This window comes from Amia ocellicauda, chromosome 15, assembly GCF_036373705.1.
Source record: "Amia ocellicauda isolate fAmiCal2 chromosome 15, fAmiCal2.hap1, whole genome shotgun sequence".
NCBI classification, from domain to species: domain Eukaryota; kingdom Metazoa; phylum Chordata; class Actinopteri; order Amiiformes; family Amiidae; genus Amia; species Amia ocellicauda.
Genome location: NC_089864.1, coordinates 14036967 through 14610997, shown reverse-complemented (window position 1 = coordinate 14610997; position 574031 = coordinate 14036967). Strand labels below are relative to the sequence as shown.

At 38.7% G+C, this 574031-nt stretch overlaps 13 protein-coding genes and 1 long non-coding RNA gene across 26 annotated transcripts; 6 read left to right on the top strand and 8 right to left on the bottom strand.

Annotated features, from left to right (window-relative positions):
• Positions 1-48277: 48277 nt before the first annotated feature.
• Positions 48278-60707, bottom strand: dyrk2 (dual-specificity tyrosine-(Y)-phosphorylation regulated kinase 2). Of its 2 annotated transcripts, none has more exons than XM_066723628.1 (3): positions 60535-60707; positions 59504-59625; positions 48278-53916 (listed from the first exon to the last, which is right to left on the bottom strand). In XM_066723628.1, exons 1-3 carry the CDS (start codon positions 60536-60538, stop codon positions 52315-52317), a joined length of 1728 nt encoding a protein of 575 aa, XP_066579725.1. In that variant the 5' UTR covers positions 60539-60707; the 3' UTR covers positions 48278-52314. The 2 variants fall into 2 exon arrangements, with proteins under 2 accessions (XP_066579725.1, XP_066579724.1); XM_066723627.1 differs by having other exon boundaries at positions 60199-60706.
• Positions 60708-73907: 13200 nt separating this feature from the next.
• On the top strand, positions 73908-80435 carry LOC136771358 (uncharacterized). The gene is made up of 3 exons (XR_010822312.1): positions 73908-74174; positions 79507-79582; positions 80037-80435. It is a non-coding gene; the product is annotated as an uncharacterized LOC136771358 (long non-coding RNA).
• Positions 80436-95536: 15101 nt separating this feature from the next.
• On the bottom strand, positions 95537-100450 carry LOC136771905 (uncharacterized). The gene is made up of 3 exons (XM_066724469.1): positions 100271-100450; positions 99808-99927; positions 95537-98447 (listed from the first exon to the last, which is right to left on the bottom strand). Exons 2-3 carry the CDS (start codon positions 99915-99917, stop codon positions 97412-97414), a joined length of 1146 nt encoding a protein of 381 aa, XP_066580566.1. The 5' UTR covers positions 99918-99927; positions 100271-100450; the 3' UTR covers positions 95537-97411.
• Positions 100451-108129: 7679 nt separating this feature from the next.
• cand1 (cullin-associated and neddylation-dissociated 1) lies at positions 108130-128734 on the bottom strand. 2 transcript variants are annotated; one of them, XM_066687167.1, is made up of 15 exons: positions 128372-128734; positions 122757-122900; positions 121014-121168; positions 120125-120248; positions 118204-118460; positions 116965-117070; positions 116242-116387; positions 114241-114533; positions 113470-113659; positions 111805-113307; positions 111352-111447; positions 111016-111185; positions 110713-110877; positions 110493-110600; positions 108130-110184 (listed from the first exon to the last, which is right to left on the bottom strand). In XM_066687167.1, the coding sequence occupies exons 1-15, from the start codon at positions 128437-128439 to the stop codon at positions 109960-109962; spliced, it is 3750 nt and encodes a 1249-aa protein (XP_066543264.1). In that variant the 5' UTR covers positions 128440-128734; the 3' UTR covers positions 108130-109959. The 2 variants fall into 2 exon arrangements, with proteins under 2 accessions (XP_066543264.1, XP_066543265.1); XM_066687168.1 differs by having other exon boundaries at positions 113518-113659.
• Positions 128735-156536: 27802 nt separating this feature from the next.
• grip1 (glutamate receptor interacting protein 1) lies at positions 156537-362460 on the top strand. 5 transcript variants are annotated; one of them, XM_066724609.1, is made up of 25 exons: positions 156537-156715; positions 311636-311716; positions 322264-322399; positions 323602-323747; positions 324013-324096; positions 324735-324810; positions 325938-326083; positions 328434-328581; positions 328896-329065; positions 332482-332634; positions 336060-336212; positions 340600-340786; positions 341423-341568; positions 342220-342300; positions 347662-347731; positions 348156-348301; positions 349783-349927; positions 351055-351194; positions 351618-351803; positions 354213-354369; positions 355663-355774; positions 355994-356038; positions 358002-358235; positions 358733-358879; positions 359004-362460. In XM_066724609.1, the coding sequence occupies exons 1-25, from the start codon at positions 156661-156663 to the stop codon at positions 359244-359246; spliced, it is 3387 nt and encodes a 1128-aa protein (XP_066580706.1). In that variant the 5' UTR covers positions 156537-156660; the 3' UTR covers positions 359247-362460. The 5 variants fall into 5 exon arrangements, with proteins under 5 accessions (XP_066580706.1, XP_066580709.1, XP_066580708.1 ...); XM_066724610.1 differs by lacking the exon at positions 156537-156715 and adding an exon at positions 306499-307317; XM_066724612.1 differs by lacking the exon at positions 332482-332634.
• Positions 362461-363136: 676 nt separating this feature from the next.
• On the bottom strand, positions 363137-380301 carry LOC136771991 (DNA helicase B). Its single transcript, XM_066724608.1, has 13 exons — positions 380036-380301; positions 378021-378380; positions 377428-377660; positions 376278-377183; positions 375699-375876; positions 373963-374104; positions 373402-373550; positions 372665-372749; positions 371510-371569; positions 368751-368916; positions 368028-368162; positions 366927-367595; positions 363137-364236 (listed from the first exon to the last, which is right to left on the bottom strand). Exons 1-13 carry the CDS (start codon positions 380241-380243, stop codon positions 364120-364122), a joined length of 3408 nt encoding a protein of 1135 aa, XP_066580705.1. The 5' UTR covers positions 380244-380301; the 3' UTR covers positions 363137-364119.
• A 409-nt stretch (positions 380302-380710) lies between these two features.
• LOC136771773 (DNA helicase B) lies at positions 380711-396373 on the bottom strand. The gene is made up of 12 exons (XM_066724286.1): positions 396094-396373; positions 392869-393213; positions 391659-391858; positions 390582-391259; positions 390150-390324; positions 389556-389697; positions 388626-388747; positions 385968-386052; positions 384851-384910; positions 384363-384519; positions 383016-383153; positions 380711-382613 (listed from the first exon to the last, which is right to left on the bottom strand). Exons 1-12 carry the CDS (start codon positions 396278-396280, stop codon positions 382233-382235), a joined length of 2670 nt encoding a protein of 889 aa, XP_066580383.1. The 5' UTR covers positions 396281-396373; the 3' UTR covers positions 380711-382232.
• A 1538-nt stretch (positions 396374-397911) lies between these two features.
• Positions 397912-408238, bottom strand: irak3 (interleukin-1 receptor-associated kinase 3). Of its 2 annotated transcripts, XM_066723783.1 has the most exons (14): positions 408008-408238; positions 407605-407787; positions 405297-405379; positions 404329-404401; positions 404024-404175; positions 403512-403576; positions 403037-403151; positions 402567-402685; positions 401675-401873; positions 401279-401341; positions 400773-400940; positions 400147-400612; positions 399115-399252; positions 397912-398981 (listed from the first exon to the last, which is right to left on the bottom strand). In XM_066723783.1, exons 1-13 carry the CDS (start codon positions 408129-408131, stop codon positions 399116-399118), a joined length of 1947 nt encoding a protein of 648 aa, XP_066579880.1. In that variant the 5' UTR covers positions 408132-408238; the 3' UTR covers positions 397912-398981; position 399115. The 2 variants fall into 2 exon arrangements, with proteins under 2 accessions (XP_066579880.1, XP_066579881.1); XM_066723784.1 differs by having other exon boundaries at positions 397912-399252; positions 404078-404175.
• Positions 408239-414925: 6687 nt separating this feature from the next.
• Positions 414926-420704, top strand: tmbim4 (transmembrane BAX inhibitor motif containing 4). The gene is made up of 7 exons (XM_066723827.1): positions 414926-415116; positions 415737-415845; positions 416535-416640; positions 416839-416872; positions 417186-417303; positions 418638-418683; positions 418916-420704. Exons 1-7 carry the CDS (start codon positions 415026-415028, stop codon positions 419120-419122), a joined length of 711 nt encoding a protein of 236 aa, XP_066579924.1. The 5' UTR covers positions 414926-415025; the 3' UTR covers positions 419123-420704.
• A 1041-nt stretch (positions 420705-421745) lies between these two features.
• On the bottom strand, positions 421746-423108 carry vhll (von Hippel-Lindau tumor suppressor like). The gene is made up of 3 exons (XM_066724416.1): positions 422863-423108; positions 422356-422490; positions 421746-422128 (listed from the first exon to the last, which is right to left on the bottom strand). The coding sequence occupies exons 1-3, from the start codon at positions 423041-423043 to the stop codon at positions 421962-421964; spliced, it is 483 nt and encodes a 160-aa protein (XP_066580513.1). The 5' UTR covers positions 423044-423108; the 3' UTR covers positions 421746-421961.
• Positions 423109-437733: 14625 nt separating this feature from the next.
• wif1 (wnt inhibitory factor 1) lies at positions 437734-451098 on the bottom strand. The gene is made up of 10 exons (XM_066724143.1): positions 450745-451098; positions 450170-450309; positions 446843-446951; positions 446351-446491; positions 443632-443727; positions 443062-443157; positions 442803-442898; positions 441553-441648; positions 440412-440507; positions 437734-439653 (listed from the first exon to the last, which is right to left on the bottom strand). The coding sequence occupies exons 1-10, from the start codon at positions 450881-450883 to the stop codon at positions 439529-439531; spliced, it is 1134 nt and encodes a 377-aa protein (XP_066580240.1). The 5' UTR covers positions 450884-451098; the 3' UTR covers positions 437734-439528.
• A 6229-nt stretch (positions 451099-457327) lies between these two features.
• Positions 457328-466925, top strand: lemd3 (LEM domain containing 3). Its single transcript, XM_066724171.1, has 13 exons — positions 457328-458864; positions 462024-462064; positions 462708-462777; positions 463219-463295; positions 463537-463616; positions 464395-464540; positions 464801-464902; positions 465033-465135; positions 465351-465529; positions 465643-465724; positions 466021-466126; positions 466255-466333; positions 466630-466925. Exons 1-13 carry the CDS (start codon positions 457367-457369, stop codon positions 466791-466793), a joined length of 2727 nt encoding a protein of 908 aa, XP_066580268.1. The 5' UTR covers positions 457328-457366; the 3' UTR covers positions 466794-466925.
• A 3181-nt stretch (positions 466926-470106) lies between these two features.
• Positions 470107-502736, top strand: msrb3 (methionine sulfoxide reductase B3). 6 transcript variants are annotated; one of them, XM_066724172.1, is made up of 8 exons: positions 470131-470263; positions 477033-477187; positions 481824-481898; positions 486812-486920; positions 488822-488899; positions 491581-491609; positions 500726-500823; positions 501924-502736. In XM_066724172.1, the coding sequence occupies exons 2-8, from the start codon at positions 477073-477075 to the stop codon at positions 502125-502127; spliced, it is 708 nt and encodes a 235-aa protein (XP_066580269.1). In that variant the 5' UTR covers positions 470131-470263; positions 477033-477072; the 3' UTR covers positions 502128-502736. The 6 variants fall into 6 exon arrangements, with proteins under 6 accessions (XP_066580273.1, XP_066580270.1, XP_066580269.1 ...); XM_066724173.1 differs by lacking the exon at positions 477033-477187 and having other exon boundaries at positions 470113-470263; XM_066724175.1 differs by lacking the exon at positions 481824-481898 and having other exon boundaries at positions 470132-470263.
• A 26685-nt stretch (positions 502737-529421) lies between these two features.
• hmga2 (high mobility group AT-hook 2) lies at positions 529422-573242 on the top strand. The gene is made up of 5 exons (XM_066723529.1): positions 529422-529701; positions 531905-531991; positions 542432-542482; positions 569173-569205; positions 572994-573242. The coding sequence occupies exons 1-5, from the start codon at positions 529591-529593 to the stop codon at positions 573036-573038; spliced, it is 327 nt and encodes a 108-aa protein (XP_066579626.1). The 5' UTR covers positions 529422-529590; the 3' UTR covers positions 573039-573242.
• The last annotated feature ends 789 nt before the right edge of the window (positions 573243-574031 follow it).

Here is a 574031-nt window from a genome sequence, read left to right as displayed (position 1 = left end):
GCGCTCTCCCCCTGTGTAATGGCCCTTCGGATATGTGATGAATCTGCTTGTAACCAAGAAATTGTCAGACTTGTGTGGAGCTTAACCAGCCGCATGGTCTCCACACAAATAAAGCCAATTGACTGTAAACTCCTGTCCCAAAACTTCTTTGCAACATACCCTATGCCTAACCATTTTATACTCTCCAAGAATGTTGGTCTACAAATCAGACACACACACACACACACACACACACACACACCAAAATCCTATGAGATTATAATACATACATTGAGTTGCCTGGCAGACTACTGTAATCCTTAATACATCTCTCCCAGACTACCTGGGTGGCTCAGACTCTCGCTTTGGTCCTAATCTCATAAATAACATTTTGCTATGTCACCTTAAAGCTTGAGGGAATTGTTGTCTTTTTAGATTCTCTCCTCACATACTTGTGGGAGGACCGTAAAGCTTAGGAAAAAGGACCCAAGTGCAGAGATAGGGCAGTGAGCTGACAGAAACCAAGGAGAATCCAAAGGCAAGGTCGAGGTCACTGGCTAAGGTCGAAATCCAGGAGGTCAAGAGAAACAGAGACAAAGACAGGACTGGGAGCGAGCGAGACAGGGTTACAGAACAAGGCGCTAAGGAGAACAAGGCGCTAAGGAGAACAAGGCGCTAAGGAGAACAAGGCGCTAAGGAGAACAAGGCGCTAAGGAGAACAAGGCGCTAAGGAGAACAAGGCGCTAAGGAGAACAAGGCGCTAAGGAGAACAAGGCGCTAAGGAGAACAAGGCGCTAAGGAGAACAAGGCGCTAAGGAGAACAAGGCGCTAAGGAGAACAAGGCGCTAAGGAGAACAAGGCGCTAAGGAGAACAAGGCTTGGTGATGCAGGGAGAGCTGACAACACTTTGCCCAGAGTGAGGGCAGTGAGGGGTATATAAAGGAGAGCAGAAACTAAAAAGGCAGGAGCAGAACCAATGAGAACAGAGGACAGGAACAGAAGTGCACAAGGGTGTGGAGGAATGTTAATTGACAGAGAGAGAAAAGGAAAGCAGTGAAGGGAGCAGGAAAAGGCAAGGGAACATTGGTGGCCTCTAGTGGAGAAAGAGGGTCAGGGCTAGGGAACTGTGACATCTACACAGCCCACACTTAACTGAAATATAGATTAGTACAGTAGCTGGTATTTTGAATGCATTTAAAACTGGAAGAAAGGGGCCAGAGAAAGCAATAATTATCACTTTTTTTTAAATTAGAAGCTTCAGTTACCAAAATGTTAAAATGATGGGGTCAATGCATTCTTATAACTTTGTCTCCCCGTACATACATTGTTTGCTGTCCTATTATAATTTCTAGGCAAATCTATGCATCTTCCTTTGGCAGCATTTTAGATTAGTAGTCTGAATACACCATGAAAACAAGGCTTTAGCAGATATTGTAAAGTTACCATTTAAATACAGTCACACAGTTCCCTTCTATTGTACTATAAAGTAATACAAAATGCCTGATAAAAAAGAAAAGAAAAGGACCAGAATTCCTCTGCATTTCAGATCCAGAAATTGAATGCTGCATTCGCTCAGCTCTCAGTCCTCAATAGAGCCCCCAGTCGCTCGAGTTCGCCTCTCCCGTCTCATCGCTTCAGGTATTCAGCTGCAGCGCTTTTGCTCTGAATCTGCCAGTTCCGCTTAAAAGGCCTTTCTGTCACGTATACCTCATCCAGGAGTATAGAAGATTAAACCTGTAACCCTGAAAATCGTTCCCCTGCCATTTCAGCCAGAGATGAAGGTGCAGTGCCTCAGCTACTGAAATGAAAAGCCTGAAATGCAGAACTGTCACAGTGATGCGCAAGCAGAGTAACTATTAAGAAAGGTGGAAATATATTTTACTGAGGAAAGTTCATTTCCATTATACTCAATGTTTCCAATGAAAAAATAAACACTTAATGGCTCACAATTAACAATGAAAAATATGTGCAGTTTCTAATAATTTTATGACAAACAACATTTGCAATAACAAGCAGCCAATACCCTGTACTACAACGTAGGCCAAATACTAGTGTAGTGTAAATACTAACTGTTAGAAAGGCTACTTAATGCCAGTCATTTCTTACAGTATATCCCAGTTGAATGGACTATACATACTATAACTGCTATAATTCTTCTGAAAAATAAAGTCCAAAACTTTCTTGAATTATCATAGCATCCTTGTGTCTGCCTCTGTCCTTGACGTAATCCATAAATGGCAGATGCATATTTGACTGTGCCTCAATATTATGCCTGACTACACCTCATATTTTTATTATGGGTCACATGAAGGTGTCAGTGAAGAAGAAGCTACTTGTGCTGAATAATAGATGTGCATGCCACATAAACTCCAATCATTATCTATGACACAATCTGTCCTGAATCAGATTTGTTCTCCCAAGAGTTGTTTCACATGGACAGAAGAGAAATATGATGCTAGATATTACAGCTATTTGATATTTACAAAATACTGCCTTGAATGCAATTCAAACATGTGATCACATTTTCCATTTCATTATATTGACCAGATAAAACTTTATAGCACCACATAAAACCTGCACAAAATGTATTCAATCTCTATGAAAACTATTAATTTTGTTGTTTTTCTCAGTATATTTTATGGTGTTTGTTATATTTGTAGATATTTCCAATGTTTCACTTGTTTCATGTTCCGTTTCAGCTTATTAACCATATATGATTATATACGTGTAAATTATACACAACAAGCATGTAAACTAAAGGGTTACATGCAAATGAAACTCATTGATTAAACCTGCATATAATTTATTGATTAGTAAAAAAGGAGAGCAGCAAGCAGGTCTAACCTAGATCAGCTGTCTCTTGTGGTTCAATGCCTAGCTCTTGATTGTTAAATGGATTTATTTCACTAGATGTTGTGAGTAGACCAGAGGTGGCTAACACTGGTCCCAGAGAGCCACAGGGTCTACAGGCCTTTGTTCTATCCTGATAGTTAACTACTTAACTACATTAGGCAAAATGTTCCTGTGTTCGAGGTATCCAATGATTGTTAATTTAGAGAGACATAGAGAACCTGCAGGACTGTGTCTCTCCAGGAATGGGGTGGCCATCACTGGTAGACAAATCAATGCTCTGATTAGTAAATGGGTACAATGTAAATACACTTGAATGTGGTGAATGCAATCAGATCGGTGCACATTCAAGAGCTGACTTTGATCCTGAAACAATGTCCCAGGAGGGTGGAAGACTTTAATGTAGATTTTAAGTTGAGTCAGAACCGAAAAACTCATAAGCAAAGTACATCACTACAAAACTGAAGTGTGGGAACACATTTCTTACACACTTGTGGTCATGACAGCTCTGCTTTCCCATTTACATGTGAGTTTATTGTAGAGAAATAATTTTCTAATCCAAATGCAAACCACCTCATTAATAAAGTGTGTTATTTCATGTTTTTTTTTTCTTTTACAATTTTCATTGAATTATTTTGTATGACTGTTGAATTTGTTGTTGTATAATAAATCACCAAAGTATAATGACACTTCAGTTGCAAACTTTTTTAAATGCACTTTTGGAAGGAGCACAATCATGCATCATTTGTGCATGACACGACACGCATGCACAATCATAGCACGACTAAATACCATGTAAATACCAGCAATGTTTAAACTGGGGAGCTAGCAATTTACTGCTTAAAATGGTATGTGATGAGAGTGTTGTTCTCCATTTCTGCCTATAAGCTAAGATCTACTCCAGTTTCCATTCTGGATGTATTTTATCAACTGATAATAATAATAATAATAATAATAATAATAATAATAATAATAATAATAATAATAATAATGCATAGTAGTAGTACTACTAAGAAATGGATATAAGATCATAGCTCTACAGAGTCATTAAATCAGTTAATAAAATCATACCTACTTGCTCTGAGAATGGCATGGTCTACATTGTGCAGCTGACCCACCTATAATCCTGCCCCGGGCTTGGTGCTCTTGTCCAGGAGACTGAACCGCACGGTGCACTCACACTGGGAATGTGAAACAGTATGCCTGGAATGCTTTAATACCCTAATGGAGTATAAAGGCCTCTTCAACAATGGCAGTCTGAAGGTCCTTTTTGTTTCCATCATTAAAATACACATTATATTGGGTTGAGGTATAAATGAGACGTTCAGCTTTTTAGACTTTGAGGCACTGATTTCTGTGTCGAGATAAGATTGAAGAGCAGATAGTTGCGTTTGTCAGTGAAAACTGTAATTTTTTCAACAATGTGTTAATTAAAGCTTCTGCAGACTAGCCGTGCAGTCAGTAACCAGTATTGTTTCGCTTCGGTTTGTAACTGCTGAGTCAGTCAGAGGACAATGGATTAATTCTCTATTTGCATCACTATGGTAACATCTTTGCTGTAGTGAATGAAACACAAATGCTGTATTAACTTCTCAAACTTTATGACCCAGCTGAGCTCTGTGAACAGTAAACCAAACAAAATGTTGCTTTTCAAGAAACTAAAAAAATACATTAAGCAAAGATTTATGCTATCAGGTATATAATTGCAAATAAAATGTCTGCATATCTAATTCAATTATGAAATACCAGTACATAAATAGCTCATAAGATCTTTATTTTCCCTATTAGTTAGCCGTGAGTAAACTGCTCCTTGCAAAGTTTAGGCAATTTGCATACGGGGAACATTGTGAAACATCAGGGAAACTTTTGCTTTCTAGCCCTTTAGTCAAAGGGAACCCCTCTATATACGTCTACATTTGTATTACTGTTGCTGAAGCAGAAAAGTCACCCAAGTCAGACAGTAATGATTTTTCTTTCCAGAATATTTATTACGGACCTTGTTAATGAAATGGAGACCCACTACCAGAGATCAAACACATGTCGAGGGATGTACACCAGCCTTTTAAAGTGATGGAAGATCCACATTTTAAATTAAACAAATTATTTTCAGGTTCTCCTCCTACACTGACACTTTTGACCCAGATCGACTGTAAGACCACATTATAATACAAATCAAATGGCACTGTTCAAATTTCTGGTGAAGATTTCAAAGAAGCCTGATATATTTTCTAATAAAATCCACATTTAAGATTTCATGATTGTTGTCTTTTCTTAATCCAGGTCACACATCTATCTCCTTTTCCACTGTTTTCAACGTGCAAAATCTCATAACCTTCATGAATAATGTAAGGGTGGGTGGCCATCAATCCTCCAAGGAAAAGATCTGCACTAGGCCTACAGCCTCCAGCTAAATCACATGTCCACACTGTGTTCATTTCCCCCAGTCATAGGGAGGCCCCCATTCAACCTATTGGAGATTCTGAATTACATGCATATATCTCACAAATAAAAAAGGAAAAACCCTCTCCTTAACCTGCTGAAGCAACAACTGAGGTGTGTAACAGTATATTTCATACACGCCCATTATAAACTCTGTAACAGCCTTACTGGAGCACAACCTCCTATACATTAACAGCAACACACTTATCCGGATGGGTTCTTGTCAACAGGAGCAGTTGAACCACCAAGCACATGTGAACTCACACTTTCAGTTGAACCGTATTTCAGTATGATGTGGAAACAAACTTAAAGTACTTCAATAGTATTCACTTAACAGTCCTAAGCTGTACAAGACCTAAGCTGTACATGTTCACCCTCCTTTTTAAACAAAGGAGGCAAAATACATCAACTTTGTATACACCAGACATTCGTTATACAGTTTTTTTTTTCTTCATTAGTTCAGGAAGCATTAGCAGTTGTTTTAAAATTACTCTGAAACCGCTTCTACCACATGAGTATCATTTTTTAAAAATATACATGTTTTGTTGCACGTTACTGTGCACAGGCTTGCTGGTCTGAGAGATCTAAGGGCTGCGTTTTGACACACATGGGAGAGGGGTAAAGCCACAGGGCTTGCAAACTAAACCAAAGTAAGTCTCATTATAACTAACAACCTCCTGTGACTAAAAAAGACCTTAATTTGTGAAACTGTTCAGGCTTTTCTTGCAGCTTTCCTTTTACAAACTATAGCTTGACACCTTTTATAGCCCTTTCACACTTATCTAGTGTCTCAGGGTGATTTACCATCTAGCGATACTGCTGCTGAAATGATATAATGCCTACAACCTGTGTGTGGGGAATGGGGGGGTCTCTGCATGCCTGTCATGGCCTCATGCTTTTAACTAATTGAAACCCAACACACCACAAAAGCTGGGTGGGATTTGTATCCATTGAACCCCGTAGAAACATGGCCTCAGTTTTTTCAAACCGTGCTTTCAAATTGACAAGCAGGTGAGCATATACAGTGAGGGAAAAAAGTATTTGATCCCCTGCTGATTTTGTACGTTTGCCCACTGACAAAGAAATGATTAGTCTATAATTTTAATGGTAGGTGTATTTTAACAGTGAGAGACAGAATAACAACAAAAAAATCCAGAAAAACGCATTTCAAAAAAGTTATACATTGATGATCCAAATGGTTGGATCTTTATACCATAAGATACCGAATGAGTTTACATCCTCAGTCATAACTGGGATGAGGGTTTTAAGTAGCTCATCAGAACACCCTGTGCTGGCGATTAGACTGACTGTCTCTGCAGCGCCCACACAATTGGCAGCCGCTCCTGTTTGTTTCGAGTGGCACCCACTACAAGGACCATGATTGAGGAGAGAGAGACAGACAGAGAGAATGGTTAAAAAATATAACCAGGGTTATATTAATATTGATTTGTTGGTTGATTGATCGATTGATTTAAAATGTCTAACCTTTTTTAACTCATTATTTCATATATAGAAAATCTAGAAGAAACTGACTGGTCATGTGGCTACCTGACCGAAAAAAACTCTCAAAAGTATTTAAAAAAATACATACATTTACAGTAAAATAATTAGGATGGGAAAACACAGGTATGTTTTACCAGTAAATCAAGATTCCACTGCTATTTTGTAATATGTTGCTGGAAATAAAGCTGGACCTTCCAAAGTGACATTGTGCAGTCAAGGCAATTAGCAATTGGTTCCTTCTCATTACAGGTCAGTAGGTGTCACCAGGGTAGACACAATGCGTGTCAGTGCTTAGAGTGTGTGCTGAAACAGACAGGAAAAAATAATTTGGGGACTGAAAAGGCCCTGTTTCTTATACAAATGGGATCACATTCCAGATAGGCCTACTTAATAAAATTAAAAAATACATGGCGCTATCCTCATACTCTCATTAAGATGCTTCTCTGTATATTATTCCGCTAAAAGCCTTTTCCTTGGGTCATTAATACACATTACCTTGTGCAGACAGCAACTACTCTATAAAGTCAGTGGTGTCCGGACTCGGTGCAGTCTGTTACAATGAGAAAGAAGTCACTTGAGTTAATGGTCCTCTAATGTTGTGATTAGCATGCCGAACAACTGTGCTCTCAAAGCTGGTAGTGCTCTGGGATATTGGGAAGTAGGTCAGACCAAACCAAATATGTCTGTTTAACACAAACAGACTCATTTTTAAGACTCTTAAAAATTGACAGAATGTCTTTACAATGATCTGGTGCAGACACACAAAAATCAGTTTAACTGCAATGAAGTGACAATGATCTGTAGATCTCTAAACACTTTCTGCCCGTCTTGCATTTTTAATAGTATGTCTCTCACCTAGAGCTAAGAGTAATACATTAGATGTAATGCTTTGTTAATCATTAAAGATCATTACATTTACAAATAATAACTCATCTGTATCATGTTTAGAAATTATAAATAACAGTTTACTTTTGGTAAATGGTTACATGGTTTTATATCAAAATATAGAATCTCCAATTATTTTCCTCCCATTTTCTTCCCAATTTTGGAATCACCAATGACTGAATTTGGCTCTCCTGACGGACTCCTGTGCCAGCATTACTATTATAATGTCCTTCAGATTCATCCTACCAGTACTTTACCTTCCAATGCCGGTGTTCAGCATTTCAATAATTCAAGATTGCAGTTCATTACAATACCACATTTGTGACGCAGACCTATAAAAGACCACTCCATAGTACTCCACAGTGCAGTACATCCAAGACATAAAACATTGCATTTACTGCCAATGCCTTGGAAAAACATTGACTAGAGCTACCATAGTCGACACATGGTCACAGCGGTGCATTAGCACAAATGAGCAAACTCTGTATAAAGCCTTTACAATTTCAGTCAAGACTCAATGTAGAAGCATATTGCTCGTCTCATACTGCAGGAGTAGTGTTTGTTAGAACTTGATGTGGTATAAAAATGCTCTTTGTTCCAAAATGTTATTAGCACCATTTCATAAGAGAATATCATATGCTGTTACAATACATACATGGTTGCAAACCAATTTTAAAATTAAAAATGATATCAGGGGGATATAGGCTGAACCTGCTGATTAATGATCTGAGTGCAAATATTATTAATTTCTCCACACAAAATTGATTATTTTTAGTTACATAATTTGTTGAAATTAATTAAGATGTGAAGAGGGTGTACATTATTGATAGGCATAGGGTCCTCTGTTTTCTGCAACAAGTTTTATCCAGTTGTAATTCAACTGTTATGCACTAGATGTCACTGCAGCCTCATCATGTATAGTAATTGAATTAACATTTAAGAAATCTACAATTTGCACTTATAAAATAAAAAGTTAATTACTATTAGTATAATTTGTAATTGAATAGTGGAGTCAAAAACACTGTAATCAAAAAACATTTAATTGAGCAAAAGCACACAACAATATATAGTCTATCTGATGTTCTGTACCCTGATGGGTAGAATTAATTTTTTGTGCTAATATTCCCGTGGGGGGAAAATTATAATCCCAAACCATGCAAATTTCTAAACACAAGTAATAAACGTGGGAGCAATTTCTACAGCAGGTCACTTGAAAAGGGAATGTGCCTAGCCCAAAATTGCCAAGGTAAATGTATGTTTTGCAGTATTTTGTGTAAGACATCACACAAACCGCAGGGCCCTACATATAAATCATTGTCTTAATTGGAATCTTTACTTTATTCTCTTTGCTGAATAAATGTTCAGAGTCAAAATATACCACTGATAAATAACTACAGTTAATACATACAAATAAACAAACTAAACCCATTAACAGATCACTGTTTGAAACGAAGGGTGTGCATTTTGTCTACAACTGCATACGACATGCAAGTGCCTAGTGTTACAGTAAACCAGTCCTGAGGTTTTCAGTCCTCACAGTATTGCTCACAGTTTCTTTGTACTTGATGGAACTACTGCTTGCTTCCTGAATTGTGCAGAGGGGGGTTGCAGCTATGCACATCAGCTAAGCAAGTGTTTTCATGATAACTGAGAGTCAGAAACCCCCACAAGAACCTTCTACAAAAACTCAGCATCAACATAATTTACACACCAAAAATGTAATCACACAAATAGCGTAATGCTATACAGCTCAGATTACATTATGTGAACATGAATATTCTTAAGATTGCTCCAGTCTCTTTATAGCTCAGTTTTGCCATTAAAATGGTAATATCTGCTCATAACTGCAGAGTTGAATGGATTAGTCAAACTGTGTAAATAGGAAATATGCCCTGCTGTAAGACTCTCTATTTAAAATTAATAGGAACAGCCCATGGACAACTCTATGGTACATGGCATAATTCATAATAGGTTTATTTGTTTACAGCATCATAACCTAGAAACATCACTTAGAAAAAAACAGTACAAAACATTATAAAGATAATTGAAGGTTAGGTGTCTAGGGTAACCTGCTTTCTCTCATTTGCCGAATGTAGGCATAATATGTGCAGCCCAGAGAGATCCTTATTGGTTACATTTAAATTAAAAAAGATAGCCCTCTTTAAAAAGCAGCTCCAGTCCCGGGATATGAAAGCTGATCATTTTATTATTGATTATATTTGTGTATTTATTGACCAGTGTTCCTTCTCCCAGACTATTATATTGGTGATTAAGTGTGTAATTGATGTCATTTCTTCAGGATTAGTAACACATTGTATAAAGATTCCCAGCTGTAGTTGTTTTTGCTTGCTTTATTTTTTTTACAGCAATTCAAACATGTCATGTGTGGTCATAAAATACATAAGATAGATTTACTTGCTGACAGAATGCACGTTGCATAAACGAGTACAGATGGATTGACTTCATAAAAGCTTCAAACCGTTTGTAACAATATTCAGTCCGAGATCATAAACTCCAATTTAATTGCGCTTAAATTAGTAGTTGACACCTACAGTTTCTGTATCATCCCTCTTAACTGCTGTACTTGCTATATGTGATCTGCTTAATTCCCTGCTATTGTTTTTGTTTAATTTGTATAGCAACTTATTTCTTAAATAAGAAAAGTGCTGAATAGCTTCTGAAAGATGATTGTAATTTGTAACTGACCCACTAAAACTAGGGCTAAAGAAAAACAAAATGTTTAATAAGAATTTACTTAAGATACAATACTTTTGAATACCCTGCGTTTCTACATACAATGTATCATACAGTCCTACGCAGAAAGCTTTAGTGCTCTCACATATAATATACTATATAAAAGAAGATTAATTCTAAAATTAAGATTTTTATTTGACAATATTTTCACTATATAACTTAACAGACTACATTATACAAAATTCACTGTGTAATACTAATGTTGTAATATGTTATGATCTCAAAAAAATGATAATGGCTAATTCTTGACATGTCCTTATATCAATAGTGAAGATGTTCACAAAGACAAAGCCTCAAATGTCAGGAAAAACTCCTATACCTAGAGAATCATCTGTCCTGGTTGTGAAAGACTACCCAATGGACATGATGTGAACACCCACTGCACCCAACACTTGTTATCGTTTGCTCTCTATGATGAGCTTTCAAAGTCGAAAAGTCCTATTCAGTGTACAGTTACATTCACTTCAGCAATGATTAAGATGTATTAAAAAAGGAAGGCAACCCTGCCAAAGAAACTGTTTCTTGGATCTGAAACAACAGCTCTGGGGTGTGATTCTGCATAAAACTGTCACCTTCATGTAGTCAAATCAATAGTTCTAAATTAAGCTTGAAAAAATACTAAAAAGAAAGATCCAATGTCATTTCTAAGGGGCATTTTTTTCAAAAGACATTTAGCTTAGCAGTGCCTCATTCTGTAATGATTCGACTGTATCCCGTCCATCATCAGGGAGTAGGAAGGGAATTAAGCTCTACATACTAAGTGAAATTAAAGATCCACAGTTTATCAATCTTGTTACTGAGGAAAGAATATGACTCGTGTCCTTAATGAACCCTAGGAGGACTGTGCTGGGTTTATTAAGTGATAGCAAAAGTCAGGAACCCTGGCAGCTGAAACAAGTAAACAAGACAACAGCCGACAGACTCTGCGAGGGCCAGAGAAGTCACTCTGCAAGCCACAACCCTGCTGTTCTGTCCATGGGATATTAACACTTAGACTAACTGCTTGCAACAAAAGACAAAAATGCCACAACTGTATAGAACAAGTTAGGCCCCCTGTTGAGAACCTGTCTGACCTGAAATCAGCATCCCACATAATCAAGGAAAAATTTCCCAACCAAAGTATTTTGAATCACGTTTCTTTTTAACAGTCATATATTACAGGCGAGGACAGATCCAGTTCTCAAGGACATTCTATACATTTGATTCACATTCCAAGTGAGTTCTTTATTGGCTAACTGGACCAATGATTTGGTAATTGGGACATTTAAACCCTTTTAACAGGTCTCAAGTGATGGTTTAAAGCGACTTCGAAAACCTGCTCAACTGCCGCTTTCAAAGATCAGAGTTGGTAACCCATGATATATAATACAGAGTAGAGTCTCTCAAGGATTATCTGGTTGCACTCAAATGTCAGGCACCAGAGATGTTACACGCTTTTTAACCCATTAGGCAGCATCTTATAGCTTGAAAGCCTAGAGCAGTGTTTCTTGATGGGTGCAAGTCAGAAACTGAATATTGACTGCTTTTCATGACATGTTGGGTATTACGGCCAAGAATCCTTCTTAGTTCTGTTAAAGTAAAGCCTTCATACAAGAAGGGTTCAAAGAGTAATGTAATGTTTGATGAGCATCTTAATTACAGTTTAGGACAGCAATTTGCTTTCAATTCAAAATGGGAACAGGAAAAGGAGTAAACAGGAAATATGCACGATTCCATGATCAAATGACAAATTACAGTTTGTTCATTCTTCTCCTTTTATGTTATTTATTGCAGTGTTGTGTAGAAGACCTCTGGAGATACACAACAAGTTCTGGGAGTTGTCCAGTTATCGGTAATATTTACACAGCATTTCTGTTATTTTCAATGGTCAAGTTGAGTTGAATCTACTTCATTGATCACATACCGGGCTCATAGAGTCAAACAACATTTGAAACTATATACAGCTGTTATAATTACTTATTAGGTGAAGAAAAATTATCCTTATAAAAGTCCAAGGCGACTGAAGGATTTGTGTCCTGGCTAGGAAAGACAGTGTTTAAAATAAAACCAGAATAAAAATGATGAGAACACTAGAGAAAGTCTGAGATCCATATCATCTTATTCACCCAAGAAATTAAAATAAATAAATACAAATCAAGAAACAACTGGTCTGTCTCAAAATATACTGACCTCTAGCATTTGTAAAGTATAACTTTCCAGATCAATCTAAATAAAGCCCCTGCATGCTTCCTGTACACTAAGTAGGTCAAACTGGATCTGTTAACCTGGGGGTGTTGGACTAAAACTGTCTCCTCTTAACTTTAGTTCTGGGGCTGCAATAGATAGCTGCAGACTTCCAGGAAAATAAAGTATAGGGGTGAGGGAGGTGGGGGGCGAAAGATGGCTCACACTGAATCTGATCTTATAGCCCCAATGTGTGACAATCCAGTGTGTTATCACCCTTCAATCTGGATTGTTTGAATAGTCTGGGTAGTGTAACATCTGCAGTGCAGATCTGCAGTGTTTAAATGTTTGCATAAAAAATAATAATTCAAGTAAAAAAATTGATTCTCTTAGAGCTCTTCCATAGGTGGATCTACTCATATATGTATCTATGCACAACAAAGCACTGCAATCATGAGGTCATATTTTTAGCTGTCTGGTGCAACATGTATTAATCTAAAAAAAATATAAGATTTTGATGATTACTGATATTTAAGATTACTGACCTGATTGTCTGTACCTTACAGGTTTGCTTGAAGCTGTGTCTTGAAACTGCATCAACGAAACCTTGCATTAAGTATAGATAATATAATAATAGATACATAATATAATGAATGACACACCGTGGCTAAGCTCAAGCAAGCAAAAATGCCATACTAATAATGACGTGTATTTAAAAAAGCATAGCTTCGCTGATTAGCTGGCCTCCTACACATAGCTGTGGATATAGTTTTGTAAACCTTTCAGAAATGAGGAGACAAATGAATGCTCCAGGCGTACACTCATCTGATTTCTAAAAAGGAGAGAAGGAAAGTTCGGCAGTGAAAACGGCACATACGAAATGTAACTGTGTGCCGGTCAAACCTGGACTTGAAATGCCAGGTTCCCCTGTAAGGTTGCCCACTCGATGTGTACCGATTACACAGGTCACGGACTCGCTATACCAGTACACAGACGATTCATATGCTTGAGGAGCCAGGGGAGTGATGTGTGATGTGACCATAAAAGTCTCATATATGGCGTACAATGAGTCCTGCCTGTTCCTCTCCCTCTGAGCTCTCAGCGATCAATATGCATTGAGCTACTTGATCTGGATTACAGCACACCGAAAGATAATGCAGTCGGACCTGGAATTCTAATCACTCTCCTGCCTCTTGAGAACCCAGACCAGTGATGTCATCATAACAGGCTCAAAATGCACAATAAGTCCTTTTATGTGCATATAGAAACACAATTACATTGCAAAACGGACTCAATTTTGCAAACTCATTGCGACGTTTACTGACTTTTGATATTAATTATGTGAAAAATCTCATCTGTGAAAGCCATTCTGGTATACATGTTATTATACCAGTCATTACATTGTTTTAACTAGTTCCATCAGTTGTTTTATGTTGTAATAGTGTCGATTAGTGTCACGTTTCCCTCAGGGAGTCAGGAACAGGGAACCCAAATGCAGTGCTGGATCGCGGGATGGTCGGACAGGTGTGGGTCGGGTACCGGCGGATCAGGGCAATGTAGGCTAGACTGAGACGTGGTCGTGGTCATGGGCGATTGTCGAGGGAACAGGGCTCGGAGGAACAGGGCTCGGAATTGCAGTAAGGACTGGCAAAACTTCGCCACGACTGAGGGCAGTGAGGGGTTTAAGAAGGGGAGCAGGAACCAGGCTTGGGAGGTGCAGGGCGAATAGGAACAGAGGGTGGAAGCACGAGTGCACAAGGTTGACCGGAATGTAAACTGACTGAGTGATGAGAGCAGAGAGGAGGCAGGGAAATGGCGGCCCCTAGTGGGGACAGGGGACCATGACAGGGGGGAGTGCTAGGGGACTATGACAATTAGAGTCAACTGTATTGTGGCTTTTTAACATTGTCAACCCTGTTGATTGCCCATCTTACAAACAGCTGCTGGCTTTATCATCTTGCTATAGGACAATATAGTTCTCTCTCTTACACATGCCACAGTAGTTCTTCTATCTTTGAGATTAACCCAGTACATGCATACCAAGTTGTAATGCCTACAGAGTGGGAGACTTTATTTCACGTCCCTATGAGACCTTAACAACATTCTTCATTTAAGCACTTTCATCCCAATATAGACTCGGCGCAGCATCAATTGATGAGGATGATGCATTTTATATTTAATTACGTACTTATCTTGCTAGATATGCTTCTGTTACAGAAGGCTTCTAGGAAGAAATGTTGAAAGAATATTTGAAACCTTAGCAAATCGCATTTAAAGCTTATGAATCACAGGGCACACTTTGTTCTCTATTTTGAAAATATTTCAGTACATCTGCATAACCTTACATTACATTTTTATAATCCTTCGTTATTTTATTTTCTAATAACTCTCTCTCTTCTTGCTATTTTCAGCCCAGCGGTCTAGCACATCATTACTGCAGCTCTGTGGTTTTAGGAAGTGTAACCATGACAACAGACTGGGGGCAGGGAGAGGTTAGGAGGTCAAAAGTGGAATTGCACTTTACTATTATCCTCATTTGCATCCAAATAAAATACAATCTCACCTTGTTTCTGTGGTTTAGTTAAGTATAAACTATAACCCCCATGAGGAATTCAACCATCCACACCAAAACCTACACGATGTAAGAACATAAAAAAGGTATTTAACAATTAATGTTTATATCTAGGGCAACTGACATCTCCTGGATGCACTCACCACCTCAAACTCATCCCTTTGAAATATGACCTGCTGCACATAGTTATTTTCTCTTGTAACCTGTTCTGATCCAATCCATCATTATTTCCCTTGATTCTACCACACGTTTCCCTCATCCTCTGCCAAGAATCTTGGCATTACCTTCAACCCTTCCACCTCCCACTCTCAGCACATCTCGTATCTGGCACACTCTGGTCATCTTTCCAAAAAAGCTTATTCAAGATTTCACCTGGCCCTAATTCTGCTGAAGGCCCTAGTTCTTTCCAGACTGGATAACTGCAGCTCTCTCCTGGCCAGCTTCCATATGACAGCAATCCACGGTCTCCAACTCACTCTCAAGAGTATTTTCTTTGCCTCATTTCTTCCAATCAATTCCTTCTTGTTCAGACTCTTCACTGGTTACGTATTTCCAAAGACTCCTTCAGGTACTTTGATGAAAGCTATAATTTCAATTGTAAGGGTTCAGAAATTAACTTACTATGACAGCTGTGGTTGCATTGTTTAAAGGACATATACAGGTATTGTTATTGTACTGCCAAATGACACTGAGTCTGATATTGGAGGTCTAATATTTCTTAAGAGATCTTACCATAAAAAGCACTTAGGCCTACCTCTGATACTGAAGCTAGTTTTTATTATATTCATTTTTTTATAGCATATCTGACTAGTAACATATATCTGTCAATCAAATTAAGTATTGGTAAATGCCTCTCTTGGTGCACCATTAGTCCAAGGCAATTAGAAATAAGGCTTATGCTGACTCATGTTTCAGCCTACTACAAAAAATAATAATTTAGGTGCAACTCAACATCTGTAGCTGTAACTGAGCGGACCAGAACACAGGAAATGCATTTTGAAGAGCACTTTCTCATTTCTTCATTCTGTTGAGAGGCTCTTTCAGCACAGAGAGTTCATGTGTTTATTGAAGGGATACTGATGCACATACTCTGTGCTTGGCCACAAACACATTTTCGAGTAGCTGAAGATTTTACATTTGAGTCACTACAGTATTAATGCTCTGGGCTTCTTTTCATTCTCTGACACACAGAATCAATACTGTTATGACTAGATGCTGCCCAGGTCAGGTATAAAGCTGCACCCAACAATTAAAAATATAAAAGAAAAAACTTAAACCTACTGCAAAATGTATTGCCTTTTAGGTGAATTGAGAAAAATATAGCCTCCATCTCAAAATGTAAATCAATAAAAACATAACTAATTAAATACAATTCAGTTACCATGGTACCAAAATTGTAATGTTCTGTATTTCTCCTGAGAGCAGAAATGCCCTTGAGCTATTTCCTCGGGCAATATCAATCCAAGACACCCAGCACCACAGCATACATTTTCACCAGAAGAGCAAAAAACTAACATTGATTGTATGGAGCCAGCAAAAACTACCATTTATGGTCAACTAAAATAACCTTGCCTTCCATTGCGTGCATATGCAGTGCCCCATATTGTATAATGAGCAGGTTTTGTATAGTCCAACAGTTCATGTTATGCATAAAATTATCCCAAATGTATTAATTTTGACTTGCATTTTTAAAGTTTCAATAACAAGCAATATCCAGTAGATATGGGTGAGAGAACTAAGGTAGGGACGACAGCAAGTGCTTGCCCCCTGTGGTTACAGAGGATAACATTTAGTACATGTAGAAAACATTGTATTACTTGAAGCATATGTGAGGTGATTGTAAATGTCACAAAATCTGCCAATTATTTTCCATGATGATTTTTGATGGATCGAATCACATGGCTTCTGAACAAATCTCAATATCTGACACCAAACTATTAGTACACACTGAGATAAGTATTGCCCAGGGATCATTTCTTTGATGTTTCTAATGTATGTGACAACATTTTGTTAAGGTAACTAGGGAGAGCAAAGGGAATTCATAAATACAATCATACCTCACAAGACACAGTATATTGTATTTAAAAAATATTTTAAAATCATATCACATTACATTGTGTAAGACCCAGAATAAACAAGGCAGGTGAAATATAAATGGCTACTACCTTCATTCATATGAAGAGTGCCAGTCAGTGCTTTCTTATAATAATTTGGACATTATGTTTGGTTAGTTTGGTTGGATTTGTATGAAACAATACAATAATGCAGTTCTTCCAAAATCTCTTCATAAGTTGACATACTCAATAAGAAAATATTTGAAAATATAATACATAATTCAAAAATAATAACCAGGTGCCTGTATGCAAAAACAAGAACAAAATACTTGATAATACAGCATATATACTTTTACAAGTTAACAAGTAGAAACATGTTCTTTTTTCCCCCCAAATCGAGAGGTTAAAAATCAATTTGTATGCCCTTTGCTCTGCTTTGTACCCCTAGTGTTAAAATACTGCAACAGGTGTCTGCAATTCAGCAGAGTATAGCATGTGCACAGAAATAGGTTTGCTTTGCTAATTGAATGGTGTGGTCGTCCTATCAGTTGTGATTCACAGGCTCACTACACAACAGAGGAAGACTATGGTGTTCTCTTGTTCAAGGTTACTGCCGCTTGCTGATCTGCAACCAGGTTTTGCTGGGATTTCAATTTCCACGTAAGCCCTGGCAGTGTGTGTTACATGCAGTACCTTCAGGGAGAGAGGATGCATCAATACAAGTTGCTGGATGGCTGCCACCCCCTGTCCAGTAGGCCTGTCTGTTAAACCCTAATTAGAGAACAACTTAAGCCGCCTTCTTTTAAAATCTGGCTTGTGAGCAAAATTCCATTAACCCTAGAAGGCAGTGCCACATGGGTAATCTGATCATCGGGGGGCCAAAACGTTTGTGTGCTTTAAAAAACAAGTATTTAAATTAATCTTTTGAATGCCCATGAAAAGAGAAGGATTTTATTTTTAGGGTGAGCATAATGTCTGACTGGTTATTATGTTGTACTTCCTCCAAGTGCCCCTTAAACTGTCTCACTCTGCTGGCTTCTTGTGTTCTCTCTGTGTATTTTATATAAAAAAAATCACAAAATAAGTAGATTTACTTTTCATGCTACCAAGCATTAGGTTTTTAATTTGGTAGCTGGGTCAAAGGCTGATTTGGTCAGTTACATCTGGTATGAAAAATGCTTTGAACTGAGATGCCTTACTAAACATGTTCCCAGGATTCTTCTGGTTTCAAGCAGCATGCTATAATTTTCACTGCAGTTTAAAAAAAGAAAAGAAAAAAGTAAGCTATACACTAAGATTCTTCTGAAGAAAGACAGAGTGCCCATTTTTCCATAGCCAGCAAATGGTGTGCACCCCCACACCTAGGTAAATGTGATTAGACACACCACTTACGTCAACCCCTTCACATCAGTCATTTCTGAATGTAACAATTGTACATTGCCCTGGATAAGGGTGTCTGCTCTCAAATGCAATAATAATAAATATCCATTTGAGTAACAATGTTTTCGAAAACAGAATCAGAATCTGGTTGCATATTTACTATGAGACTCCCATGAGGCCTACTGTCCACACATTTCTCAGGTCTAATGTATGAGGGGAACCAAAACAGTCCCTGTACACCAGGAGACTGTTTCCTCAAGCATGCTAAGCTAAAATAAAAAAGACAACCACTGTATATAAACTAAAGTTTGCACACCAGACTTATTTTGAAAATTACACACTATTTTCACATACATTACATGCTTAGGTATGTTATATTAAGGATTATCTGCAAATTGTAAAACAAAAATGAGAACCATTAGAGTCAAATAGGTCAGACATATGGTATAACAATACATTACTTAATCTGTAATTATTAAATATATTTTGTAACCAAAGTCTAGCCAAGCTACAGATAGAAGCTCAATGCAGAAGGATTTAGAAGCACAAAATAACTTAAAGCAGGAGGCTTACAGTGTTTAATCTTGTAGTTGTTTATGTGGCATTGTGGGCATGAAAGAGCGTGCCAGGAGCGCAAAACACATAAATCACAACACCAGCGGAGAACTAGTGCCCTTTACGCATACTGGGGCAGGAAGTGCGCCAGAGCCTGATTTCCAATCACTATTGCCCAACAGCACTGTTAGGAGACAGAGGAAAAAGCCCAGATGCATGGGACACATTTTTCAAATGGCCACATTAAAACCAACAGCTGGCTGCTCTTGTTTAGAGTGAATAGACTGTCAGGGTTGATCTATTTTCGGCAACCCTCCTGACCTGAGCAGACCTCTGATAGTGGAATCTGTAGCACTGGATGAAGGGAAAGTCATTTAAGAAGCGAGTGAAGAAAGCAGCAAGAAGAATATTCTCTATAGAAATAAAGAACTAGCCAAACACATTGATAATCTAATAATCACTTAAGGTCATATATTTGCATTTATTTTTTCCCCTAAGCATCTCTGCGATTTATTCCTTAGCCAGTAGATGGTGTGCACCCCCACTCTAAGGTAAATGTCACTAGACACACCACATATTTCAGCATTTTGAGCTGATCTAATGAAGAAATCTAGTATGTTAGGTTTAGTATGCCAAAGTGAGCGTGCTTGAAAAACATTGCTCAGACAAATACGATTTTCACTGCTGAATAAGCTCCACTATGAAAATAAAGGTAAATATATAATGTGGCAATGCACCATCCTATTTTCTTGCTGCCTCTGTTAATGATCTGCTGTAAAAACTGGTTGTCTGATTGAATAAGACCTCTCCTAAATTAAGAGGTAGCTTCTTTCTCTATCCAGCACTACGGCCTTCTGAATCCATATTCTCATTTATGGACATGCATGAATACACTTACACCTGCAGCCCCTCGTTGCAAACATCACAGGAGTGGGTTTTTTATTTCTGGCAGACAAAGTGGTATTCTGGCTATGCATCAGGCCTAACTAAATATAATTCGCCCCTACTATCCTGGGAGCATGGATCTTTTTAATGTAATCCCTGTATTGTAACCTAATGCCATGTCAAGGATTGACAGTAAAGGTCTGAGTGTGCAGAATTTACACAATGTCGGGGTGAGGTCAGTCAGGCACTGTCTTCAATAGCTTCATTACAAATGATCTGATACTGGCTTTCTATCTTTTTAGATACAATCTGAAATGCATAACACTTGAATTACACAGGGGTTCTGGTATTAGTACATCATTATATAGTACACACAGATTTAAGCCCCTGTGCAACCTCCTAATGAATTCAGTATAAAAAAAAAACGAGCACAGGGAGAATGAATTATTTCTTACTATATTTTGAGTAAAATTATTAATAAATAATTCCAATTAATTCTATATAAATGAACTGTAATCACTTCAAAGCTCAGAATGCATCCCAATTAATAGAACTTGATAGTGCAAGGGGAATATGCCATGATTATTTTATAGGATCACCCAAAAGGCTGCATATCGTGCGATCAAAGCAGCCTAACCTATAATTAAAACGAACCGAGAGACAAAGGATTTTCTTTTGGTTCTGAGGAGCATAAAAAACAGTCTTAAGTATGGATCTCTGAAGATCTTGAACGGCTGAACGGAGCCAGGATTGGAACTCAACCGATCGCCTACACGTTGGGTCCATTGTCCTTGCAGACAATCAAACCAACACTCTGCAGCTCATTATTTGGGATAAAATGCGTATGTGATATCTTACAAGTCAAAAGCCATGCACTTCAGCTACTTCCTTTAAAAACGCACAATCTGATTAAAAGTGGGAGGCAACCGAGTATAGAAACCCACTGCAATGTATGGGGAATCACATATTTAATAAAACTGGCCTTTCCCAGGTCTGTCTCTCAGTAACTTCCTTACCTATAGATGAATTAGGCCTTCGTCCAGCTGAAATACTTGTCTTTGCCAAGCAGTGTTATAAGGGTGACATTACATTTATTTCTGAGGTAATGCCAGGACATTTTGCTGCCAGGTTAAGTAGACATTAATTAAGGGAAAGCTCAAGAGCAGTCAAGAGAGAGGGAGGGAGCTGGAAGGAGGATGGTCACATAACTCTTTTATAGCTCCTTTATTGTGAATATATGGTGAGATTGGATCAGATAGATGGGTAGACAGACACAGACAGAGGGCAGTAAGAGGGCTTTTGAAAATCAAACCTCTTGCATACAAGAAGCAGCTTGAACACATCTTTGGAAAAATAACCTGCTTGCAACAAAACTACCATTAGTTTCTGGAATTCTTGATGATTTGTAACCTTTCTTGTAATTCACTGTGGTTTAAATTAAATGCTTATTTGTCCAGACTGCCCTGCCCTATCATCTGTTTGATTCAGTATTCTCTGCAGACACACGAGAGAAAAAAAAAAAAAAAAAAGTGTAATTTGTCTGTCAGTTTCAAAAGAAGCTCTCATGACAAGACTGATTGTTACAGCAAGAAGCCTGTGCTCAGAGTAGTCCCCGGCTCCTGTCAAGATGGATCAGCGCCTCTCATGTCAAGTAACAGTGTCTCTCTGACAGACTTTCGAAGGGATGCGTTTTTCGCCTGCCTTCTCTTTCCAGAAGGAGTAGTCTCCAGTTCCGACAGAATACATGTCCTCAGTGCTTGCACCTGTCTGATCAGCTTTCCTTTATGTGAGAGACATCTGCTCTCTATGTGCAAATATCTTTTCTGTGCAGTCTGCCAGTAATGTCAGAAGACAGAGTTAGTTTCTTGTTTAATGGCCTGATTTGTCCTCATCCAGTTCCCTCAAATATATAAGTTTTTTTTTGTGTAATTCCAAATTGCAGTGACAACTTTTTTCACTTCAAACTCAGCTGTGATTTGACTTGAAAATGTATTGACTTCAGTTGACTTTAGTGGTATTGTTTTTTAAGCGGTGGGCACTTATTCAAATTAATAGGCAGTTATTACAGTAAGACTTGAAACCCTCTTTATTGGAGGGTTAAGCTTCAGTACTGCCTGCAAACCTACAACACATCTAAAAACAGTTACGGGGAAAAAAGGTACTGAAATATAATAGTTGTTTTTTGCAGTTGGCATGCCATAATATCAGCAATAACACAGGACTTATTCTTTTGCCTAGCTGCACTGTGGAGATACACAACCCATCATTTTAAAAGGTTGTTTATTAGCACTTTCTAAAGCCTAGAGCTGCTACCTTTTACTTCCTAATAACTGTTTTTGTCCCTGACGGTCGGTGAATGACAGAGGACAAATGGTCTGAAGAGCTGATGTGGTTCTAACCCGCAGGAAGAAAAACGATACTCAACAAATCAGTCTCTGCGATCAGACCTGTAAAGTGATACCTGACAGATGCCGAAGCATGACATGCAAATTCAAAAGGAGCAAGAAGCAATGAACTTGAACTGGGTAAGTCCGTCAGGGTCTGGGTGTTGAAGTGTATCCGCTACTGTCACTCTCATGGCAACCTAACAGAAAGTTAAGAATACAAGCACAATGCCTGGGTGCCTGGTGTGTCATCCATTACTGTATTGCATTGCATTCCCAAGAGAACACAATGTGTGCTCACGAAGGAAATACACCATTTTGGAGTTAACTATTGAAGGGTACACTGCAAAAAGAAGTTATAATCTTAAGAATCTCAGACAACATTAAAGCACTCCTTGCATATACAGGTAGGTGTTTAACATAACATTTTGAGGTAGATGTACTAAGAAAGGCCAGTCGCAGCACAGAAATAACACATTATCACTACCTTACAACACCCATTATTTCTTTACACAAATATAATTATTATTAATTCAATATCTCATATTCTATATAATTTTCTTTCAGCTGGTTTAATAATTGACTGTTCTTAAAAATAAAGGAGTCATGCACTGACCTGGGATACTCTGGTACGGCATTTGAGATTATTATATTTGAATAACAAATTACCTGGATGTTCACAGAATGGGTGCGTTTTCTATTTCTATAAATAGTCGGGATAAACGGGAGGTTTTCAAGGCACATGTGCACAGTCTATTGCTCACAACATGTGGGGGAAACCTGAAGTTTGCTTTGCATTCTTCTCAAACAATCTCTTTTTTTTTTTTTTAAAGGAAGTTCTTAACGAATTGACGTAACTGTACGTGTGGCTGTGGCTGGCAGCTTTAGTAGATCTAATTTTAATACATGCTATACTTCATTTACACAATCTCCACCCCATTCTTGTGGCTTGTCACAGAAACACCCAGAATTAAATATTCATCAATGGCTTAACCACAAAGACAAATTATCTCTGGAAAACAGTTCTTTAAACCACATTTCCAACATTGACTGGTTTATGACTCTTAAACTTGTGCAATCCATTAGCACATCTAGCCTAATGTTAAAAAAAAATGACAGTTCCATACATTGTTGTATAATTTTCATATCTTTTCACAAGTGTTCGTTTGGCAAATATCCATTTCCTTCCACATTCGGAAATAACGTCAAAGCACAAAGACTGTGGCACAAAGTCAGGTTTTAGGAGACACCCAAGCACTTTGTTCAGGTTGACTGAGGAGGCGAGACCCTGACCAATAACAAAGTGAGATGTCAATAATACAGTCTTTGCCATAACTGCCAAAAGTACGTCAGTTGGTCTGATTAATGTGAAACCGTTACACTACTCAACCACATATTTCTCGCCTCTGAATATTTGCAGGGCAACAACTGATGCTGGTTAAACATAAATTAAACCACACTTTCATAATATTTTCATTATGCAATTTCACCTGATAGGATTTCTAAACCATAAATCATTGAAACATACAGCAATAAAGCATGATAAAATAGTATTAAGAGATTGCACAGAAGCAGACATTGGGAGCTGAAAGTCACTGCTGTATAATTTCCTTGATTCACATAACCCAGGCCAATAACATCATTACTTCGTGCTAGAAAGTATGACGCCTAATCTGTTTGCTCCACTATTTTTACAACAAAACGATGCATACTAAGAATTGAGATGTGGCCTTATAATTAACTTTATGCTTGCTGCTAGTTAATGATGTATTTTATATACACATTAGGCTCAAAATCACCCCCAGTTGGCAGCTGTTTTATTAGGACATATCCCAAATGATGATCTTGTCAATTAACTTTATATCATGAAGATTTTATAATAACTTAGATTATAATTTTCCAGTGGCAATATATTTCAAGATAGATACTAACATCACATCCTCCTGAAGATAATAAAGGGGCGTGTCTGTTCATATGTAATACTGTGGTTATGAAAACAAAAGAAAGGAAAAGCATCACAGTTCTGGAAATTACTGAGCTGTCTCTCTCTACCTACTCTCTTCCAACTTTTCTGTTCTTATTTGCCCAAACCGAAGAGCCCAAATCCATTCTGGCACTTTCCCCAAAAAGTCTCAGGCCATTGAGTGGAAAGTGAAGTTCGGTATCTGCTTATCTGGAGGTTAATCTGATTAGCTAGGAGGCGCCCGTTTCACCTGAGGCAATGACACAGCTAAAGCCTCCTGGAAGAACAGCCCCATTACATCAGCTGATTATACTCTCACACACAGGACCCACCCGCAGGGCAAGCAAGATCCTTGAGACCAGCCCCGTCACTGATGTCGTTGTGCTTTATTGGATTAAGGTATTGAGGGACTCCGACCTGATAAAGATATCCACTGCTCAGATGTTCCATAACAACACATAACAACCCATTTATCAGAAAATGCAGATTAAATATTTATTTGAAGGTATAAATCTCATTCCTTTCAGATATAACAGTAGGAAAATAACCCTTCATTTTTTTTTAGTTTTGGAAATAAAAACAGAAGCAGAATGTATACAACTATTCCAGATCCTTTCTAAAGTTTCTTTGATTGTGATTTCAGGGATATTCATTTCCATCACCTATAGTAAAGATTCAGTCGTGTTACTTATTATATAATTACATTTTAAATGGACACCAAGAACTCTTCTCTCTTTCTGAGTAATCCTAATAAAAGTATATAATGCAATGCAGTCTATCCGTGCCATCTGCCAAGCAGTTCAGTTTTGATACGGTACTGAAAGACTTTTGGCAAGGACTACATTCCAATTCAGAATTGCTGACCATGTCTGGAAAACACCATATTGATGAAACGCTTCCATGCCATGTTATTTTTTTTAACACAGCTATACTGTTACCGCTGCTATGCCCATGTTACATGACGACTGCTTATCACTGCGTTGTCTCTCTAGGAGTATTCACCATTTCTGATACAAATACATAAATTGATCTATTCCCTGTGATGAAGGGATTCAGGATCCAGTTTCCTGCAATATGTTTGCAGTGGCTGAGTTAGCAGAAATTGTAACTGTATGCTATGGGGATACAGAAACTGTGTTTGCATTTAGTCTACCAGTAAACCAACACAGAATTTTTTTTGCTTTGGTTTCTGTTTGTATTTTTTTAAATCCAATTATAAGCCTCCATCAAGCATCATCAAAGAGTGAAGATGCATTTGATGTGCTTCCTAGTGGCAGGTTCACATTTGATCCCTTCCCACACACTTTGCTTCCCCTGGCTGACAGAGATTGCAATGCAAACAATTGCTCATCTGAGAAATCGATGTAAATGGTTTGCCATCATACTACCAAAATAAAAGGACCTAGAAGCACTTACCATTTGCTCAATGACTACACACTCTAACCCTCGTATCTCATAGAGACGTTTGTGGTTCAATAATGCTTCTTGATCATCAAATCATAGGAACCATTTCACTGTCAAAATACTTTTAATCATAAAGGAATGTGTTACTGTCTTTATTGATCATTTTTTGTAAATTTAATTTGCTTACATGAAATCTTTCAGAAAATCCATGTATGCATGTAGTCGCAGAGATGTTCAGATATGCATGCCCACACACTCGTGCATGCATGTCTTGTAAACAGACACACATTTATGCATACCCATTTATACAGTGACCAGTATGTATAATACTAAATAGTTTATTTCTATTTTCTTCTTATTTTGATTACCATAAAAAACTATTCCATACCTGTGTCTTTTTCTGGTTAATTTGTGCTCATGAGTAAAGACATACTGTATATCAGCCGAGCATCTTATAGTTTTCATGCTCGTCATGCATAGATTTCTGCTTGCCGTGGTTAAATTATAAACGGCTTTTGAAATGTCTGACCGCAAGGACTTGTACAGGGGTAGCAACCTATCATTGCAAACACCTAAAAGCAAAAACAGCACAAAATGAGACAATGTTACCTGGGTTGTGTGTGTGTGTGTAAGAGTTACACTAGCTAAAGATCTCTATAATGGATGGTTCACATTTCTGTGCCATCATCTAGATTTCCATGTATATTTCTACGGAATCATATTTAATTTGCAAAACAATTCATGGCACAACTTTATACATGATCTACACAAACATTTTTAAAGAGGGTTTTAATTACAAGGCTATAGTGTCCAAAATGGCAAATGTGCCATTGCTGCTAAATACAATCATCTTTTTAAAATACATGCATATCTGCAAAGCTTCGGCAGGTCATCCCACCCAGCTATGTGACAGAACTGAATTTCAACACAGTTAGGAAACTAAAACATTGATAAGAAGCAGCTGCACCAATAACCCTTCCAGTGTTACAGCCGAGATTTATAGAGGCACAACATTTAAATTTCAAACCCTGCCAGTGACCTAAATAGTGTGCTACACGACAGGCTGCAACTCGAGGCCTGGGCTCCATAGTGCATGCCATGTATAAATATATCATAAAGAGCAGCTCCCCTATATAGATGCAGATCATCAGAACCCTAAAACACAGGCTATTTCCAAAGCTGTTAATTAATGGTGACACCTGGGTCCTCCTCACACTCTGTAAAGCACGTGTCGAAGAACATTTTTCTTGACTTTTGCAAAGGTTCTGCTCAAATCCTGTTTCTCTTATGCTTTATGCAGAAGATAAATGCACATAACTTTTTCACTTATGCACATAACTTTTCTTTGAAAGATTCCATTGTTGCATTACATTATACAGTGGGGGAAAAAAGTATTTGATCCCCTGCTGATTTTGTACGTTTGCCCACTGACAAAGAAATGATCAGTCTATAATTTTAATGGTAGGTGTATTTTAACAGTGAGAGACAGAATAACAACAAAAAAATCCAGAAAAACGCATTTCAAAAAAGTTATAAATTAATTTGCATGTTAATGAGGGAAATAAGTATTTGATCCCCTATCAATCAGCAAGATTTCTGGCTCCCAGGTGTCTTTTATACAGGTAACGTGCTGAGATTAGGAGCACTCTCTTAAAGGGACTGCTCCTAATCTCAGCTCATTACCTGTATAAAAGACACCTGTCCACAGAAGCAATCAATCAATTAGATTCCAAACTCTCCAACACGGCCAAGACCAAAGAGCTGTCCAAGGATGTCAGGGACAAGATTGTAGACCTACACAAGGTTGGAATGGGCTACAGGACCATGGCCAAGCAGCTTGGTGAGAAGGTGACAACAGTTGGTGCAATTATTTGCAAATGGAAGAAACTCAAAATAACTGTCAGTCTCCCTCGGTCTGGGGCTCCATGCAAGATCTCACCTCGTGGAGTTTCAATGATCATGAGAACGGTGAGGAATCAGCCCAGAACTACACAGGAGGATCTTGTTAATGATCTCAAGGCAGCTGGGACCATAGTCACCAAGAAAACAATTGGTAACACACTACGCCGTGAAGGACTGAAATCCTGCAGCGCCCGCAAGGCCCCCCTGCTCAAGAAAGCACATGTACAGGCCTGTCTGGAGTTTGCCAACATCTGAATGATTCAGAGGAGAACTGGGTGAAAGTGTTGTGGTCAGATGAGACCAAACTCAACTCGCCGTGTTTGGAGGAGGAGGAATGACCCCAAGAACACCATCCCCACCGTCAAACATGGAGGTGGAAACATTATGCTTTGGGGGTGTTTTTCTGCTAAGGGGACAGGACAACTGCACCGCATCAAAGGGACGATGGACGGGGCCATGTACCGTCAAATCTTGGCTGAGAACCTCCTTCCCTCAGCCAGGGCATTGAAAATGGGTCGTGGATGGGTATTCCAGCATGACAATGACCCAAAACACACAGCCAAGGCAACAAAGGAGTGGCTCAAGAAGAAGCACATTAAGGTCCTGGAGTGGCCTAGCCAGTCTCCAGACCTTAATCCCATAGAAAATCTGTGGAGGGAGCTGAAGGTTCGAGTTGCCAAACGTCAGCCTCGAAACCTTAATGACTTGGAGAGGATCTGCAAAGAGGAGTGGGACAAAATCCCTCCTGAGATGTGTGCAAACCTGGTGGCCAACTACAAGAAACGTCTGACCTCTGTGATTACCAACAAGGGTTTTGCCACCAAGTACTAAGTCGAAGGGGTCAAATATTTATTTCCCTCATTAACATGCAAATCAATGTATAACTTTTTTGAAATGCGTTTTTTTGATGTTTTTGTTGTTATTCTGTCTCTCACTGTTAAAATACACCTACCATTAAAATTATAGACTGATCATTTCTTTGTCAGTGGGCAAACATACAGAATCAGCAGGGGATCAAATACTTTTTTCCCCCACTGTAGGTCCACACATTATTGGGAGTCGATAGTTAAATCCAGGAAAGTTTTAATACCATATGAAGTCAGAATTCAGTCACAAACCATATTCAACTGCCTTCAAATGTGGGGCCTGTTGATAGTTACATAGTTTCAGTTGGAATAATTCAATTTTTTTGTGATCTGTTTTTATATTTCTAAGAAAATAGGACAAAACATAAGATAATGGGGTTCTATTCTTAAACATTCACATTTTTAGAAGGATTGATTTTCTAGTTGAGTCTACTCTAGCAATTGTCAAGGAAATATTCTGTGTTCGCTCTGCACAAAGCAGCATGAAAATCAAAGCAATTCAAATAGATCCTGCATTTAATCATAGTATTCCTACAAATTATAAGTATGAATATAAAGTAAGAGGAAACAGCTGATAGCTTTTTAAGATAATGTTAGTATGAAAGATTGTAGGAATACATTAACTATTTGCACAGCTTTGAATGAAAGCCATGAGCTCATCTAAATAACCCACAGGTGTAACTCAAATAAAACACTGCATTTCTGTCTGAGGGTCCAGCACCGCAGATCCAAGGGCCGGCACAGTGGAAATATCGGGCAGCAGGGCAGCTTTTATGTTGGAGGTGGCTGTGGCGGCGTGTGCTCAGATTAGTTGTGAAGGCAGTGACCTGAGAGAAAGGGCAATGGGACAAAAGAGCAGCGAGAACCACCCCCCACCCGGACAGCTGACACACAGCTGATGAACTGGCTGGCTCAGGTTTCACCCAGCCATGGCCCCGACACACAGCACAAATACAACACTGTCTATTGTCTGACCTGACGCCCAGCCATAGGAAAACCAGAGCAATGATCTCATACAAAAAATTAAAAAGGAACCATGTATTTCTTTCCAACTGATTGCCAGCCTATAAAAATTATCTATTTAAACATGGAGCTTTTGGGTTCATGGCTAGAAGGTCAGCAACCTTAAAAGGGATATTGTGTTATAGTGCAATTCCCTTTTTTAGGGAGATGTTTTGTACAAATGGTGCAGGATGAATAGCATTGGAAACTGAAATGCTCTTTAGCTACTGCTCCTGTGGTGACAATGGTGCCCAGTTTCAAAGAGTATACACTTTGCCTAGAGGGATGGATTACAGACTTTCTCTGTGACCTTCCATTTCTAGGCCTTTCTTCTTGAAAAAGAAAGGGGAACAGAAGAAAAAAAATGTGATTCTTAGAAATACAAAACAACCCTTTGCATGTGACTTGACTGCACAGGGTTATTCTGACCATACAGACATCAATGCTTAAATATGACATTTGCCTCCTTACGACAGTCCCTGCAAACATGTTTAATTTCAAAACCTGCTCCAAAAGAATGATGAAGGCCAATATTAATTTTGGTTTATTTATAACCACCCTGTTAAAGCAGATTCCAGAAAAAGCAGATTATAGAATCTCTGCCAATGAATCGAACATCTTACATCATTTTTGTAATTTGATGTTTCCTTTTGCAGTGACCTTTTAACGCATAGAAATACCAGCAGTCAGCTTTCGCAACATCACAAGAAACATACCTTTGCTCTTTTATTTTCAGTTCTCACTGTGGAGAGCTTGACAGTAAGAGAAACAGCGGCTCATATTGCAACACAGCAAAACCTCAAGCAAACCTCATACGCTGTTTGGGCAGACATACTAAATTCAAGGGTCATTCAAAAGGTCAATGTGCACACTTGATTAGAAAACAAACTGGTGGAATCAGTAGTGTAAAAGTCATTTGACATGGGAAACTATCTGGACTGCAGGAGATAAACAAAATGAAGGCTTGCACCAGTTTCTGACAACTGAACAACAGTTTTGACAACTTAGATGGATAGGTTCTCTCATGTTTCAGCAGGTACTTTGCCCTGCCAGGCTAAATTCAATCGAATCTGGAGGAACAGCCTCCTAATGGGCGAGAACACTCTACCAGCTCAGCTTAATAACAAATGGCTTTCGAGGTTCTCTTAGCTGTCATTAATACCTCTTCACTGCCATGCCAGGACCGGATACCTCAGGACAGATGGTGGTTTTAGCTGGGAGTGAGGGTATCCTAATGAAGAGGCTTTAGTTGAGTGACTTTCTGGCAGCGTTGCATACTTTTTCAAAATGTTATTTTGATTTCTCTACAAGTTTATTTCTAGTTTATTTCAGGCAAGAATTTATTAAGTGTCTAATTGCCATATTGCATGGCTGAACAGGTATCAGTGATTGCCATACTCCTGCACATTGGGACATTTTTCAGCAGAGCCTGACAGAATGTGATTTTGAGGTTGTAGTACAGCAAAGTCTAATTTTCTGAAAAAGCCTTCATACATACAGTATCTATCAGGTGTCAGCACAAGCCTGTCTCCCAGAAGGGGCAAGTCACGCATATTAAAAGGTGGTGAAAGTACACATTGACAAAGCATGAGATTTGGATGTCTGACGCAAACTATCACCATCTCACAAACACACAGCGAAAGTTAAAAGGTCAGCTGAACAGCACTTCACAAAACCAAACTTGTATCCATGAAAAACTTAGAATTGCTTTACTAGTATTAAGATGGTGTAGTATATATATATATATATATATATATATATATATATATATATATATATATATATATATATATATATATAATGATAATATAATTTTAATGATTGATAAATCTTCTATTTTCTTGGCTGAGCTGCTGTATTGTTCTCAACACTTGCTGCTCCATCACTGCTTGATTACATCAGGTGCATATCTGAAACTGTTGATAGAGAGACAAAAGAGAGGTGTTTCCGGGGTTGGGGGGGGGCATCTGATGTAATCTGGCAGAGAGAGAACAGCAAGTCTTGCGAGCAGCCCTGCAGCAAAGCAAAAAATGTGCAAAACAAGGCATTATTAATACAATCTTTCAGGTGAAGTACACCAATATATTTAACATTTGTGTGCAGGAGAGTGTTTCTACACCCAAAGGACTTGTGTGACTGATGTGTTTGAATGGCTTTTGTAACAGTAATTTAACAGTAACAGAATCCCAGCTCCCCTGCAATATCTTTCCATCACAGCAGACCTGACTCCCACCCAAGAGCACGGTCTCTGACACAGCTTCCATTATTGCTACTGTGAGACCATTCATTATCTCTTAAAAATCAATGAGACAAATCAGTTGGTGGTGAGACAATGAGAAATGTTGCTGCTGTTGATTGAGTACAATTGTAATGCCTGGTGAGGCATTATGAGTATCTTTTGAGATAAACAGAATCATGGCTCAACTGTTACCTGCTATTTCAATGCATGTATTTATTGGTGAAACGATCAAATATGTTTGCATCCCTTTTAAACTGCTTACGGAGATTTTTTAAGGTGAACTCTCCACCCAAAAATAATCCCAGCCTAAACAGTTGGGCTGCTCCATTGGACACATGATGAAAATTGCATCTTAACAAATAATCAATTTAAGTTGTACTTTCAAAAAATCTGTACAGCTAATATTCCTGTTTTGGTTGTCTAAGTGTCCTAGGTGGATATCTGCACTGACATTTCCCATTGCCCGTGGCCTGGGTCCAGTCCGATCACACGGTCTGATCTATTCCTGGGCGTCTTTCTCAACACTGGGGTCATGACCTGCCCAGTCGCTATGAGTGCTCAACCTCAGGTCATGAGGGTTAATGAATACACACTTCAAGCATTCCTTGGTCACTACATATTTCATACCCTCCACCTCCGCCATGTCCCTAGATACACCACTGCAATATGGGGGGAGGGGGCTCCTTCGAAAGAGTCACTGAATGTTTTGGGATTGTTGCTAACTTGTACACTATGAAGCCCTATCAGAATAAGAGGGTAGACACATTTCAAGTTCTCTATAAACACCTATGCCCAGTGCCCCCTACTGGCCATGCCAACTATCCCACCATCTAACAAGGGATCTACTGTCCTAATCACTTCAGAAAATATAAATATAAATCCCCTCAGCTGAAGAAAAACTGGCTCATCACATCACTTCTGCACATTTTAAAAACCAGTCTACTCCTTTGGTGCACCGATTTATATTTGGAAAGATTATACAAAGACAACATTTGTGCAAAGAAAACAAAATCCCTAAATCCAATAAAAGCCAATTTGCTTTTCGATTTAGCAGAAACGGGACTAAAGAAAAAATTGACTTATCAGTTAGGAGATTGTCTGATCAATACAGCAGCGCAAATGAAACCTCTCGTAAAGCACTAATACATTCAGCACAGAGTAAATGACAGCGGAGGAAATAAAATCATTAACTTCTTAAATACCAGTCTCTATTGTGAATCATATTCTCTTACAGATGACTCAAGTTTAGCTCACCAGATGTAGTGTATGTTATTGAATGCTGCTTTGTAATTCAAAACAGTTAACTCATTTTTTTTCTCACCCTTTATGCCCTCATTGGGGAATGCCAAATCACTTTCAACTAAATCCACCACGGCACACCTGCACTGCCCTGGGAGGACAGAAAACAGATCTCTGTGATGTGGTATGAAGCCAATAGCTTCCTTTCTTTCTGTGATTCTTGGTAAAAAAAGCAGGAATTGACAGACAAAACTAACCCTGTTACAGCCCAATCAGGATCAATCACCCCCCACCCCCTACCATGTCCCTGGGTGGATTGCTCAAGCATAACACCATGGATTCAAATAAGTAAAGAGCAGTCAATTCCTATGCCTTCTTGCATTCACAAGCTAGGCAATGTGCATCTTCATTCAATTATAAATTTAGGACACCAAATATTGCCACTTCTCAAAACAGATCCAACAATTGTTATACAGGACTTCCAAAGTCTTACGCAGACACATCTGCATATCAGTTCATTTTGACATACTGCAAATGTAAATAAATTAACAGAAACATATAAATAGGCAACAATAACAATTATAATAATACATGCATTCATATTGTTGCATAGTTCGTTTTTTCCAAGTCTGGCCAAAATGCTTAAAGGCTTATTGACTGGCAAATGTCTCATATGTCCACAAGCAGCACCCAATTAGACATTTGCAGGAATCCTCTTGAGGTAATTTTCAGGTAAGCCGCATTGATCCTTATAATGCAAGTACATATGCAATTACACCATTTCAACACAAGCAGTACGACTTATTATAAGGCTGTGCTGTTAGTAAAGTCTCTCTCAGCTATGTCCTACTTATTGGGTATAAACCGATCAGCCATAACATTATGACCACTGACAGGTGAACTGAATAACACTGATAATCTCGTTATCATGGCATCCGTCAGTGGGTGGGATATATTCGGCAGCAAGTGAACATTTTGTCCTCAAAGTTGATGTGTTAGAAGCAGGAAAAATGAGCGAAGGCTGGCCCGTGTGGTCCGATCCAACAGACGAGCTACTGTAGCTCAGATTGCTGAAAAAGTGAATGCTGGGTCTGATAGAAAGGTGTCAGAACACACAGTGCAGCGCAGTTTGTTGTGTATGGGGCTGCGTAGCCGCAGACCAGTCAGGGTGCCCACGCTGACCCGTGTCCACTGCCGAAAGCGCCTACAATGGGCATGTGAGCATCAGAACTGGACCACGGAGCAATGGAAGAAGGTGGCCTGGTCTGATGAATCATGAGTTCAAGGTGTTGACTTGGCCTCCAAATTCCCCAGATCTCAATCCAATCGAGCATCTGTGGGATGTGCTGGACAAACAAGTCCGATCCATGGAAGCCCCACCTCACAACTTACAGGACTTAAAGGATCTGCTGCTAACGTCTTGGTGCCAGATACCACAGCACACCTTCAGAGGTCTAGTGGAGTCCATGCCTCGACGGGTCAGGGCTGTTTTGGAGGCAAAAGGGGGACCTACACAATATTAGGCAGGTGGTCATAATGGTATGGCTGATCGGTGTATGAACCATCTTTATAAAGCAATCTACCTGGACATTTGCTGCCATTTTGGCTATATTCTTTGACCCCGACTGCATTGACTGTGCAGGTACTGTAATCACTACTGCCTGCTGATCACGGCTGTTCCCTGGGCTGTGATTACCCTATCAGAGCTTCAGTAGAAATACCAACCTCCACTCCATTCATTGCAGGTACTCTCTCTCAATTGTAATAATATTAATATCGACACATGCAGAATTCCCAAAAGACTTTGAATCACAAACCCAATGGGAGGATTACAAATGGCACGTGCAGTTAAATTTTGCTAATTTCATAACAAATCAATACAGATGGAGTCACATTTAATGATTATACTGTCCATTATCAGTGCATAGGCATAAAAGGCAGAATATTGTGACTATATATAATATAATATGTGAATTTGTATGCATGATTAAATGTGTATTGGATAGTGTAATAAATTAAACGTGAAAAAGCTGGTATGCATGAGAGTTCAGTTACATACATTAACTTTTAATGCGCCTGACATTTCCATTAAGACTGATGCTGGATATTTCAATAAGTGAAGACCACCCAGCCTGGCTCTGTGTCGGGGAGAGGAGTCCTGCTGTGTCTCCCACACTCACACTAAGCAAGCTCATGCCAGGGACATGGCAGGCCAAGCGTGTCAGGGAATGCAGGGGCTGACCGTCCCCAGAGAGAGATGCAAGCCACACTGCGGGAAGCCGTAGAGAAAATGCCTGTGCCACTGCCAGATCACAAAACTGTATTCACTTCAGGCCTCACCAGAACTAATTGTGTTTGCGGGCAGGAGATGCTTGGGCTGAGGCTATAAAAAAGAAAAAAAAAGTACTGTATTCTGCTTAAATTAAAAAATATATATCTAAGAAGAGCAGTTTTTGGCCCATTGAGAACTATACACTGTAGGAGGAGATTAGAGAAGCAGATATTTTAAATGCTAAAACATAGGCTGGAGACAGAGGAGAAAGTAGGGATGAGATCCAGGGAGAGGAGTGCACTAATGTTCATCTCCATTTGTTTCTCTTAATTGTTATTACAGTCAAGTGTCTAGTTCTATTTCCCAGTTGACAATACTGAAGGTCTCTTTTTTTTTTTCTTCCTTTCAAAAAAGGCAACCTCCCAATGCAAGCTCTTAGCATGACATTCAGTGCTCCTATTCCCAGCTCCCTCTTGGAGGTCAGAAGACCCTATACTTTCGCCTCCTGCTCCCACCCTCAGAATCAAAGCTGCTGTTCTCATGTGCCAATTCTATAAATAGACCGCTCTCCACTTGACTGACTTAGCACTTCCTGCAGTTCGCACCAGCCTCTCAATCTCAGTCTCACACACTCCTAATAAGGAGTACTCGCACATCCAATCATGTGCCTCCCAATTATTATAGTGTGTAAATTATCTTGTCGGTGCTCAAAACAGTTACTTAAATGAGCAGTGCCAAAGCGAACTTGATCACAAACATCCCCAGATTAACCCCACACTGTCATATTCCTGTTGCATGCATTAAAAGAATCCCACAACCTAACGTATAGTGTTGCTCCTGGCATGATGGTGTTTGCAATCTCTGTAGAACAGGGGTTCCCAATCTCTGATGATGGAGGGCCAATTTCTGGAGGTAGCATTAATTGTCGTTTCATTATTTCCCCCAAATTGCATGTGCAATTTGTAGCAGAAAATGTTCAGAAACTGTAACAATATAGTAAAGGTTCAGAAAAGAGTGGTTGAAGGTTGGTTTTGGGGGGCCGCACCAAACATCCTCGAGGGCCGCACTTTGGGAACCCCGGCTGCAGTGTATGGGGGTACAAAAAAAAGCACTATAGATGCAAATGCATAAAATATTATATGCACTTGTAATGTGTGTGCTTTTTTTAAAGTGTTATATGTAAATGTGTACATCTGTTCTCCCCCTCCCCCCATGCACATATAGATGAACAAGTACACACTGATTATCATCATAATAATGATAGATAGCTTCAGAAATAATATAAATAAATAAACAATGTACAGAGAAAATGCTCCCAGGCCCTGCAGCCTCTCAACCCAAGTCGGGAGGGGCAAGACATTCTTTAAAAGAAATAATAATCATTAAACTGGCTATAACCGAATTTGCTGTTGTATTACTGTGACACTAAATCTGCCACACGTCCAAAGTAGCACGTTTATTTGAAAAAGTATCCACCTATAGATCGTGTTTACATCTACACATTCTAATCGAACCCGGGCATTGTTATACGAATATCATGCAGAGGATTTAAAGACAGATAAACTTCATTTTGTATACCATTAGGCTACGAAAGACGTGTTTAGTACCTGGTGGTCAGTCTTTTCCGTTTCGTGTTGTGTCTGTGAGTCAATGCTCTTTTCTTTCTACTTGTAGTCGATCACTTGATCTGATTTTGCAGTCGACTGCCATTCCTTCCACAGACCTCGCCCATTATCAGCAGCACCGTACGCACGTCGGTTCAGTATAGATACGTCAAGAGTTGACGCTCACACGTCACATAAGCAGCGAGTCAACACGTACGTATTGTGTTGACAATAATATATTACACTACCCTACCTCACATTATACTACACTGCATTGTATTACATGATCTAAAATGTATTACAATACGCTGGATTATATAACACAACACTACTACGATGCGAACTGATAAGAGGATTTCTCTACAGTTTATTCAGTGGAAATAGACTAATTAACCCTTTCATATGCAACCAATAGCGGACACAATGTGGTACATGACAGCCAAAGAGTGTCATATGGGAACACAATGTCATATGCAACCAAAAAATATAGGGAGTAAAAACCATGAAATGCAACTAAAAATATCAAACATTACCAAAAAGTGTAATGCGTGAGCAAAAAATGTCATACAGGGTAACAAAATGTGTCATAAGGGGACGAAAGAGTGTTGTACGGCACAACCAAAATGCATCCATATTACGGCATAGTTGTTGCAAGTTTGTTCTAAATGCTTATTACACATCATTATTTATACATAGAAGTCATAATTTACTCTAGAGAAGCATATCAGCTTCGCCCTAATAAACTGTACTGTGTAATACACTTTGTATGTGTGCATGTCTGTGTTTGTGATTTTATTTTTGTCTGTGTATTGTATGTGTGCGCAGACCTCTCCCAGTGTCTGCTCTTCAGCTCCAAGGAGAACCCATATCCAACCAAAGCGCTTACACCACATTTCGCTGTGGTAGGACACAAAAATATCACAGCCTCAACTTTGGCTCACATATGCCTATATGACCATTACACCACTCTGTTTGTCCATGTCTGTGTATATGTCAGTGCCGGCTGCTGCTTTGCAAATGGTATTATTTGATTTTTTAAAGTCGTTATAAATCAATCATTTTGGCTGATAGGAATTATTGTCGGAATTGAATGTAAATATATAGAATAAATAATAAGAATAATGAAACTAAAATAAGTCTAAACAGGGCTTAAAGACAGCTCATTAATATTTATTATTATTTGTAGTAGTAGTATTAAATAATAATAATAATATTTAAAAAGAAAAATAGTGAACAGTTACATGTCCCAGAATGATTCTAACATCCGCCTCTAGCTTGACTGTTAATACAGACCCTGCTAATACAGACACATATTGATTCCTTTTATGCCCTTTGAAACATGATTACATTGTGGTGCATGTTGGTGCATTTCACAGCAAGTCCATGTTTTTCCCAGAGATTAGTGACTGTGAAATCCCGGTGGTTGTACACTGTCCTGTCAACTGATACACGATGGCTTTTTCACCTCGGGCAATGCCAAAATCTAATCAAAGTATCAAGTACTGTCTGCCCGTGACTGACTGCCTTGTTTACATGTGTAAGGGCTCTTGTCTGGCATCTCTTGGATACAGCGAGGTGTGTTCTGGAGCACCTCCTCAAGATTTCTCAGAATGTCAGGAGCTGCATGACAAACAGCAACAGATTGAAAAGGCATTTTTTGCAGCTAGAGTGAAATGCGTAAAAGGTATTTTCTTTCACTCAACAAATCCAGGTCCTAACCATCCAGACAGTTTCTCTTACATGCTGGTCCCCAGTTTGAAATGTGAGAATTTGTGCAACAAGAGCTGGTCAACACGGGCAGATCTTTGTCATCAGGGGATGGCTAATTCAAAAGTATATGAACATTTATAAGATTTTGTGTCATGATACAGATGAGTCAAATACTGTACAAAGGTCCTGTGAGGAAAGACAGAAAGAGGGGACATAATGCTTAAATTGCAAACAGGAGAATAAATGCAAATCAATGTAGGTCCATCTGTGTGCCTGTGATTGTTCATCTCAGGAAAGATGCCATGATTAGTGGTTTCACTGAAAATACACTTCCAGAAATACAAGTTCGACGGCTGCATATCTGTGTCACAATTACAGCTCCATCTACAACAGATTAGCATCCATAAATAGAAACTAATTCAATTTCTGTGCTCTTCTGAGTTGACTCAAACCATAAGAGATTTAACGTCATGATTGATTCAATTTTATTTGGAAATACTCCTCCAGCTGAACAGCACATAACTGGTTTCTTTAGTATCTTTGAAGGCTGCAGTGATCACCCCTTCTGCAGCCAAGACATCTGTAGTCCTCAGCCCTCCTAATTACCTCAGTCAGTATTCCTGTTCCCTATCATCACAAGCGTTCATTTATTGTGGTAGTCATGGCGACAAAACTGTTTTATCAGTAGAAATGTAATTCCCTTGACCTCAGTTTAACTAACATTATGTAATATAAATTTTAGTATGCTAGATGCAAAACTTTCAAGCTTTTACTGACAGACCAATGCTTTCACTTCAGCCACATTGCTTCATTATTGTTGTGCCATATGACTTATTCAGGTGTAGTGCTTTTCTAGGCATTGTTTTTATTGTGTGCAAAGCAAACAACACATTTTTAATTGCAGAAAGTAAAACAATGATGCTAACAATGCTGTTACACAACCAATGTAAAATGTCGAATGAGAAAAAACAATAGTATTAAACCCATAAAGCAAAAAGTATTAATTTTAACATCTTGAACTTTCACCACGATTTAACTGCATTCTTAAATCAATGAGACTACCATTCTAAGATTTAACTTGTATGCAGTAGGATAGTATGCAAAGTATGAACAAAATCAGTCTGGCTGTCTATGTTTCACTGGTTAAAGCTGAGTTGGCTTTACCTGCTCTTGTCAAGCAGGATATTTTGGAAATTACATCTAATTAATATTAGCCACAGTTTTAATCACATGCAGACTTTTATTTTCACCCCTTTAAGGTAAAGTAGAACTGTATGACCCCAAAATGTGTCTGTTTAAATTCATAATCTGCCATGTTCTTTGCTATCAGTATAATGTGTGGCGATTATGCAGATGAACTTGCATTAGCCCACATGGTTTCCAACCTCACTAAATCAAATCAAATAACCCCACTAACATAATTGCATTAATAGACTCCATGGAATTGTGCTGACACAGAAAGCAGCAGACTGAATTATTCAGCTTGACTGAAATACAGTGTGGCTCCATCACCTTGTATGGCTCTACATGACTCATTAAAAAATGAAATACAATAAATACACATATCTACATTGCCTGGAAAACGCACAACATTTTATCAGTGTCTTTGTTTGTCTGCCTGGGTGGTGCAAACATGGATTAACCCTTTTCTCCCCACACCGTTTCCAGTAAAAACTGTAAAACAAATCTACTTGTAATAATACTATATTTTGGGGCATAACATTTTCATCACTTGTGTGCTACTAAAACTAAACCAATGCAGCTGATGTGATCTGGAATATATCTTTGGAAAACTGAACAAATAATGAGCTACCCATTAACTGTGAATTAATACAAATGTCAAAGGAATAATATGTATAATAAATTCACATCTCAGCCACACTGATTTGCTGATCTTGTCATATGATACTCGTGTTCACATTTAAGGAAGGAAAATCAGTATGTTTTTTCTGTTTGTTTGTTTGTTTGTTTTAATCAGACCAGTCACAGTTATTTGACAGACACCCAATGAGGCAGCACTGAAACATCACAGATTTAGATCAGTGGCTCAAAAACCCAGGTGAAAGAATGAGTATCTAACAAGGCTACAAGGTTAAAAATAATATTTTTGTTCTTAGATCTCTATCATGTCCAAATAAGAGAGAAAACAACACACACTGTATTAAATCATATAGTAAAGTAGCTAAAGGATGTCAGGATGGACTTTCCCGACATAGTAGCATCCATAAGCAATGATTACTTTTAATGAAAAAGCATGTAAAGTTTGTACCATATACAGTATGTTAATGTTATTTGTTAACTGTAAAACAGTTACTGTTGGTTGGTCAACACATGGGCAATAATTACATACATGTCCCTTAGAAAAAATGAAAAAATGAAATCCTAAACCAATCTGGATATATGAGGGTAAATCAAGACAAATAAAGAGATGAAGATCGAGAGATGCACTTAGTGAGGTTATGCTTTGGTTGTAAAATAGATTTTCTAGTAATAACAATAATTTCCTTTTTAAATAATCACTATCTGCCAGACAGCCAATGGCATCCAGACACTCAGTGAGGTTCAGAGATTGAAAAAAGCACTTAGAAACTTGGCTCACTTAGTTGTGTCTGGATGGGTCTTTGTCTCTCTCTGTCTCTGTCTCTCTCTCTCACACACACACACACGGAGGTACACTTATGTTCATGGACTGTCTCTTTATCAGCAGTCCCTGCAGAGAATGAATCATGGAAAACGATCCACCTCTGAGCTTCAAGAGACGGCACACCTGTTTGTAGAAATCAAGACAGACTTTGTTAAAATCACATGGCTCTTACTCAAAACTCACATCTCCCAGAAGAAGACAGATATTCAATGCTATTTCACTGAGCTCTCCTGTGATCCAACCAAGGGTTTACATTACACACATATTTGAGACCTAGTTCCTAGGTACCAGTAAGTGGCACTATGAATTATATAGCAATATCTGAAAGCATAGATCTCCCTGGGGGTCAATAAACCATTCATGAAAGGGGCAGAAAGAAGAGTGAATTCAATCAGGGGCTACTCTGGGTTATGTTCTGCTTTTCCTTTCAATATGTGAAACCAGTGAATGGAAATTGTTTGCCTGGATTTATAAACACACACACAAACACATTTCCACTTGCAGAACATGATCAGTGGACAATGGCTTTCATCAGCATTAGGACTTTTTTGATGTTAGAGTTGCTTTCACCCCAAACTTGTTCTACAAGAAAATTCCTCACTACAGCCAAGCCTGATGTTGATTGTGATCTGAGGGCAAGGACAAAGGAGTGACAGTTGTGGAGAGAGTGGAACTGAATACAGATGAGTGAACACTAGGCCAAAATATAAAACAAAAAACAAACCACAGAAGCTGATGGTGTGTTTTCATTGATTCATATACAGTAAAACTGATTCCAGATTTCATAAGTCTAGTGGGATTTTACACAGATTTGTGTAACATGCCACACCATTAACAAATCTACAATTCTCAGTCAATCTATGCTCACCTACTGCTCCTCTTAGGTGGAGAACATTTAGTAAGTAGCATGGGGGAAACCCTGCTGATTTCACCGTTGTTTCAGGAGGCCTGTGTCATTGAAAACACACACACATAACATTGCAATGAGGATCTGGATAAAGAGATCAGGGTCGGATGAACTCCACTCCAGATGTTGCAAACACTCAGGCGTACGTACTGTAATAGAGCATGAGTTATGATTAGGCTGCTGATGTGAATAGAACTTAACACTGCTCCTTTTTATGAATCCACTGTTTTTAAGCTAAAAAATAATAATCAAAGGTTAGCAACACTATTCAGCAGTGTGTATTGAGATCTGCCAGAAAGATTACAGCTTTCTTGAGGTGCCAGCAGCTGTGTGAATCAATGGTTTTGGAGCTGGGAAAATCTATCACCTTCATTACAAACATGTAAAACAGTTGCAACACATTATAAACACCTCTTGGATATGATACTGTTTGTCAGCCAAAAGTATGAAACAACTACAGGACAAAGTTATCAAATTACCCCCATACTTTTGGGTGACAGTGACAGTAAAGTATCTCAGTCATTCCAATATGAAACAGATCTCAAATGTTTAAAGAAACAATATGCACATGTTTTCAAAAGAAGAACAGAATAAATATGGATTATATTCAGCCAAGATATCATTAACTACGTTGTTTCTTTACGCTCACCCATAAACCTGTGTTACAGTAGCTTTCGTGGACCAAATACAAAAAGGCATCGCTCTTAGTCCCCCACCCCCTCTCCTCTCATCTCCTCCTCGCCATTCACAGATGTGTGGATGTGATCTGCAGAATGCAGTGGAGCTGACATATTCTAATCCCCTTCAAACCTGCTGAGTAAACTTAATCAAAACTGCTCTCTCTCTCGTAGACCTGAGCTGTTAGCAGCTCCACCTGCCAAAACTGTACCCATGGAGCAGTGCTGCTGAAAGACACCAAACACTGTAAGCAGATGTCTTTATCATCCACTGCTGGGAGACTGGGCACAGAACATGACCCCATTTAGATGTGCAGAGACAGGCATTTCTAGCACACTCTAAAGCAGATTTAGATGGCTTTTGCATGCCAGGGAGTACACAATATAAACCCAAATTGTGAATATGCTTCCAGATATACAGTTTATTATATGCTTCCAGATATAGATTAATCCATATAGGCTTCACAAAAAAATTATATTAAATCCAAACTGTCTTGCTGGTCTCCTCATGGTGAACTGAGTTGAGCTTTATGAGAAGAAGCCAACCATTGCTTAACTGGAAAAAATGTATATCAAATTATTACAAACACTGGCTCAGGTAAACCCTTTGGTTTTGATTTAGGCAGGTTATTCACGTTTTATTTTATAGTAAGATGGTCTGTGGTGTAGTTGAGGGCAGTGCAGGTATACGTAATTTGAAGGGAAGCTGGCGTATGCCCACGGGAAGATCTTGCATATAATTTCCTATAACTGATTATGTCATAGGTCCACCATTTCCCGGTCGACAAATCACCAGTATACCCACTACTTCAGTCACCTCTACAGCACTGAATATGGTGAAAAGGTCACTAATTTCCCTCATAAACTAGTAGACTTCATTTTGCTCATCCTTTGAAAAAAATGTATTTAACAGACAGATAGAGACAGAAATGGGCACATAAAATACCAATAGAAACCATGAAATAAAATTTAAACTAAGACTTATGTGCTTTTGATCTTGATCTATGACATTCTGTTCATAACTGGAACTGGAAAGGACATTCCAAATTTACAAGAAGAAAAGTTAAAAGAAAATGTTGATGTGCTCAATTTAATGAATAATAATAATAATAATAATAATAATAATAATAATAATAATAATAATAATAATAATAATAATAATAATAATAATAATGAAGATCAAAGCTGCTTTATAGAATGGAAAAGCTCAAGTAAGATAAAATTCCTATTATGACAAAAACACTTAATTGAAAGTCTTGTCTGGCCTTAGCACTATTCATCCTCTGTGCCCATCTGTCCACTACAAATCTTCTTTATATGGGCTAGATATTTCAATGCATGAAGACATCAGAAACGTTCAATCTCTTAAAATGAATGGGCCATGCTCTGTAACTCAAAGACACTTTTCCACGGGTGCTTGTGATCTGTTCGCACCTCCCATGATGTACAGCACAACGTGTGAAAGTCTGCTCATGATGGTGCCTGAGGTGTAGGAGCTCTGTCTGCTTGAAAGCGAAATTGGAAAAAGTGCTTGGAACAGAAAAAGCACAAATGTTTAGTTGGGCTTTAAAACAAAAAATCCACCCCAACTGTCAGATCTTAAAGCTGTAGCACTAACATTTAGAAACTGAGATGATATTTCTCTGAACTTTCCATGGACCAAAATAGCTCGGTAGACTTGGTTTAGAGCTGTGGTTCCGTTAGTTATGATGAGTAAGGTAGTAAGAAAACTATCCCTTTCATATTAATTTTCTTTAAGCCTACCAGCATTAGAGATTCATGTTTTACCTCTGATCTCTATAAATGGCTGGTATACAAGTGAGTCAACCTATTGATACCCAAGAGAGAAATGCTAAGGTTCACACTGCTTTCTTGAGAGGTAATCTGTCAATATATTTTGCGTTATCCTGGGAAATGTATTGAAAAAGCCTTAGAAACTGCAAATGCCTGTGGTGATTTGCCAGCTCAGAACGGTGCCTTGAGAAGATGGGGCTGATTTGACTCCTGAATATAATTGCATGGAGTTAGATATTTTACATGTACTTAACACCATTTGTATTTATAGGACCATACGTGCGTACATTCACAACCAGCCCTTTCACATAGTAATGAAAGAAAATACGTCTGTAAGTCTGAAGCACACACTTCCTCTGAGCTTGGTATATTAATACAGCTCTCTGAGGCTGAGTTAGAGATGTCTACTAAGTTAATCTAATTTTGAAACCAGGTTGCTTGTGCTGAATTGCTCCAAGGATCTATGAATTCACCTTATGGCCCCAAAAAACTAACAATATAATAAATACAAGATGTGCACAATCTGGCTCATTAAAACAAAAGTGGCAGCTTGTAGTTTTTAAGATGTTATTTAGGATATTATTGAGGCCAATCATGCTTGCTTGCCTCAGGATTTAAAGATATGACTTCACATTTGCATTAATGCCACAACATATATGGAGCGTATGTGCTCTGTTATAGTGAAGTGATTGGGTCTAGAATAGCAGCCCTTACCGTTACAAGACAAAAACAATCCATTGCAGAATGTACTGAGAAGGTGTGCACAATTGAGGGAGTGAATGAACTTGAAGGTCAGTATTAAACACTTTAATCCTTTAAGCATTGCATAATTGCATAATAACCCAACTTCATCTTCAAGCAGAGAGCAATGAATGATAACACAAACATATTATTTTGCATATGCCCTTGGCCTTTCAGATTTAAAAGGGGTCATCTCACCTTACCTGGTTGCTTTCCATATTATCTGAATATTATCTATGATCACCAGCCAGTTGAAACCATCTCAGCCATGAAGCACTTTTTCAGCAGCGCCACAAACCTCAACTGCCGGCCTAAGGATGGGGGCCACGGCTCAATGTATTTATCTGATTTGATCCAAATGGACACAAGAGTACACCAGCTTCATTCTGCTGAATGTTTCTCACTGGATCATTTTAAACACCATGGGGTTGGACCTTTTCAGGAACGAATTATGCCATTCTCACTGCTACTTTATTTACTAGATCAAATAAGGCAAGATAACATCTTGGTTTACTATTGTGATTTGACAGAAAGGCATGATATTGACAATTGTAATGTTTCTGACCTCTAAGAAGTAAAAATACAGTACATTTGTGTTATTGGCTGGAGACAGGATGGATGGAAAACCAAGTATTGCAAGTACTGTAAACCATTGTCTGGTAGGTTAAAATGTTCCTTCTGTTAGGGAACTCAAGACCCCGGCATAGACAGGAGACACTGTGGAGACACTGTGTCTTATATCATGTTTAATTCATATGTAGGCCCTAATACTTATTTGTAACACTGATTTTGATTAGCATGATCATGCTGATTGTCACTAAGGGGTCAATTGCTTAATATTTCAGAAGACAACTCTCAACATCTCTAAACAATCTTTAAATCCCCACCGAGCCTAGACTAACACATTACAAACACTAGCATGCACTGTTAACAACTGTTTTTGCTTCCCTGTGCTTCCTATCTAGATTAATATATCTGAATTTTGATGCTCATGTAAATGTCTGTATGAATTTGAAAATGCTTCTATTCAATTGACTGACATGTCCATGGATTAACAGCTCTGAGAGGTCTCTCTGGATTGAATTATCTCTAAATACAACAGAAGGCAGAAGACCAAGCAACCCCATCTCTGGCAAACAAACACCTAAAGGAATGTGTTATCATAATCTTGTTGCTATTTAACAGAGCAGTTCCCAAACATTACATTTTCACACCCCTAGAGTAGCTGGTTAATGGACAGAATGACACTCTCTGTTGAGCTTCTCACTGCGTTTAACTTTGTTTTACCTGATACACAAACATACGAGGTTCCTATGTGCTGGAGGGCAACTAGGAGAATGCTGCATCATTTTAAACAACAGAAATGCAATCCATGAATGACCCATCACAAACTCTCAACAGAATAGATTTCAAAGAGTGAATTCCAGACAATGACTAATTACAGAGAACCACTGAACACTGTGCATCTCTAGGCAAATTAAAGATAATAGAGAAATATGTTCCCTTGTTTGTTTATTTCCCTTTAGGGCCACAAGTGGATGTTTCAAATAAGGACTTAACACAATTTTATATTGCAGACAAAGACTTCATAAACCTTTAAAGCACATTTCAGCAGGAAGTGAATGTTTAGTGCTGTCAAGATTATGAATGCATTAGACTGGTCGTGAACGATTCCCAATGGCTTTCACACTAAGAAATATTCAATTTATTTATATTTCAAATTTAAATCAATTATAAGACAGCACGCTCTTTCAGTTCACACATTTAGAGTAAAGTAAATGTGTACTGGGGCATTGTAGGAATGTGAAGGAGTAAAGAAACGTAAAATGTTATTACTCGGCTCCATAACAGCTGATGCACAAATTAGCCGCCATTAACAATGCCAGGAAACTGAATGCCTGTCATTTTTCATGCGCTGTTCTCGGACCCCTATCTGTATGGGTTGACAAGGAAATATAATTCTCACCTTCTGTAGAGGATCAACTTTTGGGTCAAATTAACTTTAACCACGGTTGAGCTAAGGTCCTGTCTGTGTCTAGTATCAATGTTGTAAACGTCAACCCCCGATTTCAGTTTTAGTTAATGTGAATTCAGTGCTCCAATCAAAGATGAACAGGAAATAATAAATATGTGGTCAAACAAACAAGATTTCTTGAATTGAGTCCTGGCATACATGGGACAAGTTCATGAAAACAATGTTTCTACAACAGGACATTTCAGGAGCTCTTATCTTTGCAGTGAGTTTGCATATTTGAACACTGCAAATTTCTTAATAAAAAGCATAAGTCTGTTTACAGTCTAGTGTCCCTGCCCATCATTCCAAATATTTTTTTTTCTTGTACAGTACAAATACATGTGTTTCAGACTTCAGAGAGTGTAAGGTTTTGAAGCTGTGAATTTGTAAACAGGCATATTCTACTGATGTCACAGATTTGTCAGATCTGCAGAATTATACAACACTTGATATGCATTACGAATCTTGACTTGTCAAGTCAAATATAATATTCCGTCTTCAATGCATAGCATCTTTGTTTAAGGTTTTCCTCTGTCAGTGAGCAGTCAATGGAGTTCTTTATTCCCAGGGAAAATTGCTTCTTTACATACACCTATGTCCAAATGAATGGTAGTTTTATTTATTCCATCCCAATATTCAGCATGACCAACAGATGGGCTGCCACCTATTCCTCAACAAAGCGGGATTGTTTTAAAGAACAAAACACATACAAAAGGACGCTAATCAAACATAGATACATACACTTTCGGCATAAGACAAAAGCCAGAATTGTGTGCTAGGATTATAGTTTCAGTAGCAAATACTCTGGCAATCAAGTTTCAGAGTACACTTAGGAATCTTAAATATACCTCATGTTTAAATATACTAAGAAAGGAAGAAACACAATAAACTGATGATTAAGAAAAAAAAACAATTTTATTGTCTGAATAATTTATAAATATGTCTCTCTCATTAATGTTTTAAGTAAAGTAGTCTTCCACAGATCATTTGGACTTCTTGCAGAGCACTGCCTACAGTGGTAAATGAATAGTGAAAAGAAAGGCAGAAGTGACGATATGAAAATGGATTTTGCAATTGCTATAATTGTTCACTCATTTATTTCTTTTTTTGCACTATTGTATTGAGAGGGAAGGAGAGTCCACAGTAAAAGCTGTATTTGTAAAGAAGCACATTAAAACTTACTTTTTTTTTTTATTAATATTTTGAAATAATTTTCTGGCCACAACAATAAAATTTAACAAATGATCACTAGAAAAGGTTTATACTTCTGTCATCAGCTGTACAATACATACAGTATCATAAAACTGGCCGCTAAGATTTAAAATCCACTACAACATGTGTAGTGCTTTCAGCAGCATTTCACAAAAAAATACATACATATGTACACATCCACATTCAATCCATAGTCAATTTCACATATGTACAGTACACATCATTGCAGCATAATAAAAACACGTGTCTAATTTGTTGCTCATAAAAATAAAAATAAATACTCAAGTTGCCGCTTCAGTGTTGTTTAAAACAGCAGCTGAGTTCAGGATCCATGACTATGCTGACAGTAAGTAGCAAAATGTACAAGCCTTCAATACAATGATCTTCAACGAAACTGCTTGTTCTATCAAAACTCTGCTACCACGGTGTAATGGCGGGCTAAATGATCAACTGTAGACTGAAAAAAGATACACTGGATACATCCAACCACGTCAAGGAACAGAAGTTTGAATTATGCTACATTAGTAATTTATTTTGTAACAGTTTCTCTCAGAAGTATGCAATATGGCCCGAGTCTAAAGTTTTTAAAAAGCAATATTTTTTTTGTTGGAGCCAAATAAAAATGCTCCAGATACACCTCTTGAGTGATAAAAAGTGGCTTAAGTGCCTCTCACCCAAACTTAAAAATTAAAATCAGCTGGCCGTGTTTCATTGGAGCCAGAAATGTACAAAGGAATGCACTTTGGTACATACCAAATGCCCTGGGTTTAATCACAAGAGAATATATCACAACAGTCTGAGGTAAAATTTAAAAACGTAGAGTTGATTCCCCCCACCCTGCCCACTTTCCTCTTCTAGGATTATCATAAAACAGATGCTACCTCTTTAATAGTGTGTTGTTAAGACAAAAACAGTTGCACTGACAATGCCTCCAGTAACCCTTTGAACAGTATAGGCAATTGATTTTTATTTGCAGTCACGAAACCTGCCTAGTTGTGGAGAAGTTCAGTCAGTGATGGTGAGAAAATGAGCTTTTCTATGCCTTAACTATCCACATTCGCATCCTCCCTCATCGCAGAGGCCACTTGACGTTATGGGGAGATTTTGGTGATCTTTAGTACATAAAATACATGTTTCTCAATGCTTCAAAGGGTCAAAGGGAACAGTAGAGTAATAAGAAAAGTATTACCTACAAAATGGCATTAATAACAAAAGGCACATCGTTTTAAAACTAAGGGCACTAATTTTCCCACTACTGTCAATGCCAAAAACATTTAAAAAAATGAATCCCACTTTAGCTCCTTTTCCAGAGTGGCTGCCTGGTGTTTCAGTCGGTGTGGCCGGAGAGCTGCAATGACAGGTAAACGGTGCTGACCAGCAGCAGAGAGACTGACTCCAGAGAATGGCAACAACGCGGCTGCACTCCCCGTCCGCTTATTCAGAGGATAACCCCTCAAAGCCCTTGGCATTCAAGGATAGCTTCCTTAGAAAAACAATGATGTAACAGATTACTTTCGTTTTAAATAATAGATCGGTTTCTTCAAGCAGGAGATAATGGACTTGTGTACTACACCTTCACAAAACACAAGACGCTCCATGGTAACCAAGCTCATTAGACACATTCGGCCCCTTGACTGTTTCCAGTAGTGTTTTATGTGAGCTAATTTGTTAAATTGATGATAATAATAATAATAATAATAATAATAATAATAATAATAATAATAATAAAAAACACGGACACAAAGCTTTAAAAAACGTGCAAGTATAATTAAATTTTAAAAGGAACAAAGCCTAAAGCTACCAGAAATGGTAGACCTGTTATCTCTAGTTTTTTTTTCTCCAAATCTTGCTCAATGGGAGTTTTCTTTTCTAAAACAATGAAAAATTCAGTAATGATTCATCGTTTATTTGTGCTGTAGCACAACATGGCCAATTCTCACTGCAATCTTTTTCATATAATTGCACTGTGACTAAAAATGGAACTCTTCCATTAGAAAGGTTTTACATTAACTTTTACCCAGCCTGTGTACAACAAGGAACAATTAAGCTCATGCTCTTTCACCTAATTAGATAGACTTTGTCTTAAATTAGGTCTTAAAGATCTATTTCAATACAGGAAACCAATGTTATTTTAATACAATAAAATAAAAAATAAAACATTACCGGAAACAATCTTTTTGGCCGAACAAGGGAAGATGCTATTTAGCGTTTTAACTCTTGCCAAATACTTATAAGCCCACTCAAGACCTATTGCTCTATTACATATAAAACGTGAATGCTAATCTATAGCTCCTACAGACACATGCATCTGTAATTCACAATGCCCCATTCAGCACTCTTTCAAATCTCCTTCTTTGCACAATCCTAATGTTAAAAAAGAAAAACACAGATCCTAATATCCAAGTGAATGCAGTGCTCTCTTTAGGGACCTTCATTAAAAAATTAATATCGTAATCTTGCCAGGCCCTGAATAATTACTAGGTTAAAATCTTGCCAACATTTCCATTCACCATATTCTTATTTAAACACTGTGACCCTGATTAACAAAAACATCTCTCTTAATTAAGGTCGTAAATCATGAGAGCCAGAAGACAGAAGAAAGTTGGAAAATGTCTCACTTAAATGACATCTAGTGCAGTGTTAGCAAGTCAGCTACTAAGATTAATCTATCATTTTAGTAAGTCATGTCTGTATCATAGACATACATTTCTTAAATTATAAAATAATACCTTACAAGAAAGGTAAAGCACCAAGGATCTCTCTTTTGCCAGTTACACATCACTATTCAAAGCTTAATTTTTTTAAACTGAGTTTATAACTCCAAAGTACAGGTACCAAAGATAATTCTTAACTTTCACAGGCTATTGTAACTAAGCTAATTACAATTAATATATGGTTTTCCCCTTTTACAAAACTGACCTTGACTCTACAATGCAAATAAAATAAACTCTTTCCTCCAATTTCTTTTAAAGGAATGTCAAGAGAATTTTAGGCACATACAAAGTCCATCATGTAAACTTACTTAAAAGAAATTATAAAACACAAATATTTTTGCATGTTTCTCTCAATTTCCTTTAAGCTTCAACCTTCCCTCCTAGCAATCCCTCAAACATCCTCTTCTTGCGTACTTCTATTCCTGAATCATGAGGAAAATAACTTTACAAACTTTAAACGCTGCAGCTACAAGATTTATGAGGCACGAAAAAAGAGCAGCTATAATCTTAGAACTGTTCGTATCAATGTGCCAGAGTGAGACTTAAGATTTTTCATCCTCCAAATACATGAGTTTCTGAGCTGCTTACTTATTAAAACAGCAAACGCTTGCAAAATAACGTCTTAGTGGCCAGCCACTCCACTTGTCCCCGTCATTACAATACAGACAAAATAAAGCTAATTTGGGCTTGATAATATATTAGGCATGACTGCATTAATGTTGGCAACCGGCAACATTACATACAATCCTGAGACAAAAACCTAAAAGCATTCCCTATTTGTTTTTCTCAATAAATATATTAAAACCTTTTCCAAAAAAAGTGCTACAAAGCCAACAATTACGTAGTGATTATGCAAAAAAAAAAAATTAAATCGAAAACTAAAAACTTTCAAACAAACTTGAATAAGGCCCAGTGATCTGGTAACTTTTTTCCCCCGTTCTTCATATAAATATGACATTTATTCCCTTAAAAAAAAAAGAAAATTACCAGGCTGAACAAATTCAAGTTCAGCTGACTAATTTTGGCAACACTGTCCTTTGCTGAATATTCCCATTGGCATCGGTCATCTGTGCCAAATTAGTCCTTAGCTTTGAGGCCGATCCCGAAGTTGGAGGTAATTTTGAAATTGACGTAATAGCACCAGAGCTCTCCGTGATTCGCTTAATGGAGCTTTTTTCCCCAGTAGGGGGTTTTGGCAAGCGTCTCCTGAGCCAGGGGTGGCGCAAGGCCTGGCTGGGTGTCATACGTAGAGAGGGATCCCACTCTAGACACTGTTTCAGGAAGTCCAAGAAAAGCGGATCGTCACAGCCCTTCAGAGCCGTCACCCACTCCTTACTCCCCGGAGGGCCCCTCAGCTTCCCCCTGCGGGAGCGTCCACCGTTCAAGACCACCGAGCTGTCCGGCAGGGTGGTAACAGTGCAGTACCGGGGGTAACCCTTGGAGCTGACAAAATTTTTGGCTCTTTTCGAAGCATCCAACAGCTTTTGCGTGGGCATGCCGAGCAGCTCGATCATGCACGCCAGTTGGTCCCCTTCGTCTTCCCCGGGCAAGAGAGGGTAACCCGTCAGTAACTCTGCTAGTATACACCCCAGGCTCCACATGTCAATGGGCATGCCATACCGTGACCCCAGTATGACCTCTGGCGCTCGGTAGAAACGCGACTGTATGTACGTGTAGACACGCTGATGTTCATAGCAGCTGGAGCCGAAGTCGATCACCTTAATCCCACTCCTGCCCTGCTGCTTCAACAGGATGTTCTCTGGTTTAAGGTCACAGTGGATGATTCGGTTCTTGTGCAAAGCATCCAAGCACTGCAAGATGGAGTGGGCGAACTTGCGCACCAGCGGGAGGCTGAAGCCCTGGAACTTGTTCTTCTTGATCAGCTCGTAGAGGTTCATGCTGAGCAGCTCGAACGTCATGCAGATGTGGTTGCGGAATGTGAAGTTCTCCAGCATGTGGATGACATTCATGGTGGTGTCCTTGTCCTGCTTGCGGAGGTGCTCCAGGATGCGGATCTCCTCGGCCGCCTGCCTATGGAAACGCTTCTCGTTGCGCACCATCTTCAGCGCCACGTGCTGGTGCGTTTTATGGTCGTAGGCCTTCACCACCTGGCCGAAGCTGCCCTTGCCGATGACCTTTAGCACCTCGTAGCGATAGGCAATGTGGTCGTGGGGCACGTGGATGTAGGAGCCCTGGTCGTCGTCGTAGCCCCCATTGTTGGTGCCCCCGATGACACCCTGCCGCTTCTTCGCGATTGGACCCGTGAAGTAGATCTCCGGGTAGCTGAAGATCTCGTGGTGCTCGAACGCTGTCAGCTTGGGCATGTATTGCTTCATGGCTTGCTCGGGTGTCATGGGGGCGGGTTTGGACTTCCCTGTCCCATCGGAGGACTTGAGGGAGCTGGAGCTGCCCTGGCGGCGGTGGGCACTCTCCAGCTGCCTGTCCTGCACCGAGGGCAGGCCCGCCTTACCCACTGGCGTGAGCCCGTTGGGCTGAGCCGCCAAAACCGTCCGCTTGTTGCTGTTGTCTTCAAACAGCTGTTGGACATGGATCTGCTGGTGGTTACCAATGTGCAGGTGGTCGTTCATGGTGTGCTTATTGCCTCCGAGCTGAAAAGGACAGAAATGACAATTAGCATCTTACTTCCAGATGAAGAAAGGTTCAAACAGTTAAGTGCCTGGGATTCCCTTATGTTTGGCAAGTAAGGGAAATTAAAGGCTTTTACATCATCATTTAATATACAAAGACTAAGAAGTCATACAGAACACAGAAATCTATTTAAACAATTTAATAAGCTGAAGGAAAAAAACCAACACAAATTGGGTTACAAGTTAAAAGCAAATTAATGAAACATTGTTCTGGGCTTCCCTGTTCTTTCCTACTTGCATTCATGGACATGGCACAATAACGCCTTTTACAATTTTACAATTTTACAATAACAAAGTGACAAAAATCAGCTTTAGGAAAACTCAATAATCTTAATTTAAAACACATATTGTCCTGGAGTTGTTTTAGTCTGGAATATCGACAAAATGGATACCTTACAAAACCACAGGTTAAAAAAGCAAAGGGGTGTGAAAACTGATGGAATCATTCACATTACAAATTCAAAAACAATTTCAGACTTTACGAGGCATCTCCAAGAAAGCTTATTACTGGAACTTGTATGTGGATTGTATATTGTAAATATCATGACTCACAGCTAGCCAATTTCAAGTTCATAACAATGTAAATGGGCTTCTGATTTAATGTTAACAGAATAATAGTAATGATAATACATTTCCTGCTCTTCTACTTCCACTTAAATGCTAATTTCCGTGATGTGAAGGGCTCCGTATGCATGCTGTTTTCACTGTCACAGCCTGTTTAGCTTTTTAAGGAATTCACCAGTGTTCCTCTATTAGCTTTGTGAATCAGTCATTTAAATGTGTGCCTCTCCAACACGAATGTATTGTTTCTGCAAAACCATCGACTGCATTATTGTTGTTTATTTTATCCTCTTATAGAACATGTTCAAACAACTACTTGAATTTGCTGAGAGGCCCTTTAGAAACTTGCTCTGCATTAATTTCCCCCCATTCCTTACATATATTTTATCCCCTGCCATTTTTAAGTAGGCCTAGTCCTTTAGGTCTTGTAAAAGGAGACTGTTCAAGTGTTACTGCTAATCTGTTGCACTACATACGATGCATTTAAAATAATTCCTTATTTAGGCTATATAACAAATCAGGGGACCTCAGTGTTTTTAAATCTGTGTCCAAAACACTTATCTCCATAACTGCAGATTGTCTGGTTCCACATTGAACTGTGCACATTTTGAAATTAATCATTATAGACCGTTATGCTCCATAATGCCAGTAACAGCATCAATAATGAAATGTATCACATGACTCTTTTGGATAAAACAGCTGAACAGTGTCAGTGCCAATAAATGCAATTCCAACAAAAAACTAAACCGAATAAAAAAAAAATCTCTTTCCTCGTTTTAGAATCTGTTGATAAATTCACATGACTTTTCAAGTTAAGTTTAATTACTGAAGAACATTGCCTACATGACCACTTGTTCTAGCCTTCATCAGACTCATAACAGTCTGTTTTGCATACTTGACCATATGGCTCCAGTCACCAGGATGCTTTGTTACAGGACAAGGTTTTAAAGGCACTTTTAAAAGGAAAGACGTTAACAATAAAATCAGGGATTACACTGTTACTAAATTAGGTACTGTTGCACTGCAATAAAAATAAACTAAGGCTGATAACATTGGTATTGCTAGGTGGTCACCTAATGTTTATTTTGTGTTGTTTGTTATTAATATGGTAAAGTCACTATTGATCTCCTGGTAATTAGTAAAAAATCTCATATAGAGGCAAATGTGCAAGCTCTCGGATGATCCAATCAGTAATGTCGATCAGCCTTTTACTTGTCGGCAGAAATGGCGCACACCTCACCAGTATCAACCATTCCTGTGCACAGTAATTATTCACCAAGATTAATCTAGGCAAAGTTGCAATGCCTAACTTTCATGTTCATTTATTTCAGTTTCAGTGCAGATTTCAAAACCCGTACCCGTCTCAAAGTATCCTGGTGACCATGGAGCCCTTCAAACATTTGCATGCTTTGAAATGAACAATTCTCATCAACGGCAGCAGCTACATCAACACGCAAATGCCAAGATATGTGCTAAAAATATAAGCAGGCCAAACAATTTTGAAAGTAAGGGAAGGACGTATTAAAGAGATTTGCCCATTATAGTATGGAGAAATGTGTTCCATGAGGATTATCGAGTACATTTGGCTTTTCCCCATACTTTCCTAGTGGAAAGACTTCAGAGAGTATGCAATGTCACTTGGATATTGACAGGACCCCAATACCATCTATTTCTCCAATGACACTTGCTGCTGCATAACCATGAGCAAGGAGCAATATTTGGATTTGACAGTTGTTTACAGGGAGCATTCATTGACTCCTGTACAGGCCACACTTCTCTTCGTTGGCTCATCTGCACATTTTGTTAACACTTCTCTTGATGTCATACAATCTACTCTACAACACAATCCACAGCAAGCGCTTGTTACAGAAGCAGAGACCTCTCCTATACAGCACTGTATTTCACATTCAGGATCTAACGATGGTGTTCCCATGAAACTTCACATATCAACACTAACATCTCCAACAGCTTTGACTTACAGCTGTTTCCCTTGTTCTATTTTTAAACCTACAAATGTATGGGGTCCTTATCAAAGGAGTGTCAGTGACGCAGGAAGCTCTGTGCTACAAGTATGTTTGGTTAAAATAAATGCATCTGCATATTTACAACTCATATTTACAGCTTCAGAATGTGAAAAACAAAACCAGGAACACAAGATATTCACCAGTAGCTGATATGTTAGTTATGATAGTTATCAGCTACTGGTGAAGATTTTGTTTACCAGGTGTCGTTAGTTAAACAGTTCAAATTCCATGGAAGCATGACCAAAAGGCTTCCAGGTAATTAACTAGCCACCTGTTCAATCCAAATAATTATGTCTTAATTGGATTATCTTATATTCAGAGGTCCTATTTGGTACGTGCACAAGAAACAAATGAGCGTTGTGAATCGCAACCGATTCGCAAAACATGTCTGACTGGTTTTAAATTCTATAAGTGTTCCTTTGCATACATACAGAAAGAGAGCAGTAATTAAAGATCTCTTAGGTAACACCCAGATGCAGAGAGAACATACCCTTAAGCTGCTGTCCACCTTTCGATTTTAACCACCGTTGTATAATCTGTGTTTCCTAAATTAGCCTCAGTTCATAAAGACTAATAGGAAATAATTACAATTCACGCAGGATTCGGAGTCTTGCCTATGATGAAAAAAAATCTAAAAACAAATCTGTAAAGCTAAGAACTACAGCTGAACCAAGAGATTCTGTACATTCTGAGAAATATAATCATAAATTAATCAATTAGAGTTGCCAGAAAGTGTGCAGTGAAAACATAAACGCATGGCACGTGTCTTGCGAAGGTCAGTGATTGAGGATTGTGCTCTTTGATCTGTGCCACACTGGTATTTCCCAGGGTCACTTCCTTTAATTTAGCCTCGAGGCAACTTGTCAGTCAAATTGGCAAGTTATGTAGAAGTTACAGAGAATCTTTGACCAAACATGAGCAGGATATCAGTTCAGGATGAAAGGTTAATTTTTTAATTCAACCTTGTCAATGTTTGTGAAGGGTTACAAGAACCTCAAGTCTCAAGAAGTGCATGTCCAGTAAAGTTGGATTGTAATAAATATGAATGTGAGAATACTTTAATATGGCTTACACTGTCTCCCACACCCATTTCGGTGTTATCTGGATATCTGAAGGGGTTGTGTTATGCATAAAGGTTGAATAATTGATTGTCACTGCATTACTGTACAGTAAAATCTACATTTGTAGAAGCAAACTATATCATGACTACAAGGAAACTAATTTATTTCTTAATTGTATGTTTTATACAAGTCACAAGACAAATTAAATCAAGTTTAGAAATGCAATAATAAATACATTCTCACTGCTACCAGAGGCAGCTCTTTGTGTTTTGGATATGTTAGAATGTGATCACACTCGTTTGTGAACAAGCACTGTACACGTTTACATTTCCTTGTGTTGTGTCTCCCCCCCCACCACCCACCCCCATCGCCACACACACACACACACACACACGTTTGCTTTTGCAACACGTCTGTCAGCTGGACTAGATATACATTTCCCATGATCACAGCGCTTCTTAAAAACAAGACTGAAACACAAAAATCAGCAGGCACCGTCTTTTGTTTTTAATAACTACACACAGATTTGCCTGTTCAAGACTCACTGTCCTTTGTACATTCAGTCTGGACAGCTGAGGGGGGGTAGAAAGCACACTCAGTTAACCCTATTAAGCATAATCTTTTACTTTGCAGGCACTGATCCATGTCGGTGATTTGTAGCTTACATAATGTGAAACTACATCTACAATATTACATTTAGAGTAAGAAACTAATTATAACTACCCCTCCTTATGTGCTTGCTTAGGCTGGTGGAAGTGTAATCTGCTGGCACCATGGTCATTACATAGTTTCCAATTATAATTGTAGCTTTGTTTTTTTAATTGTAAGGCATTAAACAAAATAGATTAAACAAAGGGATGCGTGGTTAGAAAGACCGTGTGGTCTACACAGAACATGCATTCACCTCGGATATCATTTGAATGTGCTGCTATCGTCAGGTTTACAACCACAGCATACATCCCTTTGTTAAATAATGGCTGCATATACATTGAATTACTAAATGAACAGGACAGATCGTGTAGTTTCGATGCTTATACGTGTGCATTTATTTGGGGCGTGTTTCTTTAAATGCCAAAAATGACTGCTGGTACATCTGTGTGATATATATCCACAGACACCCTCGTCTGTCACCCATCCCCCACGCATGTCAACCTGCAAACACAATGCATTAACCTGGGCCTGCGAGGGGCTCAATGGACACTGCATTGACCGCACTGGCAAATACACATTCAAATACACACACGCTATGCGAGACCCAAAAAAAAGCGCAGTCTATATTCAAATAGTTGGTTCATTTACTTAAAAACAAATCCCTACAATGCAGTTTTTCCAATTACACAGGATATAATATCGCAAGCGAAGAAAGTGCATTATGCATGATTAGATTATACTCCACATATTAAAAATGCAATGTCAAATATTGATATCTTACAATGGGAAATGTAATTATCGGTCGCCTGAACGTATGATCAGGAATAAAGATAGAAAAACACATCTCAAAGAGACATCTCCCTGCTCAGCCACCTTTATTTGCATGTTGACTTTATTATTATATGATAATAAAATCCCGGACCCCCTGTGTCTGTATCTCATGTGACCTTGTGGTTATAACAGCTCTAGTTAAAATCAGTGGGAAACAAAGAAGCTCTTCGCTGTTGTATCCAACCCTAGATGGTTACAATATTACACACTGGACTCAATGAAACAAATGCAATAAAAAAAAATCACTTCCACCAGCGTTACAGGTCAGTTTCCCCATTTCTAAAGTGTCACAGGGTTTGACCATTCAAACGACACTATGCAATACGCTGCTGCTTTATATATTATATTGAGGTGAGACAGGACAGCTATTAAAATAAAAATAATTCAAATGAAAGGATGTGTCGCGTTGGCTGCCCGTACCGTGTGCGCGTTGCTGTTCCTGAGCGGCGGTAAAGAGACGGGCGATGGCGGGTCGCTCCCTGCTCCGGCCCGGACACCCCCGGGGGAAGACTGCAGCTGGCAAACACCCTCACCCCCTTTGCCTGTCATGGGGGAGAAAAAAAGTCAACACTCTTTGAACACATACAAATACACCCAAACCGCCCGCGGTGAAGCTGTACTGTACACGTTTATATTTAGATCTGGCAGTAGCATGGGAGATAATCCTGGGGAGGGGAAAAAAAAGGGCAAAAGCGCCGGGGTCATTTTAGGTGTAAATCTCTTCCTCTCCGGATTACATTAATTTACACTGAAAAGTAACTCCTGTGCCACCCCTCCGAAAAAAAGCTGCCACCCAACAGCAACTGGTTTACATGCCATTCACTTCTCCTCTCCAAGTGCAACAAAAACATCAGAAAACATGTCTCTGGCAAAGAGGCAATCGCCATTAAAATAATCCACCGCCCCCAAATTAAATCTAAATCCCCAATCTCACACCGATCTGGTCAATAATAATAATAATAATAATAATAATACAGAATAAAGCAGTGCTACGTGTTAAAGGCCCTGCAGAGCCATCAGATCTGCGGCGGCGTCCGCGATGGGCGCAATCTGCACAGAAACGCACTTTACACGGGTTTCTCTGCGCTCTCGGCTCCCCGGCTCTCCCTCCTTACCAGTTGGGCAGACGGCAGCGGAGGGCTTCTTGGTTAACATGGCCGCTGGAGAGTCACACACAGTAAAACCCACTTCAGTGTTTCCCCTCCTCCCCCTCGGCTCTCTGATCGCCAACCCTGTTACTCCAATCAGCTACATCCAGACTCGCATCCCCCACCGCAGACCCTAGGCTCGCATCCACAAACACCGACACCCCGGATCGCGCAACCATCGTCTGCAAAACCAATGCCACCAACGACAAATAAAGGGGCTCTACGATCCATGCATTTTCAAGTTTTCAAAAAGAAACACGTCCCAGGGCTCCGGCCACCGCACTACTGCGCTGCCGCACTCACGCATGCACACCCGGGCAGCACCGCGGCTCGGCTCTGCCTCTCACCAGGGCACCGTGGCTGGATCAGTTGCTAAGTGAAACTAAACTCTCCAGACGCACAACAATGACAGCCAGGCTTCCGGGAGGAAAAGGCAGCGTGGTTTCAACAGTCCCAGACAGGGGGGGGGGGGGGAAACAAGAACCCACCCATTATTACGCTCAACATCAGTTACTGTACTCCGACTGACTTCCCAACACAGTGCGCACTCATCGCCACCGGGCTTGGGTAAAGCTAGTGGATGGGGGCGGGCGAGCTCTCCTGACTCACTCCAGACAGACGTGGAAGAAGAAAAAAAAAATCTGTAAACATTTCCAATCGCCCCCCACACCCCCCACCCGACCCGACAAGGCAACCCCAATCAGGTTATATGAGTCACTGCCAGTATAAAAACGTGTATTAAAAGAAAAGTGTATCCAATTCCCACCTCTTCAACTGCAGTTGTATTTTTATTCTGCTCTATTTTTACAGAGGCGTTTAAACAAGTCCTTTTACAATGTTGTTCAATATTTGCACTGGGGGGAGAGTTCACAATGCATATGTACACTGAGTTTTCTACACTGTTAAGCAACTGGCGAGGATACTGTTGGATGCATGTGTGTTTCTGTGAACGGGATAGGCACTGCAATTAAAATGTGCATATATACCTGTGTAATTCCTTACAAATGCAAAATTCTGGAGTATTTAAGCAATTCAAATTTGAGCTTCCTCTCAAATGCACTATTCTGTGATTGACTGATTGCCACATATTTTTGCAACAGTGTGCAGTTGTGTTTAGGGACTCCTGAGCTGAAGGTCCTGGGTTCAGTCCCAGGTGGGGGAAGGTGTTGAAGTAAGGAACTTTACCTAGATTGCTCCAGTAAAAACCCAGCTTCATTAATGTAATTGTGTGTAAAATTAATGTGATAAGCTGACCTGAATAAGGGGATCTGCTAAGAAATATAAGAGTAGTTGGGGTGGACAGGCCACTTACAAAACAGAAGGTTCATTATTCAAGATTTGCATGTTTTAGTTTTGTTTCAACACTACAAATGCCACGATTTTAGGATTCTGTAACCCTATATGAAGAGACTGACAGGAAAATTATACTAGATTATTTTAAATTATAAATAATATCACATACAGCATTGCATTCATTATCTTTTTAACTCTGCAACTTGATTGTTCCCTCCAACAGAATCTCAATGTTTGTTTTAATAGTTTTCTATAGGCGGGAATGTTCTACAAGTCTACACATTTCTTGGCCCTGGTAAAATAAATTAAAAAATAAATCTAGGGGCGATTCTGAGGATACTTTTTTTCAAATACTACCCACTAGGGGGTGTCCTGTAGTCAACAGTGATATAGTGCTCGACTCCAGGGTTTTCACGGTCATTGGCCATGCATGGACCTGGCATCGCCTTTGTTTGTTATGATTATCTAGTTACATTGTGTATTTAGTGTACACGATCTGTTTTGGGTTAGGGCATCAGCTGATATTGTAGCATAGGCCTTGGGTGAAGGAATGAAGCCACTCTCACTGGTGTCTTCAAGAGGAATTTATTAGGTGACCCACTCGCCTCGTGGCACACACACAGACAACAATCAGCTCCACTACTACAGGAGCCAATTGAACTCGGAACACCTGCTCTCTTCTACATCAGTCCCCTGCTATCTGGGCTATCATGCTGCCACACAGTCCCCAGACACACTGTGACAGACCCGTTTTTTAAACCATGGGAAAATCAAACGTGTTTAGAAGTTGTAACCACGCCGGTTTAGGAAAACTGACCTGCATTTTTACTACACACACGAATACTTCTGTTTCTTTTACGATGTAACATTAGAAGCTCATATCAGGCATCTCTCTAGGGATTATCAGTTGGTTTTAAAGATAACGAAAACATTTGGCCCTTGTGCAAGCCAAGCAGAAGTCCAGGTTAGCCGTAATTGTACACCCCTAGTACTACAGTATACGTCCTAATGATAGCACCAGACCCTAAGTATAGGTTCACAATAGGGTCCCAGGGCATTGCTTACAAGTGGACTATTTCCAAAACAAGCAATATCTGATCAAAATAAATAGTTCAACTAATATGGATCAGTGGATCAGCTTACCAATAACAAAACGTAATACTGTGTGAGGTCTAGACTTAATGGAAGACACAATTCCATCATTCTGACATTTCTAATTTATCTGGAGTACAAATGACTCGCAGTGAATAACAACTTTCTTCACAGATAAGAAAGAGCAATGCTTTCCAATTTATAATGGGTGGTTTTGGAGCGGTGCAGGCGAGATGAGGCAGTGAGGATTTAAAACACTTTGTTTAGTTTCTTCCATTTTCCCCACTCACTTCCCACTGACTCTCACCTGCACTGTTCTGGGAGGGGCGACTAAATTTAATTATCCAATTAATTGAACTGCTTTGCACTAGACCAGAGAGGGAGAACACAAATGAATAGGTGCAAAGTGAAAGAGTGAATATAATTAAATGAAATATGAAAAACGTGCAGTGGGCTGAGACCACTACATATGTGTTACACAGTTCATTGGATGTTTCCAAGCAAGGTGCTCAAAGATTCACCAGTTAATAACCATACCTTAAGGTAGGCCAGTAGAGACATAAGCTCCCAGACACAAAAATGTACCACTGCTTATATGGGATTTATTTACAGCCAAGAGTGGCATTTGAGCTACCAGTGGAGAGAAAGAGACCTGCCTCCACACATTGCTATCCTGCAGAAACTGTGCATGTTTGTCATATCGTTCCAGTGTTCAATAACTCAGCAATGTGCATCAGTTTTAATTGAATCATGTGCAGCAAGAGAAACAAACAAACAAAAAATTAATATTTGAAACTGAGTAACACACAACATCATGGCAGCAGGGTGGTCTGCTGTCCTAGAGGCTGCTAGGTGAGTTGGTTCCAAGTTGACATGGGATACAGATATTAATTTACCTGTTTAACATCTTTCCCCTGGACTGCCCATTCATGTTCCCCCATGTGTGTCCCTATGTCATTCTGTACGTACCACCTCCATTTTAATTTGTGTGTCATGTGAGAGGCCAACCTGATTGGGTATCTATGTTGTTGGCTAACTGGCACCCCCATCCCAACACACACAATCTGAAGTTCGATCTTTCCACTTATGCCACTTTTTCCAGGATGTGGCATATCTTAGGAAACCCAATGAGATTAATTTGGAATGTATTGCCAATATTTAAGCTTTACACAAATACATTGTTCTGCAATATATACCACTTTAATTGGTACATAACGCATTGCTATTATTGTATCAAAAGGCAGGCTGAAAATAGCCTGACTGCTATTCTGCCAGAATAATGTTAGTACTTCACATTTCTTCCCACTCTTTCACATGATCTTAAATAATGACTCCCACAATTTTATATTAGTAGGGGAGACAAACAAGAACTGCATTCAGCCAACACGAGCATATAATTCTGAAGAACAAATAACACTTCTTCTGTCTTTTGCAAAGTGACCACTAAAGCACAATGTGGATTGTATTCCAATAAACGTATTTCAGTGACTAAAGACATTCGACTGATTTGGTCATCAGTGCACAGAAGACAACATAATATCACAATAATGGCACTGCTTGTACACTGACTTATTTACTTACTTTGTGAAAACTTTATATGCAGTCACGTGCGTTACCACGACCAAAGTCTTTTTCAGAAGTCAAGAATCTTGCCTGCTTCACAGGTACAATGAACTGAGCAAAACTAATGCACTGTGAAGCAATTAAAAGTGGCAGCTGGTATCAGGTGGCCAGGGAGAGGGGAATGGTGGTATGCATGGTACCATTTGTCACAGCAGCTGCTATGATGTTTCAACAGACAGATGCTATGTGAAGAATTGCCCTGCTGATACAAGGGAGGATCTTTGTCCTGGTGAGAGGGTGAACAAGAGGCAGTGCAAGCTTGTGTCCCACTGCCTTTTGGTGACCGAATATGGACCCTTTATTGAGAGCTAATTCATGACAGTGCTTACATTGAGGCTGTGAGGAGCCATACCAGGCTGTGATAATTACATTTATTAATTGCTAACATGTGTTAGAAATGTGCTAACATGGATGTTTATACTTGATAGGAAACTGACCTAAGATCTAAGGTGAGACCAAACCAAAATATTCCGCCGTCATGCCTACCATCAAGTAGTGTAGTAGGAAATATTCTGACATGATGCCTTTCACTGTGTTATTTCTAAAACCTTTTTTCTAAAAAGTGACTCTTCTAGTGGTTGACTGCCAGTAGCATGGGTTCTCCTACCACTGCAGATGATGCCCAGATCTTCCTTTCTTTTTCCTCTTTTGACCCCTCATCACCTCTCGCATCTCTTCCTGTCTCTCTGCTATCTCCTCCTGGATGCACATCAACTCAAGCTTAACCTTTCCATATCTGATCTCCTCTTCTTCCCTCCTCCCCTTCACCTTCTCCCTTGACCCTTCTGATCTCTCCATTCCTCTTTTATTTTGAATGGATTGTATTACTTTGCTTTTGAAATGCTTTAAAAAGCTTCTTGTGAAAACTGTAAGTTTCCCTGGATAAGGGCATCTGCTAATAAATAATAATATGTACTGCATCAGGACTACAAGTGTGGTCTAAGACATCACAACAGCAGGTGGTTTAGGGTATCAATATTTCTGTTTGACAAAGGCCTTGACATAAACATTGGGCATGATCTGGACTCTTAACATTCCAAGACCAGGGGAATGTAAAGCCTTTTTATACAAGGAAAAATGTCTGATCTGACCTTTCAGACACATTTTTTTTTAGGTTACTCCTTAAGAACAATAGAATGTTGTCTTATTCCTTAATATCATTTTCTGTAATGTGTAGATTCATTGTCATAATGATGTTGTCACCCTTGTATTAGTATTTGCATGTAGAGCACATTTGAAGATTGTCAAGCCAAATATGTCACTTACATAAAGACCTCTGTTAAATAACTCCATTGGTAACTCCTGGTGGCAGTTGTTGAATAACATAGTCAAGATTCAAACCTCTGGACTGGGCCCTTTGAACAGAGCCTTTTACCATTTTAATCAATAGGGTGCCTTGAGATATAGTAATTTTTAAAGAAGGGGACACTTCAGGTTAACTCTTCACAATAACACTGAATAGGGTGCAGACTGGGTTGTATCACTGTGCTAAGGGATAATAATGGGTGCCTGACTACTGACACTGAGTATTAGTGAAAGGTTCTTATAGTCAATCCTCTGAACTCTTAGTAATCAGGAGACTGTGTCCAGGACAGGACTGAGAATTGATTGCAAGCCCTGATTAATGCTGCAATATGGATTCTTTGTTTTGCAAATCAGTTTTAATTCTGCAAAAATACAAACTTCTAAAGAACTACACTTAACTGTGAGTCTCAAATTAAAACAAAAACAAAAACAAGGACAAAAGCGAAAGCAGAGACCAAATATGGCCAGCATTCACAGTGCTGCAGATTAAAGCTAGATCAATGCCTTCGGAGATTGTTCTAGTTTTGTGAAGATGTTTTGCATTGCCACTGCCTGGGGACACTCTTCTCTCTGCACTGGAAGACTGTTGTCACAAGCACCTCAGGGTTACGGGACTCCCAAAGGGACAGCAGGCAGCTTTGCTCAGCTATAATTACATGCCTAACAAATGAGTGTTACATATATAAAAAGCAAGTCCATTGAAAGGATAAAAACTAAGTATAATGTTATCCTTAAAGTTTTCAGAATAGTAAACTTAACAGATAATTACCAAAAAAGGACATTGTGCTATATGCATAGTGATGAAAAGGTAAAAGATGAAGCATCTCATTATGCACTCAAAGCCTTAATAATGATAACTGACCCTTGTGACTTTTAGAAATCCACTCAAGTTCATAAAAAAATAATTAAAAGTAAGTAAAGCATTATGATTTGACGTAACATTATTGTCAGAAGTCTCTCTGTTGCTGTGTTGAGGTGTAATTGTATTCACTTTCAGATTTCCACTCCCAGGGCATGGCATATGTGTTTTGCAGTGTTATCTTTTGAAATAAATCAAGAAATAATAATTCAGCAGTAAAGTCATCTACCCCCCTCACTAATAGTGTAGTGAGGGGGGTAATAATGGTGTTAACTAGCTCTAAAAATATTGCATTTCTGTTCTGGTAGTTCAGTCTTGGTTGTATGCGGGAGGGTGAATACATTTATCATTGAAGTCTCTAGAAATAGAACAGACCTGACATATTTTTAATTTATCTAACATAAGTAATACAAAATAACGAAAATGTACTTTACATTACATTTGGTTAATTGATGCGGTTAATTAATTAAGTCAACATGGCTATAAGAAGAAAGTATTTGAGGTTATTATAATGAGTTATTTAATTATTTTATATTTGTAAACCTGGCAGCGAGATTAAAGAATTTACCCCCTTATTAATTATTAATAGACTCTAATCAGATATCACTCTATGGATAGTTAACATACACTTCCATAATTACAGCCGGGATCAGACGACCAGGAGCTGCGCTGCGATAGACTGGGCTCTGAGAAGACAAAGAGTATTAACATAACAGAGCAAATGGTTGCATTTATGAAGTATTGTGTCTGTTTGAGTATTGTTCACACAATAGACTGAAAAGAACCCCTTTTGTTCAGATATGTGATCAGAAAAAATAGTTTGTTATTTCAAAGATAAACATCTGTAACCATAAATCCCTTTCAGACCTTACAATAATGGCCACAAATTACAAATGAATGAATGTATGAATACCACAGGAATGACACCTGAATATCTCATGCACTTCATCCGAGCTCTGATGAGGGAGATATTAAGCATGGTATTTGGTAACCTCAATTGCAGTCTGTGTAATGAAAAACTCCATCTGATTATCATAAATTAGTGCGGTGCATGAGTTTAATTGCAAAACATGTGTAAGTCTAGACCAATGTCTGCCCCTGAGTTGACTTTGGCACTGGAGATCATGTGATGGCATCCAGCTTTCTTCTCAAATATAAAGCAAACGGTGTTGGCAATTTCTAGAAATTATAATTTATAATTGGGAATGGCTCATTGTATGGGACATGCAAGCAAGTTATATTTAAACTAACTGTGTAGAATATGGAAATACTGCAGCTAATAGGATAGTTGTAATACCATTTTTCATTTCTAGAACCTGAGGTATATTTTTGTAGGCATCTCTCTACTCCACCAAATGTTCTGGTATTAAGCAGTGGAATATTTTGACTCTCTGTCCTGCATTTACTTCATGAGACTTTCCAAATATATTCTCCCACATTATACACATTTAGCACGGTTTATTTTTAAAGCCGGCTGGTGGGTGTTTATGTAAATGCACAAAACTCTGCAAATCTGAAATCATCCACCTTTGTTATTTTCAACATCTGCTGTGATGTCTTTCAAATACATCAAATAAGTATATTTTTTTGGCTTATTTGGTCTGCTTTGTACCGTAACACACACACACACGAGCAGAAATATAGTTCTGTGCTGCTGGTTTGAAGTGTTTTTGTTTCTTTGCTTTTTTTTGTTTAAACTGTAACATGGAACATTGTGCCTACACAGACATATTGGGAAATAATCATGTTTGTGACTTAGTTTACGATTTACTGCTGGCACCTTGAAAGGCACTTTAACAAAACTCTGATAAGCAATCTTTTAAAGCTGTCACATCAATTTAAACCTGTGTAGTGAAGAAACTCATCTTGGGAAGCATTGTGGGCTGACACGTTTCAATTTGATTCATTATAAAGGATGTTAGGATCCAAGGCAATAGTGTTAGCTGTGCCTGTGTGTATGGAGATCACCTACACACTGCCTGGGAAGCTGCTGGACTGATTTTCTCAATAACATTTTGGTTTGGCCCTCTGATATCCCCACTGAGCACAGAGGAGCATTGAAAGCTATGGCTGGTAATTAATTAGACATTAAGCTAATTGATTACCATATTTGTATGAACTCCATGTTTTCCATGTTTAGCAAGGATTTCACAATAACAAAAATGGGAAAATCAGATTTAGATCATTTTGAAAAGATTAATTAGAGATACACATGAAGGTAGGGATGGTTTAACAGTTACATTTAGCTTGTGTATTTTGAGTAATTCATAAATTTGTATTAATTTATCTAAAGTGTCGAAATTGGGGTTACATTTAGGTCTGGGCTAGGGATAGTGTTAGAGTCCCCAGACAACATAGGCTTTCTGTAAGGTTAACTACTCAGTTTACTGAATGGGGAGTAGATTTGCATGGGCCTAGCTTGACATTTTGGTCATGGCCAGGGTTGGGGTTTCAGGTTGTTGTTTGGCCTTAAAATGTGTCATGTGTAACACAATGGGTTCCACTGCAATGCAATTGACTAATAATGTGTTTATTTCTATTAAAGTGTTTCTTTACAACACCTTAGTTGAAACAACAATCATATGTTGTATTGCAGTAATTGATGTTGTTGGGGTAGGGGGACCTCTGGGTAATTTTCTAACATCGTTCTTCGAAACAGCTTATCCTGGAGAGGGTCACAGGGAAGCCGGAGCCGATCCCAGCAGGCATAGGGTGCAAGGCAGGAATACACACAGGACGGGACACCAGTCCATCGCTGGGCAACACACACACACACAAACACACACACAGGGCAATTTAGTGAGACCAATCAACTTAACCCACATGTCTTTGGACGGAAGGAGGAAACCAGAGTGCCCAGAGAAAACCCACGTGGACACGGGGAGAACATGCAAACTCCACACAAACCCGAGACCCCAGAGCTGTGAGGCAGCAGCGGTAATCACCATACCACCGTGCCACCCACCTCCTATTTCTGTCAAACGTGCCGATATCTCATCTGAACGACGTCACTCTTAGTGTGACAGTGGGTTGGGTGTTGTTGTCCAGGGGGAGGGGTGCCTCCTAATCGTCTTTCAAATCAAACACTAGGATATGGATTCTGTCCAGTGAGATTTAAGCATAGTGAGTGCAACTGAGCAAGTGTTATGGTGTTTGAAGTTGACATCATTTTAGAGATCTAAATGAGAAGTGAGCTGCAAATTTCCTGCTAATTGTTTTCTGCAGATAATTTACAGCACCTTTGGTTAGCCTGTTTCATGACCTACAGTTTCTGGGGCTGCTTCAGTTACATATCTGTTGTGACGTTTCTTTTTCTTATTGTGTTGCTAAGCAGCAACATCATGGCAATGCTGTTAATATAAGTGTATGTATATTGCCTAGAGTTAAAATTATACAGAAAGCAAGCAGTTGGAGTGAATCTCACAAGATATACATAATAACACTGTTTGTTTGTTTTTAAATCATTTTACAGGCTTAACCAACAGATTCCTTGTTTTGAACTAAGATTAATAATTGTCAACACATATTGTTTTATAAGAACTTTAAACTGTGTCAGTGATGTTGGTTTATTCAAACTGCACTATGTCTTGTATTGATTTGCCATACTTTCAAAATCCAACACTAATCCATTACCATGCTATATCTGACAAGCTTTATAAAGAGCTGCTGCAACCGTCTGGGACTGTAATCAGCTGTTTACCATATAACAATGTATTGCTTAGCAACAGTGGACTTACCCGCTCCATTGACAATCAGTTCAGGATTGGCGGAGAGTGAAGACGTAGAGGCAGTCATGCACAGGTCCACAAACCATTGGACACTGTAAAAGGAGTCAGTGGACTGTGCGTCTGACAAAAAAGAAGAGATGGACTTCTGAAAAGGTTTACAATAATCAACATGCACTTCCATTTTCTTCTTGTCATGTTTCCCCTTGGTATTCATGGTTACAACTCTTGTATCCCATCTTAGAAACTCATATATTTAAAATGTATGGCAATGTTCAAGTAGCATATCATAACGGTGAACCAAGTGCAGGAATTAGTGATTAAAAACTATGGTAGAAAGGGAGGAAATAAATAAAACAAGAACCATAAAGGAGAGATACTGAAACATGTTTTTTTCAAGAGCAATGTACAGATTCTCTGAAGATGTTTCCCTGCGATGATCATTTTTGCCACCCAGAAATCAAACCACATAAGTTCAATACAGCAGCAGCAACACAGAGATCAGAGTCTCACATATCTTCTGTCCTGCCCAAGCAGTAAATGCTAATAAAAAAACCTTCTTCCAATCTGAAGAGCTAAGGAGTGTGAGATGATCCAGGTCATGACATTTATCTTGCTGTCAATGGCTAGATCATGTTATGTGGACTTAAACTCCAATGGTTCATACATGCGCTGAGTGGCACTATTCGATATAAAGCTGATTTTCTGAACTCTGAGATGAGCTCAGTACTCATTAGAGAGCAATGCTGTGGACAACAGTTATACTGAGCAGAGGGAGGGACCATTCTTTTTCCCACAGAAGCACCACATACTTCTTGACATGACAACCCTGTCAGCTGGTTATTAAGATTATCAAAATGTTTTAGTCTAATCCATTTTTATATTGTATGTGTTGAATATATATAGTTGAAATAAACCGCACCATGTATTAAAAATAACTGGTAACACTTTACAATAAGTCTCCCAGTTACAGTGTATTTACATAGTAGGTACAAAGTAACTGCATCCGTAAGCATCAATAAGAACAGTTATTATACTTTATAACAATGTAATAAATGGTGTACTTACATATACTGTTACCCATTATTACACATTAAGTACATCGTAATAATGCATAATTACACTGTTCTATTATCTACTATGTAAATACACTGTAACTTGGGAGAGTTATTGCAAAGTATTACCAAATAACTTAATACACTTTTCAATAAAATATGACTATTATTCCAATGAATATTTCCAATACAATTAAATACAATTAAATACAATGGAAGTATTATATCTAATAATAAGCCACAGAATTATATAAATAGAAATGCTAATATGTACTGCAAAATATGTACACATGAAAGTTAACAATAATATAATGCAATGGTAATATAAAGTTAAATTAAATAGGCATTATGACTTAATCATATCACAGGAAATTGAGATGAGGACAACATAGTTCAGTGGTAAAATAAAATCAATGTTTCCCAAACGTAGAATAAAGGCAATACTTTTTGTTCCACTAGCAACTTCCTCGAAGTGGGAGTAGCTCGACTCAACGGAACTGGAAATGCAAACAGCAAGTGATACGACTGAAGGCTTTGAACTGTGAAAGGAATGCCTTCAAAACAAAGCTCATGCCTGAGCAAGATATTTTACTAAAATGTCAGATTTATTTAGTATGCCTTAAACTGATAGTATGAAATAAATGAATGCGCTGAAACACATTTTGTGACTGGAGTGTTTCAGGATGTTTTTTTCTGTTTGAGGTAAATTTTCTTTCTCCATTTCACAGAAAAAAGACTCAAACCATTATTATGAAAATATGTATAGTTATAGGAGATTATAGATTATAGGATTATAAGAAATCAGATATAATACTTGAGTTTAAATAAATGCACAACGTTATACATTAGTATGGTGGAAACTATTTAATCCCAATAACCCCACCCACCTTGAAACATACAGATAGGACCATAAATATTTGGACAGTGACACAATTGTCATCATTTTGGCTCTGTGTGCCCCCACAATGGATCTGAAAGGAAACAATCAAGATGTGATTTAAGTGTAGATTTTAATCTTTAATATGAGGGGTAGTTACATCCAAATTGGGTGAACAGTGTAGGAATTACACCTATTTTTATATGTAGTCCCCCCAGTTTTAGGGTCTCAAAAGTAATTGGACAAACTAACATGATCAGGAATTAAATTATAAGTTTCAATACTTGGTTGCAACTCCTTTGCAGTCAATGACTGCCAGAAGTCTGGAACCCATAGACATCAGCAGAAGCTGGGTTTCTTCCCTGGTGATGCTCTGCCAGGCCTGTACTGCAGCTGCATTTTGCCTTCAGTTTTGCCTTAGAAATCGAAAACAAACCAATCAGAGAGATAGTTAATTTGGCCACACCTAATGTTTTTGCTATCTGGTACATTCTTAAAAAGAAAGAATGCACTGGTGAGCTCAGGAACACCAAAAGGCTTGGAAAACCATGGAAAACAACTGTGGTGGATGACAGGAGAATTCTTTCCGGTGAAGAAAACCCCCTTCACAACAGTTGGCCAGATCAAGAACACCCTCCAGGAGGTAGGCATATCTATGTCAAAGTCAACACTCAAGAGAAGACTTCACCAGAGTAAATACAGAGGGTTTACCACAAGATGTAAACAGGCAACAGGAAGACCAGATTAGAGTTTGCCAAAAAACATCTAAAGAACCTGTACAGTTCTGGAACAACATCCTATGGACAGATGAGACAAAGAATGATGGGAAGAGAAGAGTATGGAGAAGGGAGGGAACTGCTCATGATCAGAAGCAGACCACCTCATCTGTGAAGCATGCTATGGCATGGGCATGTATGGCTGCCCAGGGAACTGGTTCCCTTGTATTTATTGATGATGATGTGACTGCTGACAAAAGCAGCAGGATGAATTCTGAAGTGTTTACATGGACAATGACCCGAAGCATACTGCGAAAGCAACCCAAGACTTTTTTAAGGTGAAGAAGTGGAATGTTCTGCAATGGCCAAGTCAATGCATTTCACTTGCTGAAGGCAAAACTGAAGGCAAAACACCCCAAGAACAAGCAGGAACTGAAGACACTGCAGTGCAGGCCTGGCAGAGGCACCAGGGAAGAAACACAGCATCTGGTGCACTGTGAAAAATGAATTGATCAATAAGTCATGGTAACTTATTTATTTCATTTAATTTAACTTAACATAATGATTTATGCAAATTCAACAGAATTGTTTGAGTTTTCAGTATTCCTATTTTTAAGTCAGTTCAATTAAATGTAAATTTCAAGGTGCCAAATGAACTTAACACTGTGAGTTGTAATTATGGCTATGTTCAACAGTATTTAATTTAACAGTTAAATATTTATAACAATACAACGGAAAAGCGATACCATGAGATAGGATTAAAACGTATTAATAATTGCTAAAAATGAATACAATTGAGATTCATTATACTTATATTTTTATTTTCTTCCAGACGTCTTCTCCGTTTCTTAAATTCGTGTAGCCATTTTCGAACAATATCATTATTATTACTAATACTCTCCTAAAAAATCTGTAGAGATCCGTTATTGAAGGTGTATAATATACAAAGAGTATAATACAAAGAGTAGCCTATACACTGTATTATCCATTTTATATAAGTTACCGTCACTTTTCCGGCTCTGCCTGCAACACGAGAAGCGCGTCGTGTTGCCAAATCATGATCCCAAACACGCCTGCGTCACAGCGCAAAGCAGCAACTGCGCAGCCGCAAACATGAACACTGCTGTCTGTCGGCCATTTTGTGTGATTTTGAAAATAAAGATGAACGAGAAAGACGTCCTCTGACAGCGGAGACTCAGTCGGTTTGTCTGCGAATCCTTTTTCGAGGAGATCTCTCTGTGAAGAAGCGGACATTGTCAACCCCGGCAGCCCTGCGGACCCCGAGTCCACAGACACGGGAGGGACGGGAGAGACTCGCACTGTCCGCCGCTGCGGGCCGCTCGATCTTCTGCTCCGCACAGAGAGGCGCTTTCTGGAGCAGCACTGGACAGGACTACGGTGAGTAACGAAGCCGCTCGGACACACGGCCGGGTTTTGAGTACGAGTGATCAGGTGAGTAAATTTAGCAAAGTGCAAAATAGTCACAATAAAGCTACTGATCTCACGGTCCATAATACGTACAGCTCCGCCATGCAGCGCCGCCATTCTGACCAGCTGAGCTACTGTGGAATGAGCTGCCTAGCCAAAGTACGCGTGCGCAGTGAACACGTCCAAAAACCTGTTGGTAATAATTATGAACATTTAAAATGATGTTGACCGTGTTATTTCGTAGTGACCAATTTGCTATTTACACTTAGATGACAGGATGAGCTACATAGGGTTTGAAAGCATCTATACAGTAATAGTGTTGAAAAACTGAGGGAAGTCCATTCTGACAGCCCTTCTGTCCGACAGGATGAGCTGCCTCGGATTTTAAGTGTTAAAATACAGTAATAGAGCTGAGAAACAGCTGGTAGCCCATTCAGACAGGTCCTTTATGTCTGACAGGATGAGCTGCTTCATATTTTCAGTCGGAGCAGCTCATTCCAGCCAGTAGCCCGTTGTTTTCAGTAGCCGGGCAGCCCATCCTGATAGGGAAGCTCAGTTTGTCAGAACACCTGCCGACCGAGCGGAGGCCTAAATCGGCCCGGTCTCTCTCGGCTCGCCACTAACCAGCGTCCCCTGGCGTTTCCCTGGGCGCCTGCAGGTCTGCAGCTGCGCTGGGGCTGGACCGTGGTCAGCGGGTACCGGCCATGGCGTGCAGTGCTGTGCCGGCAGGTCCTGTCCGAAGCTCAGCTCGGTTTCTGTTTCTACACAAAGACTCGTCAAACTAGTCAGTTGAATGTGTTTATTGCACAGGCGTGTGTGATGGCAGGCTGCTCGCTGGGTTGGGTTTTTCCTACGCAGCGTGAGCAAGCGGCGGCAGTGAGTCCAGGCCTGGCCTGAGCCTCGGTCTGTCGCAGAACATGTCTCCGGCGTGAGGGGCTCCTCTGTTGTTCCCGAGCGAAGTCAACAGCGGCACCTTGGGTTGAAACCGTGCGAAGAAACACCTGATGCTTGGGGTGGTCTTGACTCGGTCCAGGCCTTCAGGTTTCTGCACTTTCGGTTGAAACCGCGCAAAGAAACTCCTGATGGTTGGCGTGGTCTTGACTCGGTCCAGGCCTTCAGGTTTCTGCACTTTCGGTTGAAACCGTGCAAAGAAACTCCTGATGGTTGGCGTGGTCTTGACTCGGTCCAGGCCTTCAGGTTTCTGCACTTTCGGTTGAAACCGCGCAAAGAAACTCCTGATGGTTGGCGTGGTCTTGACTTGGTCCAGCCCTTCAGGTTTCTGCACTTTCGGTTGAAACCGCGCAAAGAAACTTCTGATGGTTGGCGTGGTCTTGACTCGGTCCAGGCCTTCAGGTTTCTTCACTTTCGGTTGAAACTGCGCAAAGAAACTCCTGATGCTTGGGGTGGTGTAGACTGGATCCATCTTCTCGATGTGGCTCTCTCAGCTGCAACTTGAATTATGAGCTCACCTGGCGCTGGGCTGCTTTTATACTGGCTTGTCGTCATGGGTGCATTGTGAGCATTGTGCCATGTCTCAGTGGTGATGGAGTCTCGGAGTTCTGGCCTGGCCAATCAGAATGCTCTATCTGCAAAGACTCTATGACATCATATCCTGGCTACAACCAAGTGTGTGAGGGTGGTGGGGGTTCACTGAAGTTCATGTGAGACATGATAGAGTGCAAAATACTAGAGGAGTTCTTGACATCAATGTAGTTGATGCACTTTATTTGGGATACTCAAGTTTAATTGAAGACTGTGCTGCCCACCCCCATCCCTTTGCTGAATTGACAGAGTCCTGTTATTCCCAGAGCAGGCTGCTGACAGCTGTGCACAGAGCTTCTTGGGGAGCGAGTCGCTACATTGCTTAAATTATTGACACTTCCTACTCATTTGGATATAATATAGGCCTAGCAGAGATACAGATTTGAGTTTGTTGTATGAAATCACCTGTGTGAGGCTCTGTGAATCTGTAGGAACTTCTCAGAATATGTGGAAGGGCAGAGAACTGACCAATAAAGTGCATTCATCTTGAGTGCAGCAGTCAGGCCTGTTCTGTTATTCACGTCCCTGAAACCATACAATGGGGTCCCCAGCAGGCGGTTAATTTAGGTGAATTTGTGGCCCTCAGTTTATTAATTTACCATTTCCAGTAACCTCAGCTGTAAGTTCACTCAATGAGTGTCTTATAGATCTAAAAAGCACTCAGCAGACAGCGGGAACAGACTGTTCAGTTTCCAACCTGTGTGTAATGCAGACTTTCTAGACAGTAGATCCTGTTCATTATTAAGCAGTAATACTAAAAGTTACTTTATAGGTAACAAGAGCCTAATGAATACAAATGTATTCCCTCATTCTTTACACAGACCCCTTCAGATAAAACGAGCTGGTTGGCCAATCAGGAGGAGAATTTCCATGTCATCAAGCAAGAATAAACAATTAGAAGACAAACAGCATAATTAAGGAGCTGTACACATGAAATCCTGTCACTTTAATACAACTTTCAACCATTTTAAAATGTCTGCTTATTAATTAATGAATAATGTCTCCTTGAAGGTTCTTTTCCTAATCCAAATATGGTAGCAAGAACCAAAAGGGGCTTCATAGAGTGTAGAGTATAACAAGATGAATTTACATTTAGACATTTCTCTCTCTCTCACTCTCTCTATGTATATAAATATATAATTCAGATTGTGGACTTGAATAAAGAGAAGGACACACAGAGCTGTGTAACTCATTCAAGGTGTGAGAATCGCAGCTGGCGGGATGGCGTCACATGGGGGGGCTGTGTAACACCGCGTACCTCTGAGCTGCTCAGCGGATCAGTCTTCCCAATTATTACCAATTCTGGTTATAGAAACCTTCCATACACAGTTGCTGCACACCCCTCACCCTGTCTGCTCAGTAGCGGGCCTGAAGCTGGCTCTGTGAAGCCCACAGACAGGCTGCCAACTCCACTGTCCTGCACACAAGCCCGTCAGTACCTCTCCAGGGCCCACAGAGAGAGAAGGGCGCTGTTGTGGCCCGCAGTGGAAGAAGCTCGTAAGGAGCGGTAGGCTGAGCGTTCATCAGTGGGTCTGAAATCATTCCTCCATGAGGATAGCTTAGACATTTTTCTTGGTTTTCCTGTCATGCAAGCGTCTGAACTTAAACACACAATACAAAGTGTCATGAAAGATAGTGATGTCTCTGTTAAGATTGCTACTGGGGCCCGACAGATATATCCGAGCACCGCTATTATCAGCCGATACCGGCCTTTTACAGAAATGTCTGTATCGGCACATATTCCACCGATAATCCAATATATTTTCTTATATATATTATATATTTGGTTTTACAGTAGTTATTATAATTATTTACCATTCTTTTTTAATAGTTTTGGTGCTTTAGCTTTCGCTGGAAGCTCCGACTTGACCGTGACTCTCATGCGCAGCACTCACTACACTGCTGAGAGCCGGTGAAACAACCACCCCCACTGAGAGACGCAGGGCTCATCAACCAATAAACATGAGTTTTACTAAAACCCTCATAACCATTAGAAAGTGTTTTTGAAAGCTGGGATGCATTTGGGTGTCCATGGTTTTTATTCTTGTTTATTCTCATCATGACTGAAGATTACTGTATACTATGGCATAGAGGGGCATTTGTACTGAAAAGTTAATTAAATCGCTTTTCAAATTTCTCAATAGCAACTGAAATACAGAAAAAAAGTAAATATTAAGATGTTGACTGATATCAGCAAACAAAAACTGTCTCGAACTGACAAGCAAGCTAACAATCTAAAGAAAATTATTATTATTATTATTATTATTATTATTATTATTATTTTAATTTCTTGGCAGACGCCCTTATCCAGGGCGACTTACAACATAAGTGCAAAACAAAGTGCAAAAATACAGTTCGGTAAAGGCATCAATCATTACAAATTCAATTTACATAAAACATAGCAATTCAAAATATAATACATTACAATTACAATTTGCACAGGCAAGTACAGTAAGTGAGGTCCTACATCCTGGACGGTAAAAGCTAAGTGCTGTCAAGATGGTGTGTTTATAGGTAAAATGAGTGAAAACCGCATCTCACACAATGTTGGATAAAAGTGAAACTACATTATACACTCACCTAAAGGATTATTAGGAACATCTGTTCAATTTCTCATTAATGCAATTATCTAACCAACCAATCACATGGCAGTTGCTTCAATGCATTTAGGGGTGTGGTCCTGGTCAAGACAATCTCCTGAACTCCAAACTGAATGTCTGAATGGGAAAGAAAGGTGATTTAAGCAATTTTGAGCATGGCATGGTTGTTGGTGCCAGACGGGCCGGTAGGAGTATTTCACAATCTGCTCAGTTACTGGGATTTTCAACCATTTCTAGGGTTTACAAAGAATGGTGTGAAAAGGGAAAAACATCCAGTATGCGGCAGTCCGGCTCTAGGGATGATGACAGACAGTAATATCCTTTCCATTGGTCAGTACCATGCCTATCTTCTGCAGTTGTACAAACACCAGCAAAGATGCAATGTAAACAAACCGCACATGGTTCTCTTCAGCAAGATCTCAGCTACGCAACAAAAAATTATTTATAAATTCTAATTTATACAATCTGCTTGACTAAAAGATTGACTTTTCCACGTTTCTAAACCACACTCAACACCCAGACTGCTGGTCTAGGTTCGGAAACACACCTGTGCGTTCGAGATACAGTGAATAAAAAATAATAGTAATAGCTGGCTGTGTGTGTAATATTAATGTGTTTGTTGCTTTTCTTTCTTTTCCTGTCATTGCTAGTTTCGCAGAAGGGTGTTAATATAGCAGCTGTAGATTCGTGGTAGTTTAATTGCACTGCACATATTATACACTTATGTGCTTCTCTGTAAGGAAGCCATGGGGTGGGTTGTAGCACAGATTTCCACAGATATGCGCACATCTGCAGAATTCCACCGATTGTGCGTATATGGACTTCGTCAATGCAACTATTATAATTTGGAGAGAATTAATTTAATTTAGGAGAAATTAAAACAAGTTGAGTTCCCGTACACTTGTTGACAGATTTAATTTTATTCCCTGTCTACAATGCTGCTGCGAGTCATCGTATCAGGAAACGATATCAGACGCCTTGCAATTGAAAACATCCCCCCAAGCGTTGAGGAGCTATGCCAGGTGTTAATAACAAACCTTGGCCTGAGAGGTGGATTCATTCAAGATGTAAGTGGAAGAGCTGATGAGTGTAAAATGAGGCGCTATTTGTTATGTTTGCTATAACATTTTCATCTCACTGTATATTTATTTGTCTTGTAGGACACAAATGAGAGGAGAAGGACTGGTGCCACACTACATATCCGAAGATCCATCAGACGTCATCAGGATGTGTGATGTAAGACCATATTTATTTCTGTAATGCAAAACTGTGGTTGTGTATATACATTTTAACATGAATGTGTTGTCAGATATGCTAAAGAATCTGACAGTTTCTTTTTTTTTTTTTTTTTTTCATGACTTCAACCACAAAGTCAGTACAATTGTGTAGTCTTGGGTAGAATGACTGCTATGTCCTATATGTTGTATACTGACAGGAACAAGTTATTTTGCCTCTCTATAGAACTTGGAAGTCACGCGCCCAATTTGTGCACCGGCTGTTCCCAGAACATTCAAAAAGGGCAGTTTGCAAACATCCGATGCACAATTTGACCACCGGATGTTCACAGACTGTTCTGGGTGTGACTTCCCTGCTCTGTTGTTGAGGATTATGATGGCTGAAATTTGAATTAGCCTTGTAGAGCATGTACTTGTAGACAAAAACAGTAACACTATTATTTCTGCTTTTCAAGGCTCATGGTGAGACTCTTGATGCAGCAATGAAGGGGATGCAAGTTGGCCTACTGATAGGCTATGAAGGTGCGGAACAGGATGCCTTTCCACGCGAGATCTTCAATGTGGCAGTTGTGGTCGAAGAGACCATTGTGTTACACAACATCGAAGATGTGCATGCAGCTTTGCCATGCTTATGGGCATTATCTACTGTGTGAATCTTGAGTATCCACAAGCCATGAAGTATTCCTTTAAGTTTCTACAGAAAGTGGTGATGAAGATCAAACCAGACCAAGCCTCTGCCCAAGTACACATTGTTATTTTTTATTTGGGGTGAACTGTCCCTTTAAGTGTATGTATCTCTTGAAAAAAAATCGGTATACTTTTCATGCAAGAAAATAAATGCGATTAGTCCCTGTAAAAAATGTGTTTTGTTATCTATAATTTGTAATTTAAAACAATACATACATTTAGATAATCTTAACTAGAAAAGTAATGTCAAGACTTCCTTTTACTAAAATAAGTAAGTTGAAACCAGTAATCGGGACAAGTGAACAGAATGCATGGTTAATAAGTTATCAATATTTTGAACGTGCATTGCAAAGTTGAAACAACAAGTACTGTACAGTTGACTTACAGCTAAACTAGACCCAACATTATGAGTTGAAACAACTTGTAAATACAATTTGATTTTACTTACAACTTTAAGCCAGCAAATAAACTTAAGTTTTTAAGTTGAACCACCTAGATTTTTTTTACAGTGTGAGGTCTATGGGTTCCAGACACAGTCATTGACTGCAAATCCATTGTGGCGGTGTACAGAGCCAAAATGATGACAATTGTGTCACTGTCCAAATATTTATGGACCTATCTGTATGTGTGCATGTATAGGACCATGTGAAAACTAGCAACATCAGGAAGTGTAAGAATCTTTTCTGTGTTTTTCTCTCATGACTCAGTAGCACAAAGGAACTTGTACTGTACAAGCCCGACAATGGTTGGTGATAAAAATCATGCTGTCAGGCAGCGCAATGCATTGCCGAGGGACCTCAGAGGCAAATGATGTAGTTGTTTTCTCAGTGTCAAATTACAAGTGAAGCTTCCTTATTATTTGTACATGCCTTGTAAAATAGAGATCATTGTTTGGTAACGAAAAAGATAAGCATAACTTACTCCGACACATTTGACAAACTGTGAATTTCAGTCATGGTAAATAACTCAAGCAAACAGAGCTGTTATTGTAAGGATGTGATTAGTACCAACCAATCTCAGTAGGCCTCAGGCAACATGGGTTCACATCCATGAGAAAGACACCAAGATTAATTTGTGGTTTTAATAAAACCATACACCTAGAAATTTCATTAACTTTTATTCTCATCAGAATTATTCTAGCTTTTGTATGCAAAGGTATATTTTTTAATAACTCTGTCATACACATATATGCACAATATCTTAGATTGCTGACTATGATTTTCATGCACAAACGTTCTCAGCATTTCAAGTTCCAATTGTTGTTAGTTGTGTACATATATAAGCAGCTTCTGTATGCAAATGTATTTTGCTAAAGAAACATCAACATAGGGAGAATAGCAAGGAAACTGTCTTAGGAATGTTAGTATGCCTTGTTTGCATTTTGTTCATTGCTACCTCCATGAGAGATGACAAGACAAGTTGTTATACTGTCCATCACAAGTGGATCAGCTTCTGAAAGACAAGGTCAAATTAATGATATATTATCATTCATGTCTAATGTATAGTATATATATATATATAAAATAAATATATTCTTGTCAGCTTCCTACATGTAGAATATTGATTATCACCACTACTGGCTGTAGGGCTAAATGCATAATATTTCAAAAGTATGTAAATAGTTCCACAAAACATGTCATGGGACTTTTGTTAAAACATTTTGCTTGTGGCAATTTTTAAGGAGTGGCTTCTAATTCATTGCTCTTTTAACTGCAACTCCCCAGAGAAGAGGAGTTGGGGGTAGGGGATGCTGCAGGCGGCATGCTGGCTTGGACTAACAAGTCTGAGCATCCAGCTTTCATCGTACACTCTGATCTCAGTCACTTTGACATTCAGCGCAGCATGATGGGAAGGACATATTCACAGTGAAAGTAGTTGGCCATCTGTAAGTGCTTTGGCTAATTTTTAGGAAGAAAGCAACACATTCTATGTTTGTATTTTATTTATTTTGCCACTGGGATTCCAATGCAATTAGCCAGAACCTTTTAAGATGATTCACTCATCCTGAGGCACCTTTAGTTGAACCAGATATCATTTACAGTGTTGCATTTGAATTACCAGACTTAATGTGTGGAAGAGCAGTGACTCTGAACTTCTGGTTGATTACTATCTACTGTACTTCTGATATTAAACTGATTCATGTTATTCTGCTAAAGTATACTGCATACACAATACTCACGACCAACTCTTTTGGGGTTCCAGTGATGCCAAATCAGTTCTGAGAATATAATGTCCTTTGCAATGTGGTTTGATGCATGACAAGTAATTCTGACATCACACGGTTGTTTGACATAATTATATTGAAGAAAATGAATTTGTAGTTGGTTTTGTGAATATTTATTGCAATTACAGCAGAGTTTAAAACACATTAATATGGAGAGTGTTGGCCTTGCAATTTCACTTTGCACTTAAATGTGTGAATTTGATAATTTCTTTATATGTAATGGCAGAACAATTACAGATAGATTTTCAGCGTTTACTGTTATTGCATCTGAATGTACTTTCTTGGTGTGAGTTTATGAGGCAGTTCATATACATATAAAATATGTATGTTTATAATTATGTCTAGTATGTTCCCATATGCATGAAAAACATCAAAGGTCCCCTGTGCAAGCAGGGACACAGAGTAAAGGCTATCCAAAGCAAGGCAGAGTGAAAAGGCGTATTCCTTGGAAAGTGTCTGATATCATCGCACAGACAGAGCAGCTTCCAAAGGCCAGGAGAGATTGTTTCTTACCAGTGACCCCAGTATATTTTCCTTAAGTGAGTTGGTAAGAATCAATAATGACATCCCACGTCCACTTTCAATGGGTAGCCATCTATCAGCCTTATTTTATTACATTTAACACTGGGGTTAAATAGAGTAAAGCGATTAGTGCTCATTGTGTGTTTTTTTAAATCTTCTTTATAGTTATTTTTATAGCAGTGTTACAGTTTAAAATCAGTGTAAGAGCCCTCTTGGCAATTGTTAATGAATCCTGAGACAGAACAGCAGTCAGCCATCATAAGAGAGGAGCAAGAAATAAATACAATCACAATCTCTGTCTATTTCAGTGCTGTTTCTACACTCAGTATTTTAGTTTATCTCATAAGAAAACACTGACTAAAGAGCTGTATATACATGTATATGGAAAGATAGGTAGATTAGACAGAAAGACAAATCGATTGTGTTTTTCAGTCAATGTTCTTCCTTATCTGCTCTGTTTGTTTTGTTTTGTTTTCACATGAGGGTGTGGCTGATGCAGGGAAGACTGTAACCATATAGCTGACAGTCCAAGCATGGTGTCTGCAGACAGGGACAATAAGGGAAGAAAATAAATTACATTGTCAAGCAGTGCAGATTACCACATACAGTCTATTACATAAAGATGCCAAATTTAATTGAGTTTACTTCACTAAAAGTTGTAAAATAATGATAAGCAGGCATTGGGGGGGAAGCAATTATGTCAAAAACACAGACTTCAAACTGTCTCTTGAAACTGCTAATTTCATCGTTCGGATAATTTCTCTTTTTATTGTGACATTCCGAGCTTAACTAATACAATTACACTGCGGTTCCCATTTTTAGCTTTTTCTCAAGATGTGTCTAAGTCAAATGGAGCATTAGACCAGTGATGCTTCGTACATTTGCTACCTGCATTCATCACTGCAACAGTGCATGTATCATGAATTAATATAATTAAAGTTTTTAATCTGACAATCACCAAGTCAAAAAGCAGGACCGAGATTTCTATTCTCCTTTTAATCAGTCAGAAACGATAGATATCTCAGCTGGATCGCTGAGTGCAATGTCAAAATGTGCATGAATTGAGTATCCATTAACTGAACTAGTACTAAACCAGCGACCACCCAGCCCCCCTCATTGGATCATGTGCTCCCCCATGCTGCTCTGTGTTTCAGGAATAGCCTGGGGATGAATGAAAGAAAACAAGCTGAACCACAATCCAATCTCTGCTTTACATTACATTTTCCACAACAGATTTGACAGAAATAACCCTGAAAGCCTGTGGAGTGACTGCGAGAGTATAGATCTGTTGAAACCAGTAATCAGGTTTCTGCCTATGCGAGGGAGAAAAACACACATGCTCACTTACAAGAAGGGATGGCAATCTTCCTATACTTGCCTCTGGTCTGCTTGAGATTGGGGAATTCCTGAAATTTATTTCATTATTATCAAATGTTGAAATGGGACATTTGAGGAGGACTGATTATTATTTTTTAGTTAATATCCTGTTCACTGAGAATGAGCCGTATTTGAAAACAACCCACATTTTCTCACTCGAAGTTCAACTGGTCTAACTTTGATTACCTAAATGTGCTGCTCATATTTTTAAAATCATTATGCTCGAAATCTCTTAACCGCACCCATACAATACACACATAACCCTCCTGCGTGTTTCTTCCCCTATCATAAAAACAAACAAACATGAACATTCATGTATTCATGTATCAGTACACCGCAATTCATCTTCCAGGGAGACAGGGAATGTGAAAGTAAAAACAGAACAGAAAAAATAAACGCACAGTCTGATATACTGTTTTTCTGCTCGGTGCCATCTGGCCCCATCTGTGCTGTTCGCTGCAAACGTACGCATGGCATTTGAGAGGCACAACTGACAATAACCCGACTCAGCTGGAGGGGGTAAGCACAGGGCACAGATGGGCGCTCCCTTTGAGTCTCTGATAAAGGCTGCTGGGTGTCTGACAAAACAGTCTTGCCCAGTGAGAGATCGTTCTGAGCCCAGTTGCACCTTTTCTTTAAATGATTACAAACATAACTGGGGATACTCAGGTTATCGCTGTACTTAATATTAATCACTTAATCACTTAAACCTGCTGTCTATGGGCCTGAATACGAAACAGAGTGTATACAGCATATATTGGAGCCCGGTGATTGTGTGTGTGTGCGTAGCATGGGCCTACTGTGTGTTTTGTGAGCTCCATAGCAGCTCGTATCCTCTTTGGTGGAGGGGGCTGAATCAGCAGCAAATCCTCTGCCCATCAGCCTCTCGCCATGCGCCACAACGCTAATACTGGCCAGCGGATTCGCAGAAGGCCCTTTCCTGCAACTCCCTTAATAGAGGAGAGGAAACCGTTACTCTCGTTTTAAAAAAGCAGACAATTTTTCACCTGCCCTTTTTGCTGACTTGCTCTCCACACGTGTCTATTACTGGTGGATGTGGCCATAAGTAGAGTAAGCGTGCTAACTTAACCTTTCGAAACAAATCATTTTATTTTTGGCAGCCTGTTCAGAGCATGGCTAGACGGACGATAAACCCACCCAGCTGTCCCCGGCTCTGCTCCTTTATTCTTGGTGATCTGCTTTTTTAGGCTGGTTTATTTTACCTCGGCAGGGAAATTTTGTTTTGCCTCGGTGGTACAAAACGCAATGTGCCATCTGGCTCTGTGCAACCTGACAGCACAGGCTCAGGTAAATCAAAAGGGACGGCTACACTCCAGTATTCAAAGATACAGTGAGTGCTAATACTACTAATAATAATTGTGTGCTTAGTTGACTGGACTGTGAAGGTGTCAGTGGTTTCTGTGATTTTAGGGTGTTCAATAGTACAGCATCTTTTAGTTTTCTTGGTTTGACAGCTGACAATTTGTTAGATTAGACTTAGAAAATATGATCCCGTGGCAGTGATATCTTGTTTCTGTCTGTCTCTGAGAGTAATGAGACTTCAGTCCTTCAATAGCCTGTCCATTCCACATGGAGAACTCGGTTGACCTCTTGAAGACTGGAACAATGCGCATCACATTAATCTTTATGATGTTCATTAATAAAGCATGATTGTAACTAAATGTGTTTCATTTCAGCTAAATACTTGATTGTATTTTGCAGTATATGAATAATAACTTTTAGATATCCCGGATACTTGTCACCACCATACTTGTCCCTTCTTTCTTCTCCCAGTGCAATTGCTCTGCAAAACATATTTGAAATTCAAGCCTCCCTGTTTAAAATATCTCTGCAGAGATCTATCATATTGCTCTGAGGTATACGGACACTGGGGACTCTCAGAACACGACTTGGTAGCAGATTCAGTCAAGGAGCTATGGAGAAAAACCTAAACTATTCCTCCATGAGCAGTATTTTTGGAAGAAAAAAAATATATATTTGTGTCTCAGTGTGTATTGTACCTGTAAGGACCTCAAATCAGCTCAAAAATATATAATAGACCATAGATTATTGTTTGTCTTTGAATGTATTTTTCTGAACTGCTCCCCCAAAATAACTTTCCGTTTGTTGTTTCCTACATTCTCATATTGCCACGTTGAAATCCAGAGAATTGAAAACTAATAAATGTGCAAAGAAGTGGTCAGACTTCAGCAACAGGCAGTTGAAGTGCAAAGGACAGGTCTATCAGTCACCAGTAATGTGACAATGGTGAAATAGGCCTATGAGTCTCATTTCAGAACTATGAAACACACAGAGGTGATTCAGACCTACTGGGATGCCATAACATGTTCATTCCCTCCCAGAGGGCTTCAATAACGTCTTTAGAATCTTTAAAGGGCAACCCACCAGTGAAATAATGTCCTTTTGTTATCCCTTCATATTATCTTACCAACAGATAACCTAGTCTGTCGATTACATTGTCAATTCACTATTGAAGAGATAAAAATGTACATGAGGTACACATTGAGTGAGTCATCGTTTGTGGGGATGAGTAAAACTGAGAACATGCAGATTGTGTTTCTGAGAAAGTTATTGTATGTTATAAGAGGGGGAATTACATTTTACACAACACGGGAAACATTTAATGGAAACATTTCTCAAAAGAGAAGCACAGCCAATGCAAAATACAATAGTATCCTACGGGTCCTAGAACTAAAAACAAGTACAAAGATCATAATGATCAATAATATAATTAATGATTATATTTACAATGTTTTAATAATTAACGGGACATAAACTGCACATTTATCATATTAATAACGGCAGACAAATAAAGAAGACACACACTAATGATCCTGCTTCACATGTGCTGATATAGTGTTCCTCTAACCTCTCGCATATTGTCTGTCTGCATTTATACACACCTTCACAAAATATTTGTTACCTATATTCAACAACAATTTCAATATTAATATTGTTGCTCTTCACTTCTTCTCTTTGTTTTTCTCTTACTCTTCTGTTTCGCACTGATCAGCAAAGATCCTGCCCGGATCCCCTTTGGAGCTTCCAAGTTCTTATTTTACATCTGCTAGCGAGTCCATGGATTAATTTTCTTTTTTGTTATCATTATAATTTTATGCCCTGTTATCATGAGTTACTACCATTGTCTGCTGTCTTGGGCTTTTATCCCAATCCAGCAGCTCTTGCTCGTGTCTCATTCTTTTAAATCCAGTGCTCCTGAAATAGTGCACAAATATTATTATGCGCTTTTGGAATAAAGTTTGAATAAAAATATAGTATGCAAAAGAAGCAAAAGAGCTTATCATGTCTGTGTGATGGATTATTGAAGCTCATTTGATTTCTGTCACACAAGGGTTGTCACATTGTATATGCAAAATATAAGGATATCTAAATTATTCCTGAAGGCGTACACTGAACTTGCATGTTCTATATTATAAAATATATCAAATCAATAATGTGTTCCTATTGTTTTTTTAGATCTTATGCTGTTTCAGGCCTGTATGAGTCTTACAGAATCTTGGCTGTGTGAAGGAAATACAATTATCAAATTGTGAGCAAGAACAACAGGGAATAAACTGTATATTCGTAAAACAAAAACAATTCAGTCATTTTCACTTGAATAACTCTGACTTGCCTCCTTCAGCGCACTCTTCGATCTGCAGTGCAGGCACCTAAGATTTCCACCTGTGTTGTCAAAATGAAACCCAAGCTTGTCTCATTCAATAATGTATTAATATTATATTAGCCACTGCGCTGCCATCGCTCACCTAGCTGTGCATAGCTTCAAGGTGTACCTGCCTACAAAATATTCATTAGTCATGATTGGTGAGGGCGTCTGAATGCATGTGGAGAATCCTCATTTACACTCTGCCTCACTGCACCGAACATTGTGTGTCTTTCTAAATTAAGCTGAATCCTTGAACTGAAGCAGGTAATTATAATTACAGGCTTGTCAACTGACAGGCTGTAGATGTGAGACTAGGAAGAATACATGCTTCCCATGGATGAAACATGCAACTACTTATGTACCAGAACATACAGGCTTCAACATTTCAAGGGCCTGGGGAATAGGTATATGGATTTACATTTGTGTGAGTTTACCTTATCTTATCCTAAATCACATCAACAGGGATTGGATGTGCATGACATTTTTAACAATGCACAAAGTGAGTAATGCCACAGGAGGGTAACTGTGAGCTGAATTACTTACAGATATGTTTTTCTGTAAGAACAGGGATAATGGGTAGTTATAAAATGAAATGAAATAATACTGCTCTACTATTTGATTTTTCAAGGGAGCGTTCCACCACATTTCAGTTGGCCTCGCTCATGCTGCAAACTAATGCCTATTTTTGGGATCCCAACTTTTAGATTACACTCTAAAAAAAATTGAAAGGATTGAAATGGCTCATTTCTGGGCACAACCAGTTAATGCATGTTGTTGAATTAGTGCATTGATAGTGCTGAGCAGTTTAAATCGGTCCACAGAATAAATAGTGTTCGTCAGCGCTCCTTAATTTTAAAGCTTTGCCCTTCTCAGCGGAAGTCATCTGTTGGATGCCCGTCTGAATGCTGTATTGGGATTTGCCCATTTAAAAACAAGCCTTTGGCATTTACTGACAGCCAGGCTTTAGATCTCTTAATGTGCTAGCCAGACTGGTTATGAAATTAAAGACTGATAGGAGTCCAAATATGGACTCTAACACAAATCCAAATACTCTCTGCCACCATGATCTCTGACTTTGGCCCTAAGTGAAAAAAAAAAAAAAACAGGCAGTACATTTATGTTCCCCCTGACCTTTCAGCCTATCTAGTTCACTAGAGATCTACAATCTGGCTCTAGGGGACCCCAGGACCATTGCGGCAGAGCAGTACAGCATCTCCAGGCAGCTTCGCCTCAAATTAGTCTTTCCACAGTGAAGCAAGAAAACATTACAGTGCTGCCCACCAAACTGCTAATGATGTGACTTAGAGCCCACCAAGACTCTTCAATGGAGGGTGATTGACCTAAACTATATGAACTCACATATGAATACATGTATACTATATATTATCACAAATCTGAGCATGCATATATTTATATATGATTCAAATTGTTGAATTGTATTCACTTTCCAGTAGTCATTGTTAAGGGTTTTTGCAGCTAGAAAGATATGGGAATTCACTTCCCTGTTTAAGTGGAATCTCAGTGGAAAGTTCTTCTTTCGAATTGAAATAGATGGTGGTTCTGAGTTAAGAGCTCAACTGTGGATCCTCTATTTTCCCCATGGTGGCACAGCACAGTGACAATAATCCATTTTTAGCCTTGGAGAGAGTCTGACTTAAAGGGCCTACCTGGCTTGCTTCCACACAGCACGGCATCCTTTTCAAATCCCATCCCCTGGCAGCTGCCCTGACATGTGGAAGACAGAGTGAATACTAGGACTCGGACCAAGGGACACAGTGCTATTGTGAGCAGGCAGGCACTCAAACTGTGAAGGAAGCACGGGCTTCACAAGCTAGTGGCACTAAACAGAGGACGGCCATCTGGCTCCATAATACTGTCATAAAGTGAGGCTGCATTTATATATGCATATATATATATAAACATCTTCATAAATCAGAGTATGTTTGTGGTGCTGCATGTATAGGATTGTTCCTCTTCTTTGAAACACATAAAAGTTAAAGTTAAAAACAATAACAGTGAATATTGACAGCCTCCTTCTTAAAGTGTCAAAAAAAAGGCTGTTAGCTCAGAGGAGTGGGCAGGCTTGCAACAAACAAGAGTGTCGCTTGAACAGGTGTCTGGAGTGAAATAGAGAGTCTGGAAATATAAACCAGAATTAACAAAACCAGACTGGAAAAACTAGATGAGGTCTATCTGGGCACGGACCTGCTGAGAGGCAGAGATGTGATGTAATTGGAGTAAGACAGGCTTGGATATAGCAGCGCACTCACTGGACGGCTCACACAGCTGAGCGTAGAGATTACAGACACAGCATCATTGTGGAGATGCCAAAGTCCCTTTTCAGGCTAATTGGGGGGTTTCATTAAATAACGTTGTGAAACTGGTTTGCTGTGCATTTCTGTCAAAAAATACCTAAGATGCATTCTATCATACTTGTATAACTGAAATGTGTGCATATTATACATATAAGTATTGAATCTTAAAATCAATAGGCTAAATTTCAAATTCAGATATGCTTGAATATCCTATTTATCGTTTGCATTTCAATTCTGATGCTTGTATTTAATATTGAGTACATTTTATATGTATGCATCATTATTTCTTGACTTCCATCTCCCATATTCTCTAAGCTCCAGACAATGGCTGCATAGCTCCCTCTTGTGGGATTTAGTTTATTCTACATGTATTTCCAAGTAATCATCTGGTTTATAATCGGTTCATCGTAGTGATGTTGCAAGTCTGGCAAGAGTGACAAAGCAATATGAGACGTGTTATTAAATGCGAAACATTTTTGCAACCATTGAACCAATGCAAGGACCAGACCGGAGGGTTTGAATTAGCTTCTACTATTAGATAGTTTTTCCACACAGTAAGCAAGTGGTCTTTTAATACTCTCGGCTCGCCGCTGAGAGATCTGCCTGTATTTATGACCACTTGACAGTTTTAAAAGCCTCAAATAAATGTGGCAGCCTTAACAGAGCGTTCACAAAGAGCGGGCTTATCGTGTAACACGCTTTACAAGAGACGTGAGAGGGCCCGATGCGGGCACAGATTGATTCCAGAGACACAGACACGAGATGAATGTAGGTCAGCCATCTCAGTCTTGCCCCCTAACTCTCCAAAGTCAAATTTATTCACATGTAGAACTTTAAACCTGAGGACAACTTCAATAGTTTGTATAGTACTTCACTTGTGTCCAGAATATGTAACTACAGGGAGCTAGTTACAGGTGTCACAACTTTATAAAATTTAAGTTCTAATACAGGGTAATGCAGGGTTAGGGGCTGGTGTGCGGGGACTTCTATCATGCTCTGTGCTCCTGACATTGCTTGGCCATACATTTAATATCTCCATGTGCCACATGAAGATCTGGATCCTGTAAGATTAAGGTGGATAATGTGACAAAGATATGCTCTGAATACTATGGGTTGGGGTCAATTCCACTAATTCAATTCCAATTCAATTCTTTATCCCTTTAAATTAAATCAAATCATTATCCAAAACACTTTCCTAAATTCCTTTTCAATTCAATTAATCTCAATTCCAAATTCGGATCAATTCTGCAAACTCAATTCCAATGCGATATTTCTCCCACACCAATTCCTTAATCCTTAACGGTTTCCTTCTTTGTTACCATCACTTAAGTTTTCAAAGTGATCAAACACCAGAGGCTTCTCTGACATTGTGAAAGTGTTTGTCCAAATCGGTAGGCAGTTGGTCCTCAGCCAGTCCAGGTTCAATCACAAAATCAGGGTTCTCAGTAATAGTCCAAGTCAAAAACACAAGCAATCCTTAAAAAAGTATATGTTAACACAGTATATGTTAACCACCACAATCCTTCTACCCAACAAACAAGGAGAGTGAGGTAGGTTCTTATACAGTAAGTTTTAGAACAGTGGGTAATTGCAAGTAATTGAGATGGTTCTTGTGATATATCCTTCCCAACAAGAGAGCAGGACTAGGACACTGTCTTGTATGAGTGTCTGTTAGGTGGACAAAGAGCTCATTGGCTGAGATTCAGATAATAGAAATTCCTCAGTTGCTAGGAGGTCAGGAAAAACTGACCTGAGAAGCATTTGCCTGTAATTTTAATAATAAAACACTGTATTGTCTAAATCATTGAAAAATGTGATGAAAACACAAATATTACAAAATAAAATATTGACAATTACAAATTCAATTCCAGCTTAAAATGTCTACAATTCAATTCCAATTCCGAAGACTGAAACATTCACAATTCCAATTCATTAATTTGAATTACAAGACTCATTAAGAATTCAAATTGGAATTGATCAATTCAAAAAAGTATAAGACCTGAATTGGAATTAGCCCATGAATTTCAATTTCAATTGAATTGACCCCAACCCTGGAAAGCATAACCCAAGAAACATGTGTTTATGACCAATAATAATCTACATTAAATGGAAAAATGCTTTCAATTTAAAGGATGATATGTCTTTATGGTACTGCTTGGAATATTCCATACAGACATCAGTTATTGAAGCCTTGGCCTAAACCAAGTCTTAACTGCCCAACCCATTAATCACAAACTATAAGCTGGTATCCAATCACATTTTTATTTAAAATAGTAGAAAATATCTTCTAACAATAAATTAAACCCTAACTGAGTATAAGTTTGTAGTTTACAATTTGCTGGTAGATTAAACTTTAATTTAGTCCTTGTCTTATTAAACTCATGTCCACCTGTATATCTTGTTAAACGACATGGGTTTTCATTAAAGAATCTCATGGTACTTGTTGCTGGATTTACATGCAGAACTCATGGGAGTTCCAGAGACTAACATGTCCAAACTTGTCTCCACTGGGTCTTGCCTGCGGTTCTGCAAATTCTATGGTCAGAAAGTATAACTTCTGTGAGACTCTCCCTTTATATGGTTTAATGCTCCCTCTTGTGGCAGCAATGTTTTATTACAATAATCTCCAAAATCATTATTTTATTCTTGTGGGTTAGGCAGAGAGGTGATAGCAGAAGATATGAATTGCAATTTAATTCTAATTAACATCCAATGATTAATCTTTTCCTTTTGCTTTAAGGAAAGCAAAAGGAAAAGCTTCTGATAAGGTTCCACACCAAGCTGTAGGTATTCAGGGTAATGTAAGTAGATGGATTATGAACTGGTTGATGTGTAGGAAACAGAGGGTGTCGATTAGAGGAGTCGCTTCTAACTGGAGTGAGGTTGTTAGTGGAGTTCCACAGGGATCAGTACTAGGGCCTGTGCTTTTTCTAATCTATATTAATGATCTGGACTCTGGGATAGTTAGCAAACTTGTCAAATTTGCAGATGATACTAAAATAGGTGGCTCAGCAGATACAATCTCGGCAGCACAGGCTATTCAAAGGGACTTGGATAATATTCAGTTGTGGTCCGACACCTGGCAGAAATTCAATGTAGACAAGTGCAAGTTATTACATGCAGGTAATAAAAATGTCCACTATAATTACACTATGGGAGGAATAGAACTAGATGAAGTAACATGAGAAAGACCTAGGAGTCTATGTGGACTCCTCACTTTCTCCATCAAAACAATGTGGGGAAGCAATAAAAAAGGCAAACAGGATGTTAGGGTATATTGTCAAAAGTGTAGAATTGAGAACAAGGGCAGTAATGTTCAGACTGTACAATGCACTAGTTAGAGCTCATCTGGATACTGTGTGCAGTTCTGGGCTCCACACTTCAAGAAAGATATCGCTGCTCTAGAGGCAGTTCAGAGGAGAGCAACCAGACTTATTCCAGGTCTGAAGGGAATGTCCTACTGAGAGACTGAGGAACTGAACCTTTTCACCCTGGAACAGAGGAGACTACGTGGGGACTTGATTCAAGTCTTCAAAATCATGAAGGGCATCGACCACATCAAACCAGAGGAGCTTTTCCAGATCAGCAGGGACACACGCACCCGGGGACACAAATGGAAATTGGGTTTCAAGGCATTCAAGACAGAAAACAGGAGACACTTCTTCACACAGAGAGTCGTCACAATCTGAATAAACTCCCCAGCTGAAAATGTAGGAACATGCAAAAATAGACTGGATAGGATCCTTGGATCACTTAGTTATTAATGGACACCAAACGAGCACGATGGGTCGAATGGCCTCCTCTAGTTTGTAAACTTTCTTATGTTCTTATTTCCTTGTGGTAAGAGGCCGTGGGAAGGTGGGAAGGGGGCAGCGGGAGACCTGGTAGCACCAGCACACAGGGGTTGTGTTTCTCACACGGCGGTTGTAGTGGCTGACACCAGTCCAATGTCCAGAGCGCAGCGGGGATCGGTCTGGGAGGAATGTCTGGAATGCCCAACGCAGAGGGGTGGAATTCTGAACCTGCCACGGGAGGCCAGCCGAGCGGTAATGAAGCGCAAGCTCCTCCGAGCGTGAAACCCTGCCTGCTTCAGAGAGGCTGTGTGTGCGTTTACTAAGTGCACAACAAACAGCAGGCAGCCAACACTGATCTGCCAGCGCAATCGTTTCAGATCTTGATGGTTCAAACTGGTATTTACAGTGCCTTCAATGCACACGGGACTGAAATAGGATGGTATTATTTATGAAGGCCTGTTACAAACATCTTCAGATTGCAACAGAGAAAAGCTCAATCATATCCAGCTACATCCATCCTAACGGCATATTTACAGCTGTGATGTCTGACAGGACTATAATTCAGTTTTCACTGCAAAGAAGGGTCCCTTCTATCCTTCTTCCTGGTGCTGGTCTATATTGTGCTGCTGCCAGCCTCTGGGTCAGAGGTGGGTGCAATGTATATGGTAAAGTACACCACAGAAGCAATTTTAACCAGTCAAATATTCCAAATAACATTCCAAGATCTCAAGTTTTATATTTCATGGGCCAAGGCATGTAATAGGGAACAGGATATGGGGACAGCCAAGGTGCTGTGCAGGATGCATCAACATATCTATTAAATTAGGCATTTGGAGTGAATGTGTGTCAAAAGCAAAACTGTAAAGTTTGTGTATCTGTATCGCTATCCGTCTCTGTGTGTGAGTGTATGTTTCCATGCGTACATGTGTGTAATGTCACTCTCCAGGTCCAGGTCTGGAGAACCCTGTATTGTATGTACTGTACTAACAGTATGTACAGTCAAATCACAACCCCAAGGTTAAGAGTTTCATGCTCTCCCAAATGAGCTAGCCAGGCTACTGGGAGTGTGCTTTGACTGTACATACTACAGTGGCCACACTTTAACACCGAGTCTGAACTGTACTAGAAACATTCCCACACGGACAGTATGATATGCACATGCCTCTGACATAGCATCATGTCACAGATACTCACACAGTGTCTCTTCACTCAGAGGAAGGATGTTTCTTTCCTCTCTGGTGTACAGCAAGTGTGTTGAGGTTTTCTGTTCCCCATGACATAATGTGTCTTTACTGTTATGTTACCAATTCAGGGATGTGACCAACAAAATACAGCAATACACTTCTTATTTTCTGTGTTTTAATTTTGTAATTGCCATCAGGTTAAAGGCACAACACACAACATAGCTGCTCTTTGGAAGTGCGGTATACTCTCATGAGCTGAACTCGTATGGAGATTCACACTTTGTCTGTCTAGTACTCTTCAAAATCTCTACAATGAGCACAGTTGCTTTTTTAAAAAAAAACTTTTGGGGGGATATTTAAAAACATTTCACAACAAATCGAAAATCAGGCTGGTTTCAACCTTCGTCTGAAATCATATAAAGTTAGCATTTTGGAAGAAACATAATAAAATGTCATCCTATACGACTGCATTCAGCCAAATAAATGAAATAAGTATTCATTCTTTACCTCTGCATTCAAGAAAGATACATATTTTTCCTGTAAACTGGAAAACTCGTATTAACATAAATCATTTAATTGAGACAAAATCAGATTATACTCCAAAATGATGGAGTCGTCCAAAATACAATACAATAAAACCTACAAACTGTTATTTATTATACTAATACTAATTTATTGTTATAATTTATTCTGTAAGTAAAGGTAGGCAATCATTTAGTAAAAAAAATATGTAACTGTCTTGATTTACTACTGTTATAAAAAAGGAGCATGTTAAAGTAAAAGATAATGACATTGTACCAAACTAAATGAATACAATGTTAGTAAAATAAGTGTGTATAAATGAAATGTGACCAGGCTCTGCACTGCCTATGCTGAGCGAACAACAAATATGACACCACACACTCAGAGGATATTATTCTCCGCGTTCAGGTTGCTTTAAAGCTGCTGTCATGTGCAATATAATCTGAGCAGTGGTTTGAAGCCGGGACAAGCGTGACCAAGGTTAGTGCAGCGCTGCAGTCTCGCAGGTCCATGCCTGCCGTGTATGCTGGGATTGCACCGTGTCCAAGCCCTACCCACAGTGCCGTGCTGTCAATGTCCTGCAGCGTACCTCTCCCCAAACACCGAGGCGAGAACAGGCTGCACTCGACGGACAAAAACCCTCATCCCTTCACATCAAGGCTAAACACAGAGATTCCTAGCCAAGCAAAACACAGTATTATTATTGCACTTATTAACAGGGCTGTTTCCCGAGCACAGACCTCCAGGGGGGAATGCTTGAGAGGCTGGTTAATACAAGTCAACACTTAAACTAGCCCGGTGAGCTTTTTTTTAATGTAATTTTTCTGTTCGAGTATAACCCCCATGCCTCCGCCATCCTTCAAAACGCACACTTCATTTGTGGATGACTGGGTGAGCTGTTCAATGAGGTACTTACTGCACTGATAGCACTCAGCCCCCTCCCCTGGCTGCGCACACGCGGTGAAGTGATCTTTACTATGCTAATAAACATGGCTGGGGATACTCTCACCTTAGCTTACCTAGTGCTTCAATAAAGTGCCGTAATTGTGCTCATTACCAGGCTGTTGTTGAGGGTATATATTGAGAACATTGTGTTGTTGAGTATTTCCATTTGTTCTGTCTGACTTTCAGCCCCACTTCAAAAAGCTTGCCCATGCTGCCGTTCTTTTCTTCTTTTCTTTCTTTTCTTAACCCTGCTATATTTCAAAAGAAGAAAAGCCACTGCTTGAATGAAAACAAACTGAGAGTTGTACAGTAGCCAAGCCTGAAACACAATTGTGCTTAGTGCATAATTTCCTGTCAGAGGGACAAGTCCACAATCTGCCCCAGAGAGCTGGAACAGCATTTTTATTTGGATTGTTTCTTTGATATATCTTTTGGTTTTAAGTTGACCAAGGCATTTTAGCCTCTGCTTGATTGTGGCTTTCACTGAAGTATGTGACTCTATGTTGGATTATTTGTTTATGATTTCAGTCAGAGCGGGCCTTCATCTTCCAAAATGAGGGCAAATGCCTGATCTATCTTGGCATGGGGGGTTTGGGTGAGGGTGTGGGGCAGGTCATGGTGATTTTGGGCAGCACTCCTCCGTGAGAACTGGACAGCTCCACGGTGCGTTGTGGCAGGGGACCGTGGGAGCCCGGCAGAGGAGGGGGCAGCAACAGAAGGAGGGCCTTCTCAGTCGGGCTAGGATAGTTAAGCATGGATGCCACCCCAGTACCAGGACCACCCGGTCTCACTGCCGGGGTCTGGCCAGCTCTGTACGGCCCAGGGGAACGCATAAGCTGCCGCTGCAAATACTCCCGAAACCCTGAGAAAGGTTCCAGCAGGCTGTTATTCGGTGATGGATCACAGCTCTCTTCTAAGAGAGAAGCGAGCCTCTGTGGTCCAAAGCAGCCGGTGCAGACGGCCTTCGAGCACGGACACGGCGGGGCAGTGTGCAGAGAGTGGAAATTGTCTGGCGATAGCATCTCAGCCCCGCCGCCATCCTTTCCCCGGGTCTCACTGAGCCTTATCTTCTGTGAGTAAGCCTTCCAGTCAAACGATTTCTTCAGCGCCGACTTCAGAGGGTGTTTCTGATTGCGGCTTCTTAAATTGCTTTCTATTTTTGGAAAAGTAATTCCCAGCTCTATCATCAGGATTTCACTTTTCTCCGGCCCGTTTCCGCGGTCGTCCCTCGGCTTTGCCATGTGATCCGGGTGAGCGGGGTTATTTTCTCCGGATTGCTTCACGCAGGAGCGGCCTGTTGAACTTCGCCCCGATTTATTGGAGGCTCTGCTAATGTAGGAGCTGAAACTGGACGTAGTCGTGCTGGATGAGACAGACTTTGTGTGTGGAGGGATTTTCACTTTATCTACCTTCCAATCTGCGGCGCTGCTGTCTGAAGTGACAGGGAACAGCCCTTGTACCGCTGGGCTTTGAAAGGTGATTCTAGTCGAGGGAGTTAAGTCCAGGGCCCCTGCTCTGTCATTCCTGCTGCCTGGCACGTCACTTATCTGCTCCTCTGCTTTTTCAGTACGTTCCCTTTGAAGCTGACAGAATCCACCTACATCAGGCCTGTGAAATTATCAAAAGTAAAATTCAGAAAACATCTTTCTCTGAAAAATCAAAAGGAAGTATTACAGTATTCATTTGCATACTAATGCGTTCCTCGATGGCTGACATATGTATGAGGAAGCCACAATCACCGTATTTCTGTCACACACTTGGAGATAACGTTTGTCACTCGTATTTAAGATAACACATTTCAGGAATACATTATCCATACGTATGGTTTTGACTGAAAGCTGTGTGCTTCGAGCATGTGAATGACCCACAGGTGTTATTGACATCTCCACATCTTCTAGATCAGATACACTCAGAAAGCCCATGAGACAGAGGACGTTGCTTTGATTGACAACATCGCAGGCGATATTAGAATATCTGTTTACATTCAGAAAGAAGGGGGGATGAAAAAAAGAAAGTGTTTCAGTCAACAGCCCCTATTAACATTTTAATCACATGCAGCTAGGCCCTTTAATTATGAGTCTGCCATTCATCTGACATCAAATTAACCCTGACTTTTACATCAATATACAGCTTTTAATTCAGCTGTTTTTTTCAGCCTTTCTAAGAACAAGCATCATTTCTAGAAGGCATTTCCAATTACATTATTTCTCCCTGGATATTATTGCTGCACAATTTGCATTACACATGGTTTCAGTGACAGAAAGTCCCACCCCTTTTAAACATTCACATAAAGCCAGATAATTTGCAGCTGCTGGAAACATTTTCCACCATCTCAAAGAGAAACTGATAGGCTTTTTAAATCATTAATAGGCTGAAAATTAGACAATACACTGAGGGCAGATATTGACTTGTTTTTGTATAGAAAATAATGAACACGCCTTTAGCAGTGATAAATGAATCCGTTTATCAAACCTCAGGTTCTATTGACTACTTTAAAAGCTTCATAACGGACTGAAATAATGCAAATTTCTATATAGATCCACAAGGCAAATATTCATTTTTAATAAACAGCTATTTTAAGAACAAGTAAAACAAGTAAGAATGTAATGAAGCAGAAATAAACATTTTAAGCAGTGAGATTTATTCAGTCCCCTGGATAAGGGTGTCTGCTAATAAAGAAGTACATAAATAATAATAATAATAATAATAATAATAATAATAATAATAATAATAATAATAATAATAATAAGCACTGCTGTATATATAAAAAAGTACATTTTAACATTCTGCTGAGCTACATACCTTTTTAAAGTGTATAACTGCAGATAATCATTACTGAAAGACAATACTGTAAGCAACTTCCTGGTTACACAGAGGTGTTTCTGTTTCACAAAGGTGAAAAGAGACTACTGCACTGACACACACACACACACACACACATATATATATATATATATATATGCATTACCTGCAGTCGCCTCTAGAGGGAGTAGGCTCCTGTCCCTGGCTCTGAGCTCCTGTTGGTGTATCAATGGGTGGGAGTGTGCCGTATCTGGGACAACTTGCACCTCTAACCATTAAACCGCTTCTAAAAAACAATGTCAAAGACTTTACAAAGGATTTTGAAAAGAAAACTGTTTAAAAAAGTCTCTCTCAGTGACATTCATAACTGATGTCTGATAAATATGCTATCTATTATTATTATTCATAACTGAAAGGGTAACAGGGTTTTCTTTCTTTAGGCATCAGAGCATGATATTAAGGATGCAATGTGGATGATATCAGACATCGCTCTTGTATATGAAGGTCACACTTGAACAGTTTCCATCATCATTGAGAAGCCCATGATGAAGTTCATGACTGCTACAGGCTGTGGGAAGGCCAAGCCGAGCCCAAGGCAGACTGACCCCCTATCATATTGAATCCAATACCTGCGGGGGTCTCCTTCCACACAGACTGGGGGCAGCCTGTATTTAGGAGCTAGCCTCCTGGAGAAACCCCTGTATCTCTTGACTGGAGCGAACCCCACTGTGCTCCTGACACTCTGCACGCTCTTCAGACTCAGCACGTCGTCATCGTCTCCAGCGGCCCCTCGCAGATGACCCACGGCCTGGGTGGTCCCCTAAATATCAAAGAGCAAAACAGAGCTCGGGGTTTATTCTAATAAACGCCTCGTTTGTGAATAGTATTGAATCTTTTCATTGGATCGAGTCTTTGGCGACTCTCTGCGAGCTTCACCTTGTAGGGTCTGAGGACGACCGGCTCTGAGTAGTGAGAGGGCACGGGGGAGGTGTCTCTGGGGGGGGATTTCACTCTCTTCTTCTTAACATATGTCTCCATGGGATTGGTTGGCTTCTCCTGCTGAAGCTCAGAAGATTGTTCCACAAGACATAAGGGGTTCCTCCTGCAGAGATTAAATACATTTAAAAGAATGCTTTAAGATGAAGCCCTTTCATTTCCAGGAACTGTGAACAAATGTGGCAGACCCATGACAATATGGTAACTAGTATCATGCTTTTTCTTGTGGTCTCTTTGTTGATAGTTTGCAGGATGTAAATATGAATCATTATTTCTCAAATTACACATTTTTATCATTTCTGGTACCACTCCACCATTCTGTAGACACATAAGTGACATGTCTGACATTAGGAAATGCAGTTAGTCTTGTAGCTAAGTTTCCCCCCAGGGGTTTGTAGTGTACACCCACCAGTCTGTGTTTCGTGACATAGCTGTTTCTTTACTCAATGTTGACTAGAAAGCAAGTTGTCTGCTTTCAACAGCTCCTAAAATCAGAGTGTACAAAGAATGTAGCCAAATCAAATGGCTGTACACTAATAGAGATTCATTATTAATCAGTTACTCATCAGCCTGGCTTCAGTGAAAGTAATGTTAATTATGAATGAGACATTTTCTTACGATTGTGGGTTTAACAAAAATGAGCAGGGAAGAATATGAAACATTAAAATCTGAAAACAATAGTGCCACTGGGAAACAAGTATACACAAATACACCGAAAATATTTACTTTTGTTTGCTATGAGTTTTTGGTGTTATGGCTAGGACAAGAACTAATACTCAGTGTATATGTCTATTTGTGTTTTGTATTAGTCTGTTACAATTTTAGGTAAGTCAATAAATGAATACAACAACCCACACAGACACACTCTTTCCAAGTAAATAAATAAACATAAACCTCTGCTTTAAAATCTGGCTCTGGGTCCCCAAGGACTGCTTTTAAAAGGACTGGGATTGAAATCCATTTGCTAATCAAGACTTTTTGAGGTGGGGTCCCACTTCCTAACTGAATATGACACTGTGTGTGTTGAAATGGGTGTCAATCCTGCAGGGACATTGGGTACAGCAGCTCCTCATTTTCTCTAGTGGAGCTGAACAAACCTCCTCGAAGAGATTTCAGCTTCCATCTTGCTCAGTGTCAATTTCAGAATAAGATGCAGGAAAAGGGCTTTGCTGCCAACCAGCAGCTTTTGTTGGCTACTCTGCAATACTCATTCAGAGTGATTGCTCTCTCCCCTGAAACTGCCAGCTCCTTACTGTCGAGACGTATTGGTTAATGTATAAACAGTGAGAGATTTGTGAAGCAATTAATAAATTACCACATCTTGGCCAATACATGTGCAGGTATTTCTCTAAGTTATTTATTAATTTGAACATTCTGTGCTCCTGCAGTCGAGACTTGCATGAAAAATAAAACATTCTGTAGCAAAAGAATGTCTTAGTTTAATACATCATGTTCTTGAAGATTAACAATACTGATTAAAATTCTAGTCTATCACTTGGCATAACTCATAAAATACGACCTTTAATTGTTTCTTTCCAGTGTTCTAACATGTACATTTTACCTTACATGACATATAGAAAAGATTTATCATTGATATAAGCTTTACACAATTACTGGTCAGTTCCAAATAATGGTATATAAATCGTCCTTAATATTTTCAATATTTTGGGGCCATGATTCTCATTTTAATTATGTAATATATTGCAGTGGGCAAGACAGAATAATACACAAAACATAACAGGGGAAATCAGTGCACTCACTTTTTACTCACAAATTACTTTGTAGTTTTATTTTACGAATAACAATTAAAACATTTACTTGCATATTACTACAAAGTACTATTAATAACTTTTATTATGTACAATAATTATCCTTGTTCTATCAGGATTGCATAAACCAAGTAACTGGATTTCCTGTATTTCTGATCAGCGCTTAATTCAAATTACATTTTACATTACAAGCAATTGCTACCAAATATTGTACATTACTAAGAATAACTTGTAGAATGTGTATATATATATATATATATATATATATATTTACAAGTTTTGAATAATTTGATTTATGAACAATCAAGTCTTATTGTTTTATGAGTGTGTTCTGTTTTAATGATAAGAGATTTTAGTTGTTGTTTAGTTTAGTAACATACATTTTTACTTTACCAGATTAATTGTATGATTATGACCTAAAAGATGATGAAACGGTATGATGTGTAATTTAAGTGTATTGCCATGAATCAGATGTTAAAGAGCCAAAAAAGAAGAAAAAACACAGTAACCATAACAAACAAATGAGCATATTTGTAGTATTAAAAGCATAAATCTACTCAAAACACTTACACTTCCAGACTAATGACACACTGGAATAGAGCCTGGGGATGGGAAACGACTGGCTCAGGTTATTTCTATATAAATTCAACATCTGTTAAGTAACATAACTTACCTCACATGTGGTGAATCGGCCTTAATCCACAGAGCTTCCTGTTGTGCATTTTCAACGTGGAAACAATGAAGCGTGAGTGAAACAGCACTTTTAAAAGATTTAAAAGATTGTTTTAACTTGGAAATGCAGCTGAGACCGTGGCCGTGTTCAGCTGACTGTGAACGTCTCTGTCTGCAATAATAACCAGCTAGTGTGCGACAGGTTAGTACCTCCTGCTGAGTCTGTCCACCTCCCACAGGGAATATCAAACTGAACCTGGGAAAAAACACACAATAATGGGACACACACTTTACATTGTTTATAGCATACTGACAAATCTGGACTCTTAATATTTTACTTCATGCGCTCGGCCTGTGTCTCTGAAACATTGTGACCCAAAACTCATAACACTTAATGGGCACCTTAATGAAATATTATTTGAATATCACAGGAATAACATACGAATGCCTCATGAACTTCCCCCGAGTTCTAATGTTGCTCGCATGTATGAGACCCCAAACCTAGTCTGTAAGTGCATATGGTGTTCATGTGTTAATCACATGATATTCATACATCAATTAATGGTAGAATTGGTGCCCTTTATTGTCAAAACCTTTATCACCTCATGAAGAAAGAAAAAATGTAGGTGTTGTATTGAAACCTGCCTGAATGTTTAACTGCTGAAAAAGTACTTATAAAGTACATATAAAGCTGACTGAGCTTTAGAGAGTGAACAGCCATGGGGTTTTGGCCGTGCTGGGGCCAGTCTGGACAAGTGGTGGAGACTTAACAAAGGCCATTCGAAGAGTGATGTGCTGAGCCCTGGAGAGAGCAACACTCAACAGAACTGAGAATAGGTAAGGCTTCATCCCATGGGAATAAAGAATGACAAGTCCGTACAAGAGCGCTTCTCCAGAGACTGAAATGAAGTTAAAGGGCGAGATGTGCAGGCAGTGGGTGCATATAGCTGCATATATCATATATATATATATATATATATATATATATATATATATATATATATCACAGAGCTTTCAAAAGCAATGTTTGGTATTTAAAATGCGCCTCCAACCTTTTTAATTTAGTCTACCCTTTCATCATTATATAGTTACCCGTTTCTGCTGTAGTGCAGGTGAGGGTTTGTGTGTTTGTGAACCAGAAATATACTTCAGAGCCCAAATCAACTGCCTGTTGTATTGGGAGATGGTATATTGAGTTTTTTTTCAGATTTTTCCTCTCCCTAATCTCATCTCCCTTTTTAAACATACATAAAAGAGGACTGTGGTGTCAAGATGCCAGCGAGTTTATTTCAGGAGTGGTGATTGCTGCAGGACTGACTGGCACATCTGACACTGGCTAAAAATGAAATCGATCAGTGTGTGTTCAGTAAAGGCAAAATCACGATGAGCTTCAGAGCAGATGGTTCATAGCCTGAAGACAGAAAGGTACCAGAGAAATTGAATTGGCTCATCGAGCACAGTGTTGGTATTTGGATGTCCTTCCAAGACCAGATTTATTTCATTTATTTATGAAAATACTTGAATTTCTTTTTAAAACAAGGCAAAAAAGTAATTTCAGTTTCAGTTTCTTTCATTGCCAGTCCAGTGTTGTCTCAATATGTTCTGACACAACACAATAACTCTGAAAGGTCCCAATTGAAGCATGAACACATTATGTTCACATTGATATATAATGCAATGAGATCAGAAGGGTTGTGTGTTGTGCTGTGTTGTACTAGGATATACATGTATTATCGAAACATATGGTGTCACCTTGAAGTATTACCAAAGTAAAAAGTAAAACTATTTATTCTTATCATAAATGACTAAGGGCACTAAAAGAAAGTCCAATGGGGGAATCTATTCATTTGGCATTTGCTGGCATTTTACTGCACAAATGTACTCTCTAAAGTGTTCACCTGTGTTAGAAATCAAGGTGGGAAATACTCCAGGCTTTGTCACACAGCGCCAGCAGCACATCAGTCTCTTTGTGTGTCTTCAGTTCCCAGAGCACATGAGAATTTTCCTTTACAGATATAAATGAAATCCTCTTTCCATAGCTCTTTGTCCGTGCATGGGCAAAACAACACCACACATCCACCTGCATGTTATACAGCGAGTGGCACACAATATTACAATTACAACGACAATCTAGACTTTTTTTTGTCACATAATGTTTCCTCTTAGAGGTGAAAAGCTCTGATCATATTATTTAAGTAACACTTTACAATATGTCTCCCAAATTACAGTTAATTAACATAGTACGTACTCAGTAACTACATGTTAGTTACTCATAAGAACAGTGTAATTATGCATTTGTTAACATGTACTTAATGTGTAAAAAGTGTAAAAATATTATTTGTGTAAAAATAATTAATGGTATATGTTAGGAGCTTTGCAGCTATACCGGGCGGCCATGGCCCACTTCTTACACATTAAGTACATGTTAATAAATGCATAATTACACTGTCCTTATGAGTAACTAACATGTAGTTACAGAGTACCTACTATAGAATTAGGGAGACCTATTGTAAAGTGTAAATATTTCCTTAACACTGTTCTCCACTATCTTTTAAACCAATCTTCATAGTTTAGCACAGATTGTAGATGTTTTAAATGCAAGTGTCTTCTCAAAATGTTTTGAGCGGAGTGCCCCCAACACTGCCGGTATAGGTGAAACATTTGACAAGAAATACAAGTTGACGGGGTTTGTACGCAAACAGTGAAAATCAATCAATAAGACAGCGCTGGGTTTGTGAGGCCTTTAAGGGGTGAGAATATAAGAACATAAGAAAGCTTAAACATGAGAGAGGCTGGTAGAGTAGGGCTTTCCGGTTTCAGTTCTGGTTCTGGAGGGCCACTGTGTCTTCAGGTTTGCATTCTACCTAAATAATTAACTCATTATTGTCCCAACAGAACCAATTTAAGAACTCTCGCCGGTTCTGAGAGGGTCAGTGACTTCAAGACAGCTGGAAAACCTGCTGGATTGCACTTCCCTAAGGACCACTGCCGTAGATCCTACGCCTACTTCCGTACGTCCCATCTGTTTAGTGTTTTATGTGACGTGAAATGAGCGGTGCTGACGTGAGCATGCGAGTATTGCAGTCGTGTTCTATAATTGACCCAGTTTCTCCTTCATACGTCCAGCGAATCAAATACGAGATGATTTTACTTCATTCAAAAAATTACAATGTTCTCAGCGGGAAGAAAATCCACGCAGTGCACAGACACTATACATTAGAGCCATATGCTTTGCCAACTGAAAGTGAAGCACACATTACAACCCATTGAGTTGTGCGCTTTTTATTGCAGATAGGTGAAGAATGGGAAAGAATGAGAGCTGACAGTAACAGTGTTAGTGGAGGCTGATTCACCCGGATCTTTCAAGACACATCTGTAAACAAATCTAAGACCAGCTGGAGAACCAAACAAGGTGTTATGTCTCCGTCACCTGTCACAAACCGACAACAGTGATTTTCTCTCGTGTGACACCTATGAATAAACAGACGTCACAGAAAAGCCCCACTGAACAGAAGCCAAATGTTCTTCAGCACAGTCCTTAATTAATGCATGATCCAGCTCCACGTTATTCCACATTCTTTATATTAAATTATGAAGCGGCAAATTGCTGTTTAACATCATTAGTAAGAGTCATTAATGTGGAAAATAGGATTGCAGTTTTCATTTAACTGCAGAAAACTGAGCAATTAACCGGGTCTTAGACACATGGCGTTGCACTTATTAAATGGAATTAAAACTCAGTTCTTAAGCTCCAGTATCTTTCTTTAATCAAGACACCAATCGCATCATCTGCTTTATGAAAGTGCTGAAATACCAAGTTTAGTATTGCGATAAAAAATTCTTGTAATGGTCCATTCATCTTGCCTCGACAGTTAACCTTTATATTATAGATTGGGTTTTCATATACAGTAATTATTCAAACAATTAAGTGGTATTTCTTTCAAGATTTCATAGAGCGTGGTGTATGTGAACACCGTTTAGCACTCTGAACAATGAAGTGTGTTCAATGCCATAATTATCCAAATTTGGGACACTTATAAATCACACAATTATTTGAATTATAGCCATCCAATTTAACCAGGAAACTCTAGTGCTTAAAAATTGTCCCAAAACATTTCTAACCAACAACAATGGATCTTATTGATAGCATATCTTGGATATAACATACAGCCAGTGTACATTACATAATATCATTATATAATTACTACCTGTGTCCGTCTCCCAGCTTTCTCACTGACCAAAGAGTAGCCCCTCACAGCACTCGGTTTCAATGCTTTGGTAATCCTTCAGGTTTCACCCTGCCCTTCCCACACTCCTCACTTCACTGGGCTGTGCATCGCACATCGTTTTTACAAGATAGTACGACCATTTCATCAGTATCCAGCTGTCCATGTTACGTAAGTTAAGTAACATATTAAAATACTGCAAATAAAGCAGATAAATCAACAATTATTCAACATTAGAAGTGTCCCCAACACTAGATTAATTTGTAGCAACCCCTAGTTACAAAAATCACCTGTATATTCTGAAACAGACAGAATCTGTCCCAAGACCTCAGAAAGGGGTTGACAGATGCTTTTTCAGCGCAGGCGGAGATGCAATGTTGGGACCCTTTTCATCTTTGGGTTTTGCAGGTGGTCAGCTGAGATTTTTGAGAGTTAACCCCTGGCAGACTATGTCCCAAAGAATCTTGACGGGACAACCAGCCACTTGGTCCATCTCTCACTCCTCAATTGCACGAAATGGGAACTCCAGTGTCCTCAAATTGACCATTGCTCACTTCCAGATGCTACTCAAGTTCTGGAAAGACACGTCCAGCGGGAGAATTCGGAAAATACAAATAAAATGGCTCACATTCACAGCACGCCAAGCTCAGTGGCCTCTAGGGTAATATGAGCAGAAGCATTGGCTTTGTGCAGGAGACAGATCATTGGCCTGGCATTTAATACAGACAGCTCTGAAATGGATAGTGAATTAGCCCTTCTGTTACCAATTTAGACAGATCCCCATCATGTTATTCTTGCTCTCTGCGACGCTTTTACTCAGAAAGGTAGAAGATACATGTCTGTTTATTGCATCATTTGGATCATCAAGTACACCAGTCATCTACAGCTCTCCATAAAATACAACTGGTTTGAGACTTTCCATTCAAGTTTATGAAAATGAGTTTAAAGTGAGATTGACTTTCCCATTGCTATGCAAGGATGAATGGTGGTCGGTCATTTCAACTTTTTTATACTACAAGGTAGCAGGTGCCACCTGTGAAGGCCACAGGCGAGAGAATGCAGATATAATCACATTGTCTAAGTACCAAAGCAGACTTCATAATATAGATGGGCAGAAACAGTAGACTTTATATGTATTTCATACAGTGTTGGCTGGGGGACCAAAGAAAGATTTAAAAGCAAGCCAAAGTAAACATTTTAATTTTGTTGGAGATGTGTCTGTAAATTCCCATTATAGGTGAACATAAAGTTCACAGTACTCAAGTAGTGGCCTGTTCATTTGATTCAATCCATCATAGTACCCTGATGTTTAATTCTGCTCACCTTGCTCCCACAAAATTAAAAACTGGATTCCATCCAGGCTGCTAACTTGGATACCAGACTTTGACTAGGATACTTCTTTATTACCAAAGGCAAATAATGTGATATTACTAATCTAATCCGACCTGTTGACCGAGTGAGTGATTTGCAAAGCTGTCGAGAAGACCAATGAAAGTGCAACTACAGATTTAGCAAGGACTACATCCTTCTCAATTGAATCACTTACCAACTATATGCAAACTCTAAGTGCTCAAATAGGTATAATAGCTCTGGAGCTCAGCATCACAAAAACTATACTTTATTCCTGATATTACTTTAGAATTTGTTCTCATTGGTCACATTTTTGCCAAAATACACAGTTCAACTCTGGGAGGTGTCCGGTCCCACCTCTCAACTGAAACTCCTGAAGAGAAATCAGTTTTGTGGTCTTGTATTTGACTCTGCTGCTGATCGTTAACTGCAAACTACCAGTAGAAAAGAATTCTTAAAGGTATACCGAGTGTGGCAGTAAATGTATTGTTGTACTGTACATACTGTTAAATGACAAGCTACACACTGGGATACTTGCTCATGCAAAAAATAATTAAAAAAATGAAACTGAACAAAAAATACAAGTTCACATGCCGCTCTGCTAACCCTGAAGAAATCACGTAAGGATTTTTGTTTCTGCATTTTTACCAACTGTGCCAAACCACTTTAATGTAATAAATCTTACAAAGCAGATTTTCTTTGTCGCCAATCTGAGCTCATTTAACCCAACAGCCCAAACAAAGAAATAGTAGGCAGAGATGATATTTCAATAGTACAAAAACACAATCTGGATGTGAACAGCATGGAAACTGATAAAGGAAATTAAATTTAAAAAAAAGGGATGGTCATGAAATTACATAAAGTTTAAATCCTATTTCCCCCCTTTCTCCCATCCCAAGTTATAACCAAAGAACGTATTGGATCCTACTCCAATATACATCTATAGATCTCCCATCGTTAACTTAAAGCTGACAGCAGGTTTTATGCCATTCCTTTCCAATCAATTCATGCTACCACATAATGCTTGATAGCCTCTGAATGCCGCACGAAGTACCTGTGCACTCTGCAGCTTTCTGGATTAAACACTAGACAAAAAAGCAACAATGAATGAATAGCCAAACATACCATTTTTTGTTTATGTTAAAAGAGGAACATAGTGATAAGCATTGGAGCTTAAACAATGTTTTCTTTTTAATTTTTGCCTTTTTTTGTTTTGTTTTTAGGTTTTCTTTCGTTTTCTAAACTGTAGTTTCAGTGCAATGCATGGAACAATAAAAGGGTCCCCAAGTTTTGGAAGCAAACATTTTAACTAGTGTCCATGGACTCCATGTTTGCAGACGAGGAGTCCTTCTGGATGCTCTCGAAGATGGCCGCTAGCTCGGGGTTGGAGCTGATCTGAGACTGGAATTCGCTCATCAGGGGGCTCTTCTCCGCCTCGGGAATGGTCAGAAGTGCTGCTACTGCTCTCATGGCGGACCGCTTCAGCTCGTCCTGCTTCTCGAACTCCTGCTTCACTGAATTGGCTTTCACCTGCAGGAAGGCAGGGGACAATCTTGAGCAGGCAGCCTGTATCACTGAACTGCTGCCAGGGGAAACTCCCTCCCGCTGTACAGCGCTCACAATGCATTTACTGGGACGTCATTCATCTGTGAATGTCAAAATATCAGGCCTAATTTGGTTGACTATCTATTAAAAAACAATATTATTGCCACCGAGTTGGAAGAACAGCACAAGTTTTTCTGAGAGTTAAGACCTTTGGTGGATGAAACCCAAAGCAAGATGCATAACATCATAACACAATCTATACACAACATAACACAAAAATATTGCCAGCTTACCTTTGTTGTGCACGTAGCACGCAGTGGCTCCACGAGTCTGTCCAGCCTCTGCAGAACTGCACTGGGACAAAGCGTGGATAGTCTGGCTAGCATCAAGAAAGTCAGCATCTGCAGGAAATCGCATATTTCAGTACAAACCCCCGATAACTGACATTACAGGCAAACAAACCGCTTTTAAGCAATTGGGACGGCATGGAGTTATGGAAGCAGATGGAGGTACCTTGATGTCATAATGGTCCTTTAACCCATCTTCAACATGGTTTAGGAATTCGAAAATATCTAGTCTGTCCAAGCAGCTGTCCAGCAGTGTGTACATGCACTCGAACGCTGCCTTCCGGATGTCCAGGCCATCGTCCACAGTGTGCTTGAAAGGTCCCATTTCCACCTGACATTTTTAAGAAAATGTAAGCGCCAATTAGTAAAGAAAACACTGAAGGCAAATAATTGTTGTTTCAATAATGCTCTTAAAACAAACTATTAAAAATAACTGCACAGGGCAGAGCAATGGGGAAGATCCAGTCACCTCTCTGATGAGTTCCTTTCGCACTTTCGTTTCGTTGTACAGATGTGGAAGAACAGTGTCGAGGAGGTCCCGTATTAGAGAGGGTTTGTTGTGTGCCGCGGAGTTGAACGTGACCAGAGCCACCCTTCGCACATTAAGGTCTGGGTCTTCTAATGTCTTCAGGAAATCGCCTATTAAACACAGAACAATCCAGAAAGTCAAGTCTGTCAGTGGTTTAAATTATTTATCAAATGTTGCATTCGATGTTGAATTTCTGTATTACAACAATTTGTATAAGAAATCAAACTCGTTTCCTCTGACCGGCTAGGATTTCCGAAGCCTGTGATACATACATACCTATGCAATTCTTGAGCAGGGGATCAATAAGCTGAGGGTGGTCAGAAATGGTGAATTTCACTGCAGTCACCACTGAGCTACGTGCATAGGATGAGCCTGGGAGGAGAGAGAGACGTTAGTGTGATGAGGGGAAAGAAAGCTGCATCTCTCACTAATAAACCAATACAAATATCAGCATTATAAAATGACAAATTAACAGAACTACCATAATCTAATACTGCCACTAAGTATTAATGGTACATACTAGTCCTAGCACATATTACTGCAAATTAAAAGTTTATGAAAATGAACTTATGACTCATAATAATGCTACTTATTTTTATGCAAACTTATCCCTTAGTTTTTTGTCAGATTTGTAAGTTAATATAAAGTAGAATTCAAATAGTGTGTAATTATGCCATTAATTACATCAGCACAACAAATGCAGTCCCATTTAAAAAACTACAAACATACCTGACACAAGGTACCCTTTTAGCCTTGGCAATAATGTCTCTGGGTCTATTAAGGTGAGCTTCCCAAGGCATTCAGCGACCACGTTCCTGGTGCCCTCCTCTGTGCATTCGCAGTGCTTCAGAAGCAGCGTCCAGACGCTCTCTACGTAGGGCTTGAGGCCGGAGACAGAGGCCGAGCCGATGATCTCCTTCAGGGAATGCAGCAGCAGGTACTGCCTCTTGGGCTGGCTGGAGATCTCCTGCAGGACGAAGGGGAGGTACTCGGGCAGGTTGCCCACACTGATGCTGCCCAGCGCGTAGGACGCCGCCGACTTCACCTCCTCGCTGGTGGAGGAGAAGGCGTCCAGGATGACTGACTTCAGCTCGGGCTGGCCGCTCAAGTCGATGTGGTGGCCGACCTCCCCCAGGGACAGCAGGGCTAGCAGGCGGATGGAGTCGGTGGACCGGGAGTTCTTCACGTCTTGGATGAACTGGCCCACCACGGCCGGGCCCTCCTTGGGACAGGCCCGCGTCAGCGCTGCCACGCATTTGGCAATGGAGTAGTAAGACTGCTTGTGGGTGAGCGCGGTGCTCTGCGCGTAGACGGGGCCCGTCAACATTCGCAACAAGTCCATGTACCCGAGGCTGGTGGTGCCGGTGCCCACCAGAGCCTGGAAGAATTCCAGCATGGCGCTCAGGGCCCCCCCCTGCAGCAAGGGGGACCGCACCAGCGAAATGAGTTCGGTGAGGATGGATCCGCTGGATCCGCTGATCTTGGAGAGCGAGGCCGGGTGCACCTTGGCCAGGGTGGTGAGGAAGCTGATGGCCATCTGGGACACGTGCATGTCGCTCTCGCTGATCAGAGGAGGCAGCTCCACCAGCACGGCGTCGATCATGGCCGGAGTCACGCTGTCACTGTAGTTCTTGACTAGGATGTCCAGGCCAGCCAGCGTGCTCAGCTTCAGGGCGCGCTGGTTCTTCCTGAGGAAGGAGGCGAGGATGGGCACACCCTCCCCGAGGATGGGTCGTAGGTCGATCTTGAGCGGGGAGCCGGCGATCAGCGTCAGCGCCTTCACCGTGGTCAGCCGGGTGATCTCGTTCTTCAGCCGCTCCAGGAAGATCTGCAGCGTGCTCGGCAGGTCGCTGCCCAGGCTGTCCCCCAGGTTGCAGATGATCTGGCCCATGCAGGAGATGGCGCGCTCCTTCACCTCCTGGTCGATGTCGGCCGCCTTGAGCCGCTTGATGGTGCAGGTGAAGAGGTCTTTGATGTACGGAGAGGCGTCGAAGGCCGGGCCCTGGTCCAGCGGTCGTATGACTTTCACCAGCTGCTGCGTCACAAGCAGCGCCTCGGATGTGATCTTATAGAAAGGGTCCCCGACACAGGCCACGACAGGAGGCACGAGGGCCTGGACGTGGGGGTGGAAGACTTGAGGAGTGTGGTTGCACAGAATGACATAGAGGCAGGACAGTGCATCGATCTTGAGATTTGAGGAGCTGGATTTATCATTAAGGGAAAATATGATTCCTGTGGAGAAATATAAATCGGCATCATACATTCTAAAATACATTCAAATAACCCATTCACCGTTAAACCTTTTTGTAATGTGTGAAAAAAGGAACTGCTGTTTTACAAGCAACACACAAGCTACACATTGTGCAACTTCCAAAGCCCGTCGATGTTGTTTACCTCCGATTGCGTTTCGGCCATCACTCACTAGAATCACTGGCTTCGTACCTGGAACCAGCACGGGTATGTGCTGAGTTAGAGCTCCTGGTAACACGTTCACCAGCTCAGTCAGCATGTTGAAGCAACACTGACGAGTTTTAACACTCTTTTCCTTCATCTGCTTGTGAAGGGCTTTCACAATCATAGGAACCTAGAAAAACAAGGGGAGAAAAAGCTCCATGTGAGGGTTTTTTCTTGTTGAAAGGAAAAAAAAGAAAAACATTCCTTCTAACCAATAGGTGTATGCGTCATGGTGCGAAAGGAAAGGGAGTGTATTGTACCTTTCCTGGAGAACACAACCTGTTTTGAATGTCTTGTGTGCAGAGGGATGCTAACTGACTGACTGATCAGCATGGGAATGAAAGGATTGTGAAATTTGAAGGTTAGATGTTCAACTAGCCTCCTAGAGCAAACTCTCCAAAACACAGGTTTCAAATTCACCAGTAGATTCCAGATGCTTCTGTCTGTAGATCACGAGTTCACTAAACCTGCTCTGTTTTGTCACTAACCATAAAATAATTTGTGCTACCCAATGTGGTCCACACTGTAACACAAACAACATTAATCTTATGTTTTAGTCAATCAAAATGTGTGAATGTAGGAGAACCATTAGGCATTAGATCGAAACTAAAGATCAGTGCTCAGGGTTATTGAAATCAAAGGCAGTCTAATTTATGCTCTCAATGAGCCTGAGTGAGTGGAAACTGCGCATCTGAGGAGCGGGGGCAGGACCTGGCTCTGCAGCATAGTCAGCGGGGTTTCGCCCTGCTCCATGGCGTCAGGGTCACACAGCCAGCTCTGGGCCGGCCGGGTCTGCTTCAGCAGGGACAGGTAGGCGTGAAACACATCCGCCTTGACGTTCTCCTCCCGCTCCTTGAAGCGGGCGATGAGCGCAGGGGACACGGTCTTGTAGAACTCGGGCAGCATTTCGTGCCGCGTGCTGACCACGGCATCCAGGCACTTGGCGGCCGCGCGACGCACCTTCCAGCTCATATCGTCATCGTCACTGTACTCATCGTCGCTTCCTGGGGTGGCCAGAGAGGGGCAGACGCACAGTGAGAGGCAGCGGGGTTTTCTTGTGTACAGTGAGACCTAACATCTTGCATTACAGAATGGGTTAGAAGCTTCTCTCGGTTACAAATATAAAACATGCTACTAAATCTCCTACAGAACCCCCTACAATATGCTACACTTTAAGATATACCAATTAAAGTGTTTACAGCAATACATTGATTAAACTAATAAAAGAAAGACATTCTACATTTAAACAATATAAAACAGAGCTTAGTGTAACAATCACTGGAGATGTCCGCAATATTTTGAGAAAATAGTTACTGTGAGAAAACAGTGATGGCAGTTGTGTAAGGCACTCTCACTCAATAATCCTGATGCATTAGATCTTGAGTACATAATCTAACCATTAAAATATAGTATTTGTTAAGCAAGGCTTTACACGTGGGTAACAATTTCAGAGATTTAAAAACTGAAATAAGCAGCTGTGACATCCTGGCTAAATCAGGATCTCAGAGCAAAGGGAACTTTCAGGAGGCAATACAATGATAAAATACAAACCACACACCTTCACACAGACAGCTGGCAATTTTTACATCACAATCCAAAAGCTATCCCATTTTTCTTGCATTACATACCGCTAAGTAACCTTCAATGCACTGTTTCTGTCTATGAACTTCTAAGGTCACTTCAAAGATTTGTACAACAAAACATTTCTGGTTTATTCGCTGCTGAAGGAGGTAGATAACTGACAAAGATGACAGACTTCCCTTATGCTTTACTGTGACACTGAGTCAAATCATACTTCCTAATCACCAGCACCATACTTCCTGTAATCACCATTAAGACTTGGAGGACACTTGTTATATTCCATAGTTCATGGAATTAATATAATTGGATTCCAGGTTTAACAGAGCATATTTTTTGCAGTACTTTTTATAGATCCAAATGTTTTACAGCTGGTTTGTACTGGTTTGTTCATTAGGCCCAGCACACAGAACAAGAAGAGGACAGCCTGGGAATGAATGAGCAGAGATTCAAGCCCATTTATGGTAGTGTAACCCTGCACTGAAATTCATACATGCATATTTCACAGCTTGGAAATATAAATTAATAGCGCTCTGTTTCATTTCTATATGAAAGCACAATCCCTCATCTGTATTTATCAAAATATATTCTGAAACTAATCACCATTAATTACACAAGGAACATTTAATTGAAGCATGGACATTTCCCTCTGTGAAGGTCTCCCGTGCTACCTGTTTTAACAGCCTCCTACAATAACGCTCCCCGTGTAATTAGTTTGGTTTTCACAAAATTACTTCATACACAATTAATCCTGCAATCCCGTTAACAATACATCACTAAGAGCTCTACTGTTAATTACAAGTGAAGTTCGTAAAACAATAACACTTGATTAATGCAGTTCAGATCTGCACGAGTCTGTCCTTTGGATCAGACTCAAAACTCGGGTCATTTTGAGTGAGCTGGCAGCAGTTGTTGATGCCTAGTTATCCCCCCTCATATGATGTCTTTGGATAAAAGTTTCTTCACAAAGACATTTTATTGTTCATATTATAGATTATTCAGAAGCAAAGGTAAACTGAAATTCAAATGGACTCAGATGCAAATATGTAGATTTCTTGATTGCATTTCGATAACACATCTGTATTCTCAATATCAAGAGTCAAGAAAAAAAAAATCATGATATCCTTGTTGTACCTTGATAATCTTCATCTGCACCATCTGCATCCATAGCATTCTCATCCTCATCCTCATCATCATAGTTGTAATTTGGGTCATAGGTTAAGTACTTAAGACAGATACTAATAATAGTTGGAACATGTGGGTAGACTTCTTTTGGGCACCTGCAAGTCAAATTAATTCATTATTAAAATTACAAGACAATGACTACATTGAGAAGATGCATTACATTGAAAGGAATGTTATTGCTGCATATTTTATCAAGGCTGGGATAGCATTCATAACTTGTTTTATTAAGGTTTCTTCTTGGTAGTGGGCTTTGAAGACTGCGTACAGAAATGTTGAAAACTGTATCTGACGTATAGTAATTCTACTAGTTCTACTAGTATTTTTGGCGAGTTTTGTTTTTACAAGTTAGTGTGTATGTGATTAAAAGCTCAAATAAAAAATGTGTGCATCAGAAATGTATCCCAAAACCAGGCAGAATCACCAGAGTGTTTATTTAATCCATGTAGGGAGATTAGACAATAACATTTTGTGGGGGTAATAGATTCCTAAACAAAAATAAAACCTATGTTGCATTTAGACTCTGTAATTGTAGAATCCTTATGGCCATGATGGATGCTCAGATTGGTTATCCTTCTTTTGTAATGCAAGCAGTTTTCCAGAATAATCATGAACTTTTGAGACTTTGCATTATATGTATTTCCCCCCAAGATTAAAGGGAGTTTCTGTACCAACCTTCTGACAAAGGACTCGAAGGCCTGGATGCAGTATTCCCTTAACTCATCATCATCGATATTACAGAACTTAACCACCAGAGGAATGATCTTCTCTAGGTATTCACCTAAAAGAAACCACACAGACAAATTACTTTTTAGTTAAGCTTCATATACAGGGTTTCAATTTCAATTCCAGCTGTGCTAATGAGATTGGCTTCAGCAACATCTCCTTTAAGAGGCCCTAAATCGGTTCCCTACTGGATATTTAACAACAACATGCATAAAGAGTTGAAAAAATATGCCTTGTTCATCTACGATTCTGTAGTTTAAACAGAATTATTCATCTCAAATGAGTCGGGGGGTACGACTGAAATTTGTTAAATGATGATTTCAAAAATAATAACTTACAGAGTTTGTAAGTTCTAACAGCTTTTGAGGAAATGCTGATAAAAGTTTAGTTTTTCTGCCCTCAATGTAACCATAATTGATTACTTTCGACATGACAGAAACTGCTAATTAAAATCGAAAGATAAAGTGTGAACATAGGTTGAAGTGTTTTTACCAAGCAATCTTATCCATTGTAATCACTGCATTTTTTGTTTTATCAGAAGAGACTGTAATGACTTTATCTAGAAACTGCAAGCTAGCAAAATAATCTTAATCAAGAACAATCTGACCAAGCTCTCACTTCATTAAATTCTTAACAAAACCATCTGACTCCTCCACACTGAATCAAGGAAGCACTAAATGTGAAACTCCGTGAATACACTGTGCTTTCTTATCTCCTGACAAAACAGATTTGAGTTCTTTATAACGGAGAATCAAAAGTATGTGTTCAGTCCCATGTACATGAAATGTTAATCGAAAGCGAGGTTCTTGACAGATACAATGTATTAAGACAAAGTGTTTTTACATAGTCTCTGAGATTCATCTTTTTCTGGGTGTTCAGCAGAATGAGAAATAGCTGTGTCTGGATTATTCTTCAGTATTTGATGATTCACGGAGAGGTTTTAAAACATTAATTATGCAATGGCTATCCTTTCTAACATAAGGCTTTTATTGTAAATCTTTACATTGCACAGGGTGATGCTGATGAAAGTGAACAAACATATGCTTCTTAAGGTATGAAATCATGAATCAAATCTGAAAAATAAATCTGTCCAAGATGTAAAAAAACATTTACACCCTGAAAAGAAAACCAACAAACAGTGGCTTAGCGTTTCAATGCAGTAAAGAGAGTTGTATGATTGTTTCTTACCAATTCTGTGGCCAGCCTGCCTGCTGATCGCTGCGATGCACTGTATGTATGTCCTGGTGGTTGACATGGAATCGTTTTTAGACAGTTCTGTGAGTAAGTGCTCAATGAGGTCCACAAACACAAGGTTCCCGCAGCTCATTACAAGATGGCCCAGGGCGATTATGGTTCGTTTCCTCACAGCCAGCCGTGGGCTAGTCAGCTGTGGAAGTAGGCAGCTCAAAATGGATGGGTGGAAGTTTACCAGAAGGCCCCCTTGCCTAAAAAAGAAACGAACAAAAGAAGGGTTAAACATGATCATTGTAATATATGACATTGTCCTTAAAACTTCAAGTTCATAACTAACCATCAAATATTACTCTTAATAAATCAAATCCCAGAATAATCAGTCAGCTAAGGTAACTAGTGTCAGTCAGCCATAGTCAGTATTTCAGAAAAGAACAGGGTAGATTAGATGAAAACATTCATACACACATACATACAGTGGCTATAGTAAGTATTTACACTCCCTGGGTGTTACAACCTAAAACTTTGATGCATTTAAATGGGATGTTTTTCCCTTTGATTTATACAACCTACTCAACACTTTGAGGCAACAATGTTTATAGTAAAACAGTTAGGCCTAATGAAACATAAAACAAACTTAAATGTATTGGTTAGAGAAGTATTCACCCCGAATTGTATGCAGGTTTGCACATCGGATTGTAAAATATTCATCCATTCTTCTTGGTAAATTTGTTTAACCTCTGTTAAGTTAGATAGGGATCACTGGTGGACAGCGAGCTTCAAATCTTGAATCTGATTCAGAATCTGTGGCAAGTCCTATCTTTGACTGGGCACACATACCAAGCAACACTGCAGTAGCTATGTGCTTGGGGTCATCATCTGCTGAAAGGTAAATCTCAGTGCCAGTCCTAGGTCTTTTGCAGACTGAAGCAGGTTCTCCTCATGGATTTGCCTGTATTCAGCTCCATCCATTTTGCCCTCTACTCTGACAAAGCAAACCAAGCCCATAAAATGATGCTGCCACAACTATGCTCTACAGAAGGGATAGTGTTACCTGTGTGATCTGCTGTGTTGGGCTTGCATTAGAAGTAATGATTTGCATTTAGGCCAATAGATTTCAGACAAACAATCTTTTGCTACATCTATTTTGCAAATTCCAAGTAGAATTATAAAGGCAATTGGATGCACCTGATCTCATCAAAGAATGAAATTGCAAAAGGGGTGAATACTTCTTTAATGAGGACTTCTCAGGTTTTTAATTTTAATAGATTTGTTTCATACCCCCTCCGCCAATTTTTTTCCCCTACATTGAATATCTGGAGGAGGTTGTGTAAATCAAAAGAGGTTGTTTCTATTAGCCTTAACATTAGTGCTCAAATTGTTTTCGTTCAAATGTAGTTTATAAAAGTACACCATTTACCTAAGACGTTTCTACCGTGTATTACAATAGCAATTTACAGACAAATAATGCCGTATTATACGGTAGTATTGTCTACTATTCAAAATATTTAACGTGATGTGAACGGAGTGTCATGTCAGCAACAATAAAAAAAGTACTGAATTAAAACATTGATCGCATTCCCTGTGTTCTGCCATTGAAAACTGTCATTTGAACACCAATAGGACGAGGGTTAAAATATTTGAAGTCTAAAACATGTATAAGAGAATGACGTGCAATGTAAAAACCAAAAACGGCCCGAGAGCATGTGCAAATAAACGACCTTGAGAAATCGGCTTCAAATGACGATAACAGGATTTCAAAAACCATGAAAAAACAAGAAGACACCCATGTCTACACTAAAATTTCTTTCACAATTTCTTTTGAAATTATAGATCTGATCTTATATGATTAACTGAAGATTAATGCAGTGGTATTTTCCTGCGCAGTGACCACAACCGAAGAAAAAAAAAATCTCACCTGCATAGCATATCTGCCATAATGTCTAAGGCCTCTAATTGAACAGAGACATCTTCTTGCTTGGCTATGGCACTTGTGAGACGTCCTGTAATTTTTTTACAAACACTAGCAGCCAGGGCAGAACCTGAAAAGGAGCACAATGCATTACAAACTGCAATTTAGTCCTGCTTCCAGATTACAATGCTGTGAATAGGTCTGCCCCTGCTCATCTAACCACATTCAAGTTGAGATGTTCTGCAAAACCCATTTCCCTTAAACAAATCTGCAAGATGAAACATCATTATATCTAAAGATATCACTATATTGCTTGTGGTTAAGATGGAGCCAAACACCATCTAGGAATAATAGCAGAGACTTGGCTTTTTGTTCTCCATATTTTTAGTGTAGTTCATGGTCTTGGTGGATTAATATCATATTAATATAGATTAAAATTCCTCAAAAAAAACATTAGTGCTCTAAACTTTGATGAATAGATTAAGTACAATTTCACATTGCCCTTATTTGAGGGGTTTACATGCAGTGACTGAAATAAAGGCATATTGCTATAGACTAACTAGTAAGTAGTAGTATTTGCTTTTTTGGTTTTTGTTTCAAGGTGAGAAACTGAATACAAGAAACTTCTGTTATCTAGGCACTTACTGTTCAAAATCACCTTGGTATTATTCAGGTGAAATAAAGACAAACGCCATCTTGGAGTCTAACGACCTTCAAATTATCTACAGCCTATCTCGTTGTGACTAAAACTGAAACAGAAGAGACGTGGACAATTCCAAGCTTTGCTCAGTTACACTAATCAATATAAAAGACTGCTAAAGTCAATACTGTCTACCAATACAAAATATGATGAATCTATGATCAGAACAAACAAATACGAAAATGCACCACTTACCACTAGAGGCTGGAGGGAGTTCTCCAATCACTGTCTTCAGTCCAATGCTGGAAATGTCACGAAGCTGTTCTTTATCTGACAACATATTTGTACACAGAGTGTCTACAATAGTCTCCACTTGGTACTCCTTCACTTTACTGACAAGAGGGCCCAGACTGGAAAAAAGGAAAGTCAGTCAAGTAAGGTACAAGTTTCTTTATTGTGGAGGAAATGCACAGTTCAAAGTCAGAGGAGGCACAGTGCCAATGCACGCCTGACTGCAAAACTATTCAATTATAATAGTGAAGGAGATGTGAATTCCTTCCTGAGGCTAACCTGAAATCACCAATCTCTTCTCACATGGAAGGTAAGGCTTTGACTAATAACTCTAGAGATACAATGACTGAAAGGTTGAAACATTTACATGATTTAAGATTTACTTTGAAGGCATATTAAATATACTTGAAAAGGGACAAAAAAGTGACAATGCATAACATTTACACCAGAATTGGTAATCCCTAAAGTTGCAAAAAAAAAAAAAAAAAAAAACAATCACTACTGATGGAAAATCGTGAGAACTTTTATTGTATCCTCCAAATGAATCTCAGAGAAAACAGCATCAGTCAGGGTTTACACGTACCATATGTAGAAAACTCCTCATTTAAAGAAATTCACTGGAAGACATTCAGCCCACGCACAACAAAAATAGAATCAGAAAAAAGGCATCCTTAAAATATTCTCTTTAAGGAACTCCTGAGAGTAAGTGCTGCTGCTCTGCATCACTTGACTAGATTGCTGCATTGTAAACATTAACATGCAAACATGTAAACACGTCTCTGATGACACTTAAGATGACTCAAACACAATTTAAAAAGTTTGGGCATAAACAAGATAGATTGTTGTGCTTCGTTAGAACGTTGCCAAGAAAAGGGCCCTGGTAAAGGTTAAAAAGAAAAAAAAACTCCTGGTGGTTTCACAAGCGGGTGTTCAATAGTTGAATGATTTCACAGCCACATCCTAAATAGACAGGTGTCTAATGAATGTAAAAGTAGTAAAATAAATACACAAGTAAACATTTAGCATATCTGGGCAAATCAAGCATCTTCCTGTTACAGAAAAAAAGCTAACAAAAGAGAGCATTTTGATCAATTAAATACCTGAAAGTGGATCTCAAAGACATGTATAATTATACTTCACTCATTTCCTACATTTCACAAGAGCAATCTCATGATTTAAAGACCCCAATTGAAATCACACTTCATTCAAGTATTTTAGGTCAATGAAGCATGTTCTCTTATTACGGCTGTTATGCATTGATTATGGCGAGTATAGGTAGTTACTGCTCGTTAACCAACCAAGGCCCAACAGCAACTTGGGTCCCTTCAGAACATTGTAGTCAACTGGCATCAATCCCAACTGTACAAGAAGTCTTCTACCAGGGTCCAATTCATTGAAAATTCAGTGGAGTGGAGTGTGGAGTGGAGAACAGTACGAGGAGAGAAAGCACACGGTACACTGATGCCGGCTAAGCACAACCTTGAGTGAATCTCACAGACATTAAGCTAAGTCAGAATTAGAACAGAAACATTTAAAAGGGGCTTTTGCAGACAGATATCTTGAGCAGCCTAATGCAATGGTAGCCGGGCCTTTGAAATGAGTCCCTCCAGAAAAATAAAGACAAAGAAGTGTGAAATGCACCCACTAAGCTAACACCTTGTTACAGACAGGGCTGAAAGAGGAGACATGCTGGAGAAGAGTATTTACCATTTGACAGCCAGGTTCTGCACCTCTCCATTCTTATCCTCCAGAAGTTTAAGGATCATCTTAACCACTTTGCGCTCGCTGTCATCATCCAGTTTGATGGAGTCCTTCTGGAGCTCTGACATCAAGTCATTGGTGGCCATGAACCTACAGTAACAGGCGGGAGCAAGACATTAGTACATTGCTTCAGTACAGAAATCACTTTAACACTAGAAGTGCAGACATTTCGAACTACCTACAAGCGCCATATCCGGTCATTGTAACCGATAGCTCTTTAACAGCTGCAATATGGCAACCAAAGGCAATCGTATAAAACTCAGAAGTTTTATTCATGACCTTCAAATCCAACATTTACATAGCACAAATGTAGTATTTAAATTGAAATATGAACATAAAATATTATTGCTATAAATAACACTTTTTTTCTAAACGCACACACTGTAGTCAAAACATGAATAACTATATAGCCTACAATAATCAAAAAGCTCAAAAACAGCATACAATAAGATAATTAAACAAGTGTAAACTTAAATATTGGAATAATTCTCAAAAGCAATATTTTATAGTTCAAAAATAACTATTGCATTTATCAAAACATAATTGCACACTAAAGTAAACATTTTCAACATTGTGTAAACTTTGTTTTCAGCATACACTGCTTTTTTTCACTGTAGCTTTGTATTTCAAGAAGCAATTTGCTATATATTTAACCTGCATACCTGACAGCTCGGTACAGTCCACACAGAACATGTTTCTCCACTTTCCCTGCATGAAAACGTACCTCACACTGCATTTTGACAGCCTCTCCAGGTGAACACTTTTACTCCACGAAAATATAGCATCGCAATAAATGCTCCTCCACTGATAATGTCCGTGAATCATTATTTTGCATGCGATGTACCTGCACTATTGCACTCTGTACTGTGCAGTAGTGATCGCGTATTGATCAGTAGAGTAAAAGTACTCGGTGCCATTTGGACCTGGCGTTTCACTCTCAATGTGTTCACAACACTGGCACAAACCAACGAATGATCTGTCATTTCCAGTATCTCTGATGCCCCTGAATCAGTCATGTTCATATACATGGCATGTCCAAAACGCACTCTCTTCAATCTCTGTGTCGAATCTATGTTTATTTGCGGGTAATCATTGTATCCACTCAATCTGACTACAGCTGTAAGAAAACACCTGTAATGCCAATGCGTGTTTTTCAAGCACATGAAAGACTGTAGACAGGTAGAAATCACCACTTGAGTGCCAGACTGACTGTATTGTAAAGGGAAGGCAGGATTATGCGTTATATTTGAGTTATTATGTATTTAAATTACCGGTCAAAATAACCAGATTTTGGCAATTCTAGGTTAATGTGTTTATAACTTATTTATTGCTGCGTTTATGCAGCTAAAATGCTGTAGGCATGTTTAGAACATATATTTAGGAAAAGTCATGAATGGTTATGTGCAGTGTATTTAGGAACACAGAGTAATTCAAATTTTAATAACCAAATCGGTCAAATTAACTGGCTTGGCGCTTCTAGCGTTAAGGAAGATATGTACGCACACGCACACAATGCATTCGGCACAGGATTCACCCGTTACACCTCTATCCCTGCTAGATAGCACTTCAGTTTATTATGCTCCTTGCGTTCTTGATTGTTTTCCTCCTTGCTACCCCTCATCTGTAACCCTACATCTTGACAGCACTTAGCTTTCACCGTCCAGGATGTAGGAAGTCTCTTACTGTACTTGTGTAAATTGTAATTGGAATTTGTAAAATGTATTATTTTGAATTGCTATGTTTTAGCTAAGTTGAATTTGTAATGATTGATGCCTTGTACGTCTGTATTTTTGCACTTGTGTTGTAAATCGCCCTGGATAAGGGCGTCTGCCAAGAAATAAAAATAATAATAAAAATAATAATAATAATAATAATAATAATAATAATAATAATACAAAAAAGCATTCGGCCGCATACGTCAACATTACCTCTGGTCTACCACAACACAGGCCTGCATTGTACACCATTTCAAGCAAATGCATTTCTGGTAACAGTAGTTTTGTTTTTTCAAAAAGTAGAACATGTAAAATATCATAATATGTATTGCATTCATGTAGGAAACTATTTTACAAGTTAAGGGAAAACAATTACAAAAATATATGGTAATAAGTAAAGCTATACCAGAATAATATGTGATATGTGGAAATGTGACCGCTAAAAATGGAAGAGATTTTGATTAGGAAGATTTGTACTGTGGTAGCAAAACACGTCCTCAGGATAATACATTGTCATATTGATCAATATTTCAAATTTCCATTTTAGTAGGATTTCAATGTAATTCACAATTTTGACCATCTGTATACATATACAAATAGTCACACACAGACAGATTTACACCCATTAAAAAACAGAAAAAAAACATACAAGTTTAATTTAATTCTGCTGTCCTGTTTTAACCTCTAGGCAAGGGAAAAAAAATAACTGTCTGTGTAAATATAGATGATGGAGCAAACTGACAACACTGCCAAGAGAACTGGAGTATGGGGACATAAGGAGAAACTGTCAAAATCCAACAAGGAGAGTGACACCGAAGGACAGTGAAAGAAAACGTACTCTTGGACAGATTGCGGTACCCAGATGGCAACTACAGGTAATCGAACTGATTGCCAAGCACAGCAAACTGTAAATGTTGTGACCTGCTTTTCACTTATTGAACTGGTTTATTAAAGTGAAAACATAACTTAAAAGCAAAAGCCACTGTACAATACTAGTGATCAGATATGCTAATTCAGTAAATCTGGGATTTAAAGATATTTTAATGAGGAAGGGGGAGAGTAAAATGAAACAAAGCATGATGCCACAGTATATATAGGGCCTTCCCTGTTTTTCTAAACAAAGCTTGCATTTAGACATTGCCTGAATGTGAAAACTAGTGTTAAAAAATTGCACAGTATCTTGTCTTTGACCATACACATGGCTAATTTAAATATGAACCTACAGCTTTCCCTTCATTTACATGACATTGAGAATAGTGCCTCTTATCAGATAAGACAAACTCTAGCCATGAAAGGAGAGATGACTAGAGTTAAGAGAAGGTAGTATTTTACTCGAGTAAATAAGTGTTAAATTTGAAAAAAGAAAATAAACTATATGTAGGCCATATCTGTAATTACTTTTTTAGCCACAGTTAATTTATAGCAAACTCCTAAAGTAACTATAGAATATAAAATGTTTTAAATCCTGAAAGCACTGTGATATATACATATATATATAACTTGAAAGCATCCATGCACTACAGCGTCTTCACTCCCATGAGGTGCTGGACAAAATATATAAAGAAAACTTAATTTTAAGTAAGTGAGTGTGGCTACAAAATTATTTTTTCTTTATATATATAATATAATAGATATATAATCTATGTCATAAAATTGCTTGTTAAACTAATTTAAATATTTATTTCACAATTTAAAATGTTATCTTGCAAATTATCAAGAAAAATTATGAACTTACACATTTTCACAGTGTTTCCAACACTGTATAGTAAGACAATGACCTGCCAAAGTCATAAAGGGTATCGTCTATGAAGTACCCCAATGTATACATTGAAAAATAAAGTACCGAGGTATCTATTTACATAACTTACATTGAACTTGCACAGTACGTTTTCATGCTTTCTTGCTGGTAAGCACTTCAAACACCAAAGTGCTGATTTTCAAGGGCGACCTTTGAAGTTACCAATTTGAGTTTGAAGTTTGTCTAAGTTTTTTCCAGGATACTGCATGAAAGTAAACTCGGAAAATAAACAAATCTAATTATATAAAAAAAAAAAAAACAGTCCTAGCAATATAAGAGTACACAATTATTATAATTAATTAAAACTATAACACACAAAACTGCTTCAGGTATAACATGTATAACAAAATGTTGGCAGGAAGCTACACTTGACCTGATTTTGAATAATTCTGGGATCATGCCCTGCTGTAATTCAGATGAAAAAAGACAGGCCAAGGACATAGTCAGCAGCAATTATCCCATATCTATAGACCTGGCTTGTGTATGTACTTCATCTTCAGTCAATGAGAAATACAAATCTAACTACATCATAATTAGGTCAATTTCATACCCTGAAAAATACTAAGAACAAACTAACAGCAAAGTTTTAATCTGAACATTAGTGAACTACTTTCAATACAATTTCTTTTCAATTAGCCCTTAAATCATATGGCTTTCTCCTTTCAATACTACAGCTGGCACTGGAGTATATGCTGCTGGACCTTCAATGATTTAATAATCCCTTAACAAAAGCAAAATGAAGTGGAAAACTAGAAAGCAAGATTCTCTCCTCTCACCACTGGAATCAAACCACAGGCTTAAACAAAAAAAATGAATTGATCTTTAATAGTACCAGAGATGTCTAACCACTTCTGTTGTGCATCTTCAGTTGACATATCAGTTTTGACTTCAAGATTGCACAGTAGAACATTTAGTGCCAATTTAGGTGTGAGGATTCACATCTCCTGGAGCCAAAATTCATTCTTCGTAACCTGTTTGCATAGTTTCCTTTGTTGGTTTTGTACATTTGATTTCCAAAGAAATGTAAGCCGCAAAACTATTACAAGTAAAACAAAAACCAATCAGCCTACAGACTATGTGTATATTAATAATAATCTGGAAGATATTAGTATTTGAAATTCACTGTAGGGCAGTCAGGGATATAGAAAGTGTACCCCATGGATCCCCATGGTTGCTAGTGTAATACAATTGAAGCTTTGCTGAAGGTAAAGGGACTCTGAAATTGTATTACTCAATGGTAAAATGACACACTGGTAAACTAAATGGCATTGCAGTAAACAACCACAGAGGGAACTCCCAAAAGTTCATCTGAGGCTAGTTAAACTTAAAACGTATTCCCATTGTTGTTGTCTTTTAAAGTATCAACAGACCAGTTAAATAAATAATATTAATAATTATAATTATTAAGTGGAGGAATGCATTTAGACAAATACAATTAAACGACTTCTACAGACGTGACGTCTCTTTACAGCACAAATGCTCATTGAAGCAGCTAACTTTACACCATAGCCAACTCGAAACGGTGTGTCCATTGCAACTGCCTTGAAGATGAACAACACACAATAATCCAGCCCTAGCACTCAAAATACTAAATGATATGCAACCTCTACACATTATAAGACTCTTAAATCGCCAGTTAAGCTGAAAGTATTAATTATATTGAAGAGAAAGAGGCAGGAGTGGCCAGCCAGTTTGCTATCTGCTGTTGACATATCAGCCATGATCATCATGACTTAAGGAAAAGGCATTTTTTCCAATTAAAAAACTAAAACGGGATATGCATACACATGTGCCAAGTAACATGTTTTCAGCAAACGTGCAAATATTCAAGATTTAACGGTGTTGGACGTAACTAAGTTTTTTTTTTAACGTCAAAAAACATAAATAGAGAATCGAGGCCTACTAACTCGGGCTTCTAATCGGGCTTGTCAGGCTGCGACCACAGGCTGCTTTTTCAATTAAAGTGGAAAAGTTACGGGGAAATGAAGGCAATCGAGGCTCCCCAAAGCAACTTCGGTGCACTTGGCAACTTTAAAAAGCGGGTTTACCTGAAATCCTTGTCGCTAGATGTCATTTTCTCCAGCAGATTGGAGATGTGGTAGGAGGCGCTCGCCATGTTTGCAGTCTGTGGAGTAGCTGGTAACACTTGTCAGTATTCTCCGGTCAGGATTCGCTCTCCAGCCCTGTCTCTCTTTCTGGCCTAAAGTCGTGGTTGATCGGCGCAGCCACTCTCGGTTGACGGGGTCGGTGTACTTCGTTCAGCAGCTGTATCGCCTGGTCGGGGTGTAGAGTCTCATCCCTCGGAGTTTAGCCGTGTTTGAATGGAGATCTGACTCACTTGTCTCTGCAGAGGGAGGCGGAGGAGGCAGAAATGTGGAAGTGCTGCTGCTGCTCCAGGCGCTTTCGCTGAGAGGTCAGAGTTCGCCGCTTTTCAATGGAGGCGGGCCCAGGACTCCAGCGCTTCCAGTGATTGGTCCACACGGGTGTCGGTTACCGAGGCTATCAAGGCGCTTCCGGTTCTTGCAGTATTTGACGTCCCGCGCCGCCGAATGTGCTAATGCATCGTCTCAGTGTAGCTTTCCTTTATTACAGCTTTATTTATTAATTTATATGTTGTAAAAGTAAACTGCAAACCCCTAAAGAGTTTTGGATGTAGCTAATAACTAATCATAAAACGATCTGTCCCTTTTGAATAAGTGTAAGCAACTGTAAAAACATGCATGCAACTAAAACACTTACCATTACTATCAGATTGTATTGGTATACTGTGTATTCTGAAATAAATGCAAGCAACAACCTTTTTGATAAATTATAAAAATGTGAAACCTGCTCACATACTGTGTTCCTACATGTCTAAACTTTTGGAGACTTTCATCATTTCATTCATATATATATATATATATATATATATATATATATATATATATATATATATATATATATATATATATATATATATCAAATATCATTTTTGGTGTTAATTGAGAATTGCAATACTTGATGGCAGCTTATAGTTTAATACAATATTCCTCCTTTTACCTAATGGAAATCTGCCAGTTAATTGGCCAGTGAGTCAAAGGTTTGGTTTGGTTTCCCTGCTGCATGGCATGAGGTGCAAATCTGAGAAAAAACACAAAGGTACTTTGCATCAAATTTAAGAGACCCAAAGATCTTCTCAATAATGTCCCTGCTAATCCAACAGATATAGCCTGAAGTGCAGCTGTCTCTGGAATCAAAAGCCTCAGTCTTCCTGCATAAGTCATAGCATAAACAGATTTAATCGATTATGAAAAGTGTTTGCAAAACAAAGTACAAAAAAAGCTTTGTTTGAAGAACAAATTAGAGTTGGATAAATTGGATCATTAGCTTCAACATTTGTGACCAGGAAGAATGAATAAAATGGTGTGTCATCATCACACTCATTCATTACTGCATTTCTTGATTTTCCATAGATTGATTTCCCCCAGTATCATGAAGTTCAGACCTAGCTCTTTCTTCTTATATCTATACGCACTCATGGAATTGAGAAGCAAATTCTAATGTAATAACTTAAGAGGTTCAAAATGTCCAAAGAAAACAGGCATTAATATCCGTAATTGTTCAGAGTCTCTGTGCTCATCTATAAATTGTCCTACTATAGACCTCATCTGTGTCTGATCATTGTTTAACAAGTCATCTAGTTTGAACACTTTGAACCTGACTAACTGAGGATATAACAGAATCATTTTGTTAGTCATTTTCATCCACAATTGTTATTATATGACAGGCTGTCATATATGACAGTATCAAGTTTTCTGTGGAAGGAAGGCTTTCAGAAAAAAACAGTTCAGCCAAAGAGACATTTGTTTACCAGCTCAAGGCAATGTAATATATTTAAAACATTTCAAATTCATCTTCCATGTTCAAGATAAGAGGCTTGAGCCACTACAAACAAGGAGTGATCAATACACGTCTTGTGCTTTAATAGGAAATGAGCTTCTTTTTACATCAGTGGTCCAGATAATCCATTATTTTGATAGATATTCTAACACAAAACACTAATGTGTTTTCTGTATGATGCACCTCACTGCCAACGAAATGAAGAAAGTGCCGAACTAGAAGTAATATGCCAAAATGAACCTATTCTAAAAACTATTTACTTAAATTCATTTGGACCAATAGCAGCAGTAGATAATTAAATTGTAGATGAGAGTGTAACAGTTTTGCCTGTAATGCGATGCTGATTATTCTGATACGATGTGCAGCAGCAAGGCTTGTTGGCATTAACAGTAATGTATTTCTAGTGCTTTACAACAGATAAAGTAGTTAAATGCATGCAGCAGTAATCTTATACATTCTATACATGTCCTACATTTGTGAATTGGAGAGTGTATCACTATGTCCTTCAAATACACCAAAAAATAGTCTTGTTCAAGATATTGAAGTCATTGCATATTTTATATAATCAAAAATAAATTCTGGGCTGTGGGTTTTGATGTACAGTATGAAGCGCTGCTGCATTTATAAGCCTCACCCAGCTGAGTGTCAAATTTGAAAGATCTTCTGCACATGCAAATAGGTATTTTTGTTTTTAATACACACTTAGATACCCTCTATGATTTTAAGTCTTGAAAGTGTACCAGTATGAATTATTATGCAAACAGTAATGCAAAATATATGGTGCACAGCCATTTTTATATCTCAGGCATCATAGCTGCATGGAAGTCATTACTTATACTTTACATGCACCTGTAGTTTGACATATAGTAGGCCTAACTGCATCACTTATTTTCAAAAGAATAGAATAATTCATGTAGCATATATTATGCAAACCTGAAACCTACTAGTTGAAGAATGTTATTGTATTGGTCTAAACTGGATAATATTTTTCTATCATTAACTTGACAAAAATATGTAATGCTTTTAGTAATACGGAAACAATTCTAAACACCACTGTTCAAATACTAGGCACTGCAATCCAGTCCTCCAGCCACAAGATAACAATTTTGTCTCAATACTACATGTTTGCAAATCAACAGAGAGAGCACTTAGTGACTACAATTCTTTTTTCTTGGATTTTTTCTTTCTTTTAGATTTTGTTTCCCCATATTGCCCTGTCAATGCCGCTGTTTCAGTTTACTTGGCAAATCACCTCAAAAAATTACTTCGGAAACACTATGTAATCATGTTCAAATACAGGAAGAAATGCCCATTATACCAACAAAATTGTAAATCACATTTATATATATGAATGTTACTGCCTTTTTAAAACATATGTCATACTTTACATAATTCATGGACAACATTGTTAATTTACAAGATGGTTTACAGTTTGGCATTCATACATTAAAGCAAGCAGTAGCTCCTTCCTTGTAATTTCAAAACCCCTTCTTCCTTAAAAAAATACCCTACAAGGTGGAAGTTAAAACACACACAATTCCCTCCTTTTTTAATTAAATTGCATCTGCAAATCTCTGCTTTAGGATACAGGAATCAGTGTGTGTTGCGTTTGGCAACTCCTGGAAGCACAAGGTATAGTGAGTTGTGTACACTCTCTATCAAGATGAACAAGTACTAAGATCCCAGGCAAAGGGACTATAACCCATCTTGGTTAAGGCCAGGTGAAGTCATGACTTGCCAGTGGAAATATGAAGTTGCCATGATTGAGCAGGATAGCTGCCCCAGTCACCTTGCCTTATCACTATTGATTGGAGTAATTTGCCTGATTTCACTCTGGTCCAGAACTGAGTAATTTAGTCTGCTTGAGAGCGATAGAGAGACAGAATGATTTGTGAGATTTTTCTGGGGCACAGATGACGTTATTTAATGTAATATTATAAATAAGAGTGTGCAATGGTGCATAAAGGTATTTCAAGGTTCTGGAATGATCTGAACAGAACAGAGGTGTATATTTTGTTCATACTGGCCTCCTTAATGTACATGAGCCAACAAGGAGTGCTATGTCACTATGTATATATAGTTATATATGTCTGTGTGTGTGTGTGTGTGTGTGTGTGTGTGTGTGTGTGTGTGTGTGTGTGTGTGTGTGTGTGTGTGTGTGTGTGTGTGTGTGTGTGTGTGTGTTTATTATGTGTTAACCTACATTTATAGACCCCAGGCTAAAAGAACTAACCGCTCACATAACTTCCTCTATGCAGAAAAATAGCAATGGCAATATAATAATGAAGTTTCCAAAGGTGAAAATTCTTCAGATTGTAACTGCAAGGTTCAACTAAAGGTTTAATTAAGTAATTGAGAGATCAACTAGAATGAAAAACAGAAAGCGCTTTGGACCTGAGAACCAGGAATTCCTATCCTGCCTACTGTAAATTGACTGCGCACTGTAAACAGTTTTTTTGGCATGTTGCGGCATTTGGCGTGTTCGTAAAGTTACTGTTAGGAGGAAGGATTAGCATTATAGTAGGGATACTAACAGTGACCCCACAAGACTAGATAACAGGATTAAATTACATTTAGGATTTAAATACGGTTTGTGAAATACATACCAGTCTCAGCTGAACAGCATTAGTGAGAGAATACTTGAATATGTTGTTGTAAAATTGTATAGTGAAAAATGAATACTTGTGACCTTGTTCCACCACCAAGGTCAATTTGTGCAGTTTGCGGTTCATGATGAATAAATACTCAGTGCTACTCTATGACGAACATGTTCATACACCTCTACTGTGTGAAAGAAAAATATGGAAACCCTTATGCTTTTCAAAAGCAATGTCAACAAGGTTTCTTTGAGTTTATAAGACTGTCAATTAAATTTCTAAACAGCTATTGATGTGCCACATGAAATCACATAAAACAGCTTTGAAGGCAGTGCTGTTGATATATATACAAGCATATGTACAGTATTCAATTGAAACACGCTCATACAGATCAAGAAAACAATTATGAGGAAAAAAGAAATCCTTGATGTAGCCCCCCTGTGGTATTTGTGAAATGCATCCTGATTAAAATGAACCCTTTGTGTTTTTGTTTAAGCCAACAGCTGCTGAAAACTGAACACCGTGATGAGGGCTTTTTGACTGTTACCCTAGATGCTTTTAAAGCTTAGTTATTCTTGTTTGTTGCTTATTTTGAAACATTAGCAGCTTTTATGCAACTCGGAAATAGTGATTGAGAATACATTTTCATATCTTTTTCAAACAGGCACTGACTGTTAAGCACCATAAAAAAATTATTTTGTTTTTTGTCCTTAAACATATTTCAGTTACTAATGAGGTAGTATTAATCATTTAAGTAATTACCAACTTTGAAAACAAATAAGACTGACTAATTACCATTTAAGCCAAAATGTAGTGATCTTGAATCATATGGCATCACTGTAATTACATAACATATCAACTAACACAGGTTTTGTTATTTTTCTGGTCTCACTGGAGTCTCTTCTTAAATACAATATTGGTGAAATGTAATTTAGAGAACACAATATCCCTTTGTCTTCTTTATTTCATCATCATGGTTCAGGATATTAATGCAAGGTGCTGATGATCTTGGATTGAGTGTTGCTTGAGATTACTCCCAAGCACTGCTCAATCAGTACTGCCCTAGACTGGAACATTGGACATCTCAAGACAAAACCCCAAAAATTCAGGATATTTGGGAAGTTGAGAGCAAAATGAATTAATAAAAAGAAAATATTTCGATTTTGCTAGATATCTTAAATAGCCTGAAACATGAACAATAAGCTCCCAGGAAACAGTTCACTACCCAGGCATTTTCAAAACAGACCTTTTTTAAAAGCGTGAATGTTTCTATTAAAAGGGATTTTCTTCAATGCCTTGAAAATATATTCAAATTTCTGCCGCCGCAGGGCTCCCAAGCTCCTCACGCTGAAGAGATTTCCACACAGAGTCCAGCAGCCAGTTCAGATTTAGGCCTTTTGTGCTAAACAAAAATCAGGCAGGGATACAGTGAATATGCTGGAATACAGTGACTGTGTGGACACATACGTGTGAGTCTGTACATTAGAAGTGAGTGTCAGTCCTCCCTCATGACAGGATCTGTAGTGCGCTGTGTACAATTTCAATATGAAGAGATCGGGATTGCTTGCAGGGTCACATTTTGGAGGATGCGTGTATTTTGTCTTCATCTCTCAGTGGGGATGAGTGGTAATTGGTTATTCCACATCAGTTGACACAAAAGGGGTAAATAATTGGTGGTTATTCTTTTAAAAACATGCTGCCTGCACATACTGTACATACTGTACTGTACTTTCATTATCAGCATGTTTAAAAAGGAAAGTATGTTTGATATCAGAACAGTGAATATCTTTTTAAATGTATTTGGAGACACAGCTCAAAATAACATTTCAACACAAGAGAAAGTAACTGCACCTGGTTAATTATTATTCATAAAAAACAACGGAGCAGTGACATCATGAGATGAAATGAGAAAATATACAGTTGTTGAAGAAAAGGGAATGGATAGTAACACAACACTCTGGAAAACACCATAATAATGCTTTCAGTCAGATCAGTCACGGAAGGTCATTGTTAAGTGTGTGTGTGTTTTGGGAGGGGTATCCCAAGTTTGCCTGTATTATTTTTGCAATCCTAAAATTAGCCAGTAGGTGCCAGAAGAGATGAGTCACGATGACCATCCATGGCAGTACAGCACATGGCCCAGCTATAAAATAAATTGCAACTTTATTACATAGGATTATCTTTGCCATTTCCAAGCAATCATGCACATGATGTCCTAATTATGCTACCTACTGGATGCAACCAAGTGTGAACAGTTGAGAAATATGCCCGTAGCAGTCAAATAATGTCATCCTTCTGCAGGCATTATCCCGATGGTCTTGGCAATCACAAAATAAAATAAAAATGAACTGGCTTGATTTGATATTGAAAGGTTATGTGAAAAATTGGCTTTTGGCTTTTTAACTGAATGGGAAGTGTGATGTTAAGGTTAGCAGAGTCTGACTCTTTCACACGGGACAGGGGGAATTAAGTTCGGAATAGAACAGAACAGATGTACCTCTGCCATATGCCTTCCGGTGGTATTCTAATCATTTTTTTGATATGAAGAAAAAAAAAATTTCGCTGCAGGCAGTGATGTAGTGGAGTTTATTCTGTGCAGCACAATGCAGGCAAATTGACACTTTTAACTACATAAAGGGGGTTAGTTAAGCACCTTGAGCTTCAGCTAAAGGCCTCTAATGGATCCTAATAGGTCATTATGTAATGGTAATGCTCAACTCTGCGGATGGTCTATATAAAATACTAGTTCTTTTCATTTATATAGCACAGAGATAGAGTTCAGTACTTCAGTACCTGCATATTATACTTCCATATATTACAGTATCTTTTAAACTACATACAAAAATATTGTAGGTGACATTTTTGCTGTGGCTTGGAGGGAAATAAGAAAAACATACATTGTGATCCATCCAAACTCAAAGAAGAAAGGAAAGGCTGAATTAGTTGGGAGTTAATGCCATGGACTCCTTTTCAAGGTTAAGTGTATTAATGGTACTGAAATGCACTCCACAATATAATACTAACAATGTGGCCACTTTAGTTGCAGTCCTCTATTCCAGTGCATTTGTTAATGCCGTGAACAAGAGATGCAAATTATGTTGATCTGGTATATGAGATTTAGTCCCTATAGAATATTTTAAGAGAATAGAAGAAAAATATAGAAACGATGTCCACTGTAGTAAAGCTCAGTCAAGGCATATTGAACCATGCTAAAGAGCAAACGTTATATGTTGAATATACAATGGTCGATTGACATAAGGGCACTGTCACTCAGGAAGAGAAGTATCAGGGCTGAAATGCATGTGTTCTAGGCGGCTATATCTGCTCCATCTCACAACAAAAGAACTTAATGTTCAATGGACTGAAAAATTGAATATCCCTTGTAGTGAAAACATGAGGATACCAATGAGAAGATAAACTGTCAGTTCATTACTGCATTGACTGGAAACTCTGTGACGTTAGATGGGAATGTCTGTTGGGCCTTTGTGCTTCACAACATGCATCTGTTCTTCCCTTTATTCAGCCCTTTGCCTAGAGGATTCTCACCAGACAGCAGGCTTATCTTTCATTAAACACAATATAAATACGCTGTAGGAAGATGAAAAGTCTTAAAGGAATTACTGCTGGAAACCAGAGTGCTTGAGAAACACAGGGAGCACCATGTGCTTTGAGTAACTCAGAGGGGACTCCTGTAGGCCTGAGCATGCTTTCCTTTTAAACCCTCTGCCTCTGTCTCTTTTTCTCTGAAGAATTATTTAATTTATAGTGACAGGATTGATACAAGCAATGGCAGAGGGAGTGGCAGGAGGGGGAACGAGGGAACTTTCAACACTAATGTTCATTCTAAATAATAGATGCCATAAATATGGCGCTTTCAGGAAACACCATATCTCCCAAAGGTGATGTAACACCATCTTTTAGTTGCAGCAAAGTGTCTCACTGACCTCCATTACTTTTACAAGGTAGCTTTACTATCATATTTTATGAGGACTAGCCGGTGCAGGGGGGATTTCCCTGGCCTTCAGCTTCTGGAGGTGTGAGGTCAAATCCAGCTGCTGTCTCTGTTATGGGCTTGGGGTCTTCAGGTTAGGCCCAGCTGGATACATCCCAGTAGAACTCCTCTCAGTATCTACTGCACATAGTCTGTAATGGATCGGGTATTTAAAATCCTCAGAAATACTCACATCCTGGGTCTCTGGCAATTGCTGGATGAATAATAATTTGTCTGCTGATAAATCTTTCCCACCACTGTCACAACACTGAGCAAACATTTCTTGGAAAACATTATGGAGTTAATGACAACACTGGGGTGTCGATGGTTTAACAAGGTGTATGACTGATAGATAGGCCTTATCATCTGTGATTAACACATTTGTTATTTCTGCAGCACTATGGGAATTCAATAACGTTAGGTCATTTTAATAACAATGAAACTCCTCAACAACACTAGTACTGTATATGCTTTGGATTTCATTGTGTTTTCAGTGGAGGTTGGTCTAATTGGCTGATTGAACAGTGTAATTGGCTGTCAATCAGTCAGCTGACCACTTTGTGCAAATGCCTTGAATTGAAAGTGAAAAGTTTAATTAAGTTTCAGAGGGTGGGAGGGGAGGAAGGATGGTTGTGCTGTTTATTGTTGGTAGTGTCCTACTGATGACCAATTATTTGTATATCATGAATTACATTGAGAATTACAATCAATGATTCTATATAGTCTGTACAGTATATTTTGTGTTATATATATGTAAATGTATGTATGTGTGTGTGTATACATAAGAACATAAGAAAATAAGAAAGTTTACAATCGAGAGGAGGCCATTTGACCCATCCTGCTCGTTTGGTGTCCATTAATAACTGAGTGATCGAAGGATCCTATCCAGTCTATTTTTAAATGTTCCCAAACTTTCAGCTTCTACCACATCGTGGGGGAGTTTGTTCAGATTGTGATGACTCTCTGTGTAAAGAAGTGTCTCCTGTTTTCCGTTTTGAATGCCTTGAAGCCCAATTTCCATTTGTGTCCCGGGTGCGTGTGTCCCTGCTGATCTGGAAAAGCTCCTCTGGTTTGATGTGGTCGATGCCCTTCATGATTTTTAAGACTTGAATCAAGTCCCCACGTAGTCTCCTCTGTTCCAGAGTGAAAAGGTTCAGTTCCTCAGTCTCTCAGTAGGACATTCCCTTCAGACCTGGAATAAGTCTGGCTGCTCTCCTCTGAACTGCCTCTAGAGCAGCGATATCTTTCTTGAAGTGTGGAGCCCAGAACTGCACACAGTATCCAGATGAGCTCTAACTAGTGCATTGTACAGTCTGGACATTACTGCCCTTGTTCTCAATTCTACACCTTTGACAATATACCCTAACATTGTGTTTGTCTTTTTTATTGCTTCCCCACATTGTTTTGATGGAGAAAGTGAGGAGTCCACACAGACTCCTAGGTCTTTCTCATGTTACTTCATCTAGTTCTATTCCTCCCATAGTGTAATTATAGTGGACATTTTTGTTACCTGCATGTAATACCTTGCACTTGTCCACATTGAATTGCATCTGCCAGGTGTCGAACCCACAACTGAATATTATCTAAGTCCCTTTAAATAACCTGTACTGCCGAGATTGTATCTGCTGAGCCACCTATTTTAGTATAATCTGCAAATTTGACAAGTTTGCTAACTATCCCAGAGTCCAGATCATTAATATAGATTAGAAAAAGCACAGGCCCTAGTACTGATCCCTGTGGAACTCCACTAACAACCTCACTCCAGTTAGAAGCAACTCCTCTAATCGACACCCTCTGTTTCCTACACATCAACCAGTTCATAATCCATCTACTTAAATTACCCTGAATGCCTGCAGCTTCCAATTTGAGGATCAGTCTTTGGTGTGGAACCTTATCAAAAGCTTTCTGAAAATCTAAGTATATCATATTATATGCTTTCACGTGATCTACAGCTGCAGTTGCATGTTCAAAAAATTCTAATAAATTAGTAAGACATGATCTGCCTCGTCTAAACCCATGTTGACTATCTCCAAGAATATGGTTTTCATTAAGATGCTCTTCTATTTTCTGTCTAATATTTTTTTCCAACATTTTACAAGTAATGCAGGTGAGACTGATTGGTCTGTAATTTCCTGTCTCAGTTTTGTCCCCTTTCTTGTGGATTGGTGTGACATTTGCCATCTTCCAGTCAGTTGGCACATCCCCTGTTCTAAGTGTCATTTGGAATATTTGATTTAGCGGCCTATAAATCATTTCCCTCATTTCTTTAAGTACTGTAGGAAATATCCCATCTGGTCCAGGTGATTTGTTGGTTTTTAATTCTGCTAGTCCCTTTAGTACTTCCTCCTCATTTATCCTGATCTCTCTTAGGATTTGACTGGTCCGATTGTTAACCTGTGGCATGTCATCTGTTTTTTCATTTTCATTTTCATTATCTTGTTTGTTTTCCAAGATACCTCCATTCTTGCCCTTTATCTGTTTCACTTCCTCCTTTGACCACTTGCTGTTGTAATATTGAATAAAGCTCTTTGCATTGGTTTTAGCTCCAAGAGCTGTTTCTTTCTATTTCCCTCTTTGCTTTCCTGATTGCCTTTCTTAATATCTCTTTACAGCTCAACATATTCTATGTATTTTGTTTCGTCTCCATCCCTTTTGTATCCGCTATACAACATTTTCTTTCTCTTTATATATTTTTTGCATACCTCTATTAAACCATTTTGGCCACTGTTTTTTGGTCCTCAATTTGCTAAGTTTTGGTACAAATTGTTCCTGAGCCTCAAGTAGTATATTCTTAAAATATACCCATCAATTTTCAGCTGACTCTGTATCCAGTGTGCTCCAGTCTACCTCTTCTAAGTGCCGCCTCATACCTTCAAGGTTTGCTTTTCTAAAATTGTAGACCATTGTTTTAGACTTGGACCTTGTTTTTTGAAAGTATGCCTCAAAGCTAACCATATTGTGATCACAGTTTGCCATATACAGTTCATGTGAGACTCTCTCAGCCCCTTGGTATCTCACCCAGTCACAGTCACACTGTCAGATTGTCTAATTGTGCGAAGTAACCGAGTGATGTGGACTCAATCTGGGCTTGTGATTTTTCAAGCTGCAGAACTGATCCTGCAAATTAAAGCATATAGTCCTGAAACTTTTACTAACTTAATAAAAACAAAAAATATAATTATTAACAGTAATTATCAAACAAATCTGATTTGAAGTGAATATTTATGCTTATTAGCTTCACAAAAATGATTGGTAGTTCATTATATTTCTCTTTTGACTTAATGTTTTATTTTGGACCAGCTTGCCATTTTTATTCCCCAAGCATTTAAGTTCTAATTAAACACGCGTATTTAGAACCTACTTATCCTGCTTTGTGTGCTGACAGCCTTGTCACAGAGATGACTTTGTGAAAGATTTCTGGGATGCTGAGGAAAGTTGGACTGACATCCCAGGATACTGAAATCAATTTGTATGTTAAGAATGTTCTTTCCTTCAAGTTTTATGATAGCAAACAGATTTACATCAGTTTGCTCAAAGGAACAGTTGTGCATTGCATGGTAAGTGGCAGGAAAAGTTACTGTTTCCAATATACCAGGGGGATACTGGTTCATGGTGGAAATGTTTGAGAGACCATTCTGAAATGCATAGTATAGCTAATGATAATGTTAATCAAAAGTACTCTTTTAGAGGTATATAAATACATTTCCTAAGAATGTCTGTTATCAACTCAGTTTACCTCTGTGGCAACCTGTGCATCACCTCATGCTTTGTGAAAAGGAATAATCTTCACTTACATCATCTGTTGATCTTTTTGGTCTCAGATGGAGAAAATGTGATACAGAATACAATACAGAAGTATCAATGGAACTAAAGATATTACATCATAGTGTGTTCCATCATTGCTGACAGTGTGAAAGTACAACACCCAGGGGAAGATCTTGATGAAGCAGGTATTCACAGAAGAACAAGCTGTCCTTTTTGAACTGACTCATTCATTAATGAAAGTTAAAGGATAAGCAGAGTACAGGACCAGGAAAAGCTGAGTCAGTGGTATGCATTTGAAATAATGTATTCCTTGAAGTAATCAGACGAGCAACTAGCATAAACACAACACTTTTTTAGAAAGCTAATAGAAAATGTGCTATTTAAAATGAATTCACTTTAACCGTAGTGCGGTGTTCTCAGAAAGTTAATCTGGTAAAAGCCTCGACCTGTAGGTGAATGGTTACATGCAAGCTATTCCTATAGGCAATGTCTGCTGGTTAACATATGAACTCCACTCAGGATAAAAAGGGGTTTCAATTGTGTTCCAATAATAACCACTGGATATGTTTTCTGATTTCTACATCATGGCTTGCTGGTTTTACAGGCTCAATATTAATGGAGATCAGAGTTGATGCAGTAGTCCCAAATTACCGGTCATAATGACACGAGGTGAGTTTGCTATAGCCTGTTTTTACTGCCAGATAGGGACATAATGATTTGTTGTCCCGTACTTTTCACGTTTCATGAATTACATTCTAGTTAAAGCAGATCACTGTCCAAATGAAGTGCAGTCATGCTTAGTAAAAAATTAAATACTGGCGTGAGAATTGAATGAATGTGAAATGAAGTCTGTTGCTTGTATGCCCCACAGCCTGTTGAATTAAATGTTTAATCAACATGTATTAATCATGGTCACACACTTGGTTATAGGTCTGTTCCATTAATGTCCTGTTAAAGCTGTTAAAAAATGTATTTTCCCCCTTTCTCACTGATATTTGTTTATTTTCTTAATATCATAACCCCTGCTGTTATTTGTGGATTAATAGTAGCCTCCACTTCTTCAGACATGTTATTTTCTACAGAAGATGTCCGATTACCAAGTCCTTCAAAAGCTTATCATGATTGCAGTACCCCTGACACATTAATTTACCTTAACTGTGAGGGTACTGGTTTGAGAGAAACTCACAAAGACTCTGACATACATAGAATCGGACAGTAACGCTGTGCTTTTAACAATGTAGGAATGTATATATTGGGTTTTTTAACAAATTGGATCCCAAAAGGTTACATTTATAAATATCTGCAAGCTGATAATCAAGTGTATTAACCAGTAATTTTTCATGAATTATGTTCAAGGTTCCAGTCAGTATTGCTGGGAAATATCATGATATATCCAAGGTTAAAACCAATAAAGCATTTTGGCTAGATCTCTTCCATTAGATTAAGTTCTATTTGGCTTAAACATTGACAAATTACACTAATAAAAGCCAATTGTTCAGTAATTATATTTATTCCTTTATTTGTTTGTGTAACATTGAACATATCCAATTTCACTTATTTGTTGTTTTTCCCCCCCAAGGTTATAAGTCTAGGGTCAGTTTCACATCTTGAGTTTATGCTTGAAATGTAATGACAACTATCCAGTGAGATGGATTTTCCTATTACATTTAAATTTCTGTTCTTCAACTAGCATATTGATCTTGATTTCTAGTCAAATTGAAAAATAAAACATATAGTGACGTTCATGATGAAGAATGTAATTGCTGCTTCTGGATATATCAACGTGAACCGCATTAAAGCATTATAAAATATAAAAGCAAGCACAGCAGTAGCAGACCTGGGGAAAATAAAACACATAGAGTTCTGTAAATGGACTTCAATTCACACTGCTTCAAAAGTATCAGTAAAATAAGGCTAAGCTTTAAAGATTTTGCCTAGGGTACAGGATACGAGCCACAATGTTGACATTTGATCACTGGCATTGGCGTAAACCATTCACAATCATACTATAAAACATGGACAAAGTGCATCAGCAAAATACCATCAGTAAATAAATCCAGAAATGACAGAGAGAGAGAGGAATTTGATTTTCTTTTGCAGGATCTCTGGGGATACAATGAGTCGATTGTAACGATGCATATAAAAACAAGTGGGAAAATAAATAGTCACCAAATCATTAAACAACAACAGAGCCCTTTTTCTGCAAAGGGTGCGGAAGAAGATTCCAATGAAAAATTATTCGAGACTCTCGCAATTTGTGTAATAGATTGCCTGAAGACTATTTTTCAATTTATTCTTAGCCCCTGTACCTCAATATCTCACAAGCTTGCATTTAATTTCCAGTATGTTTTATATAATTTTATTATTACTATAATGCAGGAACATACTGCAAGCTATGAGTCATACATCAATAGTTTAATTTCATCGATATACATTACCCCCAGCAACACGTTGTGTCATGGAAAAATGAACATCAAACAGCAGACAGGAGCACGTTTTGTCATGACTGAATTGATTTGGAATAGGCTGAGTGTGATTTTTGTAAGCTTCCAATTTGTGCAAGTAAATTACAGCTCTAAAAAAGAAGAAATAATGTTTATATATTAGAATATCAGTAACTCATTGTTGTAGATAATACTCAGAAATTAGATACATTATTTTTGAGAACACTTGCAGCTAACGTCTTTGATTTTTCTCCCTAACAAATATTCAACTGAAACGATAACTACAGCATGATTGTGTGCACCCAGTATTCTTGTCTGTGCTGTAATTCAAAAACCTTAATCTTATACTTTTTTTTGCATGTTGAAGACAAATGAACATTGAGAAAAACATTTTGTGGCTCTTCAACGTGAGAACACAAAGCTTTTGGCAAGCAAACATTTGTAACACTGATGTAATCTGATTTAGGAGTACAGATAATTAACTATGCAGTCCGCTCTCCAGAATGCATTGCAGCGAGGCATGTTAAATTATGCTTATGAGTTCAAACAATGCAGGACTGTATTTAGATGGGGCTTCTCAATAGGTGATGCAAGTTACAACAGGAATAATTCACATTGGGAAGAATTCTGAAACTGTTTAATTGAGATCTGCTGAGGTGTAAAAGTTATTTTGTGTCCCATTTTTAGTTGCACAAAATACATTCTTCTGGGTTAATTGAGGTCTTAATGTGAGATAAAGACAGTCCCAAAAACAAGAGGATACAGATGGAATTATAACAAGGACAAAAATAAAGAATGCTAGAAACATTGTCATTCTTCTGTGATACATTTAAGAGTAATATCATTAGAACACAAGAATATAAGAAAGTTTACAAACAAGAGAAGGTCATTCACCCCATCGTGCTCGTTTGGTGTCCATTAATAACTGAGTGATCCAAGGATCCTATCCAGTCTATTTTTAAATGTTCCCAAATTGTCGCTTCAACCACATTGCTGGGGAGTTTGTTCCAGATTGTGAAGAAGTGTCTCCTGTTTTCTGTCTTGAATGCCTTGAAGCCCAATTTCCATTTGTGTCCCCGGGTGCGTGTGTCCCTGCTGATCTGGAAAAGCTCCTCTGGTTTGATGTGGTCGATGCCCTTCATGATTTTGAAAACTTGAATCAAGTCCCCACGTAGTCTCCTCTGTTCCAGGGTGAAAAGGTTCAGTCCCTCAGTCTCTCAGTAGGACATTCCCTTCAGACCTGGAATAAGTCTGGTTGCTCTCCTCTGAACTGCCTCTAGAGCAGCGATATCTTTCTTGAAGTGTGGAGCCCAGAACTGTCCACAGTATCCAGATGAGCTCTAACTAGTGCATTGTACAGTCTGAACATTACTGCCCTTGTACTGCCGAGATTGTATCTGCTGAGCCACCTATTTTAGTATCATCTGCAAATTTGACAAGTTTGTTAATATCCCAGAGTCCAGATCATTAATATAGATTAGAAAAAGCAAAGGCCCTAGTACTGATCCCTGTGGAACTCCACTAACAACCTCACTCCAGTTAGAAGCGACTCCTCTAATCGACACCCTCTGTTTCCTACACATCAACCAGTTCATAATCCATCTACTTACATTACCCTGAATGCCTGCAGCTTCCAATTTGAGGATCAGTCTTTGGTGTGGAACCTTATCAAAAGCTTTCTGAAAATCTAAGTATATCATATCATCTAAAAAATCTAATAAATTAGTAAGACATGATCTGCCTCGTTGAAACCCATATTGTTAACCCGTGGCATGTTATCTGTTTTTTTTCTTTTGTAAAAACCTCTGTGAAATACTAATTTAGAACATTTGCCACATCTTGTTCATTTTCGAGATACTTCCATTTTGCCTTTATCTGTTTCACTTCCTCCTTTATTGACCTCTTGCTGTTGTAATATTGAAAACACTCTTTGCATTAGTTTTAGATCCAAGAGCTATGTTTCTTTTTATTTCACTCTTTGCTTTCCTGATCACTGTCTTAACATCTCTTTGCAGTTCAACATATTATTTGTAATTTGTTCAATCTCTTTTGTATGCGCTAAACAAAATGTTCTTTCTCTTGATATTTTTTTGCATACTTCTATTAAACCATTTTGGTCAATGTTTTTGGTACAAATTTCTCCTCAGTCTCAAGTAGTATATTCTTAAAATATAACCATCCATTTTCAAATGAATCTGTATCCAGTGTGCTGCAGTCTAAGTCTTCTAAGTGCCACCTCATACCATCAAGGTTTGCTTTTCTAAAATTGTAGACCATTGTTCTAGACTTGGTCCTTGTTTTTTGAAAGAATGCCTCAAAGCTAACCATATCGTGATCACAGTTTGCCATTGGTTCTCTAACTAGTGTCCCTCTGACTCTATCTTAGTCATTTGAAAAGATCAAGTCAATGCATGCACCCTTCCTGGTTGGTTCCCTGACAAATTGAGTTAGAAAGCAATCATTTACCATCTCAACCATTTCTATTTCTGTTTCTGTAGTCCCAACTGGGCTTTCCCAGTCTATGTTTGGGAAATTGAAATCCCCCATTACCACAGCCTGATTACACTGTACAATGCAACATCTTTCTGAATACAGAGTTCAGTGGTCTGTAACATACTCCTACCACTAGGAGTATATAGCATCGATTCAGCTAAAATGTTATCATTCAAATTCCATGCAAAAATGATAAGCAATGTACAAAATAACTATATATTAATAATGAGCCTGATCAAATTAAACACACAACAGTCCAATTTATGAGTTTATAAAGTGATGTTGCATAATTAAATGTAGTCTTTCTGATAAGCAAAAACATGTATAAATCCATTGATGTACAAAGTTGTGGAAACATCTTTCTGTAACCATACACACCTCACTCAGTACTGGTAACAAAAGCAAAATAGTTCTTCTAGTTATTCACCCACTATATTTTGTTGATGTGTTCAATGTCAACGTATATGACAAGTGCCTGAAAGCACAGTTCCCATTGACTATTAGTGTGAAACACAGAGCATGCTTCACTGTGCAGCAGGATGGGACTTTAGTGTCATTTTCATGTCAGAGCCCTGTTCATTTCCCAGAGTTTTTGCAGTGATGTGTTACAGGTCAGTGCCAACTCTGGGCACCTTCACAGCTGGTGCCTGTGTAAGCTTGTCATACATCTCACAGATCTACAATGGGACGTCCCTGCCATGGAGCTGTATTATAAACTCATAATAAAGCCACCTCACACAAATCACTCAAGTACAAGGTTTATTAGTGTTCAGTAAAAATAAGATCGGATTGATTCAACACTGCAGCCTGTTGGACTTCAATTCCAAACCAAGGATTTGTTGAGGACAGATTTTGATTCCAAGCTGGATAATATTATTGCGCAGGAGCGTTGTTGAGTAAAGGTTGAGGAACTGGAGTTAGGAGCTATAGCTCAGTGTTGCTGTAATACTTTGGGAATTGTGGTTGCAAAGAGTGCATGTGTGTGTCTGCATGCTGCGTGGTGAGTGAACGCGAGGTGCATTAACAGTCTCCTAATGCCCAGTCTCTGATTGGTGGCCCGGTCAGGTGGGAAGTCAGCATAGGCTGATGAGTGTTGGGAGTGAGAGAGAAATTCCCAGTCCGTCCACGTCAAGGAGTGAGGATCAGAGGTGGAGGCTGACAGCTGGGGCTGTGGTGTGAGTGCTGCCAGTTGGCTGCCATGAGTTGGCGTGTATATTATTTATTTATTGTCATTTGATGTGCTGTTCATTAAACTCATATGCTATTCCCTTCCTATACAAAAGACATATGTGTATTATACATAGTCAGTGTGTTTAAAGACTGCAGCCATGTTTTTCAGTCACACTGTGCTCAACTACTAATAATTAGATTTAGACACACACAAACAAACTAGATATAGGCATATTTAATCATGAAATCATTATAAACTCAGGGACAACTATTTACAACAATTAGCAACATTCCCTCTTCTTCTTCTTCAAAAGTCAAGAATGCCCTTTTGGATTTCAACGAAGGAACAAAATAAAAATAAAACTGGATGATTGAGTTCCTCTTATTAACTGTATTAACTGCACATGCATTACCAGTACAGTGGAATGAGAATGATGATTTAGGCAGATTAATTTGATTAGACTCATTAACATCGTAAAATGCTAATCAAATATGTCTTTGCTCTACTGTTTACAAAACTTCAAGGACTATCTTTGTATTCCATTACAGCGATCCCTCAAATTTAATCACATCCTGACCAATCCCCTCAGTTCAACAGGAGAGGGGCGTGGCTTCCGCCCAGGGGCTGCTGTGATTGGTCACACCACTGTCTGGGGTGAGAGTTTGAAGTAGAAGCTGAAGACGGCTGCTCAGTAGATAGAGAGGGAGAGCAGGGATGCCCTGATAACAGAGGAAGATTTTCAGCTCAGTTAGGCTGTGTAGAAGGTTTAATCTAAAATACTTTCTTAAAGCACTGGAACATATATTTGATATTGATTGATTTTTTATTTAGAATCGTAGAGGTAATCCAGCCATTGCCAGAATCAGGGTACATTTGAAACCCTGTTTAATTATTAAATATTAAACTTTCACTGGTACTTTTTCTTACCCACTAAAAGACAGATGAGAGAGATGTTATGGGTATTTCTGAGAGCTCGTCCAAAATTGAACATCACTCTACATCAGAAGCAGATCCTGGTGCAATCTCACTACCGCAGGTGTTTAGAAAACAGTCGAGCCAAAGTGTGAAGGGATTATCAGCTCTGCATTTGGAAATCTGAAACAAAGATACAAGTTTTCCAAACTGGTTTAGAGGCTCACATCCTAGACATTGTCTAATGTCAGGATCAGAGCAGCATCTTAAGAGCTGAGTGCTTTAATTCATTCCTAGGCACACAAGGGGAGAACACGTCATGTTTTTGCTGCTTTTGTACAATGCTTTAAGTGTTGTGTGCAAGCATCCCTAAGCGAGAGACAGCACTTAAATTAAATTGCTTCCTTCTAAACAAGTATCCTTCAGCTGAGGTTCATATTTTGCGAGTACATATGCTTTTAATGTTCCATAATTTCTGATGCATTTACTAGGTCAAGAAATCAATATTAAATGATTATTCATACAAGATAATATTCTGCTAGGTGAAAAAAAAAAGCATGCAATGTAAGTTTTCTGCATTTAACAATTTTTATTTAAGAATCATGTTTGCTTGTATATTCCTGTAAGAAATGTGAAGGTGCTATTGATCTGTAGGCCTATCTACAAAAAGCTAAGCTACAGTTCTTAAATGTTGCTGTGTTTTGACATTGACGTGGGAACCACAAATATTGCAGCCAGATTTAAAAGTGAAATGATTCCCTCATCGTTTTTTTTTTAACAGGCTCAGTACCCCTAAGCGTTTGAATTGCAATGGGCCATTGTTATTCAGTTTCTCTCACTGTCTTTCTCCTTTTCTAACCTGTGGAAACTGAAACTAACACAGTGTCCTCTGAGAAACCAGCTACCCTGGCAGCTGGCTCCTTCTGTGCTGCGAACCAGAATGGGGGAAAAAATGCTGCTGGGATTATATGCCAGCCTGGGGACGATGCACAGCTCGGCACATGAAGAAAGCTCGAGTCCCCTGGATCTGCATACCACCCTCCTTTGTCCTGCAAATGACCTAAAAACCTCCCAGAGGCACAAGCAAATTAAATGCACTATTGTGTTAAAGCTGTGCTCTGTTTTGGAAATACAGTAGGGTTACAGTATTGTTCAATTAACAGCACCAATCCTCCCCTCTCAATTCCCACAGGCAGCACATCCTAACCCCTCCTACTGGAATTCAAGCTTATGTCTGCACACTGCATTGCCCTGGTGGCATCCATTAGAGAGAGTGTGACACTGTAATACAGTGCCATTAAAAAACACAGTTGGCCCTCACTGCTTGGAGAATACCACAGCAATGATATGTGATAGGATCAAAGAACCTCACACAGGCTCCCAAAGAGTGAAAGCAAATAAAACGTCATTAGAATAAAGAAAAGCCAAACCTTGTGAAATGAATAAAGACATTGCAACACTTTTTCTTCAACACATGATAGGATAACTTATATTGTGGTGGTTGTTGTTGTTATGTAAGAAAAATATTTTGGAAGTTTTGTTTGTGTAGGACAGTCTGTTCTAGAGAAATATCAAACACCACTGGAAAGAAATTGCCACAAAATAAAAGGACGCACTTAGTCAAGCGATAGGAAGCGGAATGAAAAGAACTTGTCAAATATGATCCTTCTCTCAGTTCCTTTACGTCTGTTTTGTTTCTTCTAAAATGACAGATGCTGCAAAATGTTTCACAGTGACTTATTGCCACCCTGTGTTTGAGAAACAACAGGTTTGCTTTAATATCCATCAAAGCTGACAATAATTGCTAGACAATCGGCCACAGCCGCATCATGGTAACTGTCCTGACTGGAAGGTAAATGACAGGCTCAATTATCCACAAGGTAAAGTCTGCTTCAGTGGATGTCCTTGCTCACAAACAGGAGTGGCTTTGTGTGATGAGCAAAACATTTTCAAAGTGTGTGCTTTTTGTTCATTTTCTTTACTTTTTCTTAATCTCTTTACTGTCCTGTATCATGTCTCCTCATTGTCATCAACTCTCTGCAAGTTATATATTAAAACTGATAATGTCTGAAACCAAGTCTGCTAAAGAATGTCTAATGTCTTGATCATGCCAAATGTTGCATTAACCTCTATTATGTTGTATGTATTGATTGAAGTGGTTCACAGACATGTTAAATATATAGAATTTAACCTCTTTTAATCAATAAGAAAAAGTGTCTACAAAAATAAGAGCTACCCTGTTCAACTAATAAATAAACCATATCAAGTTAAACATTTTAGATGATCATTGTCAGATAACTGTATGGAAATCAAATTAAATTCTAGCTAAATTCAAAATGTAATTCATCAATAAACAATTGAATTATTTAGTACTACTCTTAAAAATAAAAGATGTGTTTATAATTTTTACTTATGCTAACCAACACTGAGACACTTAATTTTAAAACAGAGCAGAGCCGGTAAAGAGAGATAGTTACCTATTAAATGTGTAATAACACAGTGGTTAGGTTTATAACATATCAATATATGGCAGAAACTAAAGATGAGTCCATTACATGGTTATCATGGAAGTTAAGACTGTCTGTGCCTTGGACTGAAGAACAGATTTTTTGTATTACTTTTGGAAGAGGGTTGCACAAGAAAGACATTTATTGAAGGGTTTCCATTTTGAAAGCAATGTATCTCTTGTAAACAAGAATAAACTGTTAGTTTTTGACAAATAGTAAACAGAAAAGCATGCATACTACTGACATAACATTGTATTCATAGATGACACAAAAGTGAACGATCTACTGCCCAGAAATATTTAACTACCAGTTGAAACTGGGGATAGTAAAATGTCATTATCGAGTTGAATTGCTACATCTGATGATGCACAGCTGTGCGTTTCTGAAAGGTCAGTGTAGGTCAATGGTCCCTTGACAAAATGTTTTATTAGAAAATTATGTGTTAAGGAGGTGTGTGGACATGAATCAGACAGAGGTGCCCAGATGAATAAAAATGTGCTCTGCTACATGCAAAGCTGGTAATGTTAGCTCAGCGCTGCACTTGGTCACATCGTTGTGATTTTATAGATGGATTTATGCGAGAGCAGGCACATATTACATTGCACCCACATGCATTCAACCCATCTGAGCACAGTGGGGGAGGGCCGCTTTACAACCAGTAAGTGCTCACTGAGCCCTAGCAAAATAAGGGATTTTCCAACCAACAAAATGTAGAGCGCAAGAGTATGCCTTCTATTAAAAGACTGCTATAATATTTCCTTTGACCTGCCTACTTTATCATCTGTTTGGATTATACCTGTAGACGAACCTAATCTTCTTTTATACCATAACTGTATTCATGTACTCATATTAAATAGCTTGTGTGTGTATGGGAAATATACCATGTACATCTACTATGGAAAACCTTTATAATGGGAAACAGGAATATTTTACAGTCTCAGACTTCCAGTGCTAACTTTTGCCATTCCAGGAATTCTGTATTTGCTGTATTTCTGGATGTGCTATTATTATACACATTTGTGTTGTAAATCTTGTACAGTATATTTGACTGCTCTGAATAGTTTTTTTTTCTTCAGATATTTCTATAGACAGGAACACATAGACATTGTTATTTGTCATAGAAAGCCACAAATAATCTTTACTTATTACATTTCGTAACTGGTTTTGTTCATTGCTTGGGGACTCAGGTTTAGTTCAGTTGCCTAATATAAAGCCTTTTCATTTCAACCTTCTTGTTCAGACTGTGTTTATCTCCACAGACAGATTACCCCAGATTAACAAAGGTAGTTGCAACAGTTATGTTATTTGTCACATCAGATAACAGGAACCTATGTCCATTATGGTAAAAACAAGGTGTGTGAATTATAATATGGAAGTAGGAATTATTGTATATGATTTAATATCGAATGTGAACACATTGCATTTGTAATGTAGTGGGAAACTTTGTGATAAACTACATTAATAAAAAACACCAGCTGCTGCGACAGTAGGGCTTCGCACACTGAACACCCCATTGGGAAATTGAATAGTTAACAGTCTCTGGCATATGATGTGAATTGTCAATAGGTCACTACCATTTTACCCTGGGAGTTAACAGCATTGTTTTATACTAAATAAACAGACATATATAAATAACTATCCTGCAACACATGAAAGGAAATAAATAGTATTACATTATGAAAACAGACTAAAGCTTTGCTCTCGAGGTTTATGGTACTCCACAACACCTCACGGAGATATAGTCTTATGAGGCAATTTATTATTCTTTCTCTTCTATACACTGCTAACTTTATTGGGAAACCAGACAAACACCAAATTGAGAGATGTTCACAATGCGTTTAATATGGTGTAGGCCTACTCTGGTACTTAATGACTGTTGCAAACCTGCCCCATTCCCCCAAAGCCCAATTTGCAGTTCAGCCAGAGAATTTGGTCTCTAAGGTCTCCTGCTTTACTATTCCAGTTCATATCAGTGTTCAGGTGGATACATTCAGGGCTCTGACATATGTTAAAGAATGATGTATTTTAAACATTGTTAGCAAGGTACATACTTGTGGATCTGCCCTACTGTCTTGTATTTCAGCCAAATAACCTAAAAGTGTTGTATGTAAGAACATGGAAAGTACAAAATAATTGCTTTAATCCATAAAACCAAGATTACAGATTCTTCTATAACAAGTGCAGCAGAGATTCTTTATGCACAAATTACTACGTTTAAGAAGAGTTCCTTACATTTTTGTCTAATCACAAAGAAAAATGTGGTGCAATTCTATTCTTGGGCTAGACAATCAAGAACAAATAACTCAGCAAAGTGAATGGGGGCGTTGTGCTTCAGCAGGTAGCATCTTCAGGGTGAAGAGTTAAGCGTAGTTTCAGTAGACATTAAAGATCCTGGGACATTGTTTCATAAGACAAGAATGCCCAGTGAAGTGTTTCTGTTCAATTACTAAGCCATTATGTTGACTCACTAGAATCTTTCAAGCTTGGCCTTGATGAGGTTTGTGGATCAATAAGCTACTAACAACTGGATGAGCAAGATGTCCCAAATGTCATCCTCTTCTTATGTGCTTTCTATTAATTTCTTCACAGTGCTCCTCACAATGCACACTACCTTCTCCCTCTATTGCTGTTTTCTGTAAATATAAATGAGGTATGCTCTTCAGTAGGCTAACCTTTTCCTGCTAAGTCAGCTAATTAAACTGAGACAAAACACATTTTTCAATTGCTGTGAATAATATGATTATGATATTGTCAGAAACCTTTATTCATTAATGTAAAATGGATTTTCCAAAATGTGAAAGTGGTTTTTAATTGCTCCCGAGAGACTCCAGCAAACAATATACAAATGACAGTACACTGTGTGATTGTTGTACCCTGAAGATAAAAGTCCGTCCTGAAGTCCATTCTCTGGCTGACAACTGTGCTCCGCTGTTCCAGTTCAATTCAATGGCCGAAGAAAAGAAAATCCTGAAGCACTTACTTTGTATCCCCATACCCAATGTAACACCTTGTTCTCAGATAATTCAATTAAGCTTTCCAAGGATTAAATGCAAATCCATTATTTTTCTCAAGAGGATCCATATATCTCAAGGTCTATGACAGTGTGACAACTATTTGATGTTTAATTTTATCATTTAAATGTTTGACAAATATACCAAAGTATAACAACATAAAACATTCCCTTTAACACATTTATCATAGCCCTGGAAACAGAAATCCCACTGGTTTCATAGGATTTCTGAAAGTACATGCCATAGTCATAAAGCTCAGACTGGATTGACAACTCAAATGGCCTCGAAACTGCAAATTGATTTGAGAAGAGAATCCAGCCTTGACTGGAAACAAGCTCCAGCTTGCCAAACTGAGCCTCTTGCCCTTTTGTTTAGTAGCCTGAGACTGTCAACAAATACAGTTCATGATGTAAAATAGTACGGGTTTTCTAATAAGACTGGAAAAAATGTAATGATCTCTTTTCTCTCTCTCTCACTCCCATGTTAACATTACAACAGTGAGATTGCATTTGAACACAGCTTTCCAAATCAGATACAAATTGCAACCATTAGGGAGAATAAAATTGGTTATGCTAAATTGGAGAGAAAAAAGAAAAAAAGAATTGGGCCAGCCTGTGTAAACAAGTATCAATAAGGACCCTACTAGAGATAGCTGGCTTGACCAGGCTGATAGAATCTCTTATGTTAGCTTCAATTCCCTTTCACTCATTATAGTGTCTCGTAACACAGAAGAAAAACATCAGGCCTAAGACATATGAGAATGTGCAAATCCCCTTTGAGGGGGAAGCGGAACCTTCCTCCATTCATTGCTAGAAACGATGTTACTTATATAGGACTCTGGGAAGGTTGAGCAATTTAATATGAAAATGAACCATGACTTTTCCCCCTATATCTGCCTTCTCCTGCACAGACGAATGCTGATCTGCCTCTATGCATTTGCTTGAGAAAGTGTAAAATGGATAAGAGGCGGATGCAAGGTTATTGGCGTATTACAGAAAATGGCACTCAGCGAGAACCTTCACTGTCTAGGTAAAAATCTATCACAGCCACATTTTCTGTAATGAAGGGATTGAAAGACGATGGTTACAAACTGAGAGAGGGTTTTTGTCTTACCCTATGGGCATCGCTAAGCCAAATCTCTGGGCTCTTAAAACTGCAGATAAGTGGCTTGTTCACCTGGACAGATGGAAACACTGAGTCACTGTCGTCAGAGAACAAAGACTTTTAAGATCGGTCTTCCATTTTCCTGGGTAGAGAAAAATATTTCTGATTGATGCAATTTTATGAAAGCCTCAGTAATCAATAACAGAGTGTGTATCATTGTCCTCAGGCATCCCTCCGTCATCATTCCAAGCCATTCGATCCATTAATATGTGATATTGATGTTTTTTTTATATATTTTTTAAGCTTTTCAACGAGTGAAAACCATCTATGTGGCTAAAGCCCATTTATTTTATGAGCACAGTAGCAGAATGTGTTTATTTTTTGTTCTTTTTTCTGAAATACATGAGCTCCAGACATCCATTTAGTCTGTACTATATTGGAACACGTTATTATCATATCTATCAGGACCTAGTAATTTCCTTTGAGCAGTACAGGCAAATAATTTAAAACATTATATGAAGTGATGTTGAAGGATCATTAATAATCATGTTTGGAGACATCCTCGAGCAGGGTAAACTTATTCTTCTATTTGATTCTGCCAGTTTATGTGTCTTCATAACATTTTCTGGCTGCTGTCTTAAATCCCTTGGAACTGTGCACATCCACACATCAAGCACAGTACAACAAGGCAGGGCATGACTCAAACAGGTTTTGTGCCACTGTTAGAGAATCTTTACCCACTACTAGAAAACAAAAATCAATACTTCCGTGTTCCTGGTATGTTACATCAAGTCAGCAAAAATCTAAAAGAAACAAAGAAAAAAACAGAGTATTTGTTCTATATGATCCCAAAAGATTGCGGTTCGAGAGAGGTATGAATTCAGAAATTCCTGAGGAAAGATATTACTTGTGTAGATTTACGACCTTGTTTGCGGTGAAGAGTGAGAGGGTGGAAAACAATCACACTTGATCCGAGTTCTAATCAGCGTTAGACATCTACTGAAAATAAGAGAGCTGGCTCTATAAGCATTAAACACAATATATATATTTATATATTTGGGGGTTTCAACTGCTCATTACTTTACTACCTGATAATTTTAATTACTTGGAAAACGGATATAAAATGAGAGGCCTAAAACGACATCTGTTCCCCCCCCTCACAAAAAGTAGGCTATGTCATTCAGTTTAGTGGGATAATTTTTCTTTCCAATCTCCAATTGAACACCTTCCTAAATAATTTGTGTTTAATATTAATGTTGCTATTCCCAGGGGGGGAAAACAATGCATTTTGATGTGAGTAATTTAGAAGGCATTTCACCTTTAAGCTCGTTGTCCCAGTGTAGGGGTGCATGTGATAATTCAAAGATTAAGGCATCATATTATTAAGTGGGTAACCATTTAAATTCCTAAATAATGCTGTCATTTGTTTCTCTTTGTAGTGCCTACCATGCGGTTGCCTAGAAGCAAACCAACGCGCATGCGCAAAGCCCCAAGGTAATGACCAGCTAGACACACAGAGTAAGCTTATTACAATTCAAATTACATGTTTCAATACCGATATACAATTATTGTTACACACACTGTCGATATTATATATTTGACATAGCCAACTACGAAAATGCATATCACAAAACACACAATCTTAAACTTATTTACACTATATATTTCGTCATTCTTTACTGTCGTTTCTCTGTAACTCTTTTCCTTTATTTAGTTTTCATTCTATATTTGCTGTTACCTGCCAATGTATCAAAAAAGCTACTTTTTAAGGTCCTTCTTGAATAGGCGTCAGTCAAAAGTAAATCAATACCTAAATAAATCATTAAATCAACAGTGCGGTGTAGGGTGGAAAAAGTAATTACAAATATTGACATAACTGCATGCTCCTTTACCTTGCATTAAAACTATCTTTAAAGCAGTGTGTAATGTTACTTTAAACGTGAATGCATTAAAACATCCTTTACAATAACCCCCCTTTATCTGCATCCCTCACCTAACACCTTTCGTGTGAATGAATGAAGGAGCTGCTCTGCACCGGCTTATCACACGGAACAGACCATTTCCAGCAGCGTGGCCCACACAATTACATCCCAATAAGAAGACACACTAATAACAATAGCCAACAGCAAAGGCAGAACAAATAAAAAATGCACATGTCTCTATTCTTCTTTAAAATGCGAATACACCCAAGTTTGTGAAGTCGTTATTGATTGCAGGAGGTCTCCCTAGTTGAGGGGCAGAATGGGAACCCTGACACAGCGCCTGCTTTCCTTTCTCCTCTCCCTCACTCCACAACGAGGCTGCGAGAGAGACAGCATTGAATTACACCGGCGAGGAGGAGGAGGAGAGAGAGAGAGAGAGAAACCAGAGACAGGGGATATGTACGGAGCGGACCTGGACTGAGATTGAAATGCACCACAGATTTATCTTCCAAACCTTCTGAATGAACACTTTGCGGGGCAAATGCCGGGCTGGAAGAAGAACATCCCCGCCTGTCTGCAGGCTGAGCAGGAGGGAGGTAAGGAGACGGCATGGGCTTCTTCATTTCCAAAACCTGAAGTGTGTGTGTGTGTGTGTGTGTGTGTGTGTGTGTGTGTTGCACTGGCTGGGCTGGGCTGGCTGTAGAAAGGTACAGCACCTCCGGGTACTGTGCTCTCACTGAGGGAAAGTTGCCCTGTGCAAACGCTGGGGTTTTTACGCATAGACGCGATCGCAATCATTTCTAGTTTTAAAACCAGCAAGGTCTTCTACTGTGCTTTGCTAACTTTTGTTCGAGGCGTGCATGTGTGTCCAGCAACACTGGTTCATACTGTACGGGGCCTGCTTTCACCAGTGTTTCCGTGGGGTCACCAATTGAATTGTGTTTTGTGCTGCCGAGCTGCCCCGGTCTTTGCTATTTTATTACTTTGGCGACGCTTTTCGCTGGCGTTTTTCTAATGATGCTGCGAATAGAGAAAGTTGCAACTGTTACAGCGAAACTTAATTAGGCTGGTTACAACGTAACAGCTGTCTGACTGGAAATGTGATTTGTTTGCCGGTACCTGGATTCCCCCCCGACATTCATGTGGTTAGATGTCTGCTGTTTGGGTTAAGTGGATTTGTGTAAGCATATAGGCTGTATAAAACAATCTCTGGTTGAACAATATAGCACATTTTGGGGTTTTGTTTGGCACAGACCTGGCTTTCTCAAGAAGTAGGCTGTATGTGGGATGAGTAGCGCTTCATGGGGAAGGATGCATGTATATAGCTGAGGGGCATGGATTATGTCGGGAAAGCTCTTCAGTATGCGTGATAATATGGGAAACGCTATCTTCTTATATGCAGGTTGATGTTTCACTCCTCGTCGTTTTTTGTTTGTTTGTTTTGTGTCGTTTTGTCTTAAGAGCCGCCACATTTCAGTGGCTTGGCACTTTATCCAAGAGGTGTAACGGGCTTCTTCAGTTAAGTCTTTGAAAATCGCCAATAACCCTGCAACTGTGATAAACCATTATAAGCAGCTTTGCTTAATCAAACCATGCTATTAAGAACGAGGACTAGAAAAAGGATCGTCTTCAGTTGTGTGTGTTGCTGCATATGTAGGCTTAAGTCATCTTAAATCATGCTATGCAGTCGCCTTTGTGGTTTTTTCACATGCTGGTAGTTGATTGTTAATATCTGTCAGCAATTCATATTTAAATGTGTATTATGCATTATTGTTTGACAGGGTAACAGTTACAAAGTGCACCTGTACTTTGTGCACCATTTCATAATGTCATCAACAAAAACATTCATTTGACTTTGTTTTGATTGTGGAGTGATTTTTAAATATTGTTAAAACCGAATATCTTCATACTTACTACGCACCTGGAGAGGAAGGGTGTTTTCCCCAAATTATCCCAATGAATCATTCTTTAACCCCAGTGCACAGATGCAGCTCCTTTGGTGTGGTAGCAGAATATCCGGAAAGACCTATTGCTTTAAATGGATGTGGTTCAATTTAAGTAAATTCTCAGATTTTAAAGTTAATGGCAGAGAAGTGTGATCCATGTGTCTTCTGCATAGCTGTTGAGCCGTTTCTTCCACAGCTGAAGTACCTTTAATGTTCTCAAGAATGAAGGGCAATGTTCCTCACAGTTTAACTTTGATTGTATTTTGTATGGTTGGTTCCTCATTGCTTAAGAAACCCTGTGTGGCTTCAGTGAAAACCGTTCAAGTAAAATCTCCCCGTTCTCTATGAAACGTGGATGATCCCATACTGTTGTGTCCCACTTTCAGCAGCTGAGATTGCGGATACAGCCTTGATGCATTCAGAACCTCCGAAATAGTTACATATATTTTTGACAAGCTTTATGTAGTATGTTTCCATTTCAGTACATCTCCTGGAAGTGCAGTCTCGTGTTCAGTTCTCCACATGCCAGGAAGGGTTGGTTCTGTTCTCGGTGGGCCTCCAGGACACGCATGAAAGATAGTCTGTTTTGGCCGCCCTTGAACCAGATCATCAGTCCGTTACCAGTCATCAGCAGACATCACAGAGCCGTAGAAATCTCACGCTATCTTTACTAATGAATGTCTCATAGGCCAGCTTATATGGTCCATCAGTTACTGTGAACGTCTTGTTCATGGTATAACAACCTGCAGTGTGAGGGTTCCCTGGCTGCACCTTTAACACATTTTCTTCATAATTCAGTGATTATCATGCAGACTGTCCAATTTGATTCAAGCTATGTCTCGCATCATCGTTACATCACCACTTACCATCAGAAATGGAATGAAGAAGTGAATTTACCTGTGTACACTGACAGTCATTTTTAAATTTGTGTTGATTTAAATTTGAAAAACTTAATGTACACCTGAATTTGGTTAATTATGCACACATAAAAACATTAAAGAAATCTGAGAGAACTCTTTGATGGTGGAATAAGTAAGAAGTTTGTGATCTCTTTATTTAATATACTGACGTGTCTTTTTTGTCTGTCCCACCTTACAAGTTAGACCTCTATCTTCAAAGCTGATTTTCATGTGCAGGATGGAGTAAAAATGTGGTTGTATTTGATTTGTAAAAGGAATCTTAAAAAAAAAAAAAAAAAAAAAAAACTCACTCTGCTGTCACTGTCCAGAGAGAAAAATGGAGGATTGTCCTGTAGGAACCAACATCTTGATCCTAAATACATTTGGCAGGTTAGATGGGGTGCGATGGAATATGGTTGTTGAGCTTTCATTAATTTCTATGCACGTAAATATACTTACAGAACGTATATGTTAGTTTGTCCTTAAACCTAGGAAGCCAACGATTTCTTTGTCTATCCTTAACCTAAAAGAATCCTTCATTGTTTGTTTAGGTGTATTCATGTTGAACATTTATTATCAGCATAACACCATATAACACCTAGGATTGCTGAGTATCAGTCCCAAATGAATGGCGATAACCTTGCTTAAGGAGGAGAAATCTTTTTTATATTCAGCTCAGGTTTGCATCAAAGTAATATAAAAAACAATCCTTCAACTATGGAGCAAAAGCAATTGAATGAACATTTTGCAATATTCTTTTATTTTGTGTTCAGCTTAAGTCTCCTGTCTTTCTATGACGTGTTTATCAAATCAAGTGGAAGAGCTAACATTCAGATGGAGAGAAACCCTGATTTGCTTTAAAGGCTAAATAACACAATATAATGGTCTATCTTGTCTTAACTAAGAGATTTGAAAAGTAAGTGTTTATTAGCCATTGAGAATAGGAAGCTCTGGGGTTCTCAATGTAATGCGATACCAATAGGGATTTTTTTATGCAACTGATGGCAAAAATGAAAGATTTTAACTAAACTAATATTACACTTTGTATTCAGGTTGCTTCACAAATTAGTCGGTAGAAAGACCCCGAATTGAGTACTTTATTTGTTTTTGTTTTTGTCTCAGATCACTTTGCTAGTTCACTGTTTACTTTAATCTGTACTAAATTACTTCTCCTGAAATGGTCCGGTACAGATCATCTTAATAAAGCCTGTGTCCTCTTAAAATTCTAGGCACAATTTGCCAGGTTTCCGGCCCAAGTTGGTGAACCAAATCCAGTTAAAGCAGTTAATACGCTTCGGGGGTGACATTTGAGCAAATACTTTAAGATAAGAGAAGTGTTTCTGAAATTGGTTCCATTTAATATCCTTTTCAATCAGCTTAAATAAAGGCATTATATCAACTTGTAATGTTAACTTTACAACTGACCACAGCTGGCTGTAGACGCCTGGTTTAGGAAATTCACCTTCATCACAACTTCAAATCCTTTGCTCGTCACAGAGTAGCTTTCTCCCACAAGTCTAATTACCGGTTGTTTTAGTGGATGCACTAAAGCATATTTTTAAAAATTTGTTGACCTGCCCTTTACTACAAATCCATTTGTGCAGGCCTGTTTTGTTTTAATATTACACAGACGTAGCTTTTAATCATTGGCTAATTGTCACGGCAGACAAGACGTGGCACCCTGCACACACAAACCTTTCACCATTCTCCGCTTGCCTTGAAACTGTCATTGTTATTCACAAACTGTTATTCACAAACTACATTTAAGTGACCTTATCTGGCAGCCTCTGATAGAAATAAATACTTTCAAGCTACAGAATCTATTTCTATTTCTCTTGACATAACACCTCCCTTTCATATGTTATTTTTTTTAATAGTGCTTTTTCACTCCTATAGTGTACTGGCTTTTAAGGGTCTTCTTTCTCATCCATTGATTTGAACACATCAATGGTCGTATTGTACATGTTCTTGATTAATTCTATTAAACCGGCACTTGTGTCAGCCTTGAGGACCGACGCATCATTCCTACTCTTAATTGAGAGAAACCCTTGTGGCTAAATATGCTACATGTGTTTATCTGTAGAACTGTATCTGGTCATTACTTATGGATTCAAGAGATTAATTATTTAACTGTACAAGCACTGGGAAGAAAATCAATGTTATTTTCTCAACTATTGCTTTAAAGAAATACAATAGTTTTTTTTTTTAATGTCTTGCTGGTGTTTTACCAGCGTGTGTTTTTAACAGGAAAGGTGCCCAGCAATGGACTGTAGAAAATGCTGACTAATGTCTTTTGGATGATTAATAGTAGCCTATGCACACAAATATCTTTAACGTAGGGGGTCTGGATGCTTTAAGGGAAGAAAAAAATGGAAATTGTGTTTTCTGTGTTAAAACATCGTTTCCATTTATCTTCCCGTTTCCCCATTTCAAACTGATTTCCTTGGGCCATAAGTATTTCATTGCAATGCCGTTTAACAGGGCCTATTAACTGGAGCTGAAGCTGTGAAGAGTGAGATGGTACAGTAAAAGCAATCAGCTGCTATGAAATTCACTGAGCTGGCTTAGTGTTGGAAAAGCTGGGAAGCAGTTGATATTGGAGCTGATGTTAAAATGTCTTTTCCCCCATTATCACATACCCTCCACTCCAGGGCTAGCTTAATGTGAAGAATGCTGCTCTGGATTTTAAGAACTGCTCTTTATAGCTTTCTATGTTTTGTAAAAAGTGTATCAAAATGTGTATTAGTTTTTTTTTTTTTTTTTTTTTTTTTATGAATCTGTTTCTCCAGGTATGTGTATTTGCTGAACTTGTGCCTATGAAAGTGCTGTATATTTTGTTTACTTGTTTTTGGTGTGATATAAAATTATATCGTCAAATGTATTGCTTCCCACAATCATATCTTTTCAAATTTACTGCTGTGTTTTGAAGCATATGCATGACGTATACAGTATAGAAGCTGGAAAACAAAGAGAAACACATTGCCTGGCTGAAGGTGGAGTCATTGTATTCCCTTCTGGATATTTTTGTTCCCTGTGTAATTGGCAAAACAAGACAATTAAGTATGCTAAGCACTAAACTAAGGTTTAGTGGAATAAAGTAATCAATATGAAGGCAATAGCATACTGTACAGCTCCATGGTTTTGGGTACCTCTACAACACCATCTTAAAACTTTGAGTTTCATTTTCAGTTGAAAGACAAACAACAACAACAACAAATCATATTGAGGGAATAAAAATGGCCTTTTCCTTTTCTGTTTTCCTCAAGCTGTAGTAAAGCTTCAATGTCACCTACAGCTGCAGCAAGCATGAACATGTCTAATTTCTCTGAGAGAGTAGGAAGTGGGTAACAGGATCTTTTCACAGTTAGATAAAAGTCGGATGTTACAAACAAATCCGTTCATTATACTTGGAAGAAATACTAGATTGAAAACCACCTCTTTGAAAGGAAATCATGCTTTTCACCCTGCAATCCTTGAACTGGTTATGCCCTGTTTTAAGTGGTGCTTGTTGGTTTAAATGGAGATTCATGGAAAATATATATTTTTTTAAGGTTGTGCACCATCTTTTACAAAACCGTATATTTAGTTTTGCTTTATTCACAAATGCATTCATTCTCAATGTGTTAGTGTATAACTTTATATTCTCGTCTCATAAGGCTTGATCTCATAAGGCTCCTCTCTTGATCCCTCTATAGCTATTAATTTTTAACTAAATTTGTATAATAGATCTGTTAAGCTACTGTGGAGATTTGGTTAACTTCGTTTTTTAAATGTACGGATGCATTGATCATCTAAGGGTGGTATATTTTAAATTACCCCAAATAGTTTTAATGGGTCAACAGGCTAATAGATTTGTCTAGTCAATTAAATGCTTTCGTATTTAGTGCTACTCTTCCTGGACATAGACCTCCAGAACATAAAAACATTATTTCAAGGAGGTTATTATCGTATGGCCTCAGAATACACATTTTGAGTGGTTTTGGCAGCATCCCCTTTTCTTGACATTTTAAAAGTTGTTAAAATCTAAAATATTGTTAACAGCATCTAACATTACATTGGGACAAGCCAAATAATATATTCTCTCAGCCTGGTGACCGTATTCCTTTATCGGTTATATCTGTCAGTTTGACCTATCAGACTTCACTTTAGTTTGAGGGGTTCACTTATTTAGGTGCATTAGCTTTTAAAGTGTCACTAATAATTGTACCCTATATGCACTTTCTTTCACCTGTTCATTCTTCACCGAGTAGGTTGGGCATCTATTATAGTATTTATTACCTTCTACTGAATATGACTAACTTGCACGATTTGTTGAATTAGGAAATGGAATAGCTGCACATTGTGATAAAATGATGCATTACAAATGTAAAGATAGCCACGGACATTTTCAGGTACAAGGTGAAAATACCCGTATTGAGTACATTTTTATATAAAGCTTATTGGACTACAGAGAAGATGGTTCTGTCAATATTTCAAATGTCAGTCGAGACTTGTGCAGTATGATGAAAATGATTTAAAGATTCCTTTTGAAATAGCCCATCACTGAAACCTGTTTTATCACAATGTCTTTTGACGAGAGTGGAGTATAGTAAAGAATTGTTTAATATACTGTACCTGTTCATGTTGCCATGTGATATAACCATACCATTACACATCTTCTCTAGAGTTGTGATTAGTCAATTAATCACGTTAATGTTTTTATTACCATCAGTTGAGTCTCAAGGGATGTGTACTAAAGGATCTCCAGAATATTTATACAAGGTTCTTTAATTTACCCATAGGTTGAAAGAAAATACTTAAAGGCCTCATTAGAAACAGTGTTTTTATTTAATCAACCCACTTCACAAGAAACAAATATAACATAAACACAGCATGTTAGGTGCTTTTGTTTACACCCAAGAGGCCAGAAAATTGTGGTTTAAATGCAGCCACATTAACCTGTTTTCTATTAGGCTATTAGGATGTGAACTTCTGGATAACACAACATGAAAAACAGACATCTGGATTGTGTAAATTACCATTTAATATTGATATTATAAATCTATTATAATTCTACACATGTATGTCAAATACATTTAGACAAAAATGTGAACTAATTCCCGTGGTTGGCACTTTGAGTATTTTCTACCCAGGAAAAGTGTTTGCTCAAGACTCTCACTTTGTGTAGTTTTGTTTTTGTCTGTGTAATCCTCTTTTGGTCCCACACAGCCATGGTGTGGGAGTGACGTGGTGATAAACAACACTCACTTCTGCCTGTATCTCTCGCAGATCCCTCCGACATCAGCAGTAATCTACTTGAGTCTTCTAAGAAAAGTTAATGAGATTTTTTAAAGATGTTAAAGATACATGTTAATTCTTCAAAAATGCACAAGAGTTAGCATCTTTGTTCAGGATGTGTTTTTGGGAGCAATAAGAATTTCTGGCTGGATGTTTTTCCCTTTGTCTTTTTTCCTTCTTTGACTTTGTTAATTTCATTAAAAACCCACTCGAAGCAGAATTTATCTTTGTCCCCTTGATGATAAATCTGCGCTTTAAAACACTGTTGCACAATGCCTGCCTGAGAACAGGAGATTCGGTTAAAGTCACTTGAGGATGAAAAGCAATGATAAATACCAGGTCAAAATTGTGCACCGGAGAGCGGTATGGAGCTGTTTGGGTGTTCAACTTGTGGGCCAAATAGAAATGCTGTGCTGCATGAATTCCTTACAGAGGAGGACAACTCTAATGCCACTGATAAGGAGTGTTCGTTTTCAGACTCCAGTGACGTGCAAGCTTGCTTCAAAAGCAGCTACAGCATCTAAGTTTAAAAAAGCAACCTTGAATCGCCTTGTGAATTTTCTTTTCACTGTTTTGTCCGGGTCATGGGTTACATATTAATGATGCAATCTTGGTTTTGATTATTTGTTTTTGGCAGCCATGTTTTGTTTTTAACAACAACAATCCAATTATGATAGTGCTAGCCAGTAGTTTGTTTTCTGTAGCTCCCTAATGAAGATTAATAGAGGCATGAAAGTGTCTCTCATGATGGCACAAGTGAGTGTAATGAGGAGACGCAGCTTGTGACTTTCTGGTTTGGGAGCTCTTTTGGGGGATTTTATTTTGTATTAATACTGCATCATGTGGTGGGTTTTAAAACTAAAATGGGGTTTGGAGAAAAGTGGGGTCTTCCACTTGTAGTCTTTTATGGAGAAAACCACCTTGTGAGATGCGTCCAAATATTTGATAAGCAAATAGTGTAACTGGTACTTAACTAGTACTTTAAAAACTGAAACCAAGAACCTGACCTGGAACTTTGAAAAAGACAGTTGAGTTTTGGGACTTTGCATTTTATTTAGATTATCTGTTGAAACATAATTCAATTATGTCATTATAACACTATACATGTAGTTGTCTAAACAAATCAGTGGTTGTAGTCATTCACTACATCAGTTAAAATTAAATTAGCTCTCAGTCAGGGTTTTGCAAAAGGCTGACTGAAGTGACTGCAGTGCCTGAGATGACATTTTATGTTTCACAGATCTTGGCTACGCATATAAATACACACAAAGTGACTATAGGAAGTAGGCTATTTCCCCCTTTGGACTTCCACATTTTGTTGTGTTACAACCTGAATTCTTGAGGGGGAATTTCCCCCCTCTTTGATTTACACAACCTACCCCACACTTTCAATGTTGGAAGAAATGGGGGTGGTGGGGGTGAAAAAAATGATCAATTTAAAATTTAAATTTAAACTGAAAAGTGTTAATTACAAGAGTATTCACCCCTTTTGCTGTGACACTCCCGAATAAGCTCAGGTGCAATTGCATTCAGTATTCACACAATAAGTTGAATGAAGTCTCTGTATACAATAGTGATTCACATGATTTCAGATTAAATACACCTCTCTCTCCCACAGTTGGGTAGTGAAGACCAGGGAGCTCTCATAACAAATCCAGGATAAAGTTGTGTAAAGGCACAGATCAGGGGAGGGGTATAACAACATTTCAGAGGCATTGAATATCCCTTGGAGAACAGTCAAAGCTGATCATTAGGAAGGGGAAGGTATACAGCCACCACCCAGAATCTGCTTAGAGCCGGCCATCCTCCCAAACTGAGCAGCCGGGTAAGAAGGGCATTGGTCAGAGGAGCCCCCAGAGGCCAGTGACAACTGTGAAAGACCTACAGTGCTCCATGGCTGAGATATGAGAAACTGTCCATGTGTCAGCCATAGCTCAGGTATGCCACAGATCTGGCCTGTATGGAAGAGTGACAAGAAGGAAGCAATTTCTGAAAAAAGCCCATGTCAAATCCAGCTTGCTGTTTGCAAAAGATTCTGTGATACGATGAAAAAAAAAATTGAATTGTTTGGCTTGAATGCAAAGCATTATGTCTAACACAAACCCAACACAGCACATCACCCAGGTAACACCATCCGTATTGTGACGCAGGATGGTACCAGCATCAAGTTATGGGGATGCTTTGCAGAGGCAGAGACTGGGAAGTTTGTCAGGGTAGAGGGAAAGATAGATGAGCTCAATACAGGCAAATCCTTGAGGAAGACCTGCTTCTTCCTGCAAAAGACCTAAGACCCCAAGCACACAGCCAAAGCGACACTGGAGTGCCTTAAAAACAATAAAGTGAATGTCCTAGAGTGGTCCAGTCAAAGCCCAGTCTTGATTCCGATTGAGAATCTGTGGCAAGACTTGAAGGTTGCTGTCCACCAACCATCCCCACCTAACTTGGGAGCTTGAACATCTTTTCCAAGAAGAATGGATGAATATATTGCACAATACAGATGTACAAACCTGGAAGCGACTGACCCCAATAGACTCCCAGCTGTACCTGCTGCCAAAGGTGGTTTTACAAAGTATTGACTTGAGGGTGCATACTACTCTAACCAAGACATTTCAGTTTTTAAATTTTTTATGAATTGTTCTTTCACAATAAAAATGATCTTGCCTCTTCAAAGTGTTGAGTAGGTTGTGTAAATCAAAGGTTCAAAGAGAAAACAAATCCAATTTTAAAGGCATCAACATGTGTTGTAACATGTCTAAGGGGGGTGAATACTTCTTATAGCCACTGTGTGTGTGTTGTATATGGAGTACATTTGAAATAAATGGCACGCTATTGAAAGGAAATCTACCAATTTACTTAAAGAGAAAATGATTTGATCAATGCATACTACTATAGCTCTGAAACCTGGTCACTTAATGCAAAATTGATATAGAAACTGGATAGTACAGAAAGAAGCATTGAAAGATGTATGTTTAGAAGTAGAATAAGAGACAGAATAATGGATGATGGATGATTAGGTGTGTGTGTGTATATAAAATATATATATATCATTTACATGCCACTTAAATTTAAGCAATAATTTAGTCAAACAGATGCATATTCCTATTCGTTTCAAGATTTTATTCTGGCATAATTGTCTGTTTTCTAAATCTGTTTTCTATGTCTTTTACAGTCATTAGGGAGGCACTGTATAAAGCACAGACTAAACAAAATAAGCCTCTCCTCCAATGATTAGAACACTCCCTGTTAGTTCTACAGTATGGCAAGATATCCACATCCAGTGTGAGGGGGACAGCTGTGTTTGATCAGTTTTTTGTAATTGCTAAGGTTTCGATTGATGTAGAAGGAAGTCTGTCCTAAGGGGTGTGTCCTCCAGTTCAGGGGCACAGTGACCAGTGGGGCTAACCAGAGGAATGCAGGGCTTCATTTGCTGGAAAGCCCTGCTGTAAACAGTCTTTATTTTCTTCTATATGCTCCTTCCTGACAGAAATGGGCAATTGCATCCTCTAAGTAAAATGCTATTCATTCTGCATCACAAGAGCAGCAGTAAACATCTTATGCATTCCTGCAATATGCAATAATGTATGTAGTGCATCGTATATACATATGCATGTGAGAGATATAAATCATGTCTCAATTGAACTATGCCACTGTAATATAAATTATTTCCATCCCTGAATGACTTTTTCATGGTACATTGCATCTTGTTAAAGGAATGTAAAGATGATTTAGCCAGATTGGAGACCAAGTCTCTGTGTTACTTCTTCTGATATATTTTAAACTGTGATGTCAGATTTAGGTCAGATATGGAGAAATAGGCATCACTCTCTTTTAACAATGCTTGAAATGACATCAGGATTCTGATTTAAACAAACACAATCCCCTGAAGACAGGCTCACTATATTGAGAATCTCTATAAAATGTTTTTTTGTATTATCTTATTTTTTTAATTGGTTTAGCTTAAATAAATAAAAGGCCCCAGTATTGATAAACATGAATGCAGTGGAGTCAATATTCACTATGCCAATGAACACCACCTCAAAGTGTAAGCTTAGAGGAGAACATTTACAACAAATTATTATTATTATTAGACAATTTCTCTGTCGCATGTTGCCGAAGCCGACTCATTTTCAGCAAGATACATCGAGTAATAAAGGATTATTTTGCCCGAGCCTGAAACACGAATGGGACTACTAATGGCATGGTATATTCTAGAATTTAACCAAACCTTATACAAAAAATATATATATACAAAACCTATTGAAAATGTTTAATGTAATAACTGTGTCCCCAACCCCCCGGGAGAAATATTACGTGTAATTGTGTTTTCTGATCAAGGTGGCTGCGCTATGCCATCACAGTGCCATTGGTGACGCAGCAGAACACACTAATTAATGCTAGCATTACAAACAATGGTGACGTCATTAACTGCAGCAGCAGCAGCCGTGGCGGACGGACGCTCGGACATGTACGTCCTTGTTGTCCATGGTGATGGGTGTACAAACTGCAATCTTGAATGAATGCTTTTGGAGTTTCATTCAGAATTTTCCCTGTATAGCTTTGTGTTTAGTCATTGCTTAGTGAATGTGTAAATTGAACAACATTTGCAGTAAATGTACATATGCTTTTTTGCATATTCCCTATTGTGGCAGATCTCACCTCCTGCAAGAAAGGTGCTAGCTCTGGATGATGAATTTACTTCAAATTAAACCTAACAACGACTGATTTTATGTGTTCCGTTCAAACTGAATATAATATCAATCTTTTTGTAGGCATGAGTTAAGAATTAATATTTACTCATGATAAAAATAAAAGCATTATGCTCCTATGAAAATATTATACATTCCAGTTTAAATATAATACCTTTACCCCACTTTGAACAACTTCTTTAGATTTTACTCGTAATCTTGGGAAGGCAAAGAGGAGTGTTGGTAATTCCAGCAATGCCATTAACAATAGAAGGCTGTTTGAGTTCTGTATACTACATTTCTCATGATATTCACCAGTTTATAGGGTACATTTTTCTGATATTTTGTATCGCTCACTTATCAGTAATTTTAAACCAGACATAGCTATGTGCAGATATTGCTTTTCCTTCTATGATAGTAGTTGAAAGCTCTAAAAGAGACCGTATTGTAGCTTTTGTTTGTCCTCAGAATGCACAGGCTTGCAGCTCAGTTAAATAAAAAAAATATATATATTATAGCGATCACTGCCTATGTATTCAAGGGGTAATTTATTTCTGTTAGTTCTATATGAACAAAATAACATTCTGTGGATTTTATGTGCTGACTCAATACAATGCTGTTGGTATGCTTCAGTTCAAGAGCTGGTGGGTGCTTGCATCTTAATTTTATTTGAAGACATTTTGACTGCTGGGTTGCCACATTAGTATGCATTGCATGCCAGTTCACAAAGATGTGGAAAAATGAAGATTCAAAAGGGAATGGACGATGGAGCTGGGGTCAGTAATCTTGCTCTTCTCTGTCGATGGCTTGTCAGTGTGTACAAGAGTGGAAGTGTTGTCTGTGTGAATAGTGTGATCTGCTATGTCCTGAAAGAGGAGCACCTTGGAAAGCAGAGAATCAGTGTTGGATGACAAAACACAAACTGTGCACTGAAGTAGAATTTATTTTTCTTGTTCATTGTCACTTGGATAAGAATCTTTACGACTTTGTTGCAATTCTGTGACTTAAAGGTCAGTTTCCTGCAGAAAATGATTGCTCTGCACCTGGACCTGTAAATACTGTGGTGCTATTTTAGAAAATGTGGTGTTCATAAAATCTCAAACATTTGTGTTATGAATCACACAGAATTTTGTAAAGTTCTGTGTGGTCATTTGCATACATTTACACATTGGACTTTACAGAGAAACAACAATGCCGGCAGAAAAGTAAAGGGATGGGTTTGAAATTGGTAAAATTAATTTTAGTGATGATATTAGGGTTACTTTTTTTGTCCGGGCTAGGGTTAGGGTTCAAGTCCCCCATAAACTTGGGCTTTCGTTAAAGTTGGGATGGCGTTTTCTATGGATTGAATTGTTTATAGATTGTTATTGGCCTATTGAATCAGTGTTGGCTCGGCCAGGGTTGGGCTTCAGGCCTTAAAATGGTGTATAGTGTCAAACCTCTCTGTTTAGCACTGCAATACCAGTATGGAAATGGCAAAAAAATATTTTAGAAGTTCATTTAGAAATTGTTATACAAAATCAATTTAAACAAATTAGATTTTGTCTTGCAGAATTGCAATATTCCTCATAATCTATTCTTTGGGTGACCAGATTGTGCCAGTTCTTGTTGTGAACTGGTTTCACAGAAAATAGTAATTGTTATAATCACACTGCGAGTGTTGGGGTCAATATAGTCCAAAATATGTATCTTGTCTTTTTTCTTGCATACATTATTTTCCTTATTGATTATTGGGGGGTTTTCCTGTTTTAATTATTCTGCAGCTAATGTGTTATGATAGTCTTCTGAGTTTTCAGAGTATTCTTTTTATTATTTCAAACATTTCTTATTAGATGGTATAAGTCTTTAAATAAGTAAATAAATAAATAAGTAATACAATTAGATCAGCTGGGACTTCTTGCAGTCACCGCAGTGTCCATTGTAAGTATCAACCCATACTGTAGCTTTTTCTTCGTGGTATCCCATCACTAGTCTGAGTGTTTACATTTCGTACATGTTGTATGCTCTTTAATTACAGTGAGACTTGACAATCCAGACACAAGCTGTTTTTGGAAACTCTACATTCAATAAGCATTCGTCCCGATGTGCTTCTCAAGTGAAAAGTAAAGGCAGCAGCTCTGAGTGAACAATACTGTGGTGACAAGGACAGATTAATATATTTTTTCATTTAGCCATTTTTTTGGTAGGAAATGGTTGGATGTTTCCATTCCAGTTGGAAAGATTATGTACTAATCGGTGTGCTGCCGTAGATTCACTGTCAAATGGCACCTGATGGATGAGTCATTTGTATGGGCTGTTTAGCACCTTGATTTTTTTGCACTGTAGACCTGTGTGAGCTCAGCAGTGGCTCGGAGGTAATGATTTGTCTTCCTCTGGGAAAAATTAGCTTTTGCCCTTATATTAGGTTCCTCTAAATATGTCTCCTTCACTGTTTATCCATGGTTATTTGCATAGTGCCCAGGTAAGTAAAGTGTGCCATGGAATACAGATGTATTTTAGTTTTTAAATGGCTTGGTTTAGGAATTCGTACCTGCTAGGAACATCATGTCAAAGTTTCACATTTGCAAATGCCACATCAAACCTGAATACAAGTTATTCAACAAGTCTATTGCATGTTACATTTATTGAATGACCAGTTGTGTTATTACTATTACTAAAAAACCTGGATAGACTGCAGAGAGCAGGTGAAATGTATGGTTAAATATATACTATGAATATACATTCAACGTCGAGTCCCAAATAATTATTGAAATGTGTAGTTTTTTTTTTAAAGTAACCGTTTTACAGTTAACTTGTGTTTATTTTGCTTCCAATTTTTTTTAGAAGCACAAGCAAAACAAGAAAAAAAACGGCACATTCGCATTTTATGCAAACGGATAAAACAATTAATAAAAACTATTATTATGGTCGGTATCGGATCGTATTGGCCGATATGATTCCGTAATCGTCGGTATCAGCCCAGAAAAATCTTTATTGCTTCTCACTTTGCTTTCTAATTAGTCCATGAAAGTATCTATGAAAGTATGAAGTGTGTGTATAGTATGAAAATGTTCTACTTTTTACTTACCTACTATCTTGTCATGTGATAAACTAAGATTAAGATTATTTAACCATATTTATTGAGCAGTTTTGTACCTGTTACATTGCTTTTAAATCAGCTTCACAGAAAATAAATTAAATTCAGCATGCCATGAACAGCTTTCTAGTGTTTTGTAGTTTCTGTACTTGGTAATGAGAACTGTGGAGTAAACCTGGCAGGGGTTAAAACTAAATTTGGCGGTTCTGCTTGGTCGACTACTAAAATAGTCTGTACATCCGTTATCTCTCACATTATGGTTTTCCCTGCTTCACTCTCGGTTTTGGGAACGGCACAGTTGGAGTGGAAGCGGCAGCCCTCCCCCTCTCCCTCCTCCGTAATCATTAGGGTACTTTGCTGTGAAAATCCTAAACTAATCCTTTACTTCTACTCTGTCACCGTGCTCCTCGCTCTGCTAGCTCTGTGATAAAACAAAGGAGGAGAATGGAAGCAGCCGCACACTTTCCAGATATTATTTATCTTCTCCTTTCCTTTACAGATTCCAGTCAGACATGATTAAAGCAAATATGTTCAGTTGTTTAATAAGTGCTCTGCCACTAGGAATCACAGTTTGCATTTTTGGCTTACAGGCTATTGTGTCAGTTTTGTAAATCTTTTTGCCAACCGGCATAACATTAATTTGCATTCCTGGTGATGGGATTTATATTATCACAGCAACATGATGGGTGCTAAGAGTTTGCTAAATGAGTGCATGTTCTTTCCTTTTAAAGGCCTTAACGGTCCCGCCTCCGCCAAACAAAAACAAACAAGCAAACGCATGTCTCGGCTTCTCCTATTGTTTCATGCACGCATGTTATGAAGTATGGGGAACAAGAGTTTTTATGCAGCGTTTCCACACACTCCTGTGGAGAGGGACGATGGAAATTCTCTCCACTCCACAAGACATGTTTCAAGATGTTCCAAAGGAATGCTTGGAGTCTGCATATTTCTACGCACATATATCCACATCTATTCTATAGCTGCTTCAAAATTGCATATGTAATCAAATGAAGACACTGAGACTTAATAAAGGTTTCTTATTTAGTTAGTTATGTTATTAATTGATTTTATTGGCCATTGGATGTTAATTTAACCATGTCTAGGCACATATACACGTGTAAGCCCACAAAATCTAATAAAATAAAAACAAATTACGGGATTGTATTTCAAATGTCATTCCTAAAGTTACTGCCTGGATATTTTACTAGCTATGTTACATGCTAATCAGCTTGTATATTACACTGTCTTACATAATGTCTGTTTTCCATGCAGTGTCACCGTGAATTTACATTTTTAATTATTTGTCTTCCAATTCATAAATGATAATGCTAGTTTGTTGGTGAGGCTTTCTCACTCTTCTGTTATTATAAGCATTCTGGATATCCGAGATGGAGTCTTGAGACCAGCCTCGAGGCCACATTTTGAGGTCTTTGTCTGGGGTCGGGTTCTCAGCATGTCAGCCATGGACTTGGAAGGGATTTCAGCATGTAAATCATGGTCTAATTTATTTAAAATATAAATATTATGTCCCTGTTTTTGAAAGAATTATAAGAATGACTTATTTAAGTAATGTCATACAGTACTCTGTGGAGTAACATTTAGAATATGTTAATTACTAAGTTACTAAACCTATGATGCTTTCAGTAGCTAAAGGCAAACTTGACCCCTCCCAAACACAATATTTTCTGTACTAGTTTAGTTCTCTTGACAAAATGACTGGTCTATTTTGAAGTTAAGTGCTAGTGAAAGATTTTTGCATTTGTTTCAAAAAAAGCATTAAAAAGTAAACTTCTTATCATGGTAGTTCTAGTTTTTATTCAAAATGTTATTTAGATTATAAAGCTGGTTGCATACAAATATATTGATCTTGGTCTTAGTCTCGACAGGCTTGGTCTGGGTCTTGAGACACCTGGTCTTGCCTCTATCTCTGCTAGATATGTCATGGTTACTTTGATCCCAGCAGCACATTAAAGGTTGTCAACTGACCTATAAAATGTACTTTTCTCCACCTGGTTGGAGGCATGTGGTATTTAAGATGACAGTAAATGTAAATTAATGCCACTATGCATCTTAATGAATCAGACATGTAATTATTGAGGGAATATTTATATTTTTTAAGTCCCAGAACACCATAATGATATACTGCCACTTAAAACCCCATCAACAGCTATTTACCAGAGGCTGCATATGTTATGGATAAAGGCCATAATGTTGTAGTTGGACTATGCTTCATAATTTTATTTGTTTTATTTTCTGGTCAAAGCTCTTGCCACATGTTTTTTCCTTTTTATTGTATCTCTGCTACCGTAACTGTAACACATTTATTATAGTAGCAGTCCCGAAGGTCAGATCTGGCTTTGGCAGTTACTCCTGCCAGGACTTGGCTGCAGATGCAAGCGTAACACAGCCGCACTGAAACTACACATGAGCAGATGTGTGGTCCAGATTTGTTAAGCTTTTACTCCTAAGAAAAGTTTTGACACCCCATTTTGTGGAAAAGGAATCAGTCTAGAGGCTAAATCATTCTCCATTGAAATCTTTGAGAAATTGGAGATGTGTGATAAGGTCTTTTGGGTGGGTTTATTTCTGTTGTGTAGTTTTACATGCTTTCACTACTGAGTTGAGAACCAAATACCTTAGATAATCTTAAGGCAACATTTGCAAGTATTTATAGATCATATTTCAAGGGAGTTGGGGTGGAGGGGTCTAATTTGCACTGTACTGACAGTTAAATAATGATGTTGGATTTTTCAGAAAGTTTCAGAGAAGTAAATGCACTCCTTTACATTCCAAGTTTTACAGAGCTGCCATTTAATTTATAATAATAAGATTATGAGTAAGCTGTTGGTGAAGCTGGCACGCTGTCTATAAATGCAGGTGTGTGCCCCAAGTGGATTGACATGCATGCAGTTTTTCATAGGGATTAATGTAGGTCTGGTGCATTGGTACCATATATGAACAGGTCTCTAATAATCCACCTCTGTTGGTTGAGTTTTATAACAGGGATTGGAAAATAATCTTCTTTCCCTGTTTCTAATCCTTTTTTTAGTAGAATGTGGATTTGAAGTTTGCTATTAAGATGGTCCCAGGGTAGCAATTCAACTTGAGGAAAACTGCAGCATAATTCCCAGCAGTTGCTCGCACCTGATGCTGTATTTAGAACAAATGATGCGCTTAAAAGTAATTACAAGCAATGTACTGCTGTGCAGTATACAGCCAGTTGTATAACATTAATTGCAACATTATATACATCATCAAGACTGGTTTTGTGTTGTCTGATTCATATCAAGATATAATTTATCTTGATGTATTGCAATGAATGAATTGATCTTATAGTTGCTATATTTTATTCACCATTTTGTGTATGGATAAAGGATTCCAATTTCCTTTTGAATGTCTTTAATCAAACTGTACAGTCTGTCTGAGGTGAGGAGCAGGAAATCAGCTAATCTTGTGATTTGTAGAGTATGCAGTGTTTCTGGGCTGCTCCTGGGTTTGAGGACCGAGTTGGCCGTCAATGGGTGAGGGTCTACAGGCAGAATCGCAGTGACCTTCGTGTCCCCATGGGTTCTTCTGCCTCCTGTGTCGCCACCCACTACAATAGTTGTAATTCACACAAACATAGTTTAGAATAGTGTTTTAATATGTTTAAATAAATCAGTTTGCTTTTTTGTCCTTGAAGTTAAATCATACTTAATGGCTTCATCTTAGCATTATTTTTACCATGTGTTGTGACTTTGCTCAGTTGTATGTGTTTAATTGAATAAATTTAAAATACAGAAAGGGATAAACTATGCAAAGAAAACAAAAGACAATGATGATACAGAACAGATTTAAAGCTTTGCCAGATTAGTTGTTGTAATAAACAACTCTTTAAAAAACAACTAATCTTGCAAAGCTTTAAATCTGTTCTGTATCAACATTGTCTTTTGTTTTCTTATGCATAGTTTATCCCTTTCTATATTTTCAGTTTATTTTAAGAATCATTTTCTCTGTCTGATCAGCTCAGTGTGTTAACTATTTATGCATGAACAAGGGAAGTGATCCTATACTGATATGTTTGCAGATGTTTCAGGATTTTTGTCTACCACTAGTGATTTGATCGTTTTATGTAGAAGTTGCTGGAGAGAGATTTCCCCCACCATCTTGAGCGAAAGCAACAGAGGTTTATTATAAGCATGATGTGTTGCACTGAGGATAGATTAGCAGTCTTAATATCAATGGGTTTGACTGTGCAAAATTTGGTGTTGAAATCTGCAAGCTGTATTTTATTGTGCTATTGGCTGACAGATATAGCAAATTGAACTCAGCAGCTTTGATAATGGATTTCTCTGTATAATTAGAAGCCCTGCCGTATCAACTGATGAAGGAATATTGCTGATGATTTCTTGAAAGGTTGGAAAGGTGTGCATAATACCATCTTAAATGCATCTTTATGCTGAGGATGATAAGAAAAAAGTTAAGACCATGATACCACATTTAAGCAAGGGTTTGTGCGTTTGTGTATCAATATTCCGCTTATTTATTAATTTGTATTTTTCTTTTTAATCAGAAATGTTAAACTGTGTTTTACCTGTTGGTTCCCAGTATCTTCAACTGCAGGTTTTAATATTATACTGCTTCAATGTTTTATACATTTGTGTGACGTTGTAGTCCAGTGGAGGGCTGTTGATTTAGCAATAGTTTTAATTTACACTTGTTGTATAAGATGTAAGTAGTGCCGTAACTGCTGTTGTAAATGTAAATGATATAGGCCTACGTTCTCTTTGTATCTTGTACATCACATGCCATCATGAAAGTTTAACTTGCCTGAGGTGTTCACTTATATAAGTTTACCTTTTCTTTGCTGAAAATGGATTACTGTGTCTTTCTGATCATTGTTATCTCATCCTAGTTTTAATGCAGTGCATTCCAGAAATATTCTGCATCTGTAATCTCTTCATGGGCTATGCTTAAATTTCCACTAGCCTACGTCTTTTCATCCCTGATAAGCAACATTCATTATTTTGATATGAGAACCTATTCAAGTGCAAATGAAATAAGTTACATGTAAGATCAAAGATCCTACACTTCAACATTCTTTCAGTATGATTTGTTTTCCTACTTAGCTTGTAAAAGTAAGAGTAGAGACGTACCCCCCTGCCGTTGCCTTCAAGTGGTAAATCTTCAGTCACTATAATGATTACCCAGCATGGATAGGCCCTAAAGGGGAAGTCCTTGTCGAAGCTCTGCCAATACTTCTCTCATATGTAGAGAGCAACTTGGAAGTGGAAACAAATTGCATTGATCAATAGATGCATTAATACTGTATTGAGTGTTTTTATTTTTTATTTTTTTTATTTAAGCACGTCTACAATAATGGCTTTCATCCACATGTTTTGTAAAGACACTCTCTGTGGTGAGAAAGTGGAGCTGAGATCAGGTAGCAGGGTTGTTGAAACCCATGAGGCCCAAATCACAGATTCTTCCTACACTGGAAAACTTGAATGCGTCTGTTATTATGAGGTGGACTGACCATGTCAAACCTCAGTCTCCTTTGTGTGTGAGAGACCATAATGGATCTAATTTATTTTTTATTAAAAATCAAATCAAATTAGATAAATGTGTGAGGAGAGAGAAAACGTATTAAACAACTGATATTCTGCTGGATGAACAGATTGTTTTAAAAGTGATTTTAGTTGCTCGGTTGTTGAGGGGAAAAAGGGGGAAAGGTTTGCAGCTTCAGTTTCTATTAGGTTTACGATTGAAAGGTAAAAGGCACTGGGTTCCAGTAAATGAGTGAAGTGAGTGGAGAATTTCACTACTAGCCGATCTTAAATGCTGCCTTTAGAACCTTCATCTTTTTTTTTTTTTCCTGTGATTTAAAAGAAGAATGTAATTATTTTCCAATTGGGTTATAGGCTGCTTTGTGTGTTTCAGACATTGAAACCTTAGACAATTTTACCACTTGAACTCCTGAAAGTAAGTTCACTCAATATTGTTCTTTTAACAAAACTAGAAGCTTTTTAAGCTATTTGCTCATAATTGAAAGTGGATGAGATTTTAGTACAAACCGTTAAACCTGTTAAAATACGCTAAATATGTAAGAGGCTTTATTAAATTGTTACATAGCCTTATAATTTGCAGTCTGTCTTAAAAAGTTTAATAGATCCTGCTGAAAATGTTTTTATATGAAAATTATAATTTGTTGCGTAACCTGTTATAATGAACATCAACCTGTCAGTTTGTATACTGAAAAAAAACCTTTGTCATAATAATAATGTCAGGCCTTTGAATTTAACCCCTTTCCAAACTATTGTTTAATAACACTCTCATGGACTTAGGTGAGGTGCATTTGTCACAAGGTTAATGGTATCAGTTCAAAATAGTTCAGACTCTTGAAATCCAATCAGTTACCTATACAGCACGAGGAGACAGGTGTGGGAGCAGTGCTTGGTTCCAGCCCCTTGCAGAACAGTTGCCAGATTTAAAAATGACAAAAAATAGCAAAAGCATTGCCACTTCAGTAGAACAGCGGGACCAAAGTTTAGATTATAACATAAAAGACCAACAGATTTAGTTTCTGTATGGATTTGCATTGATATTCAAGAAGTGCAGCATGGCCCTCCGGTAATGCAAATATTGTACAAGCAGAGTTAAATGTATTCTCCAAATTCCTTTGCCTTGAATTGGACAGATAATGCTTTTAACACATGAAAGCAATCCACTCTTTTTCAGTACTCGCCTCTTTGCCCCTCTTATTTTAGGTTAACTGCTTTAATATATGCTGTTTCTTTGCGGGCTGGGAGTCGCACTGTTGGCTTTGGTTGTTTTTAGTGAATGAGGCTGCTGAGTAGATTAACTAATGCGGCACAAGTTCTGTATTTTTTTTGTATTGCCTTAATGGCTGTTTTTATCTTCATCTTGCAGATTTGCATCATCTCCTTCAGGCTTAAAACACTTTTAGAAAGTGTTTATTTATTTTGCACCACGACATATGTCTGTTAGGCAGAAAAGCAATACAAAAATGAATTTTGATATCCTGAAACAACTGCAGTGCATTGATTCATTCAGTGCTGTTTGAACAAGCACCTACATTTTGCTATTTTTCATCAGCATTGATTTCTCATGTAAAATAGAGCAGTAAGCATTATGCTGTGCAGTACAGCTTCGACACTGTTTCCTGGTATAATTCATACGTGTCAGGGGAATAGCAGTTGCAAAGTAGTTTCAGACAGAATTTTCTTCAGTGGACGCTGAATGGGAAATAAACAGTTAGCAATCCGTTTCAGTATGCAAGGCTCATTTGGAGACTGCTGTTCCCATGCCATCTGGTAAGGACTGAAGCCACCCTCTGCTGGTGCTGAATTGAAACTGTTTAATATGAGTGCCTATAGTGAAGCACAATAGCTGCTTAGGTTATCTTTCATATTTGTTAACACCTGTGAAATATCTTGAGTCCAACAATTTGATTTCTTAGTGCACCTTAATCCAAAAGCCCTGGTCTCCAAGAATTTATGGGAGTTTTCTAAATCTGCATCAGCAGTTCTCCTTATCCAGCAAATTACAAATTGTGCTCTATACCTGACTTTAGGGGAGTCAGGGGGAGAGGATGTGTGTGATGGATGTTGTCCTCTACGGTTTTATTTGTTCCCTTCTCTGCCCTTAAAATAATAAATATATGTTGATATGATTTAATCTCTAGTGTGAAATTAGGTTAAGAGTGTTCAAAATACAAATATTTGGTACTGAGGCCTTACATTATATTGACTATAATAATTTAAATTCCATTCTGCTGTGTTATAGGCTTTTTAAGTTTTCGTATTTGTACCTCACATTTCTCATTCAGAACCAATAGGCCAATGAAAATAACTAACGTGCAAATTTGCTTAGCTTTTGGTTTTGCCTTGAAATAAAACTCCGGAGTGAAAAAAGAAGTGATGAAAAATGTTTGAAAACAAATTAAAATAGTTTGTATGTGTGAATGGTCACAATGCAGGCAGGTGTTTCACATGTTACTCATCCATTAGCATTGACTCCCACTGAGAAAAAGCCCAGGTTCAAAATGCAGGAAAAGCAGGACATCTCGCATTTCAATTAACAAAATTAGTTCCTTTCCATTGTGCACAATGTTTGAACTTTTCATGTTTAAAACATGGTAATGAAAATATGAGGGGATAAAAATGCAAACTTCACAGTGCATGTATTGAGGGTTGGCCAGAGGGTTTTTTATTTGGGGACACCAGCCTGTGCAACATCAGTCTCCATTAAAACTAGAGTAGTAGCAATTAATTAATTTTCTTCACAACTTGAATTAGGTTTTTTCTGCAGAAGCAGTTGACAGTTACTGTATTTTCCATTCATGTGTCCAGCAATGTAAAGCCGATTGCACCTCAAGTTAAAGTACAGCACGTGACATTCCCTAGCAAGTTGATTTAGCGATTCACATGCTAAAGGTTATGGAGGAAAGGCATTTATGTAATGTTTGGTTTCAGAGTATTTCGCAGTGCCAGGTCCCAGGGTCTGAGGTCTGCCTGAATTACTGTCAGAAAGCGTCAGTGTCCATCAGTCACTGGTCTTCTATTTTGTTTATTGAATTTTACTGTCAATTGTAAGTGCTGGAAGAGTGGAATAGCGTGTAGAGTGATTTCGCCCCCCCCCACACACACCTTTTTTTAACGATAATGTGAAGACTGGTTTTGTCTCAGTTATGTTTAAACTGAAAAGACCTTCACAGGGTGATAAACTGTTATAAACCACACTGGAATTTGGACTCTGTTGATGCATGGAGGGATAGGATGACCTAAATAACTCAATCGTTTTGTGTGTTATCTCCAGTACGTGAGAATACACAGGCAGACAACCAGGATGTAAATGTCTTGTCAGCTTTTAATTTAAATTTCGTGTTAAATTAAACACATAATTTGAATGTATGAATATCAATGCACCATTGACGTATTCATACAGTTTCTGGAGCTAAATGGGAATAGCTTGTATCTGTTAAAACACCAAGCCTAGATGTATAGAGGATCTGTCTCTAATTCAGCCTACTGAATTCAAACAGGCACAATAACATTCCTCTTCAGAAATCTTTACTCTGAGCATCGATATACTCTTATGTCCCAAAGGAAAATTCAATCCGTGTGGTCGATTCACAGCTTTTTTTTTTTCTTACCTGCTTTATACATTATTAATTTTAAAGCAAACAAGCAGCAATTGCAGAAGCATGTGCAGTGATGGGAGAGGTGCCGGAATGCCTTTTGAAATGGTTTTGTTAAACGTAGGCTGATTTCTTTACAATGTTTTTTTTTTTTTGTGGTTTATCTAGATTGTTCTATATGGCTTGCCAGCTAAAACATCCTTACAATTTTTCTCTGAAACCAATGCAAGCTGTGTGAATTGATCAAAGCAGGAGAATTACCACAGAGCTCCTGGTGGTATATGGAGTCTGTGTAGTCTATGCAATGCTTCTTGGGCTGTTAGAAATTGAAAGACCTATTTTGTCCTTGGACTGTGCAGTTTGCCTTTTGAAGTCTACTCATCTCATTCAGAGTATGCCATAATTTACAAAATCTATATTGGTCTTTGTGTGTTCCTGTGTGTATTGCAGCCTTTAGGGTCCTGTTCTTTAGGTGTGAGCTACCTCTGTTTTATTTTACTTTCCTCTGTGACACATATGCATGTGCATATGTATATTTGATTCCACTCCTTGACAATGTTGTGGTTTGATTAAAAAATGCAATCATGGGGCTCTGACAGAAATTGCGAACTATTTTATAGCATGTTTCACTGAATGCATTGCACTGTTATTTCCGTCAATAAACAGCCCATGTTTTAACATGAGAGGAGAAGGACGACAAAAAATACCCACAGGCAAAAATGTCATTTCAATTACCTGTAAATGTGTTTGAGATCTCTGCTCCTTTATTACCATTGTGCAAGCCGTTACTGTGAACACCATAGTTAAAGGGATTAGGCCTGTACTGCTCTAATTTTAGAATTTATTTGCAACATTTTCATGCTGCTTTCTGTTTTTTGTACCTATATGATAATTCTAGGTCTTCAGCTATCATCGGAGAAAGTAAATTTTAAGTCTGCTAAAATTGCACACTTCAGAATAACAATGTGTAACTATTTTTAGTCCATCTATTTGGCATGTAATAATTTACACCTTTTTGCTTATTGTTTGAAAATCTCCTTCAGACTCACTACATTTGCACTTTCTATTGTGTTCCCTACAGGGTATAAAGTATCAAGTAAGTTAGCAATTTCAAATTATTAACAACCAAACAAATAGAAGCTAAAGCACCTGTGATCCAGATGTATGCTATTCATTAACACCTATTTGCTGTTAAACCTTTTTGTCAGTGCTGGCAAATAAAATGGCATCTCGGCGTTGTATTGTTTTGGCAGGTGATGAATGGAGTTTGTTTATTGTGATGAATAGTTGTTAATGGTATTTCCAGTACTGAGTGTTTATCATGATTAAAGGAAGATCTTTAAATTCTGCCAAATAATGGCAAATTTATTTTGCTTTCTGAAGGCGGTGGTGCAAAGTCTGTGTCCTGTGTACGAGCACAATAAAACGTGATTTGAATGTTCCTGAGTTTCTGCACCAAAATTATCCCCCAATTTATTTTATTTTGTGTAATTTTGTGCTGCAACAGACCTGAATAAACATCAGCTTTTCCAAAAAGCTACATTTGTATTTAAGCATATGGTTTAAACAGGCTTTCCAATTCTAGATTCTAGGATTTATTATTAATTTGTGTTTTCTTCTGAGTCTACTTTACATTACAAATTTTAAGTACTATACACTCACCTAAAGGATTATTAGGAACACCTGTTCAATTTCTCATTAATGCAATTATCTAACCAACCAATCACATGGCAGTTGCTTCAATGCATTTAGGGGTGTGGTCCTGGTCAAGACAATCTCCTGAACTCCAAACTGAATGTCTGAATGGGAAAGAAAGGTGATTTAAGCAATTTTGAGCGTGGCATGGTTGTTGGTGCCAGATGGGCCGGTCTGAGTATTTCACAATCTGCTCAGTTACTGGGATTTTCACGCACAACCATTTCTAGGGTTTACAAAGAATGGTGTGAAAAGGGAAAAACATCCAGTATGCGGCAGTCCTGTGGGCGAAAATGCCTTGTTGATGCTAGAGGTCAGAGGAGAATGGGCCGACTGATTCAAGCTGATAGAAGAGCAACTTTGACTGAAATAACCACTCGTTACAACCGAGGTATGCAGCAAAGCATTTGTGAAGCCACAACACGTACAACCTTGAGGCGGATGGGCTACAACAGCAGAAGACCCCACCGGGTACCACTCATCTCCACTACAAATAGGAAAAAGAGGCTACAATTTGCACAAGCTCACCAAAATTGGACAGTTGAAGACTGGAAAAATGTTGCCTGGTCTGATGAGTCTCGATTTCTGTTGAGACATTCACATGGTAGAGTCAGAATTTGGCGTAAACAGAATGAGAACATGGATCCATCATGCCTTGTTACCACTGTGCAGGCTGGTGGTGGTGGTGTAATGGTGTGGGGGATGTTTTCTTGGCACACTTTAGGCCCCTTAGTGCCAATTGGGCATCGTTTAAATGCCACGGCCTACCTGAGCATTGTTTCTGACCATGTCCATCCCTTTATGACCACCATGTACCCATCCTCTGATGGCTACTTCCAGCAGGATAATGCACCATGTCACGAAGGTCGAATCATTTGAAATTGGTTTCTTGAACATGACAATGAGTTCACTGTACTAAACTGGCCCCCACAGTCACCAGATCTCAACCCAATAGAGCATCTTTGGGATGTGGTGGAACGGGAGCTTCGTGCCCTGGATATGCATCCCACAAATCTCCATCAACTGCAAGATGCTATCCTATCAATATGGGCCAACATTTCTAAAGAATGCTTTCAGCACCTTGTTGAATCAATGCCACGTAGAATTAAGGCAGTTCTGAAGGCGAAAGGGGGTCAAACACAGTATTAGTATGGTGTTCCTAATAATCCTTTAGGTGAGTGTATATATATATGTATATATATATATGTATACATGATTATATTACCTGCCCATATTTCGGCCTCATCAACAACCTGAATCACAGTCCTAGTTCACACTGAACTGGAAGCTAGGCCCATACAAATCTACACCCCATTGAGTCAGGGGAAAAGTAACTCACACCTCAAAAACATTACCTTAAATCGATCGTAAATTTTAATTGTAGTGGATAACAAATTCCAAATTTAAGTGAGTGAATTGGGATTTCGGCTAACTAAAGGCAAAATGTGTTAGTCAGGGCAGGGGAGGTGCAGACTGTCCCTAAAGTACACTACCGATAGAATGCAAAATTATTTTAAATTTTAGAAAAAATGTGCCGTGTTCTCACAAAGGTTATATCCAGGTCAGCAGCAGGGTCTATCAGCAAACGGCAGTTTTGCGCTGTAAAACATGAGCTCAGCACAAACGTGATAACAGAGACATGAGCAGTCACATATCAGACAGAGATTCGCTGTGAACAGGCTGTCAGTGCGTTTAAACACACATTGGGAAAACGCCACCTCAGGAGCTTGTGACGTTACCTTAAGAAAGAGCTATCAAGGGACCCTTCTCATTAAAGTAGATGTAAACAACTGTGCCTCCATGGTTAATACAGGCCTTCCAGCTTTGCATAATTGTGAAGACCAAGGCGAGGAGAAATTTTAAAAGACATGGTTTTCCATAGCCTAGCCACAGTGCTTTGTAATATGTAAACTGTAGTGCTGTTTCACTCCACCCATTATGTAGGTCAGTTAAAAAGCACCTGCAATGTATTGCTAGACTGTTATATTTTCTCACAGAAAACAGAAAATAATAAACAGTCTAGAAACCTTAACAGCCTGGTCCTAACACTCATGTGCCCAATTTGAGTTCTTTGACGAGTTTTTCATAAATATTAATCCAGCTTCAGAGAAGAAGGTTGCCTGCTGCTAGTGAAGCTGATTTACATGCAAAATGACATGAGTCTGCATCGGCACAGTATTGTGTAGCACGCTGCAGGCAGGAGTAGTAAATATAAACGGGCAGACCGCTTCAGGTTAATTAAATACACCAACAGGGCATTAAACGTGATTTCTGTTAATGTAATAAATGTGCTGCAAACAAGAGTATAACTCAATTTTAAAAGAGCTCTATGTTCTTGTGAAGAATATGGCAACAATCATCTTAAATCTTAAAATCTCTCCTGTGTGTCTGTTGCGCTATGCAAAGCTTTAGCATTGAAATAAAGTTCAATCCTCCAGTCTTTCCAGGATGTCAGGAGATTTTAGTGATGCAATCATTTATTTATTTATTGGAGGTGGTTTGGGAGTGTAAACACAGTAATTTAGTTGCATGCCCATTTCTAACTACAGTAATCCAGCAATGTTTCTTGGTCTCCGATGAACCCTCAAAAACAATCTTAAATCGGTTGGAAAACCTACTACAGCCACTACAATAATTTTCCAACAGGTTAGGTCACAAGAACACTTCCAATATTTGTAAATAAAAGCAAACTAACAAATCAACCTCCATTTCACATTCACTTGAAAATGTTGCTCGTTTCAGCTTCGATTAGTGTCCTACTTCCCAAGATAACGTCTTTCAAAACCCATGTCACACAATCAATAAACTTATAAAGAGCAAATCAAATTAATCAGCTACAGTAGCATGGACGTTTTGGCTGGTCATTTAGCCTGGGTCAGCAGTGATAGTAAACAAAGCACCATCAACTGGCCCATCTGAAATGTGCTTAAGATGAAAAAGCGTGGTCAGGAAACATCCAAAAATCCCCCCCCCCAATCACCTATTTTCAAGTCCTGTAAATGTACAGTACAATGAAAGCAAGCTCATGTCCAGGGGATTAGCTATTGATTCATTTAATCTTAAAAAGCAAGAAACAAAAACAAAGCTTATTCTGTCAGTATTCCAACTTTTTCAAAGACATACAAAAGAAAATTAAATAATTCTACCAAGCTTCCCAGTTTGTTCTCCTTAACTATTGTGAAAGCAGCTGTGCTATAACACCTGGTTTGTTTGACAAGCTTGACCTCTGTGTCCTGATCGATGAGGTCAGCGACCTGCTCCACCAATACGAGCACCCAGAGACTGTGATTGGACACACAGGTGCTCAATTACAGCTTATTGACGATGCTAGTAAGCATCACACTGGACAACTGCAGGAGAGTGGCCACGCTCTGCAATCCCCAGTCGGGCCTGAAAACAGTGATCTTCTGGCTCTGGAACAACTCGGCTGCCACCAATAATCAATATGGATCAGTAACTCAGCAGCCAGAGGAAAGAGAAGCAGAAAACAAAAAAATCAATAGGAACCAAGATCCACACTTCAAGAAAGATATCGCTGCTCTAGAGGCAGTTCAGAGGAGAGCAACCAGACTTATTCCAGGTCTGAAGGGAATGTCCTACTGAGAGACTGAGGAACTGAACCTTTTCACCCTGGAACAGAGGAGACTTGATCCAAGTCTTCAAAATCATGAAAGGCATCGACCACATCAGACCAGAGGAGCTTTTCCAGATCAGCAGGGACACACGCACCCGGGGACACAAATGGAAATTGGGCTTCAAGGCATTCAAGACAGAAAACAGGAGACACTTCTTCACACAGAGAGTCGTCACAATCTGAACAAACTCCCCAGCAATGTGGCTGAAGATGAAAATGTGGGAACATTTAAAAATAGACTGGATAGGATCCTTGGATCACTCAGATATTAATGGACACCAAACGAGCACGATGGGGTGAATGGCCTCCTCTCGATTGTACACTTTCTTATGTTCTAATGTTCAAAAATAATCAAGGCAAGAAAAGAGCTGGTGAAATGTAGCAGGATGGGACAGGAGTGCTGGGGAACAGGAGTGAGGGGGAACCACACAAACTCAGAGCTAAAGGCCTTTTCAATGTATGTTTATCACACATTCAAATCAACTGGTTTCTGAGCACACATTGTATACATATACACTCACCTAAAGGATTATTAGGAACACCATACTAATACTGTGTTTGACCCCCTTTCGCCTTCAGAACTGCCTTAATTCTACGTGGCATTGATTCAACAAGGTGCTGAAAGCATTCTTTAGAAATGTTGGCCCATATTGATAGGATAGCATCTTGCAGTTGATGGAGATTTGTGGGATGCACATCCAGGGCACGAAGCTCCCGTTCCACCACATCCCAAAGATGCTCTATTGGGTTGAGATCTGGTGACTGTGGGGGCCAGTTTAGTACAGTGAACTCATTGTCATGTTCAAGAAACCAATTTGAAATGATTCGACCTTTGTGACATGGTGTATTATCCTGCTGGAAGTAGCCATCAGAGGATGGGTACGTGGTGGTCATAAAGGGATGGACATGGTCAGAAACAATGCTCAGGTAGGCCGTGGCATTTAAACGATGCCCAATTGGCACTAAGGGGCCTAAAGTGTGCCAAGAAAACATCCCCCACACCATTACACCACCACCACCAGCCTGCACAGTGGTAACAAGGCATGATGGATCCATGTTCTCATTCTGTTTACGCCAAATTCTGACTCTACCATGTGAATGTCTCAACAGAAATCGAGACTCATCAGACCAGGCAACATTTTTCCAGTCTTCAACTGTCCAATTTTGGTGAGCTTGTGCAAATTGTAGCCTCTTTTTCCTATTTGTAGTGGAGATGAGTGGTACCCGGTGGGGTCTTCTGCTGTTGTAGCCCATCCGCCTCAAGGTTGTACGTGTTGTGGCTTCACAAATGCTTTGCTGCATACCTCGGTTGTAACGAGTGGTTATTTCAGTCAAAGTTGCTCTTCTATCAGCTTGAATCAGTCGGCCCATTCTCCTCTGACCTCTAGCATCAACAAGGCATTTTCGCCCACAGGACTGCCGCATACTGGATGTTTTTCCCTTTTCACACCATTCTTTGTAAACCCTAGAAATGGTTGTGTGTGAAAATCCCAGTAACTGAGCAGATTGTGAAATACTCAGACCGGCCCGTCTGGCACCAACAACCATGCCACGCTCAAAATTGCTTAAATCACCTTTCTTTCCCATTCAGACATTCAGTTTGGAGTTCAGGAGATTGTCTTGACCAGGACCACACCCCTAAATGCATTGAAGCAACTGCCATGTGATTGGTTGGTTAGATAATTGCATTAATGAGAAATTGAACAGGTGTTCCTAATAATCCTTTAGGTGAGTGTATATATACACAGTGAGGGAAAAAAGTATTTGATCCCCTGCTGATTTTGTACGTTTGCCCACTGACAAAGAAATGATCAGTCTATAATTTTAATGGTAGGTGTATTTTAACAGTGAGAGACAGAATAACAACAAAAAAATCCAGAAAAACGCATTTCAAAAAAGTTATAAATTGATTTGCATGTTAATGAGTGAAATAAGTATTTGACCCCTTCGACTTAGTACTTGGTGGCAAAAGCCTTGTTGGCAATCACAGAGGTCAGACGTTTCTTGTAGTTGGCCACCAGGTTTGCACACATCTCAGGAGGGATTTTGTCCCACTCCTCTTTGCAGATCCTCTCCAAGTCATTAAGGTTTCGAGGCTGACGTTTGGCAACTCGAACCTTCAGCTCCCTCCACAGATTTTCTATGGGATTAAGGTCTGGAGACTGGCTAGGCCACTCCAGGACCTTAATGTGCTTCTTCTTGAGAAGAATTGGGGGAATTCACTTTAAAAAGATCAAAGGGCTTGGGATGACTGTGCAATACCATCTTTTTTTTTCCTCCATGGAGTACATCTATAATGGTAACTTGATATATAATAAAAGAATAAATGAATTTACAGAAGTTTTATGAATCGCATGAGTTACTGGTGAGGTACTGAAGGGCAGAGAAGTTTAATTTGGAATTCATTGAACACCGCTGGTAGCATCCTGTTATCAATATGCTGAAGTCAAGATCCAGTACAATTGAGAAGTAATAAATCTTGTCTAGCCTTGGGAGCCAGTGTCTTTTTCTTTACAGACAATTTTCTAATGTTATCAAAAAAGCTGTGTTTTTTGTTGGCTTTTTTTATGAGAAATGTTACGTGATGTGTACGTTATGAGCTGTGGAAGTGATTTATCATTCTCAGTTTTATCGTGAGTGCTCTTAAGAGCAATTTCACTCTAATCATGTTTTTTATTACTTGACAAAGCAGTGTGGTGAAAGCTGCTAAATACAATAAGGACATTAAGAGCTGCGCAGACACGTAATGATCGTTCTGTCCACATTACAGCTGCACTTTTTTTATTTGGAAATTATCTGATAATTTTTGTATCATTGTGTTAATACATACATAGTTGGGTTACACCTCTGGCTTTCATTGTATTACAAGAATTGACACATCATATACTTCTGTATTCATGTGTTAAATTGTTGCCCCTGGAAAGGAGACCGTGTGGAATGAGGGGTTTCAGGGTCAGTAATATCTCTGTTGCTAGTTGTACATATTTCTGTCTTAGCAATTGTTGTTTCCTAGTTAATTTACTGTTGAACAAAATAAATTAATAAAAATTAGGGAATAGATAAAAAAATGTGCATGTATCCCAGATGTTACTCATTTTAATACAAATACTATTTCTTTGGATAGGCTATTGGATATTAATTTTAGAAGAAGGATCCATTGCCATCTTAATATGATATTTGGGAGAAACTTTGACATCTTCTCTAGAGATACAGAACACGCCAATTGTCAGTGCACCCCCGGGTTACACATTAACAAGCATGTTAAGAATGTGTTATTGCTCCTCCTCATTAGACGACCTGATCTGCAAGAGAGTAACTTGACACTCCAAAAGTCCAATGAACAGAAATATTTTGAGGAGAAATGAACAACTCAAACGTTAGGCTATATCTGTGCTTAGGAAGTACTTGCCTTTGAGGATATATATATGCCACCCATCAAAATAATTGCAAATTTACCTATTAAGTTTGGAGGCCTCTATATATTTGTGTGTATTATTTTACATCTAAGCTAAATCAAATAGGCCTATAGCATATCACCTGTATACAAATTTCAGCTGGAACACACATCCACGGGAGGAAAGGTCTTGTATTGCAGAGTTTAGAGATTCCTTTAGTCAACACACTAAATCTTTAAAGAGAGCCATTGCCAGCTTTACAGTTTACCAACCCTACTTCCAGATGCACACTCATATTTTATTAATCCAAGCCCAGATTGTGCAGTGTATGGGTTAAAAGTGCTGAGCTAAGAATGTTCTGGTTAAATAATACAGGAAGATGTATGACAACAAGTAAACCGCAACTATACAGCTAGATAATTGAGAAGGCTTGTGATTGTGCGGTCTCCAGATCCTATCCAGTTAAATAAATGTATGAAGAGACTATATTACCATGCAAATGATCAGGTTCATTAAACAGATTGACCTGGAGGGCAAGTCAAAGCATCTTGAATTCCAGCGATCATTTATATTATCCCTAAAGCGTTCGACTTCAGGGTACCTCATTAAAGCCTGTTTTAAAGGCACTTGCCTTTTCATCTATCTACTGTACATACATATGATGCATGCATACTACACTGGTGTCAGCAAGTGGTTTGTACATGTTAGCTCCGGCACAGGGAGTTTTGCTGCTCAACCACAATTTGAGGGCTGTGTTTGACCTCAAACATTGCAAAAGTTTCATGAATGCTTTCATATCAAGTATAAGGAAATAATTGGAGGGTTGTGTCACTTTATAAAATGCTTAACCTTTTTGCTGCCCGGGGCTACATTTTCTTTAAACTAGTCTTTGATGTGTCAGCTTGGTTTTAATCAGGCAATTTCTCCATTTCTGGCTCCAGAGACCTTCAAATAAAAATGAGCTGAAAAGAAAGCGCTTGGCTATAGTGGCCTTGAATGATGGATGAAATGGATTTGAACAAAGTTTGTACTATAATTAAGTTATGTCTAAGTATACTCATTTATAGGTTCTTAATACTTAAGACAGTTAGGCCTTAATACTGTCGAGTATTTATAAGCACTCCATAGTAATGTATTCAGTATTACTACTGGAGATGTGATGGTGAGGTGTGGTGGATTCTTTGATTGTTTGTTTGGTTTTTATATTAAATGAGCATCCCAGTGGATAATCTTTTTGCTTTGCATGCCACTGGTCCTGCCAGACCTGTTGGGCTATACCTTCGAAATTAACACAAACGTCTCTGATATGCGAGTAACAATTCCCACTGTTATAAATCATATGGACACTGGAGATGGGTGCGATCATTCCTCCCTGGTACCAGATCAGATATGGAGGAAAAAACGTATCACTCACTGCTCATGCATTGTTTAAATATATCCAATAAATCCAATTGTTGTAGTCTATGAAAAAAGGAACTCTCTATCCAGTGTTGAAAACTGGAATCATATACCATATTTCTGTATTTACTTAAGATTGTGTATTTAGTTGTTTTTACTATTATCATTATGAGACTTATCATAAGAGATGTATATTAATTTGGCCGCTGCTTGTAAAGTGACTTGCATTCGAAAACAATTATTTTATTAAGGGGAACAGTAAAAGGTCACTTATAAAATGTATAAGTTACATAGTGTAGTGAAGGTTTAACAAAAAAATAATGTGATATGTGGTGACTATTGTAAATCGCCTTGGATAATGCACATGCTAAGAAATAATAATAATGAACTAGAACAAATGAGGTGCAGAGTTACAATAAGCTTGAATAGTGAATATGTAATAGAACAAATCATTAACCAGTAGATGCTTGTTGTGATGTTTAATCTGTAGTGAGGAGCTGGAAGCTGAGCTGTACAGGAATCTGCAGTCCATAGGATTGAAATCTGAAGGAAGACTGTAGGGTCTATAGTAGTGTTCACAACCCTGTTGATTGCGATGTTGAGCTGATTTCCAAAGAAATTCCAAACAATTCTGTGATTTGTTGGTAGGCTGCTTAAATGAAGACTGTGTAACTTCACCGTAAATAGTAGGACAAGTGTAACTCCAGCAGTCTGCCCTGCCAATTCAACACAGAGATTCCTCGCCCTAGTCTACAACTGTCCCAAAACGGATCTCCGAGCTGTGAGGCTCACTCTGCACTCACTGTCATCGCTCTGACTAATGATACTCACATTACACTCCTCTTTCCATCCCTCGAAAGAGTTCTCTCTCGCCCTTCTTCCCTCCCACTCGTTGTACCTTTTTTTTCCCATTGCGTTGAATTCCTCTGCATTCCCTTCCCATGGAAGTCCTCTCGACTTGCTCTCTTCTGTTCTACGCGTTGAAGGTTAAAGCGCTTGAGCTCACGCGGATTCAATCCGAGTAACAGAGAATACAAGCTGGCATTGCAGGAAACAGTTTTATTGATAGTTCCCTCTTGAGGCTCTCCACAACAGGCCTTTGACATTTGAAGACATGGGCCACCTGAACAAGCTCAGAGAGGGCCCAGGCTCCAAGCACTGCGAGTGACCGCTCTGGACCTCTTTCTCTGTTGTCATGGTGAAACAGATCAGGAGGGAGCATGTGCCCAAAGAAAACGCTGGCTGAAATATTCTCCTTTTCTTTGTAAAACTCCCCATTGTTTCCCATTCATAGCAGTTAAATACCTGAGGATGCACTTTGATCATCACTTCTCCCGTTTATATATGAGCCACAGTGTCTGGGTTAAAAAGTGAATTACAAAGACAAAAGTGAAGATGCTTGTCCTGGTGGGGGACAAAATTAAATGAGATTAATTGGAATCTTAAAAACTAAGATAAAACTTGACAATTACATTTGCAGAGTAAGTGCCTCTGTAAATTCATGTCATTTGCACATCAATAAGTGATACAGATCTGCTTTGTCCCCCCCCCATTTTGTTTGCTCCGTTATCTCAACACACAAGCTGGAGAGCGGAGCAGCAGTGGTCTGTTTTAACTTCATCAGGAGTGACAGTTCTGTGGCTTGATGTGAAGTGAAGATCTGAGCAGGCAGGCAGGCAAGCACAGAGATTTTCCTTGTCCAGTCACAATTGTCCCCTTGCTGCTGAATTCATATTTCATGGCATTTATTTTGCTATCTCTACAGTTACCAAGACTGACATTTCTGTGCTCTGAAGTTATTCTTTCAAAATCAAGACCGACAAGAGTACTGTTTTTGTCTTTGTTGTTTTTGATCGAATTAGATTTTTGTTGTTGTTTATGTACATATAAATATTCAGCTGCTCTGAAATCTCATCACATTCATCATGATGTTTTAAAGCTGTAGTCAACCTACAGTTGACAAGCAAACAGTGGGATTCTCCCCAGGAATTTTATATAGCTGGGTAGCACACTAAACCAGCCAGAACAACAAAATAAACAAAGCAATATCACCAATAAACCAATACCGCTTTTCCCCCACACAGACCCTTTTGATCTTTATATATACATTTGTGTTTCCTGCAGTGAATTGCCTTTTTCACTCGTTCAGCTTCATTTCTGGTTGGATTATTTTCACATTAGTTTTCATTATCTCCTCCCAAAATAAATAAATGAATCAGTGTTTTTTTTTAGGCATATTATGTTTGTTTTATAGCAGCGTGCAAATTACTGTTAGAAAACACCATTACCTTGCTGAAGGCACTCCATAGAGAGGTGCATGGTTTTAACTAGTCTTTTTATTATGCAGTTAGTTAAGGGGAAAAGTCAACCACGTAACTGAAAATCTATGCAATTCACAGTTCACTAATTCACTAATTTTATTACATAAGCTCTGCTGTTTCATTTGAGATGTCCTAGGTTCACAGAAAAGTATGATTAAAAAAAAACACACCTCCACAGTATAACCAATGGTTTTTATAATATATATTTTTACACTAGTTTTTGGCAAAGTAGTGTATTTAAACAGTGTATTTGATAGTATTCATATTGGTTTTGGGAATGCAAATATAGTCCAAAATATGCAACACATGAAATAATCTTCACAACTAAATATGGGTTATAGTTCAGAAACCTAGAATAATTAATTTGTGAGCAGTTCATAGAGACATTCACTGAACAAACAAAATTGGGCTTGCTGAAAAATATTTCACTGTAGACTGACCTTGTTACCATTAGAGTTTAATTAACACATTCATTTATCTTGGTTTGTCAGGACTAATTTTGTGTACCACTGTTTATGCTTAGGCACTATCACACTCTCCAATTAATTTTGTTTGTTTATGCAGTATTCACCATCAATTCATGTGAAACTAATTAAACTGGACTATTTCCTTTCTCAGTGCCTTAAGGGATTCTGGAAATTACAGAATTTCTCTTTTTTTTTTAATAGGATTGGGAGAGAGCTTTAAGTATCTATCTGCAATGTCTACAGACACAATGATATTTGCTTATTTTGCTAAATCAAATGCTTGTAAAGTTCAGTGTAGTTGATTCTTGGCAGATTTGACTCTCCTCAGCAGTCCGTTTACTGTTGGCATCAGCCTTAATATATAATGTTAACAGGTGCACCAGAATATATTTTTTGTTTATTTACGTTTTGTAAAGTTGGGTTTTGGGTTTACAAGATTTATTTGGGCTATAAATGGTTTATTCTAATAGATAAACCTGAAATGCTGGACAGCAAATTGAAGACAAGTTTAAAATCTTCGAGGTCTTGTCATTCCTCCTCTTAAATGGAGAGGACAGAGGAAACTCTCGGATAATAATGACACATTTGTAGCATTAGGATTTGGAAAGTGTTTATTTACAATTAATATTATGGGTACATAGAACCCGCTACCATGGCATTTTTCGGAAATAGATTTCTTGGTAAACTTCAAACACTTACAGTAGTTCATAAGGTTGCTGGATCAATATATATATTACAAAATGAATGAGTTGGAGGATCTGAATGACTTTCTTGGGTTTTCAACCTTTAAGTTCCGATCACCCCTAGGTGAGTTACTCATAGGTCGAGGGAAGCTATATTCGGCTCAGTATGTGTCAATTGTGGGCAGCCTGTGTGTGGAATCCCCAGGTCAGGTTGTTTCTGCAAATAAAACCAAGAAGTATTTATGAATCTGACAAAAATAACGTATGAGAATGGAGGGAGACTTCCACATTATCTTGTAAAACTGAAATATCGCCTGTTAAAGGGCTTTATCCATGTAGAGAGTGCATTAACCTGGCATTTATAGTTACTTTGTGTACATTTACTTAAGTATTTGTCTGTGACACCTCTGATCTGAAGAGTGATCTACTTTTTCTGCCTCTGCATTATTGTATTAGGAAGTGTGGATGTTTGCAGATAAATTAATGTAGTCTCTCTAATACTTCTATCTAAGCTGGTAAATATTGCTGGCAAGGTTTGTTAATAAAGTGTGACAGAAGCAGAGGTTAAAAAAAAAAAAACCTGGGATGTGGAACACTGGGGAAGGAGGAGTGTGACAGGGAGGGGGTTAATTGTCATTCCCTGTCTGCTTATGGACTGCAGGTGGTTGGGGTGATTGAGCAATTAAGGTCAATCAACCCCAGCAACCTGACATATATAAATAGGGGTGGGGCAGAGGACAAAGGGAGAGTGTTGGGCCGGTAGCAAGGAAGTTTTTTTGAGCTGATGGTTTGGTTTGTTTTAACTGTGTAGTCAGTGGACCAGCCGGTGTTTTGTGTTGTAGTTATTTAGGATAAAACTTTGGTTGGCCCACGTGCCACATTTTTTTGGTTATTAGATCTGTAAATTGTGAAGTGTAAGATATTAGGAGCTGGGATTGTTGGGACCTGCCCTGAAGAGTGGGCGCAGTAAAGGTTGGGTTCTGTCAGGTCACAGTAGGAGACCTGAGAAGAAAATAGTACTGTGAAGAAGAAAACAAGTAAATAAACTTTTCCCAACTAATCCCTGAACCCGTGGAGTACAGCCTGTTTTTTTCTGCCTCCCTTCGGACAAACGTAGAGGTAACAGTAACGGGAGAGTCCGGGCTTCTCAAAAGGTAATCCTTCCTGAGTTTATGGGCCATAATCGAACCACTAAAAGATATTGCCTAAAAGTTTATTTAGACTGAAATATAAATATGGTTTGGAATTAATTGCTTCTTCTTCAAAATGCATCAAGCGGTTGGCACTACAAGCAGCCCTTTTTATATTCTGGTCGACAAAAATCTCACTCGTACCAGTGCTGCCTCACTCTAAAGTTTTAAAAATACCGGAAAAAAGTTGCAGAAATTTACAAGTTTAAAACAAACAAACCAACTAATCCGCTGTGTGCACTTTAGGACTCAGCAACTCCAGAAAATCAAAATCAGCAGGCAGTGGCAAGTATTGCACCATTGAACAAAAGACACGCTTACTAAAAGATTAGTTTCGATTAGCATTTGCATGAATAATGTAGCTTGTCATCAGGTATAATGTAAGCATATTATCAAAAGTACTTTTCACATTTCATAATAAATATAGAGATTTAAAAAAAATATATTCATAATGATTTTACAAACTTTTGTTCGTGCCGATTTATTAATTTGCTTTAGTCTTTTTAATATATTTGTATATATTTTAAATTGTGTTTTTGTTTTATGAAGCAGGAGACCGATGCATAAACATAATGAGCTGTTTACATTGGCATAAATGTAATCTGCACTTTTAATGGACAAGCTTGAGCATAGCACAGTACATCTGTAGAACAAATTTGCTTGGAAAACTTCTAAGTCGTGGACAATTGGTCTTGGTAGTCTGTGACAGTCAGGCATGACATTGTAGCTTATGTTAATTGAAAAACTTTGTAGCTGTTCAGCAGAGAGACTGAGAACTGCAGTGTCTGCTGATTTCACAAAAAGACATCCTTCGAGTTACAGCCAGACATTCAAGGCCAATTCAGTGTTCACTCCAAAAAAACTAAAAAAGAGAGGATCGTGTTTGAGCTCAGTGCATTTGGCAAAATCGGTATATTTGCTGTAGAAACTAGGTCTAAGTTTATCAATCAGAACACTATCCTTGAATTTCCCCCCCCACTGTATCCAAGTAAGATTAATGATGGTGCTGCTGTGCGAACTGTTCAAGACAAGATAAGGTTGAGTTTTGTTCTGTATTCTAAGTCTCATGTTTTCAAGCTTAGAGACCTGCAACCTTTCTCTGCCTACAGCAAAGCTGGTAGTCGTTCTGTCGCGCTGTGCTTGTCCAAGGTGAAAATTGCGAGGCCGTGAATCCAGTAAGATACTGTGGTGAGCTCAGCTGCTCCTCCACCTGCAGCTTGGCACTGGACTTGAACACAACACAACAAACGATTAGTAGCGAGATTTAATTGCCCTCAAGGTAGAACAAGTATAGATGCGACAAAAATAATCAATGTAGAGAAAAGCTTGTAAAAGTATTTAATTACCCGCAGTGACATCATTTAACTCCAGTAATGTTGTTCCCTTTCTATTCGAACACCACTTTGTTTTCTGTTCAAGTTAATTCATGGCTTTCTTATTGATGATCTACCTTTACCACACAAAGAAGGGAAATGGAATGAAACTCAGGCTCTGGAGCACGGATGGGCAGTTGTCCTCGAGGGCTGATTGTGAGTTTCCAGTTTTCATTCTACCTCATGTAAAAAGTTATTAATAGCAAAGGAAGATACCTATAAAATCTTCATAAACCTGGCCCTCGAAAACTGGAATTGCCTACAGTCAGTCTGATTCAATGAACTGGCCCCCTGATTTTGCTTACTGCTCATTTTGTGTGGTGCTATCTACTTCTATATTGTAGCAATATTAGGCTTCTTCAGGGTAGTGCTTTAAAAGAAAACTATCATCTTTTGGTTGTACACCCAGGTTTTCTTTATGCAGCATATGAATTTGTCGATTTCTAGTATTCCACTCCATTCAGTAACTTTCTTATAGTCATGTGACCTAGGTACTAAGTTATATTTAGCAAAATATTCTAAATCTTTATTCTTATTAAAAAGGATGCTTAGTTCTTCTGATAAGACCTTTTTTTTTCCACATAAATATGGTAGTCTGTCAGCTGTTTTTAGGTGGCAATGAGGTAACCTAATTAAAGGGTCCTTGGATTATACTAGCATGGCTTTCTTGGTTTAAGAACAGTACTGAAGGAGCCATCATGTCACAACATGCAGTTGGGAGAAATGCTGTATTTGATTGACAAGTAGTGCAGCTGAGATTGTCTCCTTGTTCAGCAATCTGTCCTTTTCACATTAACCACTACCAATCCCTCTCAGTCACCACTGCCCTCTAGCTGTCAGTCACATTCAGGGTCACTCTCGCTCCTCTCCTCTCCGCCCTGCACAAAATGCTAATGACACGTTTCTTCAGCATTCGAATTGTGATGTCTAGGTGATAGGCAGAACTATGAAATGATTTGGGGGAAATGCATTCCATTTTTAAATAGTATCTACATGAAAGAGTGCTGATACAGGGCTGGATTGGTTATGCAACGGGTTTTGGAGGCTGCACTGAAGTTAATGTTATCGTGTGCAGCCCACAACTGCCTTAATGCTGTTATCAACTTACAGCAGAAAGGACAGGAACTTAATGTTCAGTCATATCAAATCTGACAGTTGTCACTTATATTAACATTCTGTTTTGATGTCTTTTCAAATTTAGCCAAGCAGACTTCGTCAAAGCCAGTCAGGATCCAGCGACTCGCCTTGGCCAAAACCGACCGACAAACAACGTTACATTTTCAGAAAGCACTGTGAGAAAATAACATTTCCTTACTTTCCCGAGACCTGAAGAATTAATCAGCACTGCATATTTCAGTTTACCTTTCCTGATTTAAATTAGTTTTTTTGAAACCGAGATAGTATTTTTGCCTAAAGAAATGTGTTCCAAGTAAACGCTCTCCTGCTATAACTGACATTGGTGGGAACTTTGGCAACTGCATTAAAAAAATTAGGCATTATCATATGTGCTGATTTGTCCAGTGTCCGTGAGGTTACATTCGTGGATTGGTGCGCTGGTATAATATTCCTTTAGCAGAATTGTTCACCTGAGACCATTAGTTCACACATTCATACATTGTACATTGAATGGCTTCCACTCATTTGTAACCCTTCTTGTTGTTTTCCTTCACTTGGGTGTCAGGCTGGGGGGGATCAGTCGATTTTCCATTTGAACTGTGTTGTAGACAATTGCGCTTCAAGTCACCTGAACCAGACTTACTCCAGGAGCTGAGGTGATTGTTTTTGTGGTGGATACAGCCTTCGTTCGCGTCCTCAGTGTTTCCCTCCCCTCCCCTCTGTGCTGCTGCGTTGCTGTGATTGCTCTTTAACCGCGCCGTGCCTCACCCAGGAGCTGCCTGTGGAGTAAATGAGACATCAGTGAGTTCAGCGAGCTCTGCCTCCGTCTCAGCTTGTGAAGCCGAGAGACACCAACACCCGCAGCGCCACTTTCTCTGCTTTTTCTGATTTCTTTGCAGGACTTGATTAGTTTTGATTATTTTTTATTTTCCTTATTAATTTCTTCTTGTAGCAGATGCATTATATGAAAGAATGGAGGGATAGCAAAAAGAGAAACGCAAAGCAAGGATTCCCTGCAGAGATGAATGTCACACTTTAAGCATGCAGCTGTGAGGTTTTTCTTTCTTTTCTATAGTGCTGAAGCTCTTTTGCATCGTCCTAAACCTCTGAATGAATGGGTTTGCTTTGTAAGACACATTACTGTATGTGCTCTCTTCAGTTTGAAGGGATGTTCTTTATTTTCTAACAGCATTTGATCAGTTTAAACAAACTGAAAAGAGAACATCAGTAATAGCACACAGGAAAGGTAAAATACCAGTACTTGCAGGTATATCATTGTTCTGCCATATGTTTTAGGTTATTCAAGCTGTATGTACAAGAAAAAAATCTTTCAGTGCCATTTGATTATCAACAAACTCCACCTGAATATATTGCTCTGTATGTGTACAATTATTCTTCAGTATTGGCAGGCTAATTGCTTTCTTTAATCGCTTTCCACAAGCCCTTAAATGGTATAAATGTATGCAGCTGTAATCCATTTTTAAAAAGGTAACTTGCCCCATTCTAAACTCCCCCTCCACACACACAAATCAGTAGTAAAGTAGATTATACAGCTATAACTTTACTATAATATAATTCTATAACTTTTTAACTTTAAGGACTGACTTAAAATGTATGCATGTAATTTTATACAAACTGGAAGGGATTTCTATTAGTTTAAACTGTCCAATCACAAAGTAGAGTGTTGGTATTGAAGGTCAACTGTGTTGGTTAAATATAAGTTTTTATTATTTTTTATTTTTTTAGTAGATTATTTTTCTAGTGAGTTCCCTTTCTCTTTGTAGTTAGTTAAAGTTGTTAATAGTTAATATAACCTTCACCTGATGGAGGCTGTGTAGTTGTTAATTGGTCTTATTTACTTGCATCCTTCCCAAAAGCATCCACAGTGATCAGAGCAATAATGCTGACAAACTTTGATTTGCAGAATGTAAATGTGGTGAGACCTACAATATGATCAAGGTCTTTCTTCAGCAGATGGTAAAGTTCATAGGTTACGGTCTGAAGGACTCTGACAGTGTGAGACCAGGGGGATTCAAGGTGACTAATCCAGCTGATTGTGTGTTCCAGCTGCTGCTCTGGTTGTTGTCCAAGCCACACATTTTTTGTAAACATCTCCCTGTAAACCTGTTAGCTCTTGCCAAGTCATGTTTCTATTGTGTGCTGAGTGATTGTTGAATGCAAGTTTCTTTGCTACTGTTCCCCGGGGCGTCTGGAGAACACGATGATTAGTCCCGTGACGTGAGCTAGGGGGAAATGACTCTCTGAACCCCTCCTCCCAGCGGGGCACTCGTCTATAAGTGGCTGCTTTAACAATGGTCCCCGAGTCCATGTTACAAGCTACTTGTTTTCCATCTTGGCCTTGATGCCCAGTCCTGCACACTTAGTCACATTTACTAGTAGGTTCGTGGTTCCACTTGAGAGCTACACGTCTAAGCCAAGAGACAAGGAAATATCTTGAGTGGCATTTAAAAAATTCAATATAATATAGACTGGAATAGACTCAAAAGAAGAATTGATGAGAACCCTTGATAAACCTAGCTTTCATTCTTGAATCAAGTGATTGTTTAAGTAATCTGAATGTGTCTTCAAAGTGGATTGTCATAGAAAGTGTTAAGCTGTTTTGATAATTTTGTGCAATTGTAAATTGTTTGATTCACATGTTTTTTTCCCCCAAACTTGTTGATTTATTGACTTGGCCAGAATCCAGTAAATACTGTCTTTACTAGAGATGTAATGCCTTGTACCCATCATGGAAATCTGGTCTTTACTTTCCACTCTGTGCTTTGTAGTACTTTGCAATGTGTTGTGTGCACTTCACGCTTTTGGAAGAGTACTTGGAGGCTGTCTCTGTCCCTGTCACCATGGATGGCACAGTCCAGTTCATCCAATGGGTGTCCGTAGTAACAGTGCCCATTTTTGATCTCTCGTTGCTGGTTATGTAAGCAGTGCTGAATTATATAGGAGCTGCATGTCTGCCAAAATGGATGTGGCTCATCGAGAGGCTGTACTCTGTTCATTCTGCAGGCCATGGTTTTCTATAAGACAAGCCTGACTGTTTTAAAGGTTAAACTCAATCTCACACCAGCGTCTGAGGTGAGAAATTAGAGCGTGGAGGAGGGGGGGGGGTGCCCCGACGTCTGATCTGTCTTCCGTGATGAATAGGAGCCATATTAATAAAGCACAAGTAACAAGTTAAGATTCATATAAGAAGCTGGGAATTAATGCAGCATTTTCCCCCCTTTTCTTGACATTTAGCGGTACAAATATTATCGATCAAATTGAAGTATTTCATTTGGGGTGTAAATCAAAATTACATCCTATTCTGGTATTTTGTCAATATGTTTTAAACCATGGTTATAAAAGCAACTAGTAATGAACAAAAATTACTGCTGAGTATGTGTTGAAGTTGGGCGATTAAAGCGTACTGAAATGAATGTTCAACTAAAATTCACCTTTTTTAGTAGCCTAGTTTAATGCTTTATGTTTGTGTATTTTCTGCCACAGGGCTTGAAATATGTATTAAATTCAACTAAGCTCTGAAATTGTAAATTCACTTTCATGTTTTTGGCTCTTATACAGTTATATTTAATCTAATAACCAATGTACAGGTAGCTATACTTTGGAAAAAGTAACCTTTTGACAGAAATACTAAAACTTTTTTGCAAATGCTGAGTATATTCTCTTCCTTCATCAATTCAATCCCAAGTAATTTGTTTAATCTTTTCAATGTAATATAAATTTTTTAATGCTATATAAGATGGCAGCTTTCATCCCCAGTGCCATGGAGCGGTCTGTTCTGCACGTGTGCACTGGAAAAACTAAAGTGAATCAGATAGACAAATGTACAGCATTGACAGGCACCAATTAAATGATAAACATTTGTGCACATTCTCCATTTGGTTTGGGAAGTAATTGTACCCATAAATCCTGTGTCGTGTATGACTATCGTGTATCTACTCACACATTTTTTGCGATGTTTATTAATGTGCCTGCATCTAACTCTGTAAAGGAATTAGATGCAAATATGACTGCTAATGACTGGACTTGCTGCCTACAGCAAAATGTATTGTTTTTTCAGTTTTTTTTCTTTTCTCTTCTCTAATTTTTTTAATTTTGCTTCTGGAAACATTTCAAAAGATGTAGAGGGATGGTTTGCAATAGTGGCTGACTGGAGCTGAGAATAAGGGTCTAGATGGTGTAGGAGATCTCAAAACATAAGGTTCTATCTAGTTTTAGGTTTTTCCTTGATTTGTTGTTTTTTCTTAATTAATCGGGTTGAGAATGCATGTTATGTATTTGTCAGTGTGGCCCATGAAGTTACTGATATTGGTCTGCATTTCAAATACTCCTCCAAAGTCCATCACATCATGGTGCTATCCATCAGCGTTGTGTGACAGTGTCTGGACAGTATGTGGAAGTTATATTTAGGTCAGGGCTATGAGATTACGGTCCTAAAATGTGGCTCGGATGTACAGTTGCACCTTAGGTTTCGTAAACGTGTTTACCAAGTCCTTTACTCCAAAGGACAAACGGCAGTGCAGTGCATGGTGAGCAGGAAGAACCCTGTTGATGTTTTTGACTGATCAGAAATACCAGCTTGTAATTTAGCTGCGGGGACTCCAGTGAGGAGAAGACGGCGAGGAGACACCACACAGCAACAACAACAGGCAACCATGACGATCTCTCCGATTCCTGTCCTGCTCTCTCCTTCCTCTCGGTGTGCACCTGCGCGTCATTGTTTCCCTAATCCCTCCAACCTCATCTCTCTGCATCTCCCCCCCCTCCTCCTTTCTCCCTGCTACTCCACTCTCTGGGGGCCTGTGGAACTGCCACTCAGCTTCCAACAAAGCCGACTTCATCTCCGCCTTCGCCTCCCACCAGTCTCTGGATTTCCTCGCTCTCACCAAGACGTCGATCTCCCCGGACAACTCTAACACCCCTGCTGCCTCTCTGTTTGTCCTGTCCCACTCCCCTCGTCTTACCGGGCGGGGAGGAGGAACAGGGCTCCTGCTCTCCCCTTCTCTCCTCTTCTCTGTCCCCCCCCTCTCTCCTCAATCTCGACCCACAGCTTTGAATTCCATGCAATTCCGCCGAACAGAAGTGGAAAAGGACCAAACTCCCAGCTGCCCTCAAACTCTACCGCTCTCTACTGTCCACATTCTCGTCCTCTCTCACCTCAGCCAAGAAGTCTTACTTCCAATCTCTCTTTGAATCCACTGTCAACAACCCCCGCAAACTCTTCTCCACCTTCTCCTCCCTCCTTGCCCCCCTCCCCCTCCCCCTCCTCCTCCCCCATCTCTCACTGCTGATGATTTCGCCTCCTTCTTCTCCTCCAAGATTGCAGACATCCGCAGGCTCTTCAATACTCCACCCTCATCTCCCATCACACTGAAACCTCCCACCGACCAAGCTTCCTTTTCTTCTTTCTCGCCTCTCTCAGATGCTTCTGCTCTCCTCCTACGTCACAAACCCACAACGTGTGCCCTGGACCTTCTCCCTTCCAAGCAACCGCTCCTGATCTTCTCCCCTTCATCTCCTCCCTCCTCAACTCCTCACTCCTCTCTGGCTGTCTCCCCTCTGCATTTAAACAAGCTGCTGTCATCCCACTGCTCAAGAAACCAACCCTTGATGCCACCTCTCCTCAGAACTACCGCCCTGTCTCCCTACTCCCCTTCCTCTCCAAGACTCTCGAGCGGGTGGTCCACCGTCAGCTCTCTGACTTTCTGTCCCCACACTCACTCCTTGATCCTCTGCAATCCAGCTTCCGCACAGCTCACTCCACTGAGACTGAACTCCTGGCTGTCACTGACTCCCTCAGCTGTGCTCGGCCGGCCTCCCTCTCCTCAGTCCTCATCCTCCTTGACCTCTCTGCAGCATTTGACACTGTTGATCACTCCATCCTCATCTCCTGCCTCGCTGACCTTGGATTCTCTGGGACTGCTCTCACCTGGTTCTCCTCCTACCTCAGAGACCGGTCCTACCAAGTGACATGGCGAGGCTCCTCATCCACCCCCCAACCTCTCCTCACAGGCATTCCCCAAGGCTCCGTCCTGGGCCCGCTCCTGTTCTCTACACTTGCTCCCTGGGCCACCTCATCGCATCTACGCTGATGATGCCCAGATCTTCCTGTCTTTTCCCTCTTCTGACTCTCTCATCCCCTCTCGCATCTCTTCCTGCTTATGTGCTATTTCTGCCTGGGATGCACTCGCACCACCTCAAGCTCAACCTCTCCAAATCGGATGTCCCTGTTTTTCCCCCACTCTTCCTCACCTTCTGGTGACCTCACCATCTCGATCCCCTTGGAATCCACCACACTCTCTCCTTCTTCCGCAAAAAATCTAGGAGTCACCCTCGATCCTGCGCTCTCCTACACCCAGCACATCACCATGCTGACACACACCTGTAGATTCTTCCTGAACAACATACGCCGGATCCGTCCCTTCCTCACCGACTACTTGATTCAGCTACTCGTCCAGTCATTGGTCCTCTCCCGCCTGGTCTACTGCAACTCCCTCCTGGCCGGCCTGCCTGCCTGCATCCACTACCCGCCCACTCCAGCTCATCCAGAACTCTGCAGCTCGTCTGGTATTTTCTCTGCCACGATTCGCACACGCTACTCCACTGCTCCGCTCCCTCCACTGGCTCCCGATACCGGCACGCATTCAGTTCAAGACATTGACCCTCACCTACCGCTGTCTCGACTACACTACTTTTGTGTAAATTGTAAATTGGAATTTGTAAAATGTATTATTTTGAATTGCTGTTTTAGCTAAATTGAATTTGTAATGATTGATGCCTTGTACTTCACTGTATTTTTGCACTTTGTTTGCACTTATGTTGTAAGTCACCCTGGATAAGGGCGTCTGCCAAGAAATAAAAATAATAATAATTTAACATGTACATTTACAAGAAGTCATATTTTTGTGTTTGTTCTCTAAATCTAAACTCCTCTCAGTCAGTCTTCATCACATACCAAAATATTGATTCCTGTCTGGTGGAGTGCAAATCCCCCTGCAGATATAGAGCTCTACATCACTTTGGGATTGTCATGCCATTACAGCCAGAGCCAATAAAACGGGGCCAAAGGCAGACGTGAGGAGAGCACATGTTGCTGTCAACTGTAATGTTTGCAACTTGGTCTTCTACAGGTCACATCAATGTACTGCAGGGCTTATTCACAGTGAAGGCTACTCGGGAGATTCTGGTCAAACTTACAGGAACCTTATACTGACTGATTCTACCTCCTGCATCTTGTTAAAAACCTGAGTATAGAAATATTTTGTACCTTATTACCACTGTTCTAGTTTTTTTTGATAGCTTTGATATGAAAGAACAATTAAACCACAGTTCATCACTTCGAGGATGGGTGTTGTATACAGCACTTCGCAGAATGGTTGGTTTAATTGGTTGGTCTGATTTTACACAACATTGTAATTAAGGTCTGTACCGACTAAAGGATATCCCAGACATATTCCTGAACACTATGGGAACAAAATGCAGAACTCAATCAGACAATCATTACAGTATTACAAACAAAATAATTTAATGTTCCCTCCTAAACACAGATCGCCTACGTAAAGACAACACAACCTTCAGTTTGCTTCAGTAGCATGACTGTTTGCTTCGGAGAGAGCTGCACAACATTTACTACGTACATGCTTGCCTTTGCATGATAAAACTGATGACTGATGCAAAGTCTAATTTCTTCCCGTTTCTTGAAATAGCATAGGCAAACGGTACAAATGCTAATGTTAATTTCATCTGATAATATGTCAGAACCTGTATGCACTCAAAGCACGCAGAAGGCATTTGCTAGTGACAGCCAAGCTGCACAGTCCGGGCGGTATGTTATCGGGCTCAGGGCAACTTGCATCTTCAGATGGCACGTTTCAGGCAGTAATGAATTCAGCAGAGCTCTGCAAGCTGACAGCTGTTAAATATGTTGGCAGGTACTGTAAAAGATAACCTATTTATGCTATTCCAGAAGTGTCAATTTTGTCTGAAAATTGCAGTTTAATTTTTTCCCCCCTCCTCATGAGTCATACCAGAGGCTACGAGATCAGAATGGACATCTTACAAAACAGTGCTGATGTTTATTTACTTCGAAAGAATACAAGGTGTTAAACGTATACTAAAATACAGCGCACATTTCCAGTCTAAAATGTCATGTAACTGCCAGAGAGAGCGGTCGAGGAACCCCGAACAAAGAGGAGAATCTTAGAGGACGTTTATCAATCTTGCTGAAATGTATCTCTTATTAATACATGCATTGTAAATGCTGAATTTCTAACTGTTATGTCTGCCATTGTTGACTTAAGTGGGAAAGGGAGGAAAAAAAAAGAACAGTTTTACCCTTTTTTCACCCTCGCTTTGCCAACAAACTTTAAAAGCTTGTTTGTGTCTCTCAGTATCAGTGACCACAATATCCGTGCAGAGAGTGGAGCAGTGTGTTTCAGGGAGGGAGGCATGTCATTTTGGGATTCAGTGAATCAGACTTCTGCCAGTCTTTTCCTGGAGTACGGAGCAGAGATCTCCTGTCCCTGGGGCTAGAGGGAGAGGGTGCCCAGCTGGCCCTGCCTCGCGCCCTGCAGCCACCTGGTGGGCAGGCAGGGGGTGAAGCCAGGTGGAGATTACCCAGGGTCGTGGTTGGTGCTCCCTGGCTCAATCGCTTGCCAATTTCCACTGAATACGTGTCCCATAAGAGGATTTGGCCGGGGGATGACTTCAGAGGATATTCATGTACCCTGACCCATCTTTGCATTCTGTTAAGGACAGTTCATTTGGAACTGGATTCCATATCACAGAGGAACCAAAATGGGAAGCATTATTTAACAATAAGGAAGGAAAGGGAATTGTTGGATTGACTTTTATTAAAGTTTTAATTCATCACACGCGTCTGATTTTAGGCTTTCCGGCACCAGAGCTGCAAGCACTTGATTAAAATATGAAATGGTCATTCAGTAAAGTTAACGCAAAAGCATAAACCAACAAGCAAAACGCACAAACAGGCGAGCAGATGCATTTGCTACCAAGATTAGCTAGATTCTCCCACAATTAAATTAGTACACAGTAAAAATATATTCTCATTAGGGTTTCTACCATTTATTTACTAAGCAATTACAGGTTCTCCTGATGAGTTTTTTTTTAATCAGTTTGTTTTCTGAAAATTGTGTGGTTTCTCTAATTAATGTTGGAAATGGGATAATTGGTGTTAATCAATTTTGTGGGACTTTGTGTGAATTGGCCAAATTGGTCTTCAGCAGGTTCAATTAAATTATGAAGGGTCTGCTTACAGCACTGCAAGAGATTGGACAGGCTTGAGATGAACAAATCTCTGCTACTGTTGGCCCTTGTGAAGTTCATCCTATTAGATTTTCTCAAGGAAATTGTCTTGCATGGCTGTTGAAATCTGTTACTGGATGGAAAGATTTAATTTTATAGATTTGGCTCAATTAATCATTCTTAACTTTTCTATTTAGTTTTCTAGGCGTTTTATAGGTGGACGCTAACTTTGTGATATACGCCATCAAGTTGTTCAGGGTAATGTTTCGCTGAAGCAAATATACAAAATAAAAAGCTGTCTCTTCTGATTTATGTATGCTTCTTTAAAAAGTCAGATAAACTCTGAATCTTTAGTGGATCATAAGATGAAAAGCAATTTTCATTGAATAGAGAATGCTAAGATTTTTTACAATTATTCTCATGTGCCTGAATTTGGAAATACTGATGCTGGTCATGCCCATATTTCGTACCTCAAATGTTCCAGACTACTGCATGTTACACCTGTCACACTGGTGCAGCTTCAACTGATTTCTGTGCATTTCAAATCCTTGGGCTCTGGGAGAGCATGTCTGTCTGTCTGTGTACATCTTTTTTAAGTCCAGTGATACTCGGTGAATATTGTATTAAGCCACCATTGTCTTGACTTTGGTTTACACGTTCCACACAGCTAACCCATGTGCATTGGCTATATCGATTTATGGCTGAAAACACAGTACAGGCTTATTCTAGCAACTGCGCTGTCCATTGAAAATTCATTCTACTCTTTTCATTTTCAGTCTGAGTTTATAGAATTAATCAATCCAGCCGAGACCACTTTTTGAGGTGAATCCTAGCCCCCCTTTTTTTACCTTTTGCACCCAAAATAACTAACTTCTCTGAATTCTAGTGTGAATTATCCTCTCCAAACCAGCTGGATGCATGGACCCCTAAGAACCTGAACCATAAACAATTCTCACTTTTTACTTTGGATAGCCTTGTATAGGACCTTTCATCAGTGCTTGCCAGACATTCAACATCATGAAAATAATAATAATTGCAATTGTGATTCCAGTTGCATCACCATCACAATTAACATTAAAATAGTAAAGGAAGAAATACACGTATATTATACTAAAGCCTTACAACTCCAGGATTTATCTGTTTTTGTTACGTATATGGCTGAAGGCTTATTCTTCATAATCTTAGTGGAAAAGTAATGATTTTGAAGTGCTGCTTGTTCATTTCAATTGTTCCCAGTTACAGGTGTAATATTTTCAACATAAGTTTAAAATACACTTAATTTAATTAGATTTTTTTTCTTTAACATTTATATCCATCCCAAAAGACACGTTTGTAGTGAGATTTATCCAAAGCACAAAATAATTGCAGTTTGAGCTTTCAGCTTTTCTGTATAAAATGACAGCTCTGGTGAGGATAATGATAACATTAATTTTAAATGAGGAATAGTGGATCGGTGCATAGTGAGTCCTTAAATGTTCTCGGAGTTTCATTGACCTCTTGAACTGGGTGGCATTTTTGCATTAATGAGTTAAATTGACATAACAATGGACTATAAATGTTGGCTCAGTTTGTTTGACAAGTACTAAATATAATGATTCTCAACCCCATTGCTATTCTACCTTTGTGTCAGATGTCTCTGGCTTCCTATAGTTTACACACAGTTTTACATTGATCAGAAATTGTGGGAATAGGATTTTATGCCGTGTGTGTGTGAGGGAGAGGGAGAGAGAAGCCCTGTGTCAATTCCTCACAAGACAGTTCTAGTTTCGGCTCTTGGAGAATATCTTCTTGTGAAAATTTGTCGTTCTCCTGATACTGTGTCTTGGACCTTCTGCAATACAGCATCAGCATACATTGATCTATTGGTAAAGTTCAAGCTGTAGCACAAGATAGTAGTTCAGAGGAGGAAAGCAGTTAGCCTGCAGAAATCTTGTGAAGGTGTTGGTTTTTGTTCAATCTTGTTTTATTAAAGGCCCTACAATAGATTTACTTTATAAATATTTATTTAACCTAAGCGGTTTCTGAACTTTGAGATAAGCAGTGTCTAAATAGCACTGCCGGGTCTCCACAGAAATCACAGGTGAACTTTTTTCAACCAATGCCTGTAAGGGGAAGGGATTGTAAAGGTTGGCTATGGAATTTGTCAGTGAAGAAAGAAAAGCAGATGTGTACCATTTTCAGGGGATGGTAATTACTTGAGTATTTCAATCATAATTTCCGCAAATGTGATAGAGAAATATTTTAAATGGATTTATTTTGTTCTGTCCAGTAACAACCTTAAACAAGGACATGTAATGTTTTTAACAGAATAAAGTCTGCTCTGGACATCTGCTTGTCTTAAAAAGCATTTTGCTGCACTTAGATATAATTTGATAACTGGGAAAATACTGTACCACCAACCAGGAAGCAGCTGTCAGTCAAATCTTTAGTATTCAATGTAGTAGAAAAGCAAGACTAACAAAACAAACAGATGACACATTTCAGAGGGGTTTGGTCAGATTAAAACATGATCAAAACATTATTTGTTTTTTTATTTTCTTTTAGATTCCACCACAGCTCTGTAAGTGCTGAGCAATAAAATGAATGGCCAATCAATAGCAACTCATTGAAAAGCCCCCTCTCTCGCCACGGCTGCAACATGAATCGGTTCTATATTTCCTCTTTGTTCACATTTATTTTGCTCTCCTGTAGTTAGTTTTTTTGTTGTTGTTGTTGTTGTTGTGCCTTCTTTGTAGTGAGCTTTCATTAATTTCCAATTTTCCCAGAATACCTTGTAATTTAATATTGGTCTTAATAAAGCACAATATTATTGTGAGAAGCAGGCACTAAGTGTATTTTTCAGATTGATGATTGCTATGAGAGTGAAGTTACCAGATCGGTTCTTGTCTTGGTTTGTTTCAATGTCATTATAAAAGTGAAGGTTTCAATGTGGGCAGCATTTCTCTCCCATTTGACAAGCTCAATGTTCTGTGGTACCAACGAGGCATTTCTCTGGGACAGTTCCCTTATTATGGTATGACAAATCTGTGCTGTGCGAGTGCATCGATCCGAGGAAGACGCTGCCGTTATCAACCTGTTACATTTCCATTTGAAACTCGTGAATCGGTCAATAGATGGCATTCTTCAGACAAAATGTAAGCGCATTAACCATTATACTTACAATGTGAAATCCATAGGAAGAAAATTTCACCCCCGGAATACGCAAAAAAGACATTAATGAAAAAATACATTGATAAATATATTTGTAGTACATCTAGTGGTGCTGAAAATACATCCCATTTGAGAATAATTTTGATTATTGTCTTTAACAGTGTTGCCCTAGCTCCTTTTAAAATGCATTTTATCTTTACTTATTGCAGTGTTACTGTTGAACTGAATAATGAAGTATGTGTGGGAGCAGCATGACACTGGCTGTCAACTTGTGTCCTGCAGACAGCTTTCTCTGTGTGAAGAAGACTGGGAAAGCCAGGCCTTTGTTTCTTCCATGGGCTTAGCATGCACCTGGTGACTGCACAGTGTTTAAAATGGACTGCACGGGTACAAATCAGAACTGACTGACAACACTCTGGCCAAAAAACTGTTCTCTGTGTTAGTGCTGCTGCTTAACCGTCTGATCCCTCAGTCAGGTTTCTGTGTCTTTTGGCACCCCGTCTGATCTGCCTGTGGAGTCTGGTTCAGGTTCAATGTTGTCCCCTGTCAGTCTTCGGCCTGTGCCTGTGTCTTCACTAATTGAAGGACTTTCACTTTCCAATCGCTGGTGTGTTTTGCTTTGTGTATCCTGGATACCGCAAATATTAATTAAAACCCCAGCACACAAAAATATAAACACAATTGTTTTTGTCAAGCAAACATAATTGTACTATGTGTGTGACACTGAAAGCTACCGTACGTACACTACTAAATCTTGGACACCTCATTAACTTTCAAAAGCTATTACAGCACCCATTATTGACGCATGATTGTAACAAAGAGATTGCTTTTAAAGTTATTTTACAAGACTTCGGTCAGGCTGTCAGCCGGTTATTACGAACCTGCGGGAAACACATTTCCAGTGTTTATGTGAACATGAACCGGCTCTCCACCTCTCTGCTCTTTGCCTTTCACTGTGTCGTACTGTGGCTCAATTAAGATTAAACAGCAGAGACTAAATAGGAGTGGAGCTGCACTCTCACACTCGTGTTGTGTTGTCTGGCAGGTGTCCAGGGATGAAGCAGTTTGTGGTTTGCTCCAGCCAATCAAAGTGAATAGTAGAAAGGGAGCATATTGTATATTTATATGACCTTTGAAACCCATTTGAATATTCAATGCAATGGCCCAAATAGAGCTTTTGAGTTTATACACCCAAGTATAATTTCAAGTATTGTTCGTTTTTACATTTTGCATCCTTTTACCCCATATTGTACCTGTTGTATCTGTAGAGGAGTACAGCAATGACTAATGTAGATATTCTATAAAGGTGTGAATTGTGTCTTGAGCACACTTGACCCATATGGCAGCTTGTGTAACCTGGCCTCAATGAAAGGTACAGCTTTATGCAACATCTTTTTTCCCTGACTTGAAGCAGTGCCACAATATAAACACTAGAGGGTGCTCTTGGCTAATTATAAATAATAAAATGTCTGTCAGCAACTACATTTGCTGCTATTGAATTCCCTGCATAGTTTAGTAATGTCCTTTCTGTTCAAATAAGATCTAGTAAAATGCTGCTTATCTGAAATAAATAGCTCATTGGGAGACCACTCCCCCATGGTGGCAATAACACTTTGCTGCATTAAACGTTTGCTTCAGAAAATTGCTAGTGAATTTTAATAAAATATGAATTATGCAATAAATAAATAAATAAATAAATGTTTAGCCAACCAGCTGGATGGATGAGTGAGTATTTGTAGGGGAGCAGGCTGACTCCTGATGTGTAATGTGGAGTAAATTTAACCAACTCACATAATCAGAATAATGTGCTTTAGTCTAGCCTCCCTCCACACAAAGGTTAAGCTTTTCTGGGTATTTAATTGGTTGAAATAATGAAGTGCAAGTGTGAAGTAAAAATTTCTACTGTGCAACATCAAATTCCCAAGCCTGTGAAGGCAGAAAAGCCATGATCCCAGTGCTGGGTCTTCTGGGTGCTCTGATAAATAAGGACCTCTCTAACTGTTGAATCTAAGCCAGCAGTCTGTCTCACACTACATCTGGAAACTTAACCAAGCAGTCGAAGGAAGTGTCCCAGGATTTTTTTTCCTCCATATAGATTTCCAGTGGCAGATTGGTCTCCCAGGGTACCAGCTTAGTTTTAGTTCTTTCTTGGGATATCGGTTTTAATTCCATATCGTGGTGATGCATTTTTTAAATTTATTTAATTAATTCTCAAAATCATATGAGGTTTTAAGCAAATTAAACAGTTGTTTCAGAGAATCAGCTGGAACTGTTGGCTGTATCTGTCTGTGTATCTCCCTCTCTCTTGCTCTCACTCTCTCTATCCATCATTCTATCATTTATAGAATACAATTTTGTAATGCATCTGAACCTGCCCTTTTCAGCATTTACAATACATTTACTCTCATTTTACTGTCTGTCTTTGCACTGCATGTGGTTTGCTAGAATGCTAAATCAGCGAGGGGAAGGGCATTAAAAGGTGAACTAGCCCCTCATTCATTCAGCTCTCTGGCCAGAGGAATACATACAATGTGCTGCCTCAGCATAATATAGAAATATAAATTTGCCTTTGTTTGGGTAATTCATTTGCAAGCCTTGCATGAAATTTGCAGCGCACATCAATTATAATGACTCTTTCAAAGCCTCTACAGTAGTCTACAACAAGTATGGTGTGCCTGTATTCCTTTCTAATGTGAAGCTGCACAAGTGTACAATCCAATACTGTTAAATCAATAACACAAGAGCAGTATATTGTTTTACAACTACAGTACTCAAGCTACACTGTCAGTTTGATTTATAGCCGTACTGTAGTATAAGGAGGTGGGGGGGGATATTACTATGGATAAATTTTGTGTACCTGGTTTGTTTTCTGTAAGATATTCAGTTTTCTGACCTTTATATATGTTCTGAACTGTATTTGCATATGTGTAGGTTTAATTTAAGTGCAGTAAAGTACTTATCTAATTTAATATTCTTTGAAGTGAGGACATTCCTATTGGAAGGTTTCATGTTTCCTTTTGAGGCAAAATACCAGGACCTTTTCAGTCGGTATGCTTTTGTTGTTGTTTTTCTTTAACATGCCTGTGTCTGCTGCGTACGGTCTAGCTGAATGTGCGACGTACACAGTCTGTTTTACACACTGTCTGAAGTTGACACTCCCGCTAAAGAACTTGTGAAAGGTGTCAACAGGCTGTTTACCAAATATAAACCAGAGCAGCGATGTGACAATCCCCGGGGAAACGCCTCCTCATCTAGCATCGCCTCTGAAAGCTGCTTTGTGAGTCGATGCCGCGTAGAGAAGGAACAGTTTCATAACTAATGAACGGTGGGCGTGTGATTTGTATACAGGGGAGAGAACCGATGCAATTCAAAATGTTTGAAATTCACAGCAGTGTAATTGGAAAAAGCAATTAAAACAAGGTAGAATGGAGATAGTCTCTCCAGCACTATCCACACAGGCCTCACAGGTGATGTGGGATTCAACTTGTCTGCAGATTGTGTTACTGATACTAATCGACCTACAGGAGTTCTTTAGGACCGAGGTAAAATAAAGTGGTGAAGTGATTTCCTTTACGTCAATCACTCCCTCTCCTTTGTAGCTGTTCTCTCTTGATTGTAAGTGCCATCTGCTCACCTCCCATAAGCAGCTGAGGGTGACTGTTCTTCACACAAACCTCTGCACAGACTCAACTCCTTTGTAAAACCAATATCTTGGGGGCCCTTTCATCCTGGGTACGGCTTCCTCTGAAATGAAGCACTAGATCATCGTTTGGTACATTAGGCCCTCAGTGTAAAAATGTCAAACGATCCCAGAGACAAGGGAAATGAATCATACCAAGATAGTCACAGGTTCCTCTGTCTTCAGTATGGTTTGCTTACTGTTAGTGTGCGATAATGCATCAATCTGACAAATGACCCAGACAGAGTCAGTATCGCAGTACAATCGGTGGTGAATTTAGCCTATATACAACGCTCAACCGATTTAGCACCTTCCTATTAATATGTAAAAGTTAAAGCCCTCCTGCAGATACATAATTTTGTCAGAGGTTATTGGCTTGTATCCAATCTCCCATTCCTAGCAGAACTAATTGAAAACTAAGTTGTTTCTGATCACGTTTCGAACTATCTGAGAGGAAATGGTTGCTGGAGAAACTTCGGTTTGTGCCAGCTGTGAGACTGCTGTGCTGAAAGGTACGCAGTGATCAACATATAGATGAAGAGGCTGGCATTCTGGCTGCCCTTTTTTTTTTTTTTTTTTGTTAGATTCCTCTGCAGCGTTTGAAACTATAGATCACAAGATATTGCAAAAATGCCAGCGTTTGATCTTTTCAGAGAAAGAAAGGGAAAAAAGCAATCCCAAGGTTATCTCACTTTATCAGGATGTCTCCAAACCGAGTACTGGATTAAAGATCCTGTGTTGTAGGCCTTGGCGCTTGTTTTACCCCCCGTGCCGTTAGATTATCACTCAAACGCAAAGCTATGATTCATTTTCAGCTGGAACACACATGAGTCTGACACTCACTAATAGAAAGCTATAAACGATCTAAAATTAGTGATTGACTATTCAAAACCGTGAACGATTTAACTTAGTCAGCATCCCAGTTCTTTTATACGAATTACTTTGTATCATCTCAGAAATATTGACACTTTTAATTGATTTCTTCATAGCAATTCCATTATATGCATTTAGAACCTTTTATAAAGAGAACTGTCATTCACCTCTACTTGCATTCTCCACATCCTTCATTTGAAACAGTTACTGTGATGATTCATTTAATTGAATGGATATTGTTATTTTCAGAGTTTGTTGGACAGTTGTCAACCTGAAGAAAACTGTTGGCTGAACTGACTGTTTCAAGTGAAGGGTGTGAATACTTTTGATTAAAGAGCTCTTGTGCAAGTAGATTTTTGTGGCTGGTGGTGGTGGAAACTACATGACCCAGTTTGTATTTCTGAACGCACAAAAGAGCGAATGACTCTGCTGTCTGAGAAGTGTTACCAGACCAGATCTCTCTCTCTCTCTCTCTCTCTCTCTCGACTGGTGAACCTCATCATTGGAGTGATTTCAGGAGGACTCTCTGAGCACTGGTGATTGTACACAACGCTGAGTGCATTGTAGGGGAGATGAAGAGAGTGCCATTCAGTGCGAGGGCTTGGCGTCACTGTGTGAGGAGGCTGTAATGGCATGTTGTGATTCTGCGCAGGTTCTGCGTTTTTATAGAGATGGGAGAATGAACTGCTGCCCTACAAAGAGCAATTAACTGTCACAGTGACGGGGCTCTGTGGAAAGATTGAGGGATCCCTTTGGTCATTTTAATGCCTTATCACCTTAGAGTTAGTTTTTTCTTTATCTGTGTCTCCTAATGGCACATTTTTCCTTGCTAACTGATACGCGTCAGATTAGTTTTAAGAAATATATAAAGCAACCCCCAAAAAACCCTCATTCCTTCTGATTCTTATGTGTGTCTGCGCTTATCGTGTCAGTGTTCTTTTAACTTGCCATGAAAGGCAGCTTTTGAGATTGTGTGAAATTGAATCCCTTTGAAGTCTTAAGTTAAGCAGCTGCTCCTATGAATTTTATTTTTTTAATTTACTCTACAGGTACAATTTCCCTGAGCTTCAACCCCCCGAAGGCACATAATAGCAACTGGTATTTAATCCATTGACCAGCACTGCTTTCCAAGATCGTTTTATCATGATAGAGACAGAACTCTTTCTTTTCTGATGTAAGAGACAGACAAAGGCTGAGGCCTACGAAAGTGCCGTCTAAACAAAACTGCCAGAACAGCAAAGCAGGAAGAAAAAGATTTTGATTTACATGTGAGGTTTCTTTGAAATGGACTGGCATTAAAGCAGGTTAGTGTTGTAATGCTGAATAGGGGTTCTCCCTGCAATTTTAAGATCATGGCACTTTTATTATGTCTAAAAGCTTGTAGCCTAGCTTTATTTTTTATATATTTTTTAAAATTATCGTTAAGTATTGGGTCGTTTGAGTTCTCACTGCTGTAATGCTTTAGGAAGTGTGGCTGATTTGCTGCCTTTTCTCTAATCACAGTGGAATTATTGTGGATGTGACCCAGGAATCCACAAGACAAAACTCAACTTGCATCACTGGTAATTAAATCTGGTCATATGCAAATTAGGTTATATAAAAATACATACTTTCCAGTAAGTAACATTTCAGAGAGCAATGCAAACAGAATTAGGAAATCTTATGAAAATAGTTTCCCGGTTACCAGGGAGAAACCCAACGTCACGGGAACCATGTGCAAATTTAGACAAAATGAAATTAAAATATGGATAGTATACTGTCACAGGCACCTGCTATCTGTCAGTGCCATTTTCTTACAGGCCTTCTGTTCCTCACAAGATTGAGAGACACTTAAATTGAATTTTGACAGTTCAATGCATAGTACACAGGTTTTACAGCACAGTATGGAAAATTAATTATTCTATCATTAATATAGGCTATTTAGTAGTAAATAATGGAAAATGGGTCCTACTGTTAATCCTGTTTAATACTTGTTTAAACTGCATTGTGTTGAATAAATAGCTAGTGCTGTCAGTGCTTACACTGTATGTTGTTGAAGATAAATCTTACAGTATCTTAAAAACTATGCCAAATGTAGGATTTGCTTATACATTCCACCTTATGCCTTTTTAATGCAAATTCACTAAATCACTATGTAGGACTGTTCTGCCTCATACCCATTGTTCAGTGTAAAATGTAATTATTTTTTTTTAAATTACATTTTTTTGGTAAAGCTAGCAATTTCTACATCACAAAATAGAATTTCACCCATTGTATATATGCTTAAATGTGTCCTTATTTTTTTTTTTTTTTTACATTCTTCACAATCATTGAATCATGCTGGTAACCTTTAGATACTATTGTCAACAAATGGCTTAAGCTTTGCTCAAATTGACATTATCCACAGCTGCCTGAGTCGTGTATATTGACATAAGCAAATAACTGTCATCAACTGCTAAACACAAATCTGTATGTAAGCCCAAATGTAATCAGTCACATGTAAGACTGAGTTTGAGAACAGTACTGCCATCTTCTGGTTATATATTTCCTATAATAACAAAACAAGGCAGAATTGATGTGTTTAAAATGTATATAGACACGAGAATGTTAATGTTTGAAAATGTGCTTTGCTTGAGATCTGACCAGTGAATTATTTATATTAAGAATTTTAAACCTTTATTTTTCTTGGTACTGAAATCATTCTTTCAAGACCGTGTGGTCCATGATCCTATTTTTAATTGGAGAATGACAGGCTCCTTCCTTCACTGTTGAGGCCTGAGAAATATTGAGAGATTCATTGACATTCATTATGTCTATTGACATAAACCTCTGAAAGTCACTCAGACTTTGTACATCAGAAATCAGAAGGTGAGAGTTGTACACACAGTTGTGATAGCAGCTAGTTAAAAACAAATCTTATCCATCCTTATGAATGAAAGATCTGAGTAAACACAGATTAGTGCTGCATTAACCCTAAAATAAGATGCGGTTATTTGTTTTTGTTTGTTAATTTGACGACTGCTTTGCGCTCGTTTAAATTGCTGAGATTTCCTTGCTCTCTGGGGAGCTCTGGTATAAAATCAAGCTTCCGAACTAAATCCCTCTAATCGAGACAATTTACGGTTTCCCCTCCTACATGACTCTATTCCTGTAATTGAATAAATTGTGCATGTCAGAAAGAAAGCTAATAATGAATAATTACTTAAAGTACAATAATAGAGAACTTAATACAAAAGAATAGCTGACTGTTTGAAATGTCAGTGTTTAAGAAAAAAAAAACATTCAAAGGGAGCAGTTGAAACGGTTTGGGATGTTTCTTCTTGTCACTTGTTAGAGCGGAAGAGCAAATTGATTTGGAGATTTGTTTTATGATGTGGGCACTGCTTAATAGGGAAGAAACTACTGTCTGATCTTATTAAGAATATCCTTTTAATTTATTTTCATTAGGTTAATAAACGTAAATGTACAATATAGGAGTGGAGTCACGGGACAAAACACAATTGTATATAAACATTTACTTACTCAGTCATTGGGTCATGGTGTATACAACAGCCATACACCTGGAGCCAGGGACACAACATATTGTAAACCTGTGTGAATTAAACAATGCTGATAATTATTTAGGAACAGTCATTTGACAAACCACATGAAATGAGCGTTTTCTTTATATATATTTTTTTTCTGGGAGAAGTCGTGGATACTTCTGGAATTGTAATGTCTGCAATCTTTTTGTAATATGACCACAGCTACTGATGTGAATCTGTGAAAATGTATTTTTCTCTCCAACTGTACACCATCTAAATTCTAATACCACTAGGCTTTTAGGGATGAATTGGTGAATAATTATGCTAATGATCTGCACCTCCAGCCACGGCAGAGAATGCACACACCAAGATTTGAATCTTCCCTTGAAAATCCATCAAGGAACATTTCTCAGTCTCTGAATATAGTTTATCAATTAACATATTCAAATAGCATGACAGATGGTGCCCACAATTTCATTAATACATTAAAATATTAATACAACTTAAATAAAGCCCTAACACTGGAAATTAGGTGGACTTAATTATTTTCCTGTCTTGAAATTGCTCATGATGGAGTAATGGAACCAGGCTAATAATATTTGGTTTAAGTTCAAGTTGATTGTTTTTTATATCGGACAAGTACCAATTTCCTCAGTTAGGGGCCAAATGAGCTTAGCATTAAAAACCTGTGCATAATATAGCTAATATTCCCCACTGTCCCCACCAAATGACTTAGATTGTTATGATTGATAGATTTCATTGTCCAATAGATGTTCATATCTAGAGTATACAGTATTTCATACCATATGTTATTGAAATGTGTGTGTAGAATGGAAGTGGAGTCTTTTTAAGCTACTTTATTTGATCAAACTTCTAATTTACTCACTTTAGTCCTACAAAGGTCCTTGTATTAATTACAGAAATGAGCTAGAACTTCAAAAAGGCTCCCAAAAAAGCTTTCCTGGAGTAAAACCATTATTTGATTGGAATTTCCCTCGCTAGAACGAAGGGGCTGCGATGCATTTAGTTTTTGATAAATTAGGCATTTTTATCTGAGCCACAAGTACAGATGTTAGAAGTGAGCCACAAGGAATGCCAACCAGCTTAAAAGCTTTTCCAATCATAGTAATGGTTATATTTTTCTCTTAAACAGCAAAATTCTCTGGATGAAGTAATTATAATAAAAAAAGACAAGAGGCCACCACAATTTTCTAATGAGAATATTGCAGAGCTCTGCATAAGTGCTTTTCTTGCATCACCTTGTTTATGGGCTAGGATAAAAATAGTCAGGTGTTCCCAATCTTGGAAACCAACCTTCAGCTGAATGCACCACGGTGTTATTATAACAAAACAAAAGCTACAATATAACATCTTTGCTATGTTTGCTTCGTACTATCAGAGAAATACTTCCTTCTTGAAATAGAAAAGGCCCCTTCCCCCTGCCTCTAGTGAGTTTTATGATTATAGTGTGCAACAAAGACTTTATGTAAATTTATGGAGAACCAAGTGTCTCGGGCATGCTCAGAGTGTGTGACTCATCTGGTATTTTTTCCCTTATTGTTTCAGTTAAAAAAAAAATTGGGCATGTTCAAGATTGCACGCTACTAATTACACGTATAGTTTGTCACACGTTCTATAGCGCCTGTAATTAAGATCCTGATGTGGATGACTTAAAGAAGTGATGCCATATATAACTGCCTACTACCAAAGTGAATGGTTAATGTAGTATCTGTTTTAGTATACAGCATCACTCATCTTTTAGCTAAATTTAAGTGTTTTTAGTTTTTTTCCTCATGTGTCTTACAGTAATAATTTTATCCTCAAAATAACCAGGATGTAACTAAAGACGTGCACTTCCTGATAATGGATTCTAATTAGTTGTGCAAGAATATGTTTATCTCCCCCGTATTGTGGAACATGAGCCCTCAGTCTCGGAGCGAAGGATGATACAGATGGGAGAAGGAAATGAATGCGAGATGTTAAACACTTCCTAAAGTCAATGCTTGTTGGTGTCGGTTTGTGAAATATCGTATCTGGCTTTACAGGAGTGCAGGAAGCCAGTGGCAGCTCTTTTTGGAGTAACACCAGAAGAAGACATAAATAGGAAATAGAGGTTTGCTTCAGGGGTGGATTATCTGGTCTCTTTAGAAATACATAAGATAGACATGCTGGTTTTTCTTTTCTGCCAGAATACAGTACAAAAAATATAAAAAAGTTTAACCACTTATTTTTGTTGTTTCTAACTATTTTATTGAAGGAACGAAATGTAGGACGTGGGGTTCATATGAATCCAGTACCAAGTATTGTATCCATGCCCGCCATTCTCTACCTTCGGCAAAGAGCTTCCTGTCACTTCTCATTTCTCTCTGGGATCTCAGGGCTAAGCAGATACATTAAGTTGTGTCCCTTTTTAAATCTTTGACTTTAATTATGCATAATCTTAGCTGACTTCTTTCTCCTGCTAGAAATCTGTAGTTTCTCCAGCCTAGTCCAAGCCTACAGCTAGTCTTGTCAGAGGTTATTGATCTTGGGCCTTGTAATTCTTCAGATTTAAGATTGTTGTTCACATTGTTTAGAGCTACAAAACTCTAAACTGTTTTGTATCACTGATCCAAAAATAAATGAATGTTTGAATCATAAGATCTTAAGTAACTATAACGTAACTCCCTAACTCACCTCATCTTCAGACTTGAGGTATTTTTCCGTGATGTTTTTACACTTTGATTTTGTGGGAATGCTACTCACTTTACTTGTATGTTTCCTGGCAATAATCATTGACCATGTTTTTTCAGAATCTATTTTTAATAGAATGGTTACTTACTGGGGAGAAACGGCAGAAATAACATCTACTAGTATGTGCAGCATTGTTGGAAATGACCTGCTTTCCTCAGAAGTCATCCATATAGGTGCGGAAGTGTGAGCCTCCTGAGTAGCTAATGGGTGTGCTGCATAACATGTTGGAAATTAGTTGCTAATGTCATCTGTTGAGGTGAATTCTGTGTGAATGTAACTTGATTACATTTGGCAAAGGTTTTGTATTTTTACTCCTCAAACTCCTCTGCCCTCCTGGGTTTAAGGCAAGAACAAGCTGGATACTCTGGGAATAGTTTTCCACAGAGATCTGCATATTAAAAGCTTATTCTTCCTCGGCAACACAACCTCTGCATATTGAACGAAATGTCATTTGCAGTAGCAGGTGTACCCAAGTTACATCTTGTAGAAAGTCTCTCACACAAATGTGAAATACCTGGTTTCCTAGTAATCCTAGTCTAAAATCAGATTTACAGTACATTGAATCAGAACATATTGCAGTGTTTTTCCCCTTTAATCCTTTGTAAAGCTGGAGCATTAGGGCTGTTTGAATTATATGTAAAGACATTGAGGGATGGACTCGGTGGTAGCAATGCCTGAAAAATTAGGTTTTGGGAACCTCAAACACAATTACTTCAGCTATTTAACTCAACTGATGACTTTTGGCAGTTTCATCCCCTGTAGTAGAAGCAAGCACTGTGTTGTAGTGGAAGAGTTGCTGTAAAAATATGTGAAAAGGTCAGCTTTTCCTAAAGAGACATCTTCACTTGGTACCGTTATGACCCAGGCATCGTGTTGGTCCTGGCTGCTAGCTGGTAGCGACAGTACAGTTCAAAATAAAGGGACATAAAAAAAAATTGGCACGTTCTGTGTACATTTAGTAAACTTTTGTTGAAAGTAATTCAGAGCCCCACTAATTGTCTCTGCAAAGATGAATGGCAGTTGATTTAGGGGTGTGTGTTGTGTGATAAGCTGAGCTCCATACAAACAAACAAACACAACTATATGCTTGGTAAACTAGCAATCAAACCTCACATGCGACATCCTGTGAAAACAGATCTAACGTGTGTCCATGCACTGCAAATCTAGGCTGAGGATTTGAAAGTCAATGCTTGTAACACTTCCCAACTGGAGGCCACTGACCCCTCTCTGGAATATTTAAACGTGATATTTCCAGACGGGAATGTAGGTGCAATGCAGGCGTTACTGCTGCAGTGCTATTTTGCACAGTACCAAATTACTGCATGGTCTAAGGGCGTCCAATGTAGATTCCTGTTAATCACATTCAAATTAGAGGGCAAATACAACTAAGCAATAGTAATTTGGAGACTTCTGTTCCAATTAAAAGGGGATGCACTGTGTATTTAATTTTGTTGACCCAGGGGCAAGGATGCATTTTCTTTTACTTTCAGGAGGGGGGGGGGGATTCTCTCACATGCCTTGTGTCAGTGGGATGAGGTTTCACTCTCCATGTTCCTAGTGTCTCGTGTGCCAGGGTGCTTTGCATAGCAACACTCACACTTGCACTGAAGGGGAGGCATATTTCCTGCTGGTCTCAAAGAAAATGAAACTTGCCAGGCTGCTCTTTCCACAATGCATTTTCTCACCACATCCCCTGTAAGTGTTTCTGGCTTAATTTGGTGGGGACTTTTCCATATTAAATGTCAGTTCAAACTCAATATTTTAATTTAACTCAATGTTCAAATTTTAAATACATTATCAATAAAATGTTCGATGGCTGTAATAATGTCTTAAATTGACAAATAAAATTAGCGTAATTCTGCAATATATGTTGAAATATACATTGTGCTGAGATGAGCGTTTTAAATTGATGTATGCCGTGTTTTGCCCCTCAGACTGTCCTCTGCTGTATTGTATTTTTAAATGGAGGAAATCTATATTTTTAATTACAATGAGTATGGGCAGACCTTAAGTTTCTTTTGTACCTTGATCTCACAGAATCGTACAGACTCGAATGTCCTCTGGGACATTTACTGTACACACTGAACTACACAAGCAAGGTTAGTATATTTAGTTTTTGTTTAGTTTTTAACCATAGACATGTATTCAGTGTGGTTAGCGTTTGTCACTAAGTCTGTATGTATACTAAAGTGTAGTAGTAAATCATATAGTAGTAAAGTCTAGTAGTAATAGTTATTAAAATGTATGTATCTGAATGTAAAAAACAAAACAAAAACTAATTTGCGATGTAATAGTTTTGTCAGCCTTCCTCCTTTGCACTCTGTTTCCAATGCACATGTACTTTGTGTTGATCAGTAATGGACTCTTCAGGACATGGGATAGAGCTGCTGAGCGGCAGCCTGCTGGGACTCGATTAGGTTTCTGAGTGATACCTGAAGCCTCATTAGTCAACTGCTTGAGGCATCAGGTAGTGTTTCGTAGCTGCTGGAAATGCAGGACATATTATTGACAATAGTGCCTAATAGATTAAGTTACCACTGAAAAGGGAAATTAGCTGCTCATTGCCTGCATTGCAGTCCCAGTTAAATGTATGAAATATTTAAACATGTAGGCTAACTGTTTTGATTACTGTACCATTTCTAATGAAGAGTATTTTTCATTGACAGCTCTAAGGCTTTATTATGTGCTAAGTCATGAACCCCAGCTCAGGAGGTGATATTAAAAGATTTCCCACGCAAAAGGTTTAAAATGTTTGATTTAATGCATTTGTGTGTATTCATTTGATATTTTGTATTGTCATACAGTACATTTAAACAGTTGTTTTAATATCGGTCTTGCACGGTTTTATTATATATGTCTTCTAAATAGGTTTTCAAATCCAAGATGAGTTTTTATTTGATAGAAATGGAAAAGGGCAATATTCACATCGCAATCTGGGCAACATTGAGGCTCTCGGCAACCCATGAATTATGCATATATTTATATTAAAAGATGTACATTTATGCTGGTGCTGCTGCTAATACTGGTTTGGTTGTGTTTCCATAAGAATGAAAAAGATATTTCTCTGAATATAATCATTACAGCAAAGCCAGGGTAAGTATTCAACTACTTCATTTCCTCTTTTAGCCTGTCAGATCAGTTTATTTTTGTATCTGTGATATACCTACCATTACGTTTTGTTGTGGCCACCAGGCAAGGAATAACATCAGCTCAATGGAGTCTGTCGAGTAAAATGACAGCAATTTCACATAAAATAGCATCCTTTAACCCTCCTGTTGCCTTCTGCAGACCGCAAAACACAGGAATGTTTTTGTGCTGTAATGTGTGTAAACAACATGTTTCCCAGAATGCACAGTGGATATCTGTTATTCAGAGAAAAGAAACTTGGCAGAAAAATAGCATACAAAATTAGTTGACCTTGCTTCTCAAGGAACATTTTATGAAGAATCTTTTTAAAATACAGTTTGATATCAAAGGGAGGGATTTATCAAGGAGTTTAATATTACAGTAATGAATCATGGTATGCATAATTTAATTATAAAAGCTGGTGCCTGGGTTTATTGATATTATTGATACAGAAAAAGTGAAGCGGCAATTAGTGAAATTCCGATACTAAATACTAATCCAAAGTGCACTTCCTATTCAGTTAGTTCTTATTTATGTATCAGTGTTTTTTGTTTGCAATGTCAGGTCTTTGTATCACAAATGTCATCCCATTCCCTTTGGGGTCTCTTGTTTGTCGTCTTAATATCAGGTCGTATGATTTTCTGACCTTGAGTGCATACACAGATGGGCAGGGTAATGAGTTATGTGTCTTTGCTTTGGCTCTTAATGCAACCGATCCTCGCAATTATACATGCATCGAAGCACTTAGTAGAAGAAAATATTATGCAATCGAGGCGAGTGAGGGCCACCACTGTAGCTCCCGGAAACAAAGGTATATGCATTGAGCCTTTACGGTATAACCCCCCATTGTAGTCTATAAAACAACTACTGCAAATCCACGCTAATGGCATAAAAAGCCTGCTTTATCCTATGCTTTCCCGCCCCCCCAGAAGCTGGCATTCACCTGCTTCAGCCTTAAATCTCACAGCTCCCAGGTGCTGCACATGGCATGCTTTAGCCCACGGGCTCCACGCTTCCAGAAACCACTATTCACTTGCTTTATCTGTATTCTCTCAGTTCCGTATACAGCGCTGCATTCGTCGCCTTCAATTTGATCCCATGGAGGAGCATATTGATTGGCTACATTTTAAACGTGATGTCTTGAAGGAGCCTTTATTTATATGTGTATTTATTTATGTACACTCACCTAAAGGATTATTAGGAACACCATACTAATACTGTGGTTGACCCCCTTTCGCCTTCAGAACTGCCTTAATTCTACGTGGCATTGATTCAACAAGGTGCTGAAAGCATTCTTTAGAAATGTTGGCCCATATTGATAGGATAGCATCTTGCAGTTGATGGAGATTTGTGGGATGCATATCCAGGGCACGAAGCTCCCGTTCCACCACATCCCAAAGATGCTCTATTGGGTTGAGATCTGGTGACTGTGGGGGCCAGTTTAGTACAGTGAACTCATTGTCATGTTCAAGAAACCAATTTGAAATGATTCGACCTTTGTGACATGGTGCATTATCCTGCTGGAAGTAGCCATCAGAGGATGGGTACATGGTGGTCATAAAGGGATGGACATGGTCAGAAACAATGCTCAGGTAGGCCGTGGCATTTAAACGATGCCCAATTGGCACTAAGGGGCCTAAAGTGTGCCAAGAAAACATCCCCCACACCATTACACCACCACCACCAGCCTGCACAGTGGTAACAAGGCATGATGGATCCATGTTCTCATTCTGTTTACGCCAAATTCTGACTCTACCATGTGAATGTCTCAACAGAAATCGAGACTCATCAGACCAGGCAACATTTTTCCAGTCTTCAACTGTCCAATTTTGGTGAGCTTGTGCAAATTGTAGCCTCTTTTTCCTATTTGTAGTGGAGATGAGTGGTACCCGGTGGGGTCTTCTGCTGTTGTAGCCCATCCGCCTCAAGGTTGTACGTGTTGTGGCTTCACAAATGCTTTGCTGCATACCTCGGTTGTAACGAGTGGTTATTTCAGTCAAAGTTGCTCTTCTATCAGCTTGAATCAGTCGGCCCATTCTCCTCTGACCTCTAGCATCAACAAGGCATTTTCACCCACAGGACTGCCGCATACTGGATGTTTTTCCCTTTTCACACCATTCTTTGTAAACCCTAGAAATGGTTGTGCGTGAAAATCCCAGTAACTGAGCAGATTGTGAAATACTCAGACCGGCCCGTCTGGCACCAACAACCATGCCACGCTCAAAATTGCTTAAATCACCTTTCTTTCCCATTCAGACATTCAGTTTGGAGTTCAGGAGATTGTCTTGACCAGGACCACACCCCTAAATGCATTGAAGCAACTGCCATGTGATTGGTTGGTTAGATAATTGCATTAATGAGAAATTGAACAGGTGTTCCTAATAATCCTTTAGGTGAGTGTATGTACACTCACCTAAAGGATTATTTGGAACACCATACTAATACTGTGTTTGACCCCCTTTCGCCTTCAGAACTGCCTTAATTCTACGTGGCATTGATTCAACAAGGTGCTGAAAGCATTCTTTAGAAATGTTGGCTCATATTGATAGGATAGCATCTTGCAGTTGATGGAGATTTGTGGGATGCACATCCAGGGCACGAAGCTCCCGTTCCACCACATCCCAAAGATGCTCTATTGGGTTGAGATCTGGTGACTGTGGGGGCCAGTTTAGTACAGTGAACTCATTGTCATGTTCAAGAAACCAATTTGAAATGATTCGACCTTTGTGACATGGTGCATTATCCTGCTGGAAGTAGCCATCAGAGGATGGGTACATGGTGGTCATAAAGGGATGGACATGGTCAGAAACAATGCTCAGGTAGGCCGTGGCATTTAAACGATGCCCAATTGGCACTAAGGGGCCTAAAGTGTACCAAGAAAACATCCCCCACACCATTACACCACCACCACCAGCCTGCACAGTGGTAACAAGGCATGATGGATCCATTTTCTCATTCTGTTTACGCCAAATTCTGACTCTACCATCTGAATGTCTCAACAGAAATCGAGACTCATCAGACCAGGCAACATTTTTCCAGTCTTCAACTGTCCAATTTTGGTGAGCTTGTGCAAATTGTAGCCTCTTTTTCCTATTTGTAGTGGAGATGAGTGGTACCCGGTGGGGTCTTCTGCTGTTGTAGCCCATCCGCCTCAAGGTTGTACGTGTTGTGGCTTCACAAATGCTTTGCTGCATACCTCGGTTGTAACGAGTGGTTATTTCAGTCAAAGTTGCTCTTCTATCAGCTTGAATCAGTCGGCCCATTCTCCTCTGACCTCTAGCATCAACAAGGCATTTTCGCCCACAGGACTGCCGCATACTGGATGTTTTTCCCTTTTCACACCATTCTTTGTAAACCCTAGAAATGGTTGTGCGTGAAAATCCCAGTAACTGAGCAGATTGTGAAATACTCAGACCGGCCCGTCTGGCACCAACAACCATGCCACGCTCAAAATTGCTTAAATCACCTTTCTTTCCCATTCAGACATTCAGTTTGGAGTTCAGGAGATTGTCTTGACCAGGACCACACCCCTAAATGCATTGAAGCAACTGCCATGTGATTGGTTGGTTAGATAATTGCATTAATGAGAAATTGAACAGGTGTTCCTAATAATCCTTTAGGTGAGTGTATATGTAGTGTATTTAAGACAACGTAATAGAATGAGGACAGGTTCATGCGCTCTGTATGGAAGCTATGCTCTGCCTCCAGAACCCACAATACACCTGCTTCAGCCTTATTTCTCTCAGCTCCCAGGGGCCACACACTGCATGTTTTAACCCTCCGGCTCCATGCCTCCAGAAGCCCATATTTCTTTAGCCTTACTGATCTCAGTTTTGTCTGGAAACAGTCCAAAATATGTGCTACAATTTCAATTACTACATACTACATATACATATATATATATATATATATATATATATATATATATACTACATATACATATACTACATATACATATATATATATATATAGAGAGAGAGAGAGAAAGAGAGGCTATGTAGTCATTTAAATGGTAGCCCTTCACTATAGTCTAACCCCCCTCGTTTGATGCTTGATGCTTAAGATAGTCAAGTGCAAGCGGGAGAGTTATTCTGCAGACTGCGCCTGTCTCCGTCTCTCTCTCCCTCTCCCTCTGGAGCTGAAATTAAACTGTTGTATCTCATTCACCCAAGACTGTCAGAGTGACACTGATCAGCAGGATTTAGCTGTTCCGGCCATTTTGGTTTAATTGCTAAGGGGCTGTAAATGAGAAGTGTTGACTTTGTTTTTGTTTTTTGGAAAGGAATGTAAGTCAGCTGGATATGGAATCTCAGATTATATAAACCATCTAATGTACAATTAACATAATCAATTAATTAATATCATAGTTCACTCTCCATATAACAGAGGCAGCGTTTCACAGCCTGGACAAGTAGGAATATTCCAGTGGGGTGAAAGATGAAGCTGGGTTGCTCTTGAAGAGTGCTGTCTAAAACTACTGAACATTATCATTTTGAACTCAAGTAAGCTAAATTTGCTTTCAGAGTGAGACTAGCAATTTTATTATTGAACATTTTTACCCCCCCCCTCATAATTTAGAACCCTTTTCCTTCCCTGACATCAGAGGAAATTGTTTTCGAGCTGAAATCTCCAGTTGCAGGTACTTTTCCCTCACACTGTCAATCACTGTTTAATTTCAACCTTAATATCACCTTCTGAGTTCCTCCACTGTCTACGGTTTGACTTTCTCTGACTTCCAGTCTCTCCAAAGCGCTTCTTGTTGGCGTTTGAGTTCAGTAAGATTCCCTGAGGCTGTTCTGCGCTACAGGGACACACAAGGCTCCTTCCTCTCTGTAAATGCGCTCACTGCTCCGGCTCTTTGTTGTGAAGAAACACATTCAGACACACCACTGTCACCATTTAAAAAGCTGGCAGGGATATTGCATTTGAAATCTTCTGCATAAAGTACAGCCGAAACCAGGCGAAATGTACAAAGCGAGATTCCCCCTTTATGTTTTAAGGCCAAATGTATATTTATTGAGTTGTTTAATGGTAGTTGTGTTTAGATTTCATTCCCCAACTTTTTGTCTATGGTGAGGTCTGTGGTCGGGTCGAGAATTTGCCTCCGTAGGAATCGACGATGGATTATTGCTTATTCTTGATCAGAATTACTCTTAGGACTTTCTTGGCTAAATTAGTAGACGTTACATAAGCTTTGTACGGGAGTGGATGTGACCAAACAGCAGGGCTAACACAGGTGAGATTAAATTAATCTCACAGTGCAGACTTTGGAGATGTCATGAGGTAATTATTTTCAGCTTGCTCTCTACTGTTCCCACTTACTACACCGAAATGCTTTCTCTGTAGGGGTTTACCAAACCACCTGCTCAGATTTCATCTTTGCTTTGCTGAGGGCATAAAAAAGGAAACCTGTTAAACACACATAAACAATCAGTCATAAAAAAAAAACTAATGTTTGAATGCCTTTACATTGGTCACCATAATGTGCTCTCTATGCTGCTTTGACAATTGTAGACAAGTGAATGTCACTGGATACATACAAATAATTGCAATGATTCACTGAAGTGTATATTGTGGTTTCAGTTTTTTCCTCCTCGAGCTTTCCTTTAGTTTATGCATTTCCCTTAGGGTGTTTTTCTTTTTTTCAGGAATGTAGAAACTTCCCTGTCAGTTGTGCATTATACATCCTTGCTGTCTTACTGGGTAGTCCATTTCTGATTTTTACTTCCGGTAATCAGTTCAAGATATCTTACCGTTTTTTTTTATATATTACACAAAATGGTTCACAAAACCAGTATTTCTTCAGGGGTTTATGTTGTCAAGAGTTTCAAATCAGTGACATTTTATCCATGATTATATACCTTGTCCAGTTTGATCAATGTTCTTCATGCTTTAACAAGAACAAATTGGCCCTTCTGAGTGCTCTGATCTTATAAGCTAAGGTTAATCTGTAATGTACTCCTCCTAATGCATTACAACACCAAGGCAGGAGAAAAGAAATAATCCCTTTAAAATCTGAAGATGGCCATATTGCATTCCTGACTCGAGAGGGATTCTCCCATCACATAATCCACAGTTCTGTTGCCTACCTAGAGAGCCCTGCTTTTCTGAGCTTTGGCATTCTGACTGCATTAGTATAACAGCGATAACATTGAATAATCTGGTTACTTGAAAGAAGGCTGAATGCTTCCTAGGGTTGTTGAATCATCAGTTTGTTTTCTGAGAGACTATTAGGAAAAATAAAAAAATTAGTTACTATATATCTAGCAATGCAGTGTTGGCCACTATCAAGTTGGTGGCTGTAGTGAGTGTCTCATCATGGTTGTTGTGATTCAATTAACATTTTTATGTTGGCAAGAACAGATGTGTTCATGTAACAAACCGACTGTCCAATGAACTTCAGAGTGTTTGGTGTTCGTTCACAAACCACATCTTTGTCTTGTTCTTGTGTGTACAAGACATTTTAGTTTTAGTAATCATTGTAAAAGTAAATTTAACTTGTCAGTCATATTACACCAGTGATCAGACCTGGATGTGTTTGTTCCTAATTATATTTCATGTTCTATGCACACAAAATGACAGGTTGCTCACCTTTCCTGCTTACTGATAGAGCTGCAAGTAAGAATGGGTTCATCAGGATACCCCACATTTGTATTGCAATATATTGCTTGTTTGCATTTTTTTCTCTTCATAATTGTTGAGCCATCCCTTACAGTTGTGACTCACTGTAAAGCCATTCGTATCAGCGTTTTGCTCCCTGATGTGTTGTAACAGCAGGGCCGCGTCTCACACCACACATTTCAGAGCCCAACTGTGCACCATTGTCAGCAGGGGCTCCAGCCAGGTATTTACTCCTAATATTATTCAAAGGAGAACTTTACGCCACGTTTCCAAGGTTACCTTGCTAGAATGTTCTCCAATCACAGACGGTGTAACCTTTAATTGATTCAAGTTGTGAAATCTCACAGGCTTTTGAATCCGATTGATTAAATCAAAGGCAGAGCTTCAGGAGGAAAGCCTCGGCTCAATTTAATTGGCCCAGAGACTAAGGTCACAGACTTACTTTTATATTCCTCTCCTCCATTCAGACACTTCTTTGTAGAGGAACCTTATCACAGCCACTCATAACACCTGCTGCCCACTGAGGCAAAACCAATATTGTTTTAATTGTCACAATAGTAATGGTCCAGTAGGGGGTTAGGGAGTGGGAGAGGTCAGGTAGCAGGTAGGCAAGTGGGGTGAGCAACCAGAGTTGGAAGTGGGTTTCAAATTGCACCCAGGAAAAGGACGGAGAGTTCAGAGAGCTGATATTAAGTCATATCAAAGTCTGTGGGCAGTGATGGATTAAGTGGGCTGAGTCGTGGTGAAGAGCTGTTGGATGTTGAACATGGGGGAATGTAATACATTCCTGTGGCAAGGCTGAAGAAGAGGAGATGAAAGTTAAAGATGGAGGGGGAGGCAGAGACGAATCCACTGGGGTTGCTTGTAGAAAATGACATGAAAGGATGATGAGAGTAAGATTCATACAGTAGAGGTCTAGCGGGGAGTGAACAGGTCATGGGTGGAAAGATCGAAAGAAATAAGAAATAAATAAGGGTCGAGATATGAGAGAGAGAGAAACACGTCAGATTCCCATTTGGTTATTAAAACCACTGTGTAAACGGTAACTTAAGCATTTGTTGTCTACAAAACTACAAAGAAATAAACCTTTAAAATAAGGTAGTTCATGTGAAGAAATGGTAAAGTGTTTGACTATATTTACATACTGTTGTTTTAAATCATTTCCCCCCATCTGCCTACATTTATTTTATATCTGCTGCACACAGAAGTGCAATAAAAGGTGGAGGAATGGCAGAGTACAGCAGTGCTATAATTGTTTGCACTGAAGATGGTTTTCGGTTGTGGTTAATAGGATTAACAGGGGCTTTAGGATGAAGGCCGTGTGGACAGAAGATCAAAGGCAGGAGGGAGCTGCTGGATTTGCACACACTTCATCACAGACACACTTGACCTTGGCTGATGAAATGCCCTTACTCACTCTCTCTCTCTCTCTCTCTCTCTCATATATATATATATATATATATATATATATATATATATATATATATATATATATATATATATATATATATTCCTGCACAAGTAAGCGTATGAGTAAATTTCGGCTGCATTACTAACACAATGTCCTTACAATATTTGCAATGATTAAGATAAAATGCTAAGTCAGAAATGTCTGTTATTTCATTAAAGGTTATTTATGATGCATCTTTTCCCCAATACTCTTCATATGTCACAACTTGAGTGTAGTATTTCATTAACAAGAAGCGCACGTTTTACGGGTGGTTACATTTGTGTAATTATTTTATACATAACGGTTTCGGCTGAACATTGACACCACGCAGATATTGTATACAATGTACGGTGTGTAGTTGATTACACATTCAAGTGATAGCCCATGGCCTGGCTTATCTGGAAGAGAACTCATTTATCAGCCCGTGTTAATACCAAGTGACTGCTGTTCTCCTCACTGCTGGTTGTGGAAAGAGAGAGTGTATTATAACCTCCTCAGAGTGAGACCTGAAGTTTCCCTAACATGTTTTCTAATTAACCTCCCTGCTGTCTGACTTCAGGGCTGAGGTAGAATTCAATTATCGTTTGATGCCTCTACCTGTATTTTTATTGTAATGGTAATGTGGATCCATGAGAATGGATACTGACAAAGACATGATTGACTTTAAGAGATGTAACTTGACATAACTTGGCATTGGTTGCATTATTTTGTTGCAGGCACTAATGAGCCTTAAAAGTATACACAAATGTGGGGGGGGCTCCCTTTAATTGTCTATTGTGTAGAGCAAGTATAAACATCCTCTCATGTCTGCTTCAATCCAGACATCCACATTTCCACAGATCATAAAATCCATAAAAGCACCTCATTCAGTTGTCAGTGTAAAATATTGGAAACACATGGGAAGTTTATGTACCATAAAAGAAAACCTGTATGAAGAATAAAATCAATATGAAATACGCATTTTACTGCAACCACAAGTGAGGCCATAATGTGGAGTGATCGGTTTGACACTTCACTTCACCTGGATATTTGGGCTGTGTTTGTTTTTGACCCTGGTTTCAACATTTACATAGAAAAAGTGACAAGCTACATAATTTGCTTCTGTACCTTCAATTTCTCCCAGGCTTCAGTCCTGCATGTGGCGTTTTCTTTGTGAAAGACTTAAATTATGAGAATTGCTACTGAAACGTTTTTGCCACTGTGAATGTCTTCCAAAGCGCCTACATTATAACCAGTCCTGTTCAGATCTGAAATATATACTGTACTTCTTTGCATTTTATTTAATTCCCAATTATAATAATAATAATTTCACATGAGACCAGTTTCCTGCATAATGGAGCCTTGAAGCAGCTCTTCGTGTAAATGAAACAGGAGCAGAAGGACAGATTCCTCCCTCTCTCAGTAGCCCGTGGCCTTTTGAGAAGCTATGCTACCCTCCTGTCTTTCCAACATCCATCTTCCTGAGGTCTGACGTTTAGCACACTTCAGCTCGAAATCCTACAGTTCACTCTTCGGGAGCTGTGAAGCACTTTGTTGAGAGGGACCTCCTCTGGTGATGCTGATGTTCGGTGCAGCTGTGTTTTCTGCTCAAGAAGACCGACTTTCCTAATTTGAATCATAAATAGCAGCTACATTCTGTTTTTATTCCTCATCAAAGCCAAGGCACGCACAGATATTGTCAGGAGAACAGGTTCAAGCATTACTCTTTACAAGGTGATTATTTTCTTTGCATATAACAATAAAAACAATGTATTGACACATAAAATTGACTTTCATTTGGGTTTTCTCCTGCCCACATGTTGTTTTCTAAGCTTATAATGAATATCATGTCTTGAAATTACAGATATCTTTACGCTTATACTATTTTGTGTAATTTACTAATTTATCCTTCCAGTTGCCTGACACTGGCATGACTAAGACCTCGTTCACACTTATTAGGCCGGCCCTGGGCGCCTCAAATTTAGTCCGGCTTTTTTCACTCTGGCGGGTTTAGGAGCCTCAGCGCGTCACACATGCGGGCGAAAAGCGGCCTAAACGAAATGCATGCCGGGAATAAACATCTGCACAAACACACCAGTGACGCAGGACATGAGGTCTGTTACAGGTGTGTGCGATGTGTTTATAATCACAACTTATTAATATCGATTGGCTATTGTTCGGTTCTATATTGTATTTGAAAGTAATCTTACCCTTTGCAGCCGAAGCTTTCTAAAATAATTAAAAATATGCTTGTTCAATGGGGAATCTAATTCATACATTTCCCTTTTCAAATGTCTATCTGCGGTTCTGCACGTCTGAAAGTGCTGTTACAATCCACCCGAAAGCGAAGCACCTTTATTAGCACATCTGCATTAAATCACAGTAAATCGTGTGCATGAAAGCAGCCTCTGTGACGCGTCTGTATTTTATCAGACAGCAGCTGCGCTCCTGCGGTTTGTGTTGAAACTGTATCTTCACCCACATTGTAAACAGCGCTTTCATTTGTGCATCGGCCCAGTTGTCACCTCCAGCGCCGGCATTTGTGATTGTCCTGCTCGGCTCAATATAATCGCATTTCCGATTGCATAGTAATAGCTGGTCTCGTATTAAAAGTGTGAACGGGGTCTAATGAGCCCCCACCATACTATTATATTATTATTATTATTATTAATAATATATATTATTGTTTTATTCTTTGTTTAAATAGATGTAGACCACTTTAATTAAGTCTTGTAAACTAGGATGATCTAGTTTTCCATTCACCCTCAAATTGTGTTCAGCTTACAAACCCCATTATTTAAAAACATGCCTTCACTGAGAAACCTGTGCTTGTCCTGATGTACAAATTTCTGTAATTCGGCTAGTAGTTCTTAATATATTTTACTGAAATGTGTCTTTCCAGAGTTCGATGACACACACAAAATTAGGCTGGTATTAGTGGTGTAACACTGTTGTATAGTATAAGGTCTGTGATGACATTAGGGTTATGTTTTGGACCGGGCTAGGGTTAAGGTTAAAGAGTCCCCAATTAATGAAGGTTTTGTTAAGTGTAGTGTTGGTTTTCTGCTGATTTAATTGCATTGGCTGCAGATGTAATGGGCCTTGCTTAAACCTACTGATATTGCATAGCTTCTTAATATGTTTTTCTTAATCCTATTCAGTCAGGGACTTATTGAATTTAAATTAAAGAGAAGTTTATTCTTATTTATTATTCTGTTGTGTGAATTTTTCATGACTCACACAGCACCTTGGTGTTCCTCCCTGTCTGGTTTTACACTCGCTACTAAGACACACTGGCTGAGAAACTCTGATGGTTCCAAAACACAGGTCCACATGTTTCAGTGCTGTGAATATTGATTGAATATTGAAAATATGAATAAAAGCAGTTATTTTTTGAATGGTGTGTTGATCTTAAGCCTTACACATCCGTTGCTGAATGTGCTATTTAAAAAAGTAAAAAGTTATCCTTAGTTTTGTAATAAAAATGGGATGTTAAATTGTGAAATAAGTGAACTAACTGAGCAATTACTGAGTTGATGTTGCCTAAATTCTGGATGTATTTTTTATATGACTCTTCTCACAGCTTGCTCCATTATAGACCTCACTTATCTTCCACCTTAGGGCACAAGCTTGGATTTGCCTGCAGGGAACGGGGAGCAGTGTCATAATTTATCCAGAGTTTTCAAAGGAAAGGGGGAAATCACACTCCCATATCGGCTCAAAATGTTTATCAAGACAGTAATTTTTGGTATGTGACCCTGAAGCAAAACTGGCCTAATTTACAATGCACTGTGAGAGATGTAGTTGGTGTAATTTGATTTGAGAAGACAGTTTTGGAAGGGAAGCATCTATCAATATCCAACCTACTATCGCAACCATCAGCTAGTGCTGGTATAGTCAACTTTTGTCTGAGGTTTAATCATTCATTCCCATGCCCTGTCATTTTAGTCAGGCCTTAGGCATATCTGAATTTTTAATGTTCATTCTTTCTTGAAAACCTGAAATAAGGCTGAGAAATGCAGATAAACCATATACTTAAAGTTTGTGTAACAGTCAGCAGTCTTTATCATGGTGCTATACAGACGGATAAGGGATAAGCATCTATCTTTCCAGGTGCTTTTGACCCTAATATATTTTAGTGTTGCCCCTATACTAGGAGGATTATCCGTTGAATGACTTTCCAAAAAGTAAATAAAGACCACCATGTTTGCAGTCACTCACTCCTTGAAGAGACGTCATTCTACTGAGGTACGTTACAGGAAGGCACTATATAAATCGCAGTAGACATGGGCTGTTGGAGAGTGTTCAGCTGTTCTGTTGCCTTGTCAAACCTTACACTATAACTTGCAAATCGGATAGTTAGGCCGCACTAAGGGTAGGGATGAGGCCTGACTCTGATCTTGGATTTACTAGCCAGAAGACACATTTACTATACAGTATTTGTGACAAACTGCCCTTAGTTACATCACAGTAGTCAAACTGAAAGCAAAGGCAGAGCGATGTCAGACAGCAGGTCAGCAGCTTTAGAGAGAAGAGGGGAAATGAGATGCTTTAATAATCAAAACCAGCGCATTCCCACTGCATTAAAACACACCTCAGTGTCTTTATATCATGGCTTTATGTGGCTGGGATCTTCGTATAGCCAAGTCTTTGTTTATTCAGATTGAAATATTTTCATTTATTCCTTTTGTAGAGAGCGTGGAAGACTGGATCCGTGTTCTCTATACACCAGTTTTGCCATTTGTCAACTTGCCACTTGATTAGAAAAAGTTTTGTTTTTGGAATCAATTTTTAAGTGTGTATAAGGTTTACTCAATGTGATCTATGCATATGAATCACTGATTTAATTCAGTATAAATAGTACCTGCAATCTGTAATATACTGGATCTTTAGAATAACAGATGGATTTTCTCTTGAGTCATTGAATGCAACAAGCCGGTATTGCGTTTTATTCACATACTCCTAGCATATTGAACTGAAATAGGATTGCCTGTCTCTTTTTAATCAGATTCCTTCCAATGACACAGTTTTCATTCATAGTAAAGAATGGAAATGCATGTACTATTCAGCGCTGCATGTAAATGGAGACACGTTTACTGTAATACATTTTTTTCTGTATTTGAGTGAAGTTATTTAGAGCATCTTGAATCGTATGCCAGTTTCATTATCCACATAAATAAATAAATCAATATAAGAGCCCTTGCATGAAGGACATGTCACAAGTTGACATCTTTGCTTTGGAAAGAAGCCACTCTCCTACATGGCACCGTAATACGGCTGGACAGCTGTGGAATGTCATTCTGAACATGGGCCGGCCATTGGCGGAGAGGATTGCTCATGTCTGGGAGAATATTCCTCTATGGTCTATGGTCTGATTTTTTTGGATTCCCCCCCCCGCCCCCATTTTCATCTCGGCACTGAGAATGCCTTCAATATCTGTGATATCACCACATGCATAGCACACGAAGATCCTGCAGTGAGACGTATTGTATGGCGATGATTCACTGCCTGTAGGCTGGGTTGACGGAGGAGATGAGACAGGTTCTGCTTTGGCAGAAACGGATGAAAATGTACAGGGTGGTCTGTTTACCTTATTGCATTTTTTTTTTGTTTAGGTAGTAATTCATTGAGGTTCAGTAGGGTATCATTGAATGAGAGATGCTACTTCACACAATCCCCAATTTCCAATCATCAGAAGAAAATCAGACAGTGTGCTCCAGTTTAACATGTACCCCTTCATGCCTAATTACATTTGCCAGACATCTGCTGTTGCATGACAGTTTCCTAGTGCTTGTTGATTTATTTGTTATTGCCAACAGCAAAAATGACTTAATTTCTCTCTTCGTTCACTGTGAAAGGTGTGGGACAGCATTATTCAGCATTGGGATCTATTTTCATCATCTGAACATTTGAATCAATGGGCATAGTTCTGTTTTAAAGGACAGGCACCTTATATCTTTGCTCACTGAGCTGTTAAATTGCATTAACATTACGAATGTGATGTTAACGATCATACGGCTGATGGTAACAGCTTGACTAAATATAAAACATACACAAATATGTATAGAGCATTGGAACAGATTGGATCATTTGATCAGTTGTCTACTTATTTGTTCATGTTTACACATTAAGATTTTGCCAGCGTATGGAGAGTTTCAGCACCTTAACTGAAAATTGTTTTCGACCTCTGACCACCACTTAAGATAAGCAAGTATAAAATCCATGCACACTTTAGATCTTATGGTTCAGTTTTTTACAAAGCGTGGGTAAGAGGAGACAACATTCGGTTTCTTTTGTGCATTTGTTTGTCTGCATAGCAAAGTGTATGATCTTTGCCTTATGCAGAATGTGTGTGTGTGTGTGTTACAGACTACTTTCTCTTTCTTCCAGAACACACTTGACAGAAATGTTTTATTTCAAAGTGACACTAAAATAATGAAGAGGAAAGAGGGCAAGGAAAATAATCATTTGTCAGTTTTGTGGTGTCTGCTGTGCTTTTCTGCATGATCTCTGTGCTGTGGTTCCCTTGGAGGTTTCAAAACCGTGACATGCCAATTACAGTAACATGTTCAATAGACTATAGATCCATCAAAAGCATCCAGATCATTCAGTGATTAGTAATGTTGTAGTCCCAGTGAAAGCTTCCTTTTCTGATTCCCTTTTGTAATTTTAAATGTAATTAATGTTTTAAACCACACTTACAAGAGTTTGTATTATTCTAATTTTCCTGTTGCAGACTCATTGCATCGTCCTTGTTCCTTTTCTATTTTTCCATCAAGCTGGTCCCATTTCTTTCAAATGTCATCTGAGTCATTGCAATGACAATCCATAATTTCAGAAACATTTTCTCTATATTCAGTACTGTGAACCTACAACAAAAGTAATTCAAAGCATTTACCAAGCCTTCGACTGCATATCCTTCACTTTCACACATTTTCAAAAATTCCGCCTACTGATGTCATTGGTAGTCTGTTCTGTTTAGAAGATGCAGTTTCTCAAAAATGACCAGATTATCTAAACATGGTGAGATTGTACAACTCGATGAGAAAATGGAGATGATGTAGTCTTTTTTTTATTTTCAATCCCTTTACCCGGCCCTATCAAGATTTTCTGTGCATTTGCAAGGCTTTTATGCACTAAAACAATGACGAGCGAGCTGCACAGCTGTGATGTTAGGGTTGAAGGCCTAATTTAATGGAAGATGGTTGCGTCTTACCTGTAAAAGCTCTCTGGATCTAGCTGGAGTCGTTAAATGACTGAAAACCTCAACTTGCTCATCCATCTGTGAAATATTTCAAGGTTAAAGCCTTATCTGCTAAAAGATTTCTGGACCAAATGATAGAGGATGACAGTGCTTACAGTTTGTTAATGTTTGCTTCTCATGCGTGAAATGAAATTTATAAAGTGTGGAATGTCTGCTGTAAATTCCCTGTGATTGTTTAGCCTTATGGGTGAGTTTGAAACGGGTGACAGCTTACCTGCATCCTTCGTGTCCTGGCTTCTGTCTGGTGTGTATCCAGCTTTTAGCAGCGTGCCACTGCTTTCTGCCGTGCTCGGCACCACACGGCCGCGCTGAGGGTAACATTTATGGTCTTCCAGCACAGTTACTTAAAAAAAACCTTGACTTGGATGATAAATTGGGTTCAGATCAATGAATCGATGAATACCTTTGTCACTTGAGTCTGTTACGTATTATGCGGCAGTGCTTGGCCATTTTACAGCAAAGGGACCAAGCAATTCATTTTACAAAGTTCTTCAAGAGCAAGTCAAGGAGTTGTTTAACTAAATCGCATTATGCTTCTCTACCTTTGCAAGTTGTTTAAATAACATGTCTGTCATTAATCTCTTTATGTAACATTTCAAGTCCATCTCACTCAGTCATCTCCTGTCATGCACGGTATTTTTGTGGGTGTATCTCGGGGAATGAGCTGCCGTGGATACGGGTGAAGATAAGGAGAAAGGCTGGAGAAGCTTGGTCTGGCATAGGGCTTTAAACAGTGAGAATTAACCCTGTCTCTTGTGGAGCCACTAAACAGTGTTCCCCGTCTTTCACTCACACAGGGGAGGTTGTGCTATAATGTCCAAATCAAGATCCAGATGTGGTCATTGGTCATGAAAGGAGGGGGTGCTGCCGTAATGGATCTCCACAGGAAGTGTGTGTGTAAAGCCTACATAATGCCTCTACAAAGCCTATATAATGTCATAGCACTTTTTGACAACTTCTCCATGCGTCATAACAGGCACATAATTATTCATAACACACTCGTAACATTTTTCATAGCGTTATGACAACGCAGAGCGGCATTCAAATAAGGCATTACTATAAGCACTGTATAGCATTCAAGTTCTTTAGTCAATGACTGCACCCCTACATTAACAGGTAGCAATAACAAAGCATGATTTCACAAGTGTCCAGAAAAGCCGAGGCACTTGTGTGTTTGATGTCATCTGTCTTCTGGAAGGGGTTAAAGAGCATATCTTACATACCAGACACCCTCCATTAGTACCAATATTCATTAGCTATTGTTTTTAAAGGGAGATGGACTTTTCCAACATAAAAATAAGTAATAGTACTGCAGCTATAGCACCAAGCGAGCCCTAATTTTCTGTGATCTTTTCTCAAAAGCACACCATTATTATATTCCTCCTTTACAACAGGCAGTGGCATTTGTTCATTTGAATTGTAACCCACCACAAGCTGTGCACTGTGTCTGGCAGCTGGAGCGGCTGTAGTTAAATTGGTCATCTGTGAAGATCTCACTAGCTTTGGCACCCACTGTAGCCCAACTGGTGGCCTCTGCTTTGCAACCCGGCTGTACTATTTACTCTACCAATAGAAGAGTCCCTGAGAGATTTATCTGCTTAAGAATTACAAACAAACAAACCCCACCTAACATGAAGGGAGAATGTCTACAGTTTTAGGACAGGGAGGCTAGAGTGATATCCTAGGTCATCTTCCCTCCTTTGTGAACCTGCCCATTCATCAATATCCTAGTGCAAGGCATCTGCCTGTATTCTATAATTGGCATTTTATTCTCTCAACTCAAGGTAAACCCTGCAAAAATCTGAGATTTAAGGAACCACAGAGTACTTTATTAAGTGCATTCTGGCAATAGAATGCACTGTGATGAAGAGATTTAATCATGTAATTAATTCCTGACAGTTCATTTTATTTTCTTCATTGAATGAGATTGCCTTTCTTCTAGATTTGGTCCTAATCAATAACTGCTTAGTCGATTGAGTTTGCTGCTGTTTACGTATGCAGATACAAGTGTAAACAAGTCAGCCTTTCTCAACTGTCTTTCTGTCTATGGTCTCCTAGTAAAGTCCACCTAAGCCTTTCTTAATCACTCTTCTCTTTAGCGTTACACCAATTATTGTTGTATTAAGAAACAAATGCGCAACAATTCAGTTTTAATTTTGTTTATTTTTTTAAGATGCACGGAATAGCTTGACTGTAAATCCCATTTGTCAGCAATATGAAACTCTTGGCAGTGGCAATACGAAAGGTCCTAGCAGTCTGGAGTTTCTCCCTCTTTAATGTAATGATCTCACCTGGTGCAGATCTAAGATGGGAGTTGTCCGATGCACCAAGTGTCCTCTGTGGCCCTAGAGTCTGGCTGCTAGTGGCCATATTAAACCTTGTTTTGATGGGAGGAAGCATACAAATGTGTGAGACTAATGGATACAGGAGGGTTTTTCAGTTGCAAGTGGTAGAACATTATGAACATCTACATAAACATAAACATATGTGTATGTATACATATACACTCACCTAAAGGATTATTAGGAACACCTGTTCAATTTCTCATTAATGCAATTATCTAACCAACCAATCACATGGCAGTTGCTTCAATGCATTTAGGGGTGTGGTCCTGGTCAAGACAATCTCCTGAACTCCAAACTGAATGTCTGAATGGGAAAGAAAGGTGATTTAAGCAATTTTGAGCGTGGCATGGTTGTTGGTGCCAGACGGGCCGGTCTGAGTATTTCACAATCTGCTCAGTTACTGGGATTTTCATGCACAACCATTTCTAGGGTTTACAAAGAATGGTGTGAAAAGGGAAAAACATCCAGTATGCGGCAGTCCTGTGGGCGAAAATGCCTTGTTGATGCTAGAGGTCAGAGGAGAATGGGCCGACTGATTCAAGCTGATAGAAAAGCAACTTTGACTGAAATAACCACTCGTTACAACCGAGGTATGCAGCAAAGCATTTGTGAAGCCACAACACGTACAACCTTGAGGCGGATGGGCTACAACAGCAGAAGACCCCACCGGGTACCACTCATCTCCACTACAAATAGGAAAAAGAGGCTACAATTTGCACAAGCTCACCAAAATTGGACAGTTGAAGACTGGAAAAATGTTGCCTGGTCTGATGAGTCTCGATTTCTGTTGAGACATTCAGATGGTAGAGTCAGAATTTGGCATAAACAGAATGAGAACATGGATCCATCATGCCTTGTTACCACTGTGCAGGCTGGTGGTGGTGGTGTAATGGTGTGGGGGATGTTTTCTTGGCACACTTTAGGCCCCTTAGTGCCAATTGGGCATCGTTTAAATGCCACGGCGTACCTGAGCATTGCTTCTGACCATGTCCATCCCTTTATGACCACCATGTACCCATCCTCTGATGGCTACTTCCAGCAGGATAATGCACCATGTCACAAAGGTCGAATCATTTGAAATTGGTTTCTTGAACATGACAATGAGTTCACTGTACTAAACTGGCCCCCACAGTCACCAGATCTCAACCCAATAGAGCATCTTTGGGATGTGGTGGAACGGGAGCTTCGTGCCCTGGATGTGCATCCCACAAATCTACATCAACTTCAAGATGCTATCCTATCAATATGGGCCAACATTTCTAAAGAATGCTTTCAGCACCTTGTTGAATCAATGCCACGTAGAATTAAGGCAGTTCTGAAGGCGAAAGGGGGTCAAACACAGTATTAGTATGGTGTTCCTAATAATCCTTTAGGTGAGTGTATGTACATTATCTTATTTATAGTATATATTTCAAGCTTGTCATTTTAAATTCTTGAGTAGATTCTAAAAGCAAGTTTTGTGGTAAAAAACACCCAACTACATTCTTCATAAATGCATTCATGAAACAACATGCCATATGGAGAATCTATAGCTTATCAACGTACAAGCAGTCTTGTTTGAACTTTTGATGCATAGCTGCAGACATAATAAGATCAGAGATTAACAGTCTTCAATCTCTGGAGATTCCTTGCTACAGTCTTTGTCTTATTTTTTTTTCCCTTCTCCTCTTAGTTTTATTGTGAGCTCGGGCAAGGAGGAGACCGAAAATCTCAATCGAGCAGATAATTGCAGTTCAGAAGCATTACTACCCGCCGCGTAGAAGTGTCAGTTTAAGCAGCTGCTGATCTTTCAGGTTGCTGCTTCAATTAACACATATTCACTTGCCTATTAGTGCTATAAGTAGATTAAACCATTGTGTGTTTGCACTAGATTCGCCAAAGCCATTGCCAAATACCTTTTTATGTCCTAAATGAGCCGGGGCAAAAAGCTTTTAGCACTTGCTTGTGAGGTTAGCTGTGTCTACAATGAAATTACAAGGCAGGCTCTGGAATGCCTTGATTGCCTTCAGTTATGGTGCAGTCGCTGAAAATGCATTGCTTCCCCACCCCCTTGTCCACTCCCCCCTCCCTCCCTCTCTGGAATGGAATGACTGTGAGGGAGGGAGAGCGAATGAACGAGAGAGAGATAGATGCACAGTAGAGATAGTAAAATCCGAGCACTGGGATTCCTCGTCTTGCAGACAGCTCTTTTGAACTTAGTTCCCCTCCTCAGAGGGAATAGCAGGGAGCCAATGCTAAAAGGTGTATGTGTGCGTCTTGTGTTTCTGTTATATAAACACCCTCTGGAAAATAATGCACTCACACAATGGATTGTAAATTGCAGTGAGGATATGCTATTGAAAGGCACGCAGGCTGACTGAAATTGCTTGACGGGAGGACAGGTTGAAAGACGCAGCTTCTCTTCTGCACAATCTCTTGTTTTTTTTTCTTTTTTCTTGTTATTGTCATTGTTTGTAATTCCCTGCTGCTCTCGCATGCTCTCGCTGTGCCCTTTGTGCAGCTGAGTGTCGGCACACACACTTTGTGAAGGTAAACCGCTGCTGACCGAGCAGATAGCACAGGAATGGAGCGCTTCTTGGGGTTTGTCAAGCAGATAAGGAGGTCCAGGCGACGGAAAGGGAAAAAGTATCGACCTGAGGAGGATTACCATGAGGGATACGAGGATGTCTATTATTATGCCTCTGAGCACCTGCAAAGTAAGTGCTCCTCGTAGTGTGCTTGTGCTTGTGCGTGCGTGTGTGTGTGTGTGTGTGTGAGGACTCCAGGGGAGGGGGGCATGTCGCACAGTCATTGTGCCTTTTGTTGTTGTACTCCACGGAGCAGGGCTATAAGAGTGATAGAGCGCTCCTGCTTTGGGATATAAGGAGCTGCTAATTAAGTATAGCCACAGCAAGGACCTCTGTGTGCTTCTTCTGCATATGTACTCATGGGGTGTATGTATGCATGTGAGCACATGTAGGCGTCTAATTTTATGTATTTATTATTTTATCCTTGCATCTTTTAGAGGCACCTGGGCATTCTAACATGAGATGTCAGGGAATATATATATTTTTTAATCAGGGTTTTGTCACAAGTCAAGGTGATTTAATTAACATTTAATGTGTGTTCTTGTAAGATCAAGCTGGTAGATAATGTGGTTGTATTGAAGGGTTCACCTTCCACCAAACATTCCTTCAGTCGCATCTCTGCTGTTTCTTGTGTAGTGCTCTTGTTGGAGTTATTAAAGGTCTGTGGAGAAGCTTTTAAGGTGTTTTTTTGTAGATCCGTATCAATTAACTATCTAATTTTCTTCTGCTGGGCAAAGTGCAGTCATCCAAGCCACAGGGTGCTCGTTCTCCTCCAAAGCAGAAGGTATCTAATGGTAGTGAAGTGAACACTGGCCTGTAATTTACATTTCTGCAGTCGAGTGGGAGTCGGAGCCTGGGCTGGGGAGCGATTGTGCTCCTCTCTCTGCCTAATGACTGCAGGTGTGGATAGAGGCTAATTACTAAGCAAAACAAATGTTGAACTCCGAATGAGTCTCTTGGATAAATAATTCAGCAGGGTCCCTGTGGGGATCCTTTCGTGTAGCTGTCAGCCCTGATCCCCGCTCATCCAGCCCCCTGTGGATTTTCACTGACTTGGGAAAACTGAGAAACATGCCTGCCTCACTTTGTCATCAGAGTCTCCTGGATCTGCTATGCTGGGGTGCGTGCAGCTCAGGCAGACAGGGGCCGCTCACTGGCACAATGTTCAAAGGCCTCCTGAGACCCACTGAGGCATTCAGAGTGGTCTCTTTGTGTTGACATTGTGTATTTAGGTGTGCATGTTGGTGCTGGGATGGGGGGGTAGTCGGGACTTCGAGAGAGAGGCAACCAAGGCCTGATGCATAATTTCTTGGCTTTCAAGACCGGCTGTCAGGCTTTGGACAAACACCCATCAAATCACTGAGGTGTAGCATGTCAAACTGTTATATTCAATCTGTAGAAAAAGTATTTGTTTTCAGCTTACCACTCCGATATGTTGTCCACAATATCCTCCAATAGTAAACTGCTTTTGTATTATATTAACTTGCTCATATTCCTCTTTGTGTATACTATAATAACCCTTTTCTGTATTAATAAGAAACATAATAATAATAAAACAATCACCAGTATTAGAACAATACTGTCTGTAGCACTTTCACAGGAAGCACCTTTTTTGTGAGCCTTTAAAGTAATAACCATTTAAATGTGTTAAGTCTATTATCTTTATAAGGCTCCTTTATGACACTTAATTTGCTAATAAAGCCCCATTAATCTCACTATGGCTGTGTATAAATCAGGAGAGTCATATTGCGCCTTATATTGTATTCCTACAACATCTATGCTTCACTGAAGCTAGTGAATTGTATATGTATGAAAGCTTTACTTACTTGTGCAGCAGAATGGAGATATCTGGAAAAATTTGACTTGTAAATGTCTTGGCAGTGTAAAAACGTAGGTGTCCATTTTTGCAAAGCTAGGTATTTCAGCTTTTCCTCTTCTATACATAAGAACATACAGCAGTAATTAACTTATTAAAATGTCACCCACTGGGATAAACCCTTGAAATGTCATATTTTGTTTTCAAGAGGAACCTAGGGAACACAGCCCACTAGATCATTCCTTACATCATTAATGCACGACACATACATTATTCAGGAGGCTGATAATGTTAAGATTTTTTGTAATTGCAATCTTCTACATTGAAGCAAAATGTCCTCTTCTGAGGACCATTTTATTTTCAAATGCGATGACTTAACCTAATTATTTAATATGTCCACGTTTAATGTATGACTCTCCCCATGGTGTCTGCATTTGCGGAATCTAGCTACTAGCTCTAGCCTTCAACAGTATTGCGGGTGAATTAATCAGCCGGGTGAAGGCATGTCTGGCAGATCAAGGTGCGCGGTAGACCTCGGTGTCTTTAAATCCCTCCGCAGAAAGAAACCGTAAAGTCGAGCCTTCACTGACGAGCCCTGCTTATTTCGATATCCTCCAAGAGCCATTCTTAGACGGGCCCAGTAGTTCAAATGCCTCCTCTTGTGACACCAGCCCCGTGTCTGAGACGCACTTGCACTCGCTGCTTAATGTCCTAACTGGGGAATACAGGCAGCGGCTTGAAACGCTAAACAATGATGACAGACTGACTAACTGGAAACACATTTGACCTATCTTCTGTGGCTTCTCTGACCTTGCAAAATAGTCTCCTCACTCATGGGCACCAACAGTCTGTTTTTCAGAAGACTCTCACACTAATTAACTATTTTGGTCAAGGGACCTGCTTGTTAAGACAGGTGAATTCCTTGGTCTTTCACTACTGGTGATTTTGTTTTACACATCCTGGTGAAGGTGAGGAGTGGACTCAGTTGCTTTCTACTTACCCCACTAAGGGACACCATCCTTCAGAACAAAATAATGTGTGAAGCTCCCTTGCTCCCAAACAATAAAATAAGGGCCACTGGGCATCTAGACTGGTTTTACCAAAGATGAGCAGATGTGCAACAGGCAGGGCTGTCTTTTGAGGCCTTCTCTGTATGTATTCTATGGGTTGAGAGAACATGCAGGGAGCATTGACTCTGATTCAGTTTACCAGCAGGAGGTGTTGATTGACTGGATATAGTTTATATCTTGAAGTTTATGTATATTAACGTTATTCCAATATTGCAATTAAATCGTTTTTGAATGTTTTCCTCCTTGCTCCCTTTCCCGTAGCCATTGACTGTGACCCTACATCTTGACAGCACTTAGCTTTCACCGTCCAGAATTTAGGACCTCACTTACTGTACTTGCCTGTGTAAATTGTAAATTGGAAGTTGTAAAATGTATTATATTTTGAATTGCTATGTTTAATGTAAATTGAATTTGTAATAATTGATGGCTTTACTAAACTGTATTTTTGCACTTTGTTTTGCACTCATGTTGTAAGTCGCCCTGGACAAGGACGTCTGCCAAGAAATAATAATAATAATAATAATAATAAATCAATTTATTTATTTATTGTTAATGAAGTACAGTTTTGTATTTCATTTGCATCAATACATGAAACTTGAAACCACAGTTATGCATGAAATGTCTGATGCCAGGTAAATCGCTCTGCATGTGGCGAGCCAATAACAGCTGTTCGGTTTCTATTCAAAGTGTTAATCACCTCGGTCAGTGGCGTCGTAACCCTGTCTATCAGAATAATCACTTTTTTTTCTGCCGCTTTATACAGAGAGAACTTCATTTTGGAGACTTGCCTAAGTCTGCATATTTCCCAGAAGTAAAATAACTAAATTGACTGATACTAGTCACATTTAATGTAAAATGTTTTTTACTTTGCGATTACCAGAGACAATTGGATAATGAAAGAGACAAATACCAGTATTGACAGGGAAACTCAACTTATTTCCAGCTCTTTAGCTAGTTTAAAGACTTGTCAAACTGTTGAGTTGAATGTCTTCTGTTGTGTTTCTTCTTAAAGAGAAATGGGGAATAGTTTTGAATAGCTTCCAGCATTATTATCGTCTCCTTTAGGCAGTTTAGAAACAATGCCTGTAGGACATCTCAATGTAGCTTACAGTGCTGGGATTTTGTCTTTAAATATAGGGTGACTGCAATTAAAATAAACCCTGAACGCACATCATAACCGAATCAGCAGAAGATAGGTTAAACTCTTATTCAAATGAAATGCCAGTGCCATTGAATAAGCTTCGCTCAGAGATGCCAACGATGGAAACTCTTGTATCTTTGCATTATAGTTTAGAGTAAAACTGGCAACAAAGCAGATCAAGTTGACATATTAGCCAGGGGAAAGAAAGCCCTCCCTGCCATCACTGTTATTAGATGCAATTTAAAGCGAGTGCCTGTCACAGATTAAGTTCAGATGGTTAGATTATTAATACGTGTAATGTAAATAAGGATGTCAATATTGATCACAGGAATAAACCTTTTTAATATGATGAAGAACCAAGACCTTTGGAGGAGATTAATAAAAATAATAAAACCTTGTCTTTGTGTTTACTGTACACTAGAAAACAGTTTGTCACATCTAACCGATTGAAGGTCATTGCATCACACAACTTAAAATAGTGAGCCCTGCTTTCCCCCTGTGTTCTTCGCTGTACTGTGTGTGTGGTGTTGTCGAGTGGTTTGTTTGTATTTTGAAACGAACCAGAGAGGAGCTGTGTGTGCTGGTGTGCAGGGACGCTTAGCAGAGGAAACATACTGAACTGCTCCAGCATGGAGTAAAGTGCCTCTCGGTAATCACAGCAACCACACACGGGGGAGGAGGGCTCCAGAGAGGGCTGGCATCTATGTGGCTTACAAACAAGGAGCTGAAATGGCACAGCCTCCAAGTCTTAAATAACACCCTGGCAGTGCACTTCAGAGACGGTCCTCAGATGTAATCAATTGCATGATTAACAGATTATGGATATGTGTGTTTTTGTGATGAATAGGTTTGCAATATGGATAATTATTGATTATAGTTTTGCTGTCAAGGCAACAGCTGTTTTGTCTGGCAATCATTGGTCCCAGATACCTTCTTAGAAACGCATCCTCATGCTCCAGGGCTTTTATGAGCTTTTACAGGTGTTGTGTGATAATTGGGTTTGAGCCTGTAGTCCCAAAACATGATTAAGGCATCGGATTGTGAATATAGGACGCTGGCCTACGCAATGGAAACATTTTGGTTTAAAATGTGGTGTTTGTCTGTGCATTTCTGGAAGATTTGAGTGCTGGCACACCACGGAGTTAAAAATTTTTTTGGCAAAACAGATCTCCCTGGAACATCCATTATTACAAGTATATAATAACATTGTAATACGACGTTTACAAGTAATAAGTTGATTAGGATTTTTTGTGGTTGTTTGCTTATTAACCAGTATGTTTTCTTATTATTATTCTAAGGAGCACTTCGGGCATTCCAATCCAACATTCTGGTATTGCCTAGTTTCAGGAACTAATAAAGACAACAAGTGCAAAGAAGTAATGTGTATTTAACATAGCAAACCAAAGCAATATTTTATTGATTTCCTAGAGTTGACTTATCCACCTGGTACCTCGTATCTCTTGCTGCCTCCTTTCTACTTTCATTTCTGCCATCACTGCCTGCCTTTAGAGCTTTATTAGTGTTGTTAATAACTTAAATTATTAAGCAATTATTCATCAATGTGTGATTTGTCATCAAATCTCTGTGATTAAATTGAGAAATGGACATGGATTAACAACACTAATTACAGCTTTAACGGCAAGTAGTGACAGCAGAAATTAATGTTGAAAGTACTATGCATGACAGGCACTTCACAGGCATGGATTTAGAATTGTGAACTGGTCAGAAAATATTAAATCCATTGACAATTAGAGTCTTGTGTGTAATTTGTAAATGATTAACTTGAATGTGATGCAACAGTATAAGCCTGTTCACTGGGGACCCCTTGTATAAATAGAAGCACAGAGCAGAGAATTGATCAACCTAAAAAGGTTAAGTCTTTGGTTGTTAACAAAATTGTCCTTTAAACTTAGTCCTGTAGTATGTTTTTATGTTTTAAATAATACAGTGGAAGTCAGAGTTATTTTATATGTTTTTGTTGTCTGCGAAGAATGGGGATGTGTTAAAATCAAGAGCTTTAGAGTTTGAGTTACTGGAGTGTATGGTGTCTGTTTTTCCCTTCAGCAAACTTTCAAACAGTTCACTGTTAAACACCCTAGACATATGCTTGTTTGTCCTGCCTTGCACACAGATTGTCCTTTATTCAGTTTTCATTTGTTGCATTTTACTCTCTGTGAAAGTACGGTCCTTTCTTAAGACTCGCTGCACATGGAAAGCATTGACACATTCATTGTGACTGTATAGCTACAAAAAAAAAAAACTGTAAACCTGCCTTTAACAGAGCAATATCAGCAACGTCTTATCTACGGATTCAATATCCAGTTCTCGGCTGCCTTCTGTCATTCGTAGTTTTCCTAGTTTTCACAGAGACGGGGCAAAATAAAAGCAACGAAAGTTAAGATCTCATGTTCCATTTCCTTCAGTAGTTCATATTAAATATTTCCATCACTCCCCACAATCGCTCAGGTCTTTTCAAATAAGCTCTTACAAGATGCACCAAGGTGTAGGATTCAGAAAAAAAAGAAACCGCATAATGGAAACATAACATTTAACGATTGGCACCCCTGCAGTGTTTCTGAGTAGGAGCGCAGTGATGCATTATAGTCACGACATCATATATATTCCAGTGTGTGTGTGTGAGTATATATACACCCATTTAAATGCATCTCAATTTCAGGTTCTAACACAATAAAAAGTACAACTGGGGTGCATACTTCCTATACCCACTGTATACATGATTTATTTATTGTATGTAATATCAAATAAAGTTTTACAATAGATTTATTTTTTTGTATTTAAATGCACCAGCATTCAGTTTGTAATCTATGTGTGTTTGCGTAAATGATCTATCTCAGAGTGCCCTAGATTGTATAGCAGCTCTGATTTCTGCAAAGCTATGAGCTATTATCATCAAAGCTACTCTGTGAATGATGTGCTGTTGCGGTTGCACTATTAGAAGTGCGTCAAATAATTACTTACTGGAGTGGAAAGGTTCACCACAAGCTGCATTCCCATTGCTCTTCCAAAGCCATGAATCTGAAGTAAGCTCTTTAATAGTGTTGTCAGTGTGAGAAAGGTGCTCCACGAAACATTGTATGATCGATGTGTGACAAAAAGTGTTCAGAAATGCACACTCAATAATAAAATGAAAAACAAAAACTTCTCTTAGCTGAATTACAGATTCTATTTTTCCGCTACAGAATGTGTTAATACTCTGTAATAAAATAGTTGGCCACTTGAGGTGTATTCATGGTGGATGAAGATTTTAGTTTGCTTTTTTTCCGCCATCAAATAATAGACAGCATACTGACTGGACTGTGAATCCATCTAAAGCTGTCAATCTGAAGAAAAGTGAGCGCAGTCTGCTGTAATGAGTCTCCCAACATGGTTAATGTCGAGGATGGGCTTTGGGAAATATTTCTCAAGATTCAGGCTAGCAACAGCTTTTTTTTTTCGTTTTATTTAAAGACACATGCTATAACACATGCTATATAAAACTCATATAGCATCTTTGATTACTATAAACCACCTCTAGAGTACTTGATCACAGAGCTCCAGCTATAGCAACGATCATGCAATACATTTCTATCTGTGAGTCAGGAAATTAGGCATTAAATTGTATTAAGTATATCCGTCACGTCAGATTTTAGAACCTACTTTGAACTTCGCTGTGACTGAGTACCAGATTTCTTTTGAAAATTGCAATGGGACCTTCAATTGTCATAATGCCAATGCGATCTCTGCTAATCGTGTCACGCAGCACACTGCCCCCTGTTGCTGGGCTGGGGAATTTGGCGCAACACAAAAGTGCCACCTAGTGGTTCATTAACATCACTTGTGAAAGTAATCTGTTTTTTTTTTTTTTTTTTTTGTAGATGCTTCCTATACAGTTGCTGAATAAATAAGGGTGCTGCTCATATTTGCTTTTGTATTTTAATTTGTGAATGTATATAGAGAGAATCCCTTTACTAAATACTTGCTTCCTTCGGCACTTCAGGATGAAAATGCCTGGCTCTTCTGTTTTGGTGATGCAGTATCACCACTGAAGCTGGTTTCAAAGATGGAATATTCCAGCAAAGTACAGACAGGGCAGTCATTGACGTATAGCAAAGGAAAAGGCTTTTATTTTTAATGCATTGTTGGGCGTGATTGTAACTGACTTGTGTCCAATGATTTATCCAGGCCACCGATCTGCCTTGGCATTTATACTTCTTTGTCCTTTGTGTTTGAGCCTCGGTTGATTAATTACGGACAGTTGCAGAAACACCAGAGATAATGCAGTTAATGGGCTCGGATTCCCATTGGAAGGGGAAAGCAGGGTTGGTTTTGCATTTCAAAATAGATAAACCTAGTGTCTTCTGCTTTCATTACAGCACAGTGGAATATCATTGTGCCTTTTACCTAGTTAGATCTGTAGATATGCTGATACAGGCAAAAAACAACCTGTTTTATAGTCTCATCACTTAAATACACGTATTCTGTCTTACAGAGCTATCTGTCTTAAAGTTGCAGAAAATACTGAAGTATAGCATTAGAGCTTACAGTAATTTCCTCATTATGAACATTTCCTCAATATATCTTCTAGCTGCCGTGATGTTTTTATTGAAGTGCTTAATCATTTTTGTTTTCATTCTTAATTTTTCAGATATTCTTTCCCCTTTAGCCCTCGTTCAGTACCGATTTCACAAGATGCATCATGTAAGAAATTAAACCTTCATTTTATTTCCTTCGGTTGCTGCATAGGAGTGATACGAGCCACTGTGTCCTCAAGTCACATGGTGATTTATGATTCAGGGCACGTCAAAGTAATATCATAAAAGCTGTGATTGTTTTGGAAGAGACATATGGCAGTGATGGGTTACTTGCATGAGATGGATGTAAATGATAACATTTTTCAGCTTCACATCCTAGCCTTGAGCAATGCAAAGCACCTCTCTGATATTCTGCAGTGGAAGTGAAACAATTTTTGTTGTTAAAAATGTTGAAATGGTAAAACAATTGTGTGGTTAAAATGCTGTGTTTCTGTTAAACAGTTGAAAGAGAAACTCTGTACATATGCCTCAGCCGTATTTATGTGATTGTTTCATTTTTTTTTGCGGTTCTCTTTTGATTTTGGTTAAAATGATTTTACAGTGTTTTTTTTTTTTCAAGTAACAATAACATGCGTCTATAGACTTTCACTAATATTCAACCTTTAAAACTCTCCTGCCTAGTTAACATATTAGCCTAATTGCTGCTTTTATACCTTTGACTGAATCATGACTATTGCTATTTTTATAATAGATTAACACATTTTTCTTTATTTTTGATGTTATATACCAGTTTCTATATAATTTAATTTGTGAAGAATATAAAATTCTGCATAAGTCTACTGCATGGATTATTGTAGGATCTGAGAAACTTTGACGAACATACTTTTGAATCACCTAAAGCTATGTAAACAGGCTAATAACATCTAAAGCATGAGAGGGAACCTGAAAAAGCTTTGAATTTTAAATAAGACATGCTGGGGTGACCCGAGGGCTTTTTTAATGAGGGCTGTGTGATGAATTTAAATTATTCCCATTCTTTTTTATTATATATATATTTTTTTTAAGAATTGTAGAGATGACATAAGGAATCCTAACACAATGAAAGCCACATTAAATTACATGAAATAATCAGTCTTGGCATCTGAACTATGGTCTGTATAGATGTATTCTTGCAATATATCGTGTCACCTTGTGGGTATTGCCAGGGTGCTGGTCTCTTATAATTGGCAGGGTCCAGCTGACAGATCCACACAGAGACAGGGATGGGTGAAAGGAGGAGGTGATTTATAATACAGTGCTCCATACACACAAACAAACCTAAAACACAAAACCCTAACTTTGTATTGAGTCTAACTCAATCTTAAACCGATCCCTCTCTACACATAGACCTAATAAATAACAAGATGAACAATCCAATCCAAAATCTGTATCTGTAACAGTACAAGTCTGTTAAAATAATGCTCTTTTAACTGTTGTTGTTGTTCTTACACTACTGAACGCTTTATCCAGGCAGGGCTCAACGCTAATTCGCCTCCCCTAGGATCTGGGGACGGGCACTGCCTCCCGGTATGGGTCCCACGTGTCTCACCCGGCACATCATCCCAAATTGTATTAAATGAAACACTTGAAAAAATTTGCAGTGCAGTGCAGTCTAATGACTATAAGAAATAAAGACAGTCTGCAGCCTCTGTGAAGTTACAAGATGACCAAAATGGTAGCGGTTGAATTATCAGAGTTTTGACTGTTTCAGTTTGATATATTTGGTGCCCTTTTTAAGACGACATGTCTTTCGCATTAAGAAAAAGTCTAACCAGTAGTTTCAGAGTGAAAATGGGAAGAGTGGGTTGGCTGGGATATTAGTAAGGAATAGGAATTTCGGCAACGATCCCTGGATGTAAAATAAGTTTCTCTCTGAATTGTTCCACTGTTTATTGATGGTGCAAGCAAATAATCTATGAAAGCATAATTGGTGGAGATTTCCATGTAATCTCTCATATTAATAAACAAATGGTGCTCTCATGCTCGTCTTAATGCTCCTGAGGAAATGCACATTTACATAAGGAACAGCAGTACCCTTGAGGTGAGATTCAATAAATCATCATATTAGCTTCCAGCGTTCTTATAATTACACCAACAACGGTAATCTAACAAACAAAGTCTGATTGGAGGCTGAGTTCCTATTCAATATTTCATTCCTGAAGGAAATTATTTTTACTGACACTGTCATTTAGTTTTAAGGAGAGAATAGAGAGATTTGTTTATCTGAGCTGGTCTCTAGCTGTACAAGGCTTGGTACATAATCAAAGAGACAACACCCCAACAGCAAGCATCTTCAGCAAGCTTCTGAATGTCAGGGCCCATGAGGATCTGCTAATGAACATTGTGCAGCTGTGTGACCTAGTGGTGTGAAATAGATTTTAGGAGTTGGTCTGTAATTTCAGTCACCCAAACGTGAGTTTTGTTGGTCCCAATTCAGAAACAAACATGCATAGCAAGCATTGAGAGAAATCCAAATGGAGCGCCCAACTCAAGACTGCATGAAGGTGCTGAATGAATTTCGATACAACCTTCAAATAGGGCTGGATTTACACCCCTATTGCAACCTCTTTAATGTAACAGACATGAGGTAGACATAGGACCACAGTGCAGGCCAATATACTTTATCTGTAAAGTTAAAACGGTACAGAAGATTGATCTACTGCCTACATGAGATTGAAAGTGAATTGTCCTAAAGCAACAAATCAGATTTCACAGAACTAACTAGACTTGATAATCTGTAAATGGTTTGATCTGAACACATGTAGATATTGTATAAATAAAACCTTCCTTGGAATAGTTCTTAATTCCACTGGTAATTGCTTTTCCCCTTGGTGAATTATTTAGCCCTTTTGTTAAAACTACTAATGACTATATATAAATATCCAGGGTAGGCAGCATGCCGCAGTGGGTGAATTTACCAGTGTAAGCCGGTTTTCAAAGCTGTGCTGAGTGTAAACTCCCCCACTTCCTGGGTCATCTCACTTAGGTCCGACTACTACTTTTATTCTTCTCCACACCTTTCTCTGATTGCTTTACCTGTCCCATCTTGACTTGGTCTGGTATCCACTCTGGTGTCTTCCATTGCCAAGCCATTTTAATTCTAATTGTTACATTTTAATTTAACTGTTAATTCTCTGCAGATGTGATGACTGTCATGTTTGTGCCTATGTATATGTTGATACACAGAAACACACACACATACATTATATAATATCACTTTCCTAATTCTTAAAATGAAAGGCCTGCTGTAATGTGAAGCCTTTGAATTATAATGTCCTTTTTAGTTGTGCAACAGCCCTTCTTTCTTCCTTATTAATTAATTAGACATTGAAAGCTGTTCTGCGGAACATGTGCATTGAAGCAGGAGACAATGGCTTTTGATATTTGTATGGGTTTTTTGATCCAAAGCACAGTTGCATGAATACAGTTGCATGAAATTAGGCTCATTATGTTCAAGGGGGGGTCTGACTGGAAAATAAAATAGGTTTAAAATTTAAAGTAGTTCAAAAGTAAAATATCATTAGCCTAATGTTTTGGGTGTTGGTCAGAATGGGTTTGATACCTCCCACATGTGTAAAGGAAAAAAAGTAGTGTTGCGATGTTGTTCTTTCCGTCTGATTTGACCTGGGCTTGTTATGAGGTGCCTAATGGCTACAGCATTGTGATGGGGGGTAGGTAGGAGTGGATGTCACAAAAATATTTCCAGACTCTGAACAGAGCTTTAAAAGGTCATTTTCGTCTGAGCCTTTAGGGGCCGCTTTCAAAAGTAACAGGGGTCTGTTAATGGCTTCTTTTTTATTTTATTTGGGGGACGGGGGGGGGGGTTGGGAGGAGTATTACAGAAGAGGAATTGAATGACTGTATAAATTAGATAGTGGTTGGTTTTGAAATTTTTAAGCTCAGTCCAGCGTGTAATGACAATTGATTTGAATTAGCGGCTCCGTTGAACGGCGCTAGGCAGAATAGTTGAGAGGCCAGGATCTGCGTTTTCTTTTAAATCAGTTTTACCCATTGCGTTTCTTCTGATATTCAATGAAGAGTGACACTGAGTGTGATGTAATTATTCCTCGAGAATGGCTGTTTATTCTATGAGCACAAATTTCCAGGTCAAATCGCGGTATTGGGGTTTGAAGGGAAAGGGTTATTCTCACATTGGATGTCTGTCATGAAATAGTAAGTGTGCACAGTTTTATCTATTTTTGTTCCCAAAGAACCCATGGAATTGTCCCTGCGTTGGGAATGTGCACATCATTCAATCATATATATAAGATACTCTACTGAAAGACATGGGCATAGGGTTTCCTAGATGAAGCTATGATTCAGTAGTTTCCCATGTACTTGGTTAACAGTGTGGCTAGAACACATCCCAATGAAAAACAGAAGGTTGTATTCTTCCCAGGACATTATCTTAAAATGCATCACCATTTGAGTTCAGCACCCTTGATCTGACAAAATTCTCATTTTTTCTTTTTATTTCAAGACACAAATTGTTGAGCATGACTTTTTACATAAATATAAACCACTATAGCACTTGATCTAGCAAGTAAAGCTTAATTAATTACTTAATTAATGATTTATATACCTTAAAACTGATTTGTGAAGGTTAAATCCTGCAGTAGGGCCCACATAGTGTGTATATGTATTTGTTCTAAACTAATTAAAAAGTTGTATGATTTTCTCATAAATATTCCATTCACAGTTTAATTTCTAATTCACCACCTTCATTTTTCAGTGTGATTTGTATTCTAACACTTCTGACAGCAGTTGGAGCCCAGATTTTCAGTGCGTGTTTCTGAAAGACTTCTTTTGCAGCATGGAAATGAATGAGATTTGAAATCAGCATCCCACTTGCAGGTGAAACAAGGAATTCTTGCTCATGTAGACCCATCAAAATGACTTTATGTTCCTTAAAAAACAAAGAACTGTTATTGAGTGAGTTTATTACAGATGGTAATCTTGACTTTCTGTGTTTAACTGAAAGTTAACACCAACAAAATGACTGTTGAATCAGGTTGCCAAGTCTGGTTTCAGTTTCATTGATAAATCATGGAGCGTGGTGGTGCTTTGGCAGTCATGTATAACTTAGCATATATACTTAGCAATTAGTCAATGCCCCCACGCATAACAAGGGATCTTAGACCAAGTAATCACTAGTAATGCCACAGTATCAGACCTCTTGACTGAAGATTTAGGTATTTCTGATCATATGGCCATTCAATTTGACTTGGAAATACAATTTTCTGCACATAATCTCATAGGTTAAATTTACAGTAGGTTAGGTTTCTCAACCCTGGTTCTGGAGGACCCTCTACCCTGCTGGAATTTATTCCAACCAAGCTAGCAATTACTTAATTAAACCCTAAATTTAAGTAATAATATCAAAACATCAGTGCCATTTAAGTATTTTACACAGTAGGAGTTCAAAGGTAAGTATCACTTAGTGTCTCACTTCACCAGATCTACTTAGTTCTCCAATCTCATTGAGAATGGCCATGACAATCCTAGGTCCCTATTTTCTAGCAGATTGCTAGAGTCAAGCAGATCGCCAACTTTACCTGTCACTCAAGGTCTTTGCAATGATTTATTGGATTTTTGTTGTTACTAAGATCAACAATATCATACGTCAATTCCAGGACCTTGCTGCCAACAGATCTTTACCAGGTCACCACTGGCTAATTTTACTCTGATCACTGAAATACTAAACTGCTAACATTTAAGCCACCGACCTGCCTATTAGTCCCCATTCCTTTAATTCCTTGTTCCGGTTTCCAGACTGTGACCACAATCATTAACGACTCCTTGAGTTCTAGAGTTGTGCCCTTTGCTTTTAAAATTGCTGCAATCACACCAGTATTGAAAATAAATAATCTTCTCACTGACAATCTGGGCAGCTATCGACCAATTTCAAATCTCCCTTTTTTATCTTAAATTCTTGAACGTGTTATAGCACAACAATTAATCATCTTCTGGTGAATAAACTGTATGAAGCATCACAGTCAGGCTATAGGCAGCTGCACAGCACTGAAACAGCTAGTCAAGGTTGTCAATGATCTGCTGATTTCTTCAGACTCTGGGGCCCTCTCCATCTTGGTCTTATTGGGCCTTAGTGCCGCTTTTAAAACTGAACCATAATATCTATCTTGCTCGACTGGAGGACATGCTTGGCATATCTGGTAGTGCCCTTGGCTTATTTAACTCCTATCTCCTGCAGCTGGTTGTACTAACAGGATCAGAAAACCGGATCGCATCCGGGCTCACTGGATCTGGATCATGAAAAAGCATTGTACGAAGCAGATTAGGATCCGCTGATCCGATTGTTTGATCCGATTATTATCCGTGCTGTAACTAAGGAGTTTCCTATTGACATAAACCGGCTTGTCCGTCTCTGCAGCGGCTATTTGATTGTCTACCACTCTAATGACTCAATGACAATTGTAAACCTTTCAGAAAACAATACTGTGCTATTGCTGATGGGAATATTAATTAAATAAGCTTAGCTGTTCACTACATTTCCCAATGCATGTTAATGTCAGTCTGCTTATCGCTGCCACTGGATCTGACATGATCATTTGTACTCTGTCATCTGAAAAGTTGTCTCATTTTAAAAATAAAATAAATAAAAACTAAGAGATCCTTAAAAGCTTTTTAAAAAAGGTGAGTTTTAAGATGTCTTAAAACTATGGAGCAGGGGAGCTTCTCAAAGCTGCAATAGTTTGTAACGGGGGTGCTGGAGAAATACAAGCTTTTACATAATTTAAATAAATAAAAACCTAATCGCACACAAACTACACCTCACCATAAAGACACAAAAGCAGAATGCACGGTTCAACATTATATTGTTTATTTGAAAGTGCAAATCTTTGTAAATAATGTAAGTCACATTTTCATTGTTTATCTGTGCTTAACCAGACTTATCTACATCGATAATGTTACCTACTATTTGCTGAAATCTGCTGGTTGAAAAATATCTCAACGCTAAACGCAGCTTCAAACGTTTTGGTAATTATGACTGCGCTTCGATGTAGGTCCTAAAACAGGATCGATTATGTCTGTGAGGTTAAATATGTTTAATGCTGTTAATCTATATCGGTTTAATACGTCTTCCTCCTGAAAAACCTCTGAAGGCTTTTGCCTGTTTTTAAATACCCGGGTCTGCGTGTTTGACGCTGGCGAACTAGATGAAGTACACAGAGTTGCTGCATTTTAAAAAGTCAGCTCAAGCTCTGATCCTGCTCAAAAGTAGGATCATTTTTTATCTCAGATCTGAGCTCAGATCCGTTTAGTACAACACAATTTAGAAGAAGATCAAGATTGGATGCCGGATCCGGGATCGGATCCCATAAATACAACCTGCCCCTGGAGAGAAAGCATTGTGTTTCCTTGGGTGGTTCTAGATCTACTACTGGGTTGGTTTCTTCTGGTGTTGCTCAGGGCTCCATACTAGCACCAATCCATTTTAGCACATAGTGTTTCCAATTGGCCAAATATTGAGAAGTCAATGTGTTACTTTCTATAGCTGATGACACTCAGATTTACCTACAAACCACACCTGACTTTGACATTGCCATTTCTCTGCTCATTAACTGCATTCTTGACATTAATCTCTGAATGCAGCAAACCTTCCTCCAGCTAAACAATGACAAGACTGAAGTCATGCTACTTGGTACCGTGCATCAGCAGCTTCAATCTAGTGGCCAAAACTTAACTATTGGCGGGGTTGTAAGGGTTGTAACTGAGTTTTGCAATAAAATTTGAAACATTTGGGTAATTTTTGGCCCTCAATCTGCATGTTCAGAATATTACAAAGCTGTCCTTTTTCCATCTTAAGAACATTGCTCACTGTGACCTGTCTTATCGTCGCCTGCTGTAGAGAAGCCTGTACGTGCTTTTGTGTCCTCCTGACTTGATTACTGCAATGCCTTACTCACTGGCGTGTCTAAGAATACACTTCAGATACTCCAGTATTTACAAATCTCTGTAGCTAGGGTGCTGACAAGGTCTCTGGTGATCACATAACACCTGTACTTACATTCTTACACTGGTTACCAGTCAAAAACTGTATTGATTACAAAGTGCTGTTATTGACATTCAAAGCCACTAGGGGAATCTCTCCTGCTTACATCTATGACCCACTCGCCAGTTATACTCCTGGTCGTGCTTTGTGGTCTGTTTTCTTGAGTATGGTATGCCTGTGTTTACTGTTGATTACTTCTTTGTGTAGCACTTTGTGATATTTATGAAAGGTGCTATATATGAAACAAAGTATTATTAGAATTATGATTATGGATCTCTGTACTCAAATGCTGTAGGAGTTGCATCTCAAACCAAGCACATTCAGTGTCAGGCTGAAACAAATCGATATTAAGTCTGAATAGTAATTGCCAGGAATGACATTGGCATTGTTGTAAAGTCTTAACAAAGTAATCTGTTAATGAGATTTCTTTAGGCTACTTCATTGATTTTTATTACTAATCTAGATTAATAAAGCCTAAAATGTACTGTAATGTATTGTCCACTTGCCCATTAGTCACAAAGTAATTAAATTGAATGACTGCTCTTGGACAGGTGCACTGTATAATAAACCAATTTATTTGCTTTTACTGTATTAGTGTAATTGACCAGTTTTTACATTGATGTTGTTGACTTTTGTACTAAATTGAAAATGTAAATAAATGATGCAGGGTATATTAGGTATTCAGTGTTTAAATTAAGATGCCAATTTTATTTTTATAATTTTTTTAACTTGGAAGAGTATGGTTAGAAATCTTCAATGTTTTAGACCTACCAACATAAGAGTTACAGATTAAATGTAGTTTATTCATCCAAGAAGACTTCTAATGATTCAGCATCCACAACCTGTTTGGACAGTTCACTTGCTACACCCACAGCCAGCAGTGTCAATACGTGGCTTTTAATGCAGTCCAGAATATGCATAATTTCATCTTCATGATGTAAGTAGTCTGATTTTGTCAAATTTGAGGATGTTGAAATTTAGAAGGAAAGAAAGTAAATGTGCCTGAAGTCTTTTCCCCAATCTGAAGAGATTTGACTCTGCGGTTATTGTGGTTGGTTGCCTATGGAATCTTTTTGGGGAAATTATTTCTTTATTATAGTGAAATTATATAATTTTGACAATACTCTAAAATGAAGTGCACTGCAGGTATCATGATTTTAACATCTGTACCATTCCTAATTCAAATGATTAAAGTTATTTAAATCATTTTAAATGGATTAAAAAAAGGCTTCCCAATTTTGCCTAGATTGTTGATAATCACAGAGGACTTTGTGATAAAATAGAATACAAATAAACATATTGGGCATAATAATGAATTATGCATATGAATGTATCCATCTGTTCCATTCGAGTGTGCAATGGTAAATAAAATATTTGATATGTTTCAGGAAAGGAAAGTCACATTATTCAAACAGCAGTACACACTAATAAATGCAGATATGCACAATGTTTGTAGCAAGCTGTGTGTATGTTGTTACTTTATGTGCTTTAAAAAGTGTCTCTCTGTTTATGTATGTATGTATGTATGTATGTATGTCTTTACCAAGAGTTCTGTGCTAACTTGCAGGGTTGCTACATTACTTATTGCATTCTGTTGTTGTACTAGATACGTACATAAATGTTGTGTATTATCTTGTTTACAATTTACTGACACTAAAGCAAAGAAAAAATCACATTGACAAAAAACCATTAATATTGGAAACATAATGTGCACTAATTATCAATTTTTTTCATACCAGCAAGAATGTTTCTGATAAGTCATATAGTTAAAACTAATGCATATGTAAATGTTGTTGATACACCAGAGACTTTTCAGTCCCTTGCAGTTTTCAAAATACAATTATCCCCCAAAAATATTTTCATCTGGCATCCATTCTGCACCACAGAGAATTCCAAAATAGAGAGGTATGGTTCTCCTGACCTGAAGGTAAAGTTTAACCAATGAAACGGACACCACCTGTCCTTCCCTTTCCTCAGACTTGACCTCAACAGCTGGTCATGCCCTCTCTGAGGTCAAAGCAGCAGAGAAAATAGCTGCTTCAGCATGAGACAGGAAGTCAGACTCCTGTGTTCAGCATATTAGCTCCTTGTTTTAAGCCTCATTTTCAGCAGCTCCTTACCACCCAAATCTCGAAGTCTTGAACGGCACTCAAATTAGTGAAACGTGGGGATGGGGGTGGTGAAAAGATGAAATAGTGATGTCTCTGGACCTTCCAGGACTGTCGTAAATGACTGATCAATTGCATGAAACGCTCTGCGGATCTAATTATCCCAAGAGTAAGGCATTCCATTTAAAATGTAACCTCTCGTTAATACAAGGCATTATAATAAAAAGGGAGAACCTAGGATGCCTGTATTGCTGACCAAGCGCAATATAAGGTACGAAGCATTACAAGAACAGGGAAGGAAGCCCACTTCAAGAACATGAATAATTAGATGATAAATAGCAGTGACTATCAGTATTCAGCTTTTATGGTCTGGCTTATACATTGTAGGCTACATATTCATTGCTTTAAATGGGAAATCACCATTAGTGCTTAGCTAGACAGAGCCGCTGTATACAGTGGCACTAACAGGGAAATTAGATTGATGTTGTATGCAACATAATTGCGAAAGGAGGTCAAAGCATTAGAAAACTAAACAGTCTGAACACTCCCACTAAAGATTAGTACAAACCTGGAACAAAACCACCTGATAAACATTTATCTTCAAAGTAGGAAGCAGAAAAGCTTTGTTGATTCAACTGCTTGTATTCATGATTAACAGTCCTGGTTGATTTGTTGAGCTGTAGGAGCAGACCATATTGTGGAGAGAGCATAAGGGGGATTCCTGGGTTGAAAGATCTTATTAGTGAATCTCCTGAGGACCCTTGGTTTTGGCTGATGTTATCACAATCCATTATTTTTGGAAGAAAAAGCACTTTAGACAATAAAACAGTTTCCACTGATGCTACCAATGTGTGTTTATCAAATGCACATTTTTATCAATCTCTTAAAATTAAGTATGTTTTTTATTTATTTTTTAAATCCTTATTTTACTTTAGAGGATGGACTGTATCACAGCTATACAGCCTAGAAGATATTACAATTTTGACAAGGATGAATTTCTCATTTACATGTGGTTCCATTTCTTGTCACTACAAGAGATTGCTTTTTGTGAGCTCTATTCTGACTTAATGAAATTTCATTCCCACCCTCTGGTGTTCGTTATTTGACAGCTTGAAGGACTATGTGGAATTCCTGAAGCATATTGACCGGCCTCCTGTATTTGTATTGCGAATATAGATAAGAGTACGTTGTGTAGACAAACAATGTACAAGCACACTACATTTATTAAAGAGATTAACAGGTAACCTGAGAGAGCAGCGAATCCATATCTGCGGAGATACTGCGTCACGCGTAGCTGTAACTCTTCAAAGTGGCCAATGAAATATGTTCGTTGCAGATAAAAAGAGTGGGAGCTTATTAAAATGCTGGAATTGATTTATTTTTGACCGGATCGATGAACTATTATGAGACTGCATTGTGTAACTCCTCCACACCTGATACGGAATCAGAGATAATTCAGTGTAAAGGTTGAATCATGTTTTCTTGACAGTGTAGCACACCAATAAATAATGCTGACCCCTGCTTGCAATTTACCTTTTTATCAGGGGAGCATCTGCTAATAAATACGGGCATTGCTGTGTGATTCCAGTTGAATCTGTTGACCTTGTGGACTGAAGCCAGTATGAAAACACAGGCCTTCAGAATCCATAGCGTCTATAACGGTCGCCTGTAGCTCTGTGCTCAGTAAGTGGCAACTGCATACCCTAATGCAGTTTGCTCTTCACTGCTCTTATTTTTAAAAGGCAATTAAATGTGCCAGTGCATTTTAATATGTTCTTTCAGCGCCCATTGATTGCTATGCAAGAAACAGGCCCGGGAGCAACATCAGAGCAGCTAAGATTTGTGACCCTGGTAGCGGGTTACAGAACAGCTCTCTGAGTGTTTCCCTTGTGCGTCTGTGTAGCTGCATGATGGAAATTATCCCTGTCAAGTAGTTTTATTTGTTTTCCTTGCTATTTTCCCCTAGATTACTTCATGACAGAAAACTCTTAATTACTGTTGCTGCCTCCAGTTCATGTCCATTTCTGAAGCTCACATGAGCCCATCAGTCCGGTACAGTGGATTAACACTGTCGTCAACACATTTCCGAACTCCTGTTGTTAAAACGTGTAAAATGACCAGTAAGCCGTACTGTGTTTCTCATATTCTTTCAAATTTAGAGCCACATCAGCTGTAACACAAGATTTTAAGTAATCTATGATTTGTGATGCACAGGAATGAACATTCAAATAAAGAGGTAAAACCAAGACCAAAAACCACAGCGGTGAGTCAGGTGTCAAGCTAGCGCTGCTCCCTTTAATTTATTAAGTCATTTTTAAGTGACAATGCTCTTCATCTCAGCTCGCTATTATGGATATCGGTGGAAGGGTCATGAACAGTCCTGCCATGTTGCAGCACTCTGAATGCATGCTACATGTTGTGAAGTGTTCAATACTATATTAGGTTGTTGCTTCTTCGAATCACCCGTGAGCTGTTATCGTAACATGTGGCCTATATACCATCATGCATTTCTATTGCAGTGAACTGCACTGTGGGGAGCATTTTGGCCGCAGCAATAGTTATAATTTGTTTTGCCTCTCTTCAGTTAGAATAACCTTGTACGGACCTGCATACAAACAAGCCAAAGCAACGACAAACTATTATTGTGATACCGTTTCAGCTGGTGCAGTTTAGAATAACTTCACTTGGCCCATATTCCTTCAAAATCATTTATAATAAATATGCAGAATCCTAATGGGAGTAAATGCCCAGTAGCAGAAGCCCCAGATAATAGCAAGGAAATGGTTGCTGTGATATTATTAAGTCTGTACTTTGTTCGTTGGTATTCATACATATTTAACAACAAATCTGTCTTTGTTTACAAACTGTCCGTATTCATGTGAACTAATTAATCATTGTTGTCCGCTCTCTTCTGCAGTTGGAGACTAGATTAGACTTTGTAGAACTTTATTTACAACCGTTGATGTGGAAATGGCAGTGCAATTGACTGCATGCGTCGAACCAGTAAAACCAAGCGTTCATCACATTTTCAGTCTGAATACATCAGTCAGTCTTCTTGAATGGAAACAATGTAGTACATTTCCAAAGGTTGTAGACAGTAGTGATGTTTTCAGTATTTCAGTGTACTTTCTGCTGTGTTGGTATTTTGTTTTTTTTGCTATCTTAATGAATTGTATTTGATTAAATACTAGACTTGTGTCTAACGCATCAGCTCTGGGAAGGTGTCAGTTTGTGACATTTCCCACTGTATATATTTCAAGCATGTTTCTAACACAGTACTTCCCCTCCGTAATTTGCTACTTGCTTAGCTATCTAAAATGTTTGATGTACATTTCATTTGACTGATATCTAGTCAGTCATGGAGAGTAAAAAACAAAGACATAGAAAGAGTACATAACAATATGTATTGCAGCCATTCCAGTAGACATTATCCTGTAAGGGTTTAAGTTTAACTCTTTAACTCAAGGATATTTTAAAACTTTGTTGACATAATTAGTGCCAGCAGGGATTCTTGTTAACTTGTTATTATTGCTTATTGTTAAATCGGGGTTTCTCTAAATTACTTGATGTGAGGGAAGTGTCAAGAATCTCAGAATAGACTTGAAGTGTTTTTATTGACCTGAGTGTGAAGCCATTCAATACTGTTATTTTCGCCGTATTTGATCATTCTGAAAAGTAAAAACAAAAATAGTATTAGACTAATTTATTGTGTAAAAGCTTTGGGTGCGTAGATGTGCAAAAAAGAAAGCATTGACAGAAAGTTACTACTTTTGAATCCCATCTGATTATTTTACTACTGAGCTAATTTCCAAAAGAAGGAAAATACAAAGGTAATTGCTTCTGTTCAGCGTATTGTGCTTGACACCTCTGACCAAATTCTGGTATTAAAAGGGATTTAGTGCAACATTAATTATGTAGTCACAGTGAGTCAGCTGGAAAACTCTAATCTCCATCTAAAATCTCTTCTTGTCTGTTCAAAGCTAGTGTGGAAATAAATTAGAATTTCTATCAGCTTCTAATAAAATAATGGTAGCTGGGGAAGTCATACTGTGTGCATTATTGTTTTAATAAATGTGTGTGTGTGTGTGTGTATGTGTGTTTCATAATACTGTTATGACACAATACTGAGATGCTTAGATTGCTTTACCCTCCTGAGTCACACTTCTTGCCCGTTTAATTCTCCTGTAGCAGATTTACTGTGGAACCCAGTGACATGACAAAGCCCCTAGTCCTTTCTCTTCCTGTCATGTTTAAATTTGGTCAATTTCTCATTCATTTGTCAAAATCAGTCCAAACATTACAGATTAAGCATTACCAATTTGTTCAAAAAAGATAACTTGTCTGACAAGCATGCTGCAGTTTTAATCCAGTTTCTGCTCGACATAGCCGTCATGCGTCAGAGAAGATCTACATTCGGAGGTTTGCTTGTGTAAACCTTGGAGCCTTCAGAATATATGGAAAGGCCGTAGCATGATTTGACAAGGGTAACGGAGGCTCGTTCAGCGGGAACTGTCGGCACAGCAAAATTTATTTGCATCCAATGTTTTTGACCTTCAGTGCTGCATGATCGGGGACTGTGTCATCTGTTGTGGAGTTGTCATTACCCCGGCAGTGCGAGATTTCACTGAGGAGTGATTGCATCCTGCGCGCTGTCATGAAGGTGGGGAAATGGAGAGTGTCATCATTTACTGCCGCTTATCTCAGCCCTTCACTTTCAATATATTTCCCACGTTTCATAAATGGGTTTGCATGAGCGCAGATCTCCAGAACTTGCTTGTGGCTTTAGTATAATTATTACTCAAGGATGTGAGTGGTGAGATTGGGCAAGCTGCCTCAAGAACATGAAGCAGAATCTTGTATTTGTACGTTTTGGGGGAATAAAAAGACTTATATTGAACTGAATCTGTTCTTGTTACTTTTTAAACGTGCAGCAGCAACAAGAAAATTAAGATGCTAGTTACCAGATTTAAACACTTACATGCATTAACATGGAATATCATTTTCATTAGCAGAATATATATTTGTTTATACATTTATGTTCTTAGGCATAATCTCAAGTGAGAGGTATGATCTGCTGAATAAGTCTGACGAGAGCATTGATTATGTATCAGGTGCTGATGTGCTCTGTGCACAATGCCTGGCACTCAAACAAAACTGCTCATTGTCCAGGAAAGTGAGTTGGCCTAGACCCATACAGCAGAGCAACAGTCCTGGGTCTTCTGTTTGGCAATGTGATGACTGAGTATCCATCTTTAATGTGAGATCGATTCGATGCAGACAACACAGGCAGAAACAATGTTCAGAAAAATATTAACTGGTACTTCCTGGTCTCCGAGTTCACTTCGCAAAAGACATTTGAACATGATACAGCTAAGGTTCAGTAGAGATCAGATTGAAAATGATTCAATTAATCCGAAATGCAAAATATACTGTCTATACATTATATTCAGGCTCCATGTACACTACATGCAAGATGTACTAATGGCACAAATGTTTTAGCTTTGTATTTCTATATACCAACATATGTAAATGAGATAGGAATTGTGTAATATTGTGCAGCCTACATTATCACCTCAAAGTTTCTGTAGGCGCTATAGAATATTTTGCAAATTACTCACCTGTTTTTCTTTACAAGTACTGTCCTTCCACTAGAAAATTACAAATTACATTAAAAAAATCATGATTTAGTGCCCATTCTGACATTTTCTTCCCATCATGACACTTTCACAAGAGATGTATGTAACCTGTTTCCTTTGATATGGAGAAACCTGATGTGGAATTGAAATGGGCAGTAAATTGAGTTCTACTTCTGAAAAGGTTTCCCCCCCACACTACCTTTGGTTAACTGCTCAGTATTATTCTGTTGTTTGTGGCATCTTCTCCCATGTGAAAGTTAACTACAGATAATAAAAACAAAACTGACTGTTTCTTTCTGCTTCAGCCACTTTGCTTTGAAAGCTACAATTTCTTACTGTGTTTCATACAAATCTTGACTTTGTTTTTGCCATTTCCCTCTCACAGTAGTTCTTCTACACAATCATAATATTTTCTTCTTTAGGGTCATAAACACTTGCTATCGAGTGATGACATTTTCTTGAGATTACATAAGGCAAAATGTCAGTAAAACGCATCCTCTCTGGGTTTTCTTCTGCATGTGCCAGTGGAATAAGTTTTCCTTTTTGTAGTAATGATGCCAGATGATCCCATAATTATGTCTATATAGTTCCATCCAGTTCAGCAAGACTCTGAGAAAGTAAGTAGTTAACACTTCTTCACACAGAGAGGCGTCACAATCTGGAACAAACTCCCCAGCGATGCGGTTGAAGCTGAAAATTTGGGAACATTTAAAAACAGACTGGATAGGATCCTTGGATCACTCAGTTATTAATGGACACTAAACGAGCACGATGGGCCGAATGGCCTCCTCTCGTTTGTCACTTTCTTTTGTTCTTAAGAAGATCGGTTTGTATGCTTGAAATACTCCATCCTGGACTGCAGGAGATCTCTAAATGGTGCTATATCCAAAACCCAAGAGCATTCTAATGCACTTGAATTAGCTGTATTATATGAACGTTTTGAATTTTGCATACCTTCTGCAGTTCACTTGTTTCAGGTTGAAGACAAATACTTAAAATGATGTTTTAATGATAGTAAAAAATGGCATGGTCTATTCCTGTCCACTGGAACAGTAAGACATTAGAGGCAAATAGACAGTGAGAAATTAGACTGTGGATGATAAAATCTCACTGTGGCTGAATGCAGAGTGCATGCAACATTATCTGAAAGAGTATAATGAATAAAACATTAGTTTCTTTTCACCACATTGAGTGACTACCCGGATTTCTTCCAAAATATATTGTTCTGAAGAATATGTAATGATGTACAGATTTTATTATTTTAACTGAGAAGATTGTGTGTGAATTAAATTTCATTAATTCCAGTTCATGGTAAACTTGGAAAGGGAACATGAATTTGAATAGTTATTATAATAAACCAAGAGCCTCTAAATTAATTACTAATGACCATGTACATAATGAGGCATAGGTATGTCTCCTGCAAAACATCGTCCATCTACAACATTGTATGTGTATCCCATATCTTTTCACGGTTTTGAATTATGCTGTGAATCTGACTGTCCTTACTTGTGATTCCTCTGTCACACACATTTAGTACGAGCACCAGAACACACACTGCGGAGAGAAGAGGAAGCTATTTGACCTACTATGGCTGACCCCCTAGTTAGCACTCTGATTTCTCACCGAGTGTCATCTAATTGCATCTCGGATGACCTCAGGGTTTTGCACTGTGTGGCCTTCTCCTGTGCAGGCCTCCATGTGAACACACATTCGCACATTATTTCCTCCTCCTTGACATCCAGTCAGAGTTTGGATTTCACCCACTCAATCTCTGCATCTTTTTTCCCCTTCTTTCTTTTTGAAGCAGGCTTGTGCATTGGTGTTCTCATCGCTAACCTTAAGAAAAGGTAATGGGAACTCATTTTCTTATAGTTACACTTAAAGCCCAAGTCCTATTGAGTGGGATACTCCTATATAACCAGGATTTCTTCCCATTTAATTTATTGTAAACAAATTGAAGGAAGTGGTAATTCAAAAAACATTGTTTTTCTGGTTTTAATGCTTACCTGATCCAGATTTGCAGTACTATTTACATTATTCTAGCATTTGAAATGATTATAATACTGAATATATTAAATATTAGCATGTTTTAAAAGGACTTGGAATATATAGAGCTGAATTCTTCCGGCAAGGCATTCCACTAGATTTCAGAATACTAGGAAAATACTAGGTCATGTAAAGGGCATGTTCTGAATGTTTTACCCACACAACACATGCAGTAAAAGGTTGCACTGCAGTTTAGTGCTCGAGACTGTGGCTCCGGTTGATGAAACCTCTGCTGACGCTGGGAGTGGGATTTTTCCCCATAGCTGTATACATTCTCATTTTAACTGGAAGATCTTAGCATTTGCCATTTTGTCTTGTAGTAACACAGTAGTTTTAAATCTGGATGTATGAATAGTGAATAGGGTGAAGTTGATGTTTGTAGAGGGGATTTTTTATAATGGGGCCGATGCATTTCACTTCAAATCTTGGCCGTTGCTCCTGATTTTCATCACCTGCCCCATTACTCACTGGTACACAGTTTCCCTTATTGATGTTAATTGAGTTGTAATTCAGAGATTAATTTAAATTCTGGAGATTTTGATGAATGCTGCTTTTGTTTTGGCTCTGCTTAATTGATTTATAATTGCATATTGAGTTACACATGGTCACAACAGTAATGCCAAAGCAACATGTGAGAGAACACAGATGAAGGACAGAGAAGGAATCAGTCATTCTAATCTTTTTCTGATCAGCTTAATTTCATACAAAGTGTTAATAAGTGGTCAGGCGATGTTAAATAGAGCTGTGCAGCACCTTTGCTATTATGAATTATTTAACTATGCTCTCATGTACTTATGTATTGTTTGCACAGATCTAGGACTTAATGGTATTATGTCTGCACTTGTTAGCTCATTGTTCTAGGATGTGTGCTTATCGTATTTGGTATTGATTGTACTACTGCACTTTTGTAATGCTTTAAAATGCTTCTTATGTAAACTGTATTCCGTTGAAGCTGAAACAGTGGTGCAGTTTGACTGGCTGGTTTTGAGGCAGAGTGACTTTTGGATCCTGCTGAAGTTAAAACTGTGGACCAATAGCGTCTTTCCTGTGGATTTGCGGTCCAGTAGCTGTGAATTGAGCTGTCATTGCGGTGTCCTGTCAGAAAGTATACTGTTGCTCTTATACAGTGGCTGGGGTATCTTTTCTTAAACTGGTATATGCACAGATTGATTTATGTTTAATTCTAATTGGATTTACAGTTGGGCATTTCACCTTTCCAGCGGGCATTATCATTTGATGTGGAAGCTGATTAACTGTTGGCACACAATCACTTCTAATAAGAAATAACTAATGATAAATTGAGCTGCCAATTTTATAGATTGGCACAATAGATGTGTATTGTGGTGGTAGGGCTGGTACAGTCCTAAGAGATACACTGGCTACACTGCTTCTAGTGTGTAATTTGTCTCTTGTTGGCACTTTGAATACCCTTTCAAGCAATGGGCTACTATATTTGAAGGATTTTAAATTACATGTATGTATTATTTACACTTTGGAAATTGGTTTCACTGGTATTGTTTCTTTATCTCTTATATGGACATTGAGGGGATATCAAAACAATATTCTAAAACAAAAAACTAATTTAAAACTCATAAATAAATACAATAAACCATCTTTGACCTACTGTACTACTACCAGTGTATCATTGGACGGCATTAAGGGAACCCCAACAGCACATAAAATTAGTGTAATAGAGATCCAGATATACACTCACCTAAAGGATTATTAGGAACACCACACTAATACTGTGTTTGACCCCCTTTCGCCTTCAGAACTGCCTTAATTCTACGTGGCATTGATTCAACAAGGTGCTGAAAGCATTCTTTAGAAATGTTGGCCCATATTGATAGGATAGCATCTTGCAGTTGATGGAGATTTGTGGGATGCACATCCAGGGCACGAAGCTCCCGTTCCACCACATCCCAAAGATGCTCTATTGGGTTGAGATGTTGAGATCTGGTGACTGTGGGGGCCAGTTTAGTACAGTGAACTCATTGTCATGTTCAAGAAACCAATTTGAAATGATTCGACCTTTGTGACATGGTGCATTATCCTGCTGGAAGTAACCATCAGAGGATGGGTACATGGTGGTCATAAAGGGATGGACATGGTCAGAAACAATGCTCAGGTAGGCCGTGGCATTTAAACGATGCCCAATTGGCACTAAGGGGCCTAAAGTGTGCCAAGAAAACATCCCCCACACCATTACACCACCACCACCAGCCTGCACAGTGGTAACAAGGCATGATGGATCCATGTTCTCATTCTGTTTACGCCAAATTCTGACTCTACCATCTGAATGTCTCAACAGAAATCGAGACTCATCAGACCAGGCAACATTTTTCCAGTCTTCAACTGTCCAATTTTGGTGAGCTTGTGCAAATTGTAGCCTCTTTTTCCTATCTGTAGTGGAGATGAGTGGTACCCGGTGGGGTCTTCTGCTGTTGTAGCCAATCCGCCTCAAGGTTGTACGTGTTGTGGCTTCACAAATGCTTTGCTGCATACCTCGGTTGTAACGAGCGGTTATTTCAGTCAAAGTTGCTCTTCTATCAGCTTGAATCAGTCGGCCCATTCTCCTCTGACCTCTAGCATCAACAAGGCATTTTCGCCCACAGGACTGCCGCATACTGGATGTTTTTCCCTTTTCACACCATTCTTTGTAAACCCTAGAAATGGTTGTGCGTGAAAATCCCAGTAACTGAGCAGATTGTGAAATACTCAGACCGGCCCGTCTGGCACCAACAACCATGCCACGCTCAAAATTGCTTAAATCACCTTTCTTTCCCATTCAGACATTCAGTTTGGAGTTCAGGAGATTGTCTTGACCAGGACCACACCCCTCAATGCATTGAAGCAACTGCCATGTGATTGGTTGGTTAGATAATTGCATTAATGAGAAATTGAACAGGTGTTCCTAATAATCCTTTAGGTGAGTGTATAGTGAGCATTGGAATATAGTATTACAGTTATTACTATTTAGAATACATGATCTTTCTTAACGAATGCACACAGTATTGTGATTGTGGAAAGTATATAACCATGATGCTTCAACAGGCTTATTCTAGGTCTTTTAAATAATATAACATCCTTCTCACTGCTCAATTCATGCTGAAACAGATCACCCAGCAAGAGGCATTGACACTAAACCTTCCTGGGTTATTTTTTGCAAACAACTGTGCAAACCGAATGCGGTGGCCACTTCTCTTGCATGAGGGGCTGAGAGATGAGACGGCACAGCAACATGCTTTGGGAGAGCGAGCGGCGCCCAACTGTGATTGAAGTTGTGGAGTCATAGTGGTGGCACTAGAAATCAATTATGAGCTACACAGCGGTCAAATCCTCATTGCTGTAATAGATAGAAGGCTGCACGAGGCCACCGCCTGGCAGAACAGTTCTCTTCGCTCTTATCAGCGATGTACACGTCTCATTGCCCTGGGAGTCAAGAACTCCTCTGTGTCAGCACATCTTAAGCCTGATGGTGTGTATTTGCAATAGCCTTATTCAGACCATTTTGTGTAACAACCAAAGCTTTGCAAATACTAAACAAAACTGCTGTGGTTCCTTAACAAACATATTTTTCGTTGTCCGAATGTTCTGGATCTTTCCGCTACCGGATGAGTTAGTATGCTGTTACTATACTTTCAAAGCACTTGTCTTGCTTCACCTTGTTTCTGTGGTTGGTATAGCTTCGTAAATAATGGTTGTGAAGCATGCCGCATTACTAAAGCGTAAACTACTGGAGCAGCAAAGGCAATAGGGCTTGAGGCGACCAGCTAACAGCCCAGGAGATGATCAGAGGAGCCCAGACTGCTGTAAGGGTTGAAACTCCCTCTTCTCTATGTGGATGGATACAGCATGACATGCAATTGTGCACAGATATCCCCAGGGCACTTAAATGCTGAATTATGGCCTTGGGTATGGTCACACTTTAGGGTATGGGGTGGTTGACTATAAAGGGAGTTTTTCCACTGGGTTGAGTGACTAGATATTAATAAGTACTAGCAGCTATACATAATTGTATTAAGCATACAGCATTTGTGGGCTGTTTCCATTTATTCACATCCCTATCAAGGTTTCAATTCATTGTATGACCTGTTACCTATGGTACCTGTTACTTCAAATACTTCCATACATAAAATGCATTTTAGTTTTGTTTACTGATATGAAAGTAAAAGCCCTTTTCAATTATGTGCTGATCCATGATGAATTATACAATGCACCACATAAAGGCGAGGTACTGACTTTGCATTTGATAATAAATTAAACACATTTTCGGTCCTTTTGTCTCCGACATAGTGAGTGGATTAATCTTTGTGTTCTGCTGATGCACTTCCCACCTACAGCTATAGTCACTGTCACAATTATTGGCACCCTTAAAATATAGAGCAAAAAAGGGCTGTGTAAAATTAGCCAAAAAATATAGCTTATATTCAAAAACTATTACATTTTTATACCAATATAATTGCTCAGAGAAAACATGTATTTTTAACAAGAAATATTTGTTTTCCTCAAAAAGATAGGTCTCAAAATTATTGACACCCCTTATTCTTATTAATAAAATATAAAATAAATACATCTGCATTAACATTCCACCTTTTTAAAGTACATCTGAACCTTAAGGAACAGTATTGTGGCCCCCCATGGCTTCCTGTTTCACTGGGGTATAAAAATAGGTAAGAGGTAACACTATGTAAAATCCATTCGTCATCCATCACCATGGGGAAAGGCAAAGAACTCTCAAATTAAATGAGACAAATGGTTGTTGACATTTATAAAGCAGGCAATATGTAAAAAAAAAATAAAGATACCTGGTGTCATTTTGACAAACAATTGACAGAAACTAATAAAGATTCTTATAAAAGATTCTGCAATTGGAAATAGTTGTGCTCCTGTTGCTGCACTTTGGTCTTCATGATGAAGTGACATGGGCACTTCTGTCACCGCGGTGAAGATTTTCTATGACGCATACAGATTTGTTTGATAAAAGCCAACCTTTATTAAGTTAAGGTTTTGTTCTTAGTATTTTTTTTTTAACCTCAAGAGCCTCCGTTTTCTTTTTCTTTATTGACATGTTTATTTTCTACTGAAGCCGCATCAGCTGCTGCTGTTTCACGGGCTTGAGTAAATTTACTATAGCCCAAGGATTGTTCTTGTGTGTTTTTTTGTTTGTTTTTTGTTTTCTTACAGCATTTTCCTTTACTTACAGAAGTGATTTAATGATTAACAGCTTCTAGAGTAACACCCTTTATTTGAATGCAAATTGAAAGCTTAGCTGTCAAAACAATGTAGGCCATTTATCAAAGCTATTATGAGGTGCAATTAAATTTAACTTAAAATTAATCAATTCATGGCAGCAAAGAGAGAGAGAGAAAAGCAATTTTTTATAAAGGCAAAATGGGGATAAAGTATTTTACATTCTACAAGGGAGATATTAGGCATTTGACAACAGATAAGAGATGAAACCTGCAGCAATTATGAATATGAGACGAGAACTGTAACAATTTGCCTAAAGTATATAATTTAGTATAGCAAGGTATGTAACTATATAAGCTTGTAAGCATTTAAGAAATACAACAAATACTATTTTACTTGAAAAGTTGCACTATATATAGCAAGACATCGTAAAATATATAACAATTATTTTATGTCTTTAGACGTTGCCAGGACACAACACATTAACTGCCAAAATGTTATTCACATTCTTCATACCACCAGTAGTTTTAAATTTCTACAGTAAAGCATGTTTACACTTTCAAAATGGTAAGTGATAGACCTCATTTTTGATTTCCATCTTTAAATAAGCAATGCTAATCATTCTAATTCTGCTATTTTGTCGTATTGTATTGATTCTGCATATGTGCATAGGCAAGAAAAGCTTTAAACCCGAATTTGTGATTCAGTTTGTGTGTGAGAGCTTTGTTCTGTTTTTGATTATAGTATCTAGGTAACCAGTTAATTAAGAATACGCTAATGTTTTAAAATTACTTTGCCACTTGCTGGAGAAAAAGAGGAGTAATGACTCTAATCAGGGAACATAAACTGTTACCCTCCTTAAAAAATGAAAACAGCTGCTTCAAAGTGCAACACAGGTTTGTGTTTCGAAGACTCTGATCATCTCTGTGGGTTTTGATAAGGGCAAATTATGCCATTGTATGTCATCCAGGCTGGATTTCACTATCATGCTTCATTGTGTCATGACAGCTCCCTTTAAAGATCCCTACAGTGCTAATAATGGAGTTGCCATCTAAGCCACTGGATTTGTGTAGCATCTGTTTGATATCTCCCCCCCCCCCCCCCCCCGATAAACACATTTTGCCTGGGTCTAGGGATGGTCTTAAGTCTTCAAGAATAGGAGTGCATCCTGGGTAATTAGCTCTTTTAAGATGGCATAATGATAATGTTTGTAACGATTAGCTGTGATCAATTTATGAATGTCACAGGAGAGCAGTAGAGCCCTCAAATTACAGGTTTAAGGTCTTTAGGGATTTGGAGGAAAATTGTTCCCGATAGAAGTGAACTAAGTCAGGAGAATGAATGAGGTGAAAATGTAAAATCTTCATACTTTACACACCAGGTCACTGAATAAGGATTTTTGGTTCTGTGTAGCCATTGCATCAGCTCTCGATAAGCTGTGGGTTGCACAAGCTCCATCATATCTTCCAAACAGTGTATGTTGGCTCAAGTCCCCAACACTCATCGAGTTGTACACCTCAAGCTGACAGCAGCATGTGTTCAATGAGAATTGGATGTCTCCAGCTGGGTGTTAATTTCTGAAAACCAATCTTGGCCATAACCCCCAATCACAGTGGCAGAGTGAGCATCGTGCGGGCGAGTTCAGATCCACCCACGGGCCGTTTTAGCCTTTGGAACAACCACTGCTCCTCTTAGTGTGGTGGACTTGTGTGACATTATTTTAGTCTTTATTACGCAGTGCTGAATGTTTAGCACTTTCCTTGACCTGATTTGCATTGGATTAGGGGACCCTTTGGCCTTGTGTCGGGCTCTTTAAAGATGTAGTTGTAACCCCGGATGGTACTATAAATCGGCCACGATAAAGGGAAAGACATCACACCCAAGAAAACTAAACTAAAATAATCGTTCTTCAAGTTACAATGTCCTTCAGGCCCCTACAGAGTGAGAGAGAGATCTTTCCCCTCCAGAGAAAGGCTAATGTGATTCTCTGAACTGTTGGAGGAAGAACTGGAAATGTTTAATGGTGATCTACTGTATTTTTGCAAATAGAAACAGCAAAATGGTATGCCTATTGCATCAAACTGCACTGATGGCCTGTAACCATTAGAAAATGTCATTGTAGGGTCTGTACTTCTCTATTACAAAAGTAAAAAAAAAAAAATGCATAATGATTTGCTTAATTATGATCTTGACCTTTTTTGTGTTTTTGTTTTATATATACTAGAACGAGTATACTAAAACAGAATAGCAAGAATCGCGGAAGGAGCGTAGCTCTGTTCGGCTAGTCTGAAAAAGTAGGAAGACTGTTTCATTTTGCAATAAAACTGTGTAACTAGTTACTACAGAAATACAAAATAAAGGTAATATTAATAAATACACAACACAAACGGAATTTAATAAAGATTTAAAAACTATTAGGACTTAAAATCCCGATTTTAAAAGGAGCATTTGAAGTAGACTTTTTAGATTCAAATAAATATTTTAAAGAACTATATGTAAATAAATCTGTTTAAATGTTGTTGTTTTTAAGTGTTATAAACGTGTGCTTTCAGTTATGTTGTGCGTGGAGGTTCCGTGCAAAAACTACCAACATGACTGCCTGGCTTTAATGATGATCGCATCAGAGATGTTTCACTATTCGGTTTAAAAACAATATATAAATGGAGCCTAAGGTACCTCCCTGCTAACACAAAATGTTGCCACAACGTTGTAGCAACATTGTCACAATGCTGTGTGTTAGCTGGGCTGTCAATTTGTTGTGCACTTTTCATCATGAGATTTTAATAACAATCAATAAGGTCACAGACAAAAGATTGTCATCAACAAGTTATTTTGGGAATCACTAAAACTGTGCTAAAAACAAATAGCGCTATAATAAATCATACATTACAGATTCAGTACATATTGACATACAAATTACATAAATAAAACCCCAATAGAGCTATTAATTAATAATAAATAACACATACAGTAAGAATATTCAATTCAGTAGCTAAACCTGATCACTACTAGTTTTAATTTAGATCAAATACTTGTTAATGTCCTACAACGATTCCAAAGCAGCCTTTAATTCAATCCTACAGTTACCGCTGCAGGTATAGTCTTCTCAACTCTTTAATCTCACTACTTTTTATTGCTATCTCCGGCTACATGTTGTAACTTAGCAGGCTTTCTATAGAAACTATAGAACTACCAGGCATCACTCTCGGCTTGTTTACACGGGGTGCCACTCATGTCACTTTCCTAATTCTGCACACAATCTGAAAAACTTCACGCTGAATCTGTGCAGAATGACTAAAGCCACATAGCTCTCACGTTTTCAAAAACTCAATGGGTGAGCTTTTTGTGAGCGCAAGGGGGTGGGGGTGTGCGCAGCATAGTTTATTTGAAATGCAGTCACAAACGCACACTTCTAGCATAACAATACTAAATACTGAAACGAGACAAAAATAACCCACAATGATAAAAAATAGATTACTATAATAGGACAAAATGCCCCAATGTACTTTCTGGTGTTGTAGGCCACAGCAGGATTCAAACCTGGATTTCCCGCACCACAGTGCATCAACATTATCGCATCAACAAACAGAGAGGCTTCAGAATCACTACATTAAAACAACAACAACCAAAAAAAAAATGGTATTGATGATAAATCATTTTTCACCGCGGTGCGGCGGTATGCCATTTACCAGCACAGCCCTATTATTGACCTATTATCCTTATTTCATTTAGCATTAGGTTAATGTTTTATGTTGCATGACTTTACCCTAATTATTGATTACAGATTACAATTTCTTAAGTCAATCTTCAGCATAATTAATATGTATATACCGTCGCCTCCAGATAGATCGCTTTAAATGTCAGTTCTTTCTTGATGTAATGAGGCTGACTTGTGCTTACTGTGGAGTCCTAATAGAACATGAAACCTTGAACCCTCCTTCTGCAAGCCTGAATAATTTCTGTGATAATAATAGATGTTAATTATACATGGATAACATAACCTTCTATAAATGTTGAGTTTAGCAGGTCTCAAATTCTACCCATGGCATGAGATGATCTTGAATTCTTAGTATTCTCCGATGTACCAGATGTATCAGCACATTCAGTCATTCTTCCTATGAATGATTTTTCTTATGCTTGAATAAGAAGATCACATTCAACCTTTTGTCAGAAATAAGAGCATACTGAAGTATGACATCAACAGGAGGCAGGCCAGCCTGTCTTGCTTATTTAATTTTTTGTAGTCTTTTGATCCAAATATTGTATTCTTTCTCCTCACTCTTGGTGGGATTTGATTAAGCTAGTCCACAGGCATTGTCCTGGGAGCTTGTTTGAAGCCCCTCTACCACATTTGCTAGACATTGTCTATACCAAGTAAACAACTGAGTAGGATGATTTCAGTCAACAGTACGGCATGGGTTGTATATAATTCCATAAAGTATTGTGATGACACTTCAGCTGTTACTTGAATAGCAAGAAGCTATACACAGAAGAATGTGTGGCAGTTGAATGATTCCCTTAATATTCAAATTAAATAATCAATTTTTAGTTTTCACTGATGTCTGGTAAATGAGGATAATATATTTGTGTCCAGCCTGTTAAATGTCTGTCACACATACATCACACTGGGTTCTTAAGAGTTAATCCAGGATATTTTCAGTGAATGTTATTAAATGCCTTTTGGGAATAAAGACAAATAATCCTTTTAAAGAAGGAAAAGTTCATAAGTTTATCTTGTCAATTGTATTTATTTATGAAAATCTTTCCCTTTGAAGAAACCAAATGGGATTAAAAAGCTTTTTTCCAAAGATTGTGGTTGTGGTTGTGGTCATGTGACCAACACTCGGGGCGTTCTTGGATGTTACTCTTCCTCTTCTACAACAGAATCCCCTCCTGTGTTTCAGGAAGAAGCTTTGAAGAAGGGGAATGGAAATCTAATTTGTACTTGCTACTTGGTTTTATTTTTATGTTTTTCACGCTAACAAAGGGCCAGATTAAATCAAAACTTTGACCCAGCCGCTAATAGAAAACTACAAACCTGTTCATCATAGCAGTTACATGTATGATTAGAAGGAGGTGTCACCTTACTAAAAATGAAGCCGCAACTGAGTACAGTGCTGTAGTTTGCTATTAGCGTGTGGGTCAAACTTTTGATTTAATCCGGCCCAAAATCCAAATCAAGTGTACTTGTTGAAGATCAGAATAAAACACTGTGCTTAGTTCCCCTCCCCCACAAACATTATTAACCAGTCTGCTTTTAAAATGAATCCTAGTTTAACATCCCTTTAAAAATCTTTTTGTTTAATGCTGTCAGAATTTGCATCAGGTATGGATTGAGGAAATAGCCCATCTTGAGGGCTGTGTACAAGTCTTACTGTTGTTATTAGTCCCCTGAAGCGTATATAGCTTTGCAGACGTGTCTCCTGAAAGTGAAAGTCAAAGAGGATAAATAAGTTATTAACTGTTGAAATCACAGAAAACAAATAAAGCTATCACTCTTCACTTTATATTTAGTTTATATATACTGTGTGTGTATTTATATAGAGAGAGAATCTCTGACAGCCCTTTGAAATATTTCTTGAGCCTTTTTCTAAGTTTAAAATTTGAAGAAACTGAGATAATTTCCCTTGACTGATAGCCTCGGGATATCTCAGACATAAGATCAACGCCACATTTATCTGTCAAGTGTTTGGGTAACCTGGCTCAAAATAAAATTCTAACACTGGAAGCTGAAATGTATTGAGTGTACCAATACCTATTGCATATGAAATTTACCTGATCTTCATCAATCCCCAAGAGATGAAATGAAACAGTCTTTATTTTCACACCTCATTGTGCACCACATCTGTTTATTACATGCCCCTGGTTAGCTTTCAAATCACCATTGGGGTGAGTTAGGAAGTACTGCTGCAATTCACAACTTAAAAAGCATAAAACAACAGCAATATAAACATTATCCTGTTAATTTCTGGAGTATAGGAGGATTGCACATAACTCTCCAGTCTCACAAATTGATTTTCACTCCCACAGTGCATTTGCTTTTGAAGTGATCAAGCTCGCTGATGAGTCACCATTTTTAATGTCGGTTGTTTTGTCAGAATTCAGCAACTTTTTTTTTTTTTTTATCCTTACACATTTCTTTTTTATTGGCTTTCACCCCTGTGGGTCTTATGAATCATACTCTTGCCGCCCATATACCCCTTCTGTTGTACCTGCATTGTAATAACAGCCCCATCTGCATTTGTTGAAGCTGAATTGATTATTATGAAACTCAAACTTATACATACATAATAAGTCTGATATTCTGCTTCATGAAAGCAACAAGCCAGATTCCTCCTAATACATCACTATATACATTTCCATTTCCCTTGTATGTACTTGCATTGGTGTTTCCCTTATACCGGACAAATACATCTACAAAAGACCAGTCGATATTTCTCTACGGTTTTCCAAACTCCCTTTGCTTTCCCTTGGTTTTATTAATAAATAAAGTGATACATGAAGCAGAATGATATGATGCTGTAGTCAATGGATGGCCTAAAATCCCCTGCTCTGATGATGGAGAGGCCATTTTAAATGAGTGTGGTCAACTTTTAGCTGCCTTCTCTTTCTCAGTAATTGTAGACTTTTCATTCATCACAGTATTGCCGTTATGATAGTATGAATTGACTTCTGGACTTTTCGCTGAGTTACAGCGGATCACTGGATGAATCACTGTGTTGGGAAAATGTCTTGTGTGAGCCCCTGAGCGCAATATTAGTGACGCTCGCTCTGGCTGACTAGACACAATGATTTATCTTTGTTGCTTTTGAGAGAAATTATAAAGTAGAAGTTGTTAATGCTATCTGTACTGTGTATTATTCTTTGTACAGCTTTTGATGGGATTTACTAGCTCTCCTAGTAGTGTATACAGTGGGGGGAAAAAGTATTTGATCCCCTGCTGATTTTGTACGTTTGCCCACTGACAAAGAAATGATCAGTCTATAATTTTAATGGTAGGTGTATTTTAACAGTGAGAGACAGAATAACAACAAAAAAATCCAGAAAAACGCATTTAAAAAAAGTTATAAATTGATTTGCAGTTGTCCTGTCCCCTTAGCAGAAAAACACCCCCAAAGCATAATGTTTCCACCTCCATGTTTGACGGTGGGGATGGTGTTCTTGGGGTCATTCCTCCTCCTCCAAACACGGCGAGTTGAGATGATGCCAAAGAGCTTGATTTTGGTCTCATCTGACCACAACACTTTCACCCAGTTCTCCTCTGAATCATTCAGATGTTGGCAAACTTCAGACAGGCCTGTACATGTGCTTTCTTGAGCAGGGGGACCTTGCGGATGCTGCAGGATTTCAGTCCTTCACGGCGTAGTGTGTTACCAATTGTTTTCTTGGTGACTATGGTCCCAGCTGCCTTGAGATCATTAACAAGATCCTCCCGTGTAGTTCTGGGCTGATTCCTCACCGTTCTCATGATCATTGAAACTCCACGAGGTGAGATCTTGCATGGAGCCCCAGACCGAGGGAGACTGACAGTTAATTTGTGTTTCTTCCATTTGCGAATAATCGCACCAACTGTTGTCACCTTCTCACCAAGCTGCTTGGTGATGGTCTTGTAGCCCATTCCAGCCTTGTGTAGGTCTACAATTTTGTCCCTGACATCCTTGGACAGCTCTTTGGTCTTGACCATGGTGGAGAGTTTGGAATTTGATTGATTGATTGCTTCTGTGGACAGGTGTCTTTTATACAGGTAACGAGCTGAGATTAGGAGCACTCCCTTTAAGAGAGTGCTCCTAATCTCAGCTTGTTACCTGTATAAAAGACACCTGGGAGCCAGAAATCTTGCTGAATGATAGGGGATCAAATACTTATTTCCCTCATTAACATGCAAATCAATTTATAACTTTTTTGAAATGCGTTTTTCTGGATTTTTTTGCTGTTATTCTGTCTCTCACTGTTAAAATACACCTACCATTAAAATTATAGACTGATCATTTCTTTGTCAGTGGGCAAACATACAAAATCAGCAGGGGATCAAATACTTTTTTCCCTCACTGTAGCTGGAGCATTGTTAGCCTGCTCTTAAAGTTGTGCTATTTTTTAAAGGAAATAATTACTTAACACAGCACTTTGAGCCACTCCTGATGCTGCTTGGGGTCTATGAGAATGTACTTGACTCTTTTCCTCCCCTGAGACCAATCAATGTACATCAGCACTGTCAACAATGGGTTTGGAGTACACTATGTACATGTGGGGTATATATAATTAGAATAATCTTTAACAGATTTTTATAAGGCAGTGTGATCTAAAGAAAACATGGCTGCCTTGTAAATGCTTCATGGGCTAAAAGCATGTGAGTTGTGATGCTAATGGTGCTGATCTTCACAACAAAACTACTTGTGCTCTCAGCAGTGAATTGGGAATGCACTGCAGTGAGGCTTTTAACAAATTCTTACAGACTTCACCTTTTACTTCAGTCTCAATAAAAATGGAAGCCACTGTTTATGTGGCATTTTCATAATTCAGTTATTGAGAATGGCTTTAATAGTGCATCATTCTCGAGTTAGGCACATAGATTGCACATTTGTAGGGAGGATATTGTTAGCATGATTCTCTCCTGGCAAGATAAAGCAGAAAATTGTGAGTGAGTTAGACGTGGGTGAAAAGCAGCCATACTTGCATTTAAGAATCTCTCCCTCGTGGCCGACTGCCTGCAGACATCCTGAACGTGTTGGCAGGTGCAGTTGTGTTGAATGCAATCTAATGTCACAGTAGAGAGGAGGCTGAGTGGGTTTATAACACCAAAAAATGTTCCCAGTGGTGAAGGGGGCAGTAACAATCTCAGTGAAAGGCGGTGTAGTTCATTAATATGAAAGGAAACACTACTCTGTCTTGGTTTTTCATTGTGAAAATGCATTCCTGACCTTTTCTCAGCTTTTATCGTTTGTTTAGGTGTGGATGGGCACACACAAGTTATTTTTATTTCCATATATACAATACCAAAAGTAGTGGAATAACAGACGGAATATAAAAGCTCGCTATTCACTGTATTTAAGAGGCTGTAGGGTTACCCTCAGCTGTAATGAGTGCTATTGATAGATGTTGGAGTCACACTGTGCTATTCCTACCATAGTGCAGTGTCTACACCAGTATGAACTTTGCCATTCCAGTTCATCATAGAGGTATTTTATAGGATTTAGGTCAGGAGCGTGCCAATTGTTTTTACCTGTCTACACGTTGATCAACATCATTACGCTTCCAGATTTGTTACATGATTTATTATGGTGTTTGTAGATGAACGGGTGCTCACCATGCAATCCCATGAATGCTGACTGCACACTGTTGTGTAAAATATTAGCAAGCATATTGGAGGTCACTGTGCCATTCACAAACAACAGCCTTTACACAGCATGTGGCCTCTTGCACCATCCAGTAGCAGCTAGAGGCTTATTTTTGGTCGTGTAGTGTAGTGTACATGCGTATGAGAAGAATGTTTGATTTGTTAATGCTACATTCTCAAACATGTATTACAACTCCAGTATAATGTGACACATGGGGAGGAGCATGGTTTCAGACCTACTCTTGCTGTATTTGTGTTTAATTCCTACAGCTCGTAGGGTGCAGCTCCCTTGCAGTTTTTATTTTGTTGGGCAACTTTGTGCATAGCCTGTCATAGGATGTGCCAAGTGTTCAAGAAGAGAGCCTGCTATATTTATCAGCTGACCTGTCAGTCATTGAGAAGACGGGCAGATTGGACACACAACCCAGGCATATTGTGTAACCATGGCGTCTTGCTTTATGACTCTGAGGTCCTTGTGATTTCATGAACTGAGATCACCGTCAACAAAATATAGAAATAAAGAAATAAGTTCTAGGAATCTTACAGCAATAATGGCTACCTTCGGGTTTGTTCTTGTCACGGCTGATTAAAATCTTTGTTGTGTCAACAGTGGCCATCAGTTTACATTCCCTGACCTTATCCATTTGATCATTACGTAGTCCGAAGGCTTGCATGGCTTCAATCAAATCGATAAGTTAGCAGCCGATCTGGATGGATACACAGTGCGACAGATGTTTAACAGTTCATTTAAAACAAGACTTTCAATCGCACATCTTCATTTATTACATTTGCTGCTTTGAAGTTAGATTTTGAGGGCCTTTAAATTTACACGCAACATTTCCGTCTGTCTTTCATATGGGCCTGAGTTGAAGGTGTCTCCCCTACATTTTTTACTGGCATTGTATCTGTATAGTGGGTCTTAATCTACAGTAAAACAAAATAGCAGCAGTAAAAAGCCTGGTGTAATTAGTTTAATTACATCTCAAGCAAAGGCATGCACTCCCCTGCCATGGTGCAAAATGAAATGCAGAGCTATGTTTTAAAACTTCATAATGCCTTAGTGGCATTGAACCTGTTAAAAAAGAGGGATGGCACTCCAGTCACAAGGATTGAGATATATATTGAGTATATTAATAATATTTCTTGCCAGACACCCTTATCGAGAAAAGGGCGTAGCATAGTCAAGTTAATATGATTAAGAAAGTGGAAATAAAAAAATAAATAACATGCCTTTAAGTATTTTTTCTGGAGTTGAAATGTTTATCTTTAAGTTCCAGAATACTCACAGGGAGGGCTCTGAGTTCTGATTTCTTCACTAAAGTCGGTGGTACTAATTGCTCTTTAAAAAGTGCAATAGTTTGAAATCCTAAATCCTTCTGAAATTCAACTTAATATAACCAAATATGCCCCAGTGCTATACAGTCAATCCCAACTCCTGTTATGTTCTTCAAAGTAAAGGCATGTATTACCATATGGAATCAATGAAAAATGACCCTCCACCATCATCCTTTGTACATTTTTATAATAAAAAGACAAAGCAAGTTCAGGCAGCTTGACGGTGACTGCAATTTGTTTTACATCGGCGCTCATCTGCAGAAATATGATGTCAAACCTCAGTGCTGATGGTGACCTCGGCCTTTGGTGCACAAGCAATTGCCTCTCTCTTCTGCAGCATTAAACAGTCTCTCAAAGTCTGCTGTGAAGTGAAACCGCAAACTTATGATGACAGGAACAGGCTGTGTAATGAATCATCCATCATGAGTTTTTGCCTAGGAAAGCCATGCTACAATCCAGGGCTGTTCCGCAATCTCCATATTTTATTAGGCTTTCGGTCCTGTTGTTTTGCAGGAAACCGGGAGTTGACTGCTTTTCTATTGGTTTGGTTGCACGAAGACAACCCTCCCATCTTCCAAAGCTCTTGTTATTGCTAAGACAATAGCAAAAACGTATTACTTTAGACATCAACTAAAACAACAGTGTTCCCATCTCTTGTTTTGTGTAGCGAGGCCACTTGCATGTTCGGCTTTGGCTACTGTTTATACTCTGGAATATCTCTCTGCTCGTTATTAAGACTTTTGCTGTTTGTTTTTCTTTTGGAGGAACTTTTCATGTACCATACAGTACTTTTTTTTCTTTCCCCCCGAGCCTGTAACACTTTGACACTTTGTCCTTAAACTGTACTTTACTGAGTTGTAGACATACGGTTGGTAAGTCTGCAAAAACACTCGATTCCTAAAATCTGATGACTGATGAGCATAATCAGTCATCTGTCAGGGCAACACTTCTCCTGACTTGCAACAAAACTGCTTACAGCTGCCTGAATGTTAATACTGTATATATTGACTCAGATGGTCAATAGTAAACTAGTGACTCAGATGTTCAATTCCCTTATTTCTTCTCCTCCATTCTTTATACTTCTCCAGCAATATTGTTTTTCTTCCCTGGAATATTGTAATCAAACAATATGCAACAATATATAAATGGGTCACTTGTTGAAGGGAGATGTCTAAACTGCAATGTCAAGCAACACTGTGACTGTGTCTTCCACAGGGTGGCACTGCAGTTATGATGAGATTTGCCGTGATGGGTTTCTGCTGCATCCACATAATACGTTTCATGACTTACTAATTGAGTGATCACTATTGGCTTGTTCGAATCCATTTGCTGCAGCCCGATTAATTAAAGGACCGATTGATTTAGATCAACATTGCTCTGTTTAATTGCTTTAATACCTTAGTCCCATTAATGACTCACCACTGCCAGGCAATAACATTGTTCAACACATTTACAAATAACCATTTGCGCTTCAGCTTTCTTTAATTAGTGCCGACGCAGGGACGGCTTTTGATAGGAAAGCAGATTTTACGGTTTTCTGTGTTGAAATGCGGGTGAGGGGAAATGAGCAACAAGCGGATCGAACTGTGCCTGCAGCTGCTTGCAGTTTCACCAATAGTCAGTGTACCCGAGTGGACCACTTCCTGAGCTAATGCAGAGTCCTCTTTAGTCTCCACTCACTGAACACTGAGGCAATATTCAGGATTTCAAATGCCATCAATATCTTTTAACATTCTATGCGACTTGCACTGAGCTCTATGCATCTCTTAGCATTTCATATTAAAATAAACACATGGAGACACAAGGGGGAGGATGACACTGTTTTTTCATTTTCACATGCGTCGACTATATTTTGGGATCCATATTAAGAACGCACTTCCTGTTCAGTTTGATTTGATTAACATTTAGAAGGTCATAACATTCACACAATAGCTCACCAATATGATCTCCTCTCTATTCGAAAGCATCATCTCTGGCGATGGGGTGAGCACTGTATTACAGATGCTGAACTACATTTGTAGGTTTTTCTCCAGCTCTCTGACAACATCGCTCCTCTTCCTGTAGATGCAAAATGAGCCTGTGATGGTGGCAGCTCTGTACCCGATCATTCGGTTTCATTTTTCCCTAGCCTGTGATAACTACTCTGCTCAGCTGCTGGTGTCTGCCTGGCTCTGCTGCTCTGAATATCAACACCACCCCCTGGTGGCAGCATGGCTGATTAGCGACAGGCCAGTGGGTTCAGAGCCAGTGTCAATACATCGATCCCTCTGAGTGAGCACATCATGCTTGTCAAGCAGTGCTTCCTTCCTCCCACACATCCCTCGCTCCCTGCGCCCGGGCCCGTGTGCTCCAGGGTGGAGTGGGAGTGAGCCACTGTGTCATGACCGAGCTGGATCGGCAACCGCGGCCACAGCAGCACTGTGTTGCCCAGGGGCCCTCGACGTGCTGTCCTGGCCCGGCTCTGTGCCTGCCCTGGAGAAGGACCGACATGCATGAGCTGCTGGAGGAAGGTGCGTGCCGTTGTCCTGCTTCCACGTGAGACTAAGGTACCGGTGATATGACTGAGCTGAGTCAAAACCTGCTCTTGGTTCTCTTGTCTGGGCACCTGCATTGGCAAGGTCAACTAGTGTATGTATATATATATATATATATATAATATATCACCTGTACTGTGCTGATTGTGGTTTCTGAAGGGTGTGCTAGAGCAGAGTTTATTTCTGTGTTGTGGGTTATGGGGTTGTACTTGTTGATTTCAATGTACTATCTAATATACATCTTGATCTATACAGTCTTTGGAGCTGCATTAATGAATTTGATCTTGTCCATCTTTTGCAATACTAATAATTTTACAACAGGAATCTTGGTCATTCTTAAGAATAATGAGAGACTGAATATCATTTAGCAAAAACAAAAAGAAGAAAAGCAATCCAGTATATTGTGTAATTCCCTGCCAGACTTTTTTTTGTAGCTTAGTTTTGAACTTAGATGTAAATATTTATAAGAAGTTAAAGCCTTCTATCTAGGGCAATCTGACAGGCGACTGTGCCAGTTTGTGCCATTCGAGGCTTTTGAAGAGGCATAACATCAAAAATATTTTGTTAAATATTATTTATTACCATTAAGCGTATTGTGTTGATATAGAAACTGGTGTCTTTCAGTACTGAAATTAAAGTAAAGCTTTGCATAATTACAATACATTCGTAATGCACAAATGGCTTTGTTTTTGCCAAGACAAGATAGTGGATTTAGAATAAATCAGAATCAGATTCCTTGTTAAAATTGCTTTCTGTTGACTTTCAGAAAATATAGGGTTTCTTACTGCATTGTGCTTCCCAACAAAGTATCATCATTATTATTTTAATTTGTGTGTGTGGATACATCCTAGGGGTAAATCCTGTCCCCTAACATCCAGCTGAAATCACACAATTGCTTATAAATGTTTTGTCTCATTTAAACTAACATCTAAAAAAAAATGTGCTCACTTGAAAATTGGCTGTGTAATTACCGTTAATATTCAATCACCATTCTTGGAAGGAGAATCATTCTTGAGTAGTTGGCGTCCCCATTAGGAGACTCACGCCAGCCGCAGAAATGTCATGCGGGGGTTGTCAGCCATCTATCCTATCCCTGTTTCGCGTTATCTCCCACAGCTCATTTAGCGAAACATTGCCTTACAATGCCTTCGTCTAGCCAGCGGGAAACTTTCCATTATGTGAAAATAAATCACAACTTGAAATATATAAACAGAGATTAGCTAAAAGCCCTGAATAATTGTGAATGATACGTGTTAAGGTGGCAGTGGAAGACTTTGTATTGCTCTTATATTTTGTAATCATACTTGCCAGTACATTCTCAATGTGGCATCACTGTTTTGACAAAGTCCAAGCTGTCATCTGAAGATTGGTGAGTTTTTCATTAAATCTTAGTCCAGTCATAGATTAACTTCCAACAAAGAGCAAAATATTTTTTTAGGCTGAATTCAGCAGAAATCACATTTAATTTATCACCTGCAACTCTTAAGAGAAGCTGTTACTACAATACAGAAGTGCATGCTATACATTGTGATTAATATTATTGTTGTTTTCCAAAGTTTTAATTGCATCCTTTGTTATTTACAAAGTAATTATGAGCATGTCTACTTTATAAGTGGGGGAAAAAAAAGGTTATTTCTGACACTTCTATTTTTTTTCACTCTGAGAGTTGTGAGGGTGTTTGTGTGCAGGTTTAATTGAGCAATGTGTTGTTTTTATAATCTGTCTCAGTCAACAGAAGGATACAGAACCAGAAAGAGTGGCTTTGCAATGTTACCACTTGAGACTCGGTTATCAGCTTGGTCTATGAACCACTGTCAGCATAATAGGCAGCGGTGTGTTTTGGTTCATGGTACATGCACCTTCTGTTTAAACACGCTTACCACTGGTAAAGTCAGACATAGAGAAAGATCAATCAATGCTTAACGTAACGGACCACTTCACAAGCTTTTAAAACAAATAACTATTTAGTTACCAAGTGTTTATTGTATCCATGACAGTGTGAGAGTCAGTAGTATTGTGGCTTAATAATCAAATTGTATTCTCCGGACCTTGACATTGCATCAATAGTTCCTTAAGCTTATGCCCTTTTTTGATTTTACTATGCGCACTACAAATAGACAGCAGCTTTGGGAAGAGTTCATAGGAGAAAAGCAAGACAAATCCCAGGGTTAATAGGAATGAATAGAAGCCGACTGAAATAACTCAACTTCTTTAGCTCGGGAAGAAAGGGGATTATGTGAGAGAGACTTTATCAAAGATTATAAAATGGTAAGAGGTATGAATAATGGAAGCAACGATTACATGTTTTTTTTGTCCTCTCCCCCTCTCTCCAGAAGCTCTCAGAAGTTAGATCTCAGACTAGAAATGGAGGCTAAACTAGGTGATGAGGGAGGTTAGACTTCCATTTATTTATTTTTTCAGTATCACCTGTGTGCTAAAATGTAGCCAATTGTTTTTTTAATTTAAACAAACTCCCAACAATATACAGTATGATCAAGCAGACAAATGTCATGCACTAATATTTTCTATCCACTAGGGGCTGCTGACATCATAGTAGCTACCACTGAAAATAAAACAAAACCTTTTTTCTTTTTAATTTCAGTGATAGATTCACTTGCCCTGCTATTGTGTTCAGCATAATAAAAAAAAATATGGCCTGCTCAGCTGATTCCTGAAGTGCTAAAATATACGAGTATATCATCAATGCTTGCCATGCTTAAATGTATACTGTAATTACACAATCTGCTAATTTACCCATCGAATTATTGACTAGGTGCTGTTAAATAAAAAATGAGCCGCAGCAAGACTAGCCTGTCAGTTTTTGACCTTTTTGTCTTTAAATGCCATCAGCGTACAGAAGGGTAAAAACAGATGGACTCGGTAATCAAAAGTGAATGTTTCTCCTCCGAAGTACCATTTTCCTAAATTACTTTGAGAGGGGGAAAAAAGCTGTTGTGAAATCGAGTAGCTTGATAGGTTTTTGACCTCTGTTGTTTAATATCCATTTTAAAGCAATGTGTATTGGCAATAATGATACCAGCGTCAGTTAAGAGGGTCAGTACATTCTGTGTGAAATTTATTTGGGTGCTGTGTTGTTTCTGGATGCAGGGAAATTGCACTTCCCTGTGCCCTGGAACAGCTGACCGGCCATTAGTCTGCTTGCAGTAATGACACAGATAGTGTCAATTATGTAGCTCTCGTGTGTTTATAATAAGGCCTACTGCTCCAGCTGTAGGATTGGCTTTTAAAAAATTGTCCTTATTTCTAAAGCAGATTGCTAGACTCCTTGTTTTGTGTTGTGGAAGATCTTATCTCCTCATAATGTTTAGATGCTCTGAAAACGACGCTCACCCGGAAAGGGAAGCGGTCAATGAGTGAGTGACCAGTTAAGACTCGGTCTCAAACTGGGAGAAGAGGCTGTGGTCTTTTCCATGCAAGTGCTGCTGAAGACGTGAGCACCTTGTCTTCCTGAGCTGTGTGTGTGTGTGTGTGCTGGTGTTGGTTAGTGTTGTCCGTGGTGTTTGTGACAGGGTCAAGAATACAATCCTTGGTAATGTGAGGCAAAAGTGTGTGTTCGCTAGATTTCACATCCGGTGGAAGATGCTTACTAATAACAGGCTGCCTCTGGGAATACAGTTACGTTATTTGTTTTCTACATCATAGATACGCAAGGTTAGAGTAAAACAAAGGATCTTTCCTTTTCATCTGCACAATGCCTGTGGGCTAAAGAGCTAATGCAACCCCGATGGAAATGGTTAGCGAATGCAGTGCAATTCAGAATAATACCAACTTTGGATAACTTATATGTAGGATAGATAACCTATAGACTGATTCTTGGCTTTTAAGTGCATTTTGTTTATTTGGTCTTTTGCCACTTTTCCTTCATGTTCTGTAGTCTAGTGAGATTTAAAGCTAAAACTAATTGATTCTTTTTAAGTCAGTACAGAGCCAGATATATGGATTGCATATCTTTTATGTACTGAACATGCAACCATGTGTGTCAACGGCCATATGGGACGTCTCATGTTCGTCAGTCAGATTTATACTTCATGGTTCATTTTTGTGTGCTATATTCTTGTGTGAGTGTTATGTGAAAATGTAATTGTGGTTCCCATGTCATTTTCTCTGCCAGCACATAATCCAGGTGTCCATGAGGACAAGACGAGCTAAAGGACAGTGCCTTTAGTGTTAAAGCAATCTGATTATAGTCTTATCCATGATTACGCTTTTTTGTGAAATTACCCCAAAACATGAGAGAGTTCCTGCCAGTATGTTTCATGCTGCCAGTTTGGTGCAACAAAGCACCAAGACCCTGTGCTCTTCAGGGTAAATCAGATTAGGATTTTTATTAGATGGCATTATGAATGAAGCAGCCACACTAAAAGGGAATATTGCAAACCTACAAATAAGTCAAGACAACAAACGCAACAAATCCTAATTAAAAGAAAATGTCAGCAGCATGAAATTTTTTAATCTGTTTCTTAATATAAAAGCAAACAGGGGCTGGGAATTTTAATTAATATACAGCTCTGGAAAAATTGAGACCACTTAGCATTGATTTCTGAACTTGGAGGGGTCTCTTAATTTTTTCCAGAGCTGTACATTTTAAAAGTGTATATATACACACTCACACACATACACATGGAAACAACAGTGTGTATATATGTGTATAATCCTTTCTACAGCAAAATAAATCTAATTTAATATTTTAGTTTTCTAAATGGTATTAATGAGTCTTATTTTATTATAATTAGGTCCATGTATGTTTAAAGGTTTCTTACAGGGAATATATATTAATAAAAACAAATGCTCTAATCTGTGTATGATCTGACAAATGAAGAGGCCATGTTCACATTGGGAACCTGTATTAATCTGAATTTGTGATTATTCCTGAAAAGCAGCCTTGTATTTAGAAATGGAGCAGGCGCAGGTTTAGTCGTGTCTCGGCTCACAGGGGATGTGGGGGAGCTTTGTGTGGCTGCTCACGTGAATCCCCCTGTCATTTGGCTCAGTTTCTCATCTAAATAAAGAACCAACAAAAAGAGGAGACTTCATTATAAAAACAATTTCCCTCTCACTCGATCTGTCCGTCTCATCATAATGGGAGCTGGGCAGCACATATGGCTTACATAATCAAGGGCAACGAGAACCTCCTTGTTTTTTAAAAGCCATTGATGAAACAAAGGCAGTTTGTCTCGGCACAGACTGCTCCTCGCCAAAGCATGCAACTTTAAAAGCTCACTCAGATGGTGAGAGTGAGAGGCAGGGGCTGCAGACGGGTGGCTTGCCTTTCTTCTTTCAGCGCTCTCTTCCTCTCCCCCTCTGTTTTGTTTTTTTCCCCCTCTAGTGGGAAATATGATTTCTCATTCCAAAGCACTGATCTCCTGTTTGCAGAGAGCCGGGTGAATGACAAAGCCCTGCTCCGTGTCTTGAACCTGATCTCTGCGACTGCCACGAGGAATTAAAGTCCGTCGCTCCCCTCCGGGACTACCTTTCCTCCTGATATGTGCGAGGAATTCAGATGCCTGTGCTGCATCCACCAGACCAGAGCTCTTAAAGCACCTTGACGCTGCGCAGGGAACTAGAATGATAGCTGTCTCTTTTAAATGCCGATGCCAGATACTGCGGAGAGCGACTAAAGGTACTGTAATATCCTTTTCTATTTGCTTCCATGGTGCGTCTCGTGGTGGTGAAGTTATCTTAGCCCGGAATTGCTTTGCTAATGGAAAGGTTTGGCACGGAGGCAGCAGCTGTATTAGAGGAGGGAATTACAAAGTGAGAGGAGGCTCTTTGCAGGCAGTCTGTGTTTTAGAGTCCCTCGGTTAAGGCTGAGGCACACAGAAGCAGCATTACACATGTGGTTCAGCAGGAATGGGCATTGTGGGCTGGTGCCAGGTGTGAGTGTCACAGGTGAGGCATTTCAAATGACTGGATATCATAGTTGGTTCAAAACACCGGCACAGTAGCTTTCAGAAGTATGCGGTATGAAAGGTGAGACATTTATGAATCAGTGAAATACAGTATATTTTATCTTGAAAGCTAAAATGCACTCTACAGATTTGTGTGTTTTTATTTTAATTTTATATATTTTTGAAATGTAGCCTACTTGACCCTTCTTGGACATGTGGACTGGTACATACACAGCACCTGCCTCTGCAAAAGCTCTGAGTTTGCGATATGTCATTTGCACTTTCGATCCTAAAATGAAGAGCCCTGTGATCACTGTAGGACATCCTGTTTCTGTCTCACTGCACAAAGTTATTGACGTGTAGCTTAATGGACTGTGGGAATCCTGCAACATTACAAGTGTCCAAGCTACCCGTGGAAATCTTTTCACTCTATTCTCCTCAACGTGATCCTTTTGCTGATTCCTGACTTCTGCTTTTTTGAGAGAGAAATTGCAGAGCACCTGTTTTGAAATCAGCAGATTTTTTTAACTCTTGCTTTAGCATATTTTTGAAAGCTCTTTTCCACATGCAATACTAGGAGTACTATGTGTATGCTTTTATGCTACTCATCTGAGGGGTGTACATGGCCTAATGAGAATACCTGGATTTGTTTTTCATTTTTCCTCATCTTGGTGTATCAACTGTTTCTAAACTTGATGAGGCATTGTGGGTGGAGGCAGGACCTTTTAATATCAGTTAAGATGTGTGTGATTCACAATCTAGCATCACCAGCTGTATTGTAAGTGTAAAAGTCCATAAATATTTTAATGCAAGCTGTTTGTATCATCATGGCTTTGGCAGGTCAGCTTCCTCTGATTAACAAGAACTTGGGCTGGAAATGTAATGAATATTTAATTTCCTGCACAGCCCTGTATCCCCGGTCTTGCTTGATGACGATTGAGAGGCAGAAGAATTATTGGAATGACGGGGGAAATATGAGAGGCCACTAGTGCTCTCCCTGACACCGGGCTTCGGTGATTTATCGTGAGATGTGTAGGCCTTCATCCACAGACCTGGAGAACGCAACGCACTGCCCCTTTCTTTTTATACATCACTCTGAAAGGTTAGAGACTATCATGCTGATCGAAGCCGTATATCTCAGTGACTTTAATTAAAATCTACTTGTAAATTAGGTTGTTATTATCCTTCATGCAGTTGTTGCTTTGAAGCTGATTTGATCCCAGATGGATATAATAAAAGAGCTTCCACCATTAAAACAGGCTATGCTGTCCTCCTGGGCATTTTATTGGTGTTTGAAATGAAGGCACTCTGAAAATAAAGGGGTTATAATTTGATTTATTGACATTTTGTTGTCATTTTAAACACACCCCCCTTGTGGAGATGGAGAGACCTGATCGTATCATCACAACACCTACAATTTGTAGACTTGTTATAGAGTTAGACAGAGGAAATATTACCATGGATCAATTTAAATTCTGAAGTTTGATAGGTTGATTCCAGTAAGTTTCCATTTCTCATCAAATCAACTTGCCTGACAAGTGAATTGGGTCCATGCCAAATGCAAAATGACATTTATATTCTGTACTTTTACTTTAAAGACTCTAGAATGATAACAATCACATATATATTTGTTTTTAATAACTTATTAAATAATTGTGAGTTTTCTTTTTTCTTTTGGGGGCTTTGAATTCAGGTGAGACTGTCTTTGAATGGCTGGAGAGACCTCAGAGTTTGAAATGCTCTAATCAGGTTTCAGGTACAGCAGGGATTCGTTCTTATTTTTCTTTTTTCTTCATTCTATTCCTTTCTTTCTTGCATTTGAAGTGTGTGATGCCATATTTGACTGCAGTACTATAGATAGAAATGCAGTACCTGGTGTGATATGTATGCGTGAGGCAAGGCATTCATGGGTAGAGATTATCACCTGCTCTCTGAAATGTATTTCAAGGGTAAACTGTTTGGGTTGTGTTTTGCGACTCCTGTGTGGTATAAATTTGCATACAATCTGGGATTTTCTATAAAAAAATCAATTACCGTATGTTTACCTAAAATGCTTTTCACTGTGTTTGATGTGAACATTAATATTATACTTGTAGTGGAGCCAGTTAAATATATCTCTGCCAGAACGTATTTAAAGCATCACTAACAAAATGTATTCATAGTAATATGGGATTGAGTTCTGACTATTAACTGTGAGTCAGAATTTATATTCCACTCTGATCCCACTGATTTTTTTTTTTTTTTTTTTAGTCAAAAAAAAAAAAAACCTGGAATGATCTGAGTAGAATAAATACTTAATGACTATTTTCTTCAAACCCAATGAATGACCAAATCCAAGCAAGGTGTTGCAAGATTTTCATGGTCAGATAAATTAAAGTCAGAACCGTCATGCTTGACATAGATGCACAACATCAGCAGAATAATTCAGCATCGTATTCCCTTCAAAGCAGCTGACTTTAAATGGAAGTGTAAAACCCGGATCATATACAATGTCTGAAATGATGGATTAATTCCAATTGATACGGCTATAGCATATCCTAATCTCTCTCCTGCCTGATAGATGCTATAGACCACAGAGGAGTGTCAATCTGTGTTAAACTGTTGACTGTAGGGAACACGGCTAAGGCCAGCAGATGCATTGATTTTGTAACATTTTCTAAACTGCAGTGTTGGCATGCAGAAGAGCAAGACTCGTCCAATCAGTTCCACCTGCTCCCTTAGTTTTTTCCGAATCTGCTTAGTTCACAGTGGAACAGAGTTTACCTCGTGGATGCTCTGCAGTTGCATCTATTAGACATTTACACTGAGGACTGTCCTTAAATGATGACATATTTCTGTGTCAAGAAGCACTTTGGAACTAAAACTTTGCAAAGCCGAGACAATAGTTGATGCTGCTGGTATTTCTTTGCTGTAGAAAAAGTAAATATTCACAGGACTAATGAGGGAACCTTAAAGAGACAAATGTAACACAATGGTGGATTCATTTCTTAATATGTTGTTTTATGACATGAATGCAAATAAATCACAAATAAATGTAGCTGCAGGCTTAAGAGAAACATTAACATTCCTGTGGAACAGCGATAGTTAAAACTGAGCTAACGGTATGCAACCAGTTTTATTGAGGGGAAAAAGATGCAAATAGAGAATTAGACCAGCTTAACATAATTTCCTCTGTTTGCAGTGGGAGCTCCAGCTGTCTGGATGGATTGTGCTTATCTTCCTAAATATAACACCTAATTTATTCTCTCCTCTCTTCTTCTGTCTGCCAGCAAAATACAGCATATTTGTATTTACGCAGGGGTGATACAGAACAAAGGCATTCATTAGTATCATTAAATGGAAACACTGCACAGTTTGTTTTGTGCATGCAAAGCTGGATTAAAAATGAGGGGTGTGCATTAAAATGTATGTTCATTGACAGAGAGAGATAAATTTAGTCTTAAATCACCTTAGGAGATGTTTTTTTTATTGTATTTTTTCTCTCTTTTTGAGCCTTTAATGGTAGGATAATGACTCTCTGCTTCTGTGCCACCTGCTAGCCTGGATGCGAGCCAATGGTGTTGTCACTGTTACTGCAGCCTAGAAAGCCATGCTTGTTTCATGACCTAGAATCGCAGTGCTTTGGACAGGGCAAGTCACGAGAAAACCACAAACTTTTACTGTAGCCTCTAGCAGGGAAATGTGAGATGGGAAATTTGCCACAGGGGGATAATCTATGCCTAAAATGCTTTTCTTTTCACCAAGTGTTGAGAATACAAACAGAAAAAAGGACTTAAATAAAAGATAATACAGTCTGGCTCAATCTCTTAATTGTACACAGCTGTTTAATGGATGAAAGATAGAAACTAATAGGGAAGCAATCCTTTCTGAAAGCTGCTGCTTGCATAAATTAGAATAATCACTTACGACACTCCTGTGGAAATGAAAGACACCTGCTAGCACATTTTTAACCATCTTGATTATTGTGCTCTCCAGTAGTTTTATTCGAACTACAGTAGGATGCTATTGCTGAGAGGTTTGTAAGGACCATGCGTTGGCACTGCAAGCCACAAAGTCTTAATAAAGTCACAGTTTTCTTCCAGCAAGATTTATCAAGGTTTTGTTTTACACCAGGAACATTTGCTTTGATAAGGACATCAAGCGAAATGTAAAACCATTTGTTTTCTTAAGCCCCTCATTTCAAGCCCTGTACAGGCTTTCAGCTTTTAATAGCGAGGAACAGATCAGCATGCAGAAAGTGCTCTAGCCTTGAGGAGGAACAGGATGTCCTTACCTAACATTGTGGTTTCAAGTAAAGTTTATTGGACAGATGAGATGGATAAGCCATTTCTTGTCATTTCCAATCCGGCAAGCCAGTTATCTTTACTGTTTGCAGAGAAGCGACTTGGTACAGAAAAGCAGCACTATTTCTGGGCGCTTGTCCTTGTGTTCCTCATGGACTTTGATTTCACTACACATCTAAGTGAATTTCACTTTACTTACCTGTTAAATTGTGATCTGATTTACAATACATAACTGGCAATAATATTTATATAGAGATGCTCTTGCTTAAATTGGTTCTGAATGCATAGTGACACAGTGCAAATGAAAAGTTAGGCATGTCTTTCATTTCATCACCGTGGTCTTGCCAAACCTCTCCTCCTCCCACATTACTCTTGGTTATCAGCCCATAAAGAACCTCATACAAACCCAAGCTTCCTTCTTACGCCGTTTTTATTGAAAGCTAAGATCTTAAGCCCAGAGATGCTCTACATTTAAAGTGGCAGTGCTTCTTGAAGTAGACTGAAAATACATGATTAACTAACCCTGAACTAACTAATTAATGTCTAGTGTTTTTTTGTGATGTGTTTAGTGTATGTTGAGGTAAACCTTGGAAAATTATTCCTTTGATACACTACTGTATGAATCTGTTCAAACAAAAGAGGAGAACCAATATAACATTTCCCTGTGGCTGCTGTTTCACCAACAGGTGCCCGATGATGGAGTTGTCTAGGTGATGCAATTGGCAGTTGGAAGGACACAGTACAGAAGATAATTATTTCCATCTTAACACCTTTTGTGACATCAAGGCAGATGTTACACAGTCCTTATTTTGTATTATATTTTATTGTACACCTATATAAAATATCTTTACTCATTTTAATCTTACGACTGTGCTTCAGGATTCATCACAAGGGCGTTATAATGCTGTTCTTCTATCTAGGTGTTGTAAACTGTGGAGGCTTCCTTTGATTCCACTTAAAAGCTAAAGGTTTTGTTTTGAAGTCTAAGAATACAGTATATTTTGTTTGTTAATGAATTCACCACCTGTTAGTCTCCAGTCCGCATGGGCTAATCTGTTTAATGGGGTTTGTTAGCATCTGTATCTTAATTGCATGATTCCACCAGCCCCCCGTGGATGAGAAACCCGTCTCTAACCAGATGGAGTAGGGCTCATGGTTCATGCTGCAGTGCTTGTCTTGTGGTTGTGTTAAATACCATCTCATTTGAAAGTACACAATTGCCTTGCTCTGCATAATCTGTTTGCATCCAACAACGAGACATGCTCGTTCTTTGATTTAAATCCGTGCAAAGCTCTTCCTCATGTAACCAACCTACAGTTTATCACCAGTCTGTATGTGGAAAGCTGGAGGCACAGTTGGCGCATAATGAAAACTTGTCCTTGCTCTAATAAAAAGCAGAGTGATATTGATTGAGAAGAAATATTCCCCATGCTTTCACTTCACAGACCTTTCCTGCGCTCTTCACTTAAAGAGTATCACATTTAATTATTAAGGTCAGGATTAGCGATGCAATCGTTTATGTGAGACAGTTCAAATAAATACAATTAAAAAACTCTCAAAGGAGACACATAATCTTGTACAGAAAGCTAATTAAATTTTTCCCCTCTTTATTACATCTTTAGTTTAGTAATCTTTAATAATAACTTTTTATATCCTATTAAGGGCAATCAGACAGATAACTACAATATAAAATGGTAAGTCGTCCTGTTATTCAAGTGCAGTTAATAGTCTTGGCACCCTGTGCAAGGAAAAGCTAAGTTCGTGTCGACCCGAGCAATGCTGTTGAATGCTTCCTCCGTGCCACTTCCCAGAGCTGAACATATTCAAATGAATTGTTAATGAACTTACCAATAATAAATAAATCAGCACACGGTGGTTTAGAAGTGAGTGTCGAGATTCTTGCAGCAGTGGACTCTGACAGAGCTGAGCTACTTTCTATTAATTAATAAAAAGACCAAAAAATATATATTATATATATATATTTTTTTTCTCATTTAATGTTTGTTTTCCAACCTGTACCCCCGATGTGACAAGGGCTGTTCATCTTCTAAGCAAATGTCATTGCTTTAAAAAATAATAATGAAGAAATAAACTACTTTCACACATCACACCAGGAATCGGTGTGAGGTTTCAGATCACATTGGCCATCCGTCAGCCGCCGCGCTGTGCTTTGAGCTGGGGAAGCAGTGCATGCTGGAGAGTGACAGTGTGTACGGCATGAGCCACACAGAGGACCCTTGACAAGTGTGAGCCGTGAGCAGGAACGCCCCTAAGGAAGGGCTTTGTGTGGAGCATGCAAGCTGTGGTCGGAGAACAATACAGAAAATGTGGAAGCCTTTCCAGGAGTACTTTAATTATTTAGTACTTGAATATTTCAACACTTTCTCATCATCGTTAACTGCAAAAAAGAAATAAGGTTTAAGTGCTTCCTGTAGACTGTTGGTGTATTACTTCAGGGCAGAACGATGCCTTACTCCTTGAATTATGATGTCATGTTCATTAAGAATAGCTCTCTGGTGATTTTTTTTACTAAGCATAAATGAGTTGCCAAACTATAGTGTAACTACATAGACGAGTAAAAATAGCTCCAAATGTTGGCTCCTTATGTATTCTTCCTATGTGTGAAAGCATGGGGCAGGTTTGCACTTGTATGTATGTGTATTATTTATGACTCGGCTAATGTCTTTTCCCATCTCCCATTTATTAACCTGGAAGAAGTGATCCGCAGGTATAGGTTTAATGTAGACCCTCTGGGCCCCTTGGGCTCGTAAAGCTTTCACTGCTGTTTTGATTCATGCATTATGTCTTCAACGATGCAGCACCTGCTTCCTGGCAAATGAAAGGAAAACATAGGAACCTTTTTTTTTTTTTTCCTGCCCGCTTGCCCCTTTTTCATATCCCCAAACCCTCTGTGATCTCGCCGCTGTGCCTGCCGCAGTCCCAGCCACCGTCGGGTGAACTGCTTACTGCCCTGCTAGGGGAATAGGCTTGTGCTGAATGTTTGGATTTCTGTAAGATTTTTTAGCACTGCTTGGACATTTTTTATAGTTTGATTGTATGAAATAGCATCACAAAATAAAATTCCTGTTTTGATACTCTTAAGCTGCTATTATATGCCATTGTTACCTGTGTAATTAATTATATTTCTATATGTTCATCTTGTTCTCTTTCATTATTAATTCTTCATCTGTTCTTCATATTCCTAAACCTCCCTCCTTAACTTTCCCAAGTTAATACGTGTTTCTTCTAATGAGGAGAAGAAGCACAAAGAAGTGGGGAAGTGTCACATGACTTCATAACTTCAGTTAAGGAAAGTTAAGGAAAGTTTTTTTATTTTGTACCATTATATTTATTTATTTTTTAAAGGATTGGTAAGTGAACATGATAAACTTAGGAATCTGGCTCGTGGTCTGTAGGCAACCCCATTGAAGTGCTACTAGTGTTGTTATTCCTCATCTGCAGCACCAGCCTTGCATTGGTTTTGTTGGAAAACATGGGTTTGCCTAATGATCCCATGTGATTATAAATATTTTAAAGACGTGTGATGATAAGAAACCTTTTATAACTAAGTGGCAGCTTGTGTTAATCTACACAGGTTTTTCCCCACTCTAGGATGTGTCAGAACTACTTGTTTTCAACCTGAAGGCTTTTAGTTAAACACAAACGGACAGGTGTACATTGGGGTAGCTCTGTGTCGTAGGGTATGTATTATTATTTCATTCATTCCAACATGGAAGGGATTTCCAGTTGCTAAGCAGCCTCGGAAAACGAGGCAGGAAAGTGATTGATTTAACAGGAAGTCAATGAGGCAGGAGGAAATTAACACAGGACATTTTCTTTATTGAAAGATGATGGATTTGGCCAGGACACCAGTGAGAGGACCTTTGCTTTCAGGCCAGAATGTCACAGGCTTTCGATTGTGTACTCGTGAGCTACACATTAATTAAGGTAACGATATGGTGAGGGAACAATAAATATAGTTCATTAGAACTTTAATTGCAGTTTCAGTTTATTTAGTGTAGGCATACATTCCAAATGAATTTCAATCAACTTGTTTTATCTTCAAGATATAAAGTCCCTGAATTACAACAAGATAACGTTTTATCAACTTCAAAACGAGGAGGTCTGGGATTGCAGGGCTGCAGAAGAGAGATGTATGCTTCGTAGAGAACACAACTGCTGCTTTTACTACTTGATGTCACAACAGGTTTTCGTCAAGAGGTGTATAATTAGCACTGCTCTGTCCATTTTTGAAAAGTGATGCTGTCTGGGTTTTTTCCCCCATAATGCAAATGAAAACATTAGCAGTTATCCAGAACAAGTATGCTTGTCTTCTTCCTTGCACACTTACTTTCTACAATTAACGTATATGCTACGTATAAACTTGACTAGTGCAGTTGAGTAAAATTAATTAAGTTTAATGTCTCAATTGTATCCCTACTCTAAATTTAACCCCACTCCTTGGATTCGAGTTTGACACAGAAAAGCTTATTTAGAGATGGGTTGTTTCATATCCCAGACCATTAGGCCTATTTGCTTAGAGTTCTCAATGCAGCTCTGTCCACTGTGTCCAGAGTGTAATGAACATCTAGTGTAGAATAAATACTCTGAACTGGTTGGGACATTTTTGATAATTGAATGGGGACAGCTGTAGTCCTGCAGCAGATGCCTGTGGCCTGTGTGTGCTGTGGTCTCTGCAGGTTTGTTCTGCTCAAGATCCCAAGCTCCCAAGTTCTGTCTAGAAGGCGTGTGTTTGTGTGCGTGCGCAACATGATGAATGGGTTCAATTATATTTTTTTAATCCGTTTTGGGTACTATTAATGGGTGCTGATGTTGGGTAGTGATTTTTCTTATACTACAGCCCTATTTCTTATTCCGTTCTACTGAATGAATACATTAGGTAAAGTGTAATATGGCAACAATAAACCTGCGTCCTTATTAGGATTCCTGCCATATAATGGACTTAGTAGATGTAATTTGGATGGATTAACCATTATTGGCCGTGTTAAATACCATATGTAGGGCCCGGCAGTGTTTGTTTTCCATTTCATTCCACTGTTTTAGAGCCAGACGACCCATGATAAAGCCAATTTAAGATCCTATTAAGTCATTAAAATTCATTTTGGATTGGATTGCGAAAAACTTCAGCCAAACTCCGTCTCTACCTGCATCTTTGGAACGTGTCTCATGCAGATTCAGTTAACCATCACCATTAACGCTGTGCGTAAAAGCAATGATGTGAACTCAATCTCCTCCCCTTCAGCTGGGACTACCCATTCTACATCAGCCAGTGGCAGGTGAAATACTTCAAGAATTTGTTTCCCATGAAGATCATGATTACCTAGATAGATTTTATACAGAATACAATGGGTAATTTTCTTGTTTCCAGATACCCTGTGCTACTGTGTTTTCTTTGTTTTGGACATTGTGCAGTGCCACATGCATGTCACAGCACTTCATTAAAGGGTCCTCTGTGCTCGGGAATTTCATAGTACTTTTAATTAGAATAGGACTGAACTGCAATATTTTTGTTACTACAAATGTTGTGTTTGTCTAACATGGTAATTAAAACAAAGTCTAATTAAGGAAGCTTCTTATAATATTGTGCATAACAGTAATAGCACCTCACCATGAATATGTCTTTAACTCCCACTGCTGGAGAAATAGTAAGATATTTCACTTCACTTTCTTCTTCCTGATGAAATATGAGTCTATTTTTATATTTGATATAAAGCTGTCTTGCCATTGCCAGTCTGAAGCTCACTGCAGCCTCTCCTGAGCATGACACAAAGTGACTGCTTGTGCTGCCCATGTAAAATTGAAGAGGTTTTAATCCCAGGACATCACCTCATCTCCCCCACACACACGTGAAGATGCAAAGACAGACAGGTCAGAGTGTTGCAAGCTTTTTCTTGGTGTGAGTCACAATTAAATACCTCCCACTCTTTGTTTTGAGATGTCCCTGTCTATTTCATTAGCTACTCCAAGATAGAAAAGGAAATCAAATATAAGCAGAGCTCTCTTCCATTAATAACACAAAACATCATGTCTGTACTTTGTATGGCATCCATGTTATGATGGGAATGCCTGCCTAATGGTGTAATAGAAGAAATAATCACCACTTGTTGGATAAACTGAGACCACCAAGCAGTTCAAAAATAAGATCAGAAAGTTGTGCAGATCAACTGTATTTAAAAATAATAATGATAACAATAACATTGAAAATATTTTAAAGCAGCAGCAGTGAATTCAAAATGCAAGAAGTAATTTAGAAAAGAGAATGTGACAGCAAAGGGTTATTAACAGGATCTTTATTTAGTCCTTTTAGCGTGCTATTTTTAGCTGGCTCCATTGTGAAGTTTGTTCAGGGGGTGGTCATTTCCCCCCCCCTCTCTCTCTCTCTCTCTCTCTCTCTCTCTCTCGCACGCATCACATGGGACACGTCACCACACATCGCACACATCGCCTGCTCAGCGCATGGTGGGCACAGGGAAGTCTTTTCATTAACTTGCTGGAGCTCCTTTACTGTAGTTTCACTGCTTGTCTGGAGTTTAATTTCTCTCCCTGCTGTGTAAGATGAACCAGGAGTAGCTGCTCGTGTCTCCAGTTCTTCCATCCCAAATGAGCCGGGTCATATGCATGACTGGGTATAGTGTGACCTGACAGCCTGACAGCGTTGCTGCTCACTCTGAATACCACGGCAGAGCGGCTTCTGTTTCTGAAGAAACGCGACTAGTCTTGGGATTACTGGGGAGGAATGCCTTGGCTTTCATTTCTCCAACTCTGTGTAATTAATGCATGGATCCAGGTGCCCGTGTTTAGCCTGCAACTATGTTAAGTGACCTGCCTTGAAGGTTCAGCTCCTTTGTGTGGTTGTCAATTTATTAGATACCAGCTACATTGCCAGCTGATCGTAGTGTTACTGCTGCTGGAATTGCACAAATCATTTTTGTAATCGCTTCAAGGGACCCTAAAGTTCATATAAATTCAACCATGGAAAAGCGGAGCCTCGGCCAAATTTCTCCCTGCTTAGTCGATGAGCTAAATTAGAAACACTTCACTCTGCTCGAGTAAACACGTTTCTCCAGCTTCTTCCTGTGACTTGCCTCGCACAGCTGCGCTCACTGGGCTAGCTGAGCAGGAGAAGAGACAAAACTATGATCTGTGAGGATCCTGTCAAGGAGCCGGCAATACGACCGCAGCCCAGCAGCTGTTCTTTGTATGGCAGTGCTCTCGTAGTGCCCTGGCATCGACTGCATCCACAGCTGCACGAGCTCACCTGCTAGAGAAACGGTTATGGCTTTCCTGTGCGGTGTCAGTAACGCCTTTCGCAATGATGTGGGTGAGTACCGCAAATACTGAACACTTGGAAGTACTGTGTTACTGAAATATCTGTGATTTCTTTCATTGGTTGCTATTTTATTATTTCTCTGAGCCATACGTTTTTATTTTGAAATTATAATCAGTCTTGAGAGGTTATAGATAGTCTTTAAGAGGGGTGTAGTTTGTCACTAAGTAGAGGATGGGAAGGTATTTCACAATAGGATTTGTCTATTTAATTCTGTATGTTTTCTGTATTTGTATATTGGCTGCAACTGCGTGTATCTGCATAAGCAAAGATTAGCCCAAACCATGACATCGAAGTCTGGGCTGGCCGATGGAGTTCTGTGCCCAGTTGTAAGAGGTATATGTCAGTCGCATTGGTCCCCTCTTTAGTACCTTGTCTGTTGAGCTTCACAATGAGTTATGGTGGCTGAAGGTAAAATCATTAGCTGTGATAGGCCTTATCCATAGGTGTCCACAGCTTAGGTTGACAGCAGGTGAGGCGGACCCCTCTCATGGGGGTTGAATGGTTCGAGGGGAAAGTTTGTGCTATGAATCGTGGCATGTACCTTTTCACCATCTCGCCATCCTCCAGAGGACAGTCACCCAGGGCTATCTTGTTTTACGAATCGTGTGGCTTCCCAGGGGAAGGGCACTGACATTTTTGTTTTTTAAATGAGATTTTCTCTTTCTTTTCTTTCTTTCACAGTTCCAAGGCAGAATTTACTGACCGACATTTACTTTTTCTTTTTCTTTCACTTTGTCTTTCTTTGTACAATAATTAATTCAACAGTTGTTTGGGGACTTGATTCAACTAATTTCCTCCTCTAAGGTTGTAAGCAGTGATGGCAGAGAATAAAACCTTTTTGAGTCAGGTCTTAGATGTTGTGGGCATTTTGTCTGTGAGTATGTATTTGGCTCGTTGTGTTAAGGTGTATTTAAAGCCAAAATCCAAGTCTTCAGGACTCTACACCTCCATTCTATCAGGGCAATATCACATACCTGAGTATTCACTATGAGCTACAAATTGTGAAGTATACATTTAGCCTTTGACAGTCCTTCAAAATGTTTTACATACCAATCTGCCCCATCGGCATCAGCATGGTTTGTATGTTTATTCAATACCTGGGGAACCTTTATAGGAAGACGGGCCTCGAGTATTTTCTGAAATCCTTTATTTACTTGTGCAATTTAAGGAGGGAATCCAATACCACTCTGCATTTTCTCACAGCTTTTGTTTAGTGTGTTTATTTATGATTTTAAATAAAAGGACAAATCAGTCGAGGGAAAAAAACTAATAAAACTACAAAGAAAAAGGGGTATATTTCCATGAAATGCATGGCACACAGCAGCAATGGAGAGGGGCTGGCAGAGAGAGCAGTGCTGGTGAGTCTGCAGATGGGATTGCAGGCTGAAGTGAAACTCCCTGTTTCCACCTGGGAGGCTGTGGCTCATGTCTGCTTGAATGCGCTTAAGTGCAGTTTGAGGCCCCAGAGAATAGCTAGCTTGCTGTTAATGCGCTTGTACCATGTGCTGTTTGTGGAGATGTCTGGAGAAGTGCGCTCAGTTCTCTCTGCGGCACGATGACGTATCCGAGAATTAGGCCATGCGTTTAATGCACAGAAAGCGCTCATGGAAACAAGGAATTTAAGATGTGCAACTTGTGCAGGAGCAGAAAGTACTTAAAAGCAAGCAAGGATGAAAGTGGAATGTATCCTTTCAATGTCAAATTGTTATTTGTTGAGCTATCGATCCATGTCTGTCTTTGAGTGTGCTTGTCTCTCTTTCTGTATGTAATTAATAGTTGTGGTTTCTTTTGAAATGACAACTAATAACCTAATAATAATAATTAGATTTTTTAATGCACTTCAATGCCCCTTTTAGGATTGTAATTTAGCAATGCCGCAAGAAGGTGCTAAAGATTCTGCTCTGGCAGTGACACGTGGAATCTGTTAATTTTTCAGGCTACTGATTTAAATCAGCTGCAGAAAGATTAAAAAAAAAGTAATCATGTGATTACTGAAACCCAATAATTAGTTAGTCTAGAAAATCTTATTGAAACAGTTTTGAAATTCAAATTTAGTTTTACGTAAAGTACGCATTTGTCAATATTTAATATATTAATGTTCCGTGCTCCATCTGCTTTACCCACAATGCAAAGCATTCAAGTGTTCTGGGTTCCCAAAGAACAATAGTGTGAATGGTAAGTGGACTGACACCCCATCACAGCTGAATTGGACCAGAAAGAGATCTGGGTCCTCTTTCAAGGCTAGGGACAGTGTGAATGCAAAGAGAACTGGGCTCTTTTTTCTCTTGGTGCACTTGAGTTTGGATCTTTTAAAGAGCACTATTTGTGAAAATACCCTAATTCTGAAGAGATTTATCAGGAAAGGGAAGCTGCACATCATCCCCTCCTGACTGATGGAGAGCACTGGCATTGCTTTAGAAAACATTTAGTATTTTCTAAAGTTTATCAACACAGGTTTCTTGGCCAGCTTCAGAGTCAAACCTAGTGCTCCAGAACCGAAGCACGAAGCTAATGACATTAGAGTAAGATCATTCATAACCAGGGTTTCTGACAGTAATTTGTGGTTTATAGAGATCAAATATGAGTGGGATAAATTTGCAGATTACCTCGTCATATTGGTCTACCCAAGGGGAATTCTTATCCCAATTTCACAAGCCAGAGAATAATGCATGTTACTAGGATTGTGCTCCACTGAATTCAGATTCCATTTTTTTTTCTTTCTTTTTTTTTTTTTTTAAGCTCTTCCTTCGACCAGGAAACGAGTCCAGCTGGAATGGAGAACACAGTCACGCTGGCCTGTGTCTGAGCACTTTCTGCATTGAAATGAGTATTGCTTCACAATACATTTATTTCAACTGCCTTTGAATGAAGTCCAGTGATGAGGTGCAGATTCATTTTCTCAGTGTTATGATCTCCCCTGTTCCCCGATGACCCATTTCGATCCCTGCTGACAAATGTCTCGGCGCGGCGCTGTGGTGCAGGGGTGTAGATCGTGTTGCTCCTGAAGATGACGGCAAACCTCAGGGATGAGCAGCCAGGCAGACGGTAGACTGTACTGAGCAGCTCCCCTCCCGTTCGTGCGCTCAGTGATGGCTGAGCACCACTTATCGTCAGCCAAGCCTGAGCCATAACACGCCGGTGTGTTGGCCAATTCGGAGCGGTGAAGAGCAAGTGTTTGTTCCTCTCCTCTTCGCTCTCTGCGGGGAGCAGTTACGCACAGCTTCTTCGCGTGGAATTCGCCGCACAGTTTGTCTCTGAAGCGCACAGTGTGCTGCCGACAGCCTGTCTTATTTGTTTATTAGTAACACAAGATGGAACGAGACTGAAGTGCCACTGTGGTGTTCACAGCAACAAAACAGACGATAGGCCTTTCTGACACGAAGACAAGCGGACTTCACATCACCTTATCTTTCAGTTGTCATGCCACAACTATATTAAGTAAATACGCCAAAAAATAATACTGTCAATCCAAGAACAAAACATTGCACACCTCAAGTAGGCATGCTTTGATATGGGCTGAGCCTCATTACATTTTTGATGTGATTTATTGTGTAGGTTAGATGTCGGTTGGGCTCTTCCTACTGTATACTTTCCTTGGAATTGAATCTGTTTGTTTCTAATGTATGTCTTTGGCCCTCATTGACAATCTCGGATTCTGCACACTCACTGTTTGTTAAGGAGAAATTTGCCCTTGACAATTAATAAGACCTCACCCCTCAGTGAAATGAAGAACCCTTCAGATCAGGCAATAAAAAGTGTGAATAAACAGACATCCCATCGGCCAACTCTAGCCGTAGGATTACTGTTGAGCTTTCAGTTTGAGGTGTGAATTCATCTGGAATGAGTATTAGCTTCCCTCCAATATACACTACTGTGAACTAGATGTTAAGCACTGTGTGGATAATTATGTTTTACTGCCAAACACTTTAAAATGTTCAAACTTCTCTTTAACCGTTTGAAGGATCAAAAGAGATGTTTGTGTTCTCTCCTTTGAATGTTGTGCTTCAAATATGGATCTGGGATCCTAGCAGTGAAGAAGCCCACTTTAATGTAGCATAAGCAGACAACATGTTTTTCTTCTATTCTAAATGAGACGGACACTTTGTGAATCGTGTTAATTGATTAAAAAGAGAAAAGAAAATTACTCGTGCTGGGTATCATGAAGAATGCTGGGTACATTTTGAATTGTGGTGCAAATGAATTCCATGTATCTTGAGTGGTTTTATTTGATTCATTCACTCCCAAAGCACAGTAGTAATTAACCCTGATGTCTGCGTTGATTTTAATGTGTTTATTTTCTATTTCTCAGATGAGGGGCCGTACACCAAACCATCCAACCCCTCAAAGCCACCAGATGGGGCGCTGGCGGTCAGAAGGCAGAGCATCCCAGGTAAGGCTGTGCAAGTTTGAAGGCGGCTCTCTCTTCCACATTCTTGAAAATCTGCCAGCTGTGTAATGAATTCCTAGCATGTTTTATTCATCATTGTTCTGGCTAGATAACCTTGATCGGGGTAAAAGTTGTGCTCAATTATGAACTTAATCTCCTTTTTATATATAAGTTTATTCAAGGAACTGGAGATGTTATGCTTATACACATATACGTTTACAAGGACAGTTCGTAAGCAGTGTGTGATATAAACAACTAGGTTAGTGAGAGAGTAAAAATGTTAAGATCCTGAATTTCTTGTGTTGTAAAAGCCTCTACTCCAAGTGCAGACAGACTCCTTTAGCCTGAAGGATGTTGGTTCAAATAATTCCACTTGATGTAAATGGAAATTACGGACGAAAAGCATTGAAAGCCTTAGGAACAGACTGTGCGGTAGAATCGGTACTTTTTAGATAGAAATCAGAAAGAATAAGGAATGAACTAAAATGACTACATTCTCTGTGTTTAGAGCATAACACTCATTATAAGAAAAGCGGGTTTCTGAAATTGGAGCTGATGTCAGTCCCTCTGTGACTAAACTATTAAAGGAGAATTTGTTTGGTTCCTAAAATGAGGGTTTTATGCATCTTTACATGTTGCTAATAAATGAGCTGTGTGGGATTTTTTCCCCAGTTTGATCATATAAGCAACTTTTAACACTTTTAATTTTAAACCTCGTCAAATGATGGAGGGTGTCAATTCCTGGATAGCGGAAACATTACACTAATTATATGTAGAGAGGCATAAATCCATAAATTTAGGAACCTCGCTAGCTGGCAGTGCAGTTTCGAACTCCAGATTAAACTTGGAGCACATAAAAAAATGATCTTTAAATGTAATTAATACTTCCCCTGATCTTTTGAAGCTGAACTTTTCCCTAGTGGTGTGGTACTGCGGGGATTTAGTAAAATTAAGTTAATTTCTATGAGATTACTTAGTCCCTGTATTATTATGGTGGCTCTTATACTCGCACTGGGTCACATTTATCCACAAAAGGGTTTCATTTGCTTACTTCGTGTGCAGGAAATACTGTAGATGAGTCAGAAGGAATATCTCTACAGCACATTGCTAGCCTTAATAAAAACATGTAATTGAATCTTTCCAAGTTCCAGCACAGGGTTTGCTTTTCAATAATACATGATTGCTTTGGTATTTATTTACTTTTCTGTCTTTAATGGTAAATGAACGCTGTAATCTAAATAAGTGAATAAGTAAGTAAATTAAATAAATAACCTTTGCACAATGCCAGCTGCTGTGTGACAGGATTTCAGCAGGATGGTGTTTGAAGCACCCCTGTCTCAGGTGTGTGTGTTTGCAGTGACTGTGTCGGCTTGTGTGACAAAACCCACAGGCTGCGTGTTGCTGGAAGCGGCCTGGATGACATTCAGACTTCACTCACCTGAGACCCATACGTAGGAGCAGAGGAAAGAATTTATAGTGCAGTCCTAAAAAATGACATGAAGTGATGTGCTTTTGCAGTCACCGCTAGTTGTAAGAGTTATATTAAAATATTATCTTAGAAGAAAGGCTTATCTGATTTCACTGTGGGTTTTAAGTCTAATTTCTAATTCCTTGCAGATCTTCAACATATCTTCATATTAATGGATAATTGGGATTATATGCAGTGTTTGGAGGTGGGAGTTTTCACAGATGTTACTTATAAGTACAGACGAAGGGAGGAGATTGGCCCTCTTTCTCTTTAACCCGAATTCTGCATGGGTTTCTTGCCAGTGTGTCTTCTGTGGGCTGTAAGTGTCAATAGTGAGACCATGCAGAGTTTAAAAAGAACCATTGCTTTACACCAATAAGACAGCTGACAGAGGACAAGTGAGAGTTCATTTCACATTATAAACACCTATGAATGAGACTTTACAGAGACGTTAATGAACCTAAATGCAAATCACTCTTCTGCAGTCATTTAGCTTTCTCCTCCTGATGATTATTCTCCCGGGTTGCTTCCAGCAGAGTCTTTGAGATTTAAGCTTTATTTCCTGGGGAGTTTAGGTCAATCCTGTACAACTGTAGTCATTAAATCCTTGTTTTATTGCATTTATATTCATGTTGTTTTATTATGAAAATTAGGGTATGTTTTTGTTTCAGTTTTATATTTTAAGTGTTGGAGGAAAGAAATATTAACATCAATGAGCTAAAAATAAAAAGGGCCGTATGCATAAAATAAGTGTTCTGCTAAGTGCGATCGGTTCTCATGTAGTACTTTATTTGCAGGAAAGTTTAATGCATTCTGCAAGTATGTCGTGAATTTTTGAAAAGCTTGTTAAAAATATATCATAAAGAAGAACAGTGGTTGTAGGATTTCCCTTAAAGTCGAGAGAGAGCACAAAGCTTAGCTTACTGCTTACTGAGCTTACAGTTTTTTGCTCTTATATTTTGTAAGTTGCCCTGGACAAGGGCGTCTGCTAATAAATAAATAATAATAATAACAACAATAATAAATGTAATGGTCAGTTATTGTAATAGAGGTCTTATAATTAAAAAATATATATAGATGTACTTTAATCGTAAACTAAAAAGAAATGTCTTGTATTACTTACCAGTTTTTTTGTCCAACATCACACTCCAGAGATCCTCCTATTCCATTTTGTACAAATCATAGTATTGAAAGATGAATATAGATCACATTGACTGTGTCCTTAAAAAAAGATGCATGGGACAGCCTTTCAAGGATAATGTCCCTTTCATTTAGATGGAGAGACCATGTCATGTTATATCATGGCTGGACAGGTGAGTGAAGCCTGATATGGACACAGCAACAACACCTACAGTGTCACAAAGCCTGTCAAAATACACTTGTTATAATTGACATATAAGTGGCAGCGATTGAACACAAAAGAATCATCGTCTGCCCTTGATTTCTGTCCTCATTATTGCCATAAATCTGTCAAATCCCTTGTAATAGAAGCAGGTTGGACTGCCTTGTAGCTGTTCTTAAGGGAATTCATTTTGGAGTCATTGAAGGGTTTTATCTGTCATTTCCTGCTTTTTCCATCATGCTAATATCACTATCACTCACCAAGACCTGCATCATCCCAAACTCTGAGATTCTTATACCTGAGTTTGTCATCTTGGGAGACCGAAATATAGGAAGGGTTTGCTTTTTGGCCTCCTCTTGTCAAATCTAAATTCATTGTGGTTTAATCCAGTTTCTGGAGAATAGCGTCCAATCGGTTCAAAGGTTTTATTCTATATTTTTAATGTTTGGAAAATCGAACTTTGCATCAATTTAGTTTCAAAACTATTATATATACAAAAAGATGACACTACCGGTGCATTGACTGCCTCGCCTTACTGAACTGTTGTACTGAAGGGGTTGATAAATGTCAAAACTTACTCGATATACAAGTTGTTGAATTCATGACTAACCCGACCTCAGAGAAAGATGGACGGTTTTATTTTTGAATTCAAAGTTGTGAGTTGTGAGGGAATTTACTGTAAGTTTAGACAACCACCTAGAAACACATCTGAGAGGTGATATGCCTCTGTGCCTAGTTAAAGGACTCTGTGGTTTTAGGGTTTTTCTTCCTATTGTGAAGTTTACAACCAAACACACGTGTTTTTCTTGAAGTGACTATTATTGAGTAAAGAGTTCAATGTAGATGAAAATATCAAGATTATTGGTACCTTCCTCTGAGGTTATCCCAGGAAGAGCTCAGCCCTAACTGTTCCTAATGGTTAAGGATATATTGTTTCATAAGAAGTTTTTAAATATAGGTCAGCAGGGAAATGGAAAACAAATATTTAAAGGGCATGTTAAAGCCTATGGTATACCACTATTCCAAACACTTTGTATGCTTCTGAATATTGCCTGAAAGCAACACAATTAGTTTAGGCACGCATAGATAAACCAGCAGAATTAATCTTTTTTTTTAAGCCTATGGCATTCTTATCAATACAGAAATGTCAAGTTAACATTTAGTTAAAGTGCAAAAAAGAATTATCGTATCTTAATAATGTAGGTTTAATGGGCATGGTATTGCATGGCATGAATGCTAACGATTTCAGACTGGGAGCTGAGAAGTGCTGAAATATTTTTCTATTCCATTGTGGCTCCATTCTGTAACAGGACACACATGAATTATGTAAATGCTATGTCTTGCAAGCCCCTCCGGTTTTCCTGTCTGTAATTTGGTTTAGAATACACAACAGTTTTGCTAGTTTATTTACTTGCTGATTTGCTTTGATATTGCATGTGTATACCCAGGCTTTGCTTCTGGTGGTGGCTAGTTGTGGAACCCTACAGGTGAAGCGAAGAATGTAGGGCCAACTTGAATTCCCTGATCTTGCAGCAGACATTGATCACAGCTCAGAAAAGCCACGTTTGACTAAGAATAAGTTGCAAAGTGGTCTTTTTAATGTGTTGTGTTACCTTCAGTGCAGGCCTTTTGATTATCCCCAACAACAATTGCCGTGGTCTACATTTGTTCCCCCAGACCTGACCTGTAGATGTCAGATTCCAACGCATGTATGTTGTGATGACCCTCTTTGATATGGGAGATGGATTTATGCAAAGGAACTGTAACTTCTCTCTGATCAACCTCTCTGAGTGGGATTTCTGACAGTCTGATCTCCATGGAAGCATCTCAATAAAGCATACCATGAATGGTTGTTTCGAAAACTTGAAGACAACATTTTGGTTTTTTTGCATGGACCAGGATATATATATATATATATATATATATATATATATATATATATATATATATATATACACCTAATATTATGAGAGGGTACGATATTTAATATAGCATATTCTTTCTTTAATAAAAGTATTATGGAAATATCTGTATACATGCAATGTTGGTTGTACACATGCTTCCCTCTAAAGCAGTTTAGAAGAGATCCACAAAGCAGGTTGTTCCTGTATAATTTCTTTAGTGATTGGTAGTCTTCCCTTCCCCCCACAACTCTCCTCCGTGAATGATTAAGAATTGAGCAGAAGTTTTCGGATGATGAGCAGATTGGCCCTGAGGCGTCTCCAGTGAGTCACGCTTTCGCTCTGAACAGAGGAGAGGAAGTTGGAGAGACTCCTAGCCCTTCAAAGGCAAAAAAGTCTGGTGAAGATGACAGGTGACACATGAGAGAACAAGAAGAATAGGAGGTCCGTCAGGCCACAGATTGGGCCCATGCTATTACTGCAGGCTCCAGGCAGTGTGCTCCAACGTGCGACACAGTTGATTTGAAGAGTCTCCTTTCATCAGCAGCAGAAAAGATAAATAGTTAAAGATTTCTCATTAAAGATCAAATGAAACCTTTCCAATTAAAAATACTTGAATTGCCAAGAACATATCGCCTGTATTACCTCTATTTAGGTTCCATTATTATAATTTCTGTATTTATGGTTGCAACTTTAGCTTGTTTAAAATGACAGGTTGGAAAAAACCCTCAGTGCACATTTTTCCTTTGTGAGACAGGTGTCATAAAATGGAGATTACACAAACCCACCTGTGCAAGAAAGGCAAGGTTATAAAAGGTTCAACCTTGCAGTGGTTAACTAGGAGTGTAACTACGATGCTGAATTTGAGGTTTGTTCAGTATGCACACTGTCATTCAGTATTTCAGTGTGTGAATGCAAAACGTCCATAATAAATGCAGAATCCTTTCAGGGACCTTCCCATGGGCATGAGCCCACTCAACATATCCTGGGGCCTGAGCTCTGACAGCACTACCCAGTGGGGAAGCTTGCAGGTCAGGAGAGGTTGTGACACTCGATGGATGTAATCTATTCCCTACACAAGCTCATGGCATCCAATGAAGTGAAAGTGAAATGACTGAATTAGTCACGTGAGCTGGACTGGGTGACTCGGTGTAGGTCACCATTGTTAATATATTTATTATAAAGTCTTAGGATAATGAATCCTTATACACAATTAGTAGTAGAGTTAAAGTAGTTTCATGACAGGGTTGGTATGCATTTATGTGCTTTTGTGACTAACCTTCTTATAGAAGTTAGGTCCATAAATATTTGGACAGTGACACAATTGTCATAATTTTGTCTCTGTGTGCCACCAGAATGGATTTGAAAGGAAACAATCAAGATGTACTTTAAGTGTAGACTTTCATCTTTAATCTGAGGGTAGTTACATTCAAATTGGGAAAACGGTGTAGGAATTACACCCATTTTTATATGTGGTCCTCCCAATTTTAGGAGCATAAAAGTATATGGACAAACTAACATTATCATGAAATTGTGAGTTTCAATACTTGGTTGCAAATCCTTTGCAGACAATGACTGCCTGAAGTCTGGAACCCATAGACATCACCAGATGCTGGTTTTCTTCCCTGGTGATGCTCTGCCAGACCTGCACTGCAGTTGTCTTTAGTTCCTGCTTGTTCTTGGGTCGTCTATGGGTTCCAGACTTCAGGCAGTCATTGACAGCAAAGGATTTGCAAACAAGTGTTGAAACTCACAGTTGAATTCATGATTGTTAGTTTGTCCAAATACTTTTGAGCCCCTAAAATTGGGGGGGCATCACATATAAAAATTGGTGTAATTCCTACACCGTTAACTCTATTTGTACGTAACTACCCTCAAATTAAAGATGAAAGTCTAAACTTAATGCACACATTGTTTCCTTTCAAATCCATTGTGGTGGTGTACAGTGACAATTTGTTGACAGGTGTGTCACTGTCCAAATATTTATGGCCTAACTGTATAATCTGCTGGATTGAGCTATTTTAGCTATATGTAATGGATTATTTTAATTTTCCTAATGACATTTTTCCTAACTGTTTAAAATGTTTGCAATTAAAACATTAATCAGCAACTGACACTGAAGTGCATTCAAACACATTGTTCATATGTCACAAATTATAGTGATAATTAATTTACCCACAGTTATTTAATGTGGTATTTACAGTGCAGTTCTACATTAGTGTTATTCCTAATGGACTGAAATTGTCTTTAATTAAAAAAACTATCCTGAACTATCTATAGCATATTAACATGTAACACCATTATTTATTAATTAATTTATTATTTCATTGTTTGATTTAAGAGTGAGTCGTTTGGCAACTGGCTAGGCCACTCCAGGACCTTAATGTGCTTATTCTTGAGCCACTCCTTTGTTGCCTTGGCTGTGTGTTTTGGGTCATTGTCATGCTGGAATACCCATCCACGACCCATTTTCAATGCCCTGGCTGTTAAATACAAGTCCATGACTGCAAATATACATATCAATCTACCTGTTTGATGTGTAGCTGTTTTTGTAATTTGTTCCATAAAACCTCTATGCTCAATATGTCCCTCATTTAATGAGTTGATAACAGTAACTTTCAGCCATTACATAATTAAGGGAAACGTTGTTTACCTGCAGCCTCAGTTTCATTACAGTTGTAGCTGCCCTACTGAATTGTTTTTTCTTTCCCCATTGCTTATGTAAAGATAAGTAAAATATATCGGCTCATGAATGATCTCTTCTTGTTCCATCCTTCCATTTTCACATACCTGTCATTCATTATACACACATTATTCCCTGGGGACCGGGCGCTGTGATTGATTACTGAAAGACAATGGTGAGGGATAGAAAAGCCCACACTCACCAACACGGGGACTGCTGCATGTCCATGAGGGGAATAATCAATCCTGCCTTCTGGAGAGCCAAATTAATAGGCAGATTAGCTTTTGACTTTTGTGTTTGATTCAGCAAAATGCAACAACATACCATTATCTGCCCTGAAAAATCCCTCTTCACCCTTTTGGAATTTCTGATTAAACTGAAATACATTAACTTTTTTTTTTTTTTTTTTTTTAATGTAGACTAGAATTGAAAAATTCAACCATTACAGGCTCATTTTATGTATTTATTTAATGATGTTCTGTTCTACCCTTCCCAAAAGTGATTTTTATACTGTTCTTTTATTTACCATAAACCATTACTAAATGCACACTTGGATGAAAGGTGACCGGGTAGCACAAAGATCTGAAGTTCTTTGGTTGACCATAAGTCTGTGTTCCTCCACTGCATTCAAAATCTATCATAGCTGGCACATATTGACACTGCCTCTGAGTTAGAAATCTGTGTTCTTGCCTTTCAACCGTTTCTTGCCATCTTGAGCGTTGCTTGAAATAAGGCTTTGAGATATGGACTCAAGGCCCTCTGAAAAACAAAAGACCTGAAAGCGTCACATCACTGGTGAGTTTGAACTAGGTCATTAGGGGTGAAATGAAGGACACTCCATCATGCTTTCAACTTCCTGTACTTCTGGTGATTATCTGTCTGAGACTTCGCTTAAAACCTTACCTCCCTAAGCTATATGGAAAGTCATCCCTTTCAGACATATTTAGATAAATATTTTGAACATTTTCCAGCCTGGGCAGCTCGTGGCATGTGGCATGTCATTTGAGGCCGTGTGTTTGGTAGTTTGTTATTACTATGGATCCTTGATGCAAACAAATAGCCAGTTAAAAATAAAGTAGTGAAGCTAAATGTGAAAGTGGTCACATATGACAATGAGAAGACAACTCCCCGTTTTCAAAATGCACAAATGCATGGAAGATAGAGTGAACGATATTGAGAGAAGCTTGGGATGCCGTGGCAGTGTCCTGGAAGCTGTGCAGCATCCTAAACTAAGCTGTGGCCCGGGGCGTCTTATGTGGTGTCTGCCTGTGAAAGTTTGATAGATTGGTCCAATACTCGGCTTGACAATCCTTTCTGTTAGGACAAGTGGGAAGCAAGGTTTGCACAATCCACAGCAAAAAACTGTAAAATCTAAAAAGATACACCGGTAATTGCTACCACTTTCTCCTCCATCTTGTAATTTGTGCTTCTTTCTTTTTTTTTTTTTTATAGCTGTTAAAGTGTCAAAAACACTACAACAAATTGCTGTTATTAACATTTATTCTGTCAGATGTGTTTGCTTCTTATTGATCAATTTCCCCTCCATCAAGGTTCCAGATGTATTTTCATTTGTGCTGTTAAGCCATTTCTGCCGTTCTTAATGGGTAATTGCAGGGTGCTTGTCCTCCACTCAACAGCAACAGCAACGTCGTCCTGTCTCTTTGCTTCCCTTTATAGTTCTTTTCATTGTAACCGTATACACATCGCACAGCAGCTGAACTGTTCTGGCCCAGTCTCCAGCGAATGCTATTCCCTACGTTTACAACTTGTGAATAAGGCGTGCTTATGGCAGCCGAGTGGCGCTTTGATACAGGCAGGAATGCAGCTGGTATTCACACGTCAGCTGTTCTCGGCACATCCAGGGCGCCGTGCCAGGATGATTGTGAGGTAGGACCATCAAAGAGGAGACACCATGGTGGCCGAACTGAACGTTACTACAATTACTCCAGCTTTCTCAGAGTTTCAAGATTAGGACCGCAGTCACATCTCGAGTATCACTGCAGGCGTTGTCTTGAAATCCACTTCCTCTCGGGGGTGGGAAAGGTGGTCTCTTGATGTCAAGGTCTTCTAGTTTATTAAAAGAAGAAAAAAAAAAGTATTTATCTGCATGGTATACCAGAAATCTTGTTGAAATGTATTACTTGAATTAGCCCCAGTGCCTGCATTCTTCTTTACTAGACAGTTAATTCCACTAACCTAAAGAACACTTGTAGCTTTTTCATTTGTTTCAGAAATTGCATTAGCTGGAGTAACATTAAGGGGATTCTTGTGATATAGAAAACTTGAATGTTCAATTTGTTCCTCAGTATTGATAACAAACACTCTGTCTGTCTTTCCTGCAATAGAAAAAACATTTAAATGCTTTATGTCTTCTATCGTTCCTTTTGTTTCCTAGATTCGGTTGGCATCTTAATAAATAAGAGCTTGCTTCAGCACCAAAACTGAATAAGACTTTGCTGCTTATGCACTGATCTTGCTGTGCAGAATGTAAAATACAGAATTTAATCTCTTTCCATTCCCTCTCTCCGATAACACCTCAAAGCTGCGATGACCTCCCACACCAAAAAAAATAAGTAAAATATGATTATTAACTCAATTTTACTCTTCTGTATTCCAATGCATAATATTGAAAGATTTATAACTGTGAAAATGTACCTCGGGACATGTCTTGTGAAGTGGAGAGAACATGGGTCGTTGCATATAATTTCTCCCCTCACTCTTTATCTGCATATAGGGCACGTCGAGAGTGTGATGAGACTAGAGTAATTATTTTTTATTGGTGGGGTTGGGGGGTAGGCATAACTATTTTAAACTGTATCTGTCAGAAGTGGTTAATATTGAAGTTGAGTTCAGAGTGTGATGTGAGGAATGTGGCCAACCATTGTTAACACCCTGCCAATTAATAGGAATGTTCAGCACCTGTAAATTGTAAATGTTATCAATGCAGATGCAAGCTGCCATGAGGGAGTTTCCCCCAACAGCACTAATTGAGCTGTAATGATGAAAAACCTGGCAGCACAAAAAATACAAATAAGCTGTGGGAGCGACACTGAACCGGGAGCGGAAAACAGTGATTGCCTCACCAGTGCAGAAGTGTCATTTGACATCTTTCCATCGCTTCTGAGATAACTTCCTGCTCCTGTGCTCCCTCTCTAGATGAGTTTAAGGGCTCGACCCTAGTGGAGCTGATGAAGAAGGAGGGCACCACCTTGGGGCTGACTGTTTCCGGCGGCGTCGACAAGGATGGCAAACCCAGAGTGTCTAATCTGCGCCAAGGAGGCATCGCTGCTAGGTAACAGTGCCCAGGCTGCGGCTCATACATTATTCCCTTCTTAAGCACACTCCAGGCGCTGGCTCAATTAGTGGCTTCTTCGCAGGGTTCAAGGGTCACTTCTCTCGCTCTGACACCCGCAGCGCCTGCACTATACAGAGAGACTCAACCCCGGAACACATTTCTCTTTTAAATATTGCATTTGATATGAAATCTTAATGCAGTACAACTGAAGTTATATTTCAGAAATGCATTGTTGGGTCTGACTACAGTTGGATTCAGTAGCTTTGCAGGACTATCCTATGATTTTTTTAAATTTCATTTGAGGTCTGTTAACTTCCTTTTGTTTGTTATTTTCCTTTTTCTTTTAAGTCATTAACATCTACATACAAGTATTGTCACCATGCATCCTAAATTATTTCCCTATAAAATCTGAAGCACCATATACTAGCATGAATGGTCTTTGTCAGAGGTATATTTGAAGCATGTATACCTGTATGTATACCTGCATGTAAAAAAAAAAGATAAATTAACAATATTTATTAAATTGAATAATTTAACACATTTGTGAAAGAGATCTCGGGTTCAATTAGTTACATTTCCAACTGTCTACATTAGATGAGACTGGCACAACCAAAAGCATTGATGTGAATATGAAACTTGACTTGTTTCAGGGGTTCAAGTTACCTTTTTAATTTCATTGTACAAAGTGAAATGATGTAACTTTTGATCTATGCTGTTATATGATTGCCTTCTAGAGCCATGGATACTCAATCAGTGGTGACAGAAATGTTTATCTGGAGTCCAGTGGCATACTAAATCACTCTTTGACTCTGATCGCATGCCAGCAGTGTTAATAGCCTTGTAACAAAGGCAAAACTAATGTATAACCTCGATGTTCAGATCCCAGAAACAGTCGAGCATTATGGGTGTGCATCACAAACCCAGAGGACACTTACCCATATTAAAATAAGCATTGAGAAAAAAAAACGGTTTGGTTTAATCACATCCATGGTATTAATAGCACCCTGCATGGCAGGATGTTTTTGTGTTTGCTCAGTTTTATGATCAATGGTTTGTTGCCCTTGCATTATTTGTCATGGTTTCTTTTTTTGTACAATAAAGTCACAACATTAGTTAAGGGAGTGGCTGACCATTAAAAAAAAAAAAAAAAAAAAAATTAATGAGAAAATAAAACAATGTCTTGTTATTATTTATTACAGGAGTGACCAGTTAAATGTTGGAGACTACATTAAATCGGTAAATGGGATTAATCTTACCAAATTTCGACACGATGAGATCATCAGTCTTCTCAAAAATGTGGGAGAGCGAGTGGTATTGGAAGTGGAGTATGAGCTACCACCTATCTGTAAGTAATTGTCTTCTCATGTATTTATTATTACTATGTATCGATAATGATTGGTATTGTATTTATGATCATTATGAAATGAACATATGTTGTTAGTTATCTGCGTGTCACAGATTGTTATAATCAGACTTCAAGTCACTTACCTTCAGCTCATGGGAGAGAAATGGGATGACTACGCATCCAGGCCCAGAGGCTGTTAAAATATAGTTGTTTTCATTTGGTTTGCTGTTGTTTTTGTTAACTGTCTTTTTTGCTGTATTTGCAGCTGTTCAAGGTTCAGGGGTGATTTTTAAAAATGTAGAGGTCACTTTGCACAAAGAAGGCAACACATTTGGATTTGTCATTAGAGGTATGTAAGAAACAGTCCTGGTGTGTGGGTAATTTGGATTAATTTATGTAAGAGCCGTTTGCTTTCTACAGTATTCGGTTAAATAATCTGAATTGTATTGCTCATCCTTTAAGATAATTAACACTGGTAAGAGCCCACTGTGTAAATGTTCTCCCCATCAGGTCCAGCATGATTAATATTAGTCATATTTAGAAGGGTACAGTACTCTGTGGGCACGAACTCCATCTGCCAGCATTTTTCAGAGGCTAATAGTACTACACATTTGCTTTGTTTTGTTTTTTTAAGCTTTGAGATATTGTAATACAAAGCACCTGAAATAAACATTACTTTAGGTTGTGTCAATTATGCAAATCCCAAGAGGTGTCATATTCTCCCAACTCTCATCTATTTCGTGTTTATCCTGTTGCATTTATGTTTTACATTTGAACATCCATTGTGAGGCCGTCTTCATTCTCAGTACAAAGCATCAGCAATTATTTTATTTTCCATTTTTGCTTAATTGCCGTTTTTTTCTCTCACTCCAAGTCTGCGACATTAGCAAAGAAATTGTATAATTCAGCTTCAGTTTTTTCTCACCCCTCTTTCTGCACTGCGGGCAATTGTGGAGGTGACAAGGCTCTGTGTTTTGGCTTTTCTAGGAGGGGCTCACGAGGACAGAAACAAATCTCGTCCGGTTGTCATTACGACCATCAGGCCGGGCGGGCCAGCGGACAGGTAAGACATTCCAGATCAGTGAGAGATGATCCTGATGTTTTATCCTGATGTTCCTTGAGAACAGCATTCACAGATTGAACCAGAGCCCTCTGAACCAGGAAAGTCCCTTGTAAGTGGCTGCCCTGACTCATCAGACCAGTTCCCACTTAGCGTATCCCCAACCTGCAGGTCACATGCTTCAGTATTGCAGCTTCTTAAATCAAGAACTACATTTCTCATTCATCTTGACTGATAAACTGATAACTGATTCAATGTAGACACTCTGAGCTCCATTGGGAAGAAAACCAAAAGACCCCCCAAGATCTCCTGAACATTTTTGTACTAGATATTTCAAGTAGAGAAATGTTACATTCATTAGACATTGCGGTTTCTTACGAGGGGGGTTTCTTCATATACTCCCATTGGACGTGCAATTCAAATGTGTTTTGCTACTCTAAATTATCTGTAATATCCTTAATATGAGTGGTTATGACTATTTTACCAACTTTAAGAGTGAAGGGGTAATCATCAGTCATTGTCAGTCACACAAGCAGAATTGTCATTGGGTTTGATGAGTGATTTGGTCTTCCATGCATTATTACTGTTTTCTTTTTTTTTAACCTTGGAATAAATTACCAGTAGATTCTGCTTCTATTTCATATCAGGGAAATGGAATTCAGTGCTTTGCCATGCCTCAGCAGTTTTCATGTGTAATAAAAAAAAGTAATTTTAATTTAAAGTTTATCAATATTCATTTTTTTCCTCATTTAATGAATTTTAATAAGTCTTGGGTATGCCAATTATTTAATTTGCATTTGAATCCTGTCCTTCAGCTCTTTTTGCTCATTGATACTCATGGACCCAGAGGGGCACAAAACAGGGGGTTTTACAGATATGGAGTGGTACCGACAGGGAAAAGCGGTGTTTTCAATTATTCATTCAGTTTAAGTCCTAACGACTTCAGGTGTGATGAGAATGGGTCTTTCCTGGACCGGGCATGAGTAACGCTGTTCTTAGCAATGATTTAAAATGGACTTTCCTTGTAAGGAAGGGGAAGTCGTGCGTATGTGTGCTCGCTGCAGCTTCTTCGCAGAGCTGAGCTGAAGTGTTTCACTCAGCCGATCTCCCTCTCACTGTCTCTCCACCAGGGAAGGGACTATTAAGTCGGGAGACAGGCTGCTGAGTATTGATGGCATCCGACTGCACGGCACCTCCCACGCCGAGGCCATGAGCATCCTGAAGCAGTGTGGGCAGGAGGCCACGCTGCTCATAGAGTACGACGTGTCAATCATGGGTACGGCACAGCAGCCCTCTCTCTTCCTTACTCTTTCTTCCTTTCTTCCTTCCTTGCTTCTACCTCAGATTGAGACACAACAGGTGCAATGTGCTTGTGTAGCTCACCTCGGTAAGGGCTGCAAACCCCCATAACTGTTAGTTCACATCCTGCGCCAACTCTAATACCTGGTTGTCGACCGGGGAATGGTAGACGAATGACAGAATTCGTTATAGGATTTATAAAATCTTCCAAAGTTGTGCGGGCATACACAAAGTTCCCTTAGGCATAAGGCATATGCCTGCTTCTGCCCTCAACTACACCACTGGTAATATGACCAAGTATGTGAAAAAAGTCCAGACTAATGTTGTCTTGACTATAGCCATTTAAATAATGTAATTTATGAAACCTGCCCATTTTAGAGAGGTGTCTCTGCATACAGAGGGATCTGGTTTCAGTTTTCCATCTTGCTTTAGTTTTAATTGAGTTTGCAATCGAGTCTGTTTTTCTTTGAAATACCGCATACTGACTCTGAGCTGTCAGACAGTATACTCTACAAACCCATTCAAAATCTTTTTTCACCATTCATAAATAGTTCACAAAGACAGTTTTATAGTTTTACAGTCCTGTGATGGGAAATGTCACCATGCGGGAATGGATTACATTTCTGAATTGCTATGCAACAACTTTCATCTTATTAAATCACAGTTCATGATTTATTTTAAATATTACAAGCTACAGCAAGTTAATATTAATATATACAGGCTTATTCAAAGTTGAAAAAAAATGTATATACTTATAAATTAAAACTTAATATTTTCTTTCCTCGGAGTGAGTGAGGCAGTCAGGAAATATGCTTGCTTATATTGTGAGGAATCCTGGTGTTTGGAACCTGTTGAATTCCAGAACATGATTTATATTGGTTTATTTTATTGAAACTGATATAAATTAATTAATCACAGACCTGTTTATGTAGAAATTGTTTTCTGTACAGATATCCTTTACCTTTACATACCCTATGATTGATTTGATTTAAGAAATGAAAGTGAGGTTTATTTATGTTCACACATTCAAGCACACACGTCAGTAATGTATTTCACCAATATACTGTGTATATATATGAATAACTTCTGTTAATCTATTTAATGCACTCTTCTGATAGGGCTTTGAGTTCTCCAAGACAGTCGCAGACAGACCCTTTGAAGTTGTTTAAATTCGTTTATTTGAGAGAATGCTTTTGACAGAAAAACAAAAAACAGAACTGCTTTGATTTGCCTCGCTGTAGCCGAGTCTTGTTCAGACGGGGAATGGAGATGTTGGGAGATTTGAGTCCCGTCCCTGTAGGTGTATAGTAGCTTTGTAACATACACTGATTATTCTAATCAGATGTTAAGAATTATAGATTAACAGGCTTTTTCACTTGAGGCTTGCTGTGAAGTTGCAAAATTTGAATTTGCAATCCTAATTTGAATATAAAGCAATAAAAATACCAAAAGATAGGTTAAATTGACTGAAATAAATGACAGTTTGAGTAAGCTAGCTCTTACAGTGAAAAATATATACTGTGTACTTATTATTCAAGTTTGATTCTTTCATTACAGTGTTGGAGATAATGTGCATTTCAGAACAGGCTTTGTGGGTAATTAAAATGAACCTTTCAGCAGTGACTAACTGATCAAATCTTTTCTGTGTGGGGGAACACATTTCGCATTGCAGTTTAAATGATCAGAAAGAAACATTAAACAAAAACAATTACAAATATATAGACTAACTCTGCTCACACATTCATCAGCATGCTTCTCATTGCACTCCATGGCTAATAAATCACAGCAGAGTTAAAATGATTTGGTCATGGTGGGGGTATCCTAATGATTGAGACATCTTTATTCGTGAATAATTAATGTGCTGCCGATTTTCATTTTTCATAAGGCTGTTTGACATCAGTGCTAGAAAAGTCATCCCTCTCTGCCAGGGCTCTGTTATTGATGGTCGTTCCTTATCATCACCCCTCGCCCCTTGTTATTCTACTGCACTTTACCCAGCTTGCACACACCACTTCTTTTACAACTAATGAGAGTTATTTATAACAGTCTCCTCTCCCGCATGGTGAGCCGCGCTGTATCAGCCAGCATGGTAAACAGCCCATGAGATGGCAATTAACTGTTTATGTCTTTCTGTTCGCTCCTGCCAGCCTCTCTTCCCTTACTAACAATTGCACCTGCAGGTAAAAGCCTTGCTGTAGCAGAAAAAGGACAGAATAGAACCGAACCCTAAGTTTTCTTTTATCTGTTGTGTGCGTAACATTTTTCTACCACTTTCCAATCAGATTAAATTAAGCTCCCCCGTCCCCATTTGTTTTGTCTTGACACAGATTCAATAGCCACGGCCTCTGGGCCCCTGCTGGTTGAAGTTGCCAAATCTCCGGGGTCGAGTTTGGGAGTTGCGTTAACTACCTCTATGTACTGTAACAAGCAGGTCATTGTCATTGACAAAATAAAGCCCGCAAGTATTGCAGACAGGTAAATATTTTGAGGTTTGCATGTTTTCAACTGAAGTTCTAGAAATACAACTGCAGAGAGGTCGTTATACAAATCTTGTATAGGATGTATACGCCATAAGAATCTGTCAGAATAAATGGCAGTTTGTTTGTTTTTCCAATTATTTTGAGATCAGAATATTGTTACGTTTCTCAATCAATATTCTCGAGAGAAAAAAAAATAGGATTAGCTAGTATTGCTAACGCAGAATTATTACAAGTACAAGACCTATTAAGTATTTAATCAAATGTAATTAGCTTTAAATTCACCTTTTTTGTCATCCCGTTGCTCTGCAGATGCGGTGCTTTGCATGCCGGGGATCACATTTTGTCAGTGGATGGCACAAGCATGGAGTATTGCACATTAGCAGAGTCTACCCAGCTCCTCGCCAGTGCCTGTGAGCACGTCAAGCTGGAGATCCTCCCCCATCACCAGACGAGACTGGCTCTGAAGGGCTCTGACCACGGTAAGCGTGCCGCCAGGGGCTGCCCGACATGACAGCTCCTTGCGCTGGGCTGCGGGGCCAGGGGACCGGCTGGGGGACACAGCAGCTGACAGGCCAGATGACAGCCAGACTCACACTGTTGCACTTGAGGGAGACTAGCCTAGTTTTCTTTTTCCTTTATTTATTTTTTTGTCTTTCAAGGTCAACTTTCATATGTGAATCAACAATTACCGGAAACCAGTTGGTCATAAACAATTCAGTAACCTTTGAGTGACATTTTTCAGCTGGTTGTTCACTCTAGTCTTGTAAGAGTCTCTACAGTAAGATCGAGCATTTCACATCAGAAAAGGCCATTCTTATTAATCTCTACTGCCCTGGTTGTTCTTATGAGTATGTACCACCACACTGTTTCAAAATCCCTTGGTAAATATGATTCAACGGAAATGCACAGGTGCACTTTGGGGTTTTGAAGCACTGCTCGACTGTTTGACATTTTCGTAAGGGATGCAGAACATGATTTAGGTTTAATAACAGCTGTGACGTGAGGCAGGGAATGCAGTCTTCACACACTGTATTGTTATTCATTTCAAGATTGTCTGTTCATCAGTTTATTACTGAACTCGGTGACATATCACAGCTGTGTCTTTAAGATTTTTGATTAGTCTGATCTGGAATATTATAATCCATAGCACTGCCAGCACCAGGGGAAAAAAAGACAGCACCGATATTGATCCTGTCATTAAAATACATTTTCTTGATGTCCTCTGAACTTGTTTGGCTCACTTTTAATTTCCATAAGACTCATCCACAGATCCTTTACTATTTCCTCTGCTGTATCTTATTTGATGTGCTCTGCTCGTGTGCGGAGCTGGAAGCAGGGTTGCACAGTTTCCCACTGTGAGAAAGTGCCTTCATTTCCCTCAAGCGACCATTACAGCAAAAGCTTCGTCTATCACTGTCAGATCATCGTGCTGCTACAGCTTCATTCCCAATGCGATCCTCTTTGCCATTACAAAATATCATTTTGCGTATCGAGCAGTCTTGTCTTTCTGTGCTGAGAGGAGGTGCGACCGGTGTTGTGAAATTGTGGTACCTGCTGATTGGATCTTTTAGAGGTCTCCATGTGACCTTGAGGCCAAAGGAAGCAAAGTCTCCTGCACCCATTGCTATACCTTGCTTTCCCTCATGAATAGATTAATTAACAATTGGGGATCAGACTAGGAAATGGAAATGCAGCAAAGAAACATAGAAACCTGGGCTACTGCAGACAGCTGTGAAATTAGATGACGAACAAAATAAATTAATTATTTCAACATAAAGGCCTTCTTTGATCAAATTTAATTGGTTTCATCTGTAAATACTGGATGACCTTTCCATATTGAGATTAAATCAGTGATATTCTGTCACTTTCCAGTAAACAGCCTCACCTTCTTAAGCTCTTCAATTCCAGCGAATTAACTTCTGTTGTTGTTATCAGTCCAGTCTTTTGCCCCTTTATTTAGATTTGCATTGTATGCACAAGCAATTCTGAAAATGTATTTTCATAATTGGCATTTTAATGACGCATTAGTGCAATGCCTAAACAGGATTAAAACCAAAAAAGATTGAACATTGAACTCCCACAGTGACAGACACGGACAGACTGTATTTAATACATTGTGCCAAAACTTTCTTCAGTATCTCTACGGCTCATTGCTTTTTGTTTTTTCTTTTCAGTTTGTTCACGCTTGTGAAGGTGAAATTATATTCTTCTGGAGCTTTCATTAGTGACTACTAGGTAGTCTTAAGTGCTCAGTTGCAATAGGAAGTGCTTGAAAGAGCTCTAGTGTTTTTCTGTACCTGTCTTATAGGATGTCAAGCATCACTGACATAACTTTCTGAAGTTTTCCACGTACTTTGATCATGTTTGCTTTCAATTCTGCCTCCTACAATTCTTATTCTATGTTCCATTCCCTTTGCCATAGATTCAAAAACAGTTTTTAATCTGAGAATCGAATTACATACCCTACCTTAAGTTATTTGGGGAGTTGTAGGTTTTTTTTAAGAGATTTCTGATCGATTTAATTAGAAATTAGAAATAATTCTAAATAGAGACAATTTCAGTAATCCAAAAATAATATTAATCAGAAGAATGTTAGTTTTTCCATTGACTAAGCAGCTTTACAGAATTAACGTTGGGATTATTTTGTATTGTTCACACAGGGTGGCTTAGAGCAGGAATTTAGGTTCTGATTTACAAGGAGACTACAGATAGCTTTATATGCCAGGGATGGAAGCGGTGCATAACAATAAGGTGTCCTGTCCCTAGAGGTCACTTGAAATGGAGCTGCATAATTGAGACATTTCCTCCACATTATACCCAATTGACATATTTCCAGGAAGTAAAGTAATTTCATTCATGCATCTTGAAAATAAAATTCTGAAAATAAGGTCAGGGTCCCCAGATCCCTGCTAACTTCAAATCTTGTTAAATTTAATTGCAGAGGGAATTAGTCTGTAGGTGTTTCTAAGGTCTTGAATAATTATTATCTGGTATGTAGTTGCATATCTGAATGATTTATAAAGCATTTCTAGTTAGACGATTCATACACCCAGCGATGACTTATGAATGAGGTGTAAGAATGGTCTTCTATATATTTGTGTTTGTACACGTGTATTAATTTTCCACTTTGGGATTATAATGTGTGAGAATACAGAAGACAGTCCTCACATGAATTTCAGTCAGTTGATCTGAGTAGGACATGGACATAAGCAGAATCGAATTACCATATAAGGATTTGCTGATTATTAAAAAAGGTAACCAATACCAATTTGAAAATGTCTGGTGGCTGTAGACGTCACCATTAAGTTACCTGCTTGACAACTGTGTTTAAAGCTCCGATTTTATGTTTTCAGTTACCCAGTAGTCAAGACCTTGGCACAGTGGGATTTGCCTTTTAATAATCTTTAATGAGAGCAACACAGTAAATTTGAGAGTGCCAGATACGTGCCTGATTTAATACAAATGTCACTTTTTTTTATATACGTAACACATATAATCTTTCTGTGTTGTTTGCTTCATTTCCTATCTCTTATGAAAGCAATTTATAGCACAAGTAAATTGACACACTTTCCAATTCAGTACCAGTGGAACTGCAAAAGAAAGAATGAATGAATGAAAGTATGATCTCGATCGCCCTCTGTTCACAATAACTACACATCTCATACATAATCAAAGATCAGGCCTCAACTTACCATACCTGAATGGAAATTTTGATAATTTATTTTCCCACAAAACAGATACAATCTTTTTCTACCAACTTAACTCTATTACTTTGATGTTTCCCTTTTTCAGTCATCTAGTTACCTGTCCCTATTTTCTGGTGCTTTTTTTGTTTGTTTGTTTGATTTACTTTTTCTTTTGTTATGCAATACCTGTCATCCCTTCATGTGGACAGTCAAGGTGCAAAGAAGCAACAGGCAGCTCACGTGGGACTCCTGTGCCAACAACAACAGCAACTTCCTTCCCTACCAACATTATAACACCTACCACCCTGACCATTCCAGGACGCAAGCCTCGAAATACCAGAAATCCTCTCCAAACAACCTTCGTAATGTTCCTTGCTTTCTTCCTCCTCCCTTTTCCTGTCATTTGCATTCCCCTTTCTTGTTTGCTCGTTTGTTTTTGCATTATTTTCTTTTTAAAAATAGTTTTATTGAGTATCCTTTTTCTCTCTGTCCAAAAAACAAAGAGAGAGAGAAGTATGAGCCCAGTCTTTCATCTGTTATTGTCCCTGAAATGCAATGAGGCTGTAAAGTCAGTATTTCAATCGTCAGAACAATTCACTATGCGTGCTAAATGGAGAGCAATCAAATACGCTCTAACATCTTGAAACTCAGTTCAGACCTGCACAAAGTTTTGTCCTGTTATGGCCACATGGTTGTGTATAGACTTCCTACCTGAGCAGATAACGTGGCAACATCATAATAAAGTGAAAACAGAACAATGTGTCAATCATGGCAACACAAATGTGTAGACTTTGGGGGAAAGAACATTGTAAAATACATAACATATTACTTTAATATTATATATTATACGTTTAAAAAATATCAGAATTATAAAAATGCATAATAAAAAGATTTTTTTAATGATTATTATTAACATGCAAAATAACAGGATTGCACTTCGTATGTATTTTTCTGACATCATATTTGTCAAACTGCAACCTCACACAAAAATGGCCAGAACAAAACGTGTTGTCTTAGTTATTAACTTTATATTAATTGCATTTTATATTTACAGCTGGACAGCTTTCTTTAGGCTGAACGCTCAGAGCTGGTTGTCACCTGATTTTCACCGTGATAAAGCACTGCAGTGCACAGTGTATACAATAAAACATGTCTGAGGCCATTTTAGTTCACATTCTGGCCACGCACTTACTGATCTTAAAATGAGACTTTTGGGAGTGACATATTGATTGGGACATTCCCGGGGGCTGGAAATGAAAAATCAGCTGCAAGGGTATTGACCTCTCCTTACCTCATTCCTGCAACCCGATTCCTGACGAGGTCGGTCAAAGACTGTTAATGTTGAACAAACTGTCATTCTGGGTTCATTACATGGACTGAGACTTCTTTTCACTTTTGAATAAAGCAGTCTAAACTGATTGAAAACCAACAGAAAATGATCCAATCCTTCAATCAATAACAAGATTGCTCCTTGAAGTAAGAGTGAGAGCATTGCCTATAAATCTGTACTTTACCTGACACTCCCTGAGTGTTTCTTACACTTCATATATTTCACTGTAAACACTCCACACTGTACTAGACTTTTGAGTGGGTTCTTGATAATCCTTTAAAGATTACCTGATTATAACCTCTGTTCTTTTCCTTGTAGTTCTTAAAAAATAAAAATAAAGAACAGACCATCTTCAGACTTTCCCCCTCCAGACCAATATATACATATATGTTTCTATAAACAGGTCTAAATTTAAAAACTCCGGACCACTGAAATGTAATTTAGAATATGTACTAGGCTTTGCACGAGGTATATGCAGGAATTGTCTCTCAAATTAAAATCCAGAATCAAGTATTGCTAATCTGAGTTGTGAAAGCTGGTAGGATCAGTGCATTTTGGTCCAGATGTTATTTATGTGCATCTCACTGTTTTGCGTATCAGTCATCCATGGAGGTTAAAAGTTCTGAAAATCGGTTTCTGGTTTAAATCCCCCAACCCCACCAGGTGCAACCCGCAGATATTTTGCTCTGTTGCAGTCCTTAAAGGGTTACACAGGAGGTAGTATCAAGCTTTAAGAAGCCCGTTGCATTTCAATGACAATATTGTTTGTGTGCGTAGTACCCTTTCACAGTAGTATTGTGCCTGCTTAAGCCATTTGTGAACAATCATTGCCACGCCATTCTCCAAGCTGCTGCTAATCCACCATCATTAAAATGGAAAATCTTTTTTTTTTTTTTGTCATTGACATTTTCCCCATGTTCCGTTTATGGTACCGTACTATAGAATTAATATTGTATGTGGTGGTGGGACATGATTGTGTTCTAGAAAAGTTATCTCGGGGCCTGTTCAAATATTGAATTGAATTGAATGAATGTGTGCTTTGATTTAAAATCATCAAAGTACTCCGCATAGAGAGTAATTATATTATATGTATTTATGGACCATTTTATGCCTGAGTATGTGTGTGAGGCAATTAGGTTATGAGTTTGTGATTTCCTAATTTAAATTGGATGAGACAGTTTCCTAATAGGGGAGAATAAAATTCTAATAGAAATGAAGAAATTTACCATTTCCAGACATGGTATAAACATACAGACCAACCTGAGAGCTCTCCGGAGGCCACCACTTTGCATTGCTTAGAAGAGCGCAAGACACTGCAGATGAAATGCATCTATCATCTGATGTCTGTAAAGACGAGCACCTCTCTAATGTGGTCCCCAGATACCTGCTAAGCCTAGCAAAATGTTGAAGTTGAATTTCGGCTGCATAAACGATTTATTCAAACAGATCAAAGTGTATACGGGACTTCATCTTCAATGTTCGTGAGTTGTTGCGGTTCTATGTCCTAATCACAAAGCGTGGACTAATTGTTTCTAATCAAGTCCAATTAAATCAAGATTGAATTACTTGAGGTAATTAGATTTTGATTTTCTTGACTTTGTTGTTTCAGTATCGTGATTTTCCCAATGGGGTTTTCAAGAATAAACCATTTTATTTAATTATGAATAGTACAGCATTAAATAACCAAACACTGCATAGAGATCACTCCGTTTACATTGTTATTTGAAAGGAGGTCACAATAGAGTTCCTCAGTAAAATATCTGATAAACCTCTCTGGGGATGTTTAGGAATTTGGGACAAAAAGTGAAATTCTAATTTTACTTTTTACAGATACAGGTCCCTGAGTTGTATAAAACAATCTATAGAGGAGCTCATTTCTAGAAAAAATGTAGAGAATTGAATTAAGTAACAGTATTAGGCAGGTCAGAAAGGTCTTCTGAGTCCAGGTTTTTTATTCTGGGATAACAAGTACAGGAAGGAAACAAAAAGGCCAAATCCTTACTGCTCTTACACTAATGTGCAGATCCTGGACAGTGAAGTGGAAATTGAACATATTTACTCCACAAGTCCAGTTACATAACATTGACTTTTTCTGTTGTACATCCTTTTACAAGAGTTATTTCATTCGATTTGTTTCTTGCTTACAGTAATTTGCAGAATCGCTAAAGGTTACAGCAGGAATAGCATCTGAAGAACCTGGCTTTGCATAACCTTTGTTGAACCAAAGAGCCCATTATATGAAACACAAGCCATTTTGTTCCAAGATCGTAACTAGAAGATTCTAGTCAGGGTTTGGAAAAAATTAAAACAGTATCTCAATGTAAGTTTCGTGCCCCTGGTGGGTTTTGATGATGCTATACAACACAGTGACCTGTAGAGCTGTGAAACCAAAGGCTGCCCTATCTCCTGTGCTTGTCTGATTTTGACTTCCTTTGCAACTCCTCTCTCTCTCTCCAGCTTTGGTATCATCATCCTTCTCTCCTACCTCCATGAGCGCCTACAGCCTGAGCTCCCTCAACATGGGCACCCTGCCCCGAAACATGTATCCCACCAGCCCCCGGGGAACCATGATGAGGAGGAAGCTGAAGAAGAAGGACCACAAGAGCTCCTGTATGTCCGCTTTTTCATTTCCCAGCTAGGCATGGCATATGATTTGCTCTTTTTGTGATGAATGGCTTAATGGTCTCTAAGCCATTTCAATAACATCATAGCGCTTACCTGCAAAGCATTAGTATTCACTAGCTGTATCACGTATCATAGCTTGTAGAAAAAAGATTACACCTCTCACTGCCCTATAATTAGATCCTGAAAGATATTTCATAATGTTCATTGGAGCAGCAAGGCTCATGTATTTACCTTCCCTCAATACTGCTCTATTGAAAATAATGATCTCCCAGTGTCAGACCTTGTGGGCTGCTTCACATCTCTAGTGCGAGTGTCCAAGACTTTTTTTTCTTCTGGGGCAGACAGATAAGGGGCAGTCGGCCTTGGACTTGGATATGAAACTACTTCCAAAACATGACTGTGAAACAATATCTTAATTTCTACCAGCCTTTCTGAGATCGTAGATTAAAATAGACATGCATGTGGATTCAGAAAGAGAAAATAAATACAGTTCATATTCATTTAAATGTAAGGTTTGTGTACCAGGTGTAGCTGTTTCAAGCCCTTAGGAGTCGTGTTTACTGAGTCTATACACATACTGCCATTTTTAACTACCACATTTTTGTTTTTCATCCTACGGTTCTAGATTTTAGAATGTAGAAATTGGAATGCTTTTTTTCTGCTGTTGCTTTTGTTTTGCATGCTACCACTCTGTGACCCAGGTTGCCCTCGGGTTAAGTTTCCCCACCTGGGTTTTAGTCGTTTTCCACTGCCAGCTAAAGCGATGTGATGTGAGGATGATTTGGAAATGTTCTCGCACGCACACCCTGCTGCTGCTGCTGCTGCAGAGGCCCTCTAATGACAGTGCAGCAGATAATTTCGCTGCACACAAGAGGGGGCGAGGGGGCGGGGACGGTGATGGAGAGACGGTGACTGCAAGGTCAGGATCTGCTCCTGTCTCTCCAAGGGGACGACTGGAAAGCAAAGATAAATAAAATCGCTATAGCGCCAGCAGTCATTGCATTGGCAAAAGAAGGGAAAAAAGGGAGTCTGCCCTCACTTTTTCCGCTGCCACATTTAATTATATACTGCTGCTGCTGACTTAACCTTCAGTGTGTAGGATCTCACAGTCAGACCCCTTTTCCCCTGATGAGTCTAATGAGCAGATGGTTAATGTCAGTTGAACCCAAGAAATAAACTGTTCAAGCCAGGCAAGATCTACCCTGTTCCTCATCAGAGAAGGGTGAGGGCACAGTGGCTCAGTTCAGGGTAAAAGTTGTCACCAACCAAAGCAACTTAGTGTGGCCTGTTTTTAATTCTCACGCAACTGATGCATCCTGTATCACCGTGCATTATTCGATTAGAAAAACTCCAGCCATTAATTTATTAAACATCATTTTATTTTCAAATCAGTTGTGTTTAGTCGAATTGTATAGGACTTATTATACTGTTCATACATACATTCACAACATTTTTTTCGTCTGTTTTGTCAATATGGTATCTCTCTTCTCGCCTTGCCTTCGTGCTAATTTGGCAGCTTTGTTCCTGTGAAGCTGCTGTAGTCCAGGACTGACCTTTTGAGATTTAATGTAGCGAGACAAGGCAGAAATATCCCGATTCACTGGGCATACATTAACATAATGCAATTGTCTGCTAATGCTCTGTGTTGTTCGAAATAATTTCCATAAGGTGCCATTTTGAGCAGTAAAATGTTCTGCCAGAGAAAATCCAATTAAATATAAATACATTATAGGAGATCATTGTCTCTGAAAGTCCTTGGTTCTTTTGTGTAGTTAATTGTGTACCTTGGGTGACCTTTAAACTTTAAAATACTGAATTTAAAAGAAAAAGTGCAATGTCTTTAGATTCGATTTCATTACTTTGATTACAAAAAACTAATTTATCTTTGCTTCTGTCCAAACTTCATGAAAGATTGATCAAATCCATCTATGTAAGCATACTGCGTCGCAGCACAAATCCAGGTATTATTTTCTCTCAACACAATACCTTTTTAGAGAAATGTCGCTCTGATGAATTCAGAGCTGGCGACGATAAGCATCAGGAAGCCTTAGTTTGCTTCCTACAATGCAGACAGATATCCGGCGATCGAGCTCGGCTGCAGTCAGTCTCTGTCCACGCCACACAGCTGGACTGTTAAATGGATAGATAGAGTACTTCAGATTTTCGATTCGCTCCTTCCATCCTCTTTACTGGCAATAAAACGTTACTGCGTTTGAAACAATAAATGTGTCTCAAGTGTTGAATTCAGCTTTTTTAAATCGTCCATAAGTCCCGGGTTAGTACACTGTAAATCACTATTGAACAATCCGAACTGTATAACAGATTTTTTTTTTTTTTTTAAGCCCTCGGGGAACAGTTTCTTATTGATTGTGGCAAAGCTTCACTGCACTGAGCTTTAATGTCCACAGCCATATCTGTGGATGTCAGAGACCTCTGTGTTAAGGATTTTAACCTGCAAGTCCGAGACCTGAGACTAAATTGATAAATCACGTGCACTGTGTTACCAAATGTATTGGGACAACAGACTAGATAAAAATAAAGTGAACCTGTGTATTTAATAGGATGTAGGCCCACATTGGCTTTAATGACCTCTGCAATACTAAAAGGGAATCTTCCAACCACATTTTGATGTGCATGGAGGAAACCCGTGTTCCTCACAGTGGCGTTTCCAGTGCAGTGTGTTAAATTGGTCCCTGTAGTCTCTTACTGAATTTCAATATCAGTTAACAGAGGTCTTCTATGGGATTGAGGTTTCCTTAAACCCTATCACTGTCACAGCTTTGTGAAATGCTGCATTATTCTGCTGGTAGATGTGATATACAATTACACCATTGTTGTCTGTTCAATGTTTTCCACAAGGTCTCAATATATACAAGTGGTTTCAGTAAAAACCAACGGCCCTGATCCAGACTACGAAAGACACCCACACTATCACACACCTACATTTAACCCCCACTGATTTGCAAACTGATAAAATATTAAACTGTTTGAATTTTAAAAGGCTACAAAATGTCCAAAAATGAAACCTGCTTTTGGGATTTTATATGAATACTAAAACCTGTATCTGTCTGCCTGTGAAATGCAATTTTGTCCTGTTCCTGTCTCACCTAACCCTCAATCTCATATCATATGACCCCTTTTCAAATGATTGCTGTTACCACAGTATCAATCACTCAGGGCACACTTTCAGGTTATATATGCCGTATTTATTCATTTTATTTTCAGATGCATCTACACCTTGGTCAGATCAAACTGAACAATTTTCACACAGTATAGGTTATGCCCTCAGGTCCTATTTATTTTACGTTTCACAATACTGTGATAAGTGGCCTTAATTACAACATTTCAAAGACATGGGTTTTCAGAGGCATCACTGGTAGTAATTTTCCCTTTAGAAGCCACATCTGTACTTTATGAAATTGGCTACACTTAGAAATTCAGTTATGATCAAATTTGGGGAACATGTCTTTGTTTTCCTCCTATCTTACGAAGGCTAGAGCTGGAGATTGAAATTGCAACATAAATGTCTTAAGCAATGTCTATGAACTTAATCCCTCTTATTTACACTGTAGGGAATTGGCACTTGAAGTTTGTATGAGTTTTGTGAGTCTAGCACACCATACCGTACTGTTTTTTCAAAGACAGCTATCAAAAAACACAATTAAATGTCCCCTTTCTTCAAAAACCTATCCAGTGTAGATTGCTTCAGTTTTCTCAGTGTGTGTTTTTCCATTTCCACACACTGCCAACTACACTTTGTTGCACAGATCCCAGGAGCCTGTGTAGCATGAGAATAGTAAGCAGGCAACTTTACATAATATTGCTGGTTTGCATTTCAAAAGGGAAATTTATGAGGTAAATCTATGGAATCATCAAATATATGGAAGTGTTTGTAGAATGATATATTTTCTCATTCATCCTTAGTGTCATGCATTCATCTTCATGTCTTCCACTTTGTGACTACTGCTATGCTTTAATTGATTTCCCCAAAATAACCTTATGTCTTAATCATATTTCTAAAACCTTGGAGAAAAAAAAAAGACATTTTGAAATGTACATCTCTTAATACAAAAGAACAATGTTTCTGATAGAGGAAAAATGTGGAGGGCAGGACTGGAATCAGGATTTTTACCTAAAGTATCATTAGTTTGGTTCCTTTTTAGGGAGTTTCTGATGGACTTAAGGGTTTACAGCTGACGGCTCCATTTAAAAAGGTGGCTTTGATCTAAAGTGATGCCGTTCTCTGTGGTAAATGGGGGTCTTTTCTGTGTGAAGTGAGACCGTTCTCTGTGGTGACGGGGGGTCTTTTCTGTACGAGTGGAGAAGGTGGCACAGCTGTGATGGTCCTCCTCTCCTGTCTGTCTGTCTGCAGTGTCACTGGCCTCTAGCACACTGGGCCTGGCAGGCCAGGTGGTTCACACAGAGACCACAGAGGTCACCCTGGTCAGTGACCCCATCTTAGGCTTTGGGATCCAGTTGCAAGGGGGTGTTTTTGCCACGGAGACCCTGTCATCTCCTCCTCTGATCGCCTACATGGACCCAGACAGCCCTGCGGAGAGGTGAGTGCCCTAGACTGTCCCTCCCTGAGTGGACTGGGTCCGCACGGGTAGGATGTGACATATATAACATCCCACCACAGCATTATTTGGGCGGCACAGTCTTTTGCCTTTCATTACATGAGAAGGAAGAGAAGACTAATCAGCCTCCAAGCACCTGGTGCCTGTTATTTGACTGAAGATGTGAAACTTTATTAATGAGTGAACTCTCTCTAACCTTTGCTGTATTTAATTAATTTTTCACCGTGTTTTGGTACGCTTTCCATAATGCTTTCCAGATGCTCACTTGTGACAGAGAAATGTCATGGTCAGCTTCTCAATCTCACGCGCAGACATTTTAAATAAGATCATTGTGATGCTTCCTTTCAGTTTCATTTATTTTTTGTTTCTTGATTCGGCAAACTTGTTTGGAAATGATCGATATTGTATTCTTGTACGTTAAAGATTCTTTGCTGTTCTCGAGTTTTGTATTCATTTCAGTCTTCAGCACAGTTGAAGATGCCAGTGCTCGTTACCACAGTAAATAAGGAGAAAGTATAACATGGTTACAGTGTTAACCTGAGGGGATATAAAAAGAGATTCTGCTCATATGTTTAGCACTCATTCAAGTGTTTTTTTGTTTTTTTTTCCTGTGTGTAGGAGTGGCATCCTACAGATTGGCGACCGCATCCTGGCGATTAACGGCATCCCCACCGAAGACAGCACCCTGGAGGAGACCAACCAGCTGCTCAGAGACTCCAGCATCACCAGCAAGGTGACCCTGGAGATCGAGTTTGATGTGGCAGGTACTGTAATTTAACTGATTCAAGGTTTTCATTAAAGATCATAAAATAAACAGCCTTCAATGTAGGCATGCAGTACATTTTATTCAGAAACATTTAATGAAACAAAAACGATATTCTGAATAGATGTGGACTATTAAAATTATGTAAATTAAGATTTTGAATTGTTCTATTATATTTTCACATTCTAGAGTATATTTTCTATAAGGTGAATTCCTAGATTCATCAGTGTTTCTAATGCGCTGTTTTCTGTAGTGATTATCAAGCATCTTCTAGTTATTATTCTTTAACATCAAAAATAAGTAAAAGTAATGCAGATTTTTATTCTCAAAGTACTTTCCATCATTCAGCACCGTTACAACAAAATCCTATTTCAGATCTGGCAGAAATGAGAATTCATGAATTATTGAACGATAATTTTAGGAGCATCAGGCTTAATGCATAATTTGTGCCTGTTGGGCAGCAGCCGCTTTTCTTTGTGCTAACAGCTTTGAGATGAGGTACAGCCAGGGAGATGTTGGGGAGAAGGTACATTGGGTTGATTTTTATTTATAGGGACTAGAAGTCTTACCATTCTTCCGTTCTCGTGTTCTCTTTATCTATTATCTGTGTAGTTTGTGTGTAAGTCTCACTGGGTCACTGTTTTCTCTCTAGAGTCCGTAATCCCCAGCAGTGGTACCTTTCACGTAAAGCTACCCAAGAAGCCTGGTGTGGAGCTCGGCATCACCATCAGTTGTAAGTTTCACAACTCGTTATTGTGAACATAAATACTTTGTTTAAAGTTGATATTTTTAGTCACACTAAGGTTTAGCTAGTATATTGTTGTTTTTTTCCTTTTACGGTTCATACTGAACTGAAAGTGCCCTATCTAATGTCGGTCCTAACGAGCACTAATCAGCTGTGCCTTATCTTTACTGGAAGAACAGGAAGAATGGGCTTAGTTTCCACAATCAACACTCTGAGACTCTTCAGCTGTGAAGAAACTGACCAGAGCGGCTTTACCAATATAATTAATTTGTTTTGCGGAGTATTCGATTTGACTGCTGATCTAGAAGCGTCTCTGCTGGCCGGACATTCTGCGAGATTAGATGACTTCTGATGTCGGTGCATTTAAAAGGGTTCAGAATAGATGTGAAACAGGGTTAAAACTCCACTGAAGCACATTTGATTTAAAGTGACTGAAGGAGAAACTGAAAGAACCACAAAGTTACATAACTGTACTACTTCTCGATATTTTCTTTTTTCTTTTTAACATGCCTGCTATTTTTTTACTTTTTATCTTATAATTGCAGCTTCTTAACGCTGCAGCGCTGAAAAGCTTTTTGCATGAATCTTGGGAATTCCATGGGCATTACACTGAGGCCAAAGTATTAAACTGAAGAGTACTTGCAGATCAGCAATTTCTTACTGTGTCCCTCAGCTCCTACCCCCTTGCACTTCCCATTAAGCAATGCAGTACACCAGAGAGCAACACTCACCATTTTGGAGAGGAACCAAAATCTAAGCTCAGCTGCCCAATATAACTAAAATAAGCATGACATGGAAAACCAGCCCCATTAAGCAGTACATGAGTGTAATAAATTACCTTTTTTGTATTATTATTATTACTATTGCAGACAATATTAATGATTATTTTTCGTATGGTTTAATAGTGAACACACAATGATGGATGCGATAACTTGTATTGAAGAAGTTAATGGAATAAAGATGTCTGCTGCTTGGACAAGCTCTCCTGAATGTCTAATGTCCTGTAGATTGGGGCTCAGTCGGAGTAGTTGAAAGATTAAAGCTGTTATTTAGCTGCTGATGAACCTTGATCATGCTGGTGAATACCAATTACACAGAAATATATATTTTTGGGGTGAAATTTGTTGGTGCAGCAATTTCTTTTCAAAACATCTGAACTTTTGCAATCGGCTTCATATGTGACTTTTTAAAATCCCATTTAGTTTAGTTTTGTATACCTCAGCATGACATTTGTTTTTGTTTTTGTTTATTTACTTTTGGATCATACTACGTATTGGCAATGTTACCATTATGAAGTAGACAACGGTCGCATTATCCCAGTAGGTAATACAGAGGATGCCAAGAAAGAGACTTTTCTCTGTTGCTTGTCCTAGAACCAGGCACACACAATGGGGAGAAAGACAATCCTTTCTAACCTCCACAGATGTAGTTTTACTTACATTGTAGTGTTAAGCTTCCTGTAAAGGGTAGAGCCAGCAACATTTAATATTTTACACTGTGTCCTGTTTTGCTTTTATTATTATTTTGCTGTGCCATTTATCTTTTAAACTGATCTTTCCTACCACACTTTAGGAAAAAGTTGGTCTTATATTGGGCTTAAAAGTCTCCTGTAGTTTATTTGTTGGTGTTGTTGTTGGTGTTAATAATAAACAAATGCCATTATGTACTTTTCGTAATTAGTTCAAATTAGTGGTATATAAATCAGTCTTTTTCAGCCTCGATCCCATGGCCCTTCTGTCCTGCTGGTTTCCGAGCTCTCAATTACCTCATTAAGTCTAAATTAAACTAATAATTTGCCAATTTTATATTTGACTTGAAATTTCCAGCTGCTTAAAATTATTTTTAAAAGCTGATTAGGCAGATTATTAGTTCAACAAAGGCGTCAATTAAGTAATTAGGAGCTTTGCTGGAATGATACACAGCATGACAGTGGGTCACCAGGGCCTGTAAATATTTTAAATAGTTTTTTTTAATTTTATTATTTACATTGTGCATCTATATTATCTGTGAGTGCGTGTGTGTGACACCTCATACACACGATGAAAGAATGATCTGAATGACTTTGTGCTGCATTTAGGATCACTGCAGGGTCATATAAAATAAAAACTGACATTGATAATCATTGCAGTGCTGAGGAACAAAGATAATCGCCCAGCCTGGACATCACAGTGGTGCTGAAACAGCAGCACCTGAAGGACTACAGCGTTTGCAGCAGAACATGATATTATTCTGGAGCAAACAGCCCATTAAAAAGCCTCCGCACAGTAAACAGAGGCGCGTTGCAAACCAGTGTGTCAACAGGACCCAAGTGCAGAGTCACTTCCCAGAATGACTTTCTGGATGAGTGTGCCGTCCCTCCTGGGCCGCTCCGCGGTGCAGACTCTATGGCTCTCAGACAACACACTGCCGCGCTGAGCCATCCACACTCCAGGAATAAACACAGCTGCTGGCTTCTGTTTGCATCACAATTTGCAAAACCTACTTCTAACTTGCAAAGGGATTTAAATGTGTTTAAACAGGATAGCAACTCTGAAAGAAATCTTTGGAGACGGGCAGAGCCGGCGATAACAGAGCATTGTAATTTATAACAGGGAGCTAAGCAGCAGATCAAATGAAATTGGAAAACTTGACACACATAATGTCTTGACTTTCCTCTTGTCTTTATTGGATCTCCCCCAGGGAAGATGTGTTAATTCCAATTTGGTGGTTTTTGACACAAGCTTCTTGTCTGCAATATGATGATAAAGGGAGTTCTGCACAGGGACTTGTGATCTTTGTTTTTTCAGTTCCTTTCCATTCCCTCTCTTTATTTATGTAGAATCTTTTTTATATGCTCGCCATCAGATGAATAGGTCTTCGTCTGATTTGCATATTTACGTGGGGTTATACTGAGACTACCATGTAGAGGATCTTCATATAAAATGCCAAATGTGGAAATATATCAATTGCATTGTGAGTATTTAATGAGGTTTGTACAAAATTACTGCAATAAGCTTTTTAAGTTTAGGGGATCTCTGTCTTGCAGATATATGTACAATACAACCCCTTAGCATTGCAGACAGACTGCATCAGCTCCATGGCTCCTCCCCCATAATTAAAAAGGGGGTGGGGCTTCGACGGTCTGGCCCCATTAAATATGAATCCATATCATAACCAGTTTATATTATAACCAGTTTTTTAATTGTTGCAGTGAAAGAGGAAGACAGTGGTTGCAGCTTGAGAGGGCTATGTTTTCGATCAATGAAAAGAGTGCAGCCAGGTAGCTAACACTCACGTATATATTTTGGTAATTTATCCGTAAGACATAATAGGGCCTTTCGGTTTAATCTGTCTTGTTGTAATAGTCAATAGTTACATTCATGTTTTAAGGCATTATCATTACATAGATGTATAATATATTGCAGTGTTCTTTCCATGTAGTAATTGAATGCCCTTTTATTTGATATACAGCACATGCATGTAGCACACAGAAGTCATTATACAGACCAATAAATAAGTTAACAGGCAAACATCGTCCTGAAGCGTTTGCTACACACTCTTATTGCATTGTTGATCTGTTACAATGAAAACATTAGTACTGGACATACCAAAAGTAACTCATTTATACTTTGTAACTTAGGTTTTAATAGAAAAACCCATGTCAGCAGATAGCTGGAAAAATAAAACTGAAAACGAACAGCCCTACCTACATTATGAATATGCCTTTAGATCAGGGGTCTCAAACTCAATTCCTGGAGAGTCCTGTGTATGCTGGTTTTCGTTCCAACAGAGTTCTCACTTACCTAATTTGTCTTATTAATTATTAAATTTGAAATATTAAATATATTATAAGGTATTTTACAGTTGATGGTCTAAAAGTGCATTTGATTCGAGGTACAGTTGCTTATAAAATATCCCAGGGCCTAGAAAGGTGTTTAAATGTGTCTAGCTAATTAATCAATTAGACCAATTAAGTAATTGAGGACTCTGTTGGAAGGAAAACCAGTACACACGTGGCCCTCCAGGGATTGAGTCTGAAGACCCCTGCTTTAGATCTAGCTGAATCAGTACAATTATTAGGTTACTTAGGACAGGGGTTCCCAAACTGGTCCTGGAGGACCCCCTGTCCTGCTGGTTTTTATTCCAGCCAAAATTGAAATTGCTTAACTGATTCCAGAATTGAACAAACAATGCAATATATGGCTCAATTATATAATTAAGAGCTCGTTGGAACAAAAACCAGCAGGGCAGGGGGTCCTCCGGGACCGGTTTGGGAACCCCTGACTTAGAAGATGTTTTTATTCAAAGTGACTTACATGGAGTAATAAACACATTTTGTAAATACACGTCTTATTTTTAAATTATGAATCAGTTAAGAGCTGACCGAATGTAAGCAGTCCAATCAATACCAATTGGAAAAAATACTTACAAAAAGTGGTCCAATGTCTCTGCGAATTCGGATCATCCAGGCTTTGCTCCTCTTTGTCCGCTGGAAATCCAAAATGACAGGGCTGTGTCTCTGGCTAGGAACACAACAGTGACACGTTTGTTCCCTCAGTCAAGTGAGAAAAGCCAAACCCCAACATGATTTACTACTTTACAACTACTGAATGAATTGAAGATTAAACCACAGATATGATGAATGGATACATATAATGTTTATTTTCACTTTTAGGTCATAATTAGGACTGCATAGTGTCACAACAAGTGTACCACTAACACATGTGAACCTGCAGGCCGGATATGTAGGAACAAGGGAAAGCAATATGTTTATTTTTAATATTGCACCAGTTCTGTCTGAAAGCTGGAGTTTTGTGATATCAGTAAAAGCAATGGGCAGACAGAAATGTAGTTCACTGCCAAACAAAGTACACTCACAGGATGAAACGCACTCGTTCACATCTGATTACCCTGCTTTTGCATTCCCTTCTGTGAAATTGACAACCATTTTGTTCACCTGATAAACCTTAAGTCACCTGCTGACTTTAATAGCATGTAGTGACATACTGTGTGTAATTACTGTCATGTTACCTTATTTTTCTTTTCTTTTTAAAATTACTGATCATATGCTGATTATGAAACTACTTAAAGTACAGTCATATCATCATATCATGTCACCATAATGAGGGTTTGTGGGAGAACCATGTGGGATTTGTCAGTGAAAATGATCACATTTATTTTTTCTTAGTTGAATTGGTATCGGTTTGATCCCAGTGTAGGTGTGTGCTTAATAGTGCAGATCAAGAGACAGATTCTGTTTCTTTTTTGATGTGAAATTACAATAACACACATAAGGGGCATTGAAGCATGTTATATTTATGAATCAAAATCCTATCAGAATTCCCTCTCATGGTCCTTTTATTCTTCCAGCCCCATCCAGCAGGAAGCCTGGGGACCCTCTCATCATCTCGGACATTAAGAAGGGCAGTGTGGCTCACAGGTATCTTAACACCACATGCAAGTCTGGGCTGGTTTGGTGTTCACCTTTTTTCTCACCAACCCATTTGCATTGTGCACTACGAATTGGTGGTAAAGAATTAACAACTTTACTATGCAGGCAAGGAGTTTTGAACACTGACAGCATATGCAAGTTCAGTTCTGTGAGGGGATAATGCAAATTTGCATTCTGGAGAAGGATAATGGTTTTTCAAGCTTCAATAGAAATATCAGTGTTGTTTTCTGCCCGTATTGCCAATTGTTTACTTTGCTATGAAAGCTTTGATAAGTCAGTTGTGCCGATGCAGCAGAGCAGAAAGGCAGAAGGCATTGTTGAAGGCTTTTGTGTCGGGGGTAGTACCGTGCCCAGTGCAGCATGTGCCCAGCCACAATGAGACCTCCCTGAATCTGTGCTCTCCTTTTGGCAGGACGGGGACACTGGAGCTGGGGGACAAACTGCTGGCCATCGACAACATCCGCCTGGACAACTGCTCCATGGAGGACGCGGTGCAGATCCTGCAGCAGTGTGAGGACCTGGTCAAACTCAAGATACGCAAAGATGAGGACAACTCAGGTACTGCCTTCATTTCAAGGGAAGGAAAAGGGATGGCTCTTCCTAGGACATCACGCAAGGTATCGAACACAATTGGTGTGTCTGTTGCGAGTAATCGGTCTCAACCGGAGACCCACAGAGACTGTGAAACTGCCGACCCTCTCCCAAATTGGTCTGACACCCCTAAGCAGAAGGAAACCCTGATCAGTTGAGTTACATGTCCCCAGGAATATGTATTTGTTTGTTTTGTTTATTTATCTATCGAGCTAGCTTTTAAGTGAAAGCATTGCTAAAGGATTTTTAAAGAATGCTCAAATACATATTCAATTATTTTTTAAATCCTACAGGTGAGACTGAAGTTAAATTTGACTTATTTGGGACATAACTGCTACAAGTACAAGTAGAACCACACCTTATGCTTTAACTATGCTAAGTGCATTAAAAACATTCAATTTTCTGGTGTTTTAGTATCCGTTTTGTTCAAATGTGTTCAGCATTGGAGGACACACAGCAGTTGATTTCAGTGCAGTTTTTCCGTCTATTCTTTTTTCAACTCGTCTCTGGCTCGGTTATTGAAAGTGACGTTTGGTTAATTAGAGAGACAAAATGCCTGGTTTGCTGCAGTACTTCAATCATCCTGCCAGGCTGTGAGAGGAAGCGTTCTGTGGCTCACTGCTCCAGAGGCGTCACATGGGCGGCTCGATCCAGCACTGTTATCACGCGCTGCTCTGTCACTCCCTCGCTTCTCAGGGCTGATGAAACATGATAAGCCCAAGGTAAATCACCTGCTGCCTCTCATCTCTCGTAACCACAGAAGACGGAGAAAGTCGGTCTTGCATATATCAGACAGCGGCACAATTAACTGCTGCCTTTGGACATAGTTGACAGTACATTCTGTTCACCTGGACAATGCGAGTTATTCTGCAGCAGCGCGTGTCTGATCTGATGGACCAAGCAGCTCCCAACCATGTAACCAAGCATGGACTCACTCTTCCTGATGGAGTCGGGTCATTGACATTTATCATCTTTTTATAAATAGCGAACAGCTGGACTTATTCATACAGTAAATACATTTTCATAGCTCATGCCAAGGAGCTCCACACAGTAATTGCATAATGCCTCCATTACATACCTTGGTTAGCAACATCCTCAGTGTGTTTTTATGGGACCATACGGTTACCCTGCCTGACCCCGTCCTGCTGAGCCTTAACAACCCAGGTCTCTTTAAATCAGCAGTAGCTTAAGCAAATAATTAGGTCAGTCAGGCAAGACTATACTCCTTACTCTCATCATAATAATATTAGGCCTGAACTGAAAAGTCTACACACCTTAGTTTCCCACTACAGCCATCCCATCTTTGGGTCTTCATCGCCAATACAGCATACGGCAGCCATCTTTTAATTTTAGCCAATCAGAACCCAAACTTCATTCCAGCTGTGCATCTTTTGATTGTCTTTAGGCATAGTCTTTATGTGCTTCATAATGTGCTTCAACTGTTGCAGACGAGCAGGAGAGCTCCGGTGCCGTCATCTACACTGTGGAGCTGAAGCGTTACGGAGGCCCCCTGGGGATCACCATCTCCGGCACTGAGGAGCCTTTCGATCCCATCATCATTTCCAGCTTGACCAAGGGAGGCCTGGCCGAGAGGTAACCGCAACGTGGCCACGGTGTTCCTCACTAACACATGGGTGTCTCACTGGGAGGGATGCCATTGGGGAATCACCTGTATATATACCATCTGTTGTCATTTTATCAAGGGAAAATGTTTTCGGATAGTAAAAATAAATGAATGTATATTTATAATTTGAATTAAGAGTGGTAACTTTTTTATTCCAATAGCACCTGGACCGAGAAGTCGTTTTTTTTTCCACACGAGTTCCAGCTCAATTTGTACAACCATAAAATTATAAAGACACATCTGTCATGGTGATAAATTAGCAGGAAACAAGGAGGTACTTGGAGCAAGCGGCATGGATCGCACATGGAATCGGTGGTGTATAATATGCTTCACATTTGCATTCAACTTTTTTGTGGGAAGCGCAGATGTGTGCCTTGAATCAAGATATACATTTATTAACTGACATCGCAGATGGTCTCTTTCTTTTTGCATTAATTAAATGCAGCATCAAGGTTAGACAAAGGCAGTGATTCAACCACCTATCATGGCTTTCTAAAATACTGTAATTTATGCACATTAGTTTACAGAGCTACAAATAGCTGGAAGGAATTCAAGGACTTAAGTTTTACATTTAAAAAGGTTTTTTTTCAGCAATTCCCACAGCACAGCCAATCAATGGCTTTAGAAACAGGACAGGTAAAGGACTGGGAATATAAAAAATGGTGGCATTCAGTCATTAATTGATGGTGCAGCAAAGTATAATAACCAGGAAGACTGGATGCAATTTCCACCCCGGGTTCTGTAGAGCCACAACTCTGTTGGATGTTACAGGCAGTTGAACACCCTTAACAGCTAAACACTCGCGAACAGTGCTGTTCTGTAACCGTAAAGTAAATAATTGATTCAGTTTCAGTGTTAGGAATGAGCTCAGGTGGAATGAAAACCACAGGAGCCTGCGCCTCACACAGACTGGTAGAAAGTAGAAGAGAAACAATGTGTGTTTTTTGTCTTGGCACCTTATGCATTTAAAAAAGTATTTGTTTAAAAGTTTCATTCTTTTCAGTTCAACCTTTCATTCAGTTTATAAATTGGCATCTTATTATGCAGAGCCTAGCTGGTTGTTTTGAATGTTTTTGACGTGTACATACATCTACAGGACCGGTGCCATCCACATTGGAGATCGGATCCTCGCCATCAACAGCAACAGCCTGAAGGGAAAGCCGTTAAGCGAAGCCATTCATCTCTTACAGATGGCAGGAGAGTCCGTCACCCTGAAAATCAAGAAACAAGGAGAAGGTGAGTCAGCAGTCAGTTTATCAAGCTGCGGCATTATAGCGGTCAAGGGCTCAGGGTGGAGAAAATGAAATGTACACGTTTACGGAAGCAAAGTTCACTGCCTTTGATTGAAGTTTGAAGTTGTATGTGAGTGAGAGAGAACACAATGACATGGTTTATGGCTGGCAGGTCCTCTTTGTTTGGGCGAAGACACTGATGTTGACCCTGCTGTCAATGAATGGCTTTTTAAAACTTGTTCACTAATGTCAATCAAACAAATAATTGTGTATAGTTACATCCTTTATTTAAAATCTGTCAGTTAAACTCCTAAAGCACAGAGAAACTCATACCCCACCGTCAAACCTGCCTTGTCTCCCAGTCCAAAAGCATTTAATCTGCGGAGTGCACTGCCGGCGCTTTTTCTGACATCTGCTTGTTTTGCAGCCACCAGCCCCAAGAAGTCCTCTGTGTCAGGGCGGCTCAGTGAGCTCAGCGATGCAGAGGATGACTCTCAGGTGTCCCAGAAGGCCGGCAAGCTGTCAGACCTCTACTCCACCACCATCCCCAGCGTGGACAGTGCCGTGGAGTCCTGGGATGGCTCGGCCATCGACACTGTGTTCGGCAGCCAAGGTGAGAGACGGCCCCGACAGCACTGTGATTTCCAAATTCGTATAATAAAGTACATTGCAATACATTACATTCCCAGCCTAAGAGTGCAATGGCAGTGTTCCTAATTAAAATGAATGACTTCACTTGAATATTAATCAAATTGCTACAGATACAGTGCTTTTACAACTTTTTATTTGAATACACAAAGTTAAACAAGGTTTATGCCACAATATTTGTAATGATTAATAACATTAGGAATGTATGCTTAATTCCCTGAGATTGGATAGTACAATAAAATATAATAAAAATCTATTTCGATGAACTACCTAGACAATTTTACATTATCGTAGTTCCTTTAAGTAGAGTATCACAGGAAATTATATATTTTTTTTAATTCCCCATATATATATTTAAAAAAAAAAAAAAAAAAAACGGGAAAGCATTAGTTTAGAATTTGCTTAGGGAAATTAATATGCATTAGAATTGCTTAAACAATGAACCACTTTCAAACAGCGATTACAAATATTAATTCCCTGAAGTGCAAACACAGGAGGAGACATTTTAAAATATTAACAAGTCAAATCAAAATCTCCAAGACATCTTTCAAATCCTCTTCAAACAGTGTCCTGGAAGCACAATTTATTGCCATAAATTGAAATAGTGTGTGTCTCTATGGGCTGTGGGGAGTCTGGTGTACAACAGACACAAAGACAGAACACTTCTGTGGTAAAAGCGATTTACATTACACACTGATTGCGATGACTGAGGATCGTCAATTCTGTCGCTCAACCCAGGGATTGGCCAGCTCTGATTCTGACTGATACAGGACAGAGATTATCCAGACATTGTTCTCATTTTAATTAGTTAACTTGTTGTCTAGGTTTGTTGCTGTATTGAAACTGTCCTTTGTCAGACTATTTGTATCATCCTGAGTGTATGCTGGCACTGTGCTAGGATATATATGGATATGGCTTTAAATCATGCTTTCATATAGACTTCACTACAAAGCAAGGCACTCCCTTTTCTGTATCAGTTTCTACATCAAATGCAAAGTGTTTGATTGCAAAAGGTGTTTGTAGCCTCAGGCATAAAACTCTGTATAGATCCTTGAATCATAGATGGTTCCTAAAAGTGTAATAGTGCAAGAAATAGCAGCCGTCGCCCTGCATTATTTATAGGTTGAGGAACAGTGTGTACCATGCAACTTGTTTCTATTTTGAAAGTAAATGTATTTTTGTTCGGAAGCGTTCAGTCTGCATTAATAACATGCTCATCAGCCTGCTTCTAAAACGCACACTTTCGAAATGATCAGTTTATTGATGCTGTTGCAGGTATTTTGATTAGTCACTCACAATATCCTACTACTGTCTGAAAGTGTATGGCTTATTCAGAGAGCAATTATATGATATGATATATTAATTTGGAAGCACAGAAGTCTATAATAAAATAAATATAGAGGAGTATTTTGCAAAGTTTAAATAAAGCTCTTATCATCCCTCTGTTGCTACGAATGACACACTGTGAACCATGTATCCTAGTTAGTCTTCGCTCAGGGTCCCTTGCAGCACAATCACTTACACCTGAAAAAAAACAGCCTTGCAAGATTAATGACATGGGACTTTGCAATGTAGCTGTAATAAAACTTTGCATTTTTCCATTTACTTCTTCATCACAACCACTTATAATAGAGATACAATTGGTACTAAATTAGTTTTGTGTGACAGAAGAAAAAAAAGTGAAAACAAATGTAGTTTTTTCCATTAGTTCTCTCTCTCTCTTTCCTCCCCTCTACTGCCTGCAGTTAAGTCTGACTAATGTAGGTAGTTCTATAAATGTGTATGAAATATATTACTGAATTAAAAGGTCTGGAATGCTATTTAGTATCCTGGCAAAATATCTGGAGCATATATAGGATGATTTATGTTAACTTAAATATTCTCAGATGCTGGAACTGAGACTTTGTTTACTTGTATAAATTAAAGATATGCCATTATGCGTTAGAAAATATAGGCACTACAATCTATTTAAGGACAAGATCTGAATCTGCCATTTTCTTAAATATTAGCAATTAGTAGCTTCCTCCATTATTTAATGTTAAGGACAGCAATTTCTTGTATATGGTATTCACCAGAAATAACCTACTTTATCATATTGAGAGCTAAACGAGAAACAAATAAATATCAACCTAAATGCTGATTCTTAGTAATCAAATGTATTACTTATCTTCATTCTATCCAAATTAAATCAAAAAGTATACCTTCCCACAAATCTCCCACTATAAACAAAGAGGCATCTCTATGTTTATAATGATTATAAATGACTGGATTTGCTAGTCCTTCACCTCTGGTGCAGTGCTGTGCAGGTGGGTGATATTACCTCTGTCCAGCCGCAGTGTTAATGCGTCTCTGTTGTGTTGCTGGGCTCTGTCAGTTCCTGGCTACCAGGCGTCAGGCTACAGCTTCCACAGCCACGAGTGGAGGAACGCCAAGCCCAGGGGCAGCCTGTCCCCCATCAACCGGCAGAGGAACAACATCTTCCAGGACATCGGGCTGAGCGACGACGAGTGGGACCGGCCCACCACCAGCGGGTATGTCGCTGGTGTACTCTTAAACCCAGCATCTGTCTAACACCTGTTCCATTGGAAAACGGCCCTATAGCATCGACACGGACACGATTTAAGTGGCACGGTCCACTAAGAGGAAAGGATAACAGTCCGCGAAGGTCTTAGTTTGGTCTAAGCAAGCAAATAATAATGAATACAGTTAATTAACCCATTACGGATGTGTAAGAACCAGAAGATTCAAGCGGCCCCCAAGGGCTGGAGTTTCGTTCTGCTGTGACACAAGCATGACAAGAGCTCGGTGCAGTGAGCGAGAGGAGAGCAAGTGTATTGACGCATGTCCACTCAGCTCCCGTGGGCTCTAGAGAAAGAGCCACGCAGCATTCATGTGAATGTGCTAATGTCAGCCCTTACCCAAGCACTTCCTCCTTTAGTGCACTTGACTGACCTCACACTGTTTCAGGAGAGGAGCACTAGTGATCCTTCTCCAGTCTAAGCGATTCTTGTGACAGCGCCGTGGAAGGATTTGGACATTATACGTATATTTTTAATCAGCACATATCTCAGTGTTACTGGTAATTCTGTACCATGGATAGACTGAGTTTGATTACAGAAGTCACAGAATAAAAATGGAAATGTAGGAGAATTCTCCATGAATAAAAGATGGCTCTTGTGTTAAATCCTTTATCGATTATTTATGAAGGTAGTCCTGGGCTGGCCTGTGTTGATCATTTAGTAGAATGAGGATTTCACCTACCTGTCTCTTTGAATGTCTTCCTCCGCTGTCAGTAAGGACTGTCCATTCCCAGGGTTCACCCTGTATCAGGTCTCTTGCTTATGCTTTTAAATGTTGCCCTTTCATTGTCGCAGTGCTGTTTATCGATATGCTGCCCCTACGGCACCTTGTCACATTGTGTTTATCTCGATTAGCATATCAAGGTCATGGCCATGCCAACCCACATCTAGTAAACATGTTCTACTAAAGTGGCCACGCCTTGAGAAACGGTCTGTACTCTCACCTGCATAAAACTGCACAGCACAGATTCATCACTGACACAGCTATAAAACATTTTTCAGTAGTGTACAAATTACATTGGTGACGTTCCTCCTCAGATTAATTTCTGGCGCTCAGTGACACTCAATTACCTTTTTTAAAGAACTTCGCTAAGCCCAAAAAGTGATGATGGCAAAACAAAACAGTTGATACACCCGGGTTATGATCTGCTTTCAATAAAAGCTTTTTCCAGCCTGACAACCACAAATGGCTGCTGGCCGTTCGCTGCTGGCTGTTGTGTTTTGAATGTGCGTCATTTGTTGCAGATTCACTGTGGGCAATGATGGGACTGAGCCGGACCAAGAGGAGAATTTCTGGTCTCAGGCGCTGGAAGACCTGGAGACATGCGGCCAGTCTGGCATTCTGCGTGAACTCGAGGTAACGTGCACTTTGGCGAATGTACAGAACAGTAATATATCTTTGTAATGCCAAAAAGAAAGTGAGTCCTTAATTACAATAGTATTAATAGAAGATTAGTAGATTGGGTTTGTTTGTTTCGTTCTATTTTGGTTTTAAACCCCCAGCATTTCTTGGTCCCCTGTTGTCACTTACTGTAGTTTTGGTTGCTAAGTGTATAACAACTCCTTTTCTTTCCAGGACAAGCCAGACAGGCTTCTGAATATGAGAAACCTGGCCATCTTGGTACCCTTCCCTTTTGTGCTTATTTTTTGCCTGTGACGCTCGCATTTGTTCTATCCTTCGCTGTTGAGCTCTCTATTCACCTGCTGATAGCCTGCGGTTTTATTTTATTAACATGAATCAAGTTTTAGGGGCGCATTCGATGGAACTTGTAGCGCTGCCATAGGAAATCTTCTGAGGCCAAGTCTACCTGTGTGAAATCAGTGAGGTTTCCAAAGCCTTTAATTGTCAATACCCATAAAGCAGACTTCTTCAGAAACGTGTCTACTCAGCTTTGGAGAACTAAAAAATCCCAGATGTAATACTCTTAGGCCAGGATATGAAAGCTCAATTGTCCTGGCCTCAGGTATGTCTGTGAATTCAAAACTGGGAACATGGGAATGTGAGCACAACTAGGAGAGAAACTAGACAGAACCAGCTCTGATTCGACCTCAGTCACGCACAGTAGACGGGTAGTGCCAAAATTGCACACACATTGTAAGTTATTCAGTACAGGTGAAAGAACACATTGACCGTGTGATTTCTTTGAATAAAAACAGTACACTGTCTGCCTGGTCCTAATTGTGCTCCTGAAAATGCTACTGTAACAAAGGTAAGAGGGAGCAGGACTTTGTTTTCAAGGTTTATAATAATGTGCATGGTAAGAAATAAGTGTAACTTAGTATATCCAAAAATAGGACTTCAGGGCATTCCTTTATCTGGTTTCAAAATGCCCTGAGTGTAATAAATTAAGCCTCAGTCTCTGCTTTGGCTATGGTAGCGCTATAGCTTCAGTGTACCCTTTAATTCTGATTTGCTTTAATTTTGATAGGGTGTCAGTATCTCTGAGAAGCATTTAATGTCTGTAAAATAATATTAAAAGACTGACAAGAAGTATTTTTAACCCCTAATCCTTATAACAAATTTGTCAGTATGTTGTATAACTTGTTTCAATGTGCATGATGTGTTGGAAGTTTCGTTTTTGTTTCTTTAATAATGTGCATCAGCTTGGTGAAAGAGACCAGAGTGTTTTGTTTGTTTACTTATCTTTTTTTTTTTTTTTTATAAATGAGAACACCATGTCGACAAGTTTGGGTGAATTGATTCGACTCACTTAGAACTGTCAAGTGAAAAGAGAAAAAAAAAATGGGGCATGGCAGTTCAAGCAAAGCATGAAGGGAGAGCTGTTGCAAGGCTTCTGGTTGTTGTGGCTAGACTGGAGGTTTTTTGACCCGCCATCAAGACTCTGATCTTGAAAGCAAGATACTGATGGTTTTCAGGCAAGTGAGAGGTGGCGAGGTGAAACGGAAATGAAAAACAAACATGTCTCTTCCCAAATAAACCATCAAGTATGTCATGTTCAAAATTTGCAGTACTAAATTCTCCTAGATACAAGCACGGTGTTTTTATTGATCATGTGGTGTGCTCCCTCTTTATAACGCTGTAGTTCAGAGTAGAAAATGGAGGCCGTGGTTGTGTCTGCACTACAATGAGAATGCAGTTGCAAGTGAAATGGCATCTTGCAGAACACAGGGGGCGCTGTGCTCTGTGCTTTTAAGGGCTGCCTTAAAACGAGGGAGCACTGTATGTGTTGTCCAAACAGGGCTTCTTTGTGAGTGATTATGAACTTCACCACAGGGGGCTTGAGTTCCTAAAAGGATGGGTGCCTTTAGAGAACCAATCCGCCCAGACGTCTCTGTAGAAGTTCATAATGTAGCGAGCAAAGAGGGAGAAATATAGCCGCCCCTCTGTACAGAGTCCTGGATGACATGTTATATTTTCGGGTATAAAAAAATAATAATAAAAGTAACATCAGGCGGCATGCAGTTGCAGTTCTTTCCTTTGCATTAGTGTGTATTGTGTGGGCTGAGAAGTGAAGTACTGCCTCTCTGATCCGCTGGGAGTGGGAGTGGGGGTGTGTGTGTGTGTGTGTGTGCGTGCCTGTGTGTGGTCACTGAAAGAGCTCAATGTCACCCTGACCCTCCAGGCCACAATCATGTCAGGGAGCACGATGAGCCTCAACCACGACCCCCAGCCGCAGCGCAGCCACCTGGGTAGACAGGCCAGCTTCCAGGAGCGCAGCATGAGCCGGCCCCAGTACACCCCCACCAGCCGCAGCAACACCCTGCCCACTGACGTCGGCAGGAAGTCCTTCGCCATGAGGAAGATCAAGCAGGAGATGAAGGACATCATGTCCCCCACCCCTGTAGAGCTGCACAAGGTGAGCTTCTGTTTCCTGCGAACGCTCAGCACACGTGTTTGTGTTTTTTTACCTATGCCACAACACTGAATGCATGATACACCTCGAAATCTTCTCTACAGTGGTTAAATTGTTTCTCCTTTCTTTAAATTACAACTTATCATCTTAGGTAAAATATACAGTGTATTAACAACACTGACACTAAACACTGCTAAATGTGGGCTGTTTCATCAACCTCAACGTGTGGAAAATGCAAAATTCACATAAAATATGTTGTAAAAAAGGATGGGCCACTTTGTCATTGAGACGTGCAGAAGACTTTTTTTTTTTTTTAATGCCATGAAGTGAAAGTTTAAAAATACTAAATGCGCTCAGCTTTGCGTTTGGACTTTCTACACCGTTTTTGCTTCACCTCGTTATGCATCTTGTGAGAGGTGTACTAAGAAAGTCCGTGGCCTGAACATGCGAACGTGGCCTGATCTGCTTTACACCGCCGTGTGTTCGATCTGTGTTCTCAGGTGACGCTGTACAAAGACACGGATATAGAGGACTTCGGGTTCAGCGTGTCGGATGGGCTGCTGGAGAAGGGCGTGTACGTGAATAATATACGCCCCAGTGGACCTGCAGACCTCGGGGGCCTGAAACCCTACGATAGGCTGCTACAGGTAGTGACATCCGGGACTTTGACGGTGGGGCTTCTGATCATATAATAAGGAAGTCAAAAGACAAGGAAGAGAGAGATGTTTTTAAATACGTTTTTATGGTGTGTTTTTCCTCTCCATTTTCCAGATCAATCACGTACGTACCAGAGACTTTGACTGCTGCCTGGTGGTGCCTCTTATTGCCGAATCTGGGAATAAACTGGATCTGGTCATTAGCAGAAACCCACTGGCCTCCCAACCAGTGACAGAACTGGATCCGCAGCCCCTGGAGATTCCCAGCGAGTGGAATGACCAGAACAACAGTCTACAGCTGCCACAGAGCAGCCGACTAGCAGGAATAGACCCTAGGGAGCCGACAAAGACCTTATAGCAAAACAAACTTGAACTACTGAGCAAATTGAGACTGTTCCCATGGTGCTAAATCACATTAATAGTGTTTCTCTATGGAAATTAGGGCAGATATCTGTTAAGGATTTGTCAAAGCACATCAGATTCCTTCTAGTACCAGAGCATGAACCTCAGAACTAATTTCTTCCCTTTACTTGCCTACAATGGGTGTGTTTCAAAACCCTCTTGTGATGATGATGATCTTGGAAACCACTTGCTATGTGAAAAGAAAAGAAAAACAGTGCCATCCCTAATTTTGTAATCCAGTAGGACAATTTAGATCACAGTGAAACAAACAAACAAACAAAAAAGCATCAGCCGTTTACATGAATGCTTTGTGATACTGAACTGGCCCGTCTGTGTACAGGGCTACCATGTGGGTGTTTTAAAGCTTGAAAATACTATATTCCTTCACCTAAAGGAAACTTCCTACAAACCATATGAGGCAGGAAGGTAGCAGTATAGCTCCAGGCTTCCCCCCAGCTACAAGAGTCTGAGACGGCAGTGAACAGGAGGTGTAATCAAGCAGAAGTGGGTCACTTGATTCCCAATGTTTATTTTTGTATTTTTTTTGAAGAAGAAGAAAAACAAAAGTCTTGTAAAGCCTGCAGATTTTAATGCAAGTGATGTCTGAGTGCTGTCAAACACAGTGGTCTAGATTAAGAGGAACAAAGATTTGGATCCCGATAGCAGCAGACAACCCCAATAAGAGCACCCCGGTGGACTGCTGATGTCATAATCGCGTGGATACCGAAGACTCCGACTGACGGAGGAACGAATGGTTTAATCGTAGATCACAACACAGAGCAGATATACCTGCTGATTGGAAATTTACTGCATGAGACCTTTTTTGGACTATTTTATATTCACAATGTGTACTGAAGTGAGGAAAACTGCTACATTTGGCTAATTTCAGTTAACTAAGTAATATCTTTGCGTATTTGCTTTTTTCCTCCCGTTCAACACTTGATAATTGTGCTTAATGATGAGAACTGGTTTAGACAGGCTGTAATTTGGAATTGTCTGAAATGTCTTAAGCAGCACCAACACATATATATATATATATATATATATATATATATATAATGTGGTGGAGTGGTTTTCCACTTTCAGTTTTACCCATAGGGATAACATTTAAATGTTAACACAAGTGATAGGAAGTACACTTAGTGGGAACTGCAGTCATCTGCCAAAGTCGTCGTAATTGGTTCAGTCGAGACCGATGTTGAATCAGTGTCCCTATTCAAAGCCATCATGAAAATTCAGGAGTAATCAGTAAACCGTTAAATTACCCGTGAAAAAAAATTATAGAGCAGAGACGGTTTCTGCAGAATGAAGCTCCAAGGCCCTCCCATGCGATGCTCAGTACAATGTTGCCGATGCAAGACTAGAGCGCGTAAGTCTGGGGATGCCTTTATTGGATCTTTGCTGACTAGGGGGTCAAGATACTTTTTGTTCTGATTGTACCCTTTATAGGATAGTGCAGAAGACATCTTGAGGGACAGCAGATATTTAATTATCCCAAAGCTGCACTGAGATCTTAGAGTAGCTATGGACAATGAGTGGTCTCGTTTTTCTTCCAAAGAGCATTCATAGCTCCGTTTGTGTCATGTGGATGGGTGTGTGTAGCTACCAGGAGCTGGGCACAACAGTGGCAATATTCCCTGGCCTTGATGTGTTCATATTCATAGGAAAATGACACCAATTCCTCAGCCTGTCTAAATAATCCAAAAGGCGGGAGCAACGCCAAATCCATTACGGGATACAAATCCTCACCACGTGGCCGGGCAGTGTATGTGCGAATCGGATTTTGCCTTCTGTCAACTGGAGTGTGAGTTACGACTGCTGTTACCTCCTCAGAAACTGTGGACACTAATTGGCGTTTGCATTTGTGTCGATGAATGCATGGTCCATTTAAACAACTCTGAAAATTGAGTTGATTTGTATTTCTCAGTTGAATTAATTCAGAGGTTCCCAAAATGTGGGGCAGGAAGGAAGCCTTTGGGGGGATGAAACATAATATGACTTCTTGTAGGAAAGAGTGGAAAGCAAGTAAAAGGCAGTGAAGTATGTGAAAAGGCACTTGACGTTAATACTATCTGCAGCCCTTATCCTCCACTGCAGCTGAGAAAGTCTTAATATGGATTTTTGAATCCGAGCTTCAAAAGTGACATTTCGAATAGCTATGCAAAAACAGGCCTAAGGATTAAACACTTAAAAATATATAATGTTTATTATATTTTATAGTGTAACAGGTACAATTGTATTACAATTCCTGTTATCTGGCAGATCTGAGATATTAAATGGCAGTTGCTGCATGTTAACAACACACAACAAAACACATGCTACTGCTACGACTGGAGGTTACAGGATGCAATTTGGGAAACCCTGGATTAGTGACAGCTGCAAAACAGTTAGGAATTTAGGAAAAATCATTTTTCATAGGTCTCAACAGCCTAGTATTTTTTCTCCCCACCACCCCCCCCCCGATCCAAAATTTTAAATTATCAGAGAGACTACTTGACTGTCACAGGAGACAAGCAAAGGCTTCTGGGCCCCTCGGGATGTCTGTTTGTACACTAGAGGGAAAAAAGCCTTGTGTACATGGTTTTTACTTGTATTCAGCTCCGATTTAACTGTGGTAATCCCATCTAAACCCAATAGATAACAAAAGCAAACTAAGTAAAAGGGTGTTCTTTCGGAGTCGGCCTCAGTCACTCACTCACGTTTCCCTACACCGCCAACTTTTTATATATGGCAGCAAGCATGAGGTGATCAAAAATAACCCAAATAGCTACAACTGTGCTTTTCTACTTTGTATTTTTCCCTGGTTTAAGTAAATATTTAATATGCTAGTCTATGTGGAACTGACATTCTTTAAAAAAATAAAAAGGGTATGTTTATGTACCTTTTGTAGTGTTTCTGGGTTGGCAGCTGTGAAGAAGGCTGTATAAATATGATCATTTGTGAAATGGCACTTGTATGTTTGTTTTGAGAGTTTGGGGTTTGGTAAAAAATCGTTGTATGTTGAGTGTAGATGTTTTTCTTTCCTTAATTTTTTTTAAACAAAAAAATCAAAGTTTAAAAATGTCAGTTCAAGAGAATTTTGCATTCTGAAAACAGGTATAGTACAGCAGCAAAATAATATTAAACGGGCTGCCTTGGGGAATAAAAGAAGTAAATACCTGTCTGTAAAATAGTGGCTTTAATTGATGTTACCCTGTCAGTGCTCACAGAACACCTAAATTCTACTCACCCACTCGTTTGTAACGGTATCATACACTTACTGCAACGACAAACTTTCATTCCAGAAACATCTCAACTTATTTGTGGTGAATGCTGAAATACAAATTAAGAAGGATGTTGTTGTTTTTTTTAACTTAATTCTCAATCCATTGCTGGATCACGTTCAGGTATGTTCTTGTGGTTGGACTCCAATTACAGAATTTTTTGTTGTTGTTAGAGCCCTTCTTTTCCATTGAAACCAGCTATTAACATTAATCTCAAATACTGTTTAGCCATACTTAACTGATAAAGTCAGTTCTGATTAAATTGCCTTTTTTTTTTGTCGTCCTCTGATTTCAAGCAAATTTAAGTAATGTTTAATACTTTAATGCTGCGTTTCTACTGTAACATGGCACATTTATAGCTATACAAACTATACCTGCACCTTATTTTGTTATTTATAGTATACCACATTATCGCCAATTTGCTTATTTTATTCATAAAGAAACCTTAAGGTTACGTTCCTGCTTCAAAGGTTTTTTCTTTCCCTTTGTGGAGACATTTAACTGGAATTTAGCACTGCCAATAAAGAATATTAGATACCCTTATAAAATTGTAACGTAAATTTAAATCAATTTCACATTCAACTCCCTTAAAATACTGTATTTTTATTTTTAATGAACAAGTATTATAAACTGTAAAGTATTTTTGTACAAATTTAATACTTTGGTAGCATGATATTTATCGTCGATGTATAACTTTGGGAATTCCTACAGTTGTAAACCTTTGTATGGAAAAAAATAAAAGATATATGGAGTGGTCAAAGATACAGAAGTGACTCATTTCAAAACATGGTGCTTTAAACAAAATTAAAAAAAAGGTTTAAACGACTGTAATAATATAAAAACAGATTTTGCTCAAAAAGCAAAAGGCATCATGGTAGCAGACTTTGTTCAATTAAAAGGATCTCTCCATTGTGTATGAATGATTTTGCAAAGCAATACTGTAATACATGTCAAACATATACAGAATACATCACCTTTAAACTTTAAAGGGATCTACTGACCCACTTTGTATAGGATGCTAATGTGAGTTGAAACATTGTACGCAGGATAAAAAAAAATCTTTAATTTATGACAAACTAAAAACTTTTGACTCCTTTTATAAATAAATGTACAGTCACAATACTGACTGCAGCCAATTTAGAGTAAAATGCATTCAAATCTCAAAAATAGACACACAGAAATCTTCCAGCTGTGTAGAGATACCCCTGAATTTTGGGGTATTTGTAACACAAAGGAGTGAAATAGAGAACCCAATGATTTTTTTTCCACAAGAATCTTGCAAATCATCTTTTGACATTCTGCTTCTAATTATTTCATTCAGAAGCTCTTTAATCATTACAAAACGTGCACACTCTCAAAAAATACAAATAACTTATTTCACAGGAGACGAATGTCCGAGGACTATAGTGGGGAAATGATCACAAGACTATAGCGTACCTCTCTCGGTCCTGTTGCAAACAGACTCCAATGCAGCCAGCTGACTTTTGGCAGTTCATACCTGATGTTCCTTGGCTTTCTTAAGCCACACTGAGTGAGACCAGACAGTGTGGCAGCCGGGTGTGGCGGTCAGTTGTGTGAGGCTGGAGGCTGGAAGAGCTGTCTGGGCCGTGAGCCGGGCCTGGGGCTGGTCAGGGACAGAGACTGGAGTAGAGAGCATCCCAGAGGAGACTCGACTGCCTGCACCTGCCAAGACCAACAAACAGCATGAGCTCCTTTTTCCAGAGAGAGAAAAGCATCACACCCCCATAGTAGCAAGCCAACCTGTCATCCTGGAGCGTACACTGAGCTGTGCTTTCAAGAAACAGTCACTTAAATAAATAGTTCCAGCACACAGCCCAATGCAGGAGCTTGTACTGAGTCGAATGTCGCCCGTTATCACAGTTGCTAGATGATTACAGATGTGTTGGACCTAAACTGATCACATTAACAACCATGAATGGTTGAAACTATGCATCAGTAGGCTTACAAATAATCAAATGATTGACACATGTGTGCATTAACATATTTCAGGATGTTTGTTTTTTCTCTTGTGACCCCTAAGTCCCACAATTAGATCTCACAGAAAAGGCAAGAAGAAAGTCTCACTGTGTGTGAAGAGGTCTCTGCCACTGCTATGCTGAAGAAGCGGTATCCCTGCTCTTCCCCTCACAGTACCTTGCTGTAGGCACAGCTCTGAGGAACTGTCATATAAAGTAATGAATAGCAAGTCTACATAAGGCAACAGACCACAGGGGTTAAGGTGACCTCTAATATTCCACTGGGTAGAAATTACATGAACATCTTCCCCACAAAGGTAAAGCTGCAGCACAGTCATGCTGTAAAGTATAAATTATAGGCACCAATAGAATAAGTTCCAAAATATGTTTTAGCAACCACAGATCCTTGGAAAATAATCTCCTATAAATAGTTTTGTTTTTTTCCCCCTGCTGCATGACGAAGCAAGTATGAAACAAGGATATGTGTTACAGGAACATTCTTCTTGATATCTTGCATTAATAGAGGGTAATAAAGAAAACTATCTATTCCAGACAAAACATGACACTGCAAAATATGTTGAGTGAAACGGTTTAACAGCAGGGAGCTCAAATAAAATCATTTTTTCTTTATTTCTCATCATTTCCACCAGGAGATAGTCACTGCTGACAGTCACTGATCTGTCTTTTAAGAGCTCGTCAAACAGCCTCTGGCGAGGCCTAGATTTAGGCCCTACACGAGTTCCAGTTTTATAATCCACAACCATCCTTTAATTTTTTCATTGTTACACACTTGTTTTTGTTTTTTTTCCTCATTACAGAACACTGTGTTGAACAAATATAAACATCACTAGGTAAAGTCTCCTGGAGATTTTACTGGTGTGGCTGGGATTGGGAAGGCTAAACTCATATTGGGGGATCCCTGGCCTACAAGACCATGGATTATTTTAATCAATCAACCGAAGACTAAGCAACCTTCCAGAAGGCGACAAACTTTTCTGCAAACAGCCAAGTCATGTCGTGTGAAAGATACTCCAAGGCAAACCCTTCTGAGTGACTCCTTTCAAAACAATCAGGCTAAATATAGATTAAAAAAAAAAAAATTAAGCAGTTTCTACAGGCATGTCTAAGACTTTGAAGCTAGCTGAACAAAGTGTCTGGGGAGGATGGCTGGAGAATCAGCACACAGGATGGCCACCTCAGGGCTTCAGCAGTCTGACCTTCACAGTTTCAGGAAGCCAGAACTCATTCTCATGTGTCTGAGAGGTCTGGAGCGACTCCACCAAGACACGAGAACGACTGCCCACAACAGCAACAACTGACAGTTAAAATTACAGCGAACTGAACACAACTCAGTACAGATACAGGTCTTTTGATACTGACTGCACGGGAAAATAAACACATTCCTTCACTCATCTCATCCCACCCCCGATAACCACGCAATGTCACAGTTGGTTCTGCAGCAGAACTGTACGCCTGAATCCTGAATCCTCACATCACTCACTAAAATTAACAAATGGATGCAGACAGTACGTGTGACTAATCCTGCAGGATACAGCTTCCCCAAAAGAGTGCTGTGTGCTCTTTATTTCTCAAATGGAAAATTTCCAGTGTTTAACTTCATTCTTTATATTCAATCTCAGAAGGTATACCCCCACATGGGATGAGAAGGAGGTGTTCCTTCTATTGTATTAGAACCACCTTTAATATTCCATTGGCCCCAGAGACACAAGTATATCAGGAAGGCACCGTTTGGAGGAAGCAAAATGTTACCACAGAAGTGCAGTTATGTAACTAACAACATGAACATCACAACCTGCCTCCTGTAGACATGAGTAATACCAGGCAAATACAGAGATTGTCTCTTCTGCTTTCTACCGTAATGTTTCAAGAGTATCATTCCAGCACCAAGAGCAGTCGAATGGCATTGGTTTACTAGGTCTGTGTCACGCCATGCTATTGGGTGTCACTAGTTCTACAGTGCAACACAGGAGGAGACAATCTAGGCTATACAGTTTGTAAGTTATGGAAGGTATCCTGTCAAGGTCATTGAATGATCATTGAATTAATTAATGACCTTGTAGTTATGATTGAGGTATTTCATCTTTAAGGATGCAAGTCTGATATGCATATTAGAACTGGATTAAAGACTTCAAGCATGGATTTCTACATCAACAGATCATTCTCTCACAATTAGGCTTATACTGTATGCATGGTTTCAGTTCAGTTCTTCTATTTCTTTTTAACTTACAAGAACAATATATTCAGTGAAGCAGGCTTAAAACGTGTCACTTGCCAGAGGGCACAAGGATTTTAAAAAGTAAGTCAAACAACATGAAATAAAAGGAAGTAACAAATTTCACAGCAGTCAATAAAAAGTAAATTAGATTATACTCGTACCCTGTGGAGCTTGGAAGGTGTGCCACAGTCATTGTCGGTGCTGTTCTGTCTTTTACTGCGAGCTGGACTTGCAGATGGTGTCCATTCAGCTCCTGAAGGGTTCCCTGGTGTGTCCACATGGTGAGGGCAGCCAGGCTGGGGGCTGGCATCGAGGCCGTCCATCTGATCTTTCCCAGCATGATGCTGACTGGGGACAGCAGAACTTGTACCGTCCATGGGGGACCAAGTGTACGTCTGAGAAAAGGCCACATCATCCGAAAGTGACTCATCCACAGAACCCGAGTCCCAGAGGCTTCTCTGGCATGAAAGGGAAGTAGGCAAGTGCAACTTTAAGGACTCTTTGGACTGAGTGGGCAGAGGGGTGGACTGAGTGGGCCACAAGCCAGAGGCTGCTCTGAATGGAGCGGACGGGGGGTTTTCAGTGCCGTTCGCCTGGCTGGCCGGCTCTCCCGCCCTCTCCGATCTGCCCCTGTACAGCTCCTGTTTCAGCAGCTCTCTCAGCTGTGTGTTCCGCTTGGGCAGCTTCCACTGCATGGCCCTTTGAAAGTCCTTCTCCTCGCCCACCACGTAGACCCGTTTCCTCCCTCGCGTCACTGCCGTGTACACATGCTGCCAGCTCTCACCCCCGCCGGCTCCCAGGACGTACACCACTGTCTCTGCTTCCGAACCCTGCAAGGCAAACGGACCAGTGAGACCTCAGCCATGCCGGCCGGCAGGACTAACATGTTTTATGAAAAGCCTTTAAAGACAACTTGGCAGGACAAGGAAGTTAAGCAAAGAGTATATGTGGTCTTTATTTATTTAATGTTTTGATTAGGTATACTGATAGATATTTGATGGCAAACATTTTCAAAGAAATTGAAAAACTGTGAATGAGAGTCTTAAAACAATGTGCAGTTCAGCGAGTTCAATGAAGGAGAATGACAAAATATGACTGGGGGAAAAAAAGAAAATGAAAATGAGGAACTACAGATAAGAAAAGAAAGGGAAACTACTTCTGAAGAGACAAAGCTACAACTCCAGTTACTGGTTAAGCAGACTCCTCTCCTCTCCTTCTCTCTCCCTCTAGCATGTTCTGAGGTCAGTTGTGCCCAGTCAGACCTGGAAGGTGTGGATAGTTCTGGCCCAGGCATGTTTCAGACTGCACTCCCTCTGCAGCTCCCTGAACCACACACACAGCTCCCGGCCTTCTCTGTCATCTAGATTCAGGTAGCGTTTTTTATCTTTCTCCTCATCCTGAGTGAGGGAAGAAAGAAGAAAAAAAAACAGCTGTCAGGCAGCTTCAGAATGTATTCTTACTAGACTTCAAACAATCAATCGCAGAACTGACTGAATCAGAAAGAGATGTCAGTGAAAGGAAAAACTGCCAAAATGTTTGTCAGCTGGATTTATTTGTGTTAACTTTTTACTCCATGTAACACAAAGTAAAGAAAAATAAGTCATCTTCCATGAAGAACATTTCAAACCTTGTCAAAATGTTGCTGATGAGTAAGGTCTGAGTCAGAAATACGGTAACATTATAGGTACGTGATATGTTCTGAAGGAAGAGCAAACTAGTATGTTGTAAACCACAGCTTAAACTGATTATATATAAGTTCTCTCTACAGTTATTTCAACTGTATCGATTTCAAAATATGATGGGGAAAAACATAATATTACACCCTCAAAGTATGGAGAATTTACATTACATCTTAAAATACATTAACAAAAATTGTTGATATTTTTTTACAAAAGCCATAAAAATGTCTCACTATATATAACACACACACCCATACATATAATATCTATCAGTAGAGGATTCTTGTAGAGAAGGTTCACGCTTACGTTCGTTATGAAGAATATCTCCCCGTTGCACAGCCGCTCCATTTTGATTGGCACTATGTCTGATACCTGGTTGAGGTCCTTTTCCAAGGTGCATTCAGTAACATAGCCATTTTTTGTGCAACAAACTTTGTCGCCTGGCTGAAACGCAAGCTTTCTTTTATGGTTCCTGTAATGACAAAGGCATGAAAGACCGTGAACTATTTTAGGCTATACTGTTCATTAACAGTACTAAATAAACACATAGATTTTCCTGAATGTCATTCACTGTGAGTAAAATGCCAAATTAGTATTGAATATGATAGTTTGTGCGGTTTATACAATCTTCCTGTAGTGCAATACTATTCTATTCCTGGTAGAAATTTGGAAACCCCAAAGCAATAGTTGCCATTTCGGGGTAGGGTACCCTTAGGCTGTTTACTGGCTCTAAAGTGTTTGCTATTGTTCAAAAAGCCAGGCATGACGTGCAGACTTGAACATATCTTCAACTGACAAAGACAATTCCTTCATGTTTAACTGCTCATTTAGTGACAAGTTTGCATTTCAATGCTATAATTATCTGAAGCCACAATTTAAAATCTGAATAAATACAATTTATCTTCTGCCGAAACTCGGAGGCAGGGCGAGCGAACAAAGAGAGCCTGCCAGTGTGATGTGTGTGCAGCTGGGCAAGCGGCAGAGACGGAGGCTTCATCAAACACTCACTGCAAGTGTCTCCAAGACTGGGCTTAATTACCCATAACCTCCAGTGCTCAATCACAATCAGGACAGATGGTGAAACTTTGTTTATGAGACCACTGTCAGCATTTATAAAGAGTCTCATGATGAATGATGATCCTTTAAAGTTGAAACTAAAAAATTACTTATGAAAATGTCTAAATGTTTTCCAGTAGAGTAGGCCTACAGCCATACAAAATATTAGTGAAGCGTATTGGTACCACACAGAGTAAACAAAAGAAAATTGTTAGTCTATGTGAGATACGCATCCCGTAATAAATTAAACACTTCCGATTCTACAAGATGCGCATCTCGTACAAAGAAAATATCATCTCATAAATACTGCCGTTTTGTGAGCACTGGTTCATCTGAACAAGAGAACATCAGACACAGATTATGCACTTGTCAAAATCAGGTCCTATCGGTTAGAGTCATACGGAAACACGGATTATTGTGAGCATTCAACACTCAAATGGTACAGGAAAAGGATAAGATGGTTTCGACGAAAGAACAAATCTGATGTGCTCGATGTCGTGCTGTATTTAATGCAAGATATCGAACACTCTGGACAACTACATAGATGTGTGACCTCCCCAGGTCTCAATCAAAAGGTACATACTATTCATACAGTCTAAACATAGTGCCAAACATTCTCCACTCCACAGTAATTGTATTAATAATAATAATAATAATAATAATAATAATAATAATAATAAAGCTATTAGTGTGTTGCTCAATTTATTAAACACTTAAGTGCAGCAAATAAAATAAAGCTGTGTGGCAGCTATGACTAGAGTTCAAGTAAAAGTAGAAACCAATTATTACACTGCTTTTCTTTGGTGAGTGTGTCCACATTACACAGTTGGTGTCATTTATTTGTAAATCTTGTTTCCACTTCCAAAAATGGAAACTCTGCATTTGAAATTAGCAATATGTAGTATTTTTTTTCTTCTAACTACAATTCACTATACAACAAGTTTGTTTTTACAACCATGTGGCACCAATATGCTTCCATAAAATATAACTAATGCAACTGATAACACACATTTAATTAACTAAGTAGACATCCAAAGATGTAACTGTCAATTAGTAATTCTGAATCCTGCCATAAAACATGCAGTAGGCAATAACTCTGGCACAAATGGGAAGATACAGTCCCAGTCAGCCATCATAATGTGCTGTATGCTGTACATTTTTAGTAATGTTTGCTTTGAATAGTAAAATAATGTGTCTGCTGTGTAGTCTGAAAAGGTAACAAAAAAAAAAAATATATATATATAACATTTATTTAAATGTTAGTTTTGATGTTGCCAAATACACATAAATAACCTATACGAGACTATATTTAATCTTCAATCTAAAAGAGTTCATTCGATTCAGAAACAACCGTTCATCATCCCAGTTTTAATCCGATCACCACCTCCCCACGGATTAAGACATTTTCCCTGCCACTAATGCAAACCCATTTAATAGCATGTGAAGGGTTTTACAGGACATTCCATTTTTGGGGTCTATGGTCACATGATTTAAGGAGACTACATTCATCACACCATCAAATCACTCCGTCTCCACGCTTCTGTCTGGTAGGTGCCTCTCTGAGCAGTCTACCCCTTCACACCAAACAATGCACTGTTTTCTTTGGCTCATCCCACGTTTCACACATACCTAACAGAATGAACAAACCATTCATCTGGAGAAATGTATGTTGCATCGAATGTTATAAAACAAGTGCAGTGAAATATCCCCATCTAATGGCTGTGTACGAGACTCCATTCTGCTTCACAGATGGAAACAGCTGTCACGATGAGGATCAATATGGATACCCCACTTTACTAGTAAATCCCAAGTTCACAAATCAATATTAAGACCTTATCAATGGGACATCTATATAGATATTTGCATAAACCTGTTGTAATTTAGCCTACTTTATATTTTACGTGATTGTGATTACTAGGACAATGGCAAAATGTAAGTACCTCGAAACAATCTTAATTTTTCTTTTTTTAAATAGCTATACATTGCATATAATAAATATAACCGCTTACCTGGTAGTGTGATTGGAATAGTGCTGACAGCAGAGTTCATTGATCAATTCACAATCTTTCCTGCAATAAGAGTAAAAGCAATAAAAAGCTTGCTTCATATCACCCTCATTGTCAGAATTAACTCAGTTTCTAGACATAAACCATCATATGTAAAATTGTTAAAGAATGTTTACAAAAAAAAAGGTTTTATTTATTTTCATGCAAAATCATAGGCCTAATCAAGCTTTTTGGTTAATTTACATGTCAGCTGGTTTAGAAAAAAAAAAAAATTGCACTCCGGCAAGGGAAAATGCTCTGAAATATACACTGTCCTAGGCTTCATGTCTTATCCTAAATCGAGACAGACCACAGAGGTAATCTGTAGCAGGGAGGACTAATGCAGCTCTCAGCGACAATGCAGGCTCCCAGGCATCTGGTACATGACAGGAAACCTTGGCCGACTGAAAACCAACTAAACCCCAGCAGTGCTCAGCCAGTGTCCCGGCCCCTGGGAAAGCTCTGATCTCAGACGCCTGTGAAACGTGCCCGAATCAATGCAGTGATGAATGGACTATGGAGTACAATGTGTGCTCTGAAAGGGGGCTTGATTTCTTTTCCATTTGCTCTTTACATATACATGCTTCCTTTTCCCCAAATCACATTACAGAAAAGAAATTATGAAGCGGTGTTCTCTGCTAGCAAAGAAACGTACGCTCTAGGGCTGACAGTGATGGCTGAGGAGATCAATTTTTCAGCACTCGGTGGCTGTAAAGAACGAGCGTAGGCAGGCCTCTCTCTCAGCCAGGGGACTATGGGCTCATCTCCGAGGGATTGACTAAGCAATAAAATGACAGCAGAACATTTCTGCTACACCGAGCTTTTCTCACTGACATCAACAGTCAGCACGAATAACGAGCAGCCTCTCTGTCTACCAGCACTGTGCTGCTCATCCAGGAGCCCAAGTGTGTAGGACATAGAGAGAGATTTCCACTGAACGGGCCTCTACTGCATGATCACCCAAGGGCCCATGATTGTCAATAGACTGCTATGCCACTGTTCGTCGTTCTTCTGAATTCCATGTAGGTCAAATTCTTCAAACAAAAACTCTCCATTTTCAGTAATCTAACCCACTCTGTGAAGAATTACACAGTCATTTACGCAGTTACAGGTCCTTACCGTCTGAACGCAACAAACTGTGAAGAACCATGATCCTCCAATCCAGGGGCAGAGTTCAAAAGCAACTTGATTGCATCTTGAAGATCTAGAGAAGAATTCAGAAGATATCAGTACAGGGAAGAAATCATATTTTTGAAAAGATGTCAAAGAGACCACAGAAAAAGACATGTAAGGAAAAGCCCAGGCTATCCTAGGAGCAACAGGTTAAGGTAGATGAAACTGGGCAGAAATGCCCAACAGTCATTAGTTATGCAACAAGAATCTAGGTGGTTCTGCTTCCAGGCTATGTGCCTCGAGAAATCATGTTGTGGTCTTCTAATTTTGAGCTGAGATACAAAATTAAGTACATTACTCGTATGGAAAATCAACAGAGGAAACCTTGATTTGTACCCTTAAGAGCCCAGTGTAACAAATAGGTAAAATAAATGTAACTGGCTATACAAAAGTATATAATCACAATTTACCTGACCTCTGTATGCGACATATTAGTCATGCTGGGTTCCTGAAGATTAACTGCATTGAAATTAGACAAATATGCCGATGAGGTCTAGCAGTCAACTGTTTTGCAGGTCAGAGTATGAGACTTGACCTTCATGTGAAAGTTTATTTTTTCAGGCTTTTCTCTACACTAATCTGAACCACCAATATACACTTTACTGAAGGGGTTCAATGAAAGCATAGCATATCATTCAATTTTTGCTTCACAGTGTCTAAAAGAGCATTTTAACATGTCTCACCAAAGCCATTTTTCTTAGGAGGGAGACGGACAAAAATGAAGCTCTTGTCGGTTGTTGGCATTGTGACACTCATGGCCTTTCCTCCAAGCGCTACAGTGGCATCGTATTCCAGAGGATAATAGATGTGCCTTGTGCCCATGTCAGATATTCTTGAAGAACAAAGTAGATTCACATGTATTAAGGACAATTCCACTAGCCGCCTCTTTCTATGAGCTTCAAAAGATGATTTGATTTATTCTTTAACAAAAGTGTAATCAATTTCGCACAAGACATTCCACATCTGTATAGTCGTGGTTTCTGATACTACCCTGATTTAATGAAAACACACTAGCAGCAGTTTAAAATTGTTTTCTACATTCCAGTAATACAATAAATCACAGAAAAGATATCACTCCTAAATAAATGCACTCAAGTTTAATGAACAACGCTGTAACCATTTCAAATGATGGATGTGAATAACTGCACACCTCTACACACACATATGTGCACTGATTTGACAAACATAATGGGATGGTGGGAAAGAATACGTGAAAAGGAGCAGAGGTAGTTTCATCTACATACTGTCCGGCATTATTGACAATCAGCTGCGATTCGGCGCGGTGGTTGGTTTTCATCTCAATTGCCCAGCTGACATCCAAGAGGCCGTTGAACATGTCCGCCAGCGTGTTCCCGGGCTCGATGCTGGGCAGCTGTCTTACATCACCTGAAGAAGCCACAAGGAACAGGAATGACATTTTAACGATTACTATGACATGGCGTGATTCTCTGCAGGCAATAATAGAAATGGACATGTGAGCAACCCTTTACACAGCACACATATTAATACATTTTAATATCGTTTTTCACTGCAACGTTTTAATAAGTCTGCATTCTGCACAATAATGCCCCTGTCAATCTATTGCCAGGAATCCAATAACCCTCATCTGCTTTTGACAGACAGAAGGCTTTATTGTGACATAAGCTGGCAAGTAATTAATTACCCAGCAGAAATTATGCAGACTTGAAACAATCACATGATGTGCATAGCAACACACTAACTGAGGTACTGTGGCCTTCTCTCGTTTAATATTAGTATTTATGTATTTGGCAGACACCTTTACCCAAGGTGACAAGCTAATAAAAAGCAATTATAATATGTTAAACTGAAATGCATTTTTTGCTTGGCCTGTGAGAAGACTCAATTGCATTTATATTATACACCGATCAGCCATAACATTATGACCACTGACGGGTGAAGTGAATAACACTGATAATCTCGTTATCATGGCACCTGTCAGTGGGTGGGATATATTAGGCAGCAAGTGAACATTTTGTCCTCAAAGTTGATGTGTTAGAAGCAGGAAAAATGGGCAAGAGTAAGGATCTGAGCAACTTTGACAAGGGCCAAATTGTGATGGCTAGACGACTGTGTCAGAGCATCTCCAAAACTGCAGCTCTTATGGGGTGTTCCCGGTCTGCAGTGGTCAGTACCTGTCAAAAGTGTCCAAGGAAGGAAAAGTGGTGAACCGGCGACAGGGTCATGGGCGGCCAAGGCTCACTGATGCACGTGGGGAGCGAAGGCTGGCCCGTGTGGTCCGATCCAACAGACGAGCTACTGTAGCTCAAATTGTTGAAAAAGTGAATGCTGGTTCTGATAGAAAGGTGTCAGAACACACAGTGCATCGCAGTTTGTTGCGTATGGGGCTGCGTAGCCGCAGACCAGTCAAGGTGCCCATGCTGACCCCTGTCCACTGCCGAAAGCACCTACAATGGGCACGTGAGCATCAGAACTGGACCACGGAGCAATGGAGAAGGTGGCCTGGTCTGATGAATCACGAGTTCAAGGTGTTGACTTGGCCTGCAAATTCCCCAGATCTCAATCCAATCAAGCATCTGTGGGATGTGCTGGACAAACAAGTCCGATCCATGGAGGCCCCACCTCGCAACTTACAGGACTTAAAGGCCAGATACCACAGCACACCTTCAGAGGTCTAGTGGAGTCCATGCCTCAATGGGTCAGGGCTGTTTTGGCGGCAAAAGGGGGACCTACACAATATTAGGCAGGTGGTCATAATGTTATGGCTGATTGGTGTATAGTAAGTGTTCTGAAATGGGGTAGTTGAAGGTTGGCTTTGGGGTGCCGCACCAATAATGTTATGGCTGATCGGTGTATATCATTAAACACAAATCTTTTTCTCTCTGCTATTAGATTGTATATAAATATATTTTAATTAAGCGATAGTCAATTCTTTCCACCATACTGTCAAAATAAGGACCTGTTTACTTATCCTGCATCAACAAAACATTCTTCAACTCACCCAGAAGAATGAGCTTCTTCAGCTGAGCGTACTTTACCAGCAGGTTCAACACCGAGTTCAGTATCTGCACCGACACCAGGCTCCCTTCGTCTACTACAAACACCTGAACATCTGCAAATTTCCAGTCATGCGGTATGCCAAGTTCACCTTTTCGTGCTTTCATATAACTGAAGAGTACCTGGGAGACACAACAGGGGCCTTCTTTAACAACATGTTCCTTAAACAACTCCACAACTGCCTGTAGCACACCCTGCTGGTCTTCTGGTGACATGTTATCAGATAGAATTGCATAGTCACGAAGGACAATTGAATGGAGCAATTAAGGGTTAGACATTACTCTAAGTAATATCACAGCAAACCAAGAAGCATCAATGCATTGTGTTTCAGGTGTTCATAATATAGAGAAAGAGCTCTAATATGGTCTAACTTTGCAGAGTGACCCATGGGGGGTTGTTTTTTCCTCTGCCACACTGTAAGAAAAGCCTCCACCTGCATTCCAGATTAGCAAATGAGAAACACAGACAGTGACTAGAACAAGGAAGCTCCAGCTGTGTTTCCACTCTTGTTTCTTAGACCCACCTGGTGCAATGTGAATGCATCAAAGCTCGTCCTCTTCTTCAGGAGGGAAGCGGCTCTCCCAGTGGGGGCAGTGAGTAGGACCTTGATAGGCTCTGAGGAGCTGACGGACTGCTGCTGGGTGTCACTGGGAAACCCTGATAAGGTGTTCCACTCTTTAGAGGTGTCAAGGTCATTCTCGAAGGCCTTGCAGGCATTGCGCACCTCCTCTTGCTCGTCAAGCACTGCCCGAAACACCAGGGTGACCACCGTGGTCTTACCGCAGCCCCCCTTCCCACTAATAACAGTTACTGGGTTGGCGCAGATCATTTCAGCAGCTCGGACCTGATCTGGGTCGAGCTCCACATTTTCGTGACCTTCCCCCGGCTCTGTACCTCTGTTGTGTTGCTGGTGTCCATTGGGAAGGCCATGTTCAGACTGAGCTGGGCCAGTGTCTGCTTCCAAAGCAGCATCTTCTTCCCTGCTCTCAACTTGTGCTTCATCATTGCTGCCATTCTGCCCATCCTCCATCCTTCTGCAGTGGGCGGCTCGGAGGACCTTCCTCACATCCAGATCGATGTGCCAAGGGGTGTCCCTCAGCAAGGTGCCCACAGACTTGGCGATACCCGTCTCATAATCGTAAAAGTTACGGAGAAACACCTTTTCATCCTGCAGCACCACCACCACATTCTGCTCTTTGAGGAAATCTAGTGGCTGCGACATTCTCCATGAGCATTTCTTCTTCAGGTGACTGTCGAGTTGGTACTTGGTAACATAAGTGCAGCCATTGCTCCTGCAGATGCGCTTCAGTGTGTCATATACCAGCAGGGCTTTGCGCTGCAGCTCAGGAATCTGCCGGAGAAGATCACATTGACGAAACGCCTCCAACGTTGCCTCACAGTGAATGATGCCAAACTCCTTACGAAGAATCTAACAGGGGAGACAGACCATGATAAGCTTCTGACAGGGACGCAGGAAAACACTGGTGGATTTTTAGCACCAATTAAAATGTTTTATTATTGTATTCAGCGAAAGTCAAGTCACTTTACAATTACAAAATTACAATACATCATGCACATTGGTGCTAATGATTTATTTTTCTTGAAAGACATGAACACATTTCTGAAAAGAGGATTTGCCCTTTGCCCGACTGCAGCGATAATCGCAGGCTCACCTTGGTAAAACCCAGCTTCCAAACATCTGTCCTGATAAGCTTTTCCAGCCTGTTCAGTAAAGTATCTGGGGGGACCTCATCCTCAGGGTGCGCCACCATCTGTGCCTCCATGCCTTTCTCCTGTACAGCATCCCATTTCATCAGCAAGTTTCGAAACTTACGAGGAAGCAGTATAGGCAGGTACTTCATCACCAGTGGGTGCCCAGAGGCTACCTGCACGGTTTTACCTACATCTGACAGACAGCAAATGTAGGTTTGTACAAAAACACTGTTCTGCAATGTTTGTCAATAACAGGCATGTTTTACATTTCCTAATTACTATTAAAAAGAAAAAATATATAAATATGAACAAATGCAGAGGACATATTAAAATACTGTGTAACATTCTAGTCACCTTGGGCAAAGACATATGTTAAATAACATCATCATAAATGTAATAAACTCTAATTAGAAAAATTGTTTACACAAAAAGTACACAAATAATGGGTCAGATGCATCAGATTTGAAAAAGCACTAATTGCTAAGGAGTGATTGAAGCAATGCATTTGTTCTGCTTAAAGGTATATAAAGGATATAGATATTGGCTTATGTACCTGATTTGTTCACAGATTTTGTTATGGAACCTGCAATTGCTTTGCTATCACTGCCTTCCTCACCAAATTCCTCCAGCTTTTCCTGCAAGTTTGAAAAATCCAGTTTCATGCCCACTTGCAGCCACTCACTGAACGTTGTGACATGGTCAGGACTGACACCACACGCCTTCAGAAATAAGGCAATGACAGACCTGGGGTTTTCTCCGAGATCAGTCCTCAGTTTGTAGAATGGACAGCACATCAGGCACAACCTGGACTTGTACAATCGTACAAGAGCAGTCACCTCCCACCAGGGGTCCAGCAGAGCAAACCTGCCCACCACCCTGCACTGCTGTCCTGATGCCAAGTTCAGAAAATCCACTAAAATCAAATTAACAGAGTCAGAGTTAAAGGAAATGCAGAAGAATGTCCATGTTAGGAGTAATGCATTTTGCCATATACTGGAGTTGGTCATTTAAAAAACAGAAAATAGACTCAAACAAGACAAAGCCTATCCTGTATGGCAGATCTCTGGAAACAACTAGCATAATGTTTCAATGGCAGCCTAATTAGGATGTTATTCCTATTTTCCTGTTATTAAAAGCATTACTTGCTTGACTATCTATGTATGGCTGTATCTGAACAAGTTCCTGGGTGAAGAAAAAAACTTGTTAAATTTAGAGAAGGGGATGATTTTTTTTTAATGTAAATATTTCAATAAATATTTTTTTGTTTAATTCCCAGTGGATGTTGCATGCTCTTGTCATTTGCATTTCATTAAAAATGTCCACAGGGGGCAACTCTAAGAGGTTTTATTAAATGATTAATGAATTAGGTAGGATCTTGCTACCAATCGTAAAGCCAGACACTTGTGAACATGAAATTCATTATTGTATTTGCATTTTATATTGTGATTTGGGGTTTTCAAGTAAATATTATTATTATTATTATTATTATTATTATTATTATTATCATAACCATCATCCAGTAGTGGTTTCATTAATTCCCAGGATGAAGAAGTAACAAGTTTATTACATAAAACATAAATTCAGGTTAACCCAGAGCCCTCCTCTCACATTCAGTGAAAAAATTAACTAGAGATGCGAGTTGGAACAAGCCTTTTTGTATCGTATCTGTAGGAAGTGATTACATCTCATTAAAATCCAGTTGTATGAGTTCAGTTTACCACATGCATAATAATACAGTCATTGATTAAGTATCCAAACGACAGTAGTTGGTTAAGTATTCAAGACAATGGCTGGTTCAAAAGCCCTCTCAGACAGTCGTTGTATACACCTCAAGGAACAATGAATGGCTTTGACTTTGGTAGACTTCTGTAGCATTCTCCCGAGTTTGGTATGAAACTACAGACCAAAATGCTTTAACAAACTAATAATTAAAGCAACTCCCAGAATGGGGTAACTACTAACGAATGATTGTTTTATATACAAAACTGAATCAACAACGTGACATTATTAATAAGATATACATTTACATAATAAACATACGTTTTCCCACAACAAAATGGTGGGGCAATGTTAGACAATGTTTTAGAAAAATGTTGAAGCTCTGACAAGTTGCTTGGGGAGCACTGATGGACAGCAATCTTGAAGTCATGCAAAAACCATATTTTAACAATTTACAATTTGATGTTGACATCTTTATCTTTGCAAAAATACCAGAAGTGCTCAATTATGGCTACAAACCCCGGTCGCTAAATACAAAAATGATACAGCTACTGCAATAAAAGCACAAAGATGCATGCTAAGAATAACAAGAGGAGGCAGTAAAACAACAACAAAATGTTAAAATGCACGTACACATTGCAAGAACAGTTTTTGTTGTATAGATTGTTTATGCTTTACACAAAGAGTACCTTTTGATGTCAGCTGTACTCTCATTATTCATAAATTAAAACCCTCGTCATTAAATCATCTCTCGAAGGAAATGCGTCGTTTTTAAAAATATTATACAACTAAGAAGTACAGCTGTACAATGTAGACAGTGTAGTTTGCAGGCCGGGCTGCAGTTATTACCTTCTCTGCGCGTCGGGAGGCAGGCTTTGACGACACGTCCTCCCGCGTACAGGCTGCTCATCTCCGTAATGTCTAAAAACTCCGGCTCGTTTTCCTCTTCTTCCTCCGACGGAGAATCATCTTCCTCGTTTAGCGCTGAATTTTCTTTTGGTGGTAAAATATAACCGACCAAAGTCGTATTGCCCGGCGGAGGAGCGAACCAAGACATATTTGCTACAACTACGGAAACTCTACGCGCCTTGACTTCATACTTGCCACAACAACCCGAGCGCCGCTGCTCATTGGAGGACGCTGAACTCTGAACTCATGCGTCACTACGGAAGGAGCAAAGAGGCTGTTCTTTCACTTTTACTTGCGCGTTTGTTAGGACGCCCCCTATTGGAGATTCCGGCTGGGGGGTTTTGCAATCCCATAACTTTCCGAATTGGACATTTAGTAAGACACTGAGTTTTTTGTGTTCTGTAAAAATGCTGGGAGCTCCCCATCTCTTCATAATTCAGAAAGTGACTGTGATGGCAGGATAAATTGTAGAAATAACTTTTGTATTTGAAGGAATTGTAGAGGGGTGGTGTGTATCTGTTTTATGGACAACAGTGCTGAGAGTGTAATCTGTGTGCTCTAGCAAGTTTATATGCTTGTTTATGTGGTGTAAAAAATAGTATAATTAGACAGACACTACTTCAACATTTTAATTTTAATGAGGTTATAGAAATACAGGCATATAATAAGGTTACATAATGCAAGAAATATCAATTGATTAGACACAGTAGAGTGTAAATCTGCGTTGTGTTACTATTTTGTTTGTGTATTGCTCTGTCACTTCATGTCAACTATATGAACATTTATTTTCATTATTCTCTCACATGAGCTATTTGCACAAACATGATGCAATTTAGTGTGGCGGCAAATGACATCTTCATCACTTACACAAGACACACAACACAAAGTGTTTCTCATTATATTGGCATTGCAAACAAATACGAGAAGCCTACATAGTTCACCTTTCACCAAAGAAAAGGTATGCACACATAAAAAAACATTTCTTATAAAAACGTTGTTATAACAAATAAACTGGATTAACATATGCATGAAGTATAGTAACAACATTAAGAGCATGTGAATAAATGTTATATTGTAGATTATATATGTATTTGCTATAATATTAGAAAGTTCTAGTAATTGAAATGAATAGCATTGTTTCATTGTAATACAATATTCTAGACTGTTCTCTAGTTATTTTCTATATGGACTTTCATTGTATTATCTTACTTAACACAAGCTTCCAGATCTCATATAAATTCAGCAAATTGGTTTGCCTTAAGCTACATTAATTTGTTTTTAGAAAATCTAGAATTCTGTTCATAAGGACATATGGGTGGAACCTAGTGGGGGACATTCCACAAGCTGACTCTAAAAGTAGAGCTGTAGCCTTGTGTACAGAGTTGTGTACAGAGTTGTGTACAGAGTTGTTGTAGCTCAGTTGTTGTTGAGCTGTTGAAGTGGAATTGGAGGCTAGTAGAACTGCAGTGTGGGAAAGAAATTAGCAACTGTGAAGGCAGCAACTAATAGATGCAACAGTAATACCTGGGCTAGCTGATACATTGAATATTGCTATAACTAATATGTATATTTTGTATACAAGATTTTATTTGTTTATTTAACTAGTGAATAAAAGTTCTTCTTGCTTGATTATACTGGGGCATCTGCTGCCTATTTCGTCTATTTGAATCCATCCATCCTGATCGAGCCTGAAGCATTCACAAACAATATTATCTTGTCCATGAACAGCGTGTCACTGAAGTTAATCTCAATCAAATCCAGTTGTATCAGTTCAGTTCACCACATGCATAATAATGCAGTCATTGATTAAGTATCCAAAAGACAATAGCAGATACAATTAAAGAAACAATTAACCTCAGGGCAGAGGCAGGGCTGCATGACCCCGGCAGATTTCTGTAGCATCTCAAGTTCGGTATGAAACTATAGACCAAAATGCTTTAGCAAACTAATAAAATAGCTCACAGAAAGGGTTAAATACAAACTAATGATTGCGTTATAGACAAAACTGAATCAACAACATGAAACCATTAATAAGATAAAGAATATAAAGTAAATAAAAGTAACATTTTTGTTGTAATGGATCCTTCATTTAATTTATCATGCTTTCTGTCAGTTTGGGTTGTTTTGAAGGAGTCTCCTATTGATCACCATCAGGAGCATTTTCTGCAGAAGTACTTTCCTCACTGTTATCAAATGCACTGTGTTCTGACTGCTCTGGCGGGAGGAACACATCTCTTTCATTTTCCCTTCTAGTCTCATCAGGGCTCTGAGCTGGAGCTTGAGGCTGGGCAGGTGACCTTGGTCTTTTGTGTCCGGTCCACCTGAGTGCTTTCTTCAGTCGCTCCTGCATTTTTGTCTTTCTTTTATTGATTGGTTTATTCAAAACACTTTCAAGGACATTTCTTTCTGCCACAATGTAAACACGCTGGTATCCTCTTGTCACTGCAGTGTATAGATGCTGTACGTTCTGATACTGTGTCGGTGTCATCACATATACCAGCGTTGGAACTTCTGAACTCTGAACAATAAAACAATATTTGTATACATTATGCATCTGCACAGTAATTATATATAAGTATGCATACAATTGTTCAGAGATTTCTTTCCCGTAGAAATCCCATATTTCTTTACTTTTTTATAAGCTGTTGAACAACCTAGTGTTGTGGTTAAGTCCAAAAATGTCTACAGTACCATAATTCCTGAAATGACCATGCGGAAAATCTAAACGATTTAGGCTCTAACAATAAAGCATGATCAGCTCATGTTAATACATGTATTTATTAAATGTATAAACACTCAGCATAAGTCTACTAAATCAAGTGCTTAACTATTCAAAGGCAATGTCTTTATTAATAGCACAACTTAAATAAGGTGCATTAAATAAGAAAATGTAAGACATTTTCAAAAGGAATTGTTCTACCTGGTATGTGTGAATGGTTCTTGCCCATGCATGCCTCAATTTACAGTCCTTCCTTAAAGCACTGCAAGATGCCTTAACTTCATAATCATCTCCATTATTTAGTGTCAGGTATCGTTTGTCATTTTTTTCCACTTCATCCTGGAAATAATAAAACTGTTAAAGTATAGAGTATAAACTGAATAGTCTTTGCAATCCTGTGTACCAATAAACACCAATGTGTATAAAATGCAATGCAAGGTGTTCTGTAGCCTGTGGTCCAGACTACATTGATGGAGCTATGCCTGATTAATTTGTGCTACAGCATAAGATTACACATTTTCCTCCTCCACTAGGCAAACCTCTTTCACAATAAGCTACCTTTGTTCCTTGTCATATACATACACATTATGTCACACAGACAGCCACTGGATTTTTTTATTGTGAATATTAATTACATTTAAAAAATAAAATAATTGAAAAAATATACATGCACAGGATCTAATCACATAAACCATGCTGTACTTTAGTTGTGTCTAACTTCCCCAAACTATTCCTTCAACAACAGACAGCAGAATACTAAACATTTGAAGATTTGGTTGCCCTTAGCTGCTGTAAGTGCGCAGTGAATTTTCTGCCTAGTTAATATTTTTAAACTGCTGTTTCAGGGAAGCGAGCTAGAAATGCTCTACTCTGCTCCATAAACATGACATTACACCAGCAGAGTTCAGGCAGAGAGAGGTAAGGTTTCAGTGGCATATCAGCACTTTTATTTTATTTACTGTATCATCGTAGAGCTCTAGAATGTTATAAAGCAATCAAACACCACATAATCGTCAAACTAATATAACTGTTTTTTTCTAAATTTATGTTGAGTTATTAAGTCTTCTAATTCCCTTGTTTCCTCCAACCCTATCACACATTATACTATGTATATTGAACTGTTTGCTCATTATTGCTTGTAGGCTGAATTTCCGTATAAGCTACAGACCTATCTGATCAAATGCAGATCACCAAACTGCACATTATAGGCTGTTCATTTCAGCAATTTAATATTTAAATATCATTTTTTATATATTTTGAAATTACTATCCTGAAATAAAGATATGATACTTTATATTGTTTTGTTTTTCATATTGTAAATGTTTTTTTTTTATGTAATTAATGCACCTGGCTTGTGTACAAACTATTGGTTTATGTAGATATGATTGTTGTAAATGTTATTTTACATGGTAATGTTCAGCATTTTGTGTTACTTTTATCATTTACCATAATCTGTAATCTAACAAATCAAAACATAATAAGGCTTTATGAGATATGGTTCTTCCTTGACTCTTGTGTTTGTTTAAAATGCTTGGAAATTAAACTTACCTTCTCAATGAACATTATCTCCCCATTATGAAGTCGAACAAAGTCTTTGCTGGGTTCTTTAGATCTGCTGTCTTTCACATACAAGAAGTCTGAAACATTTCCATTCTTTGTACAACAGACTTTGTCACCTGTGCTGAATATGAACCTGGTCTTATATCTTATACATAAGAAAAAATGGATTGCAGTTAAAATATTAAGACTGATAAATTAAAATATTACACACAATTTTATTTTTTACATTTTACCACACACCTTGTCTTTACTGAAACTGTGACCTTTATAAATATAACTAGTGCTACAGTCACCCATTTTCACACAATGCAAAAAATAATAGAATTTCCAGTCAAAGAAATACTACTAAAGATTTGTGTTACTCATATGTATAAATATCTTTGAAGCTGTAAATATGCACAGTAAATCTTACCACAATATAAATACTGACATAGAATTGTATAAATAAGTTTGATAAGAATGAAGGAAATTCTCACTTCATTTGATGAGAAGAGTAAAGTGTGCAGCATAGGTTGTTTATGAAATCACAGTCATCGCTGAAAATACATAAGACAAAAAATATATGAATACATTATTCTAAATATATTAATATAAATCATACAGTATATTATTTAAATATACATGAAACGTATTAAGAATAATCATACAAATGTATATGCATTCTATTGTTCATGTTTGTTTGTTTTTATTCACTGTACATATATTATAAACACACTGCAAATAAAGATTCTGTGTGTTTTATTTTTAAAATGTTTATGTATCTCTATACAATCTATATATTCTTCAAGGCTTCAAGGCATTCAAGACAGAAAACAGGAGACACTTCTTCACACAGAAAGTCGTCACAATCTGAACAAACTCCCCAGCGATGTGGTTGAAGCTGAAAATTTAGGAACATTTAAAAATAGACTGGATAGGATCCTTGGATCACTCAGTTATTAATGGACACCAAACGAGCAGGATGGGTCAAATGGCCTCCTCTCGATTGTAAACTTTCTTATGTTCTGATATATACCTTCTTTGTTTTCTCAGTATGTTGAAAAAAAAATTGAACCTATATGCAATTTTAGTGTACCTGGTAAAAATGCAATCAACCAACACACATGGAAATCTACTTTTAAACTAACCCTAGCCCAGCATAAAGCCTGACTCTAGTTTGACCCCTAAATAGAATTATTTGGATTTAGCCTTGGTTGGAGATAGACAAAAAACAAAAACATAAGTGGAAGATTGGAAGTGGAATTAACTAATAGCCGGAAGCCCCAAACTTAGCGAACATCTAAAAAGAAATGACAAATTGTTAGTCATTGTGTTTTAGTTTACTGTATAGAAATGCAATGCTAATTCTAATTAAAGTCTTAGCTAACTTATCTAATAAGGGCATCTCACACTAGATAAATCTATATGTTAGCTCTAATGCAAATGTAAGTTAAAAGATATGATTTTAAATGTTCTTAAATTACAGCAGAGGTTAGTACCATTATTCTGTTATCATTCATTACAGGTCAAACAGAGAGATCCTGATTCTATTTTATGCATTATCATAAAAACAAACCTGAAAAATAAAATGTAATAATTAGATTCAGTTCTTACTTTTTAAATGTTATAAACTGTGAGGAAGAAGCATCCTGCAGCCCCGGAACAAACCTCTTGAGTACTTCAATAACTTCCTTTAGCTCTGCAAATTGAAATAGGAATTATGACATTTTGTCAGCAACTAATTAATTAAATTCTGCATAATAATACTGTATTATGTCTGCACATGTCTGTTACCTCATTGTACTAGGATGTATGCTCATTGTATTTTGTACTAATTGTACTACTGCACATTTGTAATGCTCTAAATTGTACTTTGTATTGATTGTATTATGACACTGTTGTAATGCTTTAAAATGATTCTTGTGTAAACTAAGTCATCCTTGATAAGGGTGTCTGTTAAAAAATATTCTCTCAAGTCTTAAGATCTTAGCTTGTGTTGTATGTCTGATACCAGTTACTGTTAATACATCATCGCTTGGGGTTCGCTAAGGGTAGGCAACTAACACTGCTGCAGTGGGACCCTTTCTTATATATTAATCTCTTGTCAGTTGATCTTTTGGCACGATTAAACTTGTCTCCATTTCTGATTATATAAAAAATAAATAAAAATCCTTACAAATGGTGTGCATACTGTATTGTACAAACTATAAGAACAATTAAGTCAATGCAATTGAAACTGGAGCTTTTTACAAAGTTCCACTTTACTTTATTACTAAAGCATTTATTTGGTCTTGTACTATTTCTGTTTTAACTGTGTCACCCTAAACAATAATCACCACTTCCTACTTTTCTGAACCTCACTGGTGCTGTTACTAATTAAACTACAGTTGGTTTCAAGGGACACTTAAATGTTTAAAAATAAATAAACCGAATATGATTTAACATATACTTTAATATGTAGTTGTCATTCATTTAAGCAACAGATACTGAATGTATATGTTTTGTCACTAAAACCCACTGTAGTCTATGAAGGATGTGAATAATTCTAGAGGCAACTGTACCTGTTGGCCTAGTTAGTAGTATTACTAGTTTATTTACTAGTATTACTTTTTTTCCCTCTCTGTTAAATTTAGTTTATTAATTGAAACACAGGAAAGCATCTCAACACTTAAATAATAACAAAGTACCAAAAGTAAAATGATTGACAACAATTTATGTTGTACACCATATTTATACAAAAACATTTAATAGCTTTACTATTAAGCTTTACTATTAAGGTACACACTCGATGACGTGCATGGGCTGATGGCGAGGGATAATCTAAAATAAATAATATTTATTGAAATGTTTCTACATAGGTTTGACATAAAGAAATGAACAATGGAAATAATAGTTTTAGGTTTAATTGATAAGAAATCTTTCATTCCCATACAAACAGATATAAATGTAATCCACTTAACACTGTGATGTGAGCTCAGTAATAATTCATATTTTACTTTCTAATTGGTTGCATCAGTATAGTGCATTCCTTATTGCATTAAGTAAATACAAATTACAACAAATATCTGACTGGATATAGCAATGGCTTGATAAATACATAAATCCAAAGTATAGTTCAGATATAATCCAAAAACCATTTTTGAACTTGATGAATTCAATTTGATATGTCAAATATTTGAATTGCTATGTTTTAGTTAAATTGAATTTGTAATGATTGATGTCTTTTACTTAACTGTATTTTTGTACTTTCTTTTGCACTTATGTTGTAAGTCGCCCTGGATAAGATAATAATAATAATAATAATAATAATAATAATAATAATAATAATAATAATAATAATAATAATAATAAAATATTCTGAACAGAAATGCTCTGGTGAAATCCATAAAAATGTATCCATTTGCTTGAGAAGATGCAACAATGTAGATAACACGGTTACACCTAGAACTGAAACACAATGTCCAGCTACACTGAATTAATATTTCTTCAGACTGGGAATGTGCAACATTGAAAGGTAGACTAGGGGCCGGATTAAATCAAAACTTTGGCCCACCTGCTAATAGCAAACTACAAACCTGTACATCATAGTGGTTACATTTATGATTAGAAGAAAGTGTCATCTCACTAAAAATGAAGCCACAACTGAGCATGGTTTCTTAAACAACAAGCTGTCATCAATGTTAATGTTATAAGAGTTTTGTAGTGCAGAAACAACATTTAATTGTGAAAAAAAGGCAATTGGCTGGCAGAGGGTGGGGAAATAAAATTGACATTTAATTTGCATTAAAGATGCAATTATTCAATGTTGTTGGATAAAAAGCATAATAGATAAAGATAAATAGATAAAAAGATATCAAGTTAAAATGAAGCTCATCACAATATAATATCTTAAGGTTGCTGATCTAATTTCATAGCTGAGCTGCAAGCCTTCTATTTATAGTATAGAGGATATTGAATACAAATATTTAAACAATGGGCTAGAGTCTAGCCACTAGACCAAATACAAAATCTGACATATGTGCACACCACAAAATAAAAACCTGTACCCTACTGCAGTCAATTATTTGTCAAAAGCCACTTTCACTAACTTCATTTAAAATGTGATAGAGTATTTTATAATTTGCAATTCACTGGAAGGTCTGCTTTGATTTGGTCTAGACTCTAGGCAAAGTGTTATTGGACGTTGTGAAGCAAAAGATGCACAACCCTATCTGCAAGCAATATTTATTTTGGTATGATTGATGATTATTTGGGGTTGAACCCTGTACTCACCGTCATTTGTCCCACGAGTCAGAGGTACTAACATAAATCGTTTGTCAGACATCATTGAAGCTGTGTCTATAGCATTGATGTCTATCTCAGCATCAAATTGTGGCATTTCCTTCCTCCAAATCCTATGAGATATTAACAGCCATTAAGTCAGCATTATACTTAATAGTTACTATATTATTACTTTCAACTTACAATATAGGTATCACAATTTGGCCCTTGTCAAAGTCGCTCAGATCCTTACGCTTGCCCATTTTTCCTGCTTCTAACACATCAACTTTGAGGGCAAAATGTTCACTTGCTGTCTAATATATCCACCCACTGACAGGTGCCATGATAACGAGATTATCAGTGTTATTCACTTCACCTGTCAGTGGTCATAATGTTATGGCTGATCGGTGTATATGCATTAGTTTGTGCTACGTTCGTGCTGGTTTGTGTCGCAAAAATCATTGTTTGTGCCAGTATGGTTCCCGAGATATTAAAGATTATATTTTATGAGCTGTGAAATCACTCAGCACCCCATCAACGTCCACATCACAACAAAATAGTCCTTTTCGTTTGTGCTATGTTTGTGCTGGTTTGTGCCATTAAAAGAAACATTTGTGCTATTTTATTTCACGAGTTATTAAGCAATACTTTTTAATGAGTGACGTCACCTAGCACCCCATCAAACTCCAAATCAATCCAAAGTGGTGTCATTTGTTTCTGCTATGTTTGTGCTGGTTTGTGCAGCAAAAATCACAGTTTATGTCGGCATGGTTCTTGAGATATTAAACAATATATTTTAATTACTTCAAAGTGGTCTTTGTCCTTTGTGCTACGATTGTGCCAATTTGTGCTGGAAAATGCATAGGCTATTTTGGCTGTATCTGGCTTCAAAACAGGGTTCAAATATTATTCTGTATTTAAAAAAAGACCTAGAAAACATACCTTGCAGCATTGTCTACTATCAGCTGTGACTCTGATCTGTGATTGGTTGTCAGTTCTATGGCACATCGGAATTCCTTGAGACTCTGAAATATGTCAACTAGTGTATTCCCAGGGTCAATGCTGGGAAGCTGTTTAACATCACCTAAAAATAAAACATACACATTAATAATATGACAGAAGTATTTGGAGGCGATTTGTCATAGCTAATTTGTTAAATTTGCATGAAATAATACATGGAGAAGCTGTTCCAAATCTGGTCCTGGAAGATCACTGTGTCGAATAGTTTTTATTCCAGCCCCATTGTCACCTGCTTACCTGCTGCCTGCTTGGTAGAAGTGGATGCAGGAGGCATTAGACAACACATATGCTGTCGCTACTGACGAGTTCATTCACCTAAATTATTTCTTATTGGTATTACTTGTTATCCAAGGAATCAACACAGGTTTGTGTGTAATGCCGCTTTGGCAGCAAATCAGTCCATTACAAGAAACAATTGTTAGTTTTAGAAAAAGATTAATAACTTTTTTTTTACTTGGGAACTGAAATTGCTCTGACACTTCAGAATAAAAAAGGTGTTTTATAAAATAAACGCACCCATTATGATAAACTTGTTGAGTTTAGCATGTTTTTCTAATGCTTCTAACACACAGTAAAGGATTTTCACTGACACCAGGCTTCCCTCATCAACCACCAGGACTTGAGTCTCTGCATACAACCAGTTCTCTGGAAAGCCTGGTTCATTCTTATGTATCCAGTAACTAAACAGCACCTAGAAAATAAAGAAAAATACTAATATGAGAAAAATATAGCGTTAAAGTCCAATAAGCATTAGTAACTGCATCCAACACATTGGATATACCGCATTCTTTGCTGGAATTGAATGTATTATGGGTTGTTTATTATATATCATATTTGTTTCACACTATGTTATATTGTTACCCTAATAACTTAAAAAAGTAGTATGGGTTGAGATGACCCAATGTTTGTATTCTGTATTCTATTCTTAAATACATTAAAACGACATACCTGGTGCAAAGTGTAAGCCCTTAATCTCGTCTTCTTCCTTAAAACAGTAGCTGCTCTTCCAGTTGGGGCAGTCAAGAGAATTTCAGGATACTTCCTTTGAGCTCTTTTCTGATGGCCACATTTAGAGTTTTCTTGTTTATGATCTAGATCACATAAGGTTGCCTCAATGTACCTGGAGACAACACTAGTTTTGCCACAGCCTCCGTTCCCACTTATCGCTACTACATTTTTGTGGCACAGTAGTTGGAGTGCACTTTCCTGATCAGTGTCAAACTGCATTTGCCCATCAGACTCTCTCTCTGCAACTTCGATCACCTTATCCACTGTCAAGTCAGACATCCACAGGGGCATCTTTGACAGTTTTCCCAGACAGGTAGCTATACCCTTTTCACTCCTTAAATAAATGTCCAGAAATAAATCAACTGTATCTTCCGCCACCAAAATCTCATGTGTTTTCAAAAACTTGATGGCTTCCATTATTTCCTCATCTGTCAATTGCATTTGCCGACGAATATCATGTGTTTTAACATAGGTATGCCCCCATCTTCTACATTGCCTTTTAATCTCATGGTATACTCTCAGGGCATTCATATGCAGCTCTTCCATGTGTAATTCACATTGTTTGAATGCCTCCAGATTACTTTCACAATTGACAAGACCAAGTTCTCTGGATGTAATCTGCAAAAATAATTAATCAGTAAAAACGCATTAAATTCTGTGCAAATCATGCACTGAAAAAGTATTATGGAAGCTTGTCTAGACTTTAATCAACATAATTGGCTCATTGAAACTTATAATAAATTCTTAGGCAAATATACCAATATATAAATACATAGATTTGAAAACATTATTTAATTTTGATGAAGGTTGTACAATATAAACCTATACAACGTTTTAATTTTTGATAAAGTGTAACTTTTGCAGTTGATTTATTTAAGATAATTTCCTAACTTTCAAAACTGCAATTGTGATTGTTCAAAGTTCAATTAATAATGATTGTTTAGACAGATATAATCAATAATTCTATATTAACATTTCCATAAAATAAATGAATGATTATTGCAAACATATACTTACACATGAAAAGCCTAGCTTCCATACATTGTCCTGTATGATCTCCTGCAGGTTTTGTAAGATGTTTTCTTGAACCATGCGAGATCCAAGAATGCTTCTTGCTTTGCTTGTAAACAAGTTTGTAAACTGTTCAGGTAAAAGTGTGGGCCCATGCTGCATTATTAATGGGTATTTTGAAGCGGCCAGAACAGCTCTTCCTTCATCTGATTTTACACAAAAGTAAATAGAAGATGTGAGCATTCTAACTAGGTCGATTGTGTGATATAATAAAGTCCCAACCTCCTTCACCTGCCATTATATAAGACTTTATATAAAAATAATGTAGATCATAGTAGTCAATCATCTAATTGTGAAGAGAAGCCTATAGATTAACCAGTAATTAATTGGTCAGTTGCTGTTTGTAGTTGTTTATCTTGCTAGTTTCAGTATAAGATCATAGATCACAGTGAATAATGGATTACATTTTATTATAGAATTCCTATTGTCCTATTCTAATCTAAAATATTGTGCAGGTGTTGATTCCAGTAAAGGTGTAGCACTGGTGTATGGCAATGTGTTATCAGTTTTATTTGGATAGATAAATCATAAAGAGGAACTGTATTTATTTGCAGCTTTATGGTTGCAGTTTATCCAAGCATGGTGTAGTTGGAATTGATGCTGGTGTGCCAGTAGGAGGCACTTAACAAAAAAAAGCAACACCCCAGTACAATGAAAGGTGCCATCCTTCAGATGAAAGGTTAAAGTGAGTTCCTGACTTCATGTAATCATTAAAGATAATGCAACACTAAAAAAACAATTCATTGAAATAATGTCTTTCAACAGACCTTATCTGGCCTCTCTGTGCCTAACAGCAATGGTAACTAACTATTTTTATTGTCTTAGATAATCATAGATAGCATTTCTGTGGGAAGCAGAGGTTTCAAGTTGTGTAAAGATGTCGGCTGAGCTGAGCCTTGGCATTGCAATTTGACTAACCATCGGTCTGTCTTCAGTACTTCTAAAATTTTGTCTTTTGTTTGTTCAATTACACTAGACTGGCATAGTTGAAAAGTAATTTACTGTAAATTTGAGAAACTGAGAATTTAGTGTGTGCTTTTACAGACTTCATCATCCTTACATAAATGCCTAATATAAATGTATTAGAGCCCCTATTAGTGAATCAATTATTACAATTATAAATTAAGGATTCAAATCAATGAACCTATTTGCTTACCTGAGGTTCTGATGTTTTCCAGGTTTTGTTCAAAATCTCTGTCTTTATGCATGTCTTTGAACGTGTTCAAATTATTTTCCAGGTCTTCCAGGTCAGTAATGCTATTCTTTGCTGCCCATTCTAAAAACGTATTTCTGAAATCTTCAGTAGTTTTACATTTTTTCAGAAACTCTGATATAACTGATTTTGCATCTTTCCCCAAGTTCTTCCGCAGACTGTAGGATGGATAACCCACTAGGGTCCTCGCATGTATCTTTCCTGTAACTTCCCACCAGGAGTCAATGAATGGAAAGCGGCCCTTCACTCTTTCTATTCTTTTCTTGCCTTGTGTCACCTGCAAAGAAACTAAAATACACATTCACCACATGTATCATCACCTCAAAATTTGAAAAGTTTTGTAATGCTACAAAGATGCTTCTTTAGTCCTTTAGTTTCTCTTGTAATACATTACATGGGATCCATCAGTGAAAGTTGTCTAATGAAGCTTCTTATAGGCTACTGTATGCTGTCACTCAAGCAGTCCTCCCCTGCTTGCTAAACTGTGACGTACAGTAACTCAGTCTTATTTTTACTGGAAACCAGAAAGGCTCAGGCGTGACCTCATTGCCTTTGGGTAGTATCCTCTTTCTCAAACTGTCTCTCAGGTTATGGTAGCCCAAGCTGTCACAAGGGAAACCAGCAGCCGACTGGTTAGGAACTTTGCCCTGAGGCCACAGCCTGCTAAGGGGAAATCAAATTAACAATCAAATCAAATCATCTTTATTATCAGTAGATAGAGACTGGCAGACAGGCAGAACAATGGTGGGAGCTGGGGAGAAAAAACATAGCTCAACCGTCAAACCCAAACAAGAAAAGGCCAAGAACATGTTTACAAGTCAACACCGGATTCCAGTCAGTGGGGCACCTTGAAAATGTGCCCAGGACAAAGCCACACCAGTAGAATGTTCAATGCCACCAGACGTCCATGGCAAAATACACACCTGAAAGCCTGAAAGTGGGGGGGCAGGCCTGGAACTGCAGGGAGTAGCAGAGTAGCAGCCTCCTAGGCTTGCAATGTACAGAGCCAGCAGACTGTGTATTTCGCAGCCTTTTCATGACTGTGCACCTCCTGCATGGGCCCTGCGTAGCATTGACAGTCATGCTGCACTGCCGGTTAGGGCAGGAGAGGTCCTGGAATTCCACAGAGATATGCAAGAGGAACACCATGGCTTTGATGGTGGAATCAACCAGAGGAAAGGGAACTAAGCCCAACTCTTGTGCTCCCCAGAGTTTTGCAGAAAGCCTTGTCACCATGAATTGGGCCAGGGGCAGATGCTGGATGTCCCCACAAAGCCTGGACTTCGGCAGTAGGGGAACAGCCCTCAGCAGATGCTACATGGGCCACCCTCTTTTGTACAGAGTGGGGAACAGGTACTTAGGCCAGGGGATCTGTCCCATCTGGACAGACATGCTCGAGGCAGGCCTGTCTTTGTCTAGACTCTCTAGGTCCTCCAAGACCTAGGCGTTTAAAGCACATGAAGCAGCTTCATTCCCACCCATAGTGATAGTGGCAGCACTTGCCCTGCTGTGGAATGGGGGTCTGGGGTGGCCTGGCTGGCCAGCTGGAGGTGCATTAGCTACAGCACATGTTCCATCTGGTTGTCGAGGCCCCAAAGAAGACAGGATGCTATTTACATTATCTATAATGTTGCTGTTAGTATTATCATCATTAGCTATTATATGCTAACTGATTTAAAAAAAATAAATTAGTAGCTTGGCTATCCAGCACGGTCAATACAACTGGTTAGTTCCTAAATTGTGAGTAACCATTCATTCAATACTTGGAAGAAATAAATCTGCAATCTGGCAACATTTCAAATACAATGAGAAAACGAAGAAAATGTCCTAAGATATTAACTACAGGAAACGAAACTGAATGTGGTTACAATATGACTGGAAAAAATACAATTAATTTGAGGAGTTAAATACATCAAATTCCATTTGTAAGATCCGTTTATTTATTTCTTAGACAAACATGAACACTTTGGAGGTAAAATAATTATATTGAATGTCAGTCCGTGATTCTTACATATTCTTAGAGTAATAGTGAAGATTCCTTATCTGTTATATTAATTTGTTCATTAATTAATTTGATTTGGTAAGTAATAAGTGTAATAAGTTGCCACACAATTATTGTATGGATTTAAATGCTAACACATTTGAAGTGTCTTAATTCTAAAGTTAAAAAAGGTAAATTAACATAATTTAATTAATATTCCAAAGACTAAAACTGAATTGAAACACTAAACACTAGCAATTGGCTTAAGTATACTGCATTAATATAATATAATATAATATAATATAATATAATAATATATTAAGACAGAAAAACAGATATAAAATATTTTAAATTATCAAAATCCAAAGAGGATGGGCCACGACAGTGAATGGCAGAAAATGAGGCTTAGTTACTGTGTGTCAAGTAGGAGAGGGCTGCTTGAGTGACAGCATACAGCAGCCAATAGGTAGCTTTGTTACAAAACTTCACACATCCCATGGTAACAACATAGGCTTCTCATCCTTTGTGTAGTATCCTTGACTCCAAAACAATATTATTTGAACTCCAAAAGGTAACAAGTACATTATTTCTAGCACAGCTGCTGCTCTTACAATGTGAAATGGCTCAAAGTGCTATGCAATGGAATTGTTATATCAATCCTAAGCATAACACAGGAAGTATAACAATAACATTTCAGTCCCATATTCCCCACTGTTCTCCTAGCCAGACATAATGACTGTGAGTCATAAAGGATAAACAGTTACCTCAAACATTGGAATGAACCCAAGAGAAAAAATCCCGCTCTTTTAAAACCAGATTGTCCTTATCAGATTATCATCCATTATTTTATATATTAAAATGTAATTAATTTAGTAACTCAACCATGTTTTATTAGTAACAAATATTTTGATATAACAGCACAATATAATATTTTTTAACCTCTGACTAAATCTGTAAACTGTCACTGATATCAAAAACAGTACTGAGATTTCTAAATGTCCCAGTTTTTGTTTAATGCACATTTATCCATTACTCGTCAAATATTTAGGAAATAACTGGAGTGAACTGTATGCTTATACTGTCCCTGGTAGTCTCTATCTGATATCACCTGTGCAACATGGGTATAATAATAATAATAATATCCAAATTTTGTAAATAACAGTAAACAATTCCATGCAATTAAATACCTTGTATTTGTCGTAGTTTTGACTTGATAAGTAGTCCACCTGAAAAACGTATCTCTTCTAAATCGCCCATTTCGTCGTCCTCTTCAGAAGATGACTCGTCATCTGTATCTTTTACCAGTCGTTTGATTATATACCCTTTTATTTTCTCTATGACATTTTGTGAACGATCTATTTCTCTATTTTCCATTTCTTAAAACTTAAGATGCCTTTTTATGTGAGTAAAGAGAGTGTCATTTGACTTGGTCTCCTGTTTGAAACTTCTCTGGATGTGGCGCCTAATATTCTGAAAACTGCCTTGTCTGGCAATTGATCTTATGCCACGACTGTATCTAGGCGCTGCCCCTTCTCATGCGTCGTTGAACAGGAAACACTCTATAACGGTACAGAACTAGTACATTGATTCAAAAACAATAACAATACTGTATGAAAAACAAACAAAAAAACAATATAACTAACTTTCTTCGAACAGTTTATCATCATGATAATAATAATTTTATTATTTTATCAATAATATAAAATACATGTGCATCTGTGAGAGAAAAGAGTAGTTATATAAATGTATTCATTTTGTGTTCAACGGTCTGCAGTAGAAGACTAATAATTGCTGATTGATTTACATATAACTTGTACATCATTTAAAATTACATTTGTTTTACTGGTCTGTAAAAAGGGGGAAAAAACATTAATACAAGATGACTCACCCGAGTTGATCTGACATCACGGTCCTATTGTTAGTGTGAATAGGATTTAATGTGTATTTAAAGCATTTCAGCATGATAGTGTTTTCTATGCATGTTTAACCCAATTTTAATACTACAAAAATCTTTTAGCAGAGAAAGTTTATAATAAAACATATAGCAAAATGAGACAGTGGGTCAATTTAATTTTAATGAAGATTTTTCACAATTCACTTTTCTTACCTAATTGACTGTTAGGGGTGCTGGCACCCTTTTTGCATAATTGTGTAGCTGAATCTTCCGATGATGTCAAATGATGAGCCAAAACCATTCAGATCTATGGGCCAAGCAGATACTCAAAAGGAGGGTGCTGATAAGAGAAGGTGTCTGCCATGGTCCACGCACAGCTAAGATATCCCATTCTCAGGCAGGGGGCATTTAAGGCCTATTGTAATTAAAAAGGGAGGGACTAGGGGGGGTTTTGTGGAATAACTAACTATCTTGGCACCATTTGTGGCCAACGGTAATTACAGTACATGGTAATTCCATTTTAATAACCATTGGTAATTGATGCCAAAATCATAGTTAGGCTTCTCTGGACTCCTCATTTAGAGCTCGTGGCAAATGAGGCTTACTGTCTATCTGCGGGTATTGGGGGCATCCAGACACACGAACAAAAGTACAAAACATTGACTATGGTATTTAGCACTGGCTTTGCACCTAAAGTACAATTTGAAACTGAGTTTTGTACAAACCAATTTACAAAATCATCAGTTTAATATATCTATAAGTAAAATCATTAGTACAAGTATCCTACAAGATGAGAGTTTAAAATGGGCAGTAGTGTGGTGTAGTGGTCAGGGATCTGGACCTGGACTCTGCTGTGAAAGGTTGTGGGTTCAATCCCCAGGTGGGTGATACTGCTGTTGTATCCTTGAGCAAGGTACTTACCTAAATTGCCCCAGTAAATGCCCAGCTGTATAAATGGATACAAATGTAAAACTAATATGCTATGTTGTAACAATTAGCAGATAAGAGTGTCTGCTAAGAAATTGAGTAAAATAAAACTGACTAATGAAACACTAAGACTGAAGATGCCACCTAGGGGGAATTGTGGTCTGAAGGCAGTAATCCAGCCAGCTGAAGGACACATTATTAATTTATTTGCGGAGGACACCCTTCCAGCACTACTTACACTACTTAAAACAAATCAATTAAAACGTATATTTAAGCATCAGAAATGTACCATAGCCATCATACATCACATTTTCTTATTACACCAATAGAAATTAACACATTTTCCAGCAGTGCTTAACAATTTTGGCAGAGGTCTGTATAAATGAATTCATGTAACACTGATTTTTTTCCACCAATATATGTTTTACAATTTTACATTCTCCACATAGTGGCTCACATATTTTGTTAAAAAAAACATACACTTCACTGTTGCACAGTGTTAAGGAGTTTGCAGTTTTGCAACATTCTCAAGTAAATTACATACATAGCAAACGGTTTTACCATATTGAAATTAATTTTCAAAAGCAAATGTATATAATTTGTAAAAGGTGTGATCAAAGTGTAAATAAAATATTTGCAACTCATTAAAGCATCTACTTATAGAACAGTATTATTAAATAATTAAAATTTGGTTTTGTAAAAAAAATATTTGTTTATATACATGCTATATGCTTTTTAAAGAAAAAAGTGCAGTTAGCCTAATTGCAATTGCACAGCATTGCACAAAACAAGCAATATATTTATTAATTCTGTCATGTTCAGCTCACACAAAAATGCTCACAAGGACAGTATGGAACATATTTGGTTTTCTTAATGTACTTAATGTAGCTTTTTGTTTCACGCTATATGTATGTACAGTCCAGTGAAAAATGCAACCCAGTGAAATATCAAGCCATCCTAACATTCAAGCTCATAGAAAAGAACACCAAAACAAATAGTAATAATTTAATGAGTAACTAACCTCATTTCATGCCTCTCTACTGTATGATATAATATCAGTTTCAGATAATCGCCCAACAAAGGATTTAGCGGAGGATAGCTGATTAGATCAACACATTTTTTTACTGAATCATAGACCCTCCAATGAAGACGATGCATTTTGTTTGCACAAGAGTGTGAGTGCTCCCATTCACTGTTCATATTTTCCCATTAGCCATTTACGATTAATTCACCCTCCATCGTCTTCAACCACTTCTATTGAAACATAAAAAGTAGCGTCATCTTTTCAAGGTTAAATGGTCTTCGAGACGCAAAGCATTAAATCTCACAAACAGTACAAGCTCCACAGAAATGAGCATGACTCGTTCAGTGCCAATGAATACAGTACCTCAGTTGAGCTCCTTCATTGACAGAAGTTCCCCTGTGTTGAGCAAGCCTTTATTGTACAGCTCTATTCGGTTTCTAATCTTCTCCTTAGCAGCATTGTCCAAAATATCAGGGTTTCTGGAACATCCAGCTGCATCATCTGAAGCAGTTTAAAGACAACAGGGAATAACTGATTATACTGTAATATAGCACACTGCAGCAACATATCTATTTTAACAGGTCAACATAATGACAGTATACACTACTGGTCAAAAGTTTTAGAACACCCCCATTCTTCCAGTTTTTATTGAAATTGAAGCAGTTAAAGTCCAGTGAATAACCTGAAACTGCCAGAGGTTAAAATAAAAAGTTTAGGTTACCAAAAACTGAAAAATAATGTACATTTCAGAGTTATATACTGTGTTACATGCACCTCCGGCGCCTAGAAGTTACACTGTATTCCTACAATGCGCACATTGTTTCAAAGCTTATTCTCTTGGCTACCAGCGCATTTCATTCTCAAACACATCCGATTTACAGTTTCCATGTCGCCTGCTGTCTTTCAGAGCCCGGGGGTAAAGGGGGGGAGGGGTCTCATTCTGACGGTCCCAGATCACTCAGTTTCGATCTGGTTTCTTTGCAAATAGGCTTGTTTTATTCAGAACAACCTAACGATTTCAGAATGTGGGGGGGAAGGGGGGGAGTTAACTTTTTTTTTTTCCACATCAGAGAAATCTAAGAGTCTCAGCTTTCATGGGATACCAAACACTTGGCAAACAACACAACAGTAAAAAGAGTACACATGGGATGAAAGAGAAGCACACGGATTTGCTGCCTTTTAAGGCTACCAGAGGGGTTTGTCAGCTTAAGGGGTTAAATTTTGTTAAACAAAACGACTCCATGATTTTAGCTCCAATTGTTTATTTGCACTATGCATTAATTTCAGAGTACATTGAGACAGTAAACTGCATACATTTCAATACAAACTGGAAAAATGTAGGTGTTCTAAAATTTTTGACCGGTAGTGTACATATGATAATAAAGTAATGCCTGCCTTTCTGGGGGTGGGGCTGGGCAGATATGAATCCATTGGCCCTGCATTCGTCACATTCCTGTCCATTCTCTTCCGCCGTGCAGCTACACTCCACTGGCCAGCTGCAGTACAGATCCACAGATTCCCTCAGGCCGTTGCAGGGCTCGGTGTCCCCAGCAGCTCTGTCCCCAGGTGAGACACCTCCCGCAGCACTGCTCAGAGACTCCTCCAGCCTGGCCCTGCCTCCTGTGAAGGTGACTTCAGACTGGCTGCACTCACACGGGCCTCCCTTTGCCTGGGCTGCCCTGAGCTCACGAAGGTCTGCTCTGTCCGGCTCTGGATCACAGAAGAATCCCTGCATTTCGTCATTCTCCACCGGCAGGCTGGGGCCCAGTCCTCTGTCAGGGCCTACCTTGTCTTTCAGGGTGTGAGGCTGGTCTTCAGTGTCACAGGGTATTGCTTTCAACTCATTCAGCATCTCAAGCACCTGGATTAAGTAGAAGAGGGTCACCTCAGAATCTCATGTTTCATTACTGCTGTCTATATATTCAAACAATCACAGATAGCATTTCATACTGACGAATAGATGTGTACTTCATTATTATATTCATACTTCAGTAGCTGTGTATGTCGGGGGCCACACTTACTGTGCTCATGGCCGGCCTGTTCTTGGGGCGACTTGCTGTGCAATCCAGGGCCAAGCGGAACAGCCTGAAGGACACAGTGGAAGGCCAGGGTCCTGCTCGTGTGTCTAGAAATTGGAGGCAAGAGTCCACGCCAGCACCTTCTTCCACTTGTTGGTGCAGAAAGTCTTTCTAAATATAAATAAATATGCATTGTGTTCAGAATATAACTGTATTTTCAGTTCCTGCCATGATAGCATGTGGATCAAACCAGATTCTCTGTTTAATGTGTGTATTTTATAGCCATATTCAACATGTGGGCGTCTTTATGATTTTACAGACCGTTCTGTTCCCGATGTCCACTTTAGGGAACATTGTACAAAAACAGACAACCAGAGTGGAAGACAGAACAGGCAGGCAAGAAATATTGTTTTTTGAAATGTTTCTTGAAGCAGCACAGTGAATATTCTTGCACATCGAATCAGACAACTTATTTTCTAACTCTGGGGTTTATTGTGTAAAGGTCTTACCAGCTTTGTGTGTTTAGGGCCATCCTGTACAGGTGGGCGTCCTGTTAAAATCTCCATTATGACCTAAACCAAACAGAAAAATGTAGGTGTATCATTTCCAGAGATGTTTTTTTATATAGCTGAAATTATTCACTTCTAATATCTGTAGAATACTAAACATGGCAATCTGCAATTATAACATAACGGTACCAAAAATAGGAAGTGTTGGATACACTTCAAAACACTGGATATTTTACAAGTAATACATATTTGCAATAAAAAAATTTGGAACTTACAATGAACTAAACTTCGCATGCGATTTTGAAATCTTCTCACAATTCCTAACACTCACTAGATACTCACGAACATAAACAACAGACTAAGGTGAACCAAGTTCATACGGAGACAGAGACTCACAACCCCAAGACTGTACACATCCAGTTTGACTGAAAGCTTGCCATCTCGGATGTACTCCTCAGGCAGGTATCCCAGGTGGCTCCGTGAGCCGGCGTCTAGGCTGATGGTGTAGCTCTGATTGACAGAATGGGGCCTCAGGCAGGCCATCCCAAAATCACACAGCTTGGGCTCAAAGTGCTCGTCAAGCAGAATATTCGTGCTGTGGAAAAGCACATGCACATCAGCTGTCAGCTTGCATTTGGGTAAGGTTCAAATGTCAAGGATTTACAATGTAAGTGTATGGTCTTTACAAACAACAGTTAACATTTTAATAATGAATACCAATTTACCCAATGCATTTGTAGACAGTCTCTATCTGCATCAAGCATTTTAATGTTTCTTTGCCCTAAGAAAATAGCCTTTAAAATAGGTTTGTGACTTAAGACCTACTAAGTTTCAAGTACAGGATTAAAATAAATACTACCCGTAAACTCTGGTAAAAAAAAGTTGTGGTCCGACACCTGGCAGATGAAATTCAATGTAGACAAGTGCAAGGTATTACATGTAGGTAACAAACATGTCCACTATAATTACACTATGGGAGGAATAGAACTAGATGAAGTAACATGAGAAAGACCTAGGAGTCTATGTGGACTCCTCACTTTCTCCATCCAAACAATGTGGGGAAGAAATAAAAAAGCCAAACAGGATGTTAGGGTATATTGTCAAAAGTGTAGAATTGAGAAAAAGGGCAGTGATGTTCAGACTGTACAATGCACTAGTTAGACCTCATCTGGATACTGTGTGCAGAGAAGAAGAATGAAATGTAAAAAGGGTGCTGTGGGACTCGTTCCACCAGGGGGATGTGTACTAGCAGGGCTGATAGCTAAATGAGGTCAAAAAGCTGAATTACCTTGTGATGTTGCCACATATGACACAGCAGGGCTGGGCTGTGTGCAAGTGGTTAACTGCCGTGGCCGTCCCCCTTGCAATACTGAGCCGCAGCTGCCAGGGAAGTAACAGAAGCGCATCCTGCGAAAATATCAAAGACAAGTATTGAAATCAGACATATATTATAGGCAATGGTCCTCTATCTGAAAGGCTTTCCAAAGTTACAATATAACACTAGAATAGGGACATTTCCATATTTGCCCATGAGACATCCATATTATAAATTCGTTTTTTTCTTGCTGATAAACAAAAAAACATTAAAAGGGATTGTGTGTCTGTGTGTTTTGTAAAGCTGTGAGTTTATTTTAAGGCCTTTAGATACTTACTATTTCTATGAAGAAGTATGTAATGCCTTTACAATATACAACACCTTAGTGCACTTTATTTTCCAAGGTTGTCAACTTTAATTTCACTTTTGCTTGTCAGGCTCACCTGACAGTGGAGTCTAGAGAACAGTGATCCATTGGACATGTAAGGATAAACCACACAGTACACTCCATCCTCTGAGTTGTAACCACACAGCTCAAGAATATTTGGATGACGATAACTAAGAAACAGAGAAGAGAAAAGTGAGGGACTTACAGTTACAGCGATGCAGACAAATACCAGACAAATACAATGCGTTTAATCTGCAAATGCACTGCAAAAAACTTCAGAAGAGTTACAAAGCTACAACACAAAAAGGACAATTGCAATCATTATTCATTCTTTTAAGATGATGCCTGTAATATTGTAAACATGTGACACAAGAGAAAACAATGTGCATACTTTCAAGATAACAAAAAAATGTCAATTAAGATGAGATGCTAAGAGACACAATTTAAGTAAAGGCATGTTATAAAGGATGAAGATAAAAATATATATTTGTATCTGCATCCAAGAAAACAAAGTTGATCCATAGTCTTACAGTAGAAGAACTTCTATGTCTGACATGAAGAGCTTCCACAGTTTTTTCCATTCTGCTTGCCTCCCCTGGGAAATAATTAAAACAATACTATGAATATTTAATTGATGATGTCTGAGCAGTCTCCCCAGAATAGTGACTTCACAGCATAGCAGCTCAGATATCAGAGCTGGGAACACATCTCTTGGCATTGTTTTTGTTTTAATTTAAAAAATATGTCCCCAGAGATTAGCTTGCAATTTAAGATAACTAGTAAACCAAACTCAGATTCCTGATTGCTAGACTGATTCTACAAAGTAAAAAGAATATGTTCATTTCAATAGAACACTATTACTGTACAAATAATAAAGGCAACCCTAACAACTTCTAATTCCATGGTATTTCAACCCACTCTGTATGATAGAGTACAGCACAAACCATAAACCACATACTAGCTTTGGTAAGAGAAACACACAGTTGAAGTGGTAAGTGTCATTAAGAGGAACTCTTAAATGAAACACATGATCCATATATACCCGTTTAAATAACTTCACTGCAAACGTCTGATTTCCAATGACTGCTTTATACACCTCTGAAAATGAGCCCTCTCCAATTTTAAAGTCTGGGTGGAAGTTCCTGGTTCCATTGACGATGTCTGAATACTGCAGTACCGGTGTCTGCTTTAAACCTAGGGGTTAAAAAATAAATATTATTTGGTTTGCATACAATATAGATTCACTGTCAGTCTTGCCAGTCTAGTATCCAATAGAAAACAGGTAGAAACACTTACAATAATTACAAAAAATAAACTGCTGTATGTGTAGTGTGATCAACACTGTACCTTCATTTGGCCGGTGAACTGAATAACAATGGTGGTGTTCAGACACCTCCAATACATCAGCATTATTCACGGTCTGTGGAGAAAATATTTCAAAAGAAAAGAAAAATGTTGATGAACAAGACACACTCAAATTCTAAGGAGAAATAGGATTATAACAAAAACATTTCACTGTCCAACAAAGAAGTGAAGGACACTAGTGCCAAATTATGGTCTGTATTTTTAACTGTAAAATATCGGTAATTAAAATCCACAGCAGCATGAGTCTTGTTACCAGGATGTTATTGTTACAGTTGCTCCCAGAGGTTGAAAGCAGCTGGGGTGTGGTGTGGTTATCAGACTGTACAAATATTTGGTGTTTTTAAAGAAATGAGAAAAAGCTTTCATTTGCCACAACAAAAACATTAGCACTTCTGTTTTCTTAGTGAAACCAAAAACTAAGGTTGATGAATAATTGTAATTTGAACATGTTCCTGTTCTGCAACTGCTTTGTACAACTTCGTACAACTCCAATAAAATAACAGAAAAAAATACAACTAAAATCCCCTAGTCAATGTATTCGATTTTTGGATATTTCTGCATTGCAGTCAGTCTTTTGCTAACGTATGTACAATATTTTCAGTTCCTCTTTTGTGCCAAATGAAAAGAGCATGGCAGAAGGGCATGGTTTGCAGTGTACTGTTCACAAAGAAAAGCAACTTACAGTACTACAGATAGCTACCACTATATTCTACTGCCCTGCTGTCACTAGCATCTCCTGGTCTCCTAGCATCCACTTACATGCAGATGATTTAAGATTTGTAGTTATGTACAGCTTATCTACTGTCTTCTGAACTGACTTTGTATGGTGGAAAAACATAATAATAATAATAATAATAATAATAATAATAATAATAATATATGGATATGGTTATATTGCAATATTAGTATATCCACACTTTGTTTAAAGTACACTTGAGTTACAGTTTTACCTTGAGATTGGATTCCCTCTCTGAAGTGTGTTCTTTGAGCTTAGACAGGAAGACGTTCTCTGGAGAAGGTGCTGATTTGAATCCTATAATTATGACAAAACATTGTAAATATACACATTTAAAATACACTGCCAACATTTCGATAAATAGGAGCTCCCGGGGAGTTGGGGGTTTGAGCATAAGCGGAACTGAAATTCTCAGTTTATCACACATAAGCATTTTGTCTCTGAAACAACTGTCTCTTGACTGATAGTTTGCTTTGGATAAAAACACCTTCCAAATAACAAATTCACTATCAGGTTCGCTTCCCTTAATACGAAACCACTTCTGCACAGAATACTCATATAAAGCCACCGCTACTAATCTTCACATCACATTTTACAATGTAAAAAAGGGCAAGGCTATTGCTGCAGGAGCATAGATCACCCTTCCCCACATTGCGTGCGAGGGGACTTTCTTGCTGGTGGCAGTGGTCCAGCCCTGACAACGTTGCGTCCTCAGGGGATTGCAAGATTCCCCAGTAACTAATTACTTGCATTTCCTGCTATTAAAGAGTTTTTTTAATTAACATTAAGTTTGAACATAGGTTCATAGGTTCAAGTTCATGTCAAATCCTGTGCAAACAGAAATAATGATATTACAAAATACTGGAAAACACACTATTTACTGATATCTCAAAGATACACAGTGCATGGTACCATAGATATCAGTAATCAGCGACATTATTCAGATACAAAAATGTTTAATCTGTGTTTCATCAGTATGTAATGGCCAAAACACACAAAACATAAAGACTTTGAAAGAAAGTGCTCTCGTTTTCACTTCCCTCATATGAACAAAACAGGTCGCATGGGAAACAATATAACAGATCCACATTTTGAGATTAAATCTAGTCCAGTCAACTGTAGTCACCAATTCGAACACAGTGCACATGAATACTATGCTGTTTGCCGAACGCAATGAGAGGTCTATAAAATACCTATTTACCATCTGTTACCAACCAATAACATGCAGTATGTATGTTTCTTGGCTCAAATAAATTATAAAGGGCATGTTAATTCCTTGCTTCAAAAGATTATGAATCTTAGTCTAATAGCAACTTAAACTGTAATGGGATTTGACATTCCAACTCAAAGGTAAGTATAGGCTCGGCTAAATCTTTGTACAGTGAGAATAAAATGGCCATAAACATCCTCAAAAACCCCTTTCAAAATGACAATATATAGCTTCTGAGTCCAATTTTTAGGAGATAATCATATCTAATTACTACATATGTGTGTGCTCAAATAATGATATTGCATTCTCAAACCACTGGATTTCAATAAAAAGGAAGTATTGCTACAGACAAGAGGATGCAATGCTGAGACTCCTATTTTTTTCCTTAAAAAAAAAAGATGCATCTTGAAATACATAATTGTTCATGGAACGATGGATGTGAAGAATGGAAAAATTACAACACAAATATAGACAAGGAATAAAAACATACTTTGGGGAAATCACCAGAAGAGATCAAAGACAACTGCCACTGAGGAACATTGTGTTCCATGTCTGTTTCCGAAGCCCCTCTTGTACTCTGTGTCACACTAAGCATTGCAAAATATCTCTGGTTTCTACAGCAATGTTTGGCCAACTGAAAATCCCTGGTGTGTGTGTGACGCACATTTAACCACAGAAGTCAGCTGTCAACTTGTTGTTACCAGTTGCAGGTAGTATAAAGAAGGCAAGAAAACCACAACAACTATTGATAGAAAAAGTTAAAAAAATAAGCACTTTATGGTCTTACATTATGTATTTTGTATTGCTTTGTATGCATTGTAACTACAACACCTGAATGTCAGTGCATGGTATGTTTTAGTTATTTTTGAGCTTCAGAATGTGATTGTTTTCAGAAACTGTGCTTTTATAATAACACCCGACACCCGATGAAACAAGACTGGGGGGCGATTTGTCCGAGAACCCAAGCGACACCTAAAAACCTCCTCAACCAACAGTCAATGTGCTGCAGTGCAGAGCACACTGAACACGAATCAGCACAGTTCCACTCCCTCACCCCACACAGGTAGGCCAGTTCTGACAGGACTGTTGTGTTACATGGGCATAAAACTTCAAGCATGACAGCCTGGTTAAAACAACAGAAACAGCAAACATCTGTGCAGTTACATAGAGGGGTATATATATATACCATGGTGCCAAGCTTCACTGCTGTTAGATATGCAAAGTGCAAAAACTTCGGAGGGGGGACACCAACAAAAAGTCAGATGAAGCTGGGCTGCTTTAGACGTGAGCAACAATCAATGAGTGCACATACCTTGGGGCATGAATAACTGCATTGCTCTCTGGTGACCCATGTCCTGCAGGACCTCCAGCAGATCCCCCACCGTCTTGTTCTTCTGAGCCCAGCTCCACAGCAGCTCCCGGGTGGGGCTCTTCCCCAGCGCCCCCACTCTCTCCATGCAGCGCACCTCCAGCCAGTCCGGCAGTATGCGCTCCGCTGGCGGCCAAACAAGAGCCACTCGAGTCAGAGTCTCTGCACACACGTTACGGGCGTGACGTCCCAGCTAACAATACTAAGCTGCTACAATGTTGCGCGCTTTGTTACAAGTAGAAGTGTGTTAGCTAGTACCGCTATTAATAGTAAATCATCCTCGTTTAATCGTGCCTTTTCCTGCCAAAGTACTCGACTCGACCGACTGGTTCTGCTGGGTACTTACCGAGCCCCCTCCAGCCCACGTCCCCGTCCCCACAGTCGATAAGTTTACAGAGCCTCTCCATGACGGCGGGAGGAGCGTCGAAGAGCGGCGTCGAGGAGCTCAGACAGGCGGCTCTGGCGGCCATTGTGTCTGGTTACTAACTAACTAACTAACTAACTAACTAACACATCCTGTTGCGTCCCGGCCGGTGTGTGTCGGGGCTGTTTGACGGCGATGTTGAAATGCCCCAGCTGCTGCAGCCTCGGGTGGGGTGAGGATGCACGCAATATTACGACACACCATTACTCATCAGGTACTTTTTGTGTTTGCTTCATTTTTTTTTTCTTCTTCAGGTTTTTTGTTGTTTTTGTGTGCATTAAAACAAGTGATATCTTTATGTCCATGTTCCTGCCGCTATATTGGGACACTGCGTATTGTTGATGTAATTGCTTAAGATCAAATACAGTTGTTTCATCATTTTGGCGAAGTGGAAAACAGGGAAAAAATGGAAACTCCATCCTGTGTGATAAAAATGAAACGTGTCAGCTCTGTTTCTGGCTCATATGTTTGACTCTGTGGTGGGAAACGGAAAGCTTAGCGTCGGTCTTTATGACATTTACTGACATTTCATTCGCGGTCTGTAGTCAAGATGCAATTAATGCTTGTACACAGTTCCTGGGTGGCAGGATTAACCTGTCACCCTAAAACAGAAAAGCAGTGTCAACACTATAAATCACCTTGCAGAGGAGTCAGCTGCTCTGGAGAAGTGGTTTCTATTCATCGTCAGGTGCAGGCTGGCCTCTGCAAGACCATCACTCTGTACATTGCAGACCTGGTGTATTTATCCCCAAGCATGTCCAAGCATCTCCAGTAAATCAGTCCATGGTCCAGACATTCATCAAAGCACATAAATACAGGGATGACACTGGCGCTATCTATTGCCAACATGTGCTGCTGAATTTCCATTGCTTTTACTTTTTCCCATTAAAAAAACCTAAAACCTAAATTTCACTGAACGGAACATTTGTCATCTTTGAATGTGTGTGTGTGTGGTGGGTGTTATTCAGTATTTTTACTTATTTTTCCTCTGGGAGTTTCTCATGAACTCAGGATATTAGCCATAGCATATTAATTATATGAGCCTTCTTTTTTGTAATACATATTGTTTTTTGTTGTTTTCTGTACATTTATGAAGTCAGACATTAATTATACAGGAGCTGTTTAAATATTGTTATTTATTACATCATCATCTTTATATATAAACAATGTATCTAATTGAACTATAAACATATGTTTATATGTCAACTACATGCATTATCTCGGTATTGATCTCAGAGATTTAGGTACCAATCATGTCAACACTTAAAAAGGATCTGAAGTTTATGGAGGCATATTGGCATTTCAATAATAATCATTTCGGGGACATTTGTTCCTCTGAAAAAATAATCATCACTTTATGAAGGGAACTAAACTTTTATGTGGGAAATTCATTGAATATCAATTGATAAGTTTGGAGTTAATGCCATTTTACATTAGTTGTTTTTATAATGTGTATAAAGGGATTCATCTTTGATTTGCATCTGCAAAACACTTTCTAAAACCATAAGTGACAATAATGTAATCTAGGCCATCACCTAATGTCATCTAATGGTATATTTATCACTCTGTGGTTTGTTCCTGTGAGAACAGGTACAGCGGGTAATTCACAGGAAGACAAATGAAGCATAGCAAATGAGCTAGAAACTGAATACGCAGACTCATACAGGAAGTAATAAAGCACAATTATCTTCATTTTAAACAATATAAATACAAAATGAAGCCTTTAAAGGATTGACTTGCTATGTTTGCTATCATGAAGTAGTATGATTGCATAATTGCCCAGGGAATCCAAGTAATCTGAACTGATCCCATTTGAATAGAGAAGGAAAGCTATGGACAGTTTGGAAACAAATGTAAATAGGGCATTGTTAATACTGATTACATTCCAGACATACTGTATATGTATTATTATTGCTGGAATTCTGCACCTTGTTTTAATCTAGCCCCAAAGCTGAAACAGGCCTGGCTTTCAATGCTGGCTTTCAAATCAGGAACAGATTGAAAGTAACAAGTGACCATGGCCACTTTCATTGCTTCATTGCCACAATCCCAACTGCAAGAAACAGTGCTCTGAAGAATACATCCTCACCAAGTTTGACAACCTGTGACCAGATCATTTCTTTAACAGGTTCCAATTTTCATATTCAAAGTCAATTTTTTGGTAATGAACTATGGTTTATAGACTAGACTAGGATGGTTGCTGAGTGTGTTTGTCTTTGTCAGTAGAGGATATATTTAGGCTCGACAAGAAGCTAGGAGTGTCTTTGTTTTGCTCACCTCCACACTAAATAATAAACCTGCCCCTCTGTCAGCCTCTTCCCCTGCCTGTTTGTCGCTGTTTCTATAGACCCTGCCTATAGAGTCCCAGATGTTGTGTGCAACCCCACACAGTGTCACAGTACCTTCATCTGAGGCACTTAAGCAGAGATGATGGTCATGCTTCTGTACTACAAGAGTCCATTCGTTCCAGATTGAAGAGATGCATAAAAATCAGAGTCCGTGCCAGACTGAAGCAGTGCACAGGATTCCACCAGGACAACTGTACTGCTTTGAATAAGTACAATACCAATGTAATGCAATCACATATACTTCAATAAGCTCTCCCCAAGTAGCAGTTTTTGTACTTTTATGTATTTATATTATACTGATTTGCCAGATTTGTTCTTGATGTTCACTGTAAAGTGCATCCCGTACGTAATGGTAGCATTAGTGTGAACAGAACAGATTTAGCATTGGAAACATTATCTGTAAATGAGGTGGAAATCTAATGACTAGCACACAGTTTTGTACACTACAGGGAGTCCTCCTCTGGCTGCAAAGTAGAACTGTGTGACCAAGCTGGAACTGGGAGGTTTAATTGCGGCGATTTTAAGCCTTTGGGGAATTGTGACACTTCTGTTCAATAAGCATTCACTCAGACAAACATTTAGATTCAACAATTCAGACGTCAGGCAATCAGTCTCCCTTATTTGAAATGAATGTCTGCTAATCCAAATCAGGGAAACGCCAACAGCCTTCAGTTGCTATGTGAACTCTGAGCTATTGCTTATGTGTGTGTTCATTAGGATACATTGTTGCAGAATGGTATAAACCACAATCAAGAGCTGTCCTTACTGTTACATCTAGGGTAAGAAGGCTAGTTTAATACAATTCCCTAACATGTGCAGTAAAGTTGGTGTGATGGAAGGAAATCAGTTAATATTTGAGCTCTGTGACTGTTACACAGCTATGAAAGAAAATATTTGGCTCGTTAGTTTGTTTGTTCTTTTGTTGAAGAACCCAATACAAATAGTCAGGGATTAACAGAAAAAGCTTGCATCTAATTTGCTGTTGTGCCAGGCCTGAAGTGTTTCCATTAAGCTTTGAGGCCTGTGAACCAAATCTTGAACAAGATCCTCTTAGACTGAAACCCTTTCTTCAGGAGCTGTGTTTTGATGACAAACACTGAAGTAGGCAAATGCTCTACCACACACAAAAAACAAAAGAACAGTAAAGCTGTAATTTTGAGATATCAAGCATACACATGTATTTAATGTATAGATTTAAATATTAGGCACATATGGTTAATCAATAACCTATAAACGATCACTAGACTGCTGGAGATTATAGACTGGTGCTGCATCACTTACCCCTCAAACAACCTTTAACGTAGCAACTGCTTAAACTTAGCAGATGAAGAAAACTTTACTGGTATTAAACTGAAGACCATTAACCATTTAATCGTGCTACTGTGGGAATGTTAAGTTCAGAGACAGACTAAGCCATTAAGCTTTCCTTCTCTCAGCTAAAATATTCAATTTATTAGCTCTGGGCTTTCAATTAAGGAAAAATCTATGAATGGACAATCCAGACAGTTTTACCATTGTGATGAAGGGCTCACTCGGGCAGTGTGTGGACACGTGCCAGGCATGCGCAGAAGAGCCCTGCGTTGAAGATTTCACTTGTTTTAATGCAATGAACAAATTCATGATGGATCTGAACTTAACGTGCAACACAGCTGAAGGTAATGTAAACTGTTTCATCACATGTGGAGGAGAACAGATCACAGGAGCTACATCACGAGACAGGCTTAAGCAGGATTTACTTCTTACGTCTGTCATCACTAGAGGCCCCCGATCAGTAATCTACAGTGACATGTGACTGTTTGTGGACCACCATAGCCCCTTAGTGGTGATCTTAACTCTGCTCAGACAAAGCTACAGTCATGGGACAATACAAAAAGGGACTTATTTGAAAGACACAGAAACTAAATCATTTTCTTACATGAGAGGTTTCTTCCTAGCCAGGGGTTCATTTAATTTAAGAGACTGAGGTGGTAAAAGCAATTTACATATAGTACCAGGTAAACCTCTCAGAAACCGAGGCCATCAAAAAACACTTAATCACAGGACATCTGCACGACAACCATATTTACATATTCAGTATTCAAGGGTTTCCCATTTCTAACATACTGAGAAAACCAGGTGTAGGTGTTTGGAGTAATTTAGAGTAATATATCTAAATTATGTACTAGAATTATTTTTTGTGATTAAATTAGGATTACAGTTTATTCCAGACTGTTGTTAAGGTTAGTACAGCATTTCTACTGACTAAATTAACGCAATTATCTGTAGTTCTACATGGGTCTAGCATCACATTTTGTTGTTGGATATCATGGGGAATCAGGGTGTTGCCAATCTGGTAGGTAATGTATGTCATACAATTCTGGTAAGGTTATGTGATCTTTTACATTTTCTAAAAAGTGAATTACAAACTGAAATATGTAATTTTGTTGGCATAACCTAAATAATTATTGGGGGTAATAGATTTGAAATTTCCTATTAGTTTTTGTGTTTTTTCATTGGAGTAACAGAGGTAATATATTTTAAAGTTTTTAGGTATGTGTAAATGCCATGCTTTCTATGTTAACAAACTTGCAGTGTAACAACAACAGTTAATAGCAATAACAATAACAATTATATTTTTAAGAAAAGCAGGTATCCAACACAGTAATGTAATCAGTTACCAGATTATTGTCTATGTAACTGTGATTTTGCCTGTCACTGAAAAATCTAAGAGCAGGCTTTTAATTTCCCAGCTATCCTTGGCTCTCTTATCAGGCCTTTGCAGACATTGTTGAGCAGCAGTTTAAACCATTAAATGCGTTTTGCTGTCAAACACCACACGGCTGTGGATTTATTCTTCCTGTGAAAACAAGGAAAGTTTCAAAATGTGTATTTCAGAGACCCCCCACCCCCCACCCCAGCCCCAGATTCTCAAAAGCTCATTATCACCTACTGCTACAACTTGTTACAGCAGCCAAATTCCCTCCCTTATCTAGCTGCATCCAGACTCCCTATCTTAAGGGACACCCCTGGATTTTGTAGGCCTGGTCATAATGGCAATCTGAAATTCTAATTTATCACTTGCCATGTGCAAACTTGTAGCACAAGTGTTGCAAGCATCATGATAAAAACGTATTGATGCCATGCAGCTCCCACCATTATATATGCCACTGCTTTTAATGATAAACAATGTATCATAAAACAAACAAATGTCTTAATATTACCAACCAGGGGCAGGGAATCTGTGTCCACATCTTTTTTATACCGCATGGCTTGTGACTGTAGTGGGAAATTTTACTTTGATTACTTTCTTTATATTCTTTATTTTTAATAGTTTCATATTTTTAATTCACTAGTTTATATTTGCTCCTTTTTGAGGGCTACTTTTTGGTTAATTAATCAACTACTGTCTGAGAGGGTACCAACCATTGTCTTTTGGTTACTTAATTAACTACCATATTATTATGCATGTGGTGAACTGAACTTGTACAACTGGATTTTAATGAGATGTAATCACTTCTGATAGATAAGTGTAACTTGTTGTCCATCTGAAGATACAGAAATGCTTCTTCCAACTCACATCCTTAGTTATTTTCTTCACTTCATGTGAGAGGAGAGCTCCAGGTTAATCTGTATTTATGTTTTCTGTAATAAACTTGTTACTTCTTCATTGGTGTATCCTGAGAATTTATAAAACCACTACATAACTGAGTTTCACACAACCTCAAAGCTTCCTACAAAGGCCCAGCAAGGATCCCTCAAGATCCTTGGCTAAAGTTCTTCATTTAAATACACCAGAGGTGGACACTCCAGTGACTAAACACTCCATTACTAATTAACTGCTTCACTCAACCATGAACAAAAAAACAACAACAACTATATATGTGTTTATTAGACCATCTAAAAGAATTGCATATTTGCAACATTTTATTTCTTACACTTTATAATAAATGGCATTATTTCTATTATAATTATGCATGAAGTAACCATCGAAAATTAGATTTCCTGTGGGATTCATAATGTATGCATACATATTAGGTTGCACTTTATTTCCCTTAATCATCAATATCTTACTCATGAACAAGCACTTATATATTAATACCTTTAAAAAGAGAAACAGCATTGTAGATGTCCTGAAGCTGTACAGTTTCACCACTCAGATCAGAATTGACAAATAGTCTTAGTATTTTAAACATATATCAAGTAATTAACCCTGATAAATATGAATAATTCGGTATATATATCACGAGTATTTTGAGATAAAACGACATCTTGTGACACATTTTTGTTAGTGTTTAACTGTGTCTATCTGCGATGGATTATTTTGGCCTTGACTCTATCGATTGTTCAAGAGCAGTGACACGGCATTGGTTTATATTCCACAACCGCATGACTTCGGCTAGTCTCGGAATGCTTCGTGCATTTCCGACACGGCGTCGTCCGAGCGATGAAATGAATGCGGTTAAGCCATTTAAACCAAGACGTCACCCCGCCTCTCTCTGATGATAGCGGAAGTAAACCACAAAAACAGGAATTACGTGAAAGCAGCTGCGTATGAGGAGCTCTTATCTGTACACTCACCGAATTAAAGGCATTTGTTCTTTTGCTTTTTAAAAATGACAACAGAGAAGTATCCCCGATCGTCCATCGAAGATGATTTTAATTATGGCACCAATGTGGCGTCTGCCAGTGTGCAGATCCGAATGGGTAAGTGGGGGACTGGGAGAAAACCAAACAGAAAAACATCGCTTGTCAGCTAATTAAGCAACCTGTGCTGTATGCATTATTTAGGATATTGTTTTCATTCTTTGATGCACGCAATTTACTGAAACGATGTTGCTTATCCAACATCGTCACCTACGCTTTCCTGTCACTATTATTATTACTATGATTGATATTATTAGATTCAATACGTAGATAACAATGCAGCTGGGTTTGTAGGTGCGGTTAAACCACATTCACATATACTGACGTGTGCTGGCGCTCTTCAGGTTTTTAATAATGTTTAATTTGTATTTGTCTTTGTCTGATCTTAATAGTTTACTGTTTTGAAATTACTATTATTATAAATTAACTCGATATTTAATTAGAATTATATTGTGTAATTCATAGTAATCCTGTTAACATTTAATAGGTTGCAAAGCATGAAGATGGATCTTAAGAAGTACATGTGCAGTCCAAGTAGTGCTTCTTAAAGTGACACCTGAAGAAATAATAATAATAATAATAAATAATGTGACTTTTTCATCCTAATGCAGAAGAATAAAAATGTCATTTGTCAATAGGACAGAGTATCAATTAGGTGTCTGGTCCCTGTTTCTGTACAGATTTTCTGCGGAAGGTGTACACAATCCTCTCCATCCAGATCATCCTGACCACCGCCACGGCCGCGCTCTTCATGTACAGCGACACCATCAAGAACTTCTTGCATGCAAGGTAACACAACTGCCTGCCACAAGCCCGAGCTTGGTCTGAGACCGAGAACCAATTTCTAGCACTAATAAAATATTGATCTTGACATAGCACTGCTTGTTCAGATTGCCGAAGTATGGTGCACAACAGGTCAGACTCTGTCAGCACATCTGTGGGCCATTATGTCACTGATGTGTCGGCCAGACTAGGAGAAACACTGTCTGTGTGTCTTTTGTGTGGGAAGCCTAATTGTTGTGGAGAGAACCAATCATAGAGCGTCTCGGAGCTCTGACACATAGCACTGACAGCCTGCCCTCATGGTACGCCACCAGCTTGTGAAATCACTCAGTTGCTGGATTTAACGCTTTGGTTAATCATTCCATGTGGTCAGGTGTCAGAATTGAATAGTCCTGTTGGGTGCCTGTTCACTCCTTTCTTAAAGGGCAACAGAACGATTACAATTGTTTTGATGCTTGTATTCATATACATGGGTCATGAACCATCAGGGATGAATCTAACTGAATATGCTCTCAGTGTGATTGGAGGAAAGGTCAACATAAGAGGACCTCTTACCTTTGAGGTGGCTGGACTGAAAAGTCTTAACAGATCTATTCTAAGTCACTGCTTTAAATATAATTTGACTGCATGAAGAATATTTGTATTTATTTTTTTGCCCTTCGTGCTTTACATGATTGTTCGTGTTACCTCACTAGCCCTGCTGTGGTGTTGGTGTCAGCAATTGGCTCCCTGGGTTTCATCTGTGCCCTGGCCATCTACAGACACAGTCACCCTGCCAACCTCTATCTGCTGCTGGGCTTCGTAAGTTTGATTTTTTTGCTGCTTCGCGTTTTGCAAAAGCTGGAATAATTGTGTTAAGATGGCACGAGAGAGCATATAAAATAGAATGTGACATACAAAAAAATACAGAATATACGTAGGTCTATACAGTTACTAATCGTGTTGCTATTGAGATGCTACAGTCTGATGTTTTTGTCACTGTCCACACATTTCTTTCAGACTCTGCTGGAGGCCGTCTCTGTTGCCACAGCAGGTGAGTTCACTGAGTCGACCTATACCTTCACCTTCACTTTCACTTTCCCCCCCATAACATTTCCACCCATCACTGGCACAAATACCAAACAGCAACAGTTTACTCTCATCAAATCAAATAATTGCAGACATACTTTTGTGTTTATTTTTTATTTATTTATCCTCCCCCCCTCTCCTCAGTAAGGATCGTCCACAGGGGTTATGTAGAGTATAAAAGGCATTTGTTTAATTGCCCAAGGGTGTTGCCAGTGTGTGTGTGTGTGTTTTGTGTGTCTTTGTTCGTATTAAGAACAGGTTGTGCCTTTGCTTCGCAGTGACGTTTTATGAGTACACCATCGTGCTCCAGGCCTTTGCTCTCACCGCGGCCGTGTTCGTGGGACTGACGGCGTACACCTTCCAGTCCAGGAGGGACTTCAGTAAATTAGGAGCTGGGTATGTGTTCCAACACTCCTATTGGCTCGTACTGTGCCAGTCGTTGTGGCCACACCTTTTTTATAATCTAGTACATTTCTCAGTTACTTATTTACTTAACAGGACATTTAACATTTAGCAAGTCTTACACTACTGAATTTTTAACAGTAAGCATAAGAGGACCAGATAAGTGTACTTGTAGGGGGAAGAGAACATTGCCACTGGATTATCCTGGAGATGTGTTGGTGTCAGATTAGAAAGACATGCTTTTTAAAAGCAAAACTCAGATTCTCAGAAGGTTGACATTGTAACTAAATGACAGGACAGACCTCTCTGGGATTTTAATCTCTTGTTGGAATGAAAGGATGTGCATTTTCATGTTAATAATCGCTCTGTGCAACAGCTTGCGAAACATTTCACATCTACACAGTGCCGTCCATGCGTAGCCAGTCCAGCTGGATTAAAAGGAGCAATGAGTCACAGTTTTTGAGTCTTCCATCACATCCAGCTACATGCAAGGAAAATACATCTAATTTATTGTCAGGCTGGATTTAATATATTAGTTTCTGTTGGTATATCTGATATAAAATGTAATGTAAATCCTTAGATGGAGGGCCCTAAATCAAGAGCTCTTTACCTTGCTAATTTGTGTCATTTTAGAAACATGACCTTATGGACGCCTGCACAAATTCTCAACACTTCTGAAACAATGACAGCAACTGCCTTAATCCTGAATGAAATGAGTACTGGAATAAAAAAAAGCAAAATAATTGTATCACTTCTCAGACTTCTTGTTTTTATAAATATCATTAAATGACTACATCCTTAGGACTGATGGAAAGGTGTTTCTTTTTATATCAAAAGCACACTGTGCATGAGATGGCAGTCAGAAATAACAGATGTATCAGTTTAATGTCTTGGATAAATCCTGTGGCATGCCATGAATCTGAAAAGATCTGGCTTGTTTCTTTGATCAGTGAATGCTGTCAGCATTCAGACTTATCTGTCTGATAAATAACTATGGTATGTCAGTAGGCTTATAAATCGCGTGTATCACCTTCTACAGCTCTGATCAGCAGGAAGATGATTCAATGAATATCTACCAAGGCAGTAAGTCAGAGGAAAAAATATCCCTGAAAAACACATTTAATAAACTATTGGATGTTATTTTTGAATGACCCTGCTATTCACCTATACAAGCCATCTACTCATATTTGATATTGCTTATAAATGGTGTCATCTGCCTTTGTATTAATAATCATGGTTTCAGCTGTAAATGTTCTTCCTAGAATAACACCTGGTGACTCAAGGATGTAATTGAAGAGATTCAGGATGCTGTTTATTATTGTTTTCAGACTATTTGCCTGCCTATGGATTCTGATCATTGCAAGCTTCATGAGAGTAAGTATTCTGTATCTGTTCTTTTTCAAATATTATCTATATCTGCTCTGTATATTCAATTATGTATTGCAGTAAATAACCATACACTGTCTAGTAAATACCATTGAAGCATAAATCCTTCTTTTTAAAATGGATTTGACCGTATTCCGGGTTTAGTTTTGATAATTGTACAAAGAAGAGTGCCTATAGCCAGGTGACGTGGGTGTGAACACAGGCTGCTCTTCTCCCTCAGCTGTTCTTCCACAATGAGACGATGGAGCTGGTGTTTGCCGGGGCCGGAGCCCTGCTCTTCTGCGGCTTCATCATCTACGACACCCACCTGCTGATGCACAAGCTGTCCCCCGAGGAGCACATCCTGGCCTCCATCAACCTGTACCTGGACATCCTCAACCTCTTCCTGCACATCCTGCGCATCCTGGACGCAATGAAGAAGAACTAGGCCCTCTGGGAGACCTGCTGTAGCCGCCCCTTCCACAGCCCGGCGATGGCGTCTGCTGATCGGTGGGGATGGTGTGGCTACGGCAGGGCGGCGGCCAGTTCTGTTGGGATCAACATCTGCTGTGAAGAGGTGTTCCTATCTAATCAGACTTCCCCAACTGTCTTATTTTGTACCATAGTCTTGTGTATTTGTTCAGATCTGATCAGTTCCTCCATAATTGTTTTCTTCTTCTTCTGTATTGAATGTTAGACTGTTTGTGCTAAAGTAATTATATGACAGGTTGCAAAAGCAGGGTAAAAGTGTGGTAAAATACAATAAAATTAGCCTGTGCATTAAGTTATAGAATGCGTCACTTGGCTGTGAATGTCGTATATAGTGAATATTGTGATTTTTTTTTTTTAATACTTAACCAGCAAACAAGGTACTATTCCAATGTGTTCAGATATTCAGATTGTGAAAATCTAAAATGAAGTGCCCTGACTTTCTTTCGTGGTTTAAATCACCATCTTAGACAATAGTGTAATCGTGTGGAGGGTGTTTTTTGAAGGTGATACAGGTTTAGCTAAACAACCAATCTGGACTCTCACCTAAGGGAGTCCAGACCAGGAGTGCCTGAAATCCAGGCTTTGAGGGCAACATTTTTTAGTTTTTTTTCCCCCCTCCATGAGGTTGCAACAAATGAACTGAACTGAGTATTAAAACCAGAATTTTAATGAATTGGTATTAATTACATCTTTCCAAGTTCTTTAGGCACAAAACTTGAAAGATTCAGCCCTTGACCACTGGATTTCAAACACTCGTGGTACACACAGCTTAAAGATGTGCAGATACCAGTTGTCGTATCTGGGAATCTATTTTCTATCTTCTTGGTAAAGGGATCACTGTTTGTTTGTCACATTGTTATTATCTATTATCTGTTGCCTGTTTTATTCATTATTTATAATTAAGACCGTAAGTGCAATATTAATTCTGATGTGAAAACTAGTGTATATGCACGTAAAGGTGGCAGAACTCCTCATTTATGTGAAACATGTTCATATAAAAATTAAATTTTTGTTCCTTGAAATAAATATCCATCGCTTTGAAGGTTTCATTGTCTAGTTTTATTAGGCTGTGTGTGTTTGCATCCGAGTTCTGACGGCCTGACAATGAATACCAAAACTGAGGGTTTAATTTTCACTTAGGCTATTCGATATGAACTGCATGATTGACTCTAGTATAATTGGAAAAAATGCCTTTAATCTACAATGCTAGATAAACAGGTCCACTCCACTCCAAATTTAGAAGCTAAAGCTGGTACCATTTTGCAGCTTTTGTTTTTCTTCTGTATCAAATCATATACAAACACTAAAAAAAACACCTGAATGTTATTTAAAGGTCTGTTCCTGTTTGATAAACTTCTGAAAACTATTATTAATGTTGTTCTCTTATTGAGGAAAAGATTCCTTGTGGGTGAAGCCTGACTAATATTATTGATCTGTGGAGCCACTGGAAGTCACAATTATTTGGCATGTTTTCCTCCTATTTGCTACAATTGTATTTTGAATGTAAATAAAGGAGAATATTTTATGTTTAGATTGAACCTGCTGTCTCCTGCCTCATATTTCCTCCCATCATTTTATGAATGCATATCTATACACGACTGTATACTTACAAGGAATATACAAATCATAAGTTCTTAATATCACAAATGTTAATTATGAATTAATAAAATACTTCATATTGGAGCCAACCTCATCTTTGATGTGCCTGTCGTGCTGCTAACAACTTCATGCAACTTGCGCTGTTAAGACCCCGGCTTTGGTGGCCGTGCATTGCCTGTGTGAAAGTCCACTCACATGGACCGAGCAGGGTAGAAATGCGCAGGCAAATGCGAAGACAGCCTCGCCTCGACCCCGCGTCACCCAGCCCAGCCCGACGGAGACCTCGCCGCGGCGGCGCTTGACCTACAAACGGCTGGGAAGTGGGGCAGCCTGCCGCCCTCGCCTCGCCCTGGGCCGGGGTCACGGCAGTTCACTGGGTTTGTGAACCGGGAGTCATGGCGGTGTGGTTGTTGTTGCGCAGATGCCCGCAGTTCTGCGCGGGTTTGCAGAATCCCAGCGATCCCATTGGTGGAGCCGCGCAGATCTGCGGCACTAACGCGGCCTGAGCCTTATATCGGCGGGGTAATACAATAAAAGGAAACAGCTACACATTGGGCTTGCGGAGTTGTATGATCGATGCTTACTATGATGCGTGTGTCTCTGTGCATTTGTTTTCGGCCTGTGTGTGCTTGCAGCTCACCCGCAGTGCCTTTTAACAGTCTGTAACAAACCGATCATGCACCTGGCTACTGACCAGAGCTAAATCAGCTCTAAAACGTGCATCAACAAGCTGGCCCTGTTCCTTGTGCAAAAACGCCACATTGCATTTCCCTGTGACATTGTGCTCCTATACTGTGAACAACAGCAAACATGCAAAACTCATGAGAGTTTCCTGTTAGATGCTCTAAAACAACACTTTGCTTTATGCCTATTTTGAACTAAAGCTGGGAATTGTGGCACACATTTAGATTCAAATCATCACATCCGTGCAGTCATTGAAAAAAACATCTTATACAGCACATATATGGGACACACACAGGTTGTTGATACATTATTTTTATTGGTTATTAGTACATATGTTCATATTCAGTGAAGGCACCTGTTTCATTACACTCTGTGGCAATAAATATAAAATTACAGTTTAAACAGACATATGTGAATCAGCTCAGATCTGAAGATTAAATCAAGTGGTCCCTGGAGATATCTGTGCAGTAAATGTGGCCTTTTTTAGGGAATGAAAAGTGTGCAGATTTGTTTCAGTCCATCGCCTGAAAAGCTGTGTTCAGGCATGTCAGTTCCCTTTGTAAATCTGGGAGCTCGTGGAGGTCCTTCTTTAGGGATGCTGTAATGTCCAATTTGCTGTAATCCCTTTTCTTCACCAGTCTCCGTATCAACATTAGGCAGTATTCCTGTAAAGAGTATACTGGAGAATACACAAGGTTAGTTAAGGGCTTGAATTCATGATGAAACTGCAGTAAAAGACTGTTGGACACTGGTTTTAAGTTTGTAGCAGAGACCTTTTAAACAAATAATTAAGTTTTGTTGTACACTGAAGGCGAGACAGAAAGTGCCTCAATGCTGTTATGGCACAGGGCAGGTGGACGGGGTCTGAACACAGAGCTGAGGTTTGGACACCCATTGACCGCTCACCTGGGGGGGTGATCATCACCTGCAGAAACACGGGCTCACCATCCTGGAAATCGGTGGCTTCAGGAAAGTAAACTTCCTTCATGTTTGCAAGCAGTTTTGCACCACTGTCCGAGACACGAAACACCCATGGGTGGGCTACAGGCATAAACACACAAAGTAAAAAAAAGGAAACCACAACAAAGTAACTTGCTAGAACAAAAACTACAATTGTTGCATTACAGAAGAACAACTGTTGAAAGGCACTGTGTGAATAACAACTTATTTCTTTTATCTATACAAATAAGAAACAAGCTCCTGTTTCCTACACAGTCCAACTACAGCAGACAATGACGCAGTTCTGTAAAATACGCACACTTTTTAATTAGATGATGAGTAGAATAATGTGATGTATACAAGCATTCCAAATGTAATTATTTTTAAACTAACCACACGAGATTTGTGTCACTATTGAAAACGGACATGCAACATGCATCGCCTTTCCTTCATGCTCCGAGTTGGGATACTCACTGATGTAGGTGTTCATTGCCAGTGCGGTGCCGGGTTTGATGATGCCGTAGGAAGTGGGGTCTCCGCTGAAGTTAAGCCACCATGCTGCGGCGTCCCGGCCACACTTATTGACGAAAGACACGTAAGTGGGCACGGAGGAGTCCAGGGATCGCAGAGCTCTCGGCCGGTCCTGGGAAGCCATAGAAAACAGGAAATGAGCAAGAAAATGTTTTGGGTATTTATTCTGAGCTGAAAGCCATGCCAAATACCAACACCAGATGGCATGCTTGCGTTTTGATGCGTAATTCTGTAACTAAGCTCTCTCTCTCTCTCTCTCTCTCTCTCTCTCTCTCTCTCTCTCTCTCTCTCTCTCTCTCTCTCTCTCTCTCTCACACACACACACACAAAACTAGATTGTAGATAGTGGTCACCCATTGTTAAGTACAGTCATTCTGTTATTGTAATTATTGGAAACTAAACACATCACTTTCATATAAACCAATATCAGTGAATAAAACTCAACCTCCCCTCCCATGTTTAGTTTTTCATTTGTAAAAACAACTAATGAATGCAAACTTTCAGAGGCATAATTACTACTTATAATAATAATAATAATAATAATAATAATAATAATAATAATATTTAGAAGAAGAAGATTTGGGATAGGTAAATGGACTGTAAAACGTGATATCCTTAAACTTATTTTTGTGCAGCACTAATGTGGTAATATAAAACATAAATATACAACATACACAGGGGCATCACAAGGGGGTAGGCATCCTGGGGCCCCCCAAATGTGAACCTCCCCCCCGCTCTCACAGGAGAAAACTCCGCCGCACTCCGGGGCCCACATACCCTAGAATCACCTCTGAACATACAGTGCATCCGGAAAGTATTCACAGCGCTTCACTTTTTCCACATTTATGTTACAGCCTTATTCCAAAATGGATTAAATTAATTATTTTCCTCAAAATTCTACAAACAATGCCCCATAATGACAACGTGAAAGAAGTTTTTTTTTAAATCTTTGCAAATTTATTACAAATAAAAAACAAAAAAGCACATGTACATAAGTATTCACAGCCTTTGCCATGACACTCAAAATTGAGCTCAGGTGCATCCCGTTTCCACTGATCATCCTTGAGATGTTTCTACAACTTGATTGGAGTCCACCTGTGGCAAATTCTGTTGATTGGACATGATTTGGAAAGGCACACACCTGTTTATATAAGGTCCCACAGTTAACAGTGCATGTCAGAGCACAAACCAAGCCATGAAGTCCAAGGAATTGTCTGTAGACCGCCGAGACAGGATTGTATCGAGGCACAGATCTGGGGAAGCGTACAGAAAAAATTCTGCACCATTGAAGGTCCCAATGAGCACAGTGGCCTCCATCATCTGTAAATGGAAGAAGTTTGGAACCACCAGGACTCTTCCTAGAGCTGGCCGCCCGGCCAAACTGAGCGATCGGGGGAGACGGGCCTTAGGCAGGGAGGTGACCAAGAACCCGATGGTCACTCTGACAGAGCCCCAGTGTGTCTCTGTGGAGAGAGGAGAACCTTCAAGAAGAACAACCATCTCTGCAGCACTCCACCAATCAGGCCTGTATGGTAGATTGGCCAGACGGAAGCCACTCCTCAGTAAAAGGCACATGACAGCCCACCTGGAGTTTGCCAAAAGGCACCTGAAGGACTCTCAGACCATGAGAAACAAAGATTTAACACTTTGGCCTGAATGGCAAGCGTCCTGTCTGGAGGAAACCAGGCACTGCTCATCACCTGGCCAATACCATCCCTACAGTGAAGCATGGTGGTGGCAGCATCATGCTGTGGGGATGTTTTTCAGCGGCAGGAACTGGGAGACTAGTCAGGATCAAGGGAAAGATGAATGCAGCAATGTACAGAGACATCCTTGATGAAAACCTGCTCTGGACCTCAGACTGGGGCGAAGGTTCATCTTCCAACAGGACAACTCTGTGAATGTCCTTGAGTGGCCCAGCCAGAGCCCAGACTTGAACCCGATTGAACATCTCTGGAGAGACCTGAAAATGGCTGTGCACCGACGCTCCCCATCCAACCTGATGGAGCTTGAGAGGTCCTGCAAAGAAGAATGGGAGAAACTGCCCAAGAATAGGTGTGCCAAGCTTGTAGCATCATACTCAAAACTTGAAGCACCTTTGGCACCAATTACAGCCTCAACAAAGTATTGAGCAAAGTCTATGAATACTTGTGTACATGTGCCTTTTTTGTTTTTTATTTTTAATACATTTGCAAAGATTTCAAACAAGCTTCTTTCACGTAATTTTGAGGAAAATAATGAATTTAATCCATTTTGGAATAAGGCTGTAACCTAACAAAATGTGGAAAAAGTGAAGCGCTGTGAATACTTTCCGGATGCACTGTATAAAAAGCAGCCGGTGATTTGTATTCACTATGACAACATTTATAGAAATAATAAAACTGCTCTTCTTTAAATTAGCCAAGACCTCTTCAGTGCTCTACAAATCTATTTATACATGTAGAAATTACAGAAATGACACTGCCATTGCAATCATGTAACATTATGGACTAGCTGTTCAGTGGGAGAATCTTTTTTTTATAAAAGAACAATAAAAGCCTTGACACCTAGTGAACAGAGAGTAAAGCTCAGGTTGGAAGTAGAAATATTTGTGTCAGCTTGACTCCTGGACGAAGAAGGAAGTCCACTGGTGAAATTCCAAAGCTTGGAAATCAAAGGCAGGTCTTGGTATCTGTGCAAACGCACAACTCCTCTCGGACCGTGAAGGGTGTGTTTGCGCATCACTCACAGGAGTGAAGGTGGAGCACAGGAAGAGGGGTGTGCGTCAACAACAGGGGCTTGTCTGCAGACTCGCCCTCTTATCATCAGAGCCTCCCAGGACGATGCCAATAAATAATCAGAGCCCGGAGCACTAGGCCAAGCTGTCTGAATGGTGCTGTCCAAACAATGCCCCCTTCTCTCAATGAGAGTGCTAACAGAGAGCTGAGGAGTACTACAACTTCCTCCGCTTTGAATTGAAAAGCAACAAGAAAAAAAAGCCACTTAAAATTCCAGTGCGTTTTGTATTCAGGCTCTGTAACACTGGGAAATTCCTGTGGGATTACCAGAGCCTTTGATGTTGCTGAATTTCATCCCCACAAAAACACCTGTCCTTGTTTATTGAAAAGACGCAAAAAGAACCAGACAGATTTTGCATTACGGCATCACTAAATAGCCAAGCAACTCCTTGGGAGGTACACAATGCTGCATTTGATTATTTATCTAGTGCTCATTCTTGGCTTCTTTTCAGCAGTTGGTTCCCATGAAAACATAAAATAAAAATCATTAATATATCATTTTAAATAGCATTAACGTTTAATATGTAGCATTTAGCTTTGTAAAATAATAAGCAGTCTATATTGACATTTTAGGAGTTTTGTTTGTTTGTTTATTTGGGAAGGGGGCAAAGTCAAGAAGAAGGCAGCTCCAATATAAATACAGTTCAGTTCTATTAAAATGGCAATAAAATAAGACTTGGCTTTTACACAGAAGGTAGGCCTAATTATTAATCTTGAGTAAATGTGGGAGAATTGAATGGGCAGTTGAACAAAGAAGAAAGTTGTAACTGAGTTAGTTATTGTTTTTCCAACAAGCCGGGTTCAGTATTTGATTATAAAACTCCTTCAGACAAAGCTACTGATATCATTATTCTGTGAAATAAATACATAAATAAATATGATGACGTTTTTAGCTCCTCAAGTCTTCTGAATGACAAGCTGTACCTCATGTTTAAATTGGCTTTATTAGATTTTGACATCAGTTTTAATCCAACAGAATCTTGATGTTCATTAGAATAGTTTTTTTTTTTTGACTCCCCTAATCAAGAAATGGATTTGGAGATATAAACAAACCCTGCCTTTCTTCACAAATGTTATGTCAGAAGAGATAATGTGTTATTGTGTCTTATTTGTGCTTCTTGTTTACGATAATACCTTTACAGTTGTTTAATTAGAAACCCCATGTATTATATAACAATGTACCATTAATAAATGTCACATTAATGTTTCAACACATTTTGCCCCCATGTATTTCAGTGGATAAGTCATTGAAGGTTCCCAACTCTTTCTTTAGGTAGAGCATGCTTTGTTTTTGTAGGTGTCTGTGAGATATCAGTGGTTTCAGGCCTGGAAATTGTCAAGCAAATAAATAGATCAATTAAGTCATTTCATGGCACAATGGAATGATAACCAGAAGACATTCTTGGCCTCAAGGGATGGGGTTTGAGAGCCTGGTGCAGAAGGGCTCTGCTCCGAGATGATTGGATGGTTTAGACACAGGTTTCTCAACATCTGGCTTTTCCAATCTAGTGCACTCCAGGATGCGATTCCAAACAGCTTCATCGTAATTTAATGGAGTGTGGTGGGGTTCAGTTTAATTACTAAGAAAGTGATAGAAACAGCACCCTGAAACTGTGTGGCCTTGTACAGCTCTTGACGAGGGGGAATGCTTTTAATTTGGCAGATGTGCTTCCTTCTTTGAAACTCCACTTTAATGCTCTAATTATGCTCCTTTCTTTTTTGTTTTCAATCTACCACACTCTTCCCTCCCTCTTTTTAATTTCCTTAGTTACATTTGTATTTCTAGTGTTTTGAACCCTTTAAATTAAGTGGACACCTTTTGCTGTTCTAACATCTGCCTGACTGACACTGAAATGGTCAAAATAAAATTGTATTGATGTACTTATTAATGTGTTATTGTGTTTAAGACAAAACTCTTGGATTAAACAGGTTTGTGTCTAACAAAGTCAAATGTGATAACATACATTGAACTTTTCTCTTTGGTATCACATATTCCATGAAGTTATAGCACTTTTGTCATATAGTCTTTTTGTCTCATTGATGGGACACTGGGATGATGTTAATTGAATATTATTAGAACAATCAAAAATGAAATAGTGCAGGATGCAAAGCTGAAACAATGGATTTTTAAATCAAGTCAAGTCCTCCTTGCAGGGGATTGGGAGTCAAAATCAGCATGCTAACTGTCCTTTGGTTCTCCTGCTGAATTGATCCCTTATGCTTATAATCCCTAAGCTAAAACCCATGAATTATTTCCAAATGTATTGGAAGCTTCTATGTTTTCGTGTCCCGTGAAACAAAGTCGATAGAGACATACATGCAGGGAAGGTGATTGACCTTTAAGTGCTATAATCTAACTCTTGGAGATCTATGGCATGGATGAAAGACAAGCCCCACACTTCATAAACATATGTTAACACTCAAATTAGTATGTTCTGAAAGCTAAAGACATTCGCTCCATACTTCATCGGTGACAATGGTCTGATTGTCTTTAGGTTGTGTAACCGATTTGTCTTCCAGTTGTTTGGGGGTTGGGCTTCAAGACAAAGCATGGAGCGCACTGTGTGAATGTGTTATGGTGTGGGCTCTGTGGCAGACTGCTGTTTGTGCTCAATGTGGTGAGGTTCCTCGTGGGATGGAGCTGATTAATGATGCAAGGGGATCTGGGAGCCATGTCACTTAAGACAATTTGGATGTGCGTAATGTGGTCTTGGGATGAAGTGGAATGCAATGGAAGATTGTGTCTCTGTTTCCCTATTACGTTCTCACTGAGAAAGTATCTGCTGATGAAAAGGCCTATTGTTTATTTAATGTTTTTAAAACTAAATAAGAGGCAGCAAAAGACTATAGAAGTTTACAATTCGCAAAATGTTGGTTGGCCTCCAGCCGATTTTAAGGAACAATGAGAAAAGTCATTTTGATTTGTCAATGAAGAGAAACAATGTGAAGGAAACAGCCTCTGTACTTCTAACCTTTAGGATTTAAAGTACAATACTAGTTACAGCAATTACTGCATTTCTATATTGCCGTAAGGACAGTATTTTCAAGTCACTCTTTAGTAATATAAATAACCCTGTTCAGGTTCAGTCGGAATCCCAGGACATACACCACAGACTCAGGAAAGTGAAAACGTATTCTCTTTTACACATTGTACAGACTAGCTTTACCATAAGCATGCAGGACACAAAGTTTGCAATGCTATAGGCCCTGGGGAAAAAAAGGCGAAAAAAACTAACAAATCCAGAAACGCTCTGCTTCAATTAAAAAATAAATTGGCAAATAAAACACTAGCTAAAACCCTTTTGAGGGCACGAGCTCCTCAAAGTGCAACAGGTAGTCTCAGTCCAGTGGGCTTCCGTCCTCCAGGACCCCCAGCGGTTCCACCAGGCGAAGACACACTAAACTCAAAGGGGCGAGAACAGATGGTCTCAAGAGTCAGCACAGGTAAGTTTGTGGCTCCACAAAAACAACTCTGTTTCCTCATTCAGCTTCTTTTCCTTACATGGCTCATTCTTGGTTTCTTCTTTCATCAGTATCTAACTCAATCAATCTAACAAAACAAAAACTGTTCCACTTCTTTACCTGCTGTTTGCTCTGCATCACCACCTGTAAATCTGCAGCTTCTCCATTGGGTCTTTACAGGAAGGATCCTCAATTTAGGCATGGAGAGAAACAGGTGCATAATGGGTTTGCCAGATGGAAACGCCCGAATCAATGCCGCTGTGTGTCGTGTGAGCTCAAACAAAGGCAGCAAAAGAAAAAAATGTGAATCAACAAAAACAATCCGTGAAAACAACAATAATCAAGTAATAAATGTCAGTACTCTGGCACTTCATGGGACAGTTATGCTTCCAGTGGTAAGAAAAATCATACCTACATGAACATATTTTATACACTTGATAATGAAGATGACCATTAAAAAGTGCCAATGTGTCATGGAGCAACCAACATGATTTGGTTTACAACCATAGCTATTGTCAGACCACTTCACATAGCCCTACTGATACTACAGGCAGGCAACTGATACGATTATTTACATACAGCACTCGCTTAATATAATTACTAGGCCCTACAGAGTGTCGTAGGAGTGAATGACTTTGCGTTGTGCTTTTTTATGTTTTGGTGGATAAATTAATAGAATTCAACAACTGGATTTTGCGGGTGATCAGTCACAGTTTTATTGTTCCTTTCTTTCTTTCCGTACATGCAGTCACCTCAAGCCAGGCATCCAGCCTTCATACCAGGAACAAAACATTAACCGTTGACCTCTGGATGTTCACAAATAGAGGGTACAATAATATCTTCCCCTAAATTAAAACAGCTCCCCCTGGTGGTAATACAAACTGTACTCCAGGCTACACTATAATATGTAAAACCTGTATATATTGTTTTCAATAAATATTGGAAAATGGTCAACAGAAGCCACTCATGGACACATTTAAAAGCTACCAGGTAATCTGACAAACGATTAACCAAAATCCACCACAAATGTTCATTTTAAACCGGTAAATGTTTCCAGTTGTTGTTCAGTACCAAGCAACCAGTTCAAACCACTTCAATCAACTCTAAAATACTCTATAATGTATGCAGGCAAGGTCATTCTGTATCACTGATGAACATACTTTGTTTTAAACATTTCCCTTTGATGTCTTGCTCTCCTTTGATTGCTTAGCCTTTTCCCTGTTCCTAATGATGGTTTAATAATAGCTCCCTCTTCAGTGAACTGGAAGGCCTGGTCCTTTTGTTCGCCTCAAGCCTGTACCGCAGTAGCTCCACTCCTTGGAGGCTGAAAGTGGCCACACTCAGATTATGCAATGCTTGTTCCTTTGACCACAGGACCAGAAAACTTGTTTTTACAATAGCGGATTATTTTTCCTATCCCAGTACTGTGGGTGCCATGGTATGGACGGAAAAACACTCCATTCTCCTCTGCAAAACATGGAGTAAAACAAACATCCTTGGTATATCTTTCATTTTATGCTTGGGTGCCTTCTTTTTAAATAGTCACATCTCTATCTAATCCATTAAACATTCATACATCCACTAAAGGAGGCTTGTTTTTGTTAACATTCATGCAGAACAATATGGTTTGTTTTGATTATGTCAGGGCTCCAGAACTCCACATCTCACCAATAAATAATGACAAAAAGTAACAGGATATGGTAGTCCAGTAGAGTTTTTCCTTGCCTTCTGTGGTGTTTTTTATGCATTTCTTTGTGTTTATTTTTGTGGGCTTTGTTTGTAAAAAATGAGACATAAGTTCAGGGAAGGCAACAGCTCAAACGATTCATTGTGTTTCATTTGCTTGAGTTGTATCTATACATTTGTATCCTGGAGCAATAGCAAAATATTGTGCATCACCTTACCATTGCAGACAATGCAAGACTGTTGCAAAATGCATGACCATAATTGCAGGTAGGCTTGATTACACATACAATAGTGTTAACAGTTTAACACAGCTTGGCAACTTCTGATTCATAGGCAATATTTTCAAAACAGACACACACACACACACACACACAAATAAATTGATTCAAACCATGCCCTGGTACAAAATCTCATAAAACCAGTCTGTTTCTAAAGAAAAAATGTATTTGAAATGAACAATTTGGAAACTTGAGCTACTATGGGAAGACAGACACACACTTTTATATATATATATATATATATATATATATATATAGATATAAATATTATTTAGACATTTATAATTTTGAATGCCGGTTTTCCTTTCATAATAGCAGGTTTAATTTTGCTCTCTTAATTGGAAACATGCATACTGCAGGTTTAAATTAATAATTGCTATTTCTTTTAGACTCCAGTAGAACAAGAATAAAAAAATAATTCTAAGAATCCATCTTCAAAACTGCTTATCCTGATGAGTGGAAGCCAGAGCTGATCCCAGCAGGCATAGGATCAGGAATACACCAGTCCATTGCTGGGCAACACACAATTTAGAGAGACCAATCAACTTAACCTGCATGTCTTTGGACAGTGGGAGGAAACCAGAGTGGCAGAAGAAAACTCACACGGACACAGGGAGAACATGCGAACTCCACACAGACAATCCCCCTGGGCCAGGACTTGAACCCAGGATACCAGAGCTGTGAGGCAGCAGCGCTAACCACCGCACCATCATGCTGCCCAAATTCTAAGCAGTTGTTATTTATTTTACCCAGTTTAATGGTTCATGCTGCATTGCTTCATTAAATGATCAGACTAAAGCAAAATAACCTGAGTTGATAGTGGAAATGTGATGTTTATTTTGAAGAGCCATGTCATGGAGAAAACAGATCTTTTTAAATGTAAGTTTCTCCTTCCACTTTGGTGGCCAGCAGAAAAAGGAAAAAAAATGCCTTACCTTAAGAAAAAAAGATACAAACTATTAGATCTAAAGCCAGGGAGTCTGTTTATACCGCCAACACGTTTTTGAAATTCTTTCGGAAGTATTTTTGTTTTTATTCTTTCTGTGGAGACTGAGGCTCCAGGGGACCCCATGTTGCTAGGTGATCTCCCAGCCCAGAAGGGGGCTGTTTATATGCTGCCACACTGTAAAAATAATTGTTGGTGTGGCTGTTTAGGTTTCCACTTGGTCTCTGTCTGCCATGTGTGCCTGCTGAACTGAAACACCCCAGGCAAAAATATGAAGAGTGTCCAGGTAACAACACAGCACAAGTCGTTTACTGAGGCATGCAACCTTCTGACACAGCTTCTCAATTCTGGTTCGCTTGCAAATGACCTTGTATCAATGACCTGAAAATGAAGAAGCAATACAAGTATTTTTCAGAGTCTGGGCATATTTGTAATCGATTAAAGTGATAAAATAATAGAAAGGCCTCTGTATCTAACAATATGAAAAAGAAACAACAACATTTTGAACTTCCAGTGTGTTTGTGTGTGGCAATGTGGTGTTGTGCTGAAGAACAGCACTGCAGTGTTGATACTGAAGTTTGTTTGTATTTGTTTTTTGGGGGTAGTTTTAAAACACTGACACTGAAATGTCCCTATGCAATGCTAAATTATATAAAAGCCTGTTTCAAAGTCAACAAGTGACAGATGATTGATTTGCATACCAGCCTACTGTATAGTAATAATGTTACTGCTATTTCTTCTGACAGTAAACATGTCTGTAGGAACTTGTTTGGAAGTGATTTCAATTTACCTTTGGAACCACAAAATGCAAAGCAAACCAAAAAATTTGGCAGCTTTGAATTGTGCTTGGTTTCTGACCCGTCTCCATCTCTCTAACGCGAAGGTCCACTGGTTTCAATTTGAAGGTCTCAGATTCAGTAGAAAGGAGTTGATTGCCTCCACCCAGTTACAATCAGGAAACGGGGCTGATTAAATCTGCCCAGAGCAAAGCTGGGGTTAATTATTCAGCGCTATCAAAAAGCTGTCATCACAGCTGCTCCCCAGCTCAATAGTAGAAATAAAGCAGTAGAAATAAAACACAGGAATCATAGTTATTACACTTAAATTGACATTAAACATGAACTAATGTCTAAACATGAGAAACTGCCATTTATAAATGCATAACAACAAACCTATTCATGTAGAACTATATAGCAATGACACATTTGTTAATGATTGCCCTGTAATTTATGCTGCCGTGTGTTTCTCAGTGTCTCTGAATGCGGCTCGTTGGCTTTGCCCTGCCCAGCGCCGGCCAAGGGAGACACTTTGTTAGTGGGCTCGGAGTTGACCCGTGTCTCCAAACACGCAGTATAACGCTTCCTGACCTCTGCATGCCGCCTTGTAAATGAACTGGGGAGGAATTCATAAACTCCAGACCTGCTGCTCCTTTGTAGGAATGCCTGTCCGCCTATTTTTATATTCCATCTTAATGGTTTCCAGAAATGTCTGGAATCTCAAGGATATTTAAACAAAACCAAGAAAAGAAAAAAAAAGAAAGAAAAAAGTAGGGGTCCCCAGTGACTTTCCCGCTCCAGGCGATTGGCATGGCGGAGGAAAGGTTTGTGAAAGATGTGCATTGCTGTGGTTACACCACACCTACAGTACTGCTGGGCTCAGTCTCAGCAGTGCCTTTGGAGGGTAAACATTTGCTTTTCCATGCCCACAGATTGTGTGACTTATTTGTCAGGACTGACTTTATGGATCATAAACAGAACAGGAACGAGAGGAATCATGAGATTGAAATGCAGGATTTAAAGAAATGTGTGAAGTCAGACACACTACTAGGTAACAAAATACACGTTAGTGAGCTCTGACTGAGGTCTTTAAACCCTCAAAGAGAGTAGACAGTAGTAAGGAAGGCTAAAGGGACAGAGGCATGTGTTTTAAATTGAACTGATGACATGTAAATAAAAGGGCCCGGTGAATGGTTTCCCTGTCATTTTGTAGCTGGTGATTCATTTAGGTTAATTAGATGAGAAATAACCTTGTAGTTTTCAATGGAGATTTACAATGACGTAACAGGAAATAAATAAGTCAACCTAATGGGGAAGGCCATTTTAAAAGCACTGTGACAGAAGTGTACATAACCAAATGCAATTAAAGCCCATGAAAGAAATAAAATTAAAAACATTTAGGTGTGGCACCATCTGAAGATTGCTCATTTATTACTATTAATAATCATAATCATCATCATCGTAATAAAAGGCCAAGACTAAATCAAAATGTTGACTTACCCATGCATCGCAAATAACAAACTTGTACATGATCGCATTTTAATTTATATTTAGTATGAACTGCAGGCCAAAATCACATAACGAGAAGCACGGTTTCCAATATTCATGCATGTAGAAAACCAGTTTGAACATTCATTAGCAACCGCATGAGTCTGAGTCGGTAAACAGTACTGGAGAGACGGCTTTGAAGTCACAGTAAACAGGAAAGTCTGACATAACACACACGCCAAGGTCTGAGGCTTTTTATTGCTGTGGGGAAACTGCAGCCAAGTGCCATAACACAACCTGACATGAATTTATGGCTGCAAATGAAAGTAAAATAAAATAAATAATCATTAAAATAATAATAATAATTAATTAGAAACTAACATTTTTACAAATCTGATAGTTTCCACTAATTTACGGTCGCTGTCAAGTGTCGGTAAAACTACTGATAGTGCTGTTCATTGCTGAGTTGCACAGAGCTTGTAATGACAACACAGAAAGTGTCTTTGTCTTTCCTTCATCCCTCTAATGCAGACATCGCAGCGGCTATGTTCCTTCAACAACACTCTTTAATCTCCTCACTTTGAAGTACCTCCAGCTACTTCAAACAGGCAGCCAGTCCAAACTTTCCATACTGTAAATGGCTGAAATTCCAGTGTCAGGAGCAAAATAAAGACCCTGGGTGTGACAGTTCCTTAAAATCCGTTGCTAGTGATTTTGCATTGGAAAATGTGTGTTCCTAGACTTCAAAGACTGCTTCTAATAACTGTGTGTTTTAATTTACCTCTTTCTCCCCTTATTTAATTCTTGATTTTTCTCTGTTATAAAACATATTCTGTGGTACAGTAATGTGTGGAGACGCTCTTGTTCGGCCTCTAATGCAGTCCTGACAAACTGCGATTATCACACAGTGTCATACTAAGGAATTAAACACGGCAAGGAGATACAAAAATATTTCAGAGTTGAAATTAATGAATGTCGTGATGTGTGTCTATGTGTCTTCAATGTGGATTAATTTAGATGAAATGTATTCCTTTGGTTAAACTTGGGTAAGATTTTCTTCAGAGCACTTTATTTAGAGACTGTTGGAAGCCGTTTCTTCTATCACGCTCATGTCAGCCCTGCAATGTCTTTGCTCAGGCTGTGTTTGGCTCGAAATTCTTTCCAAATTAAGATGTCACCAAGGGTAGTTTGTTAGAGCTCACATGGTCATACTTTGTTTGGGCAGAGCCTCATTATATATTCTTGAATGTTTCAGAGAAGCTCAGTGTAAAATGTGTACATTTTAAAAATATTTTTTTTCAACAGAAAACACTTATTTTAAGCAGTTTACTTCAATGTTATCTGAAAACCAAACCAGTACTTACATAATGCTTGCGCAACTTTGCAATTAACAAGACAATTTCCCCTTCAAGGATAAAGCTGTTTAATAAAGCCTTTCTTTTTAAAATTATGATCTAATGTTCAGCTCTCGCAGGCAGGAAACCAACACATATGCTTTTCACAGTGTGTTATCGTCATTGACATGCCAGCATGGTGTGTCAACACATTAAGGCACTGTGCCAAAGTGCAGTGACCCCCTAGACTCCGGCCCAGAGCGAGAGGCTAAATCATCCCCAGCAAAGATCACTCTCTAGCAAACTGCACAGTGAGAAGCTCGCCTTTACATTTCATTTCCAGTTTGTTCTTTTACCCGAGGAATGGCAAACATAACTGTTTCCTGACGGGCTGTTCCAAAAGTTTATATTCTTTTTTTTTACTCCAAAAGGTTAATTATATATATATATATATATACACACACAGGAGAGGGGCATTTTTTATATGTCTAGACACTAACACTTAGACCAAATTGAATTACAGCCTTGGCATACACAAGAATCCCAAAGTACAACCTTGTTGGTAAGTAGGAGAAAGTAGCCTCTGACAATGAAAACAAATATATAGGATACATGTCTGTAAGAGTTAATATACAATTTCATCATTAATTAAGAAAAATTTGAGTTACAGATGTTGTAAATCAATACCCGTACAAATCATGTCTTAATGTCTCCACAGCCTGAAAAGATTCACAAGGACATTTGCACTTTTACTTTCTACTTTAAAAAAATAAAAATAAAGCATTTTTCTGGAATGCAGTACTAAATGACGTCTTTTTTACATCAGCATTTTACATATCAACGTTGGGAAGCAAAACAGATGATAAATGGGGAAGAGGATATTGTTATTTATGCCTTCACTCTTATCCTCAGCTTTAACTGATAAGTTGGGCGTCTCTGATAAGCAAAACTTCCTTCTTAAAAACAGACTTTCTTCTTATCTCCTCACCTACAAAGAAGCAATAAACTACTTGCAGATACACGGCGATATGCAGAGATAAGGATTTCTGAATGTTACGCTGGAGTAGACCACAGCAGCACTTTTCAAGCTAAACAAATCCAGCTGCCTACTTTTCAACTGGGAGACGTAGATGTTTTCTGTGCAGTTGGAAGAGATGCAAACTGAGCATTTCCCCCCCCCAGCCCTGCTCCCTGCCATGGCTAAGTGGGTGGTCTTCTGAAGGGATGTGATGGTTGCATCTCACCCAAAGACCAATGTAAACCTATATGCATCATTAGGAAACTTTTTCTTTTCTGCTGCATAGCGTAGTCTTTTGTTAAGCTCAAGGAAGAAAGCATTACCAGAGATAAAAGGTGATGTCTAAGGAAGCTTTTCATCGACATGCACGGCTCCTATGCACCACTTCACAGAGCTAACACAGCCCCTCCTCTTGTTTTGTGAGGTCTTGGCTATTCAAGCATTCGGTGACCTTGTGTTCTCCCTCTCACTCAGAGCTACTGCCCCTTTTAAAATGTGTTCAAATAAGGATAAAGCAATGATGTGTTTGACTGGTAAAAATAAAACATTTCATTTACATTTAACACAGATTTATTTGTGTTTATATGGAAGCTTGTTTAGAAATGTACCACGTTTTCCTTATTTGGCTTTTTGATACAGATAGAAATCTTGTGAAACTAAAGGCTTACATCACTAGAGTATAACCAGTCTTAGTCTGCCTGTGTTCGTGGAAATACCCTTGAATAGTATGGATAGAATGGAACGGTCATACATCGTATTAGACTCACTTTCACAAAGTATGGGGTGAAGTGATAAATATTTTTAGTTGTAAGTGCTGGCTTAAATCATAACGTTGAACCGCCCAGTAATAACAAAGTATAAGCATGAACTTGACAGCAATTACTTTTATGAGTGGAAGTAAGAAGTATCTTACAAAACAAGCCGCCATTGAGTATAGAGGAGTAGTTTTCTGTTAGCAGGTGGGTCAAAGTTTAGTTTTAGCCCTAAGTGTATACATTTCGGTTCAATTAATGTGTTCAACCAAAAACAACAACAACAAAAAAGGAAAATAACTTTTACAACAAAAAAGACTTTTATTAATACATACATAATAGACAATAGAAGAAATGTACTTTTTGTTTACAATATATTATGTAGTTTGTAAGCAAGAGCCGTAACGTCATAATCATTTATTATAAAGATTTCATGTGAATATATTGAAAAGACTAATATCACTTATAACTACTTTCACGTGTTTATTTTGAGACTAAATACAATTCAGTTTCATATAGCCCTTTCACTACAATATACATTTTAAAAGTATTACAAGAATGTGGTTCACAAAGTGAAACAAGAAGCAATTAAATCCTTATTTCCAATGGTTATTAAAGGTTGACATTATTGGGAAACATTATCAAACCACAAACCATAAACTGTTCATTATCTACTAAACCAAAGAAAACATTGCTTCCTTTGTACCACTTGTCCAGTACTCGTTCAGTATTTAAATAATATTTAGCTGTCAATAACAGACGTTTGTTAAGTGATAGAGAATGATTGTAACTGGGACAGATATGTGATCAATGAGAATATTATTGTATAGATTGTAATTGTAAGTTGATTTTTACTGTATGAAACACAGCAATAACACTGGAAAAAAAAGACTTCTCAGGGCTATCCTAATATGGAATATTGTCCCGACAGTTTCAAATGAATTCTGTTCATACTGTAACACAAGATGTTAGGTGAAATAATTGAATACAACTGTATAATCTATGGTCAGACAGCAGTGAATCAGTATGACAGGGGAGGCTATGCAAAGATGGGATGCTGATGGGATGCTGATAAACTGGAGCTGACACTGGAATTGAAGTCGGAACAACTGCATGGGGTTACAGAAAGTCTTGATCATGTGGGCTGCATTAAGGCCAAGGGTGACAGTGGTTAAAGCTCATAAGGTATTTGAGGAAGGCAAGTGAAAGGCTAAACGTCCACATAACTGAAAGGAAGAAATTACTTGGAGATTTGAAGAACAAAAAACATAATAAAATGTATTTATGTATTTACTTGAACTTGAGCTCAAATCCAGAAGAAAGACAGGAGTTCTAGAATCTGTACTTCCATGTTGTCCACATTAGCTGAATAAGGGGGATTATGGGATATGAAAGCAGCACTTTGGCTCATTTTGATTTCTTACTTTCAATTATAAAACAAAAACAAAACAAAAAATAATATACACATACTGTATAATAATGTTTAAATTTTGGGTGAATAAAAAAAGATTTTTAAAGAAGTTATAATGTAAAACATTATGATTGCATATTTAATTGATTTGTTTACTGAGGAATCTAAATACAAAATAGTTATTTTATTGGAAAACTATATAATTTTACATTATTGAAAAATTTGCTTTAAACAAACAAACTAAAATACAGTTTGAACACAAGCCTAATATTGGATTAAACATGCCTTATGCTGTATGCAGTTTATATTTAAATATCTATGTGGAAAGCAAGGGACCACTTGTGATCTGTTACTTAAAACAATTCTTCTAAATGTGTTTTTGAGAATGTAAATCAACCTTAGAAGTAATAAAATATAGATATCCAACAGCCTTTTAAACAATTTACCAATATGGAGATCAAATTTAAACTGCATTGGACTGCAAAAGGATAACCCAGAGATCTATGCATACAAACTCTAGTTATTCTTAAATACACACCGTATAGTTTATAGGCAAGTTATGATTAGAGAAATAAAAGGAACCCCAACCTGTCATGCACGACAGACATGACAGTGAAATGGATCTGGAACCTTAAAATAAGTAAGGCTAAGAATTGGATATACAGGTTAATGTGAAGATGCTCACAAGATGTAATTGGTTTCGGGTGGGCTGTTACTCTCGTCCGGTTCCTTGGCCTCCTTGGCAGAGGGCTGCTTGTGCTTGGTGCTGGTGGGTCGCAGGGGACTCATCACGCTGACTCGGTACCCTGAATAAAACAAGTAGGACCAAGAGTAGTGGTGAGAGGGGTGGTCTGCCCATACCATTTCATTCTATGTCTGTCAATGCCCTTCAATCGTGATTTTGGTTTGTTTCTTTTTTGCGGTGTCAGGCCTGATGATCTAAGTTTAAAGAATAATACACATTGCCAATGAGTCACCGTCAGAGGAAGAAATAATTGGAACAAAACAGTATCATACTTCAGGGCATTTAATAGTTGTTGGTTGTGGGACTCGGCAGCTTTAAAGGAAAGACTCCAGTCTTGTTTTGGTTGGTTTAATTGAGATCTTTGTTCTGCTCTGGAAGGAACTCAAAGCTCACTGCTAATGAAGTCAACAAAATGAGCAAACATGATCAGAGCAGGGGTTCTTTTGAAATCTCCCTCATGCTCGCATGTGATCCTTTCCTTCCCCCCCAAGATGATGGGCATTACTAGCATTTGTGGTTCCTCTTTAATGTCATAATTGCAGCCGGCAGAAAGGGACAGTGGGGGTGGTGGCGGCGGTGGCGGCGGTGGTGGCGGCGGTGAGGAGGAGGTGGGGGATGCAATTGAAACCCAACATTTGGCGACCATACCAATAATTTGTCTTTTATGTCACATTCCACACAGTCAATGCGGCAGAACTAATACACAGGAATATCATGTTACGGGAGATTACATACACTTATAGTTTTACAGGTCACAATTAACACAGAAAGCTTGGGAAAGAGGCAGAACTGGCTGCTCAGATCTCGCTTCTCACTTACTTTTGTTACAGTGTCGTCCGTGCCAGCCCTCTTTGCATTGGCATTTATTTGGTTCTGTGCAGGTTCCATGTGTCCCACAGCCCGGCTCACAGACAGCTGCACACAGACACACACACAGGGAGGCTTAGCTTGCTTGAGATTTAATTAGTGGCTAGAATTACATGTCAGCTACATTACAAGACCACTAATGCTGCAGGCTTTCTGTCTGTTTGGTATCAAAATCCCTTCCTAATGAAGTGTTAAGTGAACTGTTCAAAACTCCTGCTGGAAACCTCTCAAGGTGTCCCCGGGTTTCACCTCGGCTTGCAGAAGTCACTCTCCCTGTGTTTCAGAGAGCTGCCCGGCTGTAACCGGAGAGGGAGACTGTTTGTCGCTGTTATCATCAACTTCCCTCCCCCCTCACAACTACCCCAGACGCCTGCTACCCCCTGCATTTACAAATGGTAGTAACTCTGGTGATTCCAGAAAGAAAACTCATTTGTGAATGGCAATTATATGAGTCAGGAATCTTGGCAGACACTTTTAAAGAAAGATCAGAGAAAATAAATAGGAGGAAATGGAGAAAAGAAAAAGCGCAGAAAAGAAAAAGTTAAGAATCATTACCAGATCAAAACAAAATTGTATATCCTAATTACTATAATGCCAGCAGATGACTATATTGTATGTATAGATAAAAAGAACAGAGCTTGGACTATAGGATTGGTTTTCATTCCCTCTGGAGCTTGTCATCTGTAAACCAATGGAGTTTAAAACAGCTGTCTGGGACAGATGTGGTTTGGGAAGAGGCTCCACTTCTTTTGCAAGACTGATTTGATTGTCTGAAAACCACTGTTAGTTGACAGTCAATTTGAAACACCTGCTTCTTACGAGCTCCCTCCTTTCAAACTATTTATTGTATCTATTGGGAACGCCGAATAAAAAACCACTACTGTATTCCTGAGAACTGCACATAGGCTGTCCCTTCTGTATGAAGCCAGATGTGAATCAGAGCAATCTTTCTCGGTGAGTAATCTGGTCGCATACCAAGCCACTGACACTACAAAGGGCTTTCCCATGGCATCAGTGTTGAAGGGAGTAAGCTGTCCAGTTGCTGGTGAGAACACCCTTCCTACCGTGCTGTCAATTTCAAAGCCTCTGTTACCTTTAGAGCACAGGTCTCCCAGAAAGCCTTTCGTACACTTGCACTTATTTCGTCCAGTGCATTTCCCACCATTCCTACAGGGCTGACGGCACTTGCCTGAAAGAGCAAACAAACACACAAAAATGATTAAATGTGTATATATATTATTTAATTAATATATGTATATGTTACTAGTAATCTTTGCCTGAGTAATAAACTTGCCTTCAGAATAACATTTTAAACTAAAATGGAGTCACTATTTCAAATTCTAAACTTTGCTGGTTTTAATAATAATTAATTCATGTATCACACCTCTCTGTTAAACCCTGATTAAAGCGTTCAACCTATGTATAAAAACTGTTTCAAAAGGCTCGAAAATAGGTGTGGAAAGCAGTATCATATTGTGATTATTATTTATAACATCGTTTGTCTCCTCTTTATGCGTCTTCTAGACAGAGTATCACAGAACAGAAGGAAGGGTGGTGTGAAAAAAGTAAGTGTATTGATTTAAAGATATTTAATATATAAGAAACTATGAATCATGCCACAGGAAGGCCCGAGCAGAGTATTAGTCAGACATTTTTAATATTGCATTACACCTTTCGTATTTTATAATGCCATCTTGAATTTCACTGGGCTCTTTGTATCCCACATAATATGAAATTCATATCCTTGAAAAAAGGATTGAACCCAGATTCTTGGGGCTTTGACAATTTGATATTCACAAAAGCTAAGCTTACGGATACTGTCTGCAGGCAAACGGCTATGAAATCTTGTTCATGTATAGCTGTACTGACAATTTTAACCTATGTACTCACAGCTGTTTTTTTTCATATTTAGACTTAAAACAGCGTTCTGCAAGGACACTGCAAATTTCACCTGACAATACCCTGCCTTTTAATGCTAGCTATAGAAAAGTTTTGATTTTAAAATGATTTTAAATTGTTAAACACCAGACACTACAAACTAAGCTAATACTGCCAAAATTCTGCATACTTTTCATCCATGAGAGAATTGAGTTTGAGCTGATGAATTTACCCCACTACACCTTTTTAATACATCGCACTGCCTCATTAATGTACACAAAGCTGGTGTAAGTACACACTGACAGAACCCCCCCAATTTTCACTGACATGAGAGCACACTTTTGAGTTTGTTGGGAAGCTGGACAGATGCTCCAGGAGTGGGGCTACCCAACAACCTACGCCTACCAGACAAATAGGGCAAATGAAAAAGCTCCCTAAAGAAGAAGCTGAGAGGTCCGCACTTACTGGTCTGGCAGTGGCTTCCCTCGTACCCGGACGGGCAGACACACTTCCCAGGGTGAAAGCATGTGCCACCGTTCTGACATGACGTGGTGCAATTGGCTGTGAAGTCAATCAATCAACACAATTAACTGAAGCCTGACAGAAAATGTTAAGAAATCTAGCCCTTCTGGGTGAAGTTCAGCTTGTTCAATTCTGCTGCAGTCGTACAAAGGATACAGTGTAAGGGCAAGAATGCAAATGCCCCCGTCTGTGGCACGCTTACCTTTGTCACAATTAATGCCATAGTATCCCGGAGGGCAGATGCACATGCCAGTGCTAACGCACAGGCCCCCGTTCAGACACCGCGGTGAACAGAGAGCTATGGCAGAGGAAAAGAGGAGAAATCAGTAGGAGATCTACGCTAATTAAAGCATAGTCTCTGTGGAAATATTCACAGTGGAAAGCAATGCCTGTGAACATGCAAGAACAGGGAAGGAGTGATGTCATCATTGGTAGTTACTTATTCTTGCTACAGTGGAGAGCTTACTCGAACAAAACAACAACAGCAACATTTTTAACTGTTTCTGATTGAAATCCAAAGCTACATTAAAACACCACCGGAGACTGCACATGTTGTTGTAACTGCAATTAAAGTGTGATAATACTTATCCCACATCTGCTTTGGTTTAATATGTTTAAAAGACCTGCTGACTCTCCCTGTAATCAAATACCTCCAGATGAAAGCAATTTGGAAACACTTGTTTCCTCTGTCCATTTTGTCCAAATGACTTCCAAAAAAAGTCTAATCATTTGTGTCATGTTAATGAAGCACTGGTTCTTTGAATGGTTTTACCTTTTTCACAGTGGGGGCCATAGAAACCATCCTGGCATTCGCAAACCTGCCTTTCATTGCAGTAGCCTCCATTGCGGCATCCACCTGGGCATTTGGCTTTGAAAGGAGGTTTGAGTTAATGAAGAAAGTGGTGGAGAGAGAAAGAGAGAGAGAAATTTAATTAGGAGGGCCGTCCCATTCTGTCGGGAATGGCAGAACATCTCCCTGAGGAACACAGCGCTGAGGTATAATAACAACCACACTCTGTAACTCAAGGTAATTTAATTGACGACATAAAACAAATATATAGTGCCAATCCTGGAAGATTAAAATTCTAAATATAATTGCTAAATGTTTCAACAGCATGCCTTTCTTCAGATTTATACTGCTTTACACCTGGAACTGTTTACTCTATTCAGATGAGGCATACACACGTATATGACCCATTACATTACTTTAACTACTGCCCCATAATTCGGCACCCCACACACAGACTGCCAGGGGGTTGTCGGATGGGCATCAAATCAGTCTTTCTGATCTGATCCTACAGGATGCAGAAAAAGCACATTGGCCCAGATGTGTATGACCAAAGCTCAAGCTATGCCTGCCCCCTCGAGAGATATGAATTTAAATGATTTTAAAAATAATGTAATGAGCAAAGTGGACAAAATGGAGGCTTTTCCTCATTAAACATATCATACTACCTCACACATCATTGCGTCTCCTTTGCCTCGAAGTCAAATACATTCTGGCAGAAGAGGCTGTTGTGAATTTAGGGTAAGATTATGCCTACTAGCTCTAACACACTGGGTGTTCTTCTTGGCTGATTTGACAGAGAAATAATTCAAAAACAAACCACCAAAACAGACATTGTTTATTTGCTTGTTTGTTAAATTTTTTGTGGGGGCGTGAGGGGGATCCTTCAAACATGATTCTTTGTGGCTGTGGAAGTGCTTTATCTAGTGTCGTACTGTAGAGCCTGTTCAAAATGTGGATTATTGTGGGATAGCACTATGTGTAGTTGGTCCACTGACTCTGAAAGGCTGCTGTGAAATTGGTTGGGTGTAGACAGGACTGCTGGCTTACTCTTTCCCATGGACAGAGCAGCTGGCAAAGTTCGCATGATATCACGAACCAGCAATGGCCATTATACCTTGACAATCTTTCACAGTCACGTCATGCACAATGAATTTGTAGGGCACCGGGAGGCTTTAATGAGGATTAGGGTTGTTAACATGAGCCTATTTTGCATTAGCTGTGGAGTTAAGTGACAACTCCTAGAGCCCAACTATGTACACAGCATGGCCAGTCCACTGAAGTCATTAGTTTAAGGCAAGGATCGGCCTCATCTATTCTAGCAAGGCATCATGTTACACAGAAAAATCTAATGTTTTATAAGAAGCTTAAATCAATATCAATACAGATCATATATTTATATATAGTGTGTCAGTCTATTCATTAAATAAAACACCCAAAACGGCATGCAGCAACATTTTAGAATCTCTGCTTAGGATTTAGGTCTCTATTTTCTGCACATCAAATCACTTGCTTATTTGTGGAAGGAAGTGTTCCATCATTTATTACACAAATATTTCTGAATTGCCCAATTACCATTCTGAAACATCCATCCATGTCACTCAAGTCTTCCGTATGATCAAAAGCATCATTAATAGTAATTTGTAAGTATTGAATTGCCTTTCCTCCCAATGTATAATAATAATAGATTTCTGGGATAACAGCGAGCACGACTTCAAGGCTCTCACCACAGTCTTTCATCAAGAACAATTCAGTGCAAGCTTTGGCTGAGGTTTTTTGTTTACTTTACCAGAACGCATTCAGTATATTTATCATCACTGAGAGATTTTCTGGTCACCGTGTGAACCTACACTTAAATCAGAACCGGAGACTGGATGATTTACCAAAGTCACTCAGTCTGAGCTCTTAAAGAGTGCAGCACCAGTTAAACACTCCCTTCACTTGTTTGCAGAAAACACGTGACACAGAAGTGGAAATATACAAACAAAATGTGGCAAACGAACAACTGAAAATAGAAAAGAATCCTAACACTAAAGTACAATTTTATTTTACGAATGGATGACAAAACTGATATTTGTCAGTTTCTTACTTTTTTGAACACAGCAACTTACCTGGAGTACAAGACAAGTAGCAAGAGTCTCACATCACTAATTAGTTCATAGTCACAATGAGTCACATCCAGTCACAATGAGATTTCTTTCTAGTTTTAAACATTCCCATATGTTGCTTTTACTTCATTTGAAATAGTTTAATTATTTCACTGTCAAGAATGCAAGAGGCTTAACCCATTACTGTGATTTAACCTCTATGCCTGCATTGAGCAGTTATTCAGCATGTGTAATACTCAAGTTCACCTATAGATGTCACTGTCTTTAATTGTCAAATTGTGCAACTAAAATTTTAGTACCTGTGTGATTGTGTCACAATTCACAAAACAATCGTCAGTAATTTTATATACCATTTCAAATATTTCTTATATCAATGCACTTTTTATGGGTTTTAAGACCATGGCTACAGGTCTTTGTTACATGGATACTATTTTCATGAGTAAAATGTATCTAACTTTCTAACTAAAACAGAAACAGACAGTCATCATAAATAAAAGAGGATTGCTTAGTTCAAAAGGGAATTGCTTCAGATGTTACATAACATGCAATACATCCATTTTTTCTAATAAAATAACCTGAACACACATGGCATTTACCTCTCTGGCAGGTTTTGAAGAAGATGGCATTGTGTGGAGTTCTGAGAATGATGTTGCCTCCCGCGTCCATCACCAGAATGGTCACCTCAAAGGCAGCAACTCCATCCTGGTGGCCCAGGCAGGGGAAGCCAATCTGAACCACTGAAACACAAACAGTCATTATGGGCCCATACCTTAAGCCAGGCAATCACACCTGAAATCAGTTCCAGTGCTTTGTTCTGGTGTCGTTCAGGTTGCATGGTGCAGTACAGACGGACAACACATCATCATGCTGTACTGAGGCAGGCATTTCTTTATCCACAGTTCTAACACACATCCCATGTATAGCTTTCAATATTTGCCTTCTAACAATGTGAATCTGCACACATTTTCACCAGAGAAATGTCAAGACGGAAAGTGCAAAGTGTTGCAGATGAGCACTTCTAAATCGGTTTGAATTCGTCACCCAGAACCAGTGACTAGGCTGACGAAGACAGGTATCCCAACAGTCACCTGATGCTTTGTGTGGGACTGATCCCAGCAGAGGAACATTCACGGTGGGATCTTCCATCACATCCTTGTCCAACGAGCGCAGAGTCTGGAACTCATAGAAATACTCTGCCTGAAAGAGAGAAAAGGCACATCAATGTCATAAACAGAAGAAGAAGATGTTTTTTCTATTTCAGTTAGTATCAATCGTTGAAAGTTTGTCATTACTGTTATTGTCAACCTCTTGAATAAGAGTAAGGGCTGTGAAAAGCAGATGTAGTTCCCCAGCACCGCACATCTGCAACAGCACAGACCGAGGGGCTGTTCTCTGAGTTGTGGGAGTGTTGCGTGCGTGTCTGTGTTCATGTGAGTGGGAGTTTGTTTGTATATGCATTTCTGCCAGAGACATGAGTTTCTCTCCTAGCCTCTAAATCAATCATGTCCTCGCCCTTTGAAAATGGCACAGTCCTCTAAAGTGAGTAAGGGCTGCTGCTGGCAAGGGTCTCGATAGCTCTCCAGCTCTGTTCCAAAAACAGACATGTTCATTTAATTAGGGCCGCTGCACCTTGCTTATCTCGTTTGCTTTTGGTGTAAATTGCCAAATCTAACACCAGCCACAAATAAAATGAGAGAAAAATAAATATCCAATGTCCTTTGGCCAGTGTAAATCATCCAGATTGTTGAGAGAAAGTGCACAGTGTGTAGAACGAAAGGTTAATCCAGCAGCTGAATGGTAATCAACACAGATAACTCATACAGGCTGATTTTGGCCACGCTTTATGCTTTGAGTCTTTGTTCTTAAGCCTCTGTGGATGGCTTTGAAGTCAAAGCAGCAGAAAAAAAGAGAAGCCCTTCTCTAATTCACCATTACTGGAGATTATGATCTCATGGCAGTATAATCAATAACATAGCATTTGTTAAATCCAATGAAAACACCCTTCAAACAGTCTTGCTGAAATATGAACTTCAGTGGTTCTGGTCTCTTCCACTTTAACAGGTTGTATAGTAATATTAGGACAGTCATGATCATTGAGTAAAGAGCAAAGCAGAACATGTTCCCCAGTGTCTCTGGAATAAATTAATATACAAGCAAAATAGTCTCTGAACATTTTACCATATTGCTTTTTATGATTATGATATGTTTAAAGAGGTTTCCTTGCTGTGGTTCACAATTATACACTAGGGAGCGCTGTTTAGCCAAATACACACTCACTCATGCCTACAACTTGCACACAAGAGCCTACATGTTTAGGGAAAGTCTGTTGTGACCGTATCTAACAGACCTGGGGAAATTATAAACCAAAACATTTACTTGAATAGATGGCACAAAATGATGAGACGTTTTCACGAGTCACAGAAGAGTAACTCTCCTACAACTACTAGTGTGATTAATAATATAATAACCTGGTAAATAATTAGCTTTTGAACAATCAGCTTGCAAAGTAGTTATTGTAGTGGCTCCTAAACTGAAATATTTGACTATGAAATAGCACTGTTAGATGTCGGTCAAATGTCTTAAAGTTAATTTCTACTGTCTTCTCAGTGCATGGTCTTTGTGTTCGTTGTGAAACCATCCTGGACTAATATATTCACAACCCAAATTCTACAAACAGGATCATATCGAAAGTTTTGTCTACAGTTATACATGCAATATTGGAATATAATAATCCTGAAATTTGAAATGACTGTTAACGGAATATTAAGTATCCTATTTTATACATATTTGTTACATGGCGTTAAAAGTGTTGATAGTCTTCTTTGATATTTAAATTACACTACCAAAAGTATTGGAACAGCTAAAACCACAGAATAGCTGTACATTTGGTTTTAAATAGCTAATATGCCCATCTTTGGCCATAATGACTTCCATTCTTTTGATAGGTGGGCATAGGAGTGCTCTGCTATTCTCCTGCAATTGCATTTGTAGTGCAGTGAAAGAAGCTGCATGAATTGTGTCAGAAATCTGCTGTCCAAACTCACAATACCTTCAGGCAGTTGTGGTGCCCACCACTTAAAACAACCTCTCCACTAGCACAGCATTATTCTCACAGTCTAACAGCAGCTGAGGGAGGCTGGTTCCAGTCATCCTGGTAATACAGAGTATATGGACCCTATCACGTCGCCTTTCTGAGTGCAATAAACAGGAATCAAAGGCAGCCACAGAAAAGGAACTCAGTTTCCACTACTACTAATGCAACTCATGATGAGGATTATACATCCCCACGATCATCGGCATCCTACTGAACGCAAAACCAGCGGCTGCAATCTAATGCAACTTCTCCGCCCAATAAACTGCACTTTCTGGCACAAGCCTGGGAGTTGTACCATTGTTTTCAGTGCACAGATGGGACAGATGGCTGGCACATGCCTGCCGCACTAAATGAAGTCGGATCTCTGCAGCATTAAGCTTTGATCCTCGGCGGCATGTCTACAACACCAAGCCGTAAAATACCACAAGGAATCAAAATATTAAAAACATGGGAGCACTGGGGAACCGGCGACTTCAGACCAGTCCACTTCACAAAGATATTCACAGGCACTTTCTGTAGGTGGGAAATTATTGCAATCGCTGTACACGGTGTTGCCCTTGTGTTGGGATGAAAAGTTGCTCTTGAATCTGGTATAATGTGTGTTTGCGTGCGTGTGCTTTTAAAGATTTATTTTTGCCATTCGAGGCTGGGTATAAATTCGTTAATTGATCCATTGTAATTCTGGGCTCATGCTAATGGAGCACTTTAACATATTACTGTTTATTATATTTGATCACTTTAATGGAACGAAAAGAAGCAAAATAAATATATAACAATACAAAATAAAAATAAATGAAACAAAAAAAATCAGCAGCGACATTGTAGCCCTCCAGTCCCTTTTCAGAAGTTAAGTTTTAAAACGTTAATTTATCACTGTTACCCGCTCAGAGGCTCACAAATATTTCAAACGAATAGAAAAACTAAATTATATATAACAATCATAAATGTACAAATTTGGTCACTGATAATGAACAAGTGAAGTAATAAGTATTCCGTTTCAGATCCCATGCACTTTCAAACATTACACTTGAAACCATACAGTAGCCTAGTCAGGAAAATGTACAAAGTAACCTTACATTTAATTTACTTTATTATTTACTATTTAATTTATTTAATCATATGGCGGAATTATTCTGCACAAATGTATGTGCGAAAACAGATGTAAAAAAGAGTAGTACAATTTCCGTGTAGCACTATTTATCCATTCCTCCATTTGTTCATTTATAATTACGTGCTTCATGTTTTTCCCACTATATTCTGCATAAGTATCCATTTCTTCAAAGCACTTCACTATATATTATATAGCGCCTTGCTGCCCTACCTGCTCCGTGGCCTGCCAGGTGAAATTCACATGCTGGATATTGACAGGAATGGCCGGCATCCTCTGCTGCGCTTTCCTGAAGTCATGAGTGAAAGGGGCCATTTTCCCTTCTGACACAATTAAAATATCTTCTTCAAACCCTGTTAAAAGAAATGATTCTGAAATCAAACTCAACCCATTAGCAGCACCGCATTGGGGTATTCGATGCTAAAACATCTGGACTACATTTATTTCAAGTAAATGCCCAATGTCTGTCATTGATCTAATATGTGAAAACTTTGATTCATCAATTAGACTTAATGAGCGAACTTAGATTGGATGGAAAGCAGCAAGAACGCACGTTTCTGAAGCCATGCATTCTCTCTCTCTCTCTCTCTCTCTCTTATAGTTACCTATTAGAGTTCGGGCTTGGTTTGCATCGATCCACATGTACAGACTGCCCCGCTCCTGCGCTGCCTCTCCTAGGTAGACCCCCAAAAGCAGCAGAACGCACGTTTCTGAAGCCATGCATTCTCTCTCTCTCTCTCTCTCTCTCTCTCTCTCTCTCTCTCTCTCTCTCTCTCTCTTATAGTTACCTATTAGAGTTCGGGCTTGGTTTGCATCGATCCACATGTACAGACTGCCCCGCTCCTGCGCTGCCTCTCCTAGGTAGACCCCCAAAAGCAGCAGAACGCACGTCGTTGCGGGACAGAGGGCAGGTGCCTGGCTGGCCATGGTGCGCGGTGCGCGGTGCGCGGTGCGGGTCCGGTCGCTGCGGGCTGCGTTGATCGCTGTGCGGCGCTGCTCCTCAGCGCTGTGCTCTACTGTACTCCACTGGGTGCCGAGGTGTCAGGATGAAATGCCTCTGCGGCCGCTTCCACTACTTGTATAAGAGCGACTCGGTCCGTCCACACGGTGGGGATGTGGAACAGACACCGCGGCTGTGTTCTCGAAGCGCAGATGTCCGCAGCTGTGCGCAGATCTGCAGGATCCCGCCGATCCTATTGGTGGATGCGCGCAGAACTGCGGACATCTGTGCTACAGGAAAGGGACCAATGCTCATTGAGTTCGCTTTCTTTCGCTTCTTCTGATTGGCTATCAAGCTGAGGCGCCTGTGTGCGGTTGTGAAGTGCATTTCCCGCTTGACGTTTTTATTTAATGTCTGTTTTTCTATTTCACACTTTATGTTTGATTTTTTTTTTTAATGCAAAACATGTTATATCTTTGGTGGATACAAAACCAACGCAATATCGAAAACTAGATCATCATTAATTGATTGAATTGATTTGTTGATTATTGTTGTTAGTGAAATTGAATTACCAATAAAACGTAACATTTACTAAACCTTCAGATTTATTATTATGAATACAATTTATATCATGAATAAAATTAATGAAATTAAATGAAAATGAATGAATAAAATTAATAAAAAACGTAAATATATACCAAATCGATTTTCATTTCTCATCCCAAATATAATTTACAAATTCAAGTCACTATATTATTTGAACTTCACTTTTTAACATTATCATTTGGGCTATTCTTTGGACATCGTTACTAGTGCAAAAAACAACATTGATTTGATTGATTTAATTTTCTTTCGAAAACAATAATCATTCTCATTCCATCCCTAATTACATATTCAATTGGTTTGACTTTTTAAAAATTAAACAGGTCTATATTGTAAAAATAAAACACGTTTCCCCCCACAAATATAATGGGAACTCAATTCTAGGTATGTGTCCTGGAAGTAACATTGTGCAATTATAAAACATCACTTTACACATTTATTTCTGAAAAAAAAAAAGGTTTATTTTGGCAGAATTAACACAATTATCACAATTATCGCTGCTCTGAACACTTATGAACCAAACTACTATACACAAAATGCTATAAAACAAATTTCACTTATTACTGTGCCTGCGGGCTTCCAGGGTACTCTTACTCAGACGACTTACACGAATAAAAATACAATCTTATGACCAAATGGCAGCCTGCCATTGCTTTATTAGACTGTTACCCCTGAGTAACTGTCTGCACGTTTAGAATTGAAGCCTTTAATGTGTATTATGAAGCATAAACTGGATTGTTAGCCTCGTGTTAAAATATCAATAAAGGGTTAAAATGAAGTTATCCAACTGCAATTAGTATAAATCTATACAGTCGCAACTGCTTTCAAATTAATTAAACTGTATGCAGTATACTGTCAGCCAGCAGAGGAGCTGTTCACCGTATTTCATGCTCACCTTAGTCACTAAGAAAGATGTCCTGACAAGAAGCTCGGAAAATCCATATCATGTCCCCTTTCAATTGTTTATTAACACCAACGTCCACAGGGTGACAGTGTCATTGGTGACAATGTATTTGGCATCTCTCTGGACCACTCTTCGATACAATCTGAGACAGTACACCTTATGTCAGGTGTCAGGTGTCCTGTCACAGATTGTATCTGCTGAGATAAAGGGTTGTGATATTACAGCACAGTGAAAGTGGTTGCCAGTTTTTGTGACACCTGCAATACAGTGCAGATGAACACTCCTGTTACAGTGGAAGATAGTCATAGTGCACAGTATACCATATTTTGACCATGGTGCACTATACTTTACTATATTTCTACCACAGTAGACTACACTTTACCATATTGTTTACTAAAGTACACCACACTAGACTGTCTATTTGTCCACAGTACAGCATACTTTGACTGTTGTGGGGGACAAGAGCCTCAAAGCCTCATCTTTGGCCCAGATATGATGATTATACCACTATACCATTGGGCTTCATGTAAGCGTTTTTCAGTGTCTCTGTGTTTGTCAGACATTGATTGTGTGTCGGCTTCTGCTTTGCCAAGAACATTATTTTCATTTGGCTATAAATCAATAATTTTGGTAACAAAAGAACAAGCAACCTATTGTGCATGAGGCATGATCACTGTAAAAACGTTCATATGTCTAGTGGAAAAGGTGTGAGAGGAGTAAGTGATATTAAGTCCAAACTTAATAATGACAACAACTAGAATTTAAAGTATCTGAAGATGCTTTGCATGTGATATTACTTTTTGTACAATATATTATTCAATATGTATAATTTTGTATGATAGGATGCAGGTTAATATTGTTGATAGTTTGTAGGTTAGTGAAATTAGCAGTAGTAGAAATTAGGTTAGGAGAAGTATGCATAATTGGTAGTATAACTCAAGACACATCTTTTCAGACTGTACTTGTAATTTAGTCAATTACTTCTTGCTTTGCTTTACTAGTACTTGTATTATTTATTTTGATTTCCCCTATGCTCCCATTCCCTTGGCCCTTGAATGTGACTTAACATCTTGTCTGCACTCATCAGCTTTTACAATCTAGGATGTAAGACATAATATATTGTTTACTGTATATCTCGTATACACTTGTGTAAATTGGAATTTGTAAAATTTGTTATTCCTTGAATTGCATTACTGTATTACTGCACTGTATTATTGCACTTTGTATTGCTCTTATGTTTTGTAAGTCACTCTGGACAAGGGTGTCTGCTAAGAAATAAATAATAATAATAATAATAATAATAATAATAATAATAATAATAATATAGGTTAGTAGTGATAGTATAAAAACAGTTATTAGTGTCCATTATAGTATGTAAGTAGAAGTTTGTCAGAGGCAGTGACAAGAATGCACTATATAACTGTACTAAACTGCACTACAATATATTACTACTGTATTATACAACACTGCACTACACTACAGTACTACACTACACTGTATAATAGTCAACTACAGTACTACAAAACCAAACTTATTTAAAAAAGTATTCCTTCTAGATCTGAACACCATTATCCCTATAATATGCAAATATAAGCAGAATAAGGTGAAGACAGACAATGTGTGGTAGAGGACAGTCACAAAGAGTCATATAGCAACAGAAAATGTCATAAGCAACTAACAAGTGTCCTATGGAACCAGAAAATGTCATAAGAGACCATAAGTAACATATGTGACTTTAAAATGTCTTCTGAACAAAACGTTAATGCAGGACTAAATGTGTCATATGCAACAAAATGCCATACAGGAGTGAAAAGAATCATATGTGTGCAAATAATGTCATATGCAACTTAAAAGTGTTGTGTGTTACCAAGCAATGTATCCCAGGAGCAAGAAGTGCCAAATGGGACTAAAAAAGTGTCAAATGGGACACAAAAATGGGCATCCATATTATTGCATAGTTGTTGCAAGTTTCTGTTCAATGCTTGTTATACGTCATTATGTATATATAAGTAATGATGTACCCTAAATGTGTTGCCCTAGAGAAGCACATCTGCTTCATTGTAATATACTGTACTGTGTAATATACTGTACTATAATATGCTGTATTGTACTACAATACACTGTACTGCACTGTGATACAATGTACTGAACTACACTATACTGTATTGTACTAAATTATACTGTAGACTGTATTGTGCAGTACTGTACTACACCAAAACATTGTAACTACAACACCAATTATATTACTACACAAACACAAATCTTTCATTTCTCTGGGAATGTGTGTGTGTCTGTGTTTTTTTAACTCCGTGTGTGTGTTTGTGTGCATGAAGCTCTCCCAGTGTCTGATCTCCGACTCTGAAGAGAATGATGCAAGAGATGCAAAAAGCATAAAAAAACAGAGCTCTTACACTTTTTTATATACTAAGTAGCTTCTGTATAATGAATAGCTTCTAAAAAGGGTTTTCAAAGCTGATTGCCAGAGAGCATGAAAGCGAAGCAAATCAGTTCCATGCTAAGCTTAATACAAAATATACAATAAGATCTACTGTAAGCAGGTTATGTGGAAAATATTGTTGGTTTCATAAAGGCTAAAGATCCAAATTTTACGCTTTTTGCATCTCTTGCATCAATTAGCTAATGTCTCACATATCTCTAGTGGATATCCTGTACAACACAATATATCCGTGTCCAGATCAGAACCTAGCTAGCCCAAACAATTGCATTGCATAGGACATCCATTTAATCAAAGATACCTTTGCTATCCCAAATAGCCCCACTATCCTGTACAATGGTGTGGTTTAAAAATATATATATATTTTACTGAACAAGAACTGCTGATAATTTCAAATTTCAAAGATGAAGTGCAGACCTTTGAAGTGAGCTCACTAAGAAACTGAGACTACTGGTCGGCGTGATAAAAAGCTTTATGGGTCCTTTCTCATGTTTTATTAAACAATCTAAACACTGAAGTGGACAGTTGCTTCAAACAGTATGACATCATGTGTGAGTTTGTGTCAGTGGTGAAGTCCCACTTAAAAATGTCACATCAAGAGATACCATCACTAGGCAATACCTCTTGATAACTCTTGGTTCTGACTGAAAAGACCTCATGTTTATTTTTCATTTGATGACTGAGTACAGGTAGCTTTTAGTGTATCAAGCTATTTTTCCTAAATTGTTCTTGTTAGTCTAATATATTTTTTTAATTAGACATAATAAAGAGATTAATTCAGAGCAAAGTGCTCAGAAAGAAAACAAAGTATACAGATTATTTGATAGGCATAGAAAGAGAGGGAGCTAAAATAGATTTTAGGAGATCTTTGTACCGAGACACTTTTTGTCAGTTTTAAAATACATGTGTTTAGTTTTGTACTGATTTATAACAGCTGTCACTGACAGAGAGTCCAAGAGGATTAATTTTCTCCCACCCTTAGGGAAAATCTATCCATGCTTTTGGTCACTAATCCAATTTGTTATCAATGTTGTTAGATTGGAATCAGTCACACCAATAGTCCATGGCTTTAGTTATGAATACAAATAAAGTTACTTGTTGTTTGTGTTGAATGATGGAAGGTCATAGTTTCCCACAATATCCATGATTTTCATCCTAATGGGAGATTTTAATCTTTTATATTTTTCTCCTCTTTTGTATTGTTTTCTGTCTTCTTTCCTTCTTTTTGCTACAACGTTATAAAAAATAAATTACGTTCCTACAACTTTTTGACAACATTGTGTGTTAGCAGGGTTTTTACCACCAAACCCAGTATTGACCTTTCAGTATAATCTATCATATAATTCAGCATGTAGTATGATTCATTTAATACAATTATCAGCACAGACAATAGGATTAAGTTCATACATCTGCAGGAAATTAAAAGGAAACAGTGGGTTGTAAACATTGTTACTGCTGTGTTTCAATATAACAGCTTTGATCATTTAAATTTAATATTTGATCAGCAGCAAGTGATTCAGTTCAGTAACTAATTTGGAAATTATAGTGTTTAAGGTTTAATGATTTGCAGTGTTTAAGGCTGGCTGCTAATTGGTCTGTTAATTTAATGTATTTTTGTTGGGGGATACTTGGTGTCTTCCTTCCAGTAAAGTGCTTTGGGATCCTTCAATGAAATGTGAGATTTTAGCCGTTGTTTAAAGGTTTTTGACCATTTTCTATGATGATGATAATAATAATAGTATGAATGTCTATTTCCCAAGATGATCCTATTCAAAGTAAAGTGCACATCCGAATGACATAACAGAGCTAATATGTGAATACAAAATTGATTCAAAATTGTTTTTTTTTTCTAAATACCAAGTAAAATGCAATTCAGTTAAATAATTATCCGTATTTAGTTTGATTTATTTGATTAAAAGGTGGTATAAAACAAACATATGTTAACAGAAAAATATAAACTTCACACGTCCATGTCGTTTTAGTAGAAGTACAAGTACAATTTATCTAGCATGCAAGACTTATGGAAATGCATGCAGGTTATGTATGCCCGCACTGCATACTGCGTGCTACTACCAGTAAATCCACAGGGAAAACAAAGCTTTTCAGCCGGTATCAGGATAAATACTATTAATACTTCCATTTCGTGTCTGATATCTTAACGGCTATCCCCAGATCAGAGCTGTATGCACGGCAATGCATTTCTGTTTCACTTTGGACTAATTTGCAATTAAGTTAAAACACCCTAAACTATCTGGTTTGCATTAATAATTGAATTGCAACTGGAATCCAGGCCAATGCAATGTAATGATTGGCACATTTAGTCACGCAAACGGAAAAAAATGCTTGTAATGTATGTAGCCGGGAAATAAAGCCGCAGGTAGGCAGCAGTTCAACATGCCCCCAGCAGACAGACGGGCGGGCTGGCGACTCCGCTGAACTGGGTTACTGTCTGGGTCTGCTCCGGTTACGTCACTTCCCCCCAGAGCCCTGTGTGAGCGTCGAGCAAAGATGGCGACTACACAGCTAACGGATGAGGAGCTTTTCTCGGAGTTGAAGCGATTCGGCTTCACCCCGGGCCCTGTGACGGAGAGCACCCGGCCCGTGTATGTGAAAAAGCTGAAGAAGCTGCGCGACGAGCAGCAGCAGCAGCGGGGGACCCGGTCCGGCAAGACGCGCAACAGCGGCGGCATCAACAACAGCGGCGGCGGCGGCGGCGGCACAGCGGCGGCGGGAGCTTCGGGACTCGGAGCCGGGCCAGCCAGCAGTGACGTCACGTACCTGAGCCCCAGCAGCAGCCGGAGCCCCGGCGGCCGCCCGGCTCTCAACGAGAAGCGCTCGGCCGCAGCGGGCAAGCTGGTGCTGGGCTTCAGCTCGGATGAGTCGGACGTGGAGGTCTCGCAGAAAAAATCAGGCCTGCAGCACAGCGGCAGGAGAGACCCAGCCTCTGGCTATCATCATCACCAGCAGCAGGAACCGCAGCAGTTCAGGCCTACACCCACCTCTATCGGCAGGAGTCACCGAGTCGGCGTGAGTAGCAACCCGGCAAGTGCCACCTTAGGGCTGCTGGGCGGCCCGGGCGCGCTCTGGTGGGGGGACAAGGGGAAATCGAGCCTCGGGGTCTCGCACCTCCTGGAGAGCGACCGCAGGGGTTACGGGCAGCCGGACGACGAGGAGGATTACGGCGAGGAGCCGGAGAGGGGCACCAAGGCGCTGAATGGGAGCAGGGCGGTTAATATCTACAAAAGCGGCAAGCCCGGGGGGAACTACTCCGACTCGGACGAGGAGGAGGACGAGGAGGAGGGCGCAGAGGGGCACCGCGATCGCCGAGCGGGCTCCAGACGAAGCCAGTCTAAACCACTGCCGTCTCCTCGTAAAAGTGCCAGGGGAGGGGAGGGCGGCCGGGAGAGGACGGGAGGCGGCATAATCATAATAAATGACAAGCTTGCCGCTGGGAGTCTAGACATGGTGGGAGAGAGGGGGGAGGAGGAAGAGCAGGAGGAGGAAGAGCGCAGGAGGAGGAGAGGCCGGGGGGAGTCGGGGCTGGTAGGCGGCTTGAAGAGTCGAAGCTACTCCAGGAGATCCGGGTTCGTGTCCGGCATCATGGGGGGCAGCGGCGCCGAGGGCAGCCACACCGGCAGCCCCATCGCCTCCAACAACCACCACCATGTCAACAGCAGCGACGGCAGCAGCGGCCGGTTCAGCATCGGGACAAAGACCCGCTACTCGTCTTACAACAGCGCCGCGGCAGCCAGCCCTGCCCGGGCCAACCACTCGAACCACACCGGCTCCAACCATGCCTACAGCAAGACCACGAAGCAGAAGCTGGCGGTGCCCGAGGAGGAGCTGCTCCAGCAGTTTAAACGGGAGGAGGTGTCGGCGACCGGCGGCTTCAGCGCCCATTACCTGTCCATGTTCCTCCTCACCGCCGCCTGTCTGTTTTTCCTCCTGCTGGGGCTGATGTACCTCCGCATGAGGGGGTCCGGGGCTCCCGAGGTGGACGTTGTTAGTAAGTATGCATAGACGTCTGCAATATTGTAACAGTGCATGCATTGACACATCAACGTGAGACATAATCGCAATCCCATGACAGATGTTGAAACATTGATCAGCATGGCGTCTTTAGGTTTATTTCTTGTATTTTGTAAATGCCTATACAAGAGGGGAATGAAATGATCGTTGTTTTGAAGGCTTATGGTCAGTCAATGCTTGTGAAATGAGAAACATTTAATTCACCACTCGTCTTTTTTTAGTAATCTTGTATGGTATGTTTCAAAAGCCCGATACAGTTAAGTGTTTGCTTATAGTGGACTAGACACTATAATGAGATCAACCACGGTTGAGGTTTGTTTGAAGACGGGATCTGTGCATCAGTTTGTGGCGGTCTACAGGGTTAATTGAAATTTTAATGCAATGCCTGTGGTGTAGTTATGGCTGTAATAAGTAGAGGATGTAGTGTGGCACATTGTTGATGCATGTCAAGTTAAGGCAGTGTTGCTGGTGATTCAGTTTTAGTGGTTAGAGGTTAGTCATTCTTGATCTGAGAAGGGCTCAAATTAAAACAAACCTGAACCCATATGCTGTAATGCATAAATGGCTAGACTTAAATGTATTGTTAATTGTCTTGTTACATTGTCATGCCCCATGGAGTAATGTTTTTCTATCTCCCTTTTTAAGCTGTGGCTGCAGATTGTGCTTACAAAATGTATAGTTCACAGGTCTGGCAGTCCAGAACACTAACTGGTCTAGGCAAGTATAAACCTGCAAGTGAGTGGTTTGAACTGAAATTGCTGTGCCTTAACCCTTTGGGATTGGTTTAGAAGCTTTACTTTAGTATTTTTCTTTAGTATTAAAGCAGAAGAGTGCTGTAGGTATAATAACACCCTTTCAGTGCCCTGAGCCTCCGCTCGGCTGCAACACATGTAAAATAGAAAAATGTGTTGAACTTGGATCCATTCTACGTCCTACACGTCCCACTTGTAAAACTAGTAGAAAACCCAAACGTATCTATTGGGGATTTGGATTGTTTCCAAATATTTCAGAAAAGTAAAAAAAAAAAAAAACTACTAGTTTATTTCAGCCCTCGACTTGATTTGAGCACCATTCACACCATCGGAGACCGACTACTGATGACACGGGGTGTGATCGTGTGAGACACAACAGGGGTGCATGAGGGCTGTGGAGGAGGAATCTGAATGGGCTTAATTTCTGATGGGTGCCTGCTAACGATCCCCCATCGAGTTCTCCAATGTTCTCTTAAGACGTCACTCAACTGCAAGACAGAAATCACAGCATTTGCAAGGCAGCTTGATGTCACACTTTCTGGTCATTTAGCAGATGCTTTTAATCAGTGACTTGCATGACTTCTCAAACTTGAATACAGTGTACGACACATGAATAACATTAGGAGGAGTTGCACTAGGCAGCACGTAAGCTATATTGTGCATTGTTCCTACTATTAAAAAGGAAGACGATACTCTACATTGGAATGCATTGTTTTGTACTGTGTCCACCCATTCACCCTGAGTCGTACATCTGATTTTTATTAATTTAAATGAAAAATTTGGGGAACTGGTCAAATTAGGCTGTGATTATGTGAGGCAGTCCAATACATGTTGCAGTATCTTGTAGAAGTTCAGAAAAATCTGATCATGTTTGAGCATGGGATGAATGGAAGATGGCAGAGCTGTGTAATTGTTGATATGAAAGTTTTGGGATGTTTAAGAAATCTCCATAATGCATGTTCAGATTTCCCCGACATCTTTGAAATTCAGCATCAGAATATAGCAAGGTTAGCAGGTGTAAGATCAATCCAAAACCAGTTTAATGTAAGTGGCAGTGATGGTTCTTGGGTGAAAAGAGTTGCTTCCAGAGCCAGATGCTAGGCAAAGCAATTCAATACATTATGGAGCAAATGCAGATGACTGGTGTATATAATAATTATAGTAATGTATTGTAATGGACCATAAAATTCTGAATAAATTGCCTCAACTTCAATACCATTATTATTTTTTTACTTGTGTGAACTCAGTTTAAGAGTGGATTTATTAAAATTGATTTTCTTCTAATTGAATGTCAGATATTCAAAGTACATTTGCAGAGTTTGCTAATTTTTTAAAATCGGTTTCTTTTAAGCTGTAACTGATTTTAAACATTTTTTTTAGACTTTCTTGTGACTGCCTAATTTTCAGTTTTGGATGATATTAAATGGGCAGAGTGTGTGCTTCTGAGTTGTGCTGGTAGCAACCTAGAAATCTCATTTATTCAGCCCTTTTTTTTTTTTTTATATACATGTGAAATAGAAAGATTGAGGTTATATAATGTTTGTGAATAGTCTTCCAGTATGCATGGTAACTCTGAAAAAAATCTTGTTGGGTGATCTGTGAGTACGAATGTGAAACATTTGGGGAAATTTCCACCACTGGGATTTTTTTGATTCCCAAGAACAGCTTTGACTATACAGACTGTTTAACAGACATCTAGGTCACAGACCAGCTAAACCGTCCTGGGCTTCCAAATGCCAGGGAATCGGGGAAGCTATTGCTGGCATTGACTGGCTTGAGTTTTGTCAGCGCTCTTGGTTGATGTAATAGATCTTTGGCATCAGCATTTTATAGGTGTGTGTGTGTGTGTGTGTGTGTGTGTGTGTGTGTGTGTGTGTGTGTGTGTGTGTGTGTGTGTGTGTGTGTGTGTGTGTGTGTGTGTGTGTGTGTGTGTGTGTGTGTGTGTGTGTGTGTGTGTGTGTGTGTTACTGTCTAAATAAAATTCCAGTTTTATAGAGAAGTGTTAAGTAGCAAGAGAAGCTGTTGCTCAATATCCGCCTGAAACAGCTGGTCATTAATTTATCTTCACACCTACAGTGATACGAATAACATTTACTCTTGGGGGGTATATGTTCTATGTGGAACCACTACAACAAAGCATTTTAATGAATAAAATGGAGAATATAAGTAACCCATATGGGTCACATCTACCAATTAAGGTATTTTGTCTCTCCTGAACTAGGTACACACTATTTTCAGAGAGCACTGGATTTCTATTGTTTTGCAGTTTTGTTGGTACATGTGTAATCCACCAGTTATGGGATATAATCATTTTTAAGTTTCATGTGAAAGGAGTAATGGTATTAAATATTTCTACAATAATCCTTCTGTTTCTTTTTTCTTAGTTAAGAACCATCCTTTTGGGGTTGAATTTGATCATGCTTATGTAAGTACTTTTTTATTTCAGTTCTATAGTCAATGGTCTTTGCATTCTAAATTCAAATTTGTTATTGGACAAATTTAAAGCAATCACAACTTTCCATCTAAGTTGTTGTAAAGTAAGAGCAAAACCCTGCAACCAGGCATTTTATCCAGTTTTATTTTCCTAAACAAAAAAAACAAAAAAAAACCCGCACACAATCTGTGATGTCATCCACAACAGAACCTATAGAGTGTCTTAACATTTTCTTCTGTGGAAGGGATGTATTGAAAGTGGAACAAACCTCTTAAATGTGAAAACAAGTTATTGGGATATTAAGTATTACAGGATTAGTTATTACAGATGTAATATCACATGGGGAAGTATAGGGACACATTTGTCAACCTGCTGCTTGTGTTTTAAAGAGTATTGCTCTGTGAAATGGGCATCTGCGTTATATATGATTCTGTGCCATTCTATGAATGTAGGCCTACATATGCTATGAAGACCTAAGGAATCTGTTTAAATTCACTTCTGTACATTTCTCTTTTGGGGTTTTAAACACTAGATCTTAAACCGTTTTTAATGAACCTTCAATAATGTTAAGCATTTCATCATAGTGGTATTAAGAATGCATTTTTCCCTCATTCTTGTTCCTTTTTCTCTATAGGAAGACAGTGAAAAATCAACAATTCTGAAAATTTTGCTTCACCTCCATGATCACCTGGCCAAAATTGCTGGTAAGTCTTTTATCCCTTTGTAGTTTTTAATTGCCTCCCTAACCTTTCAATTTATCTAGAAATGAAGCCACAGAGACGGAGCTCTTTGAGTGTGGTCTAAAAATCAGTTTGCTTAGACTTGGCTTTGCTTGTTTTATAAATTATGACTATGTATTTATATGAATTGATTATCAATAATTGTATTTGAAATGCTTCTTTTCAATTAATTATTTTAGTAGTTTACTGGAATAAGTCTAATCATTTTAAGACCATAGGAGATGAGTTATGTTTCTTGCATTTGAATGCGTTTTAGTGACTCAATTAAAATCTCATGGCACTAGTAACCTTGTAGATTTGGACCTCAATTGCACAGTAAACCCTATGACAAAATTGAACACACATGCTGCAGAAAATAAATTGCAATTTTAAACTGACTTCCTTTCTCAATTTTAAATATTTAAGGGGAACATGACTGTGGTGATCATATCCATCGTGAAAACAGAAGTCTTTCTCTCAGTGAAGCATCTGAGTATTTAATAGTAAGTTACTTATTGTTTTTCATACAGTTCCTAAATGAGTGGATTAACATGGCAAAATATGAAAGGAGTGAAACTTTAATCTGAAGTGTCGACTGTTAAAAATGTCTTCAACATTTTATTTTGGTATGTTTAGGCTTATTTTAACACGTGCATCTCAATTACTGCAGGTTAGGAAGACGCTGGACAGGAATGTCTACTTAAATATGTTAACATTTGTTATTTATTTCATCTTTTACTTAAGCTTTACAATCCAGAGTATAAGCAGAAGGTTACCACTGCACTTGAATGGATCCTCAAAAGTGAAGATGATGTAGGAATAAGGTAATTTTGTTGTTGTATCCTATGAAGCCATAGTATTAGTAATGTAGGTTTTATTTTTCTGTACTTCATAATGTCTTGTTTTTGTACATGTGTAAAACCCCTTTGGAGCATACTAGACGGAATAAGAAACATTAAATGTTGGAGGCAGCCATCACATTTACTCCATCAGGGGCTGCTACTTTTGGCACGACCTCTGGTAGTTTAAAAACCTACCTGGGCTGTAAACTCTTCTGAATGGCTGGGTGTGATGCCATTATTGTCCACATACAGTAATTCTGCAGAGTATTAGATTTCCTCCATCTCGTCTTTTATCAAAAAGTTCATTCAAGATATTTCAATGGGTAATTTGTGCTCCACACTATGCATGCATTGTATTGATGTTTAAAGGATGCACTTCTAGCCATTGCATCAGTGCTGTAGCATGAACCTTAACTTTGAAGCTGATCAGGTGGTTGGAGGTGTTCCAAACAACATCCTACAGGTTTTAGATGTTGGTGCACATTCAACACAAGTCTTTCTCCTTAAAAGCACGCTTTAAGAAGTTTTTGTTATGAATTCCACATCCCCTCTTCATACCGACATGAATGATGCAGACTTGGAGCCATAACATGTCTGTATTTACTGTTCATTGTAACGGGAAGTAGTCAAATCCTTTGATTTAACTGAATGGTTCTTTTGACTTGGAATAACCTTCAATGCACTTTAAAAGGGGCTCTGGCTATGCAACTGCCTGGATCTTAAATTTGTGAATTATTTAAATTTATTTTTTGTTTTGAAGGTTGATTGGCAGTGATCCTGAGGACAAAGTAATAAACGTTGCACAAATCCAGTACCTGGAGTCCACTCATCCCAACATGTCCTTTATCTGCCGCTTTCGACGTGCGTTTCTCACAGTCATCCACAGGGTTCTGATTTTTATCGTAGGTAAGTGACTTTTCTCAAGGAGAACCTTTTACTTCATTCCTCGAACTCGGGCAATTTGTTGATTTTTGTGCTTAAGCCTTTCTTAAACTCTTGATTTGGCATTGGAAGCAGTGGGTACATGCTAACTTGTAACTTAAAATCCATGTCATGCCATCAGACTGTCTTCGGTTTGGTTTCTTTGAACAATTTAAATTGGTATGAAGATTAAACTTTCCTTTTACAATTTCTTTAAGATCTGTTCTGTCATTTTCTGATTTCAGGCATTGGTATTGTGTGGGGTGTGCTGTATTACATGAAATATCGCTGGAGGAAAGAGGAAGAAGAAACCAGGCAGATGTATGATATGGTTGAAAAGATCATAGGTAATGCTCTATCATGTACATCTAAGGTTTCCTGAGGAGATGTACAAATTTGAATAAAAGGAATGTGCTGCTGGAATTTATGTAACATTTGTTGAAAAATAAGATCCAATTCTTTTCTTTGCTGAAATAGATGTCTTAAGAAGCCATAATGAAGCTTGCCAGGAAAACAAAGACTTGCAGGCATACCTGCCCATTCCCCACGTGCGTGACTCACTGGTTCAGCCACAGAACAGGTATGTTTGATATGTGATTTAATGTATTGTCTGTATTTGTATGCTAGAAAAACTTGTTTCAGACCCCAGCATTCAACACTTGTCTCCATATTTGGCTAAATTGCCTGGTGAATATCTGTGCCATTCAGTAAACAAATGGCTAGAGAAAAAGTAAAGCCTGTAATGCAGAATTTGTACTGGTTTCAATTTTGTAACGTTTGGTGTCTCAAATCTAGGAAGAAAATGAGAAATGTGTGGGAGAGAGCTGTGAATTTCCTGGCCACAAACGAATCCCGAATTCGAACTGAAACTCAAAGAATTGGAGGAGCGGACTTCCTTGTCTGGAGGTGGACTCAGCCATCCTCAACATGCGATAAAATCTCTATCATGCCGTCCAAAGTGTGGCAGGGCAAAGGTAATTGATTTTTTTTTGCATAGTGTACTGCTTCTTTAGTGTTTTTGGTTTGCTTGTCAATTGATTTAATGAGATGCTTATTGCTTAATTTTATAATCCGTTCCCCCCCCCAGCTTTCCCACTTGACAGGAGAAACTCTCCACCCAACAGTTTAACACCTTGTTTGAAGATTCGCAACATGTTTGATCCAGTAATGTGAGTATATTTTCTATGGCTGTATGTGAATTGACTAAAATGCTTTGGCTTCTGCCTTTGTTTTTTCTCGGTGTTAAATTGTGATCATTGACTAGGTACATGTAAATTTAGAAACCATACAGAAGCGCAGATATTTGCAGTAGTTCTTTCACCCCTCCCAGAGCTCTTTTGAAGATCTTTTAATCTGCTGTTTTAAGAGCAACTGAATGCAATTTTAAAGCTTGCACGGTTGATTGAGCTTAGATGTATCGATTTTGAGTGCTCTTGTAGTACTCAGTCCGACTCTCCTCTTTCAGGGAAGTTGGAGAGAACTGGGATTTGGCCATTCACGAAGCCATCCTGGAGAAGTGCAGCGACAATGACGGGATTGTTCACATCGCGGTGGACAAGAACTCGCGTGAGGTTGGTCTGATTGTCCATTGAATTAAATGTAGAACAATTACCTCCTGCGTTCTCCTTAATGTCTGAGGAGCTGTGATTGATGTGGAGTCATTTGTGAAGTGTAATGTCCTCCTCTTCGTCTGTTGCAGGGCTGTGTGTATGTGAAATGCCTGTCTGCAGAGCATTCTGGAAAAGCTTTCAAGGCATTGCACGGTTCTTGGTTTGATGGTAAGATGAATGTTCTTCTGACATGTAACCTTACTCTGTTTCATGAACCTTGTAGTTAAAGATAAGAGGCCTGCTTTTTATGATTAATTGACAATGCTGCATTTTTTTTTTGTAGATATTCAGCATTGAGAGAGAGAACTTCTTGATCAGACTTTGAATATAAAATCTACATAGTTTTAGCTCCATGTTTATTTTGTGAAGATTGAACGTGCTTATACTATAGATAAAATCAGTTGGTACTCCTAGAAATAGTTTGGTTTCCTCACTAACCTCCTCCACTTGATCTCTCCCCACAGGAAAACTGGTGACTGTCAAATACCTTCGACTCGATCGATACCACCAACGATTTCCCCAGGCCTTTGGCTGCAACACTCCCCTGAAGCCCTCCAGCAAACACATGAACACAATGTCACACCTGCGGCACCGGACCAGCACAGCCAACTCCCTGGGCTTCTCCTGAGTGTGCCGACTGCTGTCTGGACTGTTCTCACAGCACAAGAGGGCTCTGGTGCAGATGCTGTCTTCCTCTCTTTTTTTTTTTTTTTTTATGTATACATTTTGTGTATTAAACAGACGTCTTGGGGGGGGGGGGGCATCATCAGAAACTCATCTGAGTGCTCCTCGGTCACCGGATTGGATGGCAGTTTAAGATTTATTAAAACAAACGGGGAAAAACGTCAAGACCTCTAAAGTGACCATGAGAATGAGCAGTTACATAGGAGCTTTGCAAGAAGGAACTGGATTTAATTTCTAGATGCCTACAATGGATGTATTTTTTTTTTTTGTGAAGACTAACAAGAAAACAAGGCTTCCAATTGTAATTGCACATTTAAAAATTTTAATGACCCTCAATACAGTTAGCATTTTTTCTCTTTTTCCCTCCTGTCTGTTCTTTTAAACTGGCCCTAGACCCTACTTTAAAAGTTTAGTCAGCCTGTATGTTGAGTAGCTGCATGTGCTGGTTAAAGTATGTCCCTATTTAAGCTTTAAATTGTATCATAATGTGGATGTTTATTTCATACAGATGTTTGGGGTTATGTAATCCCGCTCGTAGTTTTAGTGAGAAAAAGGCATGCACAAACACTTAGACAGGGGTGCTGTAAATACATGTAAATGGTGGTGGCAGTAGCTTATCGTTGAATCGTCTGTATAAAAGCAAATCATAAGCTTTCTTGTCTTATTACCTATCAGAAAATAGTATTTTTATTTTTGACTGCATCTGCATTCAGAGGTCAAGGAAATCAATATATATAAGTAACAGTTTTATGTTGGGTTTGCATTCAGGGCCATGTTTCCTGTATGTAAAAGGGTTTCTACACAGTGGATATTTCGCGATGCAGAATTGAGATAAGAGCAATAATTCGAATGGTTCGTCGGCCACAGAGGCTTGTGGGCTTGCATGCCATTCTTTCATTCACTGCCATATAAAGCCACAGGAATCTCCTCGTCCCCTCCATTTATATCCAGATGACCATTTTCAGCGTATATATGTACTATAATTTTATCTAATTTTTAAATCCTCAATATAAATGCTGCAGATCTGTGTAATGTAATGCTTTGTTCTTGTAGTCTGATACTTCTGTAACTGAACATTTGCACATCTTATGCAGAACTTGGGGCTTATGGACATTTGCAAAAAATACTTTAGTGAGTTAATCAAACCACCTGCAAATCGCTGGTCGTGGGTTTCCTTTGGTTCAACCCAAGCACTAGAAATCTATCAATTGCTCAGATTTGAATTTTTGTATTGGCAGGTCAGTTGGAATGACTTAATCTCAGCCATTTGAATTTTACTGCCCATCACTTTATTTTTCCCTATTCAATTTCTGGATGAATCTGAATAGTTGCCATTTATTTCCATTATTGAATAAGTGATCAGCAGGACTTGATTTAATGTAAGTTAATGACCCAAACTGACTGCTAAAGTGGATAAAGAACTGATAGTCCTTTTTTTATTTTTGTTGGATGTGTTATGTTTAGATGGTAAATAAGTCACCATTATATTGTATGACATCCAACATCTCTCATAAACCTAGACCATTTGACATTTAGTATTCCTTGGCCTGAAAAGTGTGAAAACATTGTTTACAATTTTTTTTGACATGATGACAAAGATAAATAGGCAAAATAAGCTGGTTTTAGTATTTTTAAAAGTACTTTTCCTAATTTAAAGGGTTTTCCATTTTGGAATTTATAAACCTCACTTGTAATACACTACAAGGAGGTTTCTGAAAAGAGGGGTATATATATTCATCAAATAAGCTTAGGTTCACTGAATGGTCACCTTTTTGAACATGCAGTGTAGTTAATTCTGGGTGCAGTATTTGCAGCACGAAGTTGTACAGGCAACGCACATTTTAAATGTAAGAAACCTGATGCACACTCCCCACAGCAGAGAACCTAATTGTGCCTTAACTTTGTGCTTTTTTTTATTAATGGCACTGCATTTTCTTGAGAATGTATTTGGGTTTATAAAGTGTTGGAAGGTAAAACTTTTAATCTGTCATTAATTGCACAGAGCTAATATGTAAAATAATTCAACAAGGAGTTTTGCTGTATTTTGTGTGCATCATGGTAATGTTTATATTTTTATATGTTTCAGTCTGACTTTGGTGCACCTGAATTTTTTTATGACCTGTTGCAAGAGTGAATGTAAAAGTTGATGTGGCATTTTTCCAAGGTGGCGCTTGATATTAGCTGCATCCTTACATTTTTTTTGATGTATTTTATGTAAACACTGTACATTTATATAATTGTAATATGTACTATTATGCAGCTTATTTTCCATTAAAAATACTGTTAAGTTGACCAATATCCCTACCTGCAAGACAGATGGGAAGGTGTATAATATCCAGACATTTAAAAAAACAAAAAAAGTTCAGATGTTTTAATGTAATTTGTCACTTGTCTTGTAAAAACAACTCTAATTAAAGGTTTATTAGGGGTTTTTAATAGTGAGTCATATGTTTAGACATGTTAAGGAGAAAAGCACTACCTCAAGCCAATGCTGGAGAAATTTGTTCCATACACATGGTTTTACATTACTGTATATATTTAGTACCATAAAGCTTCAAATTCAGAATGAAGAAGAGGGTTGATTTAGAAAGCTAATGACTGGGAAAAAAAAAAAACCTGATGTAAAACTTGTTTTGAAAGATTACTTAATTTAAAAATGATAATTAGCTTTATGTGTCCTGCCAATTTGTCACAAATTACTAAAATATTAGAAACAATGAAAACTGTCCCTTCTGTATTTTAATAACACAAATTACTGACTGGTATGCTCCGATAAGTGCTGCATTACTTGGATAATTTAGGATCAGATAATGTACAAATACTTAAGTAGCACTCATTGAGTTTTGTAAAGCAGTAATCTATTAAAAAGGGGGAAGTATTTCGGCCACATATATGCATACATTGTTTTGCTACACGCATAAAGATGTATTTATTTTCAACTGCACAAAATACTGTCAGTTAAACCTTACTATTGCTTGTGCACACACCTCTCTGAAACGTGCATTCACGTGTTTTTAATTCATCCGGGGATTGTACGCTTTCCAACACCCATTTGAAATGAATGTTTCATCCTCTGATAAAATGCAGAAGACAAAGGCTCTATGTGTAATGCAAGTTGAACCCCTTTGACATGCGTTTCCTAAATTCTTGTGACATTATTACATAAATCCGTGTGCGGCAACATAACTTGCTCGGTTCCCAGCCCGCTGCCGATCCTGCTCTTGCTCATATTTGGAGATGGCTTGTGCACAGGAATTTCCCACAATGCCTCAGTCCCGACCTGAGAAGCGCACAGTGGCGTTGCTTTTTTTCTTCCTCGACGCTGTCAGGAAATGAGCCGCCGCGGAGCCGGGCATCCTAATCCATATTTCATTAGGCTCTGCTCAGTCCTTTTATCTGCGCACCTTGTCGCAGGTAGGTACGGCCGTTGATATAGATATATGTGTATGCATATATATCAATGCCATATGATATATAAATATATATATCATAACGACTTTATTAAGTAACTGCCCCGGGGAGTTTGTACGTGTTTCTAGAGCTTTCTCGACGGAAGCTGCGTAGACTGTGGTGCACATTGTACATGTATACCAGATAGCACTTGCTTTTTTAAAATGAATAATGTTGTCATCCTTATTTTGATCTCTGTGCTTTACTTTTGCTTTCTTTTTCGATTGAAACGTTTCTGAAACTCGAGTCCCAACACTGCAGCCCAGCTGGCGGTGGCTCGTTTGCATTCTCGCCGGTTTCGGATGCCATATATCGGGCGTGTTAAAGCAGGACCGCCCGGACACAATTCAGATACACACTATCCGTTTGTGAGATAGTTTTGGCGAGGTCTAATAGATGTAACTTTTGTGGTGATACTAAACGGGACGTATCCGTCACCTTTTTAAGTAGGCAAACGTATCTTTGTTTTTGGTTTTCGGTCTTTAAGTGAATCACGTAAACACTACTTTTCTTGTTATTACATGTGTCAAAACCTATACACGTCGTTTTCGGAAGAAACCGACACAATAATCTCTTAAGACTCCTGTTTATATAATGAGAAACATGACCCACTTCGTTAGTACAGTAAGTGTAATAGCAATGCTCGGTTTGAATTCAAAGTTAAGAAGTAGCATCACTGCACTTGCATTGTCTAGTACAATGTTCTTGTGATGGTGTGGTGTCTGTTCATTTGTTTTCTAAAAATGCATTGACCTAAGAGGAGATCAATACAGTGCAAGGCAAGCACTGTGTATTAGTAAATATCTAAAGGGAAGTCAAACAGCCTTGTAAGCCAGCTGTATTTTGCAATTATACTCTGTGTACTGTACAGTCAAAGAAAAGTATGCGCCCTTGTGTATAATTTATGCCAATTAAGAAGTATGGTGTTCAGTGCAGTTTTATACTGAATTCTTGTAATGCAGAGAAAATGACAGTATTGTAGGAAAACAGGGTAAGGCTGTAGTAAGGACCGTGTTGACTAGAGATTAAGCTGCATCAGTGGTACTACAGGTGCTAACAAGTGGACTGCAGATGCTGCTGTTGCCTGGGCTGTGTTCCCCAGTATGTCGTGCTGAAATGTGAAACTGTGCCTGATCAGCCTATGGGTTTGATTCCAGGCAGCATAACTAACGTCTTGGTGCTTTGCTTGTAAGTTTTCTTCAGTAATTCGAAGGTTTTCATTTCCTGCTGCGCTGAAGAAGGCACACTGCATTGGGACCTGTAGGCGTTGGGTTGCAGTCACTATTGTTGATCTTGGGTCTTGGCTTTGAAAGACTTCAGTTTTAGAGTATTCAAGTCATGGGGTGTTTACAAAGATCATATAAGATGTGAATGGCATCCTGTGTGTCTAAACAAGTACATTTTGTTGACGGAGAATTAGTCATGCTAAAAAGGAAAAAGAGTCAGACAAAATCAAATGGGTTTTACATGATGCTGGATGAAATATGGTGGTGACGAAACACATGGTGCATTGTAGGGGGATATTTTGTTACAAAGGAATGGTTGTGAATTCTCTAGGATCCTTCAGAATGCATTAAAATGAAACCATATGTTATATTAAACTTCTGCTAGTATGTCAATATTTGTTTATTTTTTCAGAAAGGCTTATTTTGTAAGAATTATATTACATAATGTATAATTTACACTGAACAAACGCATTTGTCTCATTTTTCTATTTATAAAGACAGTGTTCACTATCTGATCCTGTATTCACCTGACAGCCTGAAACAGCACAATCTTTCCAAAACTCCACTAACCGTCATATTAATTAAATGTGATGAACACTGTAAAACATGTTGGTTTCAGAAGCTGACCTGTAGGAGTCTTAGGGCCTGCACTCTAGTTTAGTACTCCTAATTTACATGTTTAACACTCAGGGGGGTTTGAATCAAGTTAAACCTGTATGTGAAGAATTTTTGTTTATATCAACTCATCCATTCCATATATCACATTGATTGGGAGTGTACCTCTATTAACGGTGCAATGGTATTCCATGACATAAAACAAATCCTGTTATGCTTTCCTGCATTTAACCGCAAAGCAAATAATTCTGATCTGAGTATATGAAGAAGAAGCGGAACATGAAAGAAGGCCAGTAGGCATTCAGCCTAACTGTTAATTGGTCGTGATGAAAGCTAGTGTGTTCACCTGCTTAAGAAAAATTTTCACAGCAGCATGACTGCCAGCACTGAAGGAGGATCTGTAGTAAAGTCTAGGACTTGCCAGTTTGCTGTAACTGATATGTTGCTTGATTGTGCAGTTAACCATTCTAGCCTGTCCATAGCATAGTAATGACAATTTGCTTGTAAGCTTCTTTTATCAGGGTGTAATAGCATCAGATATTACTGTTTTTCACAAATCAAATCCCTAAAAGTGTAATGCAAGTACAGTATATGTTTGATTTCCACATGGTATCCTGCTGAAGAGTACTCAAGGTTTAGAATATGTCAAGAATTGCACTGATGAGATGAACATGTGTGGCAGGGATGTTATAGCACTCGAGAGTAGTTGATTTCAACTCTTCACCCCACAGAATATGTCTATTCAGCTTTTTAGGTCCCCTCCCTTTCCAGTACTTAGTGCAAAGTAGTGACATACCTATCTATCATATAGATTAGATATGGAAGGCATGCATCCTTCGTAATGCACTGCACAGTAAGTGGATTTATATTCATGTCACGTCTGTACGTTTTGATCAGTAAGTGTTCTGCAAAATTGACAAACGTAAAGAAGGGCAATAGCATAAACTGTTCAGTAAGCCTGTTCAATAAGCCTTTGAAATCCTTAACAGTTCTGAAGAAATGTCAGAACATTCACCCTCTACCTATTTTAAAGTATATTTCCTCTGATGCTTTTCATGACCACTTTGCATTTTTCTACTCAACCACAATGAACTATTTTTGCTAGACTTGTATTTCCTTTGCTCTGCTTAATATATAGGGACTGGAGAGATTAGTATGATATTTTATGGATTAATGAAGACTAAACAGATATTAATCCTGAACATCAATAATCTTTTTTTTTTTTGTAGCCTACATAAATGGAAGTGCCACATCATTACTCTTCACTTATTCTCTACAATACATAACTATTTGTAATCATAGTTAACTTAATTAAAATTGTCTGTTTGAATAATATTTAATGTATGTATTTTTGACTGTTACTGTTTTGTGGAATTTCCAAACCCAGTAGGTTTACATGGAACAAGTAGTTTTTTGCATTTGCCAGCATTAATCCTTCATATTTTGTCAAGTGTAAACTCTGTTGAAGACATTATATAGCCAGGTTTTCTCTTATTCTAGTTAACCCAATCAGTATTTACTGTATGATCTTTCTGGCAGACTGGGCACACCTTTCTATCTGCTCTCACTGTCTTACTTGGTTATTGTAGGTCAAACAAAACAGAGATGGTTTCTCTTTGATCCCACTCAAAGCTACGGAGAGGCCAATTTGGTTGTAATCTTGGATTTCCTAGCAAAGATTGACAATGAATCATAAACAGGAGTCCCATGAGCATTATGTATATATGGCTTGCCATACACCAACCTGGTCCTGGTGGCCATAATCCTAAAGAAATGAGTAAATCAAATGATGGAGCTCTGGTTTGCAGGGAGAGAGAGTGAGAGCACAGCATTATAAGTGCAGGACCTATTAATGTAGTAAGGGTATGCAGTGTTAGGGTTAATTTTGACGCAGGGTTTAAGATATAGCTCCTCAGAGCCAATGCTCAGTGCATTTGGCCTGGCTTATCCAGGGGATGGTGATATCAGCAGGCAGAGTTATTTATAGTGATTTTGTCCTTGGGCACAGTCTGATGAACAGTGCCACACCACCGAGGCCAAGTGAGGCTGTGGCCCTCCCCTGCGACATGTCCTTCTCTGCTGGACAAGATGGATCTGTGTGTTTTGAAAACAGTCTATTTTCAGTGTATAACAACATACCTGGTTTTCGTCAGGCTGTGGTATTTAAGAAAGTAAGTGAAATCCAGTATTAATGGATTTCAATAAATAAAGTCCTGTTTAATTTTCTAATAGCAATAGCATTAGATAATTCTGGAGAAGATCTGAATTCACAAAATCCATTGTTTTTCATATTGGAATCAGTTACCAGCAACAATCAATAATTGTCCAAGCGTGGCAAATCAGATTGACATCACCATGGAGGTCTAGAGCTGATGGCAATGTGGTCTTGGGTAAGCATTCATTCAGTTTTTGGGTGTTGGTGATTAGGGAGAGGAAACATTTTCAACTTGGTTAGTTTCATTCTTTAGCTTTCACAGAAATCACCATCCATAGTCCCAACAATAGATTTTTGGTGCAACTTTAGTCACTTCTTTATCTGTTTCAAATAAATCAGGGTTTTCTGTTGTTAGCCATTATAAATAAGACAAACATGCTTTAGGATCCATTCTTTAGTATTGTGCTTACCTCATCTAACTGGCCCAGTTAAATATTACACATTTCTTGTAACAGGTACAGTTCCTATAGTTAACATCACAACTTTTTAAAGGAGACTGGGCTATTATTTTTGAACACTTCATCAAACAGAGAGTAATTTCATAATTAATAAAATTAGCAGTGTTACACTTGTTTAAATAGATAATATCTGGTAATATCATTAGTAGAAATGGGGGTGTTTGTAATGTAAATTGGGCATATGCAAGGAGTGCATGACTTTGTCATGTATAGTGTATCTAAGCTTTTAAGGCATGACAGAAGATGTAACAGTGAGGCTGCTCAAGAGTCTAAACTAAAAGGACAACTGCACAGTTTGTATGTGTCTTTTTTGTAATTAGGACACCTGGTGTAAAGATTAAATATCTCTGGGTTTTCAATGCCAATATCTGTAACATTTGATTTGGTTTGATATTTGTATGGTCAGTACTATGTAACACTATATGCATGGAAAAATAAACAAATAATTTCCTGTGATTAGCTTACTGAACTACTCTGAGCTGTCCTCAAATACTCTTAAAGCAGGATATTCAGATTTAAATAAAAAGTATTCTTTAATTGTAATACTAACAGCCTTAATAATCAAATTATTTATTTCAATAACAATTGTTTTTTGTTACTCTATGGACATTGAACACTGAATTGCAGTAGGGTCAAGCTGAAATGGCAATTTACAGCTTAAAAATATTGAAGATTAAAAAATAGACTTGGAAAAAGGTTTTTTTAAATCTGTCTGTCGGTCTCTCTCTCTCCCTCCCCCTCCATATATAATACACACACACACACACACACACACACACACACCCCTACCTCAACCCCTCCTCCTCAATCCAAGACTAATCTTGTTCAGAAGATTCACATTTGGGTGCATTGTTTTATTCATTGCTTTCTCAAACCACTCCATAAGTTACCAGACTCGATATGAAAAAAAGTGGTTGCACTCATCATAAATATTGTTGACATCTTTAATGCCAATTTTGATATTGCCAAATGTTATAATAATAAGGAGACTTAACCTGGAGACTGCAAATATTTTGAGAAAAGATTAGCATAAGTTTGTTATTATTTAAAAATATAATGAAGTCAAGCATATAATATAAAGCAATGTAAAAATATGTCTCAGAAAGTATAAAGTAGATGCTAAAAACGTTACAAATGGTTAATTGTAGGAAAGAGTAGTTTTGAAGGAGATTTGAAATAAAGAATACAGTCAAATAATGGTGTCTATTAAGGGTATTGTAAAGCTTGTTTCTCAAATGTTTTTAGATGCTGCTTATGCTAGGGAATATGTAGGAGCTGTGCACTGTTCCATGTATGTTGCACACTTAGTGCATCTATAACAGCCTTGGGTGCTGCTGTGACACACACTACCTTTTATGACTCTGTCACCATATTTATTCACCAAACTGAGTTTAATCCAATCACCAATTGGTGCACTTCTGATGTGTCACTGAGGAATTTGCAGTGGCGAATTAAACAACGCACTGATTCTCAGCCCTCAGACAGAAGTAGATTCCTGCTTTAAACAGTTTTATCTGGATTATCTTCTGTTCTGCCACCTTGTGTAAGATTCTGGTATTGAAGTTGCTGTGCATTAAATGTCAGTCAATGCAGCATATGTTCAGTCTTTTTCTCTGTGCGTCCGAACCGATGACATAATGCACTCTCTGCATTCCAAGGCAATCTGTATGTATTTTGCTGAAATACTAATCCATTATAATACTACTGAAATGAGCACAACTGTCATGGCACAATATCGCAAAATCACAAGAACTGGCAGCATACTACTACTCAGTAAAAGGTTTATGTATGATTGATCAAATTGGGAAATTACTAATGAAAAAAATGATTAGGGTTGTGAAATACTTTGTCTACAACAACCTATTATTTAAGTTCCTAATATAAAGTATAGTAAAATACTGTAAGATGCAATCTTAAGCAGGGTTACAAGGTTGCTTGACAAAACCCACCTAGCATCTTGAGATTGAATGTGTTCAGTTTCTTTTTTTCAGCTGTTCCTTTCCCCCAACTAGGATCAGCATTACTAACCTCACCTGTTCTTTTGCAACCCTTTGCCACTAGGTGGAGCTCATTCCACAGACACTGCATCTTCCAAAGTCATCCTGTAGCCCACTTACGCTGGTCCTGATAAGCACACAAGGTTCCTTTGCTTTAACAGCAGGATACATCCATGTCCTGTAAGTGGGCTACAGAGTGATGCGACTCCTCTCTCCCTGCAGCTCTTTGGCTGCCTCACTCTTGGTCTTTGACACCGGCCAGATGGCTGCAATCGTCAGGCGCACAGGCAGCCTGGTGCTTCAGCACTTGGCGAGGCACAATAGGAAGACCTTTAAGACTGAGGTGCGAGGACTCAATAAGACTGCAGCTTATCTAGGTAATGACTTTTCTCACTGAGCACCTTAATTTTCTCTCTAGAAAGTGAGCTATTGAATTCACATCCGTACGTCACTGCTTGTTTTTATCTAAGTGGTATATGTGTCATAGTAAGGGCTTTACCAAGAACCTTTGCTGTACCATATCTATGACAGCAGTCGGGATTAAAACACAATTTGATTCCCAGTTCCATGTGCATTATAGGAGAAATAACACATTATTTTTAGGTGTGATGAATGTCTGAGAGCATGCATGGCTACAGCACGTTTGTATTTCCTTCCTGATTGGTGTTCAGAAGTGTGGATGCCTTTGTCTTTGTTTTTAATCATCCATTATAGCCCAGGTGTGACAGCAGCCTCAAGACATGATGGCTTAATCAAATTTCTTTCAAGTGTTTACCAGCTTTAATTGATGGGATGAGAAGTGTTTCAACCAGGTTCTGACCCTTGACATTTCACAGGGCTTCTCCAAAGGAATAAATAAGCCTGTGAAATCAGCACAACAAATGTATTCTTTATGTTTTGAAATATATAATATTGTAGTTAAAAACTTTGTCATTTTATGTACATTTGCATTGTTTAAAAAAAATGAGTTGAAATAGCTTTACCATGTACTTTCTGCCTAGGAATTATTTATGTAATTGATATTTTATTTTTTCTAATGCATGTATTTTCCATAATTCTGTGACAGTTTTACAATGGTGAGTTTTAAATAGAGGCAGGTAACCTACTCACTTACTACTATGGAGTTTAGTATAAGTTCTCTCCTTTTGACACTACGATGCACAAGTATCACAGTTGGGAATAATCCTGCACGTTATTTAGGTGTTAGGCTAATTCATTTCTGTATCTGTTTTACCTGACAATTTGGAGGTTAAAACAAAAACCACTACTAGGGATTAGGGATACTGACCATGGTAGGAATGGTCTAATGGTTGCATTTATGTGGTTTAGAGAACTTAATTTTGAAAAATGTAGTTAAATTCTGCATTTAAATTATATGGTAATGGTTAGAGTCCCCAGTTAGGGTTGCTTTACTTTGAATGGTGTGTTGATTTACATGGGTGTAACCTTGCTGTTTGCTAGGGGTTGGAGTTCAGGCTCTTGTTTGGCCTTAAAATGGTGCAGGTAACATACTGGTGTAATACAATTGGTTCCACTGACACATTTGCCCTTTCTCCACTGAGATTCAGTATCATAGTTCAACATAATGATTCTGAAAATGATTGAGATTAATGGTCTTTATTTAAAATTGCAGAATTGAGTAATTTGAGTAATATATAGTTAGGTCCATAAATATTTGGACAGTGACACATTTGTCATCATTTTGGCTCTGTATGCCACCACAATGGATTTGAAAGGAAACAATCCAGATGTTCTTTAAGTGTAGACTTTCATCTTTAATTTAAGGGTAGTTACATCCAAATTGGGTGAACGGTGTAGGAATTACACCCATTTTTATAGGAGGTCCCCCCCAGTTTTAGGGACTCAAAAGTATTTGGACAAAATAACATGGTCATTAATTAAATTGTGAGTTTCAATAGTTGGTTGCAAATACTTTACAGTCAATGAAATCAAAATAAACCAATCAGAGAGATAAAAACATTAGGTGTTGGCCAAATCAACTATTTGGTACATTCTTAGAAAGAATGCACTGGTGAGCTGTGGTGGATGACAGGAGAATTCTTTCACTGGTGAAGAAAAACACAACAGTTGGCCAGATCAAGAACACCCTCCAGGAGGTAGGCGTATCTGTGTCAGTCAACAATCAAGAGAAGACTTCACCAGAGTAAATACAGAGGGTTTACCACAAGATGTAAACAGGCAACAGGAAGACCAGATTAGAGTTTGCCAAAAAACATCTAAAGAACCTGTACAGTTCTGGAACAACATCCTATGGACAGATGAGACAAAGAATGATGGGAAGAGAAGAGTATGGAGAAGGGAGGGAACTGCTCATGATCAGAAGCAGACCACCTCATCTGTGAAGCATGCTATGGCATGGGCATGTATGGCTGCCCAGGGAACTGGTTCCCTTGTATTTATTGATGATGATGTGACTGCTGACAAAAGCAGCAGGATGAATTCTGAAGTGTTTACATGGACAATGACCCAAAGCATACTGCGAAAGCAACCCAAGACTTTTTTAAGGTGAAGAAGTGGAATGTTCTGCAATGGTCAGTCACCTGACCTGAATCCAATTGAGCAGCATTTCACTTGCTGAAGGCAAAATTGAAGGCAAAACGCCCCAAGAACAAGCAGGAACTAAAGACAGCTGCAGTGCAGGCCTGGCAGAGCATCACCAGGGAAGAAACCCAGCATCTGGTGATGTCTATGGGTTCCAGACTTCAGGCAGTCATTGAAACTCGCAATTTAATTCATGATCATGTTAGTTTGTGCAGAATTCTCTTGAGCCCCTAAAACTGGGGGTACCACCTATAAAAATGGGTGAACGGTGTAGGAATTACACCCAATTTGGATGTAACTACCCTCAAATTAAAGATGAAAGTCTACACTTCATCATGATCGATCATCATGATCGTGAGAAATGGTATGTTGTCTAACAAATAATTTCCTTGCTGTATTTATGAAGTGACCTGGTGACATTTTAACACCTGTTTGCTGAAGAGAGAACTCCTCTTTCTACATGTACAATGAGGGAAAAAAGTATTTGATCCCCTGCTGATTTTGTACGTTTGCCCAATGACAAAGAAATGATCAGTCTATAATTTTAATGGTATGTGTATTTTAACAGTGAGAGACAGAATACAACAAAAAAATCCAGAAAAACGCATTTCAAAAAAGTTATACATTGATTTGCATGTTAATGAGGGAAATAAGTATTTGTTCGCCTATCAATCAGCAAGATTTCTGGCTCCCAGGTGTCTTTTATACAGGTAACGAGCTGAGATTAGGGGCACTCTCTTAAAGGGAGTGCTCCTAATCTCAGCTCGTTACCTGTATAAAAGACACTTGTCCACAGAAGCAATCAATCAATCATATTCCAAACTCTCCACCATGGCCAAGACCAAAGAGCTGTCCAAGGATGTCAGGGACAAGATTGTAGACCTACACAAGGCTGGAATGGGCTACAAGACCATCGCCAAGCAGCTTGGTGAGAAGGTGACAACAGTTGGTGCGATTATTCGCAAATGGAAGAAACACAAAATAACTGTCAGTCTCCCTCGGTCTGGGGCTCCATGCAAGATCTCACCTCGTGGAGTTTCAATGATCATGAGAACGGTGAGGAATCAGCCCAGAACTACACGGGAGGATCTTGTTAATGATCTCAAGGCAGCTGGGACCATAGTCACCAAGAAAACAATTGGTAACACACTACGCCGTGAAGGACTGAAATCCTGCAGCGCCCGCAAGGCCCCCTGCTCAAGAAATCACAAGTACAGGCCCGTCTGAAGTTTGCGAATGAACATCTGAATGATTCAGAGGAGATCTGGGTGAAAGTGTTGTGGTCAGATGAGACCAAAATCGAGCTCTTTGGCATCAACTCAACTCACCGTGTTTGGAGGAGGAGGAATGACCCCAAGAACACCATCCCCACCGTCAAACATGGAGGTGGAAACATTATGTTTTGGGGGTGTTTTTCTGCTAAGGGGACAGGACAACTGCACCGCATCAAAGGGACGATGGACGGGGCCATGTACCGTCAAATCTTGGGTGAGAACCTCCTTCCCTCAGCCAGGGCATTGAAAATGGGTCGTGGATGGGTATTCCAGCATGACAATGACCCAAAACACACAGCCAAGGCAACAAAGGAGTGGCTCAAGAAGAAGCACATGAAGGTCCTGGAGTGGCCTAGCCAGTCTCCAGACCTTAATCCCATAGAAAATCTGTGGAGGGAGCTGAAGGTTCGAGTTGCCAAACGTCAGCCTCGAAACCTTAATGACTTGGAGAGGATCTGCAAAGAGGAGTGGGACAAAATCCCTCCTGAGATGTGTGCAAACCTGGTGGCCAACTACAAGAAACGTCTGACCTCTGTGATTGCCAACAAGGGTTTTGCCACCAAGTACTAAGTCGAAGGGGTCAAATACTTATTTCACTCATTAACATGCAAATCAATTTATAACTTTTTTGAAATGCGTTTTTCTGGATTTTTTTGTTGTTATTCTGTCTCTCACTGTTAAAATACACCTACCATTAAAATTATAGACTGATCATTTCTTTGTCAGTGGGCAAACGTACAGAATCTGCAGGGGATCAAATACTTTTTTCCCTCACTGTATGTAGTACTAATTACTCTCAACTGTCTCATTTGTTACCTTTCAGGCTGGTAGGACAATCTTTATTATTCCACTTTGGAAATGTCTCATTAGTCACTACTAATTACTGAATTGGAGACAAATTTAACATTTACTATTTGTGAAGGAGATTGATGGCTTTTGGAAACCATCATTGCAAATTAAACCTTTCCCTTTTCTTTTTGAAATGCTTAACACATTCCTTTTTTAATTTTAGACATAAATGCAAAATACAATGTGCAAAATTGTATTTTCAAGACAAGAATAACATCATGGCCCATGGACAGTATGTGCCCTCACTGTCCTGTATGGTTATATGTTAACATATGAAATTGTTAATGTGTTTTATTCTTCTCATTTTTTTCCCTCTCCCTACCTTTAGCTGCAAAGCCCTGTTGCCTCAGGTTATCTTGGTGGAAATACTGCAGTGATGTCCGCATTCAATCTGCTGCACCTGGTGACTAAGAGCCAGCCTGTGGCCCTGCGGCCCTGTGGCCTCCCCTCAGGTTGACTGGGTGCTGTTTGACGTGTTTTGCAAACATGACCCCTAACACACACGCTAAAGGGTAAACCTTCTGCTGCAGAAAAACAATGCTAGCCAGGATTCATAGCCTAAAGTCCTGTAGTGGTGGTCAGTTCTAGCATTGCTGCTGACTCGTGGTACACTGCAAGAAAACCGCAAAAGAGGCAACTTCAAGAAGCTCAGATTTTAGAAATTAAAGGGTTGACCATTTCTTTGTTGTTTAGAAGATGCAGAACTTGCTGTATTCTACTATAATATTTGTTTGGTTTAAAGTAAATTCATCTAAAAGTATTTAAAGTATCTTCGTGTATTAAAAAAAACCCATTCAAAACAGAAAATGTATCAAGGTTCTCATAATGTATATATGAGAAAATCTAAATGTTTTGTAAAGATAGACAAAAAGAAGCAGTATTATTATTACCCAGCAGATGGCACTGTCTTTTTATATGTTCTGCACATATTGAAGCATTGGGTGGCACTATAGTGGGGCATAGGTGAATCTTTGGACAGGATTTCCACAATGAGCAGTGGTTTCATTTAAATAATAGTAATGTTACCTTTTATGTTTTTAAAATTAAGAGGCATAGCTTGCGTTAATATATCTATGTTCTAATGTAATATATTTTTAATATGAATGTTCAATAATGAAAGAATCTCCCTATTTAGGGTCTTCAACTTCAGTTGTGTTTTTCTGCAGGAGATCAACCCTAGTATTGGAATTTCACTTTATGCTTTGCTGTGTTTTGCATTTTTGGGCTTCTTTCTTACACGTAGAGTAATACAAAGCACACTGCTTGTCTCACACAATGCCTGCATGAAGTTATTACTGCTACTAATATCCACTTATTCATCTAAAGGTTTTGCATTTAAGATGACAAACGGGAGCTTCGTATTTAATACTGATACCAACAGATCAATTCCATGAGTAAAATATGTAGAATACACAAGCTAGTAAACATCTTAATGTGAATATTATATTCTTGTAAAGTTGACTGTTATGTATTAGATTCATACATTTAATTTGAAACTGTCAAGTCTTGATCAGTGTAAAATAATCTTCAACGCAAACTGACACAATACTAATGCCATGAATATATATGTACACATACATTGTTTTAAGAAAGTCATGATTCTGTATTTTAATAAATGTGCTACTTACTGCGTACAAGTGCACATAGTGGGATAACATACTTGAGGGATTTGATTAATTCTAAAGCTGTTTGTAGCTAAACTGCCTAATGCAATGTTAACAGAGTAATTTATATAATGCATACATTTCCCCTTGCTGTTAGCTCAACTTTGAATGGCTTATTAGATCAGGAAAACCGCGCACAGAGAGAATAATAAAAAACAAAACAAAGTTTGACAAGTTTAAATAAGCAAGAGGGGTTTATAAAGAACAAACCTCGCTTACAATTAGGAAACAATATTTATATTTGAGGTTGAAAAGCCAGGATGTAGGAACATTTTGCTAATTTGGAAGGTGACCTTTAAGTGCACCAAAACCAAATAATTTGTAGGGTATGACACAGGGCACATTCCTGTAAAATTTGTGTGAATGCTGCTTTAGTGGTTCTTGAAAGACAAACAAAGAACCTGGAATTAAATCTTTCTTCGTTCCCAGTAACAGTGAAGTGAACAATGGGGTACAGCAGTGCCCTTATGGAGCCCGTTGTTAGAATGAAGTTCAACAGTCCTATTACGTAGACGGCACACTTTATTTAAGATTCCCCTCCACCCCTCTGTATCAAAAGTAACTTTCAACCTATGGAATGAAGTGACTCCTTCAATGGGGCTCATTCAGCATAGCAGCCTTTAATGTCCTCATTATTTACTTCATTCACATGGTTTCAATTTTTCCTTTCTTTCTTTTTTTTTTTTCTGGGAAAGCTCAACATTTCAAGTGAGCCGTGAGCCACAGTGTTGCAGTATTCTATTTTTAAATTAACAACAACAGCAGCAACCACTCTTTGATGAAGCCATTTGTGTTTTGTATTCAGACCTGGTGCTCTAAGTTACTTTTAAGAAAACTATAGTAATGAGTGAAGGTACAAAACAGAAGAAGTATACAATGTTAGGAAATTGCAATTCAATACCATGTAATTTAAAACTGCAGTTGCGTCTCCTGAACTAAATGACATACAGATGGACAGCTGTGCTCCTGGAACATTGGAGGCACAATCAGTCTTTTTATGTGAGCGCATACATGCACAAGGAACACAAATATTTTTGTCAGAATTGTTTATTTCTGATTGTAAGTATTCTAATTACACCAGTAGTTAGCAATGTATTTTTTGTCAACAGAGATTGTAAAATGTTTTTCTTGCCTAAAGCTAGCTGGGACAGGAGTATTGTGCTGGAATGAAAAAAAATGGCTTTCAAAGCTTGGAAGAAAGGTGAAAGAGGCAACCCCATCTCAGCTTTATACCAATCAAGAATATAGTCGCCATCTTACATTTATGAGGCTGGTGCAAAGTTCACGTACAGCTCCATACATCTTTATTTTTTTGGTTTGCTTGTTTTTTTTGGTGTCTTGTTGCTACGTAGAAACAAGATTAATAATAAAAAAGCCTGTTAAGAGATGGACTTAGATTCCATTTTCTAAAATGGATCATTAATAATATTTGCAATAATAATACATTAATAATAATTGTAATTGTAATAAAAAATACTTTTAATTTATGAATTAATAATTATTAATGATTTCTAAGATAATTCAGCTAAATATGCATTTGGTTGTATACTTTTGTAATAATGGTCCATTTTCACTGCAACAGCTCAAGGATGTGATATATAGATATATATAGATATAGATATATAGATTGATAGATATACACACACTTATATTTGAATTATTATTCACATCCTGTAAATAGTAATTCAGTGATTCCTTTAGTTTAATATGTAGTTAAACTATATATAGATCATAATATATACATATATATAAATCTGCATGAACAGTTATCCTATTCATTTATTTTTAATTTCCCATTTCCCCTTTTTCTCATTAGAGTGTTAATATTAGATAAGCCAGTAGCAATAAAAACAGATTTACAGCTGCAAAGATTAAACATAAGTCTGTTTGAATTGCACAGCTTGGGCTTAATTAAAAGCCATGCCCATCTTATTATGGAGATATGATATACATTGTATTGCAGTTGCACTCCTACACATAGAAATGAACAGCCTATAGTCGCCTTTATAACATTGTTTATAAATAAATGCATATCCATAGCTTGATTACCATTGTATTCACATAAAATTATATGGTAAGTACTAGTATCATGCGAATGTTAATTGTGTTGTGATTACCTGGCTAATTGCAGTCTAAATACCTCTTTAATTTGTCATTTAGTTCATTGTTAGTCCCTTAACTAACAAATTGCCTGTTTTTAGACATCAGTCATAATGTATACAACAGATTAATTACACACAGGATTAAATCCAAGGCTAAAAGCTGATCAAGAACATGTGTTTTGCTGGTGATAGACATTTAACTAAAATATTGCATTTGTTAAGTTATTAACCTCCATGTTTAATCTTATTGAAAACATTGATGATGATGACTGGAAAGAACACCTCAATAGAGTTTACAATAACAGTGCGGGACTAAGTTGTGTGTAAATCGGGCTCTTCCTTCCCCTTGTAGCTGAGGCCAATGCTTCATATGGATTTCAAAAACATGTGCATAGCCTCTAAAGAACCTTTAGGCTATATGGCAAATGGCTGTGTATCATCATAAACAATGGCACTGCATTTAGTGGTTGTCATATGATATGCTAGTATTAAAAACACATACAGGCAAATGTGTAGAATTGTGATTCGACCTAAATATCCTTGAAACATGATTATCACTATTAAGTCATTAACAATGTGTTTATTGGGAAGCATGTCAGTATCTGCATGCAGATCCAAATTCCACTGGTGTTAAACCTGCTAATCTACTGCTACTCTACAATGCTTTCTCCAGGGTATTGTGGTTAAAGTTGGTGTTGATAAGAAGGAAATGGATCCTCCATGAGGGAAAATGCCATTGCTCATAATTGACAAACTTAAGAATTTCATATTTACGCCTGCTTGTTCATAGGTCACTGAAGCAGACCACTGTCCTGAAGGGAAGGATTTTTCTGGGAAAAATAACTGGATATGGCATGCTTTACATTACATTTACTTTGTAATTTAAAACCAGGCAAGCTTCTGAAAAATAAAGTTTGCTAAGTTGTACAGCACAGGACTGTGGGACGTGGCCTGTGCCTGAAGCTATAAAGCACCTTTTTGTTGTAATAAATGAAAGAATTTGAAATTGGAATTATTCTGTATTGAAGGTGCTCTGTGGTATTGTTCAGTTTTTCTGTTTTGTTTTGGAAAAGAAATGCTGCTCATTTGAAAGGCTTTGGCTGCAGAACATCCTCACTTTCCCAGCACAGTGCAATAACTGCTGAGAGACTTGATTTATTTTCAGATTCTAAGCAGGAATCCATACCATTTCAAAGTATGATATTATTTTTATAATGACTTCAGTCCTAAATATGTTTATCTTACAGAAAAATGCACGTAACTAACCTAAACTAGATTTATGTGTCTTAACTTGCGTCTTTATTGGTATATTATTGTGATTCTTGCTTGGAATTGAATTTGGAAGCAAATGCTTTAGAATGAATGTGGCCTTGAAGTGGAATGTGTGTAGAGCCTAGTTGTTGATCCGAGTCCTTTTGAATTGAAGACCGCATCGGCCAGGGCTTGTCGACAAAAGCTGAAAGCTCTACAGTGGCCTCCAGCTCAAGCAATTCCTTAGGACACAAACTGAAACAAATCTCCCTTCTCCCATATCCTGCTTTATTTTTCAGGGTCATGTAGGGACAAAAAAAGCTGTAAGGTGGTCTTCTCACAGCAGGAGCTGCGGAAACGTCTGACACCGCTGCAATACCATGTTACTCAGGAGAAAGGCACTGAGAGGTAGGCGAGGCTGCTGGGGGGATCAACAGTGGTCAGTTTGAAGGCCTAGCACCCATGTCACTTCAGACTGTACCGTGTACAAATGGTTCTGAAGTTACAACACACATCTCTTTATAGAATCTATATGTTCAAATCTATATATTCATACTCAGCCACAGCTTCCACTTGGTAGGTTAAAACAAGGTTATGCTTGTGATTCCTTTCTTTTAAAGGAATGCTTTCCTTGTTTCTGATGAGAGCAGATGTCAGTCAGGTGTTTTTTTTTTGTTTTTTTTCCCTCTTTCGAGTTGGAAATTGTGGGAAGCCACACTGTTGTTGTCAGTGTTTATTTCACTGTTAGTTGTATCTCCCCTCTTCTCTGCTTTATTCATCAGCTTTTATAATACAAACGAGGGAAATCCCCATTTTTTTTTACTGTTTACTTTAAAACTGAAAACTCCAATGTCGGCAAAAGAAAACAAATACAAAGGGCAGAATTGCCTCTGCTAGGTTAGAAGTCATGTACATTTGGAGACATTTTAACTTTTTGCTGATTAAAACAAACAAGAAAAAAGCACACATTGTTTTTAGTGCCTTTTCCGAATAAGCACACTAAAAAAAATACACATGAAAAAAAAAATTAATGGCATCTGTCCAGCAAGTGGAACTTGAAGGTGTTCATTGTAAATTCAGAAATTGTGACTGCCAAAAATAAGAAGGAACGATAGTTTTGGGCCTTTTTTTTTTTTTTTTTTTTTTGGCAAAGCACATGTGGAGAAAGTATTTATTGGCTCATTTGCAGTAGGAATGTTAAAAATGCTCAATAACTGTTCTCACATGGCTGTAGTGTTTGGAAACTAGCCCTAAGAGCTGAATAAAGGAGTTTTTACTTCCAAGACTGTTTTTAGTAAGTAAAATCTAACCCCTCTCTGTAGATTCCAGCGCTGAGGGTACTTGCCAAGGCTTACCATTTTGGTGTTTAATTTATACTGTGGGCCTTGGCTTGTAGCCCTGGGTTACCTCTGATCCAGATTTATTAGTGATGTAACTGCTTGTTCCCTAATAAAGGCCTTGTTTTCTTTATTTCTGTTCTTCTTTTCTGCCACACGCTGGGTCCTAATTGTTTCAAACTTCAGTCTCACTGTTCTGGATTGATTTCTTGTATTTTCTTCATGTTAAAAATAAGTGGCCCTGAAGGAAAAGTGTCACCATCAAATAAGCTGTGAGTAGCACCTGGCCATTGTGCCTCGGCATAAACCCAGTCACTCCTTTTCTGTTTGGTTTGAAGGCAGTGGAATGATTTAATGCTTCAAACTTACCTAAGATTAGGTCATTTAAAAAAAATCCTTTTTATTAAGAAAAAGAGGGAGATCGTAAAAAGAGGCAAAAGCATAATAAAAGCAAGGTGCAGAACACACAGACTTTTTTGTTAAAATCATACAGCTGATTTATATTAACTATATTACCTTCCAGACTAAAAGACTGTTAATTTCCAAAATATTTTCCTAATGCGGCAGTTTCCTTGTCAAAAGTGAAAATGTGGAAAAATATGTATGCTGGTGGTCAAAATGATGGGGTCAGCTTATTGAAATGCTAATACAAATCTTAAGAATAAATGTAATTTATATGCAAATGTAATAACCACAAAAGAAAATGAAAGAGCGTATTTGATGACACGTTATTGCAAAGTTTTGACATGAAAACACCCCCTTCAGCATCATACCTGTATGCATTTGGACACACAACTTCAGCAGTGTCACCTGTCAAGCTCCGTTCATGTTAATGTCAGGAGAGACTTTTTTTCATTATTTTCGTATTTTAAGATAATGTTTGTATTATACTGATTGCTCCCATCCACACACTACCTGTTCACAGCACAGGAGATGCTACACCTGATGAAGTCTGTATGATTCTCTTCACAGTGCTTTCAAAGGAGAATTCACCAATCACAAAGAAGAGGGAACTTACACATGTGTTGTCTGTGGGACTCCCGTGTTCAAGTAAGTCACCAGGAAATTACGTTAATTATTTAAACAACGTGAGTGTTTTAAGACCATAATGAAGGAGAGCAGGACAGTGATATCCCCGCCTTTCAGTGTTTGCCTTCTTTTTGTTAAAATGAGTCCAAGTCAGGAGGCTGGAGAGGCAAGAGGTAAACTAGGGTCTTGCCAGCTTTCCTCTGCCAGTATGGAGTTTATGACATGATGTCTTTATAATGGAACGTAGTGGCTGTGGAATTAGTGGGGGCCTTCAATTTGTTTACCAGGCTGTTTGTATTACTTTTTTAAAGTATTTCAGCCCTCACAGAAGACAATTTCCCATTTTGCCAGTTACACAACGCCACAGATCAGATTGTTTCCACCAATAGATGTGATCTGTAGGACAGCCGAATTATTTGTCTCAAGCCAAGAAGACTTTTATTTCTTACTTTAAATCCTGTAACTCCCAATTGTTAGACCAGCAGTTTTTAACTTAACATCCCGAGGAAGGGACATTTCACCTTGGTGGTCTCAGATAACCTTCAAGATATAACGATGGAAAACACTTATTGACTTAAAAAAAATTAAATTACAGGCCAAGTTGAGTAACCGTTTAACTTCAAACTTCAAAACTGTGCCCTGCTTGACAAAATCAAACGTTTGCTGTCCAGCTGAGCTGCAACCTTTAATTCCACTGGGTTCTGATTACCTGACAACCATTTATGGGTGGCTAAACTGTGGCAGGAGATACAGGCATGCGAGGCGAGGGATGCAGGGATAACAAGTAGTGTGTTTTACTCAAGGGGGTGGAGGCTTTGTGGAGTTTTGTAACAGGTGCTTCATTATTGGCATGTCTGCTCCTGAACCAGTCCTCGCCATCATCACAGAGCATGAAGTGAAAGAATAGATGTTGTAGGAAGATAAAAGGTAAACTTTTTGGGGGGGGGCCGGAGAATGTGCTCCTTTGGCACAGTTGCTTCCCAGACCGTGATGAGAAAGTTCAGGGTGATCAAAACGAATTCTGCTCAATCCAGTCTTTTATATGCGGTTTCAAAAAGAATAAGGTATACTTTACCTCTGCCTTAGAACTGGCGTTGCACTGAAGAAATGAATAGGGCAACGTCTCGACATACGCCTTATCTTTATTGAGGCAGGAATTGTCATCTTACACTTGGAAACGAGGAGTTTTTTGAGCTTGAGCCCGGGCTTACAAAGGAAAGGCTTTTATAGTTAATTTCACCCGCAGGTCATGACTCATTGCCCCAGAAAGACATTCTTCTCTCTGCGCTAAACAGGACTAAAAGGTTCTAAACTCTGTCAGTCACCCATGTACAAGTACCCATGTTCCTGTATTGAATTGCTTGAGAGAGATAAAGAATGATAGTTACCTGCACACTAATACATAAACAGTCTCAACAGTTTCCAGCCCACGTGATGTATATTTAAACAATATTTCTTTCGCTTTTGTGTGTGTCTGTGTATTTACCAGAGAGCCATTACTATAATTCGTTGTGCATAAAAATGATCCGAAATGCATTTTGAAATATTATTAACTCTACTGTTTTTTTTTTTTGCATGATATGTTAACACATTCTCCCCTTGGGTTGAGCTCCCTCCCTTGAGCACATGCTCACTCAGTCTGCTTTAGTGGATGTGGATGAATAGGTTAAGGTGAAACTTGAATTTGGCATTATAAATTAGAGATAAAATTGACCAAAAAAATATAATGTCAGCCCCAGCCTTGAATAATTCGCTCTATCAGTCTCCTGAAACCTGATGTCCATTACTTGGTTTCAAACTCTTCAGTCTTGAGAGTCTCTGTTGTGTTTTTTTCAGCAGCTGTTTGAACTGAAATAGCTGTTAACCACCGCAATTGACAAACAAATTAGAAACAACAATGAAGAGGCACTCACTTCATCCGTATCAGAGGTGATGATATTACACACAAATGTGATTGTAAAAATCATGTCTTCCTGCGAATGAGACAATTGTGGAGGAAGTATGTCTCCGGGCACCCAATGCAGGGTTGAGCAGCGAGCTGCCTCTCAATAAAGTGTGGCTTGTTAATGCACAATGTATATCTCACTGGGGCATGCTCACTAATTGTTTCAAGAGGCAGATGCAGACAGCGCTGTATCGTAGCAGCCCGAATGGATAGAAACTAACTGGAAGGTTAATTCTACCTGACAGAACATCAGCCGCATCTTGAGAGTGATTACCCAACTGCAGTTTTCCCACAGCTCAATGGAGAGCTTCAAAGGGCCCTGAATTTACAACCAGTATTAACCAATATCAGAAACATGATGTTCCCACAAGAGCTGAATATGTTCTCTTTTCAAAATGCACAAATTGCCAGGTACTGTACTGTCTATGCTTTAAAGCAAAGAATAATCTACAATATTATTCACTTAAATGGTTTCTGTTGAATTGATTTTTTTTTTTGTGTGGTTTCCAATTGTCCTGTGTTTTGTGCTATAGTACATTTGGACAGTTTCTAAACACTGTTTGTTCCAATGCAAAATTAATCTGTTCATGCATTTGTTGGTGTTCACACTTTGTGTGCAAAATAAACAGCTCAAAGGAAATGCAGCCTTGAATAATCATTATTATCCTGTTTACAGTTGTTTCATTCACTAAAATCCCTGTTGAGATGCACACTGTATATGTTTTAATTGTCTTTTTCCCCCCTTACTTTCTTTCAGATCAGAAACTAAATTTGACTCTGGATCAGGTAAGCTTTCTTATGCATCAACATTCAAAAAATAGAATGAATAGGCCTGAAAGGAGGGAATGCTTTGACACAATACATATAGAGATATTTACTTCAACTAAACTGCAAATCATTAGCATGCAAAGAACCCCATATTCTCACACAATCAAAAAGTGATGCAAGTGCTGAATTGCTTAGGCAGAATAGTCTTTTTGTTTTAATTTGCAAGGATTATCAAAATACGGAAAATACAATTTCTTGTTCAACTTTCAATATTCTCAATTAATTTGGAGGCTACTGTTCAAGGCTCTGTAGTACAATGCAGCTGTATTGTCCTTAAATACATTGCAGCACAAACAAATGTGAGAAACACCTGGCAAGCTATATTTAGATTGCCACTGCAACATACTTATTATAAACTCATCTGCAAGTTCGTTTTTTTGACTTCCCCTTGCAGATGGTCATATATTCATCAGTGTGATGTGTTGTACGTCAGTTTTCTCTGGTTTGAACCCCAGCACTTTTTCCTGTTTTTGGGAAGGAGCCTTGGAATCCTCTCAGTTGAAGAAATGCCTATTTTTCTGATTTTATTCTGATGATGCATTGTTTCCTAAGCTGAATATGAGAAGGATTTTTTTTTTTTTTTTTTTCCTGGAGTCTAAGTAACCAACTCAAGAGTGTTTGGGACTTGTTTGCCACTGACCTTTAAAACCTGTATATAGAAAAATAAGATCTGGACGTTTTCAGTTGTCTATTTTATTTTGCAACAATGATCTTATCAGAAACGGGCTAAAGAACGGATTTAGCTGAACTGTTTTCTCTTACCTACATCAGGGAAATGCTTACCATCTCTCATTTACACCTCTCGTCACACCGAACAGGAAAAGATATGTATCTGCTGACATTTGTTTTATTTCAGTTCCTTAATTCAGCGTATACTCTTTGACACCTTTGTTGTGGGGGTCTTTTTTCTCCATGTCATACTGTGAACATGGTCTTTATGATGTAAAAACTAAATATAAACAAAAACAGGAGTAAGAAGTTATAAGATTTCATGCTCAGTCTAATAGTGCCACAGATAACAAACCACATGAATTAACCTTACCCACACCCCCACCCTTGCCATTTCTCAGGAGGGCCTCAGCCCTGACCTTGAATGACTGCTCTGTGCAGGCATGAACGGCCTGTCAGGTCTCCTTTCTCATTCCGACTTCAGCCTCACTCCATACTAATTGGAAATTTGTGCTCACTGAGAAAACCACATGATATGGCATGGTGCGCCCTCATTGAAAGGTAACTTTAATTTAGAGACTAGCAGAATAGTAGCCGCAACAATCAAAATGCAATTAAAAGATAAATCGATGAAAAGAACAAATGATATGATTAATTGCGTTGCGTCAATCAACCAAAACTCATTCAGTTGTTCATCTTCCATTTCATCCACTTTTCAATATTGATTTGACGGTCCAATACTTAAACCTGCAATGCACTTATTATCCAACAGCCAACTTAAAAAATTGAAAAAACAAACAAACGATAAAGGTAGGTTATTTTCTGTTGTCTGAAAGGTCTCGTAGACTGCATAACTTTTTTTTTTTCCAAATATTATTTATTCAAATAGTTATTTTAATATTTTATTTAAGCCCATTAATATTTTGTTTGTGCAAATATTGCCCCTTTTGCTTCAGGGTGCCAGGTACAATCATGGAAAAGTGTATTTTGTTGAATATCTCCCTGTTGATCCCCTCAAATCTGTGTTCAGTGTTTCCTGTTTAATAATTGTACAAGAGCTATCCTTCAGTGTGAAGTATAGCCTCTGCAGTGGAAGAATAGTAACCATAACAAAATGCCACCTCAAGTACTTGTGTTCACTGCAATGCATTCAATATTTGTAAAGATTAAAGCCATGCAACATCTTTGATAACACACGTACAAATGGGCAGGTGTCTCTTCTTTTATACAAAGAAGAGTATTGATAATTAGGAGTTCATTAATGATGGGATAATATTATTTGAAACCAAGCATTCCTGCAAATCCCATTTCGTGAGTACAGGTTGTTCCAGGGGTGTTTAGATGGGGATTGGGACACAGATTTATCAATTAAAGTGTATGTGAACTGCCATGCGAAATGTAAAGATGTTCACTTGAAATTAAATCAACCATTTTGCAGCTTTATCAGAGCACAAGCTTATAGTTTTGTAAACTATATACAGGCTGTTTTGATTAAAATGATCAATGGCTTCCAAGGCCATGCATCTACATAGCCCAATGATGAGAACATTTGCTTTTATCTGGCCTCTTTATTTTACACTAAGGAAAATAAAACATGACCTTAAAAGCCTTTTTATGGTTGATTGCAAGGACGAGTGTATATGCAGGGAGATGGCTAATGGGGTACAGGAACAAAGTAACAAATTTACTTTATGGTTATTAATCTCTGTGTGTTACACCACTGTTTTCAGAGCCCTACACTGTGAAATAATGGACGACTTAAGGAGATTAAAATATTTCTAGAAAGTAGTTTTAATGAACACTATCTGGGATTCAGTGATTCATTTATTGGCTGTAAACAGGAGAATTCTGTCATTTATAATCCTGAGGAATTTGTAAAATCTTAATTGCTACTTTTTTCCAACATCAAACATGATTATGATTTCATCTTTTTAGTAATTATAAAATAACAAAGCAATTGTGAAATACTGTGTTGTCAATGTTTTTACAAAGTTAGTCTGGAAGTTGTCTTATATTATCAGTGCATTATTACGCATACTTTTATTTAATTTCGTATTTGTAACATTTTTGTAATAATGAATCTGTTCTATTTGTGTTCCTTGTTATAGTGTCCATGGTAGTTAACTGTTAAATTAAAATTATTCCTGAGAAATCATCTTAAAACTATTTTCCAAAATACCTTCTCCTGTACAATTTTTCACAAAGAGTGTGAGATCATTTCAGAAGCTGTTTTCACTGGATTATCGTGATATAGGCAATAACAGTAAACAACCCGAGACTGACGTGCAACTAATATCTGCAACTTGTAGTGCACTGCATTTTGAGTTCATTTTGTTATGTAGTTATCAGTATCCAATAAACTATTAAGGTTAATTGAGACATTGAAACGCACACTTTTTTTAATTGCTGAATTATTCAGTTATTATGTTATGTTTTTGAATTGTTGGTGCGAGCCTGCCAAGCAACTTTGCACGATTCCAATAGCATGTGTGATGTGTTATTTTTAGTGAAGGTATTGTAAATTACTTTCCTAATTACATTCCTAAAATGGAGAAAATAAGATAAGTTTAACATAAATCATTGCACACAATGTCAGCCCTTCAGTGTGAAGTCATTGCTGAAATATGATTTCAAATAGCTTATAGCCAGGCTACTGTGCCTGGCATTTCAGAGTTGCTTGTAGGGGAGTCTGTTCTTGTTTGAAGTTGTATTACTTAATTATTAATGTACTTAAGCATTTATGTATCACTGCACCATATTAAGTACTGGAGAGAAGGGCGGTGAATGAAAATGTTCAGTTTTACAAGCTGCAAAGAGAGAGACACTCCCTTTCCTTAAGATGCAGTAATGCGATAAACCTTAAAAGAATAACAAGCACACTTGTATTTTGTTTTAAAGATGTACAAATATAATCATTCAGAGCAGCGGAAATGTGTTATGCTGATGGTACTCATACTACTATTATCACTACCTTTAACATTATTATTATTAATTAAACTTCATGGTTACGTTGTTGTATGGCCTGTAGCTTTTCACTTTCATGCCGATTAAATGTATTGTTCAAGCAATACAAATAGGATGAAGGACAGGTCTTTTAAGTGCAAACGTAGGTATTATTTTCGTGGTTGAAAAAGGCCCCAAATATGTGGGTTTTTGGTCTTGAAACTGCTTTGGTGCACCCTGGGCATCTTTAATGAATGTTGTGCCAGTGCACTGATTCCTTTTGTGTTTTTTTTTTTGTAATCAATAAATGAATGCGTACATAAACAATAACAATTACTGGCATACCTTGATGGTCAAAGCAGATGATATGTATCTGAGCGCAACCTGCCTCTTGACTTTCTTGCATCACTTCTTTGATGTTCAAACTTGGCCACTTTTAAAGCCCTGTGATGGAGTTGTCTGCCTTTTCCACGGCTCAGGAGTGAGAATGTCGATGCCTGTAGGAAGTGTAAGCCACATGCGTGAAGGATTGCTTGGTGGATTATATGAGCCCATTTTCAGCTGCCGCTTTGCAGGGGGATTTTGACAGCTCTTATACATCCCACATTCTCTTGTCTGTGTTGTATAAACATTTACTATTTTAAGTGGAGCCCGTAATCTAACAAAAATAAATATGTGGATCTGAAACTGCTATAGACTAAATTAAAGAAAGAAAGGAAGGAGGAAAAAAAAACTAGACATAGATCCTTTTTTGACTCCGTTCTAATATACCATTAAATATGAATATATAAATCAATCCTGCTAAATGGCTGTGTGTAGAAGAGCTGCTATAGATTGTTTTAAGGAAATGGCCTGTGTGATAACTATTGAGTCTGCAATGGAGGTTATAAAGATGCAAAAACCAGGGTTCCTACACTTAGTCATGGTTCCACTAATGCTAAATATAATTATTCTTCATCTCCATCTTTGTTTTTAAGTATTTTACCACGCAACATTATTTCCTACGGATTTCCTGCATGTAAAGATCCTCACACTCAAATTGACACATAACATTCAATTCAAAAGCTCTCCTGTGCGTATATACCACGCTTCCCACTTGCTTTTACTTGGTGAAGCCAAACAACAGCATATATAAAAATCAAATAATATCCATTGTGATTAAAGCTTCTCAGACACTTATATTACAAAATGTAAAGCATTAGATAACTATTGAAATTTTGTTGTATTCATGCATTCCTTGCTAAAGTTATATAGATACAATAAGTCACTTTTTTTTTTTTTAAAGGAAACCTGTTTTCCACATTTTTTTTTTTTTTAGTTTTATCGTTTCTTCACACAAAGCTCTAAATATTCATTTCCAGTTAAGTGTTGTGATATGCTTCAGTTGAATCTTGTCTCTTCCTTTAACAACATGAAAGGATATTTGCATGTGCTATATTACAGTTATTTGCTATATATATTGCAGAAACATACATGTGCACACACAAATTGGATCTAAGCCTAAAATTCCAGATGTTTCTTCGTTTTTTTTTTTTTTTTTTTCTTTAAGTACTAGTCTAAAAATAAAAGGCTCAATATTAGGCAAGTCGAGTTTGCACCAAGAACTGAAACCAGCCTCAGATTTGTTCAATTTCCTGTTATGTTTAAGCTATCCTATACTGCACATACATTTTTACCGAAACACTTGCACTGTGATAATGCTTCATTAGATTAGTTTAGTAACTATCCATGGAGATTTTCATCTTCTGAGTCATAGAATTCTTCTATTCCCTGAAGAATGTCCCGCGTCTGAGTGGAATTTCATTTCTTTGTAGTTGTAGCCAGAGTCCTTGAAGCAGTCACTTTGTCAATGACCATGTTCTCAGGGTCTACATGCAATACCTGGGGAGCCAGGTCACACACACTGCCTCTTGATTTTCAACAAAATCTATCCCTTCCAGACCCGACTGTACTCATTTCATTATGAAATTATTTTTACCGTTTTAAAGTTGGAAGACCTCACACCCCTCTCCCATTTCAGGAAGCTGGCATTTTCTGTGTCTGGTTGTTTAATCTTTTAGACTTTTTTTAAAGCACCCCCATGTGTGTAGTTTGCTATTCTTTTTTTTTTTTCTACTTACATTGAATTCAAGCTACTTAGTGTGTGTCTATGCTTTCCTGTTTGTGTGCAGCACAGAGACCTAACCCCATCAGGTTTTCATCTCTCACTTGGAGAAGAGGAAAAGGATATAGAGTTACCAGTATATGGGACCATTTAGCAATTAATGAGAAAATGCCATTGGATATCTTTTTGGGGTGAAATTCAGGATAAAGCAAAGAATCAGAAACCCTGTGGTCCTGATTTAAAGTTCTTATTTTATTTTATAAATAAGTTGGGTATGTGTGTGTTTTAAATGAGCGTGGTGAAGCAGAGAAGGCGGGTTGGGGATGGATATGTGTGTGTGTGTGTGTGTTTTTGGGGGGATAGCCAGAAATTCTTCATGAAAATAGAGGTTTCGATAGCATATCTTTGACAGTGGTTTGGCCATATGTTTAGAGTTTAGGAAACTGTGTGTGTTTCCAGTCACCCAGTAGTCTAGGGCTGACCGTGAATTCTGAGGAATGATTTATTGAATGTTTTGATTGTTGCAGAGGCACTCAAATCCAGACACGGATTCCTAAGCAGTACAGGTTTGTTTTCACCTAAATGGAAAAAAAAAAAAAACTTGACTTTTTATTTGTTTATTTTCCAGGCTATTTTTTTGAGATGCAGCCAGGGTTTGTTGGTTTGTGCTTTTTATATATAAAGTAGGGGAACTGTTCATGTCTTTTTGAGAGATCTGTGAAAATGTGTGGTCTCTTCTCACTTACCAATCGTAAAGCCTTCTAATATGAAATGAAAAAGGGTTATTCTTGATTTATATCCATTCAGACAATCAGATTTGGCACCACATTAATCCAAAACACCACCTTTTGTTTCTATGAGAAGGATTGGTACAGGTCTTCATCTGTCGGAGAAACCACGAATGAGACCACCCATGTACTATACTGTGTTTTGGTTTTGGTTTTCTTTAGCAATGGCAAAATATTCTTATTATGACTTAGGTGTTTCATATATATATATTTTTTTTTTTACTTCGGCTGATGTAATTTTCTTAGTGTGTTGATACCAGTTGATCTGTAGTGTGTTAAACCACCTTAAACATGTATTCTCTGCAGTGCAAAGCAAGAAAATAATACTAATGAGATATTCTAATGTCAGAAACAAACCCAAAAGATGGGAATGTTTTCTTGTATCTCGAGGAAGCTTATATTTTGATCTTTTATAACTGAAGAAACATTACTGATGCTGCTTTACATATTATGGACAGCACTGCATTTATTTAACATGAAAATCTCTGGTAGAAGCCGGTAGAAAATAAATCTAAATTAAACTTGCATTTGCCTTTTTACATGTGTTGATTTTGATAAAAACACATACTTGGTGCTGCTATGGATTGGGTTAGGCGATGATGTCATTTGACCTGCCTTCATCTGTGGCCCAGTGCTGCAGAAGATCTTGTGCACTTGAATCTTGGAATTGGCAGACAGACAGCATGCAGTATTGCATCTGGATTTATAAGAAATACTGTAGCTTACCATGCCATATTTAGTCAGTATGAGACCCTAATGTATGTGGGCTACCTTCTGCAGTTTTTTGTATTGCTTATGTTATGTCTCCTCAGGAGGACTTGCCATGACACGTGCTTGTGTTTTAGAGTAAGACTTGAAGACTCGGCAGTGGGAGACGAAGTCTGAGTGCTACTCTGTCCAATGACAATGCAGCACACAGGCCTTTGAAGTCTTTTAATGAAAATGTGAGATTTGTTTTGAATTTAAACATTGGATAATGGCAATGGTAGATGTAAAATGTGAAGAACACCTCAAAAAAGGCTTTAGCAAATATGTACTTTTTTTTTTTCCAACTTTAACATGAATACCTATGTATCAGAAACCCTTGTGAACCTTATAAGTTAAAACTGAATTCACTTTGTAAGTAGGGCGGAAAACAATCTATTCAAATCAAATTCCACTGAGTATTAATGTTGGTAATTCAGCTCCTTACTAGGCAGTGTGCAGGCACAACAGAGACCACACATTCTCCCATCTTTTCCTCAGCCCCATTGTGAGGTCAGACTACATCTGGTGTTACAGTGGGCAGAAATAGGACTGTCACACTGCACCTGTATACAGCTGGCACACATTGAGGCCAGCGACGGCACACTTCCTCTGGATTCCTCACAGGACCTTCCTGCTTCTGCCCCAGCTGTGCGCCACAGTTCGGTGTGATTGTTGGCTCCTCTGGGGTGAAACTAAGGAGCGCATTGTTACAAAAATAAAAAATAAACACACACAAGGCTACATACAATTTAGATTTTTCTGCTTTAAAAATGATTGTCCTCATACCTGTTTTGTCTTGTATGTTAGTGTATAGCAATCCATTTTATCTTTGACTTTGATTTGTAACAGAAAGTGCCTGTAGGGGGTGCTGCTCCCCTGAAAGCAGTACTAATTGTTTTATTTTGTTTTCCCAGCATCATGCAACAAGTTAGAACATTCTCACCTGTATTTTATTCATACTTAGTTATGCAACCCTTGAAATGGACAAGAAATGTTGTAAACATTTGTTTTTAATTAAAGAAGGGCATTCTATACTGCAATCTGATTGTGAGCTATAATTTTTACTTTAAAAGTAAAATGAGAGAGATGTCTGGGAGGGGTGGGGGTGGAGTGAGGTTAGGGGGGAGACAACTGAAAGTCTTTCAAGCACCATTGGAATGAGCTGGAAAAATAAACTATGTAAACTGGCTCTGCAGCCAAAAAGAAAGAGGAACTTGTCCAAAACCCTCCACATTGAGTGAGCGAGTACGCCGCCAAGAAATAGTAGAGGGAATCCTGCCCCTGCATGTTTTTAATCATTTCTTTATACTGTGGTTTCCACCTACCAATGGCATCGCTCTGTGTGCAGTCACGGGTGAGAGATTGTGGAGTTCAGCCTGTTACATCAGAACTGTCTGAAATGTACCATGCATGCTCCAAAACAAGCTGGAGTCTGGAGCACAGAAACCTTTTTCCCTCAATAGAAGCTTCCTTTTTGTATTCAACGTAGTCTATGAATTACTGAAAGACTTTTTTCAGTCTTTCCTTGAGCACATTCCTAATCACAGTTATCAGGACTGCCCATCAGGAGCATGCTGTAGTATGAACACCATCTCATCCCAAGATAGATTTTTATGAGTTTAAAGGTACTTCATTTTTAACCTGTGGCTAGCTTATACTTTTACGTTTGATTCCAGTAATTAATCTCATGAGGTTTAACATTCACAAATATTTAGTGGTGTGCTGTTAAAGTGGCCATATTGGAGTTTACTATTAAAACAAAACTGAAAAGAAAAATTACATGGTTCCTGATCTCCCTGTGGTTGTACTCTTTCATTTCCTAGGATGGCCTTCTTTCTTTGAGTTGATCAAACAAGATGCAGTCTCCCAGACAGATGACTTCTCTTTTGGGATGCATAGAGTTGAGACCAGTTGCAGTCAGGTATGTTCATTTTGTACAACTACAGTAAATGAAATGGCAAAGTGTGCAATACATTTGAACCATTATCACGTTTGCTTTACTTTTGCTATATTTCTAAATATTAACTTTTTAAAGAAAACTGCTTAGCACTCTCTAACCAACACCTCACTTCACACCCAGCCAACATAAATGGTTACTTGACATCTCTTCAGTATTTTTATAAAACTTGCTTCTGCAAGTCAGAGGAGGAAGGTGTCAGATGAAAAAGGTAGGGTGAAAGGACTGCTATAGTATGTGTAACTCAAACATACACAGAGCTCACTTGCCCTCATTCTTTCAGTTTGTAATGTTAAGAAAACCAAACCAAACAAAAAGTATAAATCCAAATTCAAAGTGTATAGAAAAATGTATTATACCTTTACAAAAGTTGTAATTATAACTATGCCTACATGTGTTGCTGCAACTATATGAGTAAAGTGTATTTAATTTTCCTTTTCTTCGTTCTACATTTGAAATTACTTGGCATTTGCCTTTCATTTGACATCATGCTCTTTTATTGCTTTGTCTGAAGAATAACAAAATCCAGACAAAGTAATTATTTTATCTTTTCCAAGAGCTGAGGAAATTAAGTTTGCAGTGGGGGCTGTGTGTTCGTGTTCACAGTCTTCAAAAGCTTTCCAAAAAAGCAAATGTTGTACTGTCCTCAGCGCTCCTGAGAGGTGGTTTACACACTGGCCTTTAGCACTGTGCAGGTACAGACAACTCCAGCACAGCTATCCTATAGAGTGCTGTTTGCTACAAGGCGCTCTAGATCATTTAGTTTGCTGCAAGAAATTCCACTTGTTGCCGGTTTTCCAGACTTCATACTAGGTTGTTATTGATATATGTATCTACATGTGTAAGACTGAATACTATTATCCAGTGTTGGGGATTGTTATTAGTGAAGGGCACCTCTTCCGTTGGTGCATAGTGTGCGGTTAAATATCAGTCGTGTGTATGTGAAGGGTGGCTCAGCTAGGGATCCACATGTGGAAGCTGACCGTCTTGATTCTTTCAAAATATACAATTACAATACAAAAATACTGTATAAAACAGGAAATCTGTGTTATGTTTCATTTTAGTGTGGGGCACATCTGGGACATCTCTTTGATGATGGCCCACCTCCGACTGGTAAGCGATATTGTATCAACTCAGCCTCCCTAGCCTTCCAGGCCAAGGCACAGGCCGCCTCCGCCTCTGAAGAGGGCGCAGGGAAGGCGGAGGGTGGGGGGACAAAGAGCAGCCCCCCAGGTGAGACAGCGGCTTCCGGAAAGACTGAGCTTTAAGCCGTGCTACAGTGGACCCCTGAACAAAGTGCAGCTTCCCATCAGCCCTAGTGGTGGCCATCGATACTGAGCAGGTGGTGCCAGACATCCACAAGAGCAAGTCTCCACAGACAAGGATTACCAGAAGAAAACAACTGTATTATTTGCAATATGCATATCATTTTAAAAATATTTTTTGTAGTGAAAATGCTGTTAAATTTTAAATATTTAACTTTGGCTTTTGGGTAATACATATACATATATATTAATACATGTCTTTGTCCGAAGAATAATGAAACTTGGTTGTCTGTTCAAAAATATCTAGGTATAATTTGTTACAATTCCATGTCATTTTTGAAGTGATACTTGATACTGAGAGTATGAACATCTATGCAAGTACATTCTGAGCGGTTTAATGAACATCAAGTAGAAAACAATGCATCCTGGGAACAGATGGGACAGATGACATATGGTCACACAAAGCGTAAATGCAACTTGGCCTTTAAAGGATATTTTTTCTCCTTGTGGATTGATTCCTCTTGTTATGTTTTGAATATTTTCCCTATTTTGAATCCCTGACAGAGTATAAGAAATAGCCTTGTACTTAAATAAAACTCAAGACTGTTGATACATTTGACTTCCTTCTTCATTTCATCCTTTAAACATGTTAGAGATCTCATAATAGGATATTTAAATGTACATTCCTAAAAAAATATTTATGGCGTTCTTCGCAGTTACATGTCATCCTAAGATTCTGTTACTTTCCATTTTAGTTTATTTTTTAGCAACATTTTCAAGACTGAAATTTGCTGTCAGTCTTCAATTTGCAAGAAATATAATCAGATGTCAGTAGAAGATATGAACTGTGATCTATATGGCTAAGAACAGGCAGAATCACATTTCAGAGTCTGCATAGCTTTCAGCATTTATATTGAAACTTTCAATACAAATTGCTTTTTTTTTTAAGACAGGGAGAACGCATACTAGTGACGGAAGGTATTAAGAGCAGGATTAGAAATGTAGGGGAAAAAGTATAATCTAATTATACAAATATGGGCAGATGTTCAAATACCCTACAAATGTGTGCAAACACTGCGAGTTAGCTTGAGCTGTAAGAAATTAGCAGTTATTATACTGCAAGGCTCTGAACGTGAATGGATTTAATTAACTTCTAACTGCCATTTATTCACACCTTGGGATCGGGAACCGCTTTAGATATGCAATGTTAATCTGAGTTGTCTGTTATAAAATGATACGAATTCAATTTTTCAAGACCAGGGTCTGTTCTAAAGTGAGCGTGTGCTTTTCTCTGGTCACACACTGACAAAGTACAGTACAAAGATTCAGCTGTTCAGTGTGCTGTTATTACAGCATTACAGTAAAACAGACAGGGAGGATAAACAGAGTATTAGTGGTCTCCTCATAATAGAATTTGGGAACTTCTAGGAATGCTCCATCATAAAGTTAGAAGGGACAATAAAGTGAAGTTCATAGACGGGTCAAACTATCCAACCAGAAGAAAAAAATCTTGTGAATGGCACACATACCACTGGCTCCTGACAGGGCGAGCGCTCGATACACAGCTGACAACTGTGTCCATGTGGCCTGAAGGCTTTGACCCACTTTTGCCCTGGTTTCCTTTTTGTTTTGCTTTGTCTAAAAACCAGCAGCATCAAAAATACTAACAATTGCGGTGACGATTATAGGGCTATAATTTCCATCGCTAAGAGGAGAGGATGCTGCAAAAATGACTCATTAATATCCAAATATTTAAACTTCGTTAACATAAAATGTGACGGCATTTGACTTTTGTTTAGCTTTAATTGTGCTGCATCATTTCTCATGAACATATCCCCTCTGGTGAGTGACCATACATGCCTTTCTAGCAGAGAATTTTTATGAGCTGTCTTTTTCTCTCTCTCCTGTGAAGCTCATCCCAAAACATTTCAAGGAGTGTAAGGTCAGGGGTGAAATTCCATCAGGTAGTTCTGCAGTGGCATTTTTGCTTATTTCTCAAGAAGGTTAATGCCTTTTCATATAAATCAATATTTTATAGTGGGTCTTCATTTTTTTGTTTTAGGTTTCTTTGTAACATTATTTTTAAGTGTGTGGATTTGTATGTATTATTCAAAATGTCCTGCCAACACCAAAAACAAAGACCTTACATATCACTTCTAAAAATGTATTTATACTCATTATTTTTCAGGGGCCATCAAATAGAAATTATCACTCTGCTAGTGGTGCATTGTCTAGTCCTAGGTGAGTGAAAGAGGTTGATGGCTCATGTCACCACGAGTCCCCAGCTAGAGTTTGGAGTAGCGGCCCTATGTACCTGGCGCTTTTGTGGACAGTCGGTGTTTTAATGCAGTGTATATACCTCTTCCAGGGCTTTTATTCCAGCTTTCCGTGCGAAGCCAGGGTCAGGGCAGCGGAGCATGCCTCAATTCCCCGCACACAGCAGTCCCTGGGAAAATACTTCACACAGTCCCAATCTAATCTTGAGGATGCTGAGGTACACAGACGGGCTCAACCTTCACCTCACGGAGCAGCCTTCAGCTCCCTTTGTACTGATTGTGTCTGTGTGTGTGTTTGTGTTTATACGGCGAGACTTTTGGGAGTGTGTTTAGAGCCGGAATTCCACGTTTTAGCTCTGAAGGAATTTACTATCTGGTAACCTAGTCTGAGCAGCAAAAACATTTGGTTGGGAGCTTGTGTTTGGTCTCTAGGGAAACAGCCTTGGAATGCTCTATTGTTCCCAGATTAATTTAGTTTGATGATTCAGCTTTGTCAAACTTTTTATTTTAATTTTTTTTACATAGTATGAAAAAAAATCCTGTTTGCTTTGTTTATTGATTAAATTAATTCCTCATTCGTTTCCATTGTGGTCCCTTTTTTGGCCTGTCAATACTGATATATGCCGCCTATTTCAATTCTGGTCAGCAAATCATCAAATGCACTGCAATATAATTTGACAGTCGGGAAAAACATTCACTCAGCTATGTCTGCTGTTGAAGTGAGGTAAATCAATCTTTGACAAATCAATGGAGTATCATCTCTTATTCTTTACTTCTTCATTCTTTATCTTTAGTACCTTGAACTAATTCCCTCTGAGAGTTCGATTTAGCATCCTATATTATTGCAATGCTTGGAAAACAAAAAATGCTTAAAAGGTGTTTATATTAATTAATACATTCTGAATAGGTGGATGTTATAATTTAATACATTTGGAAGTTGTCATTTGAAGTAAATCTTGTTACTTCATGGATAATTACATGGAAATGTATTATTCATGTTGCAGGTACATAACATGTCAAGCACAGGTGGCAGGAGATGCATTGTGCACAACCTGAAGACCATTTTTTTATAATGGTTCAGTAGAATTGCGAATTGATTATAGACATGGCAGAACTGAGGATAATGGATACATTTAGATCACAAGGTACATTTAACCAGTTTACTATACAATATAATGCTTTACATATGAATCACTGCATTACTGTAATTTGAAATCCATTCACAGTTGATTATGGACGTGTTCATGTTTAATTTTATTTGAAGTATTTTATTTATTTATTTATTTATTTATTTATTCTGCCAGAGATACAATCAGCTTTAATGCCTTGCAGCCCTGTCATATAAAACAATTTAGCCCGTTTCTGGAGTGGTTGAAGGAAGACACCACTTTGAATAGAGAAACTTAATCCATTCCAGAATTAACCAATCACCTTTCTTAGGCAGACAGTGTTATGTGCGTATATCTAAAAGGAAAATTGTGGGATATTCCTTTCTGATTCTAAGCCTTTGTCAAACAGCTCAATCCACATAATTCCTACAGTGCATGGCAAGTCACACCATACTAAAGCAAAGAGACGGCCTTCTCTTACTATTGAGCATAATGGCATTGACTGAACACCATAAACAGTTCTCAGAGTGGGAATGATTTTCCTGACACATGACTGGAAGGCTCTCCGCTGACCGTTCAAGTCACTTACTTCCAAGGCCTTGATAAATTAAGATGTCATGTGCTTGTATGTGGCTTCAGTTTGAATACTTTCTGATGCGGTTGAAAGTGAAAGCTGATCTGAAAGCAAAACTCTACACTGTACAGTAGGCTTGTGGTGTTGAACAAATTCTATTGCAATCAGTGAATCTCGGTATTCATTTGTTGTGTTAGAATGTTTATAACAACAGAAACAGTGAATGAAGTTTATATTCTGTGTTTCATGCTTGACTTCAAATAAATTAACCACCCCTGTGTTTGGTTTATTGCATCTGACACATGAATCTCTGGTATTTCATCACATATCAGGTATTTACATTAGTGAGATGTCATTTTTTGTCTGCCTTTCAGAAGCCACGTTATTAAAGCCATTACACTGAAACCAGTTCATTATTGTTTCCCTTCACAAATTACCACAGCACTACTGATAAACAAGGCACTGTTCAAGCACAACAAGTTTATTTAATGTATGCAATAAAGACTATTTACGACTCAGGTTGTGTTTAGACTGCAGGAGCTAAATACTGTGCTGCCCTTCAGAAGACAGCTTGGCTTTTTCAACCCAACTTTGTAAAAGTGTCATCTTGCCCAGACTTCGCAAAAACAATCTTCCATGGTTTAGGATCGCGTTGCTTTGTTATGTAACGCTGTATCGAATTCACATCCTGAAACTCTCCCAAACATTAACGTTAGAAACATACAAACTGTATTTGGCATGGGTCACAATGCCATCTTGTAGATGCGCTCATTGTTACGATTTGAACCTCTGCAGATATAGGATCGTGTGGTTAAATCAGTTTAAGCTGCTCACTGCTCGCTGTGTTTCCCAGATTTTCCATAGTGCAGCGCCAGTGCTAACATATCAATAACAAATCGCCTTTATAGCAGCCGTGCTATTAAAAGGGCATCAATAAAAGGCTGTTTCAGCTCTGAGTGTCTGCACCTCCCTGGCTCCCAGGCCCTGTGTGTTTCCTCAGGCCTGTGTTTGTTGGTTTAGCGGATGAAGAGGATGCCCTTGGCTGCCTGGCCCTCACTCTGACCCGTGCTCATGATCAGACTGCCACTGAGCGGGGGGCTCTGGCTGGTGTGCGGAGATGCTGGTGTGGGTCTGTTCTCTACCCAGCAATAGGGCTCTTTTAAGGCTATTCCTGTCCCTCCAGATTCACCTCAGAGCCGCTGGCACCTCTGGGATGTGTTACGCTCATATGCTGGGATGTGGGCTTCATTAATCTTACTGCAGACAAGGAAACTACTCTTTATTATTGGAAACCCCCAGCCTTTACACAAAATCAAGGTCTTCAAAACAGGAAGTTTGCCCTTTGCATATTTACTCATCTTTTGGAACCCAAAAGCTAGACCTGTGATAGCCCGTATAATTTGGAGCCACTTAAAGCTTGGAAGGCTTCACAGTTTGAATGTAAGATAGCTCTGTCTGCTAAATGATGAAGATTGCAGGTCTATTTCAATCTATACTCCTCCCTAAATCACATTACATAAGATAGTCTCTCGTTGAAATTGACCAGACATTTAGAATTTCTTTGGAAAAATTGTGTTTTCTATGGCTGTTTACCCATGCCTGTTAGCAAACCCTGAAGTTCAGAGTCTCACTGAACAATACTGACTTGGAAATGAGCATTATAGCACTTTACACATTAGATGGCTGATATCAGAGAGTCTGGGCAGTTTTTTTTATCCTAACAGAGTGTTATGCCGTAATTCCTTTAAGTGGAGTAGAGCAGTCAAGAGTCTTTGTGCCTGTTCGTGTAGTTGTGTTTGGCTGTTTGTGTGTGAATGCAGTTGCTTCTATAATGTTCTATTTCTGCTAAACACTGACATGCTGTCAATAGTGCAGACCTTATTTTCTTATTATTTTTTTTTAAATAAGATGAATTGGATAAAGATCTCTATTGCATTCTCCCTGTTCTTTGTAATGCCTCACGGATTGAGCAACGTAACTGTCGCATAATGCAGCTTCACACTGAGAATCAAGTGAACAGATATGCATTGGCTGCAGCACAACTTATTTTTAAATGGAATAAAAGCAAGGCATAGTAAAAGCAAGGCCTACTGCTATATAGGCATGTTTAAGGTGCTTTAATCTAAGCTTAGTTAAAGGTTGCATTGGTGTCTAGAGAGATATTTAATTGGTATATATTATAATTTATGTCTGCTTTGTTTGGTATATATCCGTGTAACCAGGCTGGTCTTATCTGCTGTTTCTCAGTTCTTTCATACCTCCCTTGGTCTAGCCATCTCAAGGTTCAGCATATAACAAAATATGATATCCAAAAACCATTAATAAAATATTCAAGTTTCTTTGTTTTAAAAGATAAACGCACAACGAAATCATTAGATGTTTTGGACGCCTTTGACACAGCCACTGATGGATGGGAGTCAACTCCTCTCTTAGATAAACCCAGTGATCTCATTTTGTCTGTAAACTTTTGCCAAGTATTTATTTTAATAAGCAGGAGGAACCAAGCTATCCATGGCCGTTCTCCAAATTATGCAATTCTACTGTAACCACTTCAAGAGCTATCATTGAGATGTAAAGGCCAGAACAGTGCTGCCACATTATTGGAGGTTTTGGGGTGTTTTGCAGAAGTATGTAATGTGGAAAATGATGGAACACAGGGCTCAGATCAAGGAATACACATTTTACTCAAAGGCTGAAGGCTTTAAATGCTTTTTCATTTAATTTCCCTTTCTCAGGGTAATTAGAACCATTTGAACAGTCACAAAAACACTTAACAGCATGAGCCAAACAAATCCAGACCTTTGACTACATCCTTTATACCTGTCTCACTTTTATTATGTACAGTACACAATATGTATTTATTTATTCACTCACCCACTCATTTATTTATTTATCACTTGTTTGTTTATTTAATTATTTTCCCCTGCAACATTATGGAGTATTATAGATAAAAAGCTGTGACACATGGGATTGAAATCTCCCAGCTTTGCATTCCCCATCCACACCATCCCCAGGATGTAGACAAGTCTAATGCATTGGATGGTTTTCTTTTTCTTTCTTTCTTCTCAGTTTTTTTGTATCCATGATCTTTCTTTTCTCTCTCTCTCTCTCTCTCTCTCTCTCTCTCTCTCTCTCTCTCTCTCTCTCTCTCTCATTTTAGTTCCATAAATAAGACCGTATAATTTTCAAGTGATACATTGCAAAATTGGATCATTACCAGGCCTTTTGCCATCAGAAGGCATTCAAACATAAATAATCTACCGGCTACAGCTGTCTCACTTGTTGTTTTTAACATTACTATCAGGAAGTGGACAGAGTCATCTGTGCTTCTCAAACAGTTCATTGTAGTCTAAACAAGGTCTTTTTCCCAGTGCTACAAGTTTAAAATGGGCAATTTTTTTCAGTAATATCCTCAGACGTGTAGTTTGTTTCAAGCCTGCCTAGTTTAAATTGATTATTGCAGGTGTGCTTTTTTTATGTCTGAAAACATCCTTACAGAGTTGCTGACTTTCAGCAAGAATCATTGTTTTGATCCCATCTGTAATTTATAACAAAATGGATGGTATTTGTCCTCCTGCACTACAAGTTCAATTTATGTTGGCCATGGTTTGTGTATAAACTTAGTCATGTTGTATAAAATATGAACTTCTGAAGTGTAGTTTTTGAAAGGGAGAAATATGTCTCCAAAAGAAAAACCTGGGATTGAGCATTCAGATATTGTATCTTCTTGAACACCAAAAATTACCAGATGTTTAGGACAACATGGTGGCTTTTATCATATTTAAATGGAGATAGATTACAGACTTTTCAGATTGACTTTGTTTGAGATTAGATCCATATTGTAACCAAGATGTCCAGAGCTGAAAGAAGAGATCAGCAGTGTACATTAATTGGTATTAAACCTGGATGATAAAAACAACAACTCCAGTGCTTTCTTCCAGCTAAGCAAAGAGACCATGGCCAAAATACACATGTAGAAGATTGAGTGGAAACAGGTTTAAGACAAAAAAAGTGAGAGGCAATTTATTTTCAAGCAGATGTATGGAACATATTACTAAATCATGTTCCTGTTGATTAATTAAGAACCTTCCAGAACTCACTAGGAGATGCTCTGGGATCAATCACCTACTGGGATGGCTGATGGTACTCTTGTATCCCTCTGAAGAAAATGTCAGATTATTAGATATTGACTTGAGTTATTCTAGGTTTGTTGTGGAGTTGTCACATAGTGTATTAATTTAACACTAAGACCATTATTGTGTAACTGATTATGGAAATTATTATTGTTGACAAAATGAAGAATGAATAAATCTGTCAATTTCAACTCACAAATACAAAATGAAGAAAAAAATATTGCATATTTTGTAACTGAAAATGTATTCAGAAGCAGGCAGCCTCATCTTTGATTCTTGATCCTATCAAATCATAGAATCGAAGCAAAGTCTGGTCCTGGTCAGCACTAGGACAGGAAACCTCTTGGGAAAAACAGGTCACATCGATAAGTGGCTCACTCACCAAACACCAAACACCAAAAATACACGAGCTGGCTAGTGTGAACTTGAGCTCGTTGCAGGGCAAGACTGACAGATAGATCTGTAGATGTAACATGAAGATGGCTTCTCAATGGAAGGGATGTAGAAGACCTTGTGAAATACCTCCATGGAGCCCAGAGGTCCCAGAGCCTAGAAACAGAAATCAGTTCCATACTTCGCCACTGCTGTTCTCTGGCTCGTGCTCTCAGGCTATGATAGCATTACACCAAGCACTAAAGAGAACGACAGACAAACCAATTCAAAAGTCAGCTGTTTTTTTATTTATCCATTAGAGTTACATAACTATGAAGTAATGAAAGGAGAAAAAATAGATACACCAGAAAAAGGACTGAATAATTGAACAACCTGCAAGGAAAGAATTGTGCAATAGAGTTGCTACGGAACAGAACAAACAGTTGACATCTTTGGGAAAACATGCCTGTTATGAAACAGCAGCAAACCACCTTCTTGCTCCTTGGGTGGTGGAGCCCACTGGTTTTCTGCCAAGTCTTTAGGATGTCACCGCTGTTCGCTTGCTTCCACTTAGCTCTCCAGACTATTCCCTGGCTTCCTCTCAAAACAAATCTTGGAAAGAGCACAGAAAACGCATTCTTTTCAGATCCCCGTGAGCTCCATTGTAACACGGAGCCAGTGCCAAGAGTTCTGGAGACTTACACACTTAAAGGGTTTTCTTTTACACAGTGAAAGATCTAAATATAACCAAGTGTCACCGGCATGACTTACGATAAAATAGGATGTCATCCTCGACCAAAAACAGGTTGCAGCAGCCAAAATTATTTTATTCTGAGACTGCAAGGTCCTTGAGTCTGAATCTGTGTGTGTGTGTTGGCGAGCATGCGAGTGTGTGTGCTTTGGTTTGTTTGTGGACCACAGTCCTAACTGGAGGAGGTAACCTGAGGGCTTCTGTGACAATCTTGATGTTGTGAGAAAACAAACAATCAACACGGCAGAAAACAACTTAGAAAAATTGTTTACTCCATGTAAAAGTTTGTGTGGATGCTCTTTTCTTTGGCATTGTTGAAACTTGGAGAAAAAACTTGCTGTGGAAAAATGGAGTCACTATGTCTAAAAATGTAATGGAGAGAGAACCACCATATTGTTCGTCATGCTCTGAAAAGAAGAATTTACTGTAGTAATACAGAGAAGTGAGTGAACTACCTCAAAGTGTTTTGGTTGGATTCCTTCAGTTTTCCTGTTATATTTTAAATGTGTAAATGTGTGCAGGAAAAGGGCTACAGCAAATAATAGTAAATAGTGCTGCTGCTGTTGTTTTTTTTATTTCCACAAATTATTAATTTCTCATATTTGTGTATTATAGTTTATTGCAGACAATACTATTATTGAAATAATCTGGTCTTGCTGGTGAAGGAATTTCACATTCGGTTGTGTTGTGTTTTGTGGCTCATCAACACTTTTTTGTGCTGAAGCCAGTGTCATACATACATGTGTATTGTCTTGGGTTTTCTATAAAAGCCCATTTGCACAGGCAGAAGACTAAGGGTAAGAAAGTAGAAACAGACAGAAGGACTGACAGACAGTCATACACACAGTGTCCGGCAGACATGTTGGCAGTGTGGCTGTGCGGAGGAGCTTATAATGGCACTTTTTCCATTATTTTTATGTTTACAGATGCGATTCACATCAAACAAGGGCAAAAGCAAATTTAGTAAATGAGATTTAACCTGCTTTTAGGATTAAATGCTGTCAAAGGGAGCGTAAACATTATCCCTGTGCATTGTGAGGACCGGAGATGAGAAGCTGGTTGGGGGAACCAGGCCTGTAATTGGACACGGTGAAAAGCCTGTTTGTAATGGTGCTTTGGTAAAAGTGTGTATGTCGGGATATGAATGTTTATTATGCTGGTACTTCACATATTTTTCCTCCTCTCTCCTTCTGTAATCAATTGTGAATAATTGACTAATTTCAAAGGCTCGCATTATCCCACAGGAACGCAGGATACACTAAGATGTACTTTTTCATCAGATATGCTGGATAAAATAATTGATAATTAATTTGTGTTATAATCCAAACATAATGAATTTGTATTAGAATGTATATTATTTCAATTTAATCAATTATCTTTATGTTGATTAAAAACTCTTGCCTGACCGCTTGATTAAATCTCTATCACCTGTTGTCTGCTCCATCCTTTTGCAAAGATTACCTTCTTTCTGTTGCCATTTGAACGTAGTTTAACTGTGGTTTTACCATATCTTTACAGTGATTTTGTATGGAATGCCTTAACTTTGCTTTACTTAACTGGATATAGGTAATACCATGATATACCGTGATACATGTTTGTAAAACATTTTAGTCCAGTATAGTAATCAGATCAAAGCATGTTGTGTCCATAAGAAACCCCTAAAACTATGTAAAATGTAGGTTTACCAGGGTAATCTTGTATAAGGGATGTCTCGGCATACTTTATGATTTCCTTTGGTAGTTTCATCCACCTTTTTTTCATTAAGGGTCATTGACATTGTAGCATTTATTCAAGGTACTTGGTTTTCCACAGCAACGTTTGTACAATTTCATATTATGATCAATCAAAACACTGAGCCTAACGTTCCTGGTATGTTGAGTCCCTAGTGTAGGAAAGGATCAGAGCACCACAAAGGGTTTATTTTAGTTTTCTGTTAATCAAGGGTTCCAGTAATACTGCCCACAGAGGAGGAATTTTCCCTGCTGAAACCTTTATTTTTGTATTACCCAGAGCTGGATTATTTTCCACAGTTTCTATAAACAAGGCGGAGTCTAAGAAATCAAGTCAGCTTCATCGTCTTCTTCCTTCTCCTTCATGGTCAATAAAGATCCAGCAGCTTGGACCCCCAAAAATGATCCAAAAATAGGAAATTATGGTGGTGATGATGAACATACTACTTACATACTACTTTTCTTTCTTTCTTTTTTTCCCTGGTGACATTTTGCAGTTTACACTCTATAGGTTTAATTTCTGTGCTAATTGACACCTCAGCATGAAAAGCCCTTTTAGTGTCACTCTACTCCTCCCCACTGCATATTGATTGGTTGGATGCAAAGGTGGCAATTTGATAGGTGCCTGCACATCCAATCAGATCAGTCTATCTCATTAATCACAGGTTCATGTCCAATCACAGTGGTTAATTCGTATTGTGCTCACATGTCCTTTTTGTAACTGCACTAATTTTCCCCACTGTCCAACATTTGTTAGCTATCTATTTCTATACATTATAAAATGCTTCTGTGAAGGTGTTTGTATAAGCAGCTGCTTTCCTGAGAAACCTTTCACTACTGCGAAACAACAAATCAACAGCAGAGTGATATTTCCACTATGTAAACCAGACACAGCGGCCACTGAGTATAGTTTACTTTTTCTTGGAAGTCTGCTTTTGGAGCTGTAGCCTAAAAGACAGATAATGGCTATAACAAACCGCATTACGAATTGTAAACAGTTTGGATCCAAGGCAATGGCTGTTCAAGACGGAGAAATATCCAGACAAGGTTTGGAAAACAAAGCAAAACTGTACCATTTCAGTGAAGAGTTTCATGCCCCATGGTCTGCCCAAACATCATTTTTCTAATTGTGTGTCAATAACTTGGCATGCAAAGGTCACAACATAGCCCTGACTGAATCCCATCAATTAAGATAATACTGGCCTCTTATGGCAGCTGTGTTGGAAATCTCAATTGTCTGTCTAATGATTTATCCCATCTGACAGCTCAAATCACACTCAGCCAAGTGCTGGTGGGGGTCTTTCCTTGAAAATATAATAATAATAATAATAATAATAATAATAATAATAATAATAATAATAATAATAATAATAATAATAATAATAATGATCAATAATGAACGCAGAACAGATTCCATATATTTTATTACACTTAAAAGTGCTAGTGTGAACTGAGTAGATTGGTTCTGGTTGTTTATGTATTGCTTTAGAAATAAGTGTTTTAGTCTCCAAATTGTTATTAAAGAGGTAGAAACTGCTAAAGGAATAGAGAGACTTCACCACCCATTTTTCCCAGTCAATGTTTTGGATGACATTTGTACATTGATGCATCACAAACATGACAGTGCAGCCTTCCTCATTTCCATACCTTATTAGAGTTACATATATTCTGTTATTTCACATTAGAAAATAGCTTCTGCTCCCCTGGGACAAAGATTTTCCGCATTTACTGGTATTTACCCCCAGTTTCCAAAATGAACTGTCAGTATTAAGCAAGAACATTCACAACTTCAGGGAATATATAAGGTATCTGTGTCTTCTTGAGCCCAGTGTATCATCCTTTGTGAATTATATGATATGGTGTGATTTGTAATCATGTTCAAAACAGCATTAAACTGTGAGAATAAAACCTTCCAAGTTTCCATTAAAACTAGGCCAAGCTGAATATCAGGAATGTGGAAGGATGAGACATTTTTTCAATTCTACAAGTGTGCAAATGGGAAAAAGGAAACCATCCCAAAACCAGTACAGGTAAAAAATCCTTTCTGTATCCGGGTTTCTCATCGACAAAGGAAATAGTGCTGGGAATAATGATGGCCAATCGGGCTGGACTGCGCTCTATTAAAACACTTTGTCAAGAGCAAAGTTTTCTCTGCTCTCTTGGATTATCATCACCTCACAACTTTACATTGAAATGCCTGACCTTAGGATATCCTCATCCGCTATCACATTAGTGTTGTTTAAAAGGAAATAGGAAGGCCTGCCAGGGACATGCTTTCCCCAGATGGAAGAAGGATATCAGCCTAATGGATGGTGAGTTATTATACAAGACAAATCAACTGAACTCCATCGCCATTTGTCAAACAACAGCAACTTCAAATCTATTTCCCCTGCTTATAAATGCACAGGAACCCAATGCTATAATGCTTACCTCACCTGTGTGATGTGCCTTGGCTCCCACAGATACATTTGCATCCCAAGTACAATTTCCACTGTAGGACTCATATATAGGCCATAGAATTTATGTATGGTTTAATTTTTTTCCTTTTATCTAATTTATTTTACTGGTAAGTATTTGTACTCTTCAAAAGTGAGTGAAAAAAGTATATCAATAGTGTTTCTCTTCTCCATGCTGTGCCATGTTTTCATTTTGCTTGATGATTCTTCCTGATGATGTAACTACGTTATTCCAAAGCAAACGTTATTTAGGGTCTGAGAATAATGTTTAATTGTGACCAATTTTGAGATTGTGTGAAATGAAGAGCCGGAAAGATTTTGTTTTCCCATCGCAATATTGGGAAATCCAATATACACTCAAATTGAAAGCCTGACCTCTGTTCAAGCTTGGTGTATATGTTTTGTGTATTCCCCCTCATCACCATGCTAACAAGGTTCCTCTTGTAGACATGTGCAGACACCTGCTTCTAACACTTTGAGACATTTCCGGTTTTGTTCTAGCCAGAAAGTCTAGCATTCCTTCCAATATATCAGGATTCCTTCCAATATATCAAACCCAGTGTGCCATTGATCGGCGTTGTACTGATCCAAAGCATGCAGCAATGTTAACAGCAGAATGTCTAAGGAGGAAAAGGATCAAAGCACTGAAATCACCATTGCAATCACCTGAACTGAATCTAATTGAAATGCCACGGGTGGGTCTGAAAGAGGCCGGGGTGGCCTGGAATCCCACCTACTGGAATGCACTGAAAGCTGCTTACACTGAAGAACAAGGAAAGATGTCTGGAATTGGCCGAGGCCGAAAACTCATCCAAGGCTATGGGAAAGATTTGTGTTTGGATTTGGAGTGTATGCATTTGTCCATTCATTATATCAGTTTTTGCAGGTTAGATTATACCAGTATGAAAGAAGGATGAAAGCTTATTAGTTGTACAAAAAACTTCCTTGAATGAACAATTATTAATGTATTGGTTAGTGGCTATCAGGGAGTGTTGTTCTAAGGCTAACAGGTATTTGACTTTTGGTACACTATCACAATAGTACATGGTTCAGTGATGTGAGAAGAATAATTTTATCTTAGTACCCTGGGAATCCAAGCTATCAACAGATGACCTTTCCTCTTCTTTATCTTGTTCAGTCTTTAATTCACTTTCTGAATACACTATGATGTAAATGTATATGTTACTCTATGAGAAGAGATTATATTTTAATACTTGCATCATTCATTGTTTAATGTGATTTAATACATTCTATGGAGAAATAGTTCTTAACAGCATATAAGACACAAATTCCAAACAGAACAATATGTTTTCTCTGCATTATTTGTCAATTTTTATAAAGAGTCGGTTTCTATAGATAATATTTATAACTAGATGCTGCTGGTTTAAGTTTTTAACTTAAAATCGAAATTAAGCTGAGTTTTGTTATATTGTAGAAATATATTTTGTATTGTATTATCACACACTTTTGTACTAAATGATCTACAAATAATTGTAAGGCAATTATAGTCCTGCATTTTATTTATGATTCTCATTTGTATTCAAACATTTTGATTCTAATTGCTTAAGAGTGTAGAAAAATATAAGTTCTGTTACATTTAGTCAGTTCCCCCTTAGAGAAAGACTAAACTGAAACCCTACAGCTTATTTTAATAAGTAACCTAATATAAAATATGCAGTTGTCTGAAGTCATTAGTTTTACATTTCATGCTGAAACACAGTCTTGAAACAAGTAGCACTGACACATGGGACTTGGTTCTGGTTCAAAGGAAGGTCCACAACAGTATAATAAAATATCAGGGACTTTATTATCCCTTAAAAAACACAATTAAAATAGTTGAATTCCTGCAATGTTGTCCACTGTGAAGGTGTTAAACTGCAACACAATGCAATAGACGGGGAAGTTTTAGAAGATGTGGACAGAGCTACTGTTTTGGATTACTGTACAGTATAATTAAGATTTCCCTACAAAGCTTAGCAAAGTAGCCACATAGTAAAGCTAAAAAGGTGGTGCTTTTGCAAAACACCCATAAACACACCTCACTAAGTATATGAATGTCTTAGTGTAGTAAGAAATTATACCCATTTTAATGTCTACATTGTGCCACTGTGTCAAGTAACTGGTGGGACAGCAGTATATAGAATATAGAATATTGAACTGACATCTACTGGCCGGATATTGCAGGGAACAAAGTGTTCAAACAGCTCCTTTTGTATATAAATCTAAAGATATTCAGCAGATACACACATTCACGTTCTCTGAACCCAAACTAAATTGCCTGGGCTGCCTGGACACTTGAATTTAAATCCCTCTGATGGACCAGATTGCACAGAGAGAAAAATATTTGAGAATAAGAACCTTCCATTTACAAAATACGGCTCCATTTAAAAACGAAAATGCATTGCTTTCGATGACATCTGAAAAATGTTTTCTTCCAGGTAGGTCAAAAACTGGGAGTAATTGAATCAGTCCAGGTTTCAGCAATCTCTGAAAATATATAATTGATAAATATGTGTAGCTTAAAATGTTTATATAACTAATCACTGAAAATCATTGTATCAGAAGTGTGTGAATATTTTCAACTACATATCTACCTAGATTTCAGTTTTATTATGGAATTCATGTGGAAATAGACTTTATGTTGTTTATGGGGATATAATACGGCCAAGACTCCAAGCTCCTTGATAATGTCTCATATTACACTATATCCTTTCTCTCTAGAGCAAGTTAAAAAAATGGGTTGAAGCATTTTGACATTATTTTTATTGATACGAATAATAATCAGTCATTTATTTATTTATTTCCTTGACATTTAGAATTTTTGATCATTCCAAATTAAGAAACAATTAAAAGAGCATATTATGTTTAATTTATTAAGGGATGTATTGAGGAGGAAGAAACAAAAACAAAACAAAAATCTAAAAAACTTGTATAATATGTTTGAAGAAAAAGCATCTTATAGCTTTGCTTTCTAGAAGGTTTCAAGTGTAGCTGAACATTTAAGTTGGTCATCCTGTTTCATTGAAGCTTTCTAGGCTAAGGCTCTGCTAATTTGTCAATGAATGAAGAGTTAATTGAAGATCAGACAAGGCTGCAATACAAAGCCACGGCTGTGTGTATGACTGGGATGTTTCTTCCTACTGAAACACTTATTTCAGTCCATTCTCTTATGAATTCACCTTTGAGTCATAAACAAAAGTCCATGGAAGTTTGATATTTTAAGAGTAGTCTTTAAGTTTGCTGTTTGACAAAGAGTAGGAGTAGCCCAGTTATTTAAAATAGACTTATTTATCTATTCACATTTATAACCATATCTATATTTTAAAACTGTTAAATACAAAAATCCAAAACATCGATTGTCATTGATAAAAACTAAATAAACCTTTATGAACTATTTTGTGAAAAGCTGGGGGCAAAAGAGTAGGAATAAAAGCTTTATTTGTCTATTGAACTAAAAATAACAGCTGAACACAGGAACCAGATTATTTTAAACAACACTGGATGGAACTTGAGAATTAACCATTTGCTCTGGGCTATAAAAGTCACTATTGAGACTTAATTTAAGAAAATGGAAAAGTAAACAGATGCTTATGTGTTCAACTTGCTAGTCAGGAGTTCAAAAATAGCAACTCTGATGTTTTGTTTTCTTTCTCTTTCCAGTTAAAAAAAATAATTAAAGTCACTGGCCTGCCAGTGTGGAGTCAGGTGTTATCAATGTCCTACATGGGGCAGTACATGAGGTCATAGATCATGTGGTAAAGTGTTCTCAGAATCCGGCCACGCTAACAACAACATAGCCCAGATAAAAGTAATTCCATAGGAAAAATCTAGCGTGATCGAAGCAGCATCCCTCTTCATTTATGTATTGTCTTCACAGCAAATGGATGATGCGTTAAGAAAATAAGTGCTACGTAAAGGGGTAAACATTTAATGAAACCCTCTTGATAATAATTATAGATGAGGAATAAGTAACTACTCAACCTGCTTTACTCAGACAGTACCAGCAAATTGTAATATTCCATCTAGTTCATGGATTATTTCCTGGAAGAAACATAAATAATTCTAAGGGTTGCTCTTAACAATTACACAGAAAGCATTGAAACTACTCCTGATATAGGTGACCTCATAAAGCTGTAGTGTGGTAAAACTGATACCAAAGGGCAGTGGAACCAAATTCATATTTATTCTATGGAGCCGCTCTGCTAATCTGAGCCCAATGTTCCAGATTGTGAGTTCAGTGCTTACAGATACCACACTAGATAAACTCACACTCACTTTATGCACAAGTTGCATTTCCACACTCAAACACATATTGTTCAAGTGCCAATCTGTTAAGCTTTGTCACCTTATAATCACAAATGTTTCTGGAGATCAAAGTTAGAGCACATAGCACAGTCTGTGTAACTAGTGGCAAATCGGCCCTGGTTTCTTTCCTTCACGGCTCTCTACTGACACCACAGCGGATTCTTAGAAAAGCGTTGTTTCTAAGAAGAAGAACAACAACAACACAAAAAGCTTAAGGAATTCTGGCCAATTTGCAAGAACAAACCCTTTCAGAGTTAAGAAATGCGCAGTCATGTTTGATCTTGGACTAATCTGTTCAGCACTGTTAAGGTAAAGCTAAAGTAAAAAAAGGAAAAGTCTCACTCGAGCTCATTGCTTTTGCATCCCTCTCTTTCTTCACTGTTTAAAGGTTCATTTCAAGCAGTCGAAGACAGCTATACACTAGTCACTTGTTATTATTTAAAAAAATTGTTATGGGGACTTTTTCTTTTTTAATTACTTTAAATAAATATTTTCTCCATTAAATATGCAGAAATGTCAGAGAGAGAGTTGTATATCACAAAAAGCTAGTCAGGCAAAACCATGCAATGTTTATTTTTGGAGATGGTTATCTAAACAAAAACTTGTAGACTACTTTACACATTTACCTAATTAAAATGTGTTTAAAAATTGGCTTTACTTCAGATAAACATTAAAACTGATTAAATTCAGCCCTGACCACATTTGGAAAATTATAGAGATCTGAAGGAAAAACAAAATGAAACATGAAATCAACAACATTATATACAACACAATCATATTTTTTTAATAAAAACACGTTCACGGGATCCCTTTTTAAGCTTGCCCCAAGGAGTGCTTTCCACTGATAAGCAGAAACTGTGATAGGGCCACATAGCTTCATGGATTTTGACCATTGCATTTTAAATTGTACAATACACACCATTGTGGCAGACTTAAAACAAATCCACGGAACGACCCTCCAAGTTTTGTAGAAAAAAATAACAAACAAAATGTACCATTGACCTGAACACTCGTAACAAGGATTAGTGCACATTTAAACATCCGCTGGAGAAGCCGAGTCCAGACTGTGTCATAAAGACACCAACCCCGTCTTCTTTTAAGTGTGATGTTCATAACAAAGTCTGAGAACAGCTGCTGCTGTCATATCTCTCTTTTTTTTTTCTACTTGGCGAGTAAGCAAACCACATGATTTGTTTTAAGTTATTTTTTGTTCTCAAAGTTGCTGAAAGCGGCGGGAGGCTGTTTAAAGTTTTCTCGAGAGGCTGCTCTAGTGTCTATTAAAATCAAAACAAAAACAAAAACAGCTGGTTCTCATTTTGTTTGTTACTTCTGTCACTAAGTGTGAAGTCACAGAAATCGCTCCATATCTGTGATTTTGCTGAAGGGTTGCTTGGTCACAGCTCGGAAAGACCAACTGCATCAGATCATGTGTCGCTGATCTCATTATCTGACTGGATTTCCTGATCTTTTTCATATCTTCTGAAGCATGGACCTCCGCTGGGTAAAACGCAAACTATTATTCGTGATGTCATTTTTTTTGTTGTTGCTTTGGATTAGAAGTATCATGAATCACAGTAATGCACTTAATAAATCCTATCCCCCACTACTTATAGGTCAAAGAGTGAGATGCAAGCTGTCAGAGTAGATAGCCAATGGATTCAAAAAAAGGAAGATGAACTATGGGGACCCGAGGAACTGTCTAGACAAATGGTCTTGCCAGCACTGAGCAGAGAGGATGTGACAGGCAGATCTTGAAGCCGCTGATCCAAATTAATGAGTAGAAACAGTACGCAGAAACAAGTGTGTAAGCATATTAAATGTGATATGATAAATAGGACCACAGCCTCCAAAATGGTGTTCCACGTGATGCTGACACAGCAATGGAAAACCGGCCAAGGCAGTGTGAAGTCTCCAAGCTGCAACCTAGTTTAAGCCTGAATGAAATGCCAATGACAGCATTCGAACAAAAGAGGCAGAAAGCGGCTCCTCAGCCAGAAAGCAGCCCAGCCAAGCCAAGGCTCCAGCATGAGCCTTCCAGGGAGAAAAGCTGGGCTGGGGAAACCTGAGAGGAATTCAAGCTGTCTTGCAAAAAAAGTTGCTCTCTCAGAGTGTTCTTATAGGATTAGAAAGATTACAAATTGGAAGGGGCCATTTGACCCACCTTATGGCTCTGTAGCTTACTGAGCCTCTTCAGTCTTATTAGGGTTCGAACTCCAGGCCTCAACAACTCCAAGGTCATCTGGTGTTTGTAAACAAGCTGTAATCTCAATTAAGTATGGAAATATATATATGTGTTTACATTTAAAAAACATAATTTTGTTGGCATTGCTTTATGAAAATGATAGTAAAAACACGCATGGGCTTCAGATATGGGAACTATTTCATCAGGTATTTCAGCAAATTAATAATTACACAAAGTGATCAGGGCCTACAGTTACATTAAACCAAATCTGTGGTCTCTATCCTATCTATCTAGGCTAACTGCACACCTGCCACGCATGACCTTTGGGTGAAAGACTGGTGTCTGTGTTGTGACTTGCTATTAGCTTCAGTTCCCATTATGTTCTGGTGTGTGTGCCATACAGGACCCTATGATGAGGGCAGCCCTTGTCTTCACAGAGTTTGTGGGTTTTGGAATTCCCTCTCTGCCCTTTGGAAGAGTGGCAGGTCAAAGGTCACAGCCTTTTTGTGGGTTGTTTCCTAAATATCTCACATACAGGAAATAAACACACTTAGATCCAACAGCAACTGAATCTCCCGTCCACCACCGCCTGGGAAAGTTAGCTGTGTTGATAAAGAGCTGATCCTGACATGGCTTAATTTGGGATATTCGTTCCAAAGGTGTTTCCAACTCTTGTTTATACAATGCTAGAAAATTAAGCTGAATTATGATTATGATTTGCATTATTTATTCTGACACGGAACGAAGAAATGTCTGTTTATTTTTTAAATGTTACAATTAAATCATAGTATAAATGCTGTATTCCGTTTAGTTGGTAATCTGGAATGTAAAAACAAATAAAAATCAAACAAACAAGTAAATAAACAAGTAAACCTTATTTGATTTCTATGCACAGTATTAACTATTTGAATTAAAAGTATAAAATAAATAATATGTAATAATAAACAGAACAATGACTTTGGTCCTTTATTTAAGCAGCTTGTTTTTACAATGGGCACAAGATGGGAGTAATGGTTATGGTTCAGCCTGCATACCAGCCACTCTTTCACAAAACTGCATTCTTTGAGAGGGGCTGGGGGGAGGTGGTCTTCTCAGAAGTTCCAGTTCGGACCCCCTCACACACGGCTGCATTTACACCCTGGCCTCAGTGCCATGGCCTGACCTATTGTCTTTGATGGCCTATGTCAACTTTACAGACATTCACTCTTTATTTATGCAGTGGAAAATCAAAGTGAGTGACCGGTCATCACTACAACCCTTGAAATGTTTTTGTTTTGTTTTGTTGCATTTGTCAGATGATGATATAGGCAGGCTAGTTCTGAGATACATTTTTATGAGTACATATAAATCTGAGAAAAACAAAGTAATTTTCTAAATATTAATAAATATGTGCAAAACATTATGAATTCCTTAATTTATGATCATGATTATGATTATGTGCATATTTTAACATCCTAATAAATGTTTTTTTAAGTACTCTTCCATGTTCATACCAATAATACAAATTGTAATTCATTCCAAACACATATTCTGTCCTAAACATTTACAAAAATATTGTAATAACATGACATCTCTGCAACCATCTGGCCCATAAATTAAAAAAGTAATTGCTAACTGCTAGTCTTTAGTGCGCTGTGTTCTATGTCACCCTTTGAAACACATCTAAACAACAGAACACCATTGTGGCTTACTTTGGGCAACTCTGTTCCTTACAGAGACAAGATTTTTATTCAGGAAAGATCCACAGTAAAGCTATGTTTCACACATGACCTTACTTGAGGTCAAATGTCACCAAGCAATTAGTCTGTGCTGTGACTGCACTGTCAAAACATCTGCTGTTTTATTTAACTAAATTAGAATAACATCATTGCTGATAAAAAGACCGGGTAAAAAAGTAATGCCAACGGGGAAACATTAAAAAAATCAGGTATGTTTTTTTTTCTTGCAGCTCATTCCTATTTTTCTGCTTATTTTGTATTCTTATAAATTCCACAGATTACAATGATACACTTTTGCATGCTTTTTCGAAGATAAATAACAAGAAAGCAGTGTGCGTAGCTCCCGGGGGGCTGGCTTTTTAGAGGTAACAGTGGCTGTACAGTTATGTTGACTGCAGCTTTTGACAAGGCATGACATATTTGAACAAATGGTGAAAGTGTCCTACTTTCTGCTGGAGGTACACTTACTCAGGCGTAGAAGGGGATGAACGCAGAAAGCACATTAAGGTGCAGAATCTTACAGCACAGGCAGCAGTAATAATGCATGCACAAATAATCAGAACCACTGCAAGACAAATTGTACAGGCCACACCACAAATGTATTTCAAAGAAAATCATGTGTATATAGATAGAAGACCATTACAGTCCTTGGTTTGTCAAAGTGGGACTTTCAGTTACCTGTATCCTCTTCTTTCTCTTGAGAATAATTTAATGGAGTCAACTTCATTGTCTTGTGCAGAACCCATTGTGAACTTCTTATCCCATGACCCCTCCCCACCGCCTTGAGTTTGAGTAGTACCTATTCAACCAGTGGGTGGTCCTTGCTACTTTAGAGATCTATTTTGGAACAAATGAAGCCACCAGCTTTAAGGTTAGCTGTCATGTCCACTCAGCTTTGAGCATCAGTGTCCTGGTCTTTGTTCCACAGCCTAGTTATCATGTATTACAACTTGGAGGAAAGTTTGGCCCAGACCTGAGTTTATACCATCCCTAGATAAACTGAATGGCATGGCAACCTTCAATTATTTACAGACAACTTTCTCATGTAATGAACTCAATTGCACAAGAATGCCATCAATTAGGTTAATGTGCAGCATCAGTTTATTGTGGAAGAGTATTAATTTGGTTTTTTTCTGCAACTGGCCTTGCAAGAGCTTAGTATTCAATACACAATGATAACTGGAACTGTTCAGAACCATTGTGCCCTTAACAGAATAAAACGGCAAGTTGCAGCATCAAGCAGGGCCGTGGCAGTGTTTAAATCTGAAGTGGCATCTCTGTGACTACACAGACACATGTCCTAGATGATGAAAGGATAGTTTGTATAAAAAGGCACTCTTTAATACTCAGAACATAGTTTCATGTATTTGTCTTTGTAAGTGTAGAAAGAACCCAGTGGTAATATATATTGTTCCACACTAAGGGAATCAGGATTGCAATGGCATTATTCATTTGAAAGAATTCTAAAGTGCTGCCCTGGTATCAGAGGTCTGTACAGAGCAATGTAGAACACAAAAAAGCTATGAAATACACAAAACAAGACCTGACAGAAAACATGAATACAGAGAGAAGATATGTAGATATATCCATGCATTGTAATGTACCTTTAATTAAAATTAACCACAGACCATAGATTTTGGGATGAATAAATGCTCTTTGAAAGAGGAAAATTTTAATCAGCTCAGTAAATTCTAAATTCCACCGAAAACAAGATCCATAAATGATTCTCTCTGGCCTAGAAACTGTAGCCTCCAAAGCTAACTTGAGGGAAGACTAGAGTAAAGAAACTGGGTAAATCAGCAAAGTGCAGATTTCTGGTTTTAGTGCTAACAGCGGATGGCTTGCAAATAAGCTGGGTCAACCCCATTTAATGCTTTATATGCTAACCTCTCATAGGTAGTGAATGGAACTTTCTCAGAACTAGACTGGTGTGATACAACTGTATTTCAGTCACCAGCCCCCATGTTTTGCGTCCACTGAAGCTGGATAAGGCCTGAATAAAGGGAGTTACAGTAATACATCTTTGAGCTCAAAAGGGTTTGATCTACTGTCTAAAAAATGGAAGCAGACAGAACAGATTTAATAACCTTTAAATTGCATTAAAGGAAATTGGTGGAACTCACCACTTGTTTGATTTGGGAGAAAAAGAAAGTTGATTATTACAAATGAATCATAAACTACAGTGGGTGTAGTTGTTCACAATTTAGGAAGAATAAGACTATTGCCAACAACATTGCTTGGATCAATATTCATGCTTGGGAGTCTTGGCAAAACTGTCTGCTCTGTTTTAAATTGATTTGATTTCAGCCAGTTTTGGCTAACCCATGAATCTATAGAGTTCTGCCAGTGTCTATGTGTCATCCATATATTGGTGATATTGAAGCCCTACACATATCTGTTATCTCACCTAACGGCTCAATGTAAAGATGAAAGTGAGAGAATAGACCCCTGCAGAAGAGAGACAGAGCTGGGCCTGAGTTTCTTGAATGACTTTCTCTGCCATTGAGTTAGATCTCATGTGTAAAGGTATCAAAGGTTGCAGAGAGCCCTAGAAGGACAGCAGTGTGTCCAGCATCTGTGATTTTCAGACAACACATGACAAAACTGTTTTGTTAGCATGATCAGGCTGGGAAGGGACCAAAAGGTGGGAGGCTGTTAAGTCAAGGATTAAATAACCTTCACCATGAAAAGTGCCTTTGAAATCGGATAAACATTGTAGAATTGTCTAAAATCGCCCAATATTTGTTTTGCATAAGGGAAGTCAACGAATTGTAAATGGATTTTGCAAGATCCTTACAATGTGCATTTCCTACCCCAATCAACTCCATAAAGAGAGTATGAATTATGTTTCAGGAAATGTATTATTAATAGCAGTATCAATGTGTGTCTGTATGTATGAAAAGTGGAAATATGTCTAACAACCTTTATCCAATGTGTGTGAGGCTGCTCTCTTCTTTAGATCAATGCAGTGCATGTGTGTTTCTTTAACGTAGCCCGGAAGGCAAGAAAGCTGGGGGTGAAACGGTTAATATTGACATTGGGTGGTAAGAAGCTGTGGTTGGCCTCAAATCTTTGTGCGCGGCTCCACATTCTCCCACAATTTAGCCTGAAGCGCTCCCTCTCAGTACAAAAGAGGAAATCTTTCAGGACTGCTTTCAACTGAAGAATGCCTCTTTAAAAATGCATGGACTCCCTCTTTTAACACCCCTTGTGCGCTCAGACAACCCCAGTCCTTTTAAGAATGCATTGCAAAAATAAGTCTCTTTAAAAGCTAAAGAAGGAATGCATGTCTTAGAATGCATCACCATCCTTACTAGTATGAGTAATAATAATAGTAATAATAGTAATAATAAACTCATGCCATGAAACTGCTTGACTGCTTCAGAGTTATCGTTGTTTATAGGCTAGCAGACAGTTCATGTTAGAAGCAAATATCCGCCGCTGCTGTTTATATGAAAACGCAAAAGCCTGCGCTTCAGGTTAAACAGTATTTGCAGTAATCGATCTTGGTTGCAGACCGGGACTTCCTGCAGTCCTGTGCGGCCGCGGCCATTGATTGTGTTCATTGCTCTCCGCACAGCCCCGCCGCCGCGCTGTCTAGGGGGGCGTGGCCTCGGCATGAAAAGGAGGGATGAAAACACCGACATTCCTCTCAGATCCACCTTCTTGGGGGTCCCAGGGCTGCTTCTCTCTCTCTCTCTCTCTCTCTCTCTCTCTCTTTCTTTTTTATGAATGAACTGGATGCCAATGACAAATTAACCACTTTCTTTTTTCTTTTTTTTCTTTTTCAGAAAAGACAGATAAGCCATCTCCTAATAAAGTCCAAGCCGAACCCCATCAACCAATCAGTGATTTAATTCCACAGAACACAGGCTGGGCTCATGCGCATAAATAACATTCTAAACAAGAAGCAAATCAAAGGTTGGGAGAGGAGGGTTATTCATTGTCGGTTCTTTATCTATTCATTAAAAAAAGAGGGGGATTCCATCACAGCAATGAGAAGAAATGGGACATGTTTAAAACGAAACCACTGAATGCTAAATGCACTAAAAACAGATTTAACATTGCACCCCCCCCCCCCCCCAATTTAAGGTGAAATATAGAGTAAGATTATTTTTTTTCCACCATGCATAGCTTTTGGGTTGAAGGCAGTACACCCCCAGTCCCCCGCGCTGGGGTCTTTAAAAGCCTCTTTGGCGCTATTGTGTGGCGCGGAGTGAGTGGGAAGGACTCGCCGGGCCTGGTGGCGGAGCTGGCCGGGCAGATCGTGGGAAAGTGCCTCCACGTACAGCAGTATCTCCTTTGTCGCTGTTGTTCCTCTGTAATTGATCTCACTTCACGTCGATGGGCGGGAGACTTCAAAGCCCGGCGTGGCTGCTGGAGGTCGGGCTGCAACACACGCTTTCAGCCGCAAATGCGCGCTGCTTCCTCTGCTCTGGTGCTACTGGTGTACACACGCTACGAAGCAGGCATGGGCTTTGGGAGGTGGGGGCACGTTTTTGACACATCCAGGTGATGCCCTGCTTGCGTTTTCAAGTATTACAAATCAATCAATCAATCAAAAATAAAAAGCACATTTGGCTGCACATGCGCTATCATCTACGCTTAGTTGTGCAAGTGTGCACGCCTACTCCTGGGACTTTTAAATCGGATTGTTTCGCAGTTAATGCTGCATTCACTCGTCGCTGACACTGTCAATCAAAGTCATTTTATAGGATGCACCGGTGGCGTTTGCTTATTAGACACAGCCAAGCTTCACCCGCAGTGAAACATCCCTCTACCTCCGCGCCGCAGCTTGTGTTTCCATCTTGGGCACTTTAGCAGCGTAGGCGACCCCAGTCCCACACAAGTGTGCAATGGTGTAAATGAGGTCTAAGAAACATTTTGCATTCGTCCTTTGGGCGAATGAGCCTGGCTGTGCCCGGTGGGAGGCGGGCTGTCCCGGCCTGTCCGCTGGAGCCCGGCCACCGAGATGAATGGCGCTGGACATGTGAGTGGCTCTCAATGCGGCTCTGCTCTTCACGCCGCACAATTTCTCATGTTTTCTCTGGCGGGCGTCCAACCCCCTAGTTTTTTTTTCTCTTCTTCTTCTTTTTCCTTTTTTCTTTTCGTCTTGTATTTTTTCACAACCCCCTCCTATGTTTTCCAACCACGGGGAAAGGTGCTTTTTTTTTTTTAAACCCCATCCTCATTCAATCCGTGGGCTGGCCTCTAGTATTTTTTTTAATTTTTTTTTTTACAAACCCCTGCACAAAAAAATAAAAAAGACCCCCCCCCTCCCTCCTCCTCCTTAAACTCTTATAAACCAGCACTTATTATTTGTAAGCCACAGATCCTTGAAAACACTGCCTGCTCTTTGACAGGAAAGTGCAGTGTCACCGTTTCATGTCCAATGTGTCCTGCGCTTATTTCTACCCATGGCATCTGAATTCCTATCGATCACCGGTTTAGTGTAGTATAATTGAACAATCAACCCCCCCCCCTCCCAAAAGAAATAAAGATCATCAAATAAAACACTAATAAACAATAAAGCAGCAAAAGCAGAGCCTTCATGTGAGCCAAACACTGCAGCAGCAACACGTGCTACTCCTACTAGCAGGGCTGCGCTCTCTGGGTCCTGGCTTTCTTTTTTTTTTTGGGTTTGTTTTTGTTTGTTTCGCTTTTGCAACTATTATTATTTGTCATATTGGTGTTTTTTTTTTTTTTTTTTTTTTTTTTTCTGTGTGTGCAAATCCACGATCCTGCAGTTGCAAGAGAAGATCTCCCCCTCTCGGGTTCCGCACCAGGACGTCCGGTGTGCAGGATCAGACCTTGTTTCGGAGCTGAAGGTGCAGGAGATTACAGTTGGGCAGGAGTCACCATGAGCACACGGGGCGAAGCAGCCGGCCAGCCTTCCGCGTCCCATGAGCCGCAGCCCTCCGCCGCAGAGCCCCCGAAGCGAGGACCGGGCAGACCCCGCAAGCCGCAGCAAGTCAGTCTCCTTTTCTTTTCTCTTTTCTTCAATCGATATCATTGACCAGAGTCGTGCAATTGTCATCCTGTAGCGTGTCGGGGATCTGGGTTAGCAGCAGCACCGTCCTGCAACTGCCGCCACTGCTGCATGGGTTAGATGGGAACAGATCCGATCATTGTTTATTGCAACTGCTAGTATTTTGATTTGTATTTTGAATGCGTGAGATTTCAGAGGTTGGTGCTACAGAATAGGGTCTCTTTTAAAAGTTTGCATAGCTGTAGAAGCTGGACGTATAGCAGCAGCAGCAGCAGCAGAGAAAGTGCTTTGCATTAGTTTGGTTACTGTTACGATCGGGTTACTCTGAACTTTCCCATACGATTGCAATGTAACGATGTGTGCAATTGTTTAATAACAGTTTAACAGGATCTGAACATGTGTGTCGTTTCTTTCCAAAAATGGTTATCATGTAGCTGTCTGATAAGACTTGCAAAACAGTTGCTTTGCTGTTTGCATCAGCACAAATGTGTTTACACACCAACCCATAGGCGATTTGGGTTATGTGCATTTATTTGGGAATATGTGCATTGTTTTTATGTTTATTATGTGCACTGTCTCATTCATTGCATTTCTCTTTAACAAGTGTGAACTGCATTACAGTTGGAAAATACTAATACAGTATATACAAATGTAAAGGGTGTAAATGAGACGTGTATGCGACTGATATTGACATCCTCAAAATGCTTTTGTCGTAAGTTTACCTCCAAGTGTTATAATAGTGCACACATTTATTTGTTTTCCTCTGGTGTGATATTTCAGAATAATATTTTCAGTTTCCGCGACAATACAATATCTAATCGGAAACACTTTATTGGAAATATTTACAGGTTGCGAATGGTATATTTTGTAAATGATTTGTTTTGGATCTGATATTGATGGTGTAGCTGTGTGCAACAGGCCCCTCATTAAAATAACACAATCATCTTCAAAAATGTGAAAATCTGTTACTTGGAAAAATACATTTCACAGTAGTCACCCCACCACATCCTGCAATATGGGAATGAGCAAAGTTTGTATTTTTTGATCTGAACGTTTCTGAGTCGTGATTCACTGCCTTGAGGGAGTCTTGTGTGAATCATTCATTTTTCTTTTCATCTGACTCTTTTTTGTCGCTGTTACAATCGAGCCCTTTCGATATTAAACACGACTTGCCCTGTTTAATAACATACAGGTTACTTTATAGAAAATAATGGTGTCAGCTTGGTCTTATTCCATTTGCTTTTTCTCTTTAAGGTGAATCTTAATGCAGCCTTCATCTTGGATTTGTAGCAGAAATTAGGCAATTATCATCTTGTCTTCTAAAAATATGTTTTCAGCTCAAAAGCACAAACTAGTGTGCTGTTGTAATGAAAAACGCTAAGGCTGTTATTGTTATAATGAACGGTAATTTTAGATTCATAATTGTATAGCAATGTATGTAAGTTTAGGCTACTGTGTTTTTTTAAATATTTAAATTAAACTATATATATGGGGGGGAAAATCAAATGAACAATATTGTGTTTTCTGAAAACGTTTTGTTTGCTTACTTTCTCTTGCTGTGGCAAGCCATCCTGCACATGTGAAACAACATATTTCAAATAAAGTCATTTAAATGAACCACATCTTCTATTTCTGAACTTGTAATTAGCAGAATTTGAAAAAACAATCTTAAAACACTACAGACTATTTGTGTACAGGTTACAACATCATTATGTATGTTAGTCTTATTTTTTTTTTTTATATGATCTAGCAAATTTTGGCAGCACTGACATCTGCAAGATTTCCCACATTATATTCCAGAACGTTGGTTCAAATACAAAATATATGTATATATTTGTCCAGCATTTGGTACATGGGCTTAAAAATAAAATAAGCATCTATATTTTTTACATTAAATAAAAAATCTTAATAATTAAATGTCCTCCTTTTTCCAATTACTATGACATTTTATGAAGTATTTAGAGGTTTACACACATACACACACACACACACACACACACAAACCACACACGTATATGTCCCTCTCTCATTATACATGCCTGCAGTGTGCCACCGTGCATAAGTGAATGGAGAGCTTTGGTAAAATGGGACCCACTCATTACATTGCTGTTTTAAGTTTGCTGGACGGAAGGGTCCCTTGTTGTGTTTATTGTCTCACTGATTGTATTCACCTTGTCTTTCTTAGGAACCAACTGGAGAGCCTGTCCCTAAACGGCCGAGGGGGAGACCGAAAGGAAGCAAAAACAAGGGCCCCTCTAAAGCCGCGCAAAAGGTGAGATTCCTGCAGCTCCCGAATGTTTCCACTGTGCCACTCAACACCGATCCACTCTCTGGTCAATCCAGTCACTCAGCCACACACTGCCGAGCACGTCTTTCACCCTCACTCATTCAAAAGTGTGCGTTTTGTTCATTTTTTATTTTTTCAAGATTTAAAGTTTGCAGGAGAGAACATAATTGGTTGACTGGATTATAATGTTTAAATAACTTATTTAATAAATCAAAATACAAAGATGATTGGATTGATTAAATGTAATTTTTCTTAGTTTGTTTTTTTACAATCCTGTCCATTTATTATCATGGCCTTCTTTAATTTCCGAAATCAACAAATAAATGTGTAGAATAGTAAAAATAAATACATTGTATGAAATGCATGGCATAAAACATTGACATTCCCCTTTAAGCCACCGTCTCCTTCAGAAAAAAATGTTATTTCTTTAAATTAGGTGAATTTTAAAATATCATTACAATGTCTTCTTTTTCAATAATTTAAAACCTATAGCGCACATATCACTGTTTACATTATTATAATTTAAACTTCTTCATTATTTTAGTATTACGGAAAAAAATGCATTTGTAGCACTGCCTTTATTTTTCCCTATTGCCACCTAATGTATAGATTATATAGATAGTTCGATTTGTTCTCCCTATCCCTTGGAATCGTAATGTGGACAGTAGCACGTATTTCGGTTGACATATGTTTTTTTTTTATTTCACGAATGTTAACAAGCGCAGATATTGTAGTGCAGTGTATGAGGCTGCCTGCTTGAAGTCTTAAATAGACATCTTGCATGGTTTGCTTTTGAGTGGTCAGGGAACAGGATCAGCACAAACCACAATGTGCCTAGACCAAAAGGTATGTTACACTGCTGCATAAAAATCCAAACCACCCACAGTGGGCCAGTCCTTACAAATGTGTATTTTGTGTTGCTATTACACATGAAAAAAACGTAGGCAAAAATCTAACTCCAGTGTTCAGAATACTTTGCAGTCTGGCTTTTCAGCATGATCTATTAATTAGTGAATGACGTGGATAAGTTGATACATTTTTTGTTGGTATTTGTTCTGTAATTGCAGAGTCTAACACATTGAGTATTAGTTAAAATAGTTTCAGTACACCCCCCTTAAATATAATTTATACATATTGAGAAGATATATAAGACAGATAGATCTTTAGTATAATTTCTACTTTCAGTTACATGGTCTGTCTCTGTCAGTTTGTGCTGTTAAGGGGAACTGTACACCCAATATGCCATTAAACCCTGTTCTTCTGCACCTATAAAGAAAGCTGTTCAGTTTTGAAAGGAAATATCTGATTTATTGGGAGGTCAGGCTGTCGTTTAAACCGGGTGGTGAAAAAATACACTTTACAAAAATATATTCTCACTAAAAGGGCAGAGAGACAATCTGTCAAATAATACCTTTTAGCAAGTCTGAATGACGTTTCATCACCTTCATCATGCCAAGAAGCTGAAGACAGATCCTGGTGTACTTTATTCAGCTTCTGAGCACAGAAAAATATCTTAATGCTCAAGATACTTGTCTTCATTAGTCTAAGACAGAGTGTTAGGAAGTTACCTGGCATTCGGTGCTGTGAATGGTTTAAAGTATCATTGTGTATTTGCCTGTAGGCCTTGGGCAAGTTTGGATGTGACTGTTTCTTGTGGTGCTTCAGTGCTTATAATGACAAAATAATAGTTCAGAACATTCTCTTCCTTTTAGTGATGTGATTGTAATCCTTCAATTTTTATTTGTAAAGTTAAGTTTAGTTCAATGCATGTAAATCCAATAAAAGGTGCTTTAGTGGAAAGATAAATAAGCAACAAGCAGTTAAACATGCATATCTGTTCAGCACTGGCAATTGTTTTGCAAAAATCTGTCAATTTTAATCAATCTTTTTGCAAGGTTTGTATTTCACTTATTATAATGAGTTCATATCATGGATAACTATTGTTTTCCGAAATTGGAAACAGATGGTTAATAATACTGTTTCTCATGCATCTATTGTTCTTCCAAAATAGAAATCAACAGTCTTCAGGAACAGCAGAACTGCTGAATGGGAAAATCTGCAAATGTGATATTGTTGGTCACAAGTGAGATAAAACCCATTGGGAGTTGCTTAAAATAAATGTTTTCACTATATAATATTAAAAAATAAATCGGTGAACAATAAATTGTTTATACCATGTAAGACCTCTTGTTTCACATTAAAAGGTTAGCTGTCTCTAGCTGTCAGTTTAAATAGTTTGTAAGTTGTCCGACACTTTGTAAAGTTGTGTAGTGAACCAGAAGTCTTATGAAACAAACATCAACATAAGGAAAATGTGTTTTTTATTAATTTATTTTTTTGGACATACATTTGAATGCTCACCTTTTAAAGTGTTTAGACATACATCTTATACAGTCTTTATTTAATCACATTATATCATGTTAGTCACATTTACAACCATTCATTCAGGGGTTATGTAATCTTAATACAAACCAGTGTTTCTTTACTTCAGACATTACGGTTTTCTAATGATTTAGTTTTATATTTTAATTTGTCAGTAACTTACACTCACAACATTCATTAAAAATAAATATTGAAAGGTAGAAACGTTTTATGCAGTGAAGAAATATCATGTTATTAGTGTGAAGCTTACAATGTAAACTAACTAGCTCTGAGTGTCCTCAAAATAAGCAAGGACACATTGACATATTCCTTACACAAGGAGCTAGGCTTCTCTGAATTAGGGATTCATATTTAATGAGCAGGCGGACTACTTAATATAACTTGCATTAATTTGTTATTCGTTGTATTTCCTTTCACATAAGCTGTATGTGATCCTAGGTGTCGTTTCTGTTTATGTTGTTAGCTGCTAATCCAGAAAGAAATGGTTTTACTCTTGAATGGGACATGGTTAGGACGGTGAATATATCAATGCTACAGAGGAATCATTGCCTGTTGCTACACAAATATAATTCAGGACACTGTAGACATCTTTATTTAGGATGGCCAACATTAATCTGAACAACAAGATACAATTATTTATTATAACATATACAGGATATGAGATAAGTCATAAAGAGAGATAAGAAAAGAAAAATATATTGTATAAAGTGTTTTAGCCTTTAAGGATATAACATCTGTTCCTGTATAGTTTAGTTTTATCCAGCCGCTGTAACATATTGATGTTCAGTGGATTACCGTGCTTTAAATTGAACTTCTTGTAAGCTACCATTGATCTATGTTTCCGTCCCTGACGACCAATTGAGTTTGACACCCAGTTTAAACTGAACTCTAAGAGGGCTTTTCGGAGTGATGTTTACCTTAAAAAATTTGGGTAGACTGGTAAAGAGATTTAACATTTGCTGTATTTATTTGCCACCAAAACACTTTTAAATTTCACCCTCTGAACGTGTTCACACATTCATATTTGAAGACTCAATTTATTTTTGTGACCATTGATTTTAAATGATATTCTGCAGATGTAAAGTAGAGGATGTATGGTCAGAACTGAACACAACCAGCTATTTACACACAGGCTAGCGTGAAACAGAAAATGTAAACATGTAACTAAAATAAAAGTTAATTTAAAATTAAGGGCAGCCTGTCACTGGTTTACTCGCTGAAGTGCATGATGACAAGCTTTACTGCATGTAGTGGTGGATCTTTATAGATGTACATTGTGATGAAGGTTTAATAACCAAGTTTGAATCAATGAAAGGTCTGGTGTGAACTATAACTATAATATACTTTTCATTATAGCTGTAAAATCTGCCAGCAAGATTTTTTTGGTTTACTAAGACTAGACAGATCGCAGAATGATAATTATTATAGAAATATGGTGGGCAAAGGCTGGATGTCAGATAACTGATGCCACATGATATTCAGTTGGAAATAACTGGAGTCTTGCCTATTTATGTGGAGTTATTAATTTCCCTTTGAGTCTTGCTATGAAGCAATGGTGCAAAGTGTTCGTTCAGGGTAAAACTTATATCATGGTTTTTGCATATTAACAGTAATAGATATATTTTGAAATGCAAAACAAACAAAATAATACATGAATTCATAACACTTTTACAAATGATGCACTAGAGCTAATAATTGTGATTGCTTCCTTTGATTAAAAAAGTTTGTGTTCAAGCATTGGATAGAGATTTAGACCTAGAATTCTTGTTTTACTCATGATTTGGCAAGAAAAAGTAATCTCCTGCACACTGTCCCTGCATCCATAGCTGCTATTACCTTAAATGCAAACTCTGCTGAATTATTAAACACTTGTTCTTCACAACCATTCCCAACAGCAAGCATGATGGACAAGAATTACACCAATGATTATAAGCTTAGGGTATTATTGTGTGAATTTAAATATTGGGTGCTCATTGGTGATTTCTCTATGAAGGATTTAAGGATGTTTTATAGATTTTATTTGGCCACAATATCAACATTTCCGGCAATAGAATCGGAGATTTAAATGACGTGTTGTGAATTTATCTTTCTGTTTACAAATTTTACATTTATTTTCATTATTCTTCCTAAGTAGCTATAAACTCTTAGAGTACGCAGATTATTTTTACTGAATTGAATAAAGATGCATTCTGATGTTGCTCAAAGTTAAAAGCATTTAATTATTATTATTATTATTATTATTATTATTATTATTATTATTATTATTATTATTATTATTATTTTTAATACAGAAATATTCACACATGGGATTTTTCTTGCTTCTCACTCTTTGAAAAGCCAATTTTTGTATCAGGATTTATCACACTGTAACGCATTTTAAGTGGAGTTTTTCTGACACACGTTCAATGAAAAATGAATCTGGTAATGATTTTAAAATGAAGTCCATGAGGTTCTTAATGACCAACGCTGCATTAAAAAGGGGAATGTCATAGGTCACATGCGCCACTTCCTCTGAAAAACGACTGCATACGGAGATCAATGCTGAGCAATTCACTGATAAAACACTTAATGTAGCTCTCTCACATAAGTATCATTAATAATTGTATGTGAAGTTATCTCATTAAATGTCTTCTGAATCTATTAAATAATCATATAATTGCGTAATTATTACTGATGTGTAATTTACAAATACAAGTATTTTATTAAATTACCCAGGGAAAAGTAAAAAACAAAACATTCATCCTCGCAGTGTACAATGCTCCATCTCCTTCTTGAATCCGGCAGCTGTCCTTAACTTGGTGTTTAACTTGTTTAAGTCAGGGTTGCTGCTGGTTGAATTGCTGGTGCTTTCTCATTGGAGGCCAGCATGTTCCCCAGAAGGACCATTAGTTTGAGCGCAGCACTCTGTAGAGATCAGCCTCAGTGCAACTGCAGCCCGGAGTGTGTTTCTGGTCTGATTTGATCACTGTGTCAAATTGACAAAGTACAGTGTTATATATATTTTTTTAGGGCTATAGAATTTTAAAGGGATTTTAGAAAAACCTTTGAAATCTAATGGATTTCAATTGATTAACCCAAAAAGTACCATTAACCTCTAACAAATGTAATTGGTAATTTCCTGCCCAAGTTATCATTGTTGCAATTTAAATACTTTGCAAAGAAAGATGCAAGGAATACAAGCTTCTCTGGTGCCTGGGCTTTATCGACTGTAAGAAAGACTCAATCTGTACATGTTTGGTCACCAGTGATCTAAGAAACCAAAACATTGAGGAAATGCACATACATCTCATCAAATACATCTACAACAATGGCACATCAACAAACAGCCTCCACCAACACACTATAAAAATAAAATAAACGTCTGCAAAGGAGTGCATCAAGCAGACCTAATCTCCAAATCTAAATAAGTGTTCAAGACTCTGGAAGAAAAAGGAATTAAGGTAAACGGAGCTTATTTGAGCCACTTGCAATTTGCTGATGACATTGCCATCTTTGCAAAAGCACCTGAAGGCATCATAACAGCTTCAAATTCAGGATGTCTTGGATGCACTTAATACAACTGGAGTAAATATGAACTTCAGTAAGAAGTTATGTTCAACAGCTTTGTTAAAACTAAAAAGATTTAAGTTGATTAAAACAAACTTGAAGAAGTCAACAGTTTGCCTTGGCCAACAAATCAGAGCAGATGGAGATATCAGAAGAGTAAAAATGACTTTACTCTGGACACCATACACTGTGAAGGTCTGCAAAGAGCTGAAAGGGCTGGTCACACTGAAGTTGTGTGAGTCACGCTGTTCAGGCTGCCTTTCCAGAGTCTTACTGTCTAGATTGGAATATAGCAGTGCGGTGTAGAGATTTTCAATTGGCTTCTGTGTATTTGAACCTTTGTGAACGCACTGTATTTGAGCAATGCATACTACCAAGGCTCTCAGACCTGATCATTACAACACAATGAAGCATTTTAAGATGTATTCTGAATTACAAGAAGAGATAGAAAAACAAATCAATACATCAGAGAACAATCAAAGGTGAAAGACTGAAAATGTTTAAAATGGCAATGGGCCGGACACATTGCGAGAAGAACAGATCAGCGATGGACTAAAGAAAATATGGAATGGATCCCAAGAAATGAAAAATGACCAGTGATGGGAAGATGAGATCAGGACCTGGAAAAGAGATGCTGTCTCGGGGATGCCTTTATCAAGCTCCTGATATTCTACAAGTTTTATTTATTTTTGTTTTTATTTTCAGTACAACGTTCTCGGCAAAGCATTTGTTACGTCTCTAGATCAAAAATAACAAAATCAAAATCACTTCGAAAACGTAGATTACTTAGAGAAGTAAGTTTCCCATTTACCTTCGAATGTGACCTATATGATATTTACGCAGCTCTGCAGGATATTTTTTCTATATAATAAGCCTTGTCTTAATATTATGGTAAAACCTTGTTATTTGTCCACTCAATGTAGTTGTCTTTTCTTGTGTGTGCTAAACTCCATATACAAACCATATACATTTTATAGACAAAGCCCAGTAAGGCTTCTGAGAGGGGCTGCCGCAGTCTTGCCTTGGTGCAAGTGTGGGTATTTTCTCAAATTGGTGTGTGGCCCAGTGCTTTTTGAAGCTTGGAATGTACTAAAGTGTTCACAACATGTGAGAAAAGTGTGAGCCTGCTGGAGACCACAGAGCAGACATGCAAAGGTGCTCATGATTAATTGAGCCGGTGTTCCCTTACAGACCATTACACCTCACAATTAAAAATGTATTATCTAAACCAAAGGCTGGCTAAAAATACTGTGGCAGGGACCGGGGCTTTGTTTAGTCACTAAAGTGTAAACAGCCTTAAATCAGGGGAGACGTTAAGAGAGACCTGGGACCCTGTCTCTGGCGGTGGGTGTTCACAGTCCTACAGCACACGGTGTGCTGTTTTTTAACTGTGGGATTTTGCAAGTGCTTGGTAAACTGTCCTTGGGGCATTGAAAACAAACTGTGCTTGTTAGGAAATGGGTAATGTGAAACTTGACATGGAGAGGACAGACAGTTTAGCACTGCTAATCAACTGCCATTCTGTGTCAGGATTTCCTATTTTAATGTACTTGATTCATCTTCTTAAAAAAAAAAAAGAAAATCAGGTTGTCAGCTTCTCTTGGTTGGTATTGAAGGAATGGGTGGTTTATAAGGATGTAATAATGTAGGCTTTATCTAAGCAATCGCACACAAGAAGTACATTGAGCCTGTACGAGGAGGCATCATTAATTCATGAATGCCAGTGTAGTTGTGCTGAGAAAAGGCTAGAACTCTGTAACTTCAAACACCAAAACAGATTATAATCTGTATAAAACATTTTGAATCTGTTAATATTTACACTTACTCTAATACAATTAAATTGCCATTTACAGCAATTACACTGATATACAATAGAAATGAACAACTCTTTATCACATTTACACTGTTAATGAAAATGGGCATAGTTCTATCCATATGTTATTACACAGACATTACAATACAGCCATGGAAGTTTGTAGGAATGTTGAATTGATAACCTTAAATATTGTTTCTGTGTTGTTTTGGACTTTATAAAATGATATAGTACAACACCTTCTGCTTGTTTGAATGTATGCATTTAATAGTAATATAATCCTGAGCTTGTATCCTTGGTAGCACTCAGTGTCTAACAGTGATTTTGTATAAATTAATCTGAAAAGCTTTCATTTATCATAAAGATGACTCATTATACTTTCTTGTGTGTTGCTTTACATAAATGCGTGCTGATGCATTTGCTTGCAATATTAAGTGTAAATTAAATTTGTTTTCGAGTGAACCAAATATAGATGTAGAAAACCTTTTTCATATCTTCTGCAAATCAAAGTCTAATAAATAAAATCAAAGTAATGGTGAAATTAAGACATGAATGAATTCACTGTTTTAACTTCATCCTGTGAATAGGATGAGATGTGGACTCAACATTTCAGTACAAAGTAGCAAAATCTGATCTTTTATTAAACCATGAACTTGTAAGAGATCATTTTTTCCAAAGATTTATTTTAATTTCAGTGTAATGGATTCAAATCAAATTTTGGATACCTTCTAATCCACCATATATGTAAATGTAATGCTGTCTGCCGCCTGACAGTTCCACTGACCAATACCTTTGCTCTTTGGATCGCTGTGCAAAATTCATAGAGGTCAGACGAATTGGCTCAGGTTACATTCAGGTTTCTGCCTGACAAAAGCTGAAAGCTAGAGAATCACTTTATAGCCATTAAATTATTTAAACTCGTCTTGTCTTGGTAATTGCCTTCAACTGAACAGCTATGGTTTCTTCACAGTGTTATATAAGCCACGGTGCAGGGCTGGGTGGGGAAGCTCCGCCTCCTTTCTGCTCTTATTGTGTCAATCATCGTCAGAGTCTTCAGCTTTGGGACTCCCATGAATTTCAATTGTTCTGTCACTTACAAACTAGTAATTCTTTTTGGAAAACAATTGCAGTACATTTTTGTTTCACTTTAGGTGTTAACAAGTATTTTCTTACATTGTGCAGATAATTTAAGTTACGTAATGCTTTAAAAGCTTGTGCTCAACCAATATCGTATAACGTGCAATCAGGGTTGCAATTACACGTACAATACTGAAAAAATACTCGCACTGCAGAGGAGCTTGATATATTTCAGGTCTTGCCAGGTGCAGCTCCCCAATATAAACTAGCTCCAGGTGGTACATTATCGTTTTCAATGACAGATATTGCTTTTTCACAATTAGTGCTATAGACTGCTGGCCGTAAAACCTAAAAAGGATCAACCTGCTACACAGTGGTAGTATTCCCTTTTCCTGGATACTTATGAAAGACAATTCTTATTGCTAGCACTCTGGAAGCACAGCGTACATTCATATGACTAATTTCTTATTTAATATTTAGAAAAGTTATTTGAACATAGCTCTTCAATTAATTAAGATGGAAAAGGTTGGGGGAAAAATGCAAATAGTTTCCATATTATAGTAGAGTGTTGGTTTTAGAGCAACATATTTTGCCCTGAGGTACAGATTTTCTCTTTTACGAAACCCAATAATGCTGTTGGTCTCTCTTAAGCCCACTGTGTTAGAGGAGACCCTGAAAAGCTCCTGTTTTCAGTAGCACAGCCACATTATGTTGACAAGATTCACGTAGAGAAAACACACCAGTGGTGAAAAATATTACAATTGGAACGCTGTAAATATTTTAAAGAGATTTAAGAGCATGATATTTAAAATGATGACTCCTATGTAAATCTTGTATATCCTATATAATTATTTTGTCTGAAAATAATATTTTTATTTTTATTTTCTATTTGTATTAGAAAAAGCAAAATGCTACAGTCATGAAATTGTCATGGATGATTGGAAAACATTTCCGGCGCAGAGTTGTAAGGGAAAAGCACTTTGCGATACGGCCCCCATAACAGTCAATCAAGGCTCTCAGGAGTCGCAGATAGCAGTCTGTTTATTTCCATTTGAATAGCGTGAAATTCCCCATGAACAAGATATCCTTGTCTAGATTTTTTCTTTTCGGTTGTTTGTAGGTGGCTTCATGTAGCCTTGAAATGCTTTAAGATTAAGGAAGAGTGTGTGTGTGTGTGTGTGTGTATGTATGTATGTATGTATGTATGTATGTATGTATGTATGTATGTATGTATGTATGTATATATATATATATATATATATATATATATATATATATATATATATATATATATATATATATATATATATATATAGTTAGTTACTATTTGTATTTGTACATTTTTTATTCATGTGTGTATTATACATATATACACTAAAAAAATAGTGCTTCTCACATTCATGAATCTCAATTAATGACTTCTGAAGAATTTATATTTTGTATTGAAAAAAATGGTCACAAAATTATATTAAGTTATAAAATGTAATAATGTGAATGTGTACATATATTTAATATAACATCCTGTTTACTGCTGTCCTGTGTTGTCCTCCATAAACTAGTTAAAATGTGTCAATTACCCATAATTAAAAAACAGACATATTTTGCAGAAAGCAGAGGCCACTGGAGAGAAGAGACCACGAGGCAGACCCAGGAAATGGGTAAGTATTTGACTTTTTTCCTCGGTCTTTTGGAAATAAACATTTTATAGCTGACTGCTGATATGGCCAAAGATTATACATCTCAGGGCTATGTAGCTTCCTATTTTAACAGAAACTGTTCACCTGTAAATTTGCAATGATTTGTAAAGACTGCATTTCATTTTCAGAGCTTATATGTTAAGCACACTTAATTAATTATTCTTATTCATGCTATATTTTTTGAAATATCATGACTAAACTATGAAGTACTGTATGAAGTAAGGTAACACACCTTGTATTCTCATTAATGTATTATAATATTTTCTTAGTTTAAATACTGAATATTTCACTATAGGTTTTAACAATCATGCAGTTTTCTTATTGTACTAGTCACATAATGAGCAAAGATCTATTCTTGAAGCTCAGTTCGGCAGTTAAAATGGCAGTTGTTTAATTCCTGCCTTTTAACTTTTTTAACTTTTTTTTTCTCTTTATGCACGAGTTTGTTAGGAGGTATTAGGAATGTATGCATTATCAGTAAAGAAACATTTACACTTGATTCGGAACACAGGAACACTTTAGATAATTGCTAAGATAGCAATAGTGAATGTTTATCAGTTCTTGTGTGACATGCTTGATTTATATGCCTGTGTAAAATCACCCACAGTAAAAAGAACACCCAGGAATGCGTTGCAAAGTGATTTTGATTGGTAGCCTTGTTCTTTGTTTTGGGAAAATATTTCCCAACATTCACTAGCAATTTCCTTCTGATAGCAAATCTGGAAGTTTCTTAGTGGTGATATGAAATGTGTTTAAAATAGCCTCGCGTTTACACCTCTCTCTTCACATGTGGTCATCTCTTCCTCAGCTTTCACTTCCAATTCAACCAATTCCAGTCATTTCAGTCATTTCAGTGTACAGATACTGCTCTGTCTGTGATCATGAAATCCATTGCATTGTATCCCTGCCTCCAAATCCAAACTGGGAAGTAGAAATGCAATGGGTTAATGGAAATTATATATATATATATGAAATGGATTTTCTTCTCCTTACATTGCTCTAGGATGATGCATAGTACATTTTATGTGCTGGCCCTGATAAAGATATAAAGGATTGCTCTTAAGCCCGTGAACCTGTGTCTTTCCACAGCGATGAGTTATAGTCTTGCTTTAACGATGTACTTTTCACTAACTGACCCCAACAACTGCTAAGCTTCTCAGTTTCCCTTAAAGACCACACTTTTAACTGGCTGATGCAGTAAATCCTCAGCCAGGTGTGCAGTATATGAGAACTACAGCCATGAGGTCACTGATCTGAATCCAGGTGGCGGCTCTCGCTCTCTGAGGTCTGCAGGGCCAGATGTGACAGAGGTGGCCTTGCCTGCAGGGTGTCCATTGACCGAGCTGGTGCCTACATGACTAATATCATGCTTTTTTGGTATACTTTTGGAACCAGCTGGGTTACTTGAAAAGCCTATAACATATAAAATGTTGTTGTGCTGTATGTGTTGTCTCAAATCTAATTTCTGAATTAATACCCTTGAAGCTCACGATCTAAACGCACACTGAGAAGAGGTATAGGTGCATGAGGTCCTTTAAAACAAAATCTTAAACAAACAAACAAACAAAAAACTTGATCACGTCTTCCTGTGCTGGAGAGCTCTTTCCTTGTTTAAACAGAGAGGGACTGTTTGCTCCTTTTGTCATTGTCTGTCGTGTTTGTGCCCCTTTGATGTTCCCCTAATTCCTCTGTGCTGATGTGACCTTCTCATTGTTCGGGATCAACTCAGACAGTGGTAGACAGTGTCAGTCAATAGGTCAGGGGATGTGAGTGAGTGAATGGCATTGCTCCGTGTTATCAGCGTTCACTGCCAGTTATAGACACCGCACTATGAACTACTGACACACACTTTGTGGAGGGTTAGAAAATCGCTTTGGCTCTGATTGTGCTGCTGAGCTTTATCTCTTGTTTGATATAAATGAAATACTGACCATCGAGATGTTTAACAAAAAGCCATAAAGTTAGAAACCCTGCCTTGTAGAGGAGGCAAAACCACTTCTGTTTAATTATGTATGTCTGAACATCTGTATGTATTTAACAGTTGGGAACTTTAAAGTAAAATAGAATGAATAACATGACATTACCTGATACTATTTTTAGAATAATTTTAAGAATAATATTTTTAGAATAATACATGTACGTAAGACTCATTCAGAATAATTTTGCTGTTCTTATTTACTCTAAATCTTCCTAATAAGTCAATGTTACCTATGATTTATTTAGACTTATATATGAACCATTGCCACATTTAGAAAAACTGCATGTCCTCTAATTTAAAAGCAATTGCACAGAAGGAAGATCTGGATGTGCTGCTTAGAGATACTTTTGTAAACACATGCACATACACACGCATGCACATGCACGGCTAAAACTAGTTTTGGACAGGACTGCATTTGTTTATTATGAACAACAAACCAAGGAAGCTAGGAATTTATATAAATGCATGCTTGCACACACACAAGCACACATTTAACATATATAAGAAAACAGCTGATGAGAATGCTGGAACATGGCTTTACATGGGTAGTTTGTTTCTGTGGATGCAGTAATTGATGGTTTGGAAAAGCAACTAAGCTATTTTATCATGTGCTAAAGTGTTACTAATAATCTGGGGGGGGGGGAACATAAAAGCTGTCCTGGATAGTAAATCAGTTTCACAACTCCACACTCTGTTTCCACAAAAGCTGACCGCTCTGGTGCAGCACTGCAGGCAGCAAATGAACTTTTGGACTCTGAATGAGCTGATAAGGAAGTTAACATTTATTGCAAGATTTTCTTTGTAATTCTGCTGCAGTGATTCAATTCCTTTTGATAATCGGTGTGAGTAAGAGGTTAGACCCAGGTATTACTAACTAGAACATAGGTCAATGCCTTACCTCTCCATTTCCCTGAAAGTACACCCTTTACAAAAAGAGACTGCTACACCCACCCACACACACTGTTGTTCACATGTGTTGAAAATATTTTGGCATAGCCATGACAAAACATTGTAAAGTCAGTGTTAGTCAGTTAGGCACTGTGGATGTACACAATTCATTGCCTACGAAGTACAAAGTCGGTGTGTGTTTGGTATCTATATAGTTTTGTAAGGAAAGCATGTACAAAGGTGAAATACCTCACAATCACTTCATAGACAAAATTGACACCTTTCTCTTATAAAGTCACACGAGGTCCCAGTTCAGAAGCTGTATCCTGTCTCATTTCAGTGATTCACTGTGAATGGAGCCTGCAACCTGAAACCTGAACCCTGGCTCAGTAACCTATGGTTTAAGTCATTGCGTTAAGTCTTGAATTACACGTTTTGGAGAACAACAACAACAAACTTACAACTGGGCGCTGCATTAAACTGAAACCTCTCTGTGTGGCATGTTCCTCATAGATCTTACAAGCTTCTCAATGCATGATTTGTCTTAAAAGTCTAAATATTTGGAGAGGGTCATGTATTTTTATATTTATATTTTCCATTGTGTAAGAACGAAAGTCTGGCAAGCCCACTTTTGGTTTCGATGTCGTTGTTTGTTGAACCATTTGTACAGTAGTTACACTAAGGCTTTGATGATAGTGTGCAGTATGCAGAGAGGGCAGCCAAGAACCGATAGTGTTGTACTTTAAAAATTTGGCATTAGGCAACGGAGCAGGAAACTGGGACATGGCTCAAAGAGTTGATTTTGGTCAGGTTCTTTGTAGCCTCTTACAACACTTACCTTAAGAGATTTAATGCTTAGTCAGGGATAGTGGCTATGTGTATTTTCTTTATTTGCAAGCTGCTCCGCTTGAATGTTCTTGAAAGGAAAAAGGAGTTGATTTTATGCCACAAGTGGTTTGGAAATGTGTACTTCAGAGGGCAGTAATTGGGGACTTCTCTGAGCTACAAGTAGTGGCATTTGTTTGTTGTCAAACCAATACAGAACATGTGGAAGGCTAAGACATTGAAAACATCCTGTAATCCCAGAGTGACTCAGCGTGGAGTCATAGCCAAAACTACACATGAGGAGGCTGTAATAGGGGAGTAGTTTGTACTTTTTAAGTAGGAAACCATCCTATTTCAGTCAGAACTGGGCTCTAAACCACAGAGATCGCAGTGTGTTAATTGTTTGGTCAGTGATTCATGTTGAGCTATACACATTAACTCATGAACCTCAATCAGAAGCTTATGAACAAGCCTTATTGCTGTTTTTTTATGAATGAAAACAGAAACCACCTCTTTCTAAAGCACTACCCTACCCTTACTCATGTATGGTCTACTTTGTTTCATTTTGAAAGCTGGGGTTATTCTTTGACTTGTTTGGTAGCTCAGTGTGTCACAGATTAATGTTTTCAGTTAGAGGCTTGAAGCCACATGGCAGTTCCACACAAAGTTGACTTGTAGAGGACTTTCATATTCTGTTCCTTACTAAATAAGTCAGCTTTCTTCATTCAGCTACTGCTTGCCCTCCTGGAACTAATTACAGCATATCCTTTTGGCTACAGCCACCCAGTGGAATGTTTTCTTTTTCTTTTCCCAAAATGGTTAATGGAAGAAGGCGTTCATGGTCATAGGGAAAAAATATGTTTTTAACCATAGCCATATCCGCTGCTGTGGCTTCTGATCGAGTGAATCCTCAAATGTAAGGAAACGAATAAAATAAAGGAATCTACGTCTACTAACAAAGGTGTTGCAAAACTCTTTATTGGAATCCTTTTATCTACAACCAACTTAAGGGGAACAAGCTGACTGCAAAATTGACTCCTCTTTTAATAAACTTGTAAATTACTTTTATGGAAAACCCATACAATGTGTATGACAGAACTGAAAGAATTAGCTTTTTCTACACACCTGGATTAGCATGCCAGTAATCCTTTTAGGGCAGTAGGTCAGGAATGTTTCTTGTATCATTGAGCCTAAAAGTATACTTTTCTTTAAAAAAAAAAAAAAGAAAAAAGACAAAGACTGTTACCTAGCTGCAGGAGGTATTCAGATGTTACATGATCTCTGTAGTATTATGGAAGGTGCCATGTTACTCAGTGTAGAAAACGATCCGAGATTAAAATGAAAGAAGAAATGGTATCGTTTTTTTTGTTTTGTTTTCCTGCGTCTGTCCATTGTATTGATTTTGTTGTCCGGGCAGACTCCTGTGTCCTTGTCCCCCTGACAGACAGCTCAGATACAGCCTTGCTCCTGCAGCTCTGAAACCACGTACACGACTGCACCGTCAGCAGAATCAGGCGGTTTATACAGTCCGCTCACCGGGTAGGACAGAGACGGGAGTGACAGGTGAAAATATTATGCAGGGAATGTTAAGCTGACTGAATCCACTCATTGCAGGACTGTGTCTTGTGTGGAGTGATTTATTTGAGCCACAGCAAAGAGGCCATACATCACCTTGCCTGTTGGCTTTGTTGGCACCTTGTCACATTCTTGTGGCGCTGAGGAATTCATTGTTCCTCTTTGGGCTGATAAGAACAAAAAGGATTTTCTGCTCGAGACCTTGAGAAGTGCAGAAGGGGGAGGAATGTTGACATGAAATGGGATAAATTCACTTTCCCAAGCTTTTTCTTTTTTTCTTCTCAAGTTTTGTGTGCTTTTTGTTGCTGTAGGAAGGTGATGTATTCTTTTTTCATGTGTTGGTAAATTTACAGAGGAATAAATTAGTTTGTCACATAGTTCATCCCATGGTATAGTACTGTTACTCTGACGCTGGCAGTAGGAAGTAAAACCTGACAGCAAGCAGTAGAGGAAAAGAGTACTGAATGGTAAAATACACTACTTCTTTAGTGGGTAGGTGAATGGTTTCCAATTTCATATTTCTTCATACTTAAGTTTTCCTTAAGTTATAGGTAACAGAAAATCTACTACAACCAAAATGTGAGAGAGAAGTGACAGGAATGCCTAAATTGATGCCTGATTTTATAACCTGTTGCTAATGGGTTAACTGTCTTTCCGTAAAAGAAATTGAAACCGACTGAGAAAGTAGGCCGCCGTGTGGGATAAGGGTTTAATCACCGTACGCAGTAATAAACTCAGATTTACGAGCCATACAGCAGGTGTCTTCATTCCATTTCTTATCAGATATCACAGGGCAATAGTAATGATGATAGCTGAAGAGACACACAGCTGCCGTTTTTCAATGCACCTGCATTTTCCAAACACAGAGCGTGATTTGTTCCAAGCTTTCCTACCACAATCATTGCCTACTGAGTTGATCATCCTGTTTGCAGAGAAGTCCCGTAGTTTACGAGGGCCGAAACCAGCTGTAAAAATGTTATGTAGCAATGATCTGTTACAAGAAAGAGATAGCCGCCCTGCAAATGTGCTTTTCATTGTGATTTTTGTTTTGTTTTCCTTTTCCTAGAATTACTCTGCACAGAGTAATATCCCAGTAAGGTCTTTTTAAATTCTGCATTAGACTTTCTTGTTAAGCATAAAGTGTGTGTTCTTGTTATCTGCATGTTGGCTATTAAGATCAAGATCACAGTACATACACATCACAATAGATATTTAACTCAGGGTCTGCAAAAACAATCACAGTGCAATAACACATTCACAGCCCATAAGCTCTGAAAAGTTTAAGTCCATGTAAATCAATGCAGTATCTGTCTAGGCAAGCTGGGGAGACTCTGAATTGTAAGCTGTAGCTGCTTGTTTCTGTTCAGATAAAGGACTTGTCTCCTTTTTGAAGCTTGGATTTAGGTTTCTAATGTGGGAATTTCTCTTGATGCCTTCATGACCAGAATTGAAAAACAGATTAAAAAAAAGGTAATTGTGCTGTGCTATCATTGTTAATCTGTGTGTGAATAATTGTTTTTATTGGTGAAAAGGGGACAAAGGTTTTTTACATTTAAATATGACATTCATGTGTATGTATATGTGGCTATTTCTGTGTGTCGATGCTGTGGTGTTTGGATACACCTGCTCCTTCTTCAGTTACATCTTTCCTTGCCCTGACATTTTCCAATTGGATTGATTCTTGTTAATTTTCCACTTGATGGTTTATCTGTACTTTTCCTGTGATCAGAATTGGGTTTGAGCAACCTCCTTGAAAGGTAAGTGTTTTACGTTTGCGCATTACATTACAGTACATCTTAGTCGACTCAAAGTAGGAGTCCTCATCATTGCTTATTCACACTTTTACTTGACACTGGACCACAAAGGTGGTGCTGTTTGCCTCCATTGACGTAGATAGTGTCTTTTGTTATGAAACATGTTTTCAGTTGGCAACCCGAGAAATCTGCTAAAGGAGATCTGCTCGTGTGTAGACTGGGTTAATTGTGATGATACCCGCTGTGGGGTTCTGTGATTTACTAAGCTGCTGCTGTTGACACTTTTCCCAACCCATTTCTTCAGCACGCCCTCTCCCTTGTGTTCATGCAGCGAGTGTGAATCGGTCAGAGACGAATTGCTGGCAAGGGCCGCATGGTTTGGCCCCATATGTGGAATTTCATTATAGGGCCGAGGTGGGGGAGCCTGTGAGCAGCTCGACAGCTGATTGGAGTCCATGCCCAGTCCTGCTGCTGCTGCTTTCTTCGCAGCCTGAGACGGAGCCAGGACCGAAGCCTTGTGCTTTTTGTCTCTTGCTTGCTTTCGCCGGCATTATTAAAGCTACCCCTTCTCTGTAACAGGGTGGAATAGGCAGGGTTCCTGGTGCCAAAACACTCAACCTTAGCCAGTAAAACGCAATGCTCTGTGCTCCGCCTTCCCTAGCCCATAGTAATCGATTGTTCGCCGCCGCTTTTCAGCTTATTGCCAACTGGCACCGATCCATTATTTTTTTTTTGTCTCGGTTCATGTTCAAGCAGGCGCAATCCCAGTGAAGGAAAGCAGAGCATTTCTCACTCGCCTGGTTGCGGACATGGCAGGGCTGTGCCGGCGCCCAGTTTTCCACAAGATACACATATACGTTATTTGCTTGGCATAGCGGTTACCAAGGAAAGTAATGCAACTGAAATAATTTGTCCCCTCTAGTCTCTTTCACGAGCAAGACTACAAAAGAAAGCGCCGAAAGCTTCTCTTTGTAGGCATTTCCAACCTTTGTTAAAAGAAAAAGAGAGACATCAAGCAGGAAGCAAGTTATGCATTACTAAACAATCTGATGTTCTTATTTGTTTATTATCCTTACACTGAGAAGTGAGTGAAACTGAAACCCCTACTGTATTTGTAATCTTTCAAGTGGTTTTACTCCACTTTCACTTGAGCTTATCTCCCTAAACCTAAACCCCACTCCACCCACGCCCCCGAAACCCACACACTTGGATCTTGACCCAGCCAGCCCGCTGTTGTCCTGGGCTACTGCAAAAACACACATGCAACCCTTTTGCCACCTTACCCACAGTTCTGTTGCTGCCCACTCACAGCCCTCAGACACACAGTTTTCCTCTTCCTGTATTTTGCCTGGCAGGCCAATGTGCTTTTACCTCGGCGGCTCTCCTGCCCGCTCTGCTGAGCGAGTGCGTGAGTAAATGAGAAAGGCAGCACGTGAGGAAAGAAGGGAGGGAGGCAGGGAGACGAGGAAGGAAGAAGGGAGGAAGTACTCCGATCTCTCACAACGGCTCTGCTGCTCTTGGCCGAGAGACAAACGGTGTTGGCAGGGTAAAAAAAGGAACTGGAGAGAGGCAACAGCGGAAAAGAATTTGGCAGTGAGATGAGCCGCGTTATTGTGATTCATCCAGCAGTCTAGAAATGTGGCAGAGAGGTTCAGAAAACCTTCCAATGCCAGAGAAGTGCAAAGAATGTTTTTTTTTTTTTTTTAGTTTTTTTTTGTAATAGGGATGGGGGGGCATTGAAAGGGGCTTCACAGTCAAACATCAAGACCTTTTTATAGCCCCGGCATGCCTCATAGGCAAAATATTGAACTTGGCCTCCTAGACTCTGGGCACCAGATCCAAAACTCTTTGGCGTTTCTTGCTGTGTGTGAGTCACTGTCTGAATCAGTGGCTTGGCACAAAGAGGAAACTTTCTGTTATGCCCCCCTTACTACTTCCACAATTAGTTGGGAGCTGGAATAAATAGATGACAGGGACTTCTGGTTTGGAGAGGAAAACAAAACAAAAATCACAGTACAAGCTAAGCTGTTTAATTAATAATCTTCCCAGCTTGATCGGAATATATCCAGATAGATGCATGTAGGGTTATCATATATAGGTTTTAATCAATTTTTTGTTTACACATTTTGATTTCAATATTAGCTTGTGTTATGCCAAACAATGCCAACAATGGTTTTAGTCCTTGTAGTGTTTTGGGGAATCGGGCTCCTGGCTATGAGGTCCAGAAGTGGCTGACTCTTTTACCAAGCAAACATGAAGGAAAGTGCTGCAGTGGACAGTACTGCAGGTGGGCTTGCTGTTCGCTTCCCATTCTCCACATTCCCAGCACCAGGGCCCCCCCAGAGCCGGGGCTTGCTGAATTCCTGCCAATAGGGGCGTGCTGTAATGCAGAGACTCCACACACACCAGGAGTTTGGAGAGACCACCTCAACGGATTTCCACTGCTGACCCATCATCCCCCCACCCTCCCCTCGCCTTCCCCTTTCCTGCTTCAGCCTCGGGAAGCGCTTTAATCATTTTACTCTGAACCAGAGGCTAAAAAAGCATTCCCTGTAGGTGCTCTGCAGTAAAGGATGTAAAAAGCACATATGGGAGAGAGAGCTTTGCTTCAAACTAGAACCACTGTTTTTTTGTTTTTTTTCTCTTTTACTGAGACAGACTGTAATGAAAGAGATGAAGGAGGGAGAGGGAGTGGAAATGTTAGGCAGACAGAAAGAATGACGTTTAGCAGGGGGAACAGATACGCATACCTAAATTATTTCAAGGACCATAAAGAGGTAATGGGTGCCGAAAAAGGTGAATCCGACGAGACGTTAATTTACGGCTTGAATTACTGTGCTTGTAATGTTGAGTATGTGATAAAACTAAAGCGAGGTGTGACTTATTTAGCGTAAGGTGGGTGTCTTGTGTGAAAGTGTCTCCCTTCAGGTTTAACACAATCGTCTGCTCATCTGATGAATGAAAGCAGACCTAATGAACCAAAAACAAAATGGCACAAACAAAAAGCCTGATACGGAAGCGAGGGACATCGAGATTATTACACAATCCAAAATGTTTCCTGTTAAAGAAAGGGCAATGAGCAGGCCGAGTCCTTGTGTGTGTGTTTGTATAGAAGTGTCTAGAGTGGTATGCGACATTGTATGGATGGCCATGCTGCCCCACAGTCACAGGCCTCTATTCTGCTCAGGCTCCTCAAGCTCGGCCGCTATTTCCTGTTTAAAGTGTGACACGGCTCCCTGTGAAGGAGAGCTGGAAATACATGTGATCGACTTTTAAGGGGCAGGGTGAATACCCGTCTGGAGCACAGAAACATGTTTTCAGTCTTTATGTGTGGCACTAAAGGGTCTTGTGTATTTTCATTCAAATGGAGATTTTGCTGATTATATCTATATGTGCCTATACATTTTAATGTCTCTTTATGTATTGACGTGTGTGTGAAGCATCCATGGTAGTCAATTAGACTAATTATATTGTATTAATTAACTAATGGAGAATATTTATCTGGGTCTAATTAGTATAGACTTAACGTAGTGTGACGTAGTGGATTCTGGACTTTTCATTTTAAATGTTCTTGTATTGAAACTAGAAATTTACAATTTATAAATGTGATTTAAATAATAACTGATTTCTATGGTTCTATTTGAAAATAATTTCACCTTTCTACAGCACTTTGTTTTTCAGTGATTCAGCTATTTAATCAGTATTTTTAATTTAAATATACACATTTATCAACAATATCTTTTCAGATTTTGTTGAACACACTTGCAACCTAGCAAAAAAATCATAAGTAAAAAGTCTAAAGATTCCAGTTGATATAATTCTTCATATATGTTAAGCAAGTAGTAAGACTTGTTTTACAGTAAAACTTTGGTGGAAAAAACCTCAAGTCCTGTTATTTGCAGAGTTTGATGCTGTGAAGGTAGATTAATGAAGAGGTTGGTTATACTGTTATGAGCATTAATCATTCAATCTGACATGGCAGCAAATAACCCCGCTGCTCACCTCTTGCAGGAATAAAAGCAAGATTGTGGTGAGAGTCGAAGAGAGCAAAGCACGGCCTCCACTCGGCTGTAAGAATACAGGAACTCTTGCTTCTCTTCAGCCATGCAGCTCGAACCCTTCAGACTCCAATTCGCCCAGTATAATATCTTGATTTCAGAAAACACAAAATAGATTGCTCAAAGAAAAGAATTGTAGAAGGTCATTTATTTAGCGTACTAATGTGGTATTTTACAAGTTACACAAGATAGAAGTACTAATCAGGGATAACAGTGTTGAGTTAAGATAATTTACACACTACGTAACAGGTTTCATGAGTTTTCATGCATGTATGAGCGTTTTAGGGGCATTTCTTTTTTTTTTGGCAGAAGAAATTAAAAGCATAAAACATAATAATAAATAAATTATAAAACAAACTTGAAAAAAACAAAAGGCTTCCAGCAGGTCTTGGATGTATCTAAATGTGTGAAATGTAGTTTTATTTCATAGAAAATACATTTTACGGGTATTCTGCTTTTGTTTTCTTTCAGTTCGATATAATATTTTGAGTTGGACTTTTATGAAACTGGAGTATCAGTAATTGTTTGCATAGCTATGATTGTACCTGGAATCTAATACCAGCTGCCGGTAGATGAGAGACAGGGTCAATACCTCCTTATTTTATGGTGGAGTGTAACCTGGAAGAGAAGTATACATATGTAAGCTATTTCTTTTCAGTTGAAACAAAGCCTTTCATTTTAGATGCAAGTTCTAGTTGCACAAATTAGCTGCATTTCAGCATGTATAAAAGTTAAACACTTATTAAAAAGGGGATAGCAAACTCCGCATAAGGCTTTATTGTGATTTGTGTAAACTGTGTAGGATTCAACAATTCAACAGGCGAGGTCTGAGCGTCCCCCATCCGTACATCTCACCAGTGGACCTCTGCTCATATATGGGAAAGATTCCCATTAAAGTACTCTACAAACTCCAAGGATGAAGAAAAAAAATAGATTGCATGCACATATGAAATGAAATAATAGCCGAATTGTCAGATTTTTCCCCTTTCCACCCAGAAAAGTTAGGAACAGATTTCACATCAAACAGCACTGGCTCCCTGAACGGAGCAGATCCAATTTGTCTGTGCCTTTATTTTCTCCAGAACACCCCCAAATCTTCAACAAAGGACAGCTTGTGCTGCCAGGAATTTTCCACATTCCTCTCTGGAGCAAGCATTTTTCTCTTCTATAAAGGCCCTTCGGCAAATTCCCTCTGATCGCTGGATTTAGCCTTGGCTCTGATAGGTGCCATTCATAGTTCTGTTTGGTGGGGAAGGGGGCTTTAACAGGATCTTTTCATGATCGACCAAACTAGAGGAGATGACAAAGCCACCGTTGTAGCAATGCACTGTCTGCGCTCAGGAGATGCATTGCTTGTTTTCCCACTTCCACTTCTAAAGTAACAGAGCATGTGGGCTTTATTTAGGGGAGGGATGGAGGGGGAGTTGGGGGCGGGGGCGGGGGTGGGGGTAGAGGGGGTTGTTGAAAGGCTATAATGTTTGGGCCGTATTTTTGAGTGACTCGTACATAAAATTTGCTTTAATTTATGCAAGTGTTGTTTTGTTCTGCTCATGGTGCAGTTAATTGGGTAAGGTGATTGTTATCAAGTTTTGAGATCAGGGTTCGTAAGGTTTGTGAACACATTAATGGATATTCTGAATACACAAAAACCAACACATAGTATGTACGTCACCTTCATCTATTGTGCAGCTATCCTTGAAAATAAAAGGACAATGTTGTCTCCTATTTTACTATAGTCACCATAGAGCAGACTCTTACTTCACTACTGTTTATCTTCTCACACCAGACCTGAACAATCAAACCAAGGTTATCTGCCAATCCTAGATGCTTAGATGTTTTTAGACCTGTTTTGATTTCTTTACCTGAACAAACGTCATCGTACTGCAAATCTCCCCATCGTATCGGCCTCCATAAGATGGTGTCTTTACTGTTTCCTTTCTTAGGGAAGGATTTGATGTGCAATTGAAAAGAGCAGCAAGCCGAGTGTGCTGGTTAGGAAAAAATTAGGCTTGGACTGTCCAAAAGTCAGTGAGTCTGCTGTGTGAAAGGTAGCTATGGATACACGATCATATTTTTTTCTTCTTCTTTGCTTCCATTGACACTCCTATAATGAATAATAGTTTAGTGGTAGCGTGTTAAACTGAAACTCTAGTAAAATATAGCCTCTGTATTATATTTATTACAAAGTCTTATGTATGATTTCCAGGTGGCCGAGTAATTTTGATCACCATAGTTTGTAACATATATTTATTTAAGACACGCTGTCGATCATTATGTCACTGCCATTGCAATGCCATCGGAAAATGTTAATGGCCAACGACAGCAGCAGAGACTTTGATGTCTAATTCCTGATTGCATTTAATAACCTCTCTTTTCTTACGACCGTGCCTCGGGCTCTGAACCTGCCACCCTGCTCAAGTAGGGAAGTAGCCGCAGGGTCAAGTTTAATGACTAGGGAAGGCGAGGCTCCCCCAGCACTGGGCGGCACACAAGCGCAGAATCACGCAGGGGTCAGCTGGGAGGTTGAGCTGTGCAGCAGATTTATTTTCTTGTTACTTCCACAAAATTGGGTCTCCGAAGAGCTGTAAAAGTAACAGTTCCAAAAAAAGAAAAAAAAATTGAAAAGACAAAAAAAAGCAAACCAAAAAAAAAATGAATGAAAGCATATGTATGTAAAAAAAATATATTGGGGGGGATGAAGGGGGTAAGGCGGTGTGTGCGCAGATAGATGAGGTCTTGTATCTGCTGTTTATGTAACAAAGCAGAGGTCCCTGGTGGGCACGGGTCAGCGACAAAGGAAGCTCAATGGGGCCTAGCGGGCGGCTGTAGACAGGGGGCCTTGTAAAGCAGAGAAAATAGCAAAAATGCCTGTGGTATGATGAAAATTTTAATAAATTATACTTGGCACATGCAGAAGTCTTGGCAGAGCAGGAGAATTTGATTCCCTCACACAGATCCCAGGCCAGCCCTGTCTCAGCACGTACCTCGCTCTCTCTGGCATTGCTTGCAGCTGCTTGCCCCTCAGATGTGTGCCTGTCTGCCACCTATGAGCGTCTTTCTACATGACGTAAAATACTTACTGCTGATTGTGGTACAGCTTAATATATACATTTTTTAAAAAATTTTAAGCCTACAACTTTCTGTTTCGAGGGTAAATTGAAGCAAAACTTGAACATCAGCTAATCACAAACCCCAAATCCATATATTTACGAGTAGAAGAATAAAGCATCTGACAAACAAATAAGGCCACCAGCTACAGGTTTGGAGTTTTCTGTTAGCAGGTGGGTGAAAGTTTTGATGTAATCCTGGCCTAGTTTGGGTTGGACTCCCTGGCTTTACCCACAGGAAGGATTGGTCATTACTAGAGGTAGAGTAGAGGAAATAATGTATTAGTGATTCTGGTCTGAGCTGCAATACACACCTTTTTTTACAATGTTTTATATAGAGGTGTAAGTAGAGGCATCAATGGGCTGTTGCACAGATACACTAAGATGGGAAAAACAATGTAAAGTTACTACCTTGTTTGTTTTTGTGTCCTGCAGTTGTTTGTAAATAAAGTGACCATGGCAACTGTGACCTTTCTCCGTGTTTTAGTAAAGCATTAATTCACTGAGTTTAAGAGGAAAAAAAAAAGAAAAGAAAAGAAAAATGTGACCCCATTGCAGTACCGGACTGATTCTTTTTCCCAGCGAGCCTTCTTTTTTTACAAGCATGAAAGAGAGTGTGTGAGGTGAACCAAGAAAGCTTTGCCCTTGAGCTAAACTATACAACTTATTGCTGAAGAAATCTCAGCTTGTCAATCTTACTCACCCCCCTTCCCCAGCCTCACAGAGAGAGCCCTGCATGGGAGGAAGTGTGTAGCTTTTTCATGGTTGCTTTGGGTGAACTTCCATCGTAAGAGTGTTGCGGAAAAACTTTGTTTCGTGTCCCCTGAGACTAAAAGCCACAGAGTTTCAGAGTGGCTGGTTGGCCAGGTGATCTATAGCCACAATATATAGAGGAGCCTATAGGAAGTCTACACCCCCTTGAATTTTTTTTTTCACATTTTGCTGTATCAGAGTCTAATGGATTTAAATTAATATTTCCCCCACTTATATATACACCATACTCCACACTGTTAAGGGGAAATGTTTTTATTGTGAAAATATAAATATATATTAAAAATACAAAACTGAAATCATAATTGGATAAGTCTCCACCTACCTGAATTAATATGTGGCAGAAGCTCCTTTGGCAGCTGTGTCTGTTGGGATAGGTCTCTACCAAGTGTGCACACCTAGATTTGGCAATATTTGACCATTCATTTTTACAAAACTGTTCAAGCTCTGTCATGTTCCTTGGGGAGCGCTGATGGACAGCAATCTTCTAGTCACGCTACAAAGTTTCGATTGGATTCAGGTTGGAGCTCTGAGTGGGCCACTCAAGGACATTTTCCTTTTTGTTCCTTAGACGCTCCAGTGTAGGTTTGGCTGTGTGCTTTGGGTCATTATCATGCTGAAAGTTGAACATCCGTCCCAGTTTGTTTTCTTGCAGAGGGCAGCAGGTTTTTCCTCAGGGACTTTTCTGTACTTTGTTCCATTTTCCCTTCTATTCTGACAAATGCCCCAGTACCTGTAGATCAGGACTATCCCTATAACATGATACTGCCTCACATGCTTCACAGTAGGGATGATGTTCTTTCTGTGATGCGTTATGTTGGGTGTGCGCCAATCATAATGCTTTTATGTTTAACCAAACGATTCCATGGCTACAGAATCTCCTTTGTGTTTCAGGTGGGATTTCTTGAATAATGGCTTTCTTCTTGCCTACCCTACCTTACAGGCCAGATTTGTGGAGTGCTTGGGATATTTTTGTCCCATGCACACTTTGACCAGTCTTGGCCATAAAAGCCTGTAGCTCTTGCAAAGTTGACATTAGCGTCTTGGTAGCCTCTCTGATCTGTCTCCTTCTGGCTCAGTCATTCAGTTACAAGGGACGGCCTGATCTAGTCAAGGTCTTGGTGGTGCCATGCACCTTCCACTTCTCAATAATCATCTTGACTGTGCTCCAAGGGATATTTAAGGCCTTTGATATATTTTTATACCCATCCCATACCCATTGGTTACACCTGATGTAATTTAGGATTGCTATTACAAGGGAACACTTATCCAACCAAGCTATTCAGTCTTTATTTTTAATACATTTTTTACAATTTCTAGAATTTTAATTTTCACTTGGAAGTTGTGGGAGAGGATGTGTAGATGAAGTAGATAAAAAAACATTACTGAATTTTAATTCCAGGCAATAAAGCAAGAAAAGGTGAAAATGTCACAACAATTCAAAATAAATGTGTTGTTTCTCGCTTTCTAATTTGTCCAGTAACCCGTGTAATTATTTTGGCTCTGACGAGTGCATTAGAACACGATAAAAAACATTATCAAACAACATAAGAAATTGAATGAAACCTCTTGATCAAATGAGATTTCTTTATCTGAATGTAATATGACATTAGTACTTAATTTAAGGAAATATCTCCTCCCCAGAATTATCAACACAACCATGCCTGTAGACATATACAGTACCTTCGTACTTAGGATAGCTAGTGAGTTGACCTTCTTGTATAGTGATCCTCTTTGCTGTTTTCTTTCTTGAATAAAATTATGCTTGTTCACATCTAGACTCACGACTGCCTCAGGTGGACCATACCAAAGACACTATATTATCCATGTGAATATCAGTAGATCTCCAACTTAAAACCTTTAGATCAATAATAACTATGCAACTAACCTAGATGATAGGGTAACCTTCTCACATTTCCTGCTTGGCAGATTTAAGTCTTTCAAACTCACATTAAGGTGTCAAATCCCCACAAATATATATTTTTGAGCTGAAGTGCTATAAAACAAACTGTTATAAATCTAACATCAAAGCAAGCCTTGAGAAGATAGCAGCTGGGACGTGTGCAAGGGCAGTAGTATGCTGCTTTCACTGAGATAAATTATTTCACTGCCAAATTACTGATAAATATTTCTAAGTGTAAAGGAGTTTTACCACAGATGCCAGAACACCTTATTTTTTTTAGGACCTCACTCTAACTCTTGAGCGATAAGTAAAGTTTAGTGGTTAAATGAATTACTTTTTATTACGGTGATAAATTCCTGTTACCACAATTTTGGGAAGCTGAAAAGGCTGTGTATGTGTTTGTCAGAGAGAGAGCAAGAGAGATGAATTAAGTAGATGTACATCAATTTGTCACTCCTAAATTAAGTGGCACCCATAAATATTTCTCAGTTGTATTTATACCCTTTTTAGAGCATCTATACAATATGATCCCCCTGCATTTTGTAATATTATCTTAAAGGAATGCAAATACACAGGGCAAATTATAGAGGCAATAGCGTTTGTAAGATCTGTGAGCGTGTAAAGCAGGATCTCGGTAGAAAGACCAGTTAAGTTGATGGGCTGCTACGTGAACTGAGAGATTCACATGCATCGGTAAAGCTGTGGCTGCCAAGAGCGGTAACAGACATTAGGTAATAAATAGCCTGTCCTGGCTCCCCAGTAGTGTTTAGTCTTAAAAAAAAAAAAGCTTATTTGGTAACTGAATTCTATAACATTCCCAAATGAAAAACTAGGAGATATCTAGTGAGACGTGCAGATCCCCTACTCCTCCTCTCTACACAACCTTAGTGTGAGCTGTAACTATACACTCGCTGCACATTCTGGTGATAATAAAAGGTGGGGTGGTGGGGGGTGCAGGGGAGTGGCCCATCTTATGTTCACTAGCCTGTACAGTAACACCCGTACAATACACAGCCTCACTTGGAAGCAGTTCAAGTATATTTCATCGTGTGGGTGGACATGTTGATAACAAGTGAGCCAGCAGGTTCAAAGGAACATGAAAGATCTGAACGTGGAACATAATTTGAGGGCTTGGCAGCAGGCTCCTGTGGGCTTCTTATCTTGTCACTGGCCTGACACTGCGCTGCTCAAATTAATGTGTAAGGGGTGCAGGGAGGCATCCGGAAGCTTCATTTTTAATCGCATGTCACTGTTGTTTCCATGGGGGGTAGATGGTTAGCCAGAGACTTTTAGTTGCTGAATTTGCAGGCTATCTAGAGTTTTTAACATTTTTGTTCCTCCACAGAACAGACTCGAATATTGGAAAGCTGAGGTTGATAATCCGACTCTTAGCACAGACTTGTCAAATAAGCTGTGAGACAAATGGAATAGTCTGCAACAGAAACATTTCGCTTGTCAAAAATCAACTGTTAATTGATAGAGGGCCAACAGATATCATGTCACCATTGTCACTTTTGTTATTGTTGCAACAGGCAGCGTAGATGTCAGGAAGACATCAATATGTGCTGATGAGTCTTAAGACTTAACTATTGGAAGAGTTTTACCAGTCCTTATTCCATATTGAAGAAAATGAAAATATCCCTTTTCTTCAGAAGCATCGTGTGGTTGTGAGCTGAGAGATTGACAGCTTGTCTGACGAGGCTTGTGAGCCATGACTTGAGACTCCAGAATCAGTGTTCAATTTGCAAGTGAGCTTTACCATGATGGCACACTGCCTGTCATGGCCTGTGTAATACCGTTGTTTAACCTTTCTTTCCGTAAGACTCATACACATTTTGGAGATTATAGACTTGAAGCATAATGTCCATATCCATTCTATGAGAAAATGGAAATGTGTAGGTTGTAATTACTTTAAATTATCAGCTGCTTCAAACTGAGACATCTTTAATTTAAACTGCCTAAATTAAAAGCATAACTAGTGTGATTCCTAAAATAACGGTTTTAAGATAAATACCACTCTGTAAGTTAATTAATTACTGCAGATTGCCATTTGACTTGATAATAGTTGCCGTAGGGAAGACACATCTGGTATTTCCATACTTTTTCTGCTATACCGGAAATTATTATAGGACACTGACGAAAGAACTTAGAGAACATATACGAACGGAGTTTGACATGTGCCTTTCTTTGGTAAGTTGTACATTTTCCATTTTTAAAGGTTGCTTATATGATGGACTCGATCTGGAAGTGGCAAGTATCTTACTTATACACCACAGCAACGCAGACGCATAAAACCATCATTGTTGGTTAGCATGCACTCTTACAGTTTACATGAGCATAAACAGCCGAAGTGTCTGGCACTTTAACCCTACATATTGGAATGTGTGTCATCAGTCCAAAGCTCTGTGTAAATGTACACAGGGTCTGCTGAGGGTTCGTCTGCATGGTCTTTGAGTAGGTGACGCCTCGTTCCCTCGCAGAGCTCCGAATGAGGCTCTGTGATCTCATGAATCATCCCCCAGTCTGCTCGATGGGACATGGCCCGGCCGCCGGTAACAAGCGGACTCTATATTTCTGAGAAGGGCCAGGGTGTGAACTATGCAGATCTTTCAGTGCGAGCTGTTTATATACTTCATGTGATGGTCAGTGACCGTAAAATAGCAGGAGTGGGAGGCCTGTGGGGACCTCTCTTGTTTCTCTCCGTCTTCTCTCTTTCTCTCTCTCTATCCTTCTCTTTGTCTCTCTCTATCTCGGTTTCTCTCTCCCTCTGTTTCTCTGAGCCCACCCCCACGCCCCCTCTCAGACTTACTTCCTCCTCCCCCGTCTGTGTTTTATCCTCTGTCCAGGGATTTTCTGCACACAGTACTTTCAGTTCCATATGAGGTAGTATTTGTTTCTGTAAGCAGTCCCTTTAATTTTAAAATATAAATAATCTGCAGTCAATTAACCAGTTAACCAGGGGCTGGTAATCAGGTTCTTAATTGGATTAGCTATGGAAATCAGCACTTGATATCCCATTATATAGCAGAACAGCATATTTAGGAGAGGGAATGGGTAAAATGCTACCTGTTTTTTGGGGGGGTATCTGTGTTTATTATACGATAATTTCTCACATGTGAAACTGTAATTAAAATAGGGGACTCCCGGGAGCCTGAACTTCAGACCAATTAAATTCCCACCTTCTCAAGATGGCCTAATAGGCAGAGCTGTAAACATTTAATCATGTACAGTAAATAGTAAATGGCATTCCAAATTTTAACAAGTGCCATATTTCACACAACATTTAACTTATGCCCCTCCAACCTCCAAAACCATTCCCACAGATCCAGAATATGTGGACTTTTTAGATCTGCATTGTTAAATAATCCTTTTCAAAATGGAAAACAATCACAGAAAGCAAACAATACTTTTTGTTAATTATGATATTTAATTAAGTGTTTTTATTTACTTAAAAAAATATCTATATTATTTTAATAGCATAGCAGTACAAGGTTACCACTGTTATATTTTTATTTTTGAAATGGAAGCCAATAGTATATTCATAGATTTAATATTATTGTCTCAAGATTTTCAGGTGACTATATCTTTGAACACGAGGGCATAACATAATTAATTTGCCATTAAAAAGAGATGTGATTATGTTATTGCTATATTTTAAACAAATTGCACAAGCACACAGTTTTCAAGACTGTACGTCTTTTGGGGTTGTTGAAAAAAGCATGCTGGCTGAATGTTTCTTAAATTATGAATGACATCTGTTGTAACCTGAGCAATAGGATGAGATGTTATTTGGAGTGTTACGTGTTTTTCGCACAAAGGCAGTATTGACAGCGCTGTTCAGAGCAGGTTCATATTGAAACCCAGAACCCGGCAGCGTGTCGGCTTGCTGTTCTGCAGACTGGGAGCTCTCTCTCTCCAACTTGTTTTTGAGCTTCTTGACAGTTTTCCCATGTGGCACAGATTTCCCATGGTGCCTTTCTTCAGAACAGTCTGAAAATTACAGAGTTAAACATTCTTCACATTCCTTACTGTCGGCCTAAGAGAGTTTTATCTGAAAAAATAAGTAAAATAAAATATATATGTGCTTAGGAACAGTAGTATTTAAATATGATAATGGTTCCTCGAAACCCAGTCATTCCAGCATGTTGGAATGCATAAAAAAAGAAAAGAAATATATATATATATATATGTGTGTGTGTATGTATATAAGCACTATATATAGTTGCAGGCAAAAGTATTCAAAACCTTAATTTGAAATCAGAGTTATTTGATAATTGCGTTTAAGAAATTGTGTGAAATAAACTTCACTATACTGTTTTATATGGAGTGATAGTGAAACATTTACTTACCTTCTGTCTTAATTCAGTGTTAATTAATTAAGATAGCATTGATGATTAACTACAGTTAAATTAACAGTATTTATTAAAAATATATGTTGCTATTGTTTTCCTAAAATGCATTGACCCCAGTGATCTTGAATCTTACAAAGTTCCTCATTGATGCTTTCACGTTTAATTAGGAACTGACGCTCCATATTTCCACACACTGCAGGTACAAAGGCATAGTTAATATTATGATTTCCTGTTGCATTGCTCTGTCTCACATTTAAAATATTCTAGTATATGTTTCCTTGCTACAGCGGTCACCCATAAATAAATGTTGCTTAAGGCAATGGAAGCTTGGTCTTTTTCTTTCTTTCTTTTTGTTTTTAACTTGCTGGTTTTGTGCGTTTTCACATTGCTGATAAAATCATCAATGCCTCTTTAGATAGAGTCACAGTATCAGTTTACTTAGTGGAAACTGCTGCTTTAACACATCTGATTAGCACTTATCTTCGTCTAATTAATGTGGCCTTGATCAGGGACTGTGACACCAGCCATTAAATCTATTCTAACATTAGCATTTCTTTGAAGTAAACGGGTAAGGACTCAATGCCTTGTTGAGTGAAAAGAGTGAGAAGTAAAAAGATCTCACATCTGTACAGTGAAAATTGTTTAATTCTACTTACGATTATTAAGATAATAATAATAGTAATAATACTAATAATAATATCTTAATAATAATAATAATAATAATAATACATGTATATTGTAATTCATGTTTTGTATGGTTTCCTAAAGTTCTAAAGGTCACACACCTCACACAGAATAAGTTTGCCCATTGTTAGGTAGTAAGAAGTGATTAAGACTAAATTATATTAGAAAGTCAAACCAATTAAGGGTGTTCAACTGGGCTAGAGTGGCCAAACTGACAGAAAATGAAAATCTCCTATTCTTAAAGTCAGCGAGGATGTCAGTCGCAGTCGAGTTTCCCGACAATATCCAGTGATTGACTTCATCTGATGAATACAGTGGCTGTGCAGACGCCGACATCAGGGGGAACTCAGGATATTTTGACCTTTCACTGATATTCCAGTTTTGTCTAAAAACAAAAACGTCCCAGTGGTGACTCAAGGTCACGGACCATCTGCCATTTGAATAAAGTAAATAAAACAAATCAACAGAATCAGTAGCAAGAATGATTTATGTGTGTGTGTGTGTGTGTGCATTTATAGTTTAGAAAAAAGTACACTTTCAGGACAAAAGCTGTAAACATTTTGAATTCTTTATCCTTGTTTTGGGAAATTGTATTTGCAGTGTATAAGAAAAATGACGTATTTATTATGTGTGTGTTTTGGATTAAAAATATAAATTACAGCGCTCAGAATGTACAAAGTAAAAAAATGTTACAGGTGCGTGGAGCAAGAATAGGATGAAGAGAGATTATTTTGTTTTATTTTTGTGTTTTTGTTTTTACAACCAGTGGCATCAGGAGTCACTATTCCTTGTTTGTATTGGTGTGTGCCAGTATAAAAGGTATGGTAGAAGATTTGAGAATAATCTTTCCCTGGGCAACTAAAGAAATTACCATAGAATGTCTTATGTGTAGTGTGTTCTGTGTTATTATAATAATAATAAATATTAGTTCAATCTAGATGCCCTGAAGTTCCTTTTCTTTAAAGAATACTGATTGTATTTACTACACAACAGTAATTATTTTTGTATCTTCATTTACTGCTGCTAAGAAAGACCTGGAGGTGAATGCTGTATGATTTTTTACACCGCTAACTTTGTGAATGGTGGTTTGTGTTAGGTGGAAAGAGGGAAATCTTTTCTTACTTTGATCACTAGAGACTTAAGGTGGGAGGTGGGGGGTGGGGGGCTGTTGTGCCTCAGGCAGTGCATTCTTGATGCTGGATCGTGTTACAGTAATATTCTGAACCGCGCCACAGGGGCTTTCACATTCTTACCTTTTGCACATAGTTTTCCTCTTTCACACTGACTGGAGGCGGCCAGCTATTTTGGGATCCAGGTCAAGCTTTTCTATCGGGGATGTTGGCAAAAGCCCGCATGAAAGTGATTGATAGTGTCAGCAAGAGGTAATATCAAAGAACGTGCACTAAGTAATGAAAGACAAAACCATGATTTCCCATTTGTGTCCCCTTCCCCCCCACCAACAAATTTCAGGGTTGAACGTGGAGATGGAGCCATTTCAAAAGAGGTCTTTGGCTGAGAAATGGTCATTCGTTGGGGATCTAATTTAACTCTTTTATTCCCCAGATTCCCCAGTACTGTAAAGCTGTCAGTCACCTGTCTAATTAGTGCTACAATGTGTCTAAGTAACGAATGACACCTGTTTAAAAAAAATGCAACCTGTACCTTACTCCTAAACTTAGTGTGTGTATTTTATTTATTTATTCTTTTCGAAATGGGACGAAAACATAGCACTTCTCACAAGACAACATAACAGAAGTGAGCGGATCTCTTATTTATATAATTTGAAAGTGGAAAATGAAAGAGTTTCCATGAATCTTGTGGACTACTACAACTAAAGGCAAAACCTTGCACACTTGTATCCTAGAATTTGAACATCATACACACACACATGTAATTTTAAAATAAAATGAATTTCAGTGATAAAACTGACAACTATAGGCACACTTCTGATACTATACAAATCGACCAATGTCATTTCTTCAGGTGTCATTATTTGCTATTTTGTATTTTTATCAATCTGTAATATTTCTATCTGTAGATTCTTCTATCAAAGCCTGTTGACAAATCTTTCGAACTCCTGTAAGATGGTGATGAAGGACATTTAATCGTTTTTTGTAATAAGAATGTTATGGTTTTACTTCAAATGTCATTCTTAATCTGAGTAAAATTGAATTAATTCATATTAAGTATTTGAAAGGTCAAAGTCTTTGTTCCATAGTGGTGTGGGTGGCTTATGACGTTGTTATCCATACATATCCAGCATTGGTGGTAAAGATTCTTAACAATAGACAGTTTATATCTCTCATAAAAGGCACCATTCAGTCTTTGTGTAGGTATTAGATTGGATACGCCAACTAAAAAAAATAAAAAATAAAAAAATATGTAATTCTGCAAGCTTATATAAAGTATTAATAAAGAACTGCATTATAAAGGCAGTGAGTCACACTTACTCATGTGCTTTGAGTGGGGCAGTCTGTTGACAGATATCTAGCATCTCTGTGGTATCCGTGTATTATAAGTGGATTCAATGTAGGAATCAACATTTTAACTTTACTGACAACCTCCCAGGTCTGAGAATGAAGTTTAAGTCCTTCTGCATTACCCAGGTTTTTCCTAGCATGTCTCCTCTTCTTATTAGATGCTCTGTATCATTTAGTAATTCTTTGTTGTTACAAACTCATCAAGCTAGAATCCAGTTACGCATTTAAGTATGTTGCCATAAAGGCAAATGTACATATAAACATAGCTTATCTGTGATGATGCGACTGAAATGAAAGGCAAAAAGATTACCTCCCATTTGTTTAGCACTACCTTTCCTGGGTTGGTGCACATTCCAATTTCAATGCATGTCTTTGGCATTGCTTACCTAACCTAGATCAAGTTGTTTATATGTCAATTTATCTTTACATGGAAGACGGTAGTGTTCGTTAATTATTATTTGTATTATTTCTGAGAGAGTTTAATTTACGGATGCGAAATGAGGGCATTTTAATTGACGGTACTTTTCCGAAATGCTTAGAATGTGTTATTATTCTAACACAACCAAGCAAATGTAACCAGTCATGCTCTGATTAAAAGCGTGCTAGAAGACGAGTTCAAGTTAGATGAACAGGCTAATGGCTGCGGAATGGAAACTCCACAGAAGATGTATAAGGGAAGCAGTGTGGAGTAAGGCAGCTTATGTGACCACAGCAACACATACCAGGCAGAGTGCCAGGCCTGGCCCAGTTTCAGGGATTGTCTGTCCTCTCATCCAACTGTCAGGACCTAATTCTTGGTAAAATGTGGCGACCTGGCAGACCGCTTTAAAATGCTCACTTTGAGCTGCAGCACACCGGGCTCCCCCGAATGCACAGTCCTTGGCCAACGTGCCGAGCGTACAGGAGAGAGAGTCAGTCAGTGAGGGATGCTGGTGTGGTTTGATGTGGCTTTGGGAGTGTGGCTGCCTACAGGTGGAACCAAACATAAACTGAAGGAGGGGGGAAGATTGAATATGGAAAACAGGCAGCACTTCTTGTTCTGTTTTTATCTGAGTACAAGGGGTGCCTTTCCAATTTTCATGTGGGGAATTAAGAAACCTGGCAGAATTGTTTTATATGTATTTGTTGTTTCCTAGGAAGTGTACATTATATTTCAAGAGATGACTGGTTTGAACCCCCTTGTTTTTCTTTGCAGAGTTGTCCTTCTGATCGAAATGTGTTTTATTGCATCAATTTAAGTAAACATTTATTCTTTTGACTTCCGTCTGCTGGGGCATTGTGTGTAGTTGTGTTATAAACCAGGGATCGCACTCAACGTACTAGTTTTTTTTCCCAAATTCATTTATTTAGAATAGTGACAAAACATTTTTGGCCTAAAGCCTTTATCCATGTCTATGTGTAGTTGCACACTAGAAGTAGAACTAACATTTGTGTGACATGATAAGACAAGTGTGTACTATACTTGCATATTTTTTCAGAAGAACAACAAAAGGCTACATCTTTGCAGTGTCTTTCAACAGTTAGAGATGCCAAAGCATTTCATAAGAAAGTGCCAGCAGAAAAAAAAAACCTCTGATATAAAGGCAGTGGGGCAGGAAAAAGCATTGAAAAAATGTAAAGGTATTCACTGAACTGTGGCCTCTTACGTCAATCTGTTCACAAAAAACACAGAGCGTACATCAATTTACACAAGACTTTACATTGTTTGTGTCGTTGTCTAGCATACGTTTATAATGCTAGTTAATAAAACATTTATTTATCACACCAAGATAGTTATACATCGAAGAGCTTTGGTGATGTTTTGTGTTACTTTGCTTACTTTACAATTAATCAAAAAAACATACATTTTACTTGCCCATGCAGTCATAAGTTGACTGTTGACTTAAGAGCTTTTACGCCAAATGCAGAACAAGCAATGTGTCAGTAGGGGGCAGTGTTAGAGCCAGGAAAGGAAAGGAATGGATATATCTCTATCTCCTGGGGAGCTGTTTATTAGGTTGTGTTTTCTCACTGCTTTTGTTTTATTTTATTCCCAAAACAGCCATGATGTGTTCAAATCAACTATTAAATATCAATGATGATTAGGATGATAATAAAATGTCAATAATAGGATTGATCTATTTCTAATAAGTGAAGTATGCGATTGAACTAAGCAGGAATTACCTGGTACAGGAGCCAGGGAACTTGGAAAGCAAAGAGAAATGGTCTTTCCCTCATTTATCCTTGCAATAAGTGGTAGGACTCACACTGTTCTTTTTGTCTTCTTTTCTCTACAGCCACAGCAAGTGGTCCAGAAGAAGCCAGCTCAGGTAGGTTTTTTAAGGCCCGTTCTAGGAAATCACGCTATCTTCCATGTCAGTTCTGTTCGCATATTCCGCAGAAATCACCTTCTCTATTCGAAGATGCTTTGAAACGGGCTTGCCTTCATCGGTTGAGCTCGTCTCCGAAATGAGAGCGAAAATAAATAAAGTTGGCGAAATTTAGTTCACTGGGGATTTGCGGGAATTGTAATGTTAATGTACTGGAGGACATAAGAAGCAACCAAGCACAGGGAGAAGAGAGAGAGACGAGACGAGATGAGGCGAACGAGAGGAAGAGAAACGTTCTGGAGGTGTGCAGGGAGAACACACATGCTGGGGGGTGATAGTGTGTGGGCCAGGGATGGAGATTAGAGCTAGCATAAACCACACGCCCGGCCGTGAGCTTATACAGGCTTGCTAGTCCGGGTGATGTGAGGAGATAGTGATAAATTATATAAACACGGGAACTGCATGACCGCTCATCGAGGATAATGTAAATTTTGCTCTATGTTCTGAGGAATCTTGGCCTTTTCCATCTGTTTCCTTCACAATACCCTCACAGATGGCTATTCCATGTGGCAGTCTGGATTAGTTCACAAACTTATCCTTTTTTTCATGTAGATCCTTTTTACAGGTTACATTAAGATAGTTAAAGGCTATATTGAGTTTTTCTCCCCCCTTCTTTATAAGCTCAGCTGATTCTTTTGAAGGATATACAATCTGGGAATAACCTTTTCATTGGATACCTAGTATAGGATTTCCAACATATATGCACTTTGGTCCTCCATTAGAGCTTCAATAAAGAAAGTGACAGTTACATTTTTTTTAATGGCGAATAAAACCACCTGTTGTTTTTACAATAGCCGAGAACATTAGCAGAGACGCCGTAAAACTAACAGCAATAATAGTGATATCAAAGGCCGCAGTCACACAGTGTAATACACGGCTCGATGTGGAACCAGATGGGAGCTGTAAATCCTACAACCTGAGAACTTTTCTTTAATTTTCGGAAGCCCGGTTTTATGATTTAAAGATATCCTTACACCACTGTTTGAGAAACACTCGAGTTACTGGCCTAGAGTATTGTAGAGGTTTTCTCGTTTAAAATTCCCTTCCATCTACTTGCTGTAGATTTATGCTTTCTTTAATTCCTCCAGACTTCTTCTGTTTTATGCTTTAAATGTTACATATATTTTTTTTTTTGCTATGGATCTTCCCTAATGCACTAATGTTCAAATAAAAAATCTTTAGTGAATGAAAAACTTTACTTGATAGTGCTTGGTGTTTTGTCACAATCAGATTTATGTGAAGTCTATCTGTCTATCTCTATCCCTAGCCTTCTCTCATATATACGTAGATAGAAAGATTGATATATTATATCGAATTATTAATTAACTAATTATTCCATTCCAACGGCACAGTTGATAATATATGAATATATGCAATTGATTTAAAAATAAAACGAAACATGGAGATGAAGTAACAAAGAAACAAACCGAAAGATAAGCAGAGTTTCTTCTGCTAATGTCCCAAGTATGTCTCGACCCCACATGGGTCTGTCCTGATCTCAGCGGTGAGAAAGTGTAACGCAGAACCGATTGTTGTTGTGTAGGAATTGCCTGAATTGGCTTTGGCAGCTCTGTGTTCGAAGTCCTTCAGAGCTGGATCCTATAAAAATGTCACTGTGCACTTCCCCTTTGAAAAGCTCTTTTATCTTACCTTCCACAAACCTTTTTTCCAGTGGGTAAGCATGCTTGACCCGGAAGCTGCAGCCTGGCCTTCCCACATAGCAGAGCCTTAATGAGGGGTGGGGTGCTGCGAGTTACTGTTTCCTCCTGCTCTCTCTCTCTCTCTCTCTCACACACACACACACACTTCAAATGGGATAAAAGCATTGGAAATGAATTATAAACAAAATGACTTTGTGATGTAATTATTATTATCATTAATAATAACAGTTATAATAAAAATAATAAGAGGAAATGTATAAGTCAAAGTGACATCTTTTCTGTAAGTGTGTTCACTGGAATTTATTTGGCAAAGACCACAAAAATCCCATCTTCATGTTATAACTTGAAAAATAATAAAATACTGAAGTGCTGCATTTATCTTTCTTTTAATGGCTTTCAATGTGCGGAACCTTTCTCACCACGCAGATGTGCTGAGAGCGAAGAAAGCTTTTTGTACTCTAGGATGACAAGACTGACAAAACATCGGTTTGCTGGGCTTCTCTGCATAAAGTGTTGAGCTACCAGCTTTACTGATATCATAGGATAATCCACTCAATGTCTACTGCCAAACTCAATATTTATTAAACTAAATGAATCACCAAATTAGATTAGTTAGATAAACAGTGTGAATACTTTCAACTATACCAGTATATATATATATATATATATTTTTTTTTTTTTTTTCAGGTTTGTTTTGCCACATTTACATCAAAGAGCGCATATGCTAATATCACTTTTTTTTGTGGATGCTTAAAATCATCTACGTTCACATGAAAGTCTCCTTGCCTTTCTGATGCACAAAACAATTAAACTCTCGGTGTAATATTTGGTTAATGAACTACACAGTACAACCTCTTATGCCTCATAAAATAAGGCAGTGCTCTGGGACTGATTATTCTCAAGACTGCCACAGTCCCAGCTCCCAGAGACCTCCCGATAATAACCAACCCCCCAGTGCTGAACCCATTTCTCGATCCCTGTGACCCTTCTGCACACGTTACATCATATTTTATAAAAGAACAGGGGATTTCCTCATTCGAGTTCTCCCTGTCTGCTCTGATAATTCAGAAATCATCGCATGTAGAGGTTTCAGCCTTGTACCTTAACAATGTGAGGTATCTGTGATCCAGGGGTAAGCAGGGGCATGCTTTTCACATTGCCCAAATAACCTGAAGCAGACTAAACAAAAGCAGTGTGAAATCCCAGGGCTTCATACAGCTTCATTAATATGTTTAACCTGTCTTCAATTCCTTTATAAGCATGTGTGTTTCCTGGACTTACACCCTCCATTTTTTCTTTAAACTTTAGCTTGCTTTTTTTTTTCTTCCTCTTCTCTTTTTTAAGATGATGGAAAACCTTTTGAACAGAGGATTGCAGAGTGGAGCCCTATATGATTAAAGCATTTTTTTTCTCTCCTATTCTGCTCTAGTACAGCAATGTCACACATGGTAGCATTTAGCAGCCCCTTCACAGCTGAAGTGTCTGAAACACTAATGAATGGAAGTTTGGTCATATAATGCAGACAAGCTTTAAGGCAGCCTTTACTGAATGGCATACTGTAGTGGCCTGGGAAAAGAAGAGAGTTATAAATTGTGTCAGCTGCCCAGGCAAAATGAAGCCATGTGGAAAATCAAATCTATTTCACTATAAAAACTGGGGAAAGCTGTTTTTTTAAGCTGGTCATCTTGGAAGAGTTCACAGCAGCTACTAGTAAAGTGAAACCTTCAAGTAAATGCCTCTGGAAAGCTTGACACACTGCTTTTGTAGTGTTGGTAATTGTGAAATAACAGCACTTGTTCATTCAAAGCTCATATGCAAGATAATGTGCAGTGGTGGGGGGTAGTAAGAGCTTGTAGGTGTTCACTGACGACAATAAATAATGACGTTGTTGCTTTACTGCTTTGGGAAACTTAAGTTTGTTTTCTTTCTGGAAAAACTAAAATAACCTGTAAGCTACTCCTGTGCTAATGTAGAAGAAATGTGAATGGTAACAAGACAGGGGAGAGTGAATCTAGGAAAGATGTGAATCAATTCTAAGTCCCAAATCTTCCTGTGTGTTTTGTATAGGAAGAAGAAGAAGAAGAGGCTGAAGAATCTGCAGAGGAAGATTAAGTAACCACGGCATTTTACCTCTACCTCATTCAGCTGTCATGTCTTTTCACGGGAGAAGACACTGCCTTGACCACTTATTTTCTACTTATACGATCTTTCCACTTTTTAATTTCTGTTTTAATTTTTTTTGTTTTATTTTTAAATCTAAGGAAAATCACACACATACAACCTCAAATCAAACAACTGCAACCCCCCCCCCCCCCCCCCCCCGAACACACACACACACTATGTTTGGCATCCTTTTACAATGCCAAGTATAGTGACGTACTGCTGTAACACAGGGACACAAGTGAAAATGCAGCTTCTTCGTTATGGTTTCTTTTTCGTAACCTGCATGTAGAATTCATTGGGCTACTATATTTGGGGCAGAATGAGTAGCTTAAACATGGAGTCTGGTTTGTTCTTTCCAAAACTCAAAATGTATGGCCTAGTTTCCTTTACACCAATGAAGGCACGTCAGATAGGATACCTAACTCACTACCTGTATATGTCCAGCCATAAACCACCAGAGATGTGTTTTAGATGATGATGATGATTATTAATATTATTATTATTACCACTGGACAATTTTCACCTGCTATAATTTTAGGAATGGATTTCAAATTGATTGGTCATGTAATTCCCTCCAAAACATCACTCAATTCCCATTGCATATAAGAGAACTATCAAAAAATCATGCGTAACTCCGAATGGGAATTTTTATACCCCAAGTTTATAGTAGTTTACATTTAATCAATGCACACCTATTCCTTTGATGGTCAAAAGGAAATGGAGAACATGGCATTTTTAGTGGGTGGAAGTAACCTCAGTGAGATCTATCCTAATACAGCTGAAGAAGAAAAGAAACCTTAAACAGGTGAAAAAGAACAAATATTTATTTAATTTATCAGTAAAGAAACCCAGTAAAGCCATTCTCCATTGTTTTATCTTACTCACCCCCAAATTATGGTCTAAAAAAGGAACTGCATTTTCTACAGCAAAGAAAATGCTTAA

Coding starts and splice junctions, on each gene's coding strand:
- dyrk2 (XM_066723627.1), bottom strand. CDS start 60,238: ATGTTAACCAAGAAGCCCTCCGCTGCCGTCTGCCCAACTG. Junction 59,626..60,198: donor CGCTGCCGTCTGCCCAACTG/GTAAGGAGGGAG, acceptor CCCCCATGACAG/GCAAAGGGGGTGAGGGTGTT. Junction 53,917..59,503: donor GGAACAGCAACGCGCACACG/GTACGGGCAGCC, acceptor TGTCCTTTTCAG/CTCGGAGGCAATAAGCACAC.
- LOC136771905 (XM_066724469.1), bottom strand. CDS start 99,917: ATGGTTAGAGGTGCAAGTTGTCCCAGATACGGCACACTCCCACCCATT. Junction 98,448..99,807: donor CCCTCTAGAGGCGACTGCAG/GTAATGCATATA, acceptor ATAATTTCACAG/GCCTGATGTAGGTGGATTCT.
- cand1 (XM_066687167.1), bottom strand. CDS start 128,439: ATGGCGAGCGCCTCCTACCACATCTCCAATCTGCTGGAGAAAATGACA. Junction 113,660..114,240: donor TGACTATGCTGCAGAGCCAG/GTCCTGCCCCCG, acceptor TTGTTTTTCTAG/GTTCCTATGATTGTGAAAGC. Junction 111,186..111,351: donor CCTGCTCAAGAATTGCATAG/GTATGTATGTAT, acceptor TGTGTTTAATAG/GCGATTTCCTGAAGACATTA.
- grip1 (XM_066724609.1), top strand. CDS start 156,661: ATGCCGGGCTGGAAGAAGAACATCCCCGCCTGTCTGCAGGCTGAGCAG. Junction 329,066..332,481: donor TCTGAAGGGCTCTGACCACG/GTAAGCGTGCCG, acceptor TCATGTGGACAG/TCAAGGTGCAAAGAAGCAAC. Junction 358,880..359,003: donor CCTACGATAGGCTGCTACAG/GTAGTGACATCC, acceptor TCCATTTTCCAG/ATCAATCACGTACGTACCAG.
- LOC136771991 (XM_066724608.1), bottom strand. CDS start 380,243: ATGTCTTGGTTCGCTCCTCCGCCGGGCAATACGACTTTGGTCGGTTAT. Junction 377,184..377,427: donor GGAAGCTGGGTTTTACCAAG/GTGAGCCTGCGA, acceptor CTCCCCTGTTAG/ATTCTTCGTAAGGAGTTTGG. Junction 367,596..368,027: donor GAACTATCCACACCTTCCAG/GTCTGACTGGGC, acceptor TTTGCCTTGCAG/GGTTCGGAAGCAGAGACAGT.
- LOC136771773 (XM_066724286.1), bottom strand. CDS start 396,280: ATGGAAAATAGAGAAATAGATCGTTCACAAAATGTCATAGAGAAAATA. Junction 391,260..391,658: donor GGAAGCTAGGCTTTTCATGT/GTAAGTATATGT, acceptor TTATTTTTGCAG/ATTACATCCAGAGAACTTGG. Junction 386,053..388,625: donor GACTCGTGGGACAAATGACG/GTGAGTACAGGG, acceptor TTCAATTTGCAG/AGCTAAAGGAAGTTATTGAA.
- irak3 (XM_066723783.1), bottom strand. CDS start 408,131: ATGGCCGCCAGAGCCGCCTGTCTGAGCTCCTCGACGCCGCTCTTCGAC. Junction 401,342..401,674: donor ATGTGTACAGTCTTGGGGTT/GTGAGTCTCTGT, acceptor TGTTTGGTTTAG/GTCATAATGGAGATTTTAAC. Junction 399,253..400,146: donor CCAGCCCCACCCCCAGAAAG/GCAGGCATTACT, acceptor AAACTGCTTCAG/ATGATGCAGCTGGATGTTCC.
- tmbim4 (XM_066723827.1), top strand. CDS start 415,026: ATGACAACAGAGAAGTATCCCCGATCGTCCATCGAAGATGATTTTAAT. Junction 415,846..416,534: donor AAGAACTTCTTGCATGCAAG/GTAACACAACTG, acceptor TTACCTCACTAG/CCCTGCTGTGGTGTTGGTGT. Junction 418,684..418,915: donor TCATTGCAAGCTTCATGAGA/GTAAGTATTCTG, acceptor CTTCTCCCTCAG/CTGTTCTTCCACAATGAGAC.
- vhll (XM_066724416.1), bottom strand. CDS start 423,043: ATGGCTTCCCAGGACCGGCCGAGAGCTCTGCGATCCCTGGACTCCTCC. Junction 422,491..422,862: donor GGCAATGAACACCTACATCA/GTGAGTATCCCA, acceptor TTATGCCTGTAG/CCCACCCATGGGTGTTTCGT. Junction 422,129..422,355: donor GGTGATGATCACCCCCCCAG/GTGAGCGGTCAA, acceptor TGTATTCTCCAG/TATACTCTTTACAGGAATAC.
- wif1 (XM_066724143.1), bottom strand. CDS start 450,883: ATGGCCAGCCAGGCACCTGCCCTCTGTCCCGCAACGACGTGCGTTCTG. Junction 443,728..446,350: donor CTTCAAAACCTGCCAGAGAG/GTAAATGCCATG, acceptor CTCCTTTCAAAG/CCAAATGCCCAGGTGGATGC. Junction 439,654..440,411: donor CGGACGACACTGTAACAAAA/GTAAGTGAGAAG, acceptor TGTTTTATTCAG/GGTACCGAGTCAGCGTGATG.
- lemd3 (XM_066724171.1), top strand. CDS start 457,367: ATGGCGACTACACAGCTAACGGATGAGGAGCTTTTCTCGGAGTTGAAG. Junction 458,865..462,023: donor TCCCGAGGTGGACGTTGTTA/GTAAGTATGCAT, acceptor CTTTTTTCTTAG/TTAAGAACCATCCTTTTGGG. Junction 466,127..466,254: donor TGGACAAGAACTCGCGTGAG/GTTGGTCTGATT, acceptor CGTCTGTTGCAG/GGCTGTGTGTATGTGAAATG.
- msrb3 (XM_066724172.1), top strand. CDS start 477,073: ATGGCTGCAATCGTCAGGCGCACAGGCAGCCTGGTGCTTCAGCACTTG. Junction 477,188..481,823: donor TAAGACTGCAGCTTATCTAG/GTAATGACTTTT, acceptor CCCTACCTTTAG/CTGCAAAGCCCTGTTGCCTC. Junction 491,610..500,725: donor TAAATTTGACTCTGGATCAG/GTAAGCTTTCTT, acceptor TTCATTTCCTAG/GATGGCCTTCTTTCTTTGAG.
- hmga2 (XM_066723529.1), top strand. CDS start 529,591: ATGAGCACACGGGGCGAAGCAGCCGGCCAGCCTTCCGCGTCCCATGAG. Junction 529,702..531,904: donor GACCCCGCAAGCCGCAGCAA/GTCAGTCTCCTT, acceptor TGTCTTTCTTAG/GAACCAACTGGAGAGCCTGT. Junction 531,992..542,431: donor CCTCTAAAGCCGCGCAAAAG/GTGAGATTCCTG, acceptor CATATTTTGCAG/AAAGCAGAGGCCACTGGAGA.